The sequence below is a fragment of the Plecotus auritus genome, assembly GCF_963455305.1.
Source record: "Plecotus auritus genome assembly, chromosome: 7".
Classification (NCBI taxonomy): domain Eukaryota; kingdom Metazoa; phylum Chordata; class Mammalia; order Chiroptera; family Vespertilionidae; genus Plecotus; species Plecotus auritus.
The window spans coordinates 64,488,353-65,065,068 of NC_137774.1; the positions used below are offsets into that span (position 1 = coordinate 64,488,353).

The 576,716-nt window shown below is 49.5% G+C and overlaps 1 protein-coding gene across 1 annotated transcript; it reads left to right on the top strand.

The window, feature by feature from the left end:
- Nucleotides 1–17,412: 17,412 nt before the first annotated feature.
- HS3ST4 (heparan sulfate-glucosamine 3-sulfotransferase 4) lies at nt 17,413–368,814 on the top strand (the record flags this gene model as incomplete). The annotated part of the gene is made up of 2 exons (XM_080680163.1): nt 17,413–18,143; nt 366,847–368,814. The coding sequence occupies 2 exons, from the start codon at nt 17,413–17,415 to the stop codon at nt 367,481–367,483; spliced, it is 1,368 nt and encodes a 455-aa protein (XP_080536289.1). The 3' UTR covers nt 367,484–368,814.
- Between the last annotated feature and the right edge of the window lie 207,902 nt (nt 368,815–576,716).

A 576,716-nucleotide genomic window follows, 5' to 3' on the forward strand; every position in this document is an offset into this window, starting at 1 on the left:
TGAACACCAAGCACACGCGTGGCACTCTTCAGTGCAGACTGGGCTGCGAGGGAAGACCCCGCACGTGGTCACTTCACCCACAGAGTGGACTCTGAGCTTTCACCACATCCGTGGGGATCTGCAGGCTCAATATTTGTGAAAAGAGGAGCTTCCAGTTACATCTGTATTCTTGGAGTTATTTTTTGCTAAATTTACGACTATATTTTTATCTTGTATTTTGTAATTACAAAAACAGAAAATAGGAAATGAAGATACCTTATAACTGTGTTATGTACTGGCAGGCAGAATTGTATTTCTCCACATTTTTATCCCTTCGTGGAAAATGTTTTTGTTTGTTTGTTTTGATCTAATCACAGTTTGAGAGTCCTTTGTGTCAAGAAAAACAACTGATGTTGTCTCTCATGTGAAAGCACACTACATAATTGGGAGCCCTGCCAAGTTCGAAGCTCAGACTTTGAGGAAAGCTGTACTCCAGAAAACCAAAGGCGAATCAAGACTCAGGTGTAGCAGGTGTAAAGGGACTGGAGTGAATCACAAAGGATCTAATGCAGCAGACACTAGGAAAAGTGCTTGTACAAATACAGGTGGAAAATACATCCTATATAATAAAGATGTAATATGCAAGTGGCCGTTACGCTGTGAAGTGTAATGGCCAACCGCCTAAGAACCAGATCACAGATCAGCAGGAGGGTGGGGCAGCGAGCTACAAGTGGGAGGTGATGAGCTACAGGAGGGGGCAGGGCAGCAAGCTATGAGGAGGGGGGCGTGGGGGAGAGGGAGGGAGCTACTGGAGGGTGGCAGCAAGCTACTGGCGCACGGATTCATGCGCAGGGCTACTAGTGTAACTATAAAAGAAGATAGACAATTAAAATATGGATTCAGCAGTGACAGTAAGTCTAAAGTTCCAAAGTTTAGTCGCAGGTTTAGGTGCGGGAAAGGCTGCGAGGCAGAGAGTAAATGTTGGATACTTTATTCTCTATGGGAGACGTGATGGTTGATTCTATGTCCCAACATGACTGGGTGACAAGGTGCCAAGGTATTTGGTCAAACGTTAGTCTGGGTGTCCCTGCGGGTGTTCCTGGAGGGGAGTAGCATTTGAATTGCTGGGCTGAGTAAAGCAGGTTGCCCTCCCCGAGGTGGTGGGCCCCAGCAATCCGTCCAAGGCCTGAGCCAAAGTGCCGACTCCCTCCAAGGAGGGGGCTTTTCCTGTCTTTGGACTTGAACTGAGACCTTGGCTCTCATGGTTCTCAGGCCCTCGGACTCATGCTGGGAAGACACCATCAGCTCTCCTGGGTCTCCAGCTTCCCAGCTCCAGAATTCACTGAACCAATTCCTTAGAATAAATCGGTTATCTATCATCTATCTATCTATCTATCTATCTATCTATCTATCATCATCATCTATCAATATCTCTTATTGGTTCTCTAGAGAACCCTGAGTAATACAGGAGCTAATATTCTTTTATTGATGGCATTTAACTGTAGTAATTTGAAGTTCTTGGCTATGACAGTGTGGGTAGGACGATGCGTTGCTTGTCCAAATCTACACTCTCTCCTTGTCCTGGGTGCCCAGCCAGGCAGATCCCAGAGGCTTGCAGTCAGGGGCAGCGGGGAACTGGGTTTCAGCCGATGAGTGGCAGTGGGAGTGATGTGCACCATCTCCAGGCTGAAACGAAGCAGGTGTGCCTGCCCCATGCTCCTTCTGCAGGTCAGTGTCAGGCAGTGATGCTGCCCTTGGGGTTCGCAGAGATGAGAGATGGGAAGTCCTGTCCTGTGTCCAAGACACACACCCCGTGCGGGAGACCCATCTGCCCAACACAGTGTCCACACCTTGGCCTGAAAGGTGGTCAAAGGTACATTTTTATTGTATTTGTACCACTCTTTTCTGGAATCTTATTATTTTCTTAATATAGAAAAATAGGGTGTCCCAAAATATATATATACACTTTGAATAATTATTAATTCCAATGGGTTAAATCTGAAAAGAAAGAAACATCAATTGAGCTATCAGAAAAAAAAGTGTGCATACATTTTTTGGGGACACTCTATATCTGGAACAAACAGAAGAGTACATAATATAATCTATAGTTATGGTCCCAATAACTAGAATAAACATGTTAAATTTTGCCATGTTTGCTTCAGATATTGTAATAGTTTACTAGGCCTGTCATAATAAAATCCCACAGACTGGGTGGCTTAAACAACAGACATTTATTTCCTTACGGTTCTGGAAGCTAGAAGTCCTAGATCAAGGTGCTGGCAAGTGGAGTTTCTTCTGAGGCCTCCCTCCATGGCTTGCAGACGGCCACCTTCTTGCTGTGTCCTCACATCGTCTCTGCAGTCTCTGTGCTGTCTGTGTCCTAATCTCCTGATCTTAAAGGACATGGGTCCTATTAGATTGGGGCCTCTCCATATGATCTCATGTTCCCTTAATTGCCTCTTCAAAGGCTCTATCTCCAAATACAGCCATGTGCTGAGGTTCTGGAGTTAGACTTCAACATATGAATTTGAAGGACACATTTTAGCCCATAACAGTATTTTTGTTTTTAAGAAAAAAAAATATTGCAGTTACAACTAAAATTCCCCTTTCCATCCCATTTCCTCCCTCCCTCATCATAGGTATCAATAGCCTGAGATTAATAATATATGTGAATGTCACCATTAATAATATATTGCATTCGCATGCATATAACTTTTTACATAACCAGCATCACAAAGCACAAATCCTTCTTTGATTGGCTTTTATCAATCAGCAATAGCTTTTGAGCTGCAGCTATGTTAATAGTGTAAAGATGATTGGTTTTCTTTAACCACAGCACCATATTCCAGGGCATGAATAAAGCACAGTAATCACCCCCTACTGATGGAAAGGGAAGTTGCTCCCCCTTTACCTGTAAAAACTGCCAGACCCCTATACATGCCCTGTGTGTACACACCAGGAAGTGGCATTTGGTCAGATGACAACCTGATATTATTCTCTCCAATGTACTTGTACCAATTCACAGGAATTCAGCGGGATAGGGTAGCTTCTCCCCTACAGCCTTGCTAAGATTTGGAGCTATAAGGCATTAAGTTTTGCTGATCTCATGGGCATGCCATGGAATTTTAACTATTTAATTGTCACTGTTCCGGTTGATAGTGAGGTTGATATAATCTTATGAATATCTGCCATTCAGATGTTCTCCTTTGTGAATTGCCTCTTTACAGCCCTTTTATTTTTTTCTAGTGATTTTCAAATTACTTGAGGGAGTTTCTTATATATATTCCAAATTTTAAGTAATTTTAACAGGCTTTGTTTTTCATTTCTCTTGATGGCATCTTTTGACTCAAAGAAATTTAAAACACAGGTAAATTTATGAATTTTTCTTTATGATGTGTGCTCTTTGCATTTTGTTTATGGCATTCCTCTCCTACCTGATGCCATCAAGTTCATATCCTGTGTTTTCTTATAAAATTTGAAGTCTTTCTTTTCATACTTAGGCCTCTATCTAAGATGCCTGGACTTCGTTTGGGGTAGGGTGGGTTTTTCCTTTGCTTATGGACAGCCAACGATTTATTAAGTAGCCCTGTTCTTCCTCCCACCTGCTTGTGATGCCTTCTTCTTTGTTAAAATCCAGTTTTCTGTTTCTGGGTTTTCCACTCTCCTTTATCATTTTGTTTACCAACCCCTGGGCCATGGTTCTCATTACCAAAACTTTATAATATATATACATCATTTTGCCATCTGATCGTGTAGATACTCATTTTTAAAAAAAATATTTTTATTGATTTCAGAGAGGAACAGAGAGGGAGAGAGAGCTAGAAAAATCAATGATGAAAGAGAATCACTGATCGGCTGCCTCTTGCACACACCTTACTGGGGATAGAGCCCACAACCTGGGCATGTGTCCTTGACTGGAATCGAACCCGGGACCCTTCAGTCCGCAGGCCAATGCTCTATCCACTGAGCCAAACCAGGTAGGGCTGGATACTCATTTTTTATTTGTGTTCTTCAGAATTATGTTTGATATTCTAGGCCCTTTTCCCTTGTGTAAAAGAATAAACATAGTCTTCTGTTGTGCTTTAAATGTAGAGGCTGTCAGAGGAATTTCTATATTAGTTGTTACAAAGGGGAGACGACAGACCACACTGATAATAAGGCTGAGGCCTTTGCCATATATGCAGAGCCAATGATTCAGTTTAAGGGAGGAGAATCACAAACCATGCGTTACACAGGAATATGGGCTAGCTGATACCACTCTACATGCTTACTAGGGTTGAGAAATCCTATATAATAAAAGGCTAATATGCAAATCGACCGAACGGCGGAATGACCAGTTGCTATGACGTGAACTGACCACCAGAGGGCAGATGCTCAATGCAGGAGCTACCCCCTGGTGATCAGTGTGCTCCCCAAGGGGGAGCGCCGCTCAGCCAGAAGCTGGGCTCATGGCTGGCGAATGCAGCGGCAGTGGCTGGAGCCTCTCCCACCTCCGCGGCAGTCAGACATCCCCTGAGGGCTCCCGGACTTTGAGAGGGCACAGGCCGGCCTGAGGGACCCCCACTCCTGAGTGCATGCAATTTGTGCATTAGGCCTCTAGCAAATAAATAAATCATGTACATTGGGAGCCAGAGAAAAACACTGCCAGTAAGGAAGTGTGAAGAAGAGAGTGAACCCCTATGTGACTTAGAGCTGAAGACTTCAGTAGGCACTCATGTTATTTTAACGTAAATATGTAAATGGACTGGTGTTAACATGCAGGTATATGTATTCCTATTCCTAGGTCATCTTAAGAGGGAGCCTGAGAGCAGTGAGAGTGATGCCCAGTAGCAACGAGCAAGCAGCACCTGCTTCTTGATTTCTCTCTCTTTCTCGGATGAAAGGACCAGGACTCTTTGGAGAAATGCTGGTTTTAAGGCTATAGAGGGAAAATACGACATGGGCCTGGGCATCTTGAAGTGTCCAGAAAGAAGGAAGAACAAATAAGTAAAAAGATGGGAGCCAGTCAAAAGGATACAGGCTCCAACATGTAAGAACTCCCAATGACCAAATCTGGAACATTGTCGGCAATGACATAAATTATAATAGAATAAGTTTATACTGATTGTATGGGCCAAAGAATAAAATAAATACTCACGAATCCATGCAGATGTAAATAAGGAATTGAATAAACAAGCAAATGGAAAAAAGGGATACATCTTTCTGACATAAAAATTCCAATTAATAAACATAAAAAAACGAGAGAAATAGAAAATCACCATTAGACCACCACAGTGAGCATTGCCATGGATAAGACCCCTGAAGGTACTAAAACTAGTGGGTGGAACTTTAAAGAGAAACAGGATGCTTGGATAACCTCATATATATCCCCCCAATACGTGTTAACTATTGTACTGTTTTAACATGTGTTCACATAATCTTTGCCAGTCCTCGCTCTAGGAGGTGAAACTTCATTGCTCTCCTTTTGAGTATGAGTGGGACTCAGGCAGTCATATCTAAAACATAGATTATGGGGCCCTGGCTGGTGTGGCTCAGCTGGTTGGAGGGTCATCCAACGCACTGAAGGGTTGTGGGTTTGATTCCAGGTCAGAGCACATACCTAGGTTGTGGGTTCAATCCCTGGTCGAGGCAGGTATAGGAGGCAACTGATTGATGTTTCTCCCTCTCTCTTCCTTTCTCTAAAAAATTGATATTTAAAAAGTTTAATAAAACATAGATTATGGAAAGAGAAAGAAATAACTTTACAGTGGAGAAACCCCGTTAATCTTGTTTTTAAGGTTAATGGCACCAACAAGTCATGCTGATGTCATGCATCCTGATAGGATGTCATTAGAAGGGTACTTCACCTATGCCGTCTTTTTCTCCCAAACATATAACCTCAAGGAAATCATGAGGAAAACCTCAGACAACCCACAAACGAGGGGTATTCTCCACCATACCTGTCTGGTGCTCTTCAAAAGTGTCAAAGTGGAGAAAGACAATGAGATACAGAGACATGGTGTTAGTTCACAACCAGGGGCAAGGAGAGGCTGAAGGAAGAGGCAGGCCACTCCACATTGGTAGGTGGCCGTTTGTCAACCAAGGGCGCTTATGAAGCTCGTCTTGGGTGACTGCAAGGCAGTGTGATCTCTACCCTGCCCCCTGGAACCTTAAAAGCTTATAGAGAGGCCGTAACGGGGTTCAGTCACATATACAATCCTTTCAGTCACATATTCCATCCAGACATCTCAACAACACTTCACTCTCTCCAAGCTGTGTCCTTGAAACAGCTCCCATGGTGGGACAGTGGGCAGAACACACATGCCAAGGACAGGGGAGGAGGCACGGAGCCTCAGTGGCCTGGGTGCAGCTGGAGGGCCAAGGATGGTCCTGTCCTCTGTGACCTCCTCCTCCACGTAGACCAGAGGGCAGTAAGAAGACAGGAGGACAAACACAGCACAGCTGGGCACTGGTACAGGAAAAGGGTGTCAGTGGAGACACCAGTGAAACAGGAAGATAAGCGCGTGGTTTAGTTGACAGTATTGTGGCAAGACTAACTTCTGCGTTTGGACACCTGTGCCATCTCATATACGATGCTAGCACCAGGGGAGGTGGGTGAAGAGGGTAAAGGACTCTGCGCTATCCACACACTCATTTTTCACTACAACTATTTCAAAATAAAATTGCTTCTAAACCCCAGGAATTAATTGTAAATGAGTGCACTGAGAGGAATGACAGTACGAACAATCACTACATCTTCCTTCATTAGTCGTGTTTTTTGACTTCTCCCAATTATGAAAAATGTATTTTGTACATCAACATTCATACACATACAAATTTTTACATTTCAGATAGGTAAAGACATACTCTGCTATAAAAATAACTTTGGCCTGACCGGTGTGGTTCAATGGTTGAGTGTCGCCCTATGAACCAGGAGGTCAGGGTTCAATTCCCGGTCAGGGCACATGCCCGGGTTGCAGGCTCAGTCCCCAGTGTGGGGTGTGCAGGAGGCAGCCAATCAATGATTCTCTCTCATCACTGATGTTTCTATCTCTCTTCCCCTCTCCCTTCCTCTCTGAAATCAATAAAAATACATTTAAAAAATAAGATACTTCTTTACACATGGAAGGGTAGGAAAATACACTGGGTCCAACCTGTCACTCCCAGAGGTCATATTACCCAGTTACATTTGCTTCTACTTGCAATATTTTCTACTTGGGAATGTCATCTTAGTTTATATCAACAACCTGAGCTCCTTGATTAGCTCATGAGGTGGTCAATTCAGCTTTCCTATCAGAATATGGAGAGAATTTACATCATAGCACCTGAATAATCAAAGTACTTTGGAGCTAAGAAATTTACTTTAATCTTTCCATTTAATTAAAGTCCCTCACCCTTCTTAACTCTCCCTACTTCAAGGGATACTAGTTTTTCTTGTTACACATTTTTGTGTGTGTGTGTGTTTTTTTTTTTTTTTTCTAAAGGAGGGGTTGATATGAGGTTTCTCTAGACCTCCATGTGAAATTTAAAATTAACACAAAAATATACACATAATCCATAATACTTACTCCATACCTACACATGACCCTGTTGGGATTCTGTTTGAAATTACATGGAATTTATTGATTAATGGTGAGAATTTTATCTTTACAGTACTGAGTTTTTCATTTATAAATATAATAAATGTATATGTTTTATTTACTTATTCATATAGATATTTTAATCCTTACCCAAGAATGTTTTTATTAATTTTGAGAGAGAGAGGAAGAGAGAGAGAGAGAGAAAGAGAGAGAGAGAGAGAGAGAGAGAGAGAGAGAGAGAGAGAAACATTGATGTGAGAGAGAAACATTGGTCAGTAGCCTTTTGTATGCACCCTGACCAGAAATGGAACCTGCAACCTTTTCTGTGTATAGGACGACACTCCAACCTACTGAGCCACACCAGCCAGGGCTGTTTATTCATATATTTTTATGCCTGTTATCAGTTGAATTGTGTCTTCTAAAAAGGTAGGTTGAAGTCCTACCTCCTAGTCCCTGTGAATGGAAACTTATTTGGAAATAGGGTCTTTGTAGATGTAACCAAGTTAAGACAAGTCATTAGGGTGGGCCCAAGCCATCTGACCTGTGTCCTTACCAGGAGAGGAAAGTGGCCTGAGAAGACAGAGACACACAGGCAGGAGGCCCTGTGACCACAGAGTGGAGGTTGGGTGGTACAGCGCAAGCTGAGGAACTCCAAGGATGCTGCCCCTGCCTGTCGGAAGCCGGGCCAGGCAGGAAGGGCTCTGCAGTCTCAGAGGGAGCATGCTGCAGACACCCAGGTGCCGGACCCCTGACCTCCTGACTGTAAAGAGGGCATTTCCGGTGTAAGCCACACAGTTTGTGGTACTTTGTTATGACAGCCAGGAAACGTAATTAATACAATGTCCTTCCAAAAAGTTGTATAATTTTATCTTTTATAAAAGAACTTGCTTGCCTTTTATTAGATTTATTTCTAAGTATTTAATGGATTTTATTATAATTCTGAATAGGATCTTCTTTTAAAATTATATTTTCTAATTGTATCCTGATTGTCTATGAGAATGTTGTTACTTATTTGCATTTTTAATTTATAATTTTTGTTTGTATATTTCCATAGTTTTTTTGTTGTTGTTTGTTTGTTTTTTGCCATCAAACATACAGTTTGCAAGTAACAAAAATTTGTTTCTTTCTTCCCAACTCTCACACTTTGTTATCCTCTCACTTTATCGCAGCCACTATGCCTGGTTTGTGCTGAGTAAAGGCTGTGATGGAAGGCCTGCCTGTCTTGTTCTGGTCTTTAAGGTTCTCATAATGTTTGCTGTGGGTTTTGGCAGGCACCCCTTTTCTCTGAGGGAAGTTACCTTCAGTATACTTTGCTAAGTGTATTCATAATGAATGAAGTGGGTGAGATGTTGCACTGCTAAAAATAATCTCGCTTTACCTGGCTTAATCCAATTCTCCTTTTACACAGGGACGTAAATGTCACTTCCTCTGTGGAGTTCTCTCTTGCCAGCGTGCTAGCTGCTGTGCTCCACCAATGTGCTCCCCGCGCTCGGCATTTTCTCTCTCCTAGCATCTGCCTCAATTTTAAAAACGTGCTTGTGTGATTGTTTCTGCCTTACCGATGCCAGGGCTCTTGCTTTCTGCCTCACTGCTACCTCCACGTCCAATCCAGGGTCCAGAGTATACCAGTCACTTCCAATGGCAATAGAAAGAATGAATGAAACAAAAAGAAAACAGGAAGCCTTACAAAATTAAGCAAAGCACAATTAGACGTCAGAACATTCATCCAAACAAAGATCTGTGCAGGGTTATGTCAATAAAATTATAGAAGTCCCATAAGAGATAAGAAGATTGGATGAGTGGAGATTCATCGCCTGTGTTTCTGGGTGGGAAATTCCAACATTATGCTCTTATTATATCACATTTGAGTTTCAAACTGTTGGGCAGTAACTAGTGCCAGGAAAATGAGGAACAAAATACAGTTAGATCCTTGTGTAAGACTATATGTCAAAGTAAATGTCAGATACTTTCAACACTTAAGTTTAGAAAAAATTATAAACCAAAAATGTACTAGAAGAAAATGTACATTGACTTCGGGGACACCATTTTCCACCAAAGGTAAAAACTACAAAGAAAATACTTGAGAATGGAATATGAATCATAAAAATGAAAAGCATATGTAATTAAAAACATTAAAACAATTTCCTGGTAAAGACAAGCTGGTGCCCTGACTGGTTTGGCTCCGTGGATAGAGCGTCGGCCTGCTCTATCCACTGAGCAGGTCCCAGGTTCGATTCCGGTCAAGGGCATGTACCTCGGTTGCGGGCACATCCCCAGAGGGAGGTATGCAGGAGGCAGCTGATTGATGTTTCTAACTCTCTATCCCTCTCCCTTCATCTCTGTAAAAAATCAATAAAATATATATATTTTTTAAAAAGACAAGCTGGTAACTCAGTAATTGGAAGATATATGATAGAGGGAAAAATCTGATATCTTTAATACCTAAGAGGCTTTTACAAATCAGTAAAAGCAATAATAGCAACTAAGCCACTGACAACTAATAAAAATAAAAAATGAACACCTTCCTGAGTGTGTGCTCACACTCTGTGTGAACATGAGAGGGGCTGAAGGATGTCCCAGTAGTTGTCTTTCTCTGTTTTTTGGTGGATCTGGGAAAGGGGGTGTGGGAAGGGTGCTGATATGACCACAGTTCTTGCCAATGAAGGACAGTAATGACTATACTTTTTCCTCTTCTTCCCATGTCACCTACATTTCCCCCTACTTGTTGCAGTGATCACAGGACCAGGGCTGCAGCTACAGGAGCTGTGAACAGGGATGGTTTCTGAGCTGGGAGCTGTCATAGTTCCCAAGGGCCTGACTGAGCGGGCGGTGCCTTCACCTCGCTGGCATTGGGTGCAGCTGCCCTGCCTGGTGGTGAAGCTGGCCCTCCAGGTCTGCACCTGTGTCCCCTCACCCCACGTGGACGGAGGGAGGTACTTGCTAGACCAGTACTGCTGCTTGTGATCCAGGCCAACACCGCAGCGAACCTGAGACCCTTCCAAAGGGGTGAGAGTTTGGGCCCACATGAGGAGAAGGGTCAGGGATGAACACATGGCTGGGCTTCATCATGAGGGAAATCCAACACTACACTAACACCTCAAAAGAGGCTGAGAGCGAGACGGTATTGTCTCCTGGCTCCTCATAGCAGGTCCGCCTGGAAGAGGGGTATGTGCAGCTGAGACCACTCCTGCTTTGGGGACCCGAGGAGATTGGGTGGCAGCCTGCAAACCTGAGTGGCCTCGCCCTGCGCCATATTTTCATGTGACAAGATGCTGGTGACCATGAGCATCTTCATTACTTCCTAAAGACCCTGCCTCTGGACATGGTCACCGGCTGGTTGCTAGTGACTGAATGGGATTCTAGTCACATGCCAGTGCCTTTTGACCTCTGTGATTGTCTGCTCCAAGGGACCCTGTGAGAAGACCAGGGGTAAACTGTGAGATGGTGACTTATAATAAGAAATATATGTTTGTCCCGGCTGGCATGGCTCAATGGTTGAGCATCATACCAGGAGGTGATGGGATTCCCAGTCAGGGCACATGCCCGGTTTTTGGGCTTGATCCCTGGTTGGGGTGTGCAGGAGATAGCTGTTCAATGATTCTCTCTCATCATTAATGTTTCTGTCCCTCACTCTGAAAAAAAAAAAAAAAAAAGTAGTGTATTTTCAGTCTTGGACCCATTCCTGGCACAGAGCTCCTAAAACCCTTGGAATGTTCTGTGATAATGTTTTGTTATTGAGGTGACTTCTGGAAAGCCCTTTGATAACCTGAGAATGGGGTCCCAACCATGTAAACATAATTCGAGGGTTGGAACTTTTAACAATCCGCATCCCCAACCCTCAGGGAGAGGCGGGACTGGAGGTTGAATCTACCACCAACGGCCAAAGATTTAATCAGCCATGGATATGTAACAACCCTCCACAAAAACAAACAAACACAGAGAGGGTTCTGAGGGCTTCCAGGTTGGTGAGCACAGGATTTAGGGAGAGGGGCATCTGGAAACGCATGGAAGCTCCGAGCATGTCCCCACACCTGCTCCCGCATCTCCCATGGCTATTCCTGGGTCACATCCTTTCCTAACAAACCAGTGATCTAGAGAGCAAAGCACTGCTCTGAGTTCTGGGAGTTGTTCCAGCAAAGTAACAGAACCCAAGGAGGGGTCATGCGAACCTCTGACTTAGAGCCAGTGGGTCACTAGCACAGGTGACGACAGGGCTGGCACCTGGCAGCTGAGGCGGAGACAGTCTTGTGGGACTGAGCCCTGCCCTAGCGAGGCCTGGTGCTCTCTGTGGGCGCAGTACATCAGAATTCATTGACTTGTAGGATGCCCCGTGGTGTCCAGGCATTGCTTGTTGGTTTGGGGGGTCCGCCATGCCCCTGACACACACATTGGAATTGGTACCAGAACCTATTTACAAACCGTGGAAGACCAAGCTTGTAGCTCAGGCTACTCAACAAGATACCATAGACGGGGACAAACAACAGGGACCACTTCTCAGGGTTCTGGCTGGAAGTCTGAGATGGGGTACCAGTAGGGGGGCTTCTGTGAGGGCCCTCTCCCGGCGCCAAGAGGTCCCCTCTCTCTACGTCCTCAGAAGGTGGGATGCAGGAACCTGTGTGAGGAGACACGGAGAGCTGCTCGGCTTCCTCTGAGGCCACAGTCCTACCTGGTGAGGGCTCCACCACGATGACCTCATTTTAAGCTTCATTACTTCCTAAAGGCCCTGCCTCTGGACATGGCCACCTTGGGGGTTAGCTCTTCAACAACTGGATTCTGGGGGGACACAGTTCAGTCCATAGATAAATAAACAGCAAATAAATATAAACAGAGGCGTGGCATTTATCTTGGTCATTTTCTTCCTTCCGGACTTGACTCTCTTGTTCTTTTTTTGGCTTCTTGAGCCAATCATGTAGCTCATTCGTCTTTACTTTTTCTTCTCCTGGGCGAGTCTATGGAACATATAACCTTGCTTGTTAGTACTGCCTCACCCCACCCACTAGACTTTGTCACGGAGTGCTTTCAGCTCTGAGTATTTCTGATTTCCATGTGGGATCTTTCCCAACCCAAGGTCCTAGATGTTCTTGGCATTATTGTTAGTTTCTGCTCCTTTTACAAGTATCTAATGTCCCATTTTTGTCACCATGTGGCCTGTCAGGAGCTTTCCCTCCAGACTGACGAGACAAAGACAGACGGGGAAGTGAATGCGCTGGGTGGGAGGCCAGGGTTCTGTCCACACTGCTGGCCCAGCATAGACTTCTGACCTACCTCCTCCCCTAACTCTAACAGGGCCTGCTGACCTGCCTCCTCCCCTAACTCCTACAGGGCCTGCTGACCTGCCTCCTCCCCTAACTCTAACAGGACCTGCTGACCTGCCTCCTCCCCTAACTCCTACAGGGCCTGCTGACCTGCCTCCTCCCCTAACTCTAACCGGGCCTGCTGACCTACCTCCTCCCCTAACTCTAACAGGACCTGCTGACCTACCTCCTCCCCTAACTCTATCTAACCGGGCCTGCTGACCTGCCTCCTCCCCTAACTCTATCTAACAGGGCCTGCTGACCTGCCTCCTCCCCTAACTCTATCTAACAGGGCCTGCTGACCTGCCTCCTCCCCTAACTCCTACAGGGCCTGCTGACCTGCCTCCTCCCCTAACTCTAACCGGGCCTGCTGACCTGCCTCCTCCCCTAACTCTAACCGGGCCTGCTGACCTGCCTCCTCCCCTAACTCTAACCGGGCCTGCTGACCTACCTCCTCCCCTAACTCTAACAGGACCTGCTGACCTACCTCCTCCCCTAACTCTATCTAACCGGGCCTGCTGACCTGCCTCCTCCCCTAACTCTATCTAACAGGGCCTGCTGACCTGCCTCCTCCCCTAACTCTATCTAACAGGGCCTGCTGACCTGCCTCCTCCCCTAACTCCTACAGGGCCTGCTGACCTGCCTCCTCCCCTAACTCCTACAGGGCCTGCTGACCTGCCTCCTCCCCTAACTCTAACCGGGCCTGCTGACCTGCCTCCTCCCCTAACTCTAACCGGGCCTGCTGACCTGCCTCCTCCCCTAACTCTAACCGGACCTGCTGACCTGCCTCCTCCCCTAACTCTAACCGGGCCTGCTGACCTGCCTCCTCCCCTAACTCTATCTAACCGGGCCTGCTGACCTGCCTCCTCCCCTAACTCTATCTAACAGGGCCTGCTGACCTGCCTCCTCCCCTAACTCTGACAGGAGAGGAAATGAATATGTGTGTCTCCTTAGTCACATAGTATGGGCTGTGTCTTACTCACAACCAACCCCCAAGTCGTGGGAGCTGAAAACAACCTGGGGCACTTGATGCTGCCGCCTGTCATCAGCGCTGGCTCTGCACTGACCTCACTCAGCACGGGGCCTGAGCAGGTGGCGGTGAAGACAGGCCCACTCCGACTCCTGGCATGGTTGTCAGGCGGGAAACACTCCCACCGGCAACCGCCCACTGCAGCCCGAGCTTCTGAGTGGAAGAGGCAACCTCACCTGTACCCGAGCTCCATCAGCCCGTGTCAGTCACAGGTCACCGGAAGGGGCAGAAAGTGGGTCCTTTCTGTGGGCCGCCGGACACCGAGACTATGTGGTGAAGGGCAGTACCGACGTCTGTACACTATATGCCCTATCAGCAAGCATGTCAAACTCTCAGGCCGCATGCACCTGCTGGTCGCGAGATTGACCTGCTTGCAGGCCTTCCCAAAACCTGTCTTTGCTTCTTGTTTGTTGATTTTTTAAAAATCCCCTTCAGTTATGGGAGTTATTACACATCCTCCTCGTAAATTTCTTTAATTAAAAAGAAAAACCAAACAAAACTGAAGTTAGCCAGAGTTCGTTTCTATTGCTTAGAAAAATGTAGAAGGCGTTCGACTTGGCGTGATGAATGCTACTGGCAGCTCAGGAAAGTGAAGCCCAACTCCCACGCGGGCTGTCTGGACAGAAGGGTGCACACGCATGTTCTGAGGGTAAGGCTTTACTGGGAGCAGGCATGGCAGGAGCCAGTATTTAGATTCAAATAATTATTGGTGAGCACTGTACGTCAGGCACCGGGCCCGGTATTTATGCTTATGCTATGTAAGCCAATTTCATTTTTTAAAAAATTTTAATGTTTTTATTGATTTCAGAGAGAGGAAGGGAGAGGGAGAGAGAGATAGAAACATCAATGATGAGAGAGAATCAGTGATCCGCTGCCTCCTGCACACCCCCAACTGGGGATCGAGCCCACAGGCAGGGCAGGCGGGTTCCTGGGTCAGAGAGGGCACCCGTAGTTTCTGGGGTCTGTAGAAATGAGCGCAGGCGTGCTGGAGGCCTGGACACAACTGGGGGAATATTGTAAAACTCAGGCAGGTCTGACTGGGCATGGGTGTAGCTGAGGAAACAGAAAAACCCTTCTCTCTAGTCTCCAGACTCGGGGATTGCGGAGGCTGAGTTCTCCCTATGAAACAGCCCCTACTTCCCATCACAGGGTCCTGAAGAACTCGCTCCCAGAAAAAGCCTGGATCAAGAGCAGAAAAAAGGAAGAGGGACCAGCCTGAGAGAAGCTCCTCTCCCCATACCAACTCTTCCCCGGCAGCTGCAGGCCTAACAGTCCAGCAACGGGCTCTATTCCTGCTAGCGTCTCTTATTCCAGTGTGACTGTTTGGGGACCAGAGGGAGAAAAGGTCCTGGGAGATTTCCTCATGAGCAGTCTCCAGGCAAGTAAGATGCATGCAGGGTAGTCTGCGGGGGTGGGCACCACGAAGACTGGGCAGACGCCCCACCTACGTGGCTTCTCAGCTCCAGCGAGGGGCCCAGAGTTGCCGGATCTGCTGTTTCAACAGAAATTGGGTATCCAGATATTTTTGGAGAAAGCCCTCAATTTTAAAATATTGCAACTGTTTTACATTTCTTCATATCACTGTGCTGGCCACATTCAGCTCTCCATTTGCCACCTCTGGGCTAAATTTTAATACCACTTTGTCCAAACCTTTCCAAATTTGAAAGCACATCTTTCGTAAAACTAGATGGTGAAACAGGTTCTTTGGATGGCTGAGAGGGTGGTGGGTAGAGAGTGTGGGCGCTACTTGTGTAGGCGAGCCCTGGGCCACAGGCTTGGCCTCCGGTGCCTGGCCTTGCAAGGGTGAGGGACCCTGGCAGTGGCCTCCTGGCTGACCTCCCTAAGCTGGGCTGGGCTGGAAAGAGGGATGGGTGAGCTGCGTCCCTCAGCTCCAGGGGCCCCTTCCCAGGAACAGCACAGCAATGCAGCTGTGTGAGCTTGAAAAAGCACCCCTGATTCCCCTGGTGATTTACAGGACACCAGCCCCTGCGTGCAGAGCCCCCAGTGCACCATAAAGATGCATTACGAGGGAATAATCTTTATCTGAACTGGAGCTGCGGTGAAGGAGACTCTGTCCAGCTGAGAGCAGCAGTGAGCTTTTGTTCGCTCGGGAAAAGTCCCCGTTCTTTATCTTATTTGATTAACATTTCTTTTTCCTCTTTGACACTAGGTATCTAGTTAATATTTAGACATTATATACATTTTCTTTCAACTGTTGTATCTATTATGTGATCAAACAAACCACATCAGACCTGCCAGGCACCCAGCTGTGGCTAGCGGGGGGGGGGGGGGGGGGGGGGATACCTGGGACTCATAGGGCCAGGTCCTGGGAGGGACAGCGCCGGGTGGGGGTTGGGGGGTGGGATCCAGGGCCAGCCCTGTCCCCAGGAAGCAGAGTCGCCCAACTTGTTTGTTTATTAGGTGTATAGATGAACGACGGTCTCAGTCTATTTCAGTCCAGGGAAATCTGAATTCCTTTAGTGGCAATGTTCCCAAGGGACGCTGGCGTGACTGTGATTAAAGAGGGGACAGCCTCACCTTTCGCAGAAAGCAGTCACCAGGTGGCAGGACAGAGGCAAAGGTTTGGGGCAGGAAAACCTGGGGGTTTGTGTCAAAGCTCCACCCACTAGGAGCTCCAAGCTAAGATGGGGAGGCTGGAAAGATGGAAATTGGGATGGGGAAGCTGCTATGGAGAAGAAATCGCTCCTGGGCCCAAGACAGGAGGATATCCAGGGAGAGAAGGGCTGGTCAGGGGCCGGCAGAGTTTGCCTGGAGTCCCAGGGCAAAGGGAAGCTGAGCTCCCTAGCCCCTGGCCCCCTGCTTCCTGGTGCCTGGCACCGGCGGCGCGTGGCAGGCGGCGGGAGGCGGGCGGCAGGCTTTACGTCCCGAAAGTACTGGGAGAGGATGGAGAACGCGGCGTCCCAGGCTCCCAGGGAAAGGGAAGCCACGGGGTTGGGCGGGGAACACCTCCAGGGTGTGTGCGTTCAGGCGAGGGGGGCACAGGATCTCCGCTTCCCCGGCGCCCCGGCCCTGCGCTCGCCTCCGCTCCCGCGCCCCCTCCGCAGGCGCGCGCGAGGCGCACACCCCCTCCCTCGGCGGCGCGGGGCGCGCGCCCGGCCTCCGCCTCCCCTCGCGCTGCTCGCTCTCCCGGCAGAAAGTTAGCAGCGGGAAGGAACTCGGGGCCGCAACAGCGCGCGGCGGCGGCGGCGGCGGCAGAGGCTGGAGCAGGAGCCGCGGCCGAGCCTGGAAACGGAGGCGCTGCGGGCGGAGCAGGTGCAGCCGGGCCCGCGCGCCCCCCTCGGTCCCCTTGCCAGAGGCTGAGGGGGGGTTCCGGGGGGCCGCCCGGACTCCGCGGGCAGAGCCGGGAAGAGGGCCATGCGGCCGGGCTTGCCCCGGGCGCAGCGGGACAGCGGCCAGGGCCGGGGGCGCAGCGGCGTCGCTTCATGCAGCCGGGGCGGCTGGGCAGTGGCGGCGGCGGCGGCGGGGGCGGCGGCTGAAACCATGTCCGGGCAGCGCTGGGGGCCGCCGCCGCCGCGAGCCGGGAGCCGCGATGGCCCCGTGGCCCGTACCTCCTCCGCCGCCGCCCCCGCCTCCACCTCTCGCCGCGCCGCCGCCGCCCGGCGCCTCGGCTAAGGGGCCGCCGGCGCGCAAGCTGCTGTTTATGTGCACCTTGTCCCTGTCCGTCACCTACCTGTGCTACAACCTCCTGGGCGGCTCGGGATCCCTGCAGTTCCCCCTGGCGCTGCAGGAGCCGCCGGGCGCCGCCGCCGAGCCCCCACCGAGCCCGCCGCCGCCCTCTCTGCCGCCTCCCCCCGTGCGCCTCGGCGCCCCCTCGCAGCCGCCCGCGCCGCCGCCGGACAACGCGAGCCGCTTGGAGCTGACCGAGCCTCCCGGGCAGCCCGCCGCCCCCGGGGCCGACGGCTGGGGGCTGGCGAGCGGCGGCGGCGGCGCCCGGGACGCCTGGCTCCGGACCCCGCCGGACCCAAGCGAGATGACCGCGGTGCAGAGCGCGCTGCTGGAGAGGGACGCACAGGAGTCCAGCACCACCGACGAGGAGCTCGCAGGCCGGAGGGCGGCCAACGGGAGCAGCGAGCGGGGCGGCGCCGCCAGCACCCCAGACTACGGGGAGAAGAAACTGCCCCAGGCGCTGATCATCGGGGTCAAGAAAGGGGGAACCCGCGCGCTACTGGAGGCGATCCGCGTGCACCCGGACGTGCGGGCGGTGGGCGTAGAGCCGCACTTCTTCGACAGGAACTACGAGAAGGGCTTGGAGTGGTACAGGTAGGACCCGGGCTCGGCGGTTGGGAGACTCCGAGGGAAGTCCTGGCGCCGTCCTGAGGGCCCTGCGCCCCGCGGCGGCTCTGGAACCCTGGCGGGGCGCCCGGGGCGCGGCGGGGAGGGCTGGGGCAGGCTAGGACGAGGGAGGAGGTGGCGGCGGGCTCTGCCTCCTGAGCTGCTCGTCCAGCCAACTGCTTTCTGAATCTGCGCAGCTCCGTGCCTGGGAATTCCCAGCCCTGGTGCCCCCAGCATTCCTTCCGCAGGCTCTTGGGGAGCTCTGCGCTCCTGTTGGGGACGCTGAGGACCGAGTCAGGGCAGCTATGTTGACTAAAGGGCTTTGAGATCCCCGGGAATCTCTCAGAATCGCCCTCGAACGCATTTGCGTGGCTGAAATCCAACTTTAAGTATTTTCAGGTTAGAGCAAAATGAACAGGGAACAGTTAAAAAGATGGTGCTGGCGAGTTTGGGCTTTCTAGTAAAGACCTAGGATGTCCCCCATCTCCAGAACTTTCTATCCCCTTGGCCGAATGAACACTGGGTTGCGGTTGCCTCTGTAACACCGCTGACCAGGTGACCGAGGTGCCCTGGGTGTTGATGCCTGCACCCAAGCCCTTCCCAGGATTGTGGACGTTCATCCCCCTCCTGTTCCCCCCTCTGCCAGCGGGAGGGCGGGGGGTGGGGGAGAAGGGGAGGGAGAGGAGAGGAGGGAGAGGAGAGGAGGAGGCTAGAAAGTTGAGTGCAGGTAAAATAAATGAATGCCCAGCTTTCTTGCCAGCCATAACATTTAAAGCAGCACTGGCGCGGATGCCCACACGCAAGCCTCCTTTGCTGTTCTCTTTCCCTCTTTCCTCCTGTTTTCTCTCTCTTCGAAAACGGATCTGGATGGCTGGCCCCATCTCTGTTGCATCTCTGTAATTAATTGCAATTGTCAAACGGAAACACAGGCTGTGTCAGCTAAAGTGATGTTATCATCTTAACAGAGCCAGTAGGTAAAATCAGGATTGTTTCCTAACAAGTTGTTTTCCTGTTGAAGGGACGGCATTCTCAGTTTAAATTACAGCCTGGGAAAGTTTTAGAAATAACTTCAGAAATATATAATAAATGTGTGATTGATCCCCCCCGCCCCCGCCTATTTTTAAAATATGCTTTGTACTTTGAAAGCTGGAGAGGCATACACTTAGGCATAAACATTTCAGCACATTAAAGGAAATAGCAAATGTGTCTGTTAATGTCCTGCCTGTTTCAAAAGAGAGAACTAATTGCAACATTTTAGGAGGCTTCAAACAGCCCCTTCCTATCAAAACATAAAACAGCAAATGCCCAATTTAACTGGAAAATCAGTACCTTGAACATCACAGGCCATGACTTCCAGGTTGCAGTTATCATTAAAGAGGTGTTGGGATGACGAATGCAACCCTAGAGGAGGGGCGTGCTGTCTGGGGAGGGTTCGGTTAACTGACGGTTGCAGGGAGGTTCTAGCTTCTTCTGTGAGGCAGCTTTGGTCTCATGAGGGTAGCTGGCTCCACCCCCCCCCCCTTTGCCACACACACACACACACACACACACACACACACACACACACATACTACTTCTGATTTTAAAGCTGTGTATCTTGTGAGAAGTGTCAAATGCCCTCTCGGGAGAGGGTGGCCTAAGGATCAGATCTTTCCGAAATGTGTGTGGGTAGCTTTGCAGCAGCTGGAAACAGGAGGGGGATCTGATGAGATGCCTTAAAGGTGGTGCGGGGTGTGTGGTGGGATGCAAGTCAGGAAGCCCGCGGGAGGGGCTGCTGGACAATTTTCTGACTGAGGGGATGGAAGATGCCTGGTTTTCCGATGTTCTTTTACACCGAGGCTGGAAAAGAAGGCACATACACTGCCTCGCTGTGGGAACCTGGCTGTGGTATTTGGGGCTCCCCTTTCAGCTGCTACACTGCAGAGATGTGGCTGTAAGTGGAGGACCACATGATGTCTGTGTCCTCAGTCCCACCCTAGGCTGTCCGGGTGGTGGGTCCCTGTATTGCTAAGGTGTGACCGGAAGTGCTGGAGAAGAGTCTGTCAAACACGGAGGGAATCTTAGCTGAGCGGACTCCCAGAACCCGTTGCACCCACAGAAGCAAAGTGTGCCCGACGACTTGCATGTCTCTCTAGCCTTACCAGGGCCAGTGGTGCTCTGAGGGCCCCAGGATTTTCCTGAGCTCTATCCCAGGCTCCCGCCTCTGTGCGTGGAAGAAGCGGGTAGGGCATCCTCTCCAGCTTTTAGAGAGGAGGGCATGGCACTGATTCAGACCAGGACAGACACCTCGCTCTCAGGTCCCTCGTGTGGCTCCACCTTTGCAGTGGGGCCTCTGTACCGAAGGGTTCCACTTGCCCTGGAGTGGCAAAACCCACCGGAACCTTCCTCTTGTGCCACCTGATGACACAGCCCCAGGTGAATTCAAGGTCCCCGCCCCCCCCCCCCCCCCCCCCAATGCATTTCTTTTTCTTTTCAGTGTGCCTCCCATGGCCCACCAATTCTGCAAATGTTTCTGGTGTTTGTTTCCTGTGAGGGGGGCAGAAGCAGCGGCTGCTCCCAGCAGGGCTGGCCTGGGCCTTCCGGGGCAGCCCAGCAGCCAGCAGCTACACCTTCTCCGAGCCACTCCAGTGGTGTCTAAAACCAGGTTTTGCTTCCTCCCCTGCTGTTGATCTAATGTGATTTAAAAACACATTTGGGATTAGAACATGTGCCTCAGATTTCCAGGCCCCGATAGCCTCCTGGATTAGGGCGTGTTACAGCTGCAGCAGAGCGGGCTCCCTTCCTGGACAGCAAGGCCAGCGATCAGTAAGGGTGTGGGGCAGGTTACACCTCCATGCCCGCCCCCAAATAAAAGGCAGAGTCCCAGTCCCTCACCTGCTCTGATAGGAGCTGTGAGCTGTCTGGGCAGGGCCTTGAAGTGCTGTAAGGGCGGGGCCCTGTGGCGGGGCTGCCACAGCAGAACTCATCAAAGTGAGGAGGCCAGGAGCGCGGCCTCCCCGCGGTTTAGACTGTGCAGCCACAGTGGCCACACAGCCTTTTGGAAACCACTCAGCCCAGGGCAATGGGAAGTGACCTTCCAGGATTTCAGGCTGTTCTCACTGCCAGCAGTTGATGCATGGCCCACTGGCCGGGGAACGCCACTCGGGGGAGGGTTGCTGTAGTCCCGCCAGCTTCCTGAGGACAGTGGTGACAGGTCATTCCCACATGGCATCTGGAGAGAGAAGGAAGGAGGACCGGCACTGGCACTTGCTGAGCGCTGTGATTGTGGTGGTTGGCCCTGTAGAGGCCTATGATCACATTTGAGTGTCATGATGAGGCTGTGAGTGTAATTGAGACGTTCCTGGTTCACAGGTGGCTCCGAGGGCAAACATCTTGCTCAGGGTTTCTGGGAGGGTCCCCGTGAGCTGCCCGCGCAGTGAGCGGGCAGCGTCTGCCCCACCGCAGAGCTTCCTCTGCCCCGCGTGGCCACACAGAAAGCACTGGAAGACCGTCTTCATTCTTGTGTTCCACAACTTTTATCATCAGTATTTTCCGTGTTCTAGTGCTGTTTCCGGTCCTGGGGATAAAGTGGGCCACAGGAGAGCGGAAGCAAGCCCCGTTCTTTGTGGAACTGGCATTTCACAGGGGGTGGGGGAGATGGCAAACCCGCAAGTCTGTCTTTGTGCCTCTATCAGTGTGGCTGCTAGGAAATATAAAGGTACACTGGCGACTCACATTTTATACCCGCTGGACAGGGCTCCCGCACATCAGTACTTTTACACTTCCAACACCAGTCACTTGGGGATGTTGTTAACATGCAGGCTCTGATTCAGCACGGCTGGGAGGGGTGGGTGATGCTGATACCGCAGGTCCCAGGGCCTCACTGTAATTGGTGCGCACACACCTGTGACTTTAAATCAGACGACCAGGGAGCTGTCTGTGGAAATGATGTGAATGAAGTGAAGAGCTGGGTGGAGAGGTTTTTAAGTAGAGGGGGCAGCAAGTGCAAAGGCCCTGGGGTGGAGACGAGCCTCAAGGATTTCCAAAGTGTCCTTTATTATTCCCAAAGCACGGCCTTTGAGGCTGGACAAGCCTGTGTTCAATTCCTGGCGTCGTCACGGTTCAGTTGGATGGTCTGGGTTGGATAACAGCTTCAGTTTACCTGAGAGTAATTCCTTCCTTGCAGGATTGTTGGGAGGAATAAATGAAATGACACAAGTGAGTATATTTTCTAAGCAAAAAATGGGTTCTAGAGCAGAAATCCAAATAGGCACAAACTGGGTTTTTCCATTTCTCAATCTTGTTGGTCTCATCTGCTTTACCTTCTATCTCGGCTGTGAGAATGTTCGCGGAAATGTTTCCTTACCCGGATGTTTTGGGAAAAGTCTAATAATGACTGGCTTTGCAATCTGTATCAGCTTAACCTTTTAAACCAGGGGTCGCCGAGGGCCGTGGGGAGCCTGTAAATGAGGGAAATGAACCAGGTGGGGAGAAACGGGGTGATGTATTCTGTAAAGGGGTGCCCATTGCTTGCTTCCAGCTACTCTTTTCCATCCTCAGAGGTGGTGTCAGGGTTACCCGGTCTCCCATTTGGGAAGAAAAAGTGGAAATTAGGTTTTAATGTGAAATCTCCTGGTTTTGATTGTTGGCAACAGAATGAAATTTCTTAAAAGTGCTGTGTGGGCCAACACTGTGAAGCACGCAGAACCCATCTGCGGGCTGGATACAGCCAGCTGCTACCCGTTCCCAACCTCTGCTTCCAGCCCATGTCAGAGAGTGGCTGGCATGCCCAGCCCCGTGGCCTTGCCAGGACCACTGCTTCCACGGGCTGCTTCAGTGTCCGTTCCCCTCCCCTGTCCCAGGTCTTCACCAGCGTGGGGCAGAGGCGCTGGCCACAACGCAAGAGGGGCTAGATGGAAACAGGGACATCGAGGCAGAACAGGGCCATTCACAAACACATTTCCCGCTTCTTCCCAGTGAACGTTTTCTGGAAGGTGGGAGAATTCTCATGTGCTCACTCACGAATCATGCGTGCCCGCCTGGACCTGATCCATGCGGATAAGTTGCGCTTATAAATAGAGTCTGGTCAGAGTTAGAAAAGTTGGGTTCTAGGCTGTGTTCTGCCATGTACCAGTTCTTCTGGATGTCAGGTTACTTAAATCAACCAATCTCTCTCTCTCTCTCTCTCTCTCTCTCTCTCTCTCTCTCTTTCACTCTCGCTCTCATCTTTGTTTCTTAGATGATGAGACTAGAATCGTCTCCATAGGGCCTGTCCATTCGTTCAGTCACTGAAATATTTTGGTTTTAGAACACATTTCTATATTGCTCAGAGGAACAAAAAGGTAGAGTAGAAGCAACATTGTTTGCAGCATGATTTTGTATCTTTGAGCCAGAATCCACTCATCCTCATTTCGTGGCACTGGACAAGTTACTTAATGTCACCAAGCCTCGATTTCTTCATCTGCATAATGGGCTTCATGTTACTTCCAAGGGATTATGTGAGAATGAAATAAAATGGTATCCATAGTACCCACCGAGTTTGTGACAGCCAATTCCCCTCTTCCCTTCTTTCCTCTCTCTCCCAGTTTTTCTTTTTCCGTTGCTTTTCTCTTTATTTCCTTCCTTTTATTTTATCAGTCCTGAAGGTCCCAAAGAGAAAGCTGTAATGCATTTTTTCATTTCAATGTAGTCTTTTATTTCCAGATTATGTCTGAATGAGGGATTTCAAACCCTGAAGCAGCTCTTAAGTAGCTCTCCAGAGAATAATCAAAGCCGATTCCAGAATTTGGTCTCTTGTAACTTGAGCAGAAGGAGGAAAGGAGTCAGACGGGCTGTCCAGCACGGGTGAGCTGTGGGCGGGGCAGGCCCGGCCGCATGCGGGCATTTTCCGGAGCCTGCAGTAGGAATCCGTGCTGCCTGGGACAGGGCGGCTTGCCCTCACCGTCTGTGGAGCTGAAGCAGCTGAGAACACAGGGCTGGTCTGGAAGGCCCCGGGAACTCCTGTGACATGTGGCTGCTCCCACTGTCCCCTGCCGTCAGAGCACAATTCACTGTTAGTCTTACTTCCAGTCAGGTCAGGAGAGAGGCCTGGGGATGGGGTGAAGGGCCGATTGCTTGGCCGCATGTCAGAAAGTTTCCAGGGCTTCGGTTTCACATGATGGATGGCGATGCTGGCTCCGGACCTGCCGGACCACCGCCAGTTACGCAATCTCTCGACTCTGCTGGTTTCTGTGGTTTGACAAGCGCCTCTTTAACTGTCTTGGGAATTTCACTCTGAAATGGTAACTTGCTGAGTGAACCTCTCAGCCCATTTTGCCATTAATTAAAACCAGGCTGTTGATTTTTTTTTTTTTTTTAACACTTACCAGTTAGGATGACCTTCTTTTAAAATTTCTTTCGACCTTTACTTAGAGATATAAACATCTGTTTACAGGGAAACAAGGCAATACATGAAGGTTGTCAATGCTAGAGCTTGAACTTAAACTATGATAAACAAGAAAGATAACTTATTGGCTTATGTAATTAGGAAGACTTAGGGGGTAATTGGCATCAGGAAAAGCTGAATCCAGGGGCTCCAGTGGCATCCCCAGGTCTCCCCCTTCCCGTTCTCTGCCATGTTGGCCCCTGCCTTGCTTCATTCTCAGATAGGCTGTCTCACCACATTTTAGACAAGATGGTCAGCAGCAAGCATGAGTATGTTTATCAGTTGTTTGGGAAATGGTTTTCCTTAAGAGCTTCTGTAAGAAACTGCAGACGCCAGTGGCCCTGCTGATCATGTGCCCCTCCCCACAGCAGTCCTTGTGCAGCGTCCAGTCAGGCTGGCGAGGTGACTACCCCTCGGTTTGTGGGGGCGGGGGGAGCCGAGAAGCAGGGTGAGTCCCATTGGAACCATAAGGAATAGTTTCCCTGCAGAGAATGTGCTGTTCAGGGGTTCTATTGCTAGAAGTAGGGGCCAGTAAACCACATGCCCATTAAACATACAAACCCACGCTGGGCCAGGCACAGGGTCCCTCTTAGTATTTTAAGCCAGGAAGAGGAGCAAAGAGTTAATTTGGGAGGCTCAGTGCCTTATTTCAGCCATTCATTCATTTATTGTGCATATATTGATAGTTAACTACTTGCTGGGTCAGATGGGCGTCAGTCATGGCCAGTGATCTGAAAGAGCTCCTGGAGCAGAGAAATGGACAAGCACCTGACTCCATTTCATAAAAGTCCTGACAAAGTGGGATCCACTCCAGGAATGGAAGGATGGTTTAATCTTAGAAAAATGTAATAATTTGACTTATTCTTAACATGAGTAAATGAGAACATCCTTGGATTTGTTCTATGGATGCTAAAAAGACATCTAATCAAATTAAATATCTGTTCCTGACTTGTAGTACAACCTGTGATAAAATAGGGTCCTTCCCAAACCCAGCATCATGTTTGGTGGTGTAACACTAGACACACCCCCACAGCTCCAGACCAAGACCCAAAGCCCATGGTCATCACTGTTATTTACCATTGCTCAGGAATTAATAAATGATGCAATTAGATATGGAAAACAATAAGAAAGTGGGAGGTAGAATCATCACCATTTGCCAGTAAGTTACTCTCTTTTTCAAAAACTTAAGTAAACAATGACGCTATTAGGAACAATATTAGGATTTATTAAGGCAAGGAAATTAATATGCAAATCTACAATTTTCCTATATGCCTACACCAGCAATTTTGAAAATATAATGAAAGACAATATTCTATTTATAGAATCAACCCAAGAGACAAAATAACTAGGAATAAATTTAGCAAAAATTGCAAGGGACTTGTAACAACAAAATTTCAATACTTTACTAAGGGGCAATAAAAAGAGACAAGTAGCCCTAGCTGGTTTGGCTCAGTGGATAGAGGGTCGGGCTGCGGACTGAAGGGTCCCAGGTTCAATTCCTGTCAAGGGCACATGCCTGGGTTTCAGGCTTGAACCCCAGTGGGGGGCATGCAGGAAGCAGCCAATCGATGATTCTCATCATTGATGTTTCTATCTCTCTCTCCTTCTCCCTTCTTCTCTGAAATCAATAAAAATATATATTTTTTTAAAAAAGAGACAGGTAAATGGAGAGAGACCTCTTTCTCTAGGACAGTATTTCTTTCTTTCCACCTGCCTGTCATCCCCTCTCCCCTGCCCTTTCTACTGGAGTTCTTTGCTGCTAGATTGCGATCAGTCCATTGTGTCTAAGAATGGTCTGAAAATATTGTTTCTGTGCACATGGCCCAATTGTTTGACTTCATTCATAGGATCCCCTTACTTTCTACATTTTATTTGACTGAAGAGAGGATGGTAAGACAACTGATACCGTTCTAATTCAAAAACAGTGTTATAAATACTTGGTGGGGGGTGTTGACTGATTTATATCCTAGATTTAGGGATGGTAGGACTGTGCCCAGGTGTGGATTAACAGTTGAGTTGGTGTAAATTTAGATGCGCTCTTGTTGTTACAAAACAAACAAACAAACAAACAAACAAACCAGGGACAAGTGATGGTTATTTTTAATGCACCAGAAAGATGACGATTTGGATCTGAATGAATAACAGTATCAGCTGTGGCAACAGTATCGGGCTGGCAGCAGTAGGAGCAGTAGCAACAGTAGCAATGGTAGCACAGTAGTGGTGGCGGCAGTAGCTGTGGTGGTGACTGTGGTGGCAGCAATAGCAGCGGTAACCATAGTGGTGGCAGCAGTAGCTGCAGAAGCAGTAGCAGTGGTGGCGACTGTCGCGGTGGCAGCAGTGACAGTGGTAACAGTGGCTGCAGGAACCGTAGCAGCGCTGGTAACGGCAGTGACAACAGTAGCAGCGGTAGACACATATTGTAACTTGCGTGTGCCAGGCTCTGTTCCAAATGGTGGAGGCATCCAGTCTTCACAAGCACTTGGTGAGACAGGTACTGTTTTGCCCACCTTTTACAGAGGAGGAAATTATGGCACAAGGAGGTCCGAATGTGGAGTTGGGATTCAAACCCAGGGGTCTGGCCCCAAACTTACGGCAGGTCCTTTATTTGTGACGGGCTCTGTCCCTCGGGCGGGGTCTTCCAGCCTCACGGGTGGGAAGCTTCAGGCTGGCCTTGGCTTTCCCTCTGCAGCTTTGAGTCCCTGCATCAGACTGAGGCGCAGGCCCACCACCCAAGTTCCCTGAGGGCTCTTGTCCCAACACAGAAGTGGCTTCCTTTCTGCCCTTTGACCAAGTTCATTCCCACATAAGGGGCTTTTTATTCCCTGTGTTCCCCTCCTGGGACACTCTGCCCCACCCCTCAGCTGAAGGTCTCCTCACCTCTCCTTCAAGTGGCGGCTCAGATCGGAGCTCAGAAGACCTTCCCAGCCCCTCATGTGCTTGTCCGTGTGGCGTTTCCTTCAGAGCGTGTGCTGCTCTCCATCCTTGGCTCCTCTCGCCCTCACTAGAAGCAAACTGCGTGGGACCTGGGGTCTTGTCCATCGTCTTTGTTGCCAGTGCCCAGAACAGTATTTGGCACACAGTAGGCATTCAGTAATGGTTAACTAATCACTAATTATGAATGCATGCATGCATGCATGAATGAATGAATGAATGAATGAATGAAAGGAGTGCATTGTGTGTGCTAAATTGTCTTCCAAAACCTTCTGAAAAGAAATAACACCTCTTTTGGTAACTCTGGCTGAGAATTGTTCTGATGTCTTTCTCATACTATTTTTGCAAGATTATTTTGGGTGTAAGAAAGAGAAACCCACTCAGACAAGCTGTGGGTTAGATCGTCTCCCCAAAAGTTTCCTTCAGCACACGGCATTGTCCCAGTTATTTCGCACAGAGGCCTGGCACGGCCCATACTCCTTATCCCATTTTAACAGATAGAGAGAACGCCATCTCAGAGGGCGAGCGGCAGTCCCCAGGTCACCTACGGGCTGTCACAAGCCAGGTGTCTTCTCACTGCAACACGTGGCTTTTGGTTTCTGGCCTTTGTTGCTGTCACTGCCCAAGTTTTAGGAGAGCCTGGGTCATTCCTGATGGGCTGTTAGGCTCCAAGAGCAGTTGGGATTATATTTCTCTAAATGCATGATTAAAATTGCGTAATTGCCATTTAATAATCAAACCATCCCACGGAGGCCCTCTGCTTGATTTGCGACTCCCTGAGGCATAGGCACACCTTTCCCTGTGCCTCGGGGGAAAGCCTTCCGTGGGGGTTAGAGGTCTGAGTTCTCAGGAGCTGAGGAAAGAAACATTCCAGTCAAACTCCCTGAGCGCGTCTATCATAGGGCACTGGGACTGTTTGGGGCTTTGTGGTGTTTTGAAAAATAAAGCTGAGCCTGGAACCAGGAATGAAGGGTTGGAGTCTGAGTCCCGGGTCTACTTTGCTTTGTGTGCATAGGTGAGTATGTAGCCTGCCAGCCCTGTTTCCTCATCTCCACGGTGGGAAAACAGCCTCCCGTCCCTGCACAGGGACCACAGGTTAGGATAACGGGATGTGATGCGCTGGCATCTGCTTTGCCTACCCCGGTTATGTGTTACTAATCACTGCATGTTGGCGCGAATCCCCCTGGTAATTGGTTTTTGGAATGCTGCACTCCAGGGATGCCTGAGATACAGGACAAGCACTCTTATCATAAAGTCAGATTAAGAAGTTTAATTTACAGGAACATCATAGGCCGTGGGCATCATACCCTGTGAGGCCGACTGCATCAGGATGCCAGCATTCCGGAGCACCCCGTCTGTGTACTCCTCTACTTGACACCGGGCCGCTGCTGCACCCGCTTTTACACTGAAACACGTGGATGCTCCAGGCACATTTGCTTTTAGGATTGCCCTGTAGTTGATGAGCTTTGGAGGGGACCAGAGACTCTCTCATTCGCCTGCCACCCCTTCTCACGTGCTCCCAGTCAGTGCTGCCCAGGTCGGCATATTCATGGCCCGTCTCTGGCTGCCTGGCTGCCTACTTTCTAAAGGACGGGAGGCAGGGTGATTGCCCCCAGATAACCCGTCCTGATCTCCAGAACCTCTGACCTTGCTCCATTATGTGGCAACGGGGATTAAGGCTGCAGATGGAATTAGATTGCTAACAGCTGACCTGGAGACAGGGATTATCCTGGATCATCTCATGGGCCCCTATAATCACGGGGTCCTTTTTAATGGAAGAGGGAGGCCGGGGAGCTGGAACCAGAGGGATGGCGGCAGGAGAGGGCTCCGCCCGCTGGCCTGGCTTTGAAGATGGAGAAAGGGGCCAGGAGCCAAGGAATCCAGGCAGCTCTGGAAGCTGGAAAAGGAAAGGAAAGGATTCTTCCTCGGAGCCTCCAAAAGGCAGCCCTGTGGACCTGCCCTCGCCTGTGGGCCTCTGGGCTTGGCTGAGAGCATCTCGCAGGGGCAGCCCCTCTCCCCGCCCTCCCTAGCAGGCCCCCTGCTTTGTTCTTCCCTGGCTGCTTCTCTCTTCCCAGAGAAGAGCACCTCCCGGGCGCTTTCGGTCTCCTGCCAAATGGCACATGCATGTAAATGCCCACTATGTGCCGGTGGTCACCATGCTGGTTGGGGTTAAAACCAAACTTCTGCGGCCAAGAAACCCAACATACAGTGGCCTCAGTAAGATCCATGGTTTCTCTCCTGTGTGACAACAGCCGCATTCACAGCCGAGCACTGCGTGGAGGTGGCTGGGCGGGAGCACCCCGAGCTGGAGCACCCCGAGTGCTGCGTGGAGGCTGCTGGGCGGGAGCACCCCGAGTGCTGTGTGGAGGCTGCTGGGTGGGAGCACCCCGAGCTGAAGCACCCCGAGTGCTGTGTGGAGGTGGCTGAGTGGGAGCACCCCGAGCGCTGTGTGGAGGCTGCTGGGCAGGAGCACCCCGAGTGCTGTGTGGAGGTGGATGAGTGGGAGCACCCAGAGCTGGAGCACCCCGAGTGCTGTGTGGAGGCTGCTGGGCAGGAGCACCCCAAATGTTGCGTGGAGGTGGGTGGGCGGGAGCACCCCGAGTGCTGTGTGGAGGTGGCTGAGTGGGAGCACCCCGAGCTGGAGCACCCCGAGTGCTGTGTGGAGGCTGCTGGGCAGGAGCACCCCGAGCTGGAGCACCCCGAGTGCTGTGTGGAGGCGGCCGGCTGGGAGCACCCCAGCGCTGCCTGGAGGCGATTGGTTGCCTCCCACAGTTGCCTTGGTCGGGGCATAAGGGATCGAACCTGCAACTGAAGTGCGTGCCCTTGACTGGGAATCGAACCCACAACCCTTCAGTGTGTGAGTCGGCGCTCTAACCACTGAGAAAACTGGCTAAGGCTCACATTCCTACTTTAAAATTTCCAGTGGCTTTTTGTCCACCTGCAAAAACAATTTTGTCTTGACCGTGGTCTACAAGGCCCTACAGGACCTGACTCTGCCCACCTCTTCACCACACTCATGTGCCTTCTTCTCTTTGCTCCTCTGCTGGAGCCCTGCCTCCTGCTGCATCCGGGAAGCCAAGCATGGCCCGCCTCAGGGCCTTTGCACTGCGGCTCCCTCCACCTGTGCTGCTGTTTCCTTAGACAACTGCCCAGCTGGATCCTCCCCTCCATTCAAGCCTCTGCTCGACCGTGTCCCCTCCACATGGCCTTTTCTTGCACCACCTGCACGGAGCGTGGTCACTCCTAGTGGTGGGAGCTGCATTCGTTGGAAATGGCTGCAGGGTTGCCATTAATATTTGCCTGCATTCATTGTTGCTGCAACTTCACCCAAATTAAGAACCAGGTGTCTTCATTTCCTGGTTCTTAATTCTCCCATTCTGGGGGGAAGATCTGGTGCCACCAAATGACCTTGACATTGCGGAGATCAATTTAAAATATGTTTATGGCTCAGCTACCCCTGTTATTTAAGGACATGGCCATGAGGTGTGGTTATGGGACATGTGCTGAGCCCAAAGAAGGTGCGTCCCGAGATGTAGACGTGAGTGGCTCCTGGCTTCTTCTGGCAGTGACCCTGCATGTGCCCTGTATGGCACGAGGCTCTGTGAAAGGGATGCTCCCAGTGAGCAATGAACTGGCTTCAGAACAGATGTGTCCAGCACGTTCAAAGCAAACAAACAAATTCAGATACAGCTGGGTACCGTTTTTCCGTACCTTCTTCTTAGCCAATATTTTCCCTTGTGATTGGATACAGAGAATATTGCCAGGTGGTATTTTCTTTCCTTCTTAGCATGCCTATGACTATCTGGATGTGGACAAACATGAACATACCATGTTACCATAAATATATACTAAGACATTTAATATTAGGAAATGTTACTACAATAGACATGCCAGATAATAAACAGGTGCACTGCTCACTTCACACCTGGAAATTGCCTGGCATTGTCCACCAGCAAACCCGGGACCTCGCCAGAGCCACTGATCTCCCAGCGAGTCTGTACTAACTGGTTCTCATCCACTTAGGAATTGCTATGTGGAGAGTCCCTCCTTCAACTTTACCTTCAACTCTGGCTGTGGTGCTCCTAGATTTTCTTGGGATTGTGCTTCTCCTCCTCCTCCTCCTCCTTCTCCTCCTCCTCCTCCTTCTAAAAGAAATTGGATGTTCTTTTTTTATTTCAGAGAGGAAGGGAGAGGGAGAGAGAGATAGAAACATCAATGATGAGAGAGAATCATTGATCGGCAGCATCCTGCGTGCCCCCTACTGGGGATTGAGCCTGCAACCCTGGTGTGTGCCCTTGGCCGGAATTGAACCTGGGACCCTTCAGTCCGCAGGCCGATGCTCTATCCACTGAGCCAAAGCAGCTACAGTGGGGTTGTACTTCTAATCAGTCTCTTTACCTGTCATTCACCAGGAGGAAGAAATGGCCTAAAGGCAATATATTAGAGCACATTTGAAGAAAAATTCTCCTGTTGGTTAGAAACTTGCTTCAGGTATGGAATTCTGTTGGTCAGGATTCTTCTGGTTAAAACACAAAAACGTGAGGTAAAATTTGAACCAAACATGAGCCAAAAAGGAATTGAATGGCTTAGGTGTCTGAGAAGTCCGGGGTGGGGTGGCCTAAATAGGGCTCAAACAGTCACCAGGCCTCTTGTTTTGGGCGTCTGCTGCCTCTGAGGCAGTTGGCTACCTTCTTCAGCCCTGTCCCCTGTGCTTGTCAGTGGGTGCCAGCCGCTCTCTTGCCCCAAATGCAGTAGGGAAAGTGGGCCGGCCGCCTTTTCCCAGATGCCTCTGCTGCCGTGTCCTCGAGCTCACTGTTTCCTTTGGGCTCAGGCACGTGCACATCCGGCCTCCAGGCCTGTTGCCAGAGCCCCCGGGAGCCGGTGGGGTCAGTTCCCCACGGGCGCAGAGGAGAGAACGCGGGCATCTTCCCAAAGCAAAATCAGGACGTGGTTATCAGAGAAGGGAAGCGGATGCTGGTGCCAAAACAACAGATGTCTGTTTCGAGACTCGTCTGTTCAGATGTGATCTTTCACCAAAGAACAACCAAAGGGAACACACACACGATGCTCCCGCTGGCTTGTGGGGCGATGGAGGATCTGGGCTGATCTGTGGCTTCCGCCAAGGAGGGCGCCCAGGCGGCCCGGCTCGGGATTGCCTCTGCTCACTGCCCAGCATCTGTGTGTCCCTGCAGCAGGAGGGAAGGAGGGCGGGGAAGGAGAGAGGGAGGGACCGCAGGAAGGACACATCCCTGTGCACCTAAGATGTGTTAAGTACTGACAAAGCATTCTTAAGAACCTGCCCTCAGTTCACTGATTATTTATTTTAATTTTTATATAGTTTTTATTGTTGATAGTATTACAGATGTCTCCCGTTCCTCCCCCTCACCCCCCAGTCCCCTAGGTCTTTACCACCGTATACTCCGTGTCCAGGGGCTGTGCCTGTAGGTATGTAAGCTCTTTGGTTTATCTCGAATTTTCTGTTTCTATCACTTCCTGAGCAACCCCTGGCAGCTGCCTGCGAGTATTTGAAGGGATTGCATCTCTTCCTGGAGAGAGTTCTTCGGCCAGCGAGTGGAATGGCTTATCACGGTGTCTCTCTGCGCAGACCTGCTCCGCGGAGAGAGGGCAAAGTGGTTTGCCTTTCAGTCTGGGTCTAACAGCCAGGCAGCCCAGGATTTCTCATTCTCTGTCATTTTACCTCTTTACTTTGTGGAAGGCCTGCGAGAGAGACTTACTGGTTATGTGACTTAATATTTTATGCTTTTGGAAGACATTTTATGGGAAGAAATCCACATTTGGGAAAAAAAATTTTTTTTGGTCAGATCTAATGTCCTGAGATACAGTAGGTACGCTGTGTGTTGTCTGGGGGGATTCTCATTGGTGCGTGTGTGTGTGTGCACACGCATGTGCGCATGTGTGCAAATTACATCGTGAAGGTCCCTCAGCAGGGATTCCTTGGGGACTTGCAAGATTTGGGCTTCTAAAACCCCAGGGTCACTATTAGGTCCAGGCCATTTTTCATGTGACCTTTGACCTTCTGGAGGCTCCAGCTCCAGCCATCCCTGGCATTGTCCCCTTTGCTGTGGGGTCCTGACCCTGAGCTCTGCAGAGTGGGACTCTATTTCTCATTCCCCACAAAGAACACCGCAGGCCGTTCCCTCGAGGGCTGGCCTGGAGGAGTGGGAGGAGGCAGGAATCGCGCAAACATGCTTCTTGCTGGTCACGGGTCTCCTTAGGCCCGTGTGAGCGCTTGTTTTCAGAGTTTTCTTCTGGATTTCTCTTGACTTTTTTAAGATTCTCAAGACTTCTTCAAAAGTCTCTCTTATTTCAGAAAAGGCAAACTTTTAATAACCAGGAGATTATGCAGGAAGTTACCTTTCATGGTTTCTACTTCCCAGCATTTGTGCGTGTGCACATTACGAATTCTCAATGACAGTGGCTAACTTCCTTCGAGTGCTTATGTGATTAAAAGGAACCCCAGTGCGTTCCTGGCCCTCCTTGGTCTCACTCAGCCCTCACTCAATAGTCCCCTATGGAGTTAGGGTACTGTACGCTCGTGGAAACTGAGGCATAGGGAGCTGAAGATGGCACCCCAAGACCCACAGGTCGTTACTGATGTGACCAGGCTTCGAATACAGGCGTGTAGGTGCACTGCTGTGGCCACGACCTTGTGCTGCTTCTCTGAGAGAGAAGATGCTGAGGTCTTGCCACCCACGGGGACCCAGAGTTCAGCTGTCGCTTGTGCCGCCTGCAGACGGAGACAGCCTTGCGATGTCTGTGGCGGAGTTCACGTCTGCGTCTGAGAACAGCTTCGTTGCTGCAGGTTCGGGCTGTTTGGGAAATGAACCCGCCTGTCTGAATGCTGTGAAAGGTGTGGATAGTGTCCGCCTGCTGGGGTTGGGTGAAGGTCTTGGCACTTCAGGGAACTCAGAGAGCCTGTTATTTCCCAAACCCTGCTGAGAGACCCAGCGGCCCAGCCACTCCCTCTCCCTGTGGCAGCTGAGCTGAGAGTGGCTCTGGGCTGTGCATTTTATTTTATTTTATTTTATTTTATTTTAATAGATTTCAGAGAGGAAGGGAGAGGGAGAGAGAGAGAAGCATCAATGATGAGATAGAATCATTGATCAGCTGCCTCCTGCACACCCACGCTGGGGATCAAGCCTGCAACCCAGGCCTGTGCCCTGACTGAGAATCGAACCGTGACCTCCTGATGCATAGGTTGATGCTCAACCACTGAGCCACGCTGGCTGGGCGTGGGCTGTGTGCTTTATAGAGGAGCCTAGGCGACTTCAGGGCATGTGCTGTGCAGGACGGGGAGCAGCTCTCTGACCCCCTCGGCTGTGGGATGCCGCAGGGAGGACTGGGCGCAGACAGTGTTTGCTCTGTCTCGGCCACACTCTTGTCCAGCCATGGGCAAACTACGGCCCGCGGGCCGGATCCGGCCTGTTCGGCTGTTCTATCCGGCCCGCGGAGCCGAAAGAGCGGAGGGTTCTCTTGCTCTCCCCTCCGCTCCTTTACTTTGAATTTATAGTAGTTCACACAAACACTCCATCCATGCTTTTGTTCCGGCCCTCCGGTCCCGTTTAAGAACCCATTGTGGCCCTCGAGTCAGAAAGTTTGCCCACCCCTGCCTTGTCCCTCATGAGGAAGCCCCCTTCCCCACCCTGAGGTTGGCAGCTGCCTTTGGAAACGTGTCCCCATGAGCAGTACTTTGGTCAGGTGTTGGGAACAGCATCACTGCCTTGTTACATGGGCGCCCTGGTGTTGGTGAAGCAGGTGCCAGGTACCCGGCATGTAGCCGATCTTCCACAACCTGGCTCCTCCGCTCCTGTGCCCTGCCCTCCCGTCCTGACGGTGGCAGCTGCCCTTCCGCGGCTTTGCCCTTCTTCTCGCTTGTGTGGGACGCTACTGCGCGTTGACTGGGTGCTTGGTACGCCCTCTGAGAACTCCACATGCACAGTGCCCCAGACAGCCCTCCTGCGGCCCCGTGAGAGAGACTGTGCCTTATTTTAAAAATTGCTCCATTTGTTTTTCTTGTCATAAAAAACACAAAATATATGCTTTCCCATCCCGGCCACCAATGAGCACACCGTTCGGTCGTATGGAGCACATCCCACTGTCAGGGAACAGATCGCCAGGACTTTTTCTTCCTCTAAATCTGACTCTATGGCCATTAAACTTCATTTCCCTTAACAGCAAATCACAAACATCTCCCTGTAGCACCAGGAGAGAGTCTATTTGTCTCCATTCCTCACACCAGGAAACTGAGGCAGGGAACGTGAGATGACTTGCCCAGGTCGCCCTGACCCTGACACGAGCTCGTCGGAAGCCCAGAGCCTCACTGTCACATTCTGTATTTTGGTCGTCACTGTGTCCTTGTCTTCCTCACTGCCCAACCCCTGGGATACAGTAGGATTTCCCTTAACATCGTTACTTAAGTGATACTTATTCAGTGACGACAGTTAGACAATGCTGAAAGCATAAAAATTCTGTCACCCAAAGCTAGTTGTTACTAATAATTTAGTGTCAGTGCTTCCATAAGTTTTCTGTAGTTACAAAGTATATATAGTTTTCAAAAATGTGTATTTTAAAAAATAATTTTCTTTTTTTCACCTAAAAGTGAACATCTTTCTATGCCTAAAATAAGCTTTTATAATATAATTTAAATACTTTCATGAGTGTAAAACTAATACAGAGAATGGGCTACTCCAAAAAGTTAGGGCATGCCCACAAGCAGATCACAGAAATGAACTGCTGGGGAGAATGAAACGGAAGAGGCACCACATATAGCAATCCCGATAGTGACCAGAAGAAAAATGATGGTGTCAGAAGGCACTGTGGATACATCTTCATGATGGTGGGGTGGCAGCGTCCTTTCTCGTTAATATTTTAAAAAACGACCACCTGAAATCCATAAGGGAAAGACTGATGGGCTTGCACATAGAAACTAAATGCATGTGAGGGAGAAGTCACCAACGCCGTGAGCCTGCTCCGGCCTCAGCGCAGAGCGCCACGTGGGCTTAACCCGGAGAACTGCATTTCTCACCGTTCTGGCGGCTGGAAGGCCATGTTCAAGGTGCGGCCAGGGTCGGTTTCTCTCAGCCTCTCCCTGTGCTGTGGAGGGCCTCTTCTCCCGGTGTCTTCGCGGGCCTCCCTCTGCGTGTCTCTGTCCAAATACCCCTTTTCTCCTAAGGATACTAGTCACCATGAACAAGGGCTCCATGTACCTTAGCTATCTCCTCAAAGGTGCTGGCTCCAGGTCCGTCATGCTCTGAGGTGCTGAGGGTTAGGGCTTGGACACATGAGTTTGGGGGACTAATCTCAGGCTGTGACATGGAGCGAAGGCCAGCGAGAAGCATGGAGGCCCTGCTTTCAAAGCAAACATGGGTCTGAGGCCGAGATGGTCCCTCCCCACCCCCCAAACTTCTGGAGCTCTGGCCACCTCTGCTGCCTCCTTCTTCCTGAGAGGCTCAGGCTGGGCGATGTCCCCACCCCCAGCTCTGCATCTCTCTCTTCTAATCTCCATTAAGAGATGCAATTAAAGTTTAATTCTTAGAGGCCAGTTTTGAAAAAACACAAAACACCTTTATTGTGAAAGTAACATGAGCTGGTATTAGAAGGAAAAGGCACCAACAAGTAAGTGGAAGTAAAATGAAAGCCTTCCCCTGTCTGTGGTTGTCCTCCTGCCTCCTGCTCTGCCACTTCCTTCCCAGAAGGAGCAGTGGACAGTACGTTACCTTCACTTTGAGCTGGCAGCACAGGAGAGTGAGAGGTGGTCACCCACGCGGTGTGGTGACACTGACCACGCGGTGTGGTGACACTGACCACTCAGTGTGGTGACACGGACCAGGTGTTGTCCATACCCCCAGCGCTGTCACTCGCTAACCCCCGTGCTGCTTCGCCATCTCCAGGCCGAGTGCTGGGTTTGCTTTTTCCAGGACGCCGTGAGGTGGTCCTGCTATTGCCCCATGTTTTAGCTGAGCAAACTCCAGCTCGGAGATGCCCAGGAGCCTGCCCACAGTCACAGAGCTGGGCAGCAGGAGGCCGGGCTGCTGACTGCCGAGCCTGCCTTTGCTGTGGTGACCATCATTAGCTCGTGAACACTTCCCAGGACACCGCATAGAGGTCAAGTTCCTTAACTGTAATCTCGACATGCAGCCTGGTGGCTGTCTCATGATAGAGCGACCGCCCCTCTCCCCACGGACAGCCTTTGCGTTTACAGACGAGGCACACAGGGTACCCTGGTGCTCTTGGTGCGTACGTCTGTAGAGAAATGGACAGATGCCCTTCGATATATTTTGATCAGTTGTCAGAAAGCAATCTTATTTCTAAGTTCTTGGGAGAGGCCTCCACATAGCCTTCAAGTAATGCTATAGCTTTAGTAAAGCTCAGCCCCTCTTCTGCCCCAGGCACCTGCTGCTCCTGATGAAAGCTTTTAATACCATGCATGGATCCCACGCGCAATTACCACGGGATGGAAGGAAGAGGCAGCTGAGTGTGGTTATCACTTCTGGGTGCTCTTATTTAGAGTTTAGTTTCTATTATCAAAATAATACCCAGCGCCCCTTCTCTCGCCCCTCCCTCCTCTCTTTGAACCTCCGCAGACATTTTTCTCGCAGGCTTGAGAATTCAGTGAGGCCAGAGGTTCCTTTTTTAACTTGCCCAAGCAAATTTGAGGGAGTGACAGGGTCACTTCTGCTCTAACGCCAGATCGGGTGTCCCAGGTGCTGGTTAGTGACGGCAGGGCAGCCTTGCCTTGTCAGGCACCCAGAACCAGAGTCCTGCCTGGGCCAGCTACACCCACAAGCCACGCCCACCAGCCAATCAGGAGCGAGTATGCAATTTAACCCAACCAAGATGGTTGCAGCCACAGAGTGAGCAGGAGGCTTGGGTTTCCCCAGCAATGGAGGAAGCCAAGCTTCCTGCACACCCTGGCCGGCCCAGGCCTCCGCTCAAGGCTACAAAGTTTCAATTATAGAAGATAAATAAATCCCAACAAAAATGGCTACGACCACAGAGTGAGCAGGAGGCTTGGGTTTCCCCAGCGATGGAGGAAGTCAAACTTCCTGGCTGGCTCTGGCCTCTGCTCAAGGCTACAAAGTTTCAATTATAGAAGATAAATAAATCCCAGATCCCAGGGCCTCCACTTGGGTCGCTGGGTGTGTGTGGCCGGCCTGCAAACCACCACAGGCCCCTCGCCCAGGCCGCCCCACGCCCCAAGGGAATCCCCATCCTGATCCAGGACACCCTTCAGGGCAAACCAGCTGGCTCCCACCTGTGCACCAGGCCTCTGTCCTATCTAATAAAAGAGTAATATGCAAATTGACTGTCACTCCAACACACAAGATGGCTGCCCCCATGTGGACACAAGATGGCCACCACAAGATGGCCAGCAGGGGAGAGCAGTTGGGAGGGACCAGGCCTGCAAGGGAGGGCAGTTGGGGGTGACCGGGCCTGCAGGGAAGGGCAGTTGGGGGCAATCAGGCTGGCAGGGGAGCAGTTAGGCATCAATCAGGCTAGCAGGGGAGTGGTTAGGGGGTGATCAGGCTGGCAGGCAGAAGTGATTAGGGACAATCAGGAAGGCAGGCAGGCAAGCAGTTGGGAGCCAGCAGTCCTGGATTGTGAGAGGGATGTCCGGCTGCCCGTCTAGGCCCAATCCTACCGGGATCGGGTCTAAATGGGCAGTTGGACATCCCTCGAGGGGTCCCAGATTGGAGAGGGTGCAGGCTGGGCTGAGGGACACACCCCCCGTGCACAAATTTCATGGACCGGGCCTCGTGTGTGTTTGTGTGTGTGTGTGTGTGTGTGTGTGTGTGTGTGTATTTAAAAAACCCACAGTGCTGGAGTTCAGGAGAGGGAGGCGTGGTGAAGATGAAGTTGGAGAGGGTTGCCGTGCAGGGGCTGGTGAGACATATAAAGCTTTGGAGCTTTCTCTTCAGAGAGATGGAGAAAGAGGGCTGTTAAATGGTGTTGGCACACAGGTGGCTTGGTCAGCCTCCTACTGAACCATCAGCCTGGTTGCTATGTAGGGGATGGACAGGAGGGATAAGAATGTAGGAAGTACTCACAGTAGTGCAGGAAGGGATCCTGGTGGCTCAAGCAGGAGGGTGCCAGGGAAGATGGGAAGAACTGGGGGGTGTCTTGTGGCTCCGGCAGGAGGGTGGCAGGGAAGATGGGAAGTACTGGGGGTGTCTGTGGCTTAGGCAGGAGGGTGGCAGGGAAGATGGGAAGTACTGGGGGTGTCTGTGGCTCAAGCAGGAAGGTGGCAGGGAAGATGGGAAGGACTGGGGGTGTCTTTGGCCCAGGTAGGAGGATGTCAAGGAAGATGGGAAGGATCGGGTGCTGTTGAATGGTATCTGGCAGGAAAGATTGAAAGGCAATGATGTTGGCTTGCCTCTGGGCCATGAGAGAGAGGGAAGTCAGGAGGAACTGGTAGGCATATGGCTTCAGTAACCTGATGGGAGAATGATGGTTTTAATCCCTGAGACATAACCAGGAGAAGAGTGGGCTTGGGGTAGGTAGAGGACATCTGCTCAGTGAACCTTTCCTGTCTATCGCGTGCCCTGGTCCTTTGCAGAGCAGTTCATGCATGACGTGATTTTTAGTTAGATTTCCCTGATCGGAGCACACTATGCTTCAAGGTGGCAATGTGCTTGGGGTGAGCACTGGCTTAGTGACCAAGGCTGGGACGAAAGATTCCTATTTGTGGGATGTTGAAGATGGACTGGGGAGAAATGTTGAATTTCATATGGTTTTGAGACATTCACATGTAGATACTGAACAGCTGGATATATGTATCAGAGCACAGGGGAGAGAAAAGGCTTGGAGATACGCAGTTGTGGTGCAACATAAAAGTAATAAAGCCATGGTCAAGGTGATTTTGCACAGGGAGTGAGTACATGGTGGGAGGGAGGAAGGCTTAGGATTGGGCTTTGAAACTGGGTGGAGAATACATAATGATGGAAGAAATAAAGATGTAGGGGCCAGTGGAAAACAGGATGCATTCTATGGCTAACTCAGGGCTTTGAAAGGGAAGGAGGGAGCAACCATGTTCAGTGTCACTGAAAGCTCCAGACTGGAGTCGGAAGGATGTGCACTTGACTTATATAAGGCTTGAGGAAGAGTGATCTTAAGCCGTGTCCTGGCATCCGAGAGCAGGGAGCCAGCACCACCGATGCCTCCGTCGGTGCAGAGAGAAGTGGCTCAGCTTGCAGTTTAGTTCTTGGGAACTGGGAGAGGTGGAAGTGGGGGCATGTGTAAGGGATCCTGTTCCTTGCCAGGTGCTGCAGAGGCCAGGCAGGTGGGAAATAGCAAGGGGTTTTCATCTTGTGGAACTCAGTCTAGGTAGGAAGACAGACCAGCCAGCACATGCCAGTCACCACTTAGATGGAAAGTGCAGAATGTTTCATTTGGGTGCTTTTGGCTATAAGCAAGAGAAACCTAACAAACAATGAGTCAGGGAATTGAGGTTTCACTTAGCAAGAAGCTGGGATGGGTGGTCCAGGATCGATCCTGCAAGTCCCCTGTGTGCAGGGCCGGGCCGGCTGCCTCCTCCATGCTGCACGTGAGCATGTCGGGTGAGAACGTGGCTTGTTGCTAGTGATCTGGAGATGGGGTCGTTGCTCCAGCTGCCTGTGCTTGCTGAGGGAGTGCAAAGAAGGGAGGGAGAAAAGTGACTGCCTGCGTTCTTCCGGCAGCACTTATCTTTTATATGGGAGGAAATTCCTTCCAGAAGGCCCTAGTGCAGTGGTCGGCAAACTCATTAGTCAACAGAGCCAAATATCAACAGTACAATGATCGAAATTTCTTTTGAGAGCCAAATTTTTTAAACTTAAACTTCTAACGCCACTTCTTCAAAATAGACTCACCCAGGCCGTGGTACTTTGTGGAAGAATCACACTCAAGGGGCCAAAGAGCCGTATGTGGCTTGCGAGTCGCATTTTGCCGACCACTGCCCTAGTGTATTTCCTCTACACCCTACTGGCCACACGTGGGCCACATCATTTATTACATTATCCATTTATTACAATCTGTTAGGTAGCTGCTACCTGCCAGGACTGTTGTAGATCCAGAGCATGCACAGTGAGCAGAGCGGGGGAGTTCCCGAGGGAAGTGGCACTTAAGCTGAGACGTACGGGACCTGTAGGGCTTGTTGTTTAGGCTCCGAGCTGGTGGTGATGGGAAAGTGTCGGGCAGAAGGGACAGAGGAGGCAGAAGGTGGGGGGAGAGGGGGCGTGGGCACGTAAGCATCCTATGGTGAAGTGACCATTCTTCTCTTTACACGTGTCATCAGTGCGGGCAGCGATTTCCAACTTTTCATCTCATGGACATAAGCTAATGACTAAAATTCTGTGGCACACCAAAAATACATATTTTTTGCCAATCCGACAAAATATAGATATAATTTTAATTCATCCACACTGAATAGCTCTGGTGTTGGCTGTTGTCATTTTTTTATTTGACAGTCTAGGGCAGGGGTGGGCAAACTTTTTGACTTGAGGGCCACAATGGGTTCTTAAACTGGACCGGAGGGCCGAAACAAAAGCATGGATGGAGTGTTTGTGTGAACTAATATAAATTCAAAGTAAAGGAGCGGAGGGGAGAGCAAGAGAACCGGATAGAACAGCCGGATCCGGCCCGCGGGCCGTAGTTTGCCCACGGCTGGTCTAGGGAAAGGAGGTCAGTGCCCCTGACTAAATAGCCAGGTATTGCGGGTTTTACAGACTCTGGCGGCACACGGTTGGAATCGCTGGTGTGGATTATTGCTACCTGGGGCTGGGGCTGCCACTGCAGTGTCACCTTGGGGCAGATTCTGGGTTGGGGGTTGCCTTGTGTACCACTTCACATGGACTAGCTTAGCTTTTTTTTTTTTTTTTGCTACTTTTTCTCTGATGCCATGTGGCTGCTTAGCCATGAGGTACACTCCTTTCATGCAAAGCAATCTTTCCCAGACCCCACCCAAATGCATGAACATTCCCACCGCCTGGCTCCCATGGCGGGGCTGTGACCTGTGCCCACCGTGACGAGTATCCACTGCACTCGAACCCCAACCCGTCAGTGCAGCTCCGCGCAGACAGCCTGGAGAGGCGTGGTCTGGCCGCATTTCACAGGGACACCTGCTGGGTGGTGCGTGGCATCCTGTGGTGGCTGGTCTGCCTGGTGCAGGGTTAGGTGGATGAGAAGGAGGGAGGGCTTCGGGAGCTGATGAGAGGGGCAGAGGCACTGTCTGTTTCTTAGCCAGACGTTTCTCCGGGGACCTTTTCTTTCCCCCTGCCTCTGAAGAAGGACTGGGGGGACTTTATGACTCAAATGCATATTTATATGGAGAGTTTGCCTTCTCTTGACAAGAAGCATCGAGCTGGAGGGAGGACATGGAAGATGGAAGCTTTTATATGCCCCCTTGTGTATTTGTGACCAGATTCTTCGATGCACCTGGTTTTCTGTGTTATAAAATAAAAGATTCTGACCCTTGGTTGTCAGTATGATGTGTTGACAGTGTGTGGCCAACTCAGAAAACACCAGTTTATTAGATAACTGCCTGGGATTTTACTGGGAGTTGGTTGACATACCAGACTTTTTTTTTTGGAGAATAAAACTAATCAACTCTCTCTACCCTGAAATTAACCTGCTGCATATGGTTTTTATTAAAACCTGCTCTGTCAGATTTCAGGGGATATAAAACCCAGAACATAGGGCACGTCTGTCTTCAGGTGTCCGAGAGTCCATGACAAGGGCTATCTGGTCTACCAAAGGAGCCAGGTAACTCATGTGTGTGCTCACTTCCCCTCCTCATTAAAACCATTTGTTTGCTTAGGCCCAGAACACAGAGAGCCCGGAGAACCGCTCACTCTCCTTTTCCTTGTTTCACTTTGCTTTGCTTTTTCGCTAGTGAGAATGAAGGTGGCATTGCAGGAAATTGCGTTGGTCTCTCAGACAGTACCCCACATGGGCATGGATATGGAATGACTTGGGGAAGGCCAGTGTATTTTAACAAGCTATTTGCAGGGGCTTTTGAAATAAAGAATAAGGTGCCACTAGACATTTAGACTGCTTTGGGCATGGGCGTCAGCGGATAACATGAGCTCTGGAGTCAGTTGCTTGGCTAAGAGTATTGGCTGTAAGACCTGCTGGCTGTGTTGCCTTAAATGAGTTACTGAACTAGTCTGTGACTCAGTTTCCTCATCTGTATAGTGGAGGTATTAATAATATTCCATGGGATAGTTATAAGGAATAAATGAGATACACATGCAAAGCTCTGGAAAAGAAATGCTAATAAAGCAACATAAATGATGTATAAGTTTTTAAGAATGAGAAGTAAGTTATCTATGGGTACAGACAAGTGGATCCAGGCCTTTGGGAGTTTCTGTATATTTCTTTCCTGAAATCCTTCTGGGATTCCACTAAAAATTCAAGCGATTATATTCATCTAATATTGGATGATTATTTTAGCTGTCTGCTATCTCCAGTACGTTGCAAGATGCTAAGAATACACAAACGAATCCGAAGACTTGAGAAAGGGGTATGATTTTGAGCAGTATACCCTCTGACAATTTTACGTGGCCAGCGAAGCCACCTTAGTTTGGCCCCAAAGTTTCACAGAAACATCCATAAGGATGGATTTGTCCCTCTGACCAACAGTGATGTTTGAATGCTTTTCTTCTCCAGCCCCGAAGATTGTCAGTCTCCCTGGGTTAGTGTTCTTCTCCTGTGTTCTCACGTGTTGATACTCACGTCTTGTCTGAGTGGCAACAGAGGTGGTTTTAACTCTCTCTGCTCATCAGTGAGCATTCTTCCCATCCCAGCGACACGCAGAGTCCCCTGCAGAGAAGTCCTGGAGCTCGTGGTCTTGCCCACAGGATGGAAGCGTGGTGAGGACAGGCCACGCCTGCACCTGTGGAGATTTGGGAAATGGAGGAGTGAATTCGTGATGGAAAGCAGCACATGTCATACTGGGGCGCCATGGAGCAGAGCAGAAGATGAAATAAAGCCACCAGTGGTCCTGGTTTCATACTCCAGCTCCCCCACCCGCTTTTCTCAAACGTCTGTGTTGCTAACAGGAAGCCGTTGGGCCTGAATAGGCCTGGCTCATGAAATTCCTCCTCTAATTGGGAAAGCGGTCAGGTAACTGGCCACTTCATTAACTCATTGTGAGTTAAAACAAGTTTATTGAGTTCTTGGGCAGTTCAAAGCGTAATAAACTCAGAAGGACACTTGGTGGCTGAGACCTGTGGTCATAGGAAAGCTTTGTTATGCTTTTTGCTGCTGTATTTTAAAGACAAGCTTTCCTTTATTTTTTTTAGAATAGATATTTTTGGTACTTTCTTTTCTTTTCACTCTTTCCCTCCTTTTGCTTCATTTTCTCCCTTCCGTCCTTTCTGTTTTATAGACACAACAGTCACCTGTGTGTGTTGTCACGCCACGATACGGAATGCTTTTAGCTCTGAATGCCACTGGCTCTATTCTTCACGGGCACCTTCTCTGAGGCACACACACTTGCCCCAGGTGTCGGCACACACCGTTTCCGAAGGGTGCTTTTCATTTTCCACAGGCACGCTTCCCAGGACGGGCAGCAGCCTGGTCGTCTCATTCATTGCTTCTGTCACATGTCCCCACCTGAGAGCCACCTTCAGGTTGTACTGTACTTAACCACATCACTTGGAAAATAGCCTTAGTATTTTTCTGGGAGAAACAATTACTCACATAATAATTGTTCATTACAGGAAATTTAGAAAATGCCAGGAAAAACGGCATTCTCCCATAATCCTGCTGTCCACAGGGGCTCCCTGTCTGTGTACACCTGTGCATGTCTGTTTGATTACTGGTATTACCTCAAACTTGGGATTATACTATGTGATTTGTAACCTACATTTTTTTTCCCTTACACATAGAATTTTGACATATTACCATGCTACCAAGTAATTATTCTCTTCACCACAGTGGTCTTTATTTTTTTACTATATTCTGCAGTAGGAAATACATTTTATTTAATGACCTGGTGTAAACACACACGCTTTTAAAACATTTTTCACGAAGCCCTACTTCCACTCATCATGTGTGGTGCACTCACATTTTCTGTTCTTCTCTTTGAAAAGCTGGCCACAGCCCACAAAACTGGTTTCATGACTCATTAGAGTCCGTGACCCACAGTGTGAACCCTGCTCCTGTACCACATGCGTTTTATCGGTGTGTGGTGCTCACTGTGTGGTATCGCTGTGTCAGAATGCACTTAACTGATGCCAGACAGCCAGACAGCTCCACTGCTCCCGCGGTTTCCCTAGTCCCACAAGACTGCAGTGAACAAGTGGGTCCAGAAAGCACGCGCACACCCACACACACACTTCCGTATGAAAAATTCCTAGGAGTACATGGCTATACAATTACTGGGTCAGAAGGTGAGCAGTGAGCCTGATTTTAAAGGGCTGGTACACATGGCCCAGTCTCTCTCCAGGAAGCTGGTGCAAATATTTACACTCTAGTCCCCTGTGTCTGGGGCTGTCCGGCTCTCCTGCCCTCACACGTAGAGCCTCAGTCACAGGTGGAATCACAGCATCGCTCGGCGGTGATTGAGAACTGGCCTGTGTTTCCCAGTTGTTAGAGCATTGGCCCAGGCACTGGAAATTTGTAGGTTTGATTCCTGGTGAAGGGCACATACCTGGGTTGTGGGTTCGATCCCGGCCTGGTCAGGGAGCTTGAGGGAGGCAATCGATTGATCTGTCTCTCTCACGTGGATGTTTCTCTCCCTTCCTTCTCCCCTCCCTTCCTCTCAAAAAAATCAATGGAAAAATATCCTTGGTTGAGGATTAACCAAAAAGAAAGAAAGAAAGAAAGAAAAATGTTCATCAGGAAAACACCTCAGTGATCTACTATTGATATGGTGTTGCTTCTCACTGCTAACTTTGGGCCGAGTGCTTCTACGGAGGAGAAGATCCTTGGGAACCACACAGACGCTTGGAAGGAGTGGACGCCACATCCCAGAATGGCCTGTCCCCCTCCACCCGGGTGCACCCAGGAGCCCCCACATGCTCTGTCCTCCTCCTGCCTTTCCCAGGGGGCCTCTTCCGGCTGGGCTGTGCCAGTGGGCACACCTCGTGACTGGAAGTGTGGTTGGCGTCTGGGATTGCTGATCAGCGTGTGCTTTATGGAAGGCTGAAACTGGGAGGAACCACGCTCACGTGCCCACATGCATGCTTTAAAGGGGAAAGTCAGTGTTGAGTTCAGCATGAGGACCTCATGGGAGCTCTGGGGCGAGCTGGAGGAGGGTTGGCTCAGTGTGCACACCCTGGAAATGAGCAATGGACCCCACACAGCCTGCCACCGGATTCTGCCTCTATTCTCTTCGGTTGGCTGTTCAGTAGGTTTAGATTCAGGTTTTAGATTCTGACCTGCGCTCAAAGCTCAGGTCTGCCGCATCCTAGCTCTGTGACCTCAGACTAATGGCTTGGCTTCTCTGAACCTTATATTTGATCTTGCAAAGTGGAAAGTGTGATAGCTTTGCCCTCGGCTGTTGGTCGGGTTAAAGGAGAAACGTAACACCTGGCCCCTGGCAGCCCCTGGGTGAGGATCAGACTTGAGTCCAGTGGGAAGCGGCTGTACCACTAAGACCCTAGTGTAGGCGTCTTTGTCTTCTGTTTCCCAGCAGTGATAATAGTTAAACCCTGGAAGAGTTTTAGTCCTACAGGTTTGTGCAGGGCCCTCGGGGAAGAGTCTGGAGAGGTGGGCCCCACCGAGGAGCCGCTGGGAACCCCACACCAAGGAACCCAGTGGGAGAAGCACTTCCTTACTGGGACCCCCCTGAAATAGACATGGGACACGGCGTTTGGAAAATGGCCCCAGATGTCTGATGTGTGAAAAGCCTGTGGTTTTCTGCATTGGCCACAACTTGTATGTCTGCATATTGAATGCTCCAGACTCCAGTCTTGCTCACACTCCATAGTGCACCTGCACTTGCGTCCTCTGATCCCAGATGCAGTGAGCCTGGCTGGGACTCAGGTTCCACCTGGCGCCTGGCCCTTCCCTCCTCTTTGACGAAGTGTTAGGATTAGCATCTCAGCAAGCGGCAGAGCTAGAGAGGGAGCTGCTGTCCGGGATTTCAGTCCCAAGGACCGACTTCCAGCTGCAGATCGGTGACGCCTCGTATTGTAAGGGCTCAGGTCCCCGATGCTCACTCCCTTCCCTGCCCTCTGGTTGTCACGGGACTTCTTTCCCTCGAGTTATTACATCTTGCATTTCAGCAAAAATTTTATTGCTTCAGGACCACCGAGTCTCGTGTGGGACGTTTGTCACTGCATATGGTGTAATGCACAGAGGTAATTTCTTTCAAATGATTTTTGCTGGAAGTGGTTTTCAGTGAATGGGGGAGGGTGAGGGTGTGACTGGGGGCTGAGCTTCCCGTGCCGGGTCCAGGCATGCACCCTGCGGAGCTCCCCACGACTGTGCCCTGGCCCCCGCGGCACAGGACTAGGCAGCTTTGCGTTCTGTTGTCTTGTTGGACAGAAAGAAGAAGACAGGCCTTGCTTAATGCTGGGAGCTGGCCAAGTGTCGGCCGGGTCGGTTGTGGAAGTTTTGCTTTATTTCATGTAGTGTTTTCATCAAAAGGGAGCAGATATCTCCCAGGTGGGGGCGCGTGACTGCGCTGGGGAAATGGCTGGGGAGCCAGTTCTGCGGCCTGGATGATGCCCGTGGCGGGTTATGCCCTGGGGTTGCCTGGGCAGCCTCTGGTTGTTGTCGGTGTTCGGTGTCTCCCAGGCGCCTGTGAACACGGTACACAGTGAGAAGTTTGGCTCTAGAACAATCCTTGGCTCGTGTCTACTGTTTCACTCCTCCGCTTTCCCTCCCTCACCCCTCTCCTGCCTCCCGGCCTGGGTTGGGGGTCCCTCAAACCGCCTGTCAGGTCCCAGGATTTGCCATGAGGACTTGCCGCACTCAGAACAGAGGTCGGACACAGCTACGAGGCATTGCATCCAAGGGCTGCACATTGAAATCAGCCAAGGAAGGGACGCAGAGGGAAGTGTCCGGGAGAGACGGGCCGGCCTCAGCGGGCTCTCCAGTGGAGCTGCAATGAGCGCGAGTCTCCCAGCAACGATGTGTGACAACGATGTGCTCATGGGCCTGACCTGACCTTAACCTCCTCTGGAGGTCAAGCTGATAGGGCGTGGCCTGGGGCTCCAACCCGTCACCACAAATCACAGTGTTAGCCTAGGCCAGTGGTCAGCGAGCCGCGGTTTTGCCGCTCTGTTGACTAATGAGTTTGCTGACCAATGGCCTAGACTATGGCACCGTCCAGTGTCTCGAGTACAGAGACCCTCCACCAGGCCTCCAGGTTAGTCCAGGCCTCCGGGTTAGTAACAGGCCTCCGGGTTAGTCCAGGCCTCTGGGTTAGTCCAGGCCTCCGGGTTAGTCCAGGCCTCCGGGTTAGTAACAGGCCTCCGGGTTAGTCCAGGCCTCCGGGTTAGTCCAGGCCTCTGGGTTAGTAACAGGCCTCCGGGTTAGTAACAGGCCTCCGGGTTAGCCCAGGCCTCTGGGTTAGTCCAGGCCTCCGGGTTAGTCCAGGCCTCCGGGTTAGTCATAGGCCTCTGGGTTAGTCCAGGCCTCCGGGTTAGTCCAGGCCTCCGGGTTAGTCATAGGCCTCCGGGTTAGTCATAGGCCTCCTGGTTAGTCATAGGCCTCCGGGTTAGTCCAGGCCTCCGGGTTAGTAACAGGCCTCTGGGTTAGTCCAGGCCTCCGGGTTAGTCATAGGCCTCCGGGTTAGTCATAGGCCTCTGGGTTAGTCAGGCCTCCGGGTTAGTCACAGGCCTTCGGTTAGTCCAGGCCTCCGGGTTGCCATGATTCTGCCCCTATCGAGGGTCCGGAAAGACCGACAGAAACTCAGCAGTGTGGCTTTATGTCCTCTGCGGACATCATGGCGAGGCCCCTCCTTTCAAGGTGGATTCTAACAAACTGGGGGACAGAGGGGAGAAAACCAACCTCCTCAGTTGTAGGTATGTACCAGCCCTCCAGGCTGTCCTGCCTGAGGGTGACTGTCGTACCTGCTTCGTGGCACAGGGATGCTGATGGGAGGACGGAGGTGGGTCTCGGCCCATGCCCAGCACACAGGGAACAGCCGCCGAATGGCAGCGTCCCTGTTGACATCAGTATGATAATAAAACGATGCCCTGACCGAACCCAGGACCTCCAGGTGGGAAGTGCCTGCCCAATAAGACAGTCCCATCTCTGAGATCCCGCCCATGTGAGGGATTTCTAGAACCTTCTGCCTGGGCTGCTCTCCCTCCAGGATTGGGGAGATGGGAACAGTGGGAGAGGCATTTTAGATATTACCAAGATAGAAGCGCACGCATTTTATGATTTACAAGTCCCAATAAATTGGTGCTGTGAGATATACTTTTGTTATCTTTGATTATTACTCACCTGAGTGATCTTGACTCTGCATCGGAGCCTGGGCTGGGATAACTGGCTGCATTAGAAATTCTCCTACCGCCTCTTGGTGCAGGAGCCCTGCTCCCAGCAGACCCCGCGCAGGCGCGGACTCTGGACATCCCTCAGGTTTGGGTTCCTTCCCCTGGACCTGAGCAGCATGCCTGGCCCTGTGGCATCACATTTTACACAGGAGTGCGGGAGAGTCTCTAAGTGACTCAATTCCGGGTTCAGAAAAGCTGTATGAGGAGGACTCAATCCAGTCTAGGCTCCAAGATTAGCATCATGGTATAGAAGAAGGAAGTGGGCTGGGGGTTGGTTGGCTTGGATTCTGGCTCCCGTGTAGCGCCTACATGCAGGCTGCCTAGGCTCCTGGCTGTAGCGTGTAGAACCTTGTACATGCAGGTTGCCTGGGCTTCTGGCTTAGCATGTAGCAGGTACATGCAGGCTGCCTGGGCTCCTGGCTGTAGCATGTAGCACCTTGTACATGCAGGCTGCCTGGGATCCTGGCTGTAGCATGTAGAACCGTGTACATGCAGGCTGCCTGGGATCCTGGCTGTAGCATGTAGCACCTTGTATATGCAGGCTGTGTGACCTTACATGAGTTATTTAACCTTTCTGTGCCTTAGTTTTATATTTTTAAAAATATGGATGCTCCTAGTACCTATCTCATAGGGTTGCTCTGAAGGTTGAATGGGCAAGTTGATGTGTTTAGAATGGCACTGGCATATGTAATAAATGACTGGACGATTGATTGTATTATTGAGTATTTGGGGTTTAAGTTCACGCCTGTTAAGAAATATGCTCTCTCTCGAAGATGTTAAAACACGATTCTCTTAGAATCTCCATAGATATTTATTTATTCACGAGAAGAAAAGAAATAGGGCCGCATGACTCTAAATGGAGGTTGACCTTGTGCGGGGACTGCAGTGGGACTGTGGAGGGTGGGAGATTTGGTCTCATTTAAAGGGGCAGCCATTACTCTTTCCGGCCCATTGCTGTCCTGTACAGGGTGGACTCCATAGTGCCAGAGCTTCCATTCTGCAAGAAGAGCCAGAGGTCTGAAGTTTTATATGAACTCACTCAGTTTTTTAGGTTGCTGCAAGCATGTAAAATCAAGGATGGGCCAAACAAACCCAATGGTGCCGGACTCCAGCTCTGATCCCAGGGCTCAGAGGCCACCTCCTCATTGACTGGAATGAGGCCCCCGGCCCCAGGCCCCAGGGGCATGGCATGAATGTGAGGGTGATACTTGGGGCAGAGCCAAAAGCAGAAACCGGGCCCCTACCTCCCAGCCTCAGAGCTGTCACCCACAAACCATTTATTCAATACGTATCTGGTGTGTGTGTGTGTGTGTGTGTGTGTGTGTGTGTGTGTGTGTGTGTGTGTTCTGGGCACTGCATGGGGTTCTGGGACAGTGGGCCCAGGAAAGACACTTCCTCCCTCTTAAGGAATTCACAGTGCGGGGGCCCAGGCAGCCGGGAGCAGGCCCATCTGGTTTCTCTAGGAGGCTGCGCCTCATGTTATGAACAGACCTGTGTGATCTGGACAGGTGACCCCTCCTGTGTGACACAGACGTATCCCAACAGAAGGCTTTGAGAGGGAGGAAAGGCGGGGAGAAAGAGAGAGAGAGAGAGAGAGAGAGAGAGAGAGAGAGAGAGAGAGGGCGGGGGGAGAGAGACACCAAAGGGGAACCTGATGGAGGGGATTTAGGCTTTGTGATGGGGTGGTGAGGGGATCAGTGGAGTTTTCTTGTGTCTTACATCATCCCCTGGGACACCCACACCAGACGGTGGAGGGCTGGCCCCCAGGAGTGCTGTCCACAGTGCCGTGTGCTCTGTGGATTCCGACCAGGCATTGACTGGGAAAGCCCTTGGCCAGGGAGCTCTAGGGGTTGCAGGGAGCACATGTCTGGTGTCTGGTGCTTGTGCACTGCGGAGCTTGGCCGCCCACCTTGGCACTGCTGCAGAAGAAGTCTCGTGTAAGGCTTGGGTAAGAGGCCAGCATGGCCCATCTGCCTGGACATTTGGACCATGGGCATGCAGGATGCTGCAGTATATAGTTAAGGTGCGATTCTGTCTGCTGGAGGTGGCATCGCCCTCCCCACAAAGGAGTTTGTTTGCTCAGCAGACCGAAGCATCTGCCATTGTCCAGAGGCTTCATGCACAGCTGGCCCCGGGACCCAGACCCCCAGGCTGTCTCCAGTCCTTGGCTCTGCGCTGGCTTCGCTCCCCAGGTGGTGGCTGCCAGAGTTCCAGCTTCCCCTCCAATGCCCCTCTGTTTCTCAGATAGATTCAGTGGAAGTTCCCGGCTGACTGCGATTGGCCCCGATTGGGCTGCATGCCATCCTGAGCCAATCACTGTGCACTGATGGCACAGACCTGGGTCTCCTGCCACTTTGGGGCCAGAGTGGAGGCAGCCTGCCTGAAACAACCCAGCCAGAGGAGGAAGGGGTGCCCTCAGAGGGAACTGGGGACTGGTTACCAGAAGATGGAAGGATGAAAGCTAGGAGGAGAGGCTCTGATGGTCCAGTTCTTTGCCAAAGATCTTACAGCAGTGTGATTTCTTTAATCACTTAGTCCCGTCGAAGTTTGCAGCGCTTCTCCCCAGTGCGCCTCCATCTGGCCTAGTCCCTGTTTTCATTTCCTCATGCCTCCATGGTGTCTGAGCAGAGGTCAAAGGGCATGTTCTCAGGCTGTCCAGTTAGGGTTCTCTAGAAAAACAGAACCAATAGGAAGGGGGGTTGAAGAGAGAGGGAGAAGGAGAGAGAGAAGGAGAGGGAGAGGGAGAGGGAGAGGGGGGGGAGGGATAGGGAGGGGGGGAGGGAGAGGGAGGGGGGGGAGGGAGGAAGGAGAGGGAGAGGGAGAGGGAGAGGGAGGGGGGAGAAGGGGAGGGAGAGGAAGAGAGCTTGGGATTACAGGAATGGGCTCCAATGATTAGAAAGACCGAGAAGGCCCACGATCTGCCCCATGCACGCTGGAGGCTCCGGAAAGCTGGTGGCGTAATTCATTCTGAGTCAGAGGCCCCAGAGGTAGCAGTGGTGGTGTTCAGGGCAGGAGAATGTGCATGTGCCAGCTCAAGCAGGGAGGGAATCGCCCTCCCTCGACCTGTTAGTTCTCCTTAGGCCCTCGTGGGTTGGGTGATGACCAGCACATTGGTGAGGGGGTTTTCCTTCTTCTACCGACTCAAATGCCAATCTGTCCTGGAAGCGCCCTCACGTACATACCCAGAAATAAGGTTGCACCAGCTGTCTAGCATTCCTCAGCTTGGTCAAGCTGGAAAGTAAAAACAAACAAACAATGCCTCTCCCCCCAAAAAAACACTATAAAAAATAACAACACAAAGGAAAGGCGGAAGCAGGTTAGAAAAATAAGGTTGGAGAACATGTCTTAGAGGATGTGACCAAGAGAGAGCATCATGTCCCTGTAGAGTGACCTTGGTCCTTTAAGTATTGGCTGTGATTTGTGCGAGGTGAGGAAAGAAAGCATGCCATGGAGTTACTCACTAACCCCCGTGAGGTGGAGCGCTCGGGGAGCTTCAGGCGACGTGCAGCGTAGTGTGTGGGATTCCTGGCCCTCTGGGTGCTCTGTAGGTGCCCTCAGGTTTTCTTCCGTCTGGAAGGTGCACTCCTGTGCACCTTCTCATGACCACTAGGAAGAAAGCTAATAAAGTCATAACAATACCTTCCTATTGAGAATTTCAACATTTCGTATTTATCGAAAGAGCATTCTTAGACTTAGCTATCTATTCTCTTCCACTCCTGTGCATTCATGCACCAGAAAAAGCAAATGAAATGAGTTGGTTCGCATGTTCCTCGAATTTCCTGCTCAAGGTTTGACCCTTCTACATCACCCCCAGTGTGTGAGGTCCCGGCGCCCTTTCCGTATCTTGTTCGGTGATCCTTTCAGGCCGTTCCTCTTGCAGAGTTGCTCACAGAGCACTCCCTTCTCTCTCAGACGGACGTCTCTTAGGCTTCTGCTGGCTGTGATGCAGTGACAGTGCGTCATGACCTCTACCCGGCACGTGCTAATTGTGAGACTTTCTGATTTCAGACAGGTTGAAATGTCAATAAAAGTAAACGTTTCAGCCTGGCCTGAGCATCGGCGCTCAGGCTCGATCCCCAGTAGAGGTCATGCAGGAGGCAGCCAATGGATGATTCTCTCTCATCATTGATGTTTCTCTCTCTCCCTCTTCCTTCCTCTCTCTGAAATCAATAAAAACATATTTTAAAGGTAAACATTTTCGGACTGATGAAACAAAGGAGTTGGCTCACGTCCCTGTGCTTTTGGCATCTTGGCTAACAGCTGCACCAGGGCAGCGCACTTACTCTGCCCACCAAATCGTATCTTCTTTCCTGATACTGTGCCGACGAGTGGGAACTGGCTTCTGTGCTCTGCTCCTCGTCTGTCTCCTACGTGAAACTGTTATCAGTGGGAGCTCTCCCTGTGCCCACCTGTTGTGGGGAGGGAGAACCAGGGGGCGGGAGGTGGAGGATGGGGAGGATGTGGGTTTCTTGCGATGCCATGAGAAAAAGAATTTTCTGAGACTTGCACATATGGGAGAATGAATGAGACTTATTTGCGGGATTAGACCCAGGAATTTCCAAGGTCCCGTTTCCCTTCATACTGCTGAGGAAGAAGTCCAGCTGTACCGTCAGCGGAGCCAGGATTACAGCCGTGGTCTTGAGTTTCTGTTCCATGTCTGCATAGTCCAGTCCAGCAGCAGGCTGGCTGAGTTTGTGTTTCCAGCTGTAGCCCATCAGTCCATTGTGTGTGTGTGGGGTCTATAGGGCCACATGGCTGTGGAGGGAACAGGAGCAGGAGGGAGCAAAGCCAGAGGGACGAGAGAGCCACATGAGCCAAGAGCGCCCAGAGCCCCAGGTGCACCAAGCAAGTGAATGCCTTCGTCTGGGGGATTATGTGTTCCCAAACTTTTGTGAGCTTGCATTGGCTCCACCCCCTCTGGCCAACCCATGGCTCCCAGGCTAGGCTGACAGGCATCTTCCCTGTGCCATCCCTACATCACTGGGCATGCACCACTTCCTCTTTGACCAGTCCCTTCCCCTGTGACCTGCAGGGAATGGGCGGTGGCTCCCTGGGGCGTGTGAAATTGCAGCTTCTTGGTGAAGTGGCCCAGATGGCCGTGCTTACAATGTCTGGCCTCCCCTTTGTTCTTTTCCTGTTATTAGCAACTGGCTAATTACAATGGTATTAACACCTTCCCAGCTGACAGCATGCAGTCTCCGTATACCACAGCCAAACCTGTCTGTGGATAAACTCACCCTCCGTCTTTCCCCATCGCTCATTCCAGGCCAGACACACCAGCTTTCTCTGCTGTGTGAACAGCCCTTGCTTGTGCCTAACTCAGGCCTTTGCCTTGGTTCGCTCCTTTGTCAGTGGTTATGGAGAGTCATGCTCCCACCCGCCCCCGCCCCCCCCCCCCCCCCCCCGCCCTGCAAGTGAGTGCAAGCATTTTCCATTACCCTAATGATTGCAGAGGGGACCCTACGGAGAGTAGGTCGGTGGGGTCACAAACACTACATGCCCTGCGGTACTCAGGACAGGCCCACACAAGAGAGACCCACTCGGAGTGCCCATGCACCCCCTTTGAGAAAACCTGCACCTACCTCGGTGGCCAGTGGCACTTGTCTGGAGCTCTCCTGGCTGTCTCCTGTCACTCATTCGTAAAACGTTCAGAGCACAGCCTGTCTGCACAGGCCTCAGCCTGCTCCCTCCAGCCAGGTCTCTGTCCATCAGGCCGCAGAGCGCAGAGCGTGGTCCCATCCCAGCACTTGTCACTGCCTGGGGGCTCTTGTTTACCTTCATTATTTTTTGTTTGTGTCTTCCCACCGGCACACACATTCGTGAGAGCAAGGATTGCGCCTCGTTTGTTTACTGCTCTATCCTCAGCATCCAGAACAGATCCTCGCACTTAATAAATATTTATTGAATGAATGAATAAATGATTGACTGAATGAATGGAGACGAAGAATGTCTGCTGATGATCTTAGCCTCCCATTCGACAGGCAACTCTCTGTGCCTGCCCACTCCCCCGGCTCCACTTTAACGAATGACACACTTGACAGAGAACCATAACTCAAAAGCCTGGCGGGAGCTGGCATCATGCGACTGCGCCCTTCTCGCTGCTGTTTCCTCAGGAGCCGTGGAGCTCATCAGTGTCAGAGCGAATTGGATGGCGATGTTGTAGCTGATTGTTTCCTGAAGACAGCTTCCATGGCAGGACTCCTGGACGCGGCTGTCTGTTTGGGATGGCAGCGCGTGGGGAGATGATGATGTTGGTTATTGGAAGATGTCCTTTCCACTTAAGCTTTCTTGGGGAGTCCTAGTGTGGCTCACAGACCTTTAGATAGCCGGCGGCAGCGCTCTCCCGGCGTCGGCATCTTCCTGGGGCTGACGTGATGAAAGCCTCTGGCCCAGGCTCCCCCTGGGCAGTGGAGGGGAGGCCAGGAGAGAGGGTGCAGCCTGCACAGGGCTCCTACGCCAGGGCGGGTCTCTGCCTGGCGTAGGAGCCCTGTGCGGGCTGCACCCTCTCTCCTGGTCTCGCCTCGACATGAATAGTTGCCCGCCCTGAGTAGGTCCAGGCTCTTAGATAAAGTGAGCCTCCAAGACCTTAGGGGCCCACGGTGACTTCACTTGGTCAAGGTGGGCAAGTAGCTGGAAGCAGCGCAAGCCCACAGCCGGTGCTCTGGGGTGGCTGCCTTCCTGTGGAGGGCCACGTTGATTTGTGGTGGCTGCTTTAAACCAGGCACGATGAAAGGATGAATAAACGGATGAGGGATTCCTGTGGTAAGCACTTTCCGGGTCGTTTTATCACTCAATCCCAACAACCTGGAAGGCATCACTTACCCCTTGTATAGGTAGGGCAGCTGAGGCCAGAGAGGTGGGCTGATTTGCTTCAGGTCACATAGGGGCAGAGTCAGGGACGCACATGTCCCCTGTCCTCCCAAGCCTACCTTCTAATTGCTTAGTGGATGGGCTCTCCACCTGCCCCATCATTTCCCGTGTACTCTCTCTGTTGGCTGAGGACCAGGGAGAGGACCAGGTGTGAGTGAGCATAGTTGGAAGATATGGTGAGAGTTTCTCATCATTTGGCTCATTGCGGATTTTTAGTTCCCATCTGGAATCGGTCACTATTACGTCATTTTTGATTATAGTATACAGTGTGTGTGTGTGTGTGTGCGCGCGCGCGTTAATTTTACTTTTGCAAAACTTATTTGAGTGGAAGGGATTTCTATTTTTGAATCATCTGTCTTTTTTCCTTCCTATGCAGGACTTTAGCAGACGTTGTAAAGTTCATTATGCATAGACATTTTTCTGTCCCATTTTGCATTTGAACATCAGAGATGGATCATAAATTGTTTTTTTATTGCTTTAAATGATGTACTCCTCCATCTTTTTTGTGTTTTGTTTTTGTATAAAGGAAAGCATTTACCTTGCCAAGATTTGATTTTAAGTACCAGCACTGTATTTCCTTAAAGGATGCGTTTGAGAAAGAAGAGACAAAAAGGCAAAGGGCCAGATTGGTAGGATGCCGTGCGGCTGAGCAAAACACACCGAGGGCAGCTCTTCTCGGTGAACTCGATGGAGTTTCTGATTCAGTACATTTTAAAAATAAAGAGAGGCTATTATATCACCTTTGTTTGAAATAATAGTAAACACTTTACAGTTTATAGCACCCTCTCGCCTGTGTGATTTCATTTAATAGACTTAAATGAATTCAGTGACATTTGTTTCTGCTGCGAATGCTCCCGCCCCGGGCAGTGCTGCCAGTGGGGGGAGGCCACTCCTTGCTCTCCAGGAACCTGTAACGCAGTAGAGAGGCGTGGCGCAGGAAGCACGTGTTGGGGGAGCGGTCTCCCTGAAGCATAGCGGGCATACACTGGCCATCGCTGTCCGTAACAAGTGACAGAAACCAACAAAAAGGAGAATTTTATTTGTGTACATAACAAAAATCCAGGGAGTGTATGTAATAATAATACACCCCTGGCTCTCCTTCCTGTCATGTTTGTTCATGTATGGACAACTCTCCCCATAGCGGGATGGTCCCAGCACTTCCATGCAGTTGTCGTACCCACACAGGTGCCCTGGCTGGTAACGAGGAAGGATTTTTCCTAATAATTCCACCAAAGGTTGATTCTTGTTGAACTCGTATGGGTCATATGTCCACCAAAACCAACCACGCTGATCTGGGGAATAGGCCACACTCTTGGCCAGGTCTGAACATGGGCGATTGAGGATTCAGGGGTCAGGCATACCTGAGAGCCTGGCAGAGAGGGGGTTCCCAGATAAAATTAGGGTGCTGTTGAAGAACAAAGGGGTGGATTCTGGACAAGCCAAGGCAATGGGCCCTCACAGGTCTCAGCACTCAGCCTTGGAGCGGCTCACGTCCTGCCCTCTGCAGCATCAGGCTGTGCCCAGGGCCCGCCTCTGCCCACACCGTGCAGGGTATGGTTCACGGTTTGAGCCTTAGTGCCTGCCATCCAGGTTTCTGCTTTGCATCTTCTCAAACCCGAGTGCTCTGTGGCTTCAGTCCTCACAATGCCGAGGGGTGATATCAGGTTCTCCGTCTCTTGCCCCGACTTTTCAGACAAACCTGAGCCTCTGGCTTCTGTGCTTCTCTTGAACTGTACAGTGTGTGACCTTCACATCAAACTGCAGGTCACAAACCCAGTCTATCAACGGTTCCGCAGACCAGCCTTCCTCTGAGCACCCCTGGGCCCCTGCTGTTGATCGATCAGAGAGTCCCACAGTCCCCGCTGCCGTCTCAGCCTGGCAGCGCCCCCTCGCCGCCTGCCCCGTAGCAGGGTGGCCGTGCCCCATGGCAAATGCGCGGGGTCCCAGGCTGGATGCTTGCCTTGGAATCTCGGCTTTGCCTCCATCCTTCTCTCTCTGTGACCTTGGGCAAGTTATTGAACCTTTCTTCTCAGTTTGCTCATCCATAAAAATAGGGATAATAATAGTAGCTGCTTAAGAGTGTCGTGTGAATAAAATGAATTATACATATAAAGCACTCAGACTAGTGCTATCACATAATCACTTTAGAAATGCTAGCTATTTATTTTGGGCACAAGGTGAGGTGTAAATCAATTAATCAATCAGCGTATGAGAGAAGTCAATATTTTGTGAGGCAGCTCATTTTCGGTCTGGTGGGTCTCGTGCTGATTCCCTCTGGTGCCCATGTGTTTCTTCTTCAGCTGTGCGCATGAGACCTGTTGTTCTAGAACACGATGGCTTTGCAAATGTTTGCAACTTCTGTCCCTTCTGCTCCCGTGTTCCCTTCTCCAGGTTAGAGTCTAAATTCTTCAGTTGATATTTTCTGACCACTATCTAATCCATTCTCAATTTTGTTCCTCTCAATTTTATCAGCATTCTTCTTCCAATGACGTGTCCAGAAATGAATTTAGCATGCCATCTGTTTTCTACAAAGTATATTAGAAGGCTCATCTTTATACGCTACCTCCATTTATATAACCTGACACTGAATTAGCTTTGTGAAATCATCTGCATCACAGAGTTGACTAATATTGAGTCCTGTGGTCAACTAAAACCCTAAGAGATTTTCCTTTGTCCCAGTTTCATTTTATCAGATTTGCCTGACATTTGATTCTTGCCACCCAGCACCCTGGACAATGAAACCAGCATGGTGAGAAAGGCAGTTAGTAAGCCAAATGGATGCGTTAAGATTAGGTTCAGCTGCACATACCAGAAACATCCCACATAACAGTGACTTAAAATAAGACGGAAGTTTACATTTCTCTCCAATATAAAAGAAGCCCAGCCTTGGCTGGTGTGGCTCAATTGGTTGGGCATCATCCCGTGCACCAGGAGGTGGCCAGTTCGATTCCCAGTTAAGGGCTCATGCCTGGGTTGGGCTGGATCCCTGGTAGGGAGTGTGCAGGAGGCAGTCAATCAATATGATACATTGATGTTTCTCTCTCTTCCTCTCCCTTCCTCTCTCTCTAAAAAAAATCAATAAACCATTAAAAATAAAGAGATACAGAGTTAGATGTGGTCTAATATAGTCAATAGTATCTCCATGGCCCTCAGGAACTCAGGCTCCTTTTAACAGGTGCTTCTCCATCTTTAACATGTTGCCTCAGGGTTAAAGATGGATGCTGGGATTCCAGCTGTTGTACTCATATTCTAAGTGGGAGGAATGGAGACAAAAAGGGGCACATTTCTTTTTAAAGGAGTTTTCCTAGAAATCTTGAAACCTACTTCACACTGGCCAGGACTTAATCACATGGCCAAATCTAGTTGCAAGAGAGGCTGGGAAATACAGTGTTTCACTGGGGAACTATGTACCCATATAAAATGCATCTATTACTGGAGATGAATGAGAGAATAAGTGCTAAGTTGGCAACTGCAAGTCTCGGCCACCCACATGTTGTTGATAGCATTTTGTACAATTTCAAGCATGGTGTCATATGTCAGACAACTAGAGATCTTCCCAAGTATGACTTTGAGTGGATGATCAATCCATCAGCATTTCTAAAATGGTTGTTTTCAGACCGTCCACAACAGATTTGCTGGAGATGCTCATTAAAGATGCAGAGTCCTGGGTGAGGTCCTGTGTTTTATACACATTAAATATTTCATTACTCCCTTTAAAATCAACTTTATTGAAGTATAATTTACATTCCATAAAATTCACGAAGTATCAGTATGAAATTAACGCGTTTTGATGACCATATGCAGTCATATGTACCATCAAGGTATAGAATATTTCTGTCACCCAAAAGAGTTCCCTTGCAGTCCCCTCCCCACTGTGGCCCCAGTAAATGTACTTTATGCCAGCTTTTTGCTGTGTCTAGAATTTTATATAAAAAGAATCTTATACCATGTTGTAGTCTTTTGTACACCATTAAAATCTGATCTTTCCTAATCTACATGTTTTCAATAAAAATAAGCTCTGAGGTGTCCTAACGGTTGTTTCATTTGGCTCTGATTTCTTCATCTGGTCCCTATAGTGTCATGGGACAGTTTGTCAGATGTTATGTTTGGCAAACATGGAAACACAAATACCCACTGCAGACGGCTTTTCCCCTTCATTGTCGCCTGCCTCAGGCATCCTCCAGATCCCTACAGATTCCACACCCCTTGGGAAGCTGCCTTTATTCCTCTCATCCTGCATCGGCTGCCTGTTCCCCATGGTACATTGCTTCGTGGGCTTACCTATTGATTCTACTCTAAGTCTGCTCCATTAGACTGTGAGTATCTGGACCTTAAAGGAATTGGTAGGTATAGAATGGGATTCGAGCATCCTCAATAAAACAGGCAGTATGTGCAAAAGCACAGAGATATGAGCAGATATGAAGTGCTTAAAGAGGAAGAAGGGGTGCCGGTGATTTTCTATAGAGAGGAAGGGAGAGGGATAGAGAGTTAGAAACGTCGATGAGAGAGAAACATTGATCAGCCACCTCTTGCATACCTCCCACTGGGGATGTGCCCGCAACCAAGGTACATGCCCTTGACCGGAATCGAACCTGGGACCTTTCAGTCTACAGGCCGATGCTCTAGCCACTGAGCCAAACCAGTTAGGGCTAAGAAGTGGGAGAGTCTTGATGGCCCACATGAAAAAATATCGTCTGCGTTATTCCTCAACACCAGCATTATTTACTCCTCTTGCCATAGATGGCTGGCCAATTAGAAGCCATGGACAGGACAGGCAGGTAGCCCTGAGTGCTGTTTTAGAAGGTGGGGATGGGCTCATTTTCAGCACCACAGTTGTGGACAGCACCCATCACACCACTGAGCTTTTGCTGCCTCCTATAGGCCAAGATACTTGGTTGTGTCCACTCAGGACTTGGGGCAAGACTGGACTCCCAACCCATGAGCATCAGTACTTAGGAACTGAAAGGCACAGTGCCCTCCCTGGCACAGGGTATGCTTAACCCTTGCATGTCTTCACCTAGTCTTCCTGGACCTTCTCAGGCAGGTGCCGTTTTTGCTTCTCTTTTATGGAAGGAAGGACTTGAGGCACAGATAGAACAGAAGAGGGGCAGGTCCAGGACTCAGGCCCGCGTTTTCCTGACACCAATGTCTGTGCTCTTAGCCACTGGACTTGCCTTCAGTGGGCACCAGCAGACTCTGTGGAAGTCTTCAGCTTTCGTCAGAGGCCCAAGCATGGATGTCTTCTCAGTGGAAAAGCAGTGCTGTAGGTCATTCACAGGTGGAACTCCACCGGAGCCAGCTCATTCATCCTGAGAGTGGTGTGAGGAGAGGGGGTTACCTCAGCTGGCTTCCTCCTGAGTTTGAAAGGGCACACTCTCAACTAAACATGTCAGCTGGCATGCAGGTGTGTGCATCTGAAATGTTCTAGCAGTTGCACCTGTGAGAGGGCAAGTTAGTGGAATTCAGGAATTAAGTCTCTCTCACACCAATAGGAGTCTTTGATGCCCCAGTGGAAAACCCTTGCCTGCTTTCCCACTAATTTCATTTACAATTATGCTTCCTAATGCTTGCCTGGGACCCGGTCAGTGGGAGGTCCATCTCCTCGTCTGTGGGAGAGATGCACCGAGCTGTGCTTGGATGGGCATGCTCACAGATGGCATACGCATTGCTTCCTTAATGGTTGCATGCCACTCCTCCTCGCTTCGAAATGAGCCCATACTGTGCCCCATTAGCTGAAATTGACATGGTGGTTATTTTCAGTGCCATTTCTTTAAAGAACTCCGTCTCACTGTGCCTCGGCAGTTCCCCCCCTCGCTCAGGGGAAGGAAGAACCCCTGGGAAAGTGTGGTGGCAGCTTTTCCGAACTGCAGAGCCCACTCCTGCCTTTCCACCCTCACACCTACAGCTCAGAGAACATCACGCATTATACAGACATTAAGGATTCCTCCCTCAACGCGGATCCTCTGGAAATCTCAGCATCAAATGGCTCCATGATAAAAATGCATGAAGCACTATTCTTATTGGTAAACTTATGTATCCAGCTGAGATGTGCACATGATAATGCAATTTTCTATGCAAAAAGGCAAATCTCCATCCAAATATTATTCCATGTCATTATTCATTCTGGAGACGTGATTGCTGTCCTAGGTTAACTGATTGAACTTTTGGAATGAAAGCTTCAAGCTTATCTTACTGGCTATTGCCTCACTTCTCATAAATTGCCATTAGATTGGTAGGAATGGATAAATGTACACTCCATTAGGAGATATAAAAGTTTTTAGACTGGTTTAGGATAAAAACATGGTGAAAGGGGGGCATTTCTAAAGTTTAGTACAGCATGAAATTGAAATCTTCGGGGCATAGAGAGTACACACTGTGGATATTCTCCCCGTTGTTTCCTGATGGCTGGGAGGGGTTACGAGGAGTGGACAGAGCACCCAAAATTCACCTGTAGGTGGCAAACCAGAGAGGGAGGAAAGACCCACTCAGGTACTTCCTAAGTCTGTGTCTGTTGATTATCAGATTCTTAACAACAACTCCACTAATAATAACAGTAATGTTGTTCTTAAGCTTAAATATGTGCCAGGCACTGTCCTAAATGCTTGTCTACATGGAAGCAGGTTTTTTGTTGGTTAAGGAGATGGAGAAGGCTGCTCTGGTTTCAAATTCACCTTTTGCCTCTCACGATGTGTTTCAGCAAGCTACTGCTCTCCCTGGGCCTTGCGTTCTTATTTTAAAGGGGATAATAACAGCTTTCCACCTCCTGGGTGGTTAAGAGCATTAATTTATATAACACTAGAGGCCCGTTGCATGAAGATTCATGCAATAGGCCTCCCTTCCCCTGGCTGCCGGCACCGGTTTTCCTCCGGCACCCAGGACCCAGGCCTTCGCTCTGGCCGCAGCAAGGCTTGGCTTCTCTGCTCTGGCCACAGCGGAGAAGCCAAATCTCTTTCGTCTTCAGTCTTCAGCCTTTAGTCGTCTTCATTCTTCAGTCTTTGCTCTGTGCCTGTGTATGCAAATTAACCCGCCATCTTTGTTGGGTTAATTTGCATACTCCTGATTGGCTGGTGGGCATCGCAGAGGTACGGTCAATTTGGATCTTTCTCTTTTATTAATGTAGATATGCAAGATGGACCCTGAGACATAGCAACTCTAAGTAAATGTCGGTGGTGGTTATTCTTATCATAATTGATATTGGTGGCTCTTTCAAAAACTCTGTGAGCTAGATAGTATCCGTCTTAGTCCCATTGTCCAGATGCTGAGACTAAGATTAGTCATGTGGAAATGGGTGGTTTCCTGAAGAAGCAGAGAAAAGAAAGACCTGTTCTGGTTTGCTTTCATGGTGTGACACACTGACCGACTTTTGTGCTGTGAGACGACCATTTTATTAGGCTCTGGTTCTGTGAGGAGGAGCAGAATGGCGCCTGGCCCCGCTGGGAGAGCCCACATGGCCTGGCGTTGGAATGGCCTGGTCTCCTCAGTGCCGTGTCCTGGGCCCCGCTGGCGTGCCTGGAGGCTGGGTCATTGGGGATGGTTGGGATGGATGAGGAAAGTGTCTCCGCGGCCTCCCCCAGCATGATGACCTCAGGGCAGCAGACTTCGCAGGTGCAGCCCAGGGCTCCAGAGCCAGTGCTGCAGGGACACGGCAGGCTGTGTGGACTTCAGCCAGCTGGCCCTGGCAGGCACATGGTATCGCTTCGTCCTCTGGGGTCAACGGTGATAAGCCCCTCTGGAAGATGAGTCATAAGCGTAGTGACTGTGGCCTGTGGTCACCCCGCTGCTGTTGAGACTTGAGGTCACTGTTGTGTCTGGGAAAGACCGCGTGCGTGCTCCACCTGAGCCCGTGGACTGCGGTAGGGCCTTTCTCAGGCCCTGTGGGCCCCGCCCTGGCCGGTGTTGCCATCTCAGAAGCTGTGCATTCACATCTATGCAGATTTTCTCCTATGACTTCCCAGTGCTTGCCTTGCCTGTGTGTGTGTGTGGGGGGGGGGGCACGCGCACACACGTGTCAGCCTCTCCCGCCTCCGTCATCCCATCAGGTTATCGCACCCTCTTTTCTTCTTCTCCTTTCTGCTTCCTTCTCTCCAGTGCATTCAATTAGTTCTCTTTGCTGCCTTAGCAATAAACCAGTTTCCTCCACAGCATCAGAATGAGTCTCTCTCATTATTTCATTTAGATTGTTGTTATGTTTGAAAACTGGAGGGCAGGGCAGGCAGGAGGGAGGAATGCTAATTTGCAAGGACTTCCTATTGTGTAGAGAGAGTGCTGCTGACTGAGCCGGGGAGCTCCTGGGACAGTAGGGAGGGCCAGGGAGCTGCCCCCTGACTCCTGGGACAGGAGGGAGGGCCAGGGAGCTGTCCTCTGACTCCTGGGACAGGAGGCACCGATGCGGGAGGCCTCGCACTGCGGACATCAGCTCATGCCGAGACGGAGCTTCACAGGAGCTGGCGCATGGGGTCCTGGCCAAAGGACAACTTGAAGTGACTCATTGTCTCAACCCTGTTGTCCTCCTCAGAGAAGATATTTCCCATGGCAGTGTGGGGATGTGGGCAATGCCTGTGTGCCTGTGTGTGCACGTATGTGTGCGTGTACCCATGTGTGTGCATGTGTGTATGCAGCCTCATTTAGCTCTCCATCCTCTCCAGTTAGGGAAAGGCTCTTTCGTTGTTGCCATCCCTGGGAAAATGAAGTAAGTGGCAGAGACCGAGCTGGGGATCCTTATAATTTGACTCACAGGAGGTCACAGAGCGTTACACAAAGCCAGGCGTTAAGCTGTGTGCGCGTGGAACGATGTTGATGATGTAGGCATGACACATACATGATACGGGGCACTCTGGCCTCCTCTACTGGGAACCTGGAAGTCCTCTAAGGAGTGTGAAGTGCCGTCAGGCAGCGAGTCATGCTAACAGAGCCGTGTCCTGTTCCTGCTCCACACTGTGCCCCACAGCACTCATGTTTGTTACGGGACTGAAGAGTTTCCTGGGGAAGAGGGTGGTGGGGCCTGAGCAGGTCTGGACGGAAACCTGGAAACCTAATTGCCTTCCGTGGTCCCTGCTGTTTGGCTCACGCACAGGGCGGTGTGTGTGGGGCGTGAGGAGTGAGAACAGCCTGGCTCGCTGCTGTCGGGGTCAGGCGTCAGCCCCACGTGGGTGAAAGGAAGCCCCATATCCTTATGCGTAGATTGTTTTAAAATGCCTTTCCCGCCGCATTCCTGTGACTAGTTAAGTTTCACATCTGCTCTAGTGCATCCATTTTCCTTTCCTTACGATTTTCATTCCAAGATCCAGTGTGGGGCTGGCTGGGAGCTGCCACACAGGGACCGGTTCGGATCAGCTTTGGACGCTGGGAGGTGGGCGAGGAGGGGCCTCCAGTTCCATTTACTACATGAATTCGTTTGTCCCAGAAAGAGGAGTTTCTTGAAAGACTCTGAGGGTCACGGTCACTGCTTATGCCGACTCCTCACCCAGGGGCAGGCTGGGCGCTCCTCCACGCTGCCCTGCTGGTGCTGGGGACACTCAGATCTGTAGACGGCCAGCTTTCCAAATGGCCAATTGAAACTGTTATTAATAACCTGGAGACGTGCAATGGAGACGTTTGAGAGGCGCAGACACGTGCACTTGGACAAGAAAGGCCACTCTGCACATGAGAAATGAGCTGCGGAGTTGTGCAAGAATGAGGAGGAATTTAGTAATTAATCACCTGGGTCATAATGAGGAGAGGAAACCAGTGTGATAAAAGGATTTGTCTGAATGGATTACAGGCAACTTGAAAAGCAGGAGAAAAACGCAGCGGAGGGCATTGCTGGCGTGGGAATTGGGCGCTTAAGAGATCCTCCATCATTCTCATAGTCAGCCCTGCGCTTGGTCTGCAGCCACGTGAGACACGGCTCCCTCTTCCTGGGGTCAGATTAGCCATTGACGGCAAACCACACGCTTGATGAAGAATCAAGTATTTATCCTCCCAAAACACACTGAACGCGCCTGTTTCCCCAGTAGGTGATGCATCAAGGCCTCTCGCTAGCTCCACGCTGTACTTCAGTGTCTGCCCCGCTGCTCTCCAGCCGCCCGCCTCGGGACGCAGCTGCGCAGGCCCCACCATTACAGATCGAGTTTTTCTCATACTCTGTCTCTTTGCTTCTGGAAACAATTAGGCTGACGGTATTACAGAGCGAGTGTCGTATTGCAGCTGGCAATCCTCTTTATGCATTTTCTGAACAAAATACCATGTTGACATATGTGGGGCCCACAGAGAAGATTCACATACGGTGGCCTGACCCCCAAGGAAACTGCTCAGAAGAAGTTTCCCTGGAGAACGGCATTGCCAAGAGGAGGCGGGTCTGTGAGCGGTGCTGTCCGCATCTCTCTGGCCTGGTGTGGACGCCCTTCCCCCTTGCAGGGGCCAAAGAGGCCTCTTGGTTCAAAGCCCAGGGAAGGGTCCCACAGCGTCTGTCCAGCACAGGAAGCTTTCTCAGTTGGTGGCTTGCAGAGCCCGGGGAGGAGTCAGGTGTGCAGATGTCTCTGTAGCACAGGCCAGGTCTCAGAACATTGGAGGTCAGAGGGCAGAGAGGCCTTGCAGCTTCCCCGAGACGACAATCACGTGAGTGTAGGGTGTGAAGAACTTTGTTCAGATGCTTTTCATGCAGGATGATCTTATTCCTTGCTAGCGCCTTAGGAGTTTGTGTTGTTACTATTTCTGTTGGACAGATGGGGAAACTGAGGCTTAGAAAGTTCAGTAGTTTGTCTGTCTAAGGTCACTTGGCGATGGCAGGTGGCAAATCTTAGTCTCAAGCCCAGGTCTACAGGGATGTAAGGCCAGGCTCTTCAGAACTGCAGCACACAGCTGCTTAGAGGGAGTCTCAGTAAGGACAAGAGATTGCTTATTCCCAGTGAGCTTTTTTTATGCCACAAAGGCCAATAAGAACTGGGCTTTACTCATTTATTTAGTTGATTATTTTCTCCTTTAGTAATCTGTTTATCCAACCTTTTCATATTTATTCAGCACTTGAAGTGTGCTGGACACAATGTGTTCTCATGAATCTTTCTAGTGGGGTGGATGGGAGGCACCATATAGACAGGTAAGCAGAAATGGACACACACCAATTTCAGATGGTGAGAATGAATTACTAACGAGCACAACAATGTAATAATTATTGACTTGGTTGTGGGTTTTCTGATTGGGGTGGTTGAGAAGGGCTTTTTAAGGAGGATTTGTCTGAATTATGAGAAGGAACTAGTTTTGGGAAGAGCTGGTGAAAGAACAACTTCAGAGTCCCTGGTAAAGGAATAAACTTGGTGTGTTTTAGGAACTTAAGTAAAGCGAGAATGTCGGGACTAACCCTTGGCAGCTGTACTGCAGACCCTGGTGAGGAGCCTTCAGTCACACAGTTTATCCATCCACCCACCCACCCATCCATCCCTCCATTCATCCACCCTTCCATCCTCCCTTACTTCCAACCTTCCATTCCTCCATCCCTCCATTCATCCACCCTTCCATCCATCTATCGATCTATGCATCAACCCTTCCATCCCTCCATTAACTCTTCCTTCCTTCCTTCCTTCCTTCCTTCCTTCCTTCCTTCCTTCCTTCCTTCCTTCCTTCCTTCCTTCTCTCCTTCTCTCCATCCTTCCATCCCTTCATCAACCCTTCCATCCTTCCATTCATCCACCCTTCCATCTCTCCATCCACCCTTCCATCATTCCATCCCTTTATCCTTTAACTAGAGGCCCGATGCACGAAATTTGTGCAAGAGTAGGCCTTCCTTCCCCCGGCTGCAGGCACCGGCTTCCCTCTGGCACCCAGGACCCAGGCTTCCCTCTGGCTGCCGGCAGGCACCTGGGACCTGGGCTTCCCGCACAGCCCTGGATTCATCCGGAAGGACGTTTGGTCTAATTAGCATATTATGCTTTTATTATTATAGATCCTTCCATCCATCCACCCACTCAGCCTCCCATTCAACAAATATTCAGGAAGGCCTTCTCCATAACAAGCCCATTGTTGGCATTGGAGCCACAGAGATAAAAAAAGGAATAACTCTTGCCTTTAAGAAGTTCACATACTATTCATAGAGACAGAAATTAATGCAAGTAATGAAGAATGGGTTCACACTGTGATGTTCAAAGTACCTTGGGAGCCCTATAGAGGCAGCGAGAAACTCCGCCCCTCCCGGAGGCCTCCCTGAGCAGGTGTCGCTGGAGGCGTGCTTCAGAGGAGGCCTTTTCCAGGTGGAAAAGGAGGAAGAGGAAGCAGCATGCCCAGAGGCCCAGGTATGGGTAAACCATGGCATGTGGAAGGGGTCTGGGGAGAAGGGAGTGACAGCAGTGCTGAAAGGTGAGGATGACCTTTGTACTCTAGGTCAGAGGTCATAGAATGGAAGCCACAGGTTACATATGGCTTAGAGCTGTGCTTTGTTTAGCCTGGACTGGGGTTTTAAAAATAAAGCAATTTTCCAGTTTTTAATTAAGAGATCTCTCACATAAAAATCCATATTTTCAGCTGTTCTTGGAAAAATCAGAACATTTGGCAACGCTGGGCCTGCCCTCCTACAAGGTGGCATTGGCCGGCTGTCCAGGGAAGGGTGCCCACAGTGGGGCCTGCTCCCTGCTGTGCCCAGCCCTGTCCTCCCAGCTGGCCGAGTATCAGCTTCCTATCATCTGACTTGCACTGTTCTCTAGAGGAAAGAGGAACATAAGACATTTCCTTTCCTTATGTCTCTACTACAAGAAGGAAAACAAAAACTTCCCTGAGAGGTCTGTCTGTTTCAGGAAAAGTGAGAGAGAACATATTTCTTTGTGGCAGTGAAGACTATTCATTTTCAACATGCAAACAAAGTGTGTCAGTGTGGGGGAGACAGCTCTGGGTGGTACTACGGAGGCTCACACGCATGCGTACGCACGCTTCTTCCCTTCACATGACCTGTCCGGACCTGGAAGACACCTGTGCCTGTGACTCTCCTGCAGGAATGGAAGTCTCATGCAGAATCTGTAGCAGAGGAGTGACAGGTGTTTGGTTGGTGATTTAACGAGACCACACTAGTCACAGTGGGAAGGGTGTTGATGATGGTGGTTGGTAGTGGGAGGTGAGGGTGCAGGACACACCCCTGGAGGCTGTCGCAGTTGTCCAGTTGAGGACAGATGTGAGCCTGAATTAAAATAAGACAGTGGCAGGAGGAGTCCAGAGCAAGGGCGAGTTGGAGATGTTGGCCTGACAGGAAAGTGATGAATCACATGACAGCAAATCTCACCCCTTCCCCAGCTCATTGCACCTCAAAGAAGAGCCCATGTCCCCAAATTCAGCATTGACCACAGACCTTTGTGGGGAGGCAGAGGCAGCTATGATATATCCTTGTACCAAACTGCTGTGTTGATAAAAATGACCCCCATGTGAACAGATGTCCTTGGGGCGGGTGTAGAGGAGGAGAGGTAAAGAATGACAATGGAGTTGGAAACACTGAGGAAATGAGACCTAACAGCATAGCCCAACGAAGATGCAGGAGGCTCTGGCACACCCCGTTTTCCCACCCTGTGGGAAAGCCTGGGGAACTTCTTACCTCATTGAAAGAACTGCAGCAAATGTGGCGCGGTAGCTCCATGCTGGAGGTAGGTCCTGTCTGTGTAATGAGATCAAGAACTACCTGTGGGCAGGCTGCTGGCCCCACGTTTTCTACGCAGTTGATTCTTGAACAACATGGGTCTGAACTGTGTGCTCCGCTTATACGTGGATTTTTTCAATAAATGTGTGGTCGGCTTTCTGTGTCCGCTGGTGTTGCATCTGTGGATTGAACCAACTGTGGACCACAGATAGTATTTCCCATCGTGGGTGGGAGTCCACAGCTGGGCGACCGATGTATGCATAGTTGTATGCATTTTACATGAGGGACTTGAGCATCAGCGGATTTTGGTATCTTCGGGGGTCCTGGAACCAATCCCCGTGTGAAGGATGACTAAATTTGGGGAGTCAAAGTTGTATGTGGATTTTAACTGCATGTGGGGTTGGCGCCCCTAACCCCTGCTTCATTCATTGGTCAGCCGTATTATTTTCACACCCCTCATCTGTGTGTGTAGTTTGGTGAAATCAGTCTCCCACGTGTTCAGGGTGCCGTGTGGGGTTGAGCAGGTGGGCGTTGCACCTCGAGGACAGCGTTGCTCACTTAGATCCCGCGTGAGTGGTGCTTTAAGACCGTAGCCCTGGGCTTCAGCCTGCACAGCTGTGCTTAGCGGCCCTTTCAGACTAACCTGACTCCAGTGCCACATATTTTGGCGACTGCAATTTTGTAGTGTGTTTGGAATAAGGGTATGTGAGTTGTCCAACTTTATTCTGGTATTACTTTTTAAAAAATATGTAGTCAACATATTGTAATGAGTTTGTATGGTGACAGATGGTTATTAGTATAACTTTTTAAACCTGGGTTCAAATCTCAGCTCTAACACAATAGGCCATGTGGCCTTGGGCAAGTTATTTAACTGTCATGAGCCTCATGTTCTTTACCTTTAAACCAGGTACAGTTATGATACCTGCCTTCATCCTGGGCTCTGGAGCCAGACTGCTTGACTTTGAACCTCTCCTCTACCACCTCATGGCTGAATGACTTAGAGAAAATTCACTAAAACTCCCCGTGTCTTCACTTTATCATCCATAAAATGGGATAATAATAGCGTACACCTCAAGCTAGCTCCAGGACTAGATGAGTTAATACTAGTCCCGGAGCACTAGTATTTGGAGTGTTTGGAACAGAGCACTGTGCATAGTAGGTATTCCCTTCGTTCCAGCTCCTACTACAGTCTGCACTGATGCTCGCTGGTGGACAGCAATAGCTCCATGAAGATTATTGTTTTCACTTGGAGAGCAAAATCTTGCTTGTTTTGTGGGTGTAAGATCCAGGGCCTGACATGTAGTAGGTGTTCAGTTAGCAGAATGACTGCTGTGTGCTACGAACGCCTTGCCAATGGGTCTCGCAAAGACTAGAATGAGGGAATGGCCGTTGAAGCAGTTGAAGGAGATTGTAAGGTTTTTTGTTGCTACAGGAGGACTAGTGGGGTCCTATTTGGTAAAAAAAAAAAAAAAAATTATTCTTAAATAAATAAATTAAAAATAAAATTTTAAACTTTTTATACTTTATCATTTGTTTATTGCCATTTCATGTGACTTCAAAAAATAGACCATTTTTAGAACAATTTTAGATTCACAGCAAAATTGAGAAGGTACAGAAATTTCCCATGTGCCATCTCCCTGAAATATGCACAGCCTCCCCAGTGTCAGCCTCTCCAGTCTCAGCCTCCCCTGCTGTCAGTCTCCCCACTGTCAGTCTCCCACGCTGTCAGCCTCACCACTGTCAGCATCCCCAGTGTCAGCCGCCCCTGCATCAGCCTCCCCCGCTTTCAGCCTCCCCAATGTCAGCCACCCCAGTGTCAGCCTCCCCCGCTTTCAGCCTCCCCCACTGTCAGCCTTCCCCAGTGTCAGCCCCCCCCCTCCGCTGTCAGCCTTCCCCAGTGCCATCCTCCCCTGCTGTCAGCCTCCCCTACAATCATCCTTCCCCAGTGTCAGCCTCGCCTGCTGTCAGCCTCCCCCACTGTCAGCCTCCCTCGCTGTCAGCCTCCCCCAGTGCCAGCCTCCCCCAGTGCCAGCCTCCCTTACAATCAGCCTCCCCCAGTGTCAGCCTCCCTGCTGTCAGCTTCCCCCACTGTCAGCCTCCCCCACCAGATGGTACATTTGTGGCACGGATGAACCCACGCTGAACCATCACCACCACCCAGAGTCCATTGTGTACATTAGGGCTCACACTAGATGGGTACATTCTGTGGGGTTGGACTAATTTACAGTGACATGCTTCGAACATTGTAGATCAGAGTATTTTCACCGCCCTAAAAATCCTCTGAGCATGGCGGAGTCATCCCTCCTTCTGCCCAACCCCCGGCACCACTGATCCTTTACTGTCCCCACAGCTTCGCCTTCTCCAAATGTCAGATCGTTGGAATCACACAGTGTGCAGGCTTTTCAGACTGGCTTCTCTTGCTGAGATGCATTTAAGGCTCCTTCGAGTCTTTTTATGGCTTGATAGCTGATTTCCTTTTATGACCGAATAATATCCCACTGTCTGGATGGGCCACAGGTTGTCCCTCCCTCACCTGCAGAAGGGCATCTCAGTTGCCTTCCAGGTTTGGCGGCGTGAGGAAAGATGCTGCAGTGTCCACGAGCAGGTTCCTGTGGGTGTACGCTTTCGGCTTCTTTGGGCAAACACCAAGGGACACAATGGCGGGGTCCCATGGTAGGAGGACATTTAGTAAAACACCAAGCAGTCTTAGGTGGCTGCACCTCTTTGCATCCCGCTAGCAATGAGTGCAAGTTTTCTCGCTCCATGTCCTCCAGCATTCGGTGGGTCAGTGTTCTGGATTTTGGCTGTTCTAGCTGGTGTGGTGGTACCTCATTGTTGCTTTAATTTGCATTTCCCTGATGACATAGGATGCGGAGCACCCTTTATATTTTAATTTTATGTTCACCATTACATTCTGGTCACATGATAGGGAATTTCTGTCTTCATTCCTTTTCCTCTCCTCAGGTGCCTCATTCAGGGAAGATCTCTGACCCTCAACCTTTCTACCTAGACACTGAGCTGGAGACTGTCTGGTGCAGGTGCCTGTCAGGAGGGGCTGCTGGAGACTGTCTGGTGCAGGTGCCTATCAGGTGGGGCTGCTGGAGACTGGTGCAGGTGCCTGTCAGGTGGGGCTGCTGGAGACTGTGGTGCAGGTGCCTGTCAGGAGGGGCTGCTGGAGACTGTCTGGGTGCAGGTGCCTGTCAGGTGGGGCTGCTGGAGACTGTGGTGCAGGTGCCTGTCAGGAGGGGCTGCGGGAGACTGTCTGGGTGCAGGTGCCTGTCAGGTGGGGCTGCTGGAGACTGTCTGGGTGCAGGTGACTGTCAGGTGGGGCTGCTGGAGACTGTCTGGGTGCAGGTGCCTGTCAGGTGGGGCTGCTTGAGACTGTGGTGCAGGTGCCTGTCAGGAGGGGCTGCTGGAGACTGTCTGGGTGCAGGTGCCTGTCAGGTGGGGCTGCTGGAGACTGTCTGGGTGCAGGTGACTGTCAGGTGGGGCTGCTGGAGACTGTCTGGGTGCAGGTGCCTGTCAGGTGGGGCTGCTTGAGACTGTGGTGCAGGTGCCTGTCAGGAGGGGCTGCTGGAGACTGTCTGGGTGCAGGTGCCTGTCAGGTGGGGCTGCTGGAGACTGTGGTGCAGGTGCCTGTCAGGAGGGGCTGCTGGAGACTGTCTGGGTGCAGGTGCCTGTCAGGTGGGGCTGCTGGAGACTGTGGTGCAGGTGCCTGTCAGGAGGGGCTGCTGGAGACTGTCTGGGTGCAGGTGCCTGTCAGGTGGGGCTGCTGGAGACTGTGGTGCAGGTGCCTGTCAGGTGGGGCTGCTGGAGACTGTCTGGGTGCAGGTGCCTGTCAGGTGGGGCTGCTGGAGACTGTCTGGGTGCAGGTGCCTGTCAGGTGGGGCTGCTGGAGACTGTGGTGCAGGTGCCTGTCAGGAGGGGCTGCGGGAGACTGTCTGGGTGCAGGTGCCTGTCAGGTGGGGCTGCTGGAGACTGTGGTGCAGGTGCCTGTCAGGAGGGGCTGCTGGAGACTGTCTGGGTGCAGGTGCCTGTCAGGTGGGGCTGCTGGAGACTGTGGTGCAGGTGCCTGTCAGGAGGGGCTGCTGGAGACTGTCTGGGTGCAGGTGCCTGTCAGGTGGGGCTGCTGGAGACTGTGGTGCAGGTGCCTGTCAGGTGGGGCTGCTGGAGACTGTCTGGGTGCAGGTGCCTGTCAGGTGGGGCTGCTGGAGACTGTCTGGGTGCAGGTGCCTGTCAGGTGGGGCTGCTGGAGACTGTGGTGCAGGTGCCTGTCAGGAGGGGCTGCGGGAGACTGTCTGGGTGCAGGTGCCTGTCAGGTGGGGCTGCTGGAGACTGTCTGGGTGCGGGTGACTGTCAGGTGGGGCTGCTGGAGACTGTCTGGTGCAGGTGCCTGTCAGGTGGGGCTGCTGGAGAAGCCTGTCTTGCTCACTGTTGAGGTCCAGCCCCAGCACGATCTGGAACATTGAAGAATGACTGTTTAATATACACGCTCCCGAGTGGGTGCTTGAGTGGAAGATAGTGTTTTAGAGGAGAGGTTCTCTTCTAGGGATCCACAGGTCCTCAGTCTCTTCCTGTGTGTCCCCTGAGCCCACAGAATGACTTGCAGTCTCTCAGTGTGTCCCAAAAATGCTCTTCCGCACCCAGGATGGGACAGGAGACGTATGTCCCTCTGTGGGGCCACCCTTTACCCATTTCCTCCATTTCCCTCCACCCCAAAGCTGAGAGGGGTAGGGAGCTCTGAGGACAGCAGGGACTTCCTGCCTCTTTCTTTCCCGTTTAAGCAGTGCCCTTGCTCTGATCATTGTATCAGTCCCATCGGTACCAGTGTTGATCATGTCATTGGTCCTCTTCCCAGCTGTCTCTAGGTGGTTGGGGACACTGATCATGGTCTCTGTCCACTGGCTGTATCTCCTGTGATACCTGCACTCATGCTGCCATTGCCTCGTGGATTTCATCCAGTGTCTGCACTCCCTGAGTCACCGAGTCCTCATCTCGAGTTGTCACTGGGCCCACCCTGCTTCTCTCAGAGTCCTTCCTCCCAGGTGGCCCAACGGCCACGGTCTTCAGGGTGCCTGAGCCCTCTGTGGGCCGTTCCTGAACCGTCCCTGGGCCATGCCTGAACCATCCGTGCCTGAACTTGAGTGTGGAGACCTGTTGGCTGGTTCTCTGTTCCGTTTGGGGGTAGAGCAGCCACCTGTGCAGCTGATTGGTGCCACAGGAGGCAGGTGGGAAGGTGGGTGACTGGGATGCTAACCATGGCCTACCAGGCTCCAGATAGCTATTGTCAGGGAGGGAGAGGGGGGCTCCGTGTGAACGAAGGTGCTGAGGGTCAGCCTGGCTCAGAGATGTCCTCTGAGCAATGAGAAACGAGAGGCTAGCGGAAGTCATCCAGGACTTGAATCCATTTGGAGCATCTGTGTTGGTCTGCTCGGCTGCCACGGCAAAGTACCACACACTGGGCGGCTTCAGCAATGGAAACATATTTCTTTAAGGTTCTGGAGGCTGGAAGCCCAAGGTCAAGGTGCCAGCAGGGCACGTTTTTCTGAGGCCTCTCTTAGCTTGCAGACGGCTGTCTTCTCTGTGTGTCCTCACGGGGTCGTCCCTCAGTCTGTGTGTCTGTGTGTCTTTCTGTGACTTAGTCTCTTCCTCTTATAGGTACATCACTCACACTGGATTAGGACCCAGCCTATGGCCCCATTTCAATTTAATGACCTCCTTAATGGCCTCATATCCACAGATAGCCATGTTCTAATTACTGGAGGCCAGGGCTTCCACATAGGAATTTTGGGGAGACACAATTCAGCCCACAGAAGTGATCTTCCTATAAAAAGGCTTAGGATTCTCTAAGGGAGCAGCGGGGCAGCGGGGCTGGTGCCGAGTCAGGGATGAGGTGGAAGAACTTCAGAGGCTCCTGAGGCAGAGCCCCCATGCAGGTGTGTGTGCAAATGGCAAAGCCAGGTGGGAGGGGTTGTGGCTTGCCAAGGAGACTGCTCTCCAGGTCAGACCCGGCGTCAGGGAGAGCTGGCTCAGAGCTCTGGCAGGCCGGCGAGGGTCAGGTTCTGGGGAAGCCTGGGCTTCGTCTGGACCCGTCGGTGGATTTCCTGCAGCCACATTGTGCTCGCAAATACAAGCAGGTAATCCCCGTGCGTCATCCCACTCAGATGTTAGCTCCAGGGAACTCAGGTGGCGGTGCACCGCCCCACTCAGCAGAGCTGTCTGTGTCGACGGAGAGGCCCTCTGTTGTCTGTATGCTCCAGAATACTGGCCTCTAGTCACCGCTGAGATTTACAACCCTGCGCGTGGCTTGTGGCCACCCTGTTGGTAGCATGGTCCTGGCAGCGCAGCCTGCATCTAAACTGCCTGGAAGGTCAGCAGGAAGGGTTGGGGCCTCCATGAGACAGGGCAGGTGAGCCCTTCTGAGTTGCAGGTGTTGGATGGAGCAACCTGCGCACACCTGCCTGACAGGAGACTGAGCCGAGAGGGGGGAACCAGCTCCGTGAGCCGCTCTCTAGCATCCCGGAGCACACAGCCATTCAGTAGGTATTCGCTAAGTGCCGGCAGAGCCAGCCCCCCTCATCTGCCGTTTGCTTTTCAAGGTTTCCGTTGCCTGCGGTCAACCGCAGCCCAAAATAAAGTGGAAAACTACAGAGATAAACAGTTACACATTATAAATTGCACGCCGTTCTGAGATGAAATCTCACCCTGTCCCATTCCATCGCCTGGGAGGGAACCATCCCTTTGTCCAGTGTCTCCACTCTGTGCTCACCCCCCACCCAGTTGTCACTCTGTAGCCGTCTGGGTTATCAGAGCCACTGCCCTGCTGCCTCAGTGCCTGGGTTCATGTCGCCTTCATTTTACTTAGTGACGGCCTTGAAGCGCAGGAGTGGGGGTGCTGGCTGTTGGGGCATCCAGAGAGAGGCTTGCAGGGCTCCCTTCAGGTGAAAAGGTGAAAGTTCTTCACTTACTAAGGAAAGAAGAAATACTGTATGTGACAGTTGCTAGGCTCTACGTCAGAAGAAATCTTCTACCTGTGAAATTGTGTAATTTATAAATAAAACTTTATTGGAGGTGTGTAGGGAAAGCACAGTACATACAGGGTTGGGTGCTCTCCCTGGTTTCAGGCATCCGTGGGGTCTTGGAAGGTGTCCCCATGGATAAGGAGGGGCCCGGGGCTTGGTCCTGTTCCGGCACCTCCTGTGCTCCACTGGCCAGCAGTTACCTGAGTGCACTGTGGGGATGGCGGCCTATGCCAGCTACACACCCGAGGTGCACTGGTTTAATCCTCATCACGAGTCTCACTGTACATCATCCCACTAGATGTTAGCTCCGAAAAGCATGTTCTTTTTTCCCTTTACAACAAAGGCAAGCGGGCAGGCTGGTGGACTCGGGACCCACACTCATGACCACTGAGGTCTCAGGAAGATCCCAGTGGAACGGGTACCCGTGAGGGGGTAGCGGGGGTCCCACAAAGCGCAGGGAGAGTGAGCACCTCTTGGTGACTTTAGCGACGCTGTCACTGTGAGACCAGCTCCTGGGGGACGCCAGGGGCGAGGCATCGAGAGGCATCTGTGAGGGATTTTCCTCAAGCGAAAGCCAGAGAAGGGACTGAGACAACACCAGGCAGAGGACCAGGCGCCAGGCAGAGAAGGCTGCAGTCTGCGGGGTCCTCAAGTGCATGAGGGTCAGGGCCGACCTGGCTGCCCAGGAGGAGGGCAGGCGTGCGGGAGTTGAGGAACTGGGCGCATCTCCGGGTTTTTGCTGGCTTCCGCACCCTGGCCCCACGCAGGCCACACCAGGTCCATCAGAGCAGCTGCGGGGTGAAGAAGGCAGCTCCGACCTCGACCTCGGGAAGTTCATCCGAGGCCCAGGAGTCGTGGAGGAAACTTCTGGTTCACAGGAGACACTTGTCTTTGGGAAAGTTGCAACAACAGCTGCTTTCCAGGCTGCTCAGCGGTGTCTCGGGATGGAAGGCAGCCCAGGCCGTGGGAAGCCTCCTCTGATGGCTGTCCCCCAAGTCCCTGCTCAGCGGGCTGCAGCCAGGTTGAGAGTGGCCTGGGCAGAGGGAACCCCATCAAGGCCCCAGGGCGTCTGCACTGGACACTTTCTTGCCATCTCCAGGCAACACTTTGAAGGTCACATTATTTATGCATTTGCCAAATATTGACCGAGCACCAGGCACTGAGCAAGGACAGGACAGACACTAGTCAGATATCAGCAGGGCAAGCCTTTGGCCAGTGAGGGAGACAGTGTTGGGGGCAGGGGGGGACTGAGTATTGTGCAGTGGGAAGGAGCATGCGCAGAGCTCCGAGGGTGCTGGCAGGAGACAGGATTCATGGTGCCTGGCCTGAAAGCGGGGCCGGGGAGGGGCAGGAGTGCCTGCAGAAGGGCTAGGAGCAGGGCAGTGCAGGCTTCCTGAGCGGGCTAAGCAGGTTATCTTTTGTGTTGAAGCCAGTGGTGAGCTACTGAAATCTCCTGAGCAAGGGAGTGACCTGCTCAGATTTGAATGTTTAGAAAGATTGCTCTCGCCTGTGATTGGCGAACAGATCAGATGTGGGCAAGAAGGGAAGAGCAGTTGGAAACCAGCACAGGGAGCAGCCTGGACGGAGTTGGCTGCAGCAGCAGCAGCAGCGGTGGGAGGAGGCAGGGGAATCCAGGCAAGCAGAACCGGAGGACTTGGCGAGGGAGGGCAGCATCCTGCCGACTCCTGGCTCGGGCGGCGGTGGAGGAGGTCCCAGCCAGGGGTGCAGGAGCACAGAGGGATGAGCAGGTGTGTGGGGGATGGTGATGCATTCTGTTGGGGACACATTGGGACACTGAAGGGAGGTGCCCACAAGCAGTGAGACTCAGGTCCTGAGCCCAGTGGAGCTGATGTGCGGAGGGAGCTGCAGAGGCAGAGGCGAGAGGGCATGTTCTGTGCAGATAGGACTTTCCTCCGTGCCTTTTCCTTTCTTGTTCACAGTGTAACCGTTTCACAGATGAGGTACCACTTCGCATGCAGCTGGGGGTTTGGACTGCAGCCTTTGTATGCACGCACGTGTGTGCATGCGTGTTTCCCCAGTAGGCATCCTGTCATCACTCTTCTCTGTGCCAGCCAGTGTTTGAAAATATCACCGTTGCCTTTGCCAACTTGGCACATGTCCTTGGCTTAATGCTATAGGACATCCAGTGTTGACTGCCCCAGAATAGGGTTGGCACAGTGACACGAGCTCGGGTGGGCATGTGGAGGAGGCAGTGCCCCGGGAGCTGGCGCCCAGTTAGGAGGTTCTCTTTGCTCCCCGCCATGTGTGACCAAAGATGTGGATCTCGGTGAGGTCACTCTTCTACAGAAGAACGAGCGGCTAGGACACACTTGTGCCTGGACCGCAGAGTCCTTTGAGGTGAGTGTAGCCTGTGGAAGGCTGCCTTCTGGTCATGTCAGCTGTTGCCTTCACCCAGAGAAAAGCTCAAACACAAAACAAGAGAAGCAGCTCAAGGGGAAGAGAGGGAAGACGTAAGTGGCCGGGACGGTGGCAGCCCCGATTGGAGTGCTGGTGCTGGGCTGTTGGAGCGTGGCAGAGCCGCAGCCATGGGCTTCCCGAGGCCGCAACCTTATTAAAAGTCATATTTTGATCCTTGGAGCACAACTTTGTTTTGTGAAAAGAAAACAAATCCTTGCATGAAATGCTGTTCCACTGCATTTATTCTGAGTGATGCTCCTGCTCATTGGGCCAAGGCGTTATGAAGATTCCAAGACGCCACCGAGAAGCCGGGTCTACAGGAATCCATGGTCAAGACCATGATGAGGAGCTGGTTGCCATGGGAGCTGAGCCAGGCTGAGAATGCCGGCTCCCAGCCCTAACTGGTTTGGCTCAGTGGATAGAGTGTCAGCCTGTAGACTGAGGGGTCCCGGGTTCGATTCCAGCCAAGGGCATATGCCTGGGTGTGAGCCTCAGTCTCCTGGGCTGTGAGCTGGGCCCACCTCCCGGGCTGTGAGGATGAGGTGAAATGAAGTGCCTGCCCCAGCTCCTGGCACTCTGATGCATGTGATGTCGTGAGACTCTTACAGTGAAAGACAGGCGGCCCTTCAGTGTAGAAGGAATTGCAGAAGGAGTGTGACCTCCAGGGACCAGTGGGTGGGATAGAACCTGTGAATGAATTTTACGTATTGACAGTCAAAAGAGCTCGGCCGACTGTGGCCAGACTTTGTCAGTTAGTGTCCAGAGAGAGGAGATAATAGATAGTCTTAGCTGGTGATTGTCTGTCTGTCCCACTCACTCTCTACCACCTTATTTTAGTTATCTGTCTATATACCATCTATTGTTTTATCTATCAGTCATCTATGTATATGCATCATTTTTAAAAATATGTATTTTTTAATATATTGTATTGATTTTTTACAGAGAGGAAGGGAGAGGGATAGAGAGTGAGAAATACCGATGAGAGAGAAACATCGATCAGCTGCCTCCTGCACAATTCCCTCTGGGGATGTGCCCGCAACCAAAGTACATGCCCTTGACCGGAATCGAACCTGGGACCTTTCAGTCTACAGGCCGATGCTCTATCCACTGAGCCAGACTGGTTAGGGATTAAATATATTTTTTTATTGATTTCAGAGAGGAAGGGAGAGGGAGAGAGAGAGATAAAACATCAGTGATGAGAGACAATCATTGATCGGCTGCCTCCTGCACGCTCCCTACTGGGGATCGAGCCCACAACCCGGCATGTGCCCTTGACCGGAATTGAACCCAGGACCCTTCAGTCCACAGCCAGTGCTCTATCCACTGAGCCAAACCAGCCAGGGCTGTACATGCATCACTTTTAAATCAAGAACTTGATTGAATGCCTGTCAGGTGCCAGGCACTGGGAGCACCACGATGCACAGAGCGGGTACCCTGCCTTCACAGAGCTACACTCAGGTGGAGGGAACGGCACCGAAAAGCAAACTTGTTGCAGGTAGTGACGGTGTATGAGCTTCATCTGCTTCCCTCAGCATCTCTGGAAGGAAGAGGCCTTCTGTCCCCTCAGCATCTCTGGAAGGAAGAGGCCTTCTCCCCCTCCTTAAAGATGAACAACATGGTGCCTGGGAGGTGCCCGTGCCACCCGGTGGGCACAGCCAGTCTGCAGAGCCTGGCTTTGAATCCTGTGCGTGCTTGTGAGGTCCCTGTCATGTGACTTCCTGGGGGAGGAAGAAACAGGAACTGACGGGTAAAAAGGGAAGGTTTTCAAATAAGAGTCTGCAAGTCGACCGTAAGACGTTCCATGAATTGCAAGATGGGAAAATAGCTCACTCAGTCACATTTCTTTTCGTTTGGTCTTAAATTCCCATAGCACGCTTCCTGAGTGGTGCAGGTACTTCAGCATGTTGTATTGCCATGCAGATATGTATCCTTATGGGTAAGCGATGCCGTAGTCATCTTCATGATTTTATTCGACAAAAGTCTCCCTTTCCTCTGCTGCTTCACCTCGCCCGCTCTCTCCTTTCTTCTGGGATTGGTCCACAGGCTGCAAGGCCAGCCCTGGGGGCCAGGCAGGTGTCAGAATGAGCGCAGGTCCTGGGCGGGGGAGCTCTGCATGCTGCTCCCTGCACCTCCCCGCCTCGCCTCCTCCCTGTAAAATGGGAAGGCTGGGCCTTATGCTTCTTCTTGTCCCCACGCTGGGCCTTCCGGTCTTCTTTCGCCCAAGCGTGTCTCAGCACGGATGGCGTCATACAATAGATGCGCTTTCATGGGTCATACCCTTGCAGTCAGTTATTTTCTTTTTAAATTGTCACAGGCCTGCTGTTTGCTTGCGAGGGAGACCAGGCAGGTCTGGAGGCCCCAGGCAGGGAGCAGCTGTTACCTCTCCCCCTTTCTCATTTCTGGAGCAAACACACTGACCAGAAGCCCAGCTGCTGGGTGGCAGGACCGCAGGGTGGGGTCCCACCAGGGGGGAGCGGGCTGGGAGCTGAGGAGCCCCGATGTCACTTGGCGTCCAGTTTGGACACTTGGCGCTCCGCAGTGGCTCCCAGTGGCCTGTGTTGTGAACGTTGGCCTGAAAGAGCTGTCAGGTCCTGCTGTCCTCAGTGGAGGGCAGGGACCTTTCACACCAGAGAGCAGGTTTGATCTGCTTGGTGCAGTGGGGTTAAGACAATTTCAGACCAATGGCTGATATTTTTAAATTTGGGGATTTCACACACACACATCTGGGCTTCTGGATTCTTTAAAAAAATCAAAATATGGAACAACACTGGGTCCACATTTTTACCCTGTCACAGCCCTTGGCGCTGAACGGGGAAGTGGGGAAGACAGCGACCGGCCCTCCAGTTTGCCGCAGTCCCCACCACTCCTTGTTGTCAAGCTCCGGCCACTTCATGCAGTTGTGATCTCCCAGCTCCTGTGACATTTGGGTTTGTGACCCCAGGTTCTGATGTGTGTTGGGTCAGAACATGAAAGTTTGAGACTTGGGCAGCAGGAATCAGAGTGCCAGCTCTCCCAGGCAGAGGTAGCTCCCACGTGCAGAGCCAGCCCTGGCACCTTGCCCGCCAACCTCATTTCCTTGTGTGCCTGTGTGGGTGTGAGTGTGTCAGTGTGCACACCTGCACAGTCCAGTGTGCACACACCTGCATGCATGCCACGGAGCTGTGGGGTCTCACGTCTCCTTCCGTCCCACTCACCAGCCATCTGGGCCGGCTCCATCCGGCCCCCAGGCTTGCGAAGGAGTCCTGGCTCCTGGAGCAGGGAGGACAGGCATCTTCCCCAGGGGCCCTTGGAGGGGCTGGCAGCCTTGGCATTTTACCCTGGATCGCCTCTCACAGCTCCCATTTGTCTGTCATGCACTGAACTCGGTAAAGTCTCCTTTAGATACCGCGTTCAGCGTGCGAACCACTCAAGGCTCATCCCTCTGTTCTGCCACTGCGGCTCTCCCAGAGAAAGGACTTCAGAAGGAAACATTGACTTTAGATTGATTTTTAAATAAGCACCTATTTAGCTGTTGGTGCTTTAAGTGCAGGGTGGATTATACTCTTCAAGGAGCAAGCAGTTCTAATGTCTTCCACTCCTGGAGAGCGAGAGCCCCGCCAAGCCAGTCTGGGGTGGGGAGAGGGGGGATAAGACACTAAGGCAGACACAGGTGGCGCCCCCTGTGGTCCCAGCCCTCCCCCAGGCGCGTGCCCCACCCCCACCTCCCCTTCTAAGTGCAGGTGCAGACTAGGAAGTGTCGCTGGCTCCTGACCGGGTGGAGTTTCCAGGAAAGGTGATGGGCCGTGTTTGCACTTGGAAAGGAACTTAGAAGTTTCAGGATTTGCACTTGCCTTCCACTCGGTGAACATTTTTCTCTGCTTTTACCAGAAATGTCTAGAATCTAAAGTGCTTTTGCCAAGTGAGTACAAGCCCTTGCTCCTCTCTCAGGGCTTCCTAGAGCTCGAGGAGAAAACACACATCCTCCTCTCGCTCATGTCAGGTGGTCTTGAAGATGACAAGTTGATGGCCACCGTTTACTGATTACTTCCTCCGTGCCAAGTATTGCGCTGGGTGCTTTACGTAATCATCTTATCTAGTTCTCACGACCACTTTAGGGGGTGTCTGGTTCTGTATCATCCCCAGTTTACAGATCAGAGACTAAGGCGCAGAGAGGTCAGGTAACCTCTCTCAGGTCACACAGCGAGGAAGGGGTGGTGCCTGCATTTGCGCTGTTCTCTGAAGTGGAACACGCTCTAACTACAGCCTGTAGTGATACATTTAACCTGCTTCTGTTTCCTGAGACTTCTCTCTCCAGGTTAAAGCATGGATGGAGGTGGAATGTTGCATTAGATGAAGAGCAGTTAGTGTGCAGGGCCTTTTGGATCAGCCGGATAAGATAGTCTTAACGATAAGTGACTGTTCAGTGCTCAGACGCATCAGGGCCTGTGCTAAGTGCTATACATGCATTTTCTGGGCACTTGTCTACATATATTGTGCGAAGTATATAAATCCATGTGGGCCTCACGATGACTGAGAGCTGGGTACGGAAGTCACAGACATGACCCCACAGGCAGCATTTGAGCCAGGACTGTAGGGTCAGGATGGAACCTGTGGAGCCTGTCTGCAGAACGACCTCTCGCCTATGGCACTGGGTACTGCAGCGTCTCCTCTTCTGCCCCACCTCAGGCCCTCTGCTCAGCCACAGCTGGCTCCGGGCTGGCCCTTGAACGTGCCGAGCGCTGTCCTACCGCAGGACCCTTGCACAGCCTCTTCTCTCTCGTGGCACACCTTTCCTCCTCTTCTCCGTTTGGCCGACCATAGTTTATCCTGTTCCGGCGTCACCCCAGGGAGCTCCCCTCATCTTAAGTGGGAAGAACTGGTTGCTCCTTCCTCCCTCCTCCGGAAGCTGGTGTCCTCAGAGCCTCACTGCCCTCCTCACACCTGTTGTCCTAGTCTCTGTCCCCCAGGGAGTCGTCAGTTCTTTGAAGCAGAGAGTTGTAGGGACATATCTCATGCAAGGGTGGGGACCGTCCTGCCCGCGGGCCTTATGTGTCCTGAGAAATCATTCGGTCTGGCCCTGCCAAAGCATTGGGGTGAGTTAATTAAATGTTTGACCAAATAGAGCAGGCTCATTTTTAAGTTGGTAATTTTGTATGGTGCGCAAATGATGTTAATACATCTCCAAATGGTCCCTTGGCAGAAAAAAGTGTCTGTGCACTTGATGCTGATCACCACCTCCCCTCCCCCACTCCACTGCCTGGCACATCGGGGTGCTCGGGCACTCGGAACCTACTTGTTGAGTGAGTCTCTCTCTGGTGCCCAGCTGGGAGGACAGTGCAGTCACACGGAGCTCATACAGGAGGCGCTTGTGTTAGTCACCGCTCTGCAGAGAAGCAGAGCCATGTAAGATGGTATAGATACACATGTTACATGAATTGACTCACATGGTCACAGAGGCCACCAAGTCCAGTGATCTGCCATCTGCAAGTGGAAGGACCAAGAGAGCAGCTGGTACAGTTGGATCTGAGGCTGGAGGCCCATGCACCGGGAACTCTGCTGTCTGAGGCCGGAGAAGCAGGGAGGGGATTGCCCTTCCTCTGCCTTTTGGTCCTGCTTGGGCCTCAGCTGATGGGTGGTGCCTGTCCACTGAGGTGAGATGGTCTTGACACAGTCCACCATCCAGTCTCCTCCAGACACGCCCTCGCAGACACACCCAGGACATTGTCACCAGCTCTCCGGGCATCCCATGGGCCAGTCAGGTTGACTCAGGGCATTAACCATCTCAGAGCCCAATGTATTTTCATTGGCGGTTCACGTCCCCTGCCTCTCCCACCTGTCACCCTGGGCTTCACACCGCACTCACGGGAGGATGGAGATGTGCTAGCCGGGGCTGGTGAGCACTTTCTGTCAAGGGACAGAGGGGAGGTGTTTTAGTTTTGCAAGCCACACGGTCTCTGTCGCCGCTGCTCACCTGTGCCGTGGAAGTGTGAATAAGGCTTGGTTGCAGGTGTGGCCGCCGGCTGGGTGTGGAGGGCTGGCCGCAGCTTCCTGACCGCTGTTCTGGAGTGTTCTTGTCGTGACGGGTACTGGGATGGTCACCAGCTTCTCTCATCACAGTCAGGAATGGCTCCGTTGCCTCAGCCACAGTCTTCACCTGGCCTGGAGGGAAGCATTATCTGTTTCCGTCAAGCCTGGATCACTGTGAATGCGTTACCCCCAGCTCATGAGGCGTCACCTGCCCAGGGGCTGTCCTGGGAGGCCCTGTGTTCTGGAGCCAGTCCTTGCAGCCTGACTTCCGCCTCAGGGCTGTGTGGTCCTGTGTGGTCCTGAGCCTCTCTGATCCTCACTTAGCTCATCATATGTGCCTTGCCCGGATTTAACGGCTGAAAATACTTAGTGCGTTTCAGGCACAGGACAGGGATTGAGCAACTATTGGTTACTTTGTCTTCTTGCAGATGTTTACCCCAAATCTCCACCTTTCAGCTAAAATGTGGAAGTGGGGAGTGGAGCAGCAGAGAAGGCCAGGGCAGCGATGTCTTCAGAATTCAGAGAGCCTTTCCAAGCGAGAGACGTTTGAGTCTGAGGAAGTCATCCTGTGGTCTCACCATTCTCTTTGAAAGGGAGTGAGAAAAACACGACATTTTGTTTCCACACCTGTAATGTCACTGTCTACGGCAAGCCTGGGATGCAAGGGGGCTGTGACGTGGGGCCCGGGCCCGGGCCCGGGGGATGAGGGTAAGCGCGTGGCATACCTCGGCGGAAGCGCCATGCCCAGCTCTGCGAGGCAGGCGGCTTTGATGCCTGCGGGTATTGCAGGGCCCTCGGGAAGTTCTGGGGCCGGGAGGAGTGCACGTGAGCCTCTCCATCGGGGAAAAGAGGCAGTTGGACCGGGCACCATACGTGTCTGTACATGCCGCATGCCCTGAGTATATCTGCCCCACGTGGGCCGTGCCGTGCCGTGCAGCTGAGTGTCAGCAGGACTGCCTGGCCCGTCTGCCCACCCGTCCCCAGCTCTGTGCCCAGACAGGACCGCACAGCCTTCACAGGCGCCGTGGCCAGGCGGACCCGGCTCCTCCGCTCTATCCTCAGGCGCCCCCTTTCCCCCCCGGAGCTTTGCTGGTCTTCCATGCGTGTCCCCTGGATGGGGTCTGCCCAGCCCCTGCCAGGCGTGCGGTGCCCCTCCCGCCGGCCTGCACACTGTTGGGAATCGCACCGAGCATGTACACAGACTGACCCAGCTGTGAGTTTATCTCCCTAATCGATTCAAGTCAGGGCCGTGTCTTCATTCTCTCAGCTCTCATACCTCGCGTGGTGGTAATAAGAGTTGCTACATATCACTAAACGTGAAAATAGGATTGTTTACTTCTAAGTCTGGGCATGGCCTGAGCTGACCTACTGAAGTGCCTTGAATTCTGACCATCTGGAGAGGAAGGCTGTGTGCTGCCTTGAAAGCGGTGTGGCCCATCCTTTAGAGGAGCCCTGCGAAGCCCCTGAGTCGCAGAGCAGCTGGTGACCAGACGAGGTGTCGCAGAGGCCTGCGGCGGGCTTGGTCGCGGGCGCACTGTCCTTGCTATGCGCGTCGACAGTAGGAGGCGGGGTCCAGTGTGGAGGAGGCCGGGGAGCACTCGGGGAGCGACTAGAGTGCAGACCGTGTGAGTCTGCAACAAGAGGAGCTGCCACGGCCGGGGCCTATGACGACTTCTCGGTTGGGGGTTTTGCTAAGCCCTGCACTGGCTCGGGCTCGAGACCTCCGACAGGAACTGCTGACAACTGCCTGTCACCGTGGGAAAACCCGGTTCACAACATTGAGCGACGGCCCCAAGGACTGGGAGCAGGGGGTGGGCAGAACTACATGGCACACGCACGCCTCCTGCTTTCCAGAAAGCATCTCCCCTCCGTGGCCGTGGGCGCTCAGACCGTGACCTCCGAAGGCGGCCTGCCAGGCTGGGTTTCCTTCCGGGCTCTGTGTGACCTTGGGCAAGTCACTTCGTCGCTCTGTGCGGCAGCGGCCTCACGTGAGGAGCGGGGATAATGAGGGCTCCCAGCTCGCGGTGAGGCATGAGTGGCATGTATGTGTGTTTGGACAGGCACCGAGTGCCAGGATGTGTGAGGGCAGCCAGCCCACAGGTGGTTATGTGGGAGCCTGTCCCGCACACGGGGCCTCCCCCACGTGCTTGCTCAGAGCTTCCCATGCATCTTCTCAGTGGGTGAGTTGACTGCCGGCAGCGTCTGTGTGCATATCATGATGCACTTGCCAGCCACTGTCCTTCTCCTAGGCTGCACTGACTTCCCAGGGCGCGGAGACGTTTGCTGCGTAACGTCCCAGCTCGTAGCTCAAACCCGTGACTGTTACTTTCCCTGTGCGGGACTGCACTCCGGGACGCCTCCTTCAGCGCTGACTGAGCAGGATGCTGTCATGCGGGCCTCCGTGGCGCCCTCACACTACCCGGGTGTGTGGTTTGTGAGCTGGCACATCGACCCATCGCGGTTCCAGAGCAGAAGCGGGTTTCATTCTGGGACTGGTGAGGACCAGGCCACGCTGCTGGGTCGATGTGCCAGAGGATGGTTTTGCCAGGGGTCCCAGCTTGAGGGGCATCCGCATGGGTCTCTGGAGAATGGAGCTGGACAATGAGACGCTGGCACATGTCTGTGGGATGAGTGCTGCTCCTGCCATAGCCATCCTGCAGGGGAAGGCAGCACGTGACTACACAGGTTCTGTGGCTGGAGCATGTGACTGCGTGGGTTCTGTGGCTGGAGCACGTGACTGCGTGGGTTCTGTGGCTGGAGCCGCACGGGTTCTGTTATTAGAAACACTGGGGCTTTTCACAGGGCTTCGTGGGAAAAGCCCTTCCTATGCAACCCAACCATCTCCCCTGCTGCTTGCAGACCTCCTCTGCAGATACAGTAAACTTCAGGTCCTCAGTTCTCAGCTGGCACAGCAGGCCCTACAGGAGGACCGCGGGCCCTACGGGAGGACAGCGGGCCCTATGGGAGGACAGTGGGCCCTATGGGATGACAGCGGACCCTACAAAAGGACAGCGGGCCCTACGGGATGACAGCGGGCCCTATGGGAGGACAGCAGGCCCTACAAAGGGACAGCGGGCCCTACGGGATGACAGCAGGTCCTACAGGAGGACAGCAGGGCTTACAGGAGGACAGTTGGCCCTACAGGAAGACAGTGGGCCCTACAGGAGGACAGCGGATCCTATAGGAGGACAGCGGGTCCTACAGGAAGACAGCATGCCCTATAGGAGGACAGCAGGCCCTACAGAAGGACAGCAGGTCCTACAAAAGGACAGCGGGCCCTACAGGAGGACAGCGGGCCCTACAGGAGGACAGCAGGCCCTACAGGAGGACAGCAGGCCCTACAGGAGGACAGCGGGTCCTACAGGAGGACAGCGGGCCCTACAGGAGGACAGCGGGCCCTACAGGAGGACAGCGGGCCCTACAGGAGGACAGCAGGCCCTACAGGAGGACAGCAGGTCCTACAGGAGGACAGCAGGGCTTACAGAAGGATAGCAGGCTCTATGGGAGAACAGCAGGCCCTATAGGAAGACAACAGGCCCCCAGAACAGGCACCCATCTCAGCTTCCCCCACTTGGACCCCAGGATCACTTTCCCCTGAGTTTCTCGACCGGCCCCCTTGTGGTTTACACTTGCGTACAGGTTTGCCTTTGCGTGTGCTCTCCTTTTGCATGGCTTGCCCATCCTCCTCTTCTCCAGGGCAGGCTCCTGCTTACCCTGTAGACCCCTCGGGGAATGCCCCTTGTGGAGAAGCCTCTGCGGGCTGTGAGCCCAGTCCGCTCTCTTCTGGCCTCATGCACACTCCCTTCTCCTGTGGGCTCCTGGACCTACTCCTTTTGGTTCTGTCTCTCCACCAGTCCATGTTCCTCGATGGCAGAGTCCATATTCTTGTCCGTCTCTGAACTCCTGGGGTAGTCCCAGCCATATTTATTCTAGGCATCACCCATGAGTTATGAGTCCTGGCATGGAGGAGACTGCTGTCTGCAGGGCCATGCTCACTGGGAGCATCTATTCCCCCGTTGGAGGAGTAGGCCCTCCTCCAGGGCCACAGGTCCAGCCTTAGCAGTGATGGCCTGTCCCTCGTAGACTCCTGCCCTGGGCTCTTGCTTGGACCCTGTGGTGCAGGGACATGGGCAGGAGGTGCAACCTGAGTCCTCAGATGCTGGGCGTGGTCACCCTGGCCCTGACTAAGAGCCACAGGAGAAAATAGTCCGCACTCTGCTCAGTATATTTCCAGCTGCACACATTCAGTAGAGTCCCTTTTATCTGGAACTCAAACCCGGCACCATGCATCTTCAGCTCTTTCCTACTGCCACCTTGCTCATGGTCACAGAAATGTCCCAACTCTAAAATCCCATCTTCCATGTCATTCCAAACTGCACATCGTGGTGTCTGAACCCACAGGACTCAGTTGTGCTAAGTCGTGTTTGTCTGGTTCTACAGCGTCAATGGTTCCACTATTAGCAACAAAACATAACGAAGAATTCCCAAAGATGCATGCCCTCCTTACAAGGCGCATTTCTCCAAGTGTGTTGCGTAGCCAGTTCTTCCTCCTCCGTGTCCTCAGGTCCTCCGGACCGGTGCCTCCACGCCCCTGCAGGGTGTCCTCTCTGAGAGTGGTGGGAGTCCCGGAAACGTGGCAAGGGGGGTCACTGTTGACCCTAGCTCGTTAGTCACTGCACATTGGTGAGTGAACCCATGTTGCTACCCACACGGCCTTAGAATTAACATGTTCTGTCTCCACTTTATCTGTTTTGTTTGTTTCTGTAATCTTCTGTTTTACTCAAAACCTGCCAATATCCTTCACACCTCCCCAACTTTGCCAGGATTCAGTAATTATTATTTCCCCTTCCCTCCCCCTTCCCCGCCCAAAAATACCTATTTGCTTCCTATATGCCAGGCACAGCTCTGGCTTTGGGATATAGCAGAAAGCACAATAGCTTATACATTGACTGCGTAACTGAAATAAATACTGTGGTAGAAGCCGGGAGCACTGTGGAGGAAATGGAGGTGAAGGAATAAGCCTTATAGGTATTTGGGGGAAGAGCCTTCCAGGGAGAGGAGACAGCAGGTGCAAAGGCCCTGATGTGAAAGAATGCCCGTGGCTATGGGGGACAGCGAGGGGCAGATTGTGTGGGATGTGGAGATCATTGTAAGGGCTCTGGCATTTGTTCCGAGTGAGGTGGGAAGACGTTGGAGAGCCAGGCATGGGCAGACGTGACTGGCTTCATGTCTTAGCAGCATTACTCCAGCTCTCTTGTTAGAATAGACTATGTGAGCAAAAGGTGGAAACTGAGGAAAAAATGTGTCCTATGCTGCAGACCATGTTTCAGATCTTCTGAATAAAATCCACTTTTCCTGAACTTCTCAGAGCAAACACCAGTCTAGTTGTTGCTGTGAAGGTGCTTTAAAGATGTGATTACCTTTCAGACCTTCAGACTGTGAGTAAAGCAGATTACCCTCTGTGATGTGGGTGGGCCTCGTCCAGTCAGGCGAATCTCTGTGTCCACACCTTTATCTACACCCAAGTCTCTATATCCATTGCATTTAACAGATACTGCATTTGCATGGACATCGAGGCAAAACCCTCCACCAGCAAAAAGATTATGAACTGCTGAAGGCTCAGATGATGGTTAACATTTTTTAGCAATAAAGTATTTTTAATCAAGGAATGTACTTTTAATATATATATTAAATATATATATCAAATACATATATATGTATGTATGTATTGATTGATTGATTGATTTCAGAGAGGAAGGGAGAGGGAGAGAAAGATAGAAATATCAATGATGAGATAGAATCATTGATCGGCTGTCTTCTGCATGCCCCCCACTGGGGATCTACCCCACAACCCAGGCATGTGCCCTGACCAGGAATTGAACCGTGACCTCCTGGTTCATAGGTCCACATTCAAACTCTGAGCCACACCGGCTGGGCAGAATGTACTTTTTTTAAGGTATAATGCTATTGCACATGTAATAGACTACACTATAGTATAAACATAACTTTTATATGCACTGGGAAATCAAGAATTGTGTTACTCATTTTATTGTGACATTTGCTTTATTGTGGTCCTTGGGAACCGAGCATGCAATGTCCGAGGTACGTTTGTATTTGTATTATCTACATCTGTATCTAGCTATACCATCTGTCTTCATCTATATATCTCTATACACCTCTATTGTCTATGTGTATGTCTGTCTTTGTATCTATATCTGTCTCTATATTTTTATCTGTCATCTGTGTCTGTGTCTGTTTATATCTCCATCTCTGTATCTATTTTCAACATTTGCATCTATATCTACATTTGTATCTGTATCTACATTTGTATCTGTATCTGTATCTACATTCATACGGCCTATGGCTTCTGTCTCTCTGGAGAACCCCAACTGACAGGTTGTGACCAGCTGGCCTGACCATGGTCCTGCCCTGATGCCATCACCTTCTCCACAGCAATGCCACGTCCTGGCATCAAATTGCATGTGCTCACTCCTGGGGCTGTGGGTGGGGGAGCTGGACCCACCCAGATGACCAAGGTTTTGAGGATGCGAGAGGGGTGAGTCACCAACACAGAATCGGCATTACAGGAAGTAAGATAAATGGAGGCGAGAGGGCAAGAAAAGAGAACCTCAGAAGCTTATCACGGTAGTTGTTGCTGTCACCTTTTCCAGATGAGTTAACAGGCTCAGAGGTTAAGTGACCTGGGCAGAGTCCCACAGGATTGGTGATTGAGCAGGTCCCAGCCCACTGGGCCTGATCTTGAAGTCTGTATTCTTCCCACGGTGCCAGTCATTTCATTCATTCATTCACTACTCATTTTATCAACCAACCAACCAACCAACCAACCAACCAACCGTAAACTGAGAGACTTGGTTGTTCACTGTTGGCCACATGAACTGTGCCCGACCCTGCAGAATCAAAACCATCTGACCCCCAAAGTGTCCCGCTCCCTCTCAGGGGACACGCTTCAGGTATCCGGAGCCAAACCCACTCCCCTGCTGTTCTGAGCAGGACCTTCCCAGCACACTGGTCTCCGGAGACGAGTATGAATCCTTTCCCACCAAGCGGAGCCATTTTCAGTTCACTCCATGAAGCCGACAGAGAAACAGTAGGAGGGGCAATGCCAATGACAGCACCCACTCCCGTGCACAGGAGGGAAGCATTCCTGGTGGGTGAGAGGAAGATGCCCGCGCCCAGTGCCAGAGCGGCGGCTCAGCATCTTAGCAACCAGCGGCTTTGTGCTCCGGCATCGCCGGAGGAGGAGCCGTTTTCTCTGGTTTCATCTGAGGTCACGGGTTGCTTATCGCTCCATCTCCTCTTAGCAGAGTGATGAGGGTGCCCAGGGAGGCAGTGGGCACACTGGCGCCAACAGTTGCTCTGGATTTGTGTGTGTTCTCTATTATCCGCCTCCCTGCCCCCCGAGATGAGCTCCTCTGTGAGAGCGGTCCTGGCCCACTGCCCGGGACGGGCCCCTCACCCCTGCCTCTGGGCCTTCGCTCCTCCCTGGGCTGGCAAGCGCTGCCTGTGATGGTAGCTTAGCCCGAGCCCTGCCCTACCATGTGGCCAAGCTGTAATGACAATAAATGTAGTCTCTTTGACATCCACCCAATGCTTTGCTGTCTAGAACGTGTTTTCAGAGAGGCCGTGGATTCTCTGGCCATGAGCGTGCCCCCTGGAGCCATGGTGCCTGCTTCTGATCCCAGGTCAGCCTTCCGGGCTGCGTGGTCTCGGCCCCCTGCTCTCTCTCCCTCGGTTTCTGCACCAGTGCATGGTGGGCGACCTCAGGGGCTCTGTGCAGAGTAATTGGAGCTAATCCATGTGACTCACGGGGTAAGCCCTAAATAAGTGATGATGATTATTTTTATTTTGTCGTTTAAGCCATCCCAAAAGAAGGAGGCGAAGCAGAGAATTGACAGAGTGGCTGGAAATCCTAGCTGACACTGACTTGAGTGACCTGGGGCTCATTAGCAGTCTTCTGTGTCTGTAAAATGCGGATGGGGGCTATTACTGGGCCCGCCTCATAGGGTGGTTGTGAGGTTACAGGTAAATGCCCAGCGGGGGTTGTTAGTGATCACTGTGCACGTAAAACGTTCAACCACTGGGTAAGCGTGATTTGTGTGGGGTAACCCTAAGGCAACGTTGTTTTCATCTTCTATGGCCTCTTTGGAGTCACTTGGGCTGGTTCTGGTACTGCCTCTGGATGAAAGTTCTGGAAGGCCCCACAGACTTTCAGGTACCGATTCAGTAATAGAAAGTCCTACAGCCTCTGTAAGTGGCAAAACTCAGTTACATAGCAAATACGCAGTCCCGGGCAATGGCCAGAACGTTGAACTTGGTTTCTGGGGCCACTCTTGGGGCAGCTTGTGTCAGGAGGGGAGCTGAGCAGCTGCTCCCCGCCTCCCCTGTCCTGGACCATAGCTTCCCCATTGGTTGTGGTCTGCAGAGGGGCCAGGGGAGGGAGGGGTGTGTGTGAAAGGGTGCGCGTGGCCTGCCTGGACCTGCAGGTGTTTGAAGCTGACTCTTCTGCTCCAGCTGCTGTTGGGTTTCTGTGGAGATTCCCACACACACACGCATTGCAAAGCGTTGTGGCCCCGCGGGCACTTCTGGAGGCGGTACTGCTCCTGCACGCATGCCTGCCTGTCACCACAGCCTCCCCTCGGCTCTCGGGAGCAGGATGCCACTCTGTCCTCCTCCTGTTGAGGTTCCTGCTCCTCTTGGACGGAGCCTTCTCTCCCAGACCTGGTGCGTGTCTGCTCCGTGGAAATACATGCTTTTCACAAACTCATTTACTCTCCACCTGCCCTGGGTGGTGGGCGCCGCCATCCCTGGCACGGCAGACAGCACCGAGGCACTGAGGGCGCCCAGAACTTAACCAGGCTCATGCCGCTGGCCAGTGAGGCCGCCCAGATCTTAGTCCAGCCCTGGCCGGTTTGGCTCCGTGGATAGAGTGTCGGCCTGTGGACTGAAGGGTCCCGCATTTGCTTCCCTTCAAGGGCACATACCTCGGTTGTAGGCTCGATCCCCTGCCCTGGTTGGGGCGCGTGAGGGAGGCAACCAATCAATATGTCTCTCTCTCATCAGATGTCCTCTCTCTCTTTCCCCTTCCCTTCCACAGTCTCTAAAAAGCAATGGAAAAATATCCTTGGGTGAGGATGAACAACAAAAGGAAGATCTTATCCAGGTCATGTGACCCCAGGACCCTAGCCTTTGACCACCCACGTTATACTCTCATTTAAAAAATTAGCATTATTATCCTTTCCTGTCTGAGAAAAGCTATTTAAAGACTATTCTTTCTTCCCTTTTGGGTTTTTAGTGTTTTCTTTCTTTTTTTTTTTTTCAGGGGGTGGGCATAATGGGGCTGAAAATGACCAAATCACCTTCTTTCCCTTCCTACTTCTCCCTCCCAAATAGCTAGCCATTCAGAAAATCAAAAACAAACTCTGCCAGCAAACACAATCACCCTGTCCTACTGGTGCGTATTTGCTCAGTGTCACGGCGCCTGGCCCTGGGGGCTCAGTGGCCCATGGTGTGCTTCCCACAAACTGTCTCTGCTTCCTGTCCTTCCATGGCTCACACAATTCTCCCAGCTGCTGTGGAGAGTTCCCCACCGTCGGGTCTGACCGGGCAGTTTGGGATGCAGTTCACGAGAGAAGGACAGCACACTGATCGGGTCCTTCGCACGCCCTCCATGGGGACCGGCACCTCCCGTGTTAGAGCAGACGCCATGAGGAGCCCCAGACAGGGACCTAACACGCGCTCGGCAGCTGCTTGGCGGGCCATTGTCCTTTAATAAAAACAATGAAAAATCTAATGCGAGCAAATCAGATATCAGCTTGTTTTGGTGAATGTTCTGACTTCATTTAAAATTAATGAGATTTTATTAAATTAGAAGATTCAAATAGTTTACAATAAAATCAGTTCACATGCTGCTGCAAGCATGGGCATATGGAATCAGACTACCGGTCTTATTGGCTTAATGGTTTAAAAACCCTTCTCCTATATCTTAGTCCTCCGTGGTAATAGGCTGGCTGTGTCCCTGGCTGTGGGCTCGCCTCACACGCTTTCACTGTGAGCAGTGTCTTCTTTCCCCGCTGAGCACAAAGAAAACGGAACCCAGCCCTCATTTTGCTGCTTTCTTTGAAAAACAAAATGAAGTGGATTGGGAGTTATTTAGCCAATCTGCCTTGTTCCAATTTCTCATATCAGAGGAACACCGTGCGCCTTTTTTTCCTCGTATTTCGTAGATTGCAGATATGTTTGAAGATGTCATTGTCAGTGAACGGATTCTTTCCAATTTTCCACTGTGTTTCTTTTCACCAATCCAATTATCTCTTTAACTCAATGCTGCTTTTATTTATAGCTTGTGACACCTCTTCCAAACCTCCTATCACTTTCCAGAATGGTTCAGTTTTTAAAGCTGCTGCCGACTGCCCATTTTCCCAGCTTTTGTAGTTGAACTGGGGGTTGGCTGCCCTGCACTCTGTTTCAGCTTCAGCGCCGTTGATGGCCGCTGTCACTGGAAGTCACGGTTTGCTCCCACCAGCACTGCTCCCACCAGGGCCGCTCCCACCAGCACTGCTCTCACCACCGCCTCTCCCACCAGCGCTCTGGTCATCTAGCCAATCCATGCCTCTGCCTGTGGCGACTGGCAGGCCCCTGCTTCCCAGACATTCGAGCCATCTAGACGCTGAGCCAGTCTTGGGGGGAATGCATTATGTTGGAAGGTAGGGCACATGACGGGGGAAATCTGATTGAGGAAGAATTTTTGGTAATCAGACAGCAAGCTGCCTTCTTTTACACTCTGAAGGAAGATGTGCGTGACCCTGCTTTTGTTGTGGTAAAATATAAGTAACACAAAGTTACCATTTTAACCATTTTTAGGGTCCACTTCAGAGGCATAGGTACATTCACAACGTTGAGCTTTTATCACCACCATCCATCTCTCGAACTACACACATTTCAGAGATTTTGAACTACTTGGGGTGACAAAATGTGTTAAACGCTTTTACGGCATTTTTGTATCATTAAGTCCAATTTGTTCTTTAAGAAGCATCTTTTCATTGAGTTTCAGCATGTCTGTTGTTTCCCCTGCTTCGGGCGTCGTTTCCGCCCAGAGGGCTGCAGTGACAACGAGGAGGACAGGAGCTCAGAGGGACTGGCGGGAGTAAGGCGCAGGCCTTCTGTAGCTGTTCAGCATCACTAGTTACACACGCGTATGGATATGTTCTTTTCCGAAGAATGAGGCCGCAGTCCCCTGGCGTCAGCTCCACCGGTGTCTCAGACCCACCCAGTGCACATGTGTTATGTGGTTCCCGCCCTCATTCTCTGCAGAGATCTTCTGCAGTGCTGGCTCAGGGTGCTCAGCACAAGGGGTGCCATACTGTGTGTATTGCTGAGCAATTTGCTTGACTTTCTCCAGTTTTATTAATGCATTATTCACATAGAGCATTATGTACCTTTGAGGTGTGCAGCATCGTGACTGGACTTCCATATATTGTGAAATGATGACCCCAATACGTTTAGTTAATGTTCATTGTCTCATTCGATACAAAAAAAAGAAGAAAAAGAAACTTGTTTTCCCTGTGATGGAACTCCCTTAATAACTTTCAAAGGTACCATCCAATATCGTGTCGATCCCTGAGGCCAGCAGGCACCCTGCCATCCCAGTCCCCATCCCCATGCCGTCTCCGACTGGCTGCGTGCAGCAGCCATCTTGTACATTACAGCCCAGTCCTTATTTATCTCATAGCTGGAAGTTTATACCTTTTGAACACCTGCAATTTGCTTTTTTACTCAACAGTATTTCTTGGAAGTCAATCCTCATTGTTATACCTAAGTGTCCAAAAGCGCTAGTTGAATCCCTACTGCGTGGCACGTGTTGGGAGTTAGGCATCATCGCCTTTCTGTCTCATTTAACCTTGACAGCAACCCTGGGAGGGAGGGATGGGTGTGGACACTATTCTCATTTTATTTATGTAAAAAAGGAGAGTCAGGGAGTTCAAGGTCACACAGGGAGCTCAAGGTCACAGAGCTGGTGAGTAGAGTTAGAATTTGAACTGGAAATGTATGGCTACCATTTCACCAAGTTGCCTCTAACTGTTAATTCAGAAATTTCAGTCATTGAGAAGGATTTGTTTCTAATTAGCCCAAATAAATGGACCATTAATCATGTGGTCACCCACATAGATGTAACACTGTGGGTATGGTGAGCAGAGTCTGACTTGCCTACCCTTCCCTGTCTCAGCTTCCCTGGGGAATGATGGGAGCTGAACCCAGTGAGGAGGAAGGCAGGGACTTCTAGGCAGAGGGAAGAGCCTTCCAAACCCAACAGCCCAGTGTGGCTTCTGCAGCAGGCAGGAAGGGGACGCTGGGGGCACAGTGGGGAGGGGTGGGGTCCTGGGCTGGCGGGGAGCGAGGCTCGGTCTGTATTTTGAGAGTCCTCAGAAACCATCAAATGGTTTTGAGCAGAAAGGGGTGGCATTGCATTTCTAAAAGACCACTCAGCCACACTGGACTCAGATGCCATAGGCCAGAGTGGAAGGTGGAGGAATGGTGGCCTGGACATGGCTGCTGGTGGTGGAGATGCAGAGGCGGGAACTGATGGGATTGCTGTTGAAGAGGTAGAGCCAGCAGGTCTTGGAGTCATCCTGCATTTGGGGAGGGAGAGGAGGAGCGGGGAGGGAGGGAGGTAGGGAGGGAGGATGGCTCCTGGATTTCTGACTTGAGCAGCTCAGTGGAAGGGAGTGGTATTCACAGAGCTGGGAGGGCAGGAGAGCAGCCTGCTGTGGGGAAAGGTCAGGACCTGGCATCCCTGTGCAGAGCAGACGGTTGGGTGGCTGGTTTCCCAAGGACCTCCAACTTAATAGGGGGAAACTGTGGGGTGGGGCATCCCATGGGGTGAGGCAGCCCATGGGGTGGGGCAGCCCATGGGGTGAGGCAGCCTGTGGGGTGGGGCAGCCCGGGGGCTGAGGCAGCCTGTGGAACCTGGCAGCTGGCAGTTGCTCCTCTGAGCTCTGGCTCCTCTCGGGTCAGAGTGAGGTCAGAGCACCTGCCCTGCAGGTTGGAGGATTAGGGAAGCAGCAGGCAGGAAGCTCTCCGTCCATTGCTCTCTGACACCAAGTACTCAGTCTGGGTACCCGGATCCTTGTCTTTATCGCCGAGATTGTTATTCCAGAGTGATTTGTAAGTAAAATGCCGAAGGCGCCCAGGACGCTAGGCAGATGACTGCTTTTCGGTGTGTATCAATTAGACCTCATTCTTGACTTCGCATGGACTCCCTGGACAGGGGGCGGGGGAGTTTCTTGTTCCCGAAAGGACATTTTATTGCACGTGCATCAGGCAGGCAGCTGCCTTTGAATGGATGTTGTACAAGTGCCACAATACATAATTGTAAAGGTCACCGTGTCCGTTTGTAAATTAATTTTCCCTTTCTTTAATGGTTCAGATCAAATTCTCCATTACATTAAGTTATTAAAAAACACCCAGCTGCCCTGTGATTTCAGAGGCCGGGTCTGCCAGCAGTGAAGCTGTGAGGGGCGGGCACTCAGCAGCAGGGATGGGCGAACACCAGTCTCCTGGGAGAACCTGGCTCTGACACGTGCAGAGCGAGCTGCCAGTTATTCCCGTCTGGAGACTTGCTAAATTAAAAGCAATTCAAACATTGCCGATTGGGGCTGAAACTCCGAGGGTGTTAAAAATGTCACATAAAATGTGAGCGTACCTATCGGAAAAGGGTAGTTTTCCTTCTAGAGATCGCTTAGGCAAAGCCATCTGATTTTCAGAAAGTGCAATATCGTTCCACTAAGTAAATACATGCCAGGGCTTCAATGCCTCATCTCTATTTGAAAGAAATATCTTTCGGAAGAAGAAAAATACTGGGTATTTGGAGAACAGATGTTAACAACAGTGCAAGCATTGCCCATGTCTTAGATGGAAGGGAGAAGAATGTGTGTTTGAAACCAGAGTTGATTCACCTTGCAGATGGGTTTGGCCTGCATGGAGATTAAAAAGTCACTCCCGGGTGGCCACCTTGCTGGAGCTGAATTGCAGCTGGCCACAGTGGGCATCCTTTGTGGACCCTTTTATCTCACTGGCCTCACCCCCTGTAGGAATTTGAGGCTGAAACCCCTTCCCTAAGCCTGTCCTCATCCTCACACCAGGGAGATGTGGCCCCAGGAGGCCACAGTGCTGGGCAGGGTATGGGCAGCTTCAGAATAACATGTCTTCCTGGCGTGTCAGCTTCATATGACAATCTGAACAGTCCTATATAATAAAAGGCTAATATGCAAATTGTCCCTTCTACTGGGAATTCAACTTAGAGTTCAACCAGGGGGCGGGCCCAGCCAGCCAACTGCCCTCGGCCCCTCCCCTTGGCTGGCCCAGCCCGATTGACTCCAATCAGGGTGGGTGGGCCGGACCCCACCCGTGCATGGATTCATGCACTGGGCCTCTAGTATTTTCATATTAAGACAACAGAGCAGGTTAGACAATGTGCATGCTTTTCATTCTTTTTCTTCTTTTAAGATAATATGAGACTTCCCGGGAATATCAAGCTCGCAGTGGGGGAGCTGGTGTCTGTGTGTGAGGCTCATTCTCCTAGGTCCATCCAGGTGCAGTTGGGAACATTTGGGAAGGCACTGCCTAGTCCTGGGCTTAAGCTGGAAGTGGCCTTTGACATGTGAAGTCAGGGCTCTTGGCTGCAAGTGACAGGAACCCAATTACTGCCTCAAGCCAAAGAGGGAAGCGATTGGCTCTCAAAACTGAAAAGTCAGAGATTGGATGTGACTCCGTTCAGGTTCTCAAATATATATTAGCACAAGTCAGCCTCCGTGAATAATCGATGCATCTTCTCTCTCTCTGTCCGTCTATTATTTATGTATTGTCTGTCTATGGGTCCACATATCGTCTCTTGTCTGTCTGTCAGCATTGTCCTCCTCCTTCTCCTCCTCATCATCATCATTTCTTCTTTTCTCTGTTTTTTTTTTTTCTTTATTCTCAGGCAGAATCTCACAGTGCGATAGCAATGCCAGGATTATCTTCACTAGGTTGTTGTCAGTCTTGATGGCCAAGTGTGCTGTTCTTGTCAGGTAATTCCATGAAGTTTGTCCTAAAATCCTTGGCCCTGTTTGGGCTACATACTCACTTCTTAATGCATTAATGATGTGGACAGGAGATGGTGTATGCTGATTGGTCAGGCTGGGTCATGTGGGGTTGGGGGACAGTTCTACCTGAAATTCCTGGTCTGGGAGTGGGCACTTGAGTGTTCCCTTCTGGAAGAAGTTGAAATGACAACTACAAAAGATCTTATTTAGTTCCAGTTTCTCTCTTTACTGATAAAAGAGCACAGGGCCAAAGAGATTTACCATGTTTTATTGTCTCATGAAAAGAAAATATGGGTAGGACTGGATTTTTAGAAGAAATTTTAAAATAGAAATCTAACACATACAGGAATGTGCCCAAATGTGAAGTGTACAGCATGATGAACTGCCGCAGAATGAATTACCATGTACCCACCACCCAGATCAGGAGACAGAACACCGCGGTGGAGCCCCCCACCGAGTCCCTTGTGTTACATGGCTCACTTTGCCTGTGTGAGGGTTCCATGTGTGGGCCGTGAAGAGAATGACTTTTGAGTCTGTTCTCATCAGCCCCACACTGTGTGTCCTTTCCCTTCCATGCAGTGTTCCCCACGTGAGCTCATGGAAAATAGCTTGTCCACCCACCGCTGGTGCTTGTGTGTGTGTGTGTAGGGGGTGGGCCTCTGGGGTTTAGGTATTACAAAGAGCAATACCCAATTCTTGCATGTTCTTTTGGGGGCATATGTGCACATTCCTGTTGAGAATATTCCAAATAGTGGAGTCCCTTGGCCATCACATAAACAAATCTTCCCAGTTAGGTCATATGGTAAAGTTTTCAAACAATTTGAAATCCCCAGCAGTGCTGAGTTCAGGCTGCTCCCTGTCTTTGCCAGCACTGGGTGACATTGTAATTCAGAGCGTTTCTGGTGGTTATGGTGTATCCTGTTATAGTTTGAATTTGCATTTCTCCTAATGATGAACAAGATTGAGCACTTCTTCACATGCTTTACTGAGCATGTGGTTACACTCTTCTGTGAGGTGCACCTTTGGTCATTGCTTTTAATGGTTTTATATTTCAATAAATATGTAAATATATGTATATGTACATGTAGATATAGGTGTATATATATGTACATAGATATAGATGTATATATATACATACCAGTATCTACACTAATAAAAGAGAAACATGCAAATTGACCATCACTCTGCTGTGCCCACCAGCCAGTCAGGAGTGAGTATGCAAATTAACCCAACTAAGATGGCGACAGGCACTGAGCTGGAGTGAGCAGGAGGCTTGGGTTGCCCCAGTGATGGAGGAAGCCAAGCTTCCTGCCCGCCCTGGCCTCTGCTGAAAGAAGGGCTGGGAACCTGGGTCTCTGGGGGTGACCCAGGCTTCTAGCCCGCCCTGGCCTCGACTGAAGGAGGGGCTGGGAGCCTGGGTCACCAGGGGTCGTGGCCATCCTGAAAATGGCCCTCAGCCCCTCAGCCAGGCTGGCCAGGCACCCCAGTGGTATCCCCCACCCTGAAGGGGGTGTAGCCAACCTGAAAACGGCCCTCAGCCCCTTACCCAGGCTGGCCACACTCCCATGGAGTAAGAGTCCCTGCTGGGGGGCATGGCCAGCCTGCAAACAGCCATCAGCCCCTCGCCCAGGCTGGCCAGGCACCCCAGCGGGAACACCCACCCTGAAGGGGGTGTGGCCAGCTTGAAAACAGCCCTCAGCCCCTGACCCAGGATGGCCACACCCCCCAAGTGGGGACCCTTACCCCATGGGGGCGTGGCTGGCCTGCAAACCACCACAGGCCCCTCGCCCAGGCTACCCCATGCCCCAAGGGAACCCCCACCCTGATCCGGGACACACTTCAGGGCAAACCAGCCGGCCCCCACCTGTGCACCAGGCCTCTATCTATACTAATAAAAGGATAATATGCTAATTAGACTGGAAAAGCTTCCAGGAGACCTTCCAGACCTTCTTCTGGACAAAGCCATGGTGGCGGGGTCAAAGTAGAGGTGGTTAGAGGCCAAGAGGGGAGGGCAGTTGTGGGTGATCAGGGCAGGATGGGATGGCAGTTGTGGGTGATCAGGCCGGTGGCGGGGGTAGTTGGGGGTGAGCAGACCAGCAGGGAGGCCAGTTAGGGGTGAGCAGGCCGTCAGTGGGGGTCAGGTGGGGGTGATCAGGGCGGGGGGGGCACTTTGTGGTGAGAAGGCCAGCAGGGGGGCAGTTGGGGGCAAGCAGGCCAATGGGGAGGGGCGGTGGGGGCAAGCAGGCCAGCAGGGGGGGCAGTTGGGGGTGAGCATTTCAGCAGGGGGGGCAGTTGGGGGAGAGCGCACTGGCACAGGGGGCAGTTGGGGGTGATCAGGCTGGCAGGGGGTGGCAATTTGGGGGCGAGCAGGTCGGCAGCGGGGCACAGTTGGGGGTGAGCAGGCCAGCAGGCAGAGTGGTTAGGGGCAATCAGGCAGGCAGGCAGGTGAGCAGTTAGGAGCCAGCAGTCCTGGATTGCAAGAGGGATGTCCGACTGCTGGTTTAGGCCCGATCCCTGTAAACCGGCAGTAGGACATCCTTTGAGGGGACCCAGATTGGAGAGGGTGCAGGCCGGGCTGAGGGACACCCCCCCATGCACGAATTTCGTGCACCGGGCCACTAGTATGTAAATATAGATATATGTCCTCCTATCTGATAAAGAGGGAATATGCAAATTGACCATCACATTGTCACAAAGATGGCGTGCCCATAGCCACAAGATGGCAGCGCCCAGTCCCCTCAGCCCTTCCAGAGTCCCACAGTTCTTTCAGCCCAGCCAGGGGGGTGGCAGGTGCATGGTACAGCTGGACCAGTGCTCAGCCCCACAGCTGCCCAGGGCCGGCCTGAGATGCAGGCAAGCTTCAGATGGCAGCTGCCCAGCCGACGCCCGAGGTGCAGGCAAGCATTGGGCTGGCCTGAGGTGCAGGAAAGGCTGGGATGTTGGCTGCCCAGCCAATGCCCAAGGCACAGGCAAGCCTTGGATGGTGGCTGCCCAGCCGCCCAGGGCCGCCCGAGGCTCAGGTAACCAGGGCCGGCTGAGGCTTGTGCTTTCGGCAGTGGCAGCAGCAGAGGTGTGATGGGGGTGTCGCCTTCCTCTGATCACCGGGTCTCCTCCCACCCCTGAGGGCTCCTGGAATGTGAGAGGGGGCAGGCTGGGCTGAGGGACACCCCCCTGCAGTGCACAAATTTCAAGCACCAGGCCTCTAGTATATATATAATCTCTAGTCTGTGACATGCCTTTTTAGTCTCTTCAAGTTACCTTTGTGAACAGTTCTTGTTTTTAGATAGCCTAGTTTATCAATATCTTCTTTTTTATAGTGAGTGCTTTTTTTCTTCCGCTTGAAAATTAAGACTTTATCTCAAATTTGTGAAGACATTCTCTTTCTTTTTCCTAAAGGTTTATGGCTATATTTTCAAACTTAAATCCAAAATCCATATGTGATTGATTTTTTGAGTAAGGTGTAAAGTAGAAGCAAAAATCTGTTCTTTCTTTTATTTTTCCTGATAATAGATTCAAATGACACACAACCATTTGTTGAAAAGTCCACTTTCCCTTCTCTGCAACATAATGTCACTTTTGTCACAACGGAAGTGATTGTGTATTTGTGGGTCTCTTCCTTTACTCTGTATTCAGATTTGCTGGATTATTTGTCTACCCTTAAGCCAATTTCACACCATTTCAGTTCTTGTAGCTTTATAATAATTCTTAATATCTGAAAGTCTAAGCCCTTAGAGCTTGTTCTTTTTCTTCATGATTGTCTTGTCTACTCTCAGCCCTCTGAGATTCCATTTATATTTTAAGAATCATCATGTCAATTTCCATAAAAGTAGCTTACTGGATTTTGATTGGAATTACATCAGATCTGTAGCTTGATTTGTGGGATAATTGGCATATTTATTTAATTGATCTTTTAACCTATGAATGTAGTATATCCTTACATTTATCAAGGTGACTTTTAGTTAATCTTAATAATGCTTTCTAGTTTCTTGTGTAGAGATCTTGCCAGATTTAGTCTTAAGTAGTTGGTGATATTGAAAATGGTATATTTAAAAATTTCTCATTACCTAATTATTTGTTGCTAGCATATAGAAACACAGTAAATTTTTTTTGGAAAAATTTCCAAATTCACTTTTATTTCTAATAATTTGACTGTTTATTCTTTTAGGTTATTTGTATACTACTAGTATATAATCCAGCGAACTGTGAATAATGACAGTTTTCTTTCTTTCTTACTAATCCTCTTATTTTATTTTCTTGTCTTATGGCACTTTATCTCCGATGTATTTTTGGATAACGGTGAGGAAAGCAAGCATCCTTCTTTTATTTCTTCAGAGGGGAAATTTTCAACATTTCACATTTAGTTATGATAATTGCTTTAGTGTTTTAAAGTTGCTCTTTAGCAGATCAAGAACATTTTATTTTACCAATAATTTGCTTATAATTACCATGAATGGGTATTTTATGTTATCAAGGGATTTTTATACAGCTAATGGTATGAATTTTCCTTTGTTTGTTCTGTTAATATGGTGAGTTACATTGATTGAGTTTCAAAAATTATTGAGATGTATTATTACATTCTTTTACTGAATGCGTTTCATAATTTTTATTTAGAACGTTTACATCTATGTATATTAGAGAGGTAGCTGGGTAATTTTCTTGTACCAGTGTCAGGTTTTGTTTGATGTTTTTTTTTTTTCTGTTTTTTGTTTCTTGTTTTTTTTGTTGGTTTTTTTTTGAGAAGTTTGTGAAAGACTGGAGTTAATTATAACTTAAGTGTTTAAAAGAATTCACTGATGAAGCTCTTGGGGCCTGCCGATTTCTATGCTTGAAAGTTTTAATTTATATTTAAGTTCCCTGGTTGATGTAGGACTCTTCAGGCTTACCATGTCTCCTGTACTGGTTTTCTAAGTTGTGTTGTTCTAGGAATTTTCCTAGTAATCTGAATTTCTATATGTGTTGGCATAAAGTTGTTTTTAATTGTCGTACACTGTCTTTTAAACACCCGTAGGGTTTGTAATGCTGTTTTTTTCACTCTTGATTGTAATTTATGCAGTTTCTCCTTTTTTTGATTATCATGCTAGGTGTTTATCAATTTTGCATGTTTTTTTCAAAGAACTGACTTGTACTTCTTTGATTTTTTTCTGTTTTCTTATTAAATTTGCCCTTGTATTTATTGTTTCTTTTCCTCTCATTTTTAAAGTTTATTTGGCTCCTTTATTAATGTTTTTAGCTATATTGGTAGAAGTTGTTTTCAGCTTTCCTTATTTTCTATTAGGTGCATTTAAGGCTATAAATTTACCTCTATTTATGACTTTAGCTCCTTCCTACCAATTGCACTTTCATTAATATTTGGACGAAAATATTGTCTAATTTTTGTGTTAATATATCCTTTCACCATGGTTATTAACACTTGTATTGCTTGGTTTCCAAACATTTTGGATTTTCTAGTTTTTCTTTTATTATTGACTAGAGGCCCGGTGCACGAAATTTGTGCATGGGGAAGGGGATGTCCCTCAGCCCAGCCTGCACCCTCTCCAATCTGGGACCCCTCGAGGGATGTCCGACTGCCCATTTAAGCCTGATCTCAATGGGATCGGGCCTAAACGGGCACTCGGACATCCCTCTCACAGTCCAGGACTGCTGGCTCCCAACTGCTCGCCTGCCTGCCTTCCTGATTGCCCCTAACCGCTTCTGCCTGCCAGCCTGATCACCCCATAACCACTCCCCTGCCAGCCTGATTGATGCCTAACTGCTCCCCTGCCAGCCTGATTGCCCCTAACTGCCCTCCCCTGCAGGCCTGGTCACCCCTAACTGCCCTCCCTTGCAGGCCTGGTCCCTCCCAACTGCCCTCCCCTGCTGGCCATCTTGTGGCGGCCATCTTGTGTCCACATGGGGGCAGGATCTTTGACCACATGGGGGCAGCCATCTTGTGTGTTGGAGTAATGGTCAATCTGCATATTACTCTTTTATTAGATAGGATAGAGGCCTGGTGCATGGGTGGGGGCCAGCTGGTTTCCCCTGAAGGGTGTCCCGGATCAGGGTGGGGGTTCCCTTGGGGCGTGGGGTAGCCTGGGCGAGGAGCCTGTGGTGGTTTGCAGGCCGGCCACACCCCCTGGTGACACAAGCGGAGGCCCTGGTATCTGGGGTTTATTTATCTTCTATAATTGAAACTTTGTAGCCTGGAGCAGAGCCAAGCCTTCTGCTTGCTCCATGGCTGCAGCCATTTCTGTTGGGATTTATGTATCTTCTATAATTGAAACTTTGTAGCCTTAAGCGGAGACCTGGGCAGGCCAGGGGTGTGGAAAGCTTGGCTTCCTCCATCACCGGGGGCAACCCTAGCCTCCTGCTCTTTCCAGCTCCGTGGCTGCCGCCATTTCTGTTTGGGTTTATGTATCTTCTATCATTGAAACTTTGTAGCCTTGAGTGGAGGCCTAGGCCGGCAAGGACAGGTGGAAAGCTTGGCTTCCTCCATTGCCGGGGAAACCCAAGCCTCCCTCCTGCTCTCTGTGGCTGTAGCCATTTTAGTTGGGTTTATTTGCATATTTGCTTCTGATTGGCTGGTGGGCATGGCTTGTGGGCGTGGCTTTGTGAGTGTAGTGGAGTGATGGTTAATTTGCATATTACTATTTTATTATATAGGATTTGTTGCTGAATTCCAGTGTAGTCAAATAATATACTCGGAATGACATTTGCTTGGACTTTATGATCCAGGATATGGTAAATTTTAATAAACATATAGAAAAACTTCAAAATTTTGTGTGTTTATGTCTTTGTGTGTTATGCCAAGTGCAGTGACATGTGTGTATATATATATATATATATATATATATATATATATGTGTGTGTGTGTGTGTATACATATATATACATATATATATATACACATACACACATATATATATATATATATATATATGTATATATATATATATATATGGTTCAATTAGGTACTTACAGTTAATCATGTTAAGATTTTTAAAAAATTCTGGATTTTGCTCTGCTTATTCGACCAGTTACAATGAGTTACTGAAAGTGTGTTAAAGTTATTATGCTTGTGCATTTGCTTATTTTTCTTTAGTTATATCAGCTTTGCTTGATACAATTACTGTTGTGCTGTTAGTTGCAGACACATTTAGAATGCTTAGGTCCTCCAGGCAGTGTGACCATTCTATTAGAATGAAATGTTCTTTATCTTCAGTTACCTGTCTTGTCTTAAAGTCTCCCTGTCTTATACTAGTATGGCTCCAACAGCTTTCTTTTGTTTAGTTTTTGCAAGGTATAACTTTTCCAGCCCCTACTGTCAACTTTTATTTGTTCTTATATTTAAGGTGTGTCTCTTATAAGATCAGCATATAGTTTTTAATGTTAATTCATCTGGACTATATTTAGTTTGGTGCATTTAGACTATATTTTAATACTGTTATGTTGAAATTTTTATATAATAATTTCAACTATTTTTTTATTTTCCCACTGTTTTATATGCCTTTTCTCCCTTACCTCTGTGTTTGCTTTCTTTTTGATTAGTTCAATATTGTAAAATTATTGCATTTAACCTGCTCTATTAGTATGTAGATATTTTTTTAGGAGTTCTCTAGGGAATAAAATGTTAATCTTTGAATTGTTATTACCAAATACCTAATATTAGCAAATTCACAGATAATGCTAGGAATGTGGGACATTTTGAATTCTACCCTCCATAGCCTTTTATATTGTTACTAGAGGCCCGGTGCACAAAATTAGTGCATGGAGGGGGGATTCCCTCAACTCAGCCTGCACCCTCTCCAATTGGGGACCCCTTGCGGGATGTCCGACTGCCATTTTAGGCCTGATCCCAGGGATCGGGCCTAAACCGGCAGTCAGACATCCCTCTCACAATCTGGGACCACTGGCTCCTAACTGCTCACCTGCCTGCCTGCCTGATTGCCCCTAACTGATCTGCCTGCCAGCCTGATCACCCCTAACTGCCTTCTCCTGCAGGCCTGATGTCACCCCCTACTGCCATCCTCTGCTGGCCAATTTGGTTCTGATTGGTCAGTTCCTATGCCAGCATCAAAAGCTTCACCTCCTAGGCAGCCATTGGCTCCCCACAGCACCCAGATTTGGTTCTCATTGTTCGGTTTCAATGCCAGTCAGTGTCAAAAGCTCCACCTCCTAAGCAGCCATTGGCTCCCCACAGCACCCAGATTTGGTTCTCATTGGTTGGTTCCTATGCCAGTCAGTGTCAGAAGCTCTGCCTCCTAGACAGCCATTGGCTCCCCATAGCACCCACCTTTGGTTCTGATTGGTCGGTTCCTATGCCAGTCATCATCTCCAGGCCTATCTCTGGGCCTGATCAAAGAGGTGGGGCTTAACAGCAACCCCTGTGGAGGCCAGGAGAGAAAGAAAAGCCTGGCTCCTGGAGAAGATCAGAAAGAAAGAGGGAGAGAAAGAGGGAGGTAAGTACACTGATCAACAGCTTCCACTGAGGCTGCAGATCAGACCCTGACTCACTTTCTGGGTCTCAGCCACCTGAGCAGTCAGTGTTGGGTCGCCAGGCTGCAGCTGGGCAACCCAGCGCTGACTTCCGGATGGTCTGCATTTGGTCGTAGGCTGGGCCCCTTCCCAAGCCCCAGGCTTTAGGCTTGGGAAGCACCCCTCCCCCCCAGCCCCACCCCTCCGATTGCAGACTCGGCTCCTCTTATGGCCGGCTGGGAGTGACCTGGATGTGGAGGAGGTTCGGGGGCCCAGGTATGTATGCAAATTAACCGCCATCTTTGTTGGGTTAATTTGCATACTCACTCCGATTGGCTGTGGGTGTAGCAGAGGTATGGTCAATTTACATGTTTCTCTGTTATTAAGTAAGATTGCCATACATTATAATTCTACAAATGGTTCATAAATGTATTCTTTTGTACAGTCAGAGTTTCACTAAACTCATTCTCATATTTAGACTTTCTTTAATCCTTTCTGCATTTCTCCTTTCTGCCTGGGACCATTTCTTCCATCTCAAATAACTCCTTAGGTTATTCCCCTAGCCCAGGTGTGCTCCCAATGAATTCTCTTCGTTTTTTTTTCTGTTTCAGATGTTTTTGCTTCCCCTTCATTAGTGAAGAATGCTTTCTCTGAGGATAAAATTGTAGGTTGGTGGTTATTTCTCTGCTCCAAAGATGCAATTGCATTTTTTTCTGGCCCCACTTATGTTATTGAAAAATTACCTGCTCGTCTAATTTTGTGCCTTTGAAGATGTGTGTTTTTTACCCTGGATGCTTTGAAAATGTTTGTTTCCTCAGTGTAGCAGTTTATATATGAGGTGCTTTACATGAATCCTTCTTGTGTGTGGTGTCACTTCTTGAGTCCACACTTTGCTGTCATTCCCAGTTTTGGAAAATTCGGAGCTTTTATCTGTTTATATATTGGTCTAGTCCTGTTTTCCCTATTTTCTTTTGTGGGACTCAAATTCTATAAATGATAACCTTTCCCCAGGGTTTCATAGAGCTCTTTCCCACTCTTTTCTGTATTTCAGCTTTTTTAAAATGCCATTTTGTACATCACTATGGATATTTCTAGCCATGTATCTACAAGCTCTCCTTACCTCTGTCCGATCTGCTGCTTTGCCTAGCTACCGAGTTCTTAATTTGAGTTTCTTATAGTTTCCAGTTCTAGAATTTCAGCTCAGTTCTTTTTTATATAGTTCAGTTGTTTGCTCAGATTCTGTAACTTCTCATCGTTTTTTTAGGGAGCATTTTAATCAGCATTCACAGTTGGAGTCTGACAACTCCAGTAACCAGGTCCCTGGTAGTTTGCCCTTTCCCCCTCGATGCTACTCTTTGCTCTGCCTGATGGCTGCAGCTGGGTGTGGGACATTGTAGATGTCAGTGTTGACATTCTGGTGGTGCCACTGCTCTCGGTGAGGATGCCCTCTGCCTGGACAGACGGCTCCGACCACTGTGGAGAGAGCTGACATGAGGTTGCCTTGCGTTGTCTGTGTGTTCCTCAAGTTCTGGCTGACTTGGCAGTGCTGAACCCCGATTTATTTAACCCTTGCCCATGCTCTTGCCTAAATACCTGCTGGCTGCCAGGAAGCTCTCGGATGCTTTCACACAGATGGACTTTGATATATTATTGGCTGTTGTCATTGCTCTTCCTGAGAATGTGGTTCTACTGCAAGCTACTCCACATTCGTAGAAACTGGATGCTCAGAATTTGATATTATACTTAGGTTTCCTGTCTGGAGTCTAACTGGGCTTGTCAGTATCAGATCATCATTGTCATTGAGCAACCAAGGATGACATCACAAAAATGAATCACTGTCAATGCCACTTAGCATTTTGGGGTTGAAAGTTGTCAACCCCATTTATTCTCACCTTCTGTCTTCATTGCAGCCATATAAAGCGAGAATCATTGTCCTCATTCCATAAATGCAGTAACATCTTCCAGCAGCTCTTGAGTAGGTTAACATCACACAGCCACAAAGTGCCCTGATTTGGACTCAAACAAAACTGTCTAGACAGTGAGTTATTCTTTTCTTTCTTCTTCCATGTTAGTCTTCTTGAAAGAGGATTATAGATATGGGAAGATTCCCAAATGTTATTATTTATTTGTATCATTAATCTCAAGCCATATAATATACTAGAGGCCTGGTGCATGAATTCGTGCATAGCTGGGGTCCAGCTATCCTGCCCTGATTGGGGCCGATCGGGGGCAGGGCTGGCTCAGGGGGAGGGGCCGAGGGAGGTTGGGGGGGCAATTGGACCCTGATCGGGCCAGTTGGCTGCTGCAGTGCACGTCATAGCTACTGGTCATTCTGGTTGTTTCATCGTTGTGGTTGCTTGGCCACAACACACACACATATGAGCTCAGACCGTGATGCCGAGAGACCTACATTCAAATTCAGAACTGCCCGTTGATTGTGGTATGATCCTTTGCAAGTCACCTTTATAATCTCCTATCTTCTCATCCTTAAAGTGTGATAATAGGTTGTACCTCCTGTCAGGTAAGTTGGGAATGGCAAAGCAAGTTCTCATGAGGGCTTAGCCACCTCGCTGCCATCCAGCAAGAGCTCCTGTTAGCCGTCATATTAATAAAGATGACGATGTTGATGTTATTACAGAAGCCTCTTGCCTATTCCCAGCATGCCCTGCATTTTTAGGTCCTTCAAGGCTTCCTTGTAACATTCACGTCACAGGTTCACAGTGGCCCGCGATGCTGCTCATGGCATTCAGAAAGCAGATGCCCGTGTTGCATTGCCAGGGACAACTGCGCTCTGTCGTAGTGCACAGAACTATGAGTAACAGCCAGGATCCTGGATTCTTGGGAAACAGTTTTACTCAGGCAGCCTTCCTTTATGCAAAGCTTGAGATGCCACAGGCCCTCGAGGATGCTGACTGAAATGAGGGATTTCCTGTTTTGCCATCTTTCGGCTCTCGTCTGAAGGCCACGTCATTCTTTCTGGAGCAGCATCCATGGCTCCTCATATCCTGTTAATATTCCAGGAGTGTGGAGGCTGTGCCCATGCTGGATGGAAGGCCAGGTTTTATGTGTTTTTTTTTTTTTAAAGTATATTTTTATTAATTTCAGAGTGGAAGGGAGAGGGAGAGAGAGATGGAAACATAAGTGATGAGAGAGAATCTTTGATTGGCTGCCTCCTGCACACCACCTACTGGGCTCAAGCGTGCAACTTGGGCATTTGTCCTGACCGGGAATCTAACCATGACCTCCTGGTTCATAGGTCAACGCTCAAACACTGAGCCACGCCACCTGGGCAAAGCCAGGTTTTTGATGTAAGTACACAATGAACTTGGGGTGGAGGGATGGGGCGCACAGATCAGCCTGCTCTCCACTCCACAGAGGAACCAGTGATTCCATCATCAGGACCAAAGGAGAGAAAAAAGCCCTCGTTCCAGGAAGGAAGACACACCCCAGCCATGTCTGAGAATGCGGAGGGTCACAGAGCTTCGAGGATGACGTGGTCGTGGCATTGAGCGGGTCTTCACATATGAAAGCAGAGATGCAATAGCGTGTCAGTCAGTTTATACTAAGTTATGCCCCAGTGACAGATCACCCCAAAGGGTCTGACCTACACTCACAGAGGTTTATTGTCCACGTTTCATATCCGCTTTGGGTCAGCTGTAATTATGCTACACACCGGGGATCCTGGGGGGTGCAGGCCATGGAGCTGCACCTGTCTGGCGTATTAGTGGTTTTAAGGCAGAGAGAAGAGGGAGATAGCCAAGCAACTCCAGTGAGGTCACAAGCAAACTGTTTACGTGAAGCTGGCCAAAACAGTCACGTGGACATCTTGATGCCAGTGGGTGGAGAAAATAATCCTGCCAAGGGAGTGGCAGTGAACATTTTGAACAATAATATAATCTATTCCAAGGCCAAGTTCATCCACAGGGTATTGGAAGCCCTAGGACAGTGCAGTTGGAGAAATCTGCGTCTTGAGTGCCAGCTGTTGTGGCGTACTAAGCCGTGTAAGTCTTCACAGCACCCTGATCCTTCAGGGGGTGTCTCTAGCCCTCGGTGGGAGCCTGCAGTCCCATCCTCACCTGAGGTGCCTACCTGCCTACGTTGGCTGCCCTCCCTGGACCCTGAGGTGAGACTGTTGACAGCACAGCACAGAGTGACACGTGATCCCTCCAATGAGCAGACGGGCTTTCTTGAAGCCCCCACTGCACACATGGAGGTGGTGTGTGTGAAGCAGGGGCCCAGGCAGCTTGAAGACCCCAGTTGTTGGGGTCTCTGCATGAGGAAAGCCCTCGCTTCCTATTCATGGGGTGGACTGGAGGGAATTTCCCGGACTTCGCTGTGTTTCCATAGCTGCAGTCTCGAAGTGTGATGCTGGGTGTTAGAAGTGGTCTCCATGCCACCCACGCTCACCACACTCATGTTCTCATTGTGGCCCGAAAGTACCGTTTCTTTCTGGGCACCTGCCTCTTGGCTCGCTCTCTGTGGGTGGATTTGGGAGAGCTGGCTCTCATGTGCTCTTTCCATTAATATACAAAAATGTGTCCCCAATTAAGTATTTATCACTTACATAGCTCAGGTTCTCTATTTAAGACCAGAAGATGAACCAATAGAAAACAAAGTTTAAATTAATTTGAATTTTTTTTCTACTTCTTTTTTATTTCTTTATTGATTTTATTACATATGTGTCCTCATCTCCCCATTACCCCCCAAATCCCAACCCCCGCCCCCCACTCATGCACTCACCCTCCTGTTGTCAGTGTCCATTGGTTAGGCTTATATGCATGCATACAGGTCCTTTGGTTGATCTCTCCCCCTTACCTCCACCCTCCCCTACCTTCCCTCTGAGATTTGACAGTCTGATCGGTGCTTCTCTGTCTCTGGATCTGTTTTTGTTCATCAGTTTATGGTGTTCATTATATTCCATAAATGGGTGAGATCATGTGATATTTATCTTTCTCTGACTGGCTTATTTCACTTAGCATAATGCTCTCCAGTTCCATCCATGCTGTTGCAAATGGTAAGAATTCCTTTTTTTTTTTTTTTTTTTTTTTTTTTTACCGCAGCTTAGTATTCCATTGTGTAGATGTGCCAAAGTTTTTTAACCCACTCATCTGCTGATGGGCATTTAGGCTGTGAATTTCATGGCCCGGCAATAGCTAGCCATTGTTCATGTGTTAGTGTCTGGTCTTCCAATGTTTGCTCTGTGAGCCACCATTACCAGCTGAAATGCTACCACGTGAACAGCGCTCACTGGGTGGACACGGGAGATGGCGCTCGGACCCACCACAGCCTGCACCCCTGCTCAGAGCTTGGGCTCAGGATACTGCTGGGCTAGGTACTTGCCCTCCAAAAGTGTTTCTTTGTATGTAGAATGGTGGTTTTGCTTTTCCATATGGTTGTTAGGAATAACATTCTTAGAATACTGCCTAATGCATAGTAAGTGCTTAATATTCACAGCTACATTTTTAATAGTATCTATCTATCTATCTATCTATCTATCTATCTATAAGCCTAAGCGACCATTAGGACCGAACTACCGGAACGACCTGTCGCTATGACATGCACTGACCACCAGGGGGCAGACGCCCAGTGCAGGAGCTGCCCCTGGTGGTCAGTGGGCTCCCACAGCCAACTTCTCCCAGCTGGCCAACCTCCTGCAGTCCTTCCCTCTGGCCAGCAGGCCCCGATTGACCAATCAGAGCTAGGCCCTGGGCTGGGATGGGGAACCGAAGATGGGGGGTGGCAGATACAGCCCTTTTCTCAGGGGGGCCAAGGGCCAGCTCCCTCCTTGGAGCCAGCGGCCAACCTCCTTCAGTCCCTCCCCCTGGCCACTAGGCCCTGATTGGCCCAGCCCCAATTGGCCTGGCCCTGATTGGCCCTGATTGCTGGCCAGGCCTAGGGACCCCATCTGTGCATGAATTTCGTGCACCGGTCCTCTAGTATTAATCTATTACTATATCGATATATCTACATTCATGCCATCCTTTTAAATGAAATAATTGTATCACGATAGCAGTGTGTAACATAATTCTTTCAATCCATTTTATATTATAGAATATTTAGAATGCTTTTAATTTTTTTTATTATTGAATAAAACATTCCCTCAAATATTTATCTAGGAGAAATCCTTAGAATTTGAGTTGCTGGGTCAAATATGTGCCAAGGTTTACAGCCTCAGCTATGACTTCCCAGTCTCTCTCTGTAATATCTGCCAGATGTCTCTTGTCTCTAAGAGCCCACTGTCCCCTTTACTCTAGTTTCGTAATGCTGTTTGAGAACTAGAAAACGTTGTCAAATTTTAATACAAATGTCTTTGAATTCTCGTCAAAATGAACGTTTATTAGGAATTTATTTGGCCCTCCCTCCTCCTACCTCCTTCTTTCTCTGATGGACATACCTTCCCTTTCCACGTGTCAAATGCAGCTCACGTCAGTGGGCATGTAGACGAGCCATCAGAGGAGAAAAGGACGTTCCTGTGAAACTGTCCCCGAGACTTTTATTTACAGCGTGGGGTCTGTCTTTCAGGATTTGCCAATGGTTCTCAAACTTTCGTGACATTGGGACGTGGTGGAAGGCTTGTGGAAACATGGGTTCTGAGTGCCGTGCCTGACGTTTATGACTCAGTAGGTTGGGCCTGATGTTTATGACTCAGTAGGTTGGAGGTGAGGCCGAGAGTTTGCCTTTTGGACGAGTTCCCAGGTGGTACTGACTCTGCTGGCCTGGGACTGCGGTGTCGAACTGCTCTTGTGTATGCACATGGATGCAAGACATCCACACTGCTCGTTACTGGCTGTTCTGCCCACTCTGTCGCAGGCACTGTTCCTGTGGCCTGACCCACACTGGTGTGCCTCGAGGTGCATCTTACTCTGTCATGTTGGTGCGCCCTGATGTATCTGATATCAGAGGCACTTAAGTAGTGACATCTTTCCATTGTTATGAAATGATGCATCAGGAATCCTTGCTTCTCTTGACTACTATTTTGTGCAGAACTTTCTGTAAGACAGTTGCTAGAAGCAGATTGTTGGTAAGTGGGCATGCACACGTAAAACTGGACGTATTTCATTGCTCCCCAGAAAGATCGTATAGCGTTTTCCTCTGCTTAGAGGGGGAGGAATCTGTTCCTTACGCTCTGGCCGAGGACAGCGTGTGATCCCCTTTGCCTGCCAGTCAGTGTGTCTCTCACACATTGTATTTCACTCTCATTTTAATATAATTTTTTATTTGTGATATTACACACTTTACATGTTTATTGACCATTAATGTATTTTTCTTTTGGACATCATCTTTGCCCACTTTTCATTCTCATTGTTTATAAAAGCTAATTATTTAATCATAGTCTTTATAATACAGGTTGCAAATATTTTTCCAATCTATACTTTTATTTGCCTTTTTTGATGCATAGAAAAAAATTAATTCACTTTGTAATTTATATAAGGCATATTCTACAACTTTTCTTTCATATTACTTTCCTCTTTGATTTTATGTTTAGGCAGACTTTTTCCAATTTGATATCATTTGTTTATTCATTCATTCAACACATGCTTTTGCTTAGCTCCTATCAGGAGCCCCCCAGGGCACTGGGATAAAGAGTTTAAAATCCTGTCCTCACAGAGCTTGCATTTTAGTGTGAAGAGACAGACAGTAAACAAAACAATACAGAACTGATATCATATCTTAGAAGCTGACCAGTGCAATGGGGATAAATGAAGGGGAGAAGGATGACACGAATATTTACTTAGTTTCTCTTCCGTTTATTTTTATAATTTCATTTTTCAATTTTTATTTTTTTATTCACTTACAAATTATCCTGTTGTAAGGCTTGAGGTGTGGTTTAAACCTTTATATTATCTAAATTTATTTATTGGATATATGGTTCCTTTCCTACCTATCTGAAATAGCAACTTTAGGGGCATTAAATACTTACATGTTTGTGTCTGTTTCTTTTCTTTTTATTCTGGCCCATCTATATACCTCAGTTATGGAACATTTTTTTTATTTTTCTTTTATGTTGTATTTTATTGTCCAATACTACACCTTCCTCCTCCTCCTCCTCCTCCTCCTCTTCCTTCTTCTCCTCCTTCTTCAAAATTTTGGAGGCTTTTCTGATCTACTTTACTGGCTGATAAGTTTTAGAATCATGGTGTCAGATTTCAAATACAATCACGTTGTGATTATAGTTACATTTAGTAAGTGATGTTAAGCTTGTGGATCAGTGTTTAAGGATTTACATCGGAGCAGTGTTGTCCCGTCTAAGAACGTGCTCTGTGCTCTGTGCTCTGTGATCCATCAGAGAACTGGGGTGCGTATACCGCCCTGTGAAGTTGGTCTACGTTGTGGTTATTGTGAACATTATGATCACGTGTTAGGTGTTTACACTGGGGATTACTGCCACTTGGGGAAGTGGTCGTTTGAATTGTGTGTATGAGGACTGAATTGCATAGTCTGGCCTGGCCCCCGACTGAACCACGGTAGTCAGTTTGCAGGGAACCTCTTGGTTTCCGGGGCATGGAGTGGGACCCACAATAGCGATCCAGTGGCCTCTTCCTGTCTGGTGTGTATATAGTATTGCTCCACTTACATTTCACATCGCTCACACTGTCCAGATGAGGTAAGCCAAAAAGCGAGATGACTTCCTTGTCTGATTTTAACTTTCAGGAGGGTCCCTGTCTCCATTGTGCTTCGCCGGGCTGCCAGCGAGCACTGCTGTCCCAGGCTATGCCGTGCGGGCGCCTAGCCCAGGAGAGGGTGGCGTGGATGTCCTTTGCTGCCTTTATGACACGCCTTCCCCTCAAATGAGGTTTTAATTTTTATTTATTTTTTTAAAATATTTTTTTCTTGATTTCATTGAAGAAGGGAGAGCGGGAGCGAGAGCGAGAGCGAGAGTGAGAGAGAGAGAGAGACATCAATGATGAGAGAGAATCATCACATTGATTGGCTGCCTCCTGCACACCCCCCACTGGGGATCGAGCCCACAATCCAGGCATGTGCCCTGACCAGGAATTGAACCGTGACCTCCTGGTTCATAGGTCGATGCTCAACCACTGAACCACGCCGGCTGGGCGAGGTTTCCGTTTTTACATTCATTCTGCATTTTCTGGGTGCCCTCACAGACGTTCCTGCATGAAAGGTAATGAGGACTTGGGCTCCTCGGCCAGCTTCTGGGAGGGGATGTGTGTGGCGTCCACGAGTAGGTGGTCCCCGGTGACAGCTGCTTTTCACGGAACGAAACGGCCCCCCTTTTTCATGGCTTCTGCTTCTCTGCTAAGGTGGAGGCGGGCACCACTTCAGTTCCTGTTTCTCTGCATTTGACGGGGATCTCTCCCCTCAGTGGAACTGAATTACCAAGAAGGCTTAGTGTTGTGTATTTCACATTTTCCTTTGGTGAGCAGTGAGCCCTTCCATTCTGTACTTAGCCTCTCTCTGCCCGTCCCGCCCAGCTCCGCTTCACAGGCTCCTTCCGCAGGCCTCAGTTTCCCCACCAGGGGACGCATGTGGAGTCTCTCTGCTCTGCGTGGCCAGAGGACTCCCGATGGAACTCTGTCATGGTGTATCCCATTGTCCCATGTCTTCCTCAGGGCCCAGGGGGTTTCCTTCAGCTCAACTACAGACCGTGCACACCGCTGTGACGTCATCGCTACGTGGTTTATTCCTTTCCTTCCTTTCATTTAGAAAGAGCTCCTTCAGTTCATTTTGCTTAACAAAGTGTTGAAATGTCCTGTCTCATCAATGCTTTAATTCTGTGCATTACTATTTCTTTCCTTGAATTAATTCATTCCCTCTCTCAGCTTCCTCCTTATTTTCCCTCAGCAAGTTGCCTTATGATTTCCTCTTATTTTACAGGGTCTGTTTTCTATGATTTCCTTGAGAGTGAAAAGCAGATGGTCTCTAAAATTTCCCAAGCAATTTTTTTGTGTGTTGAAAATCTGATCCTTCTCTCTGGTTGTATGTTCTGTTTAAGTCCTGCGCCAACGTTACACGTTCTATTCAAAGCCTGCTGTGGAGGTGGAGGTGGCATTTGTGTTCCCTGTTAAGTTCTTCCTCGAACGTGGACTGCCATGCTCGGGCTGGTTATCTGCCTCGGAGCTGCCTGGCTTTTTCCTAGGGTTCTGTTCTGGGCACCCTTGTGCTCTGGGGCGGGGGCGGGGGGGGGCTTGTCTCTAGTCTTGTAAGGTTGTTGTTTGATGAAGTGAGATAATGCACTTAGTGTCACTCATTGGCGAACACTTGACATTAGCACTTCATAGTTCATGGTTATTACAGTATCTTCTCAAGCTGGAGAGGAGGGTGCCTGAGGTTGGCATCAAAAGATCAAGGCGACCACGGCCCGAGGAGGGGTGTGAATGGGGCTTTTGGGGCCTGAGCAGTCCTGTCAGCTCTGGGATCATGCCTACCGTGGTGGATGTTCTGTGTGCTCTGGGCAGGGTATTTTGTGTTCATCACCTGGGGCCTGTTGGCTGATTGTGTTCAGGTCTTTGGTGTCTTGGCGGATCTTCTGACTAGAGGTTCTGTCATTTGCTGAGACTGGGTGTTAATAATGTTCCAGGGCTGACTGTGCACTTGTCTGTCTCTTTCCTTAGCACTTTCAGTGTTTGCTTCAGTTTTCCAGGCTCTGTTGTCTGGTGAGGACACATTTAGGATCTTTCGCTCACTCATTCTCATATTTCTAATATAGTACCGGCATATAATGCAGGCTCTCAGTAAATATCCCTAAATGACTCAGCAAGTTAAAATGAAGTAGAAAAGTAAGCGACAGGAAATATTTCACTTTTTCAGGTTGTGATTTCCCCCTGGTTGTATAACTTATGCATCCTATAGTTTTCAATTAAATCTTACTAGTTCCTCATTGATGTTTTTAGTGTTGATTCAAAATTGTTAAATTTGAGAAGGAGCAAAACTTCGCAGTAAAACCATGGACCTTCGAATGAGACGGTCTGATTTTAAATACCCTCTGCGTGACAAACAGGTAACTTCTCATTAATTTTTAGCTTCTCAGCTGGAAAATGAACTGATGGCAGTCTGTCAGGTAAGAAACTTGGTAACAAGGGAATGAACTGCTGGATTAAATCACAACAAAACTGTTTCCTTTAACACAAAATTTCAGAAGCAGCTCATGGTAGGTGTGGCCTGGTACCCAGTGCAGAGCTGTTTGGCCGCCAGGGAATGGGGCTGTCTGTTAGCTAAGCTCGGTCTCCCGCAGTGCCAGCTCCCTCCTCAGAGAGGCCTCCCTTGCAGAGGCCACATGGCGGCCATTGTTCCGACATCACAGTGCTCATCCCTCTACACAGTTTTCATGGAAAGAACGGGCACCTCTCTGGGCAGCTCCTGCAGGAGCTTGTTCCCCAGACAAACCCCCCACTTTTTCTTGCTTCTCATTGGCCTTCACTGGACCCTATGACCTTCCCACATCCATCACCAGAACTAGGAAAGTGGAGCTCGGGGTGGTCTCAATGTGGAGCCACTCGGCTGAGAAAGGGTGTGGGTCTAAGTGGCGAGAATGCAGAAGCAGACAGCGCGTCTGCTGTAGTTGCCAGGATTTCAAAGTCACTATGAGAATTAGAGATAATATTCAAGGGTGCCTTTTGTGGTGCCTGGCGTTATTCCCACATGTCCAATCACTTCGGATATTAGAATGATGGTGGTTATTAGTAGAGTTTGGTAATACAGTATCAGCAAATGTCTCTAGAAAGTTCTTGAAAAGACAATAAGTTGAGCCGTAAATGTGTTATCAAAAACTAGAGGCCCGGTGCATGAATTTGTGCACAGGTGGGGTCCCTTGGCCTGGCCGGCAATCAGGGTTGATTGGGGCCACAGGAGGTTGGCCAGCCAGCGGGGGCGGGGGGCAGGGAGTCATGGGAGGTAGGCTATGGGGAGTGCACTGACCACCGGGGGCAGCTCCTGCATTGAGCATCTGCCCCTGATGGTCAGTGCATGTCATAGCAAATGGTCGTTCAGTCTTAAGGTTGCTTAAGCTTTTATATACACTGAGTGGCCAGATTATTATGACCACCTGACATTTGTAGGCACATTAGCTGTACACTGCATCGTATGGGATATGGAAGCCGAAGGCCTTTTCGAACCCCTTTGCTGTCTGCAGTTACCAAGATAAAACGTCTCCAATTCGCACAGGAACACAAGGATTGGACAGTCGAGCATTGGAAAAAAGTCATGTGGTCCGATGAATCACATTTCCAGTTGCATCATGCAGATGGCAGAGTGAGAATTTCACAGAAACAGCATGAAAGCATGTACCCCACATGCATGAGTACAACCCTTCAAGCTGGTGATTTGGGGCATGTTTTCCTGGCATGATTTGGGCCCTTTAATTCGTGTGGAACAATGTCTGAATAGCACAACATACCTAAGTATCATTGCTGATCAAGTTCATCCTATCATGTTGATGGCGTATCCCAATGGAGATGGCTTCTTCCAACAAGACAATGCACTATGCCACAGTGCTCGTATTGTGCAGGAATGGTTTCAAGAACATGAGGGAGACTTTACCTTGCTTAGGTGGCCCCCACAATCACCAGATCTCAATCCAATTGAGCATTTGTGGGATGAAGTTAAAAGAGCCATCAGGCAGCTGGTTCCACAACCATCATATCTCACAGAACTGGACAGTGCTATTCATCAGGCATGGTGTCAGATTCCTCGCATTTCAACATCTCGTGGAGTCAATGCCAAGAAGAATTGCTGCAGTATTGAAGGCAAAAGGTGGCCCAACAAAGTACTGATGGGGTGGTCATAGTAATCTGGCCACTCAATGTGTATATACTAGGAGCCCAGCATGTGAAATCGCGCGCGCGGCGCCACCCACCCCCTGCAGCCCTGCCTTGACACCCGAACCTGTCCGCGCAGAGCTCCAGCGCACCTGGCCCAGCCCCCAAACCCTCTGGCCTTCTCTGGCTGCTTCAAGCCCCACCCTCAGTCCCTCCAGTCGCCTTGGACTGGTCCTGCCTTCTCCGGGCACCTCCCTGCTTCTGCCCCGTCTCCAGAGCAATACGGTGGCTTCGCTCCATCATGGCGCTGGAGGAGAGTGTAGAAGCCTCCCGCCTGCTGCACTGTGCTCCTTCCCCTGGCAGGTGGGCCACGAGGCACTCAGAGTATGAGCAGTGGGTGGCGAAGGACTGGTGAGGGGGGCGCTGTGGGCTCTCACCCCTGCCCTCCCTGGCATGGGTTGGTCCTGCCTCCCTGCTTCCGCCCCGTCTCTGGAGCAAAGCCCCAGCTAATGTGCTAATGACCCAGTTGTTACCCGTTACCGCGTCCTGATCATTAGCATATTAGCTCTTTATTAGTATAGATAGATGACACTAACTTACGAGTTCCAGGGAGCCTCACAATGATGACCTTCTGTCCGTGGGCTGGCCTCCTTCACCGTCCTACGCATGGTCTCCAAGGGTGGAATCCTGCATCTGTTCATCTGGTCCAATCCCCCTCTCAACAGCTTCAGAGGCTTCACAGAAGCTAGGAAGTGACGTACAGGTGTTCTTGGGGCCACTTCTAACAGCCTCCCTGGTGATGCTGGTGCTGATGCTGCTGTGAGGATGGGCATTGAGAAGCTAGGTCTGCCAGTGGCAAAGACCCTCGATAATCTGATACCTACACTCCTCATCTCACCTCCCATCGTGCACACGCTGCCCTGGCTAATGGCACAGGCATTGGCATTCGCTGACCCCCTTATATGTTCTTCCTGCTCTTTACCCTCTCCTGCCAAGTCTCCCTGCTGTCCAGCTGGCCCCAGGCCTCTGCTGAGGCTGGTGAAGCTGGCGAGGCTGGGATTCAGGGAGTCCCTCCATGCTTGCAACCCATTCAGGGCGCAAGGAGCCCTACAGCGTGTTCTTAGGGTCATCTCTAAAGTTTGAAATATATTTTTATTTCCATTGACCCAAAGCACGTGAGAGGCTAATGGAAGCCTCAGCCCCATGAGCTGCCTCCATGCCCAGGGCCATCACGTGGTCAGCGGGCTTCCTCCTACCTACTCAGCTGGCTCCTGACAAGCAGCCCACCTCCAGCCTCCGCCCGCTCCAGCTCCCAGTGCCCACTGCTCCCTGAATTACTAGGCTAGTGTTTTCAACATCCATTCCCCAGTGTCCCCTTTTATAAAAAAATACTTGTAGGATGTCCTGGAAGGAAATTCATAGATAATATGACCCACCCACATGCCTGATTAAAAAAATCAATGTGAGCTCATTGTAACATGAAGGAGAAGTGAAAATGAAAGGAATCACTCTAAAATAATGCACATACCAATATGTAAAAGCTCCATCATGACAACAGCAAAAGGCTAAACATTCACCCTTGATTCACTGCCCTGCCGCACCCCTGTGCCTTCAGGGCTGGGAACCATTCTCAAGACCAAGGTTGTCTCTGACTCCAGTTTCAGCACCTTCTGCCTCCTCCCTGCAGTGCCGTTCCCGCTGTCCCACCTTCCACAATCCTCGGAGCGGCTCCGAAGGTGGCCCTCAGCCCACCCCGCCGAGGCCCGCTGACAGCTGACTGCCCCACAGGCGCCCCTCCCTTTGTCATCTGTGCCTCTGACATTCGTCCCGACTTGTGATTTGCCCTGGCTGCACCATGTCTCTCCTGCTGATGTCCGATCTGATTAATATTACTAATCATTTATGTCCCAAGTTAGAGACTGTGGCAGAATTCCAGGGCTTCGGGCAGAGATAAGGCTGACGGGTCCCTGTGATGGCCGAGGCTGGAACAGGAAGGGAGGGAAGTGGAGGCAGGGTGCCATGGCAGGGAACCCTCCGATCTGATTAATATTACTAATCATTTATGTCCCAAGTTAGAGACTGTGGCAGAATTCCAGGGCTTCGGGCAGAGATAAGGCTGACGGGTCTCTGTGATGGCCGAGGCTGGAACAGGAAGGGAGGGAAGTGGAGGCAGGGTGACATGGCAGGGAACCTGCAGTGCCCTCTCAGCTGCCTCGTCCACTGCTGTGTCGCTCCCTGACCTCGGTTTCCGCATCTGTAAAGCCAGGTTAGTGGCATCACCTACCACCTAGCTCAGGGGTGGGCAAACTTTTTGACTCGAGGGCCACAATGGGTTCTTAAACTGGACCGGAGGGCCAGAACAAAAGCATGGATGTAGTGTTTGTGTAAACTAATATAAATTCAAAGTAAAGGAGCGGAGGGGAGAGCAAGAGAACTGGATAGAACAGCCGGATCCGGCCCGCGAGCCGTAGTTTGCCCAAGGCTGACCTAGCTGGTGAGAAAATGCTTGTGAAGCGCCAGCGAGGGGATTGGCACCCGAAAGTGGAGGTGCTCGCTCAGGGAGCTGTGGTTTCCGAACAGCCATACCCCAACCTCCTGGGTGGAGTGTGGGGCCCTTGGCAGACTCTCTGTCAAGGCGAGGCAGTAAACTTTTGGGGTGTTGCTATCATACAGTGTCTGTTGCAGTTACTCAGCTCAGTACTGTAGCAGGAAAGAAGCCATAGACAATAATGCAAGTGAATGGGTGTGTCTATGTTCTAATAAAACTTTATTGACAAATCAGGCCTCGGGCTGGACGTAGCCCAGGGGGTAGTTTGCCACTCCTGTTCCAAAGGATGGGCTAACACGATGGTCTGTACCCCGGAGAGGCCTGGACCACATAGCAGTTAAAGCCTGGGCTACATCCATATGTCTTTTACATTTCTTCAGAAAAATAAGATCATATTTTGCAATCTGTTCAGTGCCCTGTTTTCTCTTTATCCACACAGAGAGGGTGTGTGTTGGGTAAATAAATGTATTTATGCAAGCTCATTTTCGTTGCCCACGCTAGTAATTTATTATACATGGATGCACCATCACTCATTTGGCCATTCCTCTGTTGCTGGAGATATGGATGCGGTTTTGCTTACTGTGGTTTGTAATTATATATTTGTGATGTTATTTACTTAACATATTTCTCCCATCAGACGGCACAGGGTATGAAGGTGGGAGTGGTGTGTGCTGCTCAGTCCGTGCTGGAGGTGGAGAATCATAAGCCCTCACCCTCCACTCTCCGCACACTGTGCGGACAGTCAACTTCTCCTCACCAGCAAAATGTGGGTCCTGAAGGGGCGGGGGAGGGACAGACGTCTGGGTGATGGTGAGAGACTGGGTGCTGCAGAGCTGATGCTCCCCCAGGCAGTGTCCCAGGGTGGCAGCCTCTTCCTCGGCTATCGTGTCATGTATTTTCTGGTCGCCAAGGGGAGAATGCACCGTGTCCCCTGAGAGGTGGCAGCTCCATGTCAAGAGCTCGGCGTACGCAGAGCTGCTCTGAAGATCGGAAGCCATGAGAATGTGGGACAATTACAGCAGGAGGGAGGAGACACCACCAGGGTGTCAGCATTCAGCACCATGCGGCACACAGAGGTCCCAATCTCGTGTCTGATGGTTCAATTAGGTCTTGATTTCTTCCTATTTCCATTCCGCTTTCTGTTTTTATCTGTCCCACCCAGAGGTGTTCTCCGAGTGCTGGGCCCTGAGGACAGGCTGTGCTGACACATGGTGCGTGAAGAGGGGACAGATCTAGAGAAAGGGGCAGAGGGTAGAGTCCAAACTCACTGCGAACGGTGCCTTCACAGACCTGTGCAGGGTGTGAGCTTCACAGACCACACAGGCTCCATGCAGAGGGCCTGCGTGAGAGTCAGGGAAACTGAGGCAGCGGGAAGGATGTCAGAGAGGATTTTCGCTTGCAACCCTGGTGGGGCTGCTGCTTTGGTGGGAGCCTCGGAGTCTGCAGCCCACCCAGGCTGGGAGGAAGCAGGTCGGGCGCCCATGCATGCACACACACTGAGTATTCTCACGGAGTTTCCCTTCACTCTCCAGGCAGGTTCCCCAGCGATGTCCGGGCCACAGAGGGTCATGCTCCGCAGCCCTGGTGGCTTCCGTTGACCCTGTCTGATCTGCGAGGGCAGCTTTCTGGAGGTGAAATGCCCTGAGACCGCAGACCTTGCCCCCGGGAGTCCGGTGTCCGCTCCTCCCTGGCTCCAGTGGCATCGCAGCACTTGCGTCTCCTGCAGCTGCGCGGCCTGCTTGATTTGTGCTGGGGATTCTGCTGTCGCTACTCCACAGAGCTGTGGTCCCAGGTGAAATTCAGCTCCACTGATACGTGCCCAGGGTGCTCTGGAGGGAAGTGATCTGTCATTCTGAGCAGAGATTCATACCCATGGGAGAGATGTCTGGTTTGCACGGTGGCTTGGCTGTTGGTGGGACACGTGACAGGCCAAGGGACTCAGTGTGCATTGGAGTGGCTGGTCCTGGCCCAGAGCCCTGAAGAAATGCCACTGAGCAAGAAGGGTCTAAAGTCTCTCCTTCCTCCACCTCAATGCTCGCTCCCCAGAAATGCCGCTCGCTCCCATCCCACAGTGCGCAAGGGTCCTCGCACCTGCAGAGAGGGTGGCCAGGGCCGAGTCTGGCCCATGGATGGTGCTCCCTGTGCACCTACGTCTCCCCTGCCTGGGGGCTGTGCCTGCATCGCCCAGAGAAGGCAGACGGGGTCAGACACCTGTTCTGCCACTCGGCCGCTGCAGGGATGGAGGTAGGTTAGGAAACCTCTTCCTGCGGAACCCATTTTCTATGCGCCCACTCGCCTGATTTCCGCAGGACAGTGCAGATGGAGGGATTGTGGAACAAAGAGCTTGTTCATCTGAGGTTTGATGCAGAACATCTTTTTGCTCCAGAGAGTGCCTACCGAGGTCTAGACTTACCCGAAGAAAGGGCCAATTTCTTTTTCATCTTCAAGACTGTGGGTTATGATTATTTTTGTGCCGTTTTCAAAGATGACAAGTGAAAAGTGTTTCTGAATCATTAAAATTTATACCGTTACATATTTCAGTGATGCTAACTCTGCTATTCCATGTTGATCATGACATTTGCAGTTTGGGGAGGGTCTATGGTCCTTTTTGTTGTGAAGTGTTTTCCTCTTGTTGCTTTATAAGAACTCTTTACATAGTGATACTCTTAGCCCTGCCTCTGTCTGCTGTGTGGCAAATGGTTTGTCCTCCACCGTCCCTTTTTTAAAGCTATTTGTTATTTGGTAGATGCTGGTTTATTTTTATGTGATCAACCTGCCGGTCCCTTCAGTACACGTTCCTTCTTCGTAGTTTCCTTTACCCAGGCCCTCGCTTCTTGGCACTCCTGGCCGAGGCGCTCTGCACACCTGAGGTTTCCTCCCTAACTTGATGAATCTGATGCCGCACATCCTGGCTTCCTAAGTCTGCTTGCCCTGAGTTCTGTTCCTGTAGTCCTGGCCCATGGTAGGTCGGTCCACTCTCCTCAGGAGCTTCTGCAGGTCAGAAGGGGACTGTCCCAGGGAAGGCAGGACAGACCTCCTCTTTCAGGGTCCTCCTGGCCCATTTGTGGAAGTGGCTTCCAGCCCAGGGTTTCTTGGGGCAGAGCTGGCCAGGTGTGTGAGCGGCTCCATCCCCTCTGCTGGGTGTGATGCTCTGCCCTCGCCACTTTGCCGTTTGAACGTGTGCACCTGCATTTTCATTTTGCTCTGGGCCCTGCACGTGGTGTAGCTGGTCCTGGTCAGCAGTCCCCACTGACGTCTGGGTTCACATCATTCTTTGGGGGGGCGGGGGGACTGTCCTGAGCGTTGGTCCCATGATTGGCAGCATCTGTGGCTTCTATAGACTAGATGTCAGCACCCACACCCCTCCCAGTGGTGACAACCAAGCGCATCTCCAGCAAGGCCTGGTGTCCCCTGGGGCAAGGCCACCCCTGTGGAGAGCTCTGGGTCAGGCCCCTGGCCCCCACAGTGTGCCTTTGTCTCCAGGGCTTGCTCCTACATCTGTGGGCAGGGAGTGTGGGCAGGGAGTGCGGGTGGTGTTCCCCCAGTCCTCACTGTCTACTCGGATAACAACAAGCAACTTTCTTAGGAAGGGACTACAATCCAGGCCCCAGTTTTCCCTCTATATTTAGTCTCATCCCCATGTGTAGAAGAATTCCTAGACATTTGTCCAGCTGGCTGTGTTTGCACCTTTCATTCCTGTAGTGCAGGGGATTCTTTGTTCTGAGGCTCTCACATGTTATATTTCTGCTTCCTGATTCCCCGAGGGCTTAGGTTTATGAAATTCCAAGGTCTAAACTCTTCTCTGACAAAAGCCAGAGGCAGACCCGTGTTTCAGTCGGGGTAGCCGGCCCTGGAGAGTGGCTGCGTCTTCTGCAGGAAGGAGGGCCCGGGGAAAGAAGAGGCAGGGACGCTGTCTCTCTCATCACACAGCTCCTCCTGGTCTCAGTCTTCCTTTAGCCATCTATATATATAAAAAGCCAGCAACCATAATGGCTATAACGACCCTAATGACCAGTCGCTATGGCGCCCACTGTGGCTAGTGAACTGGCCTGCTCTGGGGGTGGGGCCAGCTGGCCAACCTTGCGGCCACTACCCCCTGCCGTCCCGCCCCTGATTGGACTCTCCCACCCCAATCAAGAGTGGGCCACCGGCCAAATGCCCCCTCCCTTCCCCCTGGCCAGACCCACCCCCGATCAGCCTGCCCCACCATGATAGGCCCACAGCCCTTTCCCTGGCCGGCCCACCCCTGATCGTACCCCCCAACCCCAATAGGGGTGGGGCTGGCAGGCCAACCTCCTGCAGTCCCTCCCCCTGGCCAGCCCTGCCCACAATGGGCCCTCACCACCCTGATCAGCCCGCAGCTCCTCCCCTGGCCAGCCCCGCCCCTGATTTCACCCTAATCAGGGGCAGGGCTGGCTGGTCAACCACCCATGGCCCCTCCCCCAGGCCACTGGTGCCCGATCTGTACCCTCCACACCATTCAGGGGTGGGTCTGGCTGGCCTACCGCCTACAGGCCCTCCCCATAGCTGGCTCCACCCCCAATTGGCCCCCCAACCCCAATCGGGGGCGGGGCCTGCTGGCCAATCATCTGCGGCCCCTCCCCCCAGCCGGCCTGGCCCTGATTGGCCCCGATAGGGGGTGGACCGGCTGGCCAACCTCCTGCTATCTCCTCCTCCTGACAGGCCCAGCCCAGATCCGCCCCGATTGGGGCCGGGCTGGCTGGACCCCACCCATGCATGAATTCTTGCACTGGGCCTCTAATTTGATCTATAATTTACTGGCTCTATGAGACTTCCAACAAGTCTTCTCCAAGGCCACTACTCTTTACATATTTACTCATTTTTTTTGTCTCTTCAGTTGTTATTTAAATAAAAAATAATTGGTTTTATACATACAGAACACAGAAGCCTAAGTGAAGGGTCTGCAGCCCATGGCATGGGCCGTAGTGGGCCGAGCAGCATGGTCCTGGCGACAGCGGCAGGGGCAGTGTGGCGTTGTCCGGTAGCCGTGGGAGAAATGGCTAAGGGCAGAGCGGCTGGGAGGCCTGGCTGAGCCTCAAGCCCCCTCAGGGCAGACGCAGAAGAGGAGGCCTTGCGGGGACCGGCTCAGGACACTGCAGAGAGTGAGTCCAGTCTTCCCAGATCCCGTACACGGCCCGGAGGGAGCCGGAGGTGGGGCACAGGTCTGCGTGCAGGCCATGCTGAGAGTGCAGCCTGCTCTGGCCTGAGGTGGCTGCAGCCCGTCCCAGTGTCCCTGTGGCCGCGAGCTCCGCCTCTGTTGCTTCTGTCTGATGTGTCACACCCAGATGAGCTCGATGGAGTGCGATGGGTTGAATTGTGCCCCCAAAAGATATGCTGACGAGCTAACTCCCAGAACCTGTGAATTTTTGGAGGGGACACAATACAGCCCCTAAACACATAAGGGGAAGAATATGTATGGTTCCTGCAGGCTGGGGTTGGTGTAGGAAATGAGAAAGGCGTAGGATGGTGACAATACTATCAAGAACATGGCAGAAGTAAGGACCATGGACAGAGTGCACCTAGAGAGAGAAATGCAGGGATGGGGAGGAAAGGAAGAAGATGGTGTGGAGCCAGTGAGCTCAGAGAGGGTCATAGGGGGAGGCGAGTAGGCGAGTGGAGGGATGGAGGCTGTGGTTGAGGAGGGTGATTGGTAGTGGTTTCAGAGGGGATGGTAACACCGCCCGTGGGCTACAGTTTCTACAGCAGTTTCTCTCGTTAGGAAATGCAGACGTGCTTGCCCTCCCCAAGCCTCTAGAACAGGGGTGGGCAAACTTTTTGACTCGAGGGCCACAATGGGTTCTTAAACTGGACCGGAGGGCCAGAACAAAAGCATGGATGGAGTGTTTGTGTGAACTAATATAAATTCAAAGTAAAGGAGCGGAGGGGAGAGCAAGAGAACCCTCCGCTCTTTCGGCTCCGGATAGAACAGCCGAATGGGCCGGATCCGGCCCGCGGGCCATAGTTTGCCCATGGCTGCTCTAGAATGTCCACTGTTCCAGATGGAGAAGATCCGCGGTGTGACCGCCAAAGTCAGGGAAAGCAGCGTCGTTCCACATGCCTTTATTTGCAAGTCAGAGGAGCTCTCGTTCAAATCAGGCCAGGAAACAATGAAAGGGAGATTTATTGTGCAGATTCAAAGATATGAAGTGGGACTTAATAAGAAATAGAGCCAGACCTCTCAAGAGGCTAGGATCCGAAATTGGAAAGAAACTCAGCTGGAACACAGTACTAGAACCCAGAACCTGAAATCCACCAGGATCGGGTCAGCTGCTCTCAGCCTCTCGCTGGGAGCCACGAGCCTTTCTGAGTATCAGCCACGCAGGCAGCCATGGAGCCCTGCACACTGGCCGCCTCCTGTCCAGCACACGCCGAACTGCCCTGCGACAGTCTCAGAGCGTGCGTGCCCTGTTCAAGCCAAAGCAGAGTGTTCCTGGCACCTGTCCCCTGATCAGCCACAGGGTCCCAGGACAGGTGCAGCACCCTCCAGCTGGTGCCGGGCGGCAGGACATTTGATGACAGGTGGAACAAGTCCAGTGGAACGTTTTTCTGTTTTTTAATTTTTAATTAATTGTCCCATAAAAAAAGCAGGCTTTTTGTTTTCATGTTGCTGGGCCTAATGGTTACTGCAGGCATTAATTTAGAAGAAGACCATGGAGATGCTACACTTGGCGTGTTCTGATGCTCCCACATATACAGGCTCCTCGGCTGGGAATGGGGCTGCGTCCCAGTTAACGCATCCTGAGGTGAAAATACTGTGAGTTGAAATGCACCTAATACACCTGTTCTACCGACTGTCATAGCCCTGATGGCCTGAAGGGTGCTCAGAGCACTACCTGAGCTCACAGGTGATCGTGCTGGGTGCCCCCTTGCCAGAAGCAAGAGGCGCAGATGGGAGTTTTGCCACATGACGGGATGTGAAAACACAGAATACAACCCTGAACGGCACTGCTAACAGTGCACCGCCCAGCATCAGTGGGTGACCTGTGGAATCTTGTGGCCGACTGTGACCTGTGGCCGGCTGTGCTGCCAGCACCACGAGGGGGTGGGGAGGGAGAGAAAGAGAAAGAAGAGAGAATATTAAACTGTGTATCACTAGTCTGAGAAAAGATCAAAATTCAGAATATGGTTCCTACTGTATGTGTATCGCCTTTGCACCCTGTTCAAGTAAAAAAAAATTTAAGTCAGGGACCATCTGTATAAAATAATTTTAAGCATTTCAATCTGTAGGGATCTCTTTCCAGAATAAACCTGGCCTACTGTGTGCCAGGCTCTCCATAGCTCGTCCTATGATGTCAGGGTCTCGCCATCAGCAGGCCGGTGTTCAGACTGGGTTTGGGCTCACGGGCTTGGTCACTGGCTGGCTCTGTGAACTTGGACAGGCGCTTACCTCCTTGGTCTGGTGTCCTCGTCTGTAAGGCGGGCCGTAAGAATAGAGTTCAGGTTGACGTGGGAATTCAGCATGTGATGTGCCTGCTGGGACCTCAGTAGCCAGCATCTCCCTTCTGCCTGACTCTGGGAGACCAAGGGGAGGCAGGGGAGGCAGAGGAGGCAGTTCCAGCACCTTCGTACTGAAAGGCAGGTGGGCGCTTGGCTTCGGGTATAGTGAGTCTGGTTGAATCCAGCACTGGATGGAGGTGCCCATCCATTCCAGGTAGCATGTGGCTGGGACACGCTCCCTTCAGGGACTTGCCTGGTAGGACTTGCCCGCAGAAGGAGAGGGAAGGCCACCTCCTGCCAGCCGCTGGCTTCCTCCGGGGGAAGGGCATTTCCCCAAGTGGGACAAGCAGAAGATCACTCCCGGTCCCTGAGGCAGAGCAGGGCAGCGCGAGGCCGGAGCGTTTCACCCGGGCAGGCGGGCTCCTCCGTGGAAGGTGGGAGGAAGCTCCTGTGGTCAGCAGGCGGCCAGTGTTAGCGGAGCAGGAAGGCAGTTCTCAAAGACAGGCGGCACGTGTTCCGTCGCACCAGCTTTCTCCCTTCCTCCTCCTCTGTCGTCTTGGCTTGTGCAGACTGTGGACTAGGTGAAGATCCCTTGATTGAGGCATCACACGGTCGCAGGAGCATAGGCCACGGTCTCTGTTCACAGCTCTCTCCTTGGGGCGGGACATTGGCTCTTGTTCATTAATTCCCCCCCCCCCTTACATCTCCGGCCCCCTGGCCCCTGCTCTGAGTTCATACTTGAACATCAAGTGGCTAACTTGATTTTACACTCAGAGATCTCCTAACACCAAGACATGGATGTCCTGACTTCCCCTAAATTTGTTTCTTTCTGACTTGGAGAGTGGGGCCCCACCCTCTGGCCTGCTGGCATCCAAACACAATGACTTAGTCTGACTCCTTCTTTCCCTTTCCCTTCTACCTCCAGTCCACCAGCGAGTTCTGTCTTTTAACTCTCAAATGTAGCCCACCTTGGCCCACAGGCCTAGCCCACTGCTGCGGCCTTGGTCAGTTGCCTCCATCTCTCGTCCTGCGGGCAACGATGGCCTGACAGCTGGCTCCTCCTGCCTCTCACGCCACTCGTGGTGCTCGGAGGTTTCGGGATGCATCCGTGTGTGCGGCTCCAGGACTCACCCGCCCGCCCTGCTGGCTTTCCCAGCCCATGTTCTCGGCTCCCCCACCTGGTCCCCTCACCTTTCCTGGCACCGCTCCTACTTGAGGACCACGTGTTGTGCCCTGAGCACCTTCCCCGATCATCACATGTTATCTGCATCACACCATTCGGATTGCCCCTCACATGCCACCTCTTCGGAAGAGTATTCCCCGCTCCCCTGCCCCTCCAGAGGCCCCCCTGGTAGGTGCGCTCACTCCTCCCTGCCTGAAATAATCATGGTTACTTCTCTGGGCCCGAATTGCAGACGACATGGCCCTTCCTGGCCTGTTCATTGCTCCATCTCCAGTGACAGAATCATATCTGGCACATAGTAGGTTCTCAGTACCTGTTTGTTGAATGAAGAGATGATGGAAACGTGCATGAGGACACCGTAGGGTTGGTATTAGTGGCCCTCTGTGGTCCCATGCGTACCTTTCTCTTAGGTCTTGCTTGTGGGACTCTAGAGCAGACTTCATTAGGCCTGCTCCTGCTCCTTCGGCTCCTCAGTCATCACGGTTGATTCCCACATCCTCAAAAATTATCTCGGCTAAAGGTCCTTATTAGTAATCCACAACAAAGAAATACCTCAGGCAGCAAAGGCAAGACCTGGTGCCATGGACAGAGAGCGCCCCTGGCTGACCAGGAGGCCGGGCTGGACGGGGAGCGGGGGCGGTGCTGCCGGGGAGGGCGTCAGCTCCCTTCCCTGTAATTGAGCAGCACATAATGGTGGGGACTTCACATTTCCCTGGGATTTCGCTGACTTTGCCATTTTAGCAAAAAATAATTTATTCCAACGTAATTTGCATTACATAAAATTATAATGAATGTTTTTAAGAACAAGGTGCTGTATATTTATGAGATCGTTGTGTTTATATGAGGAAGAGGTTTAAATGTATTGGCATGTATTTCCCACAAACACTTATATGCAAAGCTATATGCTCGGCAGCCTTGGCATTAACATACATTATTTGCATAAACCATAAACACTGGGCAATTTCTTTGTCAAACAAAAAGTACTGATTACCTCAGAAAGGATATTAATACTTTTCTTCATCCATATTTTTAAATTTGCTGACTGCGTTTTGATGATCATTCATCTTGTCTGGGAGCACGGTCTGCAGCAAAGCCTCTCCTCTTTCCCAAAACAAAGAAGCTCAGGAGGCCACGGCCTGAATGCCAATGGCCTGAACAGCGCCGCGTCGCAAGAGCCTCTCTTCCACCGAGGTCACGGCTGTGAGGCCTGGGCGTGCGCCAGGTGGACATCTGATTGACAGAGGGGCGTCAGTAAATCTATTTTCCAATTAAATTTTATGTTTATTTCAGCTCTCCTTCACAGCTTTCCAGTTGGAGTTTTGGTCCACTGAACCTAGCTAGTTTCCCTGGAAAAAAATAGGCTGTTCAAATAATTCTCTGTGCATCTCCCCTTCCTAGCTTGGGATCCTCGGGGCTAATTTCAGCTGAATTCATAGACACAATGCTGAGGTCACACCCCCCAAAGTTTGGGTTCCATTTCCTATGTGAAGAAGAAGTGAAGTGACTGATACTGACCAGTTGCAAAATAGTCAGAATGTTGATCTTGGAGTCAGCCAGATCTGGAGTCCACCAGCGGGTGAGGTGGCTGGATCTTCTCTGCCCGTTACTTCCTCCATGAGATGGCAAGAAAGGCGGTCCCTCTGCCATGGATTGTGGTGTGGAGCAGATGAAGTGAGCCACGCGGGGAGCGTGGGACCGTGCCTCGTACGCAGCCAGCACTCACTAACTTTAACTGGTGTGCTGTTATTATTATTGCGGTGTGAACTGGAGATAATGATGCTGCAGCATAAGCTGCTGGGAAAATTAAACAAGAGCAGGTGCCTGGCACGTAGTGGAAACCCGGCTGTGTGGGTGGCAGCCCCGAGTGCTCTTGTGATCTGAACACCAAAGGGCAGGCACAGTCAGCCAGTGGGCGCCACTTTGCTCATGCCTGGAGGATGGTTGGGTGAAAAGGCAGAATTTGAAATCCAAATAAACTGATAAGTAGAGTCAGCAAGTGTGTCCTTTTCACAGAAGGCGTTTGGTTTGAGCCTCGCAGACGGGAATCCTCTTCATCCCAGGGTCCGGATGCTGCGGGGGAACGAGGGACCTGGCTGGCCTCGCCCGTGCGCAGCCAGCTTTGCCTGCGCTGTGTGTGCTGTCTCATGACACTAGTAAGACATGGCAAGCCTACTGCCCGGCGGGGAGGGCTACTCCGTCACTTTCATAAAACAACAAAGGTGTCTTCTGGGGGGATGAGGATTTGGAGAGTGGCACCTCCTATGCATTGTCTGTCAGCAGCTTTAGAAGACAATATGGCAATACCTGCAAAGCTGAAGTTCTTTATACAACACAACCCACCCCTCCCCCTCTTAACTGAAGCCTGGAGCTGTGGTTCTCAAAGTGTGGCCCCTGGGCCAGCAAAGCCAGCCGCAGCATCTGGGAACATGTTAAAAGGGTAGATCGAATTGCAGCTCCAACTGTCTTGCTTACAAACTCAGGAGGGGAGGGTCTTTGTTCTGAGAAGCTGTCCAGCTGATGCTGATGGAGCTGAGGTTGGAGAACCCCTGGCTCAGAGGCACTCTGGCATCGTGGTACCAAGGAGATGGACGGGAGTGTTGGGATCAGATGTGACCTCGCTGTCCATCACCACTGGGTCGTTATGAGAGATTCCTACAGAGTCAGACTGTTCAGCACTGAGCAAGACTGTACACAACCATGGTGCCTCTGTGACATAATGTTGCATGAATACATGCAGCATGCCACCATTTGTTTATAATTCTGAAATCAACAAAATAAATTACTTATATAATATTGTGTAGAGATGTATGCACCTGTGGAGAAGTGGGGAGAAGGAGAGAGAGGTGTAGACTAGATTTTATTTCTTAAGCCGAGAGATGGTTTTTTTAAAAATATTATTCTTTATATTTGTTTGAATGTCTGAAATATATAATCATCAATTCATTTTTAAAAAGAAAGACTTTACTAAAACCTCCAGGGCAGCTTCCTGCCCTGCCTTTGTTTCAACATGAAAACTCCCAGCTGCTGGCTGACGTCCAGTAGGGAGGAGTCGCTGGGCGAACGGGAGCTAGCTCAGCTCTGTGTGCGAGCAGAGGGCAGCCCATCTATTTCTGGCTTCGTGTTTGCAAAATCTTTATGTATTTCAGAGTATTGTCTCACACATTTCATCCTGAAAATAAATTTGGGTGATGAGGACTTTATTTCCCAGTTGACAGATGATGAAAACATCCATGTTAGCTAACACGTACAGAGTGGCACCATGTGCCACCCAGAGAGAAGGCTGTCCTGTGTCTGCCCATGGAGTCATCACAGGAACCCACGTGACAGGTGAGGAGCCCGAGGTGAGAGGGGTTACAGGAGCTCCCTCCATCCAATAACCGCAGAGTCGGAGTCTTAAGTCCCATGGGCACCAAGGCCCAGACTTCCTGCTGTCTCGGAGAAAGGCGGGGCTCCCCACCTGCCTGGGGCTGGTTGGGCTTGGAATTAGCTCCTGACAGATACTCTCTCTTCCCCCTCGGGCAGGGCAGCCCACACTTCTCTTGCTTTCGCTTTGACCCTCTCTCTAAGTCAGGCTTCCTGATTGCAAGGAGCAAATCAATGCTCATTTAAGCGGAAGAGAACTTAGGGGGAAGGGCCTAAGGGAAGGCAAGGAAGGCTGGACAGAAGGACACGTCGCCAACCGCAGCCATGTCCAGACCTGGATGAGGGAAGAGCAGCCCCTCTCTGCTGGGAGAAGCTGTCTGGAATCACTTCCCCCGCAAGGCACAACATGAAGAGCTACCTTGTCCCTCGCGTCCCCTCCCCGCTCTGCAAAGCCAGGTGTGATGCAGAACAGGGGAGGGAGGCCAGGTGAGGCAGGGTGGAGACAGGGAGTCCACACCCTACCAGGCAGTGCCATTCAACAGGAAGGAAAGAGGGAGGTAAGGCTGTGTCGCCTGGCGGCCCCAATGGGTAATTAAAACGATGTCGTGGCTGCTTTTACTACATTCAAACCTGTTTTAATTTGTATTTAGCCAGAGGCTTTCCAGCAAGAGGAACATTTTACACATCTAACAAATAATTATAAATAAATAACATCTCCATTTCTGCTATTTAGGGGAACGTTCCCTTCAGGTAACACATTTATAAATTCACCTGCTTGACAACATGCAACTAAAATAACAGTAGGGCTTGAACTGGCGGTGTGACAGTGGAAATGGTGTATTAATCAGTATAGAAATGCAGAACAGGATCGTGCAGGGAGGCAGTCTTGTCCCAAAGGCACCATGGACTATAAATGCTAAATTACAATAGACCTGGAATGTAACCTCCATAATGCCCGACTAAAGAGCATGGAGAGCGGAAAGCCCGAGGCAGCCAGCATGCAGGTTAGAAGGGGTCCACGCACATGTAGGTGCGGCGCCTTCCAGGTCACCTGTGCACCTGGCGCGCCTCCTCAGCACCCTGGGTGCACACACGGGGGAGGGGCAGCTGTGCGTGGTCATGTGCCCACGCCTTCTCCTGGGGACCTCACGTCTCCCCAGGTCAGTATGGTTTGAGCTTCCAAGTTTTAGTTCCTGGGTGATTTCAAATCGAGTTTATGTGATACCAGACTTCCTTCCCGAGTGGGAGAGCTGATCTTGGGGACCAGGCCAGCGGCTTCCGCTGCAGAACGTCGCCGGTCAGAAACTCGCTAGATGCCACAGCTCGTTCACGTCCAGGAGATGTGTGTGTGTGTGTGTGTGTGTGTGTGTGTGTGTGTGTGTGGACATGAGCCCCCATCCTGCTCCCTCTTCATTCTCAATGACACGGGTCTAGGGGGGAAACCGGTTCCCTGTGACCCCAGCAGGAAACCGTGAAAACGATGATAAGTTACACTTTCCAGAAGTCCTTAAGAAAGGGTAGACTCCTGTTCTTAGCATGACCGGTGTAGGGACAGCTGGGGAGGGAGAGGCCAAAGTCAGAAAACGCCGAAGACTGTGAGTGAGGGGGAGGGCTCCGTGCCTGCCTCCACTGTCAGATGGGCATGCGACTTCCCACCAGGTCAGCCCGAGGCATGGTGAGCGTGAGGGTAGGGTTCCGCCATGCACAGCCCCACTGGGGACCTGTGTAAATCATGTTTTCAATGCAGTAATAAGGTGCACTCTAACGAGGCCCTGCTGTACGTTAAATGCCCTTTGGGAATGACACCCCCACTTTGGTGGGAGAGAGGCAGTGCCGCGGGGCAGTGAGAGCAGGCTGCTGGCGTCAGGCGTCTGGGTTCGAGTCCGACTCTGCAGCTCCCAGCCGGAGAGCTGTGCTGGTTCCAGGGGCCAGATGGGAATACTGACGGAGGACACGTGGGCATGGTGTGCTGTGCGGATTCGATGGGTACCAGGCACTACCACTAACGCTCGGCTCCCTGAAGCTGCTGAATGCTGGCGTGGTGTTCTGGGAAGTGCCCTGCGGCTCCTTATCTCGTACAGTCTTCCCAGAAGTGCTCCTCCTCCCTGACTCATTCTCTTTATTGCTCTCTCTCCCTCTTTCATCCGCGTTACGGTGTACCTGCCATTCGTCAGACACATGTAGCTTGTTTTAACAAAAGGGGAAGATAATGGTTTCAGCTCTCAGGGAACTCACGGTCGAACAGCAGAAAACCAGAGTGAATGGTTTTGGCTTCCATCTCCTCCTTCGCTGGTAAATTCTCCCCCGCACGTCACTCACTCCAGGGTCTTTGGATAACCACCCGTGCCCTCGGTTGGTGAGTCGTGGGTCCCTCTTTGCTCAGGCTCCTTCAGAACTCCAGAACCTTCTGTCCTTTCATAGACACTTCCATTCCTGGGTTCTTTAGTGGGGGGAGGGGTATCTTCCCAGAGAAGCTGGGGTAGGTCCAGCCCACTGAGGTGGCCCTTAGTTATAAATCATGGAATACCTTTTAAAATAATTTAGCCAAGAAGATCATGAAGCCCTTTGGGGCCACGTTTCCCGCTAACCCCAATGAGAATTTAAGGGTCCCTTGAAGGGTGGGAGGTACCACCAGAGAATTCCCTTTTGTGATTTGCCTTCCCTGCCACTGGGTGTCACTGTTCTACATAAATAAAAGGGAACCACATTGGCCTTGGCACTGTGCAGCCTGGTCTTGGGTTCAGGGGCCCGGGCAGTTTAGGTAGCTCCTCGTTCTGAAGGTGCCAGGTGACTGTGGCTGCCACCTCCCGACTGGCCTTGGCACAGGAGCTGGCCACATGGAGAAGCCTTGGAGATGAAAGCATCTGGCATGTGCCAGTTCCTTACTCTGTAGATGCCCTCTTTGGTATTGATCCTTTAAATCAGACTCTGAGAGGTGACCCTCTGGGAACAAGGGTAATGTAGTTATGGCATGTATTATTTATGTATCTGGTTGCGTCAGGACATCATATGGGAAACAAGGAAGTCTCACAGAGAAGGCTGCTTGCCCTCTATCCGTGACCTTCCTCTCTTTGAGAGACAAAGGGAATCATAAACCCACAGTCAGAAATAAAATAGGATATTATCCACTGGACCCTCCCTTCTGCCATTTCAAAAGAAATTTCCCAGAATTTTCTCCCTGTGGGACAATCAGTAGTGGTTTCTCAGCAGGTCCGAGGGGTTATCAGCAAAATAAAACACCGCCTGCTCACCCACTCCCTCATCCACAGCGGCACCCATGTCTGAATCGATGACCTCTGAACCCTCCTTGAGTTATTTGCATGCTTTTTTCTGACAAGGAGCTATTGTGTTACATTGTAGTGTTTACTAAAATGTGGGGCCTGAACGACTGTAACGGTCAGCCAACTGCCGCTCCTCACTTTTGTTCATGACGGGATGGGGAGTGAGGCTCTGGGATGTCAAACACAGGACAGGACGGGACGGAACAGGAGAGCTAGGGGAGAAGCCAACACAGAACGCTTTCCTTATGGAGCTTTTGCCTCAGGAGCCAGGGGTCAGTCCAGCATGTTGTGGTGCAGTGACACCCACACGGTGTGCTGCCCAGCGCAGCCAGCGTGTTCCTCCTGCTTGATCTCTTACAATGACCAGTGGCATCTTGGTCATGGTCACTTTGCTTTCCTCCTGTGACTCACGGGCCTGGCGGGGTGTGATGGAGAAGGTTCCAGTTCAGAATCCCTTCACCACCTTTCCCCTAAATGCCCTAAAAATAGTTCTGGAGGCCTTTGCTGCAGAAAGTGGACAGGGAGGGTGGGTGTTGCAGGAGGAATCTGAGATTGGTGTAGGGTTCCCTGGAGCCATTTTGAGAAGCAATACACGACATTCCAGAAGTTTCCCCCCATACTGTGGATCTGCGAGGTCAACATGGTATCGTGACTGCTCCACTAGAGAGTGTTTTGATAGGTTCTATCAGATAATTTCCATATTTTATTTTGCTTCCAATATCAAATAAATTGTTGACCATCATGTAACTTCCAGGCTTGCCAGGCCTCCTCCATGTAGAGCCCTCATGTGCCATCACATTATGATGATGAAGATAATGTAATGTCAGCTTCCTGGAATAGAGAAGTGATTTTTTCCATAAAGGGCATTTTTAAATGGCTCATTAAGCCATTTTATGAGCACCCTAATGCTTTGAGCACTGTGAAGAAATAACGTACCAACCTATTGGGGCCAAAATGGATTCAGAAAAGGACTTCATCACCTATGGAATATTCTCTTATAAGGCATTACACGTCCTAACAGCCTGGATCAAATCAACACCACCGAGGTTTGTTTCTGCAGGCAGCACCCATGTAAACAGCACGCTTGGATGAGCCTGCAGTGCAACCCCAGCCCACAGGCCACCGTGGGTAAGCAGGCTCCTTGTCTCAGACAGAGAGTCTCCTCATGGCCAAATGAAACCCAGCATTTAATTCTCCTGACATCTTATTCCTTCACCTTTAATTCACAACCAGGGCCACCTGGGGAGCATTATGTGTCACTAGAGTAGCCTTCAGGGTGGTCTCCGTTGTCCTCTGGTCTGAGTTCCCGGCGAAGGGGGTGTCAGGCAGACGAGGGCCTTCCTCAGTGGTTCACTCAGTGGGTGTCCCCACTCTGTCAGCCTTAGACCTAGAGCTGTAATGAGGAGGGCAGGACTATCCACAGACAAGCGTTCTCAACGCGTTCCCATAGAGGCTCGTCAGCGGTGCGCGTGGTGAAGACGTGAGGAATTGTTCGCAGATGGCGGGGTTCTTGAGTACTCGGTACCATCTGGCACCTTGGGGCTGAGCCCAGCTCGCCACAGCAGGAACCGTATTGGCGACGTATTGGCACCGACACAGGAGTCAATGGCTCCTTGACATTTGGACTCGTCATCATCTGGCAAGTCCAGCCGCAGAGCCTGCCCTTTCCCTGTGGCCGGGAGGCGGCCCAAGCAGGTTGCTTTTGTTGAAGGAAAGGTCAGCTCACCGAGTGGAAGCTTTGCCTTAAGTGTGGGGATTACATATGGCACCACGAACCTCTCCTGCTAGGTTCAATGAAATGCTTGCTGCATTGATGTAGAAATCTACTGAAAGATCCGAGTTTATGCTGAAAGAAACTTGGGTAATTGACACACTGAAACAGTGTGGGCTTTTCCCTATCTGCCTTTAAACGCTTCATTCAGACTTCAGTTATTGGGCATCACACGGCAGCATGGAGTTGCTCCATCCCTCTCCCGCCATGAGCAGGAAAACGTCTTCTTCACCTTTTTATCCCCAGAATTGAGGGCCTGGACTAGAACATTTTCAGATATCCAGGAAGCGAACCGAGGTAGCCCCGACAACTTCCTCTGTGTGTGTGTGCTGTGTTAATCCCATTATTAGGAAGTCATCAAAATACAGTCCTACCACCAGCACTCTAGCAGTCAGGACCTGTGGGATGAACAGCTGTTTTGAACTCAGGGGTGGGGGGTTTGGAGGGGCCGAGTACCTCTCACAGGCTCTGCCGTGCAGGGTTCTGTCAGTGTAACCCCAGAGGACGTGGCGGGGTAGATGCGCTGGCTCCTCTACTTAGAGCCGTGTGATGCTGAACAAGTCATGTAGACTCCAAAGCCTTAGTTTATTCATCTACAAAATGGAGCTAATGATAGTACCTACCTCTGAAGTACAGATGTAATGAAATTGAGCATAGAAGGAGGTGAGCAACAGGAGTGGGGACTAGAATCAGGGCCTCCCCTGCACTTCCACACATAACCTCCATTCATCCCTCCTGTAGGGGCCTGTCTTCTGGGAAAATGAATGCTTGTTCGGCTCATCTATTGCTCCCTGTGAGCTACCCACAAATGTGTTGGTTTCAGACAGCAGCTTGTTATCATTTCTCACAGTCTGGGGGTCACCGAGGCTCTGCTGGGCAGCTCTCCTTTGTGGCCTCCAGAGCAGAGCAGTTCCAGGGAGGGCTTGCAGGGGCCCCTTCCTCTGCGGGGGTGACGCTGTGGCAGCGGGCACTGGCGCTCCTGCCCGGGCCTCTCCATATCCTTGGGGTTTTCAGGGTCTTCAGGAAGTTGCCCTTGGACAGGGCAGCTACTTTCCCACGGGGAGCAGTCCTAAGATTGAGCATCCGGAAAGATCCAGAGGAAGCCTCCAGGCTGCTGTGACCTGCCTCCGCCTGAGCCCCTTCACAGCATCCCACTGGTCAAAATGGAGTCCCCAGGGCCGGTCTGGGTGTGGAGGAGGGAGCTGTGTTAGGGCTGGATCCTGGGAGGCAGGCTCACTGGGGAAGGAAGGGCAGAAGGCTGTCTTCACAGAGGTGACCAAAGTGAGCCCAGCAACTCTGGCGAAGAATCTGGAAATAAAATGGTGAGGGATCTGTCTACCCATCATCTACATGGAGCAGCTGTAATCAGCGTCCGTCTTTCTGCCATGGCTGCCGTGAGTCCTGGCACAGATGTGGCAGCAGCCTGGTTGTCGGGCATGTCTGGGATGCAGAATCAGAACCAGGGTTGCCTGGCCCAAGGCCATCTGCTGTGACGAGGCTTGCACCTCATTCTGCTGGGCTTTGATTGGCTTCTCCCCTCACGTTGGTCCAGCAGCCTGAATTTGTGTCCTGCATTCTTGAAATGGACCATGTTTTGCTCCACTTTAAGCTTCCTGTGTGTTCCTGAGCTAATCTGCAGGTGAATTAAATAGGAATTACACGGTGTGAACAGGCTGAATCCCCGAGGGCTGCGCCATTCTCCCTGGGCGTATCGGTTTTAACGCTCTGGGGTCCCTCCTGTAAGACCGTTCTCTGTGCTTTTGCAAAGATATATTTATAGTTTCATTGGTTATTAAATACAGTTGGGACCATGCTTTCATTCAATTACAAATTCATGTTTATTCATTCAGAAATTATTTACTGAGTGCCCCTGAGTCTGAAGTTTTATTTTATTTTACACACTTCTTGGCCTTTCTTCTGGATGCGCTCATGTAGTTGCCTCATTCTTTTAATTCGCTACGTGAGGTGATTTATCTAGTCATTCTTTTTGTGGTGCTCATGGAGCACTCTTTTTAAAAAAAATATATTTTTATTGATTTCAGAGAGGAAGGGAGAGGGAGAGAGATAGAAACATCAATGATGAGAGGGAGTCATTGATCAGCTGCCTCCTGCACAGCCCACCCTGGGGATCAAGCCCGTAACTTGGGTATGTGCCCTGACTGGGAATCAAACTGTGACCTTCTGGTTCAAAGGTCCATGCTCAACCACTGAGCCATGCCGGCTGGGCGTTCATGGAGCAATCTTAACTTTTGACATTACAAAACCCAGCAGGGGTCCTCCATGTATCTGAGGACACCCATACGTTTGTTTTTCTTCTATGAGAGAGTCTAAGAAGTGGAAATGCTGGGTCGAAGAGAAGGCCGAGTGTCCAGGTGCACACACTTCCCACACATTAGTCACTTAGTGGTCGGCTCAGTTATCAGGCCCGCTGTACTTGTGTTCAAGTGACCCTTGTTTTACTTAATAATGACCCAAAGCCATTCACATAATTTTTACTACAGTGCATTGCTGCAATTGCTCTATTTGATTAGTTATTAAACTTTATCAATTAAACAGCAATTAAACTTTAAAGTAAACTAAACTTTACCAATGGTATGCATACATAGGAAGAAACAATATGTTAGAGCTCAGTACTATCCGAGGTTTCAGGCATGTACTGGGGGTATTGGAATGTATCCCCCATGGATAAGGGGGCTCCTATATATTTAGGTGCCCCGATGTTTGGTGTGTATTATTTATAATTGATTTATCTTCCTGTTGAATTGAACCTTTTGTAATTACATAATGACTTCTTTGTCTCTACAGTTTTAGACTTAAAATGTATTTTGTCTGATAGAAGTGTAGTCACTCCTGCTTTCTTTCGATGACTGTTTGCATGGTAGCTCCTTTTTCATCCGTCACTTTCAACATATGCGTGCCCTACGTCCTTTAGGAATCTCTGACAGATAGCGCATCGATGGCTCATGGTTTCTCATACATTCATCCCTGTGTCTTGATGGGGAGTTTAATCCATTTACATTTAAGGTGATCATGGAAAGGAAGTGACTGTTGTCATTTAATGGTTTTCTGTCTGTTTTGCAGTTACTTCGTTCTCTCCAGCTATTGCTGTCTTCCTTTGTTACTTGATTTCTTTTTCAGTGTTTTGCTTTGATTCTTTTCTCTCTGTGTGTGTTTTTTTTAAATGTATCCATTACAGGTTTTCTTTCTTTGTGGTCAATGCAAGGATTGCATAAAATATATTGTATTTATAACATCTGTTTTAAGTTGGTTATACATTCACGTCAGTTACACACAAAAATGCTGCGCTTTTACTCCCCACTTTGTGTTCTCGTCATCAGAGTTTGCTTCTTTTTATGTCATGTTTTTCTTTTATCTTTTAATTTTTATATTAAGGTTAAATATAATTTATGCACCATTTACAGTGTAAATTTATTCTGTATTTGTCTATATTTTACCATTACAGTTGAGATTATGCTTTCATATACTTACACATTACTGTTTAGCATGTTTCAATTTAAGAACTCCCTGAAGCATTTTTTGAGAGGCAAATCTATTGGTGACACCATTCCTAATTTGTTTGGTTTTTTTTTTTTTGAGAAGGACTTTATCTCTCCATTTTTAAAGGATTGAATTGCCGAGTGTATTATTCTTGGTTGGCAATATTTTTCTTACTTTTAGCATATCATCTCCTTCCTGGTCAAAGGTTTCTGCTGAGAAATCCTCTGGTAATTTGATGGGGGTTCCCTTATGTGTGATGAGTCATTTTTCTCATTCTGCTTTCAAAATTCTCTCTTTGACCTTGGCTTTTGACAATTCAACTATAATGTGTCTCAGTGCAGTCTTCTTTATGCTCTTCCTCTTTGGAGTCTTTTGAGCTCCACGAGTCTGGTTCATTTCTCTCCCAAGATTTGGGAAGTTTTCACTCATTCTCTTCTCCTCAGCGAAGCCTACATGCATCTGCAGTGGTGGGGAGGGCTGCTGGGACCCTCAGTAGCGGAAGTCGTTGGACTTCCAACTTTCCCCATCGCGGGCACTTTGTGTCCAAGGGGATCCCTCTTGACACAGAGCTGGGCCAGGCTGAGCTGATGCAAGTAAAATGCTCCCTCCACTTTTCTGTGTGGCCATTCGTGGTGTTTGTGTTCCAGGGTCTCTGCGTTTCCTCACTGCACTTCGGAGCTCTCCCAGCCTACTTCACTGATGGGGAGTTGTTAAATTACTGTGTTTTGGGGGACCTCCTAGCTCACCACCTTGCTATGGTTGCTTTCTGGGTAGTGAGATTTCTCAATATCATACTTAAACTTTTCATTTGCTTCTGTATTGTCTATTCTGTTTCACTCATTCATCTCTCTATCAGAACATATTGTTTTTATTTATTAATTTTTAAATTACCTTTATTGTTGAAAGTATTGCAGATGTCCCCCGTTTTCCCCCATTGATCTCCTCTACCCAGCACACCTCCAGGTCTTCACCACACTATTGTCTGTGTCCATGGGTTATGCATATATGTATATAAGTTACTCGGTTAATCTCCCCCTGCCCCCTTCCCTCTGAGATCTATCCGTCTGTTTCATGCTGTTGTGTCTCTGGAGCTAATTACTGCAGCTTCTTGTGTATGCCAGTGCTGTTTTTTGGGGTGGCACATCCCCCTGACTGTTCTTCCCTTCAACACCAGATATTTTGTTTTGGCATATTCTCGCATGTTCACTTTGCAGATAAATTTTACAAGCAGTTTATTAATTTTATTAAATTTCATCACATTGAGATTTTTCATGGGATTGCATTGAAATAATAGATTGATCAATAAAAGAAATAAAATAAAACATTAATACTTAATATTTTAACTATTTTTAAATGTACTTCAGTTAAACTATAATTTTTCTTACATCTTATGAATTTTAGTTATGCTTCTAACTGGGCCTTTTTTACTAATGTTATAATATATCATTATAATTGGGATTGTTTCCCGCTGTAAATTCTTACTGGTGTTTAGGAGAGCTATTAATTTTTATTTGCAGTTGGCCACCTTTATAATGTTCTCCTTAAAAAATTAATAACATTCTTATTAAGCAAATTAACTTGATTTTAGCAGAGTTATTTTTTTAGGTCAGGAATTAAAACACATGCAAGTAATGATAATTTGTTGAATTCTGTATAATTTTGACTCTTGACAGTTTTTTTTACCTTTTAGACTCAATGAGATGTCTAGAATATCCAGAGCAGTATTGAATAATAACAATGATAATAAACTGTTATATTTAATCATTTATTCTAATTAGAATACCTATAATGTTTCACTCCTAAATTTCTGGTGAATACCCTTTATCAGATGAAATAAAGTCTTCTTCTATTTCTTGCTTGCTGTGAATTTTTCTGGAAATTTAGTTAGATATTTATCAAAATTATTAGCATGTATTTGGGTGATTATACAGGGTCTCTCCTTTGTTTTATAAAGGTTGCTACTTCCAGAAATTCTAATGATGAACCATCATAGCATTTTTGATGAACCATCATACATTCTTGAATTTACTTACAGTCTTCCTTGTATTTTCATACAAGTATTTAGTTATAAATTTTTTTCATTCCATAATTTAGATATGTAGTGGTCTAGTTATTGTTCATTTCTAAACAGGTCATAATTTCAGTTTTGAATTTCTGAATATATTTTGGAAAACAGTTCAAATCTGAAAATGGATAGTTTTGTGATTATGTCATTTACTTTTGTTTTTTTGCCACCTATTAATACTTTGAAATTTATCACATTAATTGTTCTATACAACTATAATATTTTGGCTTCTTTTAAAAAATGTTTTTATTGATAGAGAGAGGAAGGGAGAGGGATAGGGAGATAGAAACATCACTGAGAGAGAAACATCATCTATTGGCTGCCTCCTGCACATCCACTACTGGGGATCGAGCCACAACCCAAATCATTTGCCCTGACTACGAATTGAGCCGTGACCTCCTGGTTCATAGGTCAAGGCTCAACCACTGAGCCATTCTGGCCAGGCTCTTTTACTTCTTTTGAATTTGAGATTTTTATGGCCTGATAAAACATCAAAATTTTTCATAAATTTCTTTTGAAAGAATATGTAATCTCCTGGTACAGAATGTATATGTGAGTACAGATCTACATATTTATATATATATACTAGAGGCCCTGTGCACAAGATTCATGCACTGGGCAGGGGGCGGTCCCTCAGCCTGGCTTGCGCCCTCTTGCAGTCCAGGACCCCTCGCTTCTTTTTTTTTTTTTTTTAATATATTTTATTGATTTTTTACAGAGAGGAAGGGAGAGGGATAGAGAGCTAGAAACATCGATGAAAGAGAAACATCGATCAGCTGCCTCCTGCACACCTCCTACTGGGGATGTGCCCACAATCAAGGTACATGCCCTTGACCGGAATCGAACCTGGGACCTTTCAGTCTGTAGGCCGATGCTCTATCCACTGAGCCAAACCGGTTAGGGCAGACCCCTCACTTCTTACCGCCCACCTGCAGTGGAGGTGGGAGAGGCTCCCGCCACTGCTGCTGTGCTCTCCAGCTGTGAGCCTGGCTTCTGGCTTCTGGCTGAGTGGGAGTGCACTGACCATCAGGGGACAGCTCCTGCATTGAGCATCTGCCCCTGGTGGTCAGTGCATGTCATAGCGACTGGTCATTCCGCCGTCCGGTCGATTTGCATATACACTTTTATTATATAGGATTATTATATAGGACTAGAGGCCCGATGCACAAAATTCGTGCAAGGGGCTCAGCCCTCACAGGCCCGGCTTTGTCCAGAAGGACGTCCAGAAGGTCGTTTGGCTGTCCGGTCTAATTAGCATATTATGCCTTTATTATTATAGATAAGCACGTATATGAACATATCTGTTTACTCAGACTTGTTAGTTGTAATCATTGATATCCTTTCTGTATTTTACTTCGATCTGTGAACATCTGAGCAGGAAGTATGTCACTCCCTCAGAATTCTGAATATCTTTGATTTATTTAGCTTGAAGTTCTGTTGTTTGGTACATAAGTTTTTATGATATAGCTTCTTAATTGATCACCATTTATCAATAAAATATTCTCCAGTGTCCCTTATGATATCTCTTGCCTTTAATTCTATTTTTCTGATGTTTAAATTACTAATTCCATTTCCCCCCACAGTTGACTGGCATCTTGTCCTTTTATTTAATTTTCAATTTTTAAAATTTACTTTGTTCCAGAAGCATGTGCTGTAATGAGCATACAGATAATTATTTTTTAACTCTCACTTGTGGCATCAGGAATTTGAAATTTCTGCGTGGGCTGAGAATCCTCCACATCTTGACTGTCTTGACCTTGACAAATTCTCCCCAACCTCTGAGAGGATATTCCAATAGCAGCTCCCATGGATACCTTCCTAGAAATAAATGGATCTCTCTGGCTTTGAAGTCACTGTATTACATTTAATTTCTAGCTCTTAGCACATTTTAAGTGTTTACTGGACTATTTTTCTTCAGGATCCATGAAAAAGAAAACAAAATTCTCATTCTTTGCCACTTTAACCACCCTGCTTCCCACGCCTTGCAAATAAAGCAAAAAAAGGACTTCTGCTGTTCTTGGTTCTGTACCCCCTGCAGAGACCTGGGGTCCCCTGCAGAGACCTTCTGCACACAGAAGGATTTCAAAGTGAAGACAGAGACAGTGCGTCACATAGAGGCGCAAAGACAGGAAGGCAGTGGCCTGTTTGGGACTTTACTAGGAGGTCAAAAACTACTTTGCATCAAGAAGGGAGCAGACAGTGGTGGTAGGTGAGGGTGAAAAAGCAACAGATTTTCACGTGGAAATAGTCCTCATTACACAGATGAGGAAATGCAGACACAAGGAGGCTCACACATCTTCCCAGGGTCACAGAGATGGTAAGTGATGGAGCAGAGACTCATGGAGCAAAGGCGGTGTGAGTCCAGAGGCTCTTCTTCCTGTTAGGTTTTGAGGGCAGCCTCCTTCTCATGGCACATCCCACAGGATCCAACTTGAGATGTTCAGACTTTAAAGAAAAAGAGTAGGGGGACTAAGCTATTTTTATGTAATTAATACAGCTCAGATGTGGAATCTGTGGCTACATCCACTTTTTTTGGCCAAGGTGATGGGCAGACCTGAGAAAGGAGATATGGGACCAAGCCCCAAACCAGCCAGCCCATAGTGGGCACAGAGTGGGAGCAAGAAATAAGTCAGCTCTTTGAGATGTTATTATTATTGTTGTTGTTGTTTCCATGCTAATATACTGGCAAATTGTTGGGGCCCAATGAATTTTGGTGAATGAAGGACAAAAATGGCTCAGATTCCACGTGAGAATCAAGAATAGGCCAACCAATACACCAGCCATACAAATTACATATTGCTTTGGACAGAAATATCTACCAATCATCAGGGACTTAATCACGAGGAAATACATATTGCCTTTTATGTGCTAGGTGTTTGTATGGGGAGCAGGATAGCATCATCACCGGGCTGTACCAAAGATGACAATTCTGATGGGAATGGGAGGGGCCCATCTTTACAAATGAGTGTGTAGCAATAGATTCCATATCTGAGCTGCATTAATTACACCAAAATATAATTCATACTTAGTCCCACCATTCCTTTCTTTTTAAAGACACTTTTTTGAATTCCTAGCATTGACTCCCTGCTCATCAGTGTGTGAGGCATATGGTGAGGAAGCAGTATAGCGTCGCAGTTCTCAATAGGGGAAAACGATCAACTCAAGGCCGCGCCTGTGAATCTGGGGCTATGTCACAGCCTTTAGTTCTGTTGGGGCTGATCTGATGAGCAGAAACATCACCGGAACATCACCGGCTGTGATGCTAGTCTGAATATTTGGGTGCCCTCAGAACATCAGCCTTTCACTCCATGATAGTCTAGGGTTCCAAAAACACTCTCATGTGCAACTTCTTTTCATTTTATTTCTTAAGTGATCATACAGTGAAAAATCATTTTTTTTTTTTTTTTTGGCACACAGTTCTGTGAATGTTCACACTTGTAAATACTCAGGTAACCTCCGCCACCATTAGTATTCAGGACAGTTGACCCCCCCTCCCATGACACTCTCCTGTCTGCTTGCTTAGCCACATCCTCGCCCCACCTTCTCCCTCGGCAGCCACTGAGCTGCTCTCCATCTCTGCGGTCCAGTCTTTTTAAAAATGTCATATAAATGGAGTCATGCCATAGATAACCTTTGACACTGGTTTCTTTCACTCAGTGTAATGTCATTGAGACCAAACCAAGTCTTTGTGCACAGTGATAGAGCACTCTTTGTGTTAGTGCATAATTATTTAATAATTTATTGTTGAATATTATTATGGGTTGAATTGTGTCCCCCAAAATATTGGTTGAAGACCTGTCCCCCAGGACCTCTGCACGTGACCTTACTGGGAAACAGGATCATTGCAGACTCCATTGGCTACGATGAGGTCATGGTGGAGTGGAGTGGGTCCTTAATCCCATGAGACTGGTGTCCTTTTTTTTTTTTTAAATTTAATAAGTCTTTATTGTTCAGATTATTACAATTGTTCCTCTTTTTTCCCCCCATAGCTCCCCTCCACCCCGTTCCCACCCCACCCTCTGCCCTTACCTCCCCCCCACTGTCCTCATCCATAGGTGTACGATTTTTGTCCAGTCTCTTCCTGCACCCCCCACACCCCTTTCCCCCCCGATAATTGTCAGTCCACTCCCTTTCTATGCCCCTGATTCTATTATATTCACCAGTTTATTCTGTTCATCAGATTTTTAATTCACTTGATTTTTAGATTCTCTTGTTGATAGATATGTATTTGTTGTTCATAATTTTTATCTTTACCTTTTTCTTCTTCTTCCTCTTCTTAAAGAATACCTTTCAGCATTTCATATAATACTGGTTTGGTGTTGAACTCCTTTAGCTTTTTCTTATCTGTGAAGCTCTTTATCTGACCTTCAATTCTGAATGATAGCTTTGCTGGGTAGAGTAATCTTGGTTGTAGGTTCTTGCTATTCATCACTTTGAATATTTCTTGCCACTCCCTGTGACAAGTCTGGCCTGCATAGTTTCTGTTGAGAAATCAGCTGACAATCGTATGGGTGCCCCCTTGTAGGTAACTAACTGTTTTTCTCTTGCTGCTTTTAATATTCTCTCTTTGCCTTTTGCTCTTGGCATTTTAATTATGATGTGTCTTGGTGTGGTCCTCTTTCGATTCCTTTTGTTTGGGGTTCTGTGTGCTTCCTGGACTTGTAAGTCTATTTCTTTCACCAGGTGGGGGAAGTTTTCAGTCATTATTTCTTCAAATAGGTTTTCAGTATCTTGCTCTCTCTCCTCTTCTGACACCCCCATAATTCTGATGTTGGTGCACTTGAAGTTGTCCCAGAGGCTCCTTACACTATATTCAAATTTTTGGATTCTTTTTTCTTTTTGCTTTTCTGGTTGAGTGTTTTTTGCTTCTTTGTATTTCAAATCTTTGACTTGATTCTTGCGTTCCTCTAGTCTGCTGTTAGGTCTCTGTATAATATTTTTTATTTCAGTCAGTGTATGTTTAATTTCTAGTTGGTCCTTTTACATATCCTCGAGGGTCTTGCTAAATTTATTGGCCTTTTCTAGGAAATTCTTGAAAAACCTTATAACCGTGGTTTTGAACTCTATATCCAGTCTTTTTCTTTTCTCTGTTTCTTTTGTTTGTGATCTGTTTCTTTGTCTCCACATTTTTGCTGCTTCCCTGAGTTGGTAGAGTAGCTTTGTGTGCTAGGTGTCCTATATGGACCAGTGGCTCAGCCTCCCCCAGTTACCTGAGGTGGACACTCTTGGTGCACCCCTTTGTGGATTGTGTGTACAGCCTTGTTGTAGTTAAGTCTTGATTGTTGTTGGTATCACTGGGAGGAATTGACCTCCAGGCCAGTTGGCTGTGAGGATCAGCTGTGTCTATGCTGGGAGAACTTCTGTGCTGGAGACACCCTTATGAGACAAGACTTGCAAAATTGCAAAAGCCTCTGTGCTTAGCTTAGATGGGGCAGAGTCTCAGAGCGGAGCAGACAGCCTTGGCTTCCCGTCAGCCCTGCCCTATGAGGCCCCTGGGTCTCAGTGTCCCTCGGTAATCGCTGTAAGCACCTCTGAGAGAAAGCCGCTATCGAGTTTTGCCTGTTGCCAGACAGTCCAGTTTCTCCCCGAATGAGTCTGGTTTCCCAGAAACTCGCCTGGAACTGGAGTTCAGCGCAGTTGGGAGCTTCCATCTCCCTCCCGCTTTAGAAAGCCAGCTGCGCACTCAGCCGCCTGTGCACTCAGCCGCCTGTGCATTCAGCAGTTAGTCCTCTCTGTGCGCGCATGCCTCTGGACCTCTGCCTCTGCAGCTCCCCTGAGTCTCAGCGTGCTTTCTCTTTTCCTGACAGTCCAGTTTCTTCCCGAATGAGTTTGGCTTCCCAGAAACTCACCCGGAACTGGAGTTCAGCGCAGTAGGGAGCTTCCATCTCCCTCCCACTTTAGAAAGCCAGCAGAGCACTCAGCTGCCTGTGCACTCAGCCGCCTGTCCTCTCTGCGGGCGCGTGCCTCTGGACCTCTGCCTCCACAGCTGCCCTGAGTCTCAGTGTGCTTTCTCTTTTCCTGACAGTCCAGTTTCTCCCCAAATGAATCTGGGTTCCCAGAAACTGGCCCAGAACTGGAGTTTATCACAGTTGGGAGCTTCTGTCTCCCTCCCGCTTTAGAAAGCCAGCCGCGCACTCAGCCGCCCGTGCACTCAGCCGCCTGTCCTCTCCGTGCACTCGCGCATCTCCGTACCTCAGCCTTTTGCAGCTCCTCTAATTCTCAATGTGCTTTCCTCTTTCTTTCTAGTTGTAGAATTTCCACTCAGCCAGCTTTCCTGTGGTTCTGGATGGTGTCCGTTTTGTCTTTTAGTTGTAGTTTTGATATTGTTGTGCGAGGCAGCAGTTTAGGTGTTTACCTATGCTGCCATCTTGGTTTCAGCGGGACTGGTGTCCTTGCAGAAGGGCAGAGACGCAGAGAGGAGAATGCTGTGTGGAGACCCAGGTTCAGGGAGAGGCAGTGAGGAGAAGACAGAGGCAGGGATTCAAGAGGCTTTCCAAGCCCAGGAACTCTGGGGCCCCCAGAAGCCAGGCAGATGCAGAGGGGCTGCTGCCCCCAGGCCTCAGGGGAGCTGGCTCTGTGCACCTTGATGTGGACTCCTGGCCTCAGATCTGGGAGATGACAACTTCTGTTATTAGAAGCCATTCAATTTGTGGTGCTTTGTTACGGCAGCCCCCAGAGAGGAATGCAAGTCGAACTGCTAAAAATTCCTCCCCTTTCCTATCAACAGAAGATGGCCTAGAAGACATAAGGGCAAATACAGTGGGAAGAGATGGGGTAGCTCATGGGATTAAAGATCACTCTGGAAAAAAGTGTCGCAGAGGGTAGGGAACCCAGAGGGCCTGGGGCCTGGGTACAGAAACGAATTGCGGGCTCTTCTTGGTGCTGCTAAAACGACTCCCCTCAGCTGCTGAGTCCAAACCCAGTTCTCTGATTACTAGGAAACTTGAACATTTCTACACATAGTTCCACCTATTTATACTTTTAAAAAATTTTAAATTCTTTATTGTTGTAAGTCATCCTCCTCCCCCTTGCCCTGACATCTGGCCACTCCCCAACTACACCATACACAAAAATAAACTCAAAATGGATAAAGGACTTAAATTTAAGACAGGAAACCATAAAATTCTTAGAAGAATCCATAGGCAGCAAAATATTTATACTTTTTCTGAGTAATCTTTTCTTTAAAAATCTATTGCAGGAGTTTTAGAAATATTCTAAATTTCAAGTCTATTTCTGTTATGTATGATACAGATAATTTCTCCTAAAATGTTACTTGTCTTGTGCTAATTTTATAACTTCCTTCAGAGTGTTTAGTTAAATGAATGTCAAACAAGGTAAAATAATTCCATTTTTTTTCTTCATTGATTCTTTCTTTTGTTTATTGCTTAACATTTTCTCATTAAGATTATGAAAGTGTTATCTTAGATTGTCCTCTAACCTAATTTTTAATGTCCAAGTGTTTAATTATTCTGCAATTTAATTTTATGTGTGTAATGTGAAGGATGAAGAACTTTAAAATTTTCCAAATGGATAGTCATGTAAGCCACCAGTTTTTGAAGTCAATTCTGCAAGCGTTCTCTGATTTCCAGTGCCGTTGTCAAGGTATACAAATTTCTCTTCAACTCACAGTTCCACTTCTGGGCAGTCTGCGTTAATAATGCACTTGTTAAATTTCTGCAGCTTCCTAACATTTTTTTTTTTTTGATAGAAGATAGAACACATTATGTTTTTCAATAATTTTTTACAGAACTTTTTTATTTTAAAATGTATTTATTTTAAAAATAGCTTGCCAATTTGATAAGAATACATTTGAGGATTTACTTTGTAGAACACTGAATTTATAGATTCTTTGAGGGGGGAGATTGAAATATTTGGCTTTTTGAATTATTCAGGTATTTTTAGAGATATTCCATGAATTTATAGAATCCTATTTAATAAAAGCACAATATGCAAATTGTCCGCTCAACCAGGAGTTCTTCTGGGAATTCGACCAGGGGGCAGAGCCAGCCAGGGGAAGGGAGGGAGACCTTGGCCAGTGGCAGGTGGCTGGGGGAAGGGAAGGAGTACCCGGCTGGCTGCCGCCAGCCGCTAGGGACCCTACCAGTGTACGAATTTCATGAACTGAGCCTCTAGTTTTCTTTATACTCTTCTTGCCCATTTATTTCTGTTTATCTCATTTGTTTGGAGAAGGGAGATCTTTTCATTAATCCTGTTAATTCACAGTTGTTCAGTTATAGAACAGGAAACAACGTTTGTGTATTTATAAAATATCTGGCCACCTATTGGATTGCATTATAAATTAATAGTTTTTCAGTTGGTTTTCTTCACTTTTCCAGGTAATCAGTCTTATCTTCCATGAATAGTGACTGCTCAGCATTTCTTTTCCAGCATTTCCTCTCCTTTACATTGCATTCACTCAAACTCTAGAAAAATGATACACGGTAAATGTGATACTAGGAATTTGTCTTTTCCTGACTTTATTGAGGTTTTTTTTTTATGTTGGCACTTATTTTAAAGTTTTGGTAGATACAGTTTCTTGAGTTGGGAAGTAGTTTTTCCAAGAATTTTTATGTAAAAAAATGGCTGAAATTTATAAAATACTTTTCCAGTGTCCACTGGAATAATAAAATACATTTGTTCTTATTCTGTAATATAGTGAATTATATGACTAGAAACCCCAGAGTTTATCAGTTCTTTAATTCTTTGCCTTGGCCATGCCTTGTAATTTTTGTTTGAAAGCTGGATCTGATATATTGGGTAATAGGAACCTGAGGCAAACAGCCCATCAGTGTGAAGTTTCATGTTAGCCGGCTGTGGGCTGGGCTGTGTTTGTATTTGCTGCCAGGGACTTTTCCTTCCTATAGGGAGGGAATGAACCCTTCCCCCAGGTGGGGTAAAGCTCAGATGAGGTCTCATCCTCTGGAGATTGGTCCTCTGTAGTGGAGGATGCTCAGACTTACTCTGCAATGGTAGCTCTCGCCTCCCCTCTCCTCCACCAGAGCCACGGCCCACCATTGCTCTCCCCTGTGAGAACCTGGTGGGAACACACATGTCTGTGCTTCTCTGGACCTTGCTGTTTTCACCATCAATACATTCTGCAGATCGCTCCAAATCACCTGATAAAAACCTAGCTGACTTTTTATGACCACAGAAGTTTTCATGTGAGGGCATTCGCTTTGTTTTCTGCATTTTGGCTTATGCAGGTAATTCTGCATTGTTGAACCTCACACATGTTCTGTGTGCTGGTGCTTCTGTTACCCCTGGGGAGACTCCCAGGCATGGAAGTTCTGAGTGGGAAGGTCTGTGTGTTTTTAATTTGAAAGCCGTTTCCAATTTGCTTTCACTGGCACGTCGTGTGGAGTAGTTTTTGAAAGCATTTGCAATTTCCTCCATGGTTACTTGTCTACTCCAGTTTTCCACCTCTTCTTGCGTCAGTTTCATAAATCATGTTTCCCAGAAAGTCATTCATTTTGCATGGGGTGTCAAGATTGGTGACATAAAGTTTACATTGTGTCTCATGCGATCTTAAACATGCTCCCCGACCTGTAGAGCTTTGAGCTGTGTGCCTCCGCTCTTTGTCTAGCTGCCTTCCACGTGACACCGCACTTAAGAACGCCTAGCGCTTGCCATTTTTGCGTTTGTTTATTTCAGGTTTGGAATGAGTTGCCACTCTTCCCTCCACGACAGTCATCCTCTGCCATGTGAGGGTCCCCCCCCACCCCCCATAGATCTGGCGTGCTCCCTTGGCTACTATGGACTTATTCTTTGAAAAAGTGTTTTGTCATTTCTTGGGATTTTGGAGAGAGAAAGCAGATACTTGTTCTAAAATCATATGGTTCAGTCTTCTCACCTGTACTTCTGATGGACCAGCACCTTTAACAGAGTGACTTGGAGAGACGGGAACTGTGGATCCAGCAGAGTCCATGGCAGATCCCTATGGAGGATGGTGACACACAGAAGTGAGGCGAAGGCATGAGCTACTCACTGAGCTACTTCACGTGTGTTATCTCACTTAATCTCCACAGCTGGACTGGAAGGTAACTCTGTTATCACACCCATTAGATAATGGAGAAAATCAAGGCTCAGAGAGGTAAACTAGCTGCAATCACCTAAGAAGTTCAGGGTCAGTGCTCAAAAGCAGTTTCCCTGATGTGCCCGTGAGCTGCTTTCCCGTGAGCAGCTGAGTTTTACTTCTCTGTCCACATCCCATTGACCTGCAGAATCACCAGGCCCAGCTGTCTGGTTGCCCCTGGGAAAATCTGCCCTTACAGCCCATCCTTTTTGAGCTCTGTGTCTTGATAGTACCCCGTGGTACAACTCTCGCCTTGAGCAGGGAAAATTACAGAAATGAAATAGCCACTAGCCTGCGATCTTCCAGCCCATGTCACTGGGGGGTGCTGCTGATCGAGTGACCCCCCCCCCCCGAGCCCATCTCACTGGGGGGTGCTGCTGATCAAGTGATCCCCCCAGCCCATCTCACTGGGGGGTGCTGCTGATCGAGTGACCCCCCCGAGCCCATCTCACTGGTGGGGTGCTGCTGATCGAGTGACCCCCCGAGCCCATCTCACTGGTGGGGTGCTGCTGATCGAGTGACCCCCCCAGCCCATCTCACTGGGGGGTGCTGTTGATCGGGTGACCCCCCAGCCCATCTCACTGGGGGGTGCTGCTGATTGGGTGACCTCCCAGCCCACTCACTCACTGGTGGGGGTGCTGCTGATCGGGTGACCCCCCAGCCCATCTCACTGGGGGGTGCTGCTGATCGAATGACCCCCCAGTCCATCTCACTGGTGGGGGTGCTGCTGATCGGGTGACCCCCCAGCCCATCTCACTGGTGGGGTGCTGCTGGTCGGGTGACCCCCCCCCCAGCCCATCTCACTGGTGGGTGCTGCTGGTCGGATGCAGCTGTGTGCGGCAGGGACTTGAGCTGCGTGGGGAGCATCTGCTTTCCTGGTGTTGGATGTCGGGCGTCTATAGCTGCAGCGTAGGTTCTCGGCCCAGGAGTTCCCTGCCCGCAGCAGCTCAGTCGGGGCCCAGTTCAGCTTAGTCTGTCCTCGGCGTCAGGTGAACCAGAGTGAACTCCCTCAGGTGGCAGGAACCAGAGTAGGTCCTGTTATTCACAATGGGAGGCCGGCCAGTGGGTCAGGCCTGTTCGCATTGTCGTGGTTATGACTTAAATCGGCATGCTTGAGCAGTTTTTGTGTTTGTTTTTTTTTTCTCTTAACATTTTTATTGTAAAATAAAACATATAGAAAAGTGCACCAAAAAGCATAGTGAACGATAGCAAAGCCTCTGCTTGGGTCAGAAGACTGTGCTCCTCCAACAGCCTGACACGTTCCTCTTAGGAAAGAAAAACCACACCATGTCAAGTTATAATAGTTGGCTCTGTGCCTTTCTTCTGAATTTTACCACCTATCATTCTTAAACAACAGAGTTTTGCCTTTGAAATTTACATGAGTGAAATTATACTAGACATACTACTTCACTCAGCATTTTGTTTGCAAGAACCACTTCCTGGGTGGAGCTGTGGTTTGTTCCTTTTCGGCTCTGTGTGGTGTTCCTGGTGTGGCGTTGAGTGTTAGACACGTGTGTTGCTTCCAGCTCATGCCCATGAAGGGTGATACAGCCGGAGAGAAACGCTCCCGTGTTTCTCCTGCAGGACTCACACAGACGCTTCCGTGAGCAGGCGCCTGCGGGTTCTTCCCTCGCCAAGCAACTCTCGATTTTCTATGGAACCAAATGGATGTTCCACAATCAGTTCTGTTCTGCCGCTATTTGCCTGAAGTTGACATCAGAGCCAGGGTGCAGGGCTCAGCCCCATCAGACGGCCCACGTCAGACACCACTCTGCGTCCCAGGCCGTCATGTGTGCTCCACTGGTGCGTACGCCAGGTGCCCACAGCCTCCTCCGTGGGTTTACTGATTTAGTGGAACAGCTCGTAGCACCCAGGGAAGCACTTACATCACTGGTTTATAATGTAATAAAGCGAATATAAGGAGTACAGAGGAGCAGTGAGGTGAAGGAGGCACAGGGGAAGCCCAGAGCTGAGGCAGGCGCCCCGTCCGGTGGAGCTGGGTGCACCACGCTCCCAGCACGGGGATGTGTCCACCAGCCCTGAAGTCCCTGATCCCCAAGTTGTGAAATTTCTATGGAGATTTCGTCACTTAGGCACCACTGTTAACTCCGTCTCCAGTCCCTCCCCCTTCCGGGCCGTGGTGCTGAAAGGTCATAGCTTCTAGCCAGCACCGTTCTTTCTGGTAACCAGCTGATGAAGATCTGGAACCGATTCTGACATGTATAAGGGCTTTTTCCCTTTTCTTTTTGTTTTCAGGGTCAAAATTATGCTTAGAGACTGTTTTTGTCTCTGCCAGCAATTTATTTAATAGAGGTTCGCTGTGGGAACTTCATCAATCCATAGCATATAGACTATGCCTCTTAATAAGCCAATAAATAAATATCATACTCCAAAGCAATGGTGGATTAATTATGCTGTTGTTCTAGGCAAGGGAAGATGAAAGGAATAAAGTCGCAATTTAATGGAGGTGGACCTTTGTGGAGAGCAGGCCCTGGGAGAGCCGGTTGACCCCAGGAGCTGGCCCCCGCTGGCGGCACACAGCAAAAGCCCCTGCCCCTGGAGAGGTGTGGGGGACAGCACAGCGCTGTGTGGCAGGCTGGTCCTCGGCGCCTCCCCAGGGCCTCGTCACAGCCCTCCCGGCAGGAGCTAAAGCCCCCGAGGGTTCCCAGAGCTGTTTAGGTCAGCAAGTGTCTCCTGGCCCAAGCTGAAACTTGTGATTGTCCTCATACTCTCTGGGATTAGAGGCTGAATCCCCTGCCATCGCTGCTTCTCCACGTGTGTATGGATCCGCGCCCAGCGATGGGCGTCACCCACAGGCCACCGCATGCTTGCCAGTCACAGCAAATGGGGCGCGATGGCATCCCGACACAGCTTATATGTGCATGAAAACAGCTTCACTTCTAAAAACAATGATTTGGGGAGTCTTTGTCATAAACAAATGGATTTAAACAATTTCATTTAAGTGATAAACAAGTGGACTCGAAATCATATCACACCAATACACAGCGTTCCCACACCAACAAGCAATGTGCTGGCACCAGCTGGCGTTCTACATCCAACCCAGTCCTGACCCCGTGCCCTCGCATAGATTCCACAGGGCCAGGGCTGAGTCCCACGAGACCGCCCCTGCCACTGCCACTGCCACTGCAGATGCCGGTCGCAAGCCCAGTTGGCACCTGTGCTTCTGACCCACGGGGGACAGATTGGGGACCCACCACGCCCTCCACACACTCCTTGGGTTTGGTTACTTTGCTGGAGCGGCTCCCACACTCAGGAAGCCTGTTTACTCACTAGATTACGGGTTTATCACAAAGAGTCTTAAAGGCTAGGGATCTGCAACCGTATGAAGAGACATGTGGGACAAGGTACTGAGAAGGGGCATCCACGGTCTCCATGCCACTGTCCCCGGCCTCCATGTGCCCATCAACCTCGAAGCTCCTCCAAGCCTGTCCTTTTGAAGTTTTATGGTGGCTTCACGCCCTAGCATGCTTGATTAAATCATGGCCATTGGCAACTAATTCAACCTCCATCTCCTCCCTTCACCTGAGGGCTTAAGGTAGGGGGAGGGGTGGGACTAAAATTTTCAACCTTCCAATCAAATGATTGGTCCTCCTGACAACCAGCCCCCACCCTTAGATGAAATCCCGAAGTCACCTCATTAATATAGCAGAGAACACCTGGGTTGCTCTCAGGGCATAGGGAATCCCAAGGGCTTAGGAGCTCTGTGCCCCAAATCATCAGAAGCCAAATATTTATTTTTTACTATCAGTCACAGTATCACGAGCCCCACCCGGAGCCTGCCAGTCACCTCCTTAGATAGAAAGATGCTCCTGTCACCCAGGAAATGATAAGGGATATAGGAGCAATGTACCAGGATCTGGGGTCAGATGCCAAGTGGAAGCAAAGATGCTCCTAGTATCTTTATTGCTTAGGAAATTACGAAGATCTAGACACTCTGGCCAGGAGCTGGGGTGAAGGCCGCAGTCTGTATCCCTTATGCTCTCTCAGTTGCCATGCATTCTCTGGTGCCTGTATTTGGTGCGTGAGTGCATGCCTTTCTGCTGAGGACTTACCCGGGTCATTGGGTATTTGTGTCTCCGACCTCTCTGAGAAATGCAAACTGCTTCACCGCGTCCTCCCGCTGGGTTTGCGCTGCCTCCTGCTTTGGCTTCTCCTTGGTGTTGTGCGAGTTCTCACCTCTGCTGACTGCACAGTGGTGGCTCCTTGCAGCTTTGATTGTTGTTCCCCTAATTGGATGGAATCGGGCACGTTTCTTTCTTTCTGGCTGTTTGATTTCTTTTGTGTTGTGTGATTTAGTATTTTACTCATTTTTCCATTGTGCAGCCCATTTTCTTACTGATTTATACCTTCCAGATATGAGTCCTTTGCTAGTTTTATGCGTTAGAAGTATATTTTCCACTGTGAGGCTTGATTGTTCTCTCAGTGATGTTTATGATAAATAGAACTTCTTAACTTTAACGGAATGAATTTTATTATTCTGTGTCCTTAGGAATCGAGTTCTTAGGTCTTGTCTGAGGTTTCTCTGTCCATGCTGATGGCATGGAGGTACTCGCTTGGATGATCCTTTAAGAGTCCTATGGGTTTGACCAATTGGATTTAAAAAAAAACAAAACACTGCCAAAACCGGTTTGGCTCAGTGGATAGAGCGTTGGCCTGTGGACTGAAGGGTCCCGGGTTCGATTCCGGTCAAGGGCATGTAACTTGGTTGCGGGCACATCCCCAGTGGGGGGTGTGCAGGAGGCAGCTGGTCGATGTTTCTCTCTCATCGATGTTTCTGACTATCTATCCCTCTTCCTTCCTCTCTGTAAAAAATCAATAAAATATATTTAAAACAAACAAACAAACAAACAAAAACACCCCTCAATCTTGTTTTAAAAGTTCAAATCGCCCACTGGAATTAAGCATTGCTTTGATTTTATAGAGAGGTATTATATAGTTATTTTTCTGGACAAATATTGAATCTGGATAGCGGTTTCAAATCTCTGTCCTGTAAGGTCATCTGAACATAGAAACTTCATACATAAAATTTTTCTGTGATGCTACCTCACTTTACCCACGATGCCCAGTGTTTGGACACATGTTAATCTACTCAGCTGCCTTAACAAAATACACAGCCAGGTCTTTAACAGCAGAAACTTATGTGCTCAGTTCTGGCGGCTGGAAGGCCAAATAAGGTGTCAGCAGGGTTGGTTTTGTCCTGAGGCCTCTCTCCTTGGCTTGCTGATGGTTGCCCTCTGGCGGCCTCTTCATGTGGCTGTTCCTCTGTGCAGGATGCTCCAGTGTCTCTCTGGGTCCCCTAACTTCTTATAAGGACACCAATCAGATTGGAGAGGGCCCACCCTGATGGCATCATTTCAATGTAATCATCTCTTGAAGGCCCTGCCTCTGACTCAGTCAGACTCATTCTGAGGTATTGGGGGAACGTGACCCCAGACATCCTGTGTGGGTGGGAGCTCACTTGTGCTTCTAGATGATGCACAGGTCTGTGGGGAGGACCAGAGACTTGCCTCGGACTTCTGTGCCTGGAGGGCGTGCATTTTCTATATTAAAGGGAGTGTTTATTGCTCAGGCGGCAGTAGGTTTCTGCTGTGCACTGGCATCTCACGGAGGAATTCAGCCGTCAGAACACCCATTTCGTTGGCCTCTCTGATCTGACATTCGCTCTTTGTGTGTATGTGGGGAAGCCTGGTCTCCTGGAAGGCTCCCCCGTTCATACACATAGGAAAGGGGCCACTGAGCCCCAGAAAACATGTCTAACGCAGGCTGTCTTGTCTTTGATAGAGTTAAACAAACATTACAGTAAAATCCATCCTTAAAATCCTACCACCACCCAGGAGTAAAGAAGACTGAGCCGAGGATGCGGTTCACACAGCAGGGTGTCACACAGCAGGACGTCACACAGCAGGATGTCACACAGCAGGGCGTGCTGTAGGGCAGACCCCAAGGCTACGGAGGAGTCAGAGATGCCTTGGGCAAGAGGCTGGGAGGAGGGCAATGGGGACACTAGCAACCCCACTGATAGGGGCCGGAGTGCTGCCTGTTGTCTGTGCTGTGGATTTGGCAGGGCTGCAAGGGCAGAAATGAGGTCACCCCTCACCTTGAAACTCTCACGGTCCTCCGTGCCTCTGCATGGCTTCTAGGTCCTGTGCCGGTAAAGCTTCCTTCTGCCAGCCGGACACTCTGCCCGAGTGCATCCCTCTGCTGTCAGTCGGCATGTCCAGTGCCTTCTCCTTCAGTAAACAACATACTCACACTCACACACGCACACTCACACACACTCACACTCACTCACACTCACACTCACACCCACACACTCACACACATACACACACTCTCACACACACTCACACACACTCACACTCACACTCCCTCACACACACACTCATTCACACACACACACTCTCACACACATACTTACACTCACATTCACACACTCACACTCTCACACACATACTCACACTCTCACACACCCGCACTCACACTCTCACACACACTGACTCACACACTAACACACACTCAAACAATTGCTCAATGCATAAGGGTTACTAAGGCATTTTTCTATGGGGGTTTTAATCCCAGACACTCAGCCCACGTCTCTCAATAGCCTCAGGCCCTAGCACCTGTTCGGTGCTCAGTGAAGCAGGTTGAGTGTGTGCTGACTGTCACCTTAAGCACTACTAAGTCAGAGGGATGTTGAATAAGAGCAGTGGGCGCAAAGTTGAAAGAACTGGGTTCCTCTCCACTTACCCGCATACAGCAAGTTGCTCAACCTCACGGGGCCTGACATGCAACAGGAGCCTGGGAAGTACTTTTTGGGCCTCAGTTTACCCAGCTGTGAAATGCACATACAGATGGATAGGTAGATGGCTAGAAAATGCATAATAGATCGGCAGGCTGTTAGATTGGCTTGCAGAGTTAGGGAGTATGTGTCTCCTTCAGAGTATTCTTTGGCAAGACGGGAAGATGAGGTAGTGAAGACCCTGGGTCGCTGATGTCCGATCACTCAAATGGGCTGAGTTCGAATGTGTTCCCCCTCTCTGTCCTGTCTCCTGCTGCTCCTCCCCTGCGGCCTCCCCAGATGAAGACGGTGCTGCCAGATGGAGAAGGCAGGGCCTACCGCTCGCTCTGGAATCCTGTGCGAGGAATGGGGCCATCTTAGAACTTTGGAAGCCACAATGACTTCTGTGCCAAGAAGCTGATTAAAAAAAAATTGAAGGTTCGGTTTAAGATACTAACCCTGGATGCAACAGCAGGCATCACAACCTGCTCTCTCTTTTCCGCCTCCCAGCTCTCCCCAGGAGCCCATGGCCCGACAGCAGCTGTCCCTGCCCAGCCCCCAGCCCGCACAGTCACTGGAGCCCCTGCACAGAGCAGCAGCCTGCTGGACCTGGTCCCCTGAGCAGAGAAAGCAATGCAGCTCCTTTCGGTTGGAGAAGAAAGTGTGTCCTAAACCGAGGCCATTTGGTGATCCTCACTTTGAAAGGCTCAGAACTCGAACGAACAGGAGAGAACCTCGCACCGCCTCCCGAGGCTGCACTCCCTCAGGAGCAGAGGGTGTCCCTCAGGCTGTCAGCTTGAAAAGCTGGCTAGGAGTCAAGACAAACAGAGGTGGCCCCTGGCAGCCTCAGCGCCGCCTGCCTGCCTGCCCGTTTCCCGCAGGGAAGCTGGGTGCGGTGGCACCTGCTGCTCCTGCTGTAGGAACCCAGGGAGGCTCGGGGGCAGGCCACTACCAGGCAGCTCCTGGAGCTCCTTCGCCTGTGTCACGGCCCCTGCCACGCCCTGTGGCATCTGAGGGCTTGTGTGTGTCTGTGTGTATCTACTTTTCCACTGTACCTGTGTTATTTAATTCTTCGGATAATTCCATTATCTTAACAGAAACGTATTAACTTAGCTTAGGGGTGAAGAAAATAAGGCTCGGAGCCCCATCAGAGGTTCAGGGATGTGGTCAGGATTGTACAGGACCAGGATTCGGATCTGTCTGTCCCACTCTAAGCTCCAGGTATCCCTGGAGTGTCCATCCCCACCTTTGTGATAGTAACAGGTGGGGGCCAGGGGCCATCCAAGCTTAGGTTGCCCCACACAACTCAGGGCCTGGACGGGTGAGTTGACAGAAATGAGACCAGGGTGTTTTCAGGACGAAGGCATGGATTCCATGCCCATGGGCATCGGTGATGTCCTTGCTGGGGGCAGTTTGCTGCTCTCTGAGGGGCCTTGTGCTTTTCCAACACCTGCTGCCTCTTTCTTATCTTTTCTTCTCCCCTCCCTCCTCCCTCCCTCCTTCCCTCCCTCCTCCCTCCCTCCCTCCCTCCTTCCCTCCCTCCCTCATGTGTCTGAGACCATACTTGTTATCATGGATGCAAAAGTGAGCAAAACAGACAAAATGACCTGTGACTGTGGAACTTGCATTCTGTTAGGGAGAAATGGACAATCCCTGACATAAAACAAATGACCATAACTATGTTCCATAGTGATGAGTGTTATGAAGAAACAAAACAAAACAGTGAAGGGGGAGCTGGGAGGGGACGTTTGGAACGTCAGGCAGAGTGGCCAGGGAGGGTCTCACTGAGAAGGTGGCGATTGAGTATAGTGAGGGAACGAATGACACGATCGTCTGCAGGAAAAGCCTTACTGATGGAGGAGCAGCCAATGCTGAACCCTGAGGTGGAAGCATAGGAGAAAGAAGAGGCGGACACTGACAGTGGTAGGAGAGCATGGCGGCACAGAGCGGGTTGGGAGGGCTTTGCAGGCCTTTGTGAGGACGCTGGCTTTTTCCTGAGTGCGATGGGGCTCTGAGAGCAGAGGTGCTAGCTACATCATCTGATTAGCTGTAACAGGGCCACAGTGGCCGGCGAGGGGGCAGGCAGAGGTGGTGGAGGTGCTGGTCAGGGTCCAGCTGTGTTCAGGTGAAGGAGATAAGGTGGGATGTAGGTGTGAGACACAGTGGGTGGCTTTGCTGTTCCCGTCCCACCTGGTTGGTGGGGAAGGGAGACACTCCAGGTCTGGAATCCAGTTGTTGGATGTTGTCTGTGGCCCCGGTGGGTAGAGGGAATCAGAGCAGACGGAGGATATAGTGTCAAAGAGTGGGTTAGTTTGGGTCCGCCAAGAAATGGAAGCAGATGCCAAGACGACATACAAGAGGTTTGGGGAGGATGTGAAGGAAAAGGGGAGGCAGAGGGAGAGGCAGGGAGGGGTTTCTGACTGCCCCAGGTCTGATGCCTGCAGGGGAGGAGCGATGGAGGAGGTGGGAGGCATTGTCGCTCACGCGATTCAGTTTTGTCCAGGCCGGTGCAGAGTCCTCAAACCAGAACCACCCACCCGTGGTGCTCCCCACAGCAGCAGTGAGAGGTGCATGTTCACGGTGGCCTTGAGGAGGAGTCAGGGAAGGCAAATCCACGTGGGTGTAAAGGAGCCAGAGCCACATGTCAGAGCCGTGCGAGTGAGGAGTGAGAATGGACGACAACAGCAGGAAGGGTGATAAAAACATTTACCAGGAGGCGCGGCCTATGCGAGCAGGTACTTCACCCCTCAGAGTAGCAATCAGTATCAGTCCTGTTTTCTAAATAAGAAAACTGAAGTGCAGAGAGACCGATTGACCTAAAGAGTGAGTCCTGGATTCAGACTCAGGCAGCAGAGCTGGCCTGTCACGGCGCCGGGCAGAGCGGGGACAGCTGCAGTCCATCCGGGCACTGTCAGGCAGCCTGTGGGTGGGTTTCCTGGCTAAAGGCTCAAGTTCAGGAGAGGGATTTGTCATAGCACCACTTCCTGCTCAAAACTCTCTTCCTGCCTAGAATCCAATTCCAGCCTTCATTGGATCCTCAGCCACTGAGCAGCACTACCCGGGTCTGCGTGAACACTCAGCCATGGAGGGAGGGGCACACCCGTGTCTGTGTGAACCCTCAGCCATGGAGGGCGGGGCACACCTGTGTCTGTGTGAACACTCAGCCATGGAGGGCGGGGCACACCTGTGTCTGTGTGAACACTCAGCCATGGAGAGAGAGGCACACCCGTGTCTGTGTGAACACTCAGCCATGGAGGCTGTAGGAACACTCAACCCTGGAGGGCCAGCACCGAGTCTGACTTGTCTTCTCCTCTATTTGCGGGGCTTACACACATTGGTGCTCAATCAGTTAAAAAGTGATGAGTAAATGCACTCGTGCCAAGTGCCTCCCTGATGCCAGGGAATGCTCAGCTCAGGTGCTGGCACCGCTGGGAAATTTCTCAGGGGTGTTCCCTCTGCCCCGGGGACTGGCCATCAGGAAGGAGTGGCCTCCTCCACACGAGCCTGTCCCCTCCCTCTGGTGTGGCTACTTACGATCCCGTTTTTCAGTGAGATTTCAGAGCTTACCACACACCCAAGCTTGTGGCTCCGCGTGGTGACCAGGTTCCTGCTCCTCAGGGCTCTGTGGCTGGTTCCTCTGGTTGTGGCCTCACCAGCTGCCCTCTGCTGTCCGCTGACACTCAGCGCGGCTGCCCTGTCTACAGTGGCCTTTTGTGCCTGACAGTTGGCTCTGTGCCAGCCAGGGCGCGAGGTGTGACTCGGCCATGTGTCTCTCATTATGGAGCAGGCTGTTATGTGGCCATTCAGGTAACAGTGGCCGCAGGGCACCCAGAGCAGACGTCATTGTGGGGGCACCGACAGCCCTGCTCTGTCACATCCTCTCAGGTCCCATGGACCAAAGTGAGTCCCACGGCAAGGCCAGATTCATGCAGAAGCACCAGTCCCACCTCTGGATGGAAGACTGCGAAGTCACAGAGTAAAGGCGCATCCATGAGATGGGGCCTTGGTGGGCATCTCTGTCACACACCTCACCTGTCGCTCTGGGCCCAGCTCACTAAGGTGGTCTTCCTTTTTGCCTGTATTACTAGTGCCCCCTACAGTCGGGCCCTGGTTTTCATCTTCCTCATGTCATCTCAGTTGAAGTTTCTGTCTTTGCCCCAGATCTGCCTCTGTTATTCCTGTTCCAACCAGTGTTTAAATATGTGGACATTGGCTCAGAGTGGACTGGGTTTTGCCCCTGGATGTAGGCTTTGTGAAACGCTGCCTCTTCCCCTCTGGACCATTGCTTTAGCTGCTTTCCATCCATCTGCCCTCCCTCCCTCCCTCCCTCCCTCCCTCCCTCCCTCCCTCTCTCCTTCTCTCCCTCCCTCCTTTTCTTCCCTCCTTCCCTCTTTCCCTCCTTCCCTCCTTCCCTCCTTCCTCCTTCTTTTCCATCCACACATCTACCCATTTTTAATCCATTAGGCACAATGGGCTCTTCCTTCAGTGCTGTGTGGGCCTCTCTCTAAGGCCACGTGTGGGAGGGGAGACACATGTGCAGTGCTCGCTAGCCCAGGTGAAGCATGTGGGACCATCACGAAGAGGCTGATCGACCCCAGTCAGATGCTCCCTGAGAATCCTACCTTTCCCTCTTTTCAGCCCTCATCTGACATGCTTGTTTTCCCCGTCTTTTCTGCTAAACTGAAATTTCTCTGAGTACAAGGACCACACTTGCCTAGCTTGGGGTGGTGTCCTTCCCCCAGCACAATGTCTCATAACATTTGTTGAATTGACTTGAATTGGAGGCTACAGAAAAGAGGTTACATTTGAACTGGGTTCCGCACACTAGCAAACAGCATTTAATCCACAGCAACTATGTGAGGAGCTGGGTTATTCTCATTTTATAAGCGAGGGAGGAAGCAGGGCCAGGGGGTTAAATGATTTGCTCCAGGTCACAAGATGGGAAAGGGAGGGGCCAGGCTTCTGGTCCCCAGAGCCTGTGTGCAGTTCACTGACAAATTACTGTCAAAAGCAGAAAAAACCCGAGGAAGAGAGAGCCATAGCCTCGCTTATTGATGACTCACTGGTGACATTCTGCTCTCTTTCCACAGCCCTGAATCCCGCCTTGCTGTTCATCCATCCTTCTGTCCCTCCATTCTTACATCCGTCCTACATCCATCCACACATCCAGCCAGCAGATGCTCAGTGAGCCCCTGACTTCTTCATCATAGCTGGGGCCCCAGCACCTAGACATGTACCTGGTGTGTGGTCAGTGCTCACTGACCCGCGTCCCAAGCAGCTGGAGGCGGCATCCATGTGGTAGCAGTTAGAGATCATGGGCTCCGGGGCCAGTTTGCCGTAGGTTCATATCCTGGCTCCACCGGACTCCGGCTGTGACCATGTGCAAGTTATTCAACCTCTGCCTCGGCTCACTCATCTGTACGTGGGGTAGTGACGGTGCCAGCCTCTGGGATTATTGAAGGATCAAACATTGACACACACACACACTCTCTGAATATTGCCTGACCTCTTGGAATCTCATTTTAAAATTACTAGTCTGTTATCATTAAATAAGTGGATAATGTCAATCAAGGAAGACAAGGTCACTGCTGTCATAAAGCCTACATTTTAGAGCAAGCATGTGAAACTCGTGGCCGGCAGGCCACATGCTTCGTTTAAATAATGAGGATCAGACAGACGATTATCAGGCAAACAACCTGATAACCAAGACAAGCCCAGACAAGCACAGTCTCTTGCAGCTTCCCCGTCTGTGGAATTGTCCCCTTGTCCCTGGCGTTGCTTCTTGGAAAGCCGGTGTGTGGGAGCCTGGCTGTTCTCTCACTGGGCCCATCTGAAGAGGGAGGGGACACTGCCCCTCTGAGTGTTGGTCATTCATGGCACTAACAAGAATGTCAGGTGGGCGTGGCATCCATGTGCCCAGTCCAGCCTGCATGTCCACGCTGGCTGCTGACTGCAGACCACACCTCCTCCCAGACTCACACAGATGCACCTGTGTGCCCTGTGTACAAACATTGAGACACATAGACACACAGGTGTGCCCCATGTACAAACATTGAGACACATACTAGTACACACACAGGTGTGCCCCATGTACAAACATTGAGACACATACTAGTACACAGGTGTGCCCCATGTACAAACATTGAGACACATACACAGGTGTGCCCGTGTGCAGTGTTCAGAATGAGTTTCTGGTGGTCCTGGGCAGCTGGCTCCTCTGTCACTGCTGTTGAGCTCAGTCTACGGCCTGGGGACTCTGCACATAAGATGTGACTGTAGCCATCAGCTCTGCTTTCTGCTTTTACAAGCTCCCTGGAGCCCAGAGGGGACATTTCCAGAACCCCAAGTGGACTGGATTGGGAGTTCCTGAGGATAGAGAGGTGTGGCCATGGGAGGCGTGGCCACGGGAGGCGTGGTCATGGGAGGCATGGCCATGGGAGGTGTGGCTATGGGGAGGCTCATGCTGGCTGTGAGGCTTCTGCAGGTGTGTGATCAGCCTGCCCAGGGGTCATGCGCTTGGAAGCTCTTCCCCGACTGCCCACTTCGCTGCAGTGCCTAGACAATGCCAATAGCACCAGCTGTGGCCGTGTGCTGCTGGATGGCTCCTCGCCAGGACCTGCTGTCATCCTTGGCAGCTCTAAGACTCTCCAGTTGGGGTTGCAAGGTGGTGCCAGCAGCTGCAAGCCTCACGTTCTTACAGCTGAGCAGTGGTGTACAGGCCTCTGCCCTCCATCCGCCACGGTCCCCTTGGCGCTTATTGGCTCTAGTTAGACAAGGACACGGGACACGATGACCGGCCCAAACCGCCTGGAGCTGAGGGTGAGGTCATCCTACTCAGTGCACAGAGCGCAGAAGGGAGAAGTGTTTCCCACGGATGCTCTGTGTTGTCACTAGATGGAGGAGGGTTGGTTTGGGCCAGAGACAGCGGACTTTTGCCATGATTTTCCTGCATGGAGAGCTCCACTCCTCGTTGGCACTTTATGCTCTTCCGTCTCCTTCCTGTGCCTCCACAGCCCTGCGGAGTGAGCTTTCTCATGCCATCGTTGGTTGTTTGTGAGGCTGCCCTTCCCGTTAGGCTGTGAGGACCAGGAAGGGAATGCTGTGCCCCATCATGCTGGGGTTTCCAGCCACATGACTTCATGCTGGAAACGTGGTCGGGGTGAGTGAGTGTTACTGAGTGAAAGGATAGTACCCTAATGCCGTGGGTTGACCATAATGTCCTTGCCCACATCCTCATGTTCGGGTCCAGCCCTCCGCCTGATCATGCCTGGCATGGGGCCATGCCCCATCTTCAAACACCCTCCTCCATGGTGGCACTGGGCTGAGCAGGGTCCCCGGAATTCACGTCCACCCCAATGTGTGAATGCAACCTATTGAAGTAGAGTCTTTGCAGATGCATGAGTGAAGATGGTCAGAGATGGAAGGGGTGCAGAGACAGGCGGTGCTCCCTGGAAGGCTGCCTTGTGAGTTGGAGGCGGAAATGGGGGTGATGCAGCTCCACCAGGCATGCAAGGCGCTCGAGTACCGTCAGAGCGAGGAGAGACACAGAGGGCTGCTCCCCCAGAGCCTGCAGAGGAGCGTGGCCTGCCGACACGGGATCCACATTCCAGCCGGCAGGGCTGTCTGTGCAAGAGTAACTTCTGTTGTGTCACCCACCCACCCATGTAGTGCGGTGTCACAGTGCCCTGGGACTCGAGCACCATGAGGGCTCTTGTTAAGAGTTATTCTCGCACAGCCCTGCAGCTGCGCTTGTTCATCATTCACTCAGTTCGTCAGCAGATTCCTGTTAGAGACGTGCTGAGCGCTGGGCCTGGAGACGTGAGGTGAGCAGAAGAGTCGCCACATGTCCTGTCTGATTGTCCGGCAGAGGCCCGACGTGACAGGCAGCACCCTCCCGCTGCCCTCATCCCACAGGTGCCTCTACGGGGAGCCTCCCACATAGCAGAGTGGGCTTGGTGAGCGGCTGAATCTGGGCTCAGGTTTGATCTCATCCCGGGTCCACCCTCCCTGATGTGTGGCCTCAGCCCGTGGCCCCTGCCAGCCTCAGTATCCTCTCCATTGTGGGTGGCGTGGAGTTGTGGGGAGGGTCGGAGGAGTGGCTGCATGCCAAATGTTCAGCCCCCCGCCTGGCCCGCATCAGCGGCTGTTTTCTTCAGCTGCTGCTTTCTTAGACTTAAGAACGTGGAAATGCCAGTCCTGTGCCCAGTCTCCTCTCCATGTTAATCTTCCCAGTTTCTTCACCCACAAGGTGGGATGTGAAGTCCCCATCCCTTCCTGGCTGTGCTTGCTCACTCAGTGGTGCTCACGCGTGCTCACAGCAGAGCAGAGCAGAGCAGAGCAGAAGTCTCACCGCCCTCGTCCTAGAATTTTACTCCGAGTGATGCAACCAGAATGGTTGGACTGTCTTAGCCACGTCACACGGACTGGCACTGAGCTCGTAGGCAGCGCAGACGGGCCAGGTGCCCTCACACCTGCTTCCCCATCCAGGGCTCGTCCAGATGGCCACTGGCCCGGAGGGCAGGGCCCGTGTTTCTGTCTGTACGTGTCATGCTGAGTGATCAGCCTGCCGCACCAGCTGCCGGAGGTCTTCTGGGAGCCTGACTCCATTATGTAGCATATTGCCTACAAGATACATCCCACTTGTTATCACACGCAGGTTTTTATCAGCTTTTATCTGAGCCTTTGGAAAAAATGCTGAATATTGGGCGCAAGGTTGAGACTTCCCTCCCTCCTGGCTAAAGCCGCGGAGACGCTGCTCTGGCCATGTGTCCAGGTGCTGGTGCGGCTCTGGGAGGTCTGCGTCAGGAGGAAGTCGCTGTAGTGCCACTCCCCAGCCCAGACTCCGAAAACCCCAGGCAGCTGTGGAGCCAGTGAAGGCATCTAAGACAAGTTCCTGGGGTTCCCTAGCGCACCGACCCACACAGCCCTCTCGGGTCCACTGAGTTCTGAGGGACCTGAGCCCTGGCGGTGGGACTGTCCTTGGAGAACAGGGGTCTGGCGTGGCCACTCACCTGCAGTGCACACTGGCTTGGGGCAGGCGTGGTGCCCCAGCTCGCTCAGTCCACCCAAACAATGTTTGAGGCGGCCCCTCTGCTGGATGAGGAGACTGTCTGAGGAAGCGTCTGCCCTGCCTAGAGATTTCTGCCTTTCCCTGTGTCCCCGGCTCTGGGCTAGCTGGCCTCCTCTCTCAGCAACTCGCAGGGTGTGTCTGTGGCCCAGCAGCATGTGTGACTCAGCAATGAATGAACTGCATTTGCCTAGTGGCTGTCTCATTCGTGGGACCAGTGTCACTGGTCAGGGACCATGTGTGCTTGCTCATCTGTGTTCCTCACAGCCCAGCACAGTGCCTGGCACGTGGCAGACATGTGACAACTACCTGTTGAATGAGCTCAGGGCTCCAGCTGCAAATGTGCCGGAACCCACTTCTCCGGGTGTGAGGCGGACTTGACGTAGGGCGGCTTTTATTTGAAGTGAGGCCTCTGCTGTGCAGGAGGTCTCAGTCCCAGAGGGGCTAGTTTTTCCTCCCATAGCGTCCAGAATTCATTCAGGTTGGTGACACCCTTTAAAACTCCTTGTAATGTGCAGCCGCCTCAGTGGCTAAGTGCCAGGTGCAGCGCTCGCCATTATGGGCCTGGTGCTAACAGGCATTTGTCACTCCTCCTGCTGCCAGGGTGTGAGACCTGCATGCCCCCGTGATTGCTGAACAGCTCCTGGAGTGCTGGGGTTGCTAAGTTAATAGGTGAAATAATAGAACGAACAGGCGTGTGGAATGGACAGAGACGGCCCAACACAGAGGACCTCCTGCTGGCTGCCTCTTAGGGAACTAGGGCGACTGGAGTTAGGGCAGCAAGAGTGGGCTTGTAGTTTGGGCGAGTTCCCTGGTTCCGTGGAAGGCGTGGTGCTGTGCTGGAGGGGGTCTGCTCCCCGCACATCCTGTGGGAGGAGGAAGTCAGCCGCTTACACTGTGAGGAGAGCATTCTGCTGCCCGTCCAGGAGGTGAGAAGCAGCAGCCGGCGTCTTGAGCGGAGCACAGGGGTGACTGGGAAACACCTTGTCTCCAACGACTAGAACAAGCAGACAGCCCCCAGGGGCTGGTCCCAGGGCTGAGAGCTAAGTAGGAGGAGTGGAGCCAGGGACAGGGACAGGTGAGGGCCAGTTCATTCCGTCTGAGACATTCCCCATGGGGAGCGCTTTCACCTCCTCTCCGCCAATCAAAGTAAAGTTTGAAGTGAAGAACTTAACCCAAACTGGACTTGAAGATTCAGAGTAAAAAATAAAGATGTAACCAGAGGAAGTGGTCCCTACGAATGCAGGCCTTTCCCGGAACGTACAGGATTCGCTCCGTGTTCATTAGATGTGCACAATGAAGGTGAATGGTTCTTAGACAAATTAGGTTTTTAAAAAATCCTTAGATGTCAGAGACTGACAGTCAGGAATGATTGGATGACTGAGACACTCAGAAGGGGCTGAAACTGGGAATGAGCTGGGCCAGGTGAAGAGTTACCTGGGTGCGGCGGACAGGAGTGCTCTTGGTGACCAGCGCCCGACAGAAGGCTTCTGGGGCCTGGGGCCGGCATGGGTCTCTTTCCAGAAGGGCTTGGTCTGGGAGATGGTTGCTTCATCAGTGGCCCCAGGTAGTGGCTACCTGGCTTCCCAAGTGGTTATCCTGGGTGGATGGGGGACAGGCCAGAGCAGGGGGAGGGAATCTGAGAATGGTGGTCTCAGGGGCGGGGCTGCTCCTGCAGCTGGGAGGCCAGGGCACCTGGGCAGGCAGCTCTGAGTTCCAGTCCAAGCTCTGTCTCTTCTTAGCAGCGAGATTTTGGATAAAGAGCTTCATGTCTTTGTTCTCCGATTGTCTCATCTGCAAGATGGGGCTAAAATGGCACCTACTATAGAATCTCTTTAATGACAGTGAGATGTGACCGGATATGTTCAACGTCCGGCTCAGGACCTGGAACATCATCAGTGATCAGTGAGTGACTGCATTGGTTGCTGTTGTAACTGGCATGGTTAAAATAAGGGCAAGATCACCAAACGGCAGCGGGTCAGAGCAGCCTGAGGGTTCAGGGCGCACCGGGAAAGGCAGAGGCCACTGGGCAGTGACGGGCAGCACAGCCGGGGCAGGAGTGTCTAGGACCCGATTTCAGACACACTAGTTTGCAAGAATCCTTCTTAACGGTGTTGTTTTTGGCAGCTGTTATCATTTATCACAGGGTTCAGCAAAGTTTCATCCTTTGTCCTTGAGGGCTGGGTCGTGGTCGAATGTCAGACCTGCAGGGATGTCTTTGTTCGCCGGGACCTTGGATCACGCTGGATGGTCTGATGGTACGACTTAGGGTGGGGCTTTGGGGCAAGCCCCAATAAAGCCCTAGGCATGGAGGCTCAGTGAGTGTCCTCGGTTTGCGGGACTCCTTGCACATGTTCACGCACTGGTGTCAGGAAAGCTGTGCGGCCTCATGGCACAGGGAGCGGACATCCAGCGCTCCCGGGTCCTCTTCCTGCACTCTGCCTACTTCCACGGCTGACCTCAGTCTCCATCCCTTTCATCAGCATAGCTGTCTGAGCCCCCGTTTCTGGAGTGTACAGTCCAGAGTGCAACAGGGATGAGCCTGGAGACCCTGGGTCATAGCTCCTCCCATCTAACTCTATGTCTCAGAAGGTTGTGTTCCTGCAACTTACCCTCAGTTCTTCGAGGGAAGTGAAGGGAGCAGGTGGAGCAAGGGCTGGGCCAACTCTGAGTCGGGCAGGTCTTGGCTGCGCTTTCTCTAGACCAGTGGTCGGCAAACTGCGGCTCGCGAGCCACATGTGGCTCATGAGCCGCGGTTTGCTGCTCTGTTGACTGAGTTTGCCGACCACTGGTCTAGACCATGGTTTATTGATGGCAGTTGTCTCTCCAGCAAATCTCTCCTGATCACTTGTGTACAATAGCAAGTGCATTAAGGCGTGAGCGTGTGTCCTTCCAGCTCTGGGAGCTCGGGTTCCTCCTTTTCCTCTGGGCGTCCGTGCCAAGATGATGCACCTGGGTTTTAGGGCCGCCTTTCCACCTGGAGGGCCATTGCCACTCGGCGCCTTCATGAAGGGGATCTGTCCACCTGGGCAATTCCGAGGATGCCAAGCAAGTTATTGGGGCACAGGCGGGTTTCTCTTGGCTGAGGATGTTGGCTGCTGCCTTCCCAGGTGCCAGGAGGACGGCATTTCATGTGCTGATGTGACTGCTCACCTGCATGGCTTCCGCCTCCATCCACAGAGTCCTCCCGACCCAGGGACCTGGCCTCGCCCTCATCAGCACCAGGCTGCCGCTCCCCCTGTACTGTGTGACCCTCAGGGTGGCGCTGCAGGGCACGCGAATCCTGGTCACTTTCCTGGCACCGCGTGGGAAGTGAGACGATGCTCCCTATACGCTCATGTCTGTAATTTCATTCATAATTCCCGTTGCACTGCCCTTGCCTCACCAGGTACCCCAAGCAGAGCCTAACCTCATTTTGCTCTTCACCTCCTCCCCAGCCTGTGGGGTTTCTTGTAGCAGAGAAACCTCGTTCTCACAGATCAGTGTGTTCCCCGGTGCCTGTTGTTTCGCTCGAGATTTTGGTCTTTTGAAACTCAAAGGATGCAGGCGCTGAAACTCAGGAAGCCTTTTTGCTCAAGACTGTAGTCTTTGTCTGCAGCTTCAAGGGCTGTTTTGAATCTCAGAAAGAAGTCCTACACTGAAGACTGTGGGCATGGAGTGTTCTAGCTATTGAAGGGGAAACAGAAAATATCTGGAACCCCAAAAATATCAATCAATAAATAAAATTCACATCAGCTCCTATGTCACAGTAATCAGCTCTGACTCAGTCAGGCAAGGAGGGACTCGGAACTCGGGTTTAGGTCACTCTGCTGGGACCGGTCCCGGGCTGGCGTGAACCCACACGTCTGCAGAGTGTGCCCGGGAATGCAGTCACGTTGGGGTGACATGCAGCCGTTGTTGATTGTCACCCAGGAGGCAAGCTGAGCATTTTAGCTACAGTCCTGCAGCACATTTTCCCAGGCAGGTGTGTTATCCCTATCCCCCTTTCACAGATGGGAACACTGATTAGTTCCTTGGTTAGCTTTTGCTGGAACCAGGAGTGAAAGTCAGCCCAGAGCCTCGTGGCTAAGCCTTGAGAAGAGAAGTATGGGATGCAGAGCCACGCAGTACTTGAGGGAGGGGATCAAAGAAGAGGTGAATCGAAGGAGTGTGGTCCGCGGCTGTGGTACCCCGTCTCCCTTTACCAGGAAGAGCCTTCCCTCCGCTGTTGGAGGCTGGCTCCTTCCATCATTCAAGCCTCAGATCAAAACATCATAGAAACCTTGGCCACTGGTCTGACCCCCGTGCACAGCCCCCGGGCGCCTTCCCGGCTCCTGCTCTGTCCTTACACAGCCTGACGCCCCTGCCTCTATCCTTCCATCTGTGATGTCCACCTGTGTTTGCTGCCCGTCTCCCTCTGACTCTCCGGAGCATAGGCTACTGAGGTGAAGTGTTTGTGGTTCTGGCCTCTAGTCTGTCCCCGACGTTTTAAGAGTTCCTGGCTCATCGAAGCCTGCTCAATTAATATACGTGAGCAAGTGTGGCTGAGCGAGAAGGTGCAGTCGGGGGAGAAGTGGCCCATCTCGTATGCCTCGGAGCACATTTAGGAAGGACAGTGACAAGCCTGATCACTCACTGCCTTCCAGCTGGTGCCTACGCTGCTGGGGAAGGGCCTGCTGGTTGGCAGTGGGGCTTTGAGGGTCAGAGCCAGCGGGGGCTTCACCTGTTTGCTGAAGGCCAGCAGCCCGGCCCTGCATGGCACAGGGGTTCTGCGGATGGGAGTTCCGGGCAGGGACTCGCCGGAGCCTCTGGAGCTGAAACAGCGGTGGCTCAGCTCTGAAATGGTCCCCAGATGTGGAAATTCAGCCCAGACACCCTGAGCGGAGGGGCGGGGAAGTTCAAGTTATGACCTGGTTTCTGTAGCCCTTTGTGGGCGGCAAACACCGGCCCCGACCAGTTTCTCAAGCTGTGCTTCTTCAGAGCACTGGGCACAGCTCCTTCGGCTCCGGCCACCAAACACTAACTGGGTGTCACCTGGGTACACGTGGGCATCACCTGGGTTTCAGGAAGAGACGGTATCCGAAGGCAGCTGCTTCGGCCCGTTATTCTAGGTTTCCTCCCCTTAAACTTGACTCATTTATCAAATGTTTGCCATATCTAAGCACCACCTGTGGTTAATATACGTAATTATATGTGCAATATATACTTATTACACGCCATACACATTATATAACATACTAGAGGCCCAATACACGAAATTCGTGCATGGGTAGGGTCCCTAGGCCTGGCAAGTGATCAGGGCCAATCTGTGGGGTGACCAATGGGGTGATTGGGGGGCCCCACTGGCACTTACCTTGGCCAGCCTGGTGCCACCCGCTCGCCAGCCTCGCCCCCCACCACCGCCGGTCACCTCCCTCTACGGAGTGACTGGTGGGGCGATTGGGGAGCCCTCACTGGCACCCACCTTGGCTGGCCTGGGGCCTGTGGGCTGGGGGAAGCTCCTGCATTGAGTGTCTGTCCCCTGGTGGCCAATGCACGTCATAGTGACCAGTCTTTCCACCGTTTGGTCAATTTGCATATTAGGCTTTTATTATATAGGATGCCACAAATATGTATATATGTGTGTGTGTATAAACCTTTACTTAATATCTTTATTCTGACCCAGCATTTAAATGGAAACTTTGCATCATTAATAAAAATAGAAAAGAAACATAAGGTATCTAACTCAAGTAGAAGGGGCTTATAAGCTAATACAGTGAGAAGAAAACACTAGGGATTTTATGCCTCTTAAAACAAGAGCTTAGCAAGTTACGTGTGAGATATAAATAAGAGAAACTGGACTGTTTCGAAGTGGTCAGAGAGAAAGGAGGAGGATTGAGAGTTCGGTTCCTCTGTGTTTATTGGCTTTACCTGCTGCCGTGTTGATGCCCCACCTACAGGCGTCTGAGCCCCGACCCAGCGCTGCCTGTAGTGGCGTCGGGCCCTCCAGGAGCCCGTCCATAGCATCTGCTCTGTGACCATCTGCACTGCAGGCAGCTCCGTCTCCTGACACTCCCCCAGGTTCTCTCTCCTTCAGGTGAGAAAATCAGGAACACGGGAGTCTGAGTGGGTGAGAAGGAAATGGGTCCCTAAGATCCTCTGAGAAGCCAAGGCATTTCAGCAGATGGCATGGCACTTAGAAAGGCAGAAGGAAAGAGACAACTTGGCCTGTTTTCAGGGAACTGCAAGCCGTTCATGCCGGCTGGGCTGGGTCAGCATGCAACCTGCAGGGAAGGAAAGAGGGGAGAGGGAGGAGGTGGAGGCTCGTGGGCAGGGCACCCCAGGACTGCAGGCCCTGCTCCTGAGTGTCCCTGCGTGTGACACCAGCATGGTGCTGGCTGCCATCCTGGCGGGTGTCTATAGTTGTAATCCTACTAGTGTCCTGGTGCACAAAATTTGTGCATGGGGGTGGGGTGTCCCTCAGCCTGGCCTGCACCCTCTTCAATCTGGGACCCCTTGGGAGATGTCCGACTGCTGGTTTAGGCCCGATCCCACGATCCCTGTGGGATCGGGCCTAAACCGGCAGTCAGGCATCCCTCTCGCAATCCAGGACCACTGGCTCCTAACTGCTCACCTGCCTGCCTGCCTGATTGCCCCTAACCACTCTGCCTGCTGGCCTGATTGCCCCCAAATGCCCCCCCACCAGCCTGCTTGCCCCCAACTGCCCTCCCCCTGCTGGCCTGCTCGCCCCCAACTGCCCCCCCCAGCCGGCCTGCTCGCCCCCATCTGCCCTCCCCCCGCCCCCCCCCCGCCAGCTTGATCGCTCCCACCTGCCCCCCCCCTGCTGGCCTGATCGCTCCCAACTGCCCTCCTCTGCTGGCCTGATCGCCCCTAACCACCTCTGCCTCTGCCCCGCCACCATGGCTTTGTCCAGAAGGATGTCCGGAAGGTCTCCCAGAAGGTCTCCTGGTCTAATTAGCATATTACCCTTTTATTAGTATAGATTTGGGTGGCACCAGCATTGCCTTCTGGAAGAAAGCTCTTCCTGCTGTGTGACTACATGGGCAGTTTTGAGGGTGGGTGGGAGGAGCATGTGAGCTTCTAGGGTTTTGTTTTGCTTCGCGAGATGCAGGCTGAGGGGAGATGAATTTCTAAGGGTCATGAAGGGGAGTTTGTAAAAGGTTGGGTGGCCAAAGAAAACAGGCTGCTGGTGGTGGGGAGGGGGGTTCCCTTAGGGGAGGAATGCAGGTGTCTGATGGGGAACGTGCTGACAGGTTGCTCTCTGGGCAGAATCAGTGCTGAGACAGTGCCCTAGCAGGCGTGGTTTATTGAGGAGGTGCATGTGGGAGATGCAGTGGGAAGGGACAGGAGGCATTAATGCGCCAGCTGTCACAGTGGCTGCCTAACACTGTGGAACTCTGGGAAATGGGGTAAAATATGTCTCAATCATCCTTACCAAAGGGCAAATCCATGGTGAAGGGCTGCCCCAGGGGGACGCTAACTCCCCGGCCCAGTGACGGGTCATGGGCTCAGGCGAAGCAGGATTCTGGCTCAGGCCGTTGGAAGGGAGATGGTGTGTGTGGAGGTGCTGGGGTCTGAGTGGTATGTGGAGGTCCCCAGCCCCTGCCAGCCAGGAGGTTGCATCTGCTCCCCAGGAACCAGAGAAGCTGCAGTCAGATGCCCATGTTGCCCGTGCAGTGCCAAGCTGCATGATGGGCAAGGGGCCCTCACCTGGCTGCACAGACGTGGCGCTGTCGAAGCCTCCCCAGGGCACAGCTGCCCCGTCTCACCAGTGCTTTCTTTCTTTCTTTTTTAAAAATATATTTTATTGCTTTTACAGAGAGGAAGGGAGAGGGATAGAGAGTTAGAAACATTGATGAGAGAGAATCATCGATCAGCTGCCTCTTGCACACCTCCTACTGGGGATGTGCCCGCAACCAAGGTACATGCCCTTGACCGGAATCGAACCTGGGATCTTTCAGTCCGCAGGCCAACGCTCTATCCACTGAGCCAAACCAGCTAGGGCACCAGTGCTTTCTTAGTTACAGTGACAAAAACCCAATTTAGGGGGCTTAAAACCAGGAAAAATGGAACCTACTGCATCTTGGAATAGAAGCGTCCTGAAGGCCTCCAGGTATAGCTTGATTCTAGGTGCTCACGTGGTCTAACCAGATGTCCTCTTTCTGCCTCCTCTGGTCCTATGCTCCTCGTGTTGTGCTGAGATGGCGCCTGGAAGCTTCAGGCCTGCAGCCTCTCTCCCCGCCCCCCTAGGCAGGTGGCTATTTCCTGCTGCAATTGCCAGGAACCCCAAGACCAGGTCTCACTGGCTGCCACGCCTGGCACTGCCACGCCTTCCCGGTGTGTTCACTGAGGCTCAGGGCTGCTTGGCTCCTTTAGGGTGGGACGTGGGCTGAATTCCATGGAAATCTCAGGGACTGAGAAGAAGTGCTGTCCTCTGAGATGAAGTGGGTGCTATTGGTAAGGAAAAGAAGGGTTCATAGGTGCTGGGCAAGCAAAAACCAAGAGCTACCACCACAACCAAGAAAAACCAGCAAGATGCTCAGCGATGGAAGCTCAGACCGGTTGTAAGGACCTATCTAGTGCAAAGCCAGCATCTCGGGCAACTGTGGCCCCAAGTACCCATCCTGATGACCATCCTCTCCCAGCCGGGCCCCCGGCTTCCTCCAGAGCTGTGGGCTGTGGCTGGCAGGGGGAGAGGGTGGCTCAGGGTGTCCGAGCACTGGGTTTCTGATTGCTCTGATCTTGAACTGCGGACCTTATTGGCAGTATTTAACGCAGATCAGTTCTCCATCCTTGTGAGATCCCATTTCAGTATTTGCGGCGGGAGGGGAAGGTGGATGCTCCATGGATTGCTCTGAAGGGGAGGGCCCCGGAGCAGACAGCGGCCCTCCTGGAGGTGCCTGGGGAGGGGGAGTTAGAAGGGGATCTTTCTTGCTTGCTTTTACAGACTCTTCTCTGCTGGGAGGATAGGACTCCGGTCATCATTTGCCCAATATTCTTTTCTTAGGCTAGAGACTGAGGGCCTGGGCTTCCAGTCACCAGGCTTTCCAGAGAAGATTGACACTCAGCATCTTCAGGTGGCTGATCAGTGGCATTGTTTTAGGGTCAAAATGCTCCCTAATCAGCTTGGCTCAGTGAGTGGCTGGGACTGAGGGAATGGACACATTCTTGGACTTGGGATGGGGGTCGGGGAGGAGAGAGGGAGGGCGATCTGGCCTCTTTGTGGGATGTTGGGCATTGTTTATAGCATCGTTTGAGATAACTGGGTATTCCTTTTTAGAATCCAGTGACATTCTGCTTGCTTCTCTTTGGTAAGGATCCAGGCCATTTCTGTGCATAGTAACATTGATAATGGTCTTCCCGCGCCCCCCACCCCCACCCCCCGCCACTTTCTTATGTGCCACAGAGATTGTCTTCATAATCTTACTCTGTCCTCACTGCAACCCCCTGAGGCGGGTCCTGCCCTCCCTGCTACACCGATGAGGGCATGGGGACTTGCTAGGCCATAGCTTGCGCCAGGTCACACAACAGATATTAGCAGGACCTGCATGTATACCTTTGACTCCAAAGATTGTTCGTTTAGCACCACTATCCATTCCCTTTCATGAGATGGCCCTGTACACCCATCAGTGAGGGATCTGGCCCATCTCCGAGGGCAAGGATCCAGACAGACCTTACATCTTAGAATGTAAGAAGTGGAAACTGGAGGCATCCGGCCAGTGCAGACCTCCTTAGCCACGCGCCCCATGCCCACTCGTGAGGAAGGACTGTCTCTGTTCCCCAGATGTTTCCCAGATGTGTCGCTGTGAGGTGTATTTTCAAGGCAGAGGATATCCACCAGGGCTGCTGACTTGTTGGGGCATCAGGCAGATTCGATTCTCTGCCTGGAGACAAACCCAGTGGTTCTCCATCTGGGAATCTGTAATCTCTCTTGCTGTTTGTCTTTCAAGGTTGACTTCTCAGGGACCACTGAGGCACAGACGCTGCTGCTCTGAGCTCAGGTCCTTCATCTGCAGAAAGGGCCAGAATATCACTGATCACACGGGGTAACTTGTGAGGCTCACCTTCAGCCGTGCACAGTAGGGATTCAGGAGATGCCAGTTGCTACTATTTTGTCTTATTTTGCCTCCCCTGTCCCATTCCTCAGGGGAGGAAGAAGGCAGGCGCCGTGCCATCCTGAACCGGGACTGAGTCCCTGGAAAGGATGGGGCTGGCTGGGAGGGGAAGGGGGCAGGAGCCTGAGGCCTATGGGAAGGCACGAGGGGTCAGCACCCGCTTCAGGAAGTGACAGCAAGTTCAGTCTTGCTGGTGACACTTGGTGTCACAGGCTCTGGCGACAGACAAGAAGTGGTAATTGAGGTTGGCTGTGGGCACTCCGGAAGTTCAGCAGGAAATGATGGGGTGACCCAGGCGGCAGAAAATGGTGAGCATGTCACTGCGCATGAGGGACTGCAACAGATGCTGTTGGCGGCAGAGCCTGTGGCCGGGGTGGACACATGGCTGTGGACAGGCTGGTGTTCCAGTTGCTGTGCTGGTGACAAACCGCTGCAACCCCAGTCCATCAGGGCAGGCACCCTGAGGGTCAGGAGCTTGAGGCTTGTCTCGGCTCCCTGATGTCTGGGCCTCTGGGGAGAAGCCTTAGTGGCTGGCAGTGACTGGACTCAGGGTAGGGGCCATAGGGAGTCTCCACTCCCACAGCTGGTGTGGTGCTGGTTCCCGCTGGACCTCAGCTGGGCTCACAGGTGGAATGCACTAGCCTGGTGCCAGGTACTGAGACGGAGTCCCCTGAGAGCAGGCAAAGTCCATGGCCTTTCATTATCCAGCCTACTAGCTACACAGTGAGATGCACTCAAGGTCAGAGGGGAAGGGCACAGTGGCATTGTGGGGAAGCCTGTGGGAGGGCACAGGAGCCCCGCCCTGTGGGGGAAGGGCACAATGGCATTGTGGGAAAGCCTGAGGGAAGGGGCAGGAGTCCTGCCCTGTGGAGGGGGGGGGGGAAGGGAACAGTGGCATTGTGGGAAAGCATGAGGGAGGGGGCAGGAGCCCTGCCCTGTGGGGGGGGGGAAGGGCACAGTGGCATTGTGGGGAAGCCTGAGGGAGGGGGCAGGAGCCCCGCCCCGTGGGGGGGGAAGGGCACAGTGGCATTGTGGGGAAGCCTGAGGGAGGGGGCAGGAGCCCTGCCCTGTGGGGGGGGGGAAGGGAACAGTGGCATTGTGGGGAAGCCTGTGGGAGGGGGCAGGAGCCCCGCCCTGTGGGGGGGGAAGGGAACAGTGGCATTGTGGGAAAGCCTGAGGGAAGGGGCAGGAGCCCTGCCCTGTGTGGGGAGAAGGGAACAGTGGCATTGTGGGGAAGCCTGAGGGAGGGGGCAGGAGCCCTGCCCTGTGTGGGGAGAAGGGAACAGTGGCATTGTGGGAAAGCATGAGGGAGGGGGCAGGAGCCCTGCCCTGTGGGGGGGGGAAGGGCACAGTGGCATTGTGGGGAAGCCTGAGGGAGGGGGCAGGAGCCCCGCCCTGTGAAGGGGGGAAGGGCACAGTGGCATTGTGGGAAAGCCTGAAGGAGGGGGCCGGAGCCCTGCCCTGTGGTGGGGGGAGGGGGAGGGAAGGGAACAGTGGCATTGTGGGGAAGCCTGAGGGAGGGGGCAGGAGCCCTGCCCTGTGGTGGGGGGAAGGGAACAGTGGCATTGTGGGAAAGCCTGAGGGAGGGGGCAGGAGCCCCGCCCTGTGGGCGAGCGGAAGGTCACAGTAACATTGTGGGGAAGCCTGAGGGAGGGGATGTGCTTGCATCCACCTGTAGGAAATCTAACCTGCCACTATGGGCTAGCTATGTGATGTTGGCAAGTCACTTAAACTCTCTGTGCCCCAGCATCCTCCTCTGTGAACTGGGACTACTTAGGGTACCTTTCTCATTGGCTCATTATGCAGAGTAAATGAACCCAGAACATGAACAGGACTCAGGCCACAGCCAGGCAAGCCACAAACACCAACTACAGGCAGCTGTTTCCTATTGTGATCGTCGCTAAGAAGGTTTCCAAGGCATAGACGGGGTAGGAACCAGCCCGGCACAATCCTGAGGCCCAAGCCAAGGAGCCAGCCCAGGCCACCCTACGAGAGAATAGGGCCTTTTGCTGACCATGTGTGGGACTAGAGCGAGTTTCCTTCCCTTTTGGACCAGTGTGGATCCTCGAGGTGGTGCCTCTGTTTTAGGGTCAGGAGAGGGGCACAGGAAGAGTTCAGGGCCTGACTCACTCCCTTCTAGTGCGTCTGACCCTGCCACACTTCCTCTCCCTCTCGGGAAAGCCCATCCTCCTTGCCAGGTGAAAGGCTTGGAACTGAGTCGTGTTAAGTCACCAGTGAGTGAGAGAGGACAGTGGCTAGACCTGCCGTGACCAAGGCTTGTTTACTCTGCTTGGGGATGTGGAGTTAAGTGGAGAAAGATGGCACGGTTGGGCTCCACCACTGACCCCTCGCTTTGTGCACCCCCCACCCCCATGGTGTACATCGGAGTGTTGTGGTCCCAGGTGATGGGGACCCAAACCAGCTTAAGTTAAGAAGGGAAATTATTTGCTCACTTAACTGAAAAGTCCAGAGGAGGCAGCCTCAGTTGGGCCATGGACTCATTGATGCTTCTAGGAATCCTGTCTCTGTCTTTCAGAGCCACTTCCTTTTTCATTTTGGGCCTATTCTCAGTTGGGATGAATCCATTCACTCATTAATGTACCCATCTAGTACTTGTTAGGGCGTATGATGCACCAGGCATACTGCAGGCACTGGGGATGCAGCAGAGAATAAGACAGCGATGTCCTTGATCTGGTGGAATTTATTTCCAGAGGGGAAGAGAGGATAAATGAGTAGACAAATGGCAATGGATGTGCAACTTCAGATAATGCTATAATGAAGGCAATAAAGCTATGCACAGGGACATAGAGTGAGAGTAGAGGGAATGACCATAGAACACCTCTGTGAGCTGGCGACGTGTGAGAAGGGACACACATGGTGAGCCAAAGACACGTGTACTGGGAAGGAGCCAGAGTGTGCTAATGAGGGGAAGAGTTTCCAGGCAGAAGGAACAGCACCTGCAAAGGCCTTGAAGCAGGCATGATCTTGCTGCGCTCCAATAACTAAAGGAGGCCAGTATGGCTGGGGCTCGTGACCAGAGGAAGTCATGTGAGAACAAGTCAGAGAGGCAGGAGGTAGGGGGATTGTGTCCATGAGAAGGAGTTTGTTATTTTAAGTGTAATGAGAAGCCACTGATGATTTATAAGTAGGGGAACAATATGATCTTATTTGCCTATTTAAAAGATCACTCAGCTTGGTGGGGAATGTGATGGCAAAGAGGGACATTCTTGGCTCAAGGCTTAAAACCTTCCTGATTAACAACCCTTCCAGACAAAGTCCCAGGGAAGGATCTCATTGATCAGACTTGAGTCACATGCCAATTCATGGACCAATCACTGTGGCCATGGTGATGTATTTTGAATGTCCCAGCTGAGGTCACATACCCACGCTGGAGTTGGGGGATGGGTTCAGATCCACCCCACCCACTGAGACTGAAAGAGTAATTCCTTAAATGAAAATTGTGGGTACACTCAACAAATGAGGTGATGGGTGCTGGCCAGGCAAAAGTTACAGAGTCCTTCCTGAAACAGGGACACTCTCTCTGCTTCAAATATTCAGTGATGTCCAGAGAGCTGCTTCCTCCTGTTCCTACCCCCCACCCCCCATAAGGAATGGCTTCAGTGGTGAGGCATTTCTGCCAGGTTTTAACGGGGGTAATCTCACCTCTGTGATCCTCATTCCCCCTCCTGAAGCCTGCCCGGTGAGCTGCAGACCTTCGTGTGGAGCCCTTGTGATGGGCATAGCTCCTGTCCCTGGGCCCTTGTTCTTCTGCCTACAGAACCTGAGCTCATTCCCTTTCCTCCAGGCACAGTATTGCCGTTCTGCTCGGAGTGCTGAGGACTTCCTCAGATTTTCAAATGCTGGCTTCTGCTAACGGGGGGTGATGCTAGTTCAATGGGAGCCATTTCTTATTTTAGCCTGATTTAAGCTGAAATAAAACAGTAGAGTATGCAAATGAGATTGTTCCCCACTCTAAACAGAGATGCCGCACTAGCCAATAAATCATCGCTATTGGGGGAGACAAGGTGAGGACAAAGCAGCTCGAAAGCAGGAAGGGAAGTTCCAGGGAAGTGGCCTGGCCCTCGTGACACAGTGCTAGGCTGCAGTTTGTAGGCTTCCACTTATGTGCAGAGGGAGAGCCGGTAGGAATGTTTCTCCCATACCACCCGGATGTGCCTCCATTTGTGGGACCCATCATGTTTCCTAATCATGCATTTACTTCGCAAGCATCAATTGAGCATCTGCTGCATACCAACTACTGGGAAGTCAGGATGTAGAGATGAGAAAGCAAAGCTCCTGGACTCTGGGTGGTGTGGGGGATGGACGGTGGTGTGGGGGACAGACAGGGTGGTGTGGAGGGACAGGATGGTGTGGGGGATGGACAGTGGTGTGGGGGACAGACAGGGTGGTGTGGGGGACAGATGAGGTGGTGTGGGGGGACAGGGTGGTGTGGGGGATGGACGGTGGTGTGGGGGACAGACGGGGTGGTGTGGGGGGACAGGGTGGTGTGGGGGATGGACGGTGGTGTGGGGGACAGACAGGGTGGTGTGGGGGATAGAAGGTGGTTTAGTGGACAGACGATGCAATGGGGGACAGACAGGGTGATGTGCGGGATAGATTAGAACATCAATGTGGCAGAGAAGTGGGTTCAGGGCTGTAATAAGAGTATATGCCAAGGGGATCCTTCTAGAAAGGGCTTGAGACTGGGAGGGCAGAATACACGGGTGAGGCACAGTGTGCTTGTGTCTGTGAGTGTGTATGCATGTGTGTGCATGTGTGTCTGCCTATGTGTGTGCACGTGTGTGCTTATGTGCATGTGTGTACATGTGAGCATGTGTGTGCATCTGTGTGTGCATCTGCATGTGTATGCAGGTGTGCTTATGTGCGTGTGTGTGTTTATGTGCATGTGTGCATGTGAGCATGTGTGTGCATCTATGTGTGCGTCTGCATGTGTATGAAGGTGTGCTTATGTGCATGTGTGTTTGCGTGTGTGTGTGTGTGTGTGTGTGTGTGTGTGTGTTCTGGGCAGTGGAAGCAGTGCATACAAAGAAAGGCACCAGGCTGGAGAGAACAGGTGATGTGGCTCACAACCTGCCTGGGAGGAGAGATAAACGGGATCTAGCCAGATATTAAGCTTGGTCAGTTGACAAGGATCAGAGAGTGTGAGTCCAGGGATGTCACATGAGGGCGGTGGGAAGATTGAGAGTTTCAATCCCGGCCAGTGACGTGATGGGAGCTTGTTTCAGAAAGGTCACGCTGGGAGATTTGCAGAGGGTGGACGGAGACGGGTGGTCGGGGGACAGGCGGCAGGAGCGTGAGCAGGCAGCGGGCAGGGAAGGCTGGGACCAGAGCCCAGGCGGTGGCTGTCCTCGGCAGTCCTGCTGCTGTCACAGCACATACACGGGCGGCATGGAGGCCCTCCCCTGGGCCTCTTCTGACAAGCGCTCTAATCCCACTCATGATCCCGTCCCTCCTGACCTGCCCCCTGCCAGAGTCCCACCTCCAGGTGCTATCACACTGGGGCGTAGGCTTCACCGTAGGAACTTGGGGGGCACAGACTTCTATACACAGCAGAGGCCAAGGGACAGTGGGGAGGGAGAAGAGGAAGAGGGTGGGTGATAGGGACACGCCCCATGACCTACTTCCTTTTAGGCCTGAGAAGTGGTAGGCCAGGCTCTGCACCCTTGTGCTTGGGCCTCACGGAATAGGGTCTCAGATTCTTCCCAGAGCCTCTCTGGCACTGAGCTCAGGATGAGGGCTGCTGCCTGTCTGATGGACCCTGCATCCCTCCCTTTCCTCCCACCCCCCGTGACAGCACTGGCGGATGTGTTCATGTAGGGAGAGGTGGAGTGCATCTGGGAGATTCCACACAGGAAGTCAGACAGCACAGCTGGGGTCTCCAAGCCCACGTCCTTGCCTCACTCAGAAGGCAGGTTTCCTGAAAGGCTGGTCACAGGTGCACTCGGGCCTGTGACCTGGGCAGTTACCTAATCCCTGGGGGCTCTGGGCTCTTTGCAGGACTGTGATGAGGATTGAACCCGATGTGGGGTGGGGAGCGGATGGATGGGACCTGTCTGGACTGGGAGAACCCCTGAGTTGGGCTTCTTCCTTCCCTCCGCTCCTGGGTGAGGTCGCGCAGGAGGGTCTGCGAAACACTGTTGCTTGGTTCGTGGGGGGCTGCCCAGTGAACGGGGCTGTAGGGAGGATATGTTCCTCCGCTCAAGGTTTTGGTCTTTCCTCTATTTGTGTTCAGTGTTTTCCTTCTCACTTCAGCCGATGAGAACGCCCCTGTGAGTGACAGCTGGCACTCTGGAAGTGACAGGTGCCTCCTTGGGGACGGGCTGTGCTGGGGATGGTGTCTGTGCACAGTGTTCAGTGAGTGAGTCTGTGCAGGGCTCCTGGCGGTGTGTCAGCCGCTGCGAGCCGAGCCCAGGGACAGGAGGCCGCTGTCACGCAAGACCTGAGATCCTGCTTGCCCAGCACGTGTTCACCAGCCCCCTGCCCGCTTCTGGCTGAGCGCATAGGAGACACACAGCCTCCTGGCTCCTCTCCTGAGCCCAACCTCCCCCGGAGCTCCCGCTCCTCCCGCTGATGATGACATTGGTGTACTCAGTGCTCAGGTGAAGGGTCACTTTATGCGCCAGGCACGGTCCTAGGGCTTTGCTCCTTGAGCGAGTCTGTGCAAAACAGACCTCACAGCCCTCTCTGTGCAAATGGGACGGGGCTTCCCAAGTGGCCCCTACACTCCACCCTCAGGTGTGCAAACACCAGGCAGCGCTGTGCATGGTCTTCCGGGTTCTGTCATTGTCTCCCACCTATGCTATTGCTTGCTCAAGTTTTCCTGTAAATTAACTCATTTTGAAACATTTTACGTGGATTAAAATGAAGGAAATGCTCTCTCTTTCCAATCAGTGCCATGGGTAAAGGGCAACCATAGCACAAATAAAACGCAAATACAACAGAACAGTTACGCCTGATGGGGACAACGGTCAGGCTGTGCCGGAGGTGGGCATGCTTTGTGCTAAAGGGACATGGATGAGAGTTAGAGGGATGTGAACGTCACAGCATCAACCCGGACTTCCTCCTCCATGCAACCCGGATCCGCACACCGGTGGCTATTTCACATGCTCAGCACTCCTCAGGTGCGGCCCTCCCTCTCCTGGAGGCACCTGACTCCCTGCAGGAAGCCCTTTACCTGGGAAAGCACTGTTTGACGAGCTTAAAGCACAGTGGGACCCTGATCTGTTTGAAGGCTCCATCTCTCCCGACTCCCTGGTGGGGTCGCCGTCCCCACTCCAGTGTCACCATTCTGTGCACTGTCTCTCTCATGCCTCCCTGCCTTCCTGGCTGTCCCCTACGCCTGGCGGCTGTCCGGCCTCTGGCTGGCTCAGGACTGCACGCCTCTCCGCGTGCTGCTCCTCCGCTCTCTGCTCTGTGAGGCCTTCCCCAGAGCAGAATGGAGCGCCAGTCCCTCCGCTGCCCGGTTCCTGTGCCCGGCCAGCTCAGCTGTCCTGCGTACTGGAGGCCTGGAGGGACACACTGTTGCGTGGCTAACCCAGCAGGTATCCCCCTGTGTCTTCCCGGGTGGAAGCTGGACAGCTCAAGACGTACTTCCCCTGCCTCCCTGAACCTCGCGAGGCCTGTGGCCCAGTTCTGCCCATTGCGATGCTGGGGCGTGCCTGCTGAGTGACTTCTAGGAGTTTTGTTTCCTGTGGCTGAGGGCAGACCCCACTAGAGCTGCCCCTCCCACTTCTATGGTAAAGGCAAACTGTGGTCACAGGGCAGCCTGTGTGGGGTGTGTCACAGGGCAGCCTGTGTGGGGGGGTGCGGTCACAGGGCAGCCTGTGTGGGGGGTGCGGTCACAGGGCAGCCTGTGTGGGGGTGCGGTCACAGGGCAGCCTGTGTGGGGGTGCGGTCACAGGGCAGCCTGTGTGGGGGTGCGGTCACAGGGCAGCCTGTGTGGGGGTGCGGTCACAGGGCAGCCTGTGTGGGGGTGCGGTCACAGGGCAGACTGTGTGGGGGTGCGGTCACAGGGCAGACTGTGTGGGGGTGCGGTCACAGGGCAGCCTGTGTGGGGGTGCGATCACAGGGCAGCCTGTGTGGGGGGTGCGGTCACAGGGCAGACTGTGGGGGGTGCGGTCACAGGGCAGACTGTGTGGGGGTGCGGTCACAGGGCAGACTGTGTGGGGGTGCGGTCACAGGGCAGCCTGTGTGGGGGTGCGGTCACAGGGCAGACTGTGTGGGGGTGCGGTCACAGGGCAGCCTGTGTGGGGGTGCGATCACAGGGCAGCCTGTGTGGGGGTGCGGTCACAGGGCAGCCTGTGTGGGGGGTGCGGTCACAGGGCAGCCTGTGTGGGGGTGCGGTCACAGGGCAGCCTGTGTGGGGGTGCGGTCACAGGGCAGCCTGTGTGGGGGTGCGGTCACAGGGCAGCCTGTGTGGGGGGTGCGGTCACAGGGCAGACTGTGTGGGGGTGCGGTCACAGGGCAGACTGTGTGGGGGTGCGATCACAGGGCAGACTGTGTGGGGGGTGCGGTCACAGGGCAGCCTGTGTGGGGGTGCGGTCACAGGGCAGCCTGTGTGGGGGTGCGGTCACAGGGCAGCCTGTGTGGGGGTGCGGTCACAGGGCAGCCTGTATAGGGTAAGGCCTCAACATCCTAAGGAAGGAAGAGGAGGACCATGCCAGTCCAACCCGGCCGCCTGCTGTCGCACTTGCTGCATCGGTTGTCCACGTTGTCCTGGGCTCGCTGCTACTAACTGCAGTTGAGCACATTCTTCACAGACTGGCTCTACCAGCCCTCAATAGACTTGGAGCCTTTCCCAGGCAGGAGCACCCGTGTCCCTCCAATCCCTGCACCCCCACGGGCTTGGGGTGTGGTTGTATTCCTCATTTTCATCACCCAAAACAGCAGTGTGATTCCAGCTCTGTGTCTGACCTCTGACCGGCTCGAGCCAGGGTTCCTCACTGCTATGCTGTGGTTCTGCCACTGATCAGAGTGGAATGAATGAAAGAATGAACGAATAACGTAGCAGCAGGAGAATTTGCAGAAATTGGCTTCTGTGTAATTTAACTTCACAACTTCATTAGAACTTGTCTTACAATGTTTAAAATGAGGCTTTCTTGTTTTGTATTTGTTTTTTCTAAGTTCCTTTATTCTAACCCATGAAAATTTACATTCTTGAGCTTTTAGCAGGCATTAAAGGGTGGTAGTTAGGATGGATCAGGTCCTGTGACCTGCCAGATGCGTTGGGTGTGTGGATTGATGTAACACAGCCACCCTGGGGTGTAGCTGTGACCGGAGGGATGGTAGAGAGGGAGACTATTTTAATAGGGTCCTGCGAGATTCTGGGTTCTGTGTTCTTCCTCTCTGCCACCTGGGCGACCCCTGCTTCAGGATGGCTGGGAGGCCCTGCCTTTGAAAGCTGGTCTGCTGTTCCGGGAGTGAAGGTGGGCACCCCGCGGTGCAGCTCTGCAGTGAGGCTGGGCGTGTGCCCCTGCAGTACCAGGCCAGGGTCTCTGGCTTCCCTGAGCTCGTGTGCATTGAACCCTCGCTGCTCCCTGCAGGTGAAGATGCCTGGGACAGAATCCACCCCGCACACCTATCTCTTTCTCTGCCCCGGGAAAGTCACATAGTAACCCTGGCTCCGTGCAGCCCGGGTCCTTGTAAAACTCTGGGAGCAGCTCTCAGCACCTGGGGGACCGTAATCAACTCCCCGGGAGCCAGGAAGTAACGGGATGTTCAGCAGCCCATCGATCCAAAGTGCTCTTTCCCTCTCCCCTTTGCCCTCACGCTCCCCGTTCCCCGCACTCACACAGGAGAGCTGCTCTGTCCTTCTCCAATGATTTCTCTCCTAGTCAACGTCTCTCACACGTTCTGCAACTTTACATGAAGCCACATGCAACACAGTCAATGTTCCCACAAGCTGATGGATAGAAACAGAGCTAAGTTCCTAGTGTCTCACTGATGCTGAACAGAACAATGCTGAGCAGGACTGTGCCGAAGGAGAGGAAGCTCTGGGAGGGCCTGCGCCCAGTGCTTGCTCCTCAGCCCTGCTTTCCTCTGCCTTTCCTCGTCCTCTACCTCTGCGCTCATCTTATTACAAACCCCCCAGAAACCTGTGTGGCCAGACAGGGCCTTCCTTCGAGTTTTGGAAAGTGGGAGTTTCGCATGCAAGGATTAGGGGGAGTTTAGAAATACAGGTGCATCAATACCGTTTATCTTACCATCTGCATATGTGTGCTATGCTCTGTCTATGTCTCACTGTGCCCTTCTCTATACCCACCTCCACACCATGTCTCTATGCTAATAGGGGCATTAATCTATGGTTTGTTTCTGTGTCTTCCACAACCCCCGCTTCTCTCCTCTCTCCGCGTCCTGTCCAACCAAAGAGACAGCCAGCTGAGTGCCTCCGGGGAGGGATCTTGCAGGGAGAAAGCTGCCCCCCACTTTCTTCTGGGCTTTGTGTCCAAAACCTGAAGCCCCAGACGGGGCAAGGGTTTTGGCTGGAGTGTGTCTTCATGGGGAGAGTGTGGGTCTCCTCACCACCCTAAAGAAGGGGGCATCCTTCAGCCCACCCAGTTGGCGGGTGAGTGAGGAGGAGTGAGGGGAGCTCTCTGGGTGCAGAAGAGAGGTGACACGGCTCACCTGTTGGATGCGCGCAGGGGACCGCGAGGCAGCTTCAACACATGGCCAGGTGCTCAGCGCTGTGCAGAAGTGGCCCAGCACCTTGGAGGCAGCATCGTCATGCTGGCCGGCCACACTGGCCGGCTAGGTCACCGGAGTCGCCAGCATCTTGCCTTCCAACTTCCACACAGTGACATTAAGCCTCAAGGTCAGGGGAAAACTCCAGAAGAACTAGAATGCCGCCTCCGCGCCCCCCCCCCCCCCGCTCCCATACTCTGCATAATGGAGACTTAGGGTCAGAACTGGAGTTGATTGAGAAAGATGAAGATGGTAGGTAGACAGACATAAATATAAACTTGTATGAATGTTTGTATGTGTGTATTTGCACCCCCATATTTGAGTGGTATAATTCATACCAATTCCTCATTTCATCAATAACCTGTAAGGATATGGGTATAACTGAATATGGTTATATTAAGTCCCCTCAACTTGCCACAGTTCTTCCTCAGGGCATCCCTTGTAGGCCCTCATAGCTGCTGACATCCCTAATTATTATAATTAGAAGCAAAGGGGTCCAAGGATCCTCTCCCACATCCCTCATCATTCTCCCTCACTGCTGGCGCTCCGTACTCTAGTCTCTGTTCACCATCCTGGACCTCCTCAGTGCCAGCTCTCTCACAGCTCGCACGCGTTACCTGTCTCACAGCTCACACACTTTACCTATGTCTCTCTCACAGCTCGCACATGTTACCTGTGTCTCTCTCACAGCTCACACACGTTACCTGTGTCTCTCTCACAGCTCACACATGTTACCTGTATCTCTCTCTCACAGCTCGCACACGTTACCTATGTCTCTCTCACAGCTCGCACACGTTACCTGTGTCTCTCTCACAGCTCGCACACGTTACCTGTGTCTCTCTCACAGCTCGCACACGTTACCTGTGTCTCTCTCACAGCTCGCACACGTTACCTGTGTCTCTCTCACAGCTCGCACACGTTACCTGTGTCTCTCTCACAGCTCGCACACGTTACCTGTGTCTCTCTCACAGCTCGCACACGTTACCTGTGTCTCTCTCACAGCTCGCACACGTTACCTGTGTCTCTCTCACAGCTCGCACACGTTACCTGTGTCTCTCTCACAGCTCGCACACGTTACCTATGTCTCTCTCACAGCTCCCACACATTACCTGTGTCTCTCTCTCATGGCTTGCACACATTATCTCTGTTTCTCACGGCTTGTACACATTACTTATGTCTCTATCACATCTTGCACAGGTTACCTTCACCCCACCCCTCCCATTCACTACATCAGACACTCTGATCCACACACCTTTCTGCCTGAATAATTCTTATATATCTTCCAGTTATCAGTTGGGAGGTAATTTTTATTTAAGGAAAATTATTTGATCACTCTCTCCCAACTTTGCCGTATTTGCAGCACTTAAATAGTTCCACAAACAAATTAAGGCTTAGTATTTGGTGAATGAAAGAATGAACATCAGGATGGATCAAAGAATGTAGAAGAATAAACAAATGAATAAATGAATGGGTAGATGAGTGAGCGCAAGGATGGATGGATGGGGGGATGGACGGGTGGTTGTAGGTGAGTGAGTGGGTGAGTGGTGTTTGGGGCCTCTGGCCTCTCATACCCCAGTGATCTCTGGAGGAACAACATATTCTTCAGCTTCCTGGAGCTCAGCGTGCCAGGCAAGCATCTTTGCATCCTTCATCTTGGTCCCAAGAAGCTGAAATAACAGATGGAGGCATTTGCTTTTTAAAATCAAATTTTATTTTGAGCTACTAGAGGTCCAAGCAGTAAACCAAAGGCATAAATCACCCCTTCTGTCCTTATATGTTAGCACTTGGCCATCAGAGCAGGGCCCTGCATGAACTCGTGGGGAGAGCTTGCCTGACTCCCCAGGTCCCCAGGGCAACAGAAGTCATCCATTCATTCATTCATTCATTCATGTCTTCAGTCCTCTCTTTATCAGTCTTTTAATAAAGCTTGGCATTTAAGAGAAAGATTTTGGAATTTTAATACAATTGCGACCTGGATTGATTTTGCTACTTGTGTATCTTTGGGATGTTACATTTCGGAGCCTCAACTAGCTTTGGTATAAAGTGGGGCTCCCCCTATTTAACTCTCAGGGTTATTCGGAGCATTGAATGAGTTAATACACACATGGCATATTGCACATGCCCGGTACAGAGGCAATGCTCAGTAGATGTCACCTCTTATTATAACCCCCTCACTTACTAATCCTGCCTGTTGTCCAACGCTCATTGAGCTCTGGTCACTAGCAGACACTCATTTACGGCATTGCGTCAGCTGAGGTTGACAGAAACGTGGGTAACCGATGAGAAGTTGACAGATATCAAGGTGTGGCATGTGGACAGTGGCAGGATGGACAGGAGTGGCTCTCACTCTCTGCGGGGAGACGGGTAACTTGGCTGGAGTGGCTAAGAATTCTGGCTTAATTGTGCATGGGAGGCTGTGTTTGGATTATAGTGTCTTAAGCTGGGAAGTGATGTGATTGGCCCTTTCCCCTAAGACGTCCTTGGCAGACTGTGAAGGAAGAGCTAAAGGCACATGAGACTCAAAGAAGGACTTGTATGCCTTAAGGGAGGGGGATGCAGGGGAGGGGATGTGTTGGGGGCTCTCTAATATTACCCTTCTCAAAGAGGGGTCCTTGGAGCAGCAAGGTCGGCCTGACCTGGGAATTGGTCAGAAATGCAGACTCCCGGGTGATGGGCGGGTGCCCCGAGGTTGAGGAGGACGGCAGGTGGACTGTGAGGATGTGGTGACCACCTGGAGGTGGGAATGAGGGAGTCCACAGGGCCCAGTGAGCATCCTGGGTGCTGCTGCTTCAGAACTGGAGAGGGCTCTGTTCCTCACGAGGGACGTTCTCCCTTGAAGTGGCTGAACCAGAGCTGTACCAGGGAACCCGGCTGCTCCTCAAGCCACGGGCGACAGCCCCCGCGTGCTCACATACAGCCTCGCACATGGGGCGGTTTCACTTCTTTATCACCGGAGCGGAGTGTTTATGGCCGAATGATAAATCCCAGCGCGACGGCCTCCCTGGAAGTGCTGACTCAGCCCACCTCCTGCACGCCGCCAGGATGAAGGGCGTATATCAAAGTTGTGGGGCCGTGAGGCCTTTTCAGCGGAGTTGACACTGCGGTATGTTTCCTCGAGATAAGGTGAGGATTTACGTCCGTAAACAGAACGGTGAAGCCTGACACACATAATTGCCAATTTGGGGTGTTGAGATCCGGGATCTTTTGTCCTTGATCCTCACAGAAGACTCGCTTCTCTTTCTGTGGGAGGCAGCCTTGCTTTCTAGCCTTGAATCTGGCTTTGTCCCCAGAGACCAGGAAGAGGAAGCAGTTTGGGGGAGGCCCGGGGTCCCCTCCCCTGCAGGTGTTTTCAAGCCAACCCAGGTCAACAAAACGGCACGTGGAGTCCTACCCTGTGCCAGGCACGCACCTTGCACCCAGGATGCAAAAGGAACACGAGATTTCTCTACAGCAAACGCACCATCCACCCTGCACAGTAGACTCTTTTTTTTTTTTTCATTTTTTCGGCAGATATATGTTGAGTGCTAATTCTATGCCAGGCAGCAATTCTAGGGGCCGGGGTCCCAGCAGTAAACATGACAGAGTCCCTGTCCTCAAGGGATGTATATTCCAGAGAGGAAGACAGGCAGTAAAACGTGTAAACGGGTAAGTAGGAGCTACAGTATAATCCCAGGGAACCGGTGCTGGACTAGAGGGACCTGTGGGGCCACAGAAAAACCCTCTATCTGCCCCCCAAAATCCGGACTGGAGGGCAGAGAGAAGCCCTAGGAAGTGTGTTACTGACTAGCTGTTCACAAGCAGATGCTTACTGCCTGGGGATGTGAAGGATCCAGGCACATTGAGCGCATGCCTGGTGCCTGGGACGTGTGTGTGGGCGTAACTCCTGAGGGAGGCCCCAGGGAGCAGATTCCTAGTGAGCTGCCCACAGTGACAGAGGGCACGCAGTAGAGGACATCATAGATGGCCGTCGTCAGGAGGGTTTCACCGAGGCCAGCAGCTGCCTGAGGAGGGCAGACGCAGGCGTACTGGAGGGAGAGTCATGGCCACGGACATGCAGGGCCGGTTCTGGCAGGCCTCCAGAGGGACGGGGGAGCAACCGGTGATGGGGACCTAGGGACCCCGGGTGGGGGTGGGGAGGTCCAGGTGTGGCCATGTGACCTCTCCTCCTAGGTTGGAGATAACACGGATCTGACATTCTGGCTACGTCTCTGGGGTGTGTAGTTCTCTCTCTGACCCGTTTCTGAAAGGTGGCATCACGTGGGGCGTAAAGAAAGCTGAAGGTCCCTCAGTGCCCCAAGGCCAGCCCTGCATGCTAGGCACACGCCCGCAGAGCAGGGCCCGCGTCGCCCTCATCCCAACAGTCAATATTTATGCTCCTCTGAGCGCCTGATTAGGGTTGTTCACCGCGCCGGCCCTTTGAAACACGCGCCGCGCACATGTTCTGCATTGCAAAGTGCATATTTTTAATATTGATCTCTCAAAATCCTGCAGGCCCCATTGATTTTCCCAAGACTGGGCGGGAGGCCGGCTGTGATAAACCAGAGACACTTACAACTTCATCAGCCTGAAGGACAGACTTATTTTCCTCTGTCTTGAACTTTGCTTGGCTTCCTGGGAATATAACTTATTTTTATTTCTCTCTCTATTTCTTTATTTTGTATCAGCCTGTGTTAAAGTCCTATAAATAACTTTGGAGACACAAGAAGCTGATTCATTTAATTTTCCTTTAGTTATCCTAAGTCGGAGCAGATGTGTGCCAGTGATCGGCGCGGGGAGGGCGGTGAATCATAGGTGTGGGGGAGACAGGCCTCCTGGTGTCTATGCTGGAGCAGCTGAGGGATTTCGGGGCTCAGCCAGCAGCACAGAGCAGCCTGGCTGGGCCTTTTTGGACCGAGTGACAAAGCCACAGCTGAGCCCCCAGAGGCCACAATACCAAACAGTGTGGGGAGGGGTGGCGATCACAGAATGGTGGGCTTTCTGTCCTCACTGCCTGCACTGCATCCCAGGGCTCAGTCCATTGACGACTCTGCTGCTGCCTTCCCATGTGCTGGGAGGGGAAGGTGCGGGAGCCTGAGGTGAGAGGTGCAGCCTGGGAGTTGGAGGCTGGAGGTCGATCCACCAGCCGGGCTGAGCATTGGTTGTGTGCCAGGCCTGCCCTGGAGGCTGGGCTGTGGGCTGTGTCCAGAGCCTCACGGACTGGGATCCTGAGTGAGGGCAGGTGCCCTTGGAGTTGCCCTTGGAAGTCCCTGAGTGTCCGCTCAGGGCCGACGTGGCGGGGCTTCTGGAATATGTGCCGGTGAGGAAAGCCCTCAGGATCCCAGTGCAGGGCAGCGCCCTGTCTCTGCAGGCATCTGGGGCACATTTTGCCTGGGCGTGACACAGTGTGGGGTTCAGTGCCCAGAGTGCATCTCACATCCGTGTCAGACCCACCGCGCAGACGGGGCAGTAGAAATGGGAGGCATGAAGGGCAGGCCCTTGGGGGAGGAGGTGTCAGGGTCCATCCACCTTGTCCTGGGAGGTGGGTGGACAGGCCTGCCTTTATTGAGTGGTCTGAAGAGAGGAACACAGACTGCCCTGGGCCAGTGTGGCAGGCAGGCTGTGGACGGAGGTGCACTGGGCCAGTGTGACAGGCAGGCTGTGGATGGAGGTGCACTGGGCCAGTGTGACAGGCAGGCTGTGGACAGAGGTGCCCTGGGCCAGTGTGACAGGCAGCCTGTGGAGCATCCCTATAGCACTGGCCGAGGCTGCTGGCATCACAAACTCCACTTCATCAGGGTGGGGATTGAGCAGGGGCCCTGAACCCTAACCATGGGCACCACTCACCTTGGGAATGTGAGCATGCTCTGTAGGTGCAGGTTGGAGCCGAGGTTCTGCATTTCTAACCAGCTCCAATGTGGTCTGCTGGCACACGTTGAGAAGCAAGGGGGTCAGGGAGCCCATGGGAGTGGATGGTTGGGAGGCGTTTGAGGACACGTCCTGCCATCTACAGATGGACATGCCACCTACCAGAGAATGTGGCTCTGAGACGCAGTACATTTTTACCTGCCAGCCCTCATCTAACTCCAGCAGCATTGGGGCAGCGTGAGGGCCTCATCCAACAGGTCCCTTCCTGGTGAGGGCCCTTTCGGCTCAGATCTCAGGTGTGGAGACCGCAATCAGATCTGCTGCTCCCAGCTCGGGGCTCTGGCCCTCACTGCTGAGCCTGATAGTCTCGCCTATAAAATGGATCTGACGTGGGTCGAAGGACACAGACCATGCACAGGCTTCTGCGCAGGACACACCACAGAACACCAGTCAGTGGGCAGGTCAGCAGTCTGTCTGCAAAGGCCTGAGAGTAAACATTCCGGAGTTTGAGGGTCTAAGGTCCCTGTTGCAACTACGCAGCCCTCCCGTTCTAGCGAGAGCAGCGCAGACAATAAGTCACGGTGCCATTACTTCCATGCACAGGGACAGTGGGGCCAGGGCTGCCCAGGCCCTCGGCTGCTGGCCCTGACAGCTCCTTAAATAGGGTCTTACTAAGAAGAAGGCCCAGCGAGTGCGGGGAGAAGCCAGGGGAGGAGAGTGCACAGAGCTTTGCTTAACTCACCTACGAATCACAGATGCCCAGCCCTACCCTTTCCTCATGGCTTATCTCACCGAAATGGCGAATAAAACAAAATAACTGTGGGTAACTTAACGCCCAGCAATACGGAACCGTGTCCTAATGGAGCTGTTAGGACAGTGAATGGTGGCATCACTGCAGACTCTCGTACAGAATGAATCTCCCGGCCTTCGCCAGATCCCTGTTATCAGTCAGGGCCAGCTGCTCCGTCCTGGGTGATTCCCGCTCCCGATAGAGCCTTGGAGACTCATGAAGTCAGGGCCTTCTGTCATGCCCACCACCCCTTTATGTAGGGGGTGTACAGAACTGGGGTCACCGAAGGGATACGAGGCGGTGGGAAGGTCCAGGTCCAAGCACCTGGCTGTGCTCTGTGGGCAGGTGAGCTCACTGTGAGGCTGGCTCAGGTGCAGAGTCCAAGCCGGCCTGCAGGGCTGATCCTGGGAGCTCTCCCTCCCTGTCCCTGCCCGCTCCCCAGCCCCTGGCCGTTCAGAGAGGGGCAGGTTTGGGTTTGGTTTTGTTGTCCTTATGCCTGTGCCTGTTTTACTCACCCCTGGGTCCCCAGGACTGGCATGTAGGAAGACTCAGTAAGCATGCTGAATGAGTAACTGAGTGAGTGTCCGAGGGGTGAGTGTGAGTGATACTAACCGCCTGCCTAAATGCAGCAGGAAGCAGGTGGGGATGGGGCTGGGAGGAGCAGGAGGCAGTGTTCCAAGCGTGGGAAGGGCGTGGCCACCTTGGCTAGGAGGCTGTGACTCCGAAGGTCTCGCATGCAGCTAGAGGTGAGGCCCGCAGAGGGACAGACAGACCATGGGCCGTGATAGCCGCCCCAACCTGCAGCTGTGAGCTCCTCACACTCCCCCCGATCTCGGCTGCTGTGTCCCCTTCCCGGAGAGGCTGACCCCCCTCTCCCCCCAACCCAACCCCCCGACAGCTTTCACCACCTGGGGTTACTCGTGCATTTCTGACCTCCTCCCAGAAAGTCAGCCTCAGCCGGAGGAGGGACCAGTGTGATTTCTTGGTCCTGTGTCCCCACAGGCCAGCACAGGGCTTGGCAGGCAGGGAGCTGCAGGGGGGTCACGGGAGGGGTCCTGGGCACCGCTGGGTGGGTGCTGAGGTGTCACCGCACCCTGTGGCTGGCCCGGGCCTGCACCGCACACGGCTGTCTGGAGAAGGGCCGTCTCCGCTGGCTGGGGCTGGGAGGCATGGGCTGATAGACGGCTCATTCATTTAGGCCTCATGTATTGGGTGTCTGTTCTGTTTTGATGCCAGTGATATGAAAATGATGCCCGTCATAGAAAGAGGAATAAAACACCTCCCTTCTCTAGATCAGGGTCAGGAAGTGGAGAGAGACACACACAGTCGCTGCTCTGGGTGCAGTCTGTGAGCGGGGGCTGCTTCGAGGACCTGGCCTGCAGAGGCGGTGTGGGCAGTGCGCTTACCACAGGCCTCCTGTACCGTAAGGGGATCTCGTTGGAAGGCAGATGCTGCCTCCCTGGGTCCGGGGAGGCCTGGGACCCGGCTTTTCTCAGACTCTCAGGTGACGCTGGTACTGCTGGTCCCGGAGCCCCAATGTGAGTAGTAGGTTTTCAGGAAGGTGACCTGATGAAGCCTCAAGGGACCTTGGAGCTTTGCAAGGTGGGGAAGGGAGGCAGGGATGCCCAGGCTGAAAGGGGTGGGTCCGGGGCTTGTTGGGGCGATGGTAGGAAGTCTGGCACGGCTGCTCCTGGGGGATGAGACCCGCACGGAGAAGGTCATGAAGATCCTAGCGCTGTGCTGAGGGACCCAGCCCCCCTGTGAGGACACGGAGACCTGGAGGCTCAATCAGAAAATATATAAAGGAGTGTGTTTTAGAAAAGCCATGTCAGTGACAGGCTGATGGTAATTTGCTAAAGAAATGTTTTAAAAAATTAAAAAACAGAGATATCCCTTGAAAACAGTGTTTCTCAACTTTGGCACCATAGACATCGCTCTGCTGGGCCCCACCTCCCAGTAGATCCATCCCTGGAGGGGGCTCTGTGGGCACCACCTCCCCACAGATCCATCCGTGCTCTCTCTGGAGCAGCAGCGGCAGAGGAGCCTGGAGTGATCAAACAAATGCACCTGCTTATGGATTCTGTTTCAGGAGTAGTATAATTATTTGCCTTTCCTTCCATTTCTCGGCCTTTCTCTCTTCTTGATACACAAGGAGCTGTTGAGGAAAATACAGTCATAATGAAAATTCCATGTCCTTAACCCCCATGGATGTGTTTGGAGTTCTAACACTACTCTTAAGGTAAAATGATACCAAAAGGAGATCCTCACAGATACTGAATGTCTAGTAATTTCCTGTCCATCATAATATTGGCTCAGGCTGGCTGATTTCCTTTCACACCCCAGCCGATCTGTCCGGCCCTTGCTACCTTTACATTCCCCTGGTGGCTATGAGTAATCATAGAATGCCAGGTTAGGGGATGTTATTGTGAAAATCATGAATGAACAAAAAAGGCCTGTACTTTTTCAATGTTGATAGTCTTGGTGTACAGTGAGGGAGGCAGCATGCACCTTGGCTACGTAGTTGGCTTCAGCTTACAGTGGCTGAGATTCGAGACCTGGCCCCGTTAGCTGCTAAACCTCTCCAAGACTCAGCCCCATGACCCAGAAGAAGAAGCATTTGTGAGGATTAAGTGAAAATACATAAGACTTTTCTGGCATATAAGGCAAAGGGGGATTGGCAGGTTGCAGGGGGAGCATCGCAGGCAGGTGCACTGCTTGGAGCAGGGAGAGGAAAGGCGAGGCTGCCTTCGCTGTGCGTGTGTTACAGGCCAGGCCACCGCGGCACAGAGAGGTCCAGCAGGGCCCGCACATCAGCTCAGGGCTGTGTTTGACTCCAGCGCTCATCCCTTCTGCAGTGCTGCACCGGGTGCTGAGCCGTGGCTGCGCTGGTCCATGAAGCTCGTTGGAGATTTGCGTCTGTGGGCAAGTCAGCACTGAAACTTCCAGTGCTGGCTGCTGCTTCCTCTGCTGCTGGTCTGTCCTTTGAATTCATTCTTCAGTGCACGTGCCGCTGTCCTCTGCCCTTTGCCAGTGCTGTGACCTCAGGCAAGTTATTTAACCTATTGAACCTCAGTTTCCATGTCTTTAAAAGGGATGACAGTCCCTCTCGAGTGGGGGTCAAATGAGGATGTGTCGCCCAGCTCTGGCACATAGTAGGGGCTCCTTAACATTTCCTGTTATCCCTTTTCCCAAACACATGTGAGCTGGACAGGGTCACAGGTAGAGGGTGTAGACCAGTCCATGTGGCTGCTGTCATACACTCATTGCAGAGTCACGGAGATGATGTTCTGAGCCTCACAGACAAATGCGAGTCCTACGCTGACCACAGCTGACCACACCCCCACCAGCTTTGGGCCTCCCCTCCCCGTCATGGTCCGACTTGGCTTTAACCTGTGCTGTATGTGTGAAGAAGATTTTTGACTTTGGGTGAAGACAGACTTTCTTTTTCTGGTCAAACCTTCAAGCAATAAACCTCATGTTTATTGACAGACTTCAGGCACCTTGAAAAATAAGAAACAGAAACTTGTTCAGGGAAACAAAACTGCCCTAGGCCGTAAGGTATTGATTCACAGCAAACATGCTTACGGTAAGATCTCCACACCTCATGGTCGGGCCGGAGCATCTTTTTGAGAAAGAAAGATAGGAATGTTAACTGTGGACCAGGGGACTGACATTGGCTATCATTCTTACCTTCTGCAGACAAATAATAATAGCAATTCAGTTCAACACACATTCGTTGGGCAGTCACTTTATACCAGGTGCTGATGATACAAACATGGGTAGAATAGCCTTTCTGGCCTGCAGAATAAAAATGTAATAAAACGGTAGGTTATCTCGTGGTTTTATGTGGTCTGTCAAGTAATCTGAGCACAAAGAAGGTCAATAACACTGTTGTCACGTTACAGGTGAGGAAACTGACCGTCCGAATATTGTAATGTACATGGAATTCATTCACTCACCCACCTGACCGAGACTTGCTGTGCCAGGCACTAGACATCCAGTGGTGACCACCACACAGAGTGTGTTTTCAGCCTGTGCGGGGAGAGATGGCATGGAGCTGCCAAGCACACACGTGTGCAGGATTAGAAATTGTAGGAAAGGCTATGAAGGAGCACAAGGCAAAGGCAGTTTAGATGGGGTCAGTGATGAGGCCCACGGATGTGACATTGACTGAAATCCACAGGATGGTAGGGGCGATGTGGTAAGAATGAGGGCTGTTTTCCTGGCAGAGGGAACTGAGGCAGAGAAGAACCTGGATCTTTTAAGGAATGAAGAAGTGCCAGTGTGAATGGGTCCTGGAATTCTCAGCAGGGAGAAAATTACAGCAGGAGGCTGGTGAGCGGCTGCCCCCTGCCCCCGATCCTGCTGTTATGCCCTGAGCCAGCAGGGACCTGAAGACGGGACCATGCATGGGCTTCCTAGAGCAGACCTTCACCCTGTGGGAACCCGTGCCAACAGATCTTTCCATTTTTTCTAAGAACGTCTATGATCTTGCATGTCCACATCACATTTTAAACGTTATGCTTATAGGAGCTAACTAGAGAAGATTGGGCATATTTGGGGGTGGGGTGGGGGAGAGAGCAAGAATGCTGTTTGGATGTGTGAGCCTGACAGCTTTGGACATGCACATAGTATGGTGGGAAGCAGCGTCTGTACCAGTCTGAGGTGGGGCATGAGTTAAATGGGGAGGCGCTGGGAACAGCTGGTTTTGTGAGAAACAGGACTATGATGTCACTTAGGGAGATAGTGCGGAGGAGCCTCCGGCCTGAGCCTCCGCTGAATCTACAGCGGAGCAGCTGTGGGAGGGCCCCGTGAGGAGGCTGAGAAAGAGGGACAGATGATTTGGAGGGAAATTAGGAACGCTGGTGCCACCAGAGCCAAGAGAAGATGGCTTCAGAGAAGCAGCTGGTCGTACTGCAACACTGCTGCAGTGTGAGGAGGTGAGGCCTAAGTGTGTCCCACGACTTTGCAATAACTTTAGAAGAGTGATGAGGAAAAAATTCGTATTTGAGGTGGTTGAAGGATGGAAGCAGGGAGAGAAATTCAATTTGTGTGAAACAGGTCTTTCAAGAAGCTTGGATATATGGGGACCAGAGCAAGAGGCCCAGCTCCTTCCCACTGAGCTCTCAGTGAAGATGGGCTAAGCATCTGCCCAGCAAAGGGTGTGGGTCTGAGCCCCTTCATGTCATCTCTGAGATCTGAGCCTCTTTCCACTCTTGCCTTTGAGCTTCCACAGAAGCCGTGTGTTCTAATGTCAGTGCTGATGAGACGATTCTTCTCCTCTCCACTGCTCTTCCTAAGTCTGAGCCTCCATCATATCTTGTCTGTGGTTTACATAGACCCGCCAGATCTGTCTCATACAGACAAGTTCTACTGGGCCACATCTTCCTTCAAACTGACCTACGGCTTCCCATGGGCTCAGGAGCAGCCATGCTCTTTCTGATAATGGGCTATGGGCCTCCGTGATGAGCAGCCCCTCTTCAAAGCCAAGCCCTCTCTGACTTCACCTCCTCTTCACATGCTTCAGTCATTCTCTTGCACAGACGCTGGGCTCTTGCTTTTCCACAAACACTCCACGTTCCACCCCGGGGTCGCCTTCTGCACCTGAAGTCCTCTGCACCTGGGACGTTTGAGGCAGTCAAATCACCACAAGACTTTCCCTTCACTTGCTTCAGGTCTTCATTTACGCAGTCTTGCCTTTCCAGCTCCCACATCTAAAATGATAATCCCCACCCCTCTTGACACTCTATCCAAGGCACTTAACACTACCTGGTAATACTGCACACTTCCACTCCTTCCCACATCCATTGCTCTCTCCATAACGCATGCTCCAGTGGTCTTTGTCTCTTGTTTACTGATGTATCCCTGGTACCTAGAACAGGTCTGGCGTGGAGTAGGTGCTCAAACAGTTGTGCAATGAATGAATACATGAATGAGCCAGCTGCAATATAGTCTCAAATTCTCAAAGTTGCCCAAAGTTCAGGAAAGAGATTCAGAATCTATACACATGTCCTTTTTTCTATTATGGACCACTCTTTACAACTTGCAGTTTTGTGTCCATTATTCTTGCGAAGGGACAATCCTGCCTCTGTGTCACAGATGAGTAAACACACATGGGAGGATTTAAGTGATTTTTCCTTGGCGGCCAAGATGTAACTCACAAAGTCAGGTTTGGAATCCAGGTCTCCGGGCTAAGTTGGGTTGCTGTTTGGCCCTTTCTAGCTGTGGCTGGCAGTTCCCTCATTTTTTTGGGAGAGGATTGTGAGGACACCTGGAGAAAGAAGGAAGGCAGGGGGTGGTGTTATCTTCCTTATGGAGATGGGAGAATTTTTAAAAACTAGAACCTCACGCAATCTGGTGTTCTCGTAGCTGCCTCGGCAGGAGAGGTTTAGGTGCCGCTCTAGCTCTCTGGAATGTGGCAACTCAGTGAGCCTTCGCCGTTGCTTCCACAGCCCTGTGTACCACTGACCGGCTGCCCTCCTCTTGAGGTTTTGACTCCCACGTGGCCCTGCAAGCTCAGCCCTTTGGTGGCCTTGTGGCTTCTGCTGTCACGTGGCTTCTTCTGACTTCCTTTTCTGTGTCGTTGGGGTTTCTCTTATCCACTAACTGCTGCCTCTAAATGTTGTCCCTCCTTGAGAGAGGGTCATTATTCAGTACATATTTATTGAGCGATTACAGTGGTCAGCACTGCTCTGGGCACAGTGGGTGCCTGAGTGTCCCTGTCATCACAGATGACATCTGGTAGGCAGAATGCGTGTGCCAGTGCTGGGCCCAGTGAGGTCAGCACCACCACCTGGGAGCCCATTAGAAATGCAGGTTCAGGGGCTGCACGCCGACCTACGGAGGACCTGTCTCAGAGCATTGGCCCCGAAAGCAGCCTTTTAAATGCGCTTTCTGGGTGATTCTTTTGCAGATTAAAATATAAGAGCTGCTGCTGCATCCATAGCTCCTCTGGGGCTGTCCCACCCTGGCCAGTCAGCTGTGGCAGAGGGACAGGGACCTCAGTCATTTTTCCTCTGAAGGGCCTGCTGGCATGGCACCCTCTGGAACATCATATAAACTTTTCCCATAAAAGGCAGTTGCTTAATGACCATCGCAGCCACCCTTAAAAATTAGGTTTTCTGACTTCACTGCGTCAAGTTCACCAACCTTGTTTTTATTGCTCTTGCTTCTTGCACTTTTCTGCCACTGCTGCACAAATCCATCCACCGAGAGAATTTCCAACAGGCGTCTTTGCTGACTCTTCAAACTCTGGTGTTCTGCTCTCCCAGACTTCTGAGGAGTGGCCGCGTTTGATGAGAGCTTTTTGGAAGGAAAAGCTGATGCTAATTGGAAGATACCCCTAATACTCAAGGCCAGATCCCCCACTTCATGTTGAACAGAGCTATTAAATGTCTGTTCTCTGCCAGGCTCACCCTGTTCTTTTCTGTTTCCCTGTGTTCAAGCTGGAAAGCTCCGGGCTCAGCTTGCCTGTCTGTCAGGGACTTGCGGCTGAGGTCTGGTGCCTGCAACTCAGGGCATCCATCAAGGGGGAAGATGTTCAGTAGAACAGAATAGTAATGAACAGACTTTTGTAAGAAAATCAAGTTTGGGTTTGGTTTTTTTTAATGAAGTTTCAGACATGTTTTATTTGCCTGTCCTTTTGCCTCTATGTTAATTCTTGAAAATTAAGGAAAATATGAGAGGCAGCCAAAGGGAGTGTAGAATTCAGGAAATCAGCTGGTTCTGGCCATGGCTGCCTCCGCGGGAGGATCTGATCTGCAGCTTCAGCTTCAGTCCTGTCCATGCTCTGATTGATTGGTTTGCTTATTCAATAGGTAAATATTTATTTGCAGGGATTGGAGGCATTGAGGGCGGGGGGAGGCTCGAGGTGGCTACAGCATCCGTCAAGTTGATGGATGCCATTGGCTTTCTCTGGGAATGTGACCCTGGACACTCGGAGCATCTGCTGCATCCCCATGGCTTCAACTGTGCAACACCGATGACCCAAAACATTCCCTTTTCAGGTTCCTCCATGAGCTTCAGAGTCAATACCCAGATCTTAGCTGACATCTTCACTCACACATTGAATTGCACCTGCATGCAGTGTGCACAGACCAATCTCAGTGCCTCCCCACAGCTTGCTTTCCTCCTAGTCCACGGCCTCTGGTAGGTGACATGATCAGCCATCCAGTTATTCTACCCAAACTCCCAACGTCGCCTCTGAGATGCTTGCTTCTCGATCCCGCATAGTCTGTCACCAAGCCCTGTCAGGTCCCCCTAGGTGCCTCGCTAACGTATCAGCTTCTGTTCTATCCACCGACATCCCACTAGTTAAAGGTACTGTCCTCCCTTGGTGTGAGAATGGCACTAGACTTCTGTCTGCCTCCTGTCCCCTCTGAGGGCTCGACCTAACCATCGTCCACCCTACATCTAGGAGATGTTTCAAAACTCAAAGCTCATCAATTGATTCTCCTTATTCTAAGGATAACTATTGTTTAGTAATAGTAACTTGTACTTGATTTGTACCAGGTACATAGTTGAACCTACTTTCATATATTAATTACCCGTTCAAACAAAAATGAAATCATTGCAAAGGCCGTCAGGTCCTGCGGCTCTGGCCCTCGCTGCCCCTCCTGAATTGTCTTTATCTGTGGTTTCCACACGCCTTCCCTCTTACATAAAATGCAGCCCTTCTCTGGTTGACCTTGAAGAGGACCTGCTTCTGGAACCATCGGTGCCCGTGAGCAGGTGCCAAGGCTGGCCAGCAGCCCCGCCGTCCTGGGTGTGGACCGTGAAGATCCTGTCGGGCAGAAGGGCGGGGTTCTGGGCTCGCGTCTGCACTGTGACTCAGGCAAGCCACACTCTGTCTCGATTAGGACACTGTTTACAAAGAATTCATTTCTAACTTCTGTAAGCAGAAGACAGGAATTTACCAGAAGCATACAGAGCACCTAAAAACCCCAGGGTCTAAGCAGGTAAACCAGGCTCCCAGAGGGCTAGGCCCAGGACTCCATAGCAGTCAGGGTGGAGGGGGAGTCAACTCCATGGCTGTCCCAACCAGATGTCCATGCTCTGCGTACAGGCCTCCCGCCTCTTCGTGGGCAAGGCCCACTGACTGGCCCAGAGCAGTGTGCACTTCACAGCTCAGGGCCAGACCCTGCAGCCAGACCATCACAGCTGCCTTCCCTCCAGGACCGGGGACCCCAGCCGCCCGCTGGGACCAGGGATCCAATCTCATAAGTCAGGAGCATGGGGTAGAAGAATGTAACTCTGCCAGTGTAGAAGGGGGACAGTCAGAAGGGACATGTGGCCCTGCCAGAAGCCCTGAAGGTGCTGCCCTGGCCTCACCTTGGTCAGCTCTAAACCTTGACTTCCCCAGCCCCTCCCTGCATGGAGCTCGGAGCTCACTGCCGCAGAGGCACCTCGCGCTCTTGAAACGTACACCATACACTGCATGCAGCTGAACTCGAGGGTCTGGGATTAAGCCGGAAAACCTCTTGTGCTGTTTCTGCGAAGAGGCTACAAATCCCCTAAGTGCCAGCGGAGGGGAAGCTTTGACGGGAGAACATGAGCAAAGTCAAACACTCCTCCTGCTCCCATGTCCTAGGAGGGGATTTCTGGTTGCAAACAGTGAGCTGATGTCTCTTTGCAAAGCCAAAGCCCACATTAGTGCTGGAGAGAGACTGACCCAGTGGAAGCCGGGCATTGCCGAGGGCGGGGCAAGCACCTCTGTCCTTGTCCAGGGGCCTGCCAAGGTTAGCTCTAGGCCAGTGCCTCAGCGTACATTCAATAGCAATTACAGCGATTACAGTGGCCCTTCACTCATCTCTGCTCCCACCTGTGTGCTGCTGCTCCCTGTGCGGGTAAACTCCGCACGCTCTGCCTTTGCTCCTTCACCAGCACCTGTCTGCGGGGCGCCCGAGGCCTCCTCACTGTGCCGTGAATTCTGCCCACCCCGCGGGCTTAGCTTGCAGGGCACCGCCACTGTGAGCTCTTTCTAAGAACACCTTCACAGGTCTGATGTGCATATTATAAAATTCACTCACATGAATGTGTAACTCAATGGTTTTCACAGCACTTATAATAGAGTTGTGCAGTTTTGAGCATTTCCATCTTCCTCTAAAGATCATTCCTGCCCTTTTGTAATGAGTCCCATTCTCACGCAGAACCCCAGGCCACCACTAATCTATTCACTACCTGCCCCCCCACCCCTGGCTGTGCCTCCCTGGGAACTCCACACACATGCATGCACACCCCACCACAGCAGAGTAGTTCTGTCCTCTGGGCTCCGAGCAGCCTTTGTATGTACTTGTGAAATGATGAGTAATTGTAGTTGGTATCCAGTCGTCCTCCCTTATCTGGGATTTTGCTTTCTGTGGTTTCAGTTACCCATGGTCAACCATGGTCTGAAAATATTAAATGGAAAATTCTAGAAATAAGTTATTCATAATTTTAAGTTGTGAGCCATTCTGGGTAGTGTGATGACATTTCACGGCCTCCTGCCCGTCCCGCCTGGGACATGAACCATCCCGTTGTTCTGACATCCATGCTGTGTAGGCTCCCCGCCCATTAGTCACATAGTAGCCGTCTCAGGTATCAGATCACTACCGAGGTTCCACAGTGCTTGTGTTCTGCCACCTTTATTTTATTTATCAACTAGAGGTCTGGTGCATGAAATTTGTGCACGGGTAGGATCCCTAGGCCTGGCTGGCAATCAGGGCCCATCGGGGCCTTCCAGCTGCTGGCCAGGGCCTTCCTTCATTCCGCGCTGCCCCCTGATGATCAGCACACATCATACCGAGCGATTGAATTCCCAGTCTCCCAGCTGAACTCACGAGGGGACACTTTGCATATTAGCCTTTGATATATATAGATGCCTCATCCACAGAACTTTTATTACAGTATGTTGCAATTGTTCTTTTATTATTGTTGTTCATCTCTTACTGTGCCTGGTTTATAAGTTAAACTTTATCATAAGTACATATGTATAGTAAAAAACATACATGTACAGGGCTCAGTACTATCTGTGGTTTCAGGCATCCACTTCAGGTCTTGGAACGCATTCCCTGTAGGTGAGCGGGGAGTGGACTGCATGTTCCTCCAACTAGAGTGTAAATACCAAGACTACTCTCTTTACCCTGGGGGCTCGGCCAAGTGCCTGTGATGGCAAGTGCACCACAACAGCCTGCGCGTGGCTGAGACAGGCAGGAACTAAGTTTATCGCTTGAGTGAGGGCAAGCGTTCATGCTGTTTTTCTTTACGAGTAGCATTTACTGAGCATCTGCTATGTGCTGGATGCTGCACCAGGTGTTTATATTAATGTTGAAACCTCCCAATCCTTATCTAACCTTCACTTCAATTGAAGAAGAGCTTACTATTTTGATTAGCATTTGCAGATATGGAGACTGAGATTAGGAGAGGCTAAGAACCTCCTGATTGGAAAGGGACAAAGCCAGAACTCAAACTTGGTCCTGTTTACCTAGAAATCTGTTCTCTTAACCACAAAGCCACGGTGCCTCCCAGCTGCTGATGCAGTATCCACAGAACCACACCCAGGTGGGTTCCTAGGATCTCAGATCTGCTCAGTAAGTTGCCCCCACTGCATTCATTCTGAGAGGAGCAGGGCCATTCAGAACACTCTAACTAAGGTCTCTAACTTAGTGTGAAGCCATTTGATTTTCCTGATCAGATAAATCAACGACATTCTTTCCTTCCCATTGCTTTTTTGCCAGCAATGGCCAGTGGAATATGAAGTAATAAAAACAAACTTGGCATTTATAAAGCATTTTAGAAAAAACAAAACAAAACAGCAACTGTCTAAGGAACTGGATTCTTTTGCATTTTGAAGGAATCATGTTTCACATTTTGGAAATGTTGGAAGCAAAGGAAGAATGAGGTGTGGGATGATTTGTGACATTTTGGTCTCCTGCTGCCACAGACACTAGCAGAAGTAAGGACTGCTGGGAGAGATGCTTACAGGGCTGGTGATGTCAGTGATAACCTGCTCTCTCTGCTGTGCCCTCTTCAGGGATTAGAGGAGACTTAACAGGGAAAACTCTCACAATGGCTTAGGTCACAGTCAAGAATGTGAAGGCCTACACATGGGCAGGTAAAGGGTAAAATGAAGTGAACCCAGCATGAGACACTAGGGAGTGGTGAGGACTGTGGTAAAAGGGAAAGAACAGCTCCTGTCTTCAGGGAACAGCTGCTACTTGATCCCAACTCCCTGTTTTCCTAAGTTTTCTGTCTCCCCAATTTTTATGACTTTTTTTCAAAAGAAACTAGAAATCTGGATGTTCATTGAAAATCAACCACTTCTGCCCAAGCCTGTTTGGTTCATGGGTTAGAGCGTTGGCTCGTGGACTGAAGGGTAATGGGTTTAATTCCAGTCAAGGGAACCTACCTCTGTTACAGGTTCTATCCCTGGCATCAGTAAGGGCACATGCAGGAGGCAACCAATCAATGTGTCCCTCTTACATCCATGTTTCTCTCTGTCTCTTTCCCTCCCTTCCACTCTCTCTAAAAATAAATGGAAAAAAAAGGAAATCAACCACTTCCATTATGTGTTCATCCATCAGCTCAGTAAATATTTACTGAGCTGAGGACTTAATGAACAAGACAGACAAAGCTGAGTTTTGACTTCCAGTCAAGATGGCAGAGTACGCATTTCCTCCCACAATTACAGCAAAATTGCAACTAAACTACAAAACCATCATTAAGAACCATCTGAAATCTAGCTGAACAGAAGTCCTATAACTAAAGATATTAAAAAGAAGCCACATCTAGACTTGTAGGAGGGATGAGATGCGAAATAGGCTGGTCCCACACCCATGTGTGGTGGTCAAGAATCCATAAGGATATCTTAGCTTCAGAGGTCCTTCCTGAGGAGCAAGGGGTCCCAACCCCACACTATGCCCCCTAGTCCAGGGTTCCAGTGCTGGGAAGAGAAATCCCCATAATTTCTTGCTATAAAAATCTATGGGGATTAAGGCTGAGTGAGAGTAGAGTCCCAGGCAGTTCCTCTTGAAGGGCTAGCACACAGACTTACTCAGACTCACTCCCTCTGAGCTCCAGCTCTGGGGCAGCAGCTTGAAAGGCACCAGAGACAAAGGGGAGGGGACTGAATTGTCCAGCATCAGGGCGAGAACTGGAGGGGCAGCTTTCTCCCAGACAGAAGTGCTGGCAGAGGCCATTGTTCCTTTGATGAGTGCTTCCCCCAGAGAGCCAGCAGGTTGCACCATATCTGAGTCTCCATCAACCTGGCTCACACTGTTTTCCCACCCTGGTGATTACCTGAGACCCTGCCCCACCCCAACTTGTGGGCCCACCCAAGCCATTACCAGTGTTTTTTTCTATACAAATGGCCTGTCTTGGCTCATGCTTCAGACTTTCCTAAAATATCTCAAACAAGCAGCTTCTGCCTTGGTGACCCTGTACCTCTCACTAGATGTCCCAGGCCCAGCACTAGTGGCAGTCAGCCTTGGTTCACAGCTTGGCCTCACCTGGGCACATTCAAGCCCAGCACAGATAGCAGCCATCTGCAGATCACTCTGTATGCATGCAAGGTGGCTCTGGGCAGGGCACAGGTGATGGCTGATTTTGGCCTGCACCTTCTCCCCAGAGGCCCCAGAGCCACTGGACTGCTTTACACCATGCTGAAGCACCACCCAACCATCTGCACAAGCAACACACTCTAAGAGCAAAATCATCAGGCACTAGAGCCCCTCTGAAGCAAGTCTTGCTCTGTGGGGTCAGCTCCTGCACAGTAGCTCCTCCTCGGTGGTCATGGCTTGACCTTGCAGCCAATCAGCCTGGGGGTAGATCCCTCCCAGTGATGTGCCAACAGCAATCAAAGCTCAACTACAATAGGAAGGTGCACACAGCACACAGTGGGGGCACACCTGGAGCATCCAGCTTAGGTGACCAGGAGGTTGTGCCAGTGGGTCCTGTGGGGCACTTACTACATAGTCCACTCTACCAAGACTGGGAGAAATAGCAGCTCTACCTAGTACATAAAAACAAACACAGGGAGACGACCAAAATGAAGAGACAAAGAAACATATTCCAAATGAAAGAACAAAAACAACAACAAAAAAAAAACACAGAAAAAGAACTAGACAAAATGGAGACAAGCAGTCTATCAGATGCCAAGCTCAAAACTCTGGTTATAAGAATGCTTAATGAACTTAGTGAGAACTTCAGCAAAAATATAGGAAACTTAAAAATGGGTGCAGTAATTGGCATTCCTCCTATTTCAGGGAGGATCCTCTCTCAGTGTCCCAAGGCCCAAACATTATTCCCCAAACCCTGTCCTCTAGCTTCGCCACACGGCCAGGAGGAATGCACCCAGTTGAGGTCCCTCGTGCCCACTCTTGGGCATGAGCTTTTCTGAGTGACAATCCTCTTCTACTGGAGCCACAAAGGCACCTGAGAAGGTCAAGTTCAAAGGTGATGATGCCGTCTGTGGTGGACATGGGGAGGCGGGATGTTTTGTGTGGTGTCTGAGCCTGGTAAAACGCAAAGAAGTGGTGAACTAAGAAGCGAGTGGAGAAAGACTAGAACTGGAGCAGCTGGCAGATGACAGGTGAGGGAACTGTCTCAGGAAGGTAAAGGTCATCTTCAAGGCACAAGGAAGGAGTCGGGTCTATCCTTCAGGCTTCCTGGCTTCTTACCTCATACCCCCGCCCACACTGTGAGATCCCCCTGCCTGCACCCACGTGAAGACCAGGCAAGTAGGCATGCCTGTGAAGTGATCAGCCTGTCTCTCAGGCCTCAGATCTCAGATGATGTGGGCTGGATTCCAGGGAGGCACTGGGAAGCTCAGTTTTCAGCACTAAAGTCTCACAGGCTCGGCCAGGGTGATCGCCTAGAAAGCTAGCACCAGGAAAGGAAAGAAACGAGACAGTAGTGTTCAGCTTGTCAATAAAGAGAAGAAAATACCTCTGTTTGCCTCATGGTGGCAGTGGTCCGGCCGTTCTGTCAGGTGGCAGTGGTCTGGGCCAGTCTGTGAGGTGGCAGTGGTCTGGGCCGTTCTGTGAGGTGGCAGTGGTCCAGGCCAGTCTGTGAGGTGGCAGTGGTCCGGGCCAGTCTGTGAGGTGGCAGAGGTCCGGGCCGTTCTGTGAGGTGGCAGTGGTCCAGGCCAGTCTGTCAGGTGGCGGTGGTCCGGGCCAGTCTGTCTAAACAGCAGCCACTCCCATCCCAACACTTTTGCTACAGAAACAATGGAGTGAAATTCAGTTCCCAACCTGCTATGAGATTTGCCAGATCCTGGTCTGAGAAATGCTGCTCTGTCTTCATAGGACTTTCTGCTTCCTCTTTCTTGGCCTAGTGCATTAGAATTCTTTAAATTGCAAGTGACAGAAATCTACTCAAACTGGCTTAAGAGGAAAAAAAGTACTCAATTAACTGGAAAAGTTCAAGGTATAATGTCTTCAGCTGTGGCTGAAGCCAGTCTAATTCAGCATGACTGTGGCTAAGAAGATGTCACTAGAAATCTTTCTTCATCTCTTGCCTCTCCTTTTTTCTTCTGTTGTTTCATCCTCAGCCGCTCCTCCCTAAATATTGATTAAGGCACGTTGGTCCCTCTGGGTTTCCATTCTACCAGTGTAGGAATCCCAGCAAAATGAGATGACCTCCTTTTCAGCAACTCCAGCCAACATCCAGGTACCCACTCTCAATGGACACCTTGGATCCTGTGCCCACTCCTGAATCAAAATCCCACTGGTCAAGCCCATCCTCGGATTAAAAATACATCCCTGGATTCAGGAGTGGAGTCAGCTGTGCCCACGCCGTATAGACTGGGCATAGGGAACATACAGGGAGAGCGGGTGCTGGAGCTTAATCCTAGATCCTGAACTCCATGTGAGAATGAGCAGCCTCTCCACCTCTCTTATTTCCAAGGGGAGCAAAATGTCAGCAAATATTTGCTGGATAAAGCAGTACGGCCCTGGGTACCTTGCACATCCTCTACCCCGAGTGCTGATCGGAGTGCTTTAGACCCTCTCTCCTGGGCCTGCCTCTCTCGCTGCCCTGAATCCTTGAGGGCTGTGTCTGAGTCGCCATTTATATTCCGGCCACTGAGCACTGTGCCTGACACCTGGCGAGCACTCAGTAAATTTAATGAAAATAGAATAAAAAGGAATGAACGTTCTGAGAGACCTGAAAGTGATGATAACAGTGTAAAGACAAAAGCTTGTGAGGTTGAATGAGCAATGTGGGATATAGTTTGGGGAAACTTGGCCCAAGGCCAGAAGCCACCTGTGGTGCTACCCCCAGAGTTCATCCCGCAAGCAGTTGTCACTCCTGCACTTCGCAAGGCTTAGGGGCAGGCTTGCTGTCATCTCAGCAGTCCAGGCCAGGGGACACAATGGGAGCACTGAGCTAACAGTGATGATGCCAAAGAAAGCTGGCTCACTCGATGAGTACTAGAGTATTGTTGAATGGAGGGAGCATATCTATGTCAGTATTAGAGTATTGTCAGGTGGAGGAGGCATGCTCTGTGAGTACTAGAGTATTGTTGCATGAAGGGGGAATACTCTGTGAGTACTAGAATATTGATGGATGAAGGAGAGTCATGGTGAGCACACATTGAGAGCTTTATGTGTTCAATGACTTGTGTTGAGCACTTTTGTACATGTCACAACAACCCCATGGGGAGATGCTGTCTCCTTTATAGATGAGGAAACTAAGGCTCAGAGAGTTTAGACACATGCTCAAAGTCACTTTTCCACCAGGCAGGCCAGCTCCACAGCCTGTGCTGCTAATGGCTGGACCATAGGCTTTCCCGTGTGGTGTGGAGCAGTGAGGAAGAGGGGAGGAGCCCTCATGTAAAGCAGACATCATGAGGGTGCTTATCAACATTCAGCCAAATGACCTTGCCAACACTTAATTGGCTGTCTTTAAAGTAGGAATACAAGATTGAGGCATTCCCAATGGAAGAAGGAGGGCCAAAGAAAAGTTGTGAACTTGGATTCCCAATGTTGGCTTTGCTCCGTGGTGTATGAGAGGCAGGATGAGCTAGGTTATGCTGCGGTAACAAATAGTGCCCAGTCCCGTGGCATGAGATGCAAAGTGTGATTCCTCACTTTCACTACCTGTCCATCATGGTCTGGCTGGAGCTCTGCTTCCCATCTCCTCACTCCAGGACCCTGGCAGTGGGGCCCACTGTTTGGGGTGTTGGCTTTGTAACAGCTGAGAAAAGGTCATGAATTGCACTCTGGCTCTCAAAGCTTCTACTGGAGGTGACATCCTCCTCCCCCTTTGCTCATGCTCCGTGGTCTAAAATGAGTCACAGATCACACCTAACTCCTAAGGGCAGGGTGGTGTGATTCTTCCTGAGCCTAAAGGAGAGAGAACTGGAAACATGGTTTCTATCTAAGGTCTAGAATCCCTGTGTGGCCTTGAAAAACACCCCCTCCCACAGCTGGCCCTCTGTTTCCCCTTGTGTACAACGAGGTTTATCTCCTGAAACTCTTGGAGGACTATCACCCATGGAACAAAGGCCTTGTAAACTGCAAAGTTGGTGCTTGAGTAAGTGATTGCTTCTTTTTATTGCTTCTCCTCCCCCAATCCCAGCTGCGTTTTTCCCACCAGTGGTGAATGCCTTGCTCCCCCTCCCCCACCTTACAGAAAACAGTCCATGCGGGTCCCAGCTGTCCCCCTAGCTGTGGCGTTAAGACACTCAGGTAGCACGTTTTTGCTTCCTTGCAAGAACAAAGCCTAAAAATAGATAAAGTTGGGGGCACAAACCAGAACCACACCACAATGTATTGACCCAGTCACCAGTTTATGTTGATGAAATTCAAATTTGCTCTTTATTCCTGAATGCAAAAACACCTTCTGTGGGCAGTTGTAAGAGCATTACCAGGGCCATTTGGCAATAAAATGTGACCGACTTCATTAGGGAGAATGGAGACAAGAGATACCAGTCTGAAGTCGTGGGGCAGCTGATCAGGAGGCAGGGGCGCAGCACAGGCCTCTGCGGACGCGTCCTGTTGGGGGCAACAGACTTGCAGGGGGGAGGCTGTTATTAAAATGCAGAATTGTCTTACCTTCCTTTGTTTAGCTCAGAGCCAAAGGTAATTTATGTGGAACATGTAGCAAGCCATATGGTTGTGTGTGCTGTCACTTTGCCTTCCAGGCGTTCCATCTCTGGGAAGCATCGTGACAAGGGCCACCTCCTGCTTCCAACAGGCGGGTTTGGGGAAACAATTCCATTGGAGGGGCCTTGCTCTCCTCTCTGAAGACTGGGCTTCCCTGAGGGGGAACTGTCCCTGCGGCCCTTTCTCCAGCCACCCCCCCACCCCACCCCACCCCCACTGCAGCGCACACTGCAGAGCAGTTCCCACCTGCGCACTCTGCTACAGCCCGTCTTTAGCCCCGAGCAAGCTCAGGAGCTGCCGCTTTTGTGCCTGCTTCTTGCTGGCACAGGCAAGATTGGCACGCTGCATCTTAGGCCGGCCTAACAGTATCCTCAGGTGAGATGTTACTGCTCCCACACCTGGGTGAGGGGCCTGAGCCCAGGGACGGCAAGCTGATAACAGTGCCCAACACACAGCGCTCGACGGGAGCCAGGCAGGTGCTGGCCCTTCCACCCACCGCAACCCCACCGAGGCCTCCATATGAGAACCTGCTGTGATGGTCCCATCTCACAGGAGAGACCTCAGCAGGTGGAGGGACTGGTTCAAGGCAGAACGGCTTCCCAGCAGGGAACTGGCCTTAAACGCAGGGCGGCCTGGTTTCTGCTGTTCTGCAAGGGAGGGGACATTACGCAGCTGTTTTCCCCAGAGATGGCGGCGGGGGTAGGGGGGCAGGGGGGAAATCTCGGGCCAGGGCATCTTTTCCTCTTCCTTCCCCTCGCTGTGGGCTCCGGGGTGGCACTCGGGCCTCCTTGATGGGGGCTGGCTCCCAGATGTCCTTGTCCCACACGTAGTCAGAGAGGTTGAGGGTGACTCACACCCATGGCCCGTCTGCTTCTGCACGCAGACACTGCTCTCGGGCTCTCAGGCTCTCATTAAACCGCCTTTAATTACTGCTGTGAAGGCGCAGAGAGAGACTTCTGTGCTCCCCCCCGCCTCCCTTGCTGTATTGATCACTGCCCAGAGGTTTCTGTCACAGGGATTAGAAAAGGTTAGCTCCCCTCATTCTCTAACGCTCTTCCTGGTGATAATTGGTTCCCAGGTGCAGCGTCATTCCACGCCTCCTGGTCTACCTGCAGTTCCAGCTGCAGGGAGTGTTAGCAAGGCTGGCAAACCTTCTAGTGCTTCGGATGCCGGGGTGCACAGAACCCTGCATGAGGCTCTTGCCCTGGTCACTGTCAGTCTGTCTGCTACTCCTTGTGCCCACCTCAGAGATGGGTGAATCACACCTGGTTTCCAGCCCCCTCTCTCCTCCCAAGAGCTTCATGTTTACCTTAAGGAAGGTCAGGGGATTCCTGGGGTTCCCGCCCACGCTGAGGCTCCTGACACCTCCTGGAGGGGTTCCTGCTCTCAGGTGGGTGACATTTTACTTGTTCCCGCGTGTCTGCTCCCTGCTTGACCCCTGATGCCACGCTGCCCTCTGGGCTCAGAGCAGGTGACCAGGCGGACAGGTGGGGTCTAGAAACTGCTGTGTATGAATGTGGTGGACGGAACTGAGGTTATTCACCTGTGAGAAGAAAAGGCTCACTGTCCCCGGGAGGTGGGGGCAGAGCCCTCACAATGTGCTTGAAAAGGGTGGCGACTTGCAGCGCAGCGTGGCCCAGGACAGCACCCGGCCCAGTGGGGGAAGCAGGGAGGCTGAGGGATGGTGGTGCCGCCCATGAGAACGAGCATGATGCTCAGCTCTGCCAGGAGGGTCGGGTCCTGCTGTGTACCTCGGGCTTCTGGACCGGGACGTCCAGGCTGAGGAGGTTTGCTTTCCAGTCTGAGCCTCGGCTGGGGTCCACGCATGAGCATCTGGGTGGGACAATCCTAAGCCCTCGACAGTTGCTTAGGCACCTGAGAGGAATGCCGAAAAGCAGGCTCGTGTGCGGCAGGGCTGATGTGGCCAGGCAGGGAGGGGAAGGGGCCAGGCGGACGTGGACTGTGGCACACTGGACGGCATGCTCGCTCCATCCTGAGCTTCGGCAGCTGGCATACTTTGCGAGCATGGGCCCCATGTTGCTAGGTTTGGGGGCTTTTATAAAAGACAGACATTGAGACCCTTATCTGAAATCTCCCACATTAAAAGAAAAGTCAACTGGAAAACACCTATGGGACCAATAAAGCGTTCAGGTTTACCTTTTCCTGGACTTGACGTTTGCTGAATACCCAGGGGGCCCCTCCACGGGGCCATTGATCAGATGGCAATGCATTTAGTTGAGGATGACCCCTGCTGGCCCAGCCCTGGCCCGTTACAGACAGTTCCTTTTGCCCCTGGAGAGAGACGTCCCTTTCTGATCCCTGGTTCACTAATGACCCTCTGTGTTCCGTCTGTCCAGCCTGACATTTTTTATTTGGGGAAGTGATTTGATAAGGATCTAGAAGACCTAATAAATTAAGCTGAGGCTCATCTATAATAATAAAAGCGTAATATGCTAATTAGACTGGACAGCCAAACGACCTTCCGGACAGCCTTCCGGGCGACCTTCCAGGCTAAGCCATGGCTGCGAGGGCTGAGCCCCTGGCACAAATTTCGTGCATCGGGCCTCTACTAGTTAATAAGAGGCACAAACAAACCAGGACTCCAAACTATGGGATCAAGGTGGAGAGCTGGAGAGACCTAAGTTGAAATTCACTGTGGACTAAGGCAAAGTCTCATGTTTAGGTCTAAAATGTGATTTGCATTTTCTCCCAATGAGGAGAAAAACCAACTTGGAATGTGTTCATGCAAAAAGGGAATAAATATATAACCCAGGAGGATTTATTTGAGCACAGATGAATATAACCAGCAGTTTGATAAAGATAATATAAAAACCTGAGGCCAAAAATATATAGTCACCCACTAATTATCTCTCGCTCCCATGTTCTCTGTGCCATGAAAGGCACCAACCACAGGGGGCAGAGGGGCGAGCAGGGTGGGGCCTGCTGCTGAGGCACCTCCAGCAGCAGACCTGGGCGCATCACAGTCTGGGGTCAGTTCTCAGGTGAGATGCCCGGTGCACAGCCCCTGCTTTCCTAGCATTGCACAATCGCATGTCGCAGGCAAAGGGAGCGTTTGAGGGCAGAGTAGGCCTTTTCGGGTGAAAGGTGGAGAGTGTTGCAGGAGCAGCAATCCCAGGCCTTCATGCTTTTGGTCGCCGAGTGCCTGGCACTTGACATTGTGGGGCCCAGGGCCTCGTGGGGCTGCGCTTTGCATGATGTGGATACAGCTCCTGGGTCTGGGTAGAATGCGTGACTGACTAAGACATTTTATCTTCTGGTCAACAAGTTGGACCAGCTAGGGACAAGGTGATACCTCTCTGAGACAGTGTTTTGGGTTAATAGGAGAGTTGAACATCTTATCTAGCTGGTTGCCAACTAGAGAGAAAGTAGGAACTACAGCCACTGGGTGGTGAGTTTGTCGGGGTAAGAATGGAATCCATTTCAAAATAACAGACAAGAAACAAAGAGAAAGTATGTCCTATCCTTTGAACTCCAGACCAAGTAATGCTTGAAATATTGCCCATGGACTGTCTAGTTACACATACCTGTCAATATCCTTCCCTCCCCTATCCTGCCCTACCCTCTACCTTCCTCTCCTCTCCCCTTCCCTTCCTTTCCTCCCAGTCCCTCCCCTATCCTGCCCTCCCCTCCCCTTCCCTGCCCTCCCTATAAGTTGAATTACCTCTGTTTCAAATAGCAGGCATCCTGTGTGATCTTGCTTACCGATCAGCCATGGAAAGGCATTCCAGGCCGGGAAGCAGCACCTGTGGAACACGGAGGCACAGAGAGGCATCCTGTGCCCATGACCCCCGTGTGGACTGGGTGTGTGAACGGACAGCAGGAGGTGCAACTGGGGAGAGGCTAGATGGTGATAGGCCTTGAGGACCTGTGGCCAGCATTATCCCGTGTTGTTGGTCAGCCCTGAGCTGATGATCACAGCGTTTCTTGGGCAGAGCGCTAACCCTCTGTGAGAGGCGTATATGGATACTGTCAGGGTGTACAGGTGCTTCTGCATTCATTTACGGTTCTATCCTCCCCGGGACACGGCGCCGTGGCTGAGTGTATCCACTTCGTAAATACACAAATAGGACCATAGAGATGCAGTAATTAGCTCAAGATGACCTGGTGAAGCATCCGGCTCCGCTGTAACCAGGGTCCATGGTGGCAGCCCAGCGGCCTCCTGGCCACAAGGAGGCAGGAGGGGAAGAGACGGATGGAGCCGTCATGTCACAGGGCCTTCGGGGCAGCCAGCGTGGGGGACAGCACCGGCCATGTTGTCCAGCTTCAGAGGTGCTTCTGAGCCCGGGCTTCAGGGCAAGTGCTGGAACTCCCAGGACTGCCCTTTGCACCTGAACAGCAGCCGCTGGTGCCCAGGGCCAGGTGCTTACGGGCAGTAGTCACCAGCAAGGACTGCTGGCCCAGCAAGACATACTCAGAGTGGCCAGAAACCACAGCACCACTGTAGACACGGGCCGCAAGCTCTCAGAAGCAGCTGGGAGACAGCTGCAGGGCCTCTGGCCACAGTCATGTGCTTAGGAACGAAGAGCACCATCTCGTTTTGTAGTCACAGGCTGATGGGCTGGTGAGTTGCATATATTTCATTGCCTTTTTAAGGAGCAAAAAAGACATGTGCGTCTTCTGCTTGGGATTCTTGCATTTGTGTGTGAAAGCCCAGATAGGAGCACTCACGCTGTCTCTTGCTCAACAATACCGAGTATATTGGAAAGATCGCCGCGGCGATAGGGACTGGAACCTGTTCCTAAGGACGTAAGAGTAATGAAACTCTGCCAAGGTTTTAGCTAAGGCATTAAAAATAAAAATAAGAGAAAAAAGCCGTCTTTTAACTCCCAAGTTGTGCCAGCCTCATTCCTGCCTGCAGGTCTGTGCACCTGCCATTCCTCATCGAGACTCCCCTCTTCCGTGTCCCACGTCCCCTGCCACTTCCCTTGTCCATGAGGTCTCAGCTGACATGTCACCGTATCAGAGACAGCTTCCCTGATCCCCTGGGAAAGGTAGATTTTTCTTGTCTTTGTTTCCTGGTGCTCTCTGCTTTTCCTTGGAAATATAACTTACCTTGCCGTTAGTCAGCGAGGCTGATGTTTATAGCCTTTCTCCTCTGCCAAACAAGAGGTTCTGCCACAGAAGTGCTGTGTCGCCCTGCTGGCACCTGTTCCCAAGGACGAAAGAGGAATGAAATTCTGCTACGGTTTTGTCTAAAGTATTAAAGACATCCAGTGAGATATCTCATTCCTAGCGAGTGATCCATGATGGCTTTTTGGCCGAATGTATGAAGCTGGCTCTCTGACTCCAGATCAGATGTTTGCCACTGGTGGTTGGTTGGTGAAGCTGTCGAGCAGAGATCAGAAATGCATGCACCTCGTTGACCGGGTGGCGATGGAGGCAAATGTGAGCTTACTGCAAAGGGGGCAGGTGCCACAGGGCCAGCTGTGTGCTGCCTGAGAGGCCAAGTGGGCCGAGTGTGCGCAGGTGCTGCAGTTGTGTTATGGAAACTCTGAAACCTTGCTTTTATGGGTTCCCTAACAGTGTTTTAATGTGGGCAGTTAAAAGCAAACACTCTATCGATCCAAGCGGTCGTATGTGGGAGCAGGACCTGGCCTGTGGGCAGTGGTGGCCCCGGCTCAGACTGACCGGAGAGTGCCATCCTCAGAACCACTTAAATCTTGCTCATTTGTAAACCACAGGCCACACAGGGCAGCCAGCGCGGGGAAGGGCCTGGAAACCCTGCCAGGAAAGGAGCTGTTGCCCAAAATGCAAATGTTTCCTGTGACTTCTCAGCTTTGCTGCCCTGGCTCTCCCAGTCGGGTTCCTAATTCACCAGATAAGGTCTGGACCCCACTGTGCTACAGGGGTTATGACCACAGCACATGGCGGGTGGGAGGCAGAAAGCCAATTAGTAACAAATACGTTGGTTCCCAAGTACCCGCATGGATGTCCTCCAGCTTCCAAGTAGATCCCTGAGGAAGTCAGAGCTTTATTCCAATTACTTGGCAATTTCCCAGCTATTCTGGGAACGGATCTTTGGAAATTGCCATCAGAGCTTGAACATAATTTTTAAATGCCCTCAATTGTGACAAATCTCCAGATTTGATTTTTTGAAGCAGCCCGGAGTTATTTGGTGCTAAGTCGAGTGAGTCAAGTCTGACGATTAAGCTGTGCGGCACTGTTTGGGGCCACTGTGATGTGCCTCAGAGGCTCAGAGAGCATGGCCAGGAAGCCGTGCTGGGGTTAGACACAGGGCCAACAGGAGGGAAGGACACAGGACCGTGTAGACGCCCACCGCGTAAGGGCAGGCTATGGACCTAGGGCGTGCTTACTTGACTCCAACATGCCCAAGGTGTCAAGTCCAAAAGGTAACTTAAGCAGAATCAGACTTGGTTCCAAAGGCCTGGTACGAGAGCAGGTTTACAGAAGGAACCAGGCGGTTGGAGTCGGTTCCAGCTGGGCCACGGGCTGGGCAGATCTCCTTTGGAGGCAAGTGCTCAGTAAATATTAGGTATCATTACCATAGAGTCAGGCCTCCTTACCCAAACCAGATGTGTTTGGGATTTAGTTGAACTGCTGTTTTATAAAGGCAGCGTGGTACATGCGCCACATAACACGTACCAGCCCCGAGGGTGTGGGCAGTGACACATCGCCAGACTCGCGGACAATCTCTCCAGACGCACGATCATTCGCACAAAATGGAGAAATGAAAATTATACGTGCTTCCATGTCAGCTCAGCTCAGGTTTCGTCACAAAAAGTCATGAAAACATTTTGGTTTTCAGAGCCTTCTGGACTTGGGGTTTTAGTTTTGTGGGTAAAGGCCAGGGGCCGGTGTTTGCTTTGACATGTGTGCCCACGGGTCCATATGTGCCCGCGGGTCCTCGGGTATCCGGGCTGCCCTCTCCATGCACGAATCGCATCGTGCCGTGGTCCCAAACATCACCTCTTTCCTGGAACACCCGTGTCCCCGCTGGAAAGAACTCGTCGTGCTGCTGGGCTTGCCCACGTCGGTCCCTGTGTAGCTCGTGTTCTAATGACGCGTTTAGGGGTGTGTGAAACTCCATAGCTGTCCTTTGCTTCATGCTGCAAGCCATGCCTCCTAGTCCTTCCTCTACCTAAAGCCCATGACCACTACCGAGGTTGCCACCACGTGCAGTGTGCCAATCTAGTCCCTTCCTGTCTGAGCAGGCCCTCACATCTCTCTGCAGTGATGCTGTATTCAGCCTGTATACAAACAAGAAACTACAGCGAAGTTTATTTCGCTGGGAGCAGACTCACTACCTGCCGGTTGTAGATGCCGGAGCCTGAGAGTGTTGACCTGGCAGAGCCTGGCTTGTCAGATGGTATTTGTTACTCCCCCGACTCAGAGCCAGGGGCTATGCCGCCATTCAGAGCAGGTGCACCTAGGGAGTCGCTTTTGAATGAACAAAGGACTCTTCTTTTCCGTGTGCCCTCCTCCTGCAGCATCCACCTGTCGCAGGAAAGCAGAGTGGGCAGAAGTTAAAGTGGTGGGAGCACACGTTACCCAGGATCCACTGCGGTTGGGGAACTGAGGCTCTTGTAGAACTGGGCGCCGTTCCAAGTACAACAAAGAGGTGATTTATAGTTAAGCGTCAAGGTGGGGGCCAGGGGATGGAAATGACTGAGAGGAGACATCAAGGGTAAGGGGGATTCTGGCTAAACTGACTCAGCAAGTGTTTTGCTGAAGGCAAGCCTGGGGAAGAAGACACGGAGGGGGTAAGGAATTGGGTGGATGGCAAGGGTGGGGGTTTCTCTAAGCTGATGCTACATGATTCTTGCTAAAACTGGAGTAAATGGGTCAAAGATGGAGCTCAAAAGAAAGACCCAGTCAAACATGGCACTCAGCAGAGCTGACCGAGTCTGCTGAGGAGCGAGTCTTGTCACCTGGGATGGTCCCCAGGTCTCCTGCACCCCCAGGGAGGCCATGCCTCCTGGGGCGCTCCCTCTGCAGGACAGTTCAGATGAGGAATTCTCTTGTACAACTTCACAAATGGCTTGTGTTTTATCAACTTACTAGAGGCCCGGTGCATGAAAATTCATGCACTGGAGGGGAGCGTCCCTCAGCCTGGCCTTCCCCCTCTCACAGTCCAGGAGCCCTCAGGGGCAGGAGGCGACCCGGTGATCATGGGAAGGTGATGCCCCCATCACACCTCTGCTGCTGCCACTGATGGCAGTGGAAGCTTCAGCCGGCCCTGGTTACCTGAGCCTCGGGCAGACCTGGGCGGCTGGGCAGCTGACATCTGAGGCTTGCCTGCACCTCAGGCCAGCCCTGGGTGGCTGGGGGGCTGAGGGGATGGGTGGATTCCGGAGGCAGGCACATGGAGCGGCCGGACCCGCCTGGCTGCAGGCCCAGCCATGCCGTGCGCCTGTTGCCCTGGCAGGGCTGAGGGGATTGGGCACTGCCATCTTGTGGCTGTGGGCACTGCCATCATTGAGGGCGTGACAGTCAATTAGCATATTCCCTCCTTATTGGCTGTGGGCTGCCATCTTTTTGAGGGCATGACAGTCAATTAGCATATCCCTTCCTTATTAGATAGGATATCTCTTCACTGACCCAGATCCTGATCTCTGGGAATGGTATAACTGTGGCATCCGTGAGGGCAGTGGGCTGCAGAGACATGAGATGGGGCCATCAAGGAGCACACACTGATCAGCATCCAGGCAGATGGCCCGTCTGACTCCATGGGCATGAGTAGCTCCTTTGCAAGGGTCTTCACCTGCCTTTTTCTTACAACTCACTCCCATTGACACACTCAGAAGTATGACCTCTGTAAAAAGAAATGACAGAAAACTTCCCTGAAATAGAGAAGAAAAAACCCACACAAATCAAAGAAGCTCACAGAGTCCCAAGCAAAATGAACCCCAAAAACCAATGCCAAGGCACATTATAATTACATTGGCAAACACCAACGACAAAGTAAGAATCTTAAAAGCGGCCAGAGAGAGACAGAAAGTTACATACAAAGGAACCCCCATCAGACGAGCAACTGATTTCTCAACAGAAACTCATCAGGCCAGAAGGGAATGGAATGAAATATACAAAGTCATGCAAAGGAAGGGTCTGAATCCAAGAATACTGTACCCAGCAAGGCTATCAATCAAAATTGAAGGTGAAATCAGGAGCTTCACAGACAAAAAAGGACTAAGGGAATTTATTACCACCAAACCAGCAATGCAAGAAATGCTAAAGGGTCTGCTGTAAAAAAAAAAAAGAAAGAAAGAAAGAAATGGGAAGCGAAGAAGGAACACAGGGGTAAAGAATAAAAATGGCAACAAATAAGTACGTATCAATAATAACTTTAAATGTAAATGGATTAAATGCCCCAATCAAAAGACATAGGGTAATGGATTGGATAAGAAAACAAGACCCATATATCTGCTGTCTACAAGAAACCAACCTCAGAAAAAAAGACGCACACAGACTGAGGGTGAAGGGATGGAAAAAGGTTTTTCAGGTGAGTGGAAATGAAAAAAAGCTGGGGTAGCAATACTTATATCTGACAAATTAGATCTCACAGTGAAGGACATAACAAGAGATAAGGAAGGCTACTTCATAATACTAAAGGGAGCAATCCAACAAGAAGAACTAACTCTGGTAAACATATATGCACCCAATACAGGAGCACCCAAATACATAAAAAATCTCCTGGAGGATATCAAGGGAGAGATCGACAGCAATACAATCATAGTAGGAGACTTTAATACCCCACTATCACCATTGGACAAATCCTCTAAACAAAAAATCAGCAAAGAAACATCAATCCTAAATGACTCACTAGACCAGATGGAATTAATTGACATCTTCAGAACATTTCACCCTAAAGCCACAGAATATACATTCTTCTCAAGTGCACATGGGTCATTTTCAAAGATAGACCATATGTTGGGACAAAGGCAAAGTCTCTTCAAATTCAAGAAGATAGAAATCATATCAAGCCTCTTCTCAGACCACAGTGGCATAAAACTGGAAATCAACTACAATAAAAACAATCCAAAGAAATCAAACACATGGAGACTAAACAGCATGCTATTAAACAATGACTCGGTTACCAGAGATCAAGGAAGAAATAAAAAACATCATGGCAACAAATGACAATGAAAACACAACAATTCAAAACCTATGGGACACAGTGAAAGCAGTCTTGAGAGGGAAGTTCATAGCTCTACAAGCCTACTGCAAAAAACAAGAAACAATGGTAATAAATTACCTAACCCAACAACTCAAAGAGTTAGAAAAAGAGCAATAAGAAAAGCCCAGTGTAAGCAGAAGGAAGGAAATAATAAAGATCAGAGAGGAGATAAACGACATAGAGACCAAAGAAACAATACAAAAGATCAACAAAACCAAGAGCTGGTTCTTTGAAAGGATAAACAAGATTGATGAACCTCTAGCCAGGCTCACCAAGAAGCAAAGAGAGAGGACCCAAATAAACAAAATCAGAAATGAAAGAGGTGAAATAACAACAGATCCCGCCAAAATACAAAGGATTGTTAAAAAATACTACGAACAACTCTATTCCAACAAACTGGACAACCTGGAGGAAATGGACATATTCCTAGAAAAATATAACCTTCCAAAACTCAATCAGGAAGAATCTAAACAGCTCAATATGCCAGTAACTATGGAAGAAATTGAAGCAGTCATCAAAAAGCTTCCGGCAAACAAAAGCCCAGGGCCAGATGGCTTCACAGGAGAGTTTTTCCAAACATTCAAGGAAGAACTAAAACCTATCCTCCTCAGACTATTTCAAAAAATTCAAGAGGAAGGAACACTTCCAAGCTCCTTCTATGAAGCCAACATCACCCTAATACCAAAATAAGATAAAGACAACACAATGAAAGAGAATTACAGGCCAATATACATCATGAACATAGATGCCAAAATCCTCAACAAAATTCTAGCAAATCGGATCCAGCACTACATCAGGAAGATCATACACCATGACCAAGTAGGATTTATCCCAGGAATGCAAGGATGGTACAATATCCTCAAATGAATAAACGTGATACATCACATAAACAAATTGAGAGATAAAAATCACATAGTTATATCAATTGATGCAGAAAAAGCATTTGACAAAATCCAACACCCTTTCTTGATAAAAACTCTCAACAAGGTGGGAATAGAAGGATCATACCTCAACATAATAAAAGCTATATATGATAAACCCATAGCTAACATCATACTCAATGGGCAAAAACTAAAACCATTTCCCCTAAGAACAGGAACAAGACAGGGATGCCCACTCTCACCACTCCTGTTTGACATAGTAGTGGAAGTATTAGCCATTGCAATTAGACAAGAAGAAGAAATAAAAGGCATCCCAATTGGAAAAGAAGAAGTAAAGCTGTCCTTATTTGCAGATGACATGATATTGTACATAAAAAAAACCCTGAAAGACTCCATCAAAAAACTAACAGACTTAATAAATGAATTTGGCAATGTAGCAGGATGCAAAATTAACGCCAAGAAATCTATGGCATTTCTATACACCAATAGTGAACTTACAGAAAGAGAGACTAAAAAAGCAATCCCATTTACCATCGCACCAAAAAAATTAAGATACCTAGGAATAAACTTAACCAATGAGGCAAAAGACCTATGCGCAGAAAACTACAGGACACTGAAAAAAGAGATAGAGGAAGATGTAAACAGATGGAAGAACATACCATGTTCATGGATTGGTAGAATCAACATCATTAAAATGTCCATACTACCCAAAGCAATCTATAGATTCAATGCACTCCCCATTAAAATACCAATGGCATATTTCACAGACCTAGAAAGAACTCTCCAAAAATTCATCTGGAATTAAAAAAGACCCTGAATAGCCACAGCAATCCTGAGAAAGAAGAGTAAAGTAGGAGGGATCCCAATACCAGATTTCAAGCTGTATTACAAAGCCACTGTTCTCAAAACAGCCTGGTACTGGCACAAGAACAGACATATAGATCAATGGAATAGAATAGAGAATCCAGATATCGACCCAAACCTCTATTCGCAATTAATATTTGACAAAGGAGGCATGAACATACAATGGAGTCAAGACAGTCTCTTCAGTAAATGGTGTTGAGAAAATTGGACAGATACATGCAAAAAAATGAAACTAGATCACCAACTTACACCATACACAAAAATAAACTCAAAATGGATACAGGACTTAAACATAAGACGGGAAACCATAAAAATACTAGAGGAATCCACAGGCAGCAAAATCTCAGACATATGCCAAAAGAACTTCTTCACTGATGGCAATGGAAGCCAAAGAGAAAATAAACAAATGGGACTACATCAAAATAAAAAGCTTTTTCACAGCAAAAGAAACCATCAACAAAACAACAAGAAAGCCCACTGTATGGGAGAACATATTTGCAAATGTTATCACTGATAAAGGTTTAATTTCCAACATCTACAGGCAGCTTATACAACTTAATAAAAGGAACATAAATGATCCAATAAAAAAAATGAGCAACAGACTAAATAGAATCTTTTCAAAAGAAGACAGAAGGAAGGCCAAGAGACACATGAAAACATGCTCAAAGTCACTAATTATCCAAGAGATGCAAATCAAAATGACAATGCGATACCATCTCACACCTGTCAGAATTGCTATCATCAACAAATCAACAAACAAGTGTTGGCGAGGATGCGGAGAAAAAGGAACCCTCGTGCACTGCTGGTGGGAATGCAGACTGGTGCAGCCACTGTGGAGAACAGTATGGAGTTTCCTCAAAAAACTAAAAATGGAACTCCCATTTGACCCAGTAATCCCACTCCTAGGAATATATCCTAAGAAACTAGAAACACCAATCAGAAAGGATATATGCACCCCTATGTTCATAGAAGCACAATTTACAATAGCTAAGATTTGGAAACAGCCTAGGTGCCCGTCAGCAGATGACTGGATCAGAAAACTATGGTACATCTACACAATGGAATACTATGCTGCTATTAAAAAGAAGGAATTCTTACCATTTGTAGCAACCTGGATGGAATTGGAGAACATTATGCTAAGTGAAATAAGCCAGTCAATGAAAGAAAAATACCACATGATCTCACTCATTAGTGGATAATAAAAAACATTATAAACTGATGAACAAAAAGATAGATACAGAGGCAGTAAAGCATCAAACAGTCTGTCAAATTTCAGCGGGAAGGTTAGGGAGAGGGGGGTGAAATAAGAGATCAACCGAAGGACTTATATGCACGCATATAAGAATAACCAATGGATGCCAAACATTGGGGGGTGAGGGCATTTATGGGAGTGGGGTGGGGAGGGACAATGGTAAGATATGTACACATATAATAGCTTAATAAATAAAAAAATAAATAAAAATTTAAAAAAAGGTTAAACTGGATGGCAGACACTGCATCTTATTCATCTTTGTGCTTTCCCTCTCCAAGGCTAGCAGGCCTGACACCCAGACAATACAGTTACATGTTTAAATGAGTGGTTAATTAATTGGATGAATGGATGGGTGTTTGGATAGATGGATGACCAGATTAATGAATGAGTGAATGAATGAATGATGACTGTCAAATTTCTTGTTTGATGCCCTATAGATATGACAACTCTTGGGCTGAAATGGTTATTTTTAAATCAGTTCTGTTGGGTTCATTTCAGGCATATCTAGGTTAGTGGCTGTTGAGCCAAAGTAGAACACAGGTGCAGTTTGACACCTGGGAGCTGTTGCTGAGCCCTGTAGGTGAAGGGCATGTGCTCTGGAATCCAGCACAGGTGCTCCGTGTGAGGCACTGGTCAGCTGAGCTTCCCTCCAGCAGCAGGTGAGTGCAGGAAAGCCCACCTGCTGGACTCGCCCTGAGGATTAAATGACTGAGCCATGTGATGCCTGCTGACCAAGCCCAGCGTGAGGACAGTCCTCTGCAATGCCAGTTGGATCCTCTTGCCATTACCATTGGAAATGCTGCCTGTAGGCCCAACTCCTCTGCCACTCCCTGCTGGGCAGGCCTGGCCTGAGCGGCAGCACCGCTGTTCTGTAGGAGGCAGGGGCTGCTGCAGGGGCATCCCCCGGGCCTTCTAATGAATTTCTTCCTTGTGAGGCTGACCCTCACCTGCTGCCGGGGCATCCATCCATCACGGGTGTGGGGAGAGCTGGGGCTGACAGGGACTTCGCTTAGAGTCGGCCGCTTCCCAGGGGGCATGACTACGCTCCTGTCCTGGCTCCTCTAGGACCCTGGCATAGACACTGGTGTCGGGCCACCCAGAGGTGACTTCCTGCCATGTGCTGTGCAATGTCGGGCAGGTCACTCACCTCTAAGTTTGTTTTCCTTCCCTATAAAGCGGGATAATAACACAGTCCTAATGGCATCACGAAGGAGATACCAGGCAATAACCACCAGCATGCATACCCAGGAACGGGCACATGGTGCTCCCTGCCCCACATGCAACTTCAGGAAGGTCTAGCTTCCTAAGCGAGGCAGTGTGCCCTGCTGTAGGACCACACTCTCCATTCCAATCTTGGTCTGCAGGCATCCAACGCTAATCCTTGAGGTTGGGGCGGGCCAGTCCAAAACTATACTTCAATTCTCTAACCATTTGCCATTTTATTAAATTAAAAATAAAAGCACAGTGCACTGTGGTGTCTTTTAGTGCCTTTGTAAGCGGGAGGAAGATCGGGGCTGTGTCCACATACCTTTCTTCATGCTAGGCCAGGGGTTGGCACCATATGGCCATGCCCATGCGTCGACTCTGCCTGCCCCCTGGTGTGTGGCCCACGGGCCAGGAATGGTTTTCACGTTTCCAAATGCTTGGACAGAAATCAAGAGGCATCAATGTGGTGATGCATGGGAATAGTATGACATCCACTCATCCAGGCACAGCCCACGGAGCATGTGAGCTGCAGCGCAGGAGCTAGGCAGTGCACAGAGACCATGTGCACAATGGAGCTGAAAATACCTACTTTCTGATCCTTCCCAGAAAAAACTTGCTGAGCCCTGTTCTAGGGCAAACTTGTGTGTGGGCTATTTAGTGTGTGTGTGTATATATATATTAGTAGCCCTGTGCACGAATCCGTGCAACAGTAGCTCACCAGTAGCTCACTGCTGCGCTCCAGTAGCTCTCCGCCAGCTGCCCCGCCCTCCTGTAGTTCCCCCCGCCCCCCTTTCCTTGCCCCCCCTCATAGCTTGCTGCCCTGCCCACTCCTTTAGCTCTCTGCTGCCCACTTGTAGCTCGCTGCCCCGCCCTCCTGCTGATCCATGATTCAGTCGTTACACGGTCAGTCGTTACACTTCACGGCATAACGACCATTTGCATATTACATCTTTATCATATAGGATATGTATAAAGCATAATATGCTAATTAGACCAGAGTCCTTCTGGATGAAGCCAGTGCTGTGAGGGAAGCCTGGATCCCAGGTGCCTGCTGGCTGCTGGAGGGAAGCCTGGGTCCTGGGTGCCGGAGAGAAGCCGGTGCCAGCAGCCAGGGGAAGGAAGGTCTACTCTTGCATGAATTTTGTGCATTGGGTCTCTAATATATATATCTATATCCTATATAATAAAAGAGTAATATGCAAATTAACCATCACCCCACTACACCCACCAGCCACGCCCACCAGCCAATCAGGAGCGAATATGCAAATAAACCCAACCAAGATGGCTACGACCACAGAGAGCAGGAGGGAGGCTTGGGTTTCCCCGGCAATGGAGGAAGCCAAGCTTTCCGCATGCCCTTCCCAGCCTAGGCCTCCACTCAAGGCTACAAATTTCAATGATAGAAGATACATAAACCCAAACAGAAATGGCAGCAGCCACAGAGCTGGAGAGAGCAGGAGGCTAGGGTTGCCCCCGGCGATGGAGGAAGCCAAGCTTTCCACACACCCTGGCCTGCCTTGGCCTCCACTTAAGGCTACAAAGTTTCAATTATAGAAGATACATAAATCCCAAGAGAAATGCCTGCTGCCACGGAGCAAGCAGAAGGCTTGGCTCCGCTACAGGCTACAAAGTTTCAATTGTAGAAGATAGATAAACCCCAGATACCAGGGCCTCCACTTGGGTAGCCAGGGAGTGTGGCCGGCCTGCAAACCACCACAGACCCCTCGCCCAGGCCACCCCACGCCCCAAGGGAACCTGCACCCTATTCCAGGACACCCTTCAGGGCAAACCAGCTGGTCCCCACCCATGCACCAGGCCTCTATCCTATCTAATAAAAGAGTAATATGCAGATTGACCATCACTCCAACACACAACATGGCTGCCCCCATGTGGTCAAAGATCCTGCCCCCATGTGGACACAAGATGGCTGCCACAAGATGGCCAGCAGGGGAGGGCAGTTTGGAGTGACCAGGCTTGCAGGGGAGAGCAGTTGGGGGGGCACAAGGCCTGCAGGGGAGGGCAGTTAGGGGTGACCAGGCCTGCAGGGGAGGGCAGTTAGGGGCAAACAGGCTGGCAGGGGAGCAGTTAGGCATCAATCAGGCTGGCAGGGGAGTGGTTAGGGGGTGATCAAGCTGGCAGGCAGAAGCAGTTAGGGGCAATCAGGAAGGCAGGCAGGCGAGCAATTGGGAGCCAGCAGTCCTGGACTGTGAGAGGGATGTCCTACTGCCCGTTTAGGCCCGATCCTACTGGGATCGGGCCTAAACGGGCAGTAGGACATCCCTCGAGGGGTCCCAGATTGGAGAGGGTGCTGGCTGGGCTGAGGGACACCCCCCTCCCCCATGCACGAATTTTGTGCACCGGGCCTCTAGTATGTATATATATTCATGCACGGGGGCGGGGGGTGTCCCTCAGCCCAACCTGTACCCTCTCCAATCTGGGACCTCTCGAGAGATGTCCGACTGCCCGTTTAGGCCTGATCCCGGTAGGATCGGGCCTAAACGGGCAGTTGGACATTTCTCTCACAGTCCAGGACTGCTGGCTCCCAACTGCTCGCCTGCCTGCCTTCCTGATTGCCCCTAACCGCTTCTGCCTGCCAGCCTGATCACCCCCTAACCACTCCCCTGCCAGCCTGATTGATGCCTAACTGCTCCCCTGCCAGCCTGTTTGCCCCTAACTGCCCTCCCCTGCAGGCCTGGTCACCCCTAAGTGCCCTCCCCTGCAGGCCTTGTCACCCCCAACTGCTCTCCCCTGCAGGCCTGGTCCCTCCCAACTGCCCTCCCTTGCTGGCCATCTTGTGGTGGCCATCTTGTGTTTACATGGAGGCAGCCATCTTGTTTGTTGAAGTGATGGTCAATTTGCATATTATTCTTTTACTAGAGGCCCGTTGCATGAAGAGATTCATGCAATAGGCCTTCCTTCCCTTGGCTTCCAGCACTGGTTTTCCTCCGGCACCCGGGACCCAGGCCTTCGCTCCGGTTAGAGTCTGCCTTCTTCGTCTTCGTTGCAGACTCTGGAGTCTGCAGTCTTGTCTTCACTGCGGCACTCTGCTCCTGTAGATCCCTTTGCCCCCGCCCTCCCTCTCATAGCAGGTGTCCTGCCCCGCCTGGCCACTCCTCGCCTGGAGCAGCTGGGCGGCCACCATCTTTGGCCTTCTAATTTGCATACTCACTCTGATTGGCTGTGGGAGTAGCGGAGGTATGGTCAATTTACATGTTTGTCTATTATTAGGTAAGATTAGATAGGGTTAGATAGGATAGAGGCCTGGTGCATGGGTGGGGGCCAGCTGGTTTGCACTGAAGGGTGTCCCAGATCAGGGTGGGGGTTCCCTTGGAGCTTGGGGTGGCCTGGGTGAGGAGCCTGTGGTGGTTTGCAGGCCGGCCACACCCCCTGGTGACCCAAGTGGAGGCCCTGGTATTTGGGATTTATTTATCTTCTACAATTGAAACTTTGTAGCCTGGAGCGGAGCCAAGCCTGCTCACTCCATGGCAGCAGCCATTTCTATTGGGATTTATGTATCTTCTATAATTGAAACTTTGTAGCCTTAAGTGGAGGCCAAGGCAGGCCAGGGCTGCAGAAGCTTGGCTTCCTCCATCACTGGGGGAAACCCTAGCCTCCTGCTCTCTCCAGCTCCATGGCTGCCACCATTTTTGTTGGGATTTATTTATCTTCTATAATTGAAACTTCGTAGCCTGGAGTGGAGGCCTGGGCTGGCCAGGGTGTGCAGAAAGCTTGGCTTCCTCCATCCGTGGGAAACCCAAGCCTCCCTCCTGCTCTCCGTGGCTGCAGCCATCTTGGTTGGGTTAATTTGCATACTCGCTCCTGATTGGCTTGTGGGCGTGGCTGGTGGGTGTAGTGGGGTGATGGTTAATTTGCATATTACTCTTTTATTAGATAGGATATTAGTATATACATATATGTGTGTGTATCTATACATACACACACACATATAATATATACACACACGCATATATATATATTTTTTCTTTTTTTAAAGGCTCTTACCGTGGTGAGGGCCATCAGACTTGACCGTGCTTCCTCCTCCAGGAGAGCAGTGGGTGGGGCTAGGAGGCTGTGTGTGCTCCATGCTGGGCCTTTCCAGGTGATGTCCGTGTGGTCCCAGACAGACAGTTCCATCAAGGGATTCAAGCACCTGGTTGGCAGTTGTCCAAGGTGGTCTCTTGCATCTGCTGTCACTCTTTTCTGTCTTTGTGTCTCTCAGCCTCAGTGTTCTTACTTGTAAATGGAAATAATCACTGCACTCACCACAGTGACTATTGTGAAGCAGGACTTGCATGAGCATGGCCCTCAGCCCAGCACCTGGCACCTGAAGAAGAGTTCGAATATGCGTCATTATTATTCATATTTTCGTTATTATTCTTAGTCAGTCTCTTGCTGGCTGTGTGACCAAGGCAACTTATTCCACCCATCTCAGCCTTAACTTCTTTATCTCTAAAGCATCCCAATAAGGCAACCTACCTGAGTGGCAGGACGCTTAAATGTCTTGGTAGGTAGCATGATGCTGCGTGCCACAGCATTCAGTGGGCGCGTTCTCACCCCCCATTTCCCTGAACTGAAATCCTATGAGTGTGTGGTGGCCTTAGAGCTTCCCTTTCACCTCTGGACCACTCCCTGTAACCAGCCACGGCATCCTACATCCGTTTAATGCCTCTCGCCTCTGTAGGAATCCCCAAAGCCCTTTGAGGCTGGGGTCTCGTGTGGCACTTCTTTATCTCAAATGAAGTTGATGGAACAGCCAGCTTGAAGGAACTTAATATACAAACCATCTTGGCCTGGTTTGATGTCGGAAGTCAAGCTTTTCTCCCAGACCTGGAGAGACCGGCTATGCCGAGCCTGGGCCCGGGTGCAGGTGGGGAGGTAGCCACTGAGGTGTGAGGGTGCATAGGACTGCCAGGGAGGAGCTCATGAAAGGCTGTGCTTCATCGGGACACAAACACCTGCTCCCCAAGCTCGGCCCTGCCCTCCCCTGGACACTGCCGAGCAGCGTGGGAGCCCCTCCCCTGGACACTGAGAGTCGTGTGGGAGCCCCTCCTGTCTCCCTACAGATGCCTGACCTCGGGGGCACACGACCACAGGTTGAGAACTACACTTCCCGGCTTCCTTTGCTACCCACTGAGGCCGTGGGGGTGTCCTCCCAAGAAATGCTCTTTAAAGGAGGGGACTCACCTTTCTTCTGCCCCCTCCTTGCTGGCTGGGATGCGGACAAGACAGCTGGAGCGCCAGTGGCCGTCTTAAGCCATGCCTTAGGTCCGTTCTCCAGAAAGACAGACCCTGAGTTAGGTTGGAGAGCGACTGGTTGATTAGTTGGTTAACCCAGGAAGCACAAGTAGGGGAGGAGAGAGGGAGGTAGGAAGGGGAGGAAGCCGCATGGGCTGCACTAAGAGCCAGCTATGCTGGGCCTGCTGCTGGGAGCTCTGGGCAGTGTGTCATGTGCTGCAGAGGTGTCCTCCTTGCAGGACAGGAGCTGGGGTGTTTATACACCATTGCGTGTCCGCTATTGGCTGAGAGCTGCTCCTGAAGCATTACTTCCCTGCCCCTCCCGCTTCTGCCTGTGGACCAAGCCCTCTGCTGGGACCACGGACAGGGCGAGTGTCAGGTGCCTGCAGCCAGGAGTCGCCCAGGCCTGGAGCAGAGAGTCCTCAGGGCCGCTGAGGACCCAGGGACCAGTGCTTCGGTCCGCTGCACCACGCTCAGCCCCTGCAGTGGAGGCAGCTGCGGGCCACCACTTCAGGCGGGAGGTTTTCCTCTGGATTCATGCCAAAGGGAAAATATGTCTTGTTTAAGCCATTGTTAGGTTTTCTGTTACAGCCAAACCTAATCCCAAATGATGCATCAAATAAATAGTAATATTAGTCATCATAATAGTCATAATCACTAGCACACATTGAACATGTGATATGTGAATCCACCTCCGTGTTTACTCCCCCCCCCCCCCCCGACCCCATCCCCGCCCCTCGCACATGGAACGCACAGGAAGGTGTGAGCTTTATGTCCCCTTCTGGCTGTCCTCTGCGGGACGTGCGAGCTCTCAGAAAACAGTTTTGAAAGGCCGAATAAATGAGAGAAACCATAAAGGGAAAGCCAGCACGGAGACCCTGATCTGCCAGCTCCCAGCTGCCAGCTCTAACCCTGGCTGCAGAGAGAAGTGTGGAGATCCTGGCCTGTGACGAGGGAAGGAGCCCAGTGTGCGCCAGGGAACCCGGCCTGGGGAAGAGGCGGGGATGTGCTGAAGCAGGGGGTGTGCCTGAGGAGCAGGTGGTTTCCTAGTCAGCGTGGGCGCTGAGGCAGAGGCTGGCGGCACAGACGCTGTGGAGCAGGCCTGGGTCGGGCCTGGTGGCCCATGAAGGTGAGCCTGGGTGCGAGGCAGTGCTGAGGGCCCACAGCGCCCCTCCCTTGCCATCAAGCTGCTCTGTTCACCTGTTGAACCTGTGGCCACAGAGCCTTTAGGTCCCTCCGGCCCCCAGCACAGCGGCATTGATGCTAAAATTGTTCAAACGAGCCGGCTGGCAGATGGTCAGGGACGCGTGAGGGGATGGCCCTGGGGTGGGAGACAGGATGAGCGGCTTTGCACAATGTCCTGCAGGTGCCATGGCCCTCACCCGTCGCTCTGTAGCCTGCAGAACAGGTTCCAGCCACACCCACAGGCCCGGGCCTCAGTGCGGGCTCCCACGCCCCGTCCTCTTCTCCGGAAAGCCCGGGCACATGTTTCGAACTGCCTTCACGATCAGCACCACAGTGCCTTCCCCCCGGAATCGGTACAGGGCGCTGTGAAGAGGTGAGCGTGCGAATTGTGTTATTCTCCTCCCGGGCATCCCTGCAGCTCCCGCGCCCGAGGACTGGCCACAGGTACCCGGGGCAGCTGTACTTGTAAGGTGGCATGAATTTATTCAAGGAGCACCTGCGGGAGCGTTAGCATGTTGTCGGCACTGGGTGCTGGGGGCGAGGGGTACACCAGCGTGAGCAGGACGTGGTACTGCAGTTTGCAGCATTGGGGGGGCGATAGACTCAGTGGTATTGCACCGTGACGTGACCTGATTAAGTGTGTCCGAGGAAGGAGTGGGGGTGCACAGGAGGAGCTAGAGAAACAACCCGTCTCCTGAGCCGGCACTCACCTGCCCACGCTCTGCGCATGTCAGTCCCTCTGCCCAGGCAGCGTCTCTTCCCCGCTGTTCTCAGCAGAATCTCACTCGTAAGTTAAAGTGACAACAGACATAATGGTGAGACCCCGAAGTTGCTCCTTCCCTCCATGTTAACAGTCTTATTTGGGGAGAAACGGCAACACTTCCGGAGGTCAGGCCCTGGTGATGAGGCTTGGTTGACCCTAACCAAACACGGTGTCCAAGTGCCTTTGGCTGACTCCTTCTGTGACTCGTCAGTCTCCTCTGGGGCCATCCCTGCAGCGCCATGTGAGCAGGAGTGAACGTTTCACTGAAACAGCGTAGTTGGAGCTTGTGGGGAGTCTGGGGGTGGAGATGTTCCGATGGGTCCCGGGGCTGGGAAATGTCATCATTCACTAGGTCTCCTCCGCCTTTCCCCTTCATCCCCCTCTATTATGTCCGCTGCTCCCCTCCGCCCTTCCCTATGATGTCCATGTTTCCCCTCTGCCCCCCAACACCCTCTCCTGCAATGTTGGCTGCTGCCTCGTGGCCGCCTGAATGCTGCCTCCAGTCCGGGCACTCTCTCTGGCACAACTGTGCTTATGGCATGAGCAGAGGCCGTCTCCCACTGTTCCTCTGTGCTTCCTGGAGGAAAACCCTTCCTGGAACCCAGCTCTCAGTCTGAAGCTGGGACCAGGTCAGTTGCTCATCCCTTAGCCGGGGGGGGTGGGGGGGGGGCGGTGACAGAAGAGGAACCGGTGGAGCTGAAAACTCGGGTGTCCCCGGAAGCCTCCAGAGCAAGAGGAAAGTGAGGTGAGGTTGTGCACTCACAAAAGGGCAGGTGGGGCATCGGACTGAAGCCTGAGCTTGGGGTTGGATGCGGGTGACACTGGAGACAGGAGGCGTGGCAGGATTCCGGGGGAGACCTGAGCCCAGGCTGGTGAGGCTGGGAGGAGGCGGAGAGGCCTGGGGAGGACCACGCTGCTCAGAGCTGCAGGCCCCCCACCGGGGCCCTTCTGAAGGCCCGGCGATGCCTCCTTTGGGAGAGCCCTCCTGGGCCTCAGTCACAGGGCATGTTACCGGCTGCAGCCCCTTCCCCTCTTCTCCAGTGAAGGCCGGGCAAGTGAAATAATTGCACTCGATTCGGAGCAGTGGGCACATCACTGCAGGGATCTGTTTAATTAAATTTTATCTGCAGCTCCGCAGTCATGAAAAATCAGGGACCTTTCATGGCCCTCTTAACATGAGCACTTTAAATCTCAGAAGAGCCTGTGCGGAGAAGGCGCTCATCACTGGCAGCCCAGCATGTCCTGCAGCTGCCGGGACCCTGAGCTCCGGGGAGACGGAGCAGCGGGCAGCACGGCTCCAGGTGTGCTGCCTGCCAGGCCGTGGAGGCCGGCTCCGAGGCACGGCACATCTCCTCCCGCAAGGCCTCTTCGTGCCTACTGTGTGCCAGGCATTGTCCTGGACTGTGGCTTCTCCGCAGGAAAAAGCCCCAGGGAGTCACAGTGAGGGAGGGAGGCAGCGAGACAGAACCAAATGACAGAATCACCGCTCTGATGGGGCAAATGCCACGGAAGCGTCCCGCTGTCTGCTGCATAGCATCCACCTTGAAACGTAATGGTAACAATTATAGCTTTGTTTAGGACTCTGCAGTTGGAGCAGAATGCAATCAGGGAGACTTTTCTTTGATCCTGTGGTTTCGCTGAGATGGCTCCTTGGGGCTGGAGGAGGTGCTCTGAGCTGGTCTCACGCACAGGCTGGCAGACGAACGCTGCTTCTACTGTGGCTCAGCGTGGGCAGGGCCGCTTTCCACACGGCTTCTTCTCGTGGCTCCTTTTGGCTTCTCCGGGCACTGAGGTCTCTTACAGACTGGCTGACGCTCTGCAAAGCACCCCAGTGGACGGTGCCAAGCCTTCATGTCTGAGCTCAGACACCCAGAATGTCACTTCTACCACATTCTGGTGGTCAAGGCTGGCCCCGAATCAACGGGCAGGTAAATCGACTCTGTCTCTTGGTGGGGCAGTGACACAGCCACACTGCAGAGTAGCCTCGCAACCAGGACCCACAGCTGCTGCCCTCTGCCCTGCCAGAACCAGCGGAAGGGCACCCGTCAGGGAGGGGGTGCGGCCTAGAACCAGGCACCAGCAAGGCGAGTGGAAGACGCTTCATCCTGGGGTTCAACCCGCTCCTGCAGTGACCCTGTGGGACTCTGTCACAGTTGCTTCTCCAGGGCTACTTTTCTTCTAACTAGAATGAAAGAGGGGCGGGTGGGGGGGGGGGGGGGCTCATTCTCCAGCTGGTCCAGAGGCTTAGGATAAGCCCATGTCTCTCTCCCCTGGGAGAACTGTGTGTGCTTCGTTCTGGGTTTGAAATCTGAAGGTCTGAGTTGCATGCACACCAGGGCTACAGACATGGTCTTTGCACAGGGATATGGTATATCAGAGCCTGGGCCTCCAGGCCTCGGGGTGGGGACCATTTCAATAGTATTAGCACCGCACAGAGCTGCGGGGAATGGAAAATGGCACCACCTCGGAGCTCCTGCACACAGGTGCACGTTTGCTCTGTGACGGTGATGAACAGGTGTGTAAGGTGTGGTGTGTGGCTGATTTTTAGAAAATAAAACTCGGACTTTGACACCATCTGCCAGCCTATTGGTCACTCGCTCTCCTTTGCCCGGGTGCGATTGTAGCGTGTGACTGGGAAAAGAAGGGAATTTCAGGCAAGTAGTGCTTCGACACCCTCGGTAGCGTCTCCAGTAGAATTTCTGGGGCGGGCAGCCTCTTATACACCCTGCGGGGACACACAGTACAAAGTCACGGTCTCTCCAAGGTGCAGAGGGATGTCTACTCATATCACAGCAGAGGGATTGCCAGGCACACATTCTGGGCAACAGGAATAACACTCAAGTCCAGTCGGGAAAGCAAAGGTGGACTTCTGAGCAAATGCAGTTCCTTGCTTGGTGTCACGTGGGCCTCACTTCTATACCCCAAGTTGTGTTCGAAGAGCTGCAGCAGCCTGAATCTTGAATGTCAAATTCCACTCCTGGACCGGTACCTCCCCAGCAAGGCTGAGCATGTCTGCGGCCTCTCTCCCAGCTCCGCTGCCTCGTGCTCCTGATGCCTGGACGTCTGGCTGCGCTAGTTTCCCTTGTCCCGGCTTCCAGCCTTGGACCCCTCCTTCACTCGTGTCTTAGGCTGCCTCTTTGAAGCCCTGCCCCATGGCGCATGTGGCCCTGAAATGCTGGGACGACTGCACCCTCTTCTGAAACAGTGAAACCTCAGCGAGTTGTCAGTGCAGCTCGGCCTCCAGCGCGCCCTCTGACTTCCCACCAGAGCCGCTCTGTGTCTGCCTGGCTACAGGTTCCCCATCCCAGAGAGACCAAATGCCTGCGGTGGTTTGACACACAGCGTGTACGCCCATAGGGGTTTCATTAGCCTTTTATTCTCAAAATCATCAAAGAATTTAGTGGGCAGCGCTGGGGCCCGCGTCCTCCCTCCCAGCTCTGCGTCCTTGGCCGTGAGACCGGCAGCTGTCTGGCCGGGTCAGGGCAGCCTCGCTAGCCTTACGGTGGGAGCGAGGAGCCAGCCAGGTGGCCCTGTGTTCTTCGTGAGCAGGACTTAATGAGCGCCCTTGAAAATGGACTGTTTCACATAAAAATTTCTAAGGTGCCCCAACTTCTCATCATGAAAATGTGTACAGTCATGTGACAGACACTGTTTTAAGTGCTTGACATGTTTCAACTTATGCTCACAGCAACCCTGCGATTTCCCATGTTGCAGAGGGGGAAACTGAGGCGTACATATTAAATACTGCCCCAAGTCCCACAGCGAGGGCCTGGTGGGGCAGAGGCGGGACCCCAGGCAAGCCACCCAGAGCCCAGGAGTCCTGCCGCTCCCTAAGGATACGTGATCAGCCAGTGCTTCTCGCACATTCTTTCCCAGTGTCGGCCCAGAAGGAGCCACTTCCCAGTTAATCCTACTTATAATAAGCAGCTACTACGTGCCAGGCCGTAGGCTAAACATGCAAACAAAGCAGGAGGTCTCTATTCTGTATTCTGGGAGGCGTGTGCAGCTCAGCGGTAGGGAGTTCAGCTGCAGGGGTGTGCACGAGTGTCCGGCTGGAAAAGGAGTTGGGGGCCTGGGGTTGGAGGGTTCCCACCCCGCACATCTGAGAGGCTGGCTGCCTGTGGGGGCGGGGGGGGGTGCAGCCCAGGTAGTGGACTTGGCTTCTGCGTCCTGGACCCTGGGCAAGGCAGGTCCATCAGGAAGCCGTGAGCCGAGGGCCCTGCTGTCTCCCAGACAGAAGTCCAGCCACGCAGTGACGCCATCAGTCAGGACAGGTGAGGCCGGTGAATTCCAATTTGGGGTATTTCACGCCCAAGAGGTTCCTGAGTCCTTGGGGTCATGCGGGGCCTCCCGTGGGTGTCTCTGACCTTTCGAGCCACTGCTGTGTTCCCAATCGCCTCCCTGCGGCACCTCCCTTCTTCCCACACCTGTAGTCTCAAAGACCTTGTTCAAGGGAACTTTCCCTTCGCTTCGCGCTGGGCATCCCTCTCTGTGCTGGCGTGAAGCACTGCACTCTCTCCCCAAATCACAACAGAAGGGTATTCACAAGGGTACTCTATTCAACATCATGTCTTTTTGCAGATGAACCCCACACAAGTGCTTCCCCGGACACATATTTCATTGTACATGGCATCGCTTCTAAGAAACGGTGGCTGAGCTTTCCTGAGCGCCCGCAGCCTGGCGCTATGTGTCCTGCACGGACCCTGCCCGCAATGGCAGGGTTGTCACCTGCTGTACAGGTGAAGGCACTGAGGCCCAGGGCGGGGGAGGGACAGGCTCAGGGCCACGTAGCTGGGACGTGAAGGAGTTGGGCCTTCTCGCTCACAGTTCTTACTGGGCCTGCGCGTCTGACTGCCGGCGCTGCCTCCCTGGCCGGTGGGTTTCCAGAACACTTGAGCGAGGTTCCAGGATGTGGTTCCTGCACCTGAGCTTCAGCATTGCCTGGGGACGTGTGGGCAGCGCACCTTCCGGGCCTCCCCGGCCCGTAGATTCAGAAACTGCTGAGGGCCCAGAGTCTGAGCTGTGGCAGCCGAGGGCGATGCTGGGGCCAGCTCCCTCTGTGGGAGCGCTGGTCCAGGGCCAGGAATCAGCTTAGAGTTCTTATTTTAAAAGCAGAAGTTGGAAAACGTTGATAAAGTTGCCCACAATCCTGTCTCAGCAGGAAGTGGCCGTGGTCAGGTTTGGTGTTTCACTTTGGATGAGCTGGTCTGAGGGCAGCCTCCTGGACTCCGGTGAGGCGGGAGGTGCACGGAGGCAGCTGACTGGGTGGGGGGGCTGGGCAGGTGGTGGGCGAGTGGGAGGCTCAGTGCGGTGCCCGCGGGCCAGGGCGGGGGGGAGGGGGTGCCGGGGCCAGGCTGCTGGCACAGCGGCCCTCCAGGCAGTGACCGCCGCTCTGATCTGCTGTGAACACGCGACCCCTTTATCACTCTTGTTAGATGGGATCAGATTTATGTCAGCTCAGAAATCATTTCCGTGATCAAAATATGTGGAGGGCTGTCAGAGGGCGCAGGATTAATCTCTCCGTGATTACAGAAGTGGGGGCTCCCAGGGGAGGCAGTAGGGGGCGGACCGGCTGGGCCAGATCCTGACCAGGATGGGGAAGAGCCCTTGCAATCAGAGGCAGGGATGCTGGCAGCACTGTGCAGTGAAGTGAGGGCCATGGTTGCCGGTCCTGAGGACGAGTTGAAACGGGTATCGTGCGAACAGATGTGGCCCTCGCATGGCCAGCCCAGTGCCCACACTTAAAATCTGGGCATTTCACGTCAAATCTGGAAAACCAGGACCCCTGGGAATCCAGCAGCTGTCTTCCCGTGAGGTGGCTCCGTGGCTGCCCTGGAGGAGACTCGGGTGCGCCAACTTGCCCCTGCCTCTTGCCCACTCCTTCACTGGGGTGGAGTGACAGGTGCCAGACATCTCGTTTGTGCTTTGTTTTCCCACCTGCATCCTTCATTCTGTATTCTGTTGATGATCAGCAGCATCGGGTGGTGTTTAAGATGCAGGTTGCTTGGGTTCCGATCCCGCCTCTTCCTCCTGGCTCTGTGACGGGGCTGCTTCCTGAACTGGGCTGTGCGTTGTATTTCCGACGTCAGCATTTGTAAGACAGACTGCTGTGGGGAATGGATGGGTTGATAGTGTCTGTCACCATCCAAAGGTGACTCTGAGGACTGTGACTCTAAGGACTGTGACAAGTGGTCGCTGTCACTGCCGCTGGCCGTTACATACCTGCCCCCAGTGACTGAGTTCCTGGCCACAGGTGTTCCCTGGCTCGGTGCTGCTCATGCCCTCAGAGTCTTGGGAAGACAAAGCTTTGGGCAGTTTCCTGGTGGGATAGGAACTTGATTCTTTGAGGCAGGGAGTTCTCTGGCATCCTGGCTGAATTCATTCAAACGTACTGTTATCCTGTTGGCTGGTGGACGCCCCGCGATCTACCTGTGCAGAGCTGGTGAGTGGCAGGTAGTCTGACGTGTGCACGTGTGCATGTGTGTGTAGAAGTGCTTTGCAGAGCGGCCCATGTGCATCTCAGCGTGTGGTTAAGAGGCTGGGCTCCAGAGCAGGGTGCCCTTATTTCCTTCAGCACCTCACCTTCCTGGCTGTGACCTGTGGCACGCCCCTCGGCTCTGAGCATCGGCCTTCGGCAGCGGTAACTCACCATCATGCCAGCGATAAAGGATGCAGTGTGTGTGGGGGGGAGGCTGGCACTCTGCAGGGGGCAGTTTCGTCCCCTTTTCCCTCTTTCCTGAGGGAAAGGGAAGGGCTTGCCATAGCATGAACTTGAACTTGAGCATGGCATGCATGGCTAAGGAGCAGATAGTCCCCATCCACATCATGGAGGAGCCTAGGTCAGTGGTCGGCAAACTCATTAGTCAACAGAGCCAAATATCAACAGTACAACAATTGAAATTTCTTTTGAGAGCCGAAAACTGACTTCTGCGCATGGGCCACGAAGTTTCAATCGCACTGTACATGTGCGCCCACACGTGGTATTTTGTGGAAGAGCCACACTCAAGGGGCCAAAGAGCCACATGTGGCTCGCGAGCCACAGTTGGCTGACCACTGGCCTAGGTGAACGAGCTATTATTCCATGTGAGTGCATTATGGTCACGTGAGCATATTATGGTCACGTGCTCTGGTTCTGGCACCTGTGCTGAGCTTTACACTCCAAGCCTGACCCCACACACCGTGCTGCCCCCGGAGCCTAGCACAGTGCCTGGCCCAGAGCCATGACTGAAGGAGCCAGCAGACAGTGTGCTCACTGCCAGCGATGGACTGAGATGTGACTCTCACTCAGAGTGTGCACGCCCCTTCCTTCCCCATCCTCCATTCATCCTGTGGAGTCGGAAGTGAAGGCTCAGGAGTCGGACACTCGGTGTCATTCTGAGCGGACCACAAGACCAGCCTGAGCCTCAGTTCCCCTTTGCAAAATGGAAATGGGATCATCAAACTTCAGGACAAGGCCTGGAACGTAGTAGGTGCTCAATAATGCCAGTCTCTTTTCCCCTTCCTCTGGTTGCTTTAAAGGAAGGGAGTGTTTTGGCATTTGAATAATCACTTTATATATGAACTAGAGGCCTGTTGCACGAAGAGATTCGTGCAATAGGCCTTCCTTCCCTTGGCTTCCAGCACCGGTTTTCCTCTGGCACCCGGGACCCAGGCCTTCGCTCCAGCCAGAGTCTGCCTTCTTCGTCTTTACTGCAGACTCAGGCCGGAGTCTGCCATCTTCGTCTTCGCTGCACACTCCGGCCAGAGTCTGCCGTCTTTGCTGCAGACTCCGGAGTCTGCAATCTTGTCTTCGCTGCGGCACTCCGCTCCTGTAGATCCCTTTGCCCCCCGCCCTTCCTCTCATAGCAGGCGTCCTGCCCCGCCTGGCCACTCCGTGCCTGGAGCAGCTGGGTGGCCACCATCTTTGGCCTTCTAATTTGCATACTCACTCTGATTGGCTGTGGGCATAGCGGAAGTATGGTCAGTTTACATGTTTGTCTATTATTAGGTAAGATTAGATGTTAAATGTGCCCATATGATAATCGTCATAAACTCATTTCATAGTCCACCCCATGGCTGCAGTCAGGTGTTAGCCATGAAGCTATTTTAAGGCTTGAGGTAGGTCAGCTTCCATGCTCACTCAACAGGGTGCTGTCAGGATTCAGTTCTTTGAGGATTGTTGGGTTGAGCATCTTAGTTACTCCCGAGCTATTGGCCAAGGGCTTGCCTTGGTCAGCTCACAGCATGTCAGCTTGATTCGGCGGAGGGGGGCAGAAGTGGGGAGGGAGAGAGGGAGAGAGAGAGAGAGAGAAAGCCAGCAAGACAGAAGTCCTAGTCTTCTGTAACCTAATTTCAGAAGTGACATCCCACACTTTGGTGCACGCTGTTCACCAGAAGTAAGTCCCAGGCCCTACGCACACTCCGGGGGGCGGGGAGGGGATCTTCAGGGCATAGTGCGTGGAGGGGAATCCCGGGAGCCCTGTGGGAAGCTGCCCGTCACAGTGGTTGTGAGGATTAAATGAGTTTCCGTGTAACGCATTTAGAAGCTTATGAGGGACATCATTCACACTTAATAACTCTGTGTTATTATTATTACTAATATTATGTCATTCTTTTAGAAAATATCCATTAAGTTTCCTACTACATCAAAGTTGCCATCTCTGTTGCTATTGGGAGTGATTAGAGGGGAGCTGGGATCGTTCATTATAGATGAATTACAGGCCGGTCCTTCCACAAAGAGCTCCCAGCGCACAGGGAATGATGTTCAGTAAAAGGCCACAGAGTAGAAGATGTTGTACTGTCAGGGAGGGCGGCATGTGGAGCTGGGGGCCTATGGGCCACAGGACGTCAGGAAACAGACTTCCTCACCTGGGAAAGCCAGCTCAGCGCTGGGTCGGACCGGAGTTTGGAGTCTGCCTCCTTGGAGGTGGGAGGCCTGGGGGATTGTTAAGCTGAGGAATGTCACAGGCACAGCTGTACGGCTCCACAGGGAGGGGACAGGCTCGGACGGAGAGCCACCTACTAAAGTCCAGAAGAGAGGTTCTCGTTCCTGGTCAGGGTAGTGCAACAGAAGGGAATCCAGTGCGAGAAACGCGACTGCGTGTCCCCCGAGACCTTCTCTAAGCCCATGGGGGAGCAGAGGAATGCAGTCTCTCCCTGCCTGAGGCCGCGGCTGAGGAAGGTAATCCAAGAAACAGCTGGCGGTGGGGAGTCCGACCCAGTGCTGCCATCTGTGACCGACCTCGGGCACATCATTCGACTTTCTGCACCTCGGGTTCCTCATCTGAAATGGGAGGATTTGCTGACCTCAAATGCTTTAATGATCACACACACACACCACACACACATGCATGCATATGCTACCATTTATCAAGTGCCTTTTGGAACTCAACAGCTCTGTGGGCTTTTTGTTATGCCCATTTTATGGGTAAGAAGACTGAGTCACAGAAGTTACTTAAGTGACTTGCTAATCCCTGGTGGAGCACAGCTGCTGAAGAGTCTGTCCACCTGAAGGTGACACCCACGAGGCTTTGTCCCAGGGCGTGGCCAGGTCAGCTGAACCAGCTCCTCGCCCAGCTCTGATCAGAGGCGAGGCCCTTATATATGTGCATGCTGCACTACACGACTGGAGGGATTTAAAATGTGCACATTCTCTGTGTTTCTCCATAATCTGTCACCGTATCTTTCTCAGAACTCACCTTTAAATCCTTTGAGCTGAGTTTATACAAATACTTTTTTTTTATCAGTCATCAAGCCATTCGTTATTACTGTGCTATCTGAGACTAGATTTGGGGAGATATCAGAGGACCCTGAGAGGCCTCGGAAGCTATTCCCTGCCCCCTGATGTCTTGGTCAGCACCCCAGACACAGAGGCACTGAGCTGCCCTGGAAGGACCTCTCTCATAACCCGGACTTGTGCTGAAACTGAAGCTCAGAATTAAATGGTGCAAGTTCCTTCAGAGAGTAACTCAGTCCAGACCGGAGGATGGGAAACGGATCCTGGGAGAAGCCAGCGAAGGGAGACACCAGGTCCTGAAAGCTGGGGCCACAGGCTCTGCCCTGGGCCCCGGGGAGACCGAGGGCTGCGGTCTGAAAGTGTACTGTGGCGTTTGTTCTCTCAGGTGAGAGAGCACAGTGTTGTCTGTGAGGCCAGGCATTGTCACTCATTTTACTTTGCCTTGTGCGGTTGATCTTCCAGATTTTCTATAATAAATTTATTTCATAATTTTTACAAAAATTGTAATTAGAAAAATATGTCATTTACAAAATAATACACTCTGCTCCTTAAATAACTTGTAACGGGCAATCATCGTCATATTCAGAATTACAGACCCCCATGAAATGATCAGGATAGTACTTTTGGACATAATGCATCCAAACCAAACGTCCTGGTTGGTTGCTCTCCGGAACCTCCTCCAATGCTGCATCCAGTAGCTCCAGCCGGAAGCTCTGGAATCATCCCTGACCTCTGCTTCACCACCCCTGTCACCTCTACTCCTGAGCAATGCCCACACGAGTTTCCACCTTGACGCACTGGACCGAGCCAGCACCCTTCCTCGCCTGGAATACCGCAGAGGCCTCCCCTCACTACCTTGCTCTCCCGCCATGCACGTGTCACGTGGTGGGGGAGGTGTCATTAATGTGAAGTCCCAGCAGGCTCTTCTCTGTGCAGTTTCTCCATAGCCCCTGCTGTCACGTGGAATGGAATTCACACACTACACATTCTTCGGAAACTGGATTTCTAAAAACGTCTGCAGTGGCCATGTGGTGGGATGTGCCGGAGCCTGCTTGTTGCCGAGTGGTGGGTTCCCCGTTTAGACAGGGGCCTGGGACACATGGACAGTGGTCTCACTTCGTCTCAGCTGGTCTATGGAAGGTGGACCTTAGCCGTGGACTCACTAACCGCAGGGACTCTCGGGGTTCCTAGGAGCAGAGAGAAGCTGAGTAATGCTGCCAGCTTCGTTTCTGGAGAGATCCACTGACATTCCCACCGATTGTGCTGGAGAGTGTCTAGAAAAGTGCGCCCTCGACAGCAGAGAATTTTACAATCTGTCCCATGCACCAGCTTCGTAACTGACCGTGTTCTCTCTATTTCAGTGGCCCTTACTTCATCACAAGTGGCTCGTGTGCCTTTGTTCAACCGTGACTGCTCCTGTGTGAGTTGCCCCTTGGCGTGCTCCGCCCTCATTTCCCAGGCACGTCCATTTGTTCTGCCTCTAGTCAGTCACTGATAGTCCAGGAGGGCGCGGTGCTCCCTGCGCAGGCATCTGGGGGGAGCAGGGAAGGGAGGCGACCACAGGCATCCACTACTGCTCACTGCGTACTGAGCGGCTGGCTGTGTGCGCTTGGGTGGGGGCGGGGGGGGCGGCTCGTCCACATTCTGTTCCTCCAGGGAAGTGGTGTGAGAGTGCCAGCTGTCTCCCTCCCGGGGCCGGGCCACAGGGCCCTTCTGTAAAGGTCCAGAGACGTGCGCTGGGCGGCTCTGCAGGCCAGGCCGTCTCGTTCCAGCTCTCCAGCTCTGCCCTGCGGTGCCCGGAGAATGAGCAAGCACGACTGTGTGGCATGCATTTCATTTGTTGACATTGAATTTGAATTTCATTTAACTTTTACGTCTCACAAAATCTCCCTCTTTTAAAACCATCCTTAGCTCACGGCGAGTGGGGCTTGGCCCTTGGTGGCAGCTTGCAGACTCCTCTCCTAGGGCCTTGCGTCAAGCAAAGAGAATACATTTGTAAATAACACGGCCCAATGCTTGGTGCACAGACCAGGTGCTTAGCATACATCATTATTGTCTTGTTACGCTGGTAGAATTGTGTGGTGTGTTGTCAGAATTGTCGTTTTTCAGTGAGAACTAGTCCTCGCCTTACCGACTGGCTGAAGCACGGTGAGGCAATCTAACTGTGGCCTCTCCCGTGGGTCACAACAGGGCATCTCCTGTTTCCCTTGCCCACAGCCACCCCGAGCTTCCAGAAGCTGGGAGGGAGGTCGGGCTATGTTCCCGAAAGGCCTGGAGCTGGAGCGACGCCTGGCAGCCATGCACGGTCATCCTGACTGCCCGTTGCCTCGGCCTCCGACCCCTTGTCACAATCCCTGCGCAGCGTTACTTCCTGGGCCCAATGTCTCCCCAGCCACTGCTCTCTTATTAAATAAGCCTGGTCACAGCATCCCGTTAATCTCAGGTTAGAAACCTGTATCTACGAAGTGAAAGTGGCCACTTGCATCGCCAGGTGCTGTGCTGAGGATGGACAGAAACCCGGGTTGGGAGCAGGGCCTCGTACTTCAAGGTCATCTCCTCCCTTAGCTTCCATCTCAGCACTGCTTCCTGTGCCTGGCTTCTTCCTTCCCGTAGAAGCACATTTGGAATGCCCCTTGAACAAGGCAGAAGTCAGCACTTTCCTCCCTTCTGCAGGGTTTGTCTGTTCAAGACCCAGGTGTTTCAGGCAAGTCCAGGAAAATTTTCTCTGGCCTCAGATTTATCCAGAAAAGGGGCCAGTCTGGGCCCGAGGCCCATGCTCTTTGGGTAAAGGTTGCATGAAGATTGGGACCCGTGGCCCTGCTCCAGGGCAGTCCTGGCCCTGCCACTTACGAGCTTGTGCTCTAGGGCAGGTTACGTCCCCACTCTGAGCCTCCCCCTCATTCAGCACTACCGAATGCGACTGCGCAGGCCTGTTGGGGAGCAGGGGAAAGGACACCCCAACACAACACTGGAAATGTTCAACAAAACAGGTGCCCATGTTTTCTACCCTCATGGAGGTCAGGGTGCAGGGAGGGAGAGAGACATTGATGAAAGGGTCAGCAAAGGAAGACAACCTGTGCTGAGAAAGACGCTAGAGATGTCAGCGGCTTCTGAGTGTAACAAGGCTGGGGGGCCGGGGGGCGGGGGGGCAGGGAGCTCAGAGAGGGAGCTGGCAGGGGAGGCAGGGGAGGGAGAGCCCTGCACCCACAGCATGAGCAGGACTGGGCATCTCCAGGCAGTGGGGGGAGGGACTGAAGAAGCCAGAGTGGCGGACACAGAGGGTGGAAGAAAGCCTGGAACACGTTGGGGATTTTGACCTTCGTCGTGAGAGATTGGGAGAATCAATACAATGTTTTAGTCAAGGGGGAAGGAGGATCAGGTTTGCATCTTGAAAAAAGCAGCTGTGAGGTTTACAGCCTATATAATAAAACCCTAATACGCAAATGGACCGAACAGCGGAATGAGGACCCAAGAAGGAGTCTGCTACCCAGAAGAGGGCCTGCCCTCAGCCTGCGGCCTCCAGCACCGCGAGACATGTGTTTCTGTTGTGTCTAAGCCACACGTCTGTGGTATTTGGTTCTAGCAGCCCAAACAGACGACAGGTGGCATCCGGCAATTGTTGAGCACTTAGCCTGCCAGGCACTGTCGTGTTAGGGAGTGAGTGGAGTTAGAGCTAGCAGTAGCGCTGGCTGAGGTCCTGTTACCCAGCCGGCAGGGGGGCAGCCCTGGAGATGCTGAGGAGGCTCTGTTAGTCATCCATGGCTGTGTAATTCATTGTCTTAAAACTCAGCGACTTAACATGGATGAACATCTCCCCGTGTCCCTGGTCCGCACTCAGGCGCCACTCACCTGTGTCCTCCATCTCGGGCCTCAGAGTCTGCGGGCTGCAGTCAGGGTGCCAGGTGGGGCTCTGGTCACCTTGGGCTCCGGGGAGGGTCCACTTTCCAGCTCGCTCCGTGGTCGCTGCAGCCTCAGCTCTGCGCAGGCTGTTGGACTGAGGGCCTCGCTTCTTCACTGGTCTTGGCCACAGGTTGCCCTCAGTTCTTAGCCACATGGGAGTCTCCCCGGGGCAGCTCACAGCATGGCTTTCCTCAGAGTGAGCAAGCGAAAGCATGGTGAGTGTGAGCAAGAGGGAGGTGATGGTTTCCCGTCCTCGTCCAGGAGGTGACACCATTGTGCTGTGGCGTCTGTCAGAGCGTCAGGGACTGGAATCCATGTGCAAGGGGGCATTCCACATGGCGTGACCAGCAGGAGGTGGAAGCACCGGGGCATCTCAGAGGCAGCCTCGCAGCAAATGTATTCCACAGACAGTGGCGGTGGACACGAGGCTGGTCGGGAATGACCCCGAGCCCAGGTGGGGCTGGGCTGTAGAGGGAGGACAGAGGGAGGCAGGGAGACACCCTCTGTGTCCTAGGCCTTTTGTTTTAACCCCCAGTCTCATAACCCCCTTGATTGCTTTCTCCAAGCCATGGGACCTGCGAATGAGTATCTGCCTGCATTTCACAACCAGGTGTCTGAGGTCACGGTCAGGTCATTGCCCCGAGGTAATATTTATCGTGTGGCGTGGTCAGCACTAGCCTCAGTGAAACTCGATGCATATTAATGCAGATGAGCAAAGGGCTTCACGCACCCTTAGTGCTCCCTGCTGTTTCATCTTGTGGAGGGAGATGGGCCGCCTTGGCCAGCATGGAGTCAGCGGAGAACCCAGGAGAGGTCCCCTCCTGGAGCTGCCCCCTTGCCCCGTGTGCGTGCAGTTACATGACCCGGCAGGAACCTGTGTCCACTTGGGAGGGCTGGGGGGATGCTTCCTGTGACCTTGAGCCTCAGTTCCCTCATCTGTAAAGCAGGCATGATGCCTTCGCTTGGGTTGTCCCAAAAGCGGAGCCTAAGACAGCAACTCATGTGCAAGTGGTACATTTGGAACCTGATTCCAGGAGACAGTGATGGGGGGTGGGGAAGGGAGAGAAACACAAAGGCATCCTGCAATGGGTGAGTCAGCGCTGTGGGTGCTGAATCCCCCTGGGACTCTGGATCCAAAGTAAACCTTGATCCTAAAGGGGATCCCACCCAAGAGGCCAGAGAGCTGGGGTATTGCACACCACCTCCCATCAGCCACTGGTTCCGGCAGCATGTCCCAGGAGTGTGGGCAAGGACTGGCGGTGTCTGCTCCATGAGGGCTCCATTCAGTGTCCTGCACTTTCTCCTCCTTCCCAGTCGGAGCTTCTTGGGGCCAGGCCGCCAGCCTCATGCCCCAGTAAGGAGCCTGTAGCCAGGACTCAGTACCTGACCTTGGATGAATCGTGATGAGCAGAGATTTGTATGAAATGTCTAGTGTGGTGTCCAACACTGAGGGGGTGCACCCTGAATTTCTGTGCTTTTTGCTGCAGTTTCTTGGCGGGGAGGAGAGCGTGCACTCGGACTTGTTGGGATTTTGAGAAGGATTTTTCACTGCTTGCTGACCTGAGGAATGCTTTTCCCTGAGGTCCCTGACCTCCCGATTCACACCCTTTAGTGATGTACAGTTTGCAGTTGGCTTTCCCAGCATCCTTCCGTTTACTGCAGGGAGCCCGGGAGATTCCACACTCCCCCTGCCCAGCAGCAATCAGTCCTGCAGGCCTCCTGAGCGGGCATGGCCGTCTGGAGCACTTAATTTCCACTTACTCACTTCTCTGGAACAGCAGCTACATGTGCCTGTGTGGACAGAGACGGAGGTAGGGGCCAAGGAAGAGGGAAGGGAGTGGGAGAAACTGCTTGCCTTTCTCAAGAGATGGGTCTTACCACTTCTCTTTTACACACCAAGTCCTAGACGGTGTTATTGTGTCCGGCTTATGTGAGCACACTGGGACGTGGACAGGGGAAAGTTCGTGGCCAAGGCCATCAGTAGGTAAGCCACAGCACCTGACCTAGAACCCGACTGTATACCTTGTTCTCTGCCCCTAACACCAAGGACTAAGCACAGAGACCCACGGCTGCCAAACAGGTTCTCAGTAGTGTGATCAGACACTCAGTACCCTGACTCTCTTACATCGGGGCCCTGGGGAGGAATCTGCGGCTGTCCTTCAGAGTCTGTCCCTGGGGCAACAGAATACATTGTTTGTAACAAAATTACAAAAGGGTTAGGCTGCAGGGCTGACATCTTACAGAATGGGTGTGCTTTAAGAGTCTTTTCATTGCAAATGACAGAAGCCCAATTCAAATGGCTGTAGGAAAAAAAATGTATTGGAGCATTTAACTGATTCAGGTGCGGCTGCATCAAGGAAGGAGGGTACATGTCTCCTTTTGTTTTCCTCTTGATTCTCATCCAGGCTCTCCTCCTACGGGAAAACCTGGTCACTGGCAACTCTAGGGATTGCCCTGCCGCTAGCCCATCCCAGCATAAACATTGCGGGTTTCCCAATATAAGTTTAGCAAACATCTTGAGGTGCATTCGTTGGCCCAGGTTGGATGCTGGAGCTCGGGGTGGCAGTTTAACTTCAGGTTAACCACCTGGACTGATACTTGGATGTGATGGTTCCCTCCTAAGAAAATTGAGGTTGTTTCCCAAAGAGATGAGAGATATTGTCAGGCAATAAAACAGCAAATAAGGAAATAAAGAAAGTACTTGCACTTCAGGTGAATATTTGGAGTTTAAGAGCAACCCAGTCACCCCATTACCGTTACTGTTGGCTTCCCTTCCGCCTTGATAAACGTGGAGGGTACCGTGTTGAGATGCAGGAAAGGCGCTTGAGGCAGGAAGCCCAGAAGTGGGGGCAGGAGCAGCGAGTACAGGCACGGAGGAAAGGGTTTGGCCTTGCACAACATGAGGGCTTGTGTCTCTTTAAATATGTGCTGTATGCTCAGAAGCCACCTGGCTCCTTTAAGGGGTATGGATGGTGGACTCCCAGCAAGATCTGGGATCTGGAGTCACACTGTTTGTGTGTTATCAGAATTTTCTAGCTGTGACGCTGGCCAAAACTTTCCCTCTCCGGGTCAGCCTCCTGCTCCACAGAGTGGGGCTAATGCCACCCTGCTGTCAGAAGAAAGCCGCGCTGCCCCGAAAGTGCTCAGCATCCTGCCTGTGGCGTGTGGTGTCGCTTTTGGTCCCCTCAGTGATGCGAGGCAGTGGGAGGTTCCTGTTACAGGTGGAGGTAATAACCTGCGTGATGCTCCTCTCCCTGAGTCCATCCAGGGCCTCCTGCTGCCAGGAAGCTTCCTGTGGAGAGAGTACCCTGGGGCAGCTCAGATAGCGAGGGTGTGCAGCGGCTGTTTTCTCACGTATCCGGTGCTCCCATCAGAGCCCACATGAGCGAAGGTTTAAAGTCAGACCTGCACTCACGTCTCGCTTGTAGCCCGTGCTGGTTCTGTGACTCATGAGCGACTCTTAACAATCCACACTTCGGGCTAAGTGACATTTCCTGCATCACACAGTTAGTCAGAAAGCATCAAGTGCGAGGAAGCCCAGATTTTAACTTTGGTCTCCGGAGTCTAGAAAGTGGAGATCAAAATCCAGGATTTTCAACTCTTTAGGAATCTCTAGAAAGTCAAGCGCTACATGACAAGGCAGCCTTTCGAGACTTCGGGTGGTGATTGGGAAACCAGGGCTTCTCCCGGCTTCGTTTAGTCCTAGGCAAGTGTCTGTCCAGCACACACTGGACACTCTGGAGGCAGAGGGACCTGCTACGGAACCAACGGGCCAGGACGCTCTGGGCTTCCTGGGGTCACGTGCAGCTTCTCCTTCCCCGCTCCGCTCACCTCAGAGTCTCTCTCGATTGCAGGACCGTGTCAGAGTCTGTGCCGAGGACTCCGGGAGCCCCTGGCTTGGGGTGCATGGCTGTGAGTGCGAAGCCCTCTCCCAGGCGCATTTCCACACCTTTCTGCCGGTGGCAACAGCAGCCTAATAACGGTGACAGCGCCATAGCCGTACAGTGATGCTCCCTGTGTGCGTCTGGCTCTCACTCAAGTCCTGCTCTGCACAGACCCTCCTCCTCCAGGGTCATTGAGAGGTCACCTCAGTGTGGCCTTCTTGACCACTCTATTTAAACTGCCTGCACAGCCTGGCTGGTGTGGCTCAGTTGGTTGGGCATCCTTCCCTGCACAGAAAGGTTGCCGGTTCGATTCCCAGTCAGGGCACATGCCCAGGGTTGTGGGCTCAATCCTCAGTACACGAGGTGGCTAATCAATGTTTCTCTCACTTCCCTCTCTCTAAAAAAATCAATAAAAACATTTAAAATAAATAAGGTAAGATTTTCTGCGTTCCCCCAGCCCCACTGCTGTTCTCAGTCTCCCCCTTCTGATTAGTTTTCCTCAGTTACCGCCTCTAACATAGCACTGCCATTGCCCGCCTTCTCCCACGAGCTGAGTGTCAGTCCCGCGGGGCAGGCTGTTCTGTCTGGATTGCCGCAGTGTCCCCGGAACCAAGAGCGGAACGCTCACAGGATGGGCGAGTGGAAAGGCAGAAGAGCTCAATATCTGCAACATCTGTCTGAGGCTGGTCTCATTATCCCCACTTTATCGACGATGTGACCGAAAGTTGGGGGTGTTTTCTTTTAGATTTTAGTGAACTTGCTCCCAACGTCACAAAACAGGAGAGGCCTGAGGTGCGAGCAGCCCAGCTCTCTGCACTTGGGCGCTGCGTCGGGGCGGACCTCGGAGGGAGACGGGCAGTTCTGGGCTGTCCTGGTGGACTCTGTGGCTGTTTATGCTCACTGTGTCTGTAACGTGTTATTTTAGTCCTGACACTGATGCTTGTGAGTAAAATTTAGTCCTCATTCAAAAGCACATTAGCTGAAGCCATTTGGTGTCACGCTAGGGCGTTGATTTTTATGGAGCAGCATACACGGGCACAGGACCCTGCCACCTCCGGGCAGAGCAGGCCTGGTGCGCTCGCCTCTCTTCATGGACACCCTAGCGTGTAGCTAGCTGCAGCTTTGCTCATGGGACCCGGAATATGATTTTCAGATGGCGGTTTGTTTTGCCATCACGCTACATCTCGGTCTCGGCAATTACATTTCATTAACAGGGAAACATAAGCCATAAATCATTGATCAGAAACAGGTTGTTAATCGGTCTGCTTAAAGCATCTGCCGGCTGGCAGGGCGCGGACTGCAAATTGATGGCTGCCTGGGCTCGGGACCTGCCCGGCTAGCCCATTAAAACAACACCGCTAATCATCCTCACTATTTATTGAGCTAGTTTCCTGTATGCTTCTGAGGACTCTAGCCTCACAGCAACCCTGAAAGGACTATTCCCATGCTACCGACGAGGAGGCTGAATCCCAAATGGGTAAATGGCTGGCTGTGGCCACGCAGCTTGAACATGGCGGAGGTTCAAGGACGTGGGCTCCAATGACCACCGGCTCTCCTCCTTCCTAAATGCCATCACCGGGGGAAGGAGCAATGTTTGAAGCCACCAGCCAAAGGACTGAGTAGGCCCCAACCGCCCGCCCCTGTGGCAGCGCCTTTCTGTGAAACAGACCTTGGCCAACCGGGGGAGGCCAGGGGAGACACTTAGAATCTGCAAGATTGAATTTTAAGCCGTGTCTCCAGCAGCTGGAGTTGACCGGCCCGGCCAGGCTGCCGCTAATCCATCTGACTGCGCTCCACGCCTGTCGTGGGAGAGCAGCGTGGAGGCAGCTGGGCCCGTCCGCATCCTATTAACCTTGTCTGTTGGAATGACACCTGGCTGTGCTGAAGCCTTGGATCCTGTAATTAGGAATGTAAACAACACCAGCTTCCTCCCATCAGCGCTGGCTCTGTGCCTGCCCATCAGGCACCCTCCTGTGAGCTGGGCCACCAGGAGCCGGGACGCTGCCTGGTCTTGGTCTAACTCTCGATGATCGCCCGCCTATCCTGAGCAGAGGCCTTCTAATGCTTGGCCTCATTTAAACTCAAGCTGACCTCACCCAGGGGTTCCTTCCCATTCCGTGGGGAAGGACATGGACTTCTGCAGAGACTGAATGCAGTTGTCAGGGACACAGCTGCTAGTCTCAGGGACAGTTTCTTTTTTATTTATCAAAAGTCCATAGTATACATTCACCCCCGGTGTTGTACATTCCATGTGCAACATACACTTGTTTGGACAAGTTTAGAAAGACGCTAGAGGCTCAGTGCACAAATTCATGCACCAGTGGGGTCCCTCAGCCTGGCCTGCTGAATCAGGCCAAAACTGGCTCTCTGACATCCCCTGAAGGGTCCTGGATTGTGAGAGGGTGCAGGCCAGGCCAAGGGACCCCACCAGTGCACGATCAGGGCCAGGGAGTGATGTGGGAGGTTGGCCAGCTGGGGAGGGACCGCGGGAGGGCTCCGGGGCATGTCCGGCCTGTCTCGCTCAGTCTGGATTGGCCAGACCCCAGCAGCAAACTAACCTATTGGTCAGAGCATCTGTCCCCTGGTGGTCAGTGCACGTCATATCGAGCAGTTGAGCAGCCTTAGCATATCACTAGCATATTACGCTTTGATTGGTTGAACAGCCGACTGGTCGACCAGACACTTAGCATATTAGGCTTTTATTATATAGGATATGCCAACCATGGTAGCATCAGACAGAGTGACTTCATGCCCTAAAGATCCCGTGTGCCCCTCTTATTTATCCCATCCCCTGCACCCAGGCGAACACTGGCCTTCTTTCCTTTTCCAGAATGTCAGATGGTTGGGATCACATGGTGTGTAGCCTTTTCAGGTTGGCTTCTGTCACTTAGTCAGATGCAGTCACGGGTCCTCCATGTCTTCGCATGGCCTGATGGCTCATTGCTTTTGAGCACTGCGTCACACTCCACTGTCTGGGCGTCCCACAGTGTACTTATCCATCACCTTCAGAGGGACTTCATGGTTGCTTTGAAGTCTTGGCGATGGTGAATAAAGCTGCTGTTAACATCCATGTGCTGGGTTTTGTGTGGACCTAAGTTTTTAACTCCTTTGGGTAAACACCAAGGAGTGCAAATGCTGGGCCCTATGGTGAAAGCACGTCTAGTTCTGTAAGAAACTGCCCATCTGTCTGGCACAGTGGCTGCGCATTCTGCACCCCCACCAGCAGTGAGTTCCAGGTGCTCCGCCTCCTCCCCAGCACCTGGTGTTGGCAGCGTTCTGGCTTTGGGCCATTTAAACAACTTCGGGACCCAAATATTTTGTCTCTAAATCCAGTGAGCCTTCTAGTGGGATAATAATGCAAACCCAGTAGGACCAGCGTGGAGATGAAATTGCATTGCACATGGATTGTAGTAAGAATAACATCTAAAAGTTGGCGCTGTGCCAGGCACTGTGGCAAGTGGCTTAAGTGGATTTAATCCTCACAGTGACCTCATGAGCCAGGTGCTGTCAGCTCCATTTTGCAAATAAAGAAACAGCAGATCAGGGGCCCCAGGGTATGTAGGGAGCAGCAGAGCCACTTTCACACCTAAACCTGCCTGACTCCAGGGCTTGCCTTAACCACGGGCTTTGGCTTTGCGTTGCCTCATACAGAAGAGGTGTTCAGTAACAGGTTGTGCTTCTGCCTCAGGCACACCCAGCACCAGCCTCCATCCGTGTCAGCCCTGCGATGCCAGGTCCCCATCAAGTAGCTTTCAGTGTAAGGCCCTGCCGTCAGCTCGCCGCATATGCCGGCAGAACCCTGTGCCCACACCTCAGCAGAACCCTGTGGAGAACACAGTCCCCGGGGCATCACCCTTGTCATTACGGCCCAGCATGCTCTCTGAATCCTCAAGTCATCAATAATATCGATGCCAACTAATTGAAACCACTGCGCTAGTGAGCTCAGGCTGCACACGTCTATGAGTGGGGTACTAAGCAGGTATTCTAACTAAGTGAACACTTCTTGCTTCAATAAATGCAAAAGGTGGCAGCTCAAAGGAAATATTCGGAGCATTAAGCTTCCCATTGATGCCATTTATTATATCTGATATTTAACACTTTTCATCACATTATTTCTGTGTTGACAGCTACTGAGAGAAAAGAGCTCTCGTGGTGACGGTGACCCAGGAATTACTGTCAAGCCGAGATAGATGATCACTAACCCCTGAGTTGTCCTTGTCTCCCGAGGATACAGGGAGGGTACTATTAGCTTTATTAATGGTAATCAGGGAGATCGAGTTAGTGATTAGCAAAAAAGTGACTCCATAAGAAATAAATCTCTTAAAAAGGCTAACATGACAGGGAAGGGAATTAACATTTATTGAGCACCCTCTGTGTGCCAGGTATATGCTGGGCTACCTACACGCTGAGTTACCTCTCCAAGCAATCCCGTGAGGCTGGCTACAGTTATGTCCATTGCACACAGTGAATGGAAAGGCTGAGCTACTGGTTCATTCACGGAAACTTTGGCACTGTGCTGATCATGAATACTAATTATACACTCCCTGCCCTTGTGGGGCTTCTATTCTCGTGGGTATTTATGATTATAATAGTGAGACAAGTGCTGAGACAAGAAAAAAATGGAACTGGAAAAGGTGAACCTCATTTAGACTTTAGGGTGAGAAGTCAGAGAGGGCTTCCTGGAGGAAGTGACATCTAAGCTGAGATCTGGATGATGGGCAGTGTTCAGCCAGGCTAACAGGGGGTGGATGTGTACTCCAGGTAGAGGAAATCATGTATATAAAGACACAGAGGTATGGGAGAGCTGCTAACTTGCCAAGGATCATGCTTCTAGATGACAAAGCTAATATTTGAATCCAGGTTAATCTGACTCTTTCTGCTGAAACCCAATACAAAAGGGGATTTGTGATCTTAGGAATATAATCGCCATGATCAGTCTTCAAAGGAAACGCCCAAGGAGTTTGCAGAGGCTGGGAGTTCCAGGTTAGGGCCACAATAGTCTGATGCTGACACCTGTGGACCAGGTGAGAGTCACATCTTGGTGGGGCTTTGAGGGGAGGGATGAGAAGCTTTCTTGGCTTCTTTCTTGGCCTCTCACAACAGGGGTACGGGATTTGAGTTGATGTCTCTGTCAGTTAGCTTCCGGTTGTGAGGAAGAGAACCTTGGGATGCTGGCTTTAGCACTGGTAAGATGTGGGGGCCATTCTGCTGCAGGTTTGGCCTGATAGAGGGTGAAGAACTAAGATGCCATTTCTTCCCCACTCAGGGCTGTCTTGCACACTGAGATTTAAGACAAAGCTGGGTGGGATGCTATGGGGTGGGGTGGGGTGAGAACCTTGGGTCACCTGCCTTCTCTGGAACCAGTCACTGTTGTGAAGGAAAGCAATACGCTGATTGGCTGAGGCCTGGGTCTGAGCTGCTCCTTGGCTGAGCATGTAGTAGGGATGGGTTCCCAGGGGAAATGGGGCTGTTGCTAAAATAATGGGGGTGGATCCTTTACCTGACATTCCAAGGATATCAACCCATCTTGGAATTCCAATGACATCCAGGACAGGAACCAGCTTTTGGGGGCACTGAAGGGGAGGCCAGCTGTTTAGAGGAAACCTGAAGACTGGGTTCCCTTCCAAGCTCCCCTTTACCTGCTGTGACACCTCTCAGGCCTCACCTCTCTTAACTATGGAATGGGGTTGCTGGTCCTGAGCTTGCAGGGTCCCTGCTAGAATAAAGGGGGCACTGGATGTAGGACACGTGGCTCCAGGCACTTGCCCATCTGGCGTCAGTGCCAGGCGCTCCTGCGGGTCCTCTGTGCCTCCTAGCAAACTATCTTATTTAACTCTCTTCACTTTATAACACATTTTCCCTTTCCCTAGTTTTATCTTATCACATTTTTATTTTTATTCTAAATAGTCTTGTTTGGTATTTTTAATCCTTTACATTTATTTTTTTCAATCTTATTGTAACTTATTTATTCTCTTTATTGCCCATTTTATGTTATTTATATTATATACCTTTCTTGCTATTTCATACAATATTTTAAAGAGAACATAATGTATAGTGCTTATTTATAAGTCACCATTTTTATCTTTCCAATACTGCCTTTGAGCTAATTTATTCTATTAGTAAATGGAATTAACTTGATCCAACTTATTTATTTTTAACCAATATTCATGTCTTTAAATGTTGTTTTTAATGCTGAGTCTAAAGAATCGCTATTATATGTTGCGTTAATAGCATTGGAAATCTAAACTGTACTTAAATACCCCAGCAACACTGACTACGATTACATTATAGACCTTTGCAATTAAGAAAAATAAAAGCACTTTAACAGCCACGATGTTATTTTCATCTCACAAAGCTCTGCTGAGGAAGAGAAAAAACAAAAACAAAAAACAAGACTCCGAGCACTACCCCCTCTTGCCTAAAATCACGCCACTGAACAGCCCATTTTTCCTTCCACTCCAACTCCTTCTTTCGCCTGAGTGCCACGTGCATATGGAATAAACCCAAACCCCTGGGAACTGGTCTTCATCAATACAGTTTAACTCTCATTTCCTTAGCTTTCCCAGAATGCTCTTCTCTAATCCCGCTCATGAAAGATGGTGCAATGCTCACAGCAGGCCAAGGAGGTGGCAGGTATCACAGCAGTTTCCTCTGTGAATTGCACTGTTTTCCTCCAGGGAATAAACAGTGCTTTTCCAGGAAGCATGGCCTTGTGGGAAGATCATGACCTTCGGAGGCAGAAAGACATTTATCTATTGGCTCTATCACTTCTGGGCTCCATGGTGACTCAGATTTCTGTGCAGGGAACAGCGGTCCAGTGTAACGTGATTTTAGTGCATACAAGAATGTATCAGTGTATACATCTACAAAGTCCAAAGGCAGCCTTTGCTTCAGGTCTGGCTGGATCCAGGGGCTTAAACTCGCCAATCAAGAATCTGTGTCTTGGCCCGCTCTTGATTATGCTTTCACCTGTTCAGCTCAGTTCTCAGGATGCTCTGTCCATTGGGCAGCTTCTGGCAGATCTAGGCATACAGTTGACCACCTCAGCTACCCGAATTAAAAGAACTTTTGTTTTTCAACAATCCCAATGATATTTTTAAATGGGCTCTAATAGAACAGACTCGAGTTCCAGGCCTATCCCTGATCCCCTCACTGTGGCCAGGGAATGAAGCAAAGTCATCATCTCTGCCTCAGTGTGTGCCCGCCCATCCAGAGGCACAAGAGGGGCTGGATGGTTTTTTCAGGATAGATCTGAGTGCAGACAGGAGAAAACAGGCAGGGAGGTACATTGGGAAACTTACCCCAGTGACCTTGAGCAAAATATTTAACCTTGGTGAGCCTTAGTCTCCTCCTTTACAGGACAGGAATAATGACACACCCTTTTTTGGATGAGATATTGAAAATAGTTTGCAAGTAGTAGGTGAACAGTAAATGTGAGTTTTCTTTTCTCTCTTCTTCTGCTGCCCCCACTTCCGTTTTGCTCAGACTACCAGGACTGTGAATTGGAACCGTGGCCCCGTGTCACCTTGCTAAGAAGCACATTCGCTTCAGTTGATTTGTTCTTCCTTCTTATGAAAAATGGTATATTTGTAGATAAGATGGGCCAGGAGATAATCAGTATAAATAATGATACAGGAAATTCTTCCCTTGGCTGGTAACAAGGGAAGAAATATGATCAGAGACCAGATAAGATATGGGACCAATTACAGGCTTCTCATTGTTGGTTAAAGCAGTTCTCTACAGGCATTGGTGGAGACCACACTACACCCGATGCCTTCCTGAATTCCAAGAAGAATTCACCTTTTGCTATGTGACTGCTTGCATCCATCCTGCATCAGAGGCCTGGCATAAGACTGAGACAAGACAGAGTTTTACAGCTTCTGGTATTTTGTGTGGCTTAAATATCTAGAGATATGCATATCATTTTAAATTACAACATAGGATTTTAGCTATGTTATTTCTTTTTACATTTAGTTTTTAATCTATCTAAAATTTACTATACAGTATAAGGTAACTGGTTCTATTTTTTCCAGATAATAGGCAGTTTTGTCAGAACCATTAATTAAAAAAACAAAAACTATGCTTTAACTAGTGGCACTTTTATTGTATACAATTGTCATATATAATGCAATTTATCACAAGGTTTATTCCCTGCCTCCCAATCTATTTATTGATTTGTATTAATTCCACATTGTTTTGATTATGGTAATTGCATAATATGTTTTAATACCTTGCAAGACAAGTAAACACTATTCTTCTTGACTCATTTTTTTAGTTATTCTAGGGAATTTATTCTTCCATGTGAAAATTAATATCATTTTATAAAATTAACAAAACTTTGGTACCCAAATTAAAATTACATTAATATGGTAATTTTCAGATAATTGATATTTTAATACATTCAGTCATCCCATACCTGGACATAATATATTTTCTCACTTATTGATATCTAGATTGATATTCTTAAGTACAATTTTATAGATTTCTTCCTCTAAGTTCCATATCTTTTTGGTTTAATACATTTCTAAGTATTTTTACCATGATTATAAATATGATTTTTTTTCAGTTTTCATTTCTAGCTAGTGACTGCTTGATTTAGAAAACATGTTGATGTTTTATATTTATCTTACATCCAGCCACTTTATCAAATTAAAGTGGTTTTTTTATCTGTAGCTTCCTAGACTTTTTAGATTTATAATCTATATATATAAAAGCCTAATATGCAAATTGTCCCCTTGGGAGTTTGACCGGGAGACTGGATGTTCGATCGCTCACTATAACGTCCAATGACCACCAGGGGATGGTGCAAAATGAAGGAAGGCCCCTGCCAGCAGCCGGAGAAGGGACGCGCCAGCCAGCACCTGGCAGCCAGGGAAGGGAGGCCCCCGCTGGCAGCTGGAAAGCCCTGATCAGCCCTAATTGCCGGGTAGGCCTGGAGACCCTACCTGTGCATGAATTTCGTGCACCGGGCCTGTAGTTAATTATAACAGCAAAGAGAAAAAAAGTTAAACCTCCAGAAAAATGCAAATATGACTAGTGATGCAGATCTTTCTTGCCTCATTCTTGACTTCCATGAACTGGTTTTTGAGAGGAATGATCTCCATGTGCCATTTAAATTTAAAAATTAATAGTTCCTTAATCATTTCTCATATGGTATATTTATAAGGTTGAATTGGCTAGATATCTTTTGGTGGTGAGTAGCAGACACTGAATTTAAACTAGTTAAAGAGCATTTGTGGAGGCACATAAAGGGAACATTCACAGTGACTTTGAGAAAGACCAGACCGAGGTTCTCATCAGTGGCACCAAGACCGTGTCTCTCTCTATCTCTTATCTATGCTATTTTCTCCATTGACCTCATGGTCATAGTGTCCCCTAGCAACCCAGACTTAATGTCCCTTCAGTTCAGCAACCCCAGCAGAAAGTCAACATTTTCCTTCCGTTTCCAACTGAATCCTGGCTTGATTTGGTGATCATGAGCCTAAAGACTAAAACTAGAGCCAGTTTTATACAGAAAGGTAGAACTGTAATTGGGCATGCCTGCATCAGGTACCCACTTGCTCTGGCTGATTTTAAGGCCCAACATGAGCTAAGAATGGTGGAGAGGTAGATGCTTCCCTAAAGAGAAATGAATACTATTCCCCAAAGAATGGGAATAATCCAAACAACAGATTCCACCAGGTTGGCACCTCATTCTCCTAATCTTCCTCTAGATATTCTCTCTCTCTCTCTCTCTCTCTCTCTCTCTCTCTCTCTCTCTCTCTCTTTTGCTTGCTCTCTCTCTCCCTCCTCTCTCTCTTTCTCCCTTCCTCCCTCCTCCCTTACTTCCTCCCTTCTTCCCTCTCCTTCTCCCTCCCCCTCTCCCTCTCCCCTTCCCCCTCCCCCTCCCTCTATCCCTTCCCCTCCCCTTCTCCCTCTCTGTCTCAGACATGACATTCCTTTGCACCTGTGCAGTAACTATATCAAAGTGTACTGACCACATGTTCCTGCGTTACACCAAGTAGGTGTTGAATAACTGATCTCAGAGATCAGACTACTTTCCTGGCCTTATCTACCACTGTTAAGTACCATATGCAGGTAATTTTAGAATTATCTCCATCACTCCATATTTTCAGAGTATTTTCCATTCCTGGTCTTAACACTTAGTCCTTTTTTCACCTTTTCCAGGCTTGTGCCATTTGATGTGTATTTATTTCCTCCATCTATTCATAGAGCCAAGCCTCGCCCACCCCCAAATTCCCATTGCTGGGGAGATAGTCCCTGCTGTGTCCCTTTGATGAATTCACTGTCAGACTTTGAGAACCAGCAAAATGCTCCTGCTGAAGTGCTCTGAGCATTTGCCACATTGCACTCTACAAGACACTTGGCAACAGTCTGACCTCAGACTACCTTTTGAAGGTTTAGAATTCACTCCTGAAGTTTTCTGGGCCTGCATTGTTTTCTTGCAAAATGGAATTGCCTCTGCATCTGAGGCTACTTCTCCATTCTCACTTCAGTATTGTGATTTTGGATTTTGCTCTTCTTCTCTTGATTAGCCAGGCAGGTTTTTCCCCCAGAAAACTGTGTTTGGGATTGTATTCATCATTTCAACTATTTTTTTTTTCTATTTCATAATCTGGTAATCTCTGATTTTCTCTTTGTAAATTGATGTCATCTGTTTTATTTGCATGTATCTTGTTATTTTTCTAGATCCTTGTGTTCAAGTATAATTTACCTTTTTTTGTATAATTTAAATTTTTTAACATTTAGAGCTACGAGTTTTCCTCTGAGAACTATTTTGGACATATTCTATGAGTTTTCAAAAATTCATAAGGAACTTTCTGTTTAAAATATAACATTAAGTAGTTTTGTACGTATCTATTCTACCAGACTCCTCATGAGCAAGGTTGAACAATCTGTACAGCAATATGTGAACACAGAATCTAAGAAATGGTGACTTATTCTGTGGATAAATGTGCACAATATTGAAAAGTAAGCGTATGTGTTATTGTCCCATCTGTAGTCATGCTGGGACTTTGGCAACACAGACGAGTATGAAAAAGGTGATAGAGTTACGTCCTTTCAGTTTGCAAGATATAGACACCCACTTTCAGCTTAAGCAACAGGAATTTACCAGCTCATGCAGCTGAAAATCCCAGGGAAGGGAGGCTTCAGGCAGGGCAGGAATTGGGTGCTTAAATGATGCCATCACATAGCTCTTTCTCTCACACACACACTTAAACTTAACAGCTACAGTTTTATCTCATTCTCAGGAAAGATGTGATAAGATGTCCTTCCTCCACAGATTCAAACATATGCTCCTGGTCATTCACAAAACTCAAAGAAAAGATGTAAGTCCTAAGAGGTACAGAAAAGCCCAAGATGGCCTAACTTTGCATGCGTGCTCATCCTCGGTTGCATTTCTGTGGCTAAGGAGAGGACAGACTTTGATTGACAGTTCCTAGTTCCTGATGATATCTGTGGAACCAGAGAAGTGAGATCTACCCCATGAAAACCATGAGGGTTGAGCAGGGTCAGTAAGGAATTGGGGGAGGGCATTCCCCAAAGGAATGAAGGTTGGCAGCCAAGCAGATGCCACAATGGTTGGGCTCTGGGAGGTCAGCCAGACAGGGTTCAGTTGTCAATATTAGAAGGAGTGTGTGGACTCTAGCGGGGGGGTCAAAATTTAAAGACCTTGCATGCCGCATTAAGAACAGCTTAGATGTGTCCCCTAAGAAGGAAGGGATATCACTTATGTAGTATTTGACCAGGGAACAGTTCATTTGAATCTAATCATGAGGAACATCAGGCAACTCCCAAAGAGGAAAATTCTATTAAAAAGAAAAACAAGAGCCCAGCCGGAGTGGCTCAGTTGGTTGAGTGTCCTGTGCACCGGGTTCGATTCCTGGTCAGCATATATCCCCTTTTGGGGCACCATGTTTCTTTCTTTCTCACATCGATGTCTCTCTCTCTCTCTCTCTCTCTCTCTCTCTCTCTCTCTCTGTCTCTCTCTCTAAGCATGCTTTCGGGTGAGGATTTTTAAAAAAGGAACTGTATTTCTCAAAAAAAATTTTTTTTTCAATGTCACAAAAAATAAAGGTGGTGGAAATGTTCCAGATTAAAGGAGACTAAGGAGATATAGCAAGAAAATGCAATCTCTGATCCTTGACCAAATCCTGTACTAGAGGGAGAAACAAGCAATAAAGAACTGCATTGGGTCAATTGACAATATCGGAATTCAGGCAGTAGATTAGATAAAAGTATTGAATCAGTGTTAAATTTAGTGAAGATGATAACTGTACTGTGGTTACATAAAATACCTCTTATTCTTAGAAATATACACTGAACTATTTAAAGGTGAAAGGCCCTGGTATATACAATGTGTTCTGAAATGGTTCTGAAAAATGCCTGTGTGTGTGTGTGTGTGTGTGTGTGTGTGTGTGTGTGAGCATTACATATAGAGGAGATAGTAAAGCAAGAGTAGTTGACTCTAGGTGAAATGTATGTAGATATTTCTTGTACTGTTTTTATTCTTGAACCTTCTATGAAGGTTTGATATTATTTCCCAAATAAAAAAGTTTAAAAAGTATTAAGATTTATCTTTCTTTGGGCAATAACAAAGTAATTGAGGTTTTGCAATAAGCGTGCAACCTAAGAAGATAGGATTTTAGATCTATTTTGAAGGACACTGCAATTAATATAAACTTGTCCCTGATTCAAAGTGTGATTACTTTTATCCTGTTAGGGGAGATAACAGGCCTCCCTCTTATTGGCTGTCTGTGGGCATTTTAAAGGGGATCAAAGAAAGGGTTTCCTTACTGCTTGCACCTACCTACTGGGCCGTTTTCTCCAAGGCTCCGGAATGGCCTTTGAAGAGGGATCACGCTGGGAAAGGCAGATTAGGATGGAAATGACCTGGAGGTGGGAGGATGTTTAGGGAGCTCTTGGCAGTAGTTCAGCCACATATAAGGAGGGAAGGGGAGAGAGGCTGTGTTGGGGAGATATTTAAGTGAGCGTTGTCAGGACTTGGTGACTGATTGAACGTGAGGGTCTGAGGGTCGGGCAAGGCTGATGAAGAGCCGTTTGTCCCCTGTAGAGTCCTGAGGCATTAACAGAACGGAAGTGCAGGTGGATGGGGGACTGGGGCCAGCATGGAAGAGAGTGGGATATGCTGGTACTTTGCTTCTGTGGGATTTTCAGTTGCACATATTTAGTAGGAAATTGGGGTCATTGGTCTGTGCTCAGAAGGAGAACCAAAGCTCACTATGATGTTTGGGATCATCAGTCCACAGGTGGGCATTCACGCCTGGGGAGCGGTGGCGTGGCTCAGGAAAAGCGGAGTCACAAAAGCACAAGGGGCCTCACCTAGGGCCCTGTGACATCTTCTTACCAGACCTCTCCAGAGCGCAGGGACAGCAATATTCACCTCAACTGCAATCCATCTCGTGAGGCCAAGCGGGGCCGGGGCCGAGCTGGGCAAAGTTCTGGTCTGTTTACTTAGGGGAGGGAACCAGGAATAGTGCAAGAGGTTAAGACTTAATTCCTTGCTGAGCAAAATCCTGCTTAGCTGCCAGGTCAGGGGAAGGGTGGGCGGCAGGCCTTGGGCTGGGGAATCCAGGAATTAGAGCTGCGGAGCCTTCAAACTTCTGAGAGAGCAGAGCTCTGCGCTGCTAGGTTCCCAGAAAAGCCGTGGCTTCCTAGGTGCGTGCTTCGATTCCTTCCTTCAACACCTCCTCCGGGGAAAGCTCTGCAATGCTGTACACTCACCGTGTGCGCCGCACAGGCCATCAGTACAGATTTCTCTCTAGACAAGACATGCAGTCGCTTGGTTGAGTCCCTCAGGAAGAAGGGACAGAAACCCAACCCCGGGGACCCGAAAGGATGTACTGACCCACAGAGCTAGCAGCAGGGATCATAGGGCCCATGTGTGGGATCCGCAGGCTGTGGAGCCATTGGAATTCCCCAGTTGGAATCTTCGCTTTCCTACTTACTTAACTTGGCGACTTCTCTCATGGGTAAGGGGGTTAATGCTAGGGCTGTGGGAGGGCTCGCTGGTTTAACATGACAAGTCTCCTAGGACAGGGCTGATGCACGCTAACCACTCAGTGAGTGCGGGCTGGTTTGATGAAGGGGCCGCAGGCCTGGCCTGCACGTCCAGCCCCTCATCTTTGGGACCGGCTTTGTCCTTGACTTCATGCTCAGGCACGCTCTTCCCTGGGGCAGGAGGACACCAGGCACAGCAGCGCCCACGCCACAGTGTCGCATTCCCTGCAGGAGTGCATCCACACTTAGGATTTCCAGCCTGAGTCCCCAAGCCCATGGAACAGGCGATAGGGCTTCCCTGCGCTGCTCACGGGGCAGCGCGTGAGCTGACTGATCCGTCCCCCTCTGGAGCCACCGACACTGTGTTGGAGGTGCTTTCAAGTTGGAGGTGCTTTCAGGGTGGCATTAGGGAGCAGGGGCGGGGGGCTGCCTGTGCTCCCTGGGGAGGAGTGGGCCTTCAGCCCCACAGCCCCCCATTCGCTCAGTGCGGGCGCCCAACGTCCCTTCGCTGGAACCTCGGGGGCCTGCGCCTTCTGTGCTTCCTTGGAACAAACTTGCTTCTTTTTGGTGTGGGCCAGAGTGGGGCTCAGTTCCAGCTTTCCCACTCCGCCAACCCAGTCTGCACCCCACGCTTGTGCCCCCTCCAGTTCTCTTCGTGCACGTGTGTTTATGCTGTTTAACTGGGACCTGCTGTCACGCTGGTGGTCTCTGGAGGGAGAGGAGATGGGGCGCTCGCTCCCTCCGCCCACTAACCCGAGTCCCTACTGACAATACTCAGTGCTTCTTGCCCTCCTGACAAATGATGCGGGAACAGGTTTCCCTCAGTGCGGGGGGGGGGGGGGGGGGGGGCGGGGGGGCAGCTGGGGATCTGCGGGCCCTGAGCAGTGGTCCACGCCTTTCTCTACTACTGAGCTGTACAGGCCAGGGCCACGCGGGAAGAGTGGCTGGTAGGTAAACCGTTACTCCACACTCCTCAAAGACACTGTGGAGGACAGCATGCATAGAGACTAAGAGACCAAGGTCATGTGCCCTGTCCTCAACCGGAGATGAAGGTAGGAGCCCCGGTGAGATCTGTTGGGAAATGCGGGGAGCAGGCGTCCAGCGGCTGCGGTACTTCTGGAGTGTGCACGTCAGGAGGGTCGTGGCAATGTCTCTGTGTCGTACTCTGTGTCCTGTGCCAGCACCCAGAACCAGCGCATGGGCACACACTCAGGGAGACAGAGCCTTCGCTTGGGTTTGGTTTCCACGGGCAGACGTGAATCAGTCTGGTGGGAGGCGAGGGTAGAATGTGCCTTGTGGGCGCCGGCACAGCGCCGTGTGCAGAATCCACAGAAACACCTATTCAGAGATTCCATGGTTGCGCCTTCATGCTCCTCCGTCGGTTTCCACCGGAAACGGGAAGATGCTCCCGTGTCTTGCCCTAAGTGTCAGATCAGCGCCTGTGGCTCACATGCAGAGTTAACCCACTTTTATTACCAGTGGTTTTGTGTTTTGTTCTTTTTTAATATTGCCGTTGATCTTCCCATTCAATATCCTTCCTTCCAGCATAGAGTTTCCTCGCCTTTGCTGAAAAAGCATCGTGTTAAGAGGGATTCCCGTGTGGGTGTCTGTTTCCAGGAAGAGGGCAACGATCACGTGAAGGTGGAGACAAAACCCGCTTCCCAGGCTGTCCGGGAGGAAGGCCGGGGCGCTTGGCGCCTGGGAATCACGGGGCTCCGGTGGAGTTCCTTAGCAATGCGCCCACCCTGAAAACTCAGGTGACCGTTTACTCAGTAATATAATGAGTCTTATTTTGAGTGATGCTGGAGTTAATGGCTAAATCAATCTGTGTATTTAGCAGGGGCTTTATTTCCTCAGGAAGTAAGAGGAGATAAGCCACCTCCGAGTGAGTTAATTGGATTGTGTTTAGTGTTTCTGCTGCTCAGCACTGTAGAGGCGCCCTGGGCCACTCCCGCCCAGTGAGGGGTTATCTAACCCAGGCTCTGTTTACACTATTGACTGCAGTTCACTTGCTCCTGTGCCTCAGACACTGGAACGGGGAGCTGGATTTGCACGTCTAACTCTAGTCGTTCCGCATTAGTTAGAACTAGTCCAGATTCAGCACAAGGCAAACAAGTGAATAGCAAGTAAATATGTTCCAGCCCTGGCACAGGAGAGCTGTGAGGGGTGGTGAGACTAGGAGAAGACGTGGCTGGGTGAAGAAAGACGTCAGAGCTTGAGGGGCCCTGGGTAAGCCAGGGTTTCTCAACTTCAGCACTATTGCCATTGGCGCTATCCTGTGTGGCATAGTATGTTTAGAAGCTTCTATCCTTGGCCTCTGTCCACCAAATTAAAGGAGCACTCCTTGTCCCTAGTTGTGGCCATGAAAAATGTCTCCAGACATTGTCACACGTCTCCTGGGGGCCAAAGTAACATCCAAATGAAATTAGGCTTAACTACAGTGTTGGTCTGTGCAGAGGTGTGGATGGATGGATGGATGATGGATGGATGGATGGATGGATGACAGATGGATGGATGGGTGGATGACGGATGGATGATGGATGGATGGATGGATGGATGGATGGATGGATGATGGATGGATGGATGATGGATAGATGATGGATGATGGATGGATGGATGGATGATGAGTGGATGGATGGATGGATGATGGATGGATGGATGATGGATGGATGGATGGATGATGGATGGATGGATGGATGGATGATGGCTGGATGGATGGATGGATGATGGCTGGATGGATGGATGGATGATGGGTGGATGGATATTTTTATTTGTTTGTTCATATTAGATGCTAGCATTTTAGCAGCTTGAAGATTTCATGTAATTATCTGAATTTTAGGATTTTCTTGAAATATGGGGAGATCTGTCTTCCTGACCCAGTGGCAATTATTAATAGGAGCTGGTGAATGGGGACCCCTTTTCAAAAGGACATGCTGTTTGGTCCACTCTCTGCTGTGTTTCTCCCAGGCCGTGGAGGCATTTGCTTTTAGAACTCCTGCTTTAATTTTTGCACCAGTGGAAGCATATCCCTTGCCCCGGAAGGACTCTAGATCAGATAGAACTGGATTCAGGTCTTAGCTTTACCCATTACCGGCTTTGAGGCATCTCTCTGCCTCAGTTTCCTTATCTATGGCATCGTTTAGCCTCTGCAAACGTCTGCGAAGTGGGGGTGTTAGCATGTACAGTTCAGGGAAGTTTGGGAGGTAAAGGGGCACTATGTGAAAGTACCATAGGACTTAATAAATACTGCTACCCTGCCCCATGGTTTCCAAATCCTACAGGCTCCTTTTCAGAGGCATGAGTCATAAACCAGGCCTTCCCCCTTTCCAGTGCTCCCCGTCATGCCGTGGGGACCCAGCCTCTACCCACCCCAAGACACTGTCCTGCAGGGATGTCACACTTCGCTTCCATGAACTCTGAGTGGGAACGGGGATTATGAGGCAGTAGGAAGGGAGGCTGCCTCACCGCACTGCTCTCGCTCTTCCAAGGTATAAACTTCTGAGGCCCATGGCAGATAGAGTCGGGGTCCCTGTTACAAAACAAGCAGGCAAGCAGGGGTCCGGAGCTCAGCGCACGGGCGACCCAGACCCGCTGGTGTCCGTGAAGTGCCTGTGAGGTTCCCTCACCTCCAAGTCCTGGGTCACTGCCGGTGCACCGACTCCCTCCGCAGCGCCAGGGGTGGCGGCCAGTGCTGGGCCCGAGCAGGTGTGCAACTCCCCACTGCTCTTCCTGGCACTTCATTCAGCAACTTAGACCCGGGGTCTTGTCCTGGGGTCCCGGCCCATGCTGTTCCCCACATCTCACAGCCTCTTCTCCCCACCCAAACCTTGAGCTGGGCTTCTCTTCCTGCAGCTCTCTGCTCCTCTGTGAACGCCGCAGGGACGTCTCTGCTCCCCTGGATCTGTTAGCTTGCCCAATGGCATCATGTTCCTTGTCTCAAAGCATCTGCCACGTCGTACATTTAAATGTCTTTCTTTAATAACGATTTGTCTTCCCCAGTAGACAGTGAGTTCTGTGAGGGCACAGGCCTGTCTGATTTTGTGCACTATGACATCCTTAGCTCCCGGCACGGTGCCTGGGACATATTAGCTGCTCAATAAATCTTGGTTACGTGAATAAATAAGTAGGTTTTGCTGCAGAAATACTCTCGGGATACCAGTTGCTTACACTGCAAAGGGGTATCTTCTACTCCGTGAGCTTCGCACCCCAGCAGTGGACTCAGGCCTCTGCTTTTGAGACGTGGGGAGGCAGCCTCGGCCGGCTGCAGGGCACATGGTCGGTGTGGCCAAGTGAAAGAAAATGGCACACTGTGCACCAGCTCTGCAGACCTCCTCCCAGAAGTGACATGGTTCATGCCCATGCACACGGTGCTGGCACAGCAGGCCGCTGCTCTCGCCTCCCATCCATGGGGTGGGAAGTGTGGCTCTGGGCTGCAGATGTGTGAAAACTAGCTCACCGTTGCCTTTCACTTTGGCTTAACTTTCCCTCCCCACCGTGGCCACATCTCCGTTCTCAGGAAGCCTGTGATTTCATTCATTCATTCATTCATTCATTCGTTCATTCATTCATTCCAGGCCAGAAGCTGCCAAGGCTGAACAAGGAAGACCAGGAGATGAGAGAAACACGCCCGCCTGCAGAGGTCTTCAGATGGGAGGGAGGGAGTTTTCAGTGTTCCTACCTTCTAACTGGCGTGGCAGTGTGCCGAGGGTGATTGTTAAGTCCGTTTTTTTTGTTAGGGTGGGGCTTTTACATTGGGGTTCCAGGAAACCCGAAGAATATGGATATATTCTGAGGCATCTGTCATGTCAGGTCTGAGAAGAGCTGGTCTAGAAGGGCGCTTACCTGGAACCCAAGTGCAGCAGAGGTGGATGACTTCACAGGCCTGTTGTGTGGAATGCTGGGGGTCCTCAGAGGGAAGAGGACTCCTCCTGTGGGAGCTCAAAAGGGCTCCCCAGAGAGGGACCGTCTGAACAGAGTCTTGAAGAAAGGGCTGACATGCCGGGATAGTTGTTGGTGTGTTTTGGGGCTGATGGCCCGTTTCCAGTTTGAGATCTGCCATTTATTTGCTACCAGATATTAAACAACTGTCTTACCCTCTCTAAATCCACGTTTCCTCTCATGGAAGATGGGACCCGACATTCCCTCGTGAGGATGCCTGGCACAGTGCTCGCCGTGGATGGCTAGGAACTCGAGGTGCTTGTGTGGGACTAGAGATGGAGATTGCAAATGAAAGTGCCTCCAGGGGCAGACACATCAATAAAACCACAGAATGCGGGTTGGTGAGGACTGTGGCAAGTGGAGGGCCTTGAAAGCATTCGGAGTGAACTGTTTAAAGCAGACTGGCAGGCACAGTCAGGCATGACTCCCTGGGTGGCGGGTGGGCAGCTGGTGACATACCAATAGCAGGTGTGCGTGATCGCAAATGTGCTTGTGTGGAGGTGAGCATGTGTGTGTTCACATACCAGAAACAGGGTTGCAATGGAGACAGTGTGGGGGTGACAATGGAAAGGGACGTGAAATCCATTTTTACTAACTCATTGACCATATTGTAAGGCTGTGGGGTGAGTCACAGAAACAAGGAAATGGAGTCGCTGACTCCAGCTTCTCCTCCTGTGAATCCCAGGGGCCAAGATTAATGAAAGACAAGCCAGGGCCAGGCAGCCTCTGCCGTTTCTGGAAGAAATCGAGAGGGCTGTAAAGTTGAAGAATGGAATAGATTCTACACCTGAATTATCAATTAATGCCTCTTTAATGATTGTGAGAGAGATAGGTACAAATTCCAAATCAATCTCAAGCATTAATCAACTTAGGCAGCCTGGCCTGGTGGCCCACAGCTACACCAGCGGGTGTGGCTTGCAGGCAATCCTGGTTCACCATACAGTGAGGACACAGATTTCCAGCTCCCCTCCTCACCTGGCACGTGGGGAAGGACTTCTTGTGGAAGTGTTTGAGCATGAGGACCAGGGAGAAGCAATGATGTGCAATAAAACCAAAATGGAAGGGGAAGTGTGTCCCTCGTCCAGTGAGCCAGACAGGCTCCTTAAGAGGACAGGTCAAAGGAGAAAGGTCAAGGTCGGGGCAGCTGAAAAAGCCTGGTTGCAGAGTCGCTTCCAAGCACAACTGCAGGTTTCCTGGAATCTGTGATTCTGCTTCTGTCGCTTTTTGTTTCTCAGAAGCCACTGATGTCTGTTCCATTGTTTATGAAAAAGTCCAGATTCACTAGGGATGCGTTTTATACACCACCACCTCTGCTGACATATCCCTGCTGGGAAGACAAGCTGAAGACACATGAGACAATTAAGCAGCGTTTCGGGGCTTGAAATAGCACATTATAATGTGCACTTGCCCCTGCACCCAATCTCTAGGACGTATAGAGGCTGGCCGCATCCTTTATATTCTCGGAGTCTGTTCAAGGGCTGGAAAGTTGGCAGGTGTTTGATAAATGCTCACTGAATAAATAAATTTATTAAGTAAGAAATTCACAGCAAAAGTCCAAGTGTGTTCTGAGAGGTCAGAGAAAGGAGAGCAGATCTTGGATTAGGGACATTGTTAAAGGGGCAGTGCCGGGCGCGGTGGAGACGGGTGTGCAAGGGCTGCCGCCCAGCGCCTGGTCCTGGTTTTACCGCTTAACGGCTATGTGAGTGTGGGCAGTTCACTTCAGACTTTTGCCTCTATTGCCCCGTCTGTAAAAATGAGGACGGCGACGTTATCTACCTTGGAGGTTGTGAGGCTCAAATGAGTTAATTCATATAAAATATATGGTAAGCACACAACAGGATCCATCATTACTGTTCCTGGGGCATTTGCAGTCACAGTAAACACACATTTCTGCAGGTTCACCTAACAGGCGCTCACATGGTCATCTCAGTGCCAGGCACTCAGCACATGAATTTCCTAGGCTCCCTTCCATTTCATCCCCAGTGATCACACTAGACTTCAGGTATGCCAGACGTGCCTACCTCGGGCCTTAGCACCAATGATATCTGCACAGAGACATGTTCTTAAAGGGCTCAGTGGAGAAAAACATCCACTCTTATATCACTTTCTTTTACCTTATTCTGCTTTATTTTCCCTGTGACCCTTTCCATCATCTGAAGTTGTTTGTTTGTTGCCCGTCTCTCCTACTAAAATATGACTTCGTGAGGGCAGGTACCGCGTTCCCTACTATATCCCTGGGGCCTAAATCAGTGCCCACTCATGGATACTGAATGAATGAATGGATGGATGGATGAATGAATGAATGAATGAATGAAAGGTCTGTCATCACCATTTTGCACAGGAGGACAGCGAGTCTCAAAAAGGCGAAGTGACTGTGTTAACCCGAACAGCACCAGATGTTACCCGCAGAGTTAGCCTCAGTCCTTGCGTTTGGCTGAGAAAGAATTCAGAGCCAAGAACTCCCACTATAGGAGAGAGTTTACTGAGAAAGTCCCAGAGCTGGGGGTGAGCCAGCTAGGCTATGTGGACTCAGGATGCAGGCTAAGGAAGGGCCCTGGGAGCTTAGGAGAAGGGATGCAAGGCACATGCTGCCGGGAGGGGACTGGAAGGTCTCAAGGTCTCGGGAGGCATTCAATAGACTATGCATAGCTCTTCAGGTGTATCCTTTCATGTCCCGGTCTCTCCTGATTGGCCAGTGCTAGGGGCGGGGTCATTAGTCATTGCAGCTGGTCCTAATGTCACTTCACCTGGTTTGGCTGCTTTTCTGGGCCTGGAGCTGAAACCCAGCCGAAGCCTAGATGTCATCTCTAGTTTGACCAAAACTCTGTCTCCATGGTCCACGACCCCAAGCTTTGTTCCTAAGATAATTTGATGCTGGTCAGAACCTCACTGTCCAGAGGGCCCAATGCTTAAGGGAGTGGTCCTGCATGGGCTTGTATGGGAGTCTATGAGGCTATTCCCCCGGCCCCTGTTCCTCCTCTAAGGGGTCTAAACCGCACAACTAGTGACAGGCCAGGGGAGGAAGGTTAGGGGCAGGTCCGCACCACATAACCATCAATGTGAACGATCAGGGGTCTAAACCCATGGCCAACGATATTCTAGGGAGGAAAGGTCGCCCAGGAGCAAGGCCCCACCCCACAATACTTGTTACCAGTTTAGCCCGTTGCTGGGCACCCAGGGCTTTCCCTGCATCCCTTCTGCTCTGGGCCTGTCATTCCTGCTCTGCTGTTGTCTAGCCGCCTCCTCCATCCACTTAGCTACCACATACAAGCCAAGGGCTGAGCTTAGGGTCTGTACCCATGACTCAGAGGCCCAGGCTATCTCCACCACACCTTCCAGCTTCCTGTGATGGGAACTCCTGGCCATGATAATGAACTAAAGCCATTGAACACAGCCCTTTCCCCAAGGGAGCTATGATAAAACTGCTAGAGAAAACATCTTTAAGACAAAATTAACAAAAGTGATGGTTAAAAATAGATGACCCTGTTACACCTGCACTTGGAGTTGGCAAAGTGGAGTTTAAGGATACTGCCTTCTACATGTCAAGCAGCCTGAGATTTGACCTTCACCACACGTTTGGGGCCCTCAAGGCCAATTCCGCTCAGACCTCTGGCTACAGATTTAGGGGTTTCCACAACTACCCTCGGGTGTGAAAGTTCACAGAATGACTCACAGAACTCAGGGGAGTGCTATACTTAAAATTATGCTTTATTAAAGCAAAAACACACATCAAAACCAGCCAGCAGGAGGGAGACAGAGCAAAATCAGGTGTGTGCGGGGGAAGGGGAGTAGGTATTGATGTAAGAAATGAGTTTATTTGAGCACAACTGACAACAGTTGCTGGGGAGCAAAATCTCAGGTGCCCCAGAAAGTTAGTTTTGCAGCTTTTATGCCGGGTCGGATTATGGGGTAGTTAATAGGTCAGGTGCTCTCTTGAGGGTGGTCACGACTTCTTTCAAAGGTGTGTTTACCTGGGGCACAGACACATGGACAGGGCTTGCTTCAAGCAATGATAAACCTTTTCCTAAAAAATTACATTTGCAGCGTTTATGCCTGGGTTGTGACTACCCACCGCGACCTGCCCAGGTGGGAATTAAAGATTTATCCCAGCACCCCTGTTTCACCCACACAGGGGTTCCAAACACGAAGCTTCATCATCCTTAGAGATGTCCCATCCTCTGGACATTGGTGTGGCCATCGGGGGACATTTACCCAGGCATCGGTGCCCAGAGTTTTTCCTGGGGCCCCATTCATTGAGTTGTTGCCCACGTGGTTGACTCAACCCCCAGCCCTGCGCCCCTGACTGGAGATCCCGCTGCTCTCACTAGGAGATGGTCCATGAGGAGGCATGGCCAGCCCCTCCAGAGTCATCTGGTTAACAAACAACCTGGGCCCACAGGAGTCACCTGTTAGCACAAACTGTCTGAGTAACAAAGGTGTTCCTATCCCCTGGGAAATTCAAGGACAAAGTCAGACCTCTTTTTGGAGGGCACATTTTTTTAACCACATTTATGCAAAACCAGTACTTTTCAACTTGGGATGACTGTACCCTAACCTGGAGACATGGAGCCAGGTGTAGATACCTGTGTGGTTGTCACAGCTTGAGGTGCTGATGGCATGACTGGGGTCCAGTGTGGGAGGCCGGTATGCTGCTATACATTGCACAGTGCACACCTCAGCCCTCTCTCTCCACAAGGAAGGGTGTTCTGGCCCCAAATTCAGTAGCGACGAGATTGAGAAGCCTTGGAATAAAGTAAACACGGAAGTGAGCCTAGAGCCACGTGGTTGCTCAGATCGGAATATGGGCGACGGGCTTGCCCTCTCACATCTTGCCCCTGCAAACACAAGGACGCACGTTGTGGGTGAAGTATCTGGGACTCTGCCCACAGATGTGGTGTCAGCCTGCCCCCAGGGCCCGAGTCCGCAGAGTATGTCAAAAGTGACACGCTGGTGTTACTGGGTCATCTCCCAAGCGACCTGGGCAGCGTTAGATACCCTTAACTCACCGGCCAGAACATCTATCACATGTCCTTCCTTTTGTAGTTACACCTAGGAGAGGGGCTCAGTGTGGCGCCGGCAACTTTAACACCTGTCTGTCACCAGCTCACACCCCTCTTTTCTACAAAGAGAAGGGGGGGTCTTGGACTTGCAACCTGATCAACAATATCTACATCGACTTCTGAGGTGTGTTTTCTTTCTGTTTCTGATATGTTCCTGTTTGCCATCTATTTTTGGTAAGTGATGCCCGTTATCTTTTCATGGAGGACATATCAACTTTCCTTATACATATAATTTCTCTCAAAAACTTGGCCGGAGCTGAGTAGCAAGAAGTTGCTTAATTTCCACGCAATCCCACCATCTCCACGACCTTTTGCCTGGCCCAGTTCACCTGCGTATCATCTGTCTGGCTCCTACAGTCATGTGACTTCGCACGCCCAGCTCCACAGCCTCTTAACTCCTCTGGATGCAAAGGGCTCTTCAGGCAGCAAAGGGCAGACGGCATCGTCCCTGTGCTGCGCCCGGCAGGTGGAGGCCGCCACCCTCAATGTCTCTCTCTCACCTGCTCCCCACCTCGCCCCTCACCCCTTGATTTCCACACATCCAGGCAGGAGTGTCCCAAGCTGTGTGGTGTTCACACACCGTACACCCCAGACCCTAAGTAGCAGCAGTGGCTCATGAGAAAGGCCACCAGCATTTAGTATTTTTATTTCCCAGTTAATCTGGTCTCTAAGTTCACTCACTATGTGTGCAAAAATAAAATATGCTGGTATGTTAATGATCTTAAGCACACAGTGTTCTTAATACAATATTCTTATTAATCAGTTGCCTTTCTCATCCATACTGACGGCTCTGCATCTCCATATTCTGCAGGCGCATCCTTCAACAGGAGGGCGCTCAGAGTCAGAGGGCTGGCTGGGCGCTGGCCGCCTTCATTGTCAGAACAGCTAGGATTCTGGCAGCAGAGTGACCTGGGGTCACAGGGGAGCCGTGGGGAGGGCACAGGGCCCCTCTGGGACCCAGGGAGCAGTGTGCCACTTCTCCAGACAGATCCCCATCTGCACCCTGTAACCCACTCCCTCAGCGATGACAGCGTGAGCAGGAGCGTGGACTGAGGGCTATTTATAGCAGTTTGTACATTTAATCAGTTTTCGAGGAGATGTGAACTCTACCCCTGTTCGAGGCGTTGGGTTCAAATTGGCTGAGACAGGGAATAATCAAGATTTATGCTTCTCATTCCAACTCCCATCACAGTCACTGCCACGGCTGCTCACCACTGCACCAGCACGACCCAGCCCGGGACACCACTTCACTGGCTCTCCCGCAGTGATTGAGTGTCCGTCTCGACGTGTCTCAAAGCCGGCCGGCTGGCCGCTCCTGCTGCTGCAGATAACAGCTGTGCCGTCTCCGCTCCCCAGACACCCCCTTACACCCGCTCCCCTCAAGGCGCCTTCCAAAGGCTGCAAGTGCCTGAAGCCCAGGATGTGGGTGGCTTCTGAGCAGGGTGCCCACCCAGAGCACACATGCCACCACCTTGACAGGCAGTTGTGGAGTCCCAGGGGTGACTTGAGTGGAAGTGGGACAATTTTATCTCACTGATCTTGGCCTGAGTGGAGGGTACACTTGTAACTATTTAAGGAGGGGCTGTGCTTTCGGGCGCAGCAGGAACTAGAGCGTCTGACCCCTGGCACCCTCTTCTTGGTGTCCCTCCCTAGGAACCCAGGGCCCGAGACAGAGGGAAGGCTTGCCGACCTCCACAGCCCAGCTGGGTTGGTCAGAAAGGATGGGCTGTGGGAGCCCCTCGACTGAGGCTTTGGGTTTCTAAGAGATTGAACTTGCATCAAAATCATTTGGCAGACAGATGGCTGGGCCACACCCTAGACGTTCCGCTGGGCCTGATGAGCTGCATTTCTAGGGAGCTCCCAGGGCGCGGACGCTGCTGCTCGGGGCAGTGGGACTTTGAGACCCTGGGCTGGCGGTCAGCTGTGCTGCCCATGTGCTTCTGGACCCGCATCAGCAGCGCCTGGGAGCGTGTGAGAAGGGAATCGCGGCCCCACGCCATGCCTGCTGGACGTGCATCTGTGTGAACTAAATGGTCAGAGTGGGGGGTTCTGGCTAGGACCCCAAAGTCTGGGGCCCACATTGCCCAGGTTCAAACCCGATCTCCACACTTACTCGTGTTGTCGCCTGGAGCGAATGGGTTAACTGCCTGTGCCTCAGTTTCCACGTCCGTAACATGGCGTTAGTGCAGTTGGCCCTTGCCCCATGAGGAATAACTGTGTTAATATACGTAAAGCACTTGCAGTAGGGCCTAGCACAGTGGTCGGCAAACTGCGGCTCGCGAGCCGCGGTTTGCCGCTCTGTTGACTAATGAGTTTGCCAACCACTGACCTAGACTCTACATTCCAATAATTACAGGCTATTGTTGTTCCTTGTGATTAAGCCCTTATCCCAGTGGTCGGCAAACTCATTAGTCAACAGAGTGGCAAACGGTGGCTTGCGAGTCGCATGCGGCTCACGAGCCGCAGTTTGCCGACCACTGGCCTAGCGTATGGCAAGCGCTCACTGTTGATATTTATTTGAGTGCCTGGAACATTAAAACTTCCAAGTAGACCTTGTGCAAGGACTTGAATACCCATCAGGTGTTCAGATATGCCCATCAGGTGCACCCTGAACCCACCTGGACCCGCACGCTTGTGAAGTTAGGTTTAGTCGAGTTGACAACTGTCTGCCTAAGGACCAGTTGTGTCTGGAAATTTCTACTGTTCTATTTTGGTATTTTTTCAAGTTGCCAACTTTCAAATAAGGGGAGTTTTGGTTTTCTGTTTGTTTTTTACCTTAGAAAAGTTATTAATCTGGCCACAGGGTCTGCATTCCTGGGGTGACCAGCCTGGGGTGGGAGCCGCCTACACCATTGGATGGATGGGGGTTTCCCTGCTCACCTCTGTCCCCATCACTCCCTGTCGTCTTGCAGTCCCTGACTCATTTGCATCACCTATCTCGCCCCTGAAGGCATCCGAGTTAGCAAGTCCTGACTTCCCTGTGAGAGCTTCACAGAACGCGATGGAAAGAGGCATCCCGGGTCGCTGTGTCTGCACTGGAGATGGAGGGCGGCCAGGCTGCGGGGATGCACGCAGTGTTGGCGGCTCCGAGTCACCCATGGAGGCCCTCTTCTCAGTAAAACCACCAGCACTCACCTCACCGTGAATCATGGTTGAAATCTAGACAGGTTGGTGGTAGACAATTCCCAGTGGCTGGCTGTGTCTGCTATCCCTGAGGCCTGACGCTGAACCTTGGTGCGAGACAGGGTCATATCCCAGCACTAAGGCCGGGAGGGGGCACACAGATAGTGAGTATTGTCAGGCTTGGGGACCAGGAGGCCACTGCTCTGCCCAGGCGGCGTGAGTGCAGACACAGCGATGCGTGAGTGAGGCCCACGGCTGTGTTGCAGGCTGTGTGCACAAAGCAGGTGGCAGGCAGACCTGGTCGGTCACTCCTCAGTCGGTCACTCCCGCTCTGGATCAATGAGAAGGTCCCTGTGGGCAAAGGGATGCTTTTTATTCTGTGAAAATGCTTTTTAAATCATTATGGTCACCTTTCCTTTTCCTTATCCCACGTTATTTCTCCAGCATTTTCCCATGTGTTGGGAACCTCGATGATTGTCGTTGTTCATGGCTCCAGCTTATGTCCTATTGACGTACCACCTACATCTGTGGGAGACTGATCATATCCAGGGCCACACACGGGGACTCGGCAGGCGTGCCTGCGGTTGTTCCCTTCCCCAGGCGTTGGCACTGACAGCTGGAAATCATGTGACCGCATTGAAAGTCCCGCTGGAGTGAAGGCGCTGTCCTAAGCGGTTCTTATCTCAGACGTGCTAGTGGGCGTGGCATGGGGCAGTGAGCATGGGTGTGCCACCGGGCTGTACAAGCCTATACCCTGGAGCTGTCACTTGTAAGTCGTGTGACCCCAGCAAGTTGAGCAGCCTGAGTCTCGTGTCCTCATCTGAAAATGCTTTTCCTGCAAGGTGGTTGGCAGCACTAGAGGCATGTGCAGGGGGCACCTGGATCAGCTCGTGGTACCCGGCAATGTCCATAGAGGAGGTATCTGCCTGGTTGCTACAATAGACCGCTTGTTTTGTTAGGTCTCTCATCCCTTTAGACCTATAACATAAGTCACACGTAGGTAAAGCACCTAGAACTATCTTGCGTGCTTTTGGTTTTGCTTTTTTTTTTTATTATTTAAACAAGTCTTGTTTTAAAAACAAGTACTTGATGGTTTACAAAACACCCTCAATATCTCCTTAATTAATCTTCACATAATTTCAGCCTCAGACAAAGTGGCAAAACATAGTCTCCCACAGGCTGAGCCCTGAGCGGCAGCCCCGTGCTGATGGGCGACCGACGGGAGGCCCAGTGATGGACTGAGCGCTCAGGTTCCATGGCCACTGGAGCTTGCTTGTAGGACAAGACTCATCCTATTCTATGGACCCCTCCCATTCCATTAATAGTAAAGTCACTACTGGGTAAGTTCTGATTTGTGTGGTTTTTTTTTTACTCAATTCCACCCGGTTCCCTCTAGGCCATGGGGTACATGCTGCTCTTTTATGAATTTGCAGAGAATAAAAGCGACACTCTCAAGTTATCTCTGATAGAACAGCTATGCATCTCTTTAACAAAAGGTCACTCTTTTCCAACAGGAAAGCGTAGAGCATCGCTGACGTTACGAGAGATCCCAGCTGAAGGTCTGGGTGATGGTGGGTTGGGGTTTCTGTGAGCATCCCACTATCTGCTCCCACTGTATTCTCACCGTGGGTCCCACATCTGATATTCACAATGCTCCCCAGAATGCAAGGTGGTTTGATAGGCTGCCGATGTGCCCTTGGTCCTGAAATTGCTAGCTAGCGAAGGCGGTGGTGAAGCCACCGATGTGGCAAGATGTGAAGGCTTAGATTGGCACTGCCATTGTAGCATGGATTGATGCCACCCGGGAAGATGGGCAATGACTGAATGAAGTTTCCCAAGGAGCAGAAGGCTTAGACACATCTGCTGAGAAACCTCCCTCCTGTCTCCTTATGCTGATAACCTGGACCAATTCTTGGGTTGCAAAAGCCAATCAACTCTAGCTTATCATAAAGCTGCTGTCAGCCCCAGATAGCAAGGAGCTCTGACTCCACTGATCAGCAGAGCGGTTTATTATTGCCCTTAACGCGATGTTTTGCAAGCAGGGCGGTGCCTGGGTGGGTGATTCAGCAGCTCAGTGACATCACCGGTGATCAGTTCCCGTCTCCCTCTGTTGTGCTAGGTGGTTTCCTGTACAGTAAAAGGATAAAGAGCGAGGTCAGGGAGGGGCTATATTTTATCCCCCCATAAAAGTTGTGCTAATTAATAGAACACTCTACTGGGCATGTTTGGTGATTCAGGAGAGAAGCTTGTGGACCTGCATGTGGAGTGCTGACTGGGCCCTGTGTCAGCTGAGGAGGAGCTGGACTTGGCAACCACAACAGTCTCTTACAAAGTCCCAGCCACCCGATGGCTCCATTTGGGCTTCCTCTTGGGGCTCTGGTACTCATGGCCCTCCTCTGGGCAAAGCTTGACTGGCCCAGACCCCGTTGACTATCCAGGCTGGAACCGGCCAAGCTCTGGATCGGGCACAGAAGTGGAGCCCTGTCCAGGCAGGAGGTGGGGCAGCAGAGCGTCAGGGCAGCAGAGGGCCGGGCAGTCGTTCTGAGACCCGTGCCAAGTCGTTCTTTGCCTCAGAGATTGTTTCCTGGACTGGAAATGTGGGTGTGGAGACACTTCCCATAAGTATCCTGAAGACTAAAGGAGATAAGGTGTGATGCTGTCACAGCAGGGCACCGGGCAGGACTGGCTTCATGGGCACGCGCCTTAGTGAGTGTATGGAGCCCACACTGGCTTTAAGGCTCTGCTGTTGCATCTTGAAATTATGTTTGCACAGGGGTCCCCCTCTCACGTTCCACTGGCCCTGCCTGGGGGGGGGCCGGGCCTGCTGCAGTGCCGTTCCCGGGGCGAGGGTGCGGCCGAAGGAACTGGCCTGTGGGTGCACTTCTTGGTGAACAGGGCAAGGAGCTGGCTACCCAGCTTCGGGCAGCTCCCAGCCACATAACAACAGTAGGACCAATCCCAGACCCCACCCCTCAGCCCAGACCAGGCTCTTGTCACCCTCATTTCTGTCCACACAAGCCTGGAGTCCAGATAGGCTTGGCTGGCCTATGGACGGGGTGCATCCCAGTGGCGAGGGGCTGGGAGGCCTGCCTACTAACCGCACCGCACTGCACCGAGGCAAGCTCTCATTATCCTGGCATCTGTTTGGACTAGGTGAGTGTTAGATCCTAATCAAGCAGCAAGGAGCAAATTGGTCCCAAATTAAAAATTTGAAAGGGAAGGCTGGACATTTAGGGACTGGGGTCGGGCTCTGGAGCAGCACCGCCCGCAGGAAGGGGGTCCTGGCTTTCACCCTGGTTCAGATTCTGGCCCAAAGTACCCTCCTGGTGAATGAGAAGAACGTGGCTCGAGCTCAGATGCTCTCTGCACCCCGGGGGATATGGGTGAGGAGAGACCAACTCCTCAGGCCTGGAAGAGGCTGGGAAGTTGAGTGGAAGGAACGTAGGCTGGGAACTGGGCGGGTCAGGGTTCGATGCATACCCCACTGCGCGCAGCTGGGCAGCCCAGCCTCTGAGCTCAACCCCTCATCCCGAAACAAAGGTAGGATCACGTAGACCAAGAGAGGTGAAAGGGACAGGGCTACTAGTCGTGTCCTGTTTAGCAAATGTTCTCCCTCCCACACCCCACGGTCCGGAACCAGGTTCCACAATCTAGTTGCAGCTCTGGGTGGCCCTCAGGAAAGAACAGGAGAGCCTCACCCGATTCCTATTCCCCGGGTCCTACGAGCCCCGGCTCTCTGTCCCCCCATATCCTCCTGGAGCCCAGGTTGCTGGCTCTGGTTCTGGCTCTGTCTCTCCAGGCCCTCCTGGAGCCCAGCTCTCTGGCTCTGGCTCTGTCTCCCCCAGGTCCGCCTAGAGCCCAGGTCTCTGGCTCTGGCCCTGGGTCTCTGTCCCCTCCCCTCCCCCAGGTCCTCCTGGAGCCTGGGTCTCTGTCTCTGGCCCCGGCTCTCTGTCTCCCCCAGGTCCTCCTAGAGCCAAGGTCTCTGGCTCTGGCTCTGGCTCTCTCTCCCCCAGGTTCCCTGGGAGCCCAGGTCTCTCTCTCTGGCCCCAGCTCTCTGGCCCTTCCTCCCCCCCCTCCCCAGGTCCTCCTGGAGCCCAGGTCTCTGGCTCTGGCTCTGTCTCCCCCAGGTCCTCCTGGAGCCCGGCTTTCTGGCTCTGACCTCCCAGGTTCCTGGGAGGAGGGCAGAACAAGGGAGGCTGCTGGCTGGAGCAGGGGTGGGTTCTCAATGCAGGAGATGACCCCTAGCATCCACACGCAGCCTGGTCACTGCTCCCTGCACTGGGCATCCGTCCTCACTCAGCACACATGTACGGAGCCTGCTCTCTAGCAGCCTGTGCTGGCTCAGAACATACTCGGTGTAAGTCGTGGATCCTGCTCTGGGGCTACACGGAATAAATAAGCTGGCTGTCTCTTCTTGCCAGGCCTCTCGATAACACTCCAAAGTTCCGTCGCGCTCCATCTCTCGTGGCCTATAGGCTTTGTCCGTCCTGGATCCTGGTCCACAGGATTTAGTCTAGTTCATGTGTTTCTGCCCGGAAACTGGAGATGCTCCAGGAAGTGGGATGGAAGGTCTCGGTACATAAAGGCCGAGGTTTCAGAGCCCAGATGCGGATTCCCCATTAGGAGAACCAATACAAACACCCAGAATCAGCTTCCTCATCTCAGCTCTCAGACCATCTCTGTGGAAGACACTGGCATAATGGCACTGTGAAACTTATGTCACAGTCAGAATACCACCACAGGAACTAGCTGCGGTGACATGGGGTTTAGGTGGAGCTAGTCATGGTGGGTGCCCTGTGACGGGAAGAAAAACGCCCGTAAGAGTGAAATGTAAGAGAGGGTCCTCCAAGTGGACAGACAGGGGCGTTAGTGGTTGGTCTCGGCTCTTCCTTCTTCTCTCATGGGCACTGGGCACATCTGTGGCTTCATACAGGGATTAGCATGTCCATATGTCCAACCCAACAGCCTGTGTCCAGGGCCTTGCTGCCTCTTAGGTGTTTCAGAGACCCCGCCCTCCAGGCTGCTTCTCTGTCAGAAGTCCCTCTGTCATGGAGTCGCCATTGCCCATCACTGCACTAAGCACCCACTTAGGGGTCACGTGTGGCCTCTCTCCTCCCTCACTCCCCAGATCCAGTTCTTCACCAGGCTGTTTCCCTCACTCCTGCCCGTCCTCTAGTCCCCCGGCCGTCTCCTTCCCTCAGGCCCTCGCAGTCTCCCCGTGACTAGGTCTCCTCCTCCCATGCAGCCGGAAGTCTCCCCAATACACATCGCATCCCTTTATCCACCCCTGACGAAGACCCCTCAGTGCTGTCCTCTTCCGTGGCAAAGACAAAGCCACTTAGGGAAACGTGACAGTGGAGTGGGGGGCAGGGCACATGTACCCTGGGCACAGGCTTATGGCGCCCATTCGGATGGCACCAGCTGGCAAGGCTGAGGCACCCGGCGCACCTGCTGCTGAAGCTCTCAGTTCATGTGGGGAGAGAGCTGCAGGGTGGCTCGGGCGCCTCCACGCTTCTCCCTGCACAGAAGCCACCTGCTCCGTGTCTTCCGGAACAGAACGGGGCTTGACGCTCCCCCTCCCAGCCTGTAATTCCAGGAGCCAGCCCTGCATCCCCTATCTTTCCTGAAAATGCTGGCGTTTGCCATGTCTGATCCCTGGTCTCGCTCTCAGCCACCTGCGCAGAGTTTTCTGCTTTCCTCCTTGAAGTCCAACTTGTAGGTCAGGATGGATGCCTCGGGGAAGCCACCGTCTGAGGTGCTAGAGGGGCCGTTTCTTCCCTTCCAGCCCATCTTCCACATCTCTCCAGAGACATTAAAAAATCCACTTCTCTGTTTAAAGCCAATTTTCTACAGAGTAAAGGTCAACTACTCCCATGTGGCACATGGAATTCTTTGTAACACGCCTGTGTCGTGTGTGGTTTCTGGTTACAGGCAGGTAGCTGTCTCTGAACAGGGCAAACCTAGAAAGAATGCGGACAAAGCTCCTGGGCTGCAGGGAGCTGAGCAAAGAGGCCTGGGGAGGGGGTGAGCCAGAGAGCAGCAGTCCAGACCATCTCCTCAACACTCTGCGGCCAGTGCAGACCAGCTCCAACTCTCCCACTCTTCCTCTAGCCCTCCCGTCAGGATTCCAAGCCCTAGGAGCGCCCCACGACAGCTTCCTGGCTGGGGAACCAGTCAGGGGATCCTAGGCCCCTTGGGAGAAGCCAGCTGAGTAAGAAAAAAGAGCAGGACCACTGTTAAGCCCGTTCCAGAAGCATCCTTGCCCGGGTCACACACTTAGAGGTCTACCTGTGGCCCTTCTTCCACTGCATGTCTCCCCGGGGGATAAGGATGCCACAGGCCCAGGGCACCTGCCCACCACACCTGCACCCTCCCTTCTGGACCCTCCTGTAGTTACAGAGACCTAGACTCCCCTACCCAGCTGCCTTTCCCTGGATCTGTCCTCCCAAGGGCAGATTGCATACCAAACCCAGAGGGGGTACAGGCCATTGTCTACTGATGTCCAACTGCCACAGACTCACACGTGTACAGAAATTCACTGCCGTGGTGGGAAGAACTGGCAGGAGGAGGAGGCGGCGTGGGGCATGGGCTGAGGGCAAGGATCCAGGGCTATCGCAGGAGCCACCCTCCTCATGCTGCCGAAGTTTGGCAAGGGAATCTGAGAAGTCACAGGACTCCAGATTTGAACTTGGCCTTCCAGGTCACAGGAAGCTGGGAGGACAGTACATGTTTTATGCACGGCTTCAACAGATTGCTTTGCACCTGTCACACTGGTGGTGGTATGAGCATGGGGTGCCGGGCCCAGCAGTGGTACCCTGAGCCTGGATTCTGCAAGGAACAGGCAGGTCTGTCTAAGAATTAGGGTGCTGCTTCCTCAGGGAGGAGCACCAGTGATGCCCAGGGCTGCTGAGGCTGGGCCCCACACCCGTATCTAGGGCCCTCAGTACTCCCTGCTGCCGCGCTCGCCCCAGAGCCGTCTCAGCCAGGCAGCCAGACAGGCCTCTGGAAACATTGGCAGGTGAAGCCACTTCTCCTCTAGAGGCCTCGGGGACCCCGGCTCTTTCCGCCTTCACAAGCCTTTAGGTACCAGGCCCTGCCCCCCACCACTCACCGACGCACTGCCCACTCCAGCCGTGTTGTCCTGTTGTCCTGGGACACGTCCAGCTCAGCCCTGACTAGGTCCCCTGCACCTGCTGCTCTGGTGCCTGGAATGTTTGTCCCCGATGGCCCCCGAGGCTGGTTCTCTCTGCACCTTCAGCTCTGCTGATGACAGCTCCTAGTGCGTGCAGCCTGCTCAGGTGACCCTGACTAGGTCGGGGAGCCCACTCCCACCACAGCATACCATCTGTCCCTGCATGACCCCAATTGCCACCGCCATCACAGGGAGCATTGCTCACTTGTTCCTGTATTGTCTGTCAGGATAAACTAAATGGGAGCATCAGGAGGGGCGGGGCCTTCGTCTATCTGTCCCTCCGGTGTTGCCAGCACCCGGAACATTCTGGAGCTCAGAGGAGATGCTCTGCAGATGTTTGTTGAGTAAAGAATGGAAGAATGTGTGACAGCATTCCTGCCCCTGTGCCTGCCCCTGTGCCTTGGGCCTTGCGCCTTGCACGTGGCCCCTCCCCAGTGGCTCCTCTGCCACAGCTCAGCTCGGCTCTGCCCTAACCCATGTGGCGGCTCCTCTCTGTCCACCCAGCAGAATTCTCCTTGCTACCACCATCATGCTATACAACAGGTCTGTAATAATGCTTACCGTATTAAACTATTGTCCTTTTCCCTTTAGAAATGTCTATAATTAGTACATGAATATATTCATATCATTAAATATTCAAACAATATAGGTAGTGAGTGAAAGGTCTCCCTAACCCACTCTAAGTCTACCTTTGCTTCTCGGAAGTAATGAGGTCTAGGAATTTGCCTCCACTTGTGGGGATAAAAACATAGGGTTTCCGGTTGAGTATGTGTGCTTTTTGATGCATGGTTTTCACACTGCTCTGCTCCGCAACATCGCCCAAAATACTTGGGACTCCTGTCCGTTTTATACCTGCCATGGGTTCATCATTTAAAAATAGAGCTTCAGCCCTAACTGGTTTGGCTCAGTGGATAGAGCATCGGCCTGCGTACTGAAAGGTCCCAGGTTCGCTTCTGGTCAAGGGCATGTACCTTGGTTGCGGGCACATCCCCAGTGGGAGGTGTGCAGGAGGCAGCTGATCAATGTTTCTCTCTCATTGATGTTTCTAACTCTCTATCCCTCTCCCTTCCTCTCTGTAAAAAATCAATAAAATATATTTTAAAAATAGAGCTTCAGCAGTAATGCGCCAGGAACAGAGGGATGCCGCTTTAGTTAGCCCTTCCGTTCCTCAAATTGGGGGTACTTAGGTGGTGGTTTCCGCCGCTGCCGCAATCCCAATGAGCGTTCGCCCAGGTCTCTCAGTGCCTGCACCTCTCTACAGACCGGACACCGAGGGAGGAGGATGATGTGAGAGGTTACAGATTTTACCACTTCTGGGAAAGCAGATTGCTTTCAATGTTACTATTACATGTTTACTGGGCATTATTTACAACAAGTTTTATTTCTCATTTCCCTGATTATCACTGAAGTTAAACATTTTTGGATTTGTCTGTCCACGTTCTTTCTTCCCTGCTGCTGTCATTGTTAACGTGCTGTGTGTCGTACTTGGCCATGAGCTCCTTCGGGTGGTCGTCGCTGGTGTTTATCTTGGTTTCCCTCCAGAGCACACGGCGGGCTTCACGCAGGTGCCCTCAGTGCACTGTGGAAGCCGCGGGCAGCGGCCTCCGTCCCAGGTCTCACGGTTATCGCCATCCTCCTGCAAACACTATTTGTTTGGACTTTCTGCTGAGGCCTGTCTTGGGAGGGAAACAAACATTGTCTCTAATCTTCATCATAACTTGCCCAACGAAGCGACAGTCCTTTCTCAACAATTACTTTATTTTTTTTTGTTTTTAATTACAGTTGACATACAATATTATATTAGTTTCAGGCGTACATAATAGTGTTTAGACCGTTATATAACTTACAAAGTGATCCCCCTGGTAAGTCCAGTACCCACCGGCACCTTACACCATTATTACAGTATTATTGGCTATATTCCCTATGTTGTACTTTACATCCCCGTGACTATTTCATAATTACCAATTTGTACTTCTTAATCCCTCCACTGTTCTTACTGAGCCCCTAATTCCACTCCCCTCTGGCAATCATCAGTTCTCTGTCTCTATGAGTCTGTTTCTGTTTTGTTGGTTTGCTCATTCTGTTTTGTAGATTCCACATGTAAGTGAAACCATACGGCATTTGTCTTTCTCTGTCTCTCTCACTCAGCACAATGCCCTCTAGGCCCATCATGTTGTTGCCTTTTTAAAAATGGCTGCATAATATTCCATCGTACATGTGCACCACTTCTTCCTCCACTCAGCCACTGATGGTCCCTTAGGCTGCTTCCATATCTTGGCTGTTGTAAATAATGCTACAGTGAACACAGGGCTGCACATGTCTTTTCAAATTAGTCCTTTGGGTTTCTTCAGATAAACACCCAGAGGTGCATTGCTGGGTCCCTCTTTATCTCCTGTTATAGACTTTGTTTTGCAGTTTGTTTTGTCTGGTGTAAGTGTTGCTACCCAGCTTTTTCAGGCCTTCACATTTGCATGAAATATCCTTTTCACTTCTTTCCTTTTAGACTGTGTGTGTGTCTTCTGATCTGAGGTGGGCCTCTTGCAGACAGCGTACGTATAGGTCTTATTTTCCTACCCATTCAGCTACCCTGTGTCTTTTGATTGAAGCATTTAATCCATGCACATCGACACCCTGGTTTTACAGATAAGACAGCCGAGACTGGTGTTGCTGCCGGGGACGCTCAGCTGTGGGGAGGTGCAAGTATGAGGCAAGTTCTTCTCAGCCTGGTTCCGAGCCACAAGCGAGCAGCATCCTTACCCTGGCTGTGCATTAGCGCCACCTTTTAAAGGAGACCTTTGTTTCAGTCCACCCCAGGCTGCTGACTTGGAATCTCTGAGAAAGGTCTGGGAAAGTGAGAGGAAACAAAACAATCCCTAGATGATTCTGGTGGACAGAAGTGGTTGAAAGCCACTGGTCAGCCTTGGAAGTGAGCCAGCCTTCCCTGTGAAGGTCCAATAGTAAATATTGTAGACCTCCCAGGCAATACGGTCTCTGTAGCAACCACTCAACTTTGCCATCGTAGTTCAAAGCAACTGGAGACAAAAATGAATGAACGTGGCTGTGTTCCAATAAAACTTTATTTACAAAAGCAAGTGGCAGCCAAATTCAGCGGATGGGCTGTCGTTTGCTGACCTCTGGCCTATATCATAATATTTATAACCGCCTGGAGTTCAGGACTGTCCCTGTGAAACCATGGCAGCTGGTCACATTCATTACCATGGTAACTCTCAAGTATAGTGGCATAAGAACCCTTGACCCCCACCCCCACAAAGAGGTTTTGCTTTCGTGGGTTGGGGCCCGGGCCCGGGAATCCGCATTCCACCAGCATCCTCAGAGGAGGCTGATATAGGTGGATGTCGGGGTCCATACAGCAGCATCCCTAGTCTACTGACGCACAATGTTCCTGGCAAGCAGTGAGGGCTTGGCTGGAGAAGTAGAACTGGCATTTATCCCAGCTTCTCTGAGATCAGGGATAGGCATTCTGTGTGTCCCTGCCTGCCTTATGTTCCAGCAGCCTGCCTGCGAGGTTCTGGAGCCTCGGTGCCCCGCCATCCGACCCCCAAGTCTGCATGGGGGCAGAAAAGGAAGCCCCATCGCTGTCCAGTTAGTAAACAGCCAAAGTCCTCGTATACACTGAGTGGCCAGATTATTATGATCTCTGAACGCATAATAATCTGGCCACTCAGTGTGTGTGTGTGTGTGTGTGTGTGTGTGTGTGTGTGTGTGTGTGTGTGTATTAGAGGCCCGGTGCATGAATTTGTGCATGGGTGGGGTCCGGCCAGCCTGGCTAGGGGGAGGGGACGTGGGTGGTTGGCTGGCCTGCCTGCTGGTCGAACTCCTGGTCGAGAGGACAGTTTGCATATTAGCCTTTTATTATATAGGATATACACTGAGTGGCCAGATTATTATGCGTTCAGAGATCATAATAATCTGGCCACTCAGTGTATGTTAAAACACTGAGGGAGAAAGTGACTATTTAACCACCTACATAATAAAAGTGATGCTGGCATTTATACGTGTGTGTGTGCCTGTACCTGTGTGTGTGCCCATGTGTGCATGCCTGCATGCATGTGTGTGTCTGTGCATGTGTGCTCAAGTGTGCATGTGTGCCTGTGTGTATGTGTCTGTGCATGTGTGTGTGCGTGTGCCTGTGTTTTTGTGTGTGTGTATAGTTCAGAACTTAGAAGATGAAGCCCCCATCCTCCCGTCATGGCTTTAACGCCATGTGGCAGGTGAATGCTGCCACTTGTTTCCCAGCCTCTTTAGCATCCATCCTTCTCTGCTGTGTTTGCTGGACAGGCTCAGCCCTTGTGGTCACGGATGGTGTGGGGCGGCCCGGCTCCCACTGCAGGGTGCCATCCCATGCATGGCTGCCCCTCCTGAGAGCCTTAGCCTGGCCCAGCTGGGATGGTTTCACCAGGATGACCATCATTTGCAGCTCCATTTTGGGGGGAGTGATAATAAATCTCCCAAAAGATTAAAGGGAAGTCTGCTCAGTATAGATCTGCCATATTACTTTCCCTTCTCTTACTTTTATACATTCCATTTTCACAATTTTCCTTAAGAATAACTCCTCTTGGGGAAATAGGAATGTTCTAAATTGCACAATTGAGTCAAATCAATATTTAGAGTGCTTTGGACTTTTAAGCCTTTTGCTGGTTTTGGCAGTATCATTTTATACTGTAAAACCCCTTTTTCCCAGGTAACCTATGATGTTAATATTGAACATTATTCACAGCTTTCTAACACCCCCAATTTCACTTAGCTATCAGCTAAGCAAATAGTGCCCACGAGTTAAAAATATACTATTCTTCTTCTAAAGCACATGCACTTTTATGTTCAAATGCTATTGCCATGTCCCTAATCTCTATGTACACATCTATCTGTGCATGTAATAGCTTTCAGCACTGTAATTAGACACAGAAACCTCGCATGCAGGCAGAACGCACACACAGGTTTGTAAAGCAGCCGTGATAAATGCACGCTCTGCTAAAACACCGCTCCCCCAGCCGGGCAGAGCCTAGCGCCTCCCGCATCTGAGCCACGTTATGCAGGAAGACTGCCAGCTGATGATGCCTGGATGCCCCTCTGCAGAGTGCATCTGGGGGCAGTGCACAGAACTGGAGGCCAGAGCTCAAGAGGTCCATCCTCTTGGGTTTAAACCCCAGCCGAGGAGCTGTGTGATTTTGGGCAAGTTACTTCACCTCTCTGAGGCTCAGGGACTGTTTTCTATGATGGAGATAACAGAACATTGACCTCATGGGGCTCCTGTGAGGATTGAGTGAGGTAGCAGAGGCCAAGCAGCAGAGACAGTTTCCTCATCTGAGGGTTGTCACCAGCGTGGTGATGACAACGAAAGTACGAGAGACTCCTGTAATGGTCCCCTCGCTGCCACACTCACAGCAAGGTGAGCATCTCTCTGACCTGCCATGGTTAGCAGCATCCTCGTTGGCTCAGCTACCCTAGGAAAAAATTTGGAGCTACACTTGAATGGCTTCTCTCTCATCTTCCCCTTCCCCTGGCGCCCTGGTCAGTTGGTCACCAAATTGTGCCATTTGATGTCCTAAATAACTTCCCAATTCTGCCTACTTATCTTCATCCTCCCGGTCACGGCCTCAGGCCAGGTCCTTGTTATCTTTTGTCTGGATTAATGCAAGAGCCTCTTAGCCGATTTCACTGTCAGCTTGGTTCCTCCACTATCCGTTATTAGCCCCAATCTATGGGTTAAGAAAATGAGGCACAGAGAGATGCAATAAGTTGCCCCAAATCACACAGCTAATAAGTGGCCTTATGGATATTCCCACCCAGGGGGCCTGGCTCTAGGAGCTCTGCTCCTTCCTACCTTGGGAGTCCAGGTGCAGTGCAGACCGTGGGATCCTAGGTGCAGCAGGGTATCTGGATGGGGAAATCCGGCAGTGCCTCCTACACCTGGGATTGCACCTCAGTTTCTCCCTCACCAGATGTTCCATTCCAGCTATGCTAAGTGTTACAGTGACTCCTAGGAGTTCTGTGAGCGGCCAAGCCATTCCACGGGGCAGGAGGGGGTGGGGGGTGGGAGTGGGCAGATGGAAATCCACAAATGAGTTCTGGTGGGAGGCTGTCAGTACCTCGACCTTGACCTGAGCCAGGTACAAAAGGGAGGATCTGGACTGGGCATGGGAAAGTGGGGATTCAGCCACATTTCAGCATTCCAGGACTCTGCCCATTGCGGGGTGGAGGGCTGGCACAGGGAATTTCCAGGTTGGGATGATGTTCCGAGTCCAGTGGTAGCAGAGGCTGCTGGTTTGGAGCAAGATCCCAGGTAGATGTGACATCGGGGGTACCATGGGGACAAATCATCCATGTCCCACTGAAGCCACACCCGGTGGAAGCAGGGGCTAGGCCTTTCCGTGCGCTGTGGCCACTGGCACTAGAGGGGCAAAAAGAGTGAACTGAGGCGCTTTGGGTCTGGGTGAGGATGGGTGCTCTCCTGTGAGGCTGGCTGTGGTCTCCCACCCAGGATTTTGCAGAGACACCGACAGCCTCTGTGAGTGTTGATCTGTGTATCAGGCTGCTCTGCGGGGGGGTGGTGCCGCGGGCATGCCGAGAGCCTGCCACATGTGGTCCTGGCATCTGCGGGCTGAGGCCACCTGGGCATTTCTCGGCCTAGTCTGAGATGTCAGTAGCTGTTACAAGGGATGAAAAAGACGGGGGTTGGCATCGTGGTCAAAAGTATCAGGAAAAATGACCTCCACCCTTTCTGAATCTGAAAACGCAGCCTAATATATCTCTCTCTTTAAAATTCAGAGTGCATCTTAGCATTGCAGTTCTGCAGCGAAGAATTCATTTTGAGTTTAACATACTGCTGCCCAAACTTCTCTGAACGGAGGCGTGTTTAACCGGGAAGAGCCAGACACATTGCAGACAGTGGCCCTCAGATTCAGTCTGGGAAGCACAGGTGTGGTGGAGCCGGCACTGGGACTCAGGGCCTGGGAGGAGGAGAGTGGGACACACTGGGGCTGGCGGTCCTTGTGGGTGGCCCTGCCTGATCCCGGCCTCCCCCCTCAACCCACCCCCCTGCTGAGCCCTGGCCCATGCAGGCGTCCTGCCCACCTTCCTCTCTTTGCTTCTCCCCAGGCTCCAAGTGCGGATTTTCCTGTTCTGGCCTTTTCTTTAGGAACGACTGTCATTTGTGAACTTTCTCTCCCTCGACAGGTTTGTCCTTTTTTGCTATCTCCCTGCACTGGGATCACATCCCAGGTCTCCTCCTACACTAATGGCTGTATGTCTGTGCTGGAGACGGCCGTCTCCTCCATTGCACCGGATGCATGTTTTACTTCTTTTTGTTTTCATACAATTTAGCTTACCTCAGGCACCCCTTCTCATTTCAGTTTGTTTTCTCATTTCAGCTTTATTTCTTATTTCATGGAGCGTATATTTTTGAAACTTTATGGAGACTTTACAGCATTTTGCCTTCAAAAAGTCACTTTTGTTGCCCATGGGGCACCTTTTCCCGGGCCTGCCCTTCGGTGCATCCTGAGTGCAGGTCTCTGCGGGGGGGTGGGAGCCGCACCTGCACACAGCTCCTCGCGTGGGCACAGGTGAGCTGGGCAGCCTGCTGCTTGCCTCCGGCATGTCTCCCTGGGTTCCGCATGCACTGCTGGTGGCTGTCAGATCTATAGCGATGTCCACGCTGAACCACGTCTCTGGCCTCTCGGAAAACGTTTAGCCAGTGTGGTTCTTTAAGCAGGAGTATGTCCTATCTCTGCTTTACATGTGTGTGTGTGTGTGTGTGTGCACGCACACGCACATATATGTACACATATGCTGTAGGTTATTTAACAAACGTTACACAGGGCTTACTGGGGTACTCAGCTTTATTCTAAAGCCCTTCATTGAATCTGCACACTAACCTAGCAGGTGGAGGCTCCCCATTTGACAGGTGATAAAACTTAGTGTAATTTACCCAACACCCCACAGGCCAGCACTGCGGTCTGCGCTCGGAGCTGCTCCTTCCTTTCTGTTCCTGTCTTGCCAAAAAAGAAAAAAGGGTGTGGACAACTTCAGCCACCTTGGTTTCCATCTCTGTCCTCTTCCTTTTCTTTCCCGCCTACGTGACATGGCGGCTGTGCCCTGAGTGTGCAGACCTGCAGACCGGGGTGCGCTGGTGGGAGCGGAGCAGTGGAGAGATGAAGCCTCAGACCCCTGGGAGCCCCACCCAGTGGTGAGTGCCCTCTCTGCTGGCACGGGCTCCAGGCCTGTGGCTGAGCAGTTAGTGGACGGGCTGGCCTTATTTTCTGCATCAGAGAACCTTCCCTCTGATTCCTGGAAATTGCTCCAGGGCCCCAAAGATTGTCCTCAATATTTCTTGTGCCCAGGGCTTCAGGAACTTGGCATTTATGGCTGTATCCATTTTCATGAATATTTTAGTGGGAAGTTAGTGGAGAGTGAGTCAGGTCATTTGCCAGCTGGTCTCTTGTGCTCGAAGTCCCTTTATCTTAAAACAACCTCGCTGGGTGCTGTTATTAACCTGCTTTGCCGGAGAGAAAATGCAAGCTCAGGGTGCCTCACACGTCACTGAGGGCCGCACCACTCGCAATGGCAGGCGCAGCACCCACGCCCCACCTGGTCTCAGAGCCCTGTGTCCCCAGCTATTACTCCCCCACTCTCCAGTCTTCTGTATCGTTTTACTTAATCCAATCTCATTGATTCACGTTCACTGGGCTCCTAGTACATGAGAAAGTCCTGCACCGTGCACTCAGCAGCACATGGCAAGGAGGGGAAGGTGGAAAGTGGGTTCTGTGAGAGATGGCTGGCAGAGTGAAGGAAGAATGGTTTGGGCAAAAGCTAAAAGTGTATTTGTGTGGATGATGGGAAAATACCTCATGAAGAAGGAAGCTGGAGGTGGTGCTGGAAGAGGGGCATGGCTTCTCACTCAACCAGGTGCCCCCAGCGGCACAGAGGGCTGGGCGTTGGGAGAATGTGTACATGTGGGAAGTGGCGCAGCTCTGGTTTGAAGGTGTTAGTCTGCAGGGGCTGAGGTGACAGTGACACAGGGGGGTTAAACAAAGAAGTGTGCTTTCTCAAGGCCTGGAGGTGGAGTCTGAGGCCAGGTGTGGACAGCAGTGGGGTCTTCCCAGGCCCCTCCCCTGGGCCTGTGGGTGGCCATCTCCTCCTTGTGTCTTCACAGGGTCTCCCTCTGTGCCTGTGTCTTAATCCCTCTTCTTATAACACCAGTCAGATTGGATTGGCCCACCTTAATGACTTCATTTAAATTTAATCACCTCTTTAATGGCTCTGTCTGCAAATAGAGTCACTTCTGAGGTACTGGGGTTAGGATTTCAACATAGGAATCTGGTGGGCCAGGGGTCCTCAAACTTTTTAAACAGGGGGCCAGTTCACTGTCCCTCAGACCGTTGGAAGGCCAGACTATAGTTTAAAAAAAAAACTATGAACAAATTCCTATGCGCACTGCGGGCCCGGGATGAGTCGGCTGCTAAGCAGGACAGGCAGCAGCACCCGGCGGGCTGGATAAATGTCCTCGGCGGGCCGCATGTGGCCCGCGGGCCCGTAGTTTGAGGATGCCTGGTTCAGCCCATAAGAGGCTGGAACCAAAGGTGTGTCCGGGTGGCCAAATGGAAAAGGCTGCAGACAAAGACCAGGTCAGATGGCCCAACATGTGGGATGCCACTGGGGGCTTCATCCTCCCTGTAGATCAGCTTTCCTGTGTGGAACACATGTGCACACATCTGTGTGTATGTGTGTTTTGTGTGCTTGTGTGTCACAGGTTTTTAAGTGTTACTGGGGTACAACATTAAATCACACTGAACACCTCAGCAAGTCATTCCCTTTTCATTTTTCTTCACATTTTTCAAGGAGAATATGTCAGCTGGCGCTGGTGTGTCGTTCACACCTCCCTGGCATTTGCTAATAGCGTTGGAGGATAATGGCATCCAGCTAGGATTTGATAATACTCTGTTGTTCTCATCTTAGTTAATTTTTATGCCTGCATTTCATTTTTGACAGGTAATTCTGGGCTCCCACTTGCAATGATAATATAAAGCTTTCCTTTAGTACCTAAAGGTAGCCACATTTTTAAAGTGGATTAATTTAAAGAAAATATTGGAACGTTAATAGAATAATTCTTATAAGCCATGGCAAAAATGATGAAGGGGGTTGCAAATGCCAGAACTCTGGGAAACACTGGCACGGGCTTAGGCCAGGGAGGGAGGTGAGACATTGGTGACACCTATTAGGAAAACGCCTGGAGAATGATGGAGGTGTGAGAGAGTGTGTGTGTGTGTGTGTGTGTGTGTGTGTGTGGTCATGTGTGCCTGTGGATGGGTGGGTGGGCATGTGTATGTGTATATATACTTGTGTTTGTGTGTCTGTGTGTTTGTGTTTACATCTGCATGCATGTGTTTGTGTGAATATTTGTGTATCTCTGTGTATGTATATGTTTGTATGTGCACATCTGTGTGTGTATGTATATCTGTGTATGTTTATGTGTATGTGTGCATTTGTGTATATATCTGTATGTGTGTATTGTGTATTTGTGTGTATCTGTGTTTGTGTGTATGTGTGTGTTTGTGTATCTGTGTGTATCTGTGTGTATGTGTCTCTGTGTGTGTTTGTGTGTATGTGTGTATCTGTGTGTGTGTATCTGAGTGTATTTGTGTTTCTCTGTGTATATATGAGAGTGCTTGTGTGTATCTGTGTGTATCTGTAAGTGTGTGTGTGAGTGTTTTTGTGTATCTGCATGCATATGCATGTATATGTATTTCTGTGTGTATGTGTCTGAGTGTTTGTGTGTATCTGTGTGTGTGTGAGTGTGTGTATCTGTGCTTCTGTGTGTGTGTACACACATGTGTGCTCTCACGCCTGTAATCATCCCATCCCCCGACATGAACAAGTGGTTTTCCTTTGCTCCCTCTCAAATGTATAAGCAGAAATGAATGCATTCGCACACTCTGAAGCACCTAATGGTATGAAGTCGGCTGTTTCTCTGGAAACAAGTGGTTATCCACAGAGAGTTACGGAGTATTTCCCACACTCCAGCCCCGTGCGAGGTGCTGCAACTACTGCCGGGATGACGACCCATGGGTCCCGGCTGAGAGGCCAGAGGTTTGCCCGGGACTCATTCGGGACTCCCAGCCGCACCTCTCACTGCCCGTGGCCAAGGGACTGGAACTCTGAGCGCCCGCACCGAGACACCCCTCGTGTCAGCCATGGTGATGCATGTGCTGAGGCCTGGGGCAGTGCACACGTGGGAGGCCCGTGGTCAGTTATCAGTGGGAGACTCACGTTCCATGTTCAGAATGCCATTCAGAGACTCCCTGCCTTCTCAGCGCATGGAGCTTGCAGAAGACACGGCTACTCAGGAGACCTCATTGCGTGACGTGGGCAGTTTCACTGGAAATGTAAAAACTGCAGCTGGAGCGTGTGGAGGTCCGGGTCCCCGTGGGAGACCGCATCTCGGCGCGTCTGGGAGGTGTGCTGGGTTAATGCAATGCGCCTCTGCGTTTTAGTAACAAACCCTGGCTGGCCGGCGTGGCTCAGTGGTTGAGCGTGGACCTGTGAACCAGGAGGTCACGGTTCAGTCCCCGGTCAGGGCACATGTCCGGGGTGTGGGGTCAATCCCCAGTGGGGGGCATGCAGGAGGCAGCCAATCAGTGATTCTCTCACATCATGGATGCTTCTATCTCTCTCTCCTTCTTCCTCTCTGAAATCCATAAACATATTAAAAATGATAATAACAAACCCGACACATGTGCAGAGCCCCAGGCAGAAAAACTAGAAGGAAACTATCTGAAGTCAGACCCGCTTCATCAGAACCCAGTGGCAGTCTCTCTTCCAGGGGCTATGGGGGGAGGGTGGGGAGAAACGTTAGGTTAACCAGTCAATGACACCTGCCTACTGTGCCTTTAATTACCCAAGATGGACAGCCGCAGAGCTGCTGCGATTTCCTGAGCTCTCTGCACAGGGAGCTCACAGCCCTCTTCCCACGGCCCTGACGGGGGTGGGGAGCACTATTCCACAACCCCCTGCCCGGGGGGGGGGGGGGGGAGGGGGAGCCGATCACATCTCCCATAGGTGTCTCCTCTAGTCTTCAGAACAAGCCTGAGAGGTCAGCATTCTTGTGTGTATTTACCCAGGAGGGCGCCGGGGCTGAAAGATATGGGAGTCATAAGTTCGGCGTCACCCAGATGGGAGTAGGATGGGCATGGGGAGAACTCAGGTCTGTCTGACCAAATAGCTGCTCACTCCGGATTCTGTGCAGCCGTGGGGTGCCCACCAAACCCCTCCCTGCACCCCTCCCCCATATTTTCTTTTTATTCTTCTATCTTTGCATCTTCTCTTCCTCTTTTCTACAAATATAGACGGACCCGTATCCCTGCTGGTCTAAGCACTGCAGACAGAATGGAAAAAGGTCTCTGCTCCAAGCCTGACATCATACTTGGGGGAGACGGGAGAAATAAACAAAAATAACAGCAAGTAAGCAGGCAGGTAAAACATGTTCAGGGAGGGTAACAGGGCGGAAGACCTACCCGCAAAGGAGGCAGTGGATCTGTGGGTCTGCAGGGTGAGAGGTGCAGGCTGGGATCTGAGTGGGGTAATGGGCTGGCTCTGTGGTTCTGAAGGGTGAGAGGTGCAGGCTGGGATCTGAGCGGGGTAACGGGACGGCTCTGTGGGTCTGCAGGGAGAGAGGTGCAGTGGAGGAAGCAGTGGCTGCCAAGGCACCGTGTCAGCCAGCGTGGGCTGGTATCACAGCACTGCAGACAGGCGGCTCTGGCAGCAGCATGCATTTCTCACCGGCTGCAGCTGGAAGCCCAGGAACGAGGTGCAGGCAGTGTCATGCCTGGCGAGGGCCCATCCTGTGGCCTACCCACGGCCGCCTTCTCACAGAGTAAAGCAGCTCTGCAGTCCCTCCCTCCTCCGTGAGGGCCCGGATCCCACCCCTATGGGATCCCACTCGGATCCCATCCCCAGCACCGCCCTGACCCTTGTTACCTCTCAAAGACGCCACCCTCAGGCACCACCACATGAGGGGTTAGGGGCTCAACATGGGAATTTGGGGGAAACCCAAATATTGAGGCCATCCCAGTGCTGTGAGTTTGTGATGGTGTGTTTGAGAAGCAGCCGGAAGGTCCACGTGGCTGGGCCTGGTGAGCTGTGGGGAGACAGATGGGAGGAGATGAATTCAGAGAGGAGACAGCTGGGGGCATTCACTTCTAGCCTCATGGGCCAAGGAGAGACCGGCCTGGGGGCAGGGAGCTGTCAGTAGGCAGGACCTAGCACTGACACCCTGCCCTCCCCTTCCAGCCCTCTCCTCTTCCTGCACAGGCCCACCAGCCCCTGCTTTCCAGACATTAAAACGTCTTATTTATAAGTCTCACACAGTGTGTGATTTTTAAGTCAGGGGACTGCATATTTTATTTTAAAAATGTAAGATCCAGAATCCTGGCATATTCTGAAAAACTCAAAAGGCCTGGCGATGTGGGCACTGTATCCCTCCATGACCACGGTCACCCGGAGCAGGTGGCTCAGACCCCTCCCACTGCTAGGCTGCTGCACTTTGCCCACTCTGCCCCATGTGGGGCCTTTACCTCTAGGGACAGTTTCTGGTGACAGTGTCTGGTTTGAGATGAGGACTTCTGATCAATTAAAAAATACTGTGTTTAGCTTCTTTAATGCCTTCCATCTTACATAACATATGTTGTTAGCTGCCTTCATATAATTCCATGACATTCATTGGAAAAAGTGGAACAGACTGGACACCTGTCCAGGCCTGGGCTGCTGGTTTGCTGTGCTGCCTTAGGCAAGCCCCCTTCCCTCTCTGAACTTTGGCTCCAATCTGTGAAAGATGTTCTCTAGGCCAGTGGTCACCAACCAGTGGTCTGCAGACCACTGGGGGTCTATGAGGTCCAAAAGGTTGGTGACTGCTGCTCTAGGCAACACCCTTACAGTTTCGCATCTACATGTACATTCTGGCAACATAAGACACACCCCTCAAAAAACCACTTTCCCACATAAATTGACAGCCACATTGTCAGTTGTATAATGGTCTGTGAGAGCAGGTGGAACTTTGAGGTCTGTCATGTACACAGATTGAGATAAATCATTTTAAATGCTTATCAGGGCACTTAGAATGACTAATTAATGTTAGGACTTGTTGCTCTTATTACCCAACATGAACCTCCAAAGTCACCTATATATCTATATATATAAAAGCCTAAGCAACCGAATGACCGGTCAACTGGTCGCTATGATGCGCACTGACCACCAGGGGGCAGACGTTCAATGCAGGAGCTGCCCCCTGGTGGTCAGTGTGCTCCCACAGCAGGAGCACCGCTCAGCTGACCGACGGGCACCAGACACAGGGCTCAGAGCTGGTGAGCACAGCTGCAGTGGCGGGAGCCTCTCCTGCCTCCACGGCAGTGCTTCTGAGCAGCAGCAGGCACAGAGGGGCCAGGATGAGTGGGAGTGATGTGGCTCAGGCTCCTCCCTGGCTGCTTGCTGCTTCACACACTATTACATTCCTCGGGGGATGTCGGACTGCCAGTTTCGGCCCCATCATGGGGATCAAGCCGAAACCCGGCAGTCTGACATCCCCTGAGGGGTCCCAGATTGCAAGTAGGTGCAGGCCAGGCTGAGGGACCCCATCAAGGCACAAAAATGTGCACCAGGCCTCTAGTAGAAATATAATAGAGAAAAATAAACATATCTGGCTCCAGAGAACTTAAACAATGGGCTTTTAGGAAAGAAGCAGATAGCATGGCCTTCTCTCTCAGGAAGACGAACATTGGAGCTTTAGGAGTGTGGTTCTAAGCAGCCTGGGGCAAGGAGTTCTTTATCCTAGGTTTGGGACTACCATGTGTGTCTCTGCATGATCCTGGTCAAGCATTTATCTCTCTGAATTTAATTTATTTGCCTGGATACTCAAAAATCAGAATGTAACATCCTTCCTCTGGGAGCTCAGCCAGCTGCCTCCCTGCTGGGAGCCCTGCCCCTCTCATTAATGATTCCCATTAAAGAGCAATTGTGGATGATCCAGAACAATCAACACATCACATTTAAGAAAGGATAATGGGGGCTGTGGCAGGGATAAGCAACTATAGTCATCTATAGTTGCTTTTTTTAGCAATATAGTCATCTATCTGTCTCTTTATTTTCTTACGTGTTATTGTTACTGTGGATGCTCAGGCACGTGTACTATGGTTAGACCAGACTATGTTGCAGTAACAATCACAACACAGTCTCAATGGTTTAAAATGTCTATTCCTCATCCAGAAAACACGTCTGTCATGCGTCATCAGGGGCACTGCCCAGCGGCGGGTTCAGGGATGGAGGCTGATGCAGGCTTCCGTGAAACACAGACTTCTGCTACCACAGGCAATGGGAGGAAATGCCTCTGGATCTGCACATGACACACATCACTTCATCCCACATGTCGTTGGTCTAAACAAGTCACACATCCAGGCTCGAGTTTAAGAGGAGGTGGAGACATGTGATCCTACCATGTGCCCAGACCAAAGAAGGAAATAATGTGTGAAGGCCCTACTGTTGACCACAGAAAAGTGTTTGCCGTCTTGTTCAGCAGATATGGCGACTCCCTGATATCTCATCGCTGTTCCCTCGAAGTCACGTGCATTTCCAACCCCTGGACTAGAGATTCTCTGAGACCTGACAAAGGTTAGATCTGATTGTTCTGTTTGTTCCTATGAGGCTGACTCAGAGTTGCTTATCCCTGCCACACCCCCCATTATTCTTTCTTAAATGGGATGCGTTGATCTTTCTGGATCATCCAAATTGCTCTTTAATGGAAATCATTAACCAGAGGGGCAGGGCTCCCAGCAGGAGGCAGACAGCTGAGGTCCCAGAGGAAGACACAGGCCTTGAAGTTGGACTGGCATAGCCCCAAACCTCAGTTCTGGCCTTGAGTAGGTGTGGCTTTGGCTCTCTGCTCAGTGGCAAGGGTGAAGGGGTGGTATTTGCAAAGCACTGTACTTTGCCTGGCTCACAACAGGCATTTGGTCAGTGAGGAGGAGGATGCAGGGGAGGCAGGCACTCCCTATGGGGAACACAGTACTTGGTGGGTACAGGGCTGGCAGGGAGGCCGCAAGTGTAACTGCTTTGGGTCAGGGGAACAGCCTCGTTCTAGGTGTTACCCACCGAAAGCACTAAGGCTGAAGACACACACCAGAGCTTGTGGGTTTGAAGGAAAGTTTCCCATATAAGAACCCCCAAACATCCTGCTTTAAGTCCTCAAAGCTGGTCCCTGTCCCTGTGCTAAGTATCTCCCCCTCTGCTGTGTGAGGGTGCACAGGAGGTTCTACGCCTCTCCTCTCCTGTCCTCCCCTCCCCTCCCCTCCCCTCCCCTCCCCTCCCCTTCCCTCCCCTCCCCTCCTCTCTGTGTTCTGGGGATGGATACCATCCTAACACATTGTCATTCACAGCAGTTGAATATACATTGACCAGGAAGAAGTGACGTGCTAATCTTCTGATTGGTTTGATTCATGCAGACAGTGAGGCTTTGCAGTTTGGGCCAAGAGTTCTCTATGAAGTGGCTTGTTTAGCCCTGGCTGAGGCTCACTGGGCATTTGAAAAAGATGCCCTCAGAGCATAAACACAGGTTAGATTTACATCCTGATGTATCCTGACCTGAGAGAGGGGTGGGCGGGGGGAGAGAGAGAGAGAATATGCATTGCTTTAATTTTTCAGAAGGAAGTAACTCTTATCCATTCAAATTAGCTTCTGCTCTCAGCCCTCCTCAACAGACTCAGTTTACCTATCAGTGCAATGCCTCTCTCCCATGAATCTTGGTCCATTTCTGTCAAGGGGCCAGGCAGCTGGGCAGCTGAGTCATCAGAACTGAGGCCAATGGCCAGGTGAGGCTTTGAGAGCTGGTGGTCAGGAGAGGGTCGTGCAGGAACGGCTCCCTTCACCAGAGTGAGTAAAAAGGTGAGGTCTGGGAGGTGGGTGGGTCAGCGCCAGGTCATTGTTTGTGAGGCAAAGACCCCATGAGAGGGCATAGGCTCAGAAGAGCGCCTGAGCTGAGGAGCAGGGAGTGTCGGTCATCACGGTGTCCATGAACGCGTGGTGAGGACCCCTGGGGCCAGGGTGCCCCCCGGGCCATCTCAGGGGATCACCATTGAAGCTCAACCTCTTCCCCTTACTCCCAGATGGAGCTTCCTGCCCCCTGCCCCTCACCCCACCTCCTAAAAACCACAAAGGGTCCTTCTGTTTCCCCCAAGAGGAGCCATAACACGGACACATTTATTTATTGCTTTCTCCTGTTGGTAACACAGATCAGCTTGCACTTGGCTTTTTTTGTTATGTAAATACCGAGAGAGGACACATTCACATGTGTGTCATTATCAGTATTATAAGATGTACTCGGTATGTATAATTAGCACTAGCTGTACTATGTTGAAGCTCTCATTATACTGTCTTGTGAAGTTGGTATTATGTCCATTTGATTGTGCCACGTGGACAGAGTGATCTGAACCGCGTCTGTCCGTGTGAGGAGGGTGGACGCTGGGGACCCAGTGAAGTCTTCATCTCATCGTAGAGCACGTCGGGGGGCGGGTGGCGACCTCTCACTGGGGTCCGAGGACGGAGAGTACAGTCCTGCCCAGAAAGTGTGGAGAGAGTAGGAATATGGTTTGATGAGACGTCCTCCCTGAGAGAGGAGGTGCTGGTGGGGAGGGGCTTTACGGATGAAGCGGGAGCAGCACCATCCTCACAGGAAAACGCCCTTGCGCTTCGAGTTGGAGCTGCTCTCCGAGCTGTGTGCTGTGGCTGGGCGATTTCTAGAGGTCACCAGGCCTTCTGAAGCCCCGTCTCCCATCCGCAGGGCAGGGCTGAGCCGCCCAAGGGCCCGTGTTTGAGCATTATCCGGCCATCAGCTCAGAACGACCCCTGGGGATTTTCCATTTGTCAAAGAAGAAAAGGAAATCAGGTCCCAGTGAGGCTAATATTTTTAGATTGCATGGCTTCATGCAGGCATTTGCGTCGGGCATGGCAGTGACAGGAGTGAGCTGAAGGCGCCAGCATGGGGGGCTCCTGGGCCTGCGAAGAGGGGAGTGACCGGGATCGCGGGCGCAGCAGGAGGTGGACAGCTCCGTGGCGGCTCTGACTAAAAGGTCTTAATGGATTGTGCTCTCTCCTGCCTCATGATTACAGGCTTCTCTCCTGTCTGTCACATCTGGGCCTCCGAGCAGCGCCGAAGAACTGCGTGTCTGCTCGCCTCTCACTTCCTGCATCAGGGTCAGGACTGCTAGGGGTGGGACACGGCTTCCCCTCCATCATGGCCTCTGCTTCCTTCCACACAAGCAGATGATTCCAGAATTTTGACTTCGAAAGGATTCACCAGGAGCATTTTACCAGCCCCTTTCTGTACAGATGGGGAAACTGAGGCCCAAAGAGGGATGGGGAGTGAGTGAGGTCATAGAGCCAAACTGCACAGCTGGACCCCGGTGTCCTGGCAAGCATCCCCACTCCCTGGGCAGGTGCAGACCTGGCAGGGGGCCGGGTGCAGGACTCCGGCTCTGACCTGGTGGGCTGAGGTCAGAGGCTGTGGGTCAGCCCTTCCCGAGGGAGGAGGGAAGTGTGTGACCCAAAGGATGGGATCAAGTGGGGATCAAGCAGGGAAGCCACAGGAGCAACGCTGAACCTCCAGTGGGAAGAATGTGGCACAGCCTGAAACTAGGAGCTGGGACAGTGGCAGGCCCGTGACTACGGGAGTCTCTGGCTGTTTCTCCCCACTCTCTCTCTCTCTCTCTCTCCTCCCTCCCTCCCTCCCTGGCCTAAGGTGTGGAAGCTCATTTTCCTACAGAAAACCACCAGGCCAGGGAGGCAGAGCTGTTCACAAAACCACTGTCGTTTATCCCTAACAATGAGCTGCACAGGGAGCGGAGGAGCCTTAGGTATCAATACCGGAAGAGTAGGCAAGGCACAAACTTAGGCCGGAAAAGCTGGCTTCACTAACCACTTCATGCATTCCTTCCTTCCTTTATTCACAAACATACCTGACGCTGGCCAGGCGTCCAGCTCCATCTGCACTGTGTGAAGCAGGCGAGCAGGTGAGCACCAGGGCCGAGCTGGTGAGCTGGTGAGAATGCTGATCTCACTGGGTTCTGATGGGACTGCGGGAGTAACCCCAGGCCTTGCGAAATCTGAGAAGTTCTTGTTGTTGTTGTTATCATCTTCCTGATTGTTGTCAGTGTGAGCATTAGGACTTCTCCTTAAGGCCAATTCACAGAAACCCAGTCCTGCCCCTCAAAGGAAGGTGGGATGGCCACTCAGAATTACGAGGAGCCAGGAGCCCTGGGAAGGAGGTGCACTAGTTTGAACTTGACCTGTGCTCTCCACCAGACCCCTAGTGGGAACCTTCCCCACCAGAGAAGAGCTGTTGCCTTCCTCTCTGGCTCTGGGAGTTCCTGGAGCCATTGGAGGCTGCACCACCACATGCCCGCTGAGCACCTTGCTCCTGTAGCCACAGTTCAAGTTCGCAAGGACTGAGACAGAGTTCTCTGCTCTGCCTGCCGCCACTGCGTTCCCCATGAGGGACGTTGCCAACCAGCCCTAACGCTGACACTTAAGCGTGACAGAGACGGGACTCTTTCTCTGTCCGCATCGTTCTCCAGTTAGCCACCAGGTGGAAGGCACACTGGTCCCCTGAAATCGGGTATACCTGCTAACCCGCACTGCCTGAGTGCTGAGGGTGTGTCCAGCCTTCTACCAGACACCCCACCAAGGAATAAGGCAGCAGGTTCTAGTTCTCTTTTTGGTCTAGAAATGTTCTGAGGGCGGAATAAATTCAAACACCACCCTGCAATTGATCAGCTTGGATTTTGATTAATTGATCAGTCATTGATTACTGAGTGGCTGGGGAATCTTAGAAACTCTTTCCTGTCCCTTTGGCTTCTCACACACTGGAAGAATCCACTGTTATCCACGTGTTGGGGTTTCTACTCTAAGCGATCCTCGCTCTTTTATAAAGATGTCCAGTAAGACAAGTGCTTGAGGGACACCATGGCCCTATTCCTTGAAGGCCTATGTACGTCCCTGTGCTTGGTTTCTGAGCAAATTTCCATTCGTGGCAACATGCACACACATCCCCAGTCCCAATGCAGAGTTTTGAACAGGTCCCGATATGGAAATTTGTCAAAGGCTTCCTAGTTTTCCTTTTTTCTTTTTTTGGGGAGTAATTAATTATTCCCACAGACTCCTTTAGCCAGACACTTGTTTGCCATCTGAAAAAGCCCTGATGAGTGAGTGAGCACTCCCTTCTCTAACCCGAGGCTGTTCGTCACCCAGCGTGCACTTAGTGCCGACCCCGTGTGCGGCCTACAGTCAGTGTCAGGCCGTAGTAGGGGAAATCCGTCCGGCCTGGTCCCAAGTCCCCACACCTCTCCTCTTTCTTCAAGCTCTCCCGGTCTCCCCTCATCATCCTGGCTGCACACCAGCATCTGGGAACAGTTATGACCAGAAGGAGGGTGGATTTAAGAAATCCCACCAGCTCATTGGGAACCTGGCATACTTTCATCTCTACTTCTTGCCCAGAATTGGAGCAGGACTCTGTCATGGTAAGTGACAGAAAACCCACCTGGTCTCAGCAGCCAGGAGTTTGTGGGCTCGGGAATTTGAAGAATAGAAGAGTCGTTCTAGCTTCAATGGCAGTTGACTCGGGCTCCAATGATGACCCGTTTCTCAGTTTCTCTTTCTTCCTCCATCTCAGAGCTCAGATCTGTGTTGACCTCATTCTCTCATCAATTCTGATCAGTTCTGATCAAATGGTGACAAGATGGAAAGATCTCCCGGGTTCAGGTCCCATGGGGAAAAAGAACTCTTTTTTTTCCCCTCCTGGTGTCTCCTACAAAATTCCTGCGACTCATCTTGGTTGGATTGGCTCAGGCCACCTGCTCATCCTTGAACAAATCATCGTGTGACAAAGGGGATGAAATCTTCTATTTGACTAGACTGGGTCCTGTTCCCCCTTCTGGAGTTGGTGATAAAGTTCGCCGTGAAGTACAAGGGCTAAAAATGGGAGAAAGAGCTGAATGAACATTGAATGACTAAAAGATCATGTGCCCACTATTCCTTAAGTTTCTGTTTCAGAGCCAGGTTCCCCCAGTCCAACCAGATTTTCTCAGATCCAATGTAGAGAACTTACAGAAAGGAATGTTGGCAGAAGATAGATTTGGTTCAGCTCCTGAATCCAATACTGAGTTGCTGCTTAAGCCCCTGGGCCTTAGGCTTCTCATCTGTAAAGTGGGAATGGTGATAGCTTTCTCACAGTGACTGTGCCTATTACACTTTAATAAATGAGAGTCTGGCTTTTCTTCCCTCTTCGAGTTCTGCCATGATGGCCTGCCTCCTTGGTGCCGTCAGTCAATGAAGATGCGCTTTCCTCTTCCCAATCTCTTTTTGCCTCCAGGGATGAGATGGCCTCACCTGAATGGTGGCTAGCTGCCTGCAGCCCTGCTATCCTACTTCTTTGTTACCTGCCTGCCCGCCTGCCACAGCTCTGAGCCATCTTCACTGCCTTGCATCATACACGGCCAGGACCCCTGGGCCCTGTGCTGAGCCGAGCCATCAGTGTGTCCACACTGTCCCAAGTTCCTGGCTAGCTTGACTCTCTCTTGTAGCTCAGAGCTGGATCTAACACCATCTCCACCATTCCCCACATCTTCCCCAGCACATTTGGTTCGTTAAATAGCCCCTAGCTATTGCTTGTCTGTCCCATCCATTTTCAGCCAACCGGACGGTGCTCAGCCTTGTCTTGAGATGTGACAGGGAGAGTGAGTGGGTGAGTGGGTGAGATGCTCACAGAACCAAGCTGAGTTGAGTTGAGTTGAGTTGGAAAAGTTGTTAGAGGCCATCTGATAACACTTCACTCCCGGGGGAAAGCCTGGCTGTGTGAATGCGGCTGGAGACAGAGAGGGTTGTTGGAAGCCAATTATGAACCCCCAGGATTCCAGCAAAACTGTGGCTAACTCCACTAAATTAGAACATTTCAGTTGACAGTTAACATCTCATACTTCCTCAGGGAAACAATTAGAACACAACTAAAATATGCTTTATGGAGCAAATGGTCTTAAATTAGGTCTGGGCTTCACCTGGATTCATTAATGAAACATGTAAAAGGCTCGGTGGGTCATGTGCAGGGTGAATGGGGCTGGTGCGTGTGCGCGTGTTTTGAAGGTGGGGGCGATGTGAGCCGGATGCGAACGCCCTCTTCCAAACACCACCCGTATCAGCTCTTTCCAACAGTCTTCCCGCAGGGAGGAGAGTCCAGTGGAGCCAAGTCTTCCACTATTTTAGGAGATGATGGAAATCTGGGTTTTTAAGCTAAACTCAATCTTTAAAAGTTGGTTATTTTTAATCACTAGCAAAAATAATCGCTTGCACGGTGTGTGTGAAGGGTGTGGAGGGACTGTGGGAGGTGGTCCAGGTGTGGAGAGACCGTGAGCAGAAGCCCCGAAGCAGGCTCGGCACCACGTGCAGGAGCCATGGGGCGCCCTGGAAGTGAGGACTGGCGACGAGGGCCCGGGGTGCATGGAGCCGGAGGAAGGGAGATGTGGAGTCAGCCAGAATAATTTTGCTGCAACTCCTGGGCTGTGGAATCCTGAAGGTTCTTAGGCATCAGGGTCTAGGGAATGAATCTGGCAGAGGGTGTCGACCCAGACAGAGCAGGGAAAGGCTGGGAGCAGGGAGGTAGCTGGACATATGTTTTTATGTCTCTGCCTGCTTACTCCATGCCTACTGGTAGGGGAACTTGAGTTAAAGACGCAGGGCATAAGGTTGGGCATTCAGCACAGACTGAACCACAAAACAAGAGGTAACAAAGGAGGGAGGGGAGACTATCCCCAGGGGTTTCACCCCGAAGCTCTGTTCAGCAGCCTCGGTCCAGGAGGCCAGATATAGCAGGAAGCAGAGCCCTCTGTGAGCCACACACCCTCTGATAGGAGGCTGCCTACAGGGAAATAAGAGACCAAGTACCAAAAGTTGGCATTAACTCCTTAGCTCTAAGAGAAAAGTGCAAAATAAGGCAGCAAGGTAAGGCAAGCTACGTCTCATCTTCATTCATCACATACATGTCTTCCCACTTTTATGTTATTACATCATTCAAAAGAGCCGGATGGGTTTTTACCAAGTCGGGAGGGCGTGTTTGCGAGGACCTTCCAGAACATGTTCCGTAACCGCTGGGACTGGGGATGACATGACATGTTACGATCTCATAAAGAAGACAAGGGTGTCTCCACTGTCAATCCTAGAATTCACGGACAGGAACCACATAGCAGACCTGGGGGAAAGCAGCTGCGTACGACAGGGACACGTGCGCAGTGGAGTATCAGCAGAGCCCGTGAAGGTCCTGGCGAGCAAGGTGAGGTGAATAATTGTTAGACAAAGGGCGTCTGCATGCGCATCACATAAAACTGGCTTTGTCTCATCCTAACTTCACAAAGAATCCATTAAGGGAGGAAGAGGGAAGGGTTTCTGCGAGAGACAGTGGCCATTCTAGTGGATGGTCCCTGCTATTGCCTGAATGTTTGTGACCCCCAGTATTCACATGGTGAAATTCTAATCCCAGTGAATGGCATTAGGAGGTGGGGCTTGGGGTGATTAGGTCATGAGGGTGGGGCTCATGAGTGGGCTTAGAACCCTTATCAGAAGGGGTCAAGGGTCAGCCCGCTCTCTTCCTGCAGTTGTCACCAGAAAGGGACGCTCAGCAGAACCCGACTTTGCTGGCACCTTTTCTCAGCCTTCCAGTCCCCAGAGCTGTGAGAAATAAAAGTGTTACTTATTAGCCACCCTGTCTTGGCACCTCTGCGAGCAGCCCCTGCTGACGGAGACAGTCGCCTCGAGCACTAACTGGAGTGGACCTGTTTGATCAGCGTAGATTACCTCAGCCCCTGGGGGAGGCACAGGGGGACTTGCTGACTCTAAGAAGCCATCAATTGGATGCACACACTCATGCTTGACTTTCAAATGGCATCGATCGTATGGCACACCCCAATTTCGGAGATGTTAAAAAATGAACTTTTAGAGGGATAATGATATGAAAACATGTTCATGATATAGAGAGTAAGAAAGAGGTTATTAAACATATTGTAGTATGATCATATGTGTTCATATATATGTAAATTATTAACAAGATAAAGAATATACAAATAAGTGAAAAGTGTATCTTAGAATTAATAAAATACGGGGTAGACAAAATTAGGTTTACAGTGTAAACAAATAAATAATACAATAATTAATAGGTAGTACTACAAGAATAAACTGTGTTTCCTATACTCACAACTGTAAACCTACTTTTGCACAGCCCTGAATTATACCCTCATGTTTCTGCTGAGGGTACCTGGGATCATCGAGGTCAGGCGTCTTACCCAGGCTCATGTAACCAGAGTTTGAGGGGAAATTTGGACCCAGACACTCTGACTTGACTGGACCGCTGTGTCCACCAGCTGATAAGGCGACATTCCAGTTGACCTCAGATCCAGCCTCTGTTATACAGCCTCGGGAGCAGGTGGTCAGTGGCTCTGCTCAGTTTTGGAGGAAGGGAATAAAATAAAGAACAAGTACTAAACCCTGGAAACACAACATCAAAAATTGTGTCTAACACCTGTGCTAAAATTTGGCACTTTATGATACTGTTTTGCTCTCTGGAAGCCTAATGCCTTTTAATATGTGAGTGCATTGTTTGACTTTTAACTATTTTTAATCCTTACCCATGGGTATGTTTTTATTGATTTTGGAGAGAGGAAGGGGGTGAGAGAGAAAAAAATCAATGTGAGAGAGAACCATCAATCAGTTTCCTCCTGTTTGTGCCCCAACCAGGAATCGAACATGCAACCTTTTGGTGCACAGTCAACGCTCCAACCAACTGAGCCACTGGCCAGGCCTGGGTGGTTTGACTTTTGCATGTTTAACTCTTGTGTGTGATTTCAAGGGTTGCTATATAAAAAAGCTGACATCGTGGTTGATTGTTTGTAAGAATGACTTTGATTCTCCACGCCTGCCTCTATCTGCACCTTTTGCAATGGGGCGTTGTAGCTTCTGTCATCAGGAAGTGGAGTCTGTTCAGTTATTTGGTATTTCAGATTCCACGTATAAGTGAAAACATATTGTATTTGTCTTTCTCTGTCTGATTTACTTCACTTAGCCTAATGTCCTCTAGATCCATCCATGCTGTCCATTACATACATGTACCACATCTTTATCCATTCATCTATCGATGGACATGTAGGGTTGCTTCCATATCTTGGCCATTGCAAATAATGCTGCAATGAACATAGGGGTGCATCTGTCTTTTCAAGTTAGTGTTTTGAATTTCTTCACATAAATACCCAGAGGTGGGATCGCTAGGTCATATTGGGGTGATCACTTCATTAGTGATATAAATGCTTAATCACTGTGCTGTACATCTGAAACTAAAATAATATTGTAGGTTAACTATAATTGAAAAATTAAAATAAGAGAAACGGGGTCTGTTTCTATACCTTTTGAATCTGTGCTGGCCTTATGCCTCGCCTTAGCTCAGGGGTGGGCACCAACTGGCCCGAGGGCTATAAAAGGCCCACAAAATCATTTGGTCTGGCCCTGACAAGGCATTAGGAGTGAGTTAATTAAATGTTTGACTGAATATAGCAGGCTAATTTTCAGGTTGATAATTTTGTATGGCCTGTAATCTATACTAATAAAAGGGTAATATGCTAATTAGACCAGACATCTTCCGGACATCCTTCTGGACATCCTTCCAGACAAAGCCATGGTGGCAGGGGCTGAGGCAGAGGTGGTTAGGGGCAATCAGGCCGGCAGGGGGGAGCAGGTAGAGGTGATCAGGCTGGAAGTGGGGAGCGGTTATGGGCAGGGGGAGTGGTATGGGGCAATCAGTCAGGCAGGCAGGTGAGTGGTTAGGAGTCCCAGATTGCAAGAGGGATGTCCAACTGTCAGTTTAGGCCTGGCAGTCAGACATCCCGTGAGGGGTCCCAGATTGGAGAGGGTGCAGGCTGGGCTGAGGGACCCCCCCGCCCCGTGCATGAATTTTGTGCACCTGGCCTCTAGTCTATAATAATAAAAGCATAGTACTTTAATTAGACTGGACCTCCTTCCAGACAAAATTCTGGAGGAAGCTGGGGCTGTGAGAGCCGAGGCAGCCACAGCAGCTGCTAGTGATATTATAAATATCAAAATGGCCCTTGGCAGAAAATGGTCCTCACCCCTGCCTTAGATGATAGAATGAAGTAGAAATAATAGCCTGCCAGTTCTGATCTGAGACTTCCAGAGATCTTCTGAGACATGACTTTCTTTGGTTCCAAAGTCTGGAGCAGCCTACTAGGGGATGAGGCACTAAATGAAACAAAACCAAGTCATGTCAGCTGCTGCCTTCCTAGGCCAGCCAGTCCCCAGTGGCCCTGCTAGTGGACTACAGACTCTTGAGAAAGACTGAAATCAGATGAGCCTGGCACAGATGACCTGAGCCCAGTCCAGATACACAGAGTTTCCCACCAACCCAAAGACTCACAAGAAAAATAAATGATTATTACTACATTTTTTTTAGATTTGTTACACAGCAGTAGCTAACTGATACAGCTTCTGTCTTAGAGCTTTGTCAACCAAACAAAGTGATGGGACAAGTCTTGGTTAATGTAAAAATTTCCTGGGTGTTCATTCACCCTCAAATATGCTGGCACTGAAAACTTCCCTATTGAAACAACTCTATTTTCTGTACATCCAGTTGCTATAGAAACCAGATACTTTTGTTCTCTGCTCTGGTCTTCCTGATCATATCACGTTGCAGTTAGTCAACATGATGTTGGAACCTTGGTTGTTATGGTAACCTGGGACCATTTTTTAAAAAATGTATTCCATTGACATTGTTTTTGAGGAGACTCGCAATTTCGTCTTGTACTCATCTGGAGGACCTTGTGGTACAGAGCAAAAAGCCTTTCAGGAAATGCTCCTCTGGGGAGAAATTCTTCATTAAAGCCGCCTTCCAGAAGCCTCAGACATTCTGTGCTTTTATAGATTTTTTTCCTATTTAAATGCCTCTCAGAATTTGGTGAATTGCAAAGTATGTTTTAAAAAGTCCTAAAAGAGCCTGAATTGCTAATAGAAAACATGTGTAGCTGAATTGTCATTAATTATGCATGAATCCCCATAGGCACCCTACACAGAGCTCCACAAACCCTGGAGATGAATTTCTTTGTGATCCGAGGAGGAGGCACATGAAACAGACAAGGGAATGCCAGTGGGAGTAGATGAGGAGTGAGGGAGAGGGGCTGGGCTTGGGCGGCCATGGGGCGGGGGCTGCTTTCAGCATGAAGAGGGCAGCAGGGGCAGGGGATGGAGGGATCTAAGTCCAAAGAAGACTCTAGAGGGAAAGGAGAGTGTGTCTGTGCTTAGAGACATCTCCATTTCTGGGAAGAACAGGCACTTGTATTTTTTGAAGATTTTGCTATATTAAAAAAAATCATGAAATGCCAAAACGGTTATAAAATGATGGTATATATCTAGTGTTTACATTTAATGTTTTTACTAAAAAATACAATGTGATATAGTCATGCTCTTCACAAGGTAACTAGACGATTTATTGTAAAATGCATTCATTAGTAAGACCCCAGAGGCCGGTCGGAGGACGCAGGCTCCCAGCTGCAGGCTGAGTCTGGGCCAAGCGGGGAGCAAGTGAGGCACCGAGGCTGCAAGACTCAGCAGGCGCAGGCTCAGAAGTAAGCCCACCTTCAGTGTTGTGTCCTGGATGTGCCCTTTCCTCCCGCCAGTCCTGGAGGCCCTTTCCTCCGCAGTCGTGTCAGCACGTCACCATTGCTGATTGCACAGTGTCCTTTGCACAGTTAGCAGAAGTCTCCGGTGGAGGCCAATTGGAAATGTGGACTGGAGCTGACGCCGCTCCCTCTTTCTCCTCCTCTGCTGTCTTTGGGTTTGATGTTACCGAAGGAGGGACCATCAAACCCAGAGGGGAAACCATCTGAGAAAGTCAGCAGCGTGGTGTAGACCTCAGTGCCAGAAGGCCTGGCTTCTGGGCCCAGACAGACCACTCACTGGCTGTGTGGCCTTGGGCAAGTGCTCTGCCTCTCTGCACCTCTGTGCTCTCAGCTCAGCAAGTACTTGGCTGAGCTTTCTCTTAGGGCCATTCTGACCCCTGCTGCCCTGGGCTCTCGCTGAGGGCTGGTAGCTTTCGGGAGGGTAAGGCAATCTGGAGGGGGCGCTCCGTTTCTCCAGCCACCTGGCGTTCTGCACTCCGCCAGTGAGCTGATGGTCCTTCTGATTTGCATTATGGGACATCCGGATTGATACCTGGCATCAGACCAGTGTTCTCTAAAGTGTGTCAGTGGCCTCAGTCTTAGAAATGTAAGATGGCACCTAAGAGCTGGTAGCTCTCTTCTTGTACATGAGGTGCAGCGTATAGACCGGTGAAGAGCCCGGGTATGCAGTAGGCTGAAACTACCCCTTCCCTCACAGGCTTAAGTGAGTTAATACCTGCAAAGATTCAGACAGTGCCCAGCAGGTCAGGCACAGTACACACTCAAGGTCTTACTCTTTCGTCCACATAATCTTTCAGCGAACACTCATCGGCCCCTCATTCCACAGCTGGCATGTGCCCAGAACTTTGGGGCACTGTTTTATTTCACCGCCACGTGGCCTGTAGGACACAGCCCCATCCCACAGGGAGCCGGGTTTGAATGTCAATTCCGGGGGTGGGGGGCGGGGAAAAGTTGAGAGGAGTGACGATCACTCTTGACAAGTCTTTAGGATGATTCAAATGTGGGGAGCTACTATGCTTTCTGACTCTCTACATCAACATGCTCATTAAAGCATCATAAGTATCATTAAATCTCCTTGATTTAATTTAATTTAATTTAATTTAACTTAAAGAGCTAAAGTGGCCTGGGGTGTGGTGACAGAGTCCTGGGTTTGAATCCGACTTCTGCCACTCGTCACCTGGTCAGCTCCGGTGTTTATGGCTCCCAATCTTTGACTCCTCCTTAATGTCTCTGCCTCGGGGTTGTCATAGGATGGAACCAGACAAAGCATATCTATGTCGTCAGCTCTAAGGCACTACCTGGAGATTATGAAAATGAGAGACACTGAAGACAGCTCATGTTCGTCTTCAATAACTTGCATTATTTTTCCAATTTTGAGTATCCGCACTGAATATTTCAGTCATGCCCTCCAAGCCTTCCAGTTTCCAAATGAAGCGCCCCCCCTGGTGGGAAGTAGCCACACCTGCAGGCCCCTCACGCCCACACATTTCTCAGACCCGCTGAGGGCAGGGAACTGTGGCTTCCCCACACCTCACAGAAGCGCTTCCCCCGCAAAGTGAGACTTTAGCTTAATATCTCCCGTCAATCACAGTTGTTTAACTATCTCCAAAGATTCTTTTTCTACTTTTGTGGCTGAAAATGCCATAAATACATTGCCTACTACATTCCCAAAGGGCGACCCAGTGCTGTCTCCCCCCTATCCCCAATTTTTCACCCGTGCCAGCTGGGGTTTTCTCTACTAAAAAGAATGCATTGTCTTCTGCAATATTGGACATTTCCTTTTCTGAAATAAGTTTCAATATCTTAGACTTACTTAGTCCCAACACTCCTCTCTGGGAGGTATACGATGCTGATCTGTTATCATCTAGAAATTTAATTTCCCCCTTGCCTTTATTTCTCAGTTTAATTCATTTCTCCATCAATAACCAAAACTGTGCTTCCACCTTCAACACGTCAGTCCCGGGCCGGCTGGTTTGAAGGAGCTACTTTAAATGATTCCTTTTACAAGTCTGGGCTGACTGGAGACTGTGCTTGAGCCTGCAAGCTTTGCTACTTGCAGGAGTGTTTGCTGGCCCAGGCCCCGGGCAGAGACCAGGGCAGGAGATCTTACAGCAGTGTGGATTTGGGGGTCAGTGGGCGAGCACCCAGGAGTCCAGCAGGAGGTCAATATTTGGGTTCACCGGGTTAACACAGTGACTCTGGGTATATCCCAACCGTCCTGCTGGTTGAGCTGAGCTTGCTACCCCTGAAGGGTCACATCCGCAGCGGCGGGAGGTGCTGGGTTGATGCAAGTGCTGGCGGGCCAGGAGCGTCTGAGCCCCATCCTGGGAGAGGGCCGTGGGGAAGGTGGGGGCTTTGCAGTGAGAATAGGTTTTGGGTTTTCCACTGAATACAAAACATCTCTGCAAGCAAAGTTTCCTCTTCTCTAAACTGGGAACAATGACGTGTTCCCTATAGGATGCTAGGATGGCTGTATCCCGGTGACAAGAAAGTACCTCAGTCACTGGCAGCTATTGTTACTGGGTTCTGAGGAGGGCGGAGGACAGGGGTAGCCGCTGCTTTTATGGGCTTTAGAATTGGAATTCTGCATTCCTTAGAGATAATTCAGAACTAGAGGCCCGGTGCATGAATTTGTGCACTGGCTGAGGCGAGGGGCCATGGGCAGGGCTGGCCAGGGTGAGGGGCCTTGGCTGTACAGTCTATATGCATATTACCCTTTTATTATATAGGGTTGTTAAGAATTCTTGCACCTTTTATTCCAGCTACACTGGCCATTGTGTGGTTCTCTGAACCACCCTCTTCTCTACCTCCCCCCGCCCCCCACTACTACACAGAGTCTGCCTCAGGGCCTTTGCAAGGCTCTTCCCTTCCCTGGCAATCCTCTCCCCTGGTGCTGAGACAGCTGTTGCTACATGACAAGCAACCCCAAAGCGTAACGCCTCACCATGACACTGATGTCTCTGCGGAGAGGCGCTGAGCGTTTCCTCTGTCCCCTCACCTGAGACCCTCGTGCAGCTGCATTGCTCTGATGGGCCAAGGGCCTCACCAGCTTGTCCAGCACTGCGAGCAGTCCACTGGCACCTTAACCTCCAGGAGGCGTGACTGGGCATCTGCATGGGGGGTATCTCCGGGCTCCCGGGGGTGAAGGAAGGCAGGGCTGCAGGAGAACTTGCTTTGACCTGTGCCAAGCCCAGGTCCCAGGAGGAGGGGAAATGGACTCCCCTCTGGGTGGGAAGGGCAGTGACATCTGTGTTGCAAGAGGTTGTGGTCACTGTGAGGTCAGAGGTCATGGCGAGGACCTCCTACATCCTTAGGTACCAGCGAGGCTCTCGCCCACTCCGCTGCCATCCTCGCCCCTATGCCGCTGTACTTATGTTTGAGCACCAGCGCTGCTGGACAAGGTACGTGTTTACTTGTGTGTGTTTGCATGTCAGCCTAGCACTGGATTGCCAGCTCTGGGAGTGGTGGGTTCCTGCTGTGTGCACAACACCAGGCCGGTGCCGGCACATGCCAGTGGCTCAAGGAGTATTGAGTGCACACCTAAAATGAGTTCTTTCAGTGACATTGTGTGGATATGATTGAAGGAATGTTCTTTCCAAGCACTTCCAGTAACCCCCATGGCGAGCAGTGCTCCTGGGGTGGGGGCGGGGTGCGCAGGAATGACATGTGCCTGCCTTTCCCTGTGAAGTTGCTCGCACTTTGATTTTTATTTTATTTTTTTAAATAAATCTTTATTGTTCAGATTATTACAGGTGTTCCTCTTTTTTTCCCCCTAGGTCCCCTCCACCTGATTCCCCACCCCACCCCATGCCCTTATCCCCCGCCACTGTCTTCATCCATAGGTGTAAGCTTTTTGTCCAGTCTCTTCCCGCACCCCTCACACCCCCTGAGAATTGTCAGTCCACTCCCTTTCTATGTCCCTGATTCTATTATATTCACCAGTCCATTCTGTTCTTCAGATTTTTTATTCACTTGATTTTTAGATTCACTTGTTGGTAGGTATGTATTTGATGTCATTTTGTTGTTCATAATTTTTATCTTTACCTTTTTCTTCTTCTTCCTCTTCTTAAAGAACACCCTTCAGCATTTCATGTAATCCTGGTTTGGTGGTGATGAACTCCTTTAGCTTTTTCTTGTCTGTGAAGCTCTTTATCTGACCTTCAACCCTGAATGATAGCTTTGCTGGGTAGAGTAATCTTGGTTGTAGGTTCTTGCTGTTCATCACTTTGAATATTTCTTGCCACTCCCTTCTGGCCTGCATAGTTTCTGCCGAGAAATCAGCTGACAGTCGTATGGGTGCTCCCTTGTAGGTAACTAACCGTTTTTCTCTTGCTGCTTTCAAGATTCTCTCTTTGTCTTTTGCTCTTGGCATTTTAATTATGATGTGTCTTGGTGTGGTCCTCTTTGGATTCCTCTTGTATGGGGTTCTGTGCGCTTCCTGAACTTGTAAGTCTATTTCTTTCACCAGGTAGGGAAAGTTTTCTGTCATTATTTCTTCTAATAGGTTTTCAATATTTTGCTCTTTCTCTTCTTCTGGCACCCCAAAAATTCGGATGTTGGTACGCTTAAAGTTGTCCCAGAGGCTCCTTACACTATCTTCATATTTTTGGATTTTTTCTTTTTGTTTTTCTGGTTGGGTGTTTTTTGTTTCCTCATATTTCAGATCTTTGGTTTGATTCTTGGGGTACGTTGATCTACAGTTGAGTTTCGGTATATTCTTTATTTCAGACAGTGTATGCTTAATTTCTGACTGGTCCTTTTCCATTTTTTTGGCATTCTCATTAAGGTCCTTGAAGGTCTCATCAAGTTTCTCGGCGGTTTTTAGAAGATTCTTGAGTAACCTTATAAATGTGGTTCTGAACACTATGTCGTCCATTAGTTTGCTTTCCTCCATTTCTCTCATTCGTGACATGTTTCTTTGTCTCCGCATTTTGCTGCTTCCTTATGTTGATGGAGTGGCTTTGTGTGGTAGGTGACCTATAGGGGCCAGTAGCTCAGCCTCCCCAATCACCTGAGGTGGACGCCTTTGGTACACCTCTTTATGGGCTGAGTGCAAAGTCTTGGTGTAGTTAAGCCTTGATTGCTGTTGGTACACTGGGAGGAATTGACCTCCAGGCCAATTGGCTGTGAGGACCCGCTGTGTCTATAATGGAAGAACTGCTGCGCTGGAGACACGCTTATGGTGCAGGGCTTGTTTCAGTGGGGCTTTGGTGCTCACTGAGTCTGCCTCTTGAATGTATCACTTATGGATGTGAGGAGTTGAAATCTGGTGTCTCACACTGACCACTAGGTACACTGGCTTCTGGATCTCCAATGGGGTGCAGGTCAGCTACTGTCTGAGGCCACCCAGCAGGAGCTACAGCAAGAACTACAGTTTTCTCCTCTTTGCTTGGAGTTTGGAGGTTTTGGAGCTGTCTGACCCGGGCTGCAAGTTTGCTAGGTTAAGCTGCGATAGGGCAGGCCATTCATATGCTAAAGCTGCTGCTTGGAGCTTGGGTGGGTTCGTAGATTGTGCAGGGCGGGGTCTCAGGGCGTGACTAGGCTAGGGCGTGGCAAACAGCGATGGCTGCCAGTAAGCCGGCTCTTCGGCTCCGACCCTGTCCCTGCGTCCCGCGCCCCAGCACAATAAACAATTGTTCCTGCGCGCAGCCCTGCAAGCAAGCCTCCCTCACTTTCCGACCCCACGGCAGACAGTCCAGCTTCTCCCTGTAGGAGTTTGGGTCCCCCGAGTCTCCCCAGAAACGAGTTCGGAGTAATCGGGAGCTTATCTCCCTTCGGGTTGAAAACAGCAGCGCTTTCAGGCACCCGTCGCCAGCCCAATTCGCGCGTCTCCGTACCTCAGCTTTTCAGCGCTTGTGCACCCCTCAATGCTGTTTGCTCTTTCCTTCTAGTTGTAGAACTTCCACTCAGCCAGCTTTCCCGTGGTTCTGGGTGACAAACGTTCTGTCTTTTAGTTGTAGTTTTGAAATTGTTGTGCGAGGCAGCAGTTTAGGTGCTTACCTATGCCGCCATCTTGGTTTCTCTCCCGCACTTTGATTTTTAAACAGACCCGTGCCCACAGCCCCATCCTGGAAACGTGTGCTTACGGTTGGCAGCAGCAGGTTCCGTGCGTCTCATTAGCAAGGACGGCTACCCTGGCCTAGCAGCGTGCACAAGGGCTTAGAGGATTAAAACTACTTTCAGCATGAAATGAGATCTAGCCGAGCTGATGCACCCAGTCCTGAACGTAGACGCCCAGACCAGCATGATTACAAGAGGCTGCATCTATGTAAATTCAACTCTTAATTTGTGTTTGAACAAATTTAACAAGAGATTTGACTTGGGGGCTTACAGACAACTGGCTTTGGTTGGGAAAATGCATGTTGCGGTCTTTAACCAGGATGCTGTGTTCCCCTTGAAAACTCCCCGCAGAGTGAAGCTCTAACAGGTCATAGTTGAGAGCCCACGCAATTAGGCCAGACTGTGTCAATAATAAAACAGGGAAACGACCGTGTCTGTCTTGTGTAAGGACGAAAGCAGCTGTTGGTACCGATTAGGAAAAACATTAGGGAAACGGGCGTCTCTGATGACTTGGGGTGCCTGGTGTTAACATAAAAAAAACATTGAAACCTGTAAAGAATTTTTGTGCGTTTATTTGAGCCAAACTGTTGACATATGCTGGGAAGCAAAACCTCAACTAGTTGAGATAATGCTCGGGAGAATGGAGGGTTACATTTGTATTTATACATTGCAATCAAAGGAGGGACATAGGTGGGTTACATGAAATTCATTGGTGATGGATTAAGGAGGTGGGATAAAGCAAAGTGGAGGAAACCCCTGGGATTGGATAAAAAGTAAAATGATGGACACATACTTAGGTGAGTACAGGAACAATAAACATGATAATGAAGGAATTTATGGTATCTGTCCTGGCACCCACCACATCTGGTTGTGCCCCAGGGGCTCCAGAAAAAGGGAAGTTACAAGTTACCCAGACATCTCACAGATATGTTATCTTAGAGGCAAAAAGGCAAATGGGCTCAGTAAAGATCTAAGTTGATATTTGTCAGGGAAAATATTGGCCTAGGACATGATTACCCACTATAACCTGTTTGTAGTTAAATATTTAATTTTCAGACCATCTTTTGTGGTTATTTTAGGTCTCTGAGTTTGCAAGACTGTCAACGCAGGCCTCCCTTGAGCTTGTCAGGTTAGCATGTGGCTCCTTTCGTCCACACTGGCAGCCCCTAAAGAAGGGGCTCCTCCCAGGAACTGTCAGCCTCAGGTGAGTGACCAGGCTGGGGTGCTGCCCCGCCCCCCCTCCGCGTTTCACTGATGGCAGTGGCCGGCAGGAGCCCAGGGGCCTTGGCCGTGACCTCTCTCTTCTCCGCCTGAGAAGCTCTTGTAGGACCGCTAGGACCATTTCATCCATCTTGGTTAAGGGAACAAGGGCAGGTCAGTGAACTAGGCTTTGCAGCCAGACCCCATTCTTCCTAATGGTGTGAACGTGTTGCCTGACCTTCCTGTGTGGCGGTTGCACTGTTCGTAATTACACCAGCAGCCGTTGCTGACACTCAGCCCTTACTTCTAGTTTCTCCTCTGGCACACTGCCAGCCCATTGGGTTAGGCAAGGCCACGTGACTTGTTTGGACCAATGAAAACTGGCACAGGCTGCTGGTGCCCAGCAGGTGCCGAGCTGTACCTGCCCTCCCTCCTGCAGCAGCAAAGCCGGAGCTTCATGCTAAAGGAGTGGTTTCATTGGATGGTGGAGAGTCCATCACACTCAGGTCTTCCGTGCCAACTTCGTGGAGCACCCCAGCCCCTCCCTCATGGTTTGCCCACTCTATTGCACATGTTATATGAGCCATAAAATAAACCTTGGTTGTTTTAAAACACTGAGATATAGGGACTGGTTGTGCTTCAGCATAACCCAACCTATTCTAATACAAGCAAGCATCCACCATCGGGGTTAACTGTAAGGACTGAGTGTGACAAGCTTCCACACAGTGCCTGGCGCAAAGAAAATGCCCAATAAATGAAGCCAGGGTTAGTGATATTCAAGGATGAGGGGAAATGTCATGGATTCGATGAACTCCTCCTCTTTCCCTCTGTTCCCTTCTACACGTCTTCCCGTGATCCCCCATCCCAACACCCCCCCCCACACACACACACAGCACAGTCTACAGTCCTCTGCAACACACAGTCCTACAGCAATGCATTAATCAGTCTGTCTCTTACACCAGCTCTTAGGACCCCAACACCCCAGCAGTGCCCTTTATTTCTATCCATTCTTGCCCCCCTCTAGGCACAGTGCATGGCCCCAAGAGGATGTTTGGGAAACCGTATCAGATTGAGCAAACTGCATTAATTTGAATATTTTGGTAGCGTTTGCAGCTAGCCTCAGCATTGCCCATCGTTTACTTCACTTCAAACCTTCATTTCATTCTACTCATTCACTCTGTCGAATGTATCTCAAGCTGGAACCAAGGTCCGCAACCTGTCTCTGTAAGGGCTAGATAGTGAGAAGGCTAGACTCGCAGACTGCAAGGTTTCTGTCACATGGCTCAGCTGTGCTGTTGCTGAGTGAAGCTGGTGATGGGGATGCGCAGGTGCACGGATGGTGCCTGCGCAGTGCGGCGGCTTTTATAAAAGCAGATGACCGGCCAGACCCGGCTGATCTCTGATGCAGACAGACAGGGCTTCCCCTCTAGTGCAGGGAAGATTAAAATAACCCAGGAAAGAGTGAAAAGCCATAATTCCACATGTGGCAAGTGCCCTGAATAAGAAAAAATACAATAACTTGGTGGCTGATGGGGCAGGTCACAGGGCTACTTTATTAGGGCTGTGAAGTCTGTGCAGCTGCTCTGAAGGAATAACATATGAAATGAGCATGAAGCAGCCTTGTGGGGTGTGGGGGACGAGAATTACATAATTACAGAGAACAGCACGTGCAAAGGCCCTGTGACAGGAGCAGGCATAGAATGGTGGGGAGCAGAAAGCGGGCCAGCAGCTCCTGGTGGGATGGCTTCCCTGCCAAATGTGGACTCTGCCCTGATCTACCCTCCCCGGGGCTTAGCTTTATTCGTCTGTTCCGGGCCAGATCCGCAGGGGCAGCTTCTCTGGTGCTGCTCCCCCCCCCAGCTCCTCCCTCCTTCTGGTGTCTGTGAGTAGCTATCCTTCCCCTCGAGCCCTGCTTATCGAAGCTAAACAGACTTAATTTGCTGAATCTCTCCGTGACATTTCCGTGCCTCCACCATGGCTTTCGGTGGATACTTTAGGAGATTTGTGTTTTTCGAGTCACCAGGGCCCTTCAGAAGCAGCCTCTCCGCTGGAACTCACTCCCCTCGCTCCTTTGCTTTCTGAAGTCAAGTCTCAAAGCTGGCACCCCAGCTAATCCTCCTTTCTTCCTGTGAGATTGCAGCGATTGAAGTGTTAAATGCTCCCTGGTCTAAGCAGCGATCATCTTCCCATCATTGTCTTTGCCTCCTAAGAGCCTTAGTCTGCCAGCCGAAGGGTTGGAGTTTGCGCAGGTTCCTTTGTCCTTTGTAAGTCCCCTGAGTCCCTGGTCGCTAGTGGCTTCCGAGCACTGTTGCCTCCAGGCGGTGGCTCGCCCAGTAGGACACAACGCGTGGCTTCCAGGTATGACTCTCGGATGGCAACTCGTGTTTCTGCTGGCTTCTCTCACATCCAACATCCTAGACTTTCTGGAGAGAGTTTAGTGAGGTGACATGATGCTGGGGCTTAGATCCAGGAAAATTAATTAAAATCCTGACTTTCTTAGTAACTATAATTGGGGGCAAGTTTGTCCCCCCCTTTCCAGAGTCCTCAGTTATCTCATCTGTAACATGGGAACCATTCTGTTGCTGGCGGGGAGAGGCCCTCCTTCCCACCTGTTGCTCATGGAGGTGGGGTTCTTGCGATCTCCTGAGAAAAAGAATTTTCTGAGCTTTGCATGGGAGAAAGAGTGATTATTATTTGTGTAGAATTAAATCCCCAACTTTCCAAGGTCTCATTTCTATAGCTGGGGCTTTAGCAGAGCTATAATCAGAGCCAGTGTGCAGAGTTCCCATTTCATGTCTGCACAGCCTAATGCAGCATCGGGCTAGCTGCCGTCCATGGGTCCATTGGTGTGGGTCCACATGGCTGTGGGCCACATGGGCGAATGCAAGAGAGCTCCTTTGTTTGGGGGATTATGTTACCCAAAATGTTCACGGGCTTGCAGTGGCCTGCCCACTCTGATCACTGATATCTGTTTCCAGGTGTGACTGACAGACAAGTACCTTCCCTGGGTCATCCCAGCCTCACTGTGCATGTGTCCGTCTCCTCTTGTTGGACCCCTCCCCGCCTCCCCCTGCCCCCCCTCCCCTGCCCCTGTGATCTTCCAGGAATGGGCCTGTGGTTCCCTGGGGAGTGAAACTGCAGCTTCCTGGTGAAGCCTTTCCTTTGCTTCCTTCCTATCTATCTATCTATCTATCTATCTAAAAGCCTAATATGCTAAGTATCCGACCTATCGTTGGTTGACCGCTAGACCAGTCGCTATGACATGCACTGACCACCAGGAGGCAGACGCTCTGACTGGTAGATTAGCTTGCTGCTGGGGTCCAGCTGGTCGGGACTGGGAGAGATGGGCCAGACACACCCTGGAGCCCTCCCGCAGTCCCTCCCTGGCCAGACAACCTCCTGTGGTCCCTTCCCGGCTGGCCAGCCCCCATTGGCCCCTATCACCAGCCAGGCTGAGGGACCCCACCCATGCACGAATTCGTGCACCAGGCCTCTAGTTATTAATAACTGGCTAATTACAACAGTATCGGTATCAATCCTACTCATGTGATGGGATTGTTTGGAGACTAAATTTAATTTATTCATTCAACAAATATTCATGGAGTGTCCAGGGCACACTGGCCCTGTGTCGGTTTGCAGAGATGGAAGGGTTCTGAGGTCATAGTGAACGATACAGGAATGGCACTGCCCATAAGGCCTACACTCCCAGCTGAAAGGGGAATAACATCCTGCCACTTCTTGAATGTTGTTTGAATCACACGTGTGCTCATACATGAATGATCCCAGTCCTTATGAAAATGTAGCTCCTAGACCTCATTTATACATCAGGAAATGGAGGTGAACAGGCTGTGGAGCTTGCCCGAGGTATCAGGGCCTAGGAGCACACTTGAGGTCTGAGTCCGGGTGGACCTGTGTGTACAAGCAGGGCCCTTCACCCATAGATGCTCTGCTTACTTGGAGGAGAACCGTGCAAGTCCTGGGTGCTGTAATTAATACCTTTGCACAGGCGATTCCCATTGCAACCTTGAGAGACAGTTTGGATATTTCACACGAGGTCTCTGCTTGCTGGGTCTTGCTTTTGTGCAGTGGGGACAGACTCTTCCAGTAATTCCTGTAATGATGGTTTAGAGCTTTCAGCTCAAGTCCCAGACACTGCTTTTCCCTGAAATTCACGTATACCATATACTAAAGGGCCCTTAGGAGATCTTAGATTATATACCATATATTAACCATAATAACATTTATTAAAATTCTACAGGGTATCGCAGAGGCCTCTACAGCCACATAAAAATCTTTACTCTCATCCTCCAAAAAGCACACTTATGGACCCATTTAAAGACAAACAAATGCTTTCATGGTGATTTGTAAAACCAGGAGAGGTGAATTCTGCTTGGAGGGACCGAGAGAATAGCAGTAGGGGTGACAGTGGGCGTAGGCCTCAGAGAAGAAGTGGGAGATGGCAGGCATTGTGACAGCGTCTTTCATGGGACACCGTCCACGCTGTGATCGCCTCGTCGCTCTCCTGACAGCTCGTGGTGGCGCATTTTGCAGTTGGAGGCCGCGGATCTCACGTGTGAGTCACGTTAGGAGTAGGGACACACCCTGTTCTCCTCGGCGGCCTGGGTCTTGCCTGTTTCCATTCTCCTCTCTTTCCCCTGCGTAGAGGCAAGCTGGTCTGAACTCCTGCATAGACTGGTGGAAACCTAAATAAAATGTAAGAGCAGACACGTAGTTCAGTGTAGTTGAGAGAACAGCTGATGTAAAGTCAGGCCAGTCCAGGTTCAAACCTCAGCTTTGCCAGCCATAACTTCACAACTCTAGACATATCAGCTCATCTCTGACCTCAGTGTTCTCATCTGGAAAGTGGGCTCCTAGAACCTGTTGGTTGTGTGAAATGGAATTTGTCCGGGATGTGCCTGGAGTGCTCACCCCTCAGTTAATCTCAGCCCCGGCTTCCTCACATCAGGCAGGCCCCTGCTCACACCCACTCCTTGCAGGTTACGTAGCGCTCCCCTCTCCATCCCCTTGCTTTTCCTTTTCTTTCTACTCCTTATAATCACAAGACATGTACTGCATATTTATTTGCTTCTCTCCTCTTGTCAGACACACCCATAGAATGTCAGCTCCATGAGGGTAGGGAGAATGTCTGTTTACAAACATCTAGAACAATGCCTGGCACTTAGTAGGTGCACAGAAATACTTGCTGAATGAGTGAAGTGCAGAAAGCCCTTGGACTGCCATACTATCCATTTCTTCCTCACTTCTCTCAGCGCCCACTGATCTCCGACTGTGCCTCTCATCCGTGCAACGGTTTCTTCTCCGTGTTTACTGATAACCCGATGTGAGTCAGGGTCCCAAGTACCTGCCTTGCCCCCCAGGTTCGGAGCGGCACTGCCCCTCCCCCACCTCCCTGAGTCACTGCTAAGTTCCTTCCTCCCCCCTCAGCGGTGCAGGGTTTCTGTGGTTTTCTCCAGGCCTTCAGTGTGGAACACGCTGATTAATGCTTCTCTGGTCACTTTGGGGGTCCAGTTTCTGCACCTGTTTTGTGGCACCTGGACGAGCCTGGTAATTCAGAGTGCTGGCATCTCCTTCATGCCCCGCGCAGGGCCGAGTTTATGTCATCTGCCCATTAAAGCAGGCGGCAGGCACGTTGCTGGCCACGCAGTGGGCACATCCAGGAGGCTCAGTTGTGTTTAATTCCAGTGCCTGGGGCTTCAGTCCCGCTGACCTGGTTAGAGTGAGCCCGGCTGCCCCGCGGAGTGGACAGCCCTCGCCTGCTCTCCGTGCTTTCCTTCCCCCTGAGGGACAAGCGGTGCTGGAGTTGGGGTTCCACCGAACCCAGGCTCCTCTCAGAGCAAGTGCAGCTTCTCTCTGCCCAGCCAACCCCGCCGGGCCTCTAACTCCTCTGGCGCCCGCACTCCCCTAACATCAAGCATCAGCAGGGCCTCTGGTTTAACCTCCTAGCGCCCAAGTCTCCGCCCTCACATCTCCACCTGGCAGGCTGACCTTGTCTCCTGCTTGGATTATTACAGTAACTGCGACCCTGGCCATACCCCCCCACCCCCGCCCTTCAATCCATCCTACTCTGGCCCTGCTTCCCTCTGAAATGCTCTCCCCTAAAATGATTTGATTACCTCCTCACACCCCCAGCGCCCCCACCCTGCGGTGCTTTCCCTTTCCCTGCAGATAAGGGTGCAGTCCCTCCTGAGGGTGGAAGACTCACCTGAGCCCCACAGCCGCACAGCCCGGCCCTGGGGCCCCCAGCCGTCTCCCTGCTGCTCCCTGAGGCCACCGCTGTGGGCACGTGCTCCTCTAGTTAACACACTGGATCTCAGCCCAACCACAGCCCCTGTCCCCCGCCCCACCGCGGTCCCCCAGCAGCTCACGGCCCTGAGTTGTAGGCCCCTGCGGTTTGCGGCGTCATCTCTGCTGCACTGAACTATTGTGAGGGAACATTTATGTAATCACTGGTTTTATTTCTGTCTCTCTCATGTGAGCTTAAACTTTGTGAGGCAGGGCCACACCCGCTTTTGCTCAAGCTTTACCTCCACCTTCTGGAGCGAGGGGAGGACCCGTCCTGACAGGGCGGCAGGGAGCACCTGGGGGAACGGGAGGCTCTGCGTCAGAGCAGGAGGCTGTGACTCCTAAGCAGGGTCATCAGCCTAGTCATGGCACTTCCCTGTTCCCAGGCCTGTGGGCGACAGGCTGGCCCGAGAGATGTCGCCTGCTGAGGACCCTGGGCCGAGGGCCAGCGTCTTCAGAAGGGCATCAGGAGGCTGCCGGCCTTGGGAACGGGTGGGTTCCTGGTGGCCTCATCCTGGCCACCTTGGTCCTGAGTGGCTCCCGTGAGCAGCTGTAGACACTGCCCAGTATCTACAGCGTCAGTCAGTGGGTGGTTTGGCACCCTCTGCAAGCACACTCAGTGTTCCTCAGGGTACCGTGGATCCTCTCCCGGTACCCGCCTCCCAGTACCCGCCTCCCTGTACCCGCCTCCCGGTACCCGCCTCCTGGTAACCGCCTCTGTGTATCTGCTGGGTGCTCAGCACTGGCGGGTGCCAGTGAGGGAGGTCCCCACCACGTGAACACACCTCCCAAGGCACCTCCAAGTCCCCAAGACAAACCTGAATCTTCTTTTAAACAGAACATTTGGGTGGCTTTAAAAGCAATTTTCTTTAACTCCGCGATCCCTTTTCTTCACCTTAAACATTGGATCACACCGTTTTCCTGTCGGGGCTTGGAAGGAGCCAGTGAGGTGACGCCTGGCGGCACTCAGCAGAGTACCTGGCAGGGGTGCCCTGCCCACCATGCCTGTCGTTCAGAGGGATGGTGTGTGTGGATGAGTGTTTCACATCAAGCCTGAGTGTCAGGTTCAATTTCTACACCTGCCATTGACTGCTGTGTGACCTAGAGCAGATGACTTAACCTCTCTGTGACACACCTTCTGCACCCGTCGCGGTGATCACTGCATCAAGGTGGAGGATGTAGCGCATGGAGTGTTAGGGGCAGTGGTGGTGATGATGGTGGCGGCAGCAGCAGTAATGTCTGTCTCACGGGGTTAGTGTGGGGGTAGCAAGCCTTAGCACAGCTCCTGGCACACGGTAGGTAAATGCTATGTAAAAGTTAGCTGGTAACAGGCTGTTGGATGCTGGGTTGTGGTGGCTGGTTGAATATGGAGATTGTTGGTTGGCTGAGTTGGTTGTCTGTGTTAAAAAGCTGGTTATAATGTTTGGTCAGCTGTGATATCATTGATTAGCTGTGATTGTGGTTGATGGGCTGTGGTTGCTTGTGGTGTTTTCTGGTGGTTGCAGTGGGTAGTCGGTTGAGAATGTATTAATGGCTGGTTCTGTGTGGTGATGTTTGGTCGGCTGTCAAGATTGGTGGCTGTCATGTGTGTGGTTAGTTGTGATAGCAGATGTCCATTGTGTTGATTCTGGTTGTGGTAATGGGTGTTAGTGTGGTAGTGGGTGTTGGTTGTGGTAGTGGGTGTTGGTTGTGGTAGTGGGTGGTTGGTTGTGGTAGTGGGTGTTAGTGTGGTAATGGGTGTTGTTTGTGGTAGTGGGTGTTGGTGGTGGTAGTGGGTGGTTGGTTGTGGTAGTGGGTGTTAGTGTGGTAATGGGTGTTGTTTGTGGTAGTGGGTGTTGGTTGTGGGTAGGTGGTTGTGGTAGTGGGTGTTGGTTGTGGTAGTGGGTGTTGGTTGTGGGTGGGTGGTTGTGGTAGTGGGTGTTAGTGTGGTAGTGGGTGTTGGTTGTGGGTGGGTGGTTGTGGTAGTGGGTGTTAGTGTGGTAATGGGTGTTGTTTGTGGTAGTGGGTGGTTGGTTGTGGTAGTGGGTGGTTGGTTGTTGTAGTGGGTGTTGGTTGTGGTAGTGGGTGTTGGTTGTGGGTGGGTGGTTGTGGTAGTGGGTGTTGGTTGTGGTAGTGGGTGTTGGTTGTGGGTAGGTGGTTGTGGTAGTGGGTGTTGGTTGTGGTAGTGGGTGTTGGTTGTGGTAGTGGGTGGTTGGTTGTGGTAGTGGGTGTTGGTTGTGGTAGTGGGTGTTGGTTGTGGATGGTTGGTTGTGGTAGTGGGTGTTAGTGTGGTAATGGGTGCTGGTTGTGGTAGTGGGTGGTTGGTTGTGGTAGTGGGTGGTTGGTTGTGGTAGTGGGTGGGTGGTTGTGGTAGTGGGTGTTGGTTGTGGGTAGGTGGTTGTGGTAGTGGGTGTTGGTTGTGGTTGTGGGTGGGTGGTTGTGGTAGTGGGTGTTGGTTGTCACAGTGGCTGGCTGTCTGTGGAGTGAAGGGTAGGCTGATGAGCTCACACAACTCTAATGTGACATTTCTCCAAACAGGTATGTGTTGGTTATGCTCATTGACTGCTGTGTGACCTGCAGGGAGGAGCTTGCAGTGTGTGGGTTGCAGGAGAGAGCCCACACCTGTGATTAGGACCATCTGCTCAGATGTAAACGGCAGCTGGTTCTATCCACCTGGGCAGCCGAGCAGGTTCTGTGCTGTGTCCCCTCCAATCAGCAACCACACGGGCCTCTCACGTTCTCTGTGTTCGCCGCTCAGAGAAACACTACATTCCACTTGGGCTCTCCACAAGGATCTCCAACATTCACTTTTCCTTGGGCCACATGGGCTTTATTTTAAGTCAGACCATCAAAAATATAGCCTGTGAATTCTTCAAATCCACCATTTTCTTCTGCTGTGGTCCAGACAGACAGGCAGGCAGGCAGGCAGGCAGCAGAAGCTTCACTGCCCCTGAGTGAACAGCTCCCAGAGGCCGTGTCTCCTACTGTTTGCTGTCTGCTGGGGAGCTGCTGGAGGGTCCCTGCAAGGGCTTCACGTGGTGTGTGTGTGTGTGTGGTGTGTTAGCAGCTGCAGTTTTTCTGAGCAGATGTAACCTGGTGGTCACAGCCCCGCTATTCTCCTAAAAGGCCTGTGGCCAAGAGCCCCTCAGCCACTCCCAGGGAAGGTGCATATGAGGCAGCAACCTAGGGACCTAGGGACCCCTGGGAATCAGAAGGGGAAGGTCTAACCTGGGACCCTGGGAATCAGAAGGGGAGGATCTAACCTGGGACCCTGGGAACCAGAACGGAACTTCTTCAGCTGGAGTTGGAAGGGCACGCCCAGCCTGAGTAGCTGAGGGCAGAGCAGGTGTGAGGAGGGTGTGCCCAGTTCCCACAGGTGTTGTCACCTGCTGGAGCAGGAGGGCTTGATGCAGGAGCCAGAGAGGTTAGGGTAGGTTTATGGAAAGACATGTGCAAAGTGTCACTGCAGAGAGTCTGAAAGCAGATAACAAGAAAGAGACACATAATTGACCAATCCCTAACAAAGAAGAGGAATCAATAGGGACTTATCAGGCATTTTTCCTACTTGCCATGGTTGCCTTGATCTATTGGAATATTAAGCCTCTGTAACTAATACATATGTGTAATCAGATGTGTTGTTGGACCGATTGATAACAGATATATTGAAAGCATCCAGCATAGGATCTGCACATAATAGATATTCAATGAATGCTATTGGATATAGATCCTGACTGATCAGATTCACATGCACACATTTTTGTTTATGAGGAGTGGAGAAGAGGTTGGCCAGCTGCTTCCTACCTTTCCGGAGTGTTATTTGTCACTATGGCCCATCTTTCATGTCCTAGATACACCGTGACGCCCGGCCCCACTCCAGCTCTGTTGTGGGGACCCCTGTACAAAGGGCAAACTGATGTGGGGTGCTACTAAGCCCAGATAAAGATACGGAGGGAAGGCACCATATCCTAGAGAGATGCCAAAAATGAAGTTGGCAAGGGACTGTTCAGGTCTCCGTTCCCAAGGCTAGGAATCTCAGACACTGACCCGCAAAATCATGAGCATGCAGGGAGGAAGGGGAGAAGATACGGGCATTTATCAAGTGTCCACCATGTGCCGAGAACATCACCCACAGAGAATTCAAAACCAAGGACTCCAAATACAAGTGGGATCCAGGAGGCAAACATTTCAGAAATGCATTTTTTTTTGGGGGGGGGGGAAATATTTACTGAGCACCTGCCATGTGGCAAGTACTGCTGTAGGTGTGGGGACAAAACCATAAACAAAGAGATGAAAACCCCTGTGCTCTAGGGGCTGCGATCCTAATGGAGGACCACGTTGTGGAATGACACGTGATGGGGCAGCAGGAGATGGGAGGCTTGGGGCGAAACCTGAAAGTGCTGAGCTGAGCAGCATTACTTATGTGCTCTGGGCACCACTGTGTGGGCACCCTGCGTCCTCACCGAGGGCCGGGAGCGGGGGCACAGGAGAGAATATCTGGGGTTCCCAGAGCTCTCTTCCTGAGCTATTACTCCAGGGTCTGTCTCTGTCACATCCCGACCCCGTCATGACTACACTGTCCTCGGCGGAATAAAGCATGGGAGAGAACTGGCCATAGCCAGTTTCTTCTCAGGACAGCCCAGCTCTGCTGGTTACATTAAGAGGCATGTGATTTGGCCGGCCGGGACTCATGAGGATGCCAGCAGGAGACCCGCCCCAGCTAAGCTGTGTGGCTCCCACTGCTGCATGTCCAGTCTCAACTGCCCCAAGGCATCATATCTGATGATTCATCAGACCTGGCCGAGGCTCTAGGTCCTGTGGTGGATACACTGTCTTATTGTATGAGTCTGGGTTTCCTAGAGAAACAGAATCAGTAGGAGATTGTCTGTCTATCTATCTATCTATCTATCTATCTATCTGTTGAGATTAACGGAGAGGGAAGGAGGGAGAGAGAAATTAATATAAGGAATTGGCTCATGTCATCATAGAGGCTGAGAAGCCCCCAAGATTCGTAGTCAGCCAGCTGGAGACCCCAAAGAGCCAGCGATGGAAGTTCCGATCTGACTCCGGAGGTCCGAGAACCAGGAGAACGAATGCTGAGTCCAAGTCCAAAGGCGGAAGAAGATCAGTGTCCCAGCCTGAAGACAGTCGGGCAGAGATAGCCCTTTCTCATCAGCCTTTTTGCTCTATCCGTGCCTTCACCGAGCTGGAGGCTTCACACATAGGAGAGGCAATCTGCCTTACTCAGCCTTGCAACTCACATGTGATCTCACCCAGAACCCTCACACACACACCCAGGAACAAGGTTTGATCCAAGCGCTCCATGGCTTAGTCAAGTTGACACATAAAATTTAGCATTTATGTACCTTGGGACCTCTAGAGTGTGGCATGGGCTTTAGCACATAGTAGGTGCTCAGTAAGTGTTTATTGAATGAAGGAACACATGGGTGAGTGGTCAGAATAGACATGGCAGTTTGGGTGTGTGGATGGTGATGGATGGCTATACAGACACACAGATGGGTGGACTGATGGGTGGATAGAGGAGAGAGGGAAGGTGTTGACAAGGAGAGATCGAATAGCTTGTCCCAAGTTAGACATCTGTATGTAGCCGAGCTAGGATTTCAACTCAGGCAGCCAGACTCCCTTGTTGGACTCAGACCTTGAGAGGAAGGACAGATCTGGGATGAACTGCAGCAAACGTCGCTCTAATAGTCAATAGGGGGAGGGGTAAAGAAAGGAACGCCAACATGGACTCCACATCTGTCATCTCAGACACCGTGAGAAGTTTATTCACATTCATTTATTCATCCATTCATCAAATGTCCACTGAGGGTCAGTTATGAGCCAGGTTCTGGGAAAAGAGACGTGAGGAGGACAGACAAAAACACTTGCCCTAATGGAGCTGCATTCGAGTGGTGGGGGCGGGGGTGTGCAGACAGTAAGCAAGTAAACCTGTATATGATTCAGGGGTGACAGGGTTAGGAGGGAAGAGGGAGAGAAGGGTGCAGGGGTGTCCCATTTCAGTGGAGGGAGAGGGGCGCCTGAGGAGAGAGTGCAGAAGCTCTCGAGGGGCCAATGGGTATCTGGGCAGGCTCTGCCTATCTCTTCCACCATCCCATCCTCACCACTGCGGTGCCTGGAAGGCACTACTATTCCCGTGTTATGTATGAAAAGGCATGATTGTTAAATGTTGGAACAAGCTATGGGGACCCTCTCAGATCCTTTAAACCCACAGGTCCACACAGGTTTTGTGGGGGAGTGGACTGCTCCCGAGCAGGTGTCCTCTCAGGTCCCCGAAGCTTCTGAGGGTGGCTTACGTAGTGGCCCCCGATTTTCAGGACTGCGGGGCTCGTGAGGGGATGTGTGAGTCACTTGCACCTTCCCTTCCTTCTGCTCCCAATCCGTGGTGCAATGATACAACAAGGAGAAAACTTTCTCACTGTGATATATGAAAATGACTTGCCTCGTCAATCTCCCCGAACCGAAGCGGAGACATTAGGACAGGCCTGAAAGAAATCAGCTCAACCCGCCACCTGCATCCCAGGGCGGCTGCTCTCCCACAGCCCCTCCGTTGGCATTTTCATTAGCACCGCGCTATCTCCTGCAGTCCTTTAATAGTCTTAATGGTCCTCTGTAGCAGTTCAGGAGGCTGTTATTATCCCCATTTTGCAGATGGGGCGATGGCAGCCCCTAGCTGAGCAGGGGGAGGCAGGAGAAGAGGGGCTGAGCCGCACAATTTTCCAGTTCTGTAATGGCACCACCGTCTGCCCAGTCACCAAGCCTGGAGCCCGGGAGTCCTCCTCGCCATCACCATGTCCCCCACTGCTCATATGTGCACTGTCAGCAGGCCCTGTTTTTTCCAATCTCTTCTCCAGCTCCCTACCCCCCAATCCTTTCTACCCCCCAACCCGAGTGGCCGTCTTTCTCCTTAAATTAGTCACCTTGCTTCCATCCTCACCTCTGCATCTCTACGTCCTCACCTCTGCATTCCCAGTCCATTCCCGGCAAGGACCTGTGTGGACCCACCTCAGCCATCCCTTTACTTAAAGGGCTTTCTAATAAGACCCAAAGTCCTGTGGCCTGCCGGGCCCACCTCCTCTCCAGCCTCCTGTCGCAGCCCTCTGCCTTGCCAGTTGGGTGGTGGCCAGCTGGCTACCTTTCATTTTTTTTGCTCAGGGCCCAAATACAGGATACTCCTGCCTGACACACCATTGTCTCTGGCTTTTCTTGGTGTTTGCTTTCCCTTCCTTCGGATCTCGGCTTAAGTGCCGGGCACCTCAGCAGGCAGGTTTCCTGAAACCTACCACTCCTCTTTTTCAATACGTTGCCAGGTGTTCATGGTCTCCACAACCTTGAGCCTTGTCACCACGGGAATGCAGGTTCCGTGAGGACAGAGAACTTGTCTATCACCCCAGTGCCCAAGACCCAAGAGTGCTCATCAAACACTTGCAGGAAAATGAATGACCTTAAATGAGTGAAACAAAAAACAACAACATTATGCTTGGTTGCATGTATTAATAATCAGTATATCTCTCTCTCCTTTTCCATAGGATTCTTGATGAATTTTCCTGGTACTTTTTGAATTTATATGCAGAGTATCTATTTATAGAAGGTCCTCATCAGTGTATTTGGATACATGGAAGGAAGGAAGGAAGGAAGGAAGGACGGAAGGAAGGAAGGAAGGAAGGAAGGAAGGAAGGAAGGAAGGAAGGAAGGAAGGAAGGAGAAATGGATGAATGGTTGGATGCATGGATAGATGCATGGATGGGTGAGTAGGTGATGGATAGATGATGGCGAATGGGTGGATGGAAGCATAGATGGATGCCTTTTGCTTTGTGATCTCACATATTTTTTTTCCTTTTTTCATAGCCAAATAACCAAGCTTATATTATTTTTATGGTTGCCTCCCACCCTTTTCCTTTCGCAATATCCTCTCTATCTTCCTTCCAAATCGGATTCAGGGTTGTGGTCTCTCCCAGACAGAGGTTCTTAGGTGACCCCAGCAGCAGGGTTTGCCACGGTAACGTGCGTTATTGTCTTCATGTGTTACATTCCCTTTGGCATCAGTTCCCTTCTTCCAAGGATATGTGAAAAAGAAAGTGTGTGATAACCAAAGCATATCCCGCCTGCAAGCACTCTGGGCTTATTGACACAGAAAGTGTTTCCATTGAGAGTGGACAGGTCAATATATCAATTCTGAGCCTGGCTCATGCACTGGAAGCCTGACATGCAGAAACGCAGCCCCCTGGAAGGGCCGTCCCCAGAATTCGCCTCACCAGGAAGGCCACCGAGGCATTTCCACCCCCAGGACCCCTGTTCTGACATTTCCCTCCTGCTGGGCATTTGTCATTACTCCTCCGGGCTCTCAGAGGTGGTCCTCGGATCCCCAGGTTGCTGCAGGGAAGGGCTCCGGGTTTCTTGTCAGTGCCACACCATTACTTATTCTTTCTTTCTCCCCTGGTGGTACCGTTCCTCACACGGTAACAAATCAAGCAAAGTAAAATACCATTCCTTGAAACAGCTGTCCCTTGGGCAGCATGAGGCCCGTTATCCCATTCGAGATCTGGTACGTACAAAGCAAGCACATTCTTCCTCCAGCTCCCAATCGCCGGGCGCTATATCCACCTGCCACCTCCTGTGTGTAATGGCAGGTGATTTACTCTCTCTGGGTTGTAGCTCATTTGTTCATGTTCTTTCGTCAGGGTAAGGGTGAGAGAAAGTAAACATTTATTTAGCACTTACCAGGCATCACACTCTGTCTGTACAAGTTAGAGCAGGCGCACACAGTAAGAGTTTACTTTTCACTCATGTAAATAGTCAAGAGGTCGTTAGGCAAAGGGAGGGAGGGTTTGCTCCACTTGGTGCTTCGGGAGTGCAGGGTGATAGCGTTGCTGACATTGTAAACATTTAGCTTCCAAGACGGCTTTGGGTGTAAACATTGCCCATAGGGAAGTGGAAAGAGAAGTGGGAAGTTCATGAGTGGAAGCTTTCTAATGGGCAGAACTGGAAGTTAACATATCACTCTATCTCCTATTTTATTGGCTAGAATTCAGTCACATGGCCACATCCTACTGCAAGAGAGGCTGGGTAATGTAGTTATCTGTCCTGAAGGAGAAATGGGCTTTGGGAGAGGAGTTAGTCTAATGCTGCACACAGAGGTGGGTGTTTTTATATAATTGCCTGTTTTACTTTTCACAACAATGGACATTATTATTGCCATCCTATATAATAAAAGGCTAATATGCAAATCGACCAAGTAGCGGAACAACCGGTCGCTGTGATGTGCACTGACCACCAGGGAGCAAGACGCTCAATGCAGGAGCTGCCCCCTGGTGGTCAGTGCACTCCCACAGGGGGAGCACTGCTCAGCCAGAAGCCGGATTCACGGCTGGTGAGCACAACAGTGGTGGTGGCGGGAGCCTCTCCCACCTCTGTGGCAGTGCTAAGGACCCCTGACCAAGATGGCAGCGCAACTCCTGCCCGCTTAGGCCCACTGCCCTAAGCCGGCAATCAGACATCCCCCGAGGGTCCTGGACTGCAAGAGGGCGCAGGCTGGGCTGAAGAACTACCCCCCCCCCACATGCATGAATGTTGTGCAACAGGCCTCTAGTTATCAGGAGCCCAAGACATGAGTTTCAAAAGAACACACCACTGTTGCAGCAAATAAATTGTAGGTTCATATTTGAACTCCGGTCCATATGATTCCAGTTTAGTTTTCTTTTCAGGGAATCACAATTCTTCTTCTTGGAGAGGAAAAAACGTGCTCTTGAGCTCACAGAACAACCAGGAAAACTGCTGGCGGCTGTCAGCCGTGTGTGGGGTAAACTCCCCACTGCCTCAGAGCTGGGCAGGAGTTGCCCTGCCATCTTGGTCAGTTACCCACGCCGTCGCCTCCATCCCCAGGTGTCTTCTCTATAAGTACATTGTTATTCCTTCAAATTCATGTCTGGCTACTTTATTTGATCTCCATGAGTGAGACTTTTGGTACATGGCTAATCAAACCTCCCCAGCTTAATTAATCCAACAACATTTTTCCCAGCAATAAATTCGCTTAATGACCATATCATTTAAAACTCAATGCCCTTGAGTATTTCACATCCCATTTGTGTTTCCTATTCTTTTTATCCTCAGAAACTGAATTTTAAAGAGTGGAACTTTATGTGTCACTAAAAACTACTTTTTAGTAGTGTTTGGAAGTGGATAAAATATGAGGCAACACCCACACCAATACAGAGGAAGCCCATCTTTTCTACAACATGCAGGTTTGATGCACACACTCACACAAGAAATACAAAGTTAGGCTGGAATGCCTGTGAGCATGTTGTTTAGATTTTTTTAATGCCATAGGGTGGTTTAGAAAAGGAAGCGCAGTCCATTTACTGGATGCAGACCCTCTAAGGAAGTGTTTCATGACACGCTCACCTGCTCATGGAGAGGATTGGGTCAGCTTCCGCTTAAGCCATTCATGGGCCCTGGCATCACCTTGTGTGAAGGCGTCCCTTCCTCTGGTGCTACTAACCAGTCACTCTATCAAAGTCTGTCGGGGACCAGACTGCCCTCCTGGCAGCTCGAATCCAGCCCCTAGCCCACCAGCCCACCCGTCTGCACGGTGCTGCCTCTAGGCCTGATGCTGGAAGCATGTGTGGTCCCACCTGCTGTTTGTGATTGATATGGTTGACAAAGGATAATAGACTTGTGAGTTGGAGTCACAGTAGTGACTCAAGTAAGTGACAAAAAAGAAAGAAAGAAAGAAAGAAAGAAAGAAAGAAAGAAAGAAAGAAAGAAAGAAAGAAAGGAGGAAAGGAAGGAGGGAAGGAAGGGAGAGATAGAGGGAGGGAGGGAGAGAGGGAGAGAGGGAGAGAGGGAGAGAGGAAGGGAGGGAGGGAGAGAGGGGAAGGAAGGAAGGAAGGAAGGAAGGAAGGAAGGAAGGAAGGAAGGAAGGAAGGGAGGAAGAAAGAAAGAAAGAAAGAAAGAAAGAAAGAAAGAAAGAAAGAAAGAAAGAAAGAAAGAAAGAAAGAAAGAAAGAAAGAAGAAAGAAAGAAAGAAAGAAAGAAAGAAAGAAAGAAAGAAAGAAAGAAAGAAAGAAAGAAAAGGAAGGAAAGAAAGGAAGGAAGGAAGGAAGGAAGGAAGGAAGGAAGGAAGGAAGGAAGGAAGGAAGGAAGGAAGAAAGAGGAAGGGAGGGAGGAAGAAAAAATGCTGGTTCTGCTTGTTGAAGGGTCAGCAAATCCCTTTTTGGGAAGCTCTGTTGTCAAGGCTCACAGGGAGCCCGGGGTGCATCCTTGGCATTTCCTCTGTTTCCACCTGGCCTTCTAGGAGCTCAGCCAGTGTCAAGGCTGTAAATACCTCCCATTGGCTGCTTTCCAGTTTATGGCTCTCAATCCAGACCCATGAACTCTCAGCTTGAAATTCCAGCTGCCTCCTCAGCATTCCCACTAGGCTGTCTAGGAAGCACCCAAACATTAGCAAGTCCAAACCCAGCGCTTCCAAATGCTGCTCCTCCGGGAGGCTTCCTTCTTTCAGAACTTGTGGGCTCCAGCCTTCTCTTCACTCAGGGCAGGGCCCGCGGAGCCAGCCCTGGGCCTGTCCTTCTCTCACGCCTTGAACCCAGGCTGCAAGCAAATCCTGCTGGAGCTATATCTCCTCACACCTCCACCACCTTTCCCTTCGTCCAAGTCACCATCATTTTCCCTAATGATTTCTGTAGCCCCCTTATTGGTCTTCCCACCTCAGTACCCAAAGTCTCACAGGGGCCTCAAGGTCTACATTGTCTGGCCCCACTACTCTCATGCTCTCATCTTCTCCCACTGATACCGTGTAATTAGCCAGTTACTAATAACAGGAAAGGAGCAAAAGGGAGGCCTGACATTATAAGCATGTCACCTGGGCAGCCTCACCAGGAAGCTGCAACTTTGCATCCCCAAGAACTCACCGGCCCATTCCCTGCAGATCACTGGGGGAAGGGACTGGACAAAGGGGAGATGGACACATGCCCAGTGAAGTTGGGGTGACGTACGGAAGGCAACTGTCAGTCAAATCTGGGAACAGAGATCATTGGCCAGGAGGGACAAGGCCAATGCAAGCCCATGAGTATTGGGAAAACATAATCCCCGCCTCGACAAAGGAGTTCGCTCTCTTGGTTCTCTGGTTCCTTGGGCTTTGCTCCTGCCCCGAGGACCCCCACATGCAATGGACTGATGGACTGTAACTGGGAACACACACTAAGCCAGCCTGATGTTGAACTGGACTGTGACCCAACAGGACGTGAAAACTCTGGGCACTGGCTTAGATCCCAGCCCTGCGGAAGCCACATTTCTATGGCAGGACAGAGGGAAGTGGGGCCTTGGCAACTCAGAAGTGTAACCCCACAGAAATAAAGCTTCCCACTATGTCTCTTCCTGTCATGGCGGCCTCCAGAAATTCTATTCCCACCGCACCCCAGGAAGCCCACTCCCACCAGCAGCTGGCGGGGATGCATTCTCCCCACCAATACCAACCCTGTCCCCATCACTTCCTCCCACTCGCACCGTCCTCCCTGCCCGAGCCTTGGGCCTGCAGACATGCTTGCCCCCGGGAGTTGCCCTGGCGTTCTTCAGCCCTGCTCCACCTGGCTTGCTCCGTGTTCTGTGCCTGTGCAGGTGCCCGCTGACGTAGGCGTCTGGTTAGAAGCTCCCCTACTTGCACCAGGGAGCGGCCTGTGCCTCGCTGTGTGTGGTTTAGGACTGTCTCTCCCTTGGATAATGAGCTAGAGCACTCAGAAGTGTTCTACCAGGACTCTGGGTTGTTAGTGGAGTGAAATAGAAAAGATAAGAAGAGGGAAAACAAGAGATGAATAAGGAAAGAAAGAGAACATGAGGGATAGAGAAGGCGCAGACTCTGACCCACTCCTGTGGCCTGCGCCCCCAGCTTCCCCACTTCCTACCCTCTTCCATCCTGCTCAGTAGCTCGGTCACCTCACACAGCCTTTCAGTCGATTCCCTTTTACAGCCGTATCCAGGAAAATCCCTTGTTGCTGGTTGGAGACCAGTATTCCAACTGATGGGCCAAAAGCATGTGCAGGAGTAGCGGGGGAGGATCAGGAGCTGGGGGTCGACAGGCACAGTGGAGTGGGAGGGTCATGTGACCCAGAGGGCCACATTCACTGTGGAGCCGAGACCAACCCTCTGATTAGAGGGGGGCGTGGACTAGCCTGGTCAGCCCTGCTGGGGGGATGTTTAACAATGGGGTAAATGAAGGCCCAAACCAAGAATTGCTCAGACACTAAGCCAAAAGTGAGCAGGAGGAAAGTGAGGCCAGATACCTCTCCACACATGCTCGTCCCCGGCACAGATTGGGGGGTGCGGGGGAGAGGAAGCAAGATGTCACGGGAACTAGCCCAGGCCCTCTCCTCAGCCTTCCCTGTGCCACCCACCTGCCACATGCACCCCCTCTGCCCAGTGCACAGGAATAGCCATGCCCTGAGAGCAAGGGCTCAGGCTGACCCGTCACATCAGCTCGGCTGACCCACCTCATATGCCCTGTGAACATGAGGGATAGAGGAGGCCCTTTTCTTCAGTTTGGACTGGCCGCCCCCTTCACCTCCCCACCCTCTCGGGGTCAGCCCTTCCCTCTGCTGGCCTCTCAGTGCCCTGGACAGACCTTCGTCTACATCAGCTCGGGTCACACTGCGGCCGGAACCCAGCTCGATCCTTGGGGGACCCGGACACAGATTTCAGCCGGGGACACAGTATTTGGGTGTACTTGGGTGGGTCACTCTCAGAGCCTAATAGTCTTTGGTAAAGTGGGTGAAACCAGCCAGCTAAATTTCCAGAATTAGCGATGAAAGGATGTGTTGTCATGGAAATCACCTACCGCAAACCTGCCTCAGGAAGCCTGTGGGAGAGATGCTCATCATTCCCCCGGCCTGTTGCACATCCAGATGTGGCCTTGGGGACTGGTTATGAGAGCTGCCTTATTGGAATTCTGCCAGGGGTATGACCTTGAACCAGTCATGGAACTGCCCCGTGCCTCAGTTTCCTTATCTGGGAAATAGGGATAAAGTAATTTTCACCCCAGAGGATTGGCGTAAGGGTGCCATGAGGTTAATCTTGTGAAGCACAGGGAACAGTCTGACATCGGGTAGGCGCTTGGTAAATAGTGGTGGCCGTTTGCTGGATGAGGAAGTTGTAGGTGTTATCAGGGGTCTCCCAACGCGGCTCCTGGTGGCAGGGACCTGTAGCATAGACTCAGCAGGGCGGCACTGCCCCAACCAGTCAGAAGGGGGTCAGGAAGTGAATGAGCTGCTGTAAGTGAGTGCTGGTGCCCTGGCTGCAGTGTGCCCCGAGCTGATGTAGACGAAGTGGGTCCGTCGAGGAGCACGAAGAGGAATCTGCCCCCTCTTCCCACCACCCCGCCAGGCCCGCGCCCGGGAGACAGGGAGACAGCGGAGCTTGGACTAAAGGGCATAAACACTGGGAGGACCACATAAAGTGCAGGACGGAGCCCGGGAGGCGGCATCACAAATCACCCTCGGGAGAAAAAGAAACTCGCTCTCCTCAATTCACGCTCTGCAGCGGGCACTGTGCTTTACTCCTGCCAGTTACCAGCCGCACCACATTACAGCTGCTCCCTGCCTGCCCGGTGGCCGTGGCTGGGAGGCAGGCTGCTTGGGTGGGAAATGCGGCGGCACTCTCATTGCAGTGGTCCCATATCCTGCAGCAGCCTCGGGCGACAGCGTCATTTATATCTTCCGCGCGCACAATCCTTCTGCATGTGCCTGAGCCACGATGGCAGGCAGTTGAGGTTGTGTGGTGGGCATTATGCATTTATGAGCCAGAGCAAACATTTACTAGCGCTAATAATTCAGCTGTGGGAGGAGGAGGAGGAAGGCTGCGGCACTGGCACAGCCCTGGCTCCTGACAGCGTGTCACAGGCCTGGGGTGCAGACGTGGCACACAGCCAGCAGGAAATGGCCTGTTGGTCTGGAGACACCTGCTCTCCCAGGCTCGCCTCCTGCCACGTCCCTCTCCCCATGCCTCCCACCCGTGAGATCAAGGTAGAGGAGCCCAAGGCTCAGTCCGTGGACATTTTCTCACCTCCGTATACATTTGAGCGGATGCCATCTGTATACATTGCCAATGCCCACATATTTCTCCAACCAGGTCTCTGCCAGCCTCGCGTACTTACTGCTTCTGGACACTTCTATGTGGGTGTCTCCGAGGCATCTCAGGCACAACAGTCGGAAGCAGAGCTTGTAACTTTCCCCTCCACATCCATCTCCCCTGCATCTTCCTCCAAGTTGGGAAATAGTTCATTTGTCTTTCAGTTGCTCAGGCCTATGACTTGGAGACACCCTGACAGCTCACTTCCTCCCACACTCCACATACCATCCATCAGCAGGCACTGTCTCTCTTCCGTGTCTGCCCAGAACCGGCCCACCCCCGGCTGGTGGCGCTCACCTGGGCTGCTCAGATCCCTCCTCCTGGGTGTCCCAGCTGCCACATCCCTGTGTACTCCATCCCAGGCAGGTGGAAAAGTGGCCCTGTAAACTGGAAATGCTTAGTCCTCTGCACAAAACCTCCAAAGAATTCCCAGAATATTAGTAGAGGTTCCTCATCAGGCCTTCCCCTGCCTCTCTGATTTTATCTCCTGCCAAGGAATCCTTCTCTCATCGTCTCCACCCATCGGCCTTGTGTGTACACTAAGAACATTCCTACCTCAGGCCCTTTGCACAAACTCTTCCCCAGACAACCAGGTAATCTGCTCCTTCACTTTCCTTATACATATATTCTCAGGTAGAGAAGTATTTCTAAAACAAGGAACAAAAGTGCTAGTCACAAAAGGAAGATTGCTAAAGTAACGTTAACATTGAAATTTCTGACCATCCAAAGACCCGTAAAAAAGGTGATAAGTTAAGCCATAAACTGGGAGAAGATATTTGCAATCTATATTACAGAGAAAGTACTACCAGAATATACAAAAACCTCAATTTATAAGAAAAGACAATCCAGTAGAAAAATGGGCAGAAGATATAAACATTTCACCCAGGAGAAAACACAAATGATCAATAAACCAAAAAAGATCTCTCAAACCCAGAGAAATTCCAGTGACGACAGCAGCACAAAGTAAGGCTCAAGGATTAGGATGTGAACTCTGACACACAGGTGGAGGGAGTGTAACGTAAGTGCCACCATCTTAAAAGGGTGATATCACAGGGCACGAGTCAGCATGCCCATTGTTTGGGAAATACCCCAGAGGCACGCACACGAATTTACATAGCAGCAGTTCTATAAAGCAAAAGTCTAGGAACAACCCCCATGTCCATCATCAGAAAACTGGATAAATAATGCAAGCCACACAGTGGAATATTATACAGCAGTGGAAATGGGTTGACACAATGCAATGGCATGAATTTCACAAAGATATTGTTTAATTTTTTAAAAAAATAACAAGACTAAATAGAGTAATAGGCCATTTTTCAAAAAAGCAAAATTAACAGTGTATTGTTTAGAAATGCAATATATTACACGCATGCAAGAATGATAAACAGAAAATCCAGGAGAATGGTGTTTTGGTTTTTAGGCCAATTCTCCAGCAGTCCTCAGCCGTCGGTTCCCCTGTGGGTGGGTGAGGGTCCTATGACAGGTTTTGATCTATGATGAGAATCATTTCTAGGGTTAGCATTCAATTACCAATGTGACATTTTCCAGAATGCTCACATACTCTCTCTCCCTCTCCTCCTTCTCCCTCTTTCTTTCTCTTGCCTGTCCCTCTGGTGCAGCATCTGGGATGTTGGAGATAGCGGGGAGCATCCCACCTATAGATGTAATGATGTCAGGAATTCTGGATGGATACATGCATATGTCCCTTGGAAGCTCAGAAGGGGAGGCTTGGAGCTGGCATGTCGTGAACAAGGGTTGGCCCAGATAGAGTGCCAGAAGGGAAGGGCCCTTCAGGAAGTTGGGGCCTCTCTCATATGCACATCCAAGATATGACAACATCTGGTTTCTCCAGAAAAGGACAAGAAGGTACAAGTGGCTTAGATGCAGAATGTGGGGGCACGTGGCAGGTCTGTGGCCAGAACCCAGTGCTCCACGTGGGGGTACATGGGCTGGCTAATATTTATTCTGGCCAGCAGATGCTGGCTTTGAGTTTTGTCTATGTCCTATTTCTGCTCAGTTGCACCACATTAATTTCCACATATAATTATTTTCACATAAATATTTATCAATGCTGAAAGTTCACAGGGAACTCCACCTGTTCCCGGTGCTGCCAGGGCACAAGAATTCCTGGCAAAGACCTGAGACAGCATCTGGAAAAAGCAGGGGGTTAATCTGGTCCAACTGAGCAAACTTTTCCTGGGAGCCTAATTTGGCCTTTATCCCAGAGAGCTCACAGTCTAGGAGAGATGACAGGGAAACACAAACGTGCCATATGGTGTGATGTGTCAGGAGTGGAAATCGACGGCTAGCCACAGGTAGCAGAGCCCAGCTCGGGGATGTCCAGCTGGGACACAGGACACATGAGCTGAGTCCGGGGGGGGGGTGGCCATGGGTCACCTGATTGATGGAAATGAAGAGGTTCAGTACCATTAAGTGCTGAGGGACATGAGTACCCTCACACATTGCTAGTGGGGGCAGCATTTGGCATAACCACCATGGAGGGCGGTTTGCAGTATCTGATAAAGCCTTTATACACACACTCCCGTGAAGCAGGTCATCTTACCTAAGGCTGTATAGGGAAGTAGTTAAACAAGTGCCGAGTCATGTGCAAAGGCAGCTCACTTCAACCTTATTGTAATAAAACTTGGTTAAAACTAAAGGACCCTCTATGGGGGAATGACTAAATAAATGGTGGCTTGCAAATAGAATGTGACATTCATTTAAAAATGATATGTGCCCTGATATGGGAAGATCTTGAGAAGTTTTTTTAAGTAGAAAATCCAAATTTTAGAATACTCCCTAGGGTATAACACTGTGTCAACACTTGCACACTCGCGCACACTTGCCCAGAATCCGTAACTCAGCCAGGCTCTGTGCAGGAGGACTAAGCCTGAGGCTGCTGGGGGAGAGATGCAGGTGGTGGGGGACCCTGGGAGGGGAGGCATCTGTCCAGAGGGCACACGTGGTCTTTGTGTTTCTTTGCACTAAGGCAGCCATTCGGATCTGGAAAGGGAAACATTTATGCCCCTGAAATCAGAGGAGCATCTATCCCAACTTAAGGTGCACAGGTTTGAGGTTCATTGAGAACATATCTCCAGAGGTTGTCAAAGAAAGAAGAAGCCTGTCCCCAAGGCAGTGTGTCAGATGTGTGTTGAGCTCTGGAAGTGGGGAGGAGAGGGGAGGGCGGGGGTGATTCTGTAGACCAGGCAGAGTGAATCCAGGCAGAAGGTGAGGTCCCTGAGCAGCTGGGCCGTGTGCTACCCCCCTGGGATCTTTCAGCAAAAGCAGAATTTCACTTTGCCAGGCTACTGAGAAAGGGTCCAGATAGGAGCATCAAAAGAGAGCAGCAAGGGGATCCTTACCCTGAAAACAGTTCCAAAAGTTGATGTAGTGTTTGCAGGATGAGTGTGGATAGATGTGACGGAAGAAGTGTGTAGACAGTATGACCAGATATGCAGCAAAGGCTGTGACATTGTCTGTGCTCCAACCCCTGGACCTGGAGCTTTCTGGGGTTCCCTTCCCCAGGGGCTAGAACCTGCTAGGACTCTCAGTCAGCCCCCGAGAAGTCTGGCAAAGTGAGTAGAGTCTCAGGGAAGAAGGCGGGGTTGGTATATTCTTCTACAGTAGTGGAGAGCAGGGACATTTTGTAGGAGAACAGGCAGGTAATCCCAGTCCTGTAGATAGAAACACAATAGTGGACATAGAGAAAAGACAGGACCTCCAGGTGCAAGAACTCTGTAGGTGGGACAGGTTACTCAGGTCAAGGCCATCTGTTATCTCTGGCTTCCTTGTGCTGACATATCCCCAACCTGAATGAGATGTTAATTCCCAACTAGAGGTTAGAGGTCGATGGGTTAGTGTGATTGGCTACAGGAATTAACGAAGACTAGAACCATGCAATTATGCATAGACAGGGAAGAGAATATAATTCCCTTTCAATCTTTTTGAGAAGATCTCACTTAAATCAAAGAAGAAAATCTCACCTTGGTGCTGGGAGGTCTTTAACAGCTAACTGCTAATTTCCCTTATCAGAAAGGAAATACCAGACTCAGAGTCTAGGGCAGGCTCATCAGTCTTTTCTTGTATTGTTACCTTCTATTTATGGCAATTGTGTGAGTTATCTACCGATACATAACAAATTACCACAGACAGGGCTTAAAATCACACAGATTTATGATCTCACAGCTTTGATGTTTCTTTGCTTGATGGTCTTTTCCAAGGTTCCAATCAAGGTGTTGGCCAGAGCTTAGGTTTCATCTGAAGCTCAACTGGGGAAGGATCTGCTTCCAAAATTGTGTGGTTGTTGGCAGGATTCAGTTCCTTGTGGGTTATTGACTGAAGGCCTCAGCTTTTTACTAGCTATTGACCAGAGGTTTTACTCTGTTCTTTGACAAATGGACTTTTCCATATTGTGGCTTCCTTCATCAAAGCGCATGAGAGAGAGAGAGAGAGAGAGAGAGAGAGAGAGAGAGAGAGAGAGAGAAAGAGAGGGGGGGGAGAGGGCAATAGAGTCTGATAATAAGATAGAAGTTACAATCTTATGTAACAAATCATGGAGGCAATATCTCATCCCCACTGCCATTAGATTAGATTAGAAGCAAGTCCTGGGTCCTGCAGACTGTCAAGCTTTGGAGATTACACCAGGGCTTAAATGTCAGGGGGCGAGGGGTAATTGGGAGCCACCTTATAGTCTGTCTGCCACAGCAATTGTAATTGATTTTCTTTTCAAGGTGGTGATATACAATTTCTGTTGTAAGTATACTTACTTAATCAAATAAGAAAGAACCTGATATAAAAACATATGAGTCCACAATAGCATGAGTATAGGTGGATGTCCAGAATTAGAGATACTAAAGGTTATCATGATACAGACAGATGAACAGATCAGTGAATGAAAAAGCACTGTGATTAAATGTCCTAAACCAACAGTCGGACATCCCCCAAGGGGTCCTGGATTGGAGAGGGTGCAGGCTGGGCTGAGGGGACCCCCCCTCTGTGCATGAATTTCGTGCACCAGGCCTCTAGTGTTTATATTTATATAGATATATAGATATATGTGTGTGTGTGTGTGTGTGTGTTTATTTAGATGTTATAATTGTATAAACAGTGAGAGAGCATGATTAGTTGACTATAGGAATTGGATTATGGGCTTGTGAAGACCAAGAAGTACTATGATCTGTCATATGCAAGCTGCAGACCCAGGAAAGTTGGTGGTATAAGTCCAAGTCTAAAGAAGTAAGAGCTAGGGGATCCAATGTTGTGAGTCTCAATTCAAGTCCAAATGCCTGATAACTAGGGTTACCTATAGTGTAAGTCACAATCTCCTGCTCTTGGTCACTAGATGGCCCAAGTTCCAATGACCAAAGGCAGGAGAAGATGATGTCCCAACTTAAGCAGAGAGCGAATTCACATTTCCTCCACTGGCTTGTTCTATTCAGGCCCTCAGTGGATTGGGTGATACCCACCTACACTGGTGAGGGGAGCTTCTTTACTCAGTCTACAGACTCAAATACTCATCCCTTCCAGAAACACCGTCACAGATGCACCCAGAAGTAATGTTTTATCAACTATATAGAAGTGGACATATAAAATTTACCATCACAGCTGTCCATCTGTCTATCCACCTACTTGTCATGGAATAACATCAGTCTAGTTTCCAGCCCTTCCCTGTCCTCTAAAGTCATGGAGATGGAAAGATGTGCTCTTGTCTTTTAAGGAATTTGGTTTAGCAATGAGTTTCTAAATCCTGGCTGCACGTTTGAATCCCTTGGGGAGCTTTTAGGAAGTGCCAATGACCAGACACCATCACAGACCAATTGAATCAGAATGCTTCATTATAGGTCCTAAGGAATTCTAATGGGCCCCAGAATTGTGGTCACTGGTGTGGTGACTCCAGGGTGTGAATCCATTTGCAGCAGAGTTGGCAGATGGAAAAATTGTTGGAGATAAATCAGCAAGACCCACAACACAAACAAACCAGCAAATTCTACTTCTTTCTTCTCCAGAGAGGGGGTTGACTTTGAGGAGAGAACAGGCTGAACCCTGCCCTGAAATCCAGTCCCTGTCCTTTGTAAAAAATATATATATTTTATGGATATTTTAGAGAGAGAAGAAGGGAGAGGGAGAGAGAGAGAGAGAGAGAGAGAGAGAGAGAGAGAAACATGGATGTGAAAGTAAAAAATCCATCAGCTGCCTCCTTCATGCCTCCTTCTGGGGATCTAGCCCTCAATCTGTTAGTGCACGAAACGATGCCCAACCAACTGAGTTCCTGTTCTTAACCTTGAAGTTTATCCAGGACCTGTGACATGACCTCAAGCATGAACTCTAGAACTGACCTTCAGATCACCCTCCAGCCCCACCTCTTCCAGAGGCTGGAGATGCATGATTCCAAATCACACATGCACTTCATGGTGGAAGTTTGGCCACTTCTAACTGGTTCTACTTGCCCTGCTGCTCTGGCCAGGGGCAGGAATAAGCCTCAGCATCTTCATTAGTTCAGCCTCAACCTTTCCTACCTTTTTACCACCCGGACATAGAGTTGGAGGCCCAGCTACCACCAGTGTAGGCCCTACTTTGCTTCCTTTGTCCTGCTCTGGCCTCTTGGGGTATAGGGAATGAGTGTGTATAAATGTGGATGTACATATCCAGCGGGGGTCATTCATTTATTCATTGTTCATTTATTAAGTACCTATTCTGCACCATGCTCTAGTATAGATAGATATAAAACCTAGTGAGTAAGACAAAGTCCTGTCATCATAGAGCTTAAATCCACGTAGAGAGGAGTCAGAAATAATGTGAACCAGTAAGTCCATGAGATGGTTCCAGATCTTCACCAATGCCACAGAGTGCAACGAAGAAGGGAAAGCAAAACAATGGGGTGGAGTGCCTTGGGGCAGGCATGATTTTTAATAGAAAGATCAGGGAAAGTCTTTCTGAGAGATAGCTAAGTGGTATGTAGATGTCATACAAATCGTAGCTGTGGTCTAGACCAGCACTACCACTGAATGTTCTGGAATACACTGTGTCTGCATGCTGACAGTAGCCATTGGCTCTTTGTAGCCACTGAGCACTTTAAGTGTGGCTACTGTCACGAAGGAACTGAATCTTTGGTTTTATTTAATTTTAATCTATTTACATTTAAGTAGCTACATGTAGCTAGTGGCTTCCATGTTGGACCTTTAGTGGTGAGAAGAAGCCACCTGTGGGGAGATCTGTGGAGGGAGCATTTCAGGGTGAGGAACAGGCAAACGCAAGAAGGGGAGGAATTGGAGTGTGGAGATGAGATGAAGAGAAGGCAGCATTGTGGGACTTTGAGCAAATGGGATTGCACGTAGAGGATAGATCCTACAGAACCTGTAGACCATGAAAAGGGAGTGCATTTAATAACATACATAATGATAGATTACTGGAAGGATTTAGGCAAAGTAATGATGCAACAATAATGGTAATGATAAAGTTTAGGTAGATTTATTAAGTGGGCTTTATGGACATACTAGAAGCCTGGTGCATGAATTCGTGCACATTGAAAGGAAATTAATTAGAATAAATATTTTAATATCGCTACTCGCACTTTCTCTATAATAGAAGTGTTAACCAAATTCATGATCAACAATGACAGATGGAAACACATGTGGGTGATTGGCGCTAGTGAGAGCTTTATTTATATAAATAAACTTGCTTAATTACACCTGCTTTCTGATTTAGCTAAACTTTTTCCAGTCCAGTGAAGCACCCCAACTTCTCTTTCAGGTAATTGTCAGCAACACAGCAGTAAATATCAACATGAAGCAGATTGTTATTGTAGATCACGCAGGAAGAACAAAGGGTGAAATATTTAACGATAGCAGTGTTTGACTATATTCTGCACAGTGAGAAAACCTGAAGTCATTTTCAAGTTCCACCATTTCCTACTTCTTTTCAGTCGGGTCAAGTTTCTAAACTTTCTAAATCTGCATTTTCTGGCTAATGAAAATAAAATAGGATTCCACTGAGTCTCCTATCTACCTACTCTAGGACTTCTATGAGGATCAAATGAGATGAGGCACGTGAAAACGCTTCACAGACATTTGGTTAAAGTGTAAAATGTTTCCACCTGGCTATAAAGCAAGTTGTGTTCCTGGGCTGAACAAACTTCAAGGAGGCTAGTTGCTAGGTAGAGTAAACTGTGCTTTTCTATATGACATCATTACCCAGCGCCCACAGCAACCGTTTCAGGGCTGGGCTGGGCTGTGGGCCACATATTGCGCCATGGGGTCTTGGCAGCATTGGCTGCGATTTGGTGGGGTGTCACTCTGGGGTGGTGGCGGGCCTGCATCCCACTTGGATGAAGCCAAGTGTTGCTTTGTCGGCACCAGGTCCACAGTGCCGTTTCTTTGTAAATGGCCAGTACATGTCACAGCAGCTCCTGCATTGAGCGTCTTCCCCCTGGTGGCCAGTGCATGTCATAGCGACCAGTCAGACGATCAGACACTTTGCATATTAGCCTTTTGTATATATAGATAATTCAGCCTTCACTCCTCAATCTTCAATAATATCAACGAGATCTTTTTGTTATCATTGAAATCTCCCTTTTTAGATGGGAAACTGAGGCACACAAGGGTCATTACCATCTGGGCTGCCCTGCCTCCCTCTTGGTTACAGCAAGCTATGGAAATCTCACTCTTGCTCAGTGCATAATGCCATGGGGGCCAAGACTGGGGGAGGCTGAAGATGGCAGTGCTGTGGCCCAGCAATGCCAAAGGAAGGATGGGAAGGAGAGGTTACACTTAAGCTATATGTTAGAAATAGCAGCAGCAGACAGGGCTTCCTGGGATTAGATTGCTGGGGGCGAGTGAGACCAAAAAGAATCAGTGACAGCTCCCAGGTTTGGGCCGAGTGGCATGGTGGACAGTGGTGCCCTTCCCTGTGGTCGGTCAGGAAGACTAGGAGTGGGCAGGACCCGGGCTGGCGGGAGGGATGGGTGCTTCAGTGTAGGGTTGGGTATAATTCTGTGCCTCAATTTGGGCACATTTTCCTCTTACCTTCATTTATTCTTCTTTGCCTTCTTTCCTTTATGTCTTCCATCATTCAGCAAATATTTATTGAGACCTACTTGATGCTAGGCACTGTGTGAGGGGCTGGGGTACAGCAGGTAACGAAAGTGCCAATTGCCTTCCCTCCTTGGAGTTGCATTCTTTAGGAGGACAGACTGACTATGCATGAGAAAATGAGCACAGAAGCAGGATAACTCCAGGTAACGATGTGCCCTCTGAAGTGAACAAAAGGAGGACGGAGAGGGATTTGAGATGCTGCCTGGGGAAGGGGATCATGCTCTGAGTGGGTGATGTTTGAGTCAAGAACTGAATATTGAGAAAGCCAATTATGAAAAGAGCAGAGAGGAGAGAGAGAGAGAGAGAGAGAGAGAGAGAGAGAGAGAGAGAGAACTCTGCAGGGGATCCATAGGCATGAATATCTGACACCCTAAGAACCTTCCATTTTCGCATCTCAGTGTGTGTCCATGTCTGTGTCTGACTCTCTGGTGTGCACGGAGCCTCTTCCATCATCAGTCATTTCTTCCTCTGTTGTAGGATCAGATTGATTGGTTTGAAAATCTGCTTAGCATTTCATGAGCCCAAGCTGTGAGAGTCAGGACTAAATACAGACACGGTAAGACCCAGTAATTAATTTATGAGTATGGTTTACAGCATAGAAGCTGGAGATCTTGGTTTGGGGAAGCAGCTTTTCAAAGGAACTGTCTCAAGGACAACATGGAGGGCTCTGGCCTGGGTGTTTGTAGAAGACGCTGTCCTGAAATTCTGGCCAAACTCAGGGAAGGGGCACCTGGGCCGCAATCCCTCAGCACAGACTGCAGGTTTTCCAACACAGAATCATTGCGGCCACACATGGGAGCTGGGGGGCCACAGTGCTGCCCCAGCTTGTTCTTACAGCTGGCACTGCTCACACCTGTGTTCATCGGATGGATGCTTCCATCTGGACTGAGTTATTTCACAAGTTTCCGTGGCGGAGCATGAATTGACCCAAGCAACCCTCTGGCCAGTGAAATGGCATGTGCTTTGTTTGTGCTGGCCGGGTTCCTTGGATCACCAGGGAGAAGCTTTACAAATTACTTACAAAAGTAAAGTTTGTTTGAAGGATGCACTGGGGCCAAAGTTAAATGAGCTCAGGAGCACAGGTCCTGAGACGGTGTGCTCTGTGAACGCGCGGTGGGCAAACAGGCCGCTGTCTAATAGCAGCCTTCATCAGCATGCGTGCTGAGCAGTTAATTCCTTCCTGGCAGTCCGTCTGGGCTGCTCTCACAGAAACACCATCGACTGATGGCTTAAACAACAAATATTTATTTCTCACATTTCTGGAGGCTGGAAGTCCAAGACCAGCTGCTCACCTACTCGGTGTCTGGTGAGGACTCCCTGGTTCATAGAGGGTGTATTTTCTTCTTCTCCCCATGTCCTCACATGGCAGCCGGGGGAGGGAGCTTTCTGGCGTCTCTTTTATAAGGTCACTAATCCCATTAATGAGACTCCACCCTGGTGACCTCATCCCCTCCTTAGGCCCCACCTCCTAGTACCATCACACTGGGATTACGACCTACCAGGAATGTTGGAGGGACGTGAGCATTCAGTGCTTAGCAGAACCATAAGCACCAGCCTTTCAACCTTCATGAACAATCTCTGAGATCAGTCTGGCTTGGGATTCCCTGCTGTATACAAGGAGGAAAATGAGGTTCAGGTTTCCCAAAGTCCTTGACAATGAGGATGGCAGATCCAGGTCCCAGGGGCAGACAGCACGTGCATTCTCTGCAGCAGCTGGAGGACATTCGCCCAAGTGGGCAGAACCGCAGGCCCAAGAGGCATGACCACAGACGGCCAACAAGCGATGCTCTGAACAAGCAATGGTGAAGGGCCTCCACGAAGTACACACGCTGGAGTCTTGAGAACTTAAGAAGCAGGTGGAACAAAGCAAAGCGGGGGGGCGGGTCAAGCAAAGGCAAGACCTGAGTGAAAAGCTGACCTATCAGCAGCCGCTTTCATCACTCTGAGGTCAGGGCTGAAGTGACCCCACAGTTAGAGGCAGGAAGCCTAGACATCCTCAGGGGGACAGAAGCTGACTTGCTCAGCCGAGCAAGCAGGGCGGGGCAACAGCCGGATGCAGGTGAGAGGGAGGCGGCTAGCAGCATCCCCAAGATAGAGAGGGGCTGCCGCACAGTGGGGAGTGAGAGGTGAGGTGGGGAGACCTGAAATGCAGCTTTCCCGAGGGGAGCCCTCCAGTCCTGGCTGTTAAGCTGTGAGCATGAGGTGCCCATGTGGGCATGCTGACACCTCTGTAGTCTTCACTAAATTGTGGCACCTGTCCCTTGAAATGCTGAGCCTGAGGAAAGAAAATACAATGAAACCACTAATGGAAGTTGGTGTGTGAGGGTCTGCAGGGGTCAGTCTTTGAGTGAGTATGAATGTGTATCAGAGAGGTGCGCTCTGGGTGGAATCGCCTCCGGTCATGGCAGGGGAAGGGTGTTCTGTAATTGCCTTCATTCTAAGTCAGTAAGTGTCTTGTCTTAGAACCTCTGGGATGCAATGGCCCAATAAAAAAAGAGGATGTGTGAAGGGGGAGTTGGGGTGAGGGCATGGATGGGAGCTGACATTGAGGGTAAGCAATGGCTTAGATTTTCGAACCCTGCTTCCCAGCCTCTGGGCTTGAGCATTATTGCAAGGGACGGCCACGTCCCTATAGATGCCAAGCATTGCACAAATGGAATCAATAAAAACTCATATAAACACACACGGCGACCTTTCAGAAACATGGCTTCAGTGCTGATGACTGAATCACAAGTTCATTGTAAAGGATCGTGGAATTCATGGCTGCTTTCTATCCATTGGTGCTTCCTAAATCAAAACATGCAGGTGGTGATGGCACTGGGAGAAGTCGGATGACAGGAAGAAATGGAAGCAATGCCTAGGACTTGAGCAGTTGGAGTCATGAGCCCCATAGAGTGGCCAGGACCTGCCCAGCAACAAGGCTTCTCAGATGTCCAGGCACCTTGGGGTGGCAAGGAGAAGGAGATTTCTAGTTATCCATGCCACATATGCCCAGCATGAGCTGTTTGGTGCTCTAAGAGTTGGGCACCCATCACTTACAGAGGGATGCATGCATTAGGCCACCAGGAAGAGTCATTTAGATTCAGAATTTGAACAGAGCTGTCTCCTTCACGCACTCAACATACAGGTGTGCTTGCACCCACTGTGGGCACCAGCTGTACTGAGACAGGACATTTACCAGGACCTGCTCTGTGCGAGGAAGCCTGGTATCTTTCTTTGGGAATGAATACATGTTATTCTCACTCGATGGGTGAGGGAAATGAGTTGCTCAAAGCAAGTATGGCTCAGAGATGGGACCCCGAGGTCCCATGCCCTTGCTCCAACCCCCATTCTCTTGGGTTACAGTTCATCAGGGGAGCTCAGAAAATATTGCTAATTTATGCACCATTTGTTCTACTGGATAACGCATTAGGGAAAATGTGAGGTGTCCGAGTACCTCTAATGTGAGCAATGCAGAGGCAGCTGACCCTTCGCAGAGAATGGGCACTTACAGCTAACACGAGTGATTGCTCTCTCCCCGGGCATTCATGATGGTCCATTTGCTTCACTGAGGGGGCCCTGGGGAGAGATCTCACAAACTGAATGATGCTCCTTGGTCTGGAGGAATTTCTGGGGATTCCAGCATGGGTTTCTATAACCCCCAGTGGTAAGTCAGTGACAGCCCGCATTGACAACACACAGAATGAGCCCCATTTTAAGGTGCAGCTCTGCCACCTAACACAGAGTGACCTTGGGCCAGTCGTGTCACCTTGCTGAGCCTCGTGGTTTAGTAAAGCATTGCCAAGCAATGACTAAGAGCTTGGGCTAGGCGAAACACAGGCCTGGGACTATATTTCAGCTCCACTTCTTGTGCCTTTGGGCAAACTAATCCATTTCAGTTTCCTGATGTCCAAAGCGGGCGTAGTAGTAGTACCTTCTTAAGACAGTTGTTTGAAAGTTACAGTAGTACATCGAGAACCTACAGAACGTGAGGCACCCTTTTCACTACTAATTCACTGAAACCTTCATCCAGTCCAGTGCGATGGGATTATGAGATAATGCCTGCTTTCCAGGTAATGGAACAGACACACATGACTTTGGTTCAGTAATTTGCCCAAGGTCACACAGCTAATAAGTGGGTCCGATTCAGTAAGTCCAGAGGCTATGTTCTTGACCACAAGGCTGTGGAGTCCAAGGTCCGAAGATGCTTAGAGACCTTGGTCTGCTGCCAGGATTTGAAATCTCAACTGTAGAAGACAGCATAGAGTGCTCAGTGCATGGTGTGTGATAGTTAGTGCATGGCTACTAATAGCATCATTTCCTGTGAGGCCCTAGACGGGTACATGCACTCAGAAGGGGCTGGGACTCAGCAGAGCGCCACCGGCAGCATAGCAAAGGGGGCAGGGTGAGCGATGTCTCATAAACATTTGGGGCAGTGAGAGCAGCTGTGTGGTCTTGGGGAAAGATTTTCGCTTCAGGACTGTGTGTTGACGCTGGTGTCACGGCTGCACTGAGCACTCCAGATACTGTGAACGAGCTGTTCCAAGCCCAGACACAGTGTTTTATCACCATATGCTCCACACTGAGTGTGTGGTCTTTCAGACAGGGATGGCATGGAACTCAGAAGCCTGAGCACTCAGGCAAGGAAAACCAGCTCAGAGGAGCCATGCCCCCCAAGCTGCCCCAGGTCTCCTGACTCCCAGGGATCGTTTCATGCGTATGTCTTCCAACAACCATAGGTGGTGATGGGGCAGTTACTACACGGGAGGTACTGTGTCAGGCACTGGGGATACAAAGGTGAATGAAGCATTGCCTGCACTCTAGGGGCTGGGATCCTCCATGCTGGCCTTGGGACAGGGCATAGAGAGCGTTGTTCTACACTCTGTAAAAGAGAGATATCAAGGACTTTGGGAGTAGAAAGGAGTTAGTGAAAATCTTTGTAATGGAATTTTAAAAAAGTTTTGCACACCCAGCACCTAAACACCTTTTCTATTCAAGAGAACGCCCCAAATAGGTGAAGGCAGGTCCTTCTTCTACTAGCAGGTGGACTGTGAACACCTGACACAAATGTCCACCTCCAATATGGACTTCAGGCTCCTGGATCCAGGTGATCACTCAACACCTGCACCTGGGTGTGCAGCAGATCCCTCAGATGACTAAGCAAGACCTGGTACCTTCCCCCAAAACCGGCCTCTTTCCCAGTGTTCTCCAATATGTTGGCTCGGGCCAACCATCTTGGAGTCGCTATGATGCCTCTCTGTCTTGCACACATATCACGGCCATCATAAAGGACTGTCGTCCCTACTTTGAAAATGTATCCAACTCTAAACACATCTTACCACTCAGCACTCTGCACGGGAGTTGACACCACCACCATCTCCAACCTGCTTTCCTGAAATGCCCTCCTAGCAGGTCGCCTTTGTCTGTGCTTGCCACACTCTTGTCTGTTCTCAGAAAAGCAGCTACAGAGCATCTCTTAAAATGGAAATCATGTCACTGTCTCTTGTTCAGTGTTCTTCGGTGGTTTCTCATCACACAGAGTAAGCGCCAGCATCTTCCCGGGGTGGGGAGGCTCTCCACAATCAGTTTCCTGCCCATGCAATGAACGTGTTTTCTCACTTTCTTACCTTTCCTCACTCCCTTGTGCTGTGACTGGTCTTCTTTCTGTTTCTCAGGCACACCAGGATGTGAGAACAGTGGCATGTCAAAACATCAGATCTAGTCAAGAAGGACTTACTTAACACCAGGAAAGGAAAGGAGAACTGGGGGTGAGAAGTCCTGAGAAGGTAGCTGGGGATAAGCTCCAAAGGTGATTTGGGGAGAAGTTGGTCTGTCAGAGTAGGATAGCTGCTCCTCTAGCTTTCCAAGAAGAGACTAGGAGAGGTACAGAAATAGTTGCCAGATCGAGGGCCCAGGTGAGAATTCATTCAACGGGTATTTATTGAGCACCTGCTGTTTTCCAGGAGCTGGTATTAGCACTGGTACTGTTACTTCTGCTTGGCAGTGAGCTTAGAAACCAACATGGTCACTCGGGGAGACCTTGAAAACCCCCTTTAGGTTCTAAGTCTATTTCCTTCTCTCTAGAACTGGGATAGTAATGCTATCTGCTCTGTTGACTAAAATAGTTATACATGTGATGCTATAAAGACCTCTCTGTTGATCAGATGTGGAAGTTAGACTGGTAGCTCTGTGGAGGAATGGACTCTGTTTTGTTCACTGGTATATTGCCAATTATGGAAGTGAGCATTTATGGAATGAATGAAACTGAGTCGAAATCACTTTTGGGAATGGAGAACTGCTACTTCACAGATTTTGAGCAGCCTCTGGATATCTTCTTACTGGGGAAAAATTCCTGTCAACTCATGCCACAATAGTTATATCTTGGCCCAATGAGATGGCCTTGTCATGTTTGCCCCAAATACATAACTCTCCTAAATTACATGGTTTAATTAATCTGTAACATGATGATCAAAGCCATTTAGGCTCCTAGGCTCCCCTCTACCTTCTCCAGCACCTCCTCTCATTCCCTCGGTGTGAGCGCTGAGCGAGGCACACCTATCCTCCACACACTGGCTTACGAGCTGGGTACCATTTCATCCCAGATGCTGCAGATAAAAGATTTGAGATCCACAAAGATCTTGACAGACCACAGACATCACTCAGCCAAAGTGAAGGACATGGATTGGAAGTGGGGGATGGGAAGACAAACACCGAGGTCTAGAAGTGAACTCAGAGAACAGGTAAGAAGAGAAACCTAACAGCTGCACTTGCACTAAAGAAAAGTCAACAGTGTCAAAAGGCAAAAACACATCTGGACTAAACTCTGCGGAGGGCCACGTAAGAATTTACCTTCGGGTGTTTACAGACTCAACACGTATTGAATATTTCCATAATAGGACGTGAGTTTCATGCTCAGAGAGTGTATCTCTCCAACTGAAATAGGAATGGGAAGTCGGGCCAGTCCCTAATGCTGGCTGAGCTTGTAGTAGAAGCTCCTCACTGGCCACAGCCCGCTGGTCAGGCAGTGGGCTGGTGGCAGTGGCTTGAGTCAGAATATCCTTTTTTCCTAGATGGGCTCTTTAGTTCCCATGCTGTTCAACTTTTCCATTGGGTCAAATGTAAATGTTTTTTCCTTGTTCTTCTCTAAGAATTGCTGTGCCAATGACCTTGTGCACCTGGCTTAGGTTTTAAAAATCATGGCATTACTGGGCACTGTTCTAAGCGAATTGCCTGCATTATCACCTTAATCTTCATTACAATTCTATGAGGGAGGGACTCTTATTAACCCTGATTTTTAGATGAGAAAATTGAGGCTCAAAGTGGGTTAAGCAACTTCATGGAGATGATGTGGGTAGTCAGAACTCTTAAATCATGCACATACAACTCCCAAAGGCTGTGCTCCTTAGCCCTGTCCCTTCAAATGAGACAATTAAATCTAGTGCAAGCCAGACAGACACATGAACATGAAGACATTCAAAATACTTTGAAGAATATGTTGTTCCAAGATAAGCATGATTATGGCCAAGGCTATTACTTTGATCAGAAAACTCCGTGCTGCCCAACCATTATGGCCTAACTACATCAGCCCTGTGAATTTCTCTACCAGGCCATTCCTCTTGCTCAGTAACAGTGATTGCTGATGAAGCTCAAAACCCAGTAGCAATTAATTATTGACAGAGCATGTGAATTAGAGATAAAAGAAAAGTCATTCTTTCTCTACACACGCGATAGTAAATAAATTTAATTATGGTAGGGGAAGCTAAGGGATCTTCATCTGTATTAAGGTTTATTAGCTGAGACATTTAAAAGCATGTCATTATAACAAAGAGGTCTTGTGTAATCCTGAATGTACCACTGTGGTGCAAGACTTGGAAGTGAATAGACTTAATGGAACACATGGTGGCAGATGGTTTGCTGTATTGACAGGTATTGAACGGGTTTATCATCAGTTAACTTTGGTCTACAGATGCCTATAGCAAATTGGGGTATAATAGGGTCCTGCACCTCCCCTTTTCACTGATAAGCTTGCTACATTGGGGCTGGGGGACAAATAGCATCCAAGTCCTTTAGTATCTTGAAGCTGTCAATGAGACGAGGCCATCCTGAAGGTGAACACGAATGGAGGGGTGAATTTGGGATAGAAGCAACCTTGGGAAGGAAAGCGAGAGCATGGCCCTGGTGTGGGGTCAGTCAGTGGCCCACTTGCAACCTTGGAACAAAGAAAGAAGGAATCCCATTCATAGAACCAAACTATGCTGGGTGCTTTCACGCTATATGCCCTTTTATTCTCAGGTGAACTCACAGTAAGTTTTAGGATAGGATTCAGGGATGTGATTCAACTTGTTGAGGTCACAAAGTCTGTCCATTCTCCTCTGAGCTCCAGTTTACTCCTTTGCACAGTGAGGTCTTTGGACTAGGTCAGGAGACAGCAGACTTTTTTAAAGGGCCCCAGAGTAAATATGTTTGGGTTTGTGTGTCACGTGGTCTCATTGCAACTGCTCAAGCCTGCTGTGTGCAACATCAGCCAGGGACAGCACGTAAAGGAAAGAGTGTGGCTGTGTTCCAACGCCAAGTTTATTTATGAGCATTGAAATGTGAATTTCATGTAATATTCATGCATCACAAAATGTTATTATTATTATTATTATGGTTTTTCCCTAACCATTTAAAGATTTAAAATCATTCTTAGCTGCAGGCATTACAAAAACAGAAGGCTGGCAGTAGTTTGCCAACCCCCGGACTAGATAATCTTTGAGGTTTTGTTGAGCGCAAACATTTTCTGAAAGCTTCTACAACAATAATAATAACTTTGATGTATTAAGCTCCTACATGTGCTGGAGTCTATGCTAAATGCTCTACAAACATTATCTCCCTTAATCCTCATACTGCAGTAGGAAGTAGGTGCCATTATTATCTCCATTTCTGAGATTATAAAACTAATACATAGAGAAATTAAGAGTATATTTAGCTTAAATATAACTAGTAAGAAATAGAGCAGCAGTTTCAGCCCAGGTGTATAAGGCTCCCGGCCATGAACCCATGAGCCTCATGCTGCCTTTTCTGAGGATTCTACAATCAGAACCCTAGAGGGGCAGACAGTTAAAAAGAACCACAAGTGTTGATCCATGAATTTTATGTGGTAGCTCCCCATGAGCTATTTACATCATTAAAATATTTCTGGGTAGGAATGACCACTCTTTTTCCTTTTCTCCCTCTTCCAGAAACGTGATGCCTAAGACGGTGGATGGGCAAATTACCATGGAGAAGACACCGAGCTACTTTGTGACAAATGAGGCACCTAAGCGCATCCACTCCATGGCCAAGGACATCAAACTGATCGTGGTGGTGAGAAACCCTGTGACCAGGGCCATCTCTGACTACACCCAGACCCTGTCAAAGAAGCCCGAGATCCCCACCTTCGAGGTGCTGGCCTTCAAAAACCGAACCCTGGGGCTGATCGATGCCTCCTGGAGCGCCATTCGCATAGGGCTCTATGCGTTGCACCTGGAGAACTGGCTGCAGTTCTTTCCCCTCTCCCAGATCCTCTTCGTCAGTGGGGAGCGGCTCATCGTGGACCCCGCCGGGGAAATGGCCAAAGTACAGGATTTTCTAGGCCTCACGCGTGTTGTGACTGAGAAGCATTTCTATTTCAATAAAACCAAGGGGTTCCCTTGCCTCAAGAAGCCAGAAGACAGCGGCGCCCCCAGGTGCTTAGGCAAGAGCAAAGGTCGGACTCATCCCCGCATTGACCCAGATGTGATCCACAGACTGCGGAAATTCTACAAGCCCTTCAACATGATGTTTTACCAAATGACTGGTCAAGATTTCCAGTGGGAGCATGAAGAGGGTGACAAATAAGGCTAGAGATGTGAGGGAAGGCTAGGGAGCAGCTGAGGAGACCCCTTACCTGAGTCCCGAATCCACAGGGTTGCAGCCTCAGCCTTGCTGGAGTGTCACCTAGGACTCCTCCTTCATCCACCTGGGATTGCTTCCCTACAGAGCAGCCAGGCCTGCCTGGGCAGCAGCATCTGGTTGACCAGATGGCCACCAGCATCTACTGCTAATTCTTGTCTCTTATGGGTGAATAGAGTCTGAACACAGGATTGAATAGCTGTCTAGGTCAGAGACAGTGCCATGAATATTTGTTTAAGTGAAACAAAGAAATGAAAGTCTATTTGGGGGCTCTCACTTTGCTGTGGGAAGCCTAAGTTCTAGCCCTTTGTCTGGCCCAGGCCCTGCTGTATGAACCCTGCTCTGGCATCTCTCTGGAGTGCTAATTGTGGCTGAGTGCTCCAGGACTCCTAGGGGAGGGACCTCAGCCAAGGTATCTCTGGCCTTCCTGAAAGATCTCATCCCACAACCCTGTGACTTCCTCCCTCCACACCTTATAAAGGGAGGGGCATGCACATTCCTCACCCCAAAAAGCTGACACCCCTGGAAACCTTCCTTCTAAGAGCCCTCCAAGGCAGGCTGGTCTCTCTCTTCATGAGCACCCAGGGCGCTGGAGCTCAGCTCCTGCCCTCATCATAGATTTAGCCCCTGGGCTGGTCTTCGAACAGCGTGGAAGCAGCAAAGCTCAGAGCCCCGAGCTTGGTAGAGGTGAACGCCATCTCTGGGAGTGAAAAAGACAGCCAGTCCTCTGCGGGGAGGTCTCCACACCTACAGACCCTCTCCCCAAGCACCTACCTGGTTCTGAAATATGCTTTTGGGGTGGGCTCTGTCCCTCAGGGTCCCCAGAAGGGCAAGGACCAGAAAGTTGGCATGTCTTATGTTATGAATAACCCTTAGCCACACAGTGAACAGGGTACCAGTCACCGTTGTCTGTTTGCCCCACCATCTGCCCTCATGGTCATCTCCTGCTTCATTTGCTCTGTTCACAGACAGCACATTTTGGGGAGTGACAAGAGGGCTGACTCCACTTGCCACATTGGTTTATGGGGGTGGGGGGGAACAAGGGCTGTCTGGGACACCCCCCTTCAAGGGCTACTGATTAAAGTATGCCTTCCCATTAGTCATATTTGACTGAAATACAGCATTAGACATAAAGCCCTGTTCACAGGTCTCCCAGTCCAGGAACTGTTCTAGTAAAATTGGAAATGTGTGCGTGGGGGAGCTAACTCTGTTCAGCTGTTACTAAACTGTCATTTCTCTGGCTAAATGAAAACTGTGTTGTTATAAAGCTTAATGCAACCTAATCAATGGGTTTTGATGGCGTGTTTCTGTTGGTCACCTCCAACCCCACCCTTACTCTCAGATTCTGGGAGTTTTCCTTCTCTGGGATGACCAGAAGGACCCAGATTAGATCTTCCGGGGGTTCTGTCTTGTAAGGAACACCACTTTCTCATTCTCGACTGGTCCTGGCGAGGAATGGACTAGTGTGCCCGATTGAGGAACAATCTTACAAATCATTGTTTTTCCAGATAAGAGTGGTTATTAAGCTGAAGGCAACATATTATGCCTTTACTACCAAAATAAAAGAATGCCTAGCCATGGCCATTTGGCTCAGTTGTTTGGAGCATTGTCCATACACCAAAATATTGCAGGTTCAATTCCCAATCAGGGTGCTTACCCAGTTTGTGGGTTTAATCCCCAGTCAGGGTGTGTACAGGAGGCAACTGATCAATATTTCTCTGTCACATCTCCTTCTCTCTCTCTCTCTCTCTCTCTCTCTCTCTCTCTCTCTCTCTCTCTCTCTCTCTGTGTGTGTGTGTGTGTGTGTGTGTGTCCCTTCCACTCTCTCTAAAAAAACAACAATAATAAAAACATATCCCTGGGTGAGCATTAAAAAACATAGAGAGAGAGAGAGAGAGAGAGAGAGAAATATATCTATTTCAAGAAAGAAAATGCATAAATGCATGCTTGCTCAGAAGACTGTATGGTGTGCTTCAGGGCCCTGTTTTATAGGAAAAGCAAGGAGCGAGTCCAGTTACACATCAGAGCCAGCTGTGGGGTTTTTCAAGCTCCAGCTTTCTGAGTCCTATTTCACATTTCTTGAGTCAGAGTCTCCAGGTGGGGCCCAAGCATCTGTCCTTTAAATATATATTCTTATGGTCCTGGCCAGTGTGGCTCAGTTCACTGGCACATCCTCCCATACAGACAAAGGTCAAGGGCTTGGTTCCTGGTCAGGGCACAAACTTAGGTTGCAGGTTTGAGATCCTGGTTGGGGCGTGTACAAGAGACAACCAATCGATGTTTCTCTCCCGCATCAATGTTTCTCTCTCTCCCTTCCTCTGTCTCTAAAAAAATATCAATAAACATGTCCTTGGGATGATTAAAAATTACACACACACACACACACACACACACACACACACACACACACACATATTCTGAGATTGAGAACAAAGGAGGAAAGTCTTACATGTGTATGTCTTTGCCCTCCCGTCCTCCCTCTCACCCTCCCTGTAGCTTTTGTGAGGGTACTTCCAAGAGAAGTGGTCCCCAAGGGCTTGCTTGGGGGAACATGGTCCCTTCTGGTGGAAGTCTAATGAGGACCACATAAGGACTGAATGTATGACTTAGAAGGTCAAAAGAACAAAGGTCACAGCTTCCCTGCTTGTAGGGAAGCTTTACTGTGACTTTCTACCAGCTAAGAATGACCATTTCTCCAACCTCCCCCATCTCTTCTCTCCTGAGTGGACACATGTTGACTCAGCCCTTCGATCACACCTCCTCTTCACTTCCCATCTCCCTGCCTGGCTGCGTGGCCCCTTGAACTCAGAGCATCCAGACCTTCTGTGCTGCTTAAAAAGGAACCCAGTCCTTCATCCTCTCATACATGACAAGCTAATCCATTGTTAGCCTGGCTAGCTGATGGATACAGTCATTCTCACCTGGGACACAACAGTGGGGAACCTCTTGGGGCATTTACACCCGCTGGCATTTAACAGGAGGCTAATATTCTCTGGAGAAACAGGGCAGAGGTCTAAGCCTAGAGAGTGGAAGTGTTTTTATTTGAAGGGTCATTCAATGACATGGTTGGAAGCTCATGGTTCTAGAAAGAAGTGCGAACTTGAGATGTTTCAGTTCCATTTCTGCATTGTCGGCCCCACCTCCATCCCCAGACGCTGGGAGTGAGCCTCACAGCCGCCCCGTTCCTCAGTGGGGAAACTTGACAAAGGAATTACTTCCTATCCAGAAAAGCTAAGTCAACCTGCTCAAATAGAGGCAGGTTAATAACACTTCCACCCTATTTAAACGTGAACAATGTGACTCGAGGGAGATTGAATTTTGTATTTGATTTCAATTAGAAAAGCATAAATTATACTTAATTTTCCATTGCCCTCCCTTCCCTGGAATGATGACTCAGAGCTCGGGAAAGCCTGCTGCTAAGACGAGAAAAGGAGATCCATCCTTCAGGTGGTGCCGCTGCCTTTACCCCATGCTCATCTCCTTTGCCGGTGTCATTCTGTGCCTGAAAGGTATGGAAGCCTTGGCCTTGGCACTAGACCTACCAGCTCTAAACACAGAACAATGACAACAGAAACATTCAGCAGCCCCTTTTACCTTTGAACTTGAGAGCAGTAAGGCTTGGCCTTTCCCTGGACCTACGAACAACCTTTGGGAGCCTTGCAGATTGAATTTCAGGTTGAGGAGCGTGGCCTGCCCCAGTCCATGGTATTAGAGCTCCTGATCTGAGCCACACTTCTTTAAGACCTCAGCTCCTCGGCTCTTCCAGATGCGTGTCTTTTCTGCCCCTCCCATTTGCTCACCTGCTACCTCCTTATTCCCCAAAGAAGTTGTCTGCCTCAAGGCAGTCAGAAGAATGGTAGCTGGTTTAAGCCTGGCCTTATCTCTGTCTTGGACAAGCAGCATTGTCCATCTGAACCTTAGTTTCCATATCTCTAAAATGGGCTTATTTAATCCCTACTGGCCAATCACCAGAGTTTCTGTGATGACCAAAATGATGGGAAGATATTTTTTAAAACTGAAGCGCTTCATTGACATAGTGGAGAGTAATGCTGACGATGGTCATGAAGAAGATGAAGGAGGAGAAGGGAGGTGGATCCTCATACTTCTTCCTGAACAACATGCCTCTGTAGCATTTCAAGAGTATATCTTTACTCAGACTGGACAATATGATGATGCTAAGGGAAAATGATTTTGCCCAAAGCTAAGGTCCGAAAACAGCCCCATATGAACAGCACAGAGTTGGCTGGATTTCAGGCATTCAAATACAATACCTTTTCCCCCCCGGGTCCGGACCCCACATCCTTCCCGCAACATGCACGTTCTCATCACAACAGCCTTTCCCTGCCCCACACTCAAGGTTCTTTTGGATACAACCAGGCACCTTGGTTTGTTCACACAGGGCCAGACAGATCTTCTTGAGATGGAAATGGGGTGATGTTTTCAAGTTTTTGGGGCCATGACTCCTAATCTTTTCCATGACGACACAGAGGGCTGAGAGCCAGGGCAAGTGCTGGGAGCGGGGCTCACATGTTTCTGGAAATAAAGTGGGGCAGGGGTTCCTTGATTCTTTAGCACATTGGGGTGGGAGAGAGGAGTTCATATGACTCCTGACTTCTCATAGGTGTGAGGATGTGTCATTTCCAGGTGTAGGAGATACATGAAACCACTCAGACATTGTGAGACTATATGGCAAGGTAATGAGTTCCTCATGTCATTGAGGAGAAAATGCAGGCCAAGAACAGGTGTGGAGTGTGTGTCCACAGATAAAGGTGGCAGGAATGTCTAGAGTCCCTGGACACAGGCCAATCCCATTACTCTAGGGTCAATCACGTTTCACTGAGATTTGTATTTTACAAATATGTGTAGTGGGGCCACGTGGCAATTGGAAGAGGTATGGGAGTGAGCAAAGCTGGTTTGCTGGACAGGGCTCCCAGCCCAATGGGGAAGATGGCTATGAGAGATGGGCATACAGTAAACATTGACACTGTTTTGAGAGAGATGCACAGGGTGCTATGAAAACGTGAACCTGGGGGCGGGGCGGGGGGGGGCGGTCAGGGTAAAAGGACACCAAGAACTTGTGTCATTAAAGACCATAGTCATCAGAATTTGCCTCATCCCAACTCATAAGACTGCCCTTATCTTATACTCCAGAGGGAGGCTAAAGCACAAATGGATAAATACTATCAAAATAAAAAGCCCGGCCGGCGTGTCTCAGGGGTTGAGCGTCGACCTAGGAACCAGGAGGTCATGGTTCAATTTCCGATCCAGGCACATGTCCAGGTTGCAGGCTCAATCCCCAGTGTGGGGCATGCAGGAGGCAGCAGATCAAAGATTCTCTTTCATCATTGATGTTTCTGTCTCCATCTCCCTCTCCCTTTCTCTGAAATCAATAAAAATATATTAGATAGATAGATGATAGATAGATAGATAGATAGATAGATAGATAGATAGATAGATAGATGATAGACAGATAAAAATGTAAGACTGGGTAATCAAGAAGGCAGGATATTAGGAGGAGACCTGGGGGAGAGAAAGAGAAGTGTGTGGGGAACATTGCCATCAAGGGTAACCTTCTCCCTAAATGGAAGCTGTGTCTGCTTTCTGTAAGTGACCATAGCCAAGCCACTGACAGGGGACACAAGTCCTTCCAAGGCCGTCCACACCACCACCTGTAGCTTCCTTGTAATTGTCTGAGGCCAAGTCACAGGATGACCCTCTTTCCTTAGCTCTCAGCTACTTGTTGGCTCATATATAAAGAAGGGAAACAGACCAATAGACATCCAACTTCTTAAAATGTGCTAAACTCACTAACAGCAAACATGAAAATGTACATGCACACTTACACGTCTTAAGTGAGGTTACAGGATAAGACAGGGTGTCCTCTAGGTCCGGGACAACCCACAAGTCTTACCCCCGGTTCACAGGAGGGACTGTGATGTTTGGGAGTTTAGGGATGTTCCAAAGCTCCACAGCAGCGCTCTGGCTGAAGTAAAAGCCCAGCTCAGGGAGGCATACGTGCCAGCCTGCCCTGAGGAGCAGCAGCCAACGGCTTCCAGGGACTCTCATATCCTCTAAGCCTAGGGGAGGTAAGTTTGAATAGCTCTGATTCCATCTCATGGTCTGGACCACTTGGGATGTGTGCTTCTGACATAGAAGAATGACCAAAGCCCATGAGTAACTGGAGCTAGGATGGCCCATCGTGTCCAGGGGTCAGAAGGAGCCGCTCCCAGCTTCTGGCTCCAGGGCCAGCACCCCGGTCGCCGTGACAGCTGTGGGGCACCGGCAGCCCTGAATGGAGATGCAGAGCTCATTGGGGTTGACTCCTCACTGGCCAGTCCCGGGCCCTACATCTGAGATAACCATCTACATTCACGCTGAGGCCAGAGCAGGAGACGCCGCTCTCCTTAGCCACCTGGTGCCTGAAAGGTCTGCCCAGCAGGTTTCCTGGACAGGTTACTTTCCAGCACCCCTATCTCCGGGTCTCAAGTGAGCGAGGCCTCCCCTTACAGAGAGCATGTTCCATGTGCCTCGGGAACGGGGTCCTGTCGCATTTCTCCCGGACATGCTGTTCAAAATAAATAAATAAGTAAATAAGTAAGTAAATAAATAAATAAATACAGGTGACAGGAAGTCGCGGGGAACCCTCTGGGGTTCTCTGAGAACTAGAAAAAGCCAATGCAGGCATCTAGGTGCAGGCTAGCAGCAGGACTGAGAAATGCGGTGTGAGGGCCCCTCAGGGCTCATGTCTTAGAAAACTTCATGTTACTAACACAAACGTGGGAGGCATCCAGTCTCGCTCTGGGTAAGAAGAGCCAGCCTTCGGACGGGATCTGCGGCCTCCAGCCCCGTGGACGTCCTGTAGCCCTCGCAGCAGAGACTGAGGACACAAACCGAAAGTAGAAGCAAGGGTGGAGTTTCCCTGATTCTGAAAGCGCCCGGGCCTGCGGCGCCTGCGTGCAGTCAGAGGCCTCCCCTTGGGAGATGCCAACCGTGCCGGGCGAGCGCTTCCTGAATTCTGCAAGGAGCACACCTTTGAGTGGACCTAGGCCCGTGTGCTTGGCCTGTGCACAGAATGGGCCACTGCGCTCTGCCCACCGGGCATTCAGTCTATGGGCCGGGGGAGGGGCACTGGATGGGGAGCGCACGGATGCTCCAAGGAGGCCATGGGAAATCATCTCTGTACAGAATCAACTACATTAAACACAAGAAGGACATTGTGGGCAGTAACGTTTGTTACAGCAACCCAAGAGGCTGTGAAATCCCCATTTGCTATCCCACCACTTGCTTGGTGAGTGTTCACGTGGTGCAGCTGCTCCCGGTGCAGAGGAAGGGTGGTGACCAGGAGGTGCCGCTGCTTCAGAGGAGAAGGCACCAGTCTGGTGGAAAGGTCCGAGAGCCCCAGCCCCGTAGGCAGACTGGGTGGGACTGTGGGACTTGATCACTAGAGGGACCGTGACTGGGAAGATGCTGCGCATTTCCAACTTGAGAGAAGGGTGCAGATGAAGCTTTCTGAGAATTGCTAACTAACTTTGTTTTCTCTTTTATAATCTCTCCCTACATAGAAGAGGCACAAAATGTTTGGGCGGGGTGGGTTTGAAGTGAGCTGGAATCGCGGGATTAGGCTGAAAGCAGGTTGGGAACATGACCAGTGTGGTCCTTGAAGGCTGAGAGCCTGTCACTTGCCTCCACGTGGCCCTGGGAATGGAGGTGGGACTGTGTGTGGGACAAGCAACCCTTACACAGCTCTGCGCCAGACGGAAGGGGTTATTCTTTTTTCCTGAAAAAAATGTCAAGAAGCCAAATCCCCTCTGTCACATCTTTACTTGCAACTGGGTGGCGACAGTGTGTCTGTAACAAAGGGTATTTCCCCTTAAACGCATGTGTCTTTAGGGGCTGAGGTTTTTGTCACCAGTTTATTTCTAAGATTATGGGAACAGCCTTGGGATGATCAAAAATCTACAAAAAAAAAATGGCATAACCAAGAGAAAGTGGTACTCGTTCTCTCTGAGCAGTCATGGGGAAAGCCAGCTGAAGCGGCCCCTTTGGTTGCCTCGCTCCCGAGAGGGAAGACTGGCGCATTTGAGGTGACGGCTGCAGAGTCCATGTGGCTTTGACGATCAAAGGCAAGACTTTTTGATGGATCATTAGGTAGCCTCTTTTCCATCATTTAAGGAAGGAAGATTTCTAGTTTTGATCCCAGGAGAAGTGCGTACAGAGGGTCCCAGGGGAGAGGATCTGCTGGGGAATGCTTGTGCGAAGTGCTTCGGAGAGAAGGGCTTTCATTACCCTGCGCGCTGCTGAGAGGGAGACATGACAAGACATAAAACAGGCGCTGTTTACGCCCCTGGCAGCGCATCCGGGACCAGGTCTAAATCACAGGCTGCAGCCAGCCTCCAGCGGGATGCACTGTCACCCGGCACTCTGCTGCGTGCTCTGGGCAGAATGCAGGCTGGGATCTCTATCAATCCTGCTCCTACCTCAGCTGCACTCCCAGTCTGCTCCTTATTCCACTCGTGACTCCCTGGACCCCCTCCCCTGTTCTCCTGGTCAAGGCTGTTGGCTGAATAGAGAAAGTTGAGGTTCTCTCTCTACCTCTGGACTGATCGTCCCTCGTCCATCAGACGGAGACAATGACAGGGAGGGAGCTACGTCAGATGATCCATGCAGGGAGCTCACAAGAGGGACTGGCCCAAAGGAAGAGCCGGGCAGGTTTGCTATTATTGTCATTATTAGAGGCCCAATGCACAAAATTCATGCAAGAGCAGGCCTTCCTTCCCTCTGGCACCCGGGACCCAGGCTTCCCTCACAGCCCCAGCTTCGTCCAGAAGGTCGTCCGGTCTAATTAGCATATTATGCTTTTATTATTATAGATTATAGATTTATAACTTACCAGCTGAATTCCTCCACCCAAGTCTCCTCGTTTCATCCTTTCGCCTTGGGTCCCTAGCTCTTAACTTCGTACTTAATGTCCCTTTAACTGGCAGTGGCAGACAGCACAATTCAAACAAGATTAGGACTAAAGGGAATTTCCTGGCTGTGTAACTGAGATTTCTGAAAGGTGCGTGGTTTAAGGTATGGCTGCATCTGGGAGCTATTTTCCAGTCCCCTCTCTTTCACCCCTTCTGTCTTCCAACCCTTTGCTACCCTCTTAACTTTCCACATGACCAGCCATCATTCTGAGTTTTTTCACATGATATTACTGTGGCTGCTTGCAGTCCAGCCTACTCCACTCTTCATTCCACAGAAAACATATTTTCCTAAGAGCTCCATCAAAAGTGGGTCATGTGACCACACAAGATCCAATCACTGTGGCCGAGGCTTGCAGCCTGGCTTAGCACACACTGGGGGACTGGGCAGAGCCAGCCCTGCTCTCAGGACTTGAGAGAGATAATTATTGAGTGGGGAGAATGGTTCCAAAGGAGATGCTAGGAAAACCAATAAAATGTTCTCCATGATTCCCTGTTGCCTGCATGATAGATTCCAGATTCCTCAGCTTAGCACATAAGTACTTTTACAGTCTGTCTCCAAACCACCACTCCTGCCTCCTCCTGGCAACTCCTGTGTCCCCAGGGCCCCTTCCACACTGATTTGTCATTAGCCCTACACAGTTTATTTGTACTTGTGGTACCTTCCCCGCACCAACCATTCCTTTTCCTGCAAAATAGTTCTCCTACTTAAAGACCAGCCTGGAACTTCTTGCCAGTTGCTCCACTGGCTGGGGTAAGGCCCCTCCCATTCGCAGGATTCCTCCTCCTTTAAAACAGCCATTCTTTTCCACTGAAACATGGACAGCCAGAATGACCTTGAAAAGGGGCCTCCAAAGACATAGCTCCAGCAAACCACTCTCTAGTTCTGGTGCTTTGTCACCAGAGAGAGTGAACAGAGCCTTTTTCCCAGAGGGAAATTATAACATTGTGAAAATGAACAAAGGAAACCTCATTTGAAATGGAGTCAGAAGCCTCGGAGGCAGCACTCTCAGGCACTATCAACCATCCTGGCAGCTTGCATGGGCCAGAGGGAAGAAGGAAGGTTTCCTCTCTGCCCAGCAATAGCAAGCTGCCCCTCGCTGCAGCCAATGAGAGGCTGCCATCACTTCCAACTCTCACTTTCCTCCAATGAACTTTTGTTAAAACAACTCCTCTTACTTCCTGTCCTCTATAAAGGAAAGCTCTTCTCCTTTGTTCTCTGGACTTGCCCTTGGCTCTTCATAGTTTGCTTGTCCACAAATTGAAGTTCCTCTGCTAGTCCCAAATGTACTCATTTACTGCTCAGTAACCTTTGTTGTTTAACTTTTAAGGATGCCAACCTTAAAAACTAAGAGATGGCTTTATTAGACTGTGGGGAAGTGGCCCAAATAGTCTGTCACTCAGGAAAATTATTGGACTCCACTAGACTCTCAATTAATTCCTATAACACCAAAAATCGAAGAAAAGTAATAAAAGGGATATTAAGGACACATTTTTGTTGAGCAGTCCAAACATTTGTATGGTGCATAATATTGATCCTCAAACCAAATTCAGCTTGCAGAAGTATTTTTATCTGGCCGGCACAATTTCATTGTTTTTAAACAGAATTGGTGTGGCTCACGACTCACCCCAATCCTCGAAAGTCCTTGGAGTCTTACATTAGCCTGATGTGAGTGTGTGTGTGCCTCTAAAAGTTTCAAGATTTTGCAACAGAGATAGGGAGTTTTGAAAAAGCTTCAGGATGAGTTTTCTAGGCCTGTACAGCGTACTATTTTTTTATTTATAACATTCACACTTAATAATACACAGGGAAACAATGATACCAGAATTTTGATAGCATCTTCCAATTTTTTTCCAGAGCACATTCTCGAATGTTTGCTCACAGCATCCCTATAAGGCATTGGTTCTTAAACTCAAGCACACATAACTAGGACCTGAAAACTGAAGAAAACACAAGTATCTGGTTCACACCTCTAGAAATCCCCTTCCAGTAGTTTTGAGGAAGAGCCTGAAATTCTTCATTTCTCACAAGCTCCCAAGGCTGCTGCTGCTGGTGCATGGGTCATGCTTTTAGTGGCAAGCAGGGGAAAGATGCAGAAACTGTTCTCATCTACAGAAGGTTTAAAGGACAAAGAGACATCTATCTAATTCTCTAGTAAGATATTGGGTAAATTAATGTCGATTTCTTCATTTCTCCTGGTAGCTCTGGGCTAGCTGGGTGGAAAGAGGGGGAGTTGAGTTGTAATGAATATTTCTTCAAGCTCATTAAGTTGTAGATGTATCTGGCCTAATAGGAAACAATTTTCTTCTATGCTCTCACTGCTAAGGTTAAGAACTCCAAAGGTCAAAGCTAGGCTAACACCAAATTGCCTTCCTACTACTTTCCCCTGATGTTGATTAAGGATAATTTATTGCAGATGCAAATGGGAGATGGGAAGGTAGGGGGGTAGTGGAGGGAAAGATAGCCCTGTCTTCCCATTGATGAAGAGCTAATCAAACAAATTTTAAATGTACTTATCTCTTTAGGGGACCCATGCTTACCTCCATTTTGGGCATGTGGCTTCATGGCCCGTTGTATTGTGGTGCCTGATAAAACCAGTGGAAAAAAATGTATCCACAAAATGAGGAAGTGGTGAACTATAAAATTGCTAATTATTTTCTAGTAAATTTACTTTTAAATAACTTCAGACATCAATTACAGGCACCATTAGACACCATTAAGCACTGGTGTGTTTACCAAACAAGGGCAGCACGTTGCTGATTTTTGTCCCATCCTGAGGCCTCAGCATCCACCTTCGGCCTCCCGGCCGCCCCTCCCAAGTCCTCCTCACAGTCATAGCTTTAGTGTCAAGAGCTGAAATTAAACTCCATAAATAATAGCAGATTGTTTCCATTTCAAGTGTCATTGCCCAGCCAAGCCCCAGGTGTCTTAGATGAAGGTTAGTTTAGGGGAAGATCTGGGGAAGATCTTAATTCTAATTGTCAGTGTGAGTGCATTTCCTGGCCCAGGATTCCTCTGACATTGCAACACACTACAGTCGCCTGGGGAACAAAAAAACAAACAAACAGAAACCCTTTATGCCTGGGTTCCATGTCAGGCCAATGACATTGAAACTTTAACTTAAAAAACCACATTTATCCCAGTGTTTCCAGGGATGACGACCACAGCCTCAGCCAGCCCCGGGGGCACCTGGAGACTGCTGCCTTCCTCGTGTCTCCTGTGCTCTGTTCAGCTGAGTTTGGCATAAATAGCAAACCAGACATCATGCATTGGCTGGGCCGCAACCGTGGGGTCTCCTTGGGTGAGTCTCTACCTGCCCATCACATATAAGGCTTGGGGGTCTTATAGCCACTTATTTGTAGCCCTCTTTCCACGATGCAATTGAGTGCATTATGGGTTCGGGCAGCCTGCATTCTAGACCCAACTTGCTTTGGATTCATGAGCAAACCTCAGGTTCCTCAGCTGGCAAACAGGGGCGAAGGCTGGTGGGGGCTGTGTCCATCAACTCTGGCTCAGAGTGCCTGCTTTGGTGCGGTGCCTTCGGGTTTTTAGCCTGACTGCCACTCACCAACTATAGCCTTTGTCCTCACTGTGCCTCAACTCACCTTAGTTCTCTCGTAAGACTGTTGGGATGATTAAATGAGTGAATATAGGAAAAGATGCCTACAGCACCAAAAAGGGCTCTATCTGGGGTAGCTCTCAGAAAAAGCGCAGTGTCTAATCCACACTTGTTTTCCCATGTATTTTTTTAATATATTTTATTTATTTCAGAGAGGAAGGAAGAGGGAGAGAGAGATAGAAACATCAATGATGAGAGAGAATCATTGATTGGCTGCCTCCTGCATGCCCCACACTGGGGATCAAGCCCACAACCCAGGCATGTGCCCTTGACCAGAATAGAACCTGGGACCTTTCAGTCCGCAGGCCAATGCTCTACCCACTGAGCCAAACCAACTATGGCTTTCCAGTGTATTTCCACAGAAAAGGAAACTGTGTCCATGCTTCTAACCTTTCTTGTTCTTCCCTAAGGAGGTAGAGCAGCCAATGTAACTGATGCGAACATGGCATGTGTCCAGCAGTGTCTCTGCTCATTAGCACCAGGGTCTCATGTACTTGGTCCTGCCTGTGCTTATAGAGAAGGCCTGAGGAGGAAGGGCTCTGTTTTCCAGCTTCTTTCCATTCAATTATGGTTTATTTCTGGATCTGCTACACAGAAGAACATCACCCCGAAAGCATGGGGAGTAGAATTGGAAACTAGGGTGGGGTGCAAACCATGCTCTCCACATGACCTCCCGTTGTGGAGGGAAGGGGTCAAGGAAGGGCTCGGATATTAATAGCACTGATGGTTGAGTTCTAACTTGGCTAATGTTTCTTTTTTTTAAAATATATTTTATTGATTTTAGAGAGAAAGGAAGAGGGAGAGAGAGTTAGAAACATCAATGATGAGAGAGAATCATTGATTGGCTGCCTCCCGCACACCCCCTACTTGGGATAGAGCCCACAACCCAGGCATGTGCCCTTGGCTGGAATCGAACCTGGGACCCTTCAGTCTGCAGGCCGACGCTCTATCCATTGAGGCAAACCAGCCAGGACTTGGCTAATGTTTCTTTATTGTCTATAGTCAGACCCTGGAGCAGGGTTGTAGTGGCCCTGAAGTACCAGCATCCATCATGCCCCGATGATTCCATTTTCCTGTCTGTTGGCTCTGCCCATGGGATAGAGATTTTGTAGAGGTACAGAATCCCCTGCCTAACTCCTCTGTTCTTACATCAGGATCCACATGGACACATGCACAGGGCATTTTCCTACAGAGCCCCATTTCCTCATTTTCCCGATGGATGGGAGTCTGTGGAGTGGCAGACTGGGGAAGAAGCAGAGATGCTTCCTGTGGATCTGGCCCCACTGTTGGATTCTCACTCGGCTTCCCCTGTGCCACGCACGCCTCGGCTGCTGACTAGGACTTCCCACACCACTCAAGAATGAGGAAGTGGCTGTTTCCTCTTAAACATGGTGCTGGGACCACCCACCATGATCTGTGAGGCCAACATGTCATCTCTTTGGTCCCTTCACTAAGACCCTACCTCTCTCCATGTTGATCCACACTGCAGAAATCCCACCACTTCCTAAACAGACCTTTTTCAGAAAGAGCCTGGAAATGGTGGTGGGAATAGTCTGGATGGGGCTGGATGGGCTCTTTGGTGTAGAGAAGATACAAGGTTTTAATAATACAATGAAATCACGTAATTCCCATATGTAAGTATAATATCAAATTATAATTGCTTTGGTTGTGAGCTCAGTGGTGTGAGTTTGGGCCAGCGAGTAGGATGCTGTGGTGAATTCTCCCCAGCAGGGTCTGTATCCCAAGGCAAGCAGCTACAAAAGGAGAGCCCTTGAAAACAAATTGATATTTTTTATTGTAACATCTTCTCTCATTAACAACTACAAAATTAATGTAAACAGTTTGGAGAGTTTGGAAAACAGAAGAAAATAACTTACTTAAGTACCAATCTTTAACACAACCAAAATTTATTTTGTGTCATTTTCCCCCTTCCATCCACAATACATATACAAACTATTTGTACACATTCACCATAATTGCTTTATTCAATAACTAATTACTGGCCCCCTATTATGTGTGTAGCTTTCTTCTAGGGGCCCAAAGCAAGGAAGACTCAGTCCCTGGCCTCGACCAGCTCACAACCTGTCAGAGAAACAGGCACATAGGTCATTGCATACAAAGAGGTAACTGCACGGATAGAAGTTAAATCTCATGTCTGAATAGAAGTAATGAAGATAATGGCTTGATTCTTCCCAGTGCCTTCAAATCCAACAGACAGGCCGGTATTGTTAGAATCACATCATGGTATATTTCAGAGGCCTCAAACTGGGTCAATTTCTCGCAATTCTATAATTGGATGCTTTGGGGGCAGGGGAGATAGTGCTTTGACAAAATGGAATTCATTGCTGATATTGAAATAAATCATGAGTCTTCGAGTAAAAATCCAGGTTTCTGGCTTCTTATTGAAAAGGAGAAAATCAGTCAACATCAGGCTTGCCTTTTCCTCTGGGGGCATTTGTAATCAAAGTGAGCAGGTTCTGTCCCATTCATATGAGGCAGGCATACCTGTTTGCCATGGTCCCACCTAAGCCACACTGCTCATGGCATTACCTGCCTGGCCCATATGGTGACTTACTCTGTGTTTACAGCTTTCTCATGCTTCTCATATTAGAAATTTATTGTTGTAACCATTTTAAGTGATCAGATCAATGGTATTAAATATATTCATAATTTTTACAACCATCACTACCATCCTCTCTATATCTCTTTTATCTTGTAAGACTGAAATTCTATACCCATTAAACAACTCCCCCCTCCCCAGCCCTGGCACCCACCATTCTACAGAAAGTCCATGAATCTGACTACTCTACCACATCTGAGTGGAATCACACAGTATTTGTCCTTTTGTGACTGGCCTATTCTCTTAGCATAATGTCTTCATCCATGTTGTAGCATGTGTTAGAACTCCTTCCCCCCCCCCTTTTTTTGAATTGGTTTTTAGAGAGAGAGGAAGGGAGAGGGAGAGAGAAACATCTATAAGAAAGTGAAACATTGATTGGCTGCCCCCTATATGCCCCCTACCAGGGGTCCAGCCCAAAACGCAGGCATGTGCCCTGACTGGGAATCAAATCAGCAACCCCTCCATGTACGGGAGACCTCCAACCAATTGAGCCACACCAGCCAGGGAAGAACGTCCTTCCTTTTCAAGGCTGGATAATATTCCATTGTGTGTATAGACCAGATTTTGATTATCTATTCATTCGTCAATGGACAGGGGCTCATTTCATGTTTTAGGTTAATTCATTTATGTTGAATAGATAAATGACCCTCGATTGAACTGTTAGACTTAGGAGACTAGTTTTGGATTTCATTTCCCTCTCAGGGGCTAACTAACCTTGACAAGTCACCAAACCACTCTGAGTTTCAGTTTCCTTATTGGTAAAATTAGTTGGGGGCTTAAGAATCACACATGGTGCCCTAGCCAGTTTTGCTCAGTGGATAGAGCCTTGGCCTGCAGACTGAAGAGCCCCAGGTTCCATTCTGGTCAAGGGCACATGCCAGGGTTGCAGGCTCGATCTCCAGTTGGGGGCCGTGCAGGAGGCAGCTGATCAATGATTCTCTCTCATCATTGATGTTTCCATCTCTCTCTCCCTCTCCCTTCCTCTCTGAAATCAATAAAACATATATTTTTTTAAAAATCACACATGAAAAGATGAAGTCAGTCTGGCTTGGCTTTGTCTCTTCATGACTAGGTGACCTACGTAGGTTACTGAACTTCTTTATGCCTCAGTTTCCTTATCTATAAATTGGAGCTTTCCAGATTGCCTCCTCCTAGACTAGTTAGGAGCAGTAAAGAATACAGTGTGTGGAGGGTGCATCCTAGCCTAATGACAGATGTTCCTCCTCTTCCTCTCAATATGGTAGATTCCTTGGGGGACTTGGAGCAGATTCGTGGAGTGAAACTGCAGGTCTAACCTTTGAAGACCAAGATTCCTTGTGCGATAGAAATTGGAAGGGGCGTTCTGGGTGAGCAGTGGGTGAGGACTTGTGTTCTTCAGATGAGAAGAAACTTAATGTGACTCATTTCCAGGGATGTGAATGCACAGAGCAGCGGTGAGGTGTGTGAGGCGAGGGCCAGGGCAGTGGCTGAGGCTGGCGATTAGTTCTATTTAGATCGTCCATTGGAGTGAGCTAATAGAGCTTGGGCGTCTGCAATTTCATCTGTGCCCCCCGCCCCCCCCACCCGCCTCCAGCTTTAGGGCAGTGAGACCACCTAGCTCAACACTGAAGCTAACAATGATGCTTCCTTCCCAGGGCAGCTGATGTGTGTGACAACATCCCAGGCCCCGTCCTGATGTTGGCCGAGGTGCCCACAAGTAGATGGTAAAATCACCACTTTGACAGCCTCCTTTTTTGCACTGAAAGTTTTCAAGGCTTAAAAATAACCATCATAATGAGAAAAGCCATCACTGCTTAGAGCATTTGCCAGGCCTGAGCACTTTGCTGAGCTCTCTGCTCGATGAGCTTATGCCACGGGGGCCTAAGAGCTTCATCCCATTAGTATCACCGCTTTGACGGGCCAATTCTGCAAAACTGGTCCTGGCTGGGAGCTGCAAATGCCTGGAAAAGAGGCTGGGCAAGTGCCCCAGGGCTATGTTGTGAAAAAAAAAAACACACATCCCAGGGCTCTTCTTCCCTTCCCACCTGGGAGGATGGGTTTCCTCTCCAGGCCTCTGTTTTCTCACCTTTCGAAGGGATACCACCTGCTCTACCTCCCAGCACTTTTATGAGGACTGAATGCACCCAGGACTGCGTTTTGCCCAAAGTATAGGAGGCAGAGAAGCCCGAGCTCTTCTCTCTCTTCTCTTTTCTAAGGTCTCTCATTGGCTAATTTGTATCTCCCTCTCCCCGGCCAAGGCCAGCTGCTGGAGTCCCAACTCCAGCACCTCAGGGTGTGGTGGCATTTGGAGATGAGGACTCTGAAGAGGTGGTTCAGGTGAATGAGGTCACATGGGCCCTGATCCACTATGACTCGTATACATCATAAGGAGAGGAGATTAGGACACAGGCCCCTATTTTGTCCCGGCAGCTCCAGCAAAGTACTGCAGCCTGGGAGCCTGGGAACTTCAACAGGCAGATGGATTTCCCCCAGTCCCCCTCCCCTGGGCGCAGACAGCCGCCCTCCTGCTGCCTCTTCACAGGGTCATTTTCTGTGCATCCCGGATGCCCCTTCCTCTTCTTGTAGACACCAGTCCTATGGGTTGTTAACTTAATCCCCTCTTTTAAGGCCCTGTCTCCAAATACAGTCACATTCTGAGGTTTATGGGGGTTAGAACTTCAACGTATGAGATTTGGGAGAACACATTTCAGCTCATAACTCAACCCTAGTAAACTATTACAGTGTCTGAGTAACAGGGATGATTCAATCGAGGCCTGGCTTGGCTCTGAACAAGATCAGCTTCGGTAGAGCCAGCAGACCACTCAGTGGTCAGCCCCCATGGCGAGGTGCCAGGAACATCCACAAGCTCGCACGGCTGCATTAGCCATGCCTGGGCTTTGGCCTCAGGTGGTCAGTCCATCTGTGATGGATGCTGCAGGATGCAGGCAAGTCATGCCCTGGATAATCAGCTGGAGGACCTGGGTCTCCTGAACAATCACCTGGATGGTGCTATAGACATAATTCATTCAGGTAAAGGATATGTCTGACTATAGACAGGCTTCTTGAAAATTCCATGAAGTGCTTATTAAAAACTAGAGGCCCGGTGCATGAATTTGTGCACGGGTGGGGTCCAGCCAGCCCACTGTGATCAGGGCCAATTGGTCCAGGGCAAGCCTGGGGGATGGGCTGTGGGTGGTTGGCTAGCCAGCCCCGCCCCTGATTGGGGTGGGGGGCCTATCAGGGACAGGGCTGGCCAGGGGTGTTGGAAGCTACCCATTGCCTTCACTAGCAGAGAGGTGTGGACAAGGAACCTGGAAGGCTGGTCAACCTTGAAGCTCTGAAAGGTCAGAGCCAACCACCCACTGTTTAGTTGAGACAATGGTAGCTAAAGCCACTTCCACCTTTTAGTTTTATGTAAATTCTTGCTGATTGGCTATTATTGGAATTGCCTGCCTAAAGGCTATGGGTGTATCCCATAGTCTTAATAAAAGGGATAGCAAGGCCAGAGCAGGGGGAAGTCCTTCCCCTTGAGTTGGGCTCCCACCTGGCCCCCAATATTTCCAAATTAATATTTTCTAGTCTCTTTCATTTGCGTGCGGCCTCCTCCAGAGCCCGAACCATGAACCTGAACCCTGAACCACATGGGACATGAAAGGGGTTCACTACAAACTGGTGCCTTCGATGTGGGACCTCTGGAGGGGATGATATTTTCGCCTAGAGCCAAGAAAGGAAGATTCACTGAAAAGGTGGGGAAGATTAAGAATTTACCAAAAAGGTGGGGAAAAGATCACCATATAGGTGAGGGAAATTCACTGCACACAAAGCCCACGATCAGCTGCAGAAGTCATGATCTGTAAGTAGGGTAGGAATGTCTTTTTCAGCCAGGCTAATGGGGAAGAATTAGGTTATAAAGGAAACTTTATTATAGGCTTTTGGTTTGCATGCTTAAGGAATGTGGTTTCTTGTTCAAATTAAAATATTAATTTGTATCTGGAATCTAAAATCTGTAATAAGAAATGAAACTCCGCTGCTGAAACCACCTCTGGTGCGGAGAAATTCAAAGGTGGCTATCTGCTCTCCCTCAATGAGATTACTTAAAAGTTTTGTTTAAAAATTATAGAAGAACTCACAGGGAAATGCAAAATTTTTCCAAATTGGGTGCTAGTTATTACTTCAGAAAGCAAAAAAGAAAGAAAAAATTTAGTATCTGTCTTTATCTATTAAACATGAAAAGATACGTGGCCAGATCTGTTCCTATGCTTCCCCCAAAGTAAGCAGGATGTGGGGGAAGGGAGACATGTAGCAATCCAATATGGAGGGCCACTCTCCCAGTATGCTAATTTAAAGTCTCTTTTCTTGCCATGAAAAAGTTTTAAAGCTACATCCTTTGTTAATGGAGGAAGAAGACTGCTTGCCCTCCCCCCCAGCAAACAGGTAAATCAGTTTCCCACCAGTAGCCAACTTTAAGGAAAAATGTGGTAATTTGCATTTGAATACCTTCAAGTTTGCTACTCAATTTCCCCAGGCAGAGAAAAAACATGGTCAGTTTAAAGTCAATTGATTAAGCCCTTGTGGAACCTATTTTGCCATCCAGAAATGTGGGTTATGGCAGCTTAAAATTTTGGAAGTTTGCTTCCTCATGAGAAAAACCTAGAGGACAGAATTGAAGCTATTGATTGATTATGTCTTGTATTTTTTAAATTTATTCTTAGAAATGTAAAGTGTTATTAATCTAGGAACTGCTAAATATTTGACTTGCCAACTCTAAAAGTTTAAAGATTCAAATTAAATTAAATTGGGAGAAAAAGTAATATAATCTTTAAATCATATATAGATATTTGTTTGATGGTTTTTTCCATGTTAAAATTTCAAGGCTTTAACTGAGAGATGATTCTTGGAGAGCTCCAAGGGCCTAGAGTAATTCAAGAAGTTATTCTCTCTTCTGAAAGGAAATATTTTGAATGTAACCAATCTAATATACTTGAAATTGCATGGAAAGCTTTATCAAATAAAAATTAATAATTATATTTTACTTGTAAATGTTATGAAAGTTTTGGCCTCTTAGGAGGACAAAACAAAATTTCTAAATAAAGCCAAATTTTTAACAGCAGAATTTTAAAACAATTTAAAATGACAAAAAGCCCATAGCTGCCTGCATTTTTAACTAGGCTGAAGGTGGGGCAAGGTTTGCGCCTTGTGAATCAGACGTAAATGCTTACAAAATTTGCTTTGCTTTGCTTTTTTAAATAAAGATACCTTTATTTAAATTACTTTATAAATTAGCTTTTTAACATATAATCAAGTCTCATATAAATTAAGTTATATCACAAGACCAGAAACAGCTAGTGAGATTTCTGTTTGTCTGCAGTGTAGTTTTGGCTTTAACAGTTTAGACAGTCACCATTTTTGGACTGCCTGACTTGGCAGACGCCATGTTGACCTCATGGCTTGCTGCTCCCCTGGGGGCCGCCATCTTGAAACAGCAAAGGCCAAACCCTCTCTTTGAATAAAGTTACTGAGACCTCCCATGATCCCTCTGTATATGCAAATTAGCCAAAGGGGATACTCTTTAAAAATAAAATTCTAGCTTAATTTTATTTCTCCTCTAAAAGGAGAAATTTGAAAATTTTGAAATCTCTTTCACTAATATTTACAGGGTAAACTAAGATTGTTGTTAAAGTATTAAATCTGACAGTAAAATAGTAGTCTTAAAGAAAGACAAAGAGTTTTAAATGAAACTCTCTATAGCCTGAAAAATTATTTTGGAAGGAAATAAAGAGGTTTTCTTCAAACATCTGAAGAACTGTAATTAAAAGTCAATAAATTTGGCCTCATAAACTGAAGTAAGTAATTTCTGTTTTTGTCTCCCTGATAAAGTTTATGTTAAAATTATTTAAAGACTAATTGTGGAAGTTTAATTAATGTCATTTATTGTCCATAATCTAGGACAAGTGAAGTTAAAAAAATAAACCTTATTTCAGATTAATTTAAATTGGCTAATTGAAATAAGTGAATATTCAAGAAAACTTAATTGTACTGGACAAAAACTGTTCCTGAAGTATTAACTAAAATTTTTATTGATAGTTCATCTCATCGTAAAATTGCTATGAATCCAAAGCAGTCATATTTCTGTGCAAAAATTAAAATTAAAAGTTATCAAGACTGCATTAAAAAATTTCCAAAAGCCTCCTAATATTGAAATCAAAAAAGGGGGAATAGTGGAAAAATGTATGTGGAGAAATATTCTGTAAGTAAATTACATCAAGAAATTTTTACCTTGAAAATTAATTTTCATTTGTAAATGCTAATAGCAAGACACCCATGAAAACACTCATGGTGTCAAAATAAGCCAAAGGAAAATTGTTTGGGCAAAAATGAAAAAGGATCCCAAGTCTAATTTATAGAAAAGAATCCTTTATTAACCTTTGGTTGAGAATATGTATATTTCCAGAAAACAACTCCAAGACCATGTGGATTCCTGCAACAATGGATCCCAGAGAGGAGATGACTGGATATTCCAGCCATGAAGACAAGAGGAGAAACAGTCCAGAGATGGAAGATGGTGAAGACGCCTCCCATGCTAGCAGTCAGCAGCTGTGCATTGCTGCAGGTTGCCCAGGACCAAACCAGAGAGGGTAAGACCTGCATTGCCACTGTTTGTCTACCACCCAGAACTGAAATATCATTGCTGACATGTACACATAAGGAATTGTTGGACATTGAAATTGGGACTCAAGGAACTGTTGGCCCAGAAAGAAACTTACTACAGACTGATTCATTTGCCTCTCAGCATAACCACTATTGCTTGTCTCATTTTTGTTCTTATATGTTTATTTCTAGTCTGCAGATGCAAGATTTTTTAAGGAAAAAAAAATGGGGGAGCTGTTGGAAGCCACCCATTGCCTTCACTAGCAGAGAGGTGTGGACAAGGAACCCGGAAGGCTGGTCAACCTTGAAGCTCTGAAAGGTCAGAGCCAACCACCCACTGTTTAGTTGAGACAATGGTAGCTAAAGCCACTTCCACCTTTTAGTTTTATGTAAATTCTTGCTGACTGGCTATTATTGGAATTGCCTGCTTAAAGGCTATGGGTATATCCCATAGTCTTAATAAAAGGGATAGCAAGGCCAGAGCAGGGGGAAGTCCTTCCCCTTGAGTTGGACTCCCGCCTGGCCCCCAATATTTCCAAATTAATATTTTCTAGTCTCTTTCATTTGCATGCAGCCTCCTCCAGAGCCCAAACCCTGAACCTGAACCCTGAACCATGCTGGACGTGGGGGGACACTCCCAACTGGCAGCCCAACTTGGGGCACTCACAATTGGCAGCCCAACGAAAGGGGTTCACTACACAGGGGGAGGGGCAGCAGTTAGTTGGCTTGCCGGCCCTGCCCCCTGGTCAAGCTCCTGGTCAAGGGGACAATTTGCATATTAGCCTTTTATTATATAGGATAAGGATCACCAGCCCTGCTCTACTATTTTCATTCTCTGGTTTTAGAATGAAACCCAAGGAACTCTCTCTTTCTCTCCCACAACCCTCTTCTTAACAAGGTGATTCTGCTATGCAGCCTAGGTTAGGGTGGGAACAAATGAATTTTAGACACCAAACATGCAATAGGGGCACAGGGCCCCCCATCTGTCTGTACAGGTTGTGCACTGACCCACGAGCCCTGCACAGGGCCGAGTGGCAACCTTGAGCATGCCGCATGGTCTGCAGGATGGCCTCAGGTGGTCATCACTTTGCAGTTTGTGCCTTTATCATTTCATAGCACAGCGTGGGTGAGAAGAAGCAAGCCAAGGCCAGAGTGGGAGTTGTTGGGGTGGGGCAGATTCAGCTCCAGAGGCTGCCTTGTGGGAGAGCAGGGCTTATGTGTCAAAAGACAATTCTGCCTGGAGGTGGTTCCAAATACCAGGAAACACCCAAAACCAGACACTGCGAGAGAGGAAGGAAAGGGAAAAATGTAAGGAAATCAAGATATGATTTCCTGGTGTAAGACAGGTAACAAGTTCTGAAACCAGAGAAATCTGGGCTCCTGTTTCAGTCCTGGTGCATCATGAGATGATGACATTAAGTGAGCTCGTCCTGCACTGGCCTGTTTTCCCACAGTGATGCCTCCCTCATACATGTGAGGAGCGGATTAAGTGGGTTATGTGTGTAATGCTCTCATCACAGAGCATGGTACAGAGCAGGGCTTAATAAATGTCGGTTATATAGCAGTGGTCAGTGTTAAGCAGACCAGGAAAGAGTTCTGGCCATTGGGCAAGTAAACTACAGACAGAGAGAAAGACCTAGAAGTTAGAGTCAGTGGCCGAGCTTGCTTGAGACACAGTGCACTGGTCACACAGCACCTGTGCAGGACAGATGTCCCACAACCTCAGGTGGGGTGGGAGATGCTGTGCCTTGAAGGCCATCCCTATGCTTTGGTCCATGACAACAACTCAAAGTCCTAGTTCCAGTGATGAACTGCCCTGCTGGCCACGGTTGCCTGAGATGACCCTGGGCCTGAGAGGGAGGAGAGGTTGCATCCAGCTGGGAGAGACCTTGGAAATCTAGGTCTCCGAAATTGTCTGGCAACCTTCACCTAGAACTCCAAGGAGGAGGGAGAGTTGAGCCCTTGAACCCTATCTTCATGCTGGGGGTGGTGAAATCTACATGCCCTGTAGCAAAGGCAAGTTTAGATTTTAGGGGCTGGATCCTGCTGCTGGGCCTTGGCTGGTCTCACAGCTTGGAAATCACCTTCCCAGATGTTTGTGAGATTCACTTTCACTTCATTCAGGTCTCTGCCTAAATGTCAACTCAAGATATAAGACAGCATTCTCCATATACACTTCCTATAGAAAATAGCACTCCCCACTCACACCTACCTACAGGAAATAGCACTCCCCATATACACCCCCCACAGGAAATAGCACTCCCTATACACACCTCCTACAGGAAATAGCACTCCCCATACACACCTCCTATAGGAAATAGCACTCCCCATACACACCTCCTAGAGGAAATGGCACTCTCCATACACACACCCCCACAGGAAATAGCACTTCCCATACACACACCCCCATAGGAAATAGCACTCCCCATACACACCTCCTACAGGAAATAGCACTCCCCATACACACCTCCTACAGGAAATAGCACTCTCCATACACACACCCCCACAGGAAATAGCACTTCTCATACACACCTCCTACAGGAAATAGCATTCCCCATACACACCTCTCACAAGAATTAGCACTTCCCATACACACATCCCCACAGGAAATAGCACTTCCCAAACACACCTCCCCACAGGAATAGCACTCCCCATACAAACCTCCTACAGGAAATAGCACTCCCCATACACACACCCCGAAAGGAAATATCACTGTCCCTTCACTTGATATTCCCTTTCTCCAGTGGCAGGCACATCACTTCCCCCTGGTTGATTGGGTTCCCAGGAGGCTCCTGAGGATGGGGACTTTCCACAGTAGCCATTGGATAGGGGGGAATGATGAGACTGCCCTGATGTCCAAGTCTTCCCAAAAGCAATAGTGAAGAAAGTTTTGTGTATACTTTCATATATTCTTATTTATATGGATTTATCTAAGTTATAAAAATAGTGCTATCTATACTAATAAGAGAGAAATATGGTAATTGACGGTCACTCCAGTGACGCCCACAGCCAATCAGGAGGGAATATGCAAATTAGTGGAACAAAGATGGCAGTGGCCACGGAGCCAGCCATAGTGGGCGGGAGGCTTGGGTCACCCCCGGCGATGGAGGAAGCCAAGCTTCCTGCCTGCCTGGGCTGGCCGCTGAAGGAGGGGCCTGTGGGCGGCGGCCACGGAACTGGCCTGAGCGCAAGGGAGGCTTGGGTTGCCGGGGCCAACCGCTGAGGGAGGGGCCTAGAAATGGCCCTCAGCCCCTTACTCAGGCTGGCCAGGCACCCCAGCAGGGACCCTCATCCTGAAGGGGGTGTGGCCAGCCTGAAAATGGCCCTCAGCCCCTCACCCAGGCTGTCCAGGCACCCAGCAGGGACCCTCACCCTGAAGGGGGTGTGGCCAGCCTGAAAACAGCCCTCAGCCACTCACCCAGGCTGGCCAGGCACCCCAGTGGGGACCCCCACCCTGAAGGGGTGTGTGGCTAGCCTGAAAACAGCCCTCAGTCCCTTACCCAGGCTGGCCATGCCCCCATGGGATGAGGGTCCCTGCTGGGGGGTGTGGCCAGCATGCAAACCACCACAGACCCCTCGCCCAGGCCACTCCGCCCCCCAAGGGAACCCCCACCCTGATCTGGGACACCCATCAGGGCAAACCAGCAGGCTCCCACCCATGCACCAGGCCTCTATCTATGCTAATAAAAGGGTAATATGCTAATTAGACTGGGAGACCTTCCAGGAGACCTTCCGGACGTTCTTCTGCACAAAGCCATGGTGGCAGGGCCGAGGTAGAGGTGGTTAGGGGCCAAGAAGGGAGGGCAGTTGTGGGTGATCAGGCCGATGGGAAGGGGGGGCATTGGGGGTGATCAGGCCAGCGGGGGGGGGGCAGTTGGGGGTGAGCAGACTGGCAGGGGGGGCCAGTTGGGGGCGAGCAGACCATTGGGGGGCAGTTAGGGGTAAGCAGGCTGGCAGGGGGGCAGTTGGGGGCAAGCAGGCCAGTGGAGGGGGGGCAGTTGAAGGAGAGCAGGCCAGCAGAGGGGCCAGTTGGGGGTGAGCAGGCTGGCGGGGGGGGGGGGCAGTTGGAGGCGAGCAGGCCGGCAGGCAGAGTGGTTAGGGGCAATCAGGCAGGCAGGCAGGTGAGCAGTTAGGAGCCAGAAGTCCCGGATTGTGAGAGGGATCGGGCCTAAACTGGCAATCGGACATCCTCCGAGGGGTCCCAGATTGGAGAGGGTGCAGGCCGGGCTGAGGGGGACACCCCACCCCCCGTGCATGAATTTTGTGCACTGGGCCACTAGTTTTATATAAACTACTTGGTAGCCTGCTTTTTATCTTACCATCTGGCATAAACTTTTTCCTAATATTTTTAATATAGTCACAGTTTACCATTATCTGAATTCTTCATAGGGTACTTGATCTGTTCTTAATGAACATTTTTATTGTTTCCAATTTTACATTCTTATAAATAAAGCTGTGTATTAGTTATCTGTTGTTGTGCAACTAATTACCCTGAAGTGTAGAGGTTTAAAACAACATTCATTATCTCATAGCGTCTGAGTGAGGAATCTGGGCACAGCGTAGCTGTGTCCTCTGGCTCTGAGTCTCCGGGGCTGCAGTCAGTGTTGGCTGGGACTGTGGTCTTCTCTTGGGCTCCACTGGGAAGGACCCACTTCCTAGGTCCTGTCTGTGAGTGCTGGCAGGCTTCAGTTCTCTGTGGGTTCTGAGCACCTCAGTCCCTCACTGACTATTGGCTGGAGGCCTTCCTTGGTCCCTTTCTTCATAGACCTCTGCATGGGCAGCTCACAGACTGGCAACTGACTTCATCAAAACAAGCAAGAGGGGGAGAGAGAGAAAAAGAGAGAGAGAGAGAGATCAGAAGTTAGTCTTTTGTAACCTAATCACAGAAGAGAGAGCCATCATTTTGCCATATTCTAGTTGTAACAGAAAAAGTCACTCAGGGCAGCCCAAACCCAGTGGGGCAACCCAAGGGTATGGCCACCAGCAAGAAGAGTAATTGAGATTCATGGAAGAAGCTGCCACCACGGGCTGATATGAATATCTATATCTCAACCAGAGACATGTATACGCACGTACATATTTGAGTACATCTCTGATTGCTGCATTGGAATACATTTCCTAGAAGGAGAATCATGGGTTGAATTATGCATATGCTTACTGCTGGGTCAAGTGCTATGCATGCTTTGTAAGGCTTTTGATATGTAAAGATATAATACCTTTGGAAATAAAAAAAAATAATAGCAGTTTATCCCTTTGCTCCTCTAGGTGTTGTGTGAGCATGTCTTTTACCCCTCACATATCAACAATGGTTCTTTTATTCATTCCCAAGTTAACGGGAGACACATATTTCACAATAAATTCTTTCAACACATTTCATATTTGTATTGAGCATTTGGGTTTTTTATCCTGTGAACAGCTAGTTCATACCCTTTGCCTAGTTTGCTATCAGAGCATTTATAACTTTTATTCATTTGTAAGAACTCTGCATATTTTATTTTAATGTTTATTCCCATTTCTCTACCTCCCTTCCCTTGGCAAATACCAGCTTACATATGTGTGTCTGTTCCTGCTTCGCTTTGTTTATCCGTTTGTTTTGTTTTGTTTTTAGATTCCACAAGTAAGTGAAATCATAGAGTATTTGTCTTTCTCTGTCTGACTTATTTCCCTTAGCATAATGCCCTCCAGGTTCATTCATGCTGTCGTTAATGGTAAGATTTCATTCTTTTTTTTTTTGTGGCTGGAAAGCATTCCATTCTTTTTATCTATTTGTCTATCAGTGGGCACCAGGCTTCTTCCATATCTTGGCTGTTGTCAATAATGCTACAATGATCACAGGGGTGCATATGTCTTTTCAAATTACTGTATTTGTTTTTGTCAGGTAATTACCAGGAAGTGGAATTGCTGGAGCTTAATGGCAGCCCTCGGTAATTTTTAAAGGGATCTTCATAGAGTTTTCCATAGTGTCTGCAATTCTACCAACAGTGGATGAGGGTTCCCTTTTCTCAGCATCCCAGCCAACACTTGCTATTTGTTGTTTTATTGATGACTAGAGGCCCGATGCACAAAGATTGGTGCAAGAATGGGCCTTCCTTTCCCTGGCTGCCAGCACTGCCTTCACTCTGGCCAGAGCAGGCTTTCTGCTCTGGCCCGAAGCCACCTTTCTGCCTTCCCACACTGCCCAGAGGCCCGGAGCAGCTGGGGTGGTGCGGAATGCCTGCGTCATCACGACAACTCAAGTGTCCTGCCCTGCCCCAGCCGCTCGCCTGCGTATGCAAATTAACTCACCATCTTTGTTGGGTTAATTTGCATACTCACTCCTGATTGGCTGGTGGGAGTCGTGAAGGTACAGTCAATTAGCATGTTACTCTTCTATTAGGTAGATAATAATTCTGACAGGTATAAGATGATATCTCATTGTCATTTTAAGTGGTATTTCCTTGATGATTAGTGATGTTGAGCATCTTTTCATGTGTTTGTTGGCCATCTTTGGAGAAATAGCTATTAAGGTCTTCTGCCCATTTTTAAATCAAATTATTGGGGTTCTTTTTTGGTGTTAAGTTTTATGAGTTCCTTATGTATTTTGGATATTAACCCCTTATCAGGTATATCATTGGTGACTATCTTCTCCCATTCAGTAGGTTTTCTTTGTTTTGTTGATGGTTCCTTCACTGAACAAAATTTTTCAGTTTTGTGTGGTCCTATTTGGTTTATTTTTTGTTCTTTTGTTGCCCTTGTCTGAGGAGACATAACCAAAAAGATATTGCTAAGAGTGATGGCAAGTTTACTGTCTATGTTTTCTTCTAGAAGTTTTATGGTTTCATATCTTACATTTAAGTCTTTAATCCATTTTGAGTTTATATTTGTATACAGCAAGCAGGTCAAATTCGCGTCCTGGGCCCGCAGGCCCTATGCCTCATTTATTTGGCCTCTGTTAGCCTTTGAGTTTGACATGCTTGGTATACAGTGTAAGAAAGTGGTCTGGTTTTATTTTTTAGTGTATCTGTCCAGGTTTCCCAATATCACTTATTGATTCACTGTATTTACCCCACTGTTATTCTTTGCCTCATTTGTTCTAGGTTAATTAATAGGTAAGAATTTATTTCTGGGCTTTCTGCTGATCTATATATCTGGTGTTGTTGTTGTTTTCTACCAGTACCATGCTCTTTTGATTATTGTAGCTTCATAGTATATCTTGCTATCAGGTAGCATGATACCACAAGATTGTTCTTTCTCAAGATTTTTTTGGCTATTCAGGGTTTTTTATGGTTCCAAATAAATTTTAGGATTAATTGTTCTAATTCTGAGAAAAATGCCATTGGTATTTTAATACAGATTACATTGAATTTGTATACTGCTTTAAGTAGTAAGAACATTTTAACAATAGTAGTCCTTCCAATATATGTGCATTTATTTGTATCTTGTTCAATTTATTTCTTCAATGTTTTACAGTTGTCAGAGAACAGGTCTGTTACCTCTTTGATTGAATTTATTCCTTGGTATTTTATATTTTTGATGCAATTATAAATGGGATTGTTTTCTTAAATGATTCTTATTATTATTATTGGTGTATAGAAACAACAGATTTCTGTATATTGATTCTGTATTCTTCACCTTCACTTAAGTCATTTATTAGTTCTAATAGTTTTAGAGTCTTTAGGGTTTTTTATGTATAGTGTCATGTCATCTTTAAATAATGACAGTTTTACTTATTTCTTTCCAGTTTGGATGCTTTTTACTTTTTTTTTTTTTCTTGTCTGATAGCTGTGACTAGGACTTCCAATACTATGTTGAATAAAAGTGGTGAAAGTGGACATCCTTGTTTTCTTCTTAATCTTAAAGAAAAAGCTTTCAGCTTTTCCCTACTGAGTATGATGTTAGCTGTGGGTTTGTTACATATAGCTTTTATTATGTTGAAGTATTTCCACTTTGCTGAGATTTTTTTAAGATCATAAATGGATATTGGATTTTGTCAAATGCTTTTTCTGCATTTATTGAGATAATCACATGGTTTTAATCCTTTATTTTGTTAATGTGATGTATCACATTGATTGATTTACAGATGCTGAATAAACTTTGCATCCCAGGAATGAATCTCACTATGTCATGATGTGTAATCCTTTTAATGTATTGTTGAATCTAGTTTGTTAATTTTTTTTGTTGAGAACTTTTGAATCTATACTCATCAAGGATATTGGCCTGTATTTTCCTCCTTCTCCTCCTTCTTCTCCTTCTTCTTCCTTTTTAAATTTTTTAAAAATTTTATTTATTTATTTATTTATTTATTTATTTATTTATTTATTTATTTATTTTGTAGTGTCTATCTGGTTTGGTGTCAGGGGAATGCTAGCTTCATAAAATGAATTTGGACATGTACTTTCAACTTCAATTTTTTTTTTATTGATTTTAGAGAGGAAGGGAGAAAGAGAGAGAAAAACATCAATAATGAGAGAGAATCATTGATCGGCTGCCTCCTGCATGCCCCCTACTGGGGATTGAGCCCACAACCCAAGCATGTGCTCTGACTGGGAATTGAACTGTGACCTCCAGGTTCATAGGTCGACGCTCAACCACTGAGCCACGCTGGCCAGGCAACTTCAATTTTTTGAAATAGTTTAAGAAGGATAGGTATTAATTCTTCTTTTAATGATTGATAGAATTTACTTGTGAAGTCATTTGGTCCTAGACTTTATTTATTTTTTAAACCTCTCCTGAGGATATCTTTACTGATTTTAGAGGAGGGGAGGGAGAGAAAGATAGAAACATTGATGTGAGAGAGAAACATCGGTTGGCTGCCTCCCACACGTGCCATGACCAGAAATCAAACCTTTCTGGCACACTGGATGACTCTCCAATCAACTGAACTACCAGGCCGGGGCTAGTCCTAGACTTTCATTTATTAGGAATTTTATTACTGTTTCAGTTTCATTGCTAGTGATCGGTCTGTTTAGATTTTGTATTTCTTCCTGATTCAATGAGTTCTGCATATTTTAAATATTCTATTTCTGTTACATAAATAGCAACAGAATAAACATAAATGTTAAGTAATTTAAGTATCTTATTTCTGTTCATATATTCTACAAAAACACTTTTACAATTTGTAATTGATTTTTCAGCTTTGTTTATGGTGGTTTTGATATAAATATTTTAAAATAAACATACTTATAATAATCAAATCTATTTATATGTATATTAGTTTTTCTTTGTTATGCTAAAAAGTCTTTCTACCTATACCAAGTTTGGTTACCTAGAGTATCTTACATTGTTTTTTGGTTTCCTTCCTTTGTTTTGGAAGTAAGGTTTAATCCATTTTGTTTTGGAAGGAAGGTTTAATCCATTAAACCTTCCTTCCTTCTTTGTTTATAACATATTAATGTTTTAATCTACCATCTCTCATTTGTTTTGTTTTATATGTTCAAATAATCACTCAATAAATCCATCTCCTTCTTTCTGCTTCACTTTTTTCTTCTTCTTTTTACTATTATTTTTATAAATGTATAATGGATTGACTATATGTTAAATGATACCCAAAACCATATATTGAATGATTCTTCCTTTTTCTACTGATGGGAAATGCCATATTTATCATATTGTACATTTTTATATATGTTGATCCTTCCCTTGGCTTATCACCACTTTTTCTTTGATAAAACCATCCATTCTTGAACCAGTTTCCATTGTGTTTTAAACAAGTATGGTAATTGTATTATATTATAATTTATTTTCATGTTATTTACTAGTGCCCTGGTGTACGAATTCATACACATTGAAAGGAAATTAATTAGAAGGTGGCCGGCGAGGCAGGACTGGGCGAGACGGGCAGGACATGCCCTGATGCCCTGAAGCCAACCTCACGCAGTCCCTTGCTGGCCAGTTGCACCTGGGGTGGGGCGCGGTTCGAAGGTCGTCTGCAGTGAGTGGGGTCTCTCCAGCAAGTGGGGTCCCTAAGCCTGGTCTGCAGGGATGGGGCCAAAACCCTGAGATTGCAAGGGTCCTGGATTGTGAGAGGGCAGTTCTTGGGTGATGCACCCTGGAATCGGGCTTCCTCCTCTCTGGTTCTGGGTGCATCACCCAAGAACCACCACTGCCAAGTCACCGCAGCTCGGCATCTCAGCAGCTCCTGCATTGAGCATCTGCCCCCTGGTGGCCAGTGTGTGTCATAGCTACTGGTCGGAGCATCTGCACCCTGGTGGTCATAACTACTGGTTGGACGGTTAGATGGTTGCTTAGCCTTTTATATATACAGACTAGAGGCCCAATGCACGAAGATTCATGTAAGAATGGGCCTTCCTGCCCCTGGCTGCTGGCACTGCCTTCGCTATGGCCTGAGCCGCCTTTCTGCCTTCCCACACTGCCCAGAGGCCCTGAGTGGCTGGGGCAGTGCAGAACGCCTGCATCATCACCATGGCGATGACGCAAGCATCCCGCCCCGGGCCACGGGGTGCCTGTGTATGTAAATTAACCCTCCATTTTTGTTGGGTTAATTTGCATACTCACTCCTGATTGGCTGGTGGGTGTCACGAAGGTATACTCAATTTGCATCTTTCTCTTTTATTAGTATAGATTAGCAATCATTACCTTATCTTAGAAAATTAATCTATTAGTACATTTATATAACTTGTTCTCACTGCCTATTAATATTTCTCTATTCTGGGATATTTATTTATAAAATTTAAGCGTCATTTTGTTAATATGTACAACTTATTTGGATTTTTATTGAAATTGTTTATACCTATATGTTAGGAGAGGTGATGTTCTAAAAACATTATTCTTCCAAATAAAAGCGTAGTAAATCTCTGTTTTTTCTAGTCTACCTTATAAATGCTCAGGAAAACTTTATAGCAATTTTTAAATCAGGCTTAAACATTGTGTGTCCTCCTTTACAACAGTTATATTCCATGGCATTGCCATGTTGGGGAAATTGCTTCACCTCTGAATGTCTTATGCTGTATTTAACCTGGACGTGTTCACTCCTGCTTCTCACAGATGCTGTGGGGATTAAAAGCGATAATTTTTTTTTAATCCTTACCTGAGGATATTTTTTTTCCAATGATTTCTAGACAGAGTGGAAGGGAGGGAGGAGGGGAGAGAAAGAGAGAGAGAAACGTCCACATGACAGAGACACATCCATCAATTGGTTGCTTCCCGCACGCACCTTACTGGGGCTGGGGAACCTGCAACCCAGGTATATGCTCTTGACCAGGAATCGAACCTGTGACTCTTTCGTTCACAGGCTGCTGCTCTAACCCCTGAGAACAACTGGCCAGGGCTGGGGTGATAAATCTGAAGCTCCCAGAGCAGTCCCCAGATGTTCCACATGTAGGGGCAAGAGCTGCTGTTAATGTGAAAAAAGCTGTAGAGCAGTAGTGGACAACTGTGGTCCTATTACACTCGAGGAGAATTTCTCTCCTCTGTGTGCCTGTGCAACAAGCCTGGAAATCCTCCAAAGTGAGGCTCCCAGGCAGCAGGGTGGCAAACAGGAACCCAAGTGGGAATATTGTGCCTTTAACTGGTTTTTGCTCATCCTGCTTCATACTCCCTCCCAGACCCATGGAGCTGCCTATCAGATGACAGCTATTTGGTTTCTGCTTGAAGTGGGAATTCCCCCACTTCTGCCATTAAGTATGATTCCATGGTCAAGAGTGGTTCATTGGTGTGTAAATCAGGGGTGTGCAGATGCTGCTTAGATAGATCCCCAAGATCTTCATCCTAGTCATTGTAACTCTGAGGTTCTAGGGGATGTTTCTATATGTTGATTTTATAGGATAGTTCTCTGTGAACTACTTTTAGTTTTTGTTCTTTCTTTTTCACTTCCTCCTTTCTTCTCTCTTTCCCTCCCTTCCATTCTTCCTTCCCTTCCTTACTTCTATCCCTTCCTTCTTTATCTTATAATATTGCAATGCTTTAATCTACCATATTCCATTTAGTTTTATGTATTCAAGTCACTACTCAATATCTCCTTCCACTTTTCTTTTTTCTTATTTTTTCTTCTTCTTACTGTTATTATTTTTATAAATGAACTAGAGGCCCGTGAGGGCCCCTGGCTTTTTTATATGGATAATCAATTGAGCACATATTGAATGACTCCCAAGACCAGCTCTTGGGAGCTGATTTGCAGCTCTCCACGTGGTCTCTGAGTGACTTTGGAGGGTGACTGTGCCGGCTCTATGTGCTGGCCTGTGGGCTCTCCCCAGGGCCACACTGGGACTGGAGTGGGCACCCATGAGTCCTCCAGTCTGCCGCCGAAGACATCCACTCAGATGGAAAATAAGAGTGAAGATGGAGGGTTGACAGAGGGGTTTGGAGAATGAGAAAGGGGTAAGAGTGGCAAAAGAGTGAGCAGCAGAAGGAACAGAATTTGATGAGAAGAAATGGGACTGGTAGAGAGTGGAGGTGGAAGAAGTGTGGAAGGGCCAGCAGAGGGCAGAGGACGTAGTTAGAGTGAAGGGTAGAACCAGAAGTCTAGATTATTCAATTTCTGCAAAAATCATAGTGGAAATATCCCCAAATGCTGCCAACAATACATCTTAAGACTAAGTTATTATGCAGAGGCGAGCAGGGGCTGAAGGACAGAATTAATACAGTAAATAATTCTACCTCTTTGCAATGTCTTCCTGCATGAAATAATGATTTTATGTCTCACTTCTCCCCAGCCCTCACATCCCTCACAACAAACCGTTCCACAGCGGGTGGCTATTTATGTTTCAAGGCCACAGCATCGGCATAATGGACCATGCTCCGAATCCTACTTGCGAAGGAAGCCAGGGCCGCTGGGAAGCCCGTGAGCTGCAGCGGGAGTGGGATTTAGAAGCTGGAATCCAGCAGATCTGGCCCCAGCCTTTCCAGTGCCATGGACAGACTTACCTTCACCTCCTCTCACTTTGTCTTCTCATGGGAAATCGGGGCCATGCACGTCCAGCTAGCACATGTGAGTACAGAGAGGAGAAATGAGTGCCTCTCCACACCTCACAACTCCCTGTGACAGCTTACTCAATTCATTCAACTATATTTAATACCTCCTTTGTTCCAGCACCGTGTTTAGGGATGAGAAGAAGAATGGACATAAAACCTGTCTTTGATTATCATTTTCATCTGATTATCTTTGTACACTTACCACGTGCCACATGATAAGCCAAGCCATATCATAAGAAGCACATGAGTGGTTTGCTATTTTGCCCATTTTACAGATTGATACTATCTCAAGCACAGAGAGTTAAATAAGTCCCCAGGGTCATTATGTGATTGAACCAGGATTTAAACATCGAACTTCATGTCACGGTAGCCTGAATCCCAACCTCTGGGCTTTATTACCCTGCACCTCCCCGAGTTTCCCACAGCCTGGCAGGGGAGACGGCACACAGACAAACACAGCAAACACAAGAGCTCTGAGATCATTGCATAGGCCCAGTGGGAGCACAGATGGTTGTCTATCAGCTGATACAACTGAATATCCTAGGTGTGGGGGATGGCTTGACAAGGATCCATGTCTGTGTTGAGTCCTGAAGAATTAGCAGGACTTTGCCTCACAGACCTGGCTTTCCAGGTGGAGGAGAGGACCCCTGCAGGGCGTGGCAATGCAGGTATCTTACGGCTCAAGTGAAAATGCTCGTCGGAGAAATGGCGGGATGGAGAGGGAGGGTCTGGTGGCTTAGGCTGTACGGGGCTTTCTTGCCTGTCTAGAGCCTGCCTCTGTCCTGTGGCAATGGCAAGCCACCCAGGTGTTTTATGAGAGGAGGGACCTGATCAGATGGGGCTCTAGAAAGAGCACGCCTGCTGAGTGGATGGCTGGCTGTCACCTGGTGGCAGGTGACGCCCATGGCAGTCCAGCTGAAAGCCCAGGTAGGAACAGTGGGAGCCTGAATTGAGGCAATGGGCCTGGAGGAGAGAAGGTGGGTTTGCAGGAGATTTATGAGGAAGAATCCGTAACTGTGAGCTTGTGCATATATCATAGAGAGAGAAAAGGAGGCAGGGGGAGGGAAAGGGGGCCAGGGAGCGTTCTAGAATGGCTGAGGAGCTGACTGGGACACCCTGGTCATGTGTCCTGCCCTCTCCCCACCCCATGAGAGACAGGCCTGATTTGACATCTATACATCGCCTGCCAAATAGACCCAGATCTCCAGTTCTGAGAGCACAGCAAAGCCTCTTGATTATTCCAGTTCAATGTCCTTTTGATCCGAAGGCAAATTCATCAGCCAGGAGCCCACAGCAGGGGGTTGAAGCGCAGCGCAGCCATTTGGCTCTTTGATTCACCATGAGGGTCTCTAAACCTAAGTGCCTGAGCCCCCTACTTTCCGTTCCCAGGAGGTCTGCTTCCCAGGGAACTCGCACCTTGCAGATCCAGGCAGTTTAGGGCATCCAGAATGAGCCACAGCCCCTTCCTGTGGCCCAGGGTTTATTGAGCATGGACATGTTCCAAGGACGGTGTCACATGCTGAGAATGCACCAGTTAGAATAATGGGGGTGGGAAAGGGTGGTGTTACCCACAACAATATGCAATGAAGACTGTAAGTGCTGAGAAGGGGGAGGTACCGAGCTATGGGGCTCCCCACTAATAAGGAAAACCCCTCTTTGGTGAGGTCAGGGAGGAGCTTGGAGACCATGACAGTCACTGCAATTGGAGATTAGGTCATAGTTTGAGGGAAAGGTGCAAAGAAGAAGGAGCAGCTCCCACAGTAAGGTAAGCCCGCCCTTCCCAGCTACCCAGCAGCCTTGACATGCCACTCTTCCAAGATGCAACTCTCACGCCAGAATGCAAAGCAGCTTGCAGTTGAGGTTGGCACTTTTGGTTGAAACTCCGAGCCTCTCCGGTGCACCCATGCTCACCTGAGACACAGCAGCGACGGGCCCTGAACTGGTGCCAGGAGAGCATGTTGAACCCAGGCTCCATGCCTTACTAGCTGTGTGACCTTAGGCAAGTTGCATACCCTTTCTGTGCTTCAGTCTCCCAGCTGATAAATGGAGACCAAAACCCCTCCACTTCCCAGCAGTTTGTGGGGTGTTAAGGAGGTAACACAGGCAGTGGGCAGGGTGCCTGGCATAGTAAGTGCTGAGGAGTTGTGGTTTTTATTCACATGGACTTTTGAGTTTGGCTCTAGGTCAGTTTACTGAAAATCGGGTTATAACTAAACTGTAAAAAAGGAAAAAAAATAATTCACTGAGTGACCGGTAAGCCACTGTTACTCGATGCAGAAAAGCATCCTGACGGGCAGGAAATGGAAGCTTAAGACAAACACTGTCACTCACAGCTTTCCCTAGCTCCCCCTTCACCACAGCAACTCAGAGGAAAATCCCCATAAATTCACTGGCCCCGCCTCGCCGCCTCTGCTCCTCCTCCAGAAGGTTTTCCTGAGGCACCAAGTACAGTCAGGGAGGAGCTTGGAGACCATGACAGTCACTGCAATTGGAGATTAGGTCACTGCAATTGGGGGGACCTTCCAAGATCCCCAGTGGATGCCTGAAACCGCGGATAATACCGAACCCTGCATATGCTGTTTACTTCTATACAGACATAGCGATGACTAAGTCTAATGTATAAATTAGGCCCAGTAAGAGGTTAACAACAATAACTAATAACACAGTAGAACAATTATGACAATATACTATAATGAAAGTTATGTGAATGTGGCCCTCTTTCTCTCTGTCTCTCTCTCAAAATATCTGGAATTTTCCATATACTATTTTCCGATCATGGCTGGCCTCGTGTAACGAAAGCACAGGAAGTGAAAGCGGGGGGAAGGAGGCTCTGTTCAGCTGGGTCCTAGGAGCCCTTCCCTTCCTTACTGTTTATGGCCTCAGAGATTTGCAACATTGACCACTCTCTCTTTCTGGAAAATGTCCCTGTTTTGGCTTCTTTCTCCGCATCCTCCCCCTACATCTCTTACTCCTCTGGCTCTCATGCCAGGCTCTGTCTCTGTAATTTCTTGAGGTGGGGTCACTGGCGCTCTGCTCCCCCTGCCTGCCCCTATGTGGTAGCGCTCACACCCACAGCTTTTATCTGTTTGCTGAGAACTCCAAGCCTGATCCTTCTAGCCCAGATGTGCCCATATACCTGCAGAGTGTCCATACACCTGCCTGGCCGCTGACGTCAGCACTGAGCGAGCTCAGGGTCCCCCAGTACAGCCAACACTGCACTCAGGGCCCCAGGTCTCCACACCTGCGTCTCCCAAACTGATCTCCTGCCGTCCCCAGCTCTGAGGCCCTGCACAGACCCCCGCCCACCAGGGAGTCCTGACTAAACCCCAGGACGCTCCCTCGACCTTACCCTGCCTCTCCCCATCTGCCTCCTGACCATGTCCTGCAGTCTCCTGGAGTCTCGCTTTTCCCTCTTTCGACAGAGAGCTTTTAAAAATGCAAATCTGATCATGTCCCTCTGCTGCTCAGAAGCCTTCATTCTCTCAGGATTAAGACCCAAATCCCTCTCAGGGCTCATAAGGCCCCTGAAATCACACCAGGGCTGTTCTCCCAGCCACACGCCACGCCCCGTCCCTGTGCTTCTGATCTGATCTGCGGCCACACTGCCCCTGTGGCTGCCAGGTAGGAGGTGCTCTCGGAGCCTGGAGCCTCTTCCTCACCTCCCACCCCGTGTCACCCCTTCATTTCCAGGGTGACTGTCACTTTCTCAGATTCTGTGAGGCTCACTCCTGCATCTTCAGTGTGTTGGATGCACGCTTGGCACCACGTAGGCACTTGGCGAACCTTCTCTGAGTATATAGATAAATGAACAAAGAAACCTATATTTCTTGCAATATTGTTTGGGAAATGAAACAGGAAAGTGTGTAAATCGTAAAGGATTGCCTAGTCCCCACTTGTTTCCATTCTCAGAGTCCTGAGCAGACAGCTGTGAGGCAGGGCAGCCAGCTCTGAAGTCTCAGCTGGCAGGAACAGGGCTCGCGAAGTGATCAACGATGACAGACGGAACCTGACAGCTCTTTAGCGGTGAGCACACCTGGACTTCAGTGTGGGATCACACCCCGCTGCTGGAGTTCCCGAGCTTCCTCAATGGCAGGGGAGGCTAGTGGATTCCACCCTCCCACTCTCCTACATCCACAATCCAGGGTTTAAAGAAATGGTAAGAAACTCCCCTGACCATCCCCTTCCAGTTCGGGCCTTAGGGTCATCTTCATTCTCCTATAGCACCCTGCACATCCCTCTATGGGCGAACGTATCAAACTGCATCTCAGTTGTATATTTACACCTTGGCCTGCTCTCACCAACTATGAAATCATAGCTCCATTACGGGGGCATGAACATGTGCCATGCACTGACGCATTACTTCCTTATCAACTACCCATCACACCAATCCTGTGAGGCCTAGATCTGTCTATTTGCAGGTGGGGAAACTGGGGCTTAGAGACCTTAAGTGCCCTGCTCAAGGGTTTCTGTCTTAACAGACACAGGGAAACTAGAACTTGAACACAATTAGGGGTGTGTGATTCGGGAGCACATTGGTAAGTTTAACAAGGAGCTCTCCAGGAAATAAAAATAAGTCCTCATTTGTAGAGTTTGCCATTTTCTCTGGTGTCAATGTTCCCGTCATGGCTGATTTAAAGCTACCAGTGGGCTCTGGCAGACCAGTAGAAGCTGGCTCCAGCATACCACTGATCTGACCAGACATCTCTGCTCTTAATCCTTACCTCCTCAGTAAGGATCCCAGACTAGTAGCAGCAGCACCAGCAGCACCTAGGAACATGGGGATCCCAGCTGCATGGGACCCACCCAGGAGTTCCTGTAGGAAGAAGTTGGAAGTGAGGCCCAGTAATCCCATTTTAACCAGCCCTCCAGGTGATTCTAATGCTGGTTTACCTTTGTTTGGCAGGGCACCCCCACTACACGGGCATATGTATTTGTTGAGCTGAGCTGAATGGATAATTGTGAAAAAACCATCAACTCCAGAGCCAAGCATAAGCCAAGAGAGTCTTAGCTCTCCCTTCGGGGAACAAGATGAAGGTGGCTAGGACTTTTGGGTGGGGCTGACCTTCTCTCTGAAGCCCTCTGCAGACTACGCCCATTATATCTCAGCCCTACCTGCTTCGTCTGCCTTCTGGGAACCCAGTTGGAAGTGCCCTCTTTGAATGATTGAGACAGAGCAGTTCCTTTGCATCAGGCCTGTTAGAGATCAGATTTCAAGTTCCTGTGCTTTATCTAAGTCATCTTGGTCTAACCAGAGATCACAAACACCTTTTCCTCTTTTGTTCTAGAAATCTCATAATTTTATATTTTACATTTTGATTTATGGTCCATCTGTGTATGGTGTTAAATAAAGATACAGCTAGTTGGTCGGTCACCATTGTGTAAAAAAGACAGTCATTTCCCCCACTGAATCACACTGGTATCTTTGTCAAAAATGGGATAACCATATATCTGTGGAACTATTCCTGAATTTTCTGACTGTTTCCATTGATTTATATGTCTATGATTTGCCAATACCACACTGTCTTGATTATCATAATTTTTAAGTCTTGAGATCGGGTAATAAAAGTCCTACAGTTTTGAGCTTTTTTAAAAAACAAAATTTTGTATTCGCTATTCTAGTTCCTTCACTTTTCCATATAAATTTTAGAATCAGCTTGAAACTTTTTTCAAAATAGCTACTGGTATTTTGATTAAGATTTCATTAACTCTGTAGATATATTTGGGGAGAATTGAGATTTTAGCAATATTGAGTCTTTACATCTATGAACATGGTATATCTGTTCATTTATTTAGAATGTTTTCAATTTTTCTTAGCAACATCCTATAGTTTTCAGAGAAGAGTCTTGCATGCTTTTTACTAAATTTATTTTTAAGTATTTAAAATTTTGGCACTAATATAAGTGGAAATGTTCTAATTTTATTGTCTAATTTCCACTTGTATGCAAAAAATACATTTGAATTTTGTATATTAACTTTTATCCTACAAACTTGCTAAATTTAATTTTTAGTTCTAGTAATTTTTTTGGTCAATTCCTTAAGATTTCCTACATCTGATAAATGATATACTTCTACTTTTTTCTTTCCAACTTGGATGCCCTATATATATTTTTCTTGCCTTATTACTCTTACTCCAGGACATTGTTGAGTAGAAGGGTTTATCCTTGTCTTGTTTCTTTAGTGAGGAGGTAAGTACTCAGTATTTCTAAATTAAATATGATGTTGGACTCCATTTGTTAGGTTGAGGAAGTCACCATCTATTTGCAGCTTGCTGAGTGTTTGCTTTTATCTAAATCCCCCCCAAAATGCTGGATTGTGCCAAATTATTTTTCATTATGTTATAAAACTATTGTATCTTTTCCTTTATTCTGTAAATATGATGAATTATATTAATTTAGTTTAGCATCTTAAACCAATCTTGTATTCCTGGCATAAGCCCTACTTAGTTATAACGCATTATCCTTTTTTATACATTGTTGGATTTAGTTTGTTAATATTTCTTTATGGATTTTTTGTGCCTATATTCATGAGGCTTATTGGTCTGTAATTGTGCTTATTGTAGTGTCTTTGTCAGGTCTTCCTATAATGCATTCAAAGTATTCACTCCTCTATATGAAAGAATTTGTGTAAGATGATTATTTATTTTTTTAACCTGTATTTTAAGATGATAATAGTGTATTCCATGATCAGAATAGTTTCTAAAGGTCAATGATCCAAGCATGAAGAACTCTTAGGAATCTACTAGTAATCTAGCAAAGAGATTATGGTTGCTTACTCTAGAATGGTAGTTATATACAGAAGGTAAAACAAATAAGATTTCCTGGCCGATGTTATGGGGACATAAATAAAAAGGATGACTTTAACAGTTTTGGTCTTTGGAACTGAAAGGTAGAGTTGCCTCCACATGAGACAGGAAAGGTTGTGGTTGAGCAGGATTTGGGCAAGTCAAGAGTTTAGCTTTGAACATGGAATGCTTGAGATGTCTTTCAGCCTGGCAGAAATGCTGACTAAGCAGCCCAATTTATGAGTCTGAAGGTTAGGGGTAAGTTCTGGGTTGGAAATACAAAATTGGGAATCACTAGGAATAGTCAGAGATTGATTGGAACACCAAGGGAATCTATAATAATAAAAGCATAATATGCTAATTAGGCTGGACGTCCTTCCGGATGACCTTCTGGAGAAGCTGCGGTGGTGGAGGCCGAGGCAGCTACCACGGCATCTGGGGCTGAGCCCCTTGCACAAATTTCATGCATTTGGCCTCTAGTGTGTATAAATAAAAAAGGAGAGATCCAGGAACTGAGTGCTTGGGCCTCCAACATCGAGATATTAAAAGAAGACGAGATCTACAAAATAACCTGAGAAAGAGTAGCCGATGAGATAGGAGACATGCCAGGAAGGTCCTGTGAAGAAAGGGGAGTGGAGGGGAAGTGAACAGTGATGTGAGGTGCTACTGAGAGTTCAGGTATAATAAGACAGAGAACTCATCACAGGGTTTGGCAATGTGGAGGTCGCTAGTAATCTGAAAAGGAGTAGTTTTTGTGAGTTAAGTTTAAGAGCAAACGGGAAGAGAAGAATTAGAGACAGATAATGCAGAAAAGTAAATATTTTACTTTCAAAGAGACCAAAGAGCTGGCAGGAGAAGGGCATTCATTTCTTTTTTAACAGAAGAAATAACATACTCCACAATCGAGAGCAATTCACTGCCCCTTTCTTATGGCATTTGTTCTGTGTTTCGTACCATTTCCCAAGGCAGCCCCTTCCTCCTCTAATATTTTTGGTTCCTGAATCTTTCTGTGGGTTGAACTCCATAATATCTGGCTGCAGGCTCCTTTACTTTGTGCCGAGACCTCACCTTGTAATAAGAACAATGTTAAGCCTAAACTAATGACTGTCCCTTTGCTCCCTCCTCGCAAGTGAGTACGCTGCTCATTTTGACTCATTAACACCTGCTTTTGACACAGGCATTGTTTCCTTAAGAAAGACCCTCTCTGACCTCCATGACCATCCCTACCATTCCCTCCAGCCTAACTCAGGCCCCTTGTTCTGTTCTTTCCAGCCTGTGTACTGACTGCTCAGAGCAGATTCACCAGTGTGATGATTTAATTAAGTCTAAATGCAAGTTTCAAGTTGTTTTACTTCCTTTTCCAGCCCCAGTTCTGCCAGGATTCATTCAACAACCTTTTCATGTGTGCATACCATGTGCTGGACCCACTAGGGCTACCAACATAACAAAGATATAAAACCTGTGGAGAAGGCACTCACAGTTTTATGAGAGTTAAATATAAAAACATAATTGCTAACAAAGTGCTTTAGTACCTGCAGAAACAAGAGACCCAGGAATGTCTACCCAGTGACATGAAAGAAATGATTTTATTTAATTTGTTATATCAAAGCAATACATGAATATGGATTTAGAAAGCATAAGATAATAGGATAGACCAGAGTAAAAAACAACCATCATTTGTTGAATTTTTCCCCCACTTTTGCCTCTACTTTTAAGCAGTATCATTCTTAGCTGTCTTGGACATTACCTCTATATTTTAAAATAATACTCTCCTTCTGTTATTTTGTTGATGTATCAACTTCACACATTGCTACTGACTTTCTGTTGTACCGATGGTGAGTTAGGGCTCCTGTGAATCCCCGACACAAACTTCTCCTCCTCTTCCCCTGTGTCCAGCTGAGGTCTGTCCCTATCCGGGGTAATTCTGCTGGTCTCTCTGCCCATTCAGACAGGATACCTGCAATACTTTCCTGGTTGGACAGACCCGGAGAGACCGTTGTTGTGTAGAACTGGGTAGGAAATTTAAAGGACAGGGATAAGCAGAGTGGCTCTAAGGGTGGCCATGCCGGGTGCTGGCAAGTCAGCTAAATGGCGTGGATGTGGACAGGAGCCTGTAGGATCCTCAGTACGCATGGCGTCCACACCATGTGGAACCCAAGTAGAACTGCAAACTGTCTGGTGAATTATCCAGGGCACTGTGTGTGGGCAGAGTGAGCTCAGGAAATAAAAAGGGAAGGGTTAGGGAAGTCAGCGCCGGACCTGTCACAAAAGCAAATCCTGTCACCCAGCCAGTCTCATTAGTGAAAACAAGGAGACCGAAGTATTTTTCATTGAAAACGATCTTCCCCGTCAGATGTGAAATATTGTAAAATGTCACAGCCTTTTTAGCTACTTTAGTAATTTGGAAACCAAATAGAAAGAGGTATTTTTCAATTAAGTCCTGTCTGCTATAAATTTGTAAATGGAAAGCAGCATGAAAAAAATTATTTTGCCAATCTTTGGTCTGAGAATTTAATTAAAAGAACATATTACTAAAACGTACACTTTCCTCTTGTCTAAGCTGCTGCCTATCAGATGAACTTTTAACCACCATATCAGCCTTTTCTTAGGCCTTGTCAGCATCCAGGAACTCAGCAGTCATAGCCTGTGAAGCCCCAGCGAAACCCGTGAGATGAGTATAATCACATTCAGTGTCACGTGTATACTGTGAGGCTCAAAGAGCCTAAGCCACTTGCTTAGTGTCGTTTATATAACAACTGCGAAGATGTGTGTATTTAACACTTACTATGCGCTGTGGTCCTCACCAATTGCTTTACCAATATTGTACCATGAATCCTTACAAGGTCCCTGACGGGCAGGCTTTATTTCGCCATTTGGCAGGTGAGAAGGTGGGGCTCGCTCACTGAGTTGAAGCATTTTAACGTTCCCACACCTCTTGTAAGGTGAAGCTAGGGTTCTCATCTCAGCGCTGCCCTACAGCGGGCGGTCGACAGGACAACCTTACTTTGCCAGCCACTAGTCCAGCCACCCTTCCTCTTGAACCACCCTGATTCCTGGGGCGGAAGATGGTTAGTGATCAGATCCTTCCTCCGTGTTAAAGGCATGTAATTATGTCTTCTCAGGTTGGAAGGACTAAATTGCTACAACTGAATTCTGCACAAGTATGTTTGTTAAGGCCTCCCAACTGATGGCAACCTCGGTGGGAAAAACTGCATCTAAATTGTCATGAAAAAAGGTTAAAATCCACCCACATACTGGGCTCCAAGATACTAGGAGTGTCTCTGCCAAGCTTGTCTTATAGAATACCAGAATTACAGGTCCTTGGGATAGGTGAGGCCTTAGCGGTCATAGGTGCCACCTTTTACCCCAAGCAAGGTTCCCTGTGACATCGCCTGCAGAAGGTCAGATGTACCTGTTGAAATACTTTCCCACGCTCTTTGTTGCACGATGCAGAATCTTGCCACTTACCTGTAACTGCTACTCACGTGTCCATATATCTGTCCTCTAAACCCACATAGAAATCTCCTGGGTAGGAGATTGTCCTAGAGAGAAGTTGAAGATTGTCAAGGCTGGGACATTTCATGTCTTAGAGCAATTACCTGCTTAGACTCACAGGGGCGTATTAAAAGGTCAAGGAGCCAGCTTAAAGGGCCAACCCATGTCAACATTAGGGACAATTTGATCATCAAAGTAAATGATTATAGAAATGAGTACTAATCCATCAAATGAAATAAAGACGAGTAAATCAATTCTGTAATAAACTGATGAATAGATAAAAAAATAAATATTGCTCCTCCTAATAGAAGAATGGCACTGATAAATACAGAAGGAATGGTGGAATGAGGAAATTATAAGTGGACTATGCAATTAGCGGGGAAAGTTTAATGGGGAGCAAACTATTTATATACCTCATCACGAGACACTTATTAATGACAAGAGGGAATCAGGAAACTTGGGAATGGAGAGATTAGGAGCACCAGTGTAGCCAACTGATCAGTCGCATAGTGGATATGGGGCCCCACCCTCCTGGGCCCTTGCTGATGGGTGCACTGAGAACTGGTACTCTCCTTGGAGTTCCTGCCAAAATTCTTAACCCAAATCTAGTCAATGTGAAACATTAGGCAACTCAAATTGAGGGACATTTTACAAGATAAGTGGCTGCACTCTTTAAAAATGTCAAGGTCAAAAAGGACAAAGGAAGGCATGGAGCTGTTCTGGATAAAAGGAGACTAAAGGAAGAGACATGACAGCTGAGCTCCATACGTGACTCCGGACTCTCTCTCTCTCCTATTTACCTAGAGAAAGTGATAAGTCAAATGAAGCAAAATGGAAGAGATTGGTCTATCTGAGTGAGGAGAATATAAGAATTCCATGTATTATTTTTACAAGTTTTCTCTAACTCTGAAATGATACCAAAATACACAAAACCCAGACGAGCTGGAGAGTGAGACAGAGTCAAATGCAGAGGGAGTGCAGGTCCTTGAACATCGTCTGATAGTCTTGGGGTGAGAACACTTGGAAACTTGAAAGGTATTCATCTGCAGAGCATCAGGCGAGGACGTGGGACTCACTCTGGACAGGAGGTGACAGCGCTGTCAGCAGCAAGAGAACGGGGAAGTTTAAGTAGAGGTGGATGGGCTGGCTGCTGTGACTAATTGAGAGTGGGAGGCGCGGAAGGGGGAGAAGAAGCCTGGAGCAAGTGGGTGGATAGTACCTCCCACTGAGTAGAAATAAGGATCCTGGCAGACTCCTCGGCACCTGTGGCAGTTCACTGCCTTTCACAGAGAGGCAACCAGAATGTACACGCACGCCGTGTGCTCAAGTCCAATTCTCTGTGGCTGAGCAGCTTCATTTTTCCCTCTTAAGGAGCCCACTTTCCTGTTTACCCAGCTAGTTGCTGAATCCTCTTGATGATTCTAAACCTCGTCCCCCAGATCACAGAAATCATGACCTCCTCTGCATCCAGTACCACTATCTGGTCAAAGTTCTCATAAACTCCCTTACGGACGTCACCATTTTATCTTGGCTTTCTCATCCGCCTCACACTGGAGAGTACAGACTAAAACGAAAATCTGGTCATGTTTTCCTTTGCTTAGAAAGACCCCCCCTCCCGCCCCCAGTTCTTGATCAGATACCACACAGCTCCCCCAACTTCTCACTGTTAACCCCTGACCCTGTCAGTGAAGCACAGTCCATAGGGCTGGATCCCATCCCTGACACGAACCACTGTGCCTTTTGTACAAGTTTCTTGCTTTTCATCCTGAGAATCGGTTTCATTCTTTAGAAAATAGTAACAACAATATTGCCATGATGTAAGACTGTTAGGAGGACTAATGGAGGTGGTTGGTGGAGGACTTCGCGCACTTCTTGGCGCAGGGCAATTGTTGCAGTCAAGGTGCTGGGCTTCTCCGTGCTAATCCCCCTTCGGGTTGGGTTCAGCCCACAGTTCTACTCGTCTACAAAGCCACCTCTTTGGGAAAGCCTGGCGTTCCCAGGCTCTGGGTGGATGTCCAGAGAGGAAGAGCAGCATGATTGCCTCACTGGTTCAATAAATATTACCTAGGAGCGCACCGCGTTCCGGAACTGTCCTGGCACTGGACACAGGCCAGGAAGGAGTTCGCTGTGCCTGTGGACACGCATCCCAGTGCGGAGAGGCAGAACATGAAGCAAACAAGCAAATGAATAACCGAGGTACCTGGAGAGAGTGTTGTTTTATGCAGGGAACTGAGCAAGGAGGTGCTTGGAATGGAGGCGGTAGTGGTGTCAGGGAGGGGAAACATCCCCTCTACCCATCTTCAGTTCTTAGGACTGGGCCCTTGCCATTGACTGACACAAGACCAGGTTAGTGGGGGAAACCACTGTAACAGGTGCACTTCGAAATCATGAGTGATGCTCAGAGAATGATCAGGACAGGCAGCCTTTTATACAAAGAAAGAAGAAAGTTGTAAAGAAATGACAGGACAAAGACACAGGTCAGGTGCTTGTTCATGAGGAATCTGCACAGGAGGGTGGAGCAGCAGGTTAGTACAGATGTAACAAGGTTGGTTTTATAGGCGCTGGGGCCTGGGTTTCTAACTCTGACCATCAGGGCGTCTCTCTCTGTTCCCTGGCACCTTTCACAGGAAGGATTTATTTCTTCCATTCGACGAAACAGGAGGGTCAACCTACCCTTCTTTTACCAGCTGCTTGCCAAGTAGCTTTAATTCTAAAAACCAGCATGTATTGTGGGACATTTGGGGGGCCTGCCAGTGGAGAAGGCAGTCAGGGAAGATGTTCTTGAGCCTGTCAGTCAGCTGAGGCCTGAATAAAGAGAGGAAACCAGGGGAATAGCAAGAGGAGGAGTATTACTGGCAAATGCACAGCACTTGACATTGAGCTGAGCTTGTGTGGACCCAGGAACGAAGTGTGACTGGAGGATGCTGAGCAAGGGGTGGAGAGGAACTGAGGGCTGTAGACTCATTTGTAACCTAGTCATGGAGCAGGTCCTGCAGGCATGGCTCAGTGCAGGCGCGCTCGGGCTAAATGGCTGTGTGTCCCAGCTTGTATACGGAAACCTCTAATGGGAAAAGCAGAGTGATTTGGGCCTGAGATGGGCGCACTGATGAGGGTTATTTTCTATATATCTTGTTGTTATGTTTGATATCAATAATGGAAGTGTGAGTGATGGAAGAAAGTTTCAGTGAAAGTGCATTGAGGGATGCATCTTTTGGAGTGTTAAGAGCTCCGCCATTTGCTTCACTTGCAATTGGAAATATATATTTTATCTCAGAATATTGCAATATTGAAAGTTACAGTGGAACCAACCTTATTTTGCAGTTAAGTATCTGAGAGTCACAGACTCAGTCAAGAAAAGATAAATACATTTTCAAAAATTGCTTCCAAGATTTATCTTTAAAAATGAAGCTATTCCATTGCATGTGGATATAATTTGTTTATCTACCCATTCACTGATGGGCATTTGGGCTGTTTCCACCTTTTGGCTATCCTGCTATAAACATTCATATGTGGCGCCTGCGAGGACATGTGTGTTTGCTTCTCTTGGGTACATGGACATGAGGGGTGAGTGGACATGCTGAGTCCATGTCAGCACGAGTGAAATTTCTGGAGTGTCTGCTCCATTTGTATCCCCACCAGCCACGCACAGAGGGTCCTTTCTCCACATCTTCAGAAACACTTGCTATTTTTCATTTAAAAACTAAAGCCATCCTAGTGGGCGTGAAGTGGCATCTCACTGTGGTTTTGATTTGTGTTTCCTTAATGAGCAATAACAATGGACATGCTTTTGTGGTGCTTGGCCATTTGTCTATCTTTGGAGAAATGTCCATTGAAGTTCTTTGCCCATTTAAAGAATTGGGTTGTTTGTCTTTTTGTTCTTGAGTTCCTTATACATTTTAGGTACCAACCCTTAGGTGAATCCATGAAAAGGGAGAGAAGCTACAAGTCACCAATGGGAGTGGTGGTGGGGTGGGGTGGGGAGTGATTGCTTAGTGAGGACGGGTGTGGTGTGCATGAAGGACTCTGAGACTGGAGAGCGCTGATGGTTGTACAGTGTGACTGTGCTAAATGCCACTGACTCCCAGGCTTTAGGAAGGTTAATTGTATGTTATATGAAATTTACCTCAATAAAAATGTTCACATTAAAAAGGAGATAAAAATCTTTTCAAAGACAGAGGAGGGTTAAATAAATGATCAGGGAGATTTGCACACATTGAATTTATTTATATGATGAAATGATTTCTTTTGATAAATTTATATTTTTGATTAATTAACCCTCCTGCAGGAAACTGTACTTACCACTTAGAGAGCCCTTGGGCCGCATCCCAGGGACTGCAGGCTAGAGCTTCACTCCTTTCCTATCTGCCACATTCTGTCCACGCTCCCACACCCATCCTAACCCATTCCATCCACTCTTCCACACCCATCCTAACCCATTCCATCCACTCTTCCACACCCATCCTAACACATTCCATCCACTCTTCCACACCCATCCTAACCCATTCCATCCACTCTTCCACACCCATCCTAACCCATTCCATCCACTCTTCCACACTCATCCTAACCCATTCCATCCACGCTCCCACACCCAACCTACCCCATTCCATCCACACTCCCACACCCATCCTAACCCATTCCATCCACACTTCCACACCCATCCTAACCCATTCCATCCACACTTCCACACCCATCCTAACCCATTCCACCCACACTCCCACACCCATCCTAACCCATTCCATCCACACTTCCACACCCATCCTAACCCATTCCATCCACACTTCCACACCCATCCTAACCCATTCCACCCACACTCCCACACCCATCCTAACCCATTCCACCCACACTCCCACACCCATCCTAACCCATTCCATCCACACTTCCACACCCATCCTAACCCATTCCACCCACACTCCCACACCCAGCCTAACCCATTCCATCCACACTTCCACACCCAGCCCAGACCATTCCATCCACACTTCCACACCCAGCCCAGACCATTCCATCCACACTTCCACACCCAGCCCAGACCATTCCATCCACACTCCTACACCCATCCTAACTCATTCCATCCACTCTTCCACACTCATCCTAACCCATTCCATCCACACTCCCACACCCATATTAACCCATTCCATCCACTCTTCCACACCCAGCCTAACCCATTCCATCCACTCTTCCACACCCAGCCTAACCCATTCCATCCACTCTTCCACACCCAGCCTAACCCATTCCATCCACTCCCACACCCATCCTAACCCATTCCATCCACACTTCCACACCCAACCTACCCCATTCCACCCACACTTCCACACCCAGCCTAACCCATTCCATCCACACTTCCACACCCAGCTCAGACCATTCCATCCACACTTCCACACCCAGCCTAACCCATTCCATCCACACTTCCACACCCAGCCTAACCCATTGCATCCACACTTCCACACCCAGCCCAGACTATTCTGTCCATGTGCCCACAACCAACACAAGCCAGTTCCAGAGCAGCCTCAGAGCATCTTCAGCAGCTTTGGTTTCTAACTCTTCAGAATCAGATAAGTTGACTTGAGGTGTCAGCCATATTTAGTAGTCAGAATAGTTGACATTGACTGAAGCAACAACAAGACCAAACTTGAAATATCAATGTTTCATCCCAACCAAGAGTTATTAGTTGTTATCTAAATCGGATGCAGTTTCAAAACAAGATGGGCCCTGGTTGGGTGGCTCAATTCGTTGGAACATTGTCCCATACACCTAAAGGTTATGGGTTCTATCCTCGGTTGGGGAATGTAACACGGCGGGGCGGGGGGAGGTAACCATCAATGTTTCTCTCACATTGATGTTTCTCTCTCTCTAAAAATGAATAAAAACATATATTTGGATGAGTATTTAAAAAAAAAGGATGGATAATAGATAGAATGAACAGTGGGTAGAGAATTGATATGTGCTAAAGCAAGTATAGTATGTTAGTGACAGAATCCAGGTGATGGGTATATGGGTGTTTACCATACAATTCTTCCAACTTTCTACATTGAAAAATTTCATAAGAAATCGTCCGGGGAAATGTGAGGTGGGTCATTGCCTCCACTCTAATGCAGACCCCAAATGCACCTGGAGGGAAAGAGAGGATGAAGGATACACACCAGTGGCAACTGCCTGGGCTGAGAACTGATGCTCATCACTCCTGCTCACACCCACTGGCCTCTGAGTACTGAAGAACCTGCCTGAGTGGCTTGTAATGTGAACTGAGATGTCCAATAGAGACCCCTCTGTGCAGTTTTTGGTGGAACATTTGAAGTGTTTATGCCATCAGATAGATGTCCCTGTCCAATTCAGTACAGTGCATCAACTAGACTCTGCTCCTTTGTAACCAGTTGAACTCTGCTAAATTATAACATATGTCTCTCTGCCTGTGTTGGTGCCAGAACCTTGGTCTTCATGGGAGTCTCTGACCAGACTCAGATTGGAACTTACATGAGAACTTACACCTGCTTCTCAGGTACTGGGGCTCAGACTGCTCCCTTCATAATCCTATGAGCCAATTCTTTATAACAAATAAAAATCAATTCTATCTGTAGCTCTCTACTTTGTATATATATGTATATATCTTCTATGTAATATATATATATATATATATGCTAGAGGCCTAGTGCACGAAATTTGTGCACGGGGGAGGGGGGTGTCCCTCAGCCCAGCCTGCACCCTCTCCAATCTGGGACCCCTCGAGGGATGTCCGACTGACTGTTTAGGCCCGATCCTGGTGGGATTGGGCCTAAACGGGCAGTCGGACATCCCTCTCACAATCCAGGACTGCTGGCTCCCAACTGCTCACCTGCCTGCCTTCCTGATAGTGATGGTTAATTGCCCCTAACCGCTTCTGCCTGCCAACCTGATCACCCCCTAAACGCTCCCCTGCCAGCCTGTTTGCCCCTAACTGCCCTCCCCTGCAGGCCTGCTCACCCCTAACTGCCCTCCCCTGCAGGCCTGGTCACCCCCAACTGCTCTCCCCTGCAGGCCTGGGTCACCCCCAACTGCCTTTCCCTGCAGGCCTGGTCGCCCCCAACGTCCCTCCTCTGCCGGCTTGGTCACCTCTAACTGCCCTCTCCTGCAGGCTTATTCGCCCCCAACTTCCCTCCCTTGCAGGCCTGGTCCCTCCCAACTGCCCTCCCCTGCTGTCCATCTTGTGGCGGCCATCTTGTGTCCACATGGGGCAGGATCTTTGACCACATGGGGGCAGCCATCTTGTGTGTTGGAGTGATGGTCAATCTTCATATTACTCTTTTATTAGATAGGATAGAGGCCTGGTGCTCGGGTGGGGGCCAGCTGGTTTTCCCTGAAGGGTGTCCTGGATCAGGGTGGGGGTTCCCTTGGGGTGTGGGGCGGCCTGGGCGAGGGGCCTGTGGTGGTTTGCAGGCCGGCCACGCCCCCTGGTGACCCAAGTGGAGGCCCTGGTATATGGGGTTTATTTATCTTTTATCATTGAAACTTTGTAGCCTGGAGCGGAGCCAAGCCTTCTGCTTGCTCCGTGGCGGCAGCCATTTCTGTTGGGATTTATGTATCTTCTATCATTGAAACTTTGTAGCCTTGAGTGGAGGCCTAGGCTGGCAAAGGCAGGAAGAAAGCTTGGCTTCCTCCATTGCAGGGGAAACCCAAGCCTCCCTCCTGCTCTCTGTGGCCATAGCCATCTTGGTTGGGTTTATTTGCATATTCACTCCTGATTGGCTGGTGGGCGTGGCTGGTGCACGTGGCTTGTGGGTGTAGCAGAGTGATGGTTAATTTGCATATTACTCTTTTATTAGATAGGATGCATACTATCTATGTCTGTAGATATATCTATTGATTCTATTTCTCTGGAAAATCCTAATATAGCCGAAACCGGTTTGGCTCAGTGGATAGAGCGTCGGCCTGCGGACTGAAGGGTCCCGGGTTCGATTCCGGTCAAGGGCATGTACCTTGGTTGCGGGCATATCCCCAGTGGGGGGTGTGCAGGAGGCAGCTGATCGATGTTTCTCTCTCATCGATGTTTCTAGCTTTCTATCCCTCTCCCTTCCTCTCTGTAAAATATCAATAAAAATATATTAAAAAAAAAAAAAAACCTGTTCTAATCTTTAAAAAAAAAAAAAAAAAAAAAAAAAGAAAATCCTAATATAGTTTCTGAGTATTTTTGTTCTAGGATTGAGGTTTTACATAGACATTCCTACTGTCCCATACCCAGATTTTTTGGCATAAAAACATATTGACAAGCCCTGGTCAGTTGGTTGGAGCTTCATTCTGTAATCCAAAAGGTGTGGGTTGGATTCCAGTCAGGGCACAGGCCTAGGTTGCTGGTTTGATCCCCAGTCAGGGTGAGTGTGGGAGGCAACACATCAATGTTTCCCTCCCTCCCTCCTTTTCTCCCTCCCTCCTTTTCTACCTCCCTCCTTTCCTCCCTCCCTTCCTTTCTATCTCCCTCCCTCCTTCCCTCCCTCCCTTCCTTTATTCCTAAAAATCAATAAAACATATCCTGAGGTGAAGATTTTAAAGAAAGAGTGTCAAGGGTGGATGTTTGGAAAATTCTAAAAGGACACATCTTTGTGTCCTAGGTGGAGGAAGGTAACTTCACTCTCAATGGAAAAGGCAAGCGCTGAGGCAGCCTGTGTTCTCCATGCCTCAGGAAGAAAGGGCGGGGCTCATGGTGGAGGCGGTGAGGCTCCTACTGGGATAAACTGGGGGTGGCAAGGTCATGGGGGCCCAAGCCCAGCAGGGGCAGGGAGCTGGGTGCCAGGCCCGGAGGAGGGCTCCACACACCGGAGTGGGTGCACCCACAGCAGCAGTCTCCTTTCTCATCTCAGGTCCTCAAACTCCCATCACTAGGCACTGCTCCCTCCGAAAACTGTCTGTAAACCCGGAGCACTTGTCTTGGACACGGGCGACAGTTTTGCTGTGGAAACAGGGAAGCCCCACGCCCAGTCCTGGCTTTCACTCCCAGCCCTGCGGCCTCCACTCCTGCTGGGGGTGGAGCTCATTTTAGCCCTAAATTCCCTTCCGCAGCTTCATCCAATCACTCATTTATTCATCAACTACTTACCGAGGCTGCATATAGGCACTTTATTACTGGCCAGGTATGTGGTGGTGAACAATATGCATACTCCTGTCTCTGGGATGTATAGTCTGGCAGACAGGGTGACAGGGGAACAGGGGACAGGTTTCAAAGCAAAGGCAGTGCTAGGCAGTAGAGGCACACTGGGATACATAGTGTGTCCTGTGGATAAACTTGTAAAACAGTCTCCTTGGGGAGCTGGGCTGGGCAGGCATGGCATCGGAGATGAGTGGAGTGGTTTCGGGCAGTCACAGGGGAAGGGCATTTCCCTACGCCCTGCACGGGCTGAGCCAAGCTTAGAGTCAGGGGGCAGGATGGTGCCTTGAAGGAAGTAAAAGGATTTCGGTGCGGCTGGGCAGTGACAGTGACGGAACACGAGGGATGAAGAAGCAGCGTCTGCACACACTGTATCCACCCTCCTCCCTGCCTGCTGAGGGCTGTTATGCTCAGGGCATCGGAGACATAAGCCTGTGCCACACTAAACCCCGTGCCGTTCACACCCTCCATCTCCCCCCAAATGTCTCCGGCAATCGCTGTCTGGGCTCTGTCCAGCTCCCGGAGGACAGGAGCACATGCCTTCCGTCACAGAGAGCTGCTGCAGAGACATCTAATTTTACAGATCATGGTTTTGGAGAAAAATGTCACCCCAGAAGTGAGTGGGAAATTACTCACTTCTGGAGAGATGGAAATGTCAAGATGGATGGGTCAGGCCCACTCGGGGCTCCTGGGCTGCTCAGCAGCCCGCTGCATGCCAGCGCCCCCTCCCGGCTGCCGCAGGTGGTGCAGGCTTGGGGGCTGCAGATCAGGGTGCTTCTCACCTCTCCTGCTGCACCGCTTCCCCTGCTGCTCCCTGCCTGGCCCGCCCCTCTGGCTTCCCCCACAACGCCCACATCCTCAGCTTAAACGTTGCCTCCCAGTGCCTTCCCTGAACCCAAGGTTGGCTCAGTGACCGCACTCTGCGTTTGCAGAGCAAATTGTAATGTAACTTTATCAAAGTATAATAGCTGCTTTGTTTGTTTTGTGTTCTTTTCCTAACAGACCTTGGATATTCATGCGTACACATACGCACAGTGCTTATGTAAACTAGAATGCATTGTACATAATATATAAATAGCAGTGGTAGTTAATACTCTCCTTTCTGAAAGTAGAGTGTATACACACACACACACACACACGCACACACACACATTCATGTGTCCTCAAATATTTTTCTAGGTGTAATTCAAGAAAAGAAAAACATCTACATGTATAAAGGCTTTCACTACAATGTTATCTGTAATAGTTTTTCCCCTCCCCTCCCTGAAATGCCTTAGGCTCAGCTGATGAAATTTCTCTTTAAATCATTGTGTGAAATAGCCTCATAAGAAAGCTTAGATAAATCGGCTGATTTTTCCTTGGGGTCTCATTTTTCTATGTATTAAATGGAGAGAGATGAGATCTGTGTTGGAGCTCTCTGTCGTTACTGTGGCCGTGAGAATGTCACCACAGTGCCTGGGAGCGCGGTCTCTGGCGGGCCTGGGAGGAGGAGCTAGGCGGAGGCAGGGCCCATGCCCGGCTGGTTCCTCACTCTGAATGGCCCTGTGACCGTGCTCCTCATTCTTCGGTCTGGAGCTGAGGCACAGGCCACGAGCTTAGGTAAGGCACTGGCAGTGAATGAGAACATCTGGAAAGAACAGAATAGAGGTAAAGCTAAGTTGCTATGACAGAGACTCCAAAGTAAAGTGTCTTAATTGAAATGGAGTTTGTTTCTGTCTCCAGGGGTACGCAGGTGGCAAACAGGTTGAGCAGGCAGTTCTGCCACGCTCCACATGAAGCTTCCTCTAATGGTTCCATCAGCTGCCACCCTTCTCCCATGTAGTAAGAAGGAGATAAGAGATCAGGGGAGCCCCTGCCCCATCAGTTTAGCGGTGAATAGTTTATAGCTGCAAGGGAGTCTGGGGAATGCGTCTAGTTGGCATTTATGCATGTGTTCAGGGTCCATATCAAGTGGCCAGGAGTGAAAGTCAGGTCATTCAGACAGCACTTAGAGCTGATGCAGGATCTTAGTTGATGAGAACAGAGATAACATTTAAGCATCTCACCTCCTCCTGGCATTTTTAGTGGCAGACCCTACTCAGGAAACTTGACTTCTGGTCCAAGTGCTAGCATGTATGACCATTAAATCTGGACTCATGGGTAGCGACTACACCATTCTTATTATTTTGTTGACCTGAGTCTTATCCCCCTTCTCCTCCAGGAGCATTTGCAGTATTTTCAAGGCCTATGCCACTAATCTTTGGGTACAGAGTTGGGCTGGTGGTTTAAGGCTGGCTAATCAGAGCATTTCTCTGCCACAGTGACTGGTTCCTGGAGGGGCATATGACATGAGACGGGCAGAGCAAGGAGATCTAATCCGATCATTTTGATGGAGTTATAAAAGAGATGCTCTCATCCTACAGGGTTTCTAAAGAGACAAAATGCAAATTCCGAGTCATGAGTGGCTATTTTTGCCCCAAGAGGGGAGAAGCTACTTGAGTATGAAACCAACTGAGAGATGAAGAAAGCTTGCAGATGGCATTATTCAGAGCTGCTGGATCCAGCCATGCCTGAAGGTGTTATCCTGGAATGGGCTGCAGGAGCACGGGTGCCTGTCTCAGCTTTGCTAGTTGAACTAAGAACTTGGAAAGAGAACAATTCTGATCCATTGCCTGTCCAGTCCCTTGTTTTTCATTGCAGGTCATGGCTCTCAGACATGGCTGCACAGAAGAACATCTCAGGAGCCTGATAAAAAAATAGATATTTACTAAAGAATTTTAGTTCCACCAGTGTGAGGGGAGGCTAACAATCCATGTTTAAAAATCGCTTTCCCCAAGTTTCTGAAAGGCAGCTCTCTTTGGGAACAGCCAACTACTCCATGCTGCCTCCCAGTGCTGACATCTCTGGGTCACTTCAAATTTTTCTTTTTTACTTACAACAGAAAGAGGGGAGACCAGATGATGTATTTTAAGTGGCCTCCTGCCCTAAGAGATTACCACGATGACAGTCCCTGGGATCGCCTGCCTCCTCTCCTGCTCCAGATTCCCTGTGCATGCGGAACACCACTGTGAGCAGACACCGTAGGAAAAGTACCTCAGGCTCTGGGGTGGTGGTGGGGGGCGGCTTTCCACAGCCCCCTCTCTCCTCTCCCGCAGGCGCTGACAGGTGCGAGCTGAGACAGACAGGCCCGTGTGAAGCTTCGTGATAAGAAGCTGGGAGAAGAAACAGAAATATTGATCTCAGGAGCTGACAGGTTTCCTGCAGGAGCCAGCGGCAGGCGAGGTGAGCCTGGCTGAGAAGTGTACACCTTCCCCTCGCAACGTTTCACTGCCGCAGGCTCGGCGAAAGCACTCTCCCCAGGGTCCAGAGTCCTCGCCTCCACATCCTGTTGCTGACTCAGCAGCCCTCCACTCCAAGGGCCTGTCTGTGCCCAGGCCTGGAGGCCTGTCTGTGCCCAGGCCTGGAGGCGTGGCTGTGGCCTGGCCTCCTCAGGAGGCCCTTGCAAACCCAGGTCCAGCAGGTTCTCTGAGACCTGGCTGGTGCTGCAGGCAGGGGTGTCAGCCCCTCCCTCTGTGGGGCCTCGAAGGCGTGGCCCAGGTCTGGGGCTCCCAGTGGCCTGTTACATTACTTGTCTGCCCTACCAGGAGGGGGCAGGCGCCCTGTGCCCAGGACAGAATTCTCAGCCGTTCCCACCGAATGAATGAACAGAAGAACCGAGTGTAGGTAAATCAGAGAGACTCTTTATGAAAGTCACCAGATAGTGGACTTGCTATAAGATGTGTTGGTGGGAATCTGTTTGAAATGTGTTTCGCATGCATAGGCTTCAATGCGTAATTTAACATTTCGCGTAGCCATCATTTTGGACATCTGCCACCATGGAGTTCTGAGTCTTGGTTTGTGTTAGAGTCACAGAGACTGGGTAAAGCACGGATTCCTGCACCTCGCTCCCCACACAGGATGTCCACTCAGCAGGTCGAGGGGTGGGGGCCCCGCAAGGTTCTGTCTTTCCAACAAGTTCCGGTGATGCAGCTGATGCGGGTCCCGGCCACACTGTGAGGACCATGCACCAGATGGTTACTCTGGCTCAGGGTCTTAGAAACAGGGAGGATGGCTGTCCCTGCATGGGAGTTCTCTATGGCACTGACGCTTCTGGAGCCCCTCGGGCTCCGTGTCATGTTGTTGATCTCTTCCTCAGGACACCACAGTCCTGACAGCCCCTCACTCTGTGACCCTGCCCCTGAGGCCGCAGTGCCTGGGGCAGAAAAATGAGGAGTGTGGGAGTTACTGGGAGAGAAGAGGCGAGGACTGGCACTGCTGGGTGCGGGGGAACACACTCATCAGGAACATGAGACCAACAGCAGGGAATTAAGGAAAAGGTGTGGCCCAGTGGCTTGGCTCAGTGGTTGAGCATCAGCCTATGAACCAGGAGGTCATGGTTTGATTTTTGGTCAGGGCACATTCCTGGGTTGTGGGCTCAATCCCCTGTATGTGAACCCTGGTATGGGGTGTGTAGGAGGCAGCCAATCAATGATCCTCTCTCATCATTGAAGTTTCTATCTCTCTCTCCCTCTCCCTTCCTCTCTGAAATCAATAAATATATTTTTAAAAAAGAAAAAGAAAGGTGTGGGATGCGAGCTGAGAATGAAGAGAGATGAAACCTTTCGGGTGTCATAACGCAGTGACTCACCCATGACTTCCTGGTAGAATCCCCAGGGGCTTTCACAGCAGGCCAGTACCTGGCCCCACTCTGGACCAATGGCCCCGAGGTTTCCTCTCCTGCTGCCCTTCAAACCACAGGACCACATGGAAGAAGCTCAAGCTAGCCTGCCAACATCACACCTGGGAGTGAGGCCACCAGAGATAAGCCAGGGACCTGCCAGGTACTCAAAGATGCAGGTGAGAGTCTAGCAGAGAGGGGTCTTGTTGGCCCAGACCATAGGAAACACCTGGTTAACCCACAGAGTCATACGCTAAATGTGGTTTTGTTTTAAAGCTTGTTACACAGCAAAAGTTAACTGATACATCACTGTAGACCTGGGATCCTCCATCTGATGTATAACAGACTGTAAGTACTAGCCTGCTTGTATTCGTTTTCTATTCCAGCATCGCATATTATCAAAACATTAGTGGCTGAAAGCAGCACCCATTCATTATCTCACATTCTGTGATCCGGGCAGGGCTTGGCCGGGCTCTCTGCTCAGGGGCTTATAAGGCTCGGGCAAGTGCTGGCTGGGATGCAGGCAGCAAAGGACCTATCTTTGTTGGAATATTGTAATTTCTTATGATTATAAGACTGAGGGGCTGGCTGTTAGCTGGAGGCTGTCACAGCTCCCACAGGCCACCTTTGGTTCCTGGACATGCGGGTATCCTGAGTAGGTCACCCACAACCAGGGAACTTGCTTATTCCAGTGGGGGTGGAGGGTGTCCTCTGTGCCTGAGAAAGCTGCCAACAGGGAGAGAGACGGACTCCAGCAGATGAACTCTGCAGTCTTAGTGCACAGGCACGTAACCACATTTATCCCATTACCCTCAACGTATCCCTTCGTTTAGGAGCAAGTCCCAGGTGCCCCACACTCAAGGAGAGGAGAAGATACAAAAGTGTGGCCGTCAGGAGGCAGGTTCATGGAGCCCTTGGCCCCTGCATTAACCTCACCATGCTGACCTCCTGGGACTTCTGCTCCATGACACCTCATCGAGCAACCTGCACTGGGTGCTCATGGCAGACACGGGCTGGGACAGGAAACCCATCACAGACAGGGAGTGATGCTGAGATGAGCCAGACGCCACGTATGTGTTAACGTAACAACCTTCAAACCTGTGAAGAATTTTTGTGAGTTTATTTGAGCCAAACTGTCGACAATTGCTGGGAAGCAGAATCACAAAGGATTGGGATAATGCTCCGGAGAATGGCGGTTTTTCATCTATTTTTACACATTGCAATCAAAGGAGGAGACGTAGGTGGGTTACATGAAACCCATTGGCGATAGATTAGAAAGGCGGGAGAAAGCAAAGCGGGGAAACCTCTGGGACTGGATAAAAAGTAAAATGATAGACACATGCTTCTTTTACTTAGGTGGTGCAGGATAGTTAACAGTCAACAATTAACACAATAACAATAACAATGAAGGAATTTGTGGTCTCTGTCCTGGTGCCCAGGGCATTTGGTTATACCCTGAGGGGTCTGGAAAAAGGGAAGTTACAAGTTACCCAGACATTTCAACCATATGTTATCATAGATGCAAAAACACAGATAGGCTCAGTTAAGGTAAAGATTGACCTTGTCAGAGAAGACATCGGCCTAGGAGGTGACTACCCACCATAACTGCTTTAGTTAAAGTTTAATTTCAGACCATCCTTTGTGGTTACTTTAGGTCTCTGAGTTTGCAAGACTGCCACGCAGGCCTCCCCTGAGCTTGTCAGGTCAGCATGTGGCCCCTTTCGCCCACATATGTCACTGCCAGGACATGGGCTTTTATTCTAAGGTCAGGGTGAGGGGAAGTCATTGGAGGGTTTGGAATAAAGGAGAGGCAGGATCTCACTAATGCTTAAAACCGCCACACTGGCTGCCATTTTGATTCTAGACTTCAGGGACAGACAGCAGTCAGAAGGCGGCTACAATGTCTAGTGACCCCGAGGGAGGGTGGGCAGGAGGCGGCAGGAGAGGCAGAGTGAGGAGCTGAGGAGGGACTGACTTTCCAATCAGGGATGGCAGGCTTTCCTGCGTCTCTGTCTCCATTGGCAGGTGAGGGGGGATGCCCTATGTAACTTCTTGCCGACTCGGACTGAGCCCTGTGGTGGGTTCTGCTCTCGATTCCTGGGCTCCTGCAGGGTCTCGGCCACCAGCCCTAGGCCCGCTGCTGCTTATTGCTTGGATTCTGGCCGCAAGCAGTTCAGCGAAGTCTTTGGTTTAAAGATCTGGGATGGGATCTGCTCGTCACAGCCTACCTGAGCCTAATTGACCTGTCTGCAAAATGAGGGTGACAATGGGGAAACCCAGGTTTGCTTGTGGACCTACTAACACAGTTCAATCAAGCACCTGCTAGAAAGAAGCTGGCCAGTCCTGCCCTCCCCTTGAGCAAGTTTGCCCTGTGCTAACAGCCCCTGGCCTGGCTGTGATGGGAGCTTGTGTTCACAGGAGGAGACCTGGACTGTGGCTGCTTGTGAGACCTGTTGGCAACTTTTTCAGGCCCAGAGGACCACGCCCACCCCCTCCCCTCCTGCTTCTTCCCCAGGGCCACGCAAATCCTGCTGCAGCTCCTCAGAGCCATAGGATTGCAATGACTCAGAGGGCCAGAGGGGACAGAAAAATTACATCAAGTGACAGAATGGAATGAAGGCTGCTCCTGTCTCGGTCTTGGCTGCTGCCACAGGCACCAGTGGAAGTGCCCAGCAAGTGGGTGTGTTCCAACCTCCGCAGATAAGACAGTGAGCTTACAATGAATTGCTTGAACCATAGGTTTCTACACGCACCTGGTGCTTGACTGTCTCTCTGACTTTTGAAAGATACTAGCTCTGGTTGGTTTAGCTCACTCTAACCAACTGAGCTAAACCAGCCAGAGAGCTAGTATCTTTTCAAAAGAGTGTCATCCATGCACCAAAGGGTTGCGGGTTCGGGCAATCGATAAATGTTTCTCTCTTACATTGATGTTTCTCTCTCTCTCAATCTTTCTCTCCCTTCCTCTCTCTCTAAAATCATTAAAAACATATCATCAGCTGAGAATTACGATTTTGTGAAGATATAAAGGGCATAGAAAAAGTTGAGATCCAGTTATCAAGGAGAAGCATTTATTCGAGAGCATCTCGGGTCTGCTACTGGGCCAGTGACCTCCTGTAGGAAGACAAAGGTGTGACAGCGCTGAAGCACTCTGCCACCCGGGTTCGAGGGAAAGCACAGCAGAGAGGGCCACATCCAGTGTTGAGGGCAATTATTACAAAGCCGAGGGGGATCAGCAATTAAACTGTCAGGTCTCTGAGCTGTTGATGAAGCCCAAAGGAGATCAAGTGTCAGGCAGGAAGGGATTAATTGGAGAAGGTTTTAGCCACCGCCCACTTGCTGCCAGAGACCTCAGTCTATATTTTCATTTCCTCTAATGATGTTAATTAGGCTCATTACTGTGACAAAGAAAGGAGATTTGTAGAGACAGGGGAACTCATTGCAATGAAACCAGAGATCTCTAGGTAACAATACCCCCAGGTTGGGCTGGCTATGTTCACAGCTGAGGGCAGGGGAAGGCCCATATGCAAATCTTTCTACCTCTAAGCCCTCCCCAGGTTTCTCCCTGGCCTCCCTACAGAGTTCAAGTTCAGAGGGTGCTTCAAAAACTTGGAGAAAAACAGGCTTATGTCCCTGTGTTCTGTCACCGCCGTTTTATTGACATCTTCTGTTGCCAATGGCATGTATAAAACATGCAATTTTTTTAGGACCTGTTTCCTAATCTTCCCCAAAGGGCCATCCTTGAGCTCTCAGAGCTCAGCTGGGCTCCCTGGCAGCTCGGAAAGAAGTCTGCTCCCAGTTCTCTGCTAAACTCCCATTGCCTCGGCCAGAAGGGCGGCGCTCCCAGTGTCCCCGCTTCAGGCCCCTCAGTGTGGGCACACTTCTCTTCACCTGTGACGGAAGCCACGCCAGCTCTTTATTGTGCCCAGTGCTGCCAGTGGAAACCGTGTTCTTTCCGGAGTTCCCAGGGAACAGTCCAAGAGACTCACACGTGGGGGTTGTGGCGTGGTCATGTTAGAAGGCTGCCCTGGGTTTCCAGTGTCCCACCTCCATCTGCCCCAGCATGGAAAAATCCAGGCTTATCTTCTTCATCAGGCCCAGAGGTCGGGCCAGTGTGCAGACATTTTGCATCCTGCCAAGGGTATTGCAGTCCAGCCTTATCACCCTCCGGCTAGCTTAGCTTGTTCGCATGGCTGCCCCTTGGCTGAGGCCCAAGTTCAGAGTCTGTGTGGAGTCTGCTGGGCTGTAGGCTAGACTCGAAAGGCTGCTGTGGAGAAAATGCACAAATAAATGGGGTGAGTGCATGTGACTGACTGGATGAGATAGAGGGAGGGAAGACGAGAGAGAGAGAGAGAGAGAGAGAGAGAGAGAGAGAGAGAGAGAGGCTTTGTTAGCTGGGGATTATATTACGTTGGGCTTGGGAAGGAAGGACCAGACGTTCCCAAGCTTTTGTGGGATTGTGCTGTGTCCACCTTCTAACCGATCCATTCTTTCCCCAGGCTGGACTGACGGGCCTCTGTGGTGCCATGTTGGCCTTACTGCGCATGTGCTCACCTCCCCTTTATCATTCCACCCCTTCCCCGCAGTGATCTCTGGGGAGTGGACATGGTTCCCTGGGGAGTGTGAAGCTGGAACTTCCTGAGTGAGCAGACATATGCTCCCTGGTTGATTATGCTTAACAATGTCTGATTTCCTTTGCTCCCTTTCCTTATTAATATTTAGCCCCCTGCTCTGACACCTACACACAGAAACCATGGTCCCACCTGCACAAGAACCTTTCCTGGGCACACCGACTCATGGGAATGAATACTGAGCCAGAGTACTACAGGTGGCAGGAGGGTACTGTTTAAAGGTACCATCAGAGGCATCTGAGTTTTAGTTCCAACCAGGCAGGATCTCCTGCAACTATAGGAAATTATTTCAGCAGTTGGCCTTCCATAATGAGCAGAATGATCATTCAGAGCTCCAGGGTCTCATGGGTCTCCGCAGTAATATTTCTTTATCACTAATTGTGCCTGTGAGCTGGGACTCTGTTTCATTCCACTCTAGTACCCATCATCCCTCAGCTTCTTTTCATGGCTTCCCTCTGGGGATATCTAGAGTTCTGTACTATCTTCTGTGTCTCTGTCTCTTATGTGAACTTCTAAAGAGAAACAATCCGGTTTAATCATTTAATTACTCTCCAATATTACTCAATTAGCCACCATGCAATAGAGCATGTCTATATTAGGCAAGATTCCCTCAGCAGGCCACTTCATGGGCAGTTGGTCTGAGATTGGACAAACCCTGATGCTGTCGTGTGCAACCATAGTTCAATCCATTGACAGCTAAGCATAAAAATGTGCTTATGGTCTGGCTACTCAGAAGGAGCACTTGAATGTAAGAGCCATCCTGGAATTCATCAACTCTTCTCTCATTTAGCCAAGCTCTGTGCTCAGGTGTCTCTCTCCTTGCCTAGTGACCTGAGCATCTCCAACGTACCACATTCTAAAGTAAACCTTCATCTTCCCTGTGCAAAAACTCATTAGTTTAATGTAGTCCCATTTGTTTGTTTTTCTCTTGTTTTCCCTGCCCGAGGAGATGTATCAAAAAAAAAAAAAAAATTCTAAGAGCAATGTCAAAGAGTTTACTGCCTGTGTTTTCTTCTGGGAATTTTATGGCTTCAGGCCTTACATGTTTAAGTCTGTAACTGATTTTGAGGGTTTTTGTTTTTGTTGTTAATCCACACCTGAGGATATTTTTCTATTGCTTTTCAGAGAGTGGAAAGGAGGGAGGGTGGGAGAGAGAGAGAGAGAGAGAGAGAGAGAGAGACATTGATGTGAGAGAGAAACATTGACTGGTTGCAGGAGGCAGGCAGTGAAGCATAACCCAGGTACATGACCTTGACCAGGAATTAAACCTGCAACCCTTTGGTGTGCAGGCCAACCCTCTAAGTCTAACCACTGGACAACACTGGCCAGGGCAAGTTTAATTTTGTACATGGTATAAGGAAATGGCCCAATTTCAGTTTTTTGCATGTATCTGTCCAGTTTTCCAACACAATTTATTGAAGAGACTCCTTTAACCCACTGTTTAGCCATGTCTTATTTGTCATAGATTAATTGACCGTATAAGTGAGGATTTATTTCTGAACTCTCGATTCTCTTCCATTGATCTATATAGCTGTTTTTATGCCAGTACCATGTTGTTTTGATTATTGTGGCTTTGTAGTATAGTTTGACATCAGGGAGCATATCTCCCACTTAGTTCTTTCTCAAGATTTCTGTGGCTATTTGGGGTCTTCCATGGGTCCATATACATTTTAGAATTAGTTGTTCTAATTCTGAGGAGAATGCTATTGGTATTTAGTAGGGGTTACATTGAATCTGTAAATGACTTTAGGTAGTAAGAACATTGTAATGTTTTTTGGTAAGTATGCACTTTTACCATTTTGTTAATTATTTTTAGGTTGTTCTTATAGTGTCCCCTGTTCCTTTCTTCTTCTCTCAGTCTCTTCCCTTGTGGTTTGCTGTTTTTCTTTGCTGCTTTGTTTAAGTTCCTTTCTCTTTGTTCTTTTTATATCTTTTGCAGGATTCGGATTTGTGGTTACCATGAGGTTTATGCACATCATTCTTTATTGACAGCAGACTCTGTTAAACTGATAGGTGTCTAAGTTTGAGTATATTCTTTCAGGAGTACATGTTTACTCCCCCTCCATGCATTATGTATTGATGTCTTATCTTAGCTTTTTTTGTGTTGTGTATTTCCTAACTACTTATTGCAGTTTGAGTTGAGTTTGATAATTTTTTTCTTTTAACCTTTGTAAATGTCAGATTTGCTGTATTTATTAAATATCTGGCTTTACCTATGAATTATTTTACTTACTTCTTGTTGTGGTTTTTTTTTTTTTCTACTTGAAGAAGACCCTTTAACATCTCTTGTAAAGCTGGTTTAGTGGTGGTGAACTCCTTTAATTAATGTCTGTCCAGGAAGCTCTTTATCTCTCCTTCAATTCTGAATAATGATCTTGCTGGGTAAATTACTCTAGATTGTAGGTTTCTTTTTTCAGCTCTTTAAGGATGTCTTGCCACTCCCTTCTGGCCTGTAAAGTTGCTGCTGAGAAATTGTTGGCCTTTGTGTTTAACATGTTTTTCTTTTGCTCCCTTCAAGATTGACTCTTTATCGTTAACTCTTGCCTACATGTCCTGATGTGGGTCTCTTTGGATTCATCTTGTTTGGAACTCTGTGACTTCTGGACCTGGATGTCTATTTCCTTTCCCAGGTTAGGAAAGTTTTTAGTCATTATTTACTTAAATAAAGTTCTTGTTCCTTTCTCTCTTCTCCTTCTGGAATCCCTATAATACAAATATTTGAGTGTTTGATGCTATCCCAGAGATCCCTTAAACTATCCTCATTTTATTTAATTTCCTTTTTCTGTCTGATGTTCTGATTGGTTGAATTCAACTAGTCTATCTTCTAGGTCTCTGATCCATTCTTGGATCAGCTAATCTGTATCAACTAATCTGCTATGAATCCTTCTAATTTATGTGTCATTTCAGTTATTGTAGACTTCATGTCTGCTTGGTTCTTTCTTATACTTTCTAACTCTCTGTTGAAGTACTCTCTAAGTTCCTCTCAAGTTTGGTGAGGATCATTATGAATGTTTCTTTGAAGTCTTTATCAGGAAATTACATATTTCCATTTTCTTAGGGTTTTTTTCCAGGGGATTTTTCTTATTCTTTCCTTTGAGAGATATTCTTCTATCTTTTCATTTTGTTTTACTTTCCATGTTTGTTTATATAAATTAGACAAAACAGTTGTCTCTTCCAGTCTTGGAAAAGTGTCTGTATGTAGAAGTGGGCTCAGATTAGATTATGTGTCCTGGGTGCTCTTGGCAGGTCCAGTAGGAGCTGAGCAGGTGCCTAAGGCATTGGGGCACTGACCCACCTCACTGGAGCAGCCAGAGGGGAGGCCCAAATGCTCTGTTGATCCTGCTTTCTCCCTTGGTTTGGGCCAAAATGGGCTCTGGCAATGTGTCTGGAAAAACACTGCACTGACTTGCAGGTAGGCCAGAGCACCTGGACAGAGCCCCACCCCTCTAAGAAGGTGGGGGGACAGAGCCTCACCCTTTCTTTGGGTGTAGTGGCACCCTGTGTTCCTGCTCCCTTTGTCGGGAGCAGGAGGCTCCAGGTGATGTAGCAGTCATCCTGCAGGTAGTCCAGACCTCACTTGAGCTCCTGCCCCTATAAACATAGAAGGGAACACCTGATGCTGGAGTGTTCATGCAGCTCCCAGAGGGCTCCCGTGGCTTCCCAACCTCTCCACTTGGATGCCCCTTGTCTGTTGTCAGAAGTTGCTCACTCAGTGTTCAGCTGTCTTGCAGGAGTGATTGCTGCCTACTTATGCGTGTGTTTCATTTTGCTTATGGGAGGGACGAGGTGCGTGTTCTCCTATGCCACCACCATTTGGGGCCTCTAATTAGTGTTTATCTTAGGGGTGATCATTGCACCAAGGTTATGTTGTTTTTGTAAATTAGTTATTATTTTTCATAAATATATATAAATACACTATACACATAATAATGCCTGTGATTTTATACATGTACTAGAGGCCCGGTGCATGAAATTCTTGCACGGGGCGGGGGGGGGGGTTCCTTAAGCCCAGCCTGCACCCTTTCCAATCAACCCCTTGGGGGCCATCCCTCTCACAATCCTGGACCACTGGCTCCTAATTGCTCACCTGCCTGCCTGCCTGCCTGGTCACCCCTAACTGCCCCCCCCCGCTGCTGGCCTGATCACCCCTCACTGCCTCTGCATGCTGGCCTGATTGCCCCCAACTTATCCCCCCCACCCCCGCCAGCCTGGTCGCCCCTAACTGCCCCTGCCCACCAGCCTGGTTGCCCCCAACTATGCCCCTCTGCTGGCCTGGTCACCCCCAACTGCCTCCCCTCTGTGGCCTAGTCACCCCTCACTGCTCCCCCGCCAGCCTAATCGCCCTCAACTGTCCCCCCTGTCAGCCTGGTTGCCCCATGCAGCCTGCTGTTCAGTCATTTGTTTGTCTCTCGGGTCGGCCCTGGGCAGCTGGGCAGCCACCATCTGAGGCTTGCCTGCACCTCGAGGCGGCCCTGGATGGCTGGGGGGCTGACGGAACTGGGGAACTCCAGAGGCAGGTACATGGAGTGGCCGGACCTGCCTGGGGGTGGGCCTGGCCGTGCCATGCACCTGCCATCCCAGCAGGGCTGAGGGGACTGGGCGCTACCATCTTGTGGCTGTGGGCGCCGCCATCTTTGAGGGCATGGCAGTCAATTAGCATATTCCTTCCTTATTGCCTGTGGGCGCCACCATCTTTGTGAGGGTGTGATGGCCAATTAGCATATTCCCTCTTTTTTAGATAGGATATGAAAGTGAGAGCATACATGAAACCAGACTGAGTTCATAATTGTTGAAGCAAAGTGATGGGTACATAGAGTTTCATTATATTACTTTCTTTGCTTTTGATTGTATCTGAATTTTTTTAGGTGAGGCAGGAAGGAAAGTATAAGATGCTTGCTCCCTTTCCTATTTCTTTAGTTCATGTCTTTAAATTTCTGCTCCACTGCTACTTCCTTGGAGTAACTAGAATGGGCATTTCTCATGCTTTTCTGGCTTCTGAGAAAGCAGATCCTTTTGTTTCCAGAACTTCCTGCAGTTACAAAGGAGACCCCACTCCACCAAACAAATGCACCTGCCCAGGTTTTAAATAGGAAGAACGTGGGATGGGGACTCAAGATCATGAGTGTACTGAGTCCAGTGTAGACTGAGCTACCCAATATCCTCTGATTACATTCCTTATCTACTTAATTCGGCCAGAGAATGATCCTGTTGCTTGTGATCAAAAGCATTACTTGAAGAAAATATTTTCCTGGTTCCCAGGTTAGGTCACAATTGTGTTATAAATTTTTACATAACAATGTACTTACCTTTATATAGAACTCGATGCAGTTCTGACTTGCTCACATACTTATTGGATGAGTATGTGTGTCCCTGATCATAAAGGGAGCTTTTTGAGTGCAGGAATCCTGTGTGTTTGCTCTACATCTGTATTCCCAATGCCAGGCATGGTGCCCTGAATGTTGTATAAGCTCAGTAAGTGTCTGCTGAATGAGTGAATGAGAACAAGAAGAGGGGGTGTTGTATAGTGCTCAGCAATAAAAAGTTATTATATTTCCTATATAATAAAGAGCTAATATGCAAATGGTCATCACGCCCTCACACTGTCATGCCGTAATGGCTCAGACACTCAACACTGGGGAGAGAGGAATGGGGACCAGCCAGGCTGTGGCCCGGGAGAGAGACAAGCTGCCCATCCCACAGTCCCAGGTGCCTACAGCTGTGGCCTGGGTGAAGCCACCCGCTCACGATCCCCTGCAGCTGCGGCTGGCCTGGGCGAAGCTGGGCTGGGTCCTGGGTGCCTGCGGCCAGCCAGAGGGAGGGAAGCCTGGGTCTGGGTGTCTGCGACCAGCCAGAGGAGGGAATCCTGGGTCCTGGGTATGGGGCAAGGCAGAGGTGGTTAGGGGCAATCAGGCCAGCAGGGGAGCAGTTAGGGGTGATCAGGCAGGTAGGAAGAGGGGTTAGGGGTGATCAGACAGGCAGGCAGGTGAGCAGTTAGGAGCCAGAGGTCCCGGATTGTGAGAGGCAGTGGGACATCCCCCGAGGGGTCCCGGATTGGAGAGGGTGCAGGTTGGGCTGAGGGACCCCCCTCCCTGTGCACAAATTTCATGCACCAGGCCTCTAGTTTTATAATAACAACTCTGGATTGCCTACAAGTTAGTGCAGCGGCTCCTCTAGGTTCATCCATGTTGTTGAAAATGGTAAGATTCCATTCATTTTATGGCCTAGTAATATTCCATTGTATTCTTGTACCACATAGTTATTCAATTGTCTATTGATGGACAGTTAGGATGCTTCCATATCTTGACTGTTGTAAAAAAAATAGAAACAGACTCATAGATACAGAGAACAAACTGATGGTTGCCAGATAGGAGAGGATTTGGAGGACTGGGTGAGAAAGATGAAGGGATTAAGCAGTACAAATTGACAGTTACAAAATGGTCATGGGGTGTAAAGTACAGCATAGGAAATATAGTCAATAATATTGTAATAACTACATATAGTGTCAGATGGGTACTAGACTTATAGGGGGATCACTTCATAAATTATATATGTCTAACTACTATGATATACACTTTCAACTAGCATATTATTGAATGTCAACATTAATTAAAAAACAAAATAAATAAAATAAAACTGTTATATCCTTTAGGGCACATGAAAGAGTAGACTTCAGAATCCTGTAGGTAGGGGGGACCGCAAGACCAGTTATGTTGAATGGCTTGAGGCACATCTCTCAGTTGAAGGCACTTAATTGCCAGTGCTAACCTTCTGACTGTCTCATGCCCCCTGCTTCAGTGACCAAATGATGCCCTCGCTCAAGGAGGGCAGAGTCAGCCAGCTGACATGTCCCAGTGAGTATGTGGAGTCTCTAAGCTTGACTGCATTAAACATGTAAGTTGAACAAAAATAGAAAACCTTCTGTAGTATTGAGCCACCGAGATTTGGGAGTACTTTCACTTCAGCCTAACCTACCCTATCCTGACACATACAAGCAGAAGAGAAAGAAAAATGAACAATATGGGCGGACCTGGAAGATGTCATGCTAAGGCAGTGGTTCTCAACCTTCCTAATGCCTTGACCCTTTAATACCGTTCCTCATGTTGTGGTGACCACCAACCATAAAATTATTTTTGTTGCTACTTCATAACTGTAATTTTGCTACTGTTAATGAATCGTAATGTAAATATCTGTGTTTTCCAATGGTCTTAGGCGACCCACAGGTTGAGAACCGCTAGCAGGGTCACCTAAGACCATCGGAAAACACAGATATTTACATTACAATTCATTAACAGTAGCAAAATTACAGTTATGAAGTAGCAACGAAAATAATTTTATGGTTGGGGGGTCACCACAACATGAGGAACTGTATTAAAAGGTTACGGCATTAGAAAGGTTGAGAACCACTGTGCTAAGGGAAGAAGTCAGTCACTGTGTGATTTTTCTTATATAAGACATTGAGAATAGTCTAACTTACAGAAGCAGCCAGTGGAATGAGGTTACTAGGGGACAGAGGAGGGAAAAGGGGGAGTTGTTCAAAGGAGATGAAGTTACAGATGAGTTCCAGTGATCTGCCAGACATCCTGGTGCCTCCAGTTAACAATAGATATTGTGCACCTAAAATGTGCTAAGAGAGTAGGTCCCATATTAGGTGTTCTTACCACTGAAAACAAACACAGAAAAAACAACAACAATAAAGAGACACTAGGAAACTTTTGGGAATGATGGACATCTACACTAATAGAAGAGTAAGATGCAAATTGACCATGCCTTTGGGATGCCCATCAGCCAATCAGGAGTGAGTATGCAAATTAACCCAACAAAGATGGCGGGTTAATTTGCATACGCAGGTGCCAAGTGGTGGGGGGCGGGGTGGGATGCTTGTGTCATCGCCATGGCAATGACGCAAGCATTCTGCACTGCCCCAGCTGCTCCAGGCCTCTGGGCAGCGTGGGAAGGCAGAAAGGCAGCTCCAGGCTGGAGCGAAGGCAGTGCCGGCAACCAGGGGAAGGAAGGCCCATTCTTGCACAAATCTTTGTGCATCGGGCCTCTAGTTTTCTTTATAACCTAGATTGTGGTGGTAGTAACACAAATATATACTTATGTCCAAGCTCATCGAAATGTATACATTAATTATGTGCAGGTTTTTTGTTTTTTTCATAGACCAATTACACTTCTAGGAGGAAATGGAAATTAAAAAAGGCACAGAAAGAGGAAGTGGAAAGAAGTATCTGTGGACAAAGGAGAAGATATATGACAACAGAGAATCTAGTCCCCAGTAGACACATCCTTGGGCTTGTCTATGGATATTTTGGGGCTTGAATCTCAACTCTGCCACTTATTAGCTGTGCGATACTGGGTGTTTCTTAATCTCTCTCAACCTGTTTCCTCTGAAAAATGAGAGAAAAAAATAACACCAAGTTTCTGGGGTGTTGCATAGGTTGAGTTTAAATGAGATAATTTCTGGGTAAGTGCCTACCTGGCATGGTGTGCTGGGTGCTCAATGAATATTGATTGAGTGAGTGAGTGGGTGGAGAAGTCTTGGGGGAATGGGGAGGGGCGGAGGCGAAGGCAGCTGTGTAGTCAGAGGAGGTCTGATTGCTAAGCAGGCCGGTGCCCCGACTCTCCCAAGTCTGTCACTGTGCATTGTAATTTAGTAAATCATTTCGAGCAGTGGGGTGTTTGCTTATTCAATCAAGAAGTGGATTTATGCCTAATTCTAGTGGCTCCTCTGCAAAGAGCTGTGAGCTCAGGAGGTGCCCAGCTCGGGAGCCAGATTGCTGCGTGGTGATTTATGTGTTCTGGGAAGCTGGCCCCACAGCCATGCGCATAAACCTGAGTCTTGCTGGGAGCCCTGACTCGGCCTGGCACACCTTGGCACAGCCCCAGCCCCAGCCCCTTGTCACCTTGATGTTACAAAGAGTGAGGGCAAGGGCCCAGCTCAGAGGCTGCTGGGTCTCATTTTTCACTCATTTACTTAACCAATAAGCACTGGGTACCTTCTTTGAGCTGGTTCTGGGCTTGGTACTTGAGATGTCAGTGGAGAACTTGAAAGACAGTCTTGACTATTTGATGCTCATAGTGCGTTGGGACCATCAAGTATAAGACGTGATGAAAAGGAAATGCAAGTGTCCTGGGGGCAAGGAGGGCAACGTCTCAGCTCCTCTGAGGCCTGGAGGTGCTGGCTTTTCAGGAGGGGCCCTTTCAGCTTAGAAGGAGGCATCTAAGAAGACGAAAGGAGGGAAGGGATAAGAGAGAAAGGAGATAGAAAATTCCGGAGTGGTAAGTAATGCAGCTTGGTGTGTCTGGAAAGCAGAATGAATTTGGAGAGGGTGAACGGTGGGCGAGGTGCTGGCGGGTGGCAGGCATCCGGTTGCAGAGCCTTTGCAAGCCCAGCTGAGTGTGGACTCCGCTGAAGGGAGTGAGGAGCATGATTTCACTGCACTGAGCTCCCAGGGCTCTTCGTGCAGCACTGACAGGAGAGGCTGGAGGCCAAGCAAGCGGCAGAGGACTCCAGGTGGGAACTGATGGCTCCTGGGTCTGGATGGGACAGAGCTTACAGGTAGGACATAAAGCAGATAATAACTGTGCAGCTTCCCTGACTTAATTTTCATAACTCTCCTATAGGTCCTACTATTGTGCCCAGGTACCTATTTATTTCTGTTTTAACCCTCACCTGAGAACATGTTTTTATTGATTTTAGGGAGAGAGGAACGGAAGAGAGAGAGAGAAAAACACTGATCACTTGTCTGCCTTATGCACCCTGACTGGACACCTAACCTGCAACCTAGGGATGTGCCCTGACCAGGAATTGGATGTACAACATTTTGGTGTAAGAGATGATGCTCCAACCAATTCAGCCATCAGCTCTTTAAAGATACGAGGCACACAGAGGTCATGTATTTTGCTAAGGTCACACAGATTGTAAGTGACAGACCTGGGATTCAAACCCAGGCAGTTTAATCCCAAATCCAGGCGTTAAACACCTGAGTTTGGCTGTCTCCGGCCACGAGCTCTCTGGAACGTCAGTTTCTGAACTCTGTAGAATCCTGCCACCTGGCCCAGGGCCTGGCACCTGGTAGGCACTTCATTGCTGTCTGTGGAATGAATGACTGCTTGATGGATAGAGCTTGCCCAGCTGCCTGCCGCTTCCCAGGGACCATTGCAGCACATCCCTGTCCCTGCATCTCGCCCAGCCTGGTGCTCTGTCCTCTAACCAAGGCTTACTTAGGAAACGAGGCGGCGACCTCGCTGGGCTCCTTGGAACATGCAGACCCGTAATGCACTTGCAAGCCTTTCGTGATGACCGGCGCTCTGCAACGTCCTGGCTGAACCGCACGTTGATCCAGGCGGCGTTCTTCTCTCTGTTGGACCCCACAAGCGTCCTTGCCTTGGAATCCGCAGCGCAGGTCAATTACCGCTATCTGTGCCCGGGCTGTGGCCTCCAGGCCAGCCCTCTCCCGGCAGCCGCTCCGGGGCTTGGCAGCGGGAACCTCTCCCTCCTGGTGGCTGCTCCTTCCCCGTATTTACTTCTCCTTAATCTGCATATTATCATCAGCACAAAGCCCTCGGAATCACATCTGACAAATGATGCCTATTAAAAACAACCGGCGAGCACTTCTCTTTCACCGCCTTCTAATTTGGACGAGCGTTACAGCCACGCGCCGCCAGACAGGCGGCTTTATGCGAGGAGCATGATGGAACACCGCGGCGCCGGAATGGCAGCGACCAAATGGTAATTTCTGCTTCAGAAATTGGTCATTTATTTTGCTGGTCTGTTCTTACGTTCAAATTAGATGAAGTTTAATATACTGTAAAAGTGAATGTATTCTGTCCTTTTCAACAAATATGGCATGTGTGAAGATGATTTATGGCTCGTGGGAACCTCTAAAATGTTAAATAATCTCTCTTTCTGTGTTTCTTAAGTAAGTTATGGCCCGAGTTTAAACACAGGAAAAGAAAACCTTTATGAAGCTCCAGGCCCTGGTTCTCCTCTCGCCATGGTGAGAACGAGCTGGCCACACATGTCACCTAGGGCTGTAGAGAAGCCACACTCATCCCCACCTCAACCCCCTTCTATTAGCTGTAACTGAGGAAAGCAAGTCTCCTCCAGTCAATGTTAGAATTTGTGACTTAATTTCTAACGGAGCTGCGTGGAGCCCGGGGTGCCCAGCACAGGCCGTTCCTCCCAGCAGGTGTTTGGCATCTTGCTGCCAGTGGACCATGGGAACAGCCGCTTGAAATGGGTGCGTGGGGGCAAGAGGCAGAGCGGGAGGGAGGACGAGTATAGCTCTCCAGTGACAGGGATGAAGGCTTGCCTGTGCCGCCCACTCTCCACAGCACTTCTCCAAGCCTGAGGGAAAATGGGAGAAGCCCAGGTAAACGGCCGGAGGGATGGCTAGATGTCCCAGACAGTGGCCAGGCCACAGCCCCAATCTGTGGCTGCAGGCAAGTCTCTTGAACACTCTGAGCCTTAGCTTTCTCATCTGTAAGATGATGGAGTGGTCACATGACAATATGATGACAATAACTGACTCTTTCATCACGTGTACCATGTGCCAGGCCTGTTCTAAGTACTTGACATATATTAATTGATGACACTCTTATGACAAGGCTATGATGTTGATATGCTTTTGTCCCCATTGTACAGATGAGGAAACTGAGACACAGACACATTAGGAAAGTTGCTTCAGGTCACACAGATGGAGGCTGGGTTTAAGCCCAAGTGGTCTTTCTCTACACTTCATTCTTTAAACCTCGAGGCTAAGCAATCTGCACCAGAAGGAGACTAATAAGGAGACAGTGGCTGTGGCCAGGCTGGGCATTTCTTCACTGGAAGTCTTCAGTACTCAATCCCCACTGTGTGTGACAGCCACAGGGCACCCTGGCGGGTGGGCTTACCGATTGATGAGGAGTTACAGCCTTTAATGCACTTCACATATACCTAAAAGCATCTGTAAGTGTGAGTCTTCTTGCACCCCCTGATTCTTGCACCAGCTGATTCCTGGTGACAACAGAACCTTCTGTCACTCAGATTTAGGGGGCAGTCCAGCTCTTGTAGTGGGAGAAAGGAAGGGAATTAAAATGTGCCCCAGCCCGGCCAGACATGTCCCAGTTTCTTTACTTATGCTATTGTTTCTTTCTCACAACAAGGCAGACTTCAACATCCCTATTTGACAGCGGAAATAACCAAGGGCTGGGCTGCAGGTCCTACGATCCTACAACTTCCTCAGTAACCCTCCAACTTCTACCGTTGGGCCAGCTTCATCCCAAAGCAGAGCTCCCTGGCTGGTCAGCAGAAGCCAAAGGTAGCAATGGCTTGGGGGAAGAAAAGGGCCTGGGAGGGGAGATTTGCTGACACAATGGAAGCCCAGGCAGGTGGGAGGCCATGAGCAGAATAAACAGCAACATGGCCGATAAAGGACTATAGGCATTGCTGATGGAGAGTCCAGCTAGTCAGACCTGGATCGAAATGTTAACCTCTCTTGGCCTTAGCCAGGAGACCTCGGGCAAGTTTCATCTACTTTTGGAGCTTCAGTTTCCTCATTTCTAACATTCTAACGTGGATGTTGAAGTCCTAGTGTTGTGGTTAGCATGTAATTAGATGCTGTGTGGATGAATGGTCTTAGCCCAGTGCCCTGCAGAGAAAAAGTTCCTCATTAACGACGACTGTAATTATGTTAGGAATTCTTGCTCGGGCTCACCACAAAGAAAAACATAACTAGGCTGTCCTCAGTGCAATTGGGAAACACCTCCCACAATCTGTCATTGGCTTTCTGCACACCGCTTCCCTGTAGGAAGGGAAGGTGAGCGGATACCCAGCAAGGAGGAGCACAAGCAGTAACCCACTGCTGCTCCTGCCCCAGAATATCCTAATCCTCTTGGTCTGGGCTGGGATCCCGGGCTGCATATGTTTATTCCGGCGTGATTCTTATGATTGGGCAACTTGGGAAACCCTGCCCCAAATGGTGGGCCTTACCTTCAACATGCGTTGGAGTCGTCTGGAGAAGGTTTACACTACAGAGTCTGACCCCCGTCCCGTGAAATTGAAATTCAGGGTCTGAGACTCCAGGTTCTGTATCTTGGTTTGGTTTTCTCCTGTCATTTATTTATTTATTTATTTATTTATTTATTTATTTATTTATTTATTTTATTACAACCTCATTTTCACCAAACTATCTTATAATTGCTTACTGTCAGAGAGAGCAAGAGCCCTGCTCAGCACTGCTGCTCTGAGTTGCTCTGAGTCCATATATTCTTCTAAATTCTTCCTGACTACGCCAAAGTACCAGTAGGTTCCTTCTCAAACCCTATTTCCTACCAGGGGTCCTCAAACTTTTTAAACAGGGGCCAGTTCACTGTCCCTCAGACCGTTGGAGGGCTGGACTATAGTTTAAAAAAACCCCACTATGGACAAATTCTTAGGCGCACTGCGGGCCCGGGACGAGTCGGCTGCTAAGCAGGACAGGCAGCGGCACCCGGCGGGTCGGATAAATGTCCTCAGCGGGCCGCATGTGGCCCGTGGGCCGTAGTTTGAGGATGCCTACCCTACACTATCTGTTGGGTCTGAGCCCCTTTGCCTAGGGACTGGACCTTCTCGGATGCTGGGTCTTAGACAGTGAAACCATGACAGGTTGTGTGTGTATAAGAATGAGTTTTATTGCAGAAGTCAGTGGCTATATAGCCGTCAGAAAGAACAGTCCTTCACAGCAATTCTATACAGGCAGGCAGCTGGACACCAGCTGATAAATACATATCTTTCTTAGACAGTAGTAGCAGTCTCTGTACCTACAGTTATTATCTGAGCATCTGCACGCTGCCCCCTATGTTTACCACCTCACATCATAGCGGTACCTGAGCTCTCTGGCTTAGCAGCTTCTCCCGTCTCCCCTGCCCAGCACCCTGGCTGGGTAACCTGGTAGCTATATCTGAGCTCTCTCTGAGCTCTTAGCCTTACATCATAGTGGTACCAGCTCTCAGCTCCATCTGAGCTCTCCAGCCTTTCCCTCCTCTCTCTAGCTCACCCCTCTGCCCAGCACCCTGGCTGGTCTCTATAGCCTACGTCTCTGTGTAGCACGCGCCAGCACACTTCTTCCTACTCCAGCAGACTTGCTGGTCATTAACTTGTGTATTATTCCAGAGAAAAGACTTTGTGCCAATAGTCACATCAATCATATTTTGGCTATGAAGAGTACATGTGTGCAGTGTACAGTGGGATTGTTGTGCCTGTGTCCTTGAACCTGCTTATGGTATCTTAGCTTAGGCACAGAGTGGACTTGGACATACCAGCGTACTAATAACAAGGCCTTCACACTCTGAGTAGCGGCTGTCTGGCGACTCTGGTGTGGTTCCCACACTTACCTGGCTAGTCATGTCTGTATCTGCAGAGTTCAGCACATGCTCACCAAACACTGGGCTCCATTCACCATTCATCTATCCATCCACCCATCCATCCATCATCCATCCATCCATCCATCTATCCACTCACCCACCCATTCACTTACTTATTCAACTAATATGGTTGGAATGATAACAATGTTCTGAATATTACTGTTGGTACTGAATTATAGAACAAAAGGATTTCCAGAAATCAAAGTTCTTCCCTCATAATTGTAAAATCTCTTTTATTTATTTGGGAGAGAAATTAACCTTATTCGGCACATAACAAGACTTTCAGGTGGAAAGTGCAGTCATGCTCTGGGGGACTTAGGGAAGGAAGCTACATAACTGCTCAGGACCTGGGCTTTCCCATGGAGCTCTGTTCTGAGGGTGAGCACTGACTCTTGTAGGACATCCGGCACATGGCAGGGATTTAAGGACGGGAGATATTGTTGTTCTTCCTAATGCATAGAAGCGACTGTGCAACGGACAGTGTCCCTGGCAGTGATGCTCTCTGCTGTCATTTCCCAGGTGAATGGCCAGGTAATAACTCTTGACACAATTATTGCAGAATCCAGGAAGCTCATCTCACATACCCTGTGAGTTTCTTTCTCTGATTTCAGGGAATTACTTTTTCTTCTCCTTATATATTCCACTTCTCCCTTATATTTGGATTAATGGCTTCCATTTTGGTTTTTCCATTTTTATCTCTATTATTTCCTCTCCTTTTTTCCTTATTGCTCTTTTCTGCTTCTTTTCTTACATTTCCCTCTTTGTCTCCTAGCTTTCTTATTCTTTATTACATCCTAACAGACATCATTTTTCTCTGATTTTATGTCCTCTTTTTTGTTTTTTCTGCCTCCCTCAGTTCTTAATTGCTTGCTCATGAAAAGAGTTTCTTATTAATTTTTAGAGTAGATAAGCTGAATGCTTCCTATTTCTCTTCAAACCAACATCAGAAAAAAAGGGAAAGTTATCCTTTTACAAATAAATCAAGCCATTGTTTTCCTTTGTGCGTATGAGCCTCAGTGGTGGTGTAGCCACTCCTGGGCTCGGCACCCATAGCAGTGGTATCTTCTCTACAGAGCGAGAGAACAAGGACATTGTCAACAGGACCTGGTTCCGGCACTTCTCTTCCACTAAACCAGCTTTAAGAGTTTGAGGATGTCATTCAGCTTCTCTGGGCTTCACTTCCACGTTTATAAAGTAAGTGGGTTGTACCAAACCTCTCTAAGCCACTTCTTAGCACTAAAATTTCCATGAGTCTAATCTCTGATTCATTTTCTATAGAAATGCTATCAAGTGCCACATTTCATTAGCCTGACAAGCTCACTAGGCATACGCAGAAGTGTGCAATTGCAGGAAGAAGACACTTGACATTATAGTTTTCAGTTTTCCCTGGGCCTAAAGCACAGTGTTAGATTTGGATTTAAAAAAATATATATGTCTGTAAAGTCCCAAAGGGCATGAACTGGGGGAGTGGTCTCAGGACCCTCTTTTTCTGCAGGCAGAACATTTCTTTTTCTTTTTTTTTTTTTTTGCCTTTTTTTAAAAAAATATTTTTATTGATTTTAGAGAGTAAGAGAGAGGGAGAGAGAGAGATAGAAACATCAATGATGAGAGAGAATCATTGATTGGCTGCCTCCTAAACGCCCCCTACTGGGGATCAAGCCTGCAACCCAGGCATGTGCCCTTGGCCGGAATCGAACCTGGGACCTTACAGTCCGCAGGCCGATGCTCTATCCCCTGAGCCAAATCGGCTAGGGCAGAACATTTCTTTTTCTTCTACCCCTTGAAAACATTTTAAATGATTTTTAAGATAACTTTCTTAGCTTTATTGAAGCATAACTGACAACATTCTCATGTATTTCAAGTGTACAGTGTTGTGAGTTGATATTCATATACATGTAACAGTGTATCACTTGATCCTTCAGCAGCTGCGTATAGTCTGCTTTGTAGAGCTAAGCAAACTCTTGGCTTCCTTGGTACTTCCTAGCATTTCCTGTCATTGAGTATTCAGTACTGCCAAGGAAAGGCCTGCACACTCTGAGATGCTTTAATTACTCACTGGGACACTAAGAAACAGATGGTACAATACCCTGGCACCTGACGTTACTCGCAGGCACCTCATCATCATGGTCTCCTTTTCTTACCCACTTGAAGTGTGACTCTGAGGACGTCCTCAATACTCTATCACACCGGTTCTGCAGTCTCCATACCTGTACAATGTTCTGGACATATGCCCAATTATGAACACCTTTGCTTACGGAGACAGGTCATACTCAGATTGCCCATTGACCTTCTCAGTTCCCCTCACCGACATTCTTCTTATGTTTCCAGTATCAGGTAACTCCACCTAGATGTACTCAGTTGCTTAATTAGAAATATCCTGAGCTGAACTCTCTGTTCCTCCCTTCCCATAAAGGTAGTCAAAGTCTACTCATTTGACCTCACAGTTATTTCTTGACTAGGAATTCTCCTCTGTCTTCGTTGCCATCATTTTAGTTCATCATCTAATGTTCCACCTATCTTGCCACCACCTTCTAACTAATCTCAATGCTTTTAATGTTGAGACCCTCCTACGTTTTCTTTTCTGGGAAGAGAATTGTATTTCCAACTTGAAAACCTTCAGTGCTTCCTCATGGCTTTCATGATGAAGTCAGAACTCCTTGGTATGCACACAAAGCCTCATCATCTACTTCCTCTTTGCTATGTTAGCTTTCAGACACAGTTGGAAAAGGGACATTCTCACTGATAGCCGAGCTGAAAGGATAGGGAGAATCTGTTTAATAAAAAAGCCAAAACACGTGAGGCCAGAGCTATGACTCAGAGAGAGAAATAAATACTAGTATATAAAAAAAGGCATCATGGTGATGTGCAGACTAAAGATGCAGAGTCAGCCCATGCCTGAGGCTTTCTGCACCTTCTCAGTTATGTAGCCAATTGTTTTTGGAGGTGTGTGTGCTCAAGTCAGTGTTCATTGGGGTTTGCTTCATGTGCAACCCTCCCCCCCCCCAAAAAAAAAAAACTAATTTGAACTTGAGTTGTCCCATCATGTCTTTCAGTAAGGGCAATAAAAAATTTTAGGATCCCCAAATCAGGATTTACTGGGGTTCTTCTCATTACCACAAACTTCTATTTTATTAAGACACAGATGTTATAGGGGTGGACATAAATTATATATCAGACTCTTTAGACACATTATATCTAAATACTGTCACAACCCATGTGATATACAATTAATCTTATATTGTATCTTTACAGATGAGGACCTAAGAAGTATGGTTAAAATCATATTCCCAGTGGATGAGGTAATTGAGATTCATACCCAAGTCATGGCTGCCTTCCAAATAAATATTTATTATGTCATACCACACTATTCAAACTGTACATTGGAGCTATGTTCCCCATATGAAAGAATAAAATCATGTTGATTGAGTACCTAATATGTGTCAGACACTGGTATTTTAATAGACATCAACTAAAATCCTATGAATTAGATGTTATCAACCCAAATTTACAAGTAATTGAAGTAAGCAAGGACTAGAAGGTTTCAAGGTCAAAATGTGGCTAGTATTGGGATCCAAATTCATTAATATCTGAAGTTAAAACTCATGCTTTATTTTTCTGATTATTCTTATAATTCAAAACCAAACTACCTAAATAATCATAGAAATAGGGGTACCATGAATTTTGTGTAATTGGGTTAAAATGTAAGGGTATTTAACATAATAGGGGACAAGATAATTATTGCTTCATCTTTAAAAGCACACTCCTGTCTTTGAAACTCAAGGTTCCCATTTCTAAACTGTGGGCATGGGACTTAATGACCTCAAAGCTTCCTTCCCACTGTAAAATTTTACGTTTAGATTCTATGTCAATTGGGACATCAAATACAGTGGATCACTTTTAGGATTAGATTTGGCAGCAAGTGAGAGAGACTAAAAATATAAGCTTCAAAAACAAGAGTTTATCTTTCTCTTCTCATAGTGAGAGGAAGGCCATCCAAAGCTGGTCCCGCAACATCTTCAAGGACCAAAGCTCCTTCCAGAAAGCGGAATTTGCATCATAATCCAAGACGATGGCTAGGTCTCCACTCAACAGGCTCATGCTTCTGCTGAGGGATAAGTGAGCTGAGATAGAAAGAGCAAAGGGTAAATTCTGATCATCTAAAAAGCTGCCACATGGCACTTCCATTCCACATTTTGTTGATTAGAACTTAGTCACATGACCACATCTAACCACAAAGCAAGCTGGGAAATACAGTCATCCTCCCACATGTCATGTTCCTGTTACCAGTGAGAGGGGAGAATAGATAGTGGGCCATTATTGGTTTTTACCACACACATTTGTTGGTAAAGAATGAATCATTGAAAATAACCAACTTATTTGCCTAAAACTAAATGCTATATAAATGTTAGATCATAAACCAAGTTAAAAAGTGAGATATGAAAACTAAATCTTAGTTTTATAAACAAGTCTCATTAGAAACAGATAATCAAACAATTGTCAATCACTGACTGTTAGGGTTTGACTGGTGACTCGGGCTGTGAAAGAATTCACAACTAAAAGAAGAGGTGCAGAGAGGAAATTTATTTTTACTTTCCAAGAGAAGAAAGAGCTGGTGCATTGCTAATCAATACAGGGCAAGAAATAAAGGGTGGCTTCCACTTTTAAACAGTAATGGCTTCTGTTGCTAGGTGATAAAAGTGAGGGGTTTGTGTTGGGTTGAAGTTGAGCAGATACCAGGGAGTGTCTTAAAAAGTTACAGTTTCTTTGCTTTCCAGGAGACAGTCCTGCAAATGTCCTAGGGAGTTGTCTTATCAGTATTTCCCCTAAGCCTGTAAAATATGTTTAGAGAAAAAGCTATGAAGAGTTCAAAAGAGGCTTGTATGAAGGGTAGGGCAGAAGGGAACTTTCTACTAACCAGAGACTCCTTGGTGTGAATTTTCCCTGAGTTCTGAAAACAGCAGGGAGGAGGGGAATGCAAGAATGCAACCTTGAGAGTAGCTTATGGTATCTTGTCTTGCAGTTTGAACAAAGAATTGTTTGAATCAGAGGAGCTAACAATCTTGGGGTTTAATTACCAGGTGCTTTTTCTAAATTGTGGAAGGCCACAGCAAAGAAAAGGAAATAGCTTTTTCCTGTCCTTACACTGACCATTTTTTATTCTTTCCAAAGTAAGACAAATTGATTGATCCTGAGCAAACTATTTCATTCCACCTCATATTCCTTGTCCTTAAAATGAAGATGAAAATATCTACCATCCAAGGTTTTTGTGAGAATAAGGATGAGATTAGTGATTTCCTACACAGGTAGATTAGTTATTATAGATTTGGTTGTTAGGATAAAAAAAATTGTCATTTTACTCCATGTACCGATGAAGAGATGATACAAGCTAAGGACCTTTTGGTTTCCAGCAGTGGTAACTGTGTCAGCCAGGGTTCTCCAAAGGCATAGAACCAATAGGGTGTGTGTGTGTGTGTGTGTGTGTGTGTGTGTGTGTGTGTGTGTTTGTGTGTTACAGTCATTGGCTCACATGGGTGTGAGGTTGAAAGTCCCATTACTTGCCATTTTCAAGATGGAGCATCAGCCTGGAAAGGGGGTGGGGTTTGGAGACTGATGCTGTAACTGCCCCTCTGATTCTGAAAACCTGAGAACCAGGAGCCCTGCTGTCCCAGGGCAGAGCAGGGGGATGTCTCTCCCTGCCTCCCCCTTTTATTCTGTTTGGGCCCTCAGTCAATTGGATATTGCCCACAGGCCTTTGGGAGGCCCATCTGCTTTGCTCAGTTCACCAATTCAAATGCTAACCTCTTCTAGAAACACCCTCACTGACACATCCAGAAATTATGTTTCATCAGCCATCTGGGCATCCCTTAACTCACTCAAGTTGGCACATAAAATTAGCCATCAGGGCAACCCAATTTAAACAGTATTAAGCTTTCTAAAAGGGAAGCTAATTGATTTGCTATCATAATGATTTCAAGAATGGCTGGGTTCAGTTGTTCAAATGATATTATCAGGGTTTTCCCTTTCTTCTCATCTTTGACCCACTCCCCTCTCTGTTGGTAGAATTTTTATCCAGCTTCTCCTCTTCTGGTGGCAAAGATGGGTCCAAGGGCAACATCTTGCCATCTGTCAGCTCTAGCAGAAAGGAGGTGACTCCTTCCCAGTCCTCGTCTTTGGTGTTTATCTCATTGGTTCTGTTTGGTGCACACACTGATATCTGAACAGTAATGGCTTCTGTTGCTAGGTGATAGGAAGTGAGGGGTTTTTGTTGGGTTGAACACAAATTGGGCCTCCCATTGGGTAGAGTAAGCTTATTGAGTGACTTGTGAACCACTTATGGTTTGAGATTGCATTCACATTTCAACACCAGGTGGGGTGATCAGAAGGGATGCTAGACAGATACTGCAATAGGATGAACCTGGAAATTAGGTTCCATGTCCTTTTCCCTTTTATAAATTGAGGACTCTTAGTCTCCAGAGAAATTACATAGATAATCTATTTCTGCCTCTCATTTTATATATGAACAGAACTAAAAGGTTAATTGACTTGCCCAATGATGTAGAGCTGGTTAGTGACAGATCCAGGGTGGAAACCCATTTCCTTTAACTCCAGTTCAGTGATTTTCCCACTATTCAACTCTAACTCTTTTTAAAAGATAACTAGTCAAGTCATAATCTGATTTGTGATAAAGCTGACCAGCAACTTTTTCCCCCTTCATCCAGCCATTGATACTTTCTCAAGAAATTGTTATTGTTTTCTGTTTGGCTCATCACTTAGGCTGCAAAAAGTCATGGGATAGGAACCTTGTCCATGAAAATCTGTGATGCTTTATTGGAACTCTCGCCAACCACTTTTGTGGAATTCTCACTTTTGTTTCTAGATCTGTGACTTAAAAAATTCTTCTGGAAAAATCCGTTATGTGTTCAAGTGACCATAAGTTAAAAGAATATGTTTACCTCTTAAGAAATGCAAATTTATTGAAGAAACAATGAAGCCATATAACCTTCATAAACCCACTTCCCAGAAATAATCACGGGATATGTTGGTGTATGATATTATACAATGGATCACATTTATACACATATTGCTCTGCAACTTGCTTTTCTCACTTAACAATGTGTTGCAAACATTTTGCAAGTCAATAATTATAAATCTACAACACCAGTTCAAGTGGTTGTAGAATACTTCGTTATTTTAATAAACCCTTACTTATGCGAACTATTTCCATGTTTTAAGGAATTTCCTCGCAACCTTTCGGTTCACAGAACGATGCTCCAACCAACCGAGTCACTCAGCCAAAGCAGGAATTTCCTCTTTCTTCACTTTTAGGAACAATATGATGATGAGTGTCTTATATTTTTTGGATAATATTTCAGTCAGGATCCTTTAATTTTAAGTAACAGAAGTCAATCTTGATTGGCTTGAAGGGAGAAAGAATTTGTGGGAATAATTGATAATTCACAATTTTGAATTACAAACTGAATAACGATTAGAAAGCAGAGGGACCTGGGAAGCTCTGAGTATCCAAGCGGCAGAAACTGATGGGAAGTCCATTGAGACCACGACTCAAGACAGGAATTCACGTCAAACATTTTCTAATGGTTTACCTGTGTCTGTGTCCACTATCTGGTCAAGAGAACATGTGCCATCTTTATTTATACTCTTACTAAAATGACAAAGAAACAGTCATTTCCTGAAGGAAAACCCAAGGGCTTCGGTCAGAGAAAAAGGAAATAGTTGACTCTGGAAAATTGAAAATGACACCAAAATACATGTGTCTGGATATTTCTTAGATTAAATTTCTAGAAATAAAAGTGATGAGGTAGGAGGGTATAAACTCATTTTTAAATCTTCTCAACACTGTAAAATTCTTTTGGCAGCTGGAAAGCTAATAAAGAAAAAGTTATTATTCTTCTAACAGATTCATTAATAGGTTGTTAGAAGAAACCCCAGGAGGTTTGTCTCAGCCTGCCCTTCATAGTGTATTTTAGGGTTACAACCAAAGACCAAGGATGGACCATGGCTAAGTCTCCAGTCCAGCCCACCGCTCTGTGCTCTGTGACACGCGGCTGTGTTTACAGTAGAGCCCGGAAGAAGAGAGGGTAAATGCGTTCATTCTACTGTTTAAAAAAAAAAAAAAAGAGAGAGAGAGAGAAATAAATGGAATATTGGAACTCAGATTCTCAGGTTTTGAACTCAGATTCTTATATTTAAGTACAATTACATAAAACTCAAAGATAAAATTTAGCATAATGGTTTAGAATAAAGGCTGGGGTGGGCGGGGGTTGCAAAAGGATCTAGTTTGAGTTCAGGCTGTATCATTTCCTGGTTTCTTCACTGGAAACATCTCAGCATCAGTTTCCTCGTTGGTAAATCATGTCTAATATCAGTATCTACCTTGTTGAGTGTTGTGAAGATTAAATGAAATAAATGTATACACCACTTAGGAGAGGAGCTGGAATATAGTAAGTGCCCAATTAAAATTAGCTCTCAAATATTGGATTTGGAAAATTGTTCCAGAGACCTTACAACTGTGAAGGAGTTGCTGGGTGTCCACATGACACTGAGGGATAAATAAACCTCACCTGTTCTTCCTTTCCTGGGGGAAGCTGTGAGGGACACTTTTTATTGTAGGTTAGTCAGAATCTTTTTTTTTTCTTTTTTATTTAAATAGAGTTGGTTGAAAAGATGATATACACCCCTATGCGCCCCTATGTTTATTATAGCACTATTTACAGTAGCCACAATATGGAAGGAACCTGGGGGTCCATCAGCAGATGAGTGGATAAAGGAGAAGTGGTGCCTATATACAATGGAATATTATGCAGCAATAAAAATCTTGCCATTTGATCCAGAGGGTGTTACACTAAGTGGAGTAAGTCAGACAGGAAAAGACAAATACCATTTGGCTTCACTTATATGTGAGGGACATTTTCAAGCTAATCTTTTTTCTAGGCAGGGACTACACAGGAGCCGTCCTGATGACGGTTTGGAAATAGTCTTACTGCCTCAAATTGTACTTCATTTTAAAATTATTTTTCACTTATTAAACATCTCTTTGGAACAGTACATACAAAGGATGTGTGTAGCTTCAGATGGCGTTGAAACAAATATGAATGTACCTGTGACTAAGCTTGAGCAATAGAACATTAAACATGACCAGAACTTTGAAACTCACCTCTCTATCCCTTCCTGACCACCTCCTCTTTTTCCTCCTGCCCAGAGTAACCACTCTTCAGATATCTTGGGTTCTTTATTTCTTGCTTTACTTTATCGATTTCCCCCAGAGGTATGCATCCCCAAACACTGTTTTTGACTTTTTTGAAAATCTACAGAGAATCATATAGAATGCGTTTTTATAACTTGCTCTTTGTGGTTAAAATGATCATTTGGGGTCCACACGCGCTGCGTTGTCATTCATTCATTCCCATTGCTGCATAGCATTCCCTGTACAAATGCACCACAATTTGTATGCACATTCCTTTGAAGATGGGTGCTTGGAATGCTATTTTTGTTATAAATGCTGCTGCTGTGAAAAGTAATTGGACATTTCTCAGGGCACACATGCAAGAGTTTCTCCAGAATGTACACCTGCGAGCAGAATTGCTGGGCAGTGGCCATCTGCATGTTTAACTCTGTCGCCTGAGAGCAGACCAGGTCCTAAGCAGGGGGTGTGACAGCCTGTGTGCCACTAGCTGTGAGTGACAGTTCCTCTTGTGCCACATCCTCACCATGCCTCATGTTGGGCATTTTTTTCAATATTTCCAGTCTGATGAGGTAGAATGATATCCCAATGAATTTTTGTGATTAATAATGATGTTAAAACATTTTCATATATATATGGTCTGTCCATACTTCCTTTTCTTTCCTCTAAAAGTTCATTTTTATGACGTGCAGTGTTTTTCTTTTCTTGTTCATCTGTAGAAGCTCATTAAATAGGATGGCTAGGGGTTCTTCCTTGCTTATTCCATGGTAATTTTGTTCTCAGTATTTGGTTTATTTGTTCACTGTCTTTATGGTGTAGAACTGGTGTTTGCAGAGATGGAGAGGAAGCTGGGCATGCACAAGCTTCTGTGACATTGTCCCCCATTATGTCCCTGTGTGGTCTGCTTCCCCACCTTGGCTCTCTCACCATTCTTGTCTCAGATCTCTCTCTCTCTCTCTCTCTCTCTCTCTCTCTCTCTCTCTCTCTCTCTCTCTCTCTCTCTCTCTCTCTCTCATTGTAATCCTAAATCTAAGACAACTGACCTGGAGCCTTTGACCTTGCAGTCAGGTTGTTCTTCGTGCTTCAGCTTTTGGCCTGGACCCCTTCTGATTGCATCGACAGCCCAGAGCTGGGCTCTCTGCTTGCCTGGATCCCAGGATCACAAGTCCCAAGGTCTTGCTTGCTGAAATAGACATGAAGATTTCCATGGTACAAACACATATGTGTAGGCAATTTGGAACCTTTAAGGTGACCTTGAAAAACCCACAGCTTGGACCCGTGGCCATCTAGACTTTCTGGACTTGTTTGAAAGATAAGTGATTGACTCCTCATCCTCTGTGTTGCCTAAACCTCATCCAACTGCTTCCAAAACATGGTTGGGTCTTCACATTATATAGCTAAAAGTTCAGGTTGCTTCTTAACCTTTTGATGAGTTAATATATATATTACTAGAGGCCCGGTGCATGACATTCATGCAGTGGGGGGGGGAGGGGGTCCCTCAGCCCAGCCTGTGCCCTCTTATAGTCTGGGACCCCTCAGGGGATGTCTGCCTGCCAGCTTAGGCCCACAGGCGGACATCCCCCGAGGGGTCCTTAGCACTGCAATGGAGACAGGAGAGGCTCCTGCTCCTGCCACCACTCTTGCGCTCGCTCGCCAGCTGTGAGCCTGGCTTCTGGCTTAGCAGCGTTCCCCCTGTGGGAGTGCACTGACCACCAGGGGGCAGCTTCTTCATTGAGTGTTTGCCTCCTGGTGGTCAGTGTGTGTCATAGCTACTGGTCCGGTCCTTCCCGCCATTCAGTTGATTTGCATCTTAGGGTTTTATTGTATAGGATATATCCATATGTGTGTGTGTGTGTGTGCGCGCGCGCATGCATATGTACACTTGTGTAATCTCTAATCATGTCCCAGAATCCATTGCAATGTGGTGGGACTTACAGGTGAAGGCGCTACTGATTAGCACCTTGCTGCTTCAGGATGGAGGACTGGCCTGCAAACAACACTTTAGTGTCCAGATGTTGCTTCAGATATTAAGAAAGGCTTACTGGAAGAGGTGGCATGTGTAAAGGGTTTGATAAATTGTATTGGCACAATAGCTAAATGATGCCTATGCCCTGGCTGGTTTTTCTCAGTGGTTAGAGTACCGGTCCCAGGACTGAATAGTCATGGGTTTGATTCCTAGTCAAGGGCATGTACCTCGGTTGTAGGTTCTATCTATCTATCTATCTATCTATCTATCTATCTATCTATCTATCATCTATCTATCTCCTTCCCCCTCCTCCCTCCCTTTCACTCTCTAGAAATCCATGTAAAAAATTCTCAGCTGAGGATTTTTAAAAAAATGTCTGTGAAAGCCACCTGTGAACTCTTTATATGACACCTCATTTAATCCCCAGGAAAGTTTAGTTTTCAGATGAGGTGGCTTGGATCCAGATGCCAAATGACTTGCTTAAGGTCACCCAACCAGTATAGGGAGGAACATAGCCCAGAGGCCACATCCCTCCAGCATCAAAGCCCAGCCAGGCCTGCACCCCTGGGAATCTCCCCTCTGGCCCCAGATGTCTGGGAACACCACGCGGCAGTGCTTTGTGGACCATCTTTCATGATCCTGTTGGCTGAAAGGGGCCTAATCTGCTACTCTCTACCTGAATTCAAACCTCACAGTGAGGCAACACAACAAAAGCACCCTCCCAATGTGTTCCGCTGGAGGCAAATGGATTGCTCAGATGTGGAGCAGGGGATGCACTCGCTGTAGCATCGATTTCAATCACGCCTCCACCTTCAGCGTGAGGATGTGACATTACACTCTGCCACTGACTGCGGGTAAACTCTTACTTTCATTTCTCTTGTTAAATGTGAGCTTTGTTGTGCTCCATTGATCTCTGCAAATATTCTGCTGTTTACAGCTTTGATCACCTTTGGGGCATCTGCGGGAGGAACTGGAGTCCTCGTGCATCTTCGGTGTCAGCCAGGTGGGAGGAAACGGGCCTCTGACGCTATGAACCCACCCACCCCAGATGTAGCAACCACTTCTGTTCTCCAGTTACAGCTGGCCCCTCTCTGAGGTCTGAAAGGTTGTGTCCTAACAAGCATGGGCAGTGTAACAGAAAGGACACTGCTCTGTGAAGGATGCAGGCCGTACGTCACAGCTCCTCAGCCCTTGGTTCCATCACTGTGGTGGCTGGTGACCATCTCCTTTGGGAGAACAAGGATGAAGGGGTTCTCATCTGTTAAAACCCTGCTTTTTGGGGAAAACACACGCACACACCTCAGACTCCTCAGCGTGTGCTACTTTTGTGCAATAGTTGTCCTTTGTCAGAAACAAAGCATGTGGCTGGACAAAGTTACCTTGCCACCCGCTGGCTGGGTAACTGGGCAGAGTAGCCTGTCCCAGCCATAGTCCATCCTGAGATGGGGTGTAGTACTGAGACTTACACTAGAGAGCTGCTATGAGGACTCATTAGTACATTGTAAGACCCTTGGAATACTAAGCACTCTTGTCTGTTAACTAAACTCAGTGATACCATCTCATCAGAGAACAGTGGGGCTTGGGGCGCGTAGATTATTCTCAGAGGACTAGTATCTGGGGAAGAAGGGAGCCCGTGGGGAGTGGAGGGTGACCGCTGGGCCTGAGTGCAGAGGGTCTCCCGCTGCGGCCTCCCTCGCCCGGCTCCACCATGAGACCCCAGGGTCCATGGCAGAGCCTGCCGTGAAGGGAGCTGGCTTATGATTTACTCTTATAGTAACATTTTTCCTATAAAAAGCATTGTAAAGCTTCAACAATAAGAAATTATTGAAAATAATTAAATCCACTTAATACAATTTATTAAAATGCTATAACTCTTCAAGCATTGCCATGGAACTATGTTAATAATATATTGTTAGAGTGCTTTTTAACAAACAAACAACAACATATTTAGGGAAAGGTATAGAGCAGTGGTCGGCAAACTGCGGCTCGCGAGCCACACACGGCTCTTTTGCCCCTTGAGTGTGGCTCTTCCACAAAATACCACGTGGGGGCGCGCAGTGCAATTGAAACTTCGCTTGGGTCGCCCTGTGGGGGGGTACAGTGCGACTGAAACTTTGTAGCCCATGCGCAAAAGTCAGTTTTCAGCTCTCAAATGAAATTTCAGTCCTTGTACTGTTGATATTTGGCTCTGTTGACTAATGAGTTTGCCGACCACCGGTATAGAGGGATACATAACAAGTCATGGTTTTATTTGGTGTGTAAGATTATGAGTGATTGCCTGGCCGGTGTGGCTCAGTGGTTGAGAATCAACCTATGAACCAGGAGGTCAGGGTTCGATTCCCAGTCAGGGCACATGCCCAGGGTGCAGGCTGATCCAGTAGGGTGTGTTCAGGAGGCAGCTGATCGATGATTCTCTCTCATCATTGATGTTTCTATCTCCCTCTCCCTCTCCCTTCCTCTCTGAAGTCAATAAAGTATATTTTAAAAAAAATAAAGATTATGGGTGATTATTTTTCTTCATTTTTTTTTCCTCTTTAAAATATACACTAAGTGGCCAGATCATTATGATCTCTGAATGCATAATAATCTGGCCACTCAGTATATATATATATATATATATATATATATATATATATATATATATATATAAAATATATATATATATATCTCCTATCTAATAAAAGAGTAATATGCAAATTAACCATCACTCCACTACACCCAAAAGCCACACCCACCAGCCAATCAGGAGTGAGTATGCAAATTAACCCAACCAAGATGCCTGGGGCCACAGAGTGAGCGGGAGGCTTGGGTTTCTCCGGCAATGGAGGAAGCCAAGCTTTCCGCACACCCTGGTGGGCCCAGGCCTCCACTCAAGGCTACAAAGTTTCAATTATAGAAGATAAATAAATCCCAACAAAAATGGCTGTGGCCACGGAGCGAGCAGGAGGCTTGAGTTGCCCCTGGCAATGGAGGAAGCCAAGATCCCTCAGCCCTGACCTGCCTTCCTTGGCCTCCACTACAAAGTTTCAATTATAGAAGATAAATAAATTCCAACAAAAATAGCTGCGGCCACTGAGCAAGCATGAGGCTTGGCTCTGCTCAAGGCTACAAAGCTTCAATTATAGAAGATAAATAAATCCCAGATCCCAGGGCCTTTGCTTGGGTCGCTGGGGGGCGTGGCTGGCCTGCAAACCACCACAGGAACCTCACCCAGGCCGCCCCACACCCCAAGGGAACCCCCACCCTGATCTGGGACACTCTTCAGAGCAAACCAGCTGGACCCCACCCATGCACCAGCCTCTATCCTATCTAATAAAAGAGTAATATGCAGATTGACCATCACTCCAACACACAAGATGGCTGCCCCCATGTGGACACAAGATGGCTGCCACAAGATGGCCAGCAGGGGAGGGCAGTTGGGAGGGACCAGGCCAGCAGAGGAGGGAAGTTGGGGGTGACCAGGAAGGGCAGTTGGGGGGACCCAGGCCTGCAGGGGAGAGCAGTTGGGGGGCACCAGACCTGCAGGGGAGGGCAGTTAGGGGTGACCAGGCCTGCAGAGGAGGGCAGTTAGGGGCAACCAGGCTGGCAGGGGAGCAGTTAGGCATCAATCAGGCTGGCAGGGGAGTGGTTAGGGGGTGATCAGGCTGGCAGGCAGAAGTGGATAGGGGCAATCAGGAAGGCAGGCAGGTGAGCAGTTGGGAGCCAGCAGTCCTGGATTGTGAGAGGAATGTCCGACTGCCCATTTAGGCCCAATCCTACTGGGATCGGGCCTAAACGGGCAGTCAGACATCCCTCGAGGGGTTCCAGATTGGAGAGGGTGCTGGCTGGGCTGAGGGACACATACCCCCGTGCACGAATTCCGTGCACTGGGCCTCTAGTGTGTGTATAGGATTTATTTATCTTCTATATATATACACACACTAGAGGCCCGGTGCATGGAATTCGTGCATGGGTGGGGTCCGGCCAGCCTGGCCACGGGGAGGGGACATGGGTTGTTGGTCGGCTGGCCTGCTGGTCAAACTCCTGGTCAAGGGGACAATGCATATTAACCTTTTATTATATAGGCTATACACTGAGTGGCCAGATTATTATGCGTTCAGAGATCATAATAATCTGGCCACTCAGTGTATATTTCTTGTTTTCCCTACCACTCCCAAACTTCATGTAAAAGCTTCTGTTCCATTTAAGTTGATGCCAACTGCTATGCCACCCTCTCTACCCCACTCCCATTGCCGTCTGACCATTACGTGTTCCCTGGGATGAGTCTGCCCCTCAGGCATGGTCTCCAGCTTCACCTGGTACTCCATCCTTCTGCCTCTCCACCTGCCAAGGAGCCAGGTCCCAGCCCCATGGGGGCCTCACAAGGTCTTGTTCCCCAGAGTCATCCGTGTGGACGCCTTCTGACCCCTGCACCTCCGCCGGCTGCTCCTGACCCGGCACTGTCTCCACTAGAACTGACAGCAGGGATTTCAGCTCCCCAGATGACCACCGCCTGCTGGCCCTCACCTGGCATACTGTATCTGCCTGGCTGTCTCACAGACACCTCAGCTCCAAATGACTAAACTGGGAGCAATCGGAAGCACACCCGCAGATTTAAATTTGAACTGCATTCCTACGTGCAGCACACGGGGGCTGTGGGTTTAGTACCGCATGCGGCTGTGAGGACTCATGCCAGGGATGGAGCCCAGGTGTCCGCAGCTCTTCCTTGCTCAGGGCACTTCAGTAACCTGTGGGAGGCTGACATTTCGAGTGGGCGGTTGGGTTCAGGGTGGTTGAGTGTGCCCATGCTCATGTCCATTTCAGGGTTCCAGGCGTAACTGTCAGGGACTCGAGAATGACAGCGGGGAGACCAGGATGAAGGCAGGTGCAGAGCGCAGTGCCCGCCCCAGAAGGGGGCCCATGCGGCTCACAGGGACATGGCTCAGCTTGTGCGGAGCAAGAACTCAGCTGCACCTTGGGCCTGCAGAAGCTTGGATAGCTCCTGTCCAGACATGGTGCTTGTGGGCTTTGATCTGAGGGGCCCAGCTCAACTCTCCAGCTGGCCTGGAACTAAAGACACCAGTTCCCAGTCCCACCCAGTGTCTTCTCATGCCCCAGTCCCCACTGGCCAGCACCCCTTTGTGGCACCAGACTGCTTGTGGTTGCCCCTGTGGCTGTGATCAAACCCGGGGCCTAGAAATGTCAATGGGAGGAACCCCAGAGCTTGAGCTTCTTTTTGAAGGGACCCGAGCTTCCTATTGGCTTTCACATTATACAGAAGCTTACCTGTCTCCATAGGAGAGTTTGTCGCCTGGAGCACACCATGTGGCCTGAGGATGCCGGCCCCTGTGTGTGTGCTGTCGTGCCTGCCTTCTAGCACTCACAAGCGGAGGGCTGTCCCACCCTCAAGTCCTCTCCTGCAAACCCTTCCCACTCCTGAGAGAACTGGCTCATCCATTAGCAATGCCAGCTCAGACAGCCCGCAGAACACAACACCCGAGGATGCACTACATGCAAAGAGATGACTTCATTTTGTCTTGCAGAATCTAGATTTTAAAAAAACACACCAGCTATTTATTTTTACACCAGCAGGAAAATCACCCAGGGAGTCACTTCATAGACTTGGTGTGGCCATGTATTTGGAAGAGCACTGATTTTCTTCTTCAAGTTCTAGGAACTTCGCATCTTACTTGGAAGTTAAAATACCTACCAGCTCAGTGGACCAGGACGGAGAAATAGAGCCTGCATGTGGCCACACAGAAGATGAATTGATGTTGCATACCTTTGCCTGTCTCTACAGAATTAATACATAAGAAATACATTGGTTGTGGAAAATAAAAGTATACAGAATCTTAAAATAACCTATAATCTTACGCCATAGATAGAAACTTTGTTAAAATTTAGTAGCATTTCTTCTAGGATCTAGCCTTCCTCTCTCTATATATGGATATATACTGTAGATATAAGTATTTCTACCTCTATCTCTGTCTCTATTTCTATTTGTACAGATAAAGATTCAGCTGGAGAGTTTGAGTACTGGCAAGTGGAAACTATATATGTGTGTGTGTGTGTGTGTGTGTGTGTGTGTGTGTGTGTGTGTATGCTTTTTGTGTTGTTTTTATTTTTACAAAATTAAGATTATAGACTATACAATAGACCCTGGCTTACATTCAAATTATTTTGCTTAATGACTAACTATTGTGGTGCATCCCACACACATGATCTCGTGTCATTGAATATTCTTGGCATCATGATTTTAATGGCATCAGAGTATTTCATTGTATGACCATGCCATAATTTTTTCCCACAAATCTTTTATTGTGAATATTTTTTAAAAAAGCATTTTATTGTTGTTGTAAATACTGTTGTGATAATTATGTCACATGTGCATTTCTGCGTATTTCCTGTGGATAAATTCCTGGAAGCAGAATTACTAGGGGAGAATATGTAAATGCTTTTTAAAGCCTTTTAAGATATCTTGCCAAATTACCCTCAACAAAGGCTAAAACAATTTACTGTCCTGCCACCAGTGACTGTGTTATCACTGTGCTCCTGAGAACAGGAGGCATCCCATATATAATCATATTCTTTGTCAGTTTAATAGATGAATAATGGCACGTTGTTGTTATGTTAATTTGCATGAGTTTGATTACAAATTAGGCTTATTCTTTTAGCCTATACTAATCTCAAGTATTTCTTTTTTTGTAAACTGTCCATTTATGTTGATGGCTACTTTTCCATTGGATGTTTCTCTTTTTCCTTTATTGATGTTATTTAAATATTAAATATTAAATTTATTAGCTTTGGGAAGTAAGCAGTGATAAGACCATGCATAGAAAACATTGCAGTAGAATAAACCCTAGACCATTCATAATCGTTATTCTGCTTCCAGGGATTCGGGCAGGTGGTGAGCAGGAGGAGCTGGTCATTCTGGGTTGCCTCACTGACCCTTTCTCCATCCTTCCCTTCTTGCTCTGTGCCTCTGGAGGCTCACCCTGTGGGCTGGGTTCTGAGGGCTCCCTTGCCCTGTGTTTTCCAATTGGTTTGACTAGTGGCCTACAGTGATGGCCAGAGGAGAGAGGGTGGGGATTTATGTCTTAAACCCACTCCCTGCCTGTCTTGCTGAGGTTCTGGTAGAGCATGCATTCCCTCTGCGGCCACAGCTTCCACCAGGTGGCCCTGCTTCCATAGGTCCAGCCATTGATCTGAAAACATTAACTCCTCCCCAGGCCCCTTTCAACCTGGGGAGGCAAGAGCCTCCTGCTGCTGCCTGTGCCCCTGCCAGTCCCTTCACCGTCCACACCTGTGCTTAATGCCCCTTCACTTAACTCTCTTAATTTAAACCCCGAGTAGGTCATTTGCGTCCTGCCAGGACCCTGTCTCCTACAGGAGGCGATGAACTTTTCCCTCCAAATACTTCTGCAGGGTTCTTAATTTCATTGTCTCCAACAGCATGCATTCCTTTGTGATTAGAGAAAGTCCTTCACACTGTTTCCCTGGTCAGGTGGATTCGCTCCTCTGGGGTTGGATAGGCATTGTCCACTGTCCATTGAGGCGTGGGCCTCTATTGTCTATCATCTATTACAGAATTTTGGGCACTGTATATCATTCTATTATAATTGCCCCCAAATCTGTCACTTCTTTCTGAGTTTTAAAGAAATAAGTTTTGACATGGAAACATCATAAAGCTATATTTAATCAAATTGCCTGTATAATTTTCTATAGTCTCTGTGTATCCTTCCCAATTATTAGGCTTTATTATCCTGAGAATCTGCCGGTATAGTATGTTCAATTGTTTTCTAATATTGTAATTTAGGTTTTATTTTTAAGCCTGTCTGCTATCCAGGTAATGAATAATTTTTGGCTATCTTGAATAATGTTGCTAAGAATATTTATATAAAAATCTTTGTGTGGATATGGAGTTTATGAATTATGTAATGTGAGATAGAGGTTCAGATTCATTCATAGTCAGAAAATTAAAATCAATATAGCAACAAAATATCACTTTACTCTCAAGAGTTTGGGGAAAATAATTAAAAACCATAACACTATTCCTCGTAGGCATGAGGGGAAAATTGTTGTCTCAGAAGTTACTGGAGGCTGTTTCCATGTCTTGACCACTGCAAATAATGCTGCACTGAACATAGGGGTGCATATATCTTTGTGTATAAATGATTTCGGGTTTTTAGGGTATATACCCAGGAGTGGGGTTGTTGGGTCATATGGTAGCTCTATTCTTAAACTTTTGAGGAATCGCCAGGCTGCTTTCCATAGTGGCTGTACCAGTCTACATTCCCACCAGCAGTGAATGAAGGCTCCCTTTTTTCCACAACCTCTCCAACACTTGTTGTTACTTGTCTTGTTGATAATGGCCACTCTAACAGGTGTAACAAACAGCAGTGTTGTGGTTGCGGGAGGGTGGGGGAGAAGGGGACCCTAAATATGAGATGACAGGAGAAGACTTGACTTTGGGTTGTGGGTACATGGTGCTGTATACAGATTTTGTAACTTAGAAATCCACACATGAAACCTGTATGTTCATGTTGACTGATGTCACCCCAATAAAATTTAATTTTAAAAAAAGTTACTGGAGCAAGTATAAATTTTTATAGTCCTTTTGGAAAGTAAAGTGGGAGTACCTCTCATAATTAAAAGTATACCTACTGCCCAACCCAGCAATTCCACGCTGGGAACTCACCCACAGAAGTAAAAACACCAGTACATGGGGAAATGTGTGCTAGAATGTTTATAGCAGCATTGCCTATAGTAGCAAAAATAAATGCTGATGACAAAGGAAAGGTAGAATAAGCCATGTAATAGAATATTTTGCAGTCACTTAAAAGAATGAATTGTAGTTTGAACAAAAGGGTTTCTATGAGGTATTGTTGAGTAAGAAAGTAAAGAAATGTGTTCCATCTGATACTATTTTTATTATTATGACAATGACAAAAAAGGTGTGTGTGTGTGTGTGTGTGTGTAAATTTGTGAATGGGTACATGAGAAAGGCAGAGAAGAAGAGAAGACTTACAGCTGTTTTGTTAGCACAGGTACATGGTTACAGGATTTGGGTAGGGCAAGAAAAACACCATAATAGAAAATAAATTTCCCACTTATGATATGAGCCTTTCAGAGTTTGTTATAGAAATCTGCATATATTTGCATGAGTAAATTAGAAAAAGAGAATATATGTATATCTATTGACTTGTAAAGATGTCCATGGGATTGTCAAGCAGGAAGGCCAGTTGCATAGTAATGTGTAAAACATCAATGGAGAAAACCCCTGTATATGTGGTACATGTGTGCATCCACATTTGCTGATGAGTAATTGTGTGACTGAGAACAAAGTGAAATACGTTCTAAACTGTTCATATGGTGGGGGAGGAGGCGGTGAAGGGGAGAGGGGTCACAGGAAAGGGTGGATTTGCACACATATAATTTCATGTTGCATTGTTTCAATCACAGTGTTTGTGTAATCGGAAAAACAACATAATTATTTAAGTAGGAAAAGAAATAAGGGGGAGAAGCACTAAGATAGGACTATGTCCTAGGGTAGTGGTCGGCAAACTCATTAGTCAACAGAGCCAAATATCAACAGTACAACGACTGAAATTTCTTTTGAGAGCCAAATTTTTAAACTTAAACTTCTAACGCCACTTCTTCAAAATAGACTCGCCTAGGCCATGGTATTTTGTGGAAGAGCCACACTCAAGGGGCCAAAGAGCCGCATGTGGCTTGCGAGCCGCAGTTTGCTGACCATGGTCCTAGGGGGTGGAAGGTGATGCTAACATTTCCCGGGAGCAGCTGGCAAGATTGCAGAGAGGAGGCTATTGGCTGCCCTGTGCACTGTAGGATGCTTAACAGCATCCCAGGTCCCTCCTCATTAGATGGCAGTAGCACCCCCCAGCTCCAACTGTAAAAACCAAAGATGCCTACAGATATTGTTAAATGTCACAGTGAAGACAGACTATCTTTCCACCCTTGAGCTCCATCCTCCCTGGTAGCTGGTAGGGCGTAAGCAGTTGAGTAAGCTGGGCCTGTGCTGAATCATAGGAGGAACTTTCTGGTAGAAGACACATAGGGGGACAGAGACAACTAAGAGGCTTCTGCAGGGGCCCAGGTCCCACAGCCCGAACTCGGCAGCTGCTCCACACTGACAGGGTCCTCTCCTTCCACATTCACCTCAGATCTGCCACCTCCTCTCCATCCTCCTGCTGTTGTCAGAGCCCTCCTGTCATATCCACCTCATCTCCCCACCTCCAGGCTCTCCCCATCCTCAAATCCATTGTCCATGTTGCTGCTAGAAGGAACTTTCTTAAAAGCAAACCAAAGCGTGTTCCTCCTCAGCTTAGACCTCACACATGTCCCTTGTTATTGGAGGATGGAGAACAGTTCTCATGTAGGGAATGAGGCCCTTCCTGGGCGGGGCCTTGTCTCCTGTCTATCTGTTCCTGGTCTTATCTCGTGATGAGCTATTCGCAATCTGTTGAACTTATGGAACCTTCCCGAATGACCTCTTCTCAGCCTTTGTTTTTCTCCTGCCTCCAACCTGTCCAGACTTCCCTGAAACACCACCTCTTCTGAGAAGCCTTCTGCCCAGGCTGAGGTGGAGATGCAGAGAGAAAGATGCATTCTCTGGGCCCCAGTCCTCTGGCGCCGCACGCGCTGGATGGCAGTGCCCTAATAGTCTATCTATTCCACTCGTCTGAGTCCTTCAGGTCACAGCTGTGTTCTGGCTCATCTTTCAAACTCAGTGTCTGGGACACAGTCGTCACAATTTTTTTGGAAAAGGGGGAGAAGGAAGAGAAGGGGCGCTAGAATAGACTGACACAGCAGCACCATGGCTCCGTGAACAGTCGTGCAGGCAGCTCTCAAAGAGGTCTGGGAAGGAGGAGTCTCAGCAATAAAACCAATCCACAGACTCCAGAACAGCTGCTTGGAGAGCAGGGAGCAGCCTGTGCTAGAAGGGAAGAACTCCTGATGGTAGAAGCCTTATCTCAGAGGCCACAAAACCTGATTGAATCTGGCCTTTGGCATATTTCCTTTGGCCCCAAATCATTGCTGTGTTTTTTTAAAAAGTCAGTAATTATTGTAAACAGTTATTAATTATAAAGTAGACTTTGTAATAACAATGTAAAAAGTGAAAAGAAACGATACGATAATATTGATTTCTGCCTTCTCTTCACCTGGGTTGCTGAATAAGAAACCAAGGGTTGACCAAGTCAAGTAGACTGGGTTACCACTGAGGCTATGAGACTGCGGGGCAGACACTTACTCCTGGAGAGCAGCACAGGGTTCATGCAGACAAACTAGCAGTGGACACCACCTGCAGGTGGAGGTAGGGGTCCTGTTACCTAACGGCCTGGGTGGGTGGTGACATGCAGTGAATTGGGACCAGTGATAGCAAGGGCTCTGCAGAGTTTCAGAATCCTGGCACATCTCCTGAACTCTGGCTCACCCAGACAGCCGCTGGGACCATAACACCAGTGGCTGCCGAGTGGAAACTGAGCTTAAGATGGCAAACGGGTTTGCTAAGGTATAGCAGGGTGCTTTATGAATTAAAGAGAAGAGCAATAACGGCACTTTACTCTCTATTTTCCGAGAAAAGCTAATCAGCAACCAAACCTGGAATTGATTTTCTTTTTTTCTCTAGTTCAATACTTAATGTTACATGTTAAGCAACAGGATTTTACAATTCACTGGCCCTTCGCTTGCAGGGAATTAAGCAATAAAAATCCATTCTCCTCCCAAATGCCAACGGCCAGGGTCTGCGTGCGGAGTAGATGAGCCATCGAGTGGTTCGGTCAGCACATCGATTTCTTGTTTTTCCAAATGTCTATTTCTTTGTGTATGCGGGAACGCCTTAATAGACTCCATGAGCTCTTTCTCGCCACCTTCTGTCACTCTTGCCCTTTGCCCTGTGTCCCCAGGCCCAAGATGCAGGTGCCTGCCAGTGTCCATGTTACTGAGCTTTGGGCTACGAGTGCAAGGCTGCGGAGACCCGCACCAGGACCCAGTTTACAAACAGCACGCGTGTAGGTGCAGAGGGAGCTTCCCTGGTCTCCACTGACCTTGTGAAGCATGTACTCTGTTCCCTGGTGATCATGGGGTCCGTGTTTCTAGATCACGGAGGTGTTGTCATGCTGAGGTCTCCCCAGCGGTGAGTGGCCAAGCTTGAATTTGACCCAAATTCTCTGGTCCTCAACCTGAACCTCTATACTACACTTCCTCTTGGATATTTACGCATTTAAGTGGTTTTCTCTAGAGAGATTTTCTGCCTTTGGTTAATGCCCACACATGGCTACTTACCTATTAAGAAAATGGGACATGGTAAGTGCAAATGCGGAGTAATTAGGCGATGCGTGAGTTCATTCTGAGCACTTGGCTGCTGCCCACTGTGGCCCTGCGTTGGCAGCCAGCTGGGCAGACAGCACGTAGCAGATGTGAAGAGCGGCCGTCCACAGCCTCTGAGACCACAGTTTGTCCAACTGCTGGTGTTTTATAGGGTCTGAAAGGCTTATGCATCCCCCAGGACCGGACTGGGACAGGCAGCCTTGCACTGAAGGCTCTGTGAAGGTAGGTCAAGCATCATCCGCACGTTCTGCCCAAACCCTAGGCGCTCCTGACTCATGACCCAGGACAGGGGCTGGAGTAGAAGGACATCGACCTCCTAAGCAAGTCCCATCACGAAGCTCTTGGTCAAGCAAATAGGATGAGTCTGTTAGCCGAGTCCCTCCCATGCCAAGAGAGAAGAGAGAGGGAGCGACTGGGTTGAGAGACTTCAGGTCCTGTGTGAAACACGAGGCCCTCATTTGTCTGTGTTACTGGTGTTAGCCGGGTTGGCGGAGACCTAGGCTAGCTGAGGAGGTACCTCAGGGAGCCAGATGAAGGGGCCACGGAGGAACATAAGCAGTTGGTGTTTTCTCACCTGTTAATGAACTTGTATTACATTTATTACTTTGATAATAACCAACCAAACAAAAACACCCAGCTCTCCCAGGCCCCTTATGGGAAGTACTGTTTCACTTGTACCATGTTTCACTATATTGACTATCTGTCTATATGTCACCAAAGAATCGGCCAAGTTCACACAGCCAGTAGGTGGCAGAGCCAGGATCTGAGCCCTGTGTTTGGCTCCCAAACCTGGAAGTCAGCCCCCAGGCACCACTGCCACTCCCAGAGCTCATCCTGCTACCGCCTGCTGCGCCTTGCCTCTCACACAGCTCCTTCCTGCACCGGGAACAGACTCCCAAGGGAGTTTGTCTCCTCTGGTACCCGGGCTGTTGGTCTGTGAGCACAGCCTTGCTGTGCACTGTGTGGCAGCTGCTGAACCGCGGGACTGGCACAGGTTCTCTCCCCCACAGCTGAGAGCTGAGGCTGGAGAGTTTTCTGAATGAAAGACTACCTTTGGCTGCCTGGAGTCTTTTTATTCTATGCTCCTCACATGTACATTTGATTGGTTGACTTCTCGTTGCTATTAAAGAGTCCTCCTCCTCTATAAAGGAGTGTAATTCCTACACACATAGTCACACACACAGGCACACGGGCATATGCACATCTGGCACACACATATCTGGCACATGCACATGGACGCACACACACATCTGGCACACACATATCTGGCTCGTGCACATGGACACACACACACATCTGGCACAGGGTGTGACTCATTAAGTAGCTGCTGGGTGAGTGAACGAGTGAATGAGTGAACGTAGAGAACATACAGATAATCCTTATTCTTCTATTAACTACCAACGCTTAGGCATTTTAAAAGGGTAATTTATAACAAATAAAGTTTGAACTAGCTTGTAAGAAAATTCATGAGTCTGGGAAGAAAAATGGTGACAGAGTAACCTTTACACAGGCTTTCTCCAGAAAACAAGAAAAACAAAAACAGGCAAGCCTGTGGAGTGGTTGAGTGACTGGCTTACCCTGGGGGGTGAGCGGAGGGCGTGCAGCAGCTCCCATCTTCAGTTTCATGAGACTAAAGGGCAGACTTTCAAGCATTGCTCTCAGAAATTCTGACTTGGGGTTAGACTCAGGATTTTTTTTTAAATTTAGCAACAATACATATTCCACGTACTCTGTCAAGTGCGAACACAAATGAACTCCTCAGTCCTTCATCACACCCGGAGAGGGGTGCTCCTAGTGCCTTCATGTAAGGTGCTCAGGGCCACATGGACTGTGAGTGGGGAGCCAGGGTTGTGCACAGGCAGTTGCACTGTGGCTCTGCTGTATCACTGATGGTGTCTGGGCCACTGGACTAGAACACTTACAGAAGGTCCTTCAACTCGGGTTCAAGTCGGTCTGCAAGCAGAGGAACAAGGTGGTGTTGGGCAAAGTTGAACTCTCTCCTCCCATAAAAAGATGCTTGGCAGCCTCCACTATGCTGTGATTACTGATAATCCTTGCCTGGTGTGACTGTTGGCCTTACTGTGGGCATCCTGAGAGCAGTAACAGCTTTTGATTTATGTTTAAATACACTCACCCTGTCAACTTCCCACACTTAGGACTATGCCTAGCACATAGTAGGTCCTCAATAACTGTTGAGTAAATGCATGAATGAATGCATTTATTTTTCATCATAATCCTGTTAATGAGCTTGCCTATTAGATGTCAGAGATGTGCACTGTATTAGTTTGCTATTGCTGCTGTAACAAATTTTCTCAAACTCGGGGGTTTAAAACCACACACAGGTATTACCTTACACTTCTAGAGGTCAGAAATGCAAATGGGTCTCACTGGGCTAGAGTCCAGGTGCTGGCAGAGCTGTGTCTCCTGGAGGCCCTGGAGAGAATCTGTTTCCTTCCCTGGCAGCTTAGAGAGGTTGCCAGATCCCTTGGCTGACAGACCCCTCCCATCTTCCCTCTGCAGGTCCAGCAACTGCATCAGTCTAACCTCTGCTTCATCCTCACATCACTTTCTTTGATTCAACTCTGCTGCCTCCCTCTGTCACTTATAAGGACTCTGCGATTACCTTGGGTACACCCAGATAATCCAGGATAATCTCCCCACCTTGTAATCCTTGACTTTTAATCACATCTGCAAAGTCCCTTCTGCCATGACTGGTGACATCTTTACAGGTCCCAGGGACTAGGATGGGTTATCATTCTGTCTAACACAGGAACACGGGACTTAATTGATGGCTCCTTTTGTTCTATTTAATGAATTAATAATTCTCTCACTCAGTATGAGTCTTTGTAATGAGCTAGAAGTGTGTGCATGTGGGGCTGAATCTAGTGTAGTCCTTACCTTAAAGAAATCCCAGAAAAATATTGGAGGAGAAGATAGAAAATCTTCCATGAATTTCACAGGAGGGCAGAACTGGTTGTTCTGAGAGAGCACAGGAAGGCTTCATGGAAGAGGTGCCACTGAAACTGGAATGTAGAGATGGTGTCAAGTTTGGGAATGGGAGGAAGTTGGGGTGGGAGGAGCAAGGTTATGGAGGAAGAAAAGCTTGGATGATAAGAAGACCTAGTACACACTGCACGTTATCAGATGCCTGACACTGCTAATTATTGTATAAGAATTACTACCCTTTTTCTTCACAACCACAGCCCTAAGATATATACACTATTATTTCCCCACATTACAGGTGAGGAAACTGAGACAAAGAGGCTGAGCAACTTATCCAAGGGATGTGATAGAATGAATTGAAACCGGTTTCCCACCCACAAGTAAATAGTTTTGTTTGAGTGGAAAGTGGAGCAGATGTATAAAGGGGAAGGATAATAAGATTGAAGAAGTAGTGGACATTATATTATTTAAGAATTTGACAGCCAGGCCTTAAGTTAACACGTTATTTAAGAGGTTATGGGGACTTCCACTTTGGGGAAGATGGAATGCATGAGGTTCCAATTTTTGTTTTTGTTTCTTATGATGCCAATATCCCTATTTGGAGCTGAAGAACCCAGCAACCTGGGAGCATCAAGGGGTGCAAAAAAGAAAAGCCCTCCAACAAAGCCCTTTCTCCAGTCCAAGACCATGAAAGGGGCAACCAAGCAAAAACAGACAACTTGTAGACAATAGCTGCTCTACTTTAGCCAAACTCCACAGGAAAACCTATGGTCCAGTGCCCATCTAAGCTAGCACAGCCTGAGTGGGGAGCCCATGCTCTGCCCTTGCCAGGCTGGCACGAAGGCCCCTCCACTGCTGTGCCGCCAGAGAAGCCTACATTGGGAGTCTGAGATCCCACACCCACCCATTATAATGAAGTGCTGCTCACCCTCCCCATAGGGTGGTGTCAGGACTCTCCCTGGTTTCCAGCAGTGAGGCTCATCCTATGCTGTCAGTGGAGGCCACTTGGGAGGCAACTACAAGGCACACCTGCCCCTCCCATCCAGGAGGCAGCAGCAGAGTCTAGTCCATCCCCCACTTGGGTACCCACAGAGACTCACAGGAGCCTGGACTCCTGTCCCACCAGCTGTGACGAGGTGGTGATCCCCTTCTTTTGCCAGCCAGCTGATGCAGAAAGTCAAAATAGGATTTAGGGTCTCATAACATAATCCCCGAAATGTCCAGGTTTCCATTAATATCACTCATGGTTCAAATGACAGAGGAAATTTCAACTTGAATGAAAACTCACAGTCAATGCCAGTATGAAAATGTCAGAGAGCTAGAACTGTGAAAAAAAGATTTTAAATAGTCACCATAAAAAAATGCTTCAATGAGCAATAATAAACATGCTGAAAACACGTGAGACAAAAAGAGAAACTCAGCAAAGAAACAGAATCTGTCTGTAAAGCAGAACTAAACGGAACTGAATAACACTATAATTGAAATAAAGCCCCAATGAGTGGGCTCAGCAGCAGAATGGAGGGCAGAAGAAAGACTCGGTGAACTGGAGGACAGAACAAGATGAATTTCAGGGAAGGCAGTCAGGGAAGTTCTATTTGATAAGGTAACAGGCATTTAAACAATGACAGAACTACTCCTAGGGCCAGCCTCTGATGAAAATGTGGAACATGAATTTAACTTTTAGGTTGTAATGAGGATCAACTGAGGTGCTAAATTGGAATGAACCTGACCAGGTATCTGGAACAAAGAAAACATTTAGAAAGTAAAGGCTAGTGCTGCTGTTGTTGCTGTTGTTGCTATGGTTACAGGTTGTCACCAGTTGTTATGACAGCCTGTGAAAACTGAGGCATGATCAGGGTCCCTCCCAGTAGAGTCTCAATGATGTTTCTACATGAAGAGAAGGAAGAGCTCTGGGGAGAAAAAAAAATTGGAGGGTTTTGTTTTTGTGGTTGTTGTTTTTTTTACAGTCACAGTAGCATTGGCTGGGGGTTGACATCTTAATTAACTCAGGCAGGGGAATGCCCCCATTTCTAGGCTTTTCAACTGGTGATGTCTGTGGGGCCTGCAGGACTGCTGGCTGAATGCCCTATGGTGGCTGAACAAAGAAGCCAGCACCTCCTCTCAGGGTGGGTGCAGGGCTGTGGGTGGGGTGGGACACTTGTGCTGGTCTGGGGATGCACTGCCTGTTTGGTTCTCCCCAAAGGATGCTATGTGGAGGCTGCCTGCACCTTACTCAGCCTCTACACTTATTCTCCACAGCCTGGATCCAGCCCAAATTATTTCGTAATTGGCTCGACAGCCTGAAAAAAAAAAAAAAAACAGTCAGAAGCCAGTGTGAATGGAATGCAGACATATGTCATAAGACTAATGATAAAAATTAGCCTGGTTGTGGGGAGAGGCTCAAGCACAATAGTGCCCCGAGTGCTCGCCACTTCGAGCACCTTTGCTTTGCAGCTGAGACACGGTGATATCTATCGCTTTGGCCAAGACCACACAGTGAATTCATGATACATTAGCAGTCAGGAGTCAGATCCATATTTTTCAAACGGAAAACTCAGGGATGGCGATTGTATCAGTCTGCGTCTAAGCAGGAAGATGGAAATGACTTCCAAGTATTTAAAACGGTATGGCTCAGTGGTTGAGTGTTGACCTATGAACCAGGAGGTAGAGGTTCGATTCCCAGTCAGGGCACATGCTCAGGTTGTGAGCTCGATCCCCAGTGTAGGGTGTGCAGGAGGCAGCCTATCGATGATTCTCTCTCATCATTGATGTTTCTATCTCTCTCTCCCTCTCTGAAGTCAATAAAAATATATCTATAATAATAATATGCTAATTAGACCAGATGTCCTTCCGGACAAAGCCAGGGCTGCAAGGGAAGCCCAGATCCCAGGTGCCAGAGGGAAGCTAGTGCTGGCAGCCGGGGGAAGGAAGGCCTACTCTTGCACAAGTTTCAAACATTGGGCCTCTAGTTAAAAAATAAGACAGAAGGAATGTAGTAGAAGGAGTTATCTCCCTGGGGGAGAGCCCTCCTGAGACCAAGCCTCAGACACCATGGTGCCCAGAGCTTAGATAGGCAGGAAGCTGCCGCCAACTCCTTCCAGAGAGGAAGAAGAGTGTCACCAGAGCTCAGGGTACCGGCCATGCTGGGCCCATAATGGATCTGCCTGGGAAGAGCCCCAGAAGCCATGTGTGTGGAGAGGAAGGAGAAAAGCCTGTGTCTCCTTCCCCCTGCTCTCCGATGGTACCCTGCCATGCCTGCCTCTGGCCAAACCCAAGAGGAATCCAGCTCCTTAGAAGCTGAGGAAATCAGGCCACACAGGGGGAGCCCCCTGGCCATAGAGCAGAGCAGAGAAAGGGCATGAAACCCACCTAAGTGTAAACAAGCCAGAACCAGCAGCATGATGACAATCGCTACTTTTTATTGATCACCAGAGGCCTGGTGCACAAAATTCATGCACGAGTAAGGTTCCTAGGCCTGGCTGGTGATCAGGGCTGATGGGGGCCTTTTGGCTGCTGACAGGGGCCTCCCTTCCCTGGCTGCTGGCTGCCGGCTGAGGCCTTTCTTTGTTCTGCGCTGCCCCCTGGTGGTCACACATGTCATAGTGAGCAAACTCCTGGTCTCCCAGTTGAACTCCTATGGGGACAATTTGCATATTAGGCCTTTTTATATATAGACTAGAGGCCCAGTGCATGAAATTCGCACACTCAGGGTGGGGTGGTCCCTCAGCCCAGGTTGTGAGAGGGTGCAGGCCAGGCCAAAGGACCACATCAGTGCATGATTGGGGCTAGGAAGGGATGCAGGAGGTTTGTCAGCCAGGGAGGGACTGCTGGGGGGCTCCAGGGCATGTCCAGCCCATCTAGCTCAGTCCTGATCAGCGGGACCTCAGCAGCAAGCTAACCTACTGGTCAGAGCGCCTGCCCCCTGGTGGTCAGTGCACATCATAGTGAGCAGTTGAGCAGCCTTAGCATATCATTAGTATATTACGCTTTGATTGGTTGAATGGACGACCAGACACTTAGCATATTAGTCTTTTATTATATAGGATAGGCTGCCTGTAAACATTGCAGAAAGGACAGTTGGTACCAAGATCAATAATAGAACTCATCAGGCTACTTCCCTGGTTAGATAAGCGCTAGACCCCCCACTTTGCAGCTAGAATACTGAGGCTGAGCAAGGCCAGTGACTTTCACAGGCAGCTCTCTTAGGTGGCCGGACAGTATCAACCTAAGGTTATTTGGATGCCCAAGCTGATGGCTTTAGTACTGTGTGGGAGGAGAATTGGGACCCATACCTATTTTTCCAATGGGGCTCATTACGTAACCGGCAAGATGACAAGACCTTGGTTCTTGTCTTTTTGAAGGAAAGAATCCAATCAAGAGACAAAGTGTAGGTAGCAAAGTAACAAAAACACACTTAGGACAGTGAAACAAGGAAGGGCATAGAAGCAACGGGAGAGCCTAGGCTGCGCTGCTTTGTCTCACTGGGAAGTCAGAGAAAAGGGGGCCTTGGAGATAGGTTCAGAGGTTAGTCCGGGACGAGCTGCTGCTGCCCATTGCTCCCCTGGTTGCAAGACTTGTGGGGTCCCTTAGAGGGAAGAAGGGAAAAGGGAATGGTGCGGGCATGCTGCCCTGGGAGAGAGCAGGCGCTGGGTCCTTTGTCCTGAGCATGTTTATCTCCCTCTTGCAGGTGGAAATCTTAGGGAAGGGTCTCAATAGAATATTCATCAGCTTCACAGATGTGCTTTTTTGGGGTCCTGGTCTCCACTGATTGGTTGGTGCCAGGGGGTCATTAGTCAATGCAGCTGGTGCCCAGGCAGCCTGGCATCACTTGTCTGTTTTTTCTGCTTTTCTGGGCCTGGAGCTGAAATACAATTGAGGCCTAGGTGTTCCCAGGGAGTAAAAGGTCAGGGGGTCTAACGTGCATGACCAGTGGTAAGCTAGGGGAGGACATGTTACCCTGGGGGTGAGGTTCTTCTTTCCCAGATTTTGCCCCTTGCTAGGCACTGGGTCTTTCCACCCTGGTGACCTTCGGTACCTGGCCCATCGTCCTTGCTCTGCTCATGTCTGTCTAACCACCTATAACAATTATATCTGTTGGTAAATACATTAAAAGAGTAGTTTTATAGTAAAGTAAATATTAGTGTATTTATTAGAGAAGAACCATCAGTCCCTAAGACATATTCTTTCATTTTTTTAGGAAGGTGTAATTTATTAAATTCAACATCTTAGTGGATAGTTCTGCGAGTTCTGACAAACACCTACCACTGGGTAATTAGCACCACTGCAGGGATTCCTCTGCACCCTTTGTAACCACCTCTCCCTCTCTCCAAGCTCCCTGGTGAATGACTGCTAGCCTATCTTCTGTCTCCATAATGTGGCTACCTCCCAAATATCATATAAATGAAGCCATTTATGTTTATGTTTTCACTTATCATAATTCATAGATTCACTATATCTATCTATATATCTATATCTATCTATCTATCTATCTATCTATCTATCTATCTATCTATCATCTATCAAAGCTCAGTGACCATTATGGCAGAACAACCACAATGACTGGTCACTATGATGTGCCACTGCTGAGCCCGAGGCCCTGGGGCCAGTTGTGTGGCCACCACCAAGGTGCCAGTAAAGAAGAACGTGAAGGTGGCCTGCGTGAGCCTGCAGCTTGAAATGAAGGCTCTGTGGGATGAATTCAACCAGCTGGACACCGAGATGATCATCACCAAGGCTGGCAGATCAGGGTGCCCCTTTCCCCACTCTGACCCTCCCCATGTTTTGTCAGTCTCGAGCAGCAGGCTTTGGCCCGATCCATTCGAGCGAGACTGAGAAGTGGGGTGGGGGGGGGGTGTCCTGGCCACCTGTGGGTCCCTCTCTACATGGGCCAGCTCCTTCGCTCTCCAAGTCCCGGCTCTAGCAACAGCTGCTTTGCATGCTGGGCCTGAGGGTACTGCTCTCAGGTACTGCTCTGGAGGCCAGGAAGGCAGTGGAGAGAAACCCTGTGGACCTGCTGCCCAACCAGCAGCCCAGGACCCTGCACCTCCAGAAATGGACCAGCTCAGAGCACACCGAGCTTGGGGGAAAGGCAGCTGCCTGTGAGGGGCTTTGCCACCAGCCGGCTCCAAGTGGATCCCACCTCAAAGGAAACTCAGTCTTTGCTTCCTTAGTTCAGTCTATCCTGGCTAAAGAGGAACAGCTGGGCACATTTTAGAGGAGAATAAGGCTATAAAGCAGTGTGTTCTGTTCCATGGAGATTGCTACCCAGTTGTCTTAGGCCTAAATTCCAGGTGATTGTGGGGCCTGGCTCTGCCACTGGGGGCCTGCGTCTTCCAATCGGCCTGTATTTGTTGTAAGGGCCCAAAGAGAAGAAGGGGAACAAGTTTTTCGATGCAGTGGATTTGACCAACAGACAAAGGTGAGTGCCGGGCTGAGTCTAATGTACACACAGAGACACTGGCTCTGAGTCTGCCAGGCCAAAGGGAGCTCAGGGCCTGTATGCAGAGCCTTCTGGGGTTTCTATTTCCTTGCTGAGGCCATCCTCCTTGGGAAGCCTGGGGCCCATGCTCAGCTCCAGCTCAGTGGGTCTTCTCTAGGCCCCTCCCCAAGCCGGCCTCATCCTCCATTGGCCTCCCCACCCCAATTGGGGGCAGGGCCAGCTGATCTCTCGCATCCCCTCCCACTCCCGCCGGCCCAGCCCTAATTGGCCCCATCGGGACGGGCTGGCCAGACCTCACCTGTGCATGAATTCGTGCACCAGTCCTCTAGTCCTATATAATAAAAGGCCAATATGCAAAGTGACCAAACTGCAGAACGACCGCTCACTATGACGCGCACTGATCACCAGGGGTCAGATGCTCAATGCAGGAGCTTCCCCCAGGTGGTCAGTGTACTCCCACAGCGGGGGCACCGCTCAGCCAGAAGCCCTGAGCCAGGGTCATTATGGGGAACGCAGCGGTGGTGGTGGGAGCCTCTCCTGCCTCCACTGCAGGTGGGCGATAAGGAGCAAGGGGTCCCAGACTGTGAGAGCTCCGGACTGTGAGAGCTCCAGACTGTGAGAGTGATGTCTGATTGTCAGCTTAGTCCCGATCTGCAGGGAATTGGGCCTACGCTGACAGGCAGACATCCCCCGAGGGGTCCTGGATGGCGAGAGGGCGCAGGCCGGGCAGAGGGACCCCCTGGCCCAAGTGCACGAATCTCATGCACTGGGCCTCTAATATATCCAGGAGAAGTTGGGGAAGTTCAGTGCCTATTGGGCAGGTGTGTGAGCTCCCTCTCCCCTGGGCAGGTGTGTGAGCTCCCTCTCCCCTGGGCAGGTGTGTGAGCTCCCCCCTCCCTGGGCAGGTGTGTGAGCTCCCTCTCCCCTGGGCAGGTGTGTGAGCTCCCCCCTCCCTGGGCAGGTGTGTGAGCTCACCCCTCCCTGGGCAGGTGTGTGAGCTCCCTCTCCCCTGGGCAGGTGTGTGAGCTCACCCCTCCCTGGGCAGGTGTGTGAGCTCAGTCTCCCCTGGGCAGGTGTGTGAGTTCCCTCTCCCCTGGGCAGGTGTGTGAGCTCCCCCCTCCCTGGGCAGGTGTGTGAGCTCCCCCCTCACTGGGCAGGTGTGTGAGCTCCCCCCTCCCTGGGCAGGTGTGTGAGCTCCCTCTCCCCTGGGCAGGTGTGTGAGCTCCCCCCTCACTGGGCAGATGTGTGAGCTCCCCCCTCCCTGGGCAGGTGTGTGAGCTCCCCCCTCCCTGGGCAGGTGTGTGAGCTCCCCCCTCACTGGGCAGGTGTGTGAGCTCCCTCTCCCCTGGGCAGGTGTGTGAGCTCCCTCTTCCCTGGGCAGGTGTGTGAGCTCACCCCTCACTGGGCAGGTGTGTGAGCTCCCCCCTCACTGGGCAGGTGTGTGAGCTCAGTCTCCCCTGGGCAGGTGTGTGAGCTCCCTCTCCCCTGGGCAGGTGTGTGAGCTCCCTCTTCCCTGGGCAGGTGTGTGAGCTCACCCCTCACTGGGCAGGTGTGTGAGCTCCCTCTCCCCTGGGCAGGTGTGTGAGCTCCCTCTTCCCTGGGCAGGTGTGTGAGCTCACCCCTCACTGGGCAGGTGTGTGAGCTCACCCCTCACTGGGCAGGTGTGTGAGCTCAGTCTCCCCTGGGCAGGTGTGTGAGCTCCCTCTCCCCTGGGCAGGTGTGTGAGTTCCCTCTCCCCTGGGCAGGTGTGTGAGCTCACCCCTCCCTGGGCAGGTGTGTGAGCTCCCTCTCCCCTGGGCAGGTGTGTGAGCTCACCCCTCACTGGGCAGGTGTGTGAGCTCAGTCTTCCCTGGCCTTAGCAGCATTTTGAGGACAAGTCTTAAAAATTGTCTGTGACTCAGGTTCCTCATCTGAGGATAATGGGGATAATAATAGAGGAAACAGTAATTATCAAGCCACCTAATAGGCTTGGTTTGAAAATTAAATAAGTTTATATAAGCTGTTAAAAAGAAACAACAGACCCAAAATGGAGTCACTGTGTGTGCTTAGCCCCACCAAGACTTAATACTGGAGCCAATTGCGGTTTTAGCCTCTCCCAGGAGTGGAATTGAAAACCAGTCAGTCTGGAATTTTCAGTACTTGTGAGGTCACCTGCTAAAGAGAGGGGACCTCACTGACATACACCACGTTTAGACTCTTGTCCTGCCTCCTCACTCCTCAGAGCACCTGGCTGTTCACTGGCTGGGATGCTGCCTGTTTCATGAGTAGGTCAGGAAAGCCAATTAGGTCTCTAAATAGACTCAGTTGAACTTAGAACAGTGCAGGCATAAAGTCATTACATTGATGTTACCACAATGACTATGATTGCTGTTATTTTTATTGCTGCTGTTGCTTCTGGTGTGCTTGTTGAATAAACAATCAGGACATCACCAAGGTCAGCAGGAAATGGCACTGAGGGTGTGATATTGTGATTTTATGATAAATATGTAGTTCATCTTTGTTTCATTTCTGATAGTGCTCTTTGGAATTTCCCAAATTATAAGAGATATTAAGGTATCTTGATATTCATAACCACCCCTGAGTTTATGTTAATGAGATGACTTGGGAAATCACTTAAGGATGGGGTCTGGTTTCCAGGGAAACCAATCACATGATTAGAGTGTTGGAAGATTCAGTGTCACCCTCAACCCCTGTGGAGGGGATAGGGGCTGGAGATTGAGTTCAATCACTAATGGCCAATTATTTCATCAATCCTACATATGTAATTAAACCTCTATAGAACCCCAAAAGGTGGTGTATGTGGGGGGAGGGGGAATAGGATTCTCAGGAAACTTCCAGGTTGGTAAAGATTTGGAGGTGCGGGGAGAGGGGCACCTGGCAGAGGGTATCGAAGCTCCATGCTCTTTCCCCTACCTTGCCCTATGAATCTCTTTCACCTGGCTTTTCCTGAGTTATACCCTTTTATAATCATTCAAGTAAACTGTTGTCTTGAGTTCTGTGAGACACTCTAGCAAATTAATCAAACCCAAGGAGGAAGTCGTGGGAAGCTGACATCTACAACTGCTTGGTCAGAAAGACAGGTGACAACCGGACTTGTGCTTGGTGTCTGAAGTGGGGCAGTCTTGTGGGACCCAGCCCTTCACCTGTGGGATCCGCTGCTGTCTTCAGCTTGGGAGTGTCAGAAGTGAGTTAAATTGTAGGACACCCACGTGGTGTCCACTGTGAACTGGAGAATTGCCTGATGTGGAAAAAGTTACTACTTATTTGGAGAACAGAATTGTTCAGAGTATTGTGTGCAGTGTAAGGGGGGCTGTGGCTGTTCCCTTCACAGAAGGCTCATGTGCAAACCAAGCTTGGAGCTCTGGACCTTGCACTCAGGCCGTGGGCCATCTTAGCAAAACCACTTCATGATACAAACATTCCTTTTCTTGTTTACTGCTGTGGATATCTGTTGTCTCTCTGCCCAGCGCTTTGCCCTCTTATTTTGGCACCTAATTTTTAACCATTCCCCATGTGTTTCTGAAGGACTGTCCTATCTCTGCCCCAGTGTCAGTCATATGATTCAGCCATGGCCAATCAAAGGTAGGCATCCCTTTGACCACAGTGATTGGTTCAGACAGGGACATGTGACTCAGGCCAGGCCAGGCCAGTGAGGATCCTTCCAGGAAAGTTTTTGGCACTACCAGAAATATGGAGCTTTATTCTGCAGGTTTCCCTAACCCTGCAAGATTATAAACCAGGAGTTTGTGGCGACTTTTTACCACTGTAGAGAAGGCCGACCTGTGAATAACAACAATTTGGAGGAAGGCAGACGTGCAATGAAGGGGTGGGGATTTTTTTTACAGCATTAGGGCACGGCTGAAGGCAGCTGGCTTGTGTGTGCTCCAAGTACCACATTCTTCTGTTGTTGTTTCACTTAAGCCAGTTTGAGTTAGGTTGCTATCACTGGCAACTACAAGTGTCTTGACTTACAGATCTGTTGATAATAGTTGCTAATTGTGAAGATGAAATGGAATGACATCTGTGTACATTGATTTGCAAAGCCTAAAACATTCTACAAATATTAATAAATAGTAATTATTTAAAATAAATTCTTGAGAGTATTTATAACAGGACTGAAAGTCACTTAACAGGTGAGGCACTAGAGCATCACACCTCAGCCTGCCCCACTCTTCAGTGACCAGATATGGTGCTCTAAGGCTTTTGCAGGCATGTTCGGTATCAAGGGCCTTCTATGTTCCTTCCCCCTCACATGGCATTAAAACTTCCTGCACCTGGGAAGTTGGGTGTAGCCAAAGGTGTGATGACTCAGGAGATAATGGTACAACTGTCAGAGCTGCAACACACCACAGGGTTTAGGGGTCTCTACATCTCAGCCTCCTGGGATGAAGCAGAACATGGCACTAACTCCCATCTTAGTTCAGGATTGCTCTTTGATTAAAGGAGAAAAGAGATGTGAGAGGACTTTGAAAAGAGTGAAACATCATTATACTGTATGTAGCATTCATTGTATGTGTTGATAAATACATTAAAACACTGGTTTTCTAGTAAAATAATTATTACCATATTTTTCCATGTATAAGATGCTATTTTTTTCTAAAATTGTTACACTGAAAATTGAGGTGTGTCTTATACACGGAAGTCAGCAGAAGAGGGAGCTGGGTGGGTGCGTAGCTGGCCATATCTTGTCAAACAGGTTTCCTCCAATCACAAGCTTTATTGTTACTGATGTCAGCTGATGCCATAATTGGAGATGGAGGTGGAGAGTGCACAGATGCAACAGGGATTGGAGCATTCTGAGCCCACAAAGATGTCAAAAAATAAAAAGATAAATACCAGTAAGCGATTGTCTTACTCTGCAAAATTCAAACTGAATGTAATCAGCTATGCAAAAGAGCATGGAAATAGAGCTGCAGAGAGATAATTTGGACCTCCTCCCACTGAGTATGATCAGACAGTGGAGAAAACAGGAAGAACAACTCCTTAAGATGCCAAAAAAGAAGAAGGCCTTAAGAGGAAAACCAGCAAAATGGGCAAACTTGGAGCAGAGGCTTAAGACTTAGATCATGGAGCAGCGCCAGAGTGGCTTATGTGTATCAACCAAGCTTTATTCAATGTCAGGCAAGAATGTCTTCAAGCGAAATGAACAGTGTTGATTTTACAGGAAAGGCAAAATGGTGTTTCAATTTCATGAGGAGAGAAGGGTTGGCCATGAGAACACAAACAAAGTTAGCTCAGAAAATGCCACCAGTTTATGAGGATGATCTCACATATATAGACAGTGACTCAGAAGATAGCAGTGATACAATAGAAGTTGAAGAAATTGATATGTCTGGAACTAATAGTGATGATGAAGAGAGCAGTGATGCAACAGAGGCTGAATAAAGTGATATGCTGCATAATATTATAGTACTGGTATGTAAACATTACCTGCAGTACTCTATATCTATAAAAGCCTAAGTGAACGTTAGACCATTTGACTGTTCAACTGGTAGCTATGACACTCACTGACCATCAGGGTACAGATGCTCAATGCACAGGCATGGAAACATGGAACAGACTGATAAATTTCAGAGGGAAGCAGGGAGGAGGGAGAGGAGGAAGAGATTAACCAAAGATCTTATATGCATACTAGAGGCCCGATGCATGGATTCATGCACCAGTTGGGTCTCTCGGCCTGGACTGGAGAGATCAGGCCGAAACCGGCAGTCCAACATCCCGTGAGGGATCCCAGATTGCAAGAGGGCACAGGCCAGGCCAAGGGACCCCACCAGTGCACGAATCTGTGCACCGGCTTCTAGTTACTAAATAAAAATGTATTCTGTTTTATGTTTAAAATATTGATTTCTTAATTTGGGGTTGGAAAAGTGGGGGGCATATTATACATGGGAGCATCTTATACACAGAAAAATACGGTAACATGTTTACAAGGGACAATGATCAGTCTCTAAGGTTTATTTTTTTCATTTTATATTAAGGTATAATTTATATACATTGAATTCAGCCTCTTTTTGTGAGTGATTTTCATATATTTATACTTTAAAAAGGAAACTAATCTTTGAAATATAAATGTCCCAAGTGTTATAATTATGTCCTTTAAAAATTAAATGTTTCCCTGTAACATCCTGCAGTAGATTTTTAAAGGCCACCAATGCATCCTCTAAGGGGTCCCTGATTTCTAGAGGGCGCAGCCCTTCTGTAGAGGATTTGCTGCTCCTTCTATCCAGAGGTGGAGTTTGTATCCTGTCCCTTGAATCTGGGCTGGTCCTGTGACTTGCTTTGGCCCATAGACTGTGGCAGAAGAAACGTTACTCTAGTTCTAAACCTAGGCCACAAGAGGCTTTGCAACTTCCTTCCCATCTCGAGACCCTACGGGTCACAAGGGAAAGCCTAGGTAGCCTGCAGGAGGATGAGAGACCACTAGAGAGAAACCATCTCAGCTGAGCCATCCTAGGCCCGCAGCTCTCAGCTGAGCCATCCTAGGCCCGCAGCTCTCAGCTGACCCAGGAGCCCACCAAGGGAGCCCAGGGGAGACATGAAGATCCACCCCATGAGTGAAGCCTAATTTGCCAGTCCACGGTGACTAAAAGGCTGCTGTTTGAAGCCACTAAGCTTGAGAAGGTTTGTGCACAGCAAAAGCTAATGAATACATCCCAGGTAGAGTCAGCATATTGCTGTGTCTACCATCATGTCACTTTACAAGGACAATGGCTTGAGTGCCATCTCTGCCTTTTGCTGGGACTGACCAGCAGACCCTGAGTGACGGATGAATGATTACTCTGACACATGTTTCTGTGAAAGGGAAGCTAAGGGACTACTTGGCTATAACCACCAAGTTGTCCTATTCGCCTGCCTCCTTAGGCTTTTATTTTAAAAACAGCTTGAACTAAAATTAACCTCTAGACACAATCAGCAGGATAAGCATCCTTGAGAAAACACCTGCATCTGTAGTGTCTTCCAAACAAGACATTTTGAAGTCTAAACATAAAGATTCTAGTAAAATACCTGGGGGCTCAGACTTGTTTGGAAAAGTCAAGGCAGGGTCTGCCGCCTTTGGCAAGGTCCCCCAGAGGCCTCTGACCTTTCGGAGAATTCTCCTTACAGACCTTCCAACCAAGTCCCATGCTTCCCCACAGCCTTTGATTCTCGAGTGACCTTGGGTAAGCCTTCCTGCTGCCTCCCTCCATCTTTAAAGGAGGACCAACAGCCAACTTCCCTGGTGAGGCTGTAAAGACTGAATAAGATAAAGTCATTGCTGGAGGTGGTAGGCTTGGTCATGTTAGAGTTGGTGACCTTCAAGCTTCCTTGCAAACTTGAGGGTTTACTGGTACATGGATTGTAGAACTGTAGGTTATTAGTACTATTATTATGTAAAGAGTAGACACAAAATCAATATTGATGACACTATTGGAATAAAATGTCCCAGACCTGAAAAAGACAGGAGATCATCTTCCCAAGGACATTGGCAGTGTGCTGACCTGCATTCTGAAGGCCTTTAGGAGAGCTGTGGTAAGGTGACAGTGCGGACCCTCCCACACAGGACACAAAAACTCACATGGTCCTTGAGTTCTGCTGTGTTTAGAGAAAACCAAAGAGGCAGTTTCTTAGTCTCTGCTTCCACACTTCTCAGAGGGTAAGCAGAAAGGACTGTGAATTTCTGGGGAGCTCTGAGTTGGGGATGTGGGAGATTCATCAGCACTTTGTAAGTAGTCAGGCCCCAGTGGACTACCTCCAGTCATAAATAATGCAACACCAGAGAATGAATTATAATCCTCCCATCACCAGGCTTTGATTTGGCCCCAATGAGTCAGCTTCCTGTGGTGAATGTGCCATCCTAGAAAAATAGGATGACCCTTTGGGACCACTTGGTGCCTGAGCCTACCCAGACCAGTTCTTTTCAATAAAAGTGTCCAACCCAAGTAAATGTGGCTGGGAATTCAGGAAAGACCATCTGAATCTGAGGATACCCCCTCTCCCCTGGATAATCATTCACTCATTGCAAATATCCACATGATTGTGGATATGAAAAAGGCCAGTAGACAAGGACTTGAACTCTAGAACCAACGTTCTTGTGGCAGAATCCCAGCCCTGCTCCTCAGCAGCAGCATGATTTGGGGCACGGTGACTTCTACAAGTCCACTACCTCAGCCATACAATCTGTATAACAACAACAAACTACTCCTCAGACACTGGTGAGGATTCAATTGTTCAATATGTGAAAACCACTTAAAACTATGCAAGTGTGCAAAGACTCAATTCATGTTCTTATCCTTATTTTATTACATATTAAGATTTCACTGTATGCTACATTCCTCGGTGGGAGGTGGACAGACTATGAGAAACTAATGTCAAATGACCTTGTCCTCATTAAGTTTACATTTTATAGGGAAAAGGTATTTAGTGACCAAGTGACTAATGCAATGAAGTACTTAGAGGTTCCCAGGAGTGCAGTGAGGGAGGTAAATGGGGAGATGTGGCCCAGCAGGGCTGAGAGGGCAGGTGCCCAGGGCAGACTCTGGCTGAGACCTGAGTGATGAGCAAGAGCAGCCCGGGAGACGTGGAGAAAGAGGATTCGAGACAGAGAGAAGCACAAAGGCAAAGGCCCTGGAGCAGGAGGAGCTGGACGTCTCCAAAGGAAAAAGTGACTGGAGATGAGCAGAGTAGTAGGGGCACCAAGAAGTAGGCAGGGGACTACTTCCCACATGGATGTGTCTGCAGAACGTCATGCAAAATGAAATAAGCTAGACACAGAGAGACAAGTGCTGTGATCTCACATATACATGGAACCTAAAAAGCAGAGAGGAGAAAGGGGTTGCCAGGGGCTGGGGGAGGGGGATGGTGAGGGGATGGTCAAAGGCACACAGTTTTAGTCGTGCAAGGTAACTTCTGGAGTACTGGACTGTGTTCTTAAAATTTGCTCAGCAGGTAGATCTTATGCTTAGTGTTCTTACCACCAAAGAAAGTAATAATAATAATAACAATCCTATATAATAAAAGCCTAATATGCTAAGTGTCCAGTTGTCCAGTTGGCTGTTCAACCAATCAAAGCATAATATGCTAATGATATGCTAAGGGCGCTCAACTGCTTGCTATGATGTGCACTGACCAGCAGGGGGCAGACACTCTGACCGGTAGGTTAGCTTGCTGCTGGGGTACAACCGATAAGGACTGAGCAAGACAGGCCAGACATGCCCTGGAGCCCTGCTGCGGTCCCTGCCTGGCTGGCCAACCTCCCACATCCCTCCCTGGCCCTGATAGTGCACTAGTGGCCTGCACCCTCTCGCAATCTGGGACCCCTTGGGGGATGTCAGAGAGCCGGTTTCAGCCCAATGGCAGAACAACTGACCACTAGGACACGCACTGACCATCAGGGGGCAGACACTCAATGCAGGAGCTTGCTGATGAATACAGTGGTGGTGGCGGGAGCCTCTTCCGCCTCCGCAGCAGGGCTAAGGATGTCCGACTGATGGCTTAGGCCTGCTCGAGTGGGCCTAAGCCATCAGTCAGACATCCCCTGAGGGCTCCTGGACTGCGAGAGGGCCTAGGCTGGCTGAGGGACCCCGCTCCAGTGCACAAATTTCGTGCACCGGGCCTCTAGTATAATAATAATAATAAAGAAGGCTAGAAGAAACTTTTGGAGGAGATAGATATGTTTATAGCTTTGATGGTAGTGATGGTTTTATGGATGTATATTGCTCCCCTTACTCCCGAACTCACCAAGTTGTATACATTAAATATGTACTGCTTTTTCCATGCCAATCATACCTTGATAAAATGGTTCAAAACAAAGAAAAAAGTAGGCATGGGACTATTCATGTAGGCTACGCCAAAATAAAAGAATAAAAATAAGTAAAATGGGAATAGATGTTTTAATCCATAGGTTGGACATATTCCCTCTTATTTACATGTGCTTATATTTCACAGATTTACATTTTATTGGGTTGGAGAGAGTTTAAATAACATTTTCAAAGTCACACAGTCTCCGCTCTTTACCCTGCACTCTGCAGGTTGCCTAGCCCCTGCTGAGCCTGTATCTTATCTCCCACCATTCCCATAGGTCTACCTGGCTTTGTGGCACATTTCAGATCTGCACTCCCCATCCTCTCTCATTTCCTCTGTGTAGTTTCCTATGTGAGGACTGGAAACCACACACAACTGGGAAGAGCTGGTCTTAGAAACGCCCACTCCCCAGCTCTGCTCTCCTGCAGTGGGTTCCGAGCTACATCCACCTGCTGGTGCTTCTGGGTCAAAGAAAGACATTCAGCAGGTGAGCGAACACCTCTCAGGTGTAAAGAGAACTTCCCAGTATTCAGAGTTTGTATAATGATGACATAGATGACCCAGGGACAACAGTGACACCACTTGTTCTAGCAAAGGGTTGATAAAATTGACAGTATCACAGGCAATGGGAAACCTGAGCAAATGTCAACACTGAGCTCAGCTACTCACATGTGGAAGGTCTGCACAGGCATGCAGGTTCCCAGTGAGCTAGTGCCTTGGCTTTGTGCAGAGATATATTTGAAATTTCAGAAATCATGCACCAAATTTTTTAGGTAACCTTCTGTGTAGGATTTTTCTTAATTGGTGTTCTGCTTTTGAGTGAGTTCAAGAGTATATTCTGTGGCAATTTAAAAAATAGATTAGCCTCTTTTGTTACCAGTTGAAATCACATGAGTTAACAGATAAATGTCTGGGGTGGGTGGCAGTTAGAGTCCCTTGTGAATGCAGGCGTGACAGGCACCTAACCAGGGTACCTTGCTGACTATAAGGGCACCCGCTTCTTCCTGTAAACCAAGGGATCGCCTAGGAGACAGGCCAGTATTCACTTTAGAAATGAGAAATGCGTGAGCAAGCCCTCTGCACTCTGCACACAGAGGATGAAATAGTGGTGACCTTTAGCATCATTAAGCCAGATGTAATCTAGATAGAACCCTCGGTCCAAGGAATTCACAGCCTTTAAAGATAAACTGCTCCTAAACGTCTCAATCCAAGTAATTAAGTCAGGTAACTAGTTTGTTATCCATTACTGATAGCACTGTAAAGACGTGGTTGGATACAGAGATAAGCTGAAATCATGGAAAGAATGACCTGAATAAAGATTTTACGCTGCAGAGTTGAGGAGGCACAGGGGACGATGTGAAGGTTTCCTGTGTTGTTTCTTTGAAGTGGGGGGTGAGGTTCTCCACGGAGCTGTCTACTGAACAGAGAGGGACCAAGGTGATGCTAGGGCTTGTGTGCTATGGAGGTGATTTGAAAAGTGAAAGACATTTCCTAAGGAGATTAAATAAAGAAAGTTGAATCTCAGTGGTTATCCTCCTCAAGATGTTGTGATGTGCTAATCAGAAAAATTGAATGTCTAAAGTGATCCAAGTTTAAGGGCTGGTTGGGATGGAAAGGGTTATCAAATGAACGCCTGTCCTCCATGGCCATAAAGGACAGCCTGGGAACGTCTGGCCAAGTGATTAAACTAGGGAGGACAGCACATGAAGATAAAGGAGATAAAAAGCATAAGGTAATGGAGAGATATCTCGGGACTGAACATCCAGGGACCATGAATGGAGTGGTGGGAAGAAAGGTTTCAAATAGCAAAGTCGTAGTTAGAGATTGGGAACTCAAAATATACGAGCCAACTTGAGAAATTCAAATGAGTGGATACTGATGAAAATTCACTTTTAAACAAAAAGTACTGTGCATCACAAAATATTCTCATTGTGATGGCATTCAGAATGAAGATGATGATGGCAGTGATAGTGATGATGGTGGTGGTGGTGTTGCCGGTGCTGGTGGTGATGAGGGTGGTGGTGAGGGGGTGGTGGCTGTGACATCTCTGGTGTGATTATGCTCTTCTTGGTGACTAGAGAGAAGATAAATTTCCTCAACTGTTTCTTGCCTCCATATTTCTTCCACATTTTCTCACTTCCTGGCTTCTTCTTGCTCATCCTGCCTTATTATGTCTGGAGAATGCCTTTCTGCCCATTGCTTCTCCCCATCTTTACTGTCATTTCCAAGTCTAATGCACCTAATTTCTCACCTAAACTGCCCAACAGCTTCCCAACTGATCTCTCTGCTTCAGATCTTGAATTTTCTTCTACCCTCAATCACCTCACCCAGATCCATTCTTCCAGCCAGGAGCCGGAATAATCATGCAAAAGTATGAATCATGTGTTGTCACTTTCTGGCCTGTAACCATTCTTCTAGGGAAAAAAAGGTAAAGCTGACCGGTGGGCATTTCCGACAAAGCCCTTCACGGCTTGGCCCAGCTCTGCAGCCTCACTTTATGCCACCTTGCCCTTTGACCACTGAGCTCCAGCCACATGGTTATCCCTTCCGATCTCTGAAAATCCACTCTTATTAGCTCAGAGAGCTTTCAAAACAGCAACTTCGACTGTTCTTTTACTGCTGTGGCCCGGAGCCTGTCCAGCACTCGGCCCTCAGTAACATGTACGTGCTGAGTGAATGAACCACCGGCAGGTCAGAGGCAGCTCCATTACCAAGTTCTGACAGTGGATTATAATCTCATGTTTTATATCTGTTTCTCCACTAGAATATGAGCTTCTTCAGGGAAACATGTCTGATTTATTTCTACTTCCTCAGAACTGAGGGCAGTGTCAGGCCAATAGTATGAACTCTATAAATACATGAAAAAATGAATAAAAGTCACCAGAGTTGTGGGATCAACGGCCTGTGAAATGAGGGTATCACGTGGAGGATCGGGGGTGCCATTGCTAAGGCTGATAACAAGCAATGGGCAGCGTGGAGGTGGTGTAACATGGAAATGAACTTTTATTACGGAGCTGAGGAATACCTTTCTTTTTATCCCGAGATGGCCTTGCTCTAGTCTCTGTTTTCCTTGAAAATAGCTTGTGTACTCCCTTCAGTCTGTTTGAAACTCTCCTTTCCATAGTTTCTCTCTGAGACAAAGGACAGGCAGAGAAATGGCATTCTCTTGGCCAAGATTGGTTTGAAGTCCTCAGCAGAAGCGCACATTAACCACCTTCTCGGAGGCTCTCCCTTTCTACTGCTCAGAAAGACTATTGACAAAGGCAAAGGGCTAGGAATTTCACTGATTCCCTCCCCACAGTGTATGAACAGGCCTCCATCTCTCAATAAAGAGGCCTATTGTCAAGGACCCCTGTATTCAACCCCTGGTGCTTTAAATTGCATGTGGCTCCTTTGACCCAGGACAACAACAGAAGCTCATGGAGATAAAGCCAAGGTCAGGCATTCATTCCCCCAGAGGGGCCAATTAGCTTTCCTCTATGTAATGAGCCAAAGGAGCCCCCATGACTAAGTATCTACTGTGGGAAAAGCCTTGTGATAATCACAGGGAATGAAGAGATGAAGGGCATGGTCTTTTTTCTTCAAAAATGTAACAATATATTGGGGGTGGCAGAGAAAGGAACAAACCATCATAGTAAAAAAAATCATTAAGGGCTCTGGTAGAAGGAAGATACACAAAGACATTCGGGATGAAGGAAGAGGGGGATTAGTGGTGCCAGAGAAGTTTTCTCAAGGAGGATGAGTGAGGGTTTTCCAAGAATAGGTTCTATGTTGTAAGTGGGAAAAGGAGTTGGCCGTCTGAAGGTATATATACCTGGGATGGGGTTGGCTATATTGATGTTGTCCACAGGCCCCTGGCTGAAAAGGGAGGCAAAGAACTCTGAAGGTAAGCCTTGTCCACCTACCAACCTGTGAGGCCTGCCCTTCAGGGATGGGTAATGGTGCCAGCACCAGAAGAGAAAACAGGAATAAAATTTTATTTTTCAGAACTTGGCTCAATTACCTATTCCCAACACAGCTGGCTACTAACGAGAACAGAAGTGGGAAGAAAGGCCAAGTGTCAAGTGAGTGACTTTGTTGAGGGTCAGCCTAGAGCAGCTTACCATCTGCTCCCTGCACCCTGCCCTCTGCCCCTTGTACAGGAGTGCACCAGACAGCGCCAGGGGAACCATCGGCAGGATTGGGGTATCCCCTGGGGGAAGGGGCAGCTTGGCATTTGACTGAGCATGTGCTGTCAGCCTGTTCTTCACATGGCTAGAGGCCGCCATAGAATAACTTCTAATGCACCATCTGCAGCTACACAGTCTGATTGCCACCACTCCAAACTAAGCCATGCTGTGTGTGCAAAATTGCACAATGAATTCTGAAAATTTAGTAAAAAATGTGAATTATCTCAATAATGGTTAGCATATTTATTTCATGTTGAAATAGTAAAATTTTGGATATATCAGGTTAAACAAAATATACTATCAACATTTGCTTTACTTGTTTCTTTTTACTTTCATAAACGTGGCTACTAGAAAAATTTGAATAGCCTACGTGGCTTGCATTATACACTGAGTGGCCAGATTTTGATGATCTCTGAATGCATAATAATCTGGCCACTCAGTGTATATCCTATATAATAAAAGTCTAATATGAAAATTGTTCCCTCGACCAAGAGTTCGACTAGCAGGCAGGCCAGCCAACTGCCCATGTCCCCTCCCCCTGGCCAGGCTGGCTGGACCCCACCCATGCACAAATTTATGCACCGCACCTCTAATATATATATATATATATATATATATATATATATATATATATATATACACACACACACACACACACACACACACACACACACACACTGAGTGGCCAGATTATTATGCCTTCAGAGATCATAATAATCTGGCCACTCAGTGTATTTCCACTGGACAACACTGTCTATGGGATTAGAGATGCATGGCCTTCAGCCACTAAGTTTTATGGTAATCTGTTAGCAGCCATAGAAAACTAGCATGCAATCCCATATGGTCTTTTCACAATGTGACCCTCACAAGTCAAAATGTGGGGTCTGTGGTCCTTCACTTGAACATAGACAGGCTTTGACCAGCAGAATGACACTGTGTGACTTGCCGGGTCCCTTCAAGAGACGTGGGACCCAACCGTGTTGTGAGGAAGCCCCCAGGTGATAGCATCGGCCTGCAGACCTGGAGGTAAATGAGCCAACAGAAGATCCCCGGCCCCGCCGCAGTCTTCCAGGTGAGGCGCTAGGTACCATGTGTGAACTCAAGACAAGCCCACGCCCCCTGTGTGAACTCCTCCATCCTGTCATCACTCTCATTAGTGCACGAATGATGTTGTTTCATATCTTGGGACCATTGGTAAACAATCATTATAGCATTTCAAAATGAACCTGGATGAGATTGTCCACAATTTAAATGTCCAGCAAACTGAAGTATTAACTCCTTGTCTGAGTCATGGATCTTATGTGATTCTAACACTATGTTGTTCTTTGTGAAATAATCATGCCTGCCATTGGGTGTTCTCTGGGTCCTACTACCTTCTTGGATGGGTTAGGTGTATGTGCTCTCTCCCACTTGCCATTCGTCGCCTTTGAATGATGCTCCTCTGCTTCTACATTCAGACCAGCATTGCCTCGGTCAGCCTCTCAGCACAACCCACTTAAACTGTCCTGTGCCCCTAGCATCCCACCCAGGTGCCTACCCCTTTCATGCAGGTCATTTATTGTAGGAAGTGGTTGGGGAGAGTGAAGGGGGAGGGAGAGAAACCCATGGAGGAGGCCACCAGTGCAGGCCAATGGGGCCAGGTCCAGCTGGAAACTTCTAAGGAGGTGTTCAGAGCACAGCAAGGATTGCCCATCCAGGGGATGGACGAGGAAGCCTTTATCCTTTGGCTCCAGCCTCCCCTGGGTTGCTCGCCCCCATGCACTTGCAGGGGAGCATGCTTGAGTGCCAGGCTGGAGACTGCACCTTCCCAGCTTTGCTATATAAAGGACGTAGGACCAAAAGTGAGAGCTGAGGTGGAGCTGAGCTGGAATGCTGCTGGTTACACCTGTGCAGAGGTGGCTGTGCAGCAAAGCCTCAAAGTCGGGGTGGGCTGGGAGATGTAAAGTGGGGCCCCCAAAGCACATGCCTCTTAATGGGTGTCCTTGTTTCTACCCCAGCCATTGTCGCACCAGTACTTTATCTATACGGTTTCCACATTGATCTTAAAGCCATAATTATATTAGCCTTCTGATTACAAACTCTATTGCTGTGTGGCACACTATCATAGGCTGCTGCCTGACTGACCATCCATCATACTTTCCCTCTTTTTCCAGTATTTTATAGCTTTATTGAAGTACAAATGACATACAATAAACTGCACATGTTTAAAGTATATAAGTTGGTAAATTTTGGTACAAATATACCCAAGAAACATTCAAGATTATGAGTCTATCCATTGCCTGGAATACTTCTTTTGCCCTCTGATAATTCCTCTCTTCTACTTCTCCTCCCGCCCCCAGAAAGCACTGAGCTTGCCATCAATAGAGATGAGTTTGCATTTAGTGGAATATTATAGAAGTGGGATCATACAGCGTGCTATAATTATTTATTTATTTTTGGTGTGGTTGCTTTCTACTTGACCACTTGACCTAGTATTCCTTTTAGAATGTCTACTTCTCCCAAATCCAGGATTTGGGCAGGACTGTTTACACACCCAGGGTTCAGGGAGGTGGACATGATCCAGGAAGGCTAATGAGAATATCCTATTCCCTGGGCTACACTGATTGGTTAGAGAATAAACAAGTGACCTAGCCTGGGCTACGGATCAGAGCTAATAAGCATCAGACCCAGGTGTTTTGTTCAGACCATGAGCATCTGTTTCCAGTGGGACTCCTCAACTAGGAGCATGTAAGCTGGGGCTACCGACGCCCACCCTTTCACCTCTAGGAGAGAGCTGGTATGAAAATAGAAACAAACGGGGAAGGACTGAACTAAGATATATATGGAGACAAATTCCTGATGATATCATTTGAACACCTAGATCCAGCCATGCCTGAATCCAGCTGTCCTGAATACATGTGCCAATATAATTTCCTCTATGCTTAAACCAATAGAATTGTATTTTACAACTTGCAACTGAAAGGGTTTGACATATACACATTATAATCTAGCCCCTTCCTCCTTTCATACTTGCCTCTCACTGTTCCAACCATGGAGTTCATTGATTTATTAGTATCAAAATCTTGGGCTGTTTTGAAACACAACAGGCAATTCTGGGCCCCTGTTTCTTTGCACATACAGTTTTATTTCCTTACACATTTTATCTTTCCCACCAGAAATCCAACTCTGATTGGGAAAATTACGTCTTTCTAGTATAAATCATTCCATAATGCAGCTGAACACCTCCTATGGGTCAGGCTCTGTGAAGTGAACTTAAAAGCCACTGGTTAACTGAACTTAAGTAAAATATTTTAGAAATAAACCCTCTTTATTTAAAAACAGGTTTACCAAAGAGATTGATTTCTGACTCATGTAGACATGTGGCTTGAACCCGGTGGCCTTACCCATGTCATAATGCAAGGCCTCTTGCCTGGCTAAGAGACACTTGTGTCTCTGTGAAATGTGGTGGGAAATTACAAGTTGTGGTAGGATCCTGTGACATCAATCGCTGCTGCTTTAAGAATACTGAGGTTTTTGTATTCATTTTATTTATTTGCAAGGCAATAACTGTGGTCAATATCTGAGAACTGGATCAACCATGAAAGATCAATCAAATTCCCTTAATGACAAAAATATAACTACTTATTGTTACAGCTAAAATCCTGATTGAATCAGCTATTGATTATCTGGCATCTGACTTGGAACATTTGGTCCAATCGTAGACATTTTCTAAAAGGCTCAGTGATTCTCTCAGGCCAGCTGCCTCCCAAATCCTGTGGTCTTTGAAACCCACACATGGAGGATTGACTGGAAGCCTTCGGCGGAAAGACGAACATGATACTTAAAAAGTAAAAGACTTTGGTCTCCTTTGTCCAACAAAGTTCAAATTTCCCCTCCAGCAACAAACACCTTATCGGAGAAGTGTGCAGTATGGGCTAAAGTCTTCAACCATGAAATTGTCTGACTCTACCTTGACCTCTGGTTTCTCCAGTGAATCCTGCTCCTGGAATGCAAACAGCAGCTCGGGGCTGTGCTCTGATCCAGCAGCAAGTTGTGTAAGTCTTGAGGAGTGCAGACTTCTGCACAAAGGCACCTGGGGGCACCTCCTCTGTCCTCACTTACCCTGCAGCCCCGGGGCTCTTGCTGTGTGGTTTATGCATCTGACCAGCTTTCTGTCCATGCCCCCAGCAGGCCAGGAGGAGACGGGCTTCCTGTGCGTGTGGAAGCCCGGGCCTCACTGAAGGGCTGGAGCGGCTGGTAACATGCTGAATGGAGGCAGAGCTTTCATTGACCCTGGCCCTTATCACTAACGGTATATTGGCTTGGTACTCGAAGTGTGGTTCCTCAAAGCAGTATCAGAATTACCCGGAGTTTATTCGAGAGACAGAATTTCAAATCCCATCACAGAACTAATGAATCAGAACCTTTATTTTAACCAATCCCCCGGTGATTCTTGTGCACATTAATGTTTGAGAATCACCAGTACAATGGATCTGCTATTCCTGTCCCAAACCCTCCCACCCTCGTTCTGATAATAATCCCCTGAATTCACTCCCTCTGGGGAGCCAATCCTCTCCACTCCCAGGCCTCTGGCTGAGGGAATTAGAGTCCATTCTCTGACCCCAGTGATGCGTTCAGGGATGGGCATGTGATTATTGGAGCCAGAGGCAGCACAATTAATTGAACTGTTGGGGAGTGAGATACTGTCTTCACTTTTGAACTTGAACTTGGAAGGATGCAAGCTGCCAAGGGCCACCTTGTAGAAGCTGCAGATGAATTTACAATCAGAAATCAGAGCCAAGAAATTGGTAAAAATAAATTTTTATGCTACCCTTTGAGCCCCTGGATCAATATTACCTGAAGCCCACCTCCATAATATTAGTAGCACAAAACAAGAAATCCCTCCATGGTTCTTGTTGCTGCTTTTTATATATGTAGACACACATAGGGAGAGAAATTATAGATATCTTATCTAATAAAAGAGTAATATGCAAATTGACCATCACTCCAACACACAAGATGGCTGCCCCCATGTGGTCAAAAATGGCTGCCCCCATGTGGACACAAGATGGTCACCACAAGATGGCCAGCAGGGGAGGGCAGTTGGGAGGGACCAGGCCTGCAAGGGAGGGCAATTGTGGGCAATCAGGCCAGCAGGGGAGGGCAGTTGGGAGGGACCAGGCCTGCAAGGGAGGGAAGTTGGGGGCAATCAAGCCTGCAGGGGAGGGCAGTTAAGGTTGACCAGACCAACAGAGGAGGGAAGTTGGGGCGACCGGGCCTGTAGAGAAGGGCAGTTGGGGGAGACCAGGCCTGCAGGGGAGGGCAGTTAGGGGCAAACAGGCTGGCAGGGGAGCAGTTAGGTATCAATCAGGCTGGCAGGGGAGTGGTTAGGGGGTAATCAGGCTGGCAGGCAGAAGCGGTTAGGGGCAATCAGGAAGGCAGGCAGGCGAGCAGTTGGGAGCCAGCAGTCCTGGATTGTGAGAGGGATGTCCCACTGCCCATTTAGGCCCGGGTAGTCGGACATCCCTCAAGGGGTCCCAGATTGGAGAGGGTGCAGGCTGGGCTGAGGGACACACACCCCCATGCATGAATTTCATGCACCGGGCCTCTAGTAGGTATATAGATAGATATAGATGTTCTTCTTATCTATCTGTCAAGAAAGAGGGAGAAACTTACTTTGAGGAGTTGCTCATGTGACTGTGGGGCTGGCAAGTGTGAGACTGCAGGGCAGGTTAGTCTCCCAGGTCAAGTTGATGTTGAGTCTCGAGTCCAAGAGTTGGAACCATGGCAGCATTTCTATGTTGTAGTCTAGAGGCAGAATTTCTGCTTTGGTCGGAAAACCTAAGTCTTTGCTCATAAGGCCTTCAATTGATTGGCAGAGACCCACCCCTATTATGGAGGCTAATCTGTTTTACTCAAAGTCACTGGTTGTAAATGTCAATCACATCGGAAAGTCACCTTCACAGCAACACCTTGGCTGGTGTTGGACCCAACACCTGGTTACACAGAACATCCACTGACACTGGGGTTTTCTGAACCTGGAACTAAACAAGATAGCAAAGAGTGGGGCCAAAATCCTTAGACAGGACGCTTCCACTCAACCAAACATGCGTAATGGAGTCTGGCTTGCTGCTTTCCTAAAAAGGGCTGACTTGGTTCTGAAAATCAGCAAAGCAATTTAAACCCAATTTCATCCTATGGGGTCTGAGGAGCTCTGGACCGGGGAAGACTTTATGGTCTAACCAGGGCTTTCGGACGGGCACTTATGTTCTTAGCACTGTAGTGTTTTCCCCATAGTTACAGCCCACAGCATACAGCATCCATGCCTGTATGCATGATGTTTTTCTTTAAATCAAAATGATTCTTTAATAATGTACTTTATTATAAAAGTACTGTTTAAATTACTGCCATAAATATAAATTCCACACCATTTACCTTAAATATATACATCCACATATAAATAAATACAATAAGAGTGAAATAGTTTTAAAAGTCTTGCAAGGAAGAATCTTTCCCTAAGGATTTATCTCCTTTTATAAAAGGGGATACAGAGCAAATGTTAGATACTAAGGACACATGAGATGTTCTCCTTGACAAAACTGGAATAATAGGAAGGAATTACTTTTAAAAATATGTTTTCATTTACTTTTAGAGAGAGAGGAAGGGAGAGAGAAACACTGATCAACTTCCTTCTGCATGCTTCCTCCTAGGGACTGAGCCAGACCAGGAATCGAACCAGCAACTTCTTGGTGCATGGGATGATGCTCACATAACTGAGCCACACCAGCTAGGGAACTTTTTGTTTTAATTTATTGACTTAGTGAGAAAGGGAGCAGGGGAAAGAGAGAGAAGCATTCATTTGTTTTTCCACCCAATTCATGCATTCACTGTTTGATTTTCGTATGTGTCCTGACCAGGCATTGAACACACAACCTTGTTGTATGGGGATGAAACCCAACAGGGTGAAAAGGAATAACCATTTTACTGCTGGATTCAATGTTATTTAATAGCATGTCTACCATTCCCAACTGTGGCATGTGCCCAGCTGTGTGATGTCCAGCTACCGTCACCTCAGGCAGGACCCAGACTTCACTCAGATGCTTCCTGCCCTGAGAAACTCACTACCTATCAGGACAGAGTCTGTCACTGGATATGGGAATAGAAAGCTCTGCCTTTTGCTGAGCTGAACAAGCCCCTGTAGTTTTCACCAATCAAGATGACAGCATCACCTTTTGGGGACACACAGACTCTGACCCTAAACTCCACATGCCGGCCTCTGAGGACATTCTGGGCTGCTCCTTGGGCCCCTTTCCTTATACCTTCTATGCACAAGCATCGTATCAGTCAAGCCCCAAACCTGACTTCAAGACCCATAACATGGCAGGGACAGCAATGCTTTGAGAACACTAGAACAACATTTGAATTCAGGATGGATGCGACCACCCTCCTCCCCATCCCGCCTCCCAATTTCTCTTAGCTCACACTGCTCTCCTTGTCCAACTTGTCCCAGGTGGGGAATATTTCCACTTTGTGCTTCTATGAACTAGAAATATGCTTCCCAATTCTTTTTTTTTAATATATTTTTATTGACTTCAGAGAGGAAGAGAGAGAGAGAGAGAGAGAGAGAGAGAGAGAGAGAGAGAGAGAGAGAAACGATGAGAGAGATCTACTGTCTCCTGTGCATCTCGCACCAGGGATGGAGCCCACAACCCATTCATGTGCCCTGACCAGGAATCCAACTGTGACCTCTTGGTTCATAGGTCAATGCTCAACCCTGAGCCACGCTGGCTGAGCTGCTTCCCAATTCTTTTACATAACTTTATTCTCATGAGTTAAGTCTCATTTAAGATTCCGTTTTTGTGGACAGGTTTTCTTTGAATAAGCAATATAAAGACTTCCAGTCCCACTGACCCTTTTGTCTCAACCTTATTCATTTGCTTTATAACTCTTACCTCTCCAAGATTACCTTGTTGGCTCACGGGGGTTCATCCCCATACAAGCTACCAGATGGCAGGGAATGACTGCTCTCTCTCTAACACTGGTTTGTCACTCTCCCCAGAACTGACTCCATTTTTCCATTTCAGTTTTCAAGTGCTTTGGGCAAACATGGATCTTCTATGTGTGGTCTGACCCAGTAGAGTAAACATATAGCCTTTCTTAATTCTTGGTGCTTTGCTTCTGTTAATACTGTCCACAACCACATGAGCTTTTTTGGCCGCCTCATCACTCCCTCGATACTTATAAACATCATGCAAAAAAAAAAAAAAAAAAAAGGCTGAGTTGTTTTTTAAAATATATTTTTACTGATTTCAGAGAGGAAGGGAGCAGGAGAGAGAGATTGAAACATCAATGATGAAAGAGAATCATTGATTGGCTGCCTCCTGCACGCCCTCAACTGGGGATCGAGCCTGCAACCTGGGCGTGTGCTCTTGACTGGAATCAAACCTGGGACCCTTAAGTCCACAGGCTGACGCTTTATCCACTGACCCAAACCTAGGGCAAGGCTGAGTTTTTAAGTCTATGTTTCTGCTAAGCCACATGCCCGTGGCAGGTGGCTTTTTAATACTAATGCAGGGCTACATTCATCCTTGTTAAACTTCATCATGTTATCTGACAGGTATTTGTGTCATCTTGCCTCTCCCAATCTGTGACTCTATTTGGGCTCTGGCAGGCTGTGAATAAGTGATGTGCAGAATTGCTTCACCGCAAGCAAAGGTCGAGCGATGCCTGAACATACTGAGGACCCTTTCTCCACTGAATCCAGGGTGGGCCGGAGCCAATGAAAGGAAAATCAAACACCACAGAAATATATATGTTTTAAAATCACAGTAACAACTAACATTCCTTGTTTTGGTTATCTGTTTCTGTGCAACAACCACACCACAGCATAGTTGCATAAAGCAAGTTATTATTTCTCACAATTCTGTGACCCAACTAGATGGCGCCTCTGCTTCCCGTGGTATCAGTGTTGCCGGGGACCCACAGGGAAGCAGGAGCTCTAAAGTGGCCTTCCTCAAGGTCAGGGGTCATGTCGTCATTGGATGCTCTCTGGGAGGTCGGCTGAGCTGAGGACAGAGGCCTCTGTAAGCTTCCATGTGGGCCTTTCCCAGGGCCTCGGCTTCCTCACGGCATGAAGCCTGTACTAAGGTCAGGACTCCAGGAGATACAGGTGGACACCACAGCCCTCTTGAGGTCAGCCTTGGAAGTCCCAGGGCTCTCTTTTGTCAAGCTCCATTGGGTATGAAAGGTCACGGGGGTCCGATTTTGCAGGTGAGAAAACCGGGGCTCAGTGACAGGGATTTGCACACCTGGCCCACCAGACCTTGCAGTAGAAAGGGGATGAGCATCTAGGAGGCATGGCAGTTTCAGGGTGCTGTGTGTGTATGTGTATATCTTATCACTAAGAAGTAATAAACTATATCCTCAAAGTTACAGATGTTCATTTTTACTAAATGCAAATAAATACAGAGCAAACAAAGCTTACCCACCAACCTGCTTTAGAGATATAGCTGACCTTTGAGCAACATGGGTTTTATCTCTGCAGGTCCACTTATACAAGGCTTTTTTTTCTCTCAGTAATACCTGTGCTGTTTTCAACCCACAGTTGAGAGCCCACAGATGCGAAAGGATCACTATATGCTTTGATCTGGGACATTTCATATAGAGGACTTCAGCTCATGTGATTCGGTATCTGAGAGGGTCCTGGACTCAATCCCCACCAAATACAAAATACCAAGAGACAAGTTTTGAGGGAGTCAAAAGTCATATGCAGATTATGCGAGGAGGGTGGTGCCCCAATACCACATCGTTCAAGGGTCAACTGTAATGTAATGTTCTTCATAGGTGCTTTTCCATGCTTTGCTATTTACTGAGTGGCTAGATTATTATGATCTCTGAATGCATAATAATCTGGCCACTCAGTGTATATCCTATATAACAAAAGGCTAATATGCAAATTGTCCTCTCGACCAGGAGTTCGACCAGCAGCCAGGCTGGCCAACCGCCCATGTCCCCCCTCCCCTGGCCAGGCTGGCCGGACCCCACCCATGCACGAATTCATGCACCGGGCCTCATACACACACACACACACACACACACACACACACACACACACACACACACACTGAGTGGCCAGATTATTATGCATTCAGAGATCATAGTAATCTGGCCACTCAGTATATATACACACTAGAGGCCTGGTGCATGAATTTGTGCATAGGTGGGATCCCTCTGGATGGCGTGCAGGGGTTGAGTTGAAACCCCACAGACCAATGCCACCTGCAGCTCCTACCTGCCACTTCCACTCATCCCAGCCCCACTGCACCTGCTGCGGGCTCGCGCTCAATCAGTCCTGATGGGGAGAGACTTGCACTGTCACAGCAGCACTTGCCAGCTGTGAGCCCTGTGTCTGGCGCCCTCCTGAGGGGAGTGGCCTGCGGGATCGAGCTGAAACTGGCTCTCTTACATCCCCTGAGCGGTCCCAGATTGTGAGAGGATGCAGGCCAGGCCAAAAGACCCCACCGGTACATAATCGGGCTGAGGAGGGACCATGGGAGGGCTCCAGGGCATGTCCAGCCCATCTTGGTCAGTCTGATAGGCCCGACCCCAGCAGCAAGCTAACCTACCAGTTGGAGCATCTGCCCCCTGGTGGTCAGTGAACATCATAGCAACTGGTTAACTGGTCGACTGTCTGCCCTCGATGGTCAGTGCATGTCATAGCGAGTGGTTTAGCGGCCTTAGCATATCGTTAGCATATTATGCTTTGATTAGTTGAGCAGTCAACCAGTCACTGGACAACCAGACACTTAACATATTAGGCTTTTATTATAAAGAATATATATATGACATACCTTGTTATATTTTTCTGGAGCCTTAACAAAGAATATTACAGCTACTACCCTGCCCTTCAGGCTATGCTATCTCCAAACCCAAAGCTGCTACCACATTATTGAGGGTTTTGTTACACAGGACATAACTTCTGGTACTCATTTCTGTTTGAATTATCTCTTTCTGTGTAAAATCCACCCTAAATTGTATGCCTTAAAACAATTATTATTTACTAGTGACCCAGTGCATGGATTTGCACACATTGAAAGGAAATTAATTAGAAGGTGGCCCATGGGCAGGACTGTGTGAGACAGGCTGGACATGCCCTGGAGCCAACCTCCTGTGATCCCTCCCTGGCTGGCCACACCTGGGGTGGCACCATGGCTCAAAGGGAGTCTGCAGAAGAATCTACAAAAACAACACCCAGGGAACAGCTGCAAACCCAGGAACACTGGACCCCAAGCAATGCAAATATGCAGACACGGAGGAGCTCTGCACCTTCTCATGGAAAGGTCAGATTTTGCCTAGGAAAAGGTGAGGCCTGTGATCCAGGCAGGAGAGAGAAATGTGTACAACGGGAGCTAGAGGATCTGGGGAAGTCTGCGCCCCCCCAAAATCCGCCACCATTGGGGCTAGCGTGATCCATGAATGTCAAGGGGATCCACAGGGCTGCTAACAGAAGGGAACCCTAAAAGCAACCCATAGCTGAACTGGGTGCAAAAGAGCAGCCTAAAAATTTTAACAGTGTGCCGGTGGCTTAGAGCCAGGGGAAAAAAGACTGCACAGCCTTGCACGCAGCGCTGTAGGGTAAAAGTTGTGCACTTACTCTGGCTCTTTTTTTCTTTTTTCTTTTTTTCCTCTTTAAATCCTTGCTTTTGATTACTAAGCCAAGAACATAGGATCACCCAATTGGGGACACTCTAAGAGACTGCAGGGGAAAGTTGTTTTTGTGGAACCTGGTGTTCAGAGCAGGGAATAACGATCAGAGAACCAGCTCTGGGGAAGCCCATTCCCCCAAACCAGTATTAAATGTGACAGGGAAAACAAAATCTAAGCACTAGCTAGAGAGGACTTATAGATCTGGAGGTCAATCCAGAAACACTGCCACCCCAGTGTTGAATCACAAATCGACTCTTGTGTAAACACAAATAAAGGAGTATAAGAAACAAAGAAGTACTGCCTGCTTGAAAATCAGAATTGTGGCCTACAACACTGAGGAGCAGTGGAACACAGCGAACTTCAATACTGTCCTGACTGGGAAACAGACAGGCCAAACAGAACAGTAGAGGAAGTGAATGACCTTCACTACTGCACATTTTTATTTATTTATTTTTTTCATCTTTTACTTAAACTAATTTTTTTTCTTTTTTCTCACTTGATTTTACCTTTTTAATTATTACATTTTTATTTTTAATCAGTATTATTACTACTACTATTTTACCTTTTTTTAAAAGTGTCATTTTATTTTCTCTTTATTTTATTTTGGGATTAGTGTTCTACATTCTATTTTCATCTTTCCTTTAGCATCATTTTACTCTATCTCAACTTTATCTTTATGCCAACACTCTCTTCCTCACTTTTCCCCATTTGTTGTCCTGTTTCTCTTACCCTATTCCTGCTTTAGATTTTCCCTATTCCTTCTTTTTACCCCCTGTTAAAAATTCATCCTACTTATATATCTAATTTCCAAGCCTCTGCTCTAAGTCCATACATACCTCTCTCTTCTCTTTCTTCACTATCCAAATTTTTTTTCTCTCTGTCCTCTTGTTGTTGTTTGGTTGATTGTTGATTATATTGGTTTTTTTATGCTTGTTTGTGAGATTGTTTTTCTTTTTGTTTTTGTTTTATTTTTGTTTGTTTTTTGCTTCTGTTTTTCCTCTCCTTGCTTGATATTAGTTGTTGTTTGTAGATTACATTCATCTCTAGGTATTTGTTGCTTGCATTTGTTGGGATTAGTGGCTGACCTATTGGAGTTTTCTCCCCATATAAGTAGTTTTTCCCCCCTTCTTTTTTTAAAATTTCTTTATTGATTAAGGTATCACCCCCCTTCTTTTTTATTTTCTTTCTTTTCTCTCTTACTTTTTTTTCCTCTTCTCTTTCATTTTGCACTCCTTTTATTTTTCTTCTTTCTTTCTTATCCCCTAATTCTCTTTTCTCTGGTGGTCACCTTTATTTGGGGTTATTAGCATTGTGAATACATTTGTTTTCAGTGCCTTGTTGTGTTGTATTTTGTGCCTTTAAACCAACGCAGGAGAGAGAGAACTACATAGCCAAACACCCAGAGAAGAGAGACCATGGGGAGACAAAGAAACAGCCTGTATATGAAAGAAAAGCAGGCATCACCAGAAAAGGAAGTAAATGAAATGGAGGCAAGCAACCTGTCAGAGAAAGAATTCAGAGAAATGGCTGAAAAGAATGGAAGACAAAGTCAACAATATGTGTAAGAACCAAGAGGAAATCAAGAAGAACCAAGAAGAAATGAAAAATAACATCACTGCTATAAAGAACTCAATAGAAAGTATCAACAGTAGACCAGAAGGGAGTCTGCAGAGTGAGTGGGGTCCCTTCAGCAGGTGGGGTCCTTCGGCCTGGCCTGCAGGGATTGGGCTGAAACTGGCTCTCTGACATCCCCTGAGGGGTCCTGGAGTGCAAGAGAGCACTCTGCAAAGTTGCTGTCATAGTACAGGGTGTACAGGGTATGGAACGCAAAGGCAAGTGTGCAGTAAACCAGATTTGGGGCCGACATTGTCCCAGAAACAACATAACCCATGGCTGAAGGTGGACTCACATGGCCCTGAGAGGAATCGGGCTCCCTCCTCTCTGGTTTCAGGGTGCATCACCCGAGAACTGCTGCTGCCAAGACACTGCAACAGGGCAGCTCTTGTGTTGAGGTTCTGACCCCTGGTGGTCAGTGTGCATCATAGCTACTGGTTGGATGGACACTTAGCATATTAGCCTTTTATATATATATAGACTATTTTCATCATGTTGTGGGTGTTCAGGTGGGATTCCTGGTTCACATGTTATCAGCTGAGGTTCTGGAAAAGGGGGCGGGGGATCTAAGTCAGTCTCCCTCACGTGGCTGACAATGTCACTGGATGTCTTCTGGGAGCTCATTTGGGAATGTCAGCTGGGGCCTGCTTTTCCTCCTTTCACACATCCGTGTGGCTAATTTAGCTTCCTCACAGGTGAGAGTTTCAAAAATCTGTGTTCCAAGAGCTGAAGATGGAAGTTGATCCTTGAAGCCTGGTCTTAAATACACAGCTCTCTTCTACCACATCCCATTGGTTGAAGCAGATTGCAGGGAAAACCCAGATTCTAGAAAAGGGAACATGGACTCCACCTCTCCAGGAAGGAATGGTGAGATCCATTGCCAAAGGGCACATGGATGAGACCTTGCTGTGGACATCTGCAGAAACACAGCCAGCTTCATGCATACAGCACATGCCATGCCCCCGGCTCTGTTCTAAGCACTTTCCATGGAAGGATAAGCCATTTCCTCCCCTAAGCCCTGTGAGATGGACTAACGTTATCTTCACCATATAGATGTGCACATGGAGGCACAGAGAGGATAATTAATATGCTGAAACTTACAAAGTTTGTAAATTGCAGAGATGGGGGTTGAACTCAGTCAAATCTTGCTTCTGAGGCTATGCAGGTAACCTCTACAGCCTTTGATCGGTCCTCTTGGGCTGTCATAACAAAGCAACACACACTGGGCAGCTTAAAGAACCGAAATGCATTTTCTTACCGTTTTGAAGTCTGGGGAGTCCACGATCAAGGTGCTGGCCAATTTGGTTTCTGATGAGATCTCCCTTCCTCCCTTTCAGACAGCTGCCTTCTCACCGTGTTCTCACAGGGTGGAGACAGAGTGAGCTCTCTGGTCTCTCTTTTTATAAAGGATACCAGACCTATGGAGTCAGAGTTCCATCCTATGACCTCACTCAACCTTAATGGCCTCTCTAAAGACCCTGTCTCCAAATACAGTCACACTGGGGATTAGAACTACAACATATGAATGCTGGGAGCACACAGTTGAGTCCGTATTACTTTCTTTCTATCCTCATAGAATAACATTTCATCCTCAAATGGATGAAACATCTAAGGAAAACATACCACTGATAACACTGTATTAATTTATTCATTTACTTGTTCATCAAGCATTTATTGATAAGTCTGCTGAGTGCCAGGCAGGCACTCTTCTAGTCATTGATAAATAAATCAGAAATTATTCTTGCTTTCAAGAAACTTATAATACATATGAAAAATAGCTACTATGAATTTTAAATGATTGTTGTTACCGTGTTATTGTGTGCTTTGAAGAAGCAATAACATGCACAACTATGTGAGCTTTAAATAATAGAGTGATTTGGGATTTTCTCCAGGGTCCAAGAAACTTAAACATTTAACATTTAAAATAATGATTTAAAAGCTTGTACAAATGCCATGCCCTTTTCCCTCAGCAAATGCCTTCCTCAAAAACATCCAACTCTTCGACTTCCCCAGACAGGAGCCATCAGGGGCCCGTCAGGATGAGTCTCGCTGACAGCTGGCGGAGGCCGCTGGGCCCTCCCTCCTGCCAAGGACAGGCTGTCCACTGGCTCTTGGCAGCTGCAGGAGGCACCTGCCTTTGCTGACTTCCTCTCATGACCTAAGTCTCCATTTCTTCCTGACTGTCTTAAGTTGTGGGTGTGTGACAGGTAGATTGAATTAAGTTTGAGAATCTACAGAACTCTTCCTTGGGGAATTGACATTTAGGAAAGAGATGAGAAAATGTGTGAATTTGCTGGGCATCCAGGTGAACGTGCCATCTCCCTGGTCTCTGTTGGTGCCCATTTTGGTAAATGCAGGGCAAGTAGAGATGATTATAGTGTTGGCTCTGTTGTTAGAGGCTTGACTTGAATCCTGGCCCCAAACACAGTGGCAGGATAATATTAAACAAATTACTCGATTTCTCAGGCTTGGTTTCATCTTCTGCAAAACAGGAAACAAGTGACACCACTGAGAATTATTGTGAAAATCAAGTGGGATGGCACTGAAGCCGTGCTCAGCACAGAGGCAGTGCGCAGGGCTGGGAGCTTATTGTTGGCTTATTCGTAATCTTGCTTGAGTGGAGGTTTGGGAGACAGAAACAGAGCTTTATTTACATTCCAAAGGTCTTTAGGACTGGCCCGTGGCCAGCTGCTGGGAGAGGGCTGTGAGTATCTGAGCGATATCCTGCCTCCTAAGAGTGTCTTTGTGTGTCTGAGACTCTGAGCCATGCCCGCTGATTTATGCTAACAATGTGATTAATGGCAAATAATTACTGTTGCATCCCCGAGGCTCGGGGCATGCTATAGCACTTTGACATTCAGGTGGTTGGAGGCACTCCGCGCTTTGTGACTGACCCCTAACATTCCTGGATGCCAAGGAGTGGGTGACCCTCCTGGTTGGAGACGGTGCACACACAGACACGTGGCATTGCCAGGAGAATTGAGTGCTCTCTGCGTGATGCTGCTGGAATGGGACAGCTGGCAGGGCTCTGCCTATGTGTCTATTTCTTTGGCTGATTTTAAGATGTATCTTTTTACTATAATTAAACATAACAGCTTTTTGAGTTTTTCTTGAGAATCCTGAAACCTGAGGAGGGTCTTGGGGAGCTCCAACAAAGGTACTGGGCTAGGTACACAGTGACTCTCTTAATTAAATCTTCAACACCACAAAGTAATGAGGCTGCTATACTCAGAGGCTATCATCCCAGATGAAGCAGCAAGGCAGGCTCATACATGTTGTAGGTGTTCAGCCAGAGTTTGAACCAGGACTGCCTGGTTTCAAAGAAATGAGTGCTGCTGGTCCAGTGATTTCTAATGGACAAGTGCATGTGTGGGAGAAGTGCGCTGTTCCCAGGCATCACTGATGCCACTTCCGGCCTGACTTTCTTTGTTAGAAGGAGACCTGGATGTAGGAGGGGGCAGAGAGAAGTGGATGGAGCATCAGAACCACCCAGTGAACTGTCTATAAATTTCCTCAGGGAGCCAAAGAAGGGGCCCATCCGGGAGACCCGTGGTGCTAGAAACAAGCCAAAGCACACTGAGTCTCGAGGAATTCCTTGCCGAGTTTTTTCATATTTTTAATTAAAATATGTATTTTGAGAAACAAAGCATATCTATGGGCACTGATATTAAAGGTCTCTGAGATATACCATTAGAAGAAAACAGGGAGGTGGAGAAAAATGTACAGTATTGTTATCTGTGTGTCACACGGAAACTATACATACATACCTATAAACATATGCTTAGTATCTGTGATGGCTTACAGTAGATGTCAGATGACATGTATGTCATCTCTATTACCTATGTATCTTCATATCCATTTCTATGTATCTATGAATTTATCATATACATGCTCATATCTATCTCTATATCTATTGTCAACCAATGGTCATTGGCATCAATTCAACACCAACAGGAATCCCCAGTTTGGGGTACAGTTAAGAAGACACTTTATGAAGTGCAAACAGGTCTATGGTAATATGGCATGGCTGTGAAGACCTCTTCAACTCCCACCCGGCAAGCGCAGTCTTCCGTTTTCTGTGGAAAATGCACTATCCTAGCCAGAGAGGAGCTGGCTTATGAAGCGGAAGTTCCTGCCCCTGGTCCCTGATTGGTCAGACAGATACCTACCTATCTATCATCCATCTATCTATCATCTGTCTATCTATCTGTCAGAATAGAGCTGCTCTGATTGGACAGAGCTGTGCAGCTCTGACTGGATGGGGAGAGCCTCCATCCTATTGGTTGAAATAGGATTCCAGGAAACCTTTATAATGCAGGCAGGCAGGTTAGTGAAAAGGCAGGCAGGTCAGAGTAGAGGCTTCTCCAAGGAGTGCAGTTCGCTGAGACCCCCCTGAGCAGAAATGCCTGCTAGGTCTCTTTTTAAAAAATTAAAATTTGCTTTAAAAAAAATTTTTAGCCCAGTTAGCCAACAGGAGCCCTACTTAATAGGTGTCTTCTTTTTTTTTCAGGGTTCACTCTATCATCTACCTACCTATCATCCATCTATCTATCATCTATCTATTATCTATCTATCTATCTATCTATCTATCTATCTATCTATCTATCTATTATCCATCTATTTATCATCTATCTATCTATCTATCATCTATCTATCATCTATCTATCATCCATCTATCATCCATCTATCTATAATCTATCTATCATCTATCTATCTATCTATAATCTATCTATCATCTATCTATCTATCTATCTATCTATCTATCTATCTATCTAGACTGTCTCTGGAAGGAGACAAGAGAACAGGGAAGAGTAATTGCCTCCGGAAGGGGAATGAGAAGTCAGGGTTGTAGTAGTTTCCTAATACAAATCACCACTCACTCAGTGGTTTAAAATGGTGCCCCCTATCGGACAGTGCCGGGTCCACAGGTCCCTATTCCTTCTGGAGGCTCAAAGGGAGTCTCACTCCATTGCTTTTTCCAGCCTGAGGCCACACAGCCCACTCACAGCCTCGCATCACTCAGCCAGTTTCTTTCTCCGACTCTGACCTTCTCCCTCCTGCCTCCCTCCTAGCAGGACCCTGTGATTACACTGGATCCATCTGGATAAACCAGGATAATCTTCCCATTTCAGAATCATGAGCTTAATCATGTCGGCAAAGTTTCTTTTGCCACACAGATTGCAGGGGCGGGACTCGGGCACCTCTGGGGACCATTATTTGCTGACCAAGAGGGTTAATGAGAAACTTTATTTTCACTGGATATAGTTGTCCATTTAAAACAATTCACCATTGTGGTGTTATATTAACTACCAAACTTAAAGTGAGATCTATATTTGATAGGATAATTTCTATGTATGTTTTGTTTTAAATCCAAGATTATTTTAATACAGGTTAAATTGCCTCCTTTCCTCCCTGATGTATCCCAGCTGCTCCTTGAAAGCAGCCATATCACTATTTCTTAGGTATAAATTTGCTTCATCTCAAGAAGAAAGCCGGGGGTTTGGTGGGGGGGAGGATGCAGCCAGGTCAAAGGGCTGGGTGGGCAGCGCAGAGCCTTCTGCCTGGTTTGAGACCTCCTTCTGCTTCTCAAATTCAGCAAATAGATACTTTTTCTGACTGTGTGTCAAGCATCAGGTTAGGTCCTGGTGTATAAGCCAGGTTGCACTCTCACATGGCCTGGGACCTCGGGAGAAGCAGGCAGTAACAGTGTGGGGCTGGCTGCCAGGCCCCCTGGCTGTCCCCTCTGCGTCCCAGCCAGGCAGCCTCTAGCCCCTCCCTGTGCAGTGGGGGAGGGTGGGGAAGGAGAAAGGCTTTCGGCAGCCATAGGAACACACTGTGCATCTTCTAGGAGGCAGTGCCTTTCTGCTGTGTGTTTACACTGAGGCTAGTGCTCCAAGTGTTACAGAGACCAGAGAAAAACCAAGCGACGCTTAGAGAAATGGAGTCACACAGTTTTATTATGTCGGCGGTCTCAGTGGAGTCACCTCCAAGAAAATCTGAACAAAAACATGGAGGAAGCTTTCCCTTTTTATATCTTTCCAGCCCTTTGTCTCCAAATAAGGCTTTTTCTGGATCTTATGTTAGATGACTACAAGGTCAGGCAGCTAAGTTTATCTTCCCTATTATTCAAGCAGCTAAAAAGCAAAGTTAATTTACAGAATAAGGGACCGTCTAAAAATAGCAGAGTATTTTGAACAGCAGTTTTTACAAAATAGAAGTTATTATGCTTCAGGTTGACAACATAGTTTGGTTCTGCTTCTTTGGGAAGGCTCCAAATGTTGGGAAAGTTCAACTTAAAGTTATAGGAAGGATCAGCCTTTTAGCCTTCTCATAAGACCATCCTGTGATCGACCAAAGCCCGATTGTCCCCGGAGCCGAGGGGCCGAGGCCAGTGGCCGGTCTGACATTGGGTGCCTTGGGCTGCTCTCTGCAGCCCACAGGCATGAGGCAGGAAAGCAGGTGATGCCCAGCTCTCCGGCTCCCTCCTCCCTCGGGGGCCCTGGGTGGCTGTTCATTTCAGTGCCCCCCATCAGGCCGAGCCAGGGCCTCTGAGGACCGCCCCAGACAGTGAGCTCTGGCTGTCAAGGGCGGCTACCATGGGCTGGTCCCGGCATTGGGATTTCTGGGCTGACTTTCTCCTTTATCTGGCTGTACATTTTGAATCTTTAAAAGTCCGAATAATCTCAGACACCCACACAGGTCAGTACATTTTAGACCAAAAGAAAATGTGCAGGCAAGAGAGAAGGAAATACAGAGACAGCCAGAGAGCCAACCCTGAGACACAGGCCCGCGAGGGACAGCGCCAGAGCATCCAGGGCGAAGTGCCTGTCACACAGGAGCAGGGAGAGGACTGCGCAGTGTCAGCGGCAGCAGAGGCGGAGGTGGGACCCCATCCACAGGGGCACAGCCACCCACTGTCCGCAGGTCTCTGGCAGGGACACAGCCTCTCTCAGGACAGGACCCAGATCCTCGGGGTCCACTCCCATCTCCAATTTCCAGTTTGCAGACTCTCCTCTTCCTCGTACCAATAAAGACCTTTCCAGAATGGGAGGTTCTGCCCCACAAATGAGAAGTTTCCACTTGCAGGCCTGGCGGGAGGCACTTTACGGGACCTTGGGGTGTCCAGGCGGGGTCTGTGCCCACGGGCAAGGCTATGTGTTCACAGAGCCAACTTTCATGGGAGGTCATCCTTCTCCCAGTCACGTGGCAAAGGCAAGTGGCTAGAATCATAACCACAGAGGCCTAAACTGGTGATGCAAAGTCTCACATTGTTGAGTCCCTTTGCTTTGTAGCTGAGAGAGACCAGAACAGCGAGGCGGCTCACCAGCTTTGCAATAGCACCTGGGCTGTGCTGCAGGGCCTCAGACAGCGGGTCCAGCCTTTCCTGTGGAACAGGGTCTTGTTCTGTTGTGCGGGGAGGGAAGCTGGATCCCAACTTTACCAAGAACTGGGGACTCTACATGGCCCTTCCAGGGTGACCGCAATTATTTCCCTCTCTGCTGGAGCACAGAGGGGCTCCCCATCTGGCACCCCCACATGATCCTGGCACAAAAGGCTACATTGAGCACAGCTCTGGCTCCACGCTGGTGTTGAAAAGCCCTCTTTTGGGAGTAGGATTATTAAATATTGTAATCAGCTCAATGTCGCCTGTTGAAGCATTTTCCTTAATGGGCTTGTTAAATTTAGATTATGTTGAAAAGAAAGAGAAAGGAAGACATTTCACTGTCTGAACTCTCTCGGTGCCGCAGCGTGATTGGGTCTGTGTGAAGGAGAAGCTCCAGCCGCGATAATTACACAGAGCGTGGGAGGGAGACGCGACATTTCCAGAGGATTCAAGAGGACATTCTGTTTTGTAAACACTCTCCTGATGGAAGCCCGCCCTTACTGTGGAGAGAGCAATATAAACTGTCCTTCTTTCTTCTTTCCTTCTTCCCTTCCTTCATTTCTTGCATGACATTTTCAATTAATTTTAATTCTTTCAGTAACACATGATATTAATAGCTAACATTAAGCGTTTTATCTGCATTAATGCTTTAAATCTTCTTAATGTCTGTGAGATGGATATTATCATCCCATGTCACAGATGATGAGAATGAGGCACAGAGATATTAAGCAACATGTCCAAGGTCACACAGCTAGTCAATGGCAAAGTCAGGCTTCAAATTCAGGTCTGACACTAAAGATTATGCTCCTACTTAACTGCTATGCTCCATTGCACATATAAACATTCTTCCACAAAATTGAAGTTTCTTCACATAAAACTAATACCTCCTTTGATCACCCACCCAATCTGTCTCTTCTCCCCTAACCCAGAGTCAGTGGTTGCCATCAGCTTGGGGAATAGCACACGTGTAAAAACTAAATAGAATCTTCCATGTGTCTTAAGTCAAGTTTATCATTCTGTATCATTCTTGAAACAACTTTTTGCTCAAACATATTCTATATCATAGCTCAGTACTATCTCTTCTATTTAATTGAGCTTTTCTTCTGACAGCTGTTCCGTTGTTCCTAACTTTTCATTAAAGCAAGTCATGCTGCAGTACATATGCAAGTGTGTATCCAGGACAGCGAGCAGTCACGGGACCACTGGGTTCACTGGGGTTTAACAGATCTTGACAGCTTACACTTGACGGCAGGGCCCTGCCGTTTCCTCATGGTGCCACCATTCATAACTAAACTTTCTAAAGTGACAACCTGTGGGCAAAGGCGTGGGTGCTTCTCTCTACTTTGCTGAGCAGTCAGCCACCTCGATCACGCTGCCTTTGTGTCTGTCTTCTGTTCCCTGCTGAGTAGGCTCAGGCCTACTTAAAAAGAATAAAAAGTTTTTTTCTTGGTTCCCAGGAAAGTTTAGCAAGATTGGATGTAATTTCCCCCCTCCACTTGGGGGCCTGAGAATCAGGAAACAATATGTAGCTGTTGAGATTTCTGGGATATGGGACCCCTCCAACATAAAACCTATGTTCTCATTTAAAATGAAAACCTTCTGCCTTCCTGCCAGACCGAGTGGCTCAGTTGGTTGAGCATCATCCTGTGCACTGAAAGTTGCTGGTTCAATTCCTGGACAGGGCATATATGGAAGGCAACCGAGCGATGCCTCTCTCTCTCTCTCTCTCTCTCTCTCTTTCTCTCTCTCTCTCTCTCTCTCTCTCTCCATGTCTTCAGGTGAGGATTAAAACAAACAGAAATCAAAACCTTCCCCTCTTTGGTTTATTCATCTATTCCAATATCCAATCCTCAATTCAATGACCATCAGTGAGAGGTTTGCACCCGCAGTGCTGGGTGCTGGCACAGGACAAACCCAGTGAACGCTGGCCCTGCCTGCACAGACCTTCAGGTGTCTGTGATGGCCCTGTTCATAGACTCAGACATCCACTCTGGTCCTCTCTATGTATATATAGTAACTGTTTCCTACCCTGAGAACTTTACCTTGAACCCTAGGTCAAATGTTTGGGGCCCTGCTACTTTACAAAGGGCCCAGTTCCCATATCCAAGGGTTGGATACTGCCTCCAACCTCCATACCTACTGTGGGGATTCCCACATAGTTCAAAGAAAGATACTTGAAGAATATAAATATTTATGGTCTGGATTGACTGCTATTGTGCCAGGTCTATTTACATAGTTTAGGATAGATAGGCCCTAAACCTTGAGACAAAATACCCACCCATTCTGTAAGAGACCATTCTAGTTGTAAAACCACTTTCTTGAGGAAATCCTGCCATTGGAACAACCTGGTTGAACCGGGAGGATGGCTAAGTGAAGGAAGCCGGACACAGGACAAAGGCCACATGCCATGCCTTTGTGACGAATCTGAACTCCTAGGCCAGCGCCTGGGCGGGAGGTACTAGTGAAAGGAGACGTCCTCATGGTTGCATCTCTGCGGGTCTGAAAAGCAAAAGGACTGATTGAGGTTGCTCTGAGCATCTTTTCAAGGACGTTTGCATGGAGACCAGCCTCGGAAGACCAAAAGTGTCTTCCTCTGGAGTATAGCGTAGGTGCTCTGGGCAGGCCCGCTGATTGCTTAGTCTAAAGATTCTGACGCCCTAACCTCAGGGCTCCCTTCCCGTCACCCACCGCACGGTGCTGTGGACATGGGGCCCGGGAATCGTGACACGTGCTGGCACTCTGGCTGCTGCTCTCTCCCATCATGCTATGGACACGGGGCCCAGGAATCCTGTCTCCTACCAGCATCTGTGGAGCCCTGGCTGGCTAACATGTCAGTTTGCAAGTAGGGAAATGCCCCAGACGTTTCAGGCATTATCCATTCAAATAAGGATGTATTAACCTACTCTGGGTCGGATACCAGGAACAGAGGTGAACCTGACCGCCAGGTGCCTGCTTTCACGAGCATCACTCTAGCAAAGGAGGCCTGGGGGATAGGAAAGTCACAGCACTGGGAACCTATGGGGGATCACAGTGGGCACCAACAGGTGTGCGAGGTGGGCACAGAGGCCTGCCTGCAGAGGTGACCACAAAGGTGGGAACTGCGAGCTGAGATGGTGCCAGTTGCCCAATAGGAAGCCCAGTGCAAAGGCACTGAGGTGGCGCAGAGCCCAGCGCCTCCCTCGAACTGACCAGTGACCTAAGTGGAATGCACAAGGCAATCGAGAGAGTGGCCTGGCGTGAGGGCAGGGAAGCAGCAGGAAATGCAGGTCCTGGAGGCCACAGTGTGGACACCGTGTCTCATTCCAAGTGAAACTGAAATCATACACATGTTGACTAGCAGGGAGTGGGGGCAGGATCTGGCTTACATCTTACACCAGTGCCCTTCGGCAGCCCAGGTGGGAAGGCAGGAGTCTTCCCAGGACACAAGCCTGCCCCCCACTGCCCTCCCGGGCAGTCCTATCCCCGTTTCACCTCCTGTCCTGGAGTGGGTTTCCGACTGGTCTTTGCTCCCTCTTGCATTCTCCATCCTCACTGCCCCTGTTGCCCAGCAACCCCCAGTGCCGCCGCCTGGGTGCACAGAGGACAATGTGCTCAGCTCGGCTCTGGAGGGTGAAGAGTGAATCCCAACACCAGCAGCGTGAGCGTGGGCAGCAGCTCAGAATGTGCTGTTGTTCGCTTGGAAACAGAGGGGATCTGCAGCAGATGGCCGGAGGAGAGGCACCTTAGTTAGCCAGGGCTCACCAACCACCCAGGAAAGCACCAGCCACACACTGAAAGCCACACTGCTGACAGGTTTGATGGGACGAGACAGTGAGACAGACCCAAAACAGGGCGACAAAGTGAACGTCTGTCAGGAAAAGGATGGCGGCAGAGTGGTGGCACGTGCACTTTACTGCGGGATATCCCGCAGCTAAAGGAGAACAAGTCACCACGTTGTGTGTTTATAGGATCCATTAGAGCAAGTACGTCAAACTCGCAGCCCACCAGCCTTGAGTTTGACATGCTTGCTGATGTTTTTAAAAAAATGGATTTGTGTGTATATTCTCAAGGAGACCACTGTGGAAGATTACCTTCTTTTTTTAAATTGATTTTACAGAAAGAGAGAGAAACATCAATCAGTGGCCTCCCATTCGAGCTCCTACCACAATCTAGGAATGTGCCCTGACCAGGAATCAAACCCTCAGCCTTCCAGTGCACAGGACGACGCTCCAACCAACTGAGCCACACAGGCCAGGGTGAAGATTACCTGCTTCAGTGTTGTTGGGAAGGTGGTTCTCAACCCTGGCTGGTATTAGGATTAACTGGGGAGGTGTTCCCCACTACTACCTAAATTTATTCCAAAATAAACTTTTCATAAACATTTTGTTTTGGAATAAAATTAGATTTTACAGAAAGATTTCTGCAAAGATAGCACAGATGACCCTGTATACCCATCACAGCTTTTGTGTTTGTTAATGTCCTGCTCAACTGTGGCACCTGTGCCGAAACTAGGGCACCAACAGCAGCACTTTGCTATTAACTAACTCGACTGTGCTCTTATTTCACACTTTCTTCATGAATGTCTTTCTTCTGTTCCAGGATCTAGCTCGGGACACAAGCTGCTCTTGTCACGTCTCCTTATTGCCTCTGCTGTGTTGCTCAGTCTTTATTTTTCTATGGTAATAATAAATACTTTACTTATTATGAAAATTTAGCATATATCACGTTAAAGTAATTTTTAATTATAAACTAACACCAAAGTTTGAGAAACACTGATAGAGCCTCCCTCCCTAAAGTGTGGTCCCCAAAAGGCAGCATAAATGTCACCTGGGAGCCTCTTAGAAAGGCAGCATTGGCCCCACCCAGACCTACAGAATCAGGGTCTGCCTTTCAACAGTACCCTCCAGCGATCTGTATGCACATGGAAATTTGCACATCTATGACATAGCCTCTTGTTCCTCTTCAACTTAAGCCAGTCGGGAAGGAGCCTATCAAATATTGATGTCCAAGTTTGCTCCAGAACACACTGGTGAGCTGGATTGGAATCCAGCGCTGCTCCAGAACACTCCGGTGAGCTGGGTTGGGGTCCAGGACTGCTCCAGAACACTCCGGTGAGCTGGGTTGAGGTCCAGGACTACTCCAGAACACTCCAATGAGCTGGGTTGAGGTACAGGACTGCTACAGAATACTCCGGTGAGCTGAGTTGGGGTCCAGGGCTGCTCCAGAACACTCCAGTGAGCTGAGCTGGGTTGGTGTCCAGGACTGTTCCAGAACACTCTGCTGAGCTGGGTTGAGGTCCAGGGCTGCTCCTGAACACTCCAGTGAGCTGGGTTGGGGTCCAGCACTGCTCCAGAACACTCCGGTGAGCTGGGTTGAGGTCCAATGCTGCTCCAGAACACTCCAGTGTGCTGGGTTGGGGTCCAGGACTGCGCCAGAACACTTCAGTGATCTGGGTTGGGGTCCAGGACTGCTCCAGAACACTCTGGTGAGCTGGGTTGGGGTCCAGCACTGCTCCAGAATACTCTGATGAGCTGGGTTGAGGTCCAGGACTGCTCCAGAACACTCTGCTGAGCTGGTTTGAGGTCCAGGGCTGCTCCTGAACACTCCCGTGTGCTGGGTTGGGGTCCAGGACTGCTCCAGAACACTACGGTGAGCTGGGTTGAGGTCCAGCACTGCTCCAGAATACTCTGATGAGCTGGGTTGAGGTCCATGACTGCTCCAGAACGCTCTGGTGAGCTGGGTTGAGGTCCAGGGCTGCTCTAGAACACTCCAGTGATCTGGGTTGGGGTCCAGGACTGCTCCAGAACACTCTGGTGAGCTGGGTTGGGGTCCAGCACTGCTCCAGAACACTCTGATGAGCTGGGTTGAGGTCCAGGACTGCTCCAGAACACTCTGCTGAGCTGGGTTGAGGTCCAGGACTGCTCCAGAATACTCTGGTGAGCTGAGTTGAGGTCCAGGACTGCTCCAGAACACTCTGCTGAGCTTGTTGAGGTCCAGGACTGCTCCAGAATACTCTGGTGAGCTGGGTTGGAGTCCAGGACTGCTCCAGAACACTCTGGTGAGCTGGGCTGGGGTCCAGCGCTGCTCCAAACACTCTGGTGAGCTGGGTTGGGTTCCAGCACTGCTCCAGAACGCTCTGATGAGCTGGGCAGGACCTTGGGTAGGATCTCTTTTTCAGTTATTTTAGAAAAGTTTTCCAGGTGGTTCCAGATCAGCCAGGGTTGAGAACCACTGTTACAGGAGAAAGAGAGCTATCAGACGGTTGCATTCCGGAGCAGCACTTATTAGCTCTATGATCTCAGATGTGATGTTGCTCCACAACTTTAACTTCTGAATCTGTAAAATGGACATATATATCTAAAGTACTATTTCTAGGCAGATGGTGCAAATGGAGCTCCTGGCGTCTTCCTTACCTTGTGCCTCAGTTTCTGGGATGGATTGTTCTGCATGTTGGAGTGAAAGCACATGCAGCCAAACAGAGCTGCGGAATGGGAGCTAGAGCGTATTTTAGTGTTAAGTGGACTAAGGCAAAGAGGACCGCTCTGTCTACCCGGACCTACTTGCTCCTAAGTCTAACAAGCCCAGGTGTCCAGGGAGCCTAGTTAGGCTACTTCCTCCCCTGGACCCTGCCACCGCTGGAACACCATTTCTCCTCTGTAGGTAAATCAGAGGTGCTTCCTGCAGCAGGAGCCTGGTTGCCAGCTGAGAGGGGGGCGGTCCTCTGTGGATTCTTTGAGTCTTTCTCCTCATTAGGTGCACAGGACCGCGACGAGGCCAACTCGGGCAGCCTAATAGGCGAAGGACGTGCTTGGCTTTCGGGCGGATTGTCAATAGGCATGTCTGCATTTCTGACCTAATCAGCTGCCTGGGGTCTCTCTCCACCGAATTCCCTCAGGGCAGAAGCTGTTACAGCTAAACAGCTTAAATCAGCTCCAAGCTCCAGGAGCAGAGACTGAAAAAAAATAATGGTAATGTTGGTGGAAGCTTGTGTACACCAAGAACCTTTTTGATGATGGCAAGTGAGTTTGCACAGCATCTGTTCTTCACCTGAAATCAGACCAGAGCCTCCACGGGCCATGCCAAGGCCATGTTCCTGAGAACAGGTGCACTCACATTCAAGTGAACTGTCCGGTCATGTAGCAGTCAGTTCTTTCACAGGAGGACTGTGGCCAGAGCTCAGCAGGAAACAGCACATTCAATTATGCCGTGCTGGGGTCAGGCTTCAGCCATGGTTAATATCACCACCGATCTGGTAGGCTCTGGCGCCGGCTATGTTGAGTTTGTCACAGACAGAGGCAACTTGCCACAACCTGCATGGCTAAGTTCATGATCTGAAGGAGGGGCCGACACACAAGTGAAAATGCTATACAAGAAATGTGAATTTAGAAGGCATTGGGGACTAGGGGGTGTCTCTTTCGTGAAGAGCACACTGACTTCTGGCCTTTTATTTACTTGAATACACATTTGTCCTTTAGCAATGCATACAGGCATATCAAAAGTAAAGTTTGGTAAACAGTAAAAGGATTATCAGGTTATGGAATTGCCGTGAGCCACCACTATCTCAACACTCGGTGCTTAAGCCCTGCTAACGCCCAAGGTCCATCGGCTTTCCGCGTTCCTTGGTGTACTGACAGTTTTGGCAAGTAGTGGCTTCCCGCAGCAACTGAAATATTTTCATATTAGTACCAATGCTTTCAGGTACCATTTAGCAAAAACCTAAACAAACTGGATTAAATATGGCTACAGTTTATGGGTTCATAAAACACACACACACACACACAACAAATTCACTAGGTTTCAGACACTGATGAATCAGAATTCTTCAAACTCTGTCATCCTCCAGGCTTGTTCCTGACTCAGTCCTCGGGGCAGCCAAATAGCCGAAGCACGTCCAGATGTCCCTTCCCATGCCAGCCTATGGGAGCTTCTCTCTCTCCAGCCTTGAAGAGTCCCGAACTCCACGCTGATGGGTATAACTTGTTTGCCTGCTTAACGCTTGGGCAGGAATGTCAAAGGGAAATGACACTGTGGAGAGTGGACTCAATTCCACCCAAACCTCAAAGCCACTTCTCAATAAGGTAAATGAATGCTGCGACAAAGCCTCCTATAGAGACATTCTCACAAGGCCTTAATAAATGTTTTTAATTAGAGAGAACGGGAGCAGATATAAGCTAGATTCAGAAAGTAGTTTAATATCGACATAGAATCTCTTCTCAAAGTGAGGGACATGGAAATCCAGATGAGCTCCCTAGTACCATCTCATGCTGGTACAAAGCTATTTTGAAGGGTTTGATCTTATAGCCATTGGATGCCTTCTGACACAGTGTGTGTGTGTGTGTGTGTGTGTGTGTGTGTGTGTGTGTGTGTACAGGTGGAGGTAGAGACCTAGAAATTTCTTTATTGACTAAGTATATTAGCTCCAGGCTTGCAATCTTTCTTCCTACCCCAACTCTTCTCATCATTCTTGGTGGGCAAAATATTCCTGTGGCTGTCATTTGGTCTTTGACCTACTCTCCTCTAACCACCTTTATCCTGCCCCACTTCCATTACCCACACCAGTGTTCACACCTTGAACTTTGCACCAGAAAGTTTACCCCATTTTCCACAAAAAAATATATTTCAAACAGCTCAATCTTAGACTATCATTTTGCAGTTCTGCTCACCTATTCCAGAATGCTCAAAGCCACAATTCTTTCATCCTTGCCATCCTAGGTCCCTTGGCCACACCCCCTTCATCAGTCTTCTGCTATTTTTGCTTGTCTTCTTATCTAGCTTAGATTTCATGGCCCATTTTTATAATTATTACCTTGAAAACACTGTAACTCCTCTCTCTCTTCTTCCATCTTATTCAGATGGTAAATCCCCTAACCAGCTAAACATTACTAAAGAAAATCAGAGTCAGGACAGCCAGTTTCCCTTAAAAGTCATGACCTCAGATCACACGTGGATGCTCCATAGGCCCCACCATCCTTGTGCTTCTCTGGTACGACTCCTTCCTGTTCTCTAGACGATTGTGCATAAGTTCTCTCCTTTCTTCAGACCTTTCATTCCCACTCTGCATGTCTCTTATTCTCACATGATGATGTGACTTCATATGTTTCTGGAAAATAGAAATCAATGGAGGAGCTTTTCATCCCCTCACCACAAATCTACTCATGCCTGTTTTCTCTTCTTAGACTTTTCTCCCGTGAAGATGGAGGAAATAGGAGAGGAAGGGGGATGGGGGTTCATGTTTAATGGTACAGAGTTTCAGTTTGAGATGATGAAGAATCTCTGGAGATGGATGGTGGTGGTGGTTGCACAACAATGTGAGTGTACTTAAAACACCAAACTGTATACTTCTAAAATAGTTAAAATGGTAAGTTTTAAGCTATTTATATTTTACCACAATAAAAATATTTGTTACTGATAAACCGACAAGAGGTCAAGAATCAGAGCAGAAAATAACAGATAAACAGACTTCCTGAAGTCTTTTGGGGCTAGAAAAAGAGAAAGGAAAAAAAAAGAGTTTTTAACTTTCCAAAGCTGCCAGAAATTGGAGGACTAAAATGTCAATGAGAAGTAAATCTAAAACGCTATGCCACTTTTCCTCCCAAAGCATTTGCCAATTCATATTCATCACAGGAGAAAATTAAGGACCTGGGAATAAATTTCTGTTAAAAGGCTTATAATTTATGCGGAGCTTTTATTTTCTGGACCCTGAAAGCACATAGAATCCTACTTGGGACTCCTGAAGGGCTATGCCATAGTATTAAAGGTAAACTAGCTACAGTACCTTACAAAGGCTGAAATCAACCTTAAATTACCTCCATGTCTTACTGTATTAAGGTGATCCTATCTCAATCTTTCCAGTAGCTAAAGTAAATATTCAAGGAAAATATCATCACTTATAGGCTGCTAATTTTTCATGTGTAATGTCCAGCATTCAATCAAAAATTACTAGGCATATAAAGAAATGGAACCAAGATTAACTACAATAGAAACATATCTGAAGATGATTCAGATATTGGATTTATGGGGCATAAACTTTAAAATAATTCTGGTTAATATGTTCAACTGAATAGATGGGAAGGTGAAAAATTTTATCAGGGAATTGGAAAATATACTTTAAAAGCATCAAATTAAAAATTAATAAAGAAAATAGATCAAGTTTAAGAAGTCAATGGATGGATTCAATAACAGATTAAAATCAACTGAAGAGAAAATCATTGGAATGGAAAATAAGACTTTATAAAAAAAGTAATATAGACTTTATCAGAAAGAGAGAACAAGACTCAAAATAGAGAAAAGAGCTTAAGAGACATATTGGGCAAAATAAAATGATTTAACATTTATGTAATTGAAGTCTCATAGAGGAGGAAAGAGAGAGAGAGAGAGAGAGAGAGAGAGAGAGAGAGAATGGAGTAAAAATAGATTTTTCCAAAATAGTTAGAACACATAGATTTAAGAATTGTTACAAACTCCAAGCACAATACAAAAATTCCAAACACATATGAGAACATTGTAGAAAACTGTAAACACCAAATACAAAGATAAAATTGTAAAAGCAGCTGGAATGAGTCGTGGGAGGTAGGTTACATTAAAAAAAGCAACAGTAAGCCCTGGCTGGTATTGCTAGCTGGTTAGAGCATTGGCCCTCACACCAAAGGGTTTCAATTCCTGGTCAAGGGAGCATACCTGGGTTGCAGGTCCCATCCCCAGCCTTGTTCAGGGCACATTTGGGACATAATAAACAAATTGGTGTGTCTCTTATCGATGTTTCTCTCTCTCTCTCTCTCTCTCTCTCCCTCCCTCCCTCCCTCCCTTCCTCCTTCACTTCCACTCTTTCTAAAAACCAATGGAAAAAATATCCTCAGGTGAGAATTAACACATACACACACACACACACCACAAAGGAACAATAAAATTGATGGTTCAATTCCCAACTAAAATTATGGAATTCAGAAGTAATTGCTACAATTTAATCTAAGTAGTGAAAGAAAAGAATTACAATCCTTGTGAAAATATTCTTCAAAAGTAAAAGTGAAATAAAGGTATTGTCAAGCAACTGAAACTGGAAGTTCATCTCCAACCCAGAGCAGACTGTGGGGTGTGCAAGGGAGGCCTCCTGTTCTGCTCTGGCTGCCATGACAAAACACGACAGGCTCCAGGGTTTAAACCACAGAAATCCATTTTGCACAACCCTGGCCGTGCAAAGCCTGATGTCGGGATGCCTGCATGCTTGCATTCCGGGAGGGCCCTCTTCCTCGCCTGCAGATGGGCCTCTTCCTGTTGTTTTCTCACATGGCAGAGAGAAAAGCAAGCCCTTGCCTCACTCTTTTTATAAGGGCACTAATCTCATCATGAGAATGCCAACCTCATGATCAAATTACCCCAATGACCAAAGGCCTCCGTTCCAAGCACCATTTACATTGTGGATTAGGGTTTCGGCATATCAGTATTGGAGAGACACACACATGTAGTCTATAACCAAAGGTTTCTGAGATGCTGGTAATATTTCGTTTTATAATCTGAGTAGCGGTTACACAGGTATGCTCACTTTGTGAAAGATGTTTGATCTGCACACCTGTGATTCATACTCTCTTCTCGGCGTGTTATATTTTCACAAAAATATTTAGTTATAAATCCATGTCCCCCTTCCTGTAACTTAGAAAACATTGTTTATTCTTGGTGTGTTAACTGCTCTATATCTCATTTTCTTTTTGTTTTACTTTAATCTAGTTTATTCTTCACAACTTCAATGACATGATTTAAAATCATCAGTGCCACCCATCCATCCATCGTGATGCCAAATACAGGGGCACATGGGTCCCCATCTTCCTGTGCATTTTAGGAGAGCTGGAGTAGCTTACCTCCATGGGACTTCTCCTCTAGCAGCTGCTGCAATGCCACATTCTCTGGGGGTTCCCCCAGCTTCCCTGGAGCCTCCCACTGCCCTCTCCTGACTCTCGCACGCTCCACTGCTCCACCTCTAATGTGAGAGCACTCAGAACCCTGTCCCGGTCCCCATGCCTCATGGCATTCCCAATCCACACTCTGTTCTACACTCATGTCTCCAGCTCCCACTCGAAAACTGCCTTCCAGACGTGGATGTCTCACTGTCTGTTTCAGGAGTCAGCGCGCTTCTCCTGTGAAGCACCAGGTGGAAAACATTTTTGATCTTGCAGATTAGATGGTTTCTGTCACATTTCCTCAACTCTGTCTTTGTAGCATGGAAAGCTGCCATAGACAATACACAGACAATATGCATATGGATGGATGTTCCAAAAGAGTTATTTACCAAAACAGGTGTCACAGCAAGATTTGGCCCAAGGATTATAGTTCCCTGCTTTCTGGCCTATATGATACTCATGCTTGAATCTCTAAAATTTTGTTATTAAGAAAGTTAAATATTTTTCCCTGAGTTGGGAAATTTTTAAATCAAGATACTTAGATATTTGGTCAAATGTTGTTTTAAATGTGTTCAAGGAGGTATCCTATCTAATAAAAGAGTAATATGCAAATTAGCTATCACTCTGCTACACCCACAAGCCACACCCATCAACCAATCAAGAGAGAGTATGCAAATTAACCCAACCAAGATGGCTGCAGCCACAGAGAGAGCAGGAGGCTTGGGATTCCCCGGTAATGGAGGAAGCCAAGCTTTCCACACACCCTTGGGGGGGACCAGGCCTGCAGAGGAGGGAAGTTGGGGGCGACGGGGCCTACAGGGAAGGGCAGTTGGGGGGGGACCCAGGCCTGCAGGGGAGGGCAGTTAGGGGTGATTAGGCCTGCAGGGGAGGGCAGTTAAGGGTGACCAGGCCTGCAGGGGAGGGCAGTTAGGGGCAATCAGGTTGGTAGGGGAGCAGTTAGGCATCAATCAGGCTGGCAGGGAGTGGTTAGGGGGTGATCAGGCTGGCAGGCAGAAGTGTTTAGGGGCAATCAGGAAGGCAGGCAGGCGAGCAGTTAGGAGCCAGCAGTCCTGGATTGTGAGAGGGTAGTCTGACTGCCCCTTTAGGCCCGATCCTACCAGGGCAGTCGGTCATTCCTTGAGGGGTCCCAGATTGGAAAGGGTGCAGGCTGGGCTGAGGGACACCCCCCCCCATGCACGAATTTTGTTCACCAGGCCTCTAGTCTATATATATATATAAAAGCCCAGTGATTCAATGGTGGGACAACCAGAACGACTGGTTGAACAGTTGCTATGATGCTCACTGATTACCAGGGGGCAGACGCTCAATGCAGGAGCTGCCCCTTGGTGGTCAGTGTGCTCCCACAGTGGGAGTGCAGCTCATCTGACCAGGATGAGTGGCACTACCACAGCTGCTGATCCCTGCAGGCCACACCCCCACCAGTGCATGAATCTGTGCACTGGGCCTCTAGTTGTTTCGATAAAATTCACATTTAAAAAAGTGGACTTGGAGTAAAGAAGTAAGCCTCTGTAATGTGGGTGGGGCTCGCTTAATCAGTTGAAGACTTAACAGAAAAAAGATGCCCTTTCTGGTGGAGAAGGAACCACTCCCAGCTTATCACCTTTGTATTTAAAGTGTAACTCTCCCCTGCGTCTTTAGCCTGCTGGTCTACCCTGCAGATTTTGAATTTTCCAGTCTCTACAATTATATTATGTGAGTGAGATAATTCCTTCAACTCTCTCTCTCATATATATAATTTTCTCCATCTCCACCATCATTGTGATTCAAGCCATTATTTCCCAACTATATAATGTTGATATCCAGCTAACACATCTCCCTTCAATCCCTCATCCTTAGAGAAGTCAGAGTAATGTTTGTAAAGCAAGATCATATTGCTCCTCTGCTTAAGATAAATATTCTAAACAAAACTCAACTGTCCTGCCAAGACCTGCTGGAGTGTGGAGAGGAAGGTGTGGGAAGCGGAGTGTGCTCAGCCTGCTGAACAGAGAAGCTGTCCTTTGGCTCCAGGTCACACAGCGCTGGCCCAGGGTTGCCATAGCTTCGCTTCTGGAAGAAGAGCAGCCATCCATGCAGTTTTCCTTGGTCTTTGTTATGTACCAGACTCCTTGTCGGGTTGTCAAAGCGCTTTTAGGTTCTGTTTCTCTTTCTTCCTTCCAAATGCCTGTCTCCCCTCGCCCCCATCCATCTTCCCTCTGCCGCCCACGTAATCTAACGCCAATTTTCAACACTCACCCGCTGCTCCCACCTTTGGTTCTCTTTATCTGCTGCTCCTTCTGTTCAGGCTTCCCTCCACCTCCTACCCTTTTCCCCCCGACTGAGATGGCAGCATACCCCTTGCTCCGTGAGGCCTTCTTCAGGCCACCCCTGACTCTCACTTGCCCCTCCCTGGGCTGCAGGCTCTCCCCCCGCCCCCCCGACCCCTCCCGTGACAGCTGGCGCCTGCCAGGCTGCACTCAGTCTTGTTCCAGGAGGCTGTGAGATAACTGCTCATGTGCATGGACAGCATGTTAGATTCCTTTATGCTCATCACAGGAATGGCCATGAGCGTGATTGAACCCTGCTCCTAGGTTTTGCCTGGTTCACCTCACATGCTTCTCCAGGGACTCTCGCTATCCGAGGTGCTGGCCACCTCATCCTGACCGCCTCCAGCCTGCCTTCCTCTGCGCTGGTCCTCTGCTCCCATGCCCGACGCCCAGACCTACTCACCCGCTCTGCTACTAAGGCCTGCTGCCATCTCAGACAGTGGGACTGAGCTGATGCTTTTACAGCAGGCCTCCGTTGCTTCCCTGCAGCTCTGGGTCAGTGTCTGCTGCCAGGTTGAGCTTCTCAGCACCTGCCCTGACCTGGAGGGTAAGTCTTCAGCGGGTCCCAGCCAGTGCGCTGCCTCCTGCTTCCTGCGCATGCCTGTGTCCACCTCAGACTTTCTCCCACGGGTCTTGACATATGACCCTTGTCCTCACCTCTGAGCCTGTATGAGAAGTAGCCCCTCAATCATTTTCCTGTTAGGGGAGCTGAACAGAGGAAGTTCTGGTTAAAACACACACTATGTGTTACCTCAGACCTACATTTAAACCTTATGTTCACCAATGACTAGATATGCCAAGCTGGGCAAGCTACGAACACCTCTGACTCTTAGTTTTCTCATCTATAAAGTAGGAATAATAATACCTGTCCCATAGAGTTCTTTAAAAATTGAAGCTAATGTGTTTAAAAGCACTTAATACGTAAGTTATTTTTTATTATTATTATTATTATTATTATTATTATTAAAATGTTGTTAAATACCAGGGTGGCTATGGCCTCACTCACTGTGCCCATCGAGCTCCACCTCTCCCTGTGCAGCGTCCCCCAGCCTCTCCCACTCTCTCCCGACAGATGCTCTTGCTGCTAATAGTCCTGCCTGGGATGTCGCAGTTGCCTGCAGCAGCTGGCTCGGCACTGAGACAGCAGCACATGAATCAGACAGGATGCGAGGAGGAGGAGGCTGAAGACAGAGGCTCCAACTACCTTGGTGACAAGGAACAGAGAGAGAAAGAACAGATTATAATAAGATTTTGGGGGGTTGTTTTTCTACCAGTGGTGTGGGTTTAAGCTTCTCCCACATTCACCGCCCACTCGGGGTTTGGCACATTACTTCTAGGAGTGGGAAACCAGTTGGGAATTTGGCAACCAAAAGAAAAAAGTTTGCAAATGCCACCTGCCACCTGAGGGCCAGGCTGGAGGAGGAAGGACTGGAGAAGGGAGGGAGGGCAGGAAGTCCCACTAGCCTTGCTGATGTGCTTGTCTTGGCCATATTGCTAGCACGGTGGAAGAGGCTTCCCGAGGTTTGGGATTAGTTCCATAAAATTTGATGCTGTTAAGAATAAGTTTTCAATTTCATTGAAGGTCATTCGAAACATAGTCCTTTCTGAACTCTCTCATTTCCTGCCACCTCTCCCACACGTAAAGAGAGAGATAAAAGCAGAACAGTTTATTTTCTAAATACCAGCTTCTAGGCCTCGCTCTCATTTAGCCTTCTTAACAGCTGTTCCGAGTAGGTCTTATTATTACTCTTATTTTCTAGACAATAAAACTGAGGCTCAGCATTATTAAATTATTTCCTCGGGTCACAGATTTAGAACTGAGGTGAGCCAGGCAGCCTGATAACAAAACCATGATGATGAGGATTCAATGACTTTTTGAAAAGAATGAGCTGTTTGCTTATATGCAGGGGTTGCCTAGCGTGCGTCAGGCGCTGCTGTACGCACCCTGGGCACCGTAGGGAACAGCACAGGCTAAGCGATGTCTTACAGCTCCCCAGGGTCAACTGGGCAGCAGGCGGCAGAATCAGAATCCTCTCAAATTTATTTTCCTATTACACTCAGCTGCATCCCAATTCACGCGTCTTCATATTCCAAGAGGCTATTACCCTGCCACATCACCACCTGGGCCTGCACAGCAGAGCGGATGGAGTTCGCATCTTTGTAAGTAAGGGCCGCCTGGGTCGGAACTCAGGTCCCGAGGAATGCCTTCCTGGTCGCTCAGAGAGGACAGTGCCTGCCCCTCCTGCGGGAGCGGGGAGCTGAGGGTGGGATGGCAGAGGGGCCGCCAGCTCCCTGTTCCCCTGGCGAGATGACACCCGTCCCCAAGTCCTCACCTGTGAATTGAGGGGCGTGGTGGTGCCAGGCTCCTTAGCCTTCTGGGAGGAATGCATGGTCCTTTCCCACAAATAGACTTCACAATTCTTGGAGACTGAGAGCTCAATGAAAAGACATTAGGGAGAGAAGATGTCACCAACTGAAGCACAGTTAAAAAAAAAAAAAAAAACTCCCCTGACTCTGCCATCTGTGAAGTGTTGGATCTCACTCTCGGGTCCTATTGGCTGCCAGGGTCTCCCAAAGGCTTTAAAGTCCGGAAACCCAGCTTTATCTGGAGAGGACGCTCACAGGCAGTGCATTTGGCACATTCCTGGCTCCGAAAGAGAGACACACACACTCAGAACAGTCCTTAGCTTTCTCTTCTCCGTCATCCGGGTACAGGGGGGAGCTGGAAGCTTGCACTCAGAAACCAGACAGCAATGTCTGCGTTTAACCACCATCCTGTAGCTTCTCTCAGCCTGTTTCTTCCTCTGCAAAGTGGGGTGGTCAGGACTGTCCTCCTGGGGGCTGATCCATGGAGTTCCTGTAAAGCTTGGCCCCGCCCTGGAAGGGCAGTGAGATGGCCAACTAGCCAGGGGTAGAGCCCACAAATATTGTCCTATTGGTTTGGGTGGTGGAAGCACAGGGACCATGTTACTCATAGCTGCTGCCATTTGCCACTCTGCATGGGACACTTTGTAACTGGAGGGAGGGAGGGAGGGAGGGAGAGAGAGAGAGAGAGAGAGAGAGAGAGAGCTTTTAGATGTTTGGTTGGAGAACCAGCCAGATTGGCTTGCACTGAGTAAGCCACTGGTTTTCACAAGAATTATTGGTAATGGCCTCCTCCTTCTCTTCTTTCTGCCCCTCCCCCTCCCCCTTGGAGAGGGCTGGGTTGCCCATATAGAGAAATGTTGGCCTGTGTTAGAAGGCACGCTCACTCTTGACAGGGCGGCACAGAGAGCTGGAGGCTCAGGAATCCGGGGCCAATGCTCTCCCGCCACACCAGCTCCAGCTCATTGTTCACAAGCTCCGAGCTGCAGCAGCGTCTGCACCTGGAGGAGATGCCAAGGACTCTGACAACCAGCCCGTATTACTTAGTTATTGCCCCCGAGCCTGAGAGAGGATGTAGCAAGCATATTTCCTGCAGACCGTGCTCTCTGTTCGCAGCCCCACCGGTGATTTAATTAAGCTACATAAATGCTAAATGGAATTCAAGCAGAATGGGATTTGCTGATCTGTGTGTGTTGAAAGAAATTCCTTGTTCTGTTCTAATTGAATAGATTGAACACAGACTGTATTTGTTCTTATCCTGCAGCCACTTTTGCAGGAGCGATAAATTGGAAATGTTATCTGGCTTGATATGCCAGTTTTTCTGAGAAAATCACTCTGCCAGGTGTGAGGAGAAGGAGGCGCTGAAAACAGCTTTGTTTTCAAAGTCATATGTCACACACCAAGGAGACTTCAACAGAAAGGTGTGGCCAGTGCTGGCAAGGATATGGTGAAGCTGGTGCCTCGTGTCTTGGCCAGTAATGCTGAAAGTTAACACAACCAATTGGAAAGCAGGTGGAGACAGGACAGAGAACTTAAAGGTTACCCAATGCTTCATGCTCCCACCAGGGATCCCCGGGAATCAAACCCAAGGAAATAACGAGGGTCCGGGGAGGAGCCCCATGCATGGCGGTGTTCATCGTGTGCTCACTACAGCAGCACACCAAGCAGAATCACCAAGACATTTTCCAGAAAACTCCAAATAAGAAATAACTAGGTCCACCATGACACTTTCTTAATAGACTATTAGGCAGCACGTTAGTGTGATGACCCCTTGAAATTCATAGTGAGTTAAAAATAAAGTTATATGCTACACACTACACATAAACTTAGCTTTAAAAATACGCCACTCAGCATGAAATGGCCAGAATAAACAAGTTCATGAAGACAGAAACATGGAAATAATGGTTGTCAGAGGCTAGAGGAAGGGGAGAATGGCAAGTGACTGCTAAGGGTTTCCTTTTGGCGTGATGATTTGTTCTGGAACAAGATAGTGGTGATGGTTACACCCCATTGTGAATATAAAATGCCACTGACTCGTCCACTTTGAGATGGTTACAATGGTAAATTTGATGGTTTGTGTATTTTCCGCAATATTTTTAAAAAGATACAATGAAGAATGAAAAATAAAAGAGGTATCAAAAAATCTGAACAGCAGTTATTTTTAGGACCGTGTATTATGGCTGAAGTCTATATGTCTTTTGAGACTTTCTGTGATGGTAGTATTACTGAGAGGCAGAATCAGTGTCAGAATCCAGCCAAGAACACAGAGGTCAGGGTCAGGGTCAGGGTTCCTCTCCTACCCCACTCCCAGCCAGTGGAGAGGATAAAATGGATTCCAGGGAAGAATGCATATCCTAGAAAATAAAGAAAAATCACTGCTTGGCCCTGGAGGATGACTGGTTAGCCAGAGACGGGTAAGATTCCTCAGGGAAGGAACAACCTAAGACAGGCACAGTCGCAGAGGGGCCATCAGGAGAGAACTTGGGGATCAACAGAGGTGGGGCACAGACCCTCACCCCCTGAACCTTGCAGGGGCCTGAACCCTCACCCCATCTGAGGGAGGTCTCCTGCCCCCATGGCTGCTTTGCTTCCCACGCCCAGCTCAGATCGGGACACAGGTGACAGACAGTGACTTGGCCCAGCTCAGATTGGGAACCAGGTAACAGACAGAGACTTGGCCGACAGCAGCTGCCCTATATCTAAATCCAGCCTAGCACCAGGAATGCTCCGGGCCTACTCAAGAATGCAAATAATCCTTTCCACTAATATTTACAGGGTAAATTAAGATTGTTGGTAGAGTATTAAATTTGACAGTAAAATAATAATCAAGTTTTCAGATTAATTTAAATTGGCTAATTGAAATAAGTGAATATTCAAGAAAATTTAATTGTACTGGACAAAAAGCTATTCCTTATGTGGTAACTAAAATTTCTATTGGTAGTTCATCTCATGGTAAAATTCCTGAACATGCAATGAAACTAAAGCAGTCATATTTTTGTGCAAAAAAAATTAAAATTTAAAGTTATCAAGACTGCATTATAAAATTTACAAAAGCCTCCATTAACCAGAAAAGGGCGGATAGTAGGGTAATATCATGTAAGGAAAAATATCCTATAAGTAAATTACATCTAGAAAACTTTTACTTTACAAAATTAGTTTTCATTTGTAATGCTAACAGCAAGACACCCATGAAAAACACACATGGTATCTAAATAAGACAAAGGAAAATCGTTTGGGCAAAAATAAAAAGGATCCCAAATCAATTATATAGAAAAGATTCCTTTATTAACTTTTGGTGGAGAGTATGTTTGTATATTTTCAGAAAACAACTCCAAGACCATGTGGATTCCTGCAACAGAGAGGAATTGACAGGTCTGCTCCAACCACGAAGACAAGAGAGAAACAGTCCAGAGATGGAAGACGCTGACGACGCCTTGCCACGCCAGCAGTCAGCAGCTGTGTGACGCAGCAGGTTGCCTAGGACCAAAGCAGAGAGGGTCGGACCTGCATTGCCACCATGTGCCCACCATCCAGATATCATTGCTGACATGTATACTTAAGGAGCTGTTTGACATTGAAACAGGGACTCAGAACTGTTGGACATTGAAATTGGGACTCAAACATTTTTTGTTATTATATGTTTATTTCTAGTCTGCAGAGGCAAGATTTTTTAAAGGAAAGAAATGGGGAAAAAATAGATACAGAGGCAAAGAAGCATTGAACAGACTGTCAAACTATAGCGGGAAGGCAGAGGAGCTTGGGGGTGGGGGCTGTAAGAGATCAACTGAAGGACTTGTACGCATGCATATAAGCATAACCAATGGATAAAAGACACTGGGGGGGGGGGGGGGGGCAGGTAAAGGCATGTACTGGGGGTAAGGGGAGGCCGGGGGGAGGTCAATGGGGGAAAAAAAAAGGAGACATATGTACTACTATTTGTAATACTTCAAACAATTAAAATAAATTAATTAATTAGTTAAAAAAAAAGGAAGAAAAATCAACAGTCAATAGTGTAAGCTTTCATCTTGGAGAACTAGCTAAAGAAGCAATAAACACTTAAAGCAAGTAGAAAGAAAGAAATAACAATAATTTAAACAGAAATTAATAAAACTTGAAAACAGGATATCAAGAGAGAAAAGCAATGAAACCAAAAGCTGCTCTTATTTCCATTATTTTATTTGGTGGTACAAAAGTTTTATTTATAAAATACATATTTTTAAATTTTATTGTTGACACTATTAGAGATGCCACCCACACCCCACTTTTGCCCCCTCCACCCAGACCCCTCCCTCTGGCCCTAACCACACTGTTATCTATGTCCATGGACTATGCACATATGTTCTTCAGCTGTTCTCTTCACCTTCTTTCATCCTGTCTGCTCCCCCCCACACACCTCCCCTCTGACATCTGTCAATCTTTTTGAAAAGGTCAATGAAATTGACAAGCCTCTAGTCAGTAGTCAGAATAACAACAACAACAAAAATAGAGAAGACACAAATTTTTAACATCAGAAATAAGAGAGGAAATGTCATATGAGCATTAAAAAGATAGTAAGTAGATATTATGAATATTTCTATGCCCCTAAATTTGATTAAATAAATTAATGTATTGAAGAACATAAACTACCAAAGCTTATACAAGTAAAAATAGATAATCTATATAGGTCTATATCTATTATAAATTGAATTTATTGTTAATAACCTCCATAAATATATATATAAAAAAACAGGCCCAAATGCTTTCACTGGTGAGTTCTATGAAGCATTTAAAGAAAGAAATGATACCGATTCTCTACAATGTATTTCAGAAGATAGAAGCAGAGAGAACACCCCTTAACACATTCTATGAAGCCAGCTTTATCTAAATACCAAAACCAGACTGAGACACTCTAAGAAAGGAAAACCACACACCAATATTACTCATGAACACAGATGCAAAAACCCTCAGCAACACGCTAGAAAATAGAACCAAGCAATGTATGAAATGAATTCTACACCACGACTAAGAGGATTTACTCCAGGCTTACAATGGTGGTTCCACACCCAAAATCACATAATATAATTCATATGCTAACCAGGAAAAAAAGCAAAAGCATATGGCATATCAATAAACCGAAAAAAAGAATTTTAACAAAATCCAACACCCATTCATAATAAAAACTCCTAGAAAATTTCAACTTGCTGAAAATCATATAAAAGACCTACAGCTAACAGCAGAGTTACTAGGGAGGAGACTGGTGTCATTGCCCTCAGCCCAGTGACACCCATTCTCACCACTTTTACCCAGCATTGTCCTGGGGGTTTCGCTAATGCAATGACACCAGAAAGGGAAATCCATCAGGAATGCGGAGGAAGGAAATAATACATCTCTGCAAGCAGATGACATATGAATGTCTACAAAGAACAACCAAAGGAATCACTAAAATCTTCTGGAACTAATAAGCAATTATAGCAAGGCCACAGGATATAAAGGTAATATAAAAAGTCAATTTTGCCTATAGACCAGCAATTTTACCTATATACCAGCAATGGGCAGCTGGAGTTTGAAATTTAAAACAAACAACAATGTTACATTAGCTCGCAAAATAATAGGTATAACTCTAGCCAAATATGTGTAGGATCTATAAGTGAAAACCATAAAACTATGATGAAAGAAATCAAGATCTAAATAGAGATATTCCATATTCATAGATAAGAAGCCTCAATATCGTTAAGATATAAATTCCTCCCAAACTACTCTATATATTTAATGGAAAACCTGAAACAAAATCCCACCCACTTATTTTGTAGATATCGACAGAATGATTTTAAAGTTTTATGTGGAGAAGCAGAAGACACACACTAAGCAGCACCTAATGAAGAAGAACAAAGTCAGAGACCAACACTGCCTGGCTTGAAGACTTACTGCAAAGCTAAATAACCAAGACAACATGGTATAGGGAAGCATAGGCAAATTGATGAAAAGAATAGAATAGAATAGAATAGAATAGAATAGAATAGAATAGAATAGAATAGAATAGAATAGAATAAACATATAGAATAGAATAGAATAGAATAGAATAGAATAGAATAGAATAGAATAGGGAGCCCAGAAATTGACCCACACAAATATAGTCAACTGATCTTGGACAAAGGAGTAAAGACAATTCATTGTAGACAGAATAGTCTTTTCAACAAATGGTGTTGGAACATTTGGACATCTGGATGTAAAAAAAAACAAAAGATTACTGTGAAATAGGGCTTACATGTAAATTGCAAAATTACAGGACTTCTAGAAGATAACATAGGGGAAAACCTGGTGACCCTGGGTTTGTTGGTGAATATTTGATCAACACCAAAGGCACACTCTGTTAAAGGAAACAATTTGATAAGTTGGACTTTATTAAAAGTGAAAACTGCTCTCTGGGAGCAACACTCTGGAGAGCATGGAGGGACAGGCCACAGGTGCGAAGGACATACTTGAAAAACACACATCTGTTAAAGGACCTTTATCCAAAATATACAAAGAGCTCTTAGAACTCAACATTAAGAAAACTAACAATCCAATAAGAAATGGGCAAATGATCTTACATACACCTCCCCAATGAAAGATATACATACAGATGTAAATAAGCATGAGAAAAAGGTGTTCAGCACCCGTGTCCTCAGGGAATTGCAGCTGTTACACACCTCCTAGAATGACTAAAACCCAAAGAAAGCTGACAGTGCCCAATGCTGGCAAGGTGCCCACCGACAGGAATGCCTACTGGCTGATCTCTTACCCCCCAACCTTTTCCCCTGCCTTCCCTCTGAGGTTGGACAGTCTGTTCAATGCTTCTATGTCTCTGGATCTGTTTTTGTTCATTGGTTTATGTTGTTCATTGTATTCCACAAATGAGTGAGATCATGTGATATTTATCTTTCTCTGACTGGCTTATTTCGCTTAGCATAATGCTCTCCAGTTCCATCCATGCTGTTGCAAATGGTAAGAGTTCCTTCCTTTTTACAGCAGCGTGGTATTCCATTGTGTAGATGTACCACAGTTTTCTAATCCATTCATCTGCTGATGGGCACTTAGACTGTTTCCAAATCCTAGCTATTGTAAATTGTGCTGCTATGAACATAGGGGTGCTGTTCATTGCTGGTGAAGATGCTACATGGTGCAGCCACTTTGCAAGACAGGGTGTGGTTACTTTCTTTTCTAAAAAATGATTTTAGAGAGAAGAAAGGAGGGAGGAAGAGAGAGAAGGAGAAACATCAACATGAAACATGGATTGGTTGTCTCCTGCACACTTCCTGACCAGGGATTGAACCCGAAACCTAGGTATATGCGAGAATCAAACCCTCCACCTTTTGGATTTCTTGAGAATGCTCCAACCAATTGAGCCACACAGGCCAGGGCCAGAGTGGCAGTTTTTACAAAGCTTAATATAACCATGAGTCAGCACTCATGCTCCTACGTGTTTACCCAAAATAATTGAAAGCTTATGTACACACAAAAACCTGCACGCAGATGTTAATAGCAGCTTCATTTATAATAGCCAAAATCTCGAAGCAACTAGGTCATTCTTCAGTAAGTGAATGAATAGAATATTATTCAGCAATAAAAAACTAAGCTATAAAGCCATAAAGGACATGGAGCAACCTTAAGGGCCAGTCTGAAAAACCTACAGACTAATAGATGACATTTTGGAAAAGTCAAAACCATAGAGACAGTGGAAAGCTCAACAGTCGCCAGGAGCTTGGGGCGGGAGGAACGCGTAGGGAAGACAGGGCATTTTCTGGGTGATGAAAGTACTCTATGACGCCATAATGGCGGTAAATTTGTCAAACTCATAGAGCTGTGAAACACACAGAAAGAATCTTAATGTAAACTAAGGACTTAATAGCAATGTGTAGCAGTGGAAACAAATATGGATGTTTTAATAGGAATGAAGATGCTGTAATGGGAACAGTGTGCTGAGATGGGGAGTGGGGTGAGGTGTGTACATGGAACTTTCTCTACTTACTGCTCAATTTTTCTGTAAAACTGTACTAACAAATGAAATCTACCATTCTTTAATTTTTAAATTACAGTTGACATCCAATATTATATTATTTTCAGGTGTACAACATAGTGGCTAGACTTATTTGTTGTTGTTGTTAACCAGGTCTGGATTCTCATTTATTTTTAAAAATTTTATAATTACTTTTATACTTATTTTTTAACTTAAATTATTTATTGTTTCAAGTATTACATATGTCTCCTTTTTCCCCCATTGACTTCTCCCCGGGCGCTCCCACCCCTGGCACATACCCTCACCCCCCTACTGTCTGTGTCCATGGGTTATGCTCATATGCATGCATATAAGGCCTTTGGTGATCTCTTACCCCTATCCCTTTCCCCTACCTTCCCTCTGAGGTTGGATGGTCTGTTCGATGCTTCTGTGTCTCTGGATCTATTTTTGTTCATCAGTTTGTGTTGTTCATTGTATTCCACAAATGAGTGAGATCATGTGATATTTATCTTTCTCTGACTGGCTTATTTTGCTTAGCATAATGCTCTCCAGGTCCATCCATGTTGTTACAAATGGTAAAAGTTCCTTCTTTTTTATAGCAGCATAGTATTCCATTGTGTAGATGTACCACAGTTTTTTAATCCATTCATCTGCTGATGGGCACTTAGGCTGTTTCCAAATCTTAGCTATTGTAAATTGTGCTGCTATGAACATAGGGGTGCATATATCCTGCCTGATTGGTGTTTCTGATTTGTTGCAATATATTCCTAGAAATGAGATTACTGGGTCAAATGGGAGTTCCATTTTTAATTCTTCAAGGAAACTCCATACTGTTTTCCACAGTCTGCATTCCCACCAGCAGTGCACGAGGGTTCCCTTTTCTCCGCATCCCCGCCAGCACTTGTCGTTTGTTGATTTGTTGATGATAGCCATTCTGACAGGTATGAGATGGTACTTTGTTGTCGTTTTGATCTGCATCTCTCAGATGTTTAGTGACTTTGAGCATGTTTTCATATGTCTCTTGGCCTTCTGTATGTCCTCTTTCAAAAAGTGTCCATTTCCCATTTTTCGATTGGATTGTTTATCTTCCTTTTGTTAAGTTGTATGAGTTCTCTGGAAATTTTGGAGATTAAACCCTTATCAGATATAACATTGGCAAATATGTTCTCCCATGCAGTGGGCTCTCTTGTTTTGTTGATGGTTTCTTTTGTTGTGCAGAAGCTTTTTATTTTGTTATAGTCCTATTTGTTTATTTTCCCCTTAGTTTCCATTGTACTAGGAGCTGTATTGGTAAATATATTGCTACAACATATGTCTAATATTTTGCTGCCTATGATTCTTCTAAGATTTTTATGGTTTCCCGTCTTATGTTTAAGTCCTTTATCCTTGAATTTATTTTTGTGTATGGCATAAGTTGGTGGTCTAGTCTCAATTTTTTGAATGTATCTGTCCAGTTTTCCCAACACCATTTATTGAAAAAACTGTCTTGACTCTATTGTATGCTCTTGCCTCCTTTGTCAAATATTAATTGAGCATAATGGCTTGGGTTGATTTCTGGGTTCTCTGTTCTGTTCCATTGGTCTATATGTCTGTTCTTGTGCCAGTACCAGGCCATTTTGAGAATAGTGGCTTTGTAATATAGCTTGATATATGGTATTGTGATCCCTCCAACTTTGTTCTTCTTTCTTAGGATTGCTGTGGTTATTCAGGGTCTTTTTTTATTATTCCATATGAATTTTTGGAGAGTTTTTTCTAGGTCTGTGAAATATGCCATTGGTATTTTAATGGGGATTGCATTAAATCTGTAGGTTACTTTGGGTAGTATGAACATTTTAATGATGTTGATTCTACCAATCCATGAACATGGTATATTATTCCATTTGTTTATGTCTTCCTCTATCTCTTTTTCAATGCCCTGTAGTTTTCCTCATACAGGTTTTTTAACTCCTTAGTTAAGTTTGTTCCTAGTGTCTTAATTTTTTTGTTGCAATGGTAAATTGCAAAATGGGATACCAAAGAGATCAGAGAAGAAATAAAAAACATCCTGGAAACAAATGACAATGAAAACACAACAATCCAAAATCTATGGGACTCAGTGAAAGCAGTCCTGAGAGGGAAGTTCATAACTTTACAGGCCTACCTCAAAAGAAAAAAAAAAAAAAAGGTAATAAATTATCTAACCCTACAACTTAAGGAATTTGAAAGAGAGCAACAAGAAAATCCCAGAGTAAGCAGAAGGAAGGAAATAATAAAGATCAGAGTGGAAATAAATGACATAGGGACCAAAAAAAAAAAAAAAATCAATAAAACCAAGAGCTGGTTCTTTGAAAGGATAAACATGATTGATGAAATTCTAGCCAGGCTCACCAAGAAACAAGGAGAGAGGACCCAAATAAACAAAATCAGAAATGAAAGAGGTGAAGTAACAACCGACCCCACAAACATGCAAAGGATTGTAAAAGAGTACTACGAACAACTCTTCTCCAACAAACTGGACAATCTAGATGAAATGGACATATTCCTAGAGAAATATAATCTTCCAAAACTCATCAGGAAGAATCAAGAAACTTGAATCAGCCGATAACTACAGATGAAATTGAAGCAGTAATCAAAAAACTTCCAGCAAACAAAAGCCCTGGTCTGGATGGCTTCACAGGGGAGTTTTACCAAACATTCAAAGAAGAACTAAAATTTATCCTCCTCAGACTATTCCAAAAAATTCAAGAGAAAGGCACGCTTCCAAGCTCTTTCTATGAAGTCAGCATTACCCTAATCCCAAAACCAGATGAAGACACTACAAAGAAAGAGAATTACAGGTCAATATCCCTGATGAACATAGATGCTGAAATCCTCAACAAAATTTTAGTGAATTGGATCCAGTATTACATTAGAAAGATCATACACCATGACCAAGTGGGATTTATTCCGGGGATGCAAGGATGGTACAGTATCTGCAAATCAATAAATGGGATACATCACATAAACAAATTGAGAGACAAAAATCACATAATCATATCAATCCATGCAGAAAAATAATTTGACAAAATCCAACACCCTTTCTTGATAAAAACTCTCAGCAAAGTGGGAACAGAGGGAGCATATCTCAACATAATAAAAGCCCTATATGACAAACCCACAGTCAACATCATACTCAATGGGCAAAAACTGAAGCCATTCCCCCTAAGAAATGGAACAAGACAGGGATGCCCACTCTCACCACTCGTGTTCGACATAGTACTAGAAGTACTAGCCATAGTGATCAGACAAGAAGAAGAAATAAAAGGCATCCAAATTGGAAAGGAAGAAGTAAAACTGTCATTATTCACATATGACATGGTATTTTACATAGAAAACCCTAAAGACTCCATAAAAAAACTACTAGACTTAATAAATGATTTTGGCAATGTAGCAGGATACAAAATTATGAAATCCAGAAATCTATGGCTTTTTTATACACCAATAATGAACTCACAGAAAGAGAAACTGAAAAAAACAAACAATTCCATTTACCATGCTAGACATTAATATACCTTAGGAAGTGATCCCCTACATAAGTCTAATACCCACCATGCACCATACATCATTATCACAATATTATTGACTATATTTCCTATGCTGTAATTTATATTCCTGAGACTGTTCCTATAATTGGCAGCTTGTATTTATTCATCAAAATCTACTAATTTTTTTTTAGTTTGTCATGGCTACTGGGGTATCCATACCTCCCAGGGGATGATGTCGGTAGGTAGGGGCAAAGCTACCTTGGAAATGCAACCTTCCTTCAAATACTAATATTCTTCTCAGAGGTTTTGTTTAGTGTTTGAAATCATCTTCTCATGGCTTTGTCATCTGCTGACAAAAGAGTTGCAGTTGTCAATCGACCTGGCAGTCCATGGACGTCTGGATGGGCCCCTGTGGGAGTGATGGCCAGGCCTGCCTTCCAGGGTCAATTCGTCTGTGCTCACTCTAAGCTCTGCCACCTGCTACACACACAAGTCTAACCAAATACGGGGAAATGTTGGTATTTACCTCCAGGATTGTTGTGAGGATTAAATAAACTAATCCCTGGTCACCAGCAAGTGCTCAGTGAATGTGAGCTGTTATTTTTATTACTAGTATGTATATGTCTTACCCAACACTCACATCAAATAGGGAAAGATGAAAGATTCCAGCTCAAGTTACTCTAGGTGTCAAAGTGCATGAAAGAGCAGCTAAGAGGGGCTCAGAAGCTGTGGAAACACTGCCCAGAGGGAGAAAAGAGAGAGACATGATCAAAATAGTTTGAAATATCCTCTGCCCTTTATCTGAGTGCCCAATATAGCTCACCCCAAGTCCCTTTAATAATCCTCTGCTGTGAACTTGACCCTAACTCCGTGCTTTCCTAAGCAGAGTGTGTGCTGAGGCCTGAGGCCTTGCTTCAGGCTTTTCAGCACCCCCCCAACCTGCCCCCTCCCTGAGCCCCCAGCTCTCAGACTGGGATCAGAAGGGATGGCATCTAACACATTGGCACTTGTGTTTTCTTTGCTCCTCCTGCGTTGCTCCCGGTGCCTGGGCGCCTGGCCGGGAAGAGAGCTCTTTTAGAAAACCACATCGTACCTTACGCTTCGCTTGGTAGACAGTTAGGAGAGCCTTGTTTCTTCACTTCAGGGAGCTTACAGCACAGACATTGCTGATGCCCAGTCTCTATACCACAGGACTCGAAAAGGACCCAGAAGGACCACACCCTCACCTGGTAGCAGGAGCCCCACAGAGGTGCTGCCAGGCAGCTTCCTGTCCTTCAGGCTTGGACTTGCTTCTGCTGTCGAGGTCCCGGGAGTATCATTAGCCACATGATCCGTTGTTAACTCTGGCTGATTCCCACACGCACAGTGGCTGCTGCGTCCTCCTCCTGTCCTTGCTCAGCTGCCTTTGAAATAGAGCCCTGGCCCTTTCATTGAGTCTTCCCTGAATGAAGGAGGGTGGGTCTCCCAGTTCCTGTTATTCCTTTACATTTATAGCTCAATAAACTGTAAAAATCCTTTTGTCACTCTCTTCTCCTCACCCTTCTTCCACTGTGAATTTAAAACTCATGCATTAGGCATGCACTTTCTGATGTTTGTGCCACCGCCTCCCTAAATATGGGGTGCAAAAGTAGAAAAAGGCATCTGCTCAAATTGACATTGCATCCCAGCTCACTCATTCCAGAGTGAGAGGCTACCATTTGCCAACAGGTCCCATCCAAAGGCATAGGTGAGCGCTGACACTGTGTGATTTCCCTACCATTGCCACCTCTGGCTCGTGCGTGCTACCCAACAGGCCACGCTTAGTGAAAAACAAGAAAACAAGAAAAAAAAGCTCTTGACTTTCCTAAGCTTCTTAACATACCAAACAAATGGTAGACTTAGGTCTCCTCTGTGGAGCAGTTGGGTGGGTCAGCCACGCATTGTAAAGCCTCATGGGGCGAGGAAAGCTGGCTTTCCATGTCTCTCCACTCGCTTTGGTGCAAACGTACTTCATCTTTGATGCTCTGAGTAAACAGACTTGGTCTCCCGGGAAACCAGGAGCAGCCTCTGGCTCCCAGGACAGAGGGCAACCAGCTGTCCAAGGCCAGAGAGGACATGTGGCTGAACCGTGGGCCCTGCTGCTTCCTGTCTCACTTCCGGTCTGTTTGGGAGCATCCCCTCCCAGGCCTTCATTTACCTGCCAACTCATCAACAGCCAAGAAGGGACCATATTTGATTTGCTCTTTCCTTCCCTTCACTTAGGATTTATGCTCTGTGATTCTCCCTGGAAGCCTCCTTCCGCCTGGACTCCATTTCTTCCTGCCAGGCTCTGCTTCAGAGGTTCTTTGTGCAATGTCTCTTTGGTAGTAAATTAGTTCTTGCGTAGATTTTAACATGTTTTATGGTACTATTTGCTGTGAGCTCCCTCTTGGCAGGAGCTGTCATCTATAGAAGTCATGTGCGTGCCTAGATTTGGGAGGGATGCCATTGCCTGGTTCCGAGGTGGCCTTGGCCGGAGAGTCTCCAGTTCCTGGCAGCTTCTGCATTAATTTCATGGCCTAGAGTTTCCACTCCGTGTGAGGAGTTAGTAGGTGTATTGTCTACACCCCACACACAGCCAGGATGCTCATGCTTTGTGAACAACTGCTTTCTATCACGACCTGAGCAGACGCTCCCTCTGGGCTCTGACTTGGGGCTGGAAGGCCGTTTCTCCTCCTTCCAGCACATCCTCCCTGGTGCCCTTGTCCCCTCAGGAGTCTCAGTGCGTGCCCTGCAGCCACAGAGGCCATGGCCCCACTGAGTTTCTCTGAGAGCACTACAGCCTCAGGGGCTCGAAGCCTGCTCTCCACCAAGCCAGACGGTGCCTCGTTGCCTCTGCATGGCCTGGCCCTTAGCCTTCCTCGCGCTGACGTCAGAGCGTGTGCTACTTATTTGAAATGAGTTTGTCCAGAAACATTATGGCTTAGAGCATGGGAAGGGTTTGTGTACAACGTGTTTGCTTCACGCTGTTTCCCAAGAGCCTGCACTGACTCGCCAGCTTTCAGTTGTCACTGTGAAGCGTGTGTCATCATCCAGGTTTGTGTCTCCAGCCATTTATGGACTCGTGTACCAGTCAGGACACCAGCCAACCATGGGCTTCAAACCCCCACCACATGGATGGCATGAAATGAGAGGGTCAAAGATACTCAGCGTAACGCCTGCTTGGAGAACCAAGATTTGCACGTGGCTTAGAAGCACATATTGAGGTCTGAGCTTAACCAGGTCCCAGGCCTAGTTTTGGTCGTGTGGGCAGCACTCAGCAGTGAGACAGCGGTGTGCAGGACTGCACGTGCAGCGGGATGCCCAGCATCTGGGGTGACTGTGGTCCCTCTGGGGTGACAGTGGCCAGCACCTCGGGCATTCCTGTTCTGGTCTGCTGTTTCCTGCTAGACCAGCACCTCTTTTTCTTGAAAAATAAGACATTTGGTTTTGTCATCATTGTTTCTGGCACCAAAAGAATGATCAGTCCTCCTGTCCAGAGTGGGAGGAAACAACATCAGATGTCAGAGTCGGGGAGCACTGCCTGGGCAGCCAGAGGAGGGCATGCCCGTTTGAGTGGAGAAGCCTTCAGCGCCAGTGGGCAGTGGGCAGTGGGCAGGAGGTGACTGCCTTTTCCCTGCCTAGCTGGTGGATGCGCTTGGGTGTGAATGGGTGAATACTGCTCAGGTTCGGGTGACATTTTAAGATGAGCACCCACACCCGATGGACAAGCAGAGGCTTCTGCAGAGAGGGGGGAGCGGACAGCAGAGCCAGCTCAGTCCTCTGCATGGCCTCCTGTCGGAAGACCGTCAAGCAACATCGTCTCACAGTCCTCACAGCATCCCCGATGCTTGGAGGAGAAAGGGCTTCACATGGCACTTACTCTGCCGAGCAGTAGCTTCCTCGCCTTTCCCCAGGTGCCTCCCGCCATGAGGGCGGCTGTGTGCGCCGAGCACCTAGGCCCTGCCAGGCAGGGGTTTGATGATCCATTCTTGACACACCTGACAGAGTGATCGTTCTATTGTCCTTTAAAGGCCAGTCCATGAGTATTTCCTTTGTGTTCAGAAAACCCAGCTTCTTGCCCTGGCCTACTGGATCAGACCAGCATTTTCTCACCTGGTTTGTAACTGACCACAGTCCCCCTTGCTCACTATGGTACAGCCTCTTTTTTTTCCTTACAATTTTATTTTTTAGTATATTTTACTGGGATAAGATGACTTATTAGGAGCTCTACCTGTCAGAGAGTTTTTAAGTGTATAGCGCAGTATTTCCGCTGCAGGCACGTGCTGTCCAGTGTTCCCATGCAGGCGTGCACTGTCCAGTACCCCTGATGCAGGTGCACACTGTCCAGCAGGTCTCTAGAATGCACTCATGTGGCATGAGACTCTGCCCATGGAGCAGCAGCTCCCCGTCCCCCTTCCTCCCCCTCAGTCCCCGGCAACCACCGTTCTGCTTCTGGGAACTGAGTGTTTTGGAGTTCGCATATAGTGGAGTCATGCAGGCTTGTCATCCTGCGATGGCTTATTTCACTCAACACAATGTCCTCCAGGTTCCCCCCTGCCCTTGCCTATTGCAGGACTTGCTCCTTTTTGAAGGCTGACTATTCCAATGCGTGTATATTACACGTTTTCTTTATCCACTCATCCACCGGTGGACACTTAGGTGGTGTCCATACCCTGGCTCTCTGAGGAATAGTGCTGCTGTGGACATAGGGTGCTAACATCCCTTTGAATTCCCGATTTCACTTCCTTTGGATATACACCTCGAAGTGGGATTGCTGGATCAGATGGTGCTCTATTTTTAATCTTTTGAGGAGACTACATACTGTTTTTCATAGTGACTGAACCAATTTTCATTTCCACCAACAGTGTACAGGCTTCCAATTTCTCCACATCCTCACCGATAGGAACTGAATAGACATTCTTCCAGAGGAGACGTGCAAACAGCCACCAGGTTCGTGAAAAGATGCTCAGTGTCACTCATTGTCAAAGAAATGCAAATGCACACCACAGCGAGATGCCCCCTCACAGCTGTTAGGGTGGCCCTATTCTTTCTGCATCTTGACATTTCCCAGCTTGCTTCTACCTCAGGGCTGGGTGCCCATTGTGACCCCTTTGTCTGGGACACTTTTCCCCCAGGTCATCATCTGGTTGGCTCCTTCTGGTCACTGCAATCTTTACTCAACTCAAATTTTATTTCTTGGAGAATCGCCCTCTAACTGCCGTCTGAGAAGAAGCTCTTTCGTTTTCGTGTTGGCTCTCACTACTGTCTGCGCTACTCTCCCCACTGTGACGCAAGCACCCTAAGAACAGCGGTCGGGACTGTCTTCTTCACCGTGGTTCCTCCAAGGCCCAGAGCCGCTCTCGCCCTCAGTGAGCAAGGGGGCTAAGACCACGCCCTCTGCAGCCAGCTGTCCCGGTGCAAACCCTAGGTCTACAGTTCACTGCTGGGTGGCCTTTCTTCTGTGACTGAACCTCTCCGTGCCTCCCTTTCTCACCTGTAAATGGTGATGATAATAGTAATTCTTACTTCCTAGAGTTATTGTAAGGCTGGAAGGAGTTAATATGTATAAAGTGCTGTAAGCAGGCCCTGGGGTACAGTGAGCACCTACCTGACAAAGGCTAGTTATCAGCATTGATCGTGGGTGTGTTGAATGAACGACTAGGGCATTTTCCATAAAGATTTCATTTACTTCTCATACCTGGCTGTTCACAGCAGTGAGAATGACATGAGGCACGATTCCATCCCAGGTTCCCCGATGCTGACTGAATGAATCTCAGACACTCTTCTGTCACACGAAGCCTCGAGAGCTGGTGTCAGCCAGGCCTGGTCTTAAATTCGACCTGCTCCCGTGTGTGTGTGTGTGTGTGTGTGTGTGTGTGTGTGTGTGTGTGTGTGTCAGAGAATCCACCTCTCAGGTCTGTTCATTCGGCAGCCCGGTGACGTTTGCAAGACTAACCAGAGGGAATTGAGGAGGGAACACCTCCTGGTAGATCCCAGCCCTACCTCTTGGGCGTAAACTGAGGAAGGGACTGTGGGCCCCTGGTCCCCCCTTCCTGACTGCCTCCCTCTGTGGGTGGCAGAGTGGCCTTCCTGTTTGGTAGCACTCTCCTATAACTCCATTTCCTGTTGACATCCACGTTCAAGATAAAGTGGGGGAAATAGAAGTAAACATGTCTCCAGGAAGAAAAAGATCTAAGACTTCCTATCAGCTTGGAGACTGTGGTGACTTTTTAGCTTAACCTGGGCTCCGCATCCCAGCCCCTGTTCCACGTGTTGTGGAAGAATACTTTATGTTCAGACTTCCTAGAAGTTCTTGAGATAAACCTTGCCAATGCTCCACCACCTCTCCCTGGGCAGCCTTGACATGCTCCAGATGCTGGTGAACTGACCCAGTTCAGCACCTTGGGCCTGGCACAGCGTAGATCCTGAAGAAATGAGCCCTGGCGTGGACTAAGGCTGAGCATCTCAGCTAAGGGCCAGCCGTTTGCAGGTTCAGAGGAAGAGTCTGTGACACTGAACTCTCCGAATGCTCCTGCAGGAGACGAATTATGGATCAGAGCATTCACCATTTGTTCCGCTCATTATTCACTCAACAAACAGGAAGTGAGAGCCTGCTGCATGCCAGCGCCTGTGCTGGACAATAAGATACAACAGTGAACAAGACACACTCTCGTAGGGAAATCGGGGTCCAGTAAGGACACCAACTGGTCAACAGGCAATTAGCACAGACGATACATCCTGGGGGTGAGCCATATGCACACAGTGGTGGCAAGGAGAGGGGCTCCCAGAACTTCTGAACCACTGGTGGGGGGTCATGACCCATCCTTGGGTCCTCAGCAATCTCTGGGGAAGAGGACAAAAAATCCAAGGGCTTCCTCAGCTTCCCTTTTTGGCTGACAAGTTTTTCAGACTCTTCTCAGTGGTGCCCTGCCTCCTGGCCTGTGTCCTCCTGTCTGTTTCAGCTCCCAGCTTCTCCGGGTCCTCAGACAGTGTCTGTCACCAGTGCAGCTGGGACGTCCAGGCTGCTGGATGCGGGTGCTCTCTGTTCAGTGGCCAAGGTTTGTTTACCTGCTTTTTGTGGCCAGGGAGGTGGGGAAGCAATGCCCCGTGCTCGGCTCCTGCGAGTCCCTGATGAGTGGCCAAGGCGTGGCTTCCCTCTGCTTCCTGCTTCCAGTGAGAGGAAAGTGAGCCACCCTCAGTTTCTATAGATGCTGAGGTGTACGCTCTGGAAAGGGTGGGCGGAGGGAACAGCACCTCAGTGGGGAGGAGCAGAAGGATGTGAGGCTGGGAGAGCTGGCGCAGGGTCCCTCTGGGAAAAGGCACCTGGGACCCCGGGTGGGAAGTGACTGAAAGGAACCCCTGGAGCGAGGGTGCTCAGAGACCCCAGCGAAGGGCGCAGGCCCAACACGCGCAGGGGAGTTGGACCTCAACGTGCTCTGAGGTGGCAGACAGACAGCTGGAAGCAGATCTCGAAATAGAAGTAACAGGAACAAGAAGTGGAAATAAGTCATGCTCCAAAAAGAAGGAGAAGGCAGCAGCTGTGGGGAGAGATCCTGGACCATGTTCGTGACTCTCATCTTCCCATCCAGCGCCTGCAGCCCTGGAGATGGTAGCTGTGAGCACGTCCGCCCGAGCGCTGTCACTCACAGAGCCAGCAGGGCAACCTCACGCCAGAGTCCGGCTCAGGACTGCCAGGCCTGCCAACAAGCTGGCGCCTCACCCTGGGCCTGCTGCCTCCTTGCACCTTTGTCGCTTTACCTCCACCTCGTCATCTCTGCCTTGCCTGTAATGAGGCTGTGGGTCCTGCTTCCCATCCCCTCTCCGCTCCCTGCCCCTCCTTCATGCGGGGCCATCAGCCAGCCAGCTACTTTCCTCCCATCAGGGGTCTTCCAGCAGCCGGCTCAGAGCCTTCTGCGTTCCTGTGGAAGTGTGAGTGCGGCCCCTCTGCAGGGAAGGGTCTGCCATTTTTATGAGATTATCGAAGAGTTGCAAGGTCCCCTTCCCTGTAAAGCAGCGCTCACTGGATAGCCCCAGCCTTATCCCTAACTCCTCTCCTTCAAGGACATTCGCCCCTGACCTTCATCACGGACTTCCCCTCATCACCCCCATCTGCCCCACTGCTAAAATTGACGCCTCTGAGGGCCTGACCACAGCCTTGGTCCTAACAGCGTTCTCACCTCTTCATGCTGATTCTTCTTTACCAGCTGCTGGGAAGCGAAGAAGCCTTCCCCCACCCCCTCCTGGCCTTTCCTCAGGTGGACGGCCTGCCACTGCACCCTCTGACTCCCGGGTCAATTACTTACCTGCCTCCCACTGGAATCTGCGGTCCCTAGGTTCCTGATCTCTTCTGTGGACCTGAAACTACATCGGAGAATGCAAGCTGGTGCCCTGCCCCCAATTCATAGGGTGAAACCTCACCAGGGCACTCAGTAATCCTGTTGTTGACCTTGGCAATCTCTCCTCATTTTTCTTGGAAAATCCTCCAAGATTTAGCCACCTGTCCTCAAATCCCCTTACATGATTCCCCAGCCAGCCCTCTCTCACGGAACAGCCTTGCCTCCTACGAGAAAAGGGTGCCTGTGGAATTGATGCTCTCGCCCTCCTGCTTGTTATGCCGACTGTGCCTTCCTTTGACAGGTGAGAAACTGAGGATCAGAGAAGGAATGTGCCTCCCAACACCTCTGTCTAGTTCATGGCTGTGCCGGAGAACCTCCTACTTTTTCATGCTGTCCAGAAACGCTTCATTTTATCCGTTTAGTATAATTATTGTTATTAGTAGGAGCAGTGGTAGGCAGTCTTTATTATTCATTAAAACAAGTCTTTCTTGAGTACCTCCCATGCCCCATGCCTTACAACATGGACACAGACCTGGTAATAAAGCAGGCCCACAGGTCCTGGGGAAGCAATATGTGCTCGCACGCCTACATGTGCTGGGGCATGCTCACACACATGCACGCACAGGTGTGTATCTGCAGAGGCACACGCCAGCTGCAGATGTGGGTTCCTGCACAGATGTGCACACATGCAGACACCATGGCTTCCACCGGGTTCTATCTGCCACCCGTCTGCCCAGTGCCCCCCACTGTGCCCAGTGTGCACAGGTGAATGGAGATGCACAATGAAGTGTGCGTCACAGGTACATTGATTCCTCAGGCCTCGCTTAGGACCAGTGCCCACGTGATAGCAATGGCTCCGGGGGCTCTGGGGGACTGCAGGGGTTGTGGGGGCTCTGAGGGCCGTGCTTATTTTCTGAGAACTGCCATTAGTCTCTGCGGGGAGGGTGCCGAGGCCACGTTAACGGCCTTTGGTCACACTCTGCCCCGTGCAATCACAGCATCAGGCCTGGCCTTATTGATGGGCCAGTTACCCTTCCACAGGTCCCACTTGGCCCTTGGGATGATGAGATGGGTCTTTAGGGACCATCCGTCTCCCCACTGCTGAAGGCGGCTCTGAGGAGCCTGGCCTCTTAAGTGGCTGGTGATGGAGTGGAGATGGGGCCGACTGTAGCACAGCCGTTTATTTCCCCAGGAGCTGAGTGCTCAGCAGCCGCCCCTTCTCTCAGAGGGGCCCTCTGGCCGGCATATCCACAGGCGAGTGAGGCTCCCTTCTCCCCAAGGGGCCCTCCTGGCCGGCATATCCACAGGTGAGTGAGGCTCTGTCTAGGGCCAATGAAGGTGTGTGTCCCAGCTCTGCTGGGCCCCTGGAGGCAGGTGGCCTAACCTTTCTGAGTCCCCATTTTCTCTCTTATAAAGTGAAGACATACATTTGATGCAACTTCACATCAGTGGAGGACCTACTCTGTGCTCAGCACTGTGTTGGCTTCTCACTGCAGAGGGCAGAACCGGGTGAAGTCTCCATTCCCAGGAACATAATAGCGACTCAATGAGTCAATCTATTGAGCACAGAATGTGAACTTGGAAGGCAAGAGGCAGGACTGTGTGATGAGGGGCCCTGTCCTCGCTGGGACCTCTGAGAGGGACATGAGCTGAGATGTGCAGATTAGCAGGGGTTAGTCACTGAGGGGGCTGGGGTGGGCACAGGGGGGGAGTGCACCAGGGGAGGGAGCAGCCTGGTAAGGGAAGGGCCGCAGTGTGCACGGACCTGGAGGACAGCCAGCAGCCCTGGCAGGAGAAAAGGGCTGGAAAGGGACGTGGAGGTGGGCCCTCCAGGAATTTGCACCAGGGAGCCTTGTTCAGGATTTGGCCTTTTTCTTGGGAAACATAGAAAAACACTCTCGTATTTGCCTTTTGGGGAGATCCTTTGGCTTCAGTGTGGGTTCTAGGTGGTAGGGACCCAGAGAAGATGCTGGGAAGCTGGCTGAATGCAGACATGGGGCCATGCCCTGGGTGGGGCAGAGGCCAGGGGACAGGTGGTGCTGTGTGGTGCATGAGCAGAAGTGGGCAGTGAGGAGATGGAGCTGTGATAACCGGGCCTCTACTTCCCCATCAGACCTCCCTCAGCCACTCCCCATTATCTGAACACACACACACACACACACACACACACACACACACACACATGCACACGACAGCCCGGCACCCTAGGTGCTCCATAAAAGCCAGTTCTCGCCTCCTGCTCCCATTCAATTCCCACTGACTCTCCCAGCTGGGACTCTGGTTCTTCGCTTTCCTCTAGAATGTTCTAACCTGTCTTTTTCTTGGAGCTGCCTGGGCGGCCCAGGCACATGCTGTGGGAGCCTGCTGCGGTACTCCTTGGCGGCTGCCTCCTCCTCCTAGTGGCTCAGGTTCTTCTATCAAACATGCGTCTGTCTGGAATCACAGTGGTGCCACGCCCCAGGACGCCTCCTCCTCCTCGCCTGGCTGGGAAGCGGGGTCTTTTCCGTCGCCGTCCACACAGGTTCTGTCGCAGTTGTGTCTTTTTCCTGGAGCCCCGGTGGAGCTTCTCTGGCAGTTTGGCCTGAAGACCGCCAGGAGAGAATAAGAAACGTGAACCAACACTCGCTCACATGCGCTTTGTCTCGTCAACAGTCTACATTCCTGTCCCACGGGCCCCCTTCGATTAATGAATTTTCTAAGGGCCTTTATTCCAAGATCCTAATGAGAATGATTCTTAAAAAGGCACCATGTGCTCATGGTATATCATACTGAAAACCCCCAAGGCTGCTTGCAGGGCTCAGTGCGTTAGCGTGGGACTCCCCGAGCTGATTCAGGGTAATGTCTTAGGAGAATCGTGACGCTGCAATGGGCCGGGCTGCCATGGCATCTGTTCCATTCTCACTACCATAAAAGAACTGGGAGGTATTAGAATCTCACTGCCTGGATGCCTGGTGTGTTCAGGGAGGTCCAACATGATTTCCTGCACTATATTCTGTTTAGACTGGAAGGTTTCTCTGGGCGTTTCTCAGTAGAATATTAAGGCACCTGGCAGGAGACTTAGCTAAGAAAGGAGGTGGGGGTGTCCTGGAAACTAGGGAAGGAGGTGGGGGTGTCCTGGGAGAGAAGGAAGGAGGTGGGGGTGTCCTGGGAGTGAAGGAAGGAGGTGGGGGTGTCCTGGGAGAGAAGGAAGGAGGTGGGGGTGTCCTGGGAGAGAAGGAAGGAGGCGGGGATGCCCTGGGAGTGAAGGAAGGAGGCGGGGGTGTCCTGGGAGTGAAGGAAGAAGGCAGGGGTGTCCTGGAAACTAGGGAAGGAGGTGGGGGTGTCCTGGGAGTGAAGGAAGGAGGTGGGGGTGTCCTGGAAACTAGGGAAGGAGATGGGGGTGTTTGCAGCTGGTGGGGTGGATGCTGACGAAAGAGCCCAGAGGGAGTGACCCTTGCACAGCTCCGGACTCAGGAGCAGGTTGTAGGGTCTGACCTTCCCTGTGCAGTCACTGCCCCTGGGGACCCAGAGCAGCACCACCAGCCCTGAGAGACGAATGGGCCTCCTCTTGGATTACATCTTGGGGGGGAATAAGTCACCCATGTCTCTCTCGAGGATCAGCCTCCTGCTGGAGAAAGCCTTCAGGTGCGGGCGGGGCTGGCTCGGAGCCCTCCCCACTCTTACCCCCAACCTGTCAGAGGAGCCACTGCCGTCCTCATGGCTTTACATAAGGTTTCCTAGAAACAAACTCTGACATGGAGAATGCACGCGGAAACCATTTCTCTCTGGAATAAACATGTAAGGAAGCTGGGAAGGCAGGAGAAAGAAGCTGACCCGCCATGTGGCTGCACTAAGGATTCAGAAGCTCCCACAGGAACGAAGGAGGGGGGCTGCAGAGTTTTTCCAAACTGGCCACAGGGGCTGCTCTCTGTGTCCACACACCAGCCGCTCACTGGCTGGGGCACCCACTAGAAGGGCATAACCTTGGGCGAGGCAGAGCCTTCAGCAACCAGCATTCCTGGCCCCGGGGTGACAGGTGTGTTAACTTGAAGAGATGTGGGAATGTCACATCACCTACTGAAATCGGCATCATTGCTACTTAGCAGGAGAGGCTCAAAAGTATTAAGCCGCTACCCAGGGCCACGCTGGCAGGTGGACCAACAGTCCCTCTTGCTCCTGCCTGCCCCGCTCCCGCCCCCGCCTCTGCCTCCACCTCAGCCTCCTTTCATTTCTCTCAGGAGGCCAGCTGAAGATGCAGGGTGGTGGGGCGATGATGAAGGAGTGGTGTGCCCACTCATGGAAGAAGCAGCGCTGATGGAAGGGGTCCAGGGTCCCCTTTCATTGGATAAATACCAGTGAGCACCCACTACACACCACGCGTTACTCTGCACGCCATGCGTATGACGGTAGGAAGACAGACGAGGCCCCTTTTCTCGGGGAATGCTTATCCTAGTCAAATAGGTTTGTATTCCAGGGAGCCTAGGAGCCCATGCCGGGGCAAATCAGGAGTAGCTGAGACAGGCCGAATGGCCATGGGTCTCATTTGAAAGGACAGGAAAGGTTCTCACTGTCTGTATTAACTGGGGCTATGTTGTATTTGGCTATGTGTAATAGAAAGTCTAGCTGATAATAAGAAGGCTTTTTCTTCTTTTGTTCCTTAAAAATGTGGGTATTTTATTCTCGTAAGAGAATGCTGAAAAATGTAAGAGAGTATCGTACAGAAATCCCTCCACATCATCAGTGGCGGGCCTGTCCTCTCATGTGCACTGCAGGCTGAGTTTGGACGTGGTTTGGGTTGAATTGGCATATTTTAGCATGTTGGCATGTGGTTTCCAATGAGAGGACAGGGAACGTGTGTCTGAAGGGCAGGGAGCACCTCCTGTCTTGAGAAACGCGATGTAAGCAGAGTTGGAAGTTGTGGCTTATTAGTCAATGAGACAGGTCTCTGCACAGGTTTCCCACCTGCCCTGCCCTCCTTCATGAAAGTGTTCCTCATGCAGGCAGCATGGCCCTTGGTGGTCCACACGAGTCACTCTCCACATGTGTGCACTGGATTTCCTTCACCAAATAAAATATAAAATTATTTGCACGTATTCGTGGAAAAGAAACTTCTACCCAGTCCTCTTATTTTTCTCATGTTTTAGAAAAAGACTTACTGTCATTGGAAATATTTATGATATTTGATTCCATGAAAGAAGGATATGGAATACACGTAATACAATCTCACCTTCTGAAAACTGGAGAGAGACAAACTAGTGTGAACAATTTTGACCTTTGGATTTGGGATGAGGGGTGACTCTTGCTTTCTCATTTGTACAACCTCTTTCCAAATCTGTGCTGTGGTGAAGATGATGAGCACAGAGGACTGTCTGAGTCCCGCCCTCACCTGGGTGAGCTCAGTCAGCTCTCAGGGACTCTTTTTTTGCTGTGAAGTCCAGTCCTTTTACAGCCTGCTTTTCCACGCTGCGGGGCACACCCACGCTGGGCTTCCGTGCATACTCCCAGGCTCTGCAGAACATCCACTCCCAAATAAAGCCTGTCTGACAAAGGGGGCACACAGATTTCATGAATCCTGGTCTCAGAAGTGGAAGAGAAGTCAGAGACCTGGAGGTGACAGGTCTCCTGAGGAAGGGCCCTGCACCGTCCCTGTACAGCACAGGGGAAGGGGCGGGCAGATGGCAGCCCGCACTAGGAGCTCAGCCTGGAGCAGCCTTCAGAGACGCGTCCCAGAGTTTACTGGCTGCCCTGTGGACATGTTCACCCTGCTCCAGACGCTGGACCTCTCCCTCAGTAATCCTGAATGCTCCGGCATGTAGCTGCTGTAGTCAGCTCGGCTGCCGTAACAAAATACCACAGACTGGGAAGCTTAACCATCAGAAATTCATTTTCTCACTGTTCTGGAGGCAAGAAATCCCACATCAAGATGCCAATGCTTTTAGTTCCTGCTGAGAGCTCTCTTCCTGGCTTATAGATGCTGCCTTCTTGCTGCGTTCTTATCTAGGAGAGAGAGAGAGAAAGAGAGAGAGATATCACTCTGGCAATAACCCTATCAGATCAGTGACCCCACACTTATGACCTCATTTAACCTTAATTACCACCATAAAGGCTTTTTTAAAAAATACATTTTTATTGATTTTTATGGAGAGAGGAAGGGAGAGAGATAAAGAGATCAAAACATCAATGAGAGAGGAACATCATTGATTGGCTTGGCTGCCTCCTGCTTGCCCCCCTACTGGGCATTGAGTCTGAAACTTGGGCATGTGCCCTGACTGGGACTCAAACCAGTGACCTCCTGGTTCATAAGTGGATGCTCAACCACTGAGCCACACGAACCAGGCTACCACCATAAAGGCTTAATCTCTGAGTACGTCCAGTCACATTGGACATTAGGGCCTCAACATATGACTTTTCAGTTTAATCCCCAGCAGTAGCACTAAAATGTGTAGGTCTTATTTTTCTTCAAAGAGGAAGCTCTCAAGAGATGTTCTTATCCAGCCCAGCATCCGAAATCCTGTGCTTTCAACCCTGTGGCTGAAGTGCGTGTTCACAACATTCTGTCACCCATGTCATTGCCCGGAGGTCCCAAAGGGCTCCCACTGCCCGTTGGCCAGCCTATCCATGCAGACCCCTCTAGGCATCAGCCACAAATCCAAAATTCCACCAACAGGGACCAGCCCCTGCAGGGCACTGCTGCTGTCTTAGGTGAGAAAATACAGAATTCCTTTCTGAGTGTTTCAAAGGCAGGGAGCTGTCACATGGCCAGGTCATGAGCCAGTGCAATAATTTATCATCATTATCCTTAACCTTCACATCACCAGTGGGCTTCTTGGAGTCCACTATTATTTTATGGCCAGACAGGAGACTTCCCAAGACCCTTATTACAGCTTCAAAAAGTTGGAAGGTTGATTCTATGTGAAATGAAGTTACCTGGCTCACCAGCATCGCCGTTTCCTGGAACGCAGACTAACTTCCCACTGGTGCTAGTGTGCCCAGTGCATCAGCAGGCATCAGAGAAGAGTGCCCTAGGATGCCACTGAGGCTCAGCTCGAACCTCAACTGTCCGGCCTTCTCCCATAGCAGTGGGTTGAGCTCATCATCTATAGGCTCACATTCTGCAGCTTTGAGAGCAGCTGACGTCTCTCCTCTGTTGGCGGGGGAACCCCAAGGTAGGCAGTGGGTGGAAATCAAGGTGGGGGGGGGGTGCTGGTGGAGCTTATGTTGGGTCCCAGTCAGAAGTGAGCCACAACGTCTACGGAGGCTGAGGCTAATGAGCACCAGTCCCAGGATAAAGGATCGCTGACACATGGTTGCTTAGCTCTATGGCATCATTTTAAAGAAAGGGGCCTCCCCTCACTGACCATCATATCCTCAAAATACTGTAAAACCTGCTCACTTCCTCTTTAATAAACTCCCTTGGGAGGCGCCAGCAACTGGCCTATAGTTCCTCACAGCCAAACTCCCAGGCCAATTGGCCAGGCCCACACCTGGCCCTTGCCTAGCCCCAGGAACAAGGCTGGGAATCAGGAAGGATTACTATTAGCTCACAAAACAGGAAGTCTGGAGCTCCTCAGACCACAAGTTCCTTCTACCTTCCACTCTGTCATTACCGGTGAATCAGATTTATCTACCACGGGGTGTCAAAATGACTACAGTGGTTTGCTATTAGTTACAGTAATGAAGTTTCTATAACAAAAAATTTTGGTGCAATATTTTGTATTCTCAAAAAGGAAGTATTTCTCCATTGTCCACCATAGTCCAATGAGGGTTTATGGAAGAAAGTTTTTTCCCTCTCCGTCACTCAAGAGCCCAGGCCCCTTCCACCTGTGGCTCTGCCCCCTCCAAGTCCTCAGAGTTCTCTTCACCTCTGGTACACACATCACATAGAGAAATTCTGAGGTTGTGTTTGTTGAGGACTGAGCTCAGGCTCTCATGTTAGAGTCTGTTCTTGTATCTGAAGTGAGAGTGAGGGCAGGAACTGCAGCAGCGAGGAGCAAGGCTCTGGACCATGGTCCGTGCTATATTCTGCCCTCACTGTCATCAGGACATCTCTCCACATCTCTGATGCTCAGTCTTCTTATATGAAATACAATGATAACAACAGAACTTACCTCCTGAGATGTTTGTGATGCATAAACCAGGCAACACCTGAGAAGTGCTCAGCACAGCACCTGCTGAGCAACAATGAATAGTAGTGACTCTCATCAGAACTCTGAGCATTGGAAGAGCAATGCCACGGTTCCACTGTGAGGTGATGCTTACAGCAGAGGTAGATCCAGGCACTCACCTCAACACGGGGCCAGTGGCTGGCATTCAAATCACCGGGAGGTGGGCAAAGGGGGAAAATGGGGGGCATTTGCAGAAATGTCAACATGAAAAATTTAAAATTAATAAAGAAATAAATCTGCCTGCCACCTACGGCTGTGTGGCTTTGAGCCAGTTCTTAGCCTCTCTGAGCCTCAGCTTTCTCATCTATAAAAGGAGAATAAAAGCAGCACTTGCCTCAGGGTGGCTGTGAGCATTAAATAAAATAACACAAGAGAAGCACTAGGGCAGACACATGGTATGAACAAAATTATCATTACATGGCATTCTGCTCAGCCAAGTTTGGGGGACAAATATTACCTACTTATCTATATTTTTCCTTTTTAACCCACCACCCCATAACTTATCGATTACCTGATGCTCCTTCCCCTTTAGGTGACTACATCTCCAGATGTTTGCAGCTGGCGGGATCATGCAAGAAGCTGCATTGCTCCAAGGGCAACGGGGGGCCCAGAGGCCTTCGGGTCTGAGCGGGGCAGGAGGGAGGAGAGAACTGGAGTGTGGGGTGCCTAGTGCTTCTCCCCAGGAGTTATAAATTAGTGCCCTTTGCTTGCTCACCACTGCTCCTCGGAAACTAAATTCACAGCCTCTGTTTAGACCCTATATATTGTTTGGCTTAAGCTGGGGCTTCTTCACTCTGATAAAGAGGGCATTGTAATAGCATTCACAGCACAACAAAGCATGGGAGCAGATCCACAGGCTCTGCAGGTGTTGGGTTCTGGGCCTCTGAGATGGGAGCTGGTCACACCCTGGGCTCCCAGGAGTGATGAAGGCTCCAAGGCTCCCATATGAAGGAGCCCTGTGCTCCTCTAGAGTCTGAGAGTGTGGCGGGAGTGGGGGGAGGAAGGAAGAAGTAGGAGGTTGTGTGAGGCGGAGGGCTCAGGGCTTTGGGGGATGGATGGAGGGCCAGGAGGTGCAGGGCAGGGACAGTGGCTTCTCCTGAGTGCTCTCAGCGCTCCTGGCCCCCAGGGGATGGCCACCCCTGCTCTTCTGTCTCCAACCTGCCAGTCTGTGTCCTCGCTGCCAGAGATAAAGGGTGATGAAATGTTCCCAATCTGTCTAGGCCTGCACACCCCGGCGAGGGGCTGCTTGCTTCCCCGGGTTTGCCCTCTGATGTCTGCAGAGGTCTTTGCCATTTGCCATTAACATGCGTGGACTGGCTCCTGCTCTGAGTCGGATTCGGGTGGGGCGGGGATACGGAGATGAATAAGACACAGCCACTGCCCTTGGGGAACTCCCATGTCAGCGGGAAGACGGTGTGCGCTCCCACAAGAAGAGTTCAGTAACTGTGGCTGTGGCGCCGTGTGCCCGCCTGAAGCCGCCCCGTGTGGAGCCTCACGTTCAATTAGCGGTCATTGTTCAAGTGCGACTACGTGCCAAGGAGGCTGTGGATCCAGGTCTGGAATAAAACAGTGAATCACACCATGGTCCCTGCTCCCTGGAGCTTGTACACCCTGAGGTGGTTATGGAGGGAGATGGCCTGGAAGTCAGTCAACGGGCTGTGGAATAGCTGGGGGAAATAGCATGCCCAACGGAGAGGACAGGTCGCCATTGTAGGGCAAGCACCTGAGAGCACCTCTGAGTGTGTGAGGAATGGGAAAGAGTGAGGCGCAGAGGCCCAGAGGACACAGAAGTGAGAGGCCCGAGGCACATTTGTCTAAGGACCAGCTAGAGGCCAGCGGTGCAGCAGAGCGAGAGGGGTGGTGGGAAATGGGATCTAGGGGCCAGGGGGGAGTTGGGTTTAATTCTGAGCACAGTGGGAAATCTGGGAGGATTTCGAAGCGGAGGAGTAGCATGTTTTCAAGGAATGGCTGTGGCCACAGTGTGAGGGATGGTCTTCGGGAACAAGAGGACACGGGCCGCTGGGAGGCGCCAGGCGGGGCTGTTACCACTGCTGTGTAGATGGGAGAAGCTGAGACTCGATGCCAAAACTCTCCTGTGGTCTCGGCCCAGTCAGTAAGTGGAATGATGAGAGGACAAAGCCAGGATGTTGGGGCTCCATGATCTCTGCCTTCAGCCCTGTGATCCTGGCCTCCCTGGTACCAAGAGGAAAGGCAGAATGTCATCTTCATGTTCACGGTGCCAGCCTTGCACCTGGTGGTTCAGAGGAGGGACTGACCTCGCACCCGGCAGTTCAAAGGAGAGAATGACCTCTGCGATGGGCAAATCAGCAAAGGCTTCATACTGGAAGTGATTGCGTGTTGGACCTTCAAGGCAGGGGTACGTTTGGTAGAGAGAGAAGCGGGTGGACCTCGCCATAAACAACAGCGCAGCAAAGGCTTGGAGATGGGAGAGAGTACGCTGTGGCTGGGGAAGGCCAGGACGCGGGACCCTCTCAAAGAGGTGTGGGCGGGAGACTGAGCTGGTAGCTAGACCATCACCGGTGTAAAATGCTGGTGGGAGAGTCATTGATAAAGAGCAATTGAAGGTGTTCAGCCTGCTGGACTGTGCTGACTACAGAGGAGGCACTGGGAGTCCTGCAGGGCCACTAAGACCTGGGCTTCCACACCTTCGCCCCATCGAACCCCACCAGGACAGAGCTGGGCACCTGGACAGGGCTGGGTACCTGGACAGAGCTGGGCACCAGGACAGAGCTGGGTACCAGGACAGGGCTGGGCACCAGGACAGGGCTCAGCACCAGGACAGGACTCAATACCAGGACAGGGCTCAGCACCAGGACAGGGCTCAGCACCAGGACAGGGCTGGGCACCAGGACAGGGCTGGGCACCAGGACAGGGCTCAGCACCAGGACAGGGCTCAGCACCAGGGCAGCACTCAGTACCAGGACAGGGCTGGGCACCAGGACAGGGCTCAGCACCAGGACAGGGCTGGGCACCAGGACAGGGCTCAGCACCAGGGCAGCACTCAGTACCAGGACAGGGCTGGGCACCAGGACAGGGCTCAGCACCAGGACAGGGCTGGGCACCAGGACAGGGCTGGGCACCAGGACAGGGCTGGGCACCAGGACAGGGCTCAGCACCAGGACAGGGCTCAGCACCAGGGCAGCACTCAGTACCAGGACAGGGCTGGGCACCAGGACAGGGCTCAGCACCAGGACAGGGCTGGGCACCAGGACAGGGCTGGGCACCAGGACAGGGCTGGGCATCAGGACAGGGCTGGGCACCAGGACAGGGCTCGGCACCAGGACAGCACTCAGCACCAGGACAGGGCTCAGCACCAGGACAGGGCTGGGCACCAGGACAGGGCTGGGCACCAGGACAGCACTCAGCACCAGGACAGGGCTGGGCACCAGGACAGGGCTGGGCACCAGGACAGGGTTGGGCACCAGGACAGCACTCAGCACCAGGACAAGGCTGGGCAGCCAGCACTCTGTGTAGGCTCCATGTGGACCAGGAGACCAGGATAAAGGTGAGGGAAGTCGCAGAAGCAGGGGAGACAGAACACAGAGATCGTTGCTTATAAAGATGTGATCCACTTGGCTTTGGACCTTCTGAAATAAAATGCGGAGGAACTTACTTCACTGGCGCTCTCACAGCATTTACAATCGACCAGGTCTAATTCTATGTGCTTAACAAATATCGACACGTTTAATGCTCATAATCCTCGGAGGGAGGCCTGCTGTTACCACCCTTGTTGTGCAGAGAGGAAAACTGAGAAACACGGAGGCTAAGCAAACTGCCAGCGTCCCGTGTTGAGGGAGCAGCGGAGCCCGGGCTTGAACCCGGAATTCTGGCCCCTGAATTCCCTTTAAACAACCAGGTTATGGCATCATCCTTGTGCATGTCCATGTCAAGCCAATCATCTGCAAATGACTGAGTTTGGAAAAAAAAAAAAAAAAGTAAGGACTCCAATTGTCTCTGAGCCTCGGCATTTAGGGCTGCATCCAGACCTCTAGGTTTCCTCAGCTCTGGGTACTGCTGAGAGCCAGCAAACCCGAGGTTCCTACTAGGTCCTCCAGTGGCCTGTCCACCACTAGGACCAGAGTCCATTGCCACATTTGGTTCACACTGCATTGCTCACACCCATAGAAGCACCTGGACCTCGTTCTGCTCCGTAAACATTGTGGTCGCGTGTGGTCTGTCACAGCAGGCAGAGGTGCCCCGCGCCCAGACCCTGTCCTCTCACCCTGCAGCGGGTGGTCCGGAGCAGCGTCTGGATTCAGACTGGCGGGGTTTGAATCCCAGCTCTGCCACGCGCTAGCTACGTGACCATCGGCAAGTGCTTACCCTATCTGGGCTTCCATCTTCCGTACACAGAATGTGGATGATAACAGTAATGACCGCATAGCATTGCCACATGGATCAAAAGATGAGGCATAGGTCAAGCGCTGAAAAAAGGACTGGCACATGGCAGAGACCAAGTGTTCGCTGTTACACCAGGAGACTCTCTGACCATCGCCACCCCCGCGGCTGGGATGTGCAGATGGGCTGCCTTTCCCCAGCCAGCCCCTGACTCTCCCTGCGGCCTTCTCAGCCGGCCCCTGTCCGAGGCCACCAAGTCCTCTCCTTGCAGGACCAGCATGACTAAGTGCTCTCTTGATGGAACCCACGCCACCCTGCTCCCTGGCGTCATTCTCATCTCAAACCGTGAGCACCAGACATCTCTGGGGCCTTCCCACTGGCAGGGTGGAGTGTCAGCAGGGAGTGGGTCTAAGAAGAAAGGCTCCCACAGCAGACCTGCACCCTGGCCCTGCGTGCTCCGTCCGCGGCCACCTGTGCTACCGGGGCTGCCGCAGAGTCGTCCCCGCGCTATTCCCCTGGGGTGGACATTCAGTGCTGCAGCTGCAGCCACTGCCCCCTGCCCCCCTGCCCCCCTGCCCCCCTGCCCTAGGGGACTCACCCAGGGGAACCTACAGAATTCTGGTTTACATGTGTGGGGGTCTTAAATGTCACTGGTCGCTGGATGCTGTGGGGGTTAATTGTTAAGTGTCAACTTGGCTAGACAGAGAGTGACTTGGCTAACATCACCCAGCAATCAAATACAGGTCCTGGGGTTCTGTGAGGTGCCTTTACAAACATGCTCTGCGCCTCCAGCCAGCTGGCTGAGTGAAGAAGGTTGCCCCGGTAACAGCGGCTCCGCTCATCAGGTGAGTGCCTGGAGAGCAGAAACGGAGGAGGCTTCCAGGGAAGGAGAAATCTGCCTCAGGACTCAAACATCAACTCCTGCCTGACTGTCTGGGCTGCCAGCCCCATACGTAAGTCTCTTAATTCTCTCTCTTCTCTCTCTTCTCTCTCTCTCTCTCTCTCTCTCTCTCTCTCTCTCTCTCTCTCTCTCTCTCCTTCTCTCTAACACATAGTGATAGTCTCTAACCTCCAAGTGACACGTGACACTGAGGCGGCTCAGGCATCTAGGCATCAGGAGAAAACTGAAGCAGGCTCTTGGCTATCAAATAACCAGGAGAAAATGAGAAAGGAGGGAAGAGAGCAAGGGAGGGAGGGAAAGAAGGAGCTAGAGAGGAAACTTTTTAAAAGGGAAGGGAAAGGAGAGAGGCCACAAAGAAGGAGGGAGAGAGGGAGGATGTAAATTAGTTTCTATGTATTTTTTATTCTAACGTCCTGCAGATGGGCTTTCAGAGGCCAGCGCCGCCCTCTGTGAGTTCTATATATTGGACCAGCTGGCAGCCTATTGGACTGGTCCTGCCTCTGGGTCGGGCAGTGGGCAGCCATAGCCTAGAGAATGTGATCCCTATTGCAGTCGAAGACTCAGAACTACCCGTCCAACTTCGCTCCTCACAAATGGGGAAACTGAGGTCCAGACTGAGGCCCAGAGACAGAGAGTGACTTGGCTAACATCACCCAGGAAGGGAGGGGCCAGGCTCAGGTCAGACCCAGGTGTCCTCTCTTCTTTCCACAGGATGGAGCGGACCCTCCCCTTGGCCTCCCTCCAGCCACCTCTGACCTTCCTGTTTGCCTCACACCCACAGTCAGAAAGCAAGTGCCCCTCAGCCTCAGTAAGACCTCAGCCGTTGAACCAGGGCGAGGGGAGCCCTGGGCTGAGGCGGGCGCAGGGGAGGCTGGGTGGATACGGCTGCCCGCCACTCATAAATTAACAGCAGCTCAGCCGCTTGCATGCTGCACTACACCCAACGTGCAGGGACTGAAAATCACCCAGCTGCTGTGCAGGAGCCGCCGCTTAATAAGATTAGGAGTTGAGAACACTTGTTACATCCAGGCAATGATAGGAAAAGCTCACCATGGGACTGAGGATTTGCCATGGATTTGCAATCAGCAAGTGGGGGGATGGGTTCTGAGGACACAGAAGCCAGCCCCTGGCTCTAGCCAGGTCAAGGCCAGATCTACTACTCTTAGGAGAAAAGCCAGCTGCCGTTTATATACAAGACCCCGGTGGCACTAGTTACAGGTCACATTATTTACATTAGGAAATTCTTTCTTTAGATAGATCTCGTCTATCGAACCCTGAGCCCAAAAAGTATTTAGTGTTTGAATCCACAGGGTGGTAATCTGAATAAATCATATCAGAGGGAAGTTCATTAACTTGGGTCAGAAAGAGGAGAGAACAGTAAGAATCTGTGCACAATCACAGCTGAGGATGATACCAGCTGTGACGTGGCCCACCAGGGCATCCCGGGGACTGTGCGCGACTCTGGCTTAATTGGGCATTAGCATTCATAGATGTCCAACAGACCATGTTTCCTGTGGGAAGCAGAATTCTAAGTGACAATGAAAACACTTGGGCGAGTAGTCTTGATCGTGCTAAGAAATGAAAAGAATGCTCAGATAGCCAAAGCATGGAGGGATTATGGAAAAAGGAGAATCAGATAAGGAGGGAGGGGACAGGGTCCGCAGAACCTTGAATTAAAAGGGATTTGAAGTATATTAAATGAACAGGGGAAGTCAGGGCTTTAGGCAGGGAGTGGCATGAATTGGTTTATATTTTCAAAAGATCACTCTGGCTGCGAGGTGGAGAATAGATTGCAGGAGGGGTGGGCAAGAATTAAAGCAGGGGCCCCCACTGGAAGGACATTGCAGTAGTTCAGGATGGAGATGATGTTGGCTTTGACTAGGAAGATCAAAGTGGAGATGGAAAGAGGTGGATGGATGGATGAATATTTGGATGGATGGATGATGAATGGATGGGTGGATGAGTGATAATTGCATAGATTGATGGATGGATGAACAGATGATGGATGGAAGGATGGATGATTCAATGACAGGGCATGAACAGTTTGACCCTTGTCCTTGATTTCTTGTTGCTTGAACCCAGAGAGATATTGATTTTCTATAAGAAGCTCATTGGCTATTTGAGATTTTCTGAGTCAATAGAGAATGAGTGAAGAATGTTAAGCAATAGGCGTTGGCGTTTATGAAGAATGCATCCTGTGCCACCCACAGTTTCTTTTTTTTTTTTTTTTAAATATATTTTATTGATTTTTTACAGAGAGGAAGGAAGAGTGATAGATAGTCAGAAACATCGATGAGAGAGAAACATCGATCAGCTGCCTCCTGCACACCCCCCACTGGGGATGTGCCCGCAACCAAGGTACATGCCCTTGAAAGGAATCGAACCTGGGACCCTTCAGTCCGAAGGCCGACGCTCTATCCACTGAGCCAAACCGGTGAGGGCCACAGTTTCAATGAAGAGCCTCAAATCTGTGGAGGAAAGTGAAGGCCTGTGAACATACAGCGGGGGATGCTGGAGTGGGACTAGAGGCCCACCTTGCTGACCCCGCCCTGGTCAGGGTCCTGGCTCTACTGCCTGTGTCTGTGACTATGCTGCAGTGTGCCCTTTCCCCCTAAGGAGAGAAGCTGGGGCCATTTGCTTCTGCCATCAATCATGGTGACACCGAGCAATGGAGCTGATGAAGTGACCACTGTGCATCGCCCACCCAGGGAGCAGCTGCACCCATGAAAGAATACCACGTGGGGCAAGGCAGGGCTGAGAGCAGGAAGATAAAACAGGTTCATGTGCATGCATGTATGTCTCCACCTAGAGGCAGGGAGGAGCCAGCGCATCCAGAAAGGGACTCAGTTTGGTCATTTCAGAGCTCTGAGTCCACATCAATGAGGAGAAACAGGGACAGAGAGGGGGTGAATGAATGATGGAGCCAGAGCTGCTCTGTGTGGGCAGAGGAGGATATGAGTCAGGTGATGTGTGTGGGTGTGTCTCCCTCTATGTGTGTGTGTGCGCACCAGTGGGGGTGTGTATTAGTGCTTGTTTGTTTGTGTGAGAGAAACGTTTTGAGAGATATCTCAGATGATTCCCATTCTACGGTGCCTGCACACTTAAGGGAGGGAGGGGGGAAACGTCTCTGACATTTTGGAGTTTAGGTCCATATGGGTTTGTGGTGGGAGGAGTCAGGAGACGGGAGAGAGACAGAGAGAGAGAATCTAAGTCTGAGAGACAGAGAAGAGAGTGAGAGAGTCGGTGGCACTGCCCAGCGTGGAGGCTCCCGTGACCCTGCTCGCCCGGGCCCTCTGATCCCCACGCATGTGCGAGGACCCTGCCTCAGTCCTCTACATGATGAGAAACTGCTTAGAGAGGAACTTGTGTTTTTCGTACCGCAAAATCAGCTCTTCTCCGTTTCTGCCTTCTCTCCCTCGCAGCCTGCAAGGGAGGTGGGTCCTGCAGCCCATCTCCGCTCTGTGGGGGGGTGGAAGGCCTCTAGGTGCTCCAGGAAGGAGGGGGCGGGGAAGCGGAGCTTCTGTTGGATCAGCCCCAGGTTGTCCAAGAGAAAAAATGAAGAAAATAACAACAACAGCTCCCTGGTCCTTGCAGGTGACTCTGAAAGGGCCATACATCTCTGCTCTCCAGAAGGTCCCCAAGGCAGGCTTTATGGAGGGATAGCGGGGTGGCGTGTTCATACAGAGGCCCAGGTTAAAAGCCTTGCTGAGGAGGGAGGGAGGCTGGCCAGCCGGCCATGCTGTGGGCTTGGTCTGTTCTCAGTCAGAATCAAGGTGTGGACTTGAATTTCCATCAGACCAGCATGGCTGGACAATAGGGCATCTGGGCCTTAGGCTTCTCACTCTCACTTACTACAGTTTGGGGTTTGTGTGAGAAATGCAGTGGTGTAGTGACAACATGAGCAGCAAGAACAGGCCCTGGGCCTCACAAGACCCCATCCCCAGAGACGCCAGGTGCTCACAATAGACACTGAGGAAGGTCTTCCACATGCAGGACTGGCGGGGGCTGGGCACAGAGGGAGCACTGGCAGGGGGCTTCCAGGTGAGTGGGAGCAGCTCAGAGAGAGCCAGTGGGGTAGATGATGCGGGCAGTGATGGGGGGAGGGGGGCGTTATCTAATCAGTGAATGCGGAAAGGCCCGCCCGCCAGGGAGGCATCATTTGGACTCAGATCTGAAGGGAAGAGGGAGACATGGAGGCCCGAAGGTCACCGGGAGAGTACAGATTTCTATCTGAGCAGGACCCGGGCCAGTGAAGCATTCCAGAGGGAAGTGTCAGTATCTGGGTGCTGTGAGAAGATACGCTGGGAGGTCTGGCAGGAGCAGAAAGCAAAGGGTGCAGTGGGGAGCCCAGTGCAGCTTCCAGGGAACAGCGGCGATGTCTTGGGGAGGGTGGCAGGACTGGACCTACGGCACACAGTCGTCCCTGCCACCAGAATGGCCAAGGTTGAAAAGACTAATGATTCCGAATGGTGGCAAGGAAGTGGAGTCCTGAAACGCATGCATCATCTGGGAACAGGGGCTGGTGTAAAGAGTTTAAAGTTGCTGGTCAGTATCTTCTGAAACTCAACATACAGCGACCCTATGACCCAGAAAGCCAACTCCTGGGAATGTGGCCAATCGATATGCGTGCTCTCACTCACCAGAGAAACTCGAGGCTTTGTGGCAGCCTGTTCCCGGGAGCCCCAACTGGATAGCCCAGTGTTCCCCTGCAGGAAAAAGACAAGTCAGTAAGCTGCTGAACCGCCAACAGCATGTGCAACTCACATAGGTCATGCTGAGCGGAACTCAGGGCAGAGTATACACTGTGAGTCCCTTCACGGGCGAGTTAAGAGCAGGTGACAGAGGCCAGCGTAGTGGTCCCCTAAGGAGGACAGTCACCAGAAGGTTAAGTCTCTGGCTTGAGCAATTGGGTGGATGGTGTCAGGAATCGGATGCTGGATATTCAGGTGGGCACATCCTGTCACCAAGGTCTTTGCCATCACTTCTCATTTACTGAGGTCTGGGGTAAAGGAAACACCAGGGCTCCCAGCAGGTGGGCAGGCCCAGTAAAAAGGAAGCTAGGCCCTTGGGGGGCAGCACCTCGGCCACCAGTCTGACCCCCAGAAAATAGAGCTCCAGTCCCAGCACAGCAGAGCCTCCGCCTTACAAAAGGCTGGGAGACACTAGCCACTGGGGCCGGGAGCTGGGCTCTGTCCTGGACGCAGGTCCACTGGGCCTGGGATGAGACACAGAGGAAGCTGTGACAGAGCGAGGTGCCACAGGTCCCCAGTCGTTGACCTAGGGACAGAGAGAGACCTTGCTCCCAGTCTCCCTTACTGTTACGCTGAGGGCACTGCTGATCCTGCCAGCTGACCGTGACTGAGTGAGATGTGCACCACCAGCCGGGCCCCTAATCTCTCAGGAGATCCTTCTCGCTCCTTGTTCAGAGCATAGGGACCCCCTGCAGCTGCAGAACCCCATGGGGAAGGCGAGGCCTCGAGATGGAGGAAACTGGATTGCTAAGTTATGGCATGTAAGACTGCTGGCTCCATAGCTGATTGAGTTGTGACAAGAGTAAGAAATACACCGTGGTACCGAGCCTGTGAGATTGAGGGGTTGTTGCAGCAAATGGAGTGGGTCATCCCGACCATCACACCTATGTCCAGACAGGAGGGCAGGGCTGTCAGAGGAGGTGACCTGGGACCCTAAGGTCTGAGTAGCTCTGAGGAGCCCAGGGTGCAGCCAGCCAATGGGTGGATACAGATGGAGCCCAGCCCTCGTGATGGAAAGACCAAGAAATGACTGGGATGTAAAACCTCTGCCTTTGGGAGAGGAGTCTGGGAACTAGGCTGCACTTGTCTGTGGACAATAGGGAACACAGCTGCAGGGGTGCTGCAACTAGGAGATGTAGAGAAATTCAGTGATTCATCCATCCATCCATCCATCCATTCATCCATCCATCCATTCATCCATCCATCCATCTATTCATCCATCTGTCCATCCATCCATCTATTCATCCATCTGTCCATCCATCCATCTATTCATCCATCTGTCCATCCATCCATCTATTCATCCATCTGTCCAACCATCCATCTACTCATCTATCCATCTATTCATCCATCTGTCCATCCATCCATCTATTCATCCATCCATCCATCCATCCATCCATCCATCCATCCATCCATCCATCTATTCATCCATCTGTCGATCCATCCATCCATCTATTCATCCATCCATCCATCCATCCATCCATCCATCCATCTATTCATCCATCTGTCCATTCATCCATCTATTCATCCATCTGTCCATCCATCCATCTATTCATCCATCTGTCGATCCATCCATCCATCCATCCATCCATCCATCCATCCATCCATCCATTCATCCATCTATTCATCCATCTGTCCATCCATCCATCTATTCATCCATCTGTCCATCCATCCATCTATCTATCCATCCATCCATCTATTCACCCATCTGTCCATTCATCCATCTATTCATCCATCCATCCATCTATCTGTTCATCTGTCCATCCAATACTTCCAATATCTGCTATGTGCTGAGCATTGTACATGCAGAGGACAAATTGGGCAGACATGGTTCCTGCCTTCTTGGAGCTCAAAGGTTAGTGAAAGGAGGGGGTAGCTACCACTTTACTTTCAGGTCAACTCTCCAGAAAGAGGAATAGATACTTTGCTGCCTCACTTACCCTGAAACCCCACCTTGGCTACTCTTTGGTGCCGCCCAAGTTGCCCTGAGCAACTAGGGAAGGAAGCATGTTTAAAGTCAGCGGGCAGGCAGGAGGAGAGGCTGGAACAGCCGGCCAGAGGGCAAGGTCACAGCCCGAGAGGCTGCTCCTGCTGGCTTCTCCTGTTGCCTTAAGAATAGTCCCTAACCACACCCCTAGGGGCAGGTAACATTGCACAGCGTGTGAGCTTGCTCTGCTCCAGTGAGAGCTGCCTCTTGAGCCCAGGTCAAGAAAGGGGCAGTCATTCTCAGTGGAAGCAATTGTCAGCACATATGGAAGCTGCTTTGGGGACAGTGGGCAGATGGAATGATGACAACCCTCTGAATCGGGCCGGTTTTCTCTTAAGCATTTCTTCCCTGAGCTGCCCGTACAGTCTCACCAGTGCTGGGAGCCCTGTGAGTGAGAGCCAGGGGCGGCCCCACCCAAATTTATCAGCATTGGTATCACTCCATTATAAATAGGAATAGTAATGATAAATGGTATTAATGATAATAACAAAAAGCCACTTATTGAAGTCCTTCTACCACCAGTCACTGTATATTATTTCCTTTAACTTCATGCTCAGCAATGGCCCATTCCTAGCTGTTGACACCGTGAAACACCAGGAACAAGGCCACCCAAGCAGCACATCGATTACTTAGGTACCATCAGTATCTCCATTGTGCAAAGAAGCTGAGGTTCAGAAAGGCTGGCTAACCTGCCAAAGGTCACACAGCCAAGGACATGGTGGAGCAGGTGTTGAGCCCAGCAGCTGGCTTCAGAGTCCACGCTGCTATATGCTGACAGGAGCACGCTAGTCTAGAACTCCATGGTGCCAAAAGCAGTGCTGTGGCAAGGCCAGGAATTCCACAGAGACTGGAAGTCCATGCTGTGTAGGTGGGAGGGTCTCCTGGGTTTCTGAACGCCTGGGCTCTGCTCTCTGCTTCTGGAAGACTCACCGACATGAGCACTTGCACAATGAGCTTGGTTGGCAGCTGGAACAGTGTGATCACTGGCTAGCCAGGAGGGCTACACTGGCCGTGTGAACCTGGGGCACCCCCTGAGGCTGCGGGAGCTGGCAGACTTCCTTTTGGAAAAGGAGCACTGCACATTTGTGTGTGCTTTGCAGCAAGCAAAGAAAAAAAAACTAAGTCCTGGCAGGCAAGAAAAGCAGACCTATTCTCCCCTTGTCTGGTGGGAGTGTTGTTCCAATGCTATAGATGAAGACAGTGGACTTTTGAAGGCCAGGTCCTTTGTGAGCTCAAGGTCACAGGCTACATAGGGATGTACCCAGCAGTCTCTATGGTCCAAAATCTGAACTGTTAACCAGCAGACGCTGGATCCCAGCAGCAAACACCTTCCCATTGTGGGCCCATCCCCAGCGCCATCCCACTGCATCCTCAGGGCTGTCATCATACCAGGCACATAGTAGGTACTTAGTAAGTGTTCTCTGAATGAATGGGTGGGTGGCTGTGCTTCCTCAAGATACAGTGGTGACTTAGACGTGACACCAGTGTGGCAGGGCCACTCTAACTAGGACCCAGGCAAAATCCTGAATTTTGTGCAGGTGTCTGGAAGGGTGAGGACACGTGGACTTCCCTGAAGTAGCTCTAGAATCCTCTCTCCTTTGTTAACATACCCTTTTTAATGAGAATCAGCTGTGCTTACCCAACACACATCGTCTAACTGAATTCCCTTTACAGCCATGGGAGGCAAATCTTAGCCCCATTTTGCAAATGAGAAACCATGGCCCAGAGGGGTTAAGTACCTTGCCCCAGTTCATGCTGGGACTTAGCGGCAGAGCTGGGATCTGACTATAACCTGCGGGCTGCTGGTTTCCAGCAAGGGTGGTCCTCTCAGATTGTCCAGATGAGTCCGGGAGCTTGCAGCTTCAGGGAGCCTGACCAGACACAGCTCCCCTCCCCTCCCCTGTGTGAACCCTGCCACTTCCAACGAATTCCACCTTCCCCGCCCCCAGTAGAGGGAGAAGCCAGCAGAGAGATCTCGCTTTGCTCATCGCGAAGCTTCAGATAGAAAGCTAGTTAACAATTCATCTAAAAGAAGCAGCGTATTCCAAGCATATCCAAATTAATATTTATAGAGGGAATGCTTGCTCAGACCCAATTATTCGGAGGGCCTGGAAGCCAGCACAAGTGATGCGTGGAGGAAGGGAGAGAGCGACCGCCAGGAGCTGGGGAGCAGGGGCTGGGGTACAGCCTGGTGTCTGTGGGGTGAGGACATTTGACAGTGAACAGGGAACTCCTCCCAGCCCCTGGCATTTGCAGGTGGGCACAGAGCAGTTTCCATGGCTCTCTTTAGCACAGAACCTGGGCAGAGCGCGTCTTGGCGGAGGTCACCATCCCAAAGGCCTGCGGGTGGCTGGTAGGGAAAACTCGTAGATGGCCAGCCAGGACCCGGGCACTCCAGACCAGGCACCACCCTCTCCTGCCTGCAATTCGTTACTGCCAGTGCAGACGGTGCCCACACCTGGGCAGCCAGAGTTTTTGTATAGAAAACTCAGATTTAATATGAAATCTCCATGGCAACTAATTCACACGTTTAAGTAGTGAGAGGGTCAACAGAGCAGGTCTGTATTATTTTTGGCCCTCGTGTTACCTTGTTCTAACCCCTGGCCTGGAGGCTGGAATCTGAGATTATTTCTAGGAGCTTTGATTAAATCCTGCCGGTTTTGCCTTATAGATTTCTCCCAGAGCTGGCTTAAAACCAATCCATCTGTGATGGTATTTCTCCGGGTTCTAGCAGACACAGCCCATTGCAACCCTGGGACCTGAAGTCCCATTAGAAGTCCCAATCCACCACTGAAAGGAGCAAGAACTAGTCTCAGTCATTATTCCTGAGGCCTCATTGTCACCACCAGAACCATCTCCCCCAGGTCTCCTCCCTTCTCCCCACCCCCCCCCCCCACGCCCATGGATCCCCACTGCTGGGTCTCTGGTCTCTGTCTCTCCCCTCCTCTTTGTCATCTGCATCGCACCAGTGGGAGATTTGGGAAGTGCAAATCTGATGTAATCCTTCTTCTTCCCCTCAAAAGCTCCCCGTTGCCTTAAGCAAAAGGTCAGCCTCCTCAGAATCGCATTCAAGGTCCTGTGTGATCTGACCGTGCCCCTGTCTCTCCCGCCTCATCTCCCCCCAGGGGCAGCCTCGAATTCTTTAACGGTGCTGGGTCTCTTTGGGGAGCAGCAGAAAGCAGCTCTGAGTGACTAAAGCAGAGTGGGAACTACAGATGCTATCCTGACTCTGTCACTCACTGGCACTTGCCTGGGTCGTGGCTGGTCCACAGGCCCAGTGCAACCTCTTCTCAGTACAATAGCCAGAGCGAGGTTTGAACCTGAGTGAGTCCATGTCCCTCCGCTGCTTGGAGTCCTCCAGGACTTCCCCTTGCATTGAGAATAAAGATGTAATTGTCATCACGGTTTCAGCAATAACTAACATTTATCAAGCAGTATGTACCAGGAACTTCTTTGTGTGTTTTTGTTTTGTTTTGTTTTGTGTGTTTTTTTAAATATATTTTATTGATTTTTACAGACAGGAAGGGAGAGGGATAGAGAGTTAGAAATATCGATAAGAGAGAAACATCGATCAGCTGCCTCTTGCACACCCCCTACTGGGGATGTGCCCACAACCAAGGTACATGCCCTTGACCGGAATCCAACCTGGGACCCTTCAGTCCAAAGGCCTATGCTTTATCCACTGAACCAAACCAGTTAGAGCGGAACTTCTTTGTTTTTTAATCCTCACCTGAGGATATGTTTTTAGGAAGGGAGAGAGAGGGGAGGGAGAGATCGGTTGCCTCCCAAACACACCCGACTGTGGATTGAACCTGCAACCCAGGTATGTGGCCTGACTGGGAATCTAACTCACAACCTTTTGGTGTACAGGACGGCCCTCCAACCAACTGAGCCACCCAGCCAGGCATGTGCCAAGCACTTTTCTAACCCTTGACATGTATTAACATGTCACAGTAACCTGTGGGGTGGGCTTTATTATTGACCCCATTTAACCGATGGGGATACTGAGGACTAGAGGTCAAGTAGCTGACCAATGGCACACATTGGAGGGGACAGGCTGACATGAGAGCCCCTGTTCTCAGCCACTGCTGCACCCATGTTGGCTGTGGTCTCCTCCTCGTTCGCCGTACTCCGTCTCACTACTCTTACCTCTGCTCTTCTTCCAACCTTCCCCCCGGCGCTCCCACCTCAACCTCCGCTCCTGCTACCACTCTCCGCCCGCCCCCCCCCCCCCCCCCGCCCCCAGCCTGGAGCACCTTTGTCATATCTGCATGGCTCCTTATGTCACCTACCAAAAGGCTGCCCTGGCTATCCTACCAAAACCAGCACCTTTTCTCCTGGCTACATGATTCCCTAGACTGTGATGGTTTTCTCCAAAGCTCTACATCGATGGAGGCAGGAGGAACCTTTGGAAAGGGCCGGGACCAGGGAGCTTGGGGAGGTCCTTGCAGCAGGCACTGATGGGGTCGCTTCCGTTCCTGGATGATCACCTCCCACCATTTTCCATCCTTGTTAGAAACACCACGGAGAGAGATCCTTGTTGGCAGACTTGGTTACGTACCCAATTCTTGGCTAAAGGAGAGCTGGGCACTTAATCACAACCAGGGTGGCTGACAGCCCATGTGGCACCTTAGTTCAAGTTGGGGGGAAATGTCCCTTCCTTAGGATACAGGCCACCACCATTGTGGTTGGTGAACAGAACCAGGGCTTGATTTTAACCAGCCTTGAGCAGGTACCCTGCATGGCCACATGTAGCTGCCTAGGGCGGGCGGGGAGCAACTCCTCAAATATAACCAAGGACCGTCACTGAAGAACCAAGGCGCATGCTCACTGGCCAGAAACAAACACACTGGTGTCCCAGGGCTCTCAGGAGCAGCTCTCCTCTCAGACGGCTCCTCACAGCCACCGAGGGACCGGCAGGTTCTCACTTGACCTTAACATGCACTGTTTCCATGCCCTTGTTCCAACTGCCGCCTTTTCCTGGAATGCATGTAAACACCACACACATGTGCGCGGGCACACACACACACATACCATCCTTCGCTGTAATAGTTCCTGCTCGCATCTTCAAAATATATACCTCCCTAGTCGGGTGGCTCAGAGTGTTGGTCGGAGTGTTGTCCACACAACAAAAAGGTTTCAGGTTTGATTTCTGGTCAGGGCACATACTGAGGTTGAGGGCTCAATTCCCAGTTGGGGTGCATATGGGAGGCAACTGATTGATGTTTCTCTCTCACATCTATGTCTCTCTCTCTCTCTCTCTCTCTCTCTCTCTCTTTCTCTTTCTTTCTCTCTCTCTCCCTCCCTTCCTCTATCTCTAAAATAAAAATAAATAAAAATACCTGACCTCCACTGGCCCCACCCTACGCTTTCTGATGACTGCACATCCCACAAGTCACGGTTTGTCATCAAGTCTGCAGTCCATCCCATTAGACTATGAGCGACCTGAAGACAGGGGCTGGGCCAGTTTCACAATCAACTGACAACCTAGAGACCCCACCCTAAACACAGGCTGATGGTTTCCTTACATCCATGTCCTGCCAACACTACCTCTCAGCTTAGGTGGACTCAGGATTTCAGTCAGTTCTGTCACCATCTCAGTTTCTACAGCCTAGAACCCACACTTCCACTTTATTCTGAAAATCTCTGTTACCCAGAAATCTTGAAGTTCAGATCTCCCAGTTTTTAGTCAGGACTGTCCAGAGAAACCAAACCAAAAGGAGACAAGGAGATTAGGAGGTTGGCTGTAGGAATTGTGACGATGGAGGCTGAGGAGGCCCATATGCCATCTGCCAGTGAAAGACCCTGAAAGCTGGTGGGGTGACTCAGCCCACGTCTGCGGCCTGAGAGCTGATGGCTGAGAGCAGGGGAGGACGGTGTCCCAGCGCGGGGAGAGAAACAATCTGTTCTTCCTTCACCTTTTTGCTCTTTTGGGCTCTCAGTGGAGTGGATGGCACCCACCCACCCACCCTGGTGCAGGGTCTCCCTCTCTCAGTCTCCAGATTCAAATGCCCATCTCCCCCAGAGATGCCCTGGCAGACACGCCCAGACACACCCAGAAACACTGTTTCCCCAGCCACCCGGCACCCTTCATCCAGCTGTGAGGACACCTAACATTAACTGTGGCAGCCTGGATGCGATCCGGCACGCAGTGAACTGCTCTGTTTGTTGGTGTTTGTTGTCTTGTGTCCCTTGGACTTTGGAAAGTAAATCCGTGTCTGTGCCTCTTCCTGCAACAATCAGGCCGCCACCCACTTGGGTTCCATTAAAGTTCCTGAGCCACAGTGTCTCCGCTTTCCCTGCAGCTTAAGCTCTACCCTCAGAAGTAGCCTCTGACACTCCCTGCTTTCACGCCCCAGGCCCAAGGGCTGCTGGCACTCCCAGCCCTGCCCTGCCTTCCGGGAGGAAAGCAGGCTGACTTGGGTGGGAAGGACAGTGCAGGCTGGGTCTGAGCAAGCAGGCACACAGTTTCTCCTGGCTGTGCTGCAGACAGACAGGGCTTCGCAGCGAGCTCACGTCTCTGCTCGGTGGCAGCAGCTGTTCCTAAGCCTGCGGAGCAATGGTGTGTGTCTGGGCTGAAGAGAACAGAGGTTGCTTAAATTGGTTTCCATCCCCTCTGAAACCAATAAGTGCTCCTCCACTGCTTGGCACAATTGAGTTTCGGAGTGGTGCCCCAATGGGGTGTCAAATCAAATCTTAATCCCGTCAACTGCTGGCCCTGTGAGTCCCAGGGAGCAGGCACCGGGCCAAGTGAGGAGAGGGGGGTCCTGTTGCACCAGCCCATGCAGGGGCCATGCTGCGTGCCTCCTTCAGTCTCCGGGAGAAAGGCCACCAGGCCAGCACAGGCCTGGGCCTGAGAGATGCCCCGCAGGTTTCACATGGCCATGAGCAGTACTTACGGGTCTCACCTTACGATGAGGTTTAACAAGGCAGACAGTGGTCAGAGGGCATAAGATTGCTGAAATTGTGGATGGAGGGTCGGGTAGATTTAGTTAATCATCAAGTAGCTAGGTAGGCACTATGCTAGACCCTGGGGCAAAACCAGTGAATAAGATGGTGAAGATCCCTGCCCTCAGGGGGCTGATGTTCCAGACACCGTCTCCCTCCAACTCACTCTGGAAAAGCCCAGGTCTCGGGAGATGAAGAAGAGCTCCAAGAGACGCCATAGGACAGGAAAAGAATCCCCAGCTGTTCAGAGGGCCTGGAGAATTTGGCCTTGCCTTCATCGCGCGTTCTGACCTGATAGGCGTGCCTGGGTGCAGACCGGCTCTACGGATAAGAGGCCACCGCACAAGTGCCCATACCTCGTCCCTCTCT